The sequence below is a fragment of the Schistocerca cancellata genome, chromosome 7, assembly GCF_023864275.1.
Source record: "Schistocerca cancellata isolate TAMUIC-IGC-003103 chromosome 7, iqSchCanc2.1, whole genome shotgun sequence".
NCBI classification, from domain to species: Eukaryota; Metazoa; Arthropoda; class Insecta; order Orthoptera; family Acrididae; genus Schistocerca; species Schistocerca cancellata.
The window spans coordinates 248,234,764-248,811,479 of record NC_064632.1 but is presented as its reverse complement, the minus strand read 5'-3'; the positions used below and the strand labels follow the sequence as shown (position 1 = coordinate 248,811,479).

The following is a 576,716-nucleotide window of genomic DNA, read 5'->3' as shown; positions in this document are numbered from 1 at the left end:
ATAGACAGAGAATCACTTGGAAAATGGAATGGCGCGCCCTGGTCTTCAACCATGAAAGCAGATTCCGCCTGGCAGTAAGTGATGGTGGTTTGCACGTACCACATAGACCTGGCGAGCGCTGGCTCGTAGAGGGCATCCTAGGTATTATGGTCTGGGTTGCAATAAGCGACAACTCTCTGTCACATTTGGCGTTCCTTGAGGGGACGCTAACCAGCGTACGGTACGTGCAGAATGTTGTTAGATCCGTACTTTTGCCGTTCTTGCAACAGGAAGCTGGTGTGTTGTTCCAACAGGATAATGCTCTCTCACACAGTTCTCTGCAAGACTTGCACCAACTTCCCTGGCCAGCACGATCTCCGGACTTGTCTGCAATCGAGCACGTGTGATACATTATGGGACGAGAAGTGACTCTGTGACCCATCAACCAACAACTCTTACGAAACTGTTTGAACAGGTCGTGCAGGCGTGGCATAACGTATCCCAGGACAGAATTAGCCATCTGTACATCTACATCATACTCCGGAAGCCACATAATGGTGTGTGGCGGAGGCTACTTTCGGTACCACTCTTTGATCCCTCCAACCCTGTTCCACTCGCGAATAGTGCGCGGAAAGAATGATAGTCGGTAAGCCTCTGTATTAGCTCTCATTTCTCGAATTTTCTCCTCGTGGTCAATACCCGAGATGTATGTCGGGGGAAGTAATATGTTATTTGACTCCTCCTGAAATGTGCTGTCCCGAAATTTCAATAGTAAATCTCTCCGTGATGCACAACGCCTCTCTTGTAACGTCTGTCAGTAGAGTTTATGTAGCATCTCCGTAACGCTCTCTCGCCAGCTAAACGATCCCGTACGATCGACTGAATGCCACATTCAGTGCCTGACTGCCGCCCGTGTATCCTACACCACGTACTAATGTGCGTTTTTCAGCGTGGGTCGATACATTGTATCTCAGAACCGCTTGCGTTATTTATCTGTAAATGTGATCATTTCAAAAAATGTTGAGTAAATTGGGAACCTCTAAAGGATGTTTTTCCCGCAGTTTATCCAAGGTGGTCCATTGATAGTGACCGGGCCAAATATCTCACGAAATAAGCGCCAAACTAAAAAACTACGAAGAACGAAACTTGTCTAGCTTGAAGGGGGAAACCAGATGGAGCTATGGTTGGCCCGCTAGATGGCGCTGCCATAGATCAAACGGATATCAACTGCGTTTTTCTTTTCAAATACAGTAGAAACCCCCATTTTAATTACATATTCGTGTAGTACGTAAAGAAATATGAATGTTTTAGTTGGACCACTTTTTTCGCTTTGTGATAGATGGTGCTGTAATAGTCACAAACGTATATGTACGTGGTACCACGTAACATTCCGCCAGTGCGGACGGTATTTGCATCGTGATACATTACCCGTGTTAAAATGGACCGTTTACCAATTGCGGAAAAGGTCGATATCGTGTTGATGTACGGCTATTGTGATCAAAATGCCCAACGGGCGTGTGCTATGTATGCTGCTCGGTATCCTGGACGACATCATCCGAGTGTCCGGACCGTTCGCCGGATAGTTACGTTATTTAAGGAAACAGGAAGTGTTCAGCCACATGTGAAACGTCAACCACGACCTGCAACAAATGATGATGCCCAAGTAGGTGTTTTAGCTGCTGTCGCGGCTAATCCGCACATCAGTAGCACAAAAATTGCGCGAGAACGGGAATCTCAAAAACGTCGGTGTTGAGAATGCTACATCAACATCGACTGCACCCGTACCATATTTCTGTGCACCAGTAATTGTATGGCGACGACTTTGAACGTCGTGTACAGTTCTGCCACTGGGCACAAGAGAAATTACGGGACGATGACAGATTTTTTTGCACGCGTTCTGTTTAGCGACGAAGCGTCATTCACCAACGGCGGTAACGTAAACCGGCATAATATGTACTATTGGGCAACAGAAAATCCACGATGGTTGCGACAAGTGGAACATCAGCGGCCTTGGCGGGTTAATGTATAGTGCAGCATTATGGTAGGAAGGATAATTGGCCCCCATTTTATCGATGGCAATACAAATGGTGCAATGTATGCTGATTTCCTACGTAATGTTCTACCGATGTTACTACAAGATGTTTCACTGCATGACAGAATGGCGATGTACTTCCAACACGATGGATGTCCGGCACATAGCTCGCGTGCGGTTGAAGCGGTATTGAACAGCATATTTCAAGACAGGTGTATTGGTCGTCGAAGCACCATACCATGGCCCGCAGGTTCACCGGAATTGACGCCCCCGGATTTCTTTCTGTGGGGAAAGTTGAAGGATATTTGCTATCGTGATCCACCGACAACGCCTGACAACATGCGTCAGCGCATTTTTAATACATGTGTGAACATTACGGAAGGCGAACTACTCGCTGTTGAGAGGAATGTCGTCACACATATTGCCGAATGCATTGAGGTTGACGGACATCATTTTGAGCATTTATTGCATTAATTTGGTATTTACAGATAATCACGCTGTAACAGCATGCGTTCTCAGAAATGACAAGTTCACAAAGGTACATTTATCACATTGGAACAACCGAAATAAAATGTTCAAACGCACCTACGTTCTGTATTTTAATTTAGAAACCTACCTGTTACCAACTGTTCGTCTAAAATTGTGAGCCATATGTTTGTGACTATTACAGCGCCATCTATCACAAAGCGAAAAAAGTGTTCCAACTAAAACAATCATATTTCTTTACGTGCTACACGAATATGTAATAAAAATGGTTGCTCCTATTTAAAAAACGCAATTGATATCCGTTTGACCTATGGCAGCGCCATCCAGCGGGCCAACCAAAGCGCCATCTGGTTTCCCCCTTCAAGCTAAACAAGTTTCGTTCTTTGTAGTTTTTTCGTTTGACGCTTATTTCGTGAGATATTTGGCCCGGTCACGATCAATGGATTACCCTGTGTAACTGACAACTGACCTACTAAAAGGCGTCAGATGCTGTAAAGACTGCACGCAGGTGCCGCAGTTGTCTGTAATAAAGTAGCAACGCCAGATGATAATATTGATTTGCAGAATGACCTACAGGGGATGGATGAATGATGCAGACTCTCGTAGTTCACACCGAACGTAAACAAATGTAACATTTTGCGCGTACATAGGAAAAGAAAGCGACTACTGTACACTAGTGGTTACAAATTGCTGGAAACACTTCCGATCGTAAAATATCTAGGACTAACTATCCAGAGCACCCTTAAGTGGAACGTCCACGTAAAACAAACAATAGGAAAATCACATGCCAGGCTGAGATTCATAGGAGGAATCTTAAGGAAACGTAACTCATCCCCGAAGACTTATAAGACGCTTATTCGATCTTACTAGGTAGGACCGATCGAAGAGATATAGAATATCCAATGAAGAGCGAGCACGTTTCGTCATGGGTTCGAACAGTCAACGCGAGAGCGTTACAGACATACTCTACAAACTCCAGTGCATACGTTACAAGAGAAGCGTTGTGCATCAAGGAGAGGTTTACTATTGAAATTTCGAGAGAGTAATATCCGAAAAGAGTCGGGCAACTTCTTACTTCCTCCCACGTACATCTCCCGGCAATCGTTCTGCCACATACATTCGCGAGCGTAACAGGGTAGGGTGAATTAGTTAGCAGTCCCAGAAGTACCCTACACTACACACCTTTTGGTGGTTTGCGAAGTACGATGCAGACAGAAGTGCCACAAGCGCAGCGCGCAATAACGTTTGAGCCACCAGCGGTGCTATATTGTACGTTAAGCGAAGCGCCCCAGAACCGGCGCGGAATCAGCGCGGCTCGTAGTTTAAGCGCGGCGTCACAGATAGGGGACAGACGGCAGTTAATCTGTGGGGCGTCCACCGCAGCGGCGGTGTCCACAAAGCAGGCGCAATTAATGCTGAGGCGCGGTTATCGTATGCAGGCGCACGTCCGTCCGGCGACAGGTGGCGCGTTGCGATGTGCGGGCCGTCGCTGACAGAGATACGGGACACACACCCACATAATCGATATTTCAGTCGCGACGCACTTTGTCCACTGTCAGGAGCCGCCCCACTTTGCAAAGAGGGGATTAAAAAACAGCACAATCACCTTTCCCACGTCGTGTAGGGTCACCTGGAGCACCCAACGAACAGGAATTTCGGTGTACATAAGTCATGAAAGACAGCCAAAGAGGTTTTATACCAATCCAGTGTCTTGGTGCTACTAGCGAAGACAATTTAACACCCATGTATGACTGCATGGTTTCGCGGCGATATGAATTAATAAAATTTTCTCAGGCTTCCAGCCGCGTCAGGTGGTTAAAATCCCACGAGCTTTCGACCGAGCTCTCCTTAGTCATTGTCAAGTGGTAAGACTGACGATGGAAGTCGAGACAGATGGTGCATTGCCCTACCTTGACGTCCTCGTTCGATGCAAAACCAATGGGCACCTCAGCCACAGTGTGTACAGGAAACCGACACACAGATCGGTATCTGCACGCTCTCAGCCACCACCATCCGGCACAGAAACGTGGCGTTCTGAATACCCCCGTCCATCGTGCTAAAGTCGTCTCAGACGCTGAAAGTCTGCCACTAGAACTGAGCCACCTCCGAAAAGTCTTCCGGGAAAACGGGTACAGCCACAGACAGCTGTCACAGGCTATATCTGGTGTGACACGCAAGAAACACACCAACAGAGAAGAGAACACCACCGAAGAAGAAAGCAAGAAACTTGTGTTTTGGCCTTCCTGTGGTACAGTGTCGGGAAAGATTAGCCGGCTCCTGAAGAGATATAACATTTCATCGGTGTTCAGGCTTCCAGCCAAAATTCGACAGCTCATAAGGCCTGTGAAGGACGATCTAGGGCTTAGAACGCCTGGAGTGTACAAGATAGCATGTCAGTGTGGCTGTTACTACGTCGACCAAACAGTACGCACTGTGGAGCAACGCCGGACGGAACACGAGAGGTGCTTATGCCTACGCTATCCAGAAAAATCAGCCGTGGAAGAACACGACTCAGAAAATGGACACCAAGTTCTATTCGATGAGACATCTGTCGTTATGAGGAGGAAGGGATTTTGGGATAGCGTCATAAAAGAGGCTATTGAAATAAGAACCTCTGAAAACACCATCAACAAGGACGGCGGTTTGCAGCTCAGCACAGCCTGGGACCCGGCCATCGCGAGGTTGAAACGGGCGCGACGGACGCGGGATGAAAACATTACCAAAAATGGCGAAGAAGAGAGCACTAGTGACGTCACAGCCACAGCTATATAACGACACGGCCACGGCGACACAGCAGTCAAACTTACCACTTGAGAATGACAGGAGAGCTCGGTCGAAAGCTCGTGGAATTTTAAACACCTGACGCGGCTGGAAGCCCGAGAAAATTTTATTAATTAAACATCCACTAATCACTTTTCCATTACAGGCTACTGTGACCCAGCAGCATTCGATTCTGACTGTTCTGGGCTATGAGCGAGTGCAATGATAGTCCTTAATTCACCTAACTACGAGGTAACTACGCGATCCGGTCGACGACCGCGCGATGTCGACAGCCCACCATGTCACCTTCTGCCATATGGCGTCATTTGAATGTGTTGTGGAGGGGCACTGAGTCAACACCCGCTGTACCAGCCGCGGCGGCTTTCCAAACCTTGGAGTCGCTGCTTCTGATTCATTTAGTTCCTCATTTGGCATCACAAGGCTGAGACTACCCCATCCAGTCTTCCCACTAATGAACCACCGGGCACTCTAAGCACGTACTTTCCGTATGGCAGTCAGACATGCTGGCCACACCAACAGAAAATTATGACCACCTACCTACTAACACCGGATGTGTCCACCTTTGGCACAGATAACAGCGGCGACGCCTCGTTGTATGAAAGCAATGAGGCCTTGGTAGGTCGCTGGAGGGAGTTGGCACCACATCTGCACGCACTTAATGTCCGTAAATTCCGGGGAGGGAGGCGATGAGCTCAGACGCCACGTTCAGTCACATCCCGGATGTGTTCGATCAGGTTCAGATCTGACGAGTTGCCCGCCAGCACATCGACTGGAAATCGGCATTGTGTTTCTCCAGTCACTGCACCATACTCCTGGCCTCGGGACATGGCGCATTATCTTGTTGAAAAATGCCACTGCAGTCGGGAAACATGATCGTCATGGAGGGGTGTACGTAGTCTGCAGCCAGTGCGGGGTACTCCTTGGTCATCACAGTGCCTTGCTCGAGCTCCACTGGACCCATGGATGCCCACGTGAATGTTCTCCAGGGCATAATGCAGCCGCCGCCAGCTTGTCCCAATCCTGCAGTACAGGTGTCAAGGAGCTGTCCCCTGGAAGGCGACGGATTCGCTCCCTCCCACGGGCATGATGAAGAGAGTACCGGGATTCATCAGACCATGCAACGCTCTGCCACAGGTCCAATGTCCAGTACCCATATCAGTCGTAGCTGCCAATGTCGTGGTGTCTTAACATTGGTACATGCATGAGTCATCCGCTGTGGAGGACTAGCGTTAGGAATATTCGGTGCACTGTCTGTCCAGACACACTCTTATTCTGTCCATAATTAAAGTGTCATGTTATTTCTGCCACAACTCGCCGGCTGACCTGTTTTACCAGTCTGCCGAGCTTACGGTATGCGGGCGGCTGCCCGACGCCACGATGCCTAGACGTGGTTTCATCTCGCTATGGCCTCATCTTGAAGACACTCACCACAGCACTCCTCGAACACCGGACAAGTCGTGCAGTTTCCGAAATGCTCACACCGAGCCTCAGGGCCATCACAAACTGTCCTCTGTCAAACTCAGAGAGATCGAGCGTCTTCCCCATTCTACAGATGAACTACACGTTCACTGACACTGACAGTACATGCGCCGTGCTTGTGTCTGCTTAGCAGTCATTCCTCGTCAGGTGACGCTACTATCACCTGGACGGATTTATATCCATAGTATATCGGTAATCGGTAGTCATAATGTTCTGGCTGATCAGTATATACACGTATCAAAAATGATTTGCATCACCTCGGTTGCGAGAGTTCCAGAAACTTTACAGATAATTGGAATAGAGATCAACATAAACATCATTGCCGCCGCCCTTTTCATTGCTCATGAAAACCACACATTGTATGTTGTACCACCACAGAGCAAGACCTTCAGAGGTGCTGGACTAGATTGCTGTACACACCGGTACTTCTAATTACTTCTAATACACAGTAGCACGTCCGCTTGCTTTGATGCATGCCTGTATTGGTCATCAAGGCACTGTTGGTCCAGATTGTCCCACTACTCAATGGCGATTCGGCGTAGATCCCTCAGAGTGGTTGGTGGGTCACGTCGCCCGTAAACAGCCCTTTTCAACCTATCCCAGGCATGTTTGACAGGGTTCATGTCTGCAGAACATGTTGGCCACTCCAGTCGAGCGATGCCATTATCGTGAAGGAAGTCATTCATAAGATGTGCGTGATGGTGGCGCGAATTGTCGTCCATGAAGACGAATGCCTCACCAATATGCTGCTGATATGGTTGCACTATCGGTCGGAGGTTGGAATTCACGTATCGTACAGCCTTTACGGCGCTTTCCATGACCACTATCGGCGTACGTCGGCCCCACATAATGGCACCCCAAAACAGCAGGGAACCTCCACCATGCTGCACTCGCTGGACAGTGTGTCTAAGGCGTTCAGCCCGACCGGGTTGCCTCCAAACACGTCTCCGACGATTGTCTTGTTGAAGACACATGCAAACACTCATCGGTGAAGAGAACGTGATGCCAATCCTGAGCTGTCTAATCGGTGTGTTGTTGGGTCCATGTGCGGTGTCGTGGTTGCAAAGATGGACCTCGCCATGCACGTTGACAGTGAAGTTGCGCCCCATGCAGCCTACTGCGCACAGTTTGAGTCGTAACACGATGTCCTGTGGCTGCACGAAAAGCATTATTCAACGTGGTGGCGTTGCTGTCAGCGTTCCTCCGAGCCATAATCCGTAGGTAGCGGTCATCCACTGCAGTAGTAGCTCTTGGGTGGCATGAGCAAGGCATGTCATCGACAGTTCCTGCCTCTCTGTATGTCCTCCATGTCTGAACAACATTGCTTTGGTTCACTCCGAGATGGCTGCAGACTTCCCTTGTTGAGAGCCCTTCGTGGCACAAACTAACAATGTGGACACGATCGAACCACAGTATTGACTGTCTAGGCATAGTTGAGCTACAGACAACAAGAGCCGTGTACCTCCTTCGTGGTGGAATGACTGGAACTGATCGGCAGTCGGACCCCCTCCATCTAATAGGCGCTGCTCATGCATGGTTGTTTACATTTTTGGGCGGGTTTAGTGACATCTCTGAACAGCCAAAGAGACTGTGTCTGTGATACAATATCCACAGTCAACGTCTTTCTTCAGGAGTTCTGGGAACCGGGGTGATGCGAAACTTTTTTTATGTGTGTGTATATAGGATGGACCATTTTAATTCATAATGGGGAATAACTCGAAATGGAGATGAGATATAACAAAATGCCTTAGATAGAAGTTGTAGGTGGTATAGCGGGTCAGGCATTGCCATTAATGGCCGTGACGTTGAAAGTGATTTTCAAGGCGATTTGGAAGTCAAATATTATAAAAATGTTGTTGTTGTGGTCTTCAGTCCTGAGACTGGTTTGATGCAGCTCTCCATGCTACTCTATCCTGTGCAAGCTTCTTCATCTCCCAATACCTACTGCACCCTACATCCTTCTGTATCTGCTTACTGTATTCATCTCTTGGTCTTCCTCTACGATTTTTACCCTCCACGCTGCCCTCCAGTACCAAATTGGTGATCCCTTGATGCCTCAGAACATGTCCTACCAACCGATCCCTTCTTCTAGTCAAGTTGTGCCACAAACTCCTCCCCAATTCTATTCAATACCTCCTCATTAGTTATGTGATCTACCCATCTAATCTTCAGCATTCTTCTGTAGCACCACATTTCGAAAGCTTCTATTCTCTTCTTGTCTAAACTATTTATCATCCATGTTTCACTTCCATACATGGCTACACTTGATACAAATACTTTCAGAAACGACTTCCTGAAACTCAAATCAATACTCGATGTTAACAAATTTCTCTTCTTCAGAAACGCTTTCCTTGCCATTGTCAGTCTACATTTTATATCCTCTCTACTTCGACCATCATCAGTTATTTTGCTCCCCAAATAGCAAAACTGCTTTACTACTTTAAGTGTCTCATTTCCTAATCTACTTCCCTCAGCATCACCCGATTTTGTTGATATTCATCTTATACCCTTCTTTCAAGACACTGTCCATTCCGTTCAACTGCTCTTCCAAGTCCTTTGCTGTCTCTGACAGAATTACAATGTCACCGCAAAACCTCAAAGTTTTTATTTCTTCTCCATGGATTTTAATACCTACTAATATTTGATTCAAGATTTGAAAAGCGCGGTAAATTTTACTTGTAAAATGATACATTATTCAAGGCCGTGGCTAGTTCAGTGAAGGTCACATAAACAAATATGTTATTAGGTCTAGTGGTGATTAATTTAGAATAGAGGAGGAATACAGCAAAATACAATGTTAGATACAAACTAGAAAGAGGGTCCCGAGGAATGACAGGCAAGGAGACTCATTCAGCAACTAGTAAATCAATCGTCTAAGTTTTATTTATCTTTATTCTGTCTTGCAAATGCCACAACATTTATACGCTGTGATGTATTTATTTCAGCCAATAAACACGCTAAAATCTCTGTTTGCCCTTTCCAAATCCGACGTCACAAATAGTGATTTATACGAAACGAAACTCAGCCTTCGAATGACCTTCTGTAATTACTTTTAAAATCATAGTTATTGGTAATGAGACGTGAAGCTCATTCCCCATTCCAATCTGGAGCTTACGTTGTATTTTGCTCTGTCCCTCCTCCCTTCCGAGTTAATCCCAGCTAGAACTAAAAACATATTTGCTTATTTGTCCTTGATCCTTGCTATGACCTAGGATAATGTATTATTTTATAAGTAAAATTTGCCATTATTTTTAAATCTTAAATCAAATATTAGGCTTCCCATTTTAAAAAATCATTTGAATCTCGAAATTACCCTGAGAATCACGCTGAAGGTCACGCCCGTTACCAGCAACGTGTGACCCTCTTTGCCACTTACAACGTTTATCTAAAACATTTTGCTGTGTCTCATCTCCATCCCGATTTATTTCCTATTATGTATTAAAATGGTCCACCCTGAGTGTATATATATGCATCTACATGTCTCCAAAATCACACAAAGATTAATGGCCAAGTTCAAGCAGGGCCAGCTAGAGCATCAGCCCTACAGTATGGACGTGTGACCTGCAACTTCTGTGTGTTTGGTCCGCTTCAAATTCCTTTGGTGTTTCACAGTCTCTCGCTGCAGGAATTTCAATAGGAAGGAGCAGGGCGTGAAATTGAATGGATTTTGGATTCCGGTACTGAAGAGGATGTGTACCACTCTTCCACCATGAGAAGACGGTAACAATGAACGACGGGAGTCAATGGCCAATTGCGCTCGAGTATTCAAAGCATGTGACGTTACGCCACTGCGCAGAAGCTCGCGGAAGCGGAATTTAGCTGTAGTCAGTAGAGATCCAGGGTGTGAATCGGACATTCGACAAAGCTACGGTCCCCCTTGAAAATGTCCTCCTCAGATGGGGACGAAACGTCGAGTTTTAAAGTGAAATCCCTTCGACCACGGCATAATAGACCGAAATATTTTATTAATTCTGACAATTCCGGCTGTGAAAGTTTACATTTTACAATTAAGGGTGTGTTTTACATAATTTAACTTCGAGCTGCTGTTTTCTTGGCATACAGGAAACGAATTTTTTGTTTTAACCGAATAATTTCTGCTTTTCTTTGGCTACTTGTGCTCCCGGTGACTTGGTGTTTACATTGACTTTTACAAGACCAGGAATTATGTTATAACTCAGACATAATTCGTTAACTCTAATGTCGAGAGTAGTTTTGGGGGCAACTGTAAAGTTGTATTCTTGAAGTAGAGCTTCGTGAGAAATGCTTGGCACGCCTTCGAGAGAATCAGTCATCTTGCTTGGATTGGAAGCTTCTGTTGACGTTTTTTCCATGTTTACGAATTAAATTTGGTTTTTCTAAACTCTGCCTTGTACAAAACACACTGCATTTCTTTTTCATTTACCCAAATAAGTTTCGACACCTATGTGTCATTTTATGACGGTCAGATTCATTTCTGTTAAATGTAGTACAAAGTTCATGGCTGTTTAAATATAAAACATCAATTTTATACCGTCTATTTCGATTTCTCATTTGAAAATTACATTGCTAGTGAAAACAACCATGAAAAAATTCATGTACACCAGCAATGTAATTTTCGGGCGACCAATCTAAACAAATAAAAAACATTCATATGCTATAGTTGTTAGGTCTAATTCTGAACTGAATGCCCTTTTCTCGGCAGAGTCGCAAGGTTTTTCGAGAGGTTCCACAGTCGATGCTAGAAATTTTTCCCCTTCTCTGTCCATGTCTTCATCACCCCTCTTTCTGTCCACTTCTTCCTCCCTCCACCTCTTACATCCCCCGTTGTCAGCCCCCCCCCCCCCCTCCCCCCGACCACTCAATGGATGGTTGGTGATATTTATCCTCATGGTATGTTTTTTGCAGATAGCAAGTAATACGTGTACAAACTTTGCTTGAAATCGATCCAGGGACTTAGGTGGAGGCATTGCACATACATTCGTTCGTACAGACTACATATACACTACTGGCCATTAAAATTGCTACACCACGAAGATGACGTGCTACACACGCGAAATTTAACCGACAGGAAGATAATGCTGTGATATGCAAATGATTAGCTTTTCAGAGCATTCACACAAGGTTGGCGACGATGGCAACACCTACAACGTGCTGACATGAGGAAAGTTTCCAACTGCTGTTGGAAACAGCAGTTGACCGGCGTTGCCCGGTGAAACGTTGTTCTGATGCCTCGTGTAAGGAGGAGAAAAGCGTAGCATCACGTTTCCGACTTTGATAAAGGTCGGATTGTAGCCTATCGCGATTGCGGTTTATCATATCGCGACATTGCTGCTCGCGTTGGTCCAGATCCAATGACTGTTAGCAGAATATGGAATCGGTGGGTTCAGGAGAGTAATATGGAACGCCGTGCTGGATCGCAACGGCCTCGTATCACTAGGAGTCGAGATGACAGGCATCTTATCCGCATGGCTGCAACGGATCGTGCAGACACGTCTCGATCCCTGAGTCAACAGATGGGGACGTTTGCAAGACAACAACCATCTGTACGAACAGTTCAACGACGTTTGCAGCAGCATGGACTATCAGCGCGGAGACCATGGCTGCGGTTACCTTTGACGCTGCATCACAGGCAAGAGCGCCTGGCTCAATCACGAACCTGGGTGCACGAATGGCAAAGCGTCATTTTTTCGGATGAATCCAGGTTCTGTTCACAGCATCATGATGGTCGCATCCGTGTTTCGCGACATCACGGTGAATGCACATTGGGAGCGTGTATTCGTCATCGCCATACTGGGATATCACCCGGAGTCACGGTATGGGGTGCCATTGGTTACACGTCTCGTTCACCTCTTGTTCGCATTGACGGCACTTTGAACAGTGGACGTTACATTTCAGATGTGTTACGACCCGTGGCTCTACCATACGTTCGATCCCTGCGAAACCCTACATTTCACCAGGGTAATGCGCGACCGCATGTTGCAGGTCCTGTACGGGTCTTTCAGGATACAGAAAATGTTCGACTGCTGCCCTGACCAGCACATTCTTCAGATCTCTGACTAATTGAAAACGTCTGGTCAATGGTGGCCGAGCAACTGGCTCGTCACAATACGCCAGTCACTACTCTTGATGAACTGTGGTACCGTGTGGAAGCAGCATGGGCAGCTGTACCTGTACACGCCATCCAAGCTCACTTTGACTCATTGCCCAGGCGTATCAAGGCCGTTATTACGGCAATAGGTGGTTGTTCTGGGTACTGATTTCTCAGAATCTATGCACCCAAATTGCGTGAAAATGTAATCACATGATGCGGATATGGTGGCCCTGTGGTCAGCACACTGCTCTCCCTGCCGTATGTCAGTTTCCGAGACCGGAGCCGCTACTTTTCAATCAAGTAGCTCCTCAGTTTGCTGAGTGCACCCCACTTGCCAACAGCGCTCAACAGACCGGATGGTCACCCATCCACGTGCTAGCCAAGCCCGACAGCGCTTAACTTCGGTGATCTGACGGGAACCGGTGTTATCACTGCGGCAAGGCCGTTGGTAAGACCAGTCAATGAAAACCAGAAAATGTCGAATGCGGGGAAATATTTTTTCGGTGGTACAAGGGAGTGGCATGAGCAAAATACTAGAAACGCTGACCGGTGGCAGCAGACGGTGGGAGCGGGGGTGCGTTTGAAAGACAGTTTTCCAAGTTTTTCTTGAATAACTAGAGCCTCTAGAGAAAATCTATCCCAGTACATAATTTAACAACCTTAAGAATGGTTCACACAGTTTAAAAATGGCCGGACGGATGTTGTAGATGACCCTCGTTCAGGACGCCCTTCGACGGTGCTCACGTCAGCAATGTCAAAGAAATTGTGCGTACCGATCGAAGACTGTCCAAGAGGTTGCAGAAAAATGTAACATTTCAGTTGGGCATGTCATGAAATCCTGACACAGCGTCTTGAAATGCGTCGTGTTGCCGCCAAGTTCGTCGCACCGCCCATGAGTCAAGACCTGAGCTCAATTTGTGAAGAGCTTTTGGATCACGTAAATGAGAATGATAATTGGTGATGAGATGTGGGTCTACGCTTATGATATTGAGACCAACGGCCAATCTCCACATTGGGTCAGGAAAGGTTCTCCAAGAAAAAAAAAAAACTCGTGTTATCGGGACGTGTTGCGATGCCTGCGAGAAAACGTGAGAGCGGCCTGAAATGTAACGAGACAATTCATGGCTATTGCATCTCGATAACGCGTCCGCACGTTCATCCCTGCTGGTGTGTGACTGTTTCACAAAATCAACGTGTTCCCTTACCCTCCGTACTCTCCAGACCTAGCCCTACGGTTTTTTTCTTATTTCCAAAGTTGAAACCCCCGTTCAAAGACCGAAGTGTTGTAACGATAAACGAGATAGAAGAATATTTGCGCAATGCAGCAAGAGGCGTACCATGAGTGCTTCAGGAAGTGGGAACGGCCTTGGGAGTGGTTATCAGTTGTGAAGGAGATTATTTCGAAAAAAAAAATGAAATGATCGTGTGGCATTGATGACCGGGAGGCCCCACTCGACGAAGTTCGGCCGCCAGCTTGGAAGTCTTCATTTTAGGTGACCCCACATTGGGCGACTTGTGTGTCGGTGATGATGAAATGGTGATCAGGACATCCCAACACCCAGGCCACGTGCGGAGAAAATCTCCAACCCAGGCCCGCTGCATTTTGGGCAAACACGTCGCCGCTCAGCTAAGCAGAATTTCGAAAAGACAGAATTTCGAAAAGACAGAATTTCGAAAAGACAATTTCGAAAAGCGGAATTTTACTGAACAGACCTCGTATTCAGGAAAGGGAAGTTGCCATACTACACACAGATTCAGAGATTGCAGCACCACTCGCCATCTTCATACGTCATTAGGCAGACGTAACGTACTTGGACAGCTTTTATCACAGAAAAACATGAACAGTATAAGTAAACTAGAAATAAAGTCCCGTGGACTTTTAGAGTCTGATAAGAATTAACATTTGAAACAATATATTGTTTAAACACTTCGTTCTCATCTTTAAGTAAACAAATCGTTTTGGAACATTTTCGCAGGCGAAATTACGTCAAAAGTTGTTATATTTACTTATTGGGCCTCTAATTGCCGTGGATGCCATTGGCAAATTGATTTCGCTGCTCTGTAGCTGAATGCAATTCACATTACGCCAAAGCATTAAGGTAGGGAAACACTAACGCAAGTTATTCACAATCCGTATTCAGAATCTGCAAAGCTTCCAGGCTTCCTTAGAAATAGTAAAGTAGCGAAACAACGCAAGTAAACACGCAAAGTTAAGTAAAAACGGCATTGATACGTTTATAGTTACCCTATGCTAATTCCTCAAATCACAATATACATGTGGATGCAGAGATGTAGTCAAGATGCGTCCCATGCTATCTCACACTTAAGTAGCTGCTAATATTCCTTTCCTTCATCGTTGGAAGATATATCTTATATTATCAACTTAAATATCAACTTGCCACAGACATCGCCATTCGGTTGAACAAACGTAAATAACATACAGCGTGTTTCAACGTGAACATGTGGGGTTTAAGGCTTTGCAGCGTTTATTACGTTCAACTTCCAATTGTAAATAGTACATCAAATACGAAAAGAACTCGAACAATTCCTCTTACAAGTGTTCAATGTGAGCTCGATAAGCGAGTTCTTCCCAAACCTTGACCAGTGTGTCTGGGGTAATTGTTGCAACAATGCCCTTTCTAAAGTCGGGTAGATCAGTTAGTAGCAGAGGCACATACACATGACCTTTTATGAACCCCACAAATGTAAAAACTGCATGGCCTCAGATCGTGTGTGAAAGCAGAGTTCATGCAAAACAAGCTCTATCATCCGGCCCTTTGAGGCCAATCCAGCGGTCGGATACAATGTCTTTTAAGCAATCGCATACTGATTTACGGCAGTGAGGCGTCACCCCATCTTGCTGCCAAATTATGTTCTGTTGTTCGGCTTCTTCGTATTGAAGAAAGAGCCACAGTTCTAGCGCATCAAGATGCAAAACGACAGTTACAGTTGTTCTACCGGGAAAGAAAGGCCCATAAACTTTCCGCCGGGATATGATGCAACTGTACCATCTCGCTGCGATTTGCTTACCGCCAGATGCGCATTTTATTTCACTTAGGTGAAGCGTCGATTCATCATTCAAGACGACATGATCCAGAAAATCTTCGTCATACAGCAACGTTTCGTTTGCAAATGGTTCAAATGGCTCTGAGCACTATGGGACTTAACATCGGTGGTCATCAGTCCCCTAGAACTTAGAACTACTTAAACCTAACTAACCTAAGGACATCACACACATCCATGCCCGAGGCAGGATTCGAACCTGCGACCGTAGCAGTCGCGCGGTTCCGGACTGCGCGCCTAGAACCGCTAGACCACCGCGGCCGGCAGTTTCGTTTGCAAAGCCAGCACGTAAACCGGAGTCTGTAGGCTTTATAGCTTGTAACAACTGCATCAATAAGGAGGTAACCGTCTCCTTAAATGTCTCAGCACAGACGTCACTGGAATTGCTAATTTACGACTAGCCTTTAGAACTGATTTCTTGGGGCTACGCGTGGAAGACTTTCACTTGTTCAACACGTTTTTCGGTCACTCTTGGCCGCTCCATACCGTTACCATTGCGCACAGGTACACAAACAATAGTGGATATGATTAATAAAACTGTTTGATTTGTACTGTCATTTGATGTATTATTTATACCTGTAAGTTGAGTGTAGTAAATGCTATAAAGCCTTACAAACCTGTATACTCGTTTAGAAACACCTTCATGTAGCTGTGTTTATAAAAATAAACGTTTTTAATACAGGCTCTTTAAAAAAGTTTCACAATTTCTACAGGAGAAAGTATTGATCAAAAGTAGATGAGAAGTCCCTCTAACTGTATGTCCGCAAGCCAGACAACGTGTGTATTATGCAACAAATAGTGTGGAAGTACAGTATGGAATAAACGCTTTGAAGATTGTGTAAGCATTGTATTCATTACTTTGAATCGTTTCACGTAGCACACATCAACCAATAAAAGTATTTTCACATACATGATAAAGTTCGAAAGTCAAACAGTAGATAGCTTTTTCAAAGAGTAAACATTTTCCCCTAATTCGCGTAATAGTCTTAAAATCAATAAGTATCTTGTACGTCAGACTTTCTAAAGTAGCATATATTCTTCCTCATGGTTCAAGCTATCTTCTTACCATAGTTCATCGAAACTGGTTCAGCGAGTTAGTAATAATAAATTTAAACGTCACACATAATGCGGAACTTCTCCATGCATCTCAGTGTTTATGACGTCATGTATCCTGTTCTATGGGTCGTATGTAGATATAATTTCGTAGGTACATTCAGTGGTGTATATTGATACTGCAAAATGTATCGTGAATATAGTTGGTTGTAAAGAAATAGTAAATTGACTAATGCGAAAATGAACAGAGAAGATATAGTAAGCGACAAACTTTTTTCCTTTCATTGGTATGTGGGTGATGTCAGCGAGAAAAAGTTTCGCAAAGATTTTAAATTGTGTGCAGCAGGTTACTACGTGCTCTCGTTCACAAATACTGAATGAATAAAATCTGGATATTCGCGCGTCGTGACCTATACTTATTACCACCATAGCCCCAACCCTTTGATAGGTAGGCGCTTCTGACACCCACAGCGATTGTTTCCAGACAGTAAATAATATTTGTACCAAGTTTGGTTGAAACCGCACCAATGGTTCAGGAGGAGATGTGGAACATACAAACATACAGTACATACACACATTTTTATAACACGTATGAATATATTTTTTCCCGTGACCCAATCTTGATGAAATATAGCCTGTCGGTGCCCGTACCTACGCTGAAGTTATCAGTGAAATCCCCACATAAATCCGGCTAGTAGTTTTGAAGGTTAGTGTGTTCAGAAAGACAGACAAGAAAATTTAGTAAAACTGTGAATCACGGTATCTTTTTATTTTCCTTGATGCGATTCTGATGAACTAAAGCCTGTGCGGTGTCCCAAACTATGCTCAAGTTACCTATGAAATCTGCATGGAAATTCGTCTAGTGGTTTTGGAAATTAGAGTGTTCAAAGACAAACAGATAGTCATGACGATATTTTGTTAGTATGCGTGGGCAGATGAAAATCCTCGAGCAATCATGAAGGCAAGGCATCACAATTGCTTCAGTATCAACGTGTGGCAGGTCATATACCTTACCAGTCAGACTGACTGGTTAAAAGGGGGCTGTCGAACCCCACACTCATTTTTTTCCTCATGAATTTGCTTCGTAGCCTCGGTTATACGTTACACAGATGATTTCTCTGTGTGCTGTAGTCCCATGGAAAGAGATTATGCATGGTGCAACAGTATTTGAAGACATCCGTGAAAGCAGGTTGTATATCACATTTTTGGCAAAGTTTAGTCTTCACTGGAATAAAGCGCTACATCACATGAGACATGCTACAATAACAGCGCGTATCTTTTTTTCTATTTACAAATTGAGCTCTTTGTTATTGTAAAATTGACCCCCAAGAAAGAACGTTGTATAGTCTATCAATGTAGATGGCGGACGTGGTTAATGTTAAGTTTCGCTCCAAAGGATATTGTATCGTTAAATAAAAGCAAAGAAAGAAAAATAGACCAGTCGAATTAGGAGCAGAACAATATGAAAAGTGGGAGGGACAGTGCAAAATGGTATTTTTTACAGCTGGTAAAGACATGCCCGAAAGAACCACATCGAAAGTGACACGTACTAGAATATTGTCTATGAGTATAACGTAAAAATCGTAGACTAGAATAATTTCCTTGGTTTGGCCATTGGTTTGAACAAAACAGTAACTGGACAATGATACGTTTGTACAACTACCTTGTTTTGAGAGTATATTTTACAACAACAGAGCATAAGTTTATTGTTTCCGGGCATAACTTTCAGCCTTGGAACCGAATATTGCATTTCATTAATCAGGAAAAAGAAAAGTAATGGATATCATGATTTCCTATGAATGGAAATATGTAATATCTGAAGCTCGTAAACTAAACTTTTCACTGGAAACGAAATGAGCCAGAATGAATTTGTCGCTATCAATCTGACCAAACTTGAAAATTACTACTTAGTGGTTGAATATCAGTGCACATGATCAGAAATGCAGTGTATCTGCGCCTTAGTCATAATGTCATTCAATTTGGGTACGTCTTTCTCTGCTAAAAACAGGAGATAAAAATCAGCCTCAAGTTATCATCCCTACATCTGTTATGATGTTTCCCGTATTGTATAAAGCGCTACTTCTTCTATCGGCAGAGAAAATTAGGATCTTGGTAGGTACTTGTAAATACCTTCATGTGCAATGCAGTGAATTTTATGTGAACTTATCTTCTGCATGAACAGTTCAATTTATTTTTCCTCTGTCTCATCATTTCTTTGTTATTATTTCTTTTACTACATAGAATTGGTCTTTTTCTGAGTTTGGAGGTTAATTAAATAATGTAATTGTGTTATTCCGCATGTCAGATAATACACTGACGGAAAAAAATCGCAACTCCGAGAAGAAGTTGTACAACATAAACGAAAGTCGGTAGGCGTGCTTTTACAAGTGAAAGATGACGTCCGTTCAATTTTCGCATAAGAGTGGCGCTAGTAGCATCACTGTGAAGATGCAAATAAGGTTTGCTTTAAATACGCGTTGTAACAGTCTTGAGCGTTAGTTACCTACTTTTGAGACTCGACGTGGTGAGTTGATGTTAATGAAGAATGCCTTTAATGTAAAAAAGACGTCATTATCAACACCTCACGCCGACCAAGCGCCACAAGCAGTATAATGTTTCTTCAATTGAGAATCCTTCCGCATTTGTTTAAGGGTAGTGTTTTCTTCAATTTGTGGGCATATTGATACAGATAGAAATTAATTTCTTGGAACATAAGCAGACTGATGTTTTAGTGTGGTGAGCCTAGTGTAGAAAGAAGGTAAAGTTTTCAACTGCTTAATCAAAGTTTGTCACCTCCAGTGATCAACTTGTAGTCTGTATGTGTATTTGCGTGAATTTGATCACGCGATTTTAAGTTGCTTCTCTGTTTCTGGCGTAAGAACCTTTGTGTGGCCCAACCACTACGCGTGAACGAAGAAAAGACATTGTGAGTAGCGGCTTTCCTGCTCACTAGACTAAGTGATTCTATGCAGAATGAGCCTCAAGTTGCGTAATTTTGCAGACATAATGGTACTTACAGAGCTTATTAATTTTAGTGGGAAGGTTGTGACATCGACTTCAGTCAGTCTGTAGCTTAGTCTCTTTCCCCTGTGTGGATCATTGGTGGTGAAGTTAGTCGTTCTTACTCTAACGTCAGTGCAGGATTATTACCCTCTTTGAGTGGTCTTCCAATCTCCATGCATTTGCTTCTGAAGTCATACTCACTGGTTCTCCCTGTAATTTTATTTAAGCATTGTTATCGTGCAGGTAAGGGACTACATAATGTTACCGTTAGTTTGATAACAGTTCATGTGTTTCATGTGCATTGTTGATCTTTATAATAAATCATCAGTTTTAATAAGAGTTGTTTTCGAAATAATTGCCCTTGCCATGAATTCCTGCATTCGGTACTTGTTCCCCTGAAAGATAAAGGAATCAGGTCCTCCTACATTCAAAATAACATGTAATCAGATTTCATGTGTAACGAGTTTTTATGTAACGTGCACTACGTGTCCATTTAGTCGAACAATATCACAGGGACTGGACTCGTAAAATGTCAGAGTGCTGATGAAGTTTCAAAATAAACCTGACCGATTGACATTGACTTATAGTGCACAAGAGCGAGACAAAATTTATATAAATTACTTGCTTCTTCCCTTCATCTAAGGAAAGTATCAAAGTCCATGGTTATATGGCAGTTAGCGCAATTACTCAAGCATAATAACCGGCAGTCTATAGGCTTCAGTTGCCCTTAAAATGCAAAGTAGAATCCAAACAAAAGTACGAGGGGAATTCAATAAGTAATGCAACACATTTGTTTTTAAAAGCAGATTGGTTTTATTCAAAACACACCATATTATCTCCCCCGCTTTAGGCTACAAAACTGTTTTTCAACAATAATAGGCTGAAATCGTTTCTTCAATTTGCTGGGGGTAGAACAATACAGGTCAGAGTTGATCGTTGCATCATGAGGGATGACGTCAAACCGAACAGCCCTTTTAGAATTCCAAACGGCTGTCGCCATGACTTTACCTGCAGAGGGTGCGGCTTTGGACTTTTTCTTCGGAGGAGAAGTGGCGTGGTGGCGCCACTCAGTGGATTGCCATTTTCTGTGCAGTTCGAAGTGCGATGATGTTCGACGAAGGTTGTCACGATCAGCCTCGTAACGTGAAAGCAATGCCGCACAGACGGTCCTTCTTACCTCTTTTTGGCCTTTGCTAGGCGGGCACACCCCTTTTAGTACCCCAACTGCTAGACGAGCGTGTCAGCACTACCGACAGGGGCGTCCAGTTGAGCAGCGAGGTGTTTGACTGCGATCCGTCGATCACCTCTGATAAGAGAGTCCGCACGCTGTAACGCTGCAGAAGTTGTAGCTGCGTGTGGCCGGCCGGCGCGCCGGAGGTCGGACAGTTTTGCGCGGCCTTCGTGCCTTGACGACAGACGCCTCGCTCAAAGACTCACCGTGCTTTTGTTCACTGCCAGGTCTCCGTAGACATTCTGCAAGCGCCTATGTATATTCTACGACGGTTTGATTGTCCGCCAAAAGAAACTCTACGACAGGACTCTGCTTGGAAAGCACCTCCATTTCAGACGCCACTTTAAAGACTACGTGTAAGACTGGCGCCTATTGGAAGTTCCTGGAACTATAGGGGCTGCGGCGGGAGTATTTCACGATGTCCCACAACAAATTCTGCATTGTTTCGACCGAAAATAGCGAAGAAAAAAGTGTTAATATTACGTACTGAACGTCCCTCGTAATTTCGGTACGCTTGCCTGATGATGTGTATTACCAATTTCGGCTAGATTAATCTAGCCTTCTTCAGAAGCGTAAAATTACTAAAACATGCCAGAGTAAGGTACAGTCGACATTAAAAATTAAAACCTATAGTACCGTGGTACCATGTCGAATTAAAACTTCTTAACTAAAGTCCAGCCCCGGCATCACTTCATCACGTGGTCGGTTGGCAGCGGCAACTACGTTGGCACTGACCGTTAAACGCGGAATTGCACTGAGCGCATAAAAATTCGTGCGCGTGCGCATACGGAGAGTCAAGGCTGTATATCATTGGCTGTCTTTATACCATGTGTTGGGAGCTGATAACTGTAATTCTAAGCAAACTAAGCATTATGTAGATGAAGTCCCTATGTGTATTAACTATACGCAAATTGTATTAAATGGTAGGAAATTTACTTGGTTGAGTATATAAAGTTTAAGGATAACCTTTACGACTTCAAATACATATGGTCATCCTCACTGAATATGACTAATAGCGAGCACCTTACTTTTCTCACTTATTTAAAACCTTAATCATTATGTATAATTTAATTAGGGTGTTACTGAGCGCACAACGCCCCTGTCATCATACTTAACTACTATTGACCGCCATAGGTCAAGCATATTAATTAAAATGTGGCGGAGGGTAAACGTCTCCATCATCACGCTTACGTGCTATTGAGCGACATAGGTCAAGTATACTAAAATATATGATGATGATGATGATGATGATGATGAGTTGGGTTGAGGGGGCGATCGACATCACGGTCATCAGCTCCCTGACTAAAAATTAGCAGGAAATCTCATGAATGAGGACGAAGGCCGTCCCCATATGCAGAGCAGTTTATAACGTACTTAAGTCTGCCGCCCTTCCCCACCAGTTTAGGGATGAGGCCTGGTAGTTCACAAAATTTCACCACTCTGTTAACAATGGTATTGGTATCTGCGAGGACGGTGGGCAGATCTCCGGCGAGACCAAGGGCTGTCCTATTATCAGTATACAGGACTAAAATATAGTCTACAATGTACGTTAGACGGTAAATATTTTCTATAGATAACATTGCAAGTAATGCGATATACGTGCAACGTATCGTTATCATTAAAAAGGTAAATATTTAGATCAGCTAAGTTCTACTTTACTTTGCTGCATAGCTGTTAAATTCATCTATGCTATTGACCGACATAGGTCAGGCATATTAATTAATCTGTATTATTATTAAGTTGGTACATAAAGTCTTTGTATTTTTTCATCAGTTTAATGAACGCTTCACGGAGACATTAGTCATCAACAATATATTCCCCTTCTCTATTTGAAACAGTCTGCCAACGCCTGCGTATCTTTTCCATTCCGCAACTGTAGAAATCACTCGGTTTTGAGGCTAAGAACTCGTCGAGCCATTTTCGGAGCGCACTTTGATCCGGAAAGGAGGTTCTTGAAGGCTGAAGGCTGTTCAATAGAGAGCGGAATATGTGAAAATCTGAGGGTGCAAGATCAGGTGAATAGGGTGGGCGCAGAATGACTTCCGAACTAAACTCTTGTACAGTGTTTTTTTATCAGTATAGCACGATGCGGCGAGCGTTATCGTGGATTAGCATCACTTCACGCAGTCTTCCTGCTGGTTGTTCCTAGGCTGCATCTGCAGTTGTTGACAGTAAATATCAGCGGTGTTGGTTACACCTCGGGAAAACAATTTGTAGTAGTCCGCACCGTCGCTGTTCCATCATGTGCATAACATTAGCTTTTGTGTATGCGCGCATGTCTTTGTACGGGAAGTTGCTGCTTTCTTTCCACTCAGCCATTCCTTTCTTTACCGTGTCTTAGCACAAATACACTATTTCTAATCACCAGTAACGATACTGTATGGGAGTGGTCGGTGTTGTTCACGAGCTAACTGATGACGAGCAAGTAGAGATGTACAAATGGGTGCTCACTGATTTTTGTGATTTTGGCTTAGAGCATGCGATACACATACACCCGATTTTCGAACCTTTCCCACTGCATGCAAATGTCGCACGATTGTGGGTGATCACACCTCATCATTTTTGCCTGTTCTCTAGTACAGTGATGTGGATCAATGTGTATTCATGCGCTTAAATGATCTTCGTCAAACACCGAAGGTCTTCCTGAACGTTGAGAGTTACGAATGTCAAAACGGTCCTCCTTAAAACGAGGACAACCATTTTCTTGCCGTGCTCTGTTCAATGGCTTTATCCCCGTACACGGTGCAAATGTTTCTGACTGTCTACCTTGCTGTCACCTCTCTACTCAACTCAGCACAGAAGACTCTGTCGGAAATGTTCCGATTTTTCTACTTGGCAATCCATTTTTTAGCGTTGACAGCTCCACTCACTGTCTCCAAATGACAATATGCAAACAAAACAGCAACAGTGAACCACAAATAAACAATGACAATCGATAAATAAACCCATAGCAACCGGTATACCAACACGTAAAACTGATTGACCAACATATTATTATGTATCTTAAAATTAATTACGATAACTAGCCTACTACTACTGTTTGTTACCGAATTAATTCGTCAATGACAGTGGAAGAAAAGGGTTCGAGGCATTAAACGACATACATGAATTTCATTCCAACTATAGATAAAATTACTTCAGTACACGGACATATTCTCAGCGCTATATCGTCAGCGAGATACTGTATCACTTGCAGAACGTAAATTTAATTCTGGTGAAAGAAAACGCTGAGAAATGCGTATCATTAGGTAAAATAAGTGCGTTAAATTAGACTATATGGAACAGCGCTGGCGTTGCCATACTTTTTAATTTAGCCGGGAGAAGCTATTCCCCTGTCTTACAGACACCCCTCTCTAAACATTATGAAACTTCATATATATGGCGTTAATTTGGCGGCTAACATCGTAAAAAACGAAACCACTTTACTCACCCGCTGCAGTGGAACGTGTACGTACCTATCATTGCACGATTCGCGCGTCGTCGAATTATGTTGTTGTTTCATACTTCGAAAAGTTTCAGTACGGCGTAGGAAATTCTTCGTATTGAGAGTCCAGTGACATGGTTCGTGTATCATTCGTGAAATTGAGCTAAGAATTTTGCAGCCTTATAATGCCGTACATATTAGATAACAGCAAAGCACGCACTCTCAAGTTTATTATAGGCTCGCGTGCATAAGGAGGACATCACGGAACGACACTAAATTTTGATGTCTTTAGTATTCCTACGTTACTAGGTTGGATCCCTTCTTTTTTATAGGACTGATTTCATCCAAAATAAAAATATTAACAAATCCTAAATAGGAATATTAAAAAGAGGTGCAGGGCAATCTGTTGACTCAAGATTTTTCTCGGAGTCAACAGAGAACAGACTTGAGCTACATGGGCAGACAACGACCTTTAGTGATATGTTGCACATGACAGGATAAAACGTCGTTCACTTCAGGAAAATGTATTTCGATCCTTCAATGTGTGACCCAACGTTGGTTTTGGAATATGGTAAAGAGAAGCTCCAGCAAGTGGATGAATTACGTCACCCCTAATGCCTGCTATATGTGCTAGTTGTCCAGTCGCTTGGTAATTTTACTTGTAAAGTTTTCTGGAAGTTTTAAAAATTGGTATTTTTGTAAGTTTCGATGCACTTTTCCACCTCGTTTCTTTGCCCCTCGCGCTGCCATATGGGAAAGCTGGTGCCCAAAAACAGCCTTTTCCGGCTCATTTTATGACGAAAATAATTATGCAATAAATTGAACTAGAGAAAATTTCCTACAATTTATCTGGTAACTATTTTAATACTTATAGCGCTACAAAGTCTACTCTCGCGCAGGTTTTGGGCAAGAAACTCATTTCTTTTCGTATCTCCAGTAGACCTAATCCAAACTTAATGCACTGTTACGAAATTTAGCGAATTTTCCTTTTGTTCCCTATCCTTGACGGGCCGGGTTTTCCGAGTTTATCGCCGTCAGTACCGAGCAAACGGCACAGATGGAAATTCCTTCCACAGATAGATACGTCTTCCACGATACCCGCGATACGATTATCATCTTTATTGTAATCCTCTTCTTTCCCGATTTCGTCACGCGTTTGCCCGAGAGCAGTCTCAGTGTCTTCCTCGTGCTGGATCTTCCAAGTTGTAGCAGGTACCACTGCAATTCGTGCAAATAACGGAGCTATACTGCATCCACAGGTTCTTCGACATAACTTTTTGCATTAGTATAAGGTTTCCTGAGATTTTGATGGGTCTAATGTGGTGACAGGAATTAGACTATTCTTACTTTTTTCGCACAGATCCTGATCTTTCCTCTGTGTACGCTTGGTATTAATTAGTATGTTTGCTTCTAAAAGTCTTACACTGATATTCATGACATGCTATCCATATTATTTACGTAATGACAAATGTAACGTGGTGGCTTAAACCATTTAACCCTTATCCGTGAAGATGGTCCATGACTGAAACCTGTCAATATTTAGGCTGATGGCCAAACATGTATTTTATACGTTACTTGACGGCTGTTGATAGTCATCTTCCAAAAATGTTTAATCAGAATTCACTTGAGAGGAAAGTTGTCAAAAGCCTTCTGGAATTCTAAAAATATGGAATCAGTTTGACTTCCCTTGTAGATAGGATTCATTACTCTGTAAGTAGAAAGACCTACCAGTGTTTCACAAGAATGATATTGTCTGAGTCTGTGCAGAATATTTGTCAATAAATCGTTTTCTTCAAGGTAATTCATATTGTTCGAGCACTGTACATGTTCCAAACTCCTAATATAAATCGGCGTTAAAGATAAGTGCCTGTAATTTAGTGGATTACTTCTGCTTCCTTTCTCTGGTATTGGTGTGACCTGTACAACTTTCCAGTCACTATGTGCGGATCTTCGATGAGTGAGTGGATGTACGTTATTGCAAACATGGGAAACTCCCCATAGTGCGTACCCACCTCAGATTTTTGGTAAGATGGCCCAGTGGAAACTCCACCAAAAACTAAATACAGATCAAGCAAGAAAAATTGGAAAAAGGTGTACTGAACTGTTAAAGAAGAAGCAAAATAGAAACGAAGAACGTTCCAAGCTCAAGATACGCAACATCGAGAGAACTCCAAGAACTACACTGCCGTGGTTGTGTGGTCGCGGTGTTCGACGGCGAACTGGGATATCCATGTTCAAAGCACTCTCGCGCCCAATTTTTTTTTCCCACAAACTTATGAACTTTCCGTCCGGTTATTGTCTGTCTGTTCTCCTCCTGTAGTCTTGGCAATTGTCACACTATACATTGGTTATAGAATATGAGTCATGTGGTAAGAATATATTACAGTCATAAGAAAATGTGATGAACAATGAGAGCAAGTTAGATGCTGCACAGACGTCTCACAGAAATGAAAACGACAAATAAACGAGCGTGAACTATGCTGCAGCAGAGGAATACAAGAGTCAGAACTTCCAAAACAGAACGCAAGAGTCAATAACATGTTGTACTTGTGTAGAACAAACGGAAGAGATGTACATCTGTAGGTCCCTTCCTTACACCTCGCTGTTGCAGACGGACCTTACACCGCAACACAGTCACTGATCTGAATACAACGAACAGACACACCAATGACCGGACGGGCAGTTCATAATTATGTAGGAAAAAAAATAAATGGGACATGAAGGAGATTTGAACACAGCTCTCCACCTTCGCAGTCAAACACCGTGACCACACAACAACTACGACAGGGCTATTCAAGTTCGCTCAATGTTGTACATCTTGAGCTTGCACCGTTCGCTGTTTCTACAGTCATGCTCATAAATTAAGGATAATTTCAGAATGTGGTGCCACACAACGTAGCACTACACAAAACTGGCGCTAATAGCATAGGCACATACGGAACACACACGACACAGATTTGTAAGACCACAGTATTGGTGATAAGTTGAGAACCGTCCCGAAACACATGTGCTACAAAACGCCACTGTTTCCTGCGCATGTACCCCAATATCAATATGGGATATGATCACCGTGCACACTTACACAGGCCGCACAACGGGTTGGCATACTCTGGATCAGGTGGTCGAGTATCTGCTGGGGGTATAGCCTCCCATTCTTGCACCAGTGCCTGTCGGAGGTCCTTAAGTGTCGTAGGGGTTTGAAGACATGCAGCGATACTTCGACCGAGAGCATCCCAAACGTGCTCGATGGGGTTCAGGTCTGGAGAACAGGCAGGCCACTCCATTCGCCTGATATCTTCTGTTTCAAGTTGCTCCTCCACGATGGCAGCTCGGTGGGGCCGTGCGTTATCATCCATCAGGAGGGAGGTGGGACCCATTGCACCAATGAAAAGGCGGACATACTGGTGCAAAATGCCGTCCCGATACATCCTACCTGTTACAGTTTCTTTGCCAAAGACATGCAGGGGTGTACGTGCAACAATCGTAATCACACCCCACACCATCAAACCACGACCTCCACACAGGTCCCTTTCAAGGACATTACGGGGTTGGCACCTGGTTCCTGGTTCACGCCAGATGAAAAGCCGGCGAGAATCACTGTTCAGACTATACCTGGACTCGCCCATGAACATAACCTGGGACCACTGTTCCAATGGCCTTTTACTGTGTTCTTGACACCAGGCTTTACGGTCTCTTCTGTGACCAGGGATCAGTGGAATGCACCTTGCAGGTCTCCGGGGGAATACGCCATGTCTATTCAGTCGACTGTAGACTGTGTGTCTGGAGACAACTGTTCCAGTGGCTGTGATAAGGTCCCGAGCAAACTACCTACAGAGCCGGCCGGTGTGGCCGTGCGGTTAAAGGCGCTTCAGTCTGGAACCGCGTGACCGCTACGGTCGCAGGTTCGAATCCTGCCTCGGGCATGGATGTGTGTGATGTTCTTAGGTTAGTTAGGTTTAATTAGTTCTAAGTTCTAGGCGACTGATGACCTCAGAAGTTAAGTCGAATAGTTCTCAGAGCCATTTGAACCATTTGAAACTACCTACAGTACTCCATGGCAGTCTGCAGGCACTGATGGTGAGATATCGGTCTTCTTGTGGTGTTGTACACTGTGGACGTCCCGTATTGCAGCACGGGGTCACGTTTCCTGTCTGCTGAAATCATTGCCATAATCTTGAGATTACACTATGTGGCACACGGAGGGCTGTGGTACGCCCTGCTGTGTTTGCCCAGCCTCCAGTCGTCCTAGTATTCTAACCCTCATAACGTCATCAATATGTGTTCTTTGAGCCATTTTCAACACACAGTCACAATTAGCATGTCTGAAAACGTCTGCACACTTACTCGCTGCACCGTACTCTGACATGCACCAACACACCTCTGCGTATGTGGACAGTTGCCAGCGCCACCGTGCGACGGCCGCAGGTCAAATGCACCGCATGGTCATACAACGAGGTCATTTAAACCCGCAAACCACCCACCAGAGCGTTGTTTCACCATGTATCAGCATTATCCTTAATTTATGAGCATGAATGTATTTGGATTCTTTTTTCACAGATCAGTACAACTTCATCCCATTTTCACGCTTGATCTGCGTTCAGCTTTTGGCGGGCTATCCACTGAGCAATATTAACACAATATCTGAGGAGGGTACGATGAAGCTTTCCCTTGTAGGAATGGAGCTATTGTATCAGCATAATTTGAAAGGAACCTCATTGGTACGCTATCTGAACCGAAAGACTTGCCTTTATTAAGTGCTTTAAGCTGTTTCGTTACACAGAGGATATCTAAGTTCCTCATATTAGTACACAATTGGCAATTAAAATTGGTACACCACGAAGATGACGTGAGACAGACATGAAATTTAACCGACAGGAAGAGGATGCTGTGATATGCAAATGATTAGCTTTTCAGAGCATTCACACAAGGATGGCGCCGGTGCGGTAGTAATATGTTGCCCATCTCTTCCCGGAATGTGCTCTCTCGTAATTTCGATAATAAACCTCTCCGTATTGCGTAACGCCTTTCATGAAGTGTCCGCCACTGGAGCTTGTTCAGCATCTCCGTAACGCTCTCGCGCTGACTAAATGTCCCCATGACGAATCGCGCTGCTTTTCGCTGGATCATGTCTATCTCTTCTATTAATCCAACCTGGTAAGGGTCCCATACTGATGAGCAATACTCAAGAATCGGACGAACAAGCGTTTTGTAAGCTACTTCTTTCGTCGATGAGTCACATTTTCTTAGAATTCTTCCTATGAATCTCAACCTGGCGCCTGCTTTTCCCACTATTTGTTTTATGTGATCATTCCACTTCAGATCGCTCCGGATAGTAACTCCTAAGTACTCACAGACAGGAGCGCCTGCGATGGTGTACTCAACGACGAACCTGGGTGCACGAATGGCAAAACGTCATTTTTTCGGATGAATCCAGGTTCTGTTTACAGCATTATGATGGTCGCATCCGTGTTTGGCGACTTCGCGGTGAATGCACATTGGAAGCGCGTATTCGTCATCGCCATACGGACGTATCACCCGGCGTGATGGTATGGGGCGCCATTGGTTACACGTCTCGGTCACCTCTTGTTAGCATGGACGGCACTCTGAACAGTGGACGTTACATTTCAGATGTGTTACGACCCGTGGCTCTACCCATCATTCGATCCCTGCGAAACCCTACATTTCAGCAGGATAATGCACGACCGCATGTTGCAGGTGCTGTACGGGCCTTTCTGGATACAGAACAGCTGCCCTGGCCAGCACATTCTCCAGATCTCTCAGCAACTGAAAACGTCTGGTCAATGGTGACCGAGCAACTGGCTCGTCACAATAGGCCAGTCACTACTCTTGATGAACTGTGGTAACGTGTTGAAGCTGCACGGGTAGCTGTACCTGTACACGTCATCCAACCTCTGTTTGACTCAATGCTCAGGCGTATCAAGGTCGTTATTATGGCCAGAGGTGGCTGTTTTGGTTACTGATTTCTCAGAATCTGTGTACCCAAATTGCGTGAAAATGTAATCATATGTCAGTTCTAGTATATTTGCCCAATAAATACCCGTTTATCATCTGCGTTTCTTCTTGGTGTAGCAGTTTTAATGGCCAATAGTGTAGTTATATCTGCTTGTCCGTCGTTTCAATTTACCAAAGTTTCCGCTGAGTTTCCATACTGTGCCGATATCTACCGCGGCTGCTTACACGGAGGACAGGATAATCGTGGGCGCCGTGTTCGCTTGCGCTGGAAGGCCTGGCGAGACGAAGTGGACCGCGGCAGCGGCAGGCGGAGAGGGAGAGGGAGAGAGCGCGCTCAGCACATCCGTGCGCCTCATTAATTCATTAGGCCGTCAGCAGTTCGCCAAGTTCGTCACCAACGCAGGGCGGGAACAGGCGGCGGCGCGCCCGCCGTCTCGGAATACCTGCGTCCGCCGCGCTACCACCACCAGCAGCCGGCAGCGGCGCTGCATCCGTCATCCGACGTCTTACCCTGTCCGTACCACTGCCAGTCGCCCAACATACACACAAACGCTAACTGTAGTCTGTTCAAAACTACACTGCGTTGACAAAAATGATGACTTACCTCCTAATAAGGTATCGTACCTCCTTTTGCCCGGCACAGAGCACCAGCTCGACTTGGCATGGACTCAACAACTCGTTGCAAATCCCCTGCAGAATCTCCTCTACAGGGAGATGTAGTCCTCCGTGTACAATCTCTAGGAATTGGTCGATAATAAGTTATGGAACAAAAAAGGTATAATGAACTTATGTCCGGAAATGCATGGTTCCCATGCTATAGATCATTTATTCACTCACACTTTGTTACAGAGACTAATACCCGCTGTACCATGCAGCCGTAGTTACATGGTTTCCTCCTAGACGGTGATACAGTTCCTCACACGTTACGCCATAGCGCCCTCTCCTGCCACAGTAATTGGTGTTGTTGTGTTCGATTCACTTCGCTTCCTGACTCTCCTTCTAGTGGAGGTGATACTGCCTTGTACACAATGGTTTGATATTCGAATAGAGAGCTTGTCGACATGGCAATGGAGAGAAGTCTTTCGAAGTAAGAGTGATTTCAGGTGTGTCGCAGGGGAGTGTCGTAGGACCGTTGCTATTCACAATATTCATAAATGACCTTGTGGATAACATCGGAAGTTCACTGAGGCTTTTTGCGGATGATGCTGTAGTATATCGAGAACTTGTAACAACAGAAAATTGTACTGAAATGCAGGAGGATCTGCAACGAATTGACGCATGGTGCAGGGAATGGCAGTTCAATCTCAATGCAGACAAGTGTAATGTGCTGCGAATACATAGAAAGAAAGATCCTTTATCATTTAGCTACAATATAGCAGGTCAGCAACTGGAAGCAGTTAATTCCATAAATTATCTGGGAGTACGCATTAGGAGTGATTTAAAATGGAATGGCCATATAAAATTAATCGTCGGTAAAGCAGATGCCAGACTGAGATTCACTGGAAGAATCCTAAGGAAACGCAGTCCGAAAACAAAGGAAGTAGGTTACAGTACACTTGTTCACCCACTGCTTGAATACTGCTCACCGGTGTGGGATCCGTAACAGATAGGGTTGATAGAAGAGATAGAGAAGATCCAACGGAGAGCAGCGCGCTTCGTTACAGGATCATTTAGTAATCGCGAAAGCATTACGGAGATGATAGATAAACTCCAGTGGAATACTCTGCAAGAGAGTCGCTCAGTTGCTCGGTACGGGCTTTTGTTGAACTTTCGAGAACATACCTTCACCGAGGAGTCAAGCAGTATATTGCTCCCTCCCACGTATATTTCGCGAAGAGACCATGAGGATAAAATCAGAGAGTTTGGAGCCCACACAGAGGCATACCGACAATCCTTCTTTCCACGAACAATACGAGACTGGAATTGAAGGGAGAACCGATAGAGGTACTCAAGGTACCCTCCGCCACACACCGTCAGGTGGCTTGCGAAGTATGGAGGTAGATGTAGATGTAGATGGTGTTTAGTTACGGAAAGGCAAATGGCAACGGGCAGCGAGGTTGTATCAGGAGTCCTATCCCCAAGGACAACAACCACAGCATTCAATGTTTGCAACAGTTTTTCGACATTTGTTCAAAAATTTTCAAATGTGTGTGAAATCTTATGGGACTTAACTGTTAAGGTCATCAGTCCCTAAGCTTACACACTACTTAACCTAAATTATCCTAAGGACAAACGCAAACACCCAAGCCCGAGGGAGAATTCGAACCTCTGCCGGGACTAGCCGCGCCGTTTGTCTGAGACAGGTTCGTTTCAGGAAGCAGGAAATCCTGAAAGACGTACCCAAAATGATCCGACCCCAGACTTGGAGGAAAATGTGATTAACACTGTGGAAGGTGACTGCCGTGTCAGTACCAGGCAGTTGGCCCGTTACTACCCTTATCACTCACAGCGTGTGCAGGACTTACTAGCGCCAGACTTTCCACATGCAGAGCAGTTTTGTCACTGGTTTCTTCACCAGGCAAACACGATTCCCGGATTTGAGTCATCCATCCTATTCACAGTTGAGGCCACCTTTATGCGGAGTAGTACCTTCAACTTTCATAACAGTCATCTGTGGGATAACGTGCAGAACCGTCGACAGCGAATCATCAGCTTCGGTGCAGCCGGAATGCGTGGGCCGGGATAACTGGCGACCCTATTTTGGGACCATTCTTTCTTCCACATCGCCTAACAGGCCGGAAGTATCGGCGTTTCTCGCGGGTGACTTTGCCTTCTGCTGGAAGAAGTGGCTTTCATGATTATAAAAGTTTGTGGCTGCTACATGATGGTGCTCCAACCCACTTCACCGTTAACATCCTGACACATCTCTATCGTTTCTTCTTCTGACGAAGGGATTTAGTTGCAGGGCCTGCTCGTTCACAGGACCTCAACCCATGCGATTTCTGGTTATGGAGCCATCTCAAAGATATCTTGGATGCAGAGCCCATTCCAGATGTAGAGACACTGGAGCAGCGCATTCATGCTGCCTTTGACACTTCTCGGATGCAGCCTGCCCGATATGAACGTGTGAGACAGAACATGCTATGACGCGTACACACATGCGATGAGGCACATGGAAACCATTTTCAACAAATACTGTAAGTGTGGCTGCATGGCACAGCACGTATTAGACCGCAGTCCCTTTAACAATGTATTATTGAATAAATGGTCTCGAGCATGGGAACCATGCATTTCCGGACATACGTTCATTAGACATTTTTTGTTCCGTATTCTCTCATCGATCAATCCCTGAAGTTAGTACTCGGTGGAAAAAATCACCCTGTATAGCCGTCCTTAATTGCGAAATACTGTCGGTGTATGATGTTGAGCAGCAGCTCACCTCTCGATTATGTCCAATAAATGTTCGATGAGATTTATGTCTGACGATGTGGTTGGCCAGATCATTCGCTCGAGTTCCACAGACTGTTCTTCAAACCAACAGCGAACAACTGTGGCCTGGTGACACTTTTGGAAACATGAAGTTCATTAATGGTTGCAGATGGTCTCCAAGTAGCCGAACATAACCATTTCCAGTAAATGATCGTTTCTGTTGGGCCAGAGGACCCAGTCCATGCCATGTAAACACAGCCCACATCATTACGGAACCACCACCAGCTTGAGCAGTGCCTTGTTAACAACTTAGATCCATGGCTTTGTGAAGTCTGAGCCACACTCGAACACTACCATCAGCTCTTACCAACTGACATCGGGACTCATCTGGCAAGGCCACGGTTTCCCCGTCGTCTAAGATCCAATCGATATGGTCACTAGCCCAGGAGAGGCGCTGCAGTCGATGTCGTGATGTTAGTAAAGGCATTCGCCTCGGTCGTTTGCTGCCATGGTCCATTAACGCCTAATTTCGACGCTGTGTCATAACGATACCTTCGTCGTACGCCCGACATTGCTTTCTGCTGTTATTTGACGCAGTGTTGTTTGTCTGTTAACATTAACAGCTCTACTCAGACTACTAATGGTCGGTAAGTGCAGGCCGTCGGCCACTGTGGTGTCTGTGGGGAGAGCTGACGCCTGAAATTCCGTATTCTCGGAAGGCTCTTGACACTGTGGATCAAGGAATACTGAATTCCCTAACGATTTCCTTAATGAATTGTCCTATACATCCAGCTCCAACTACCATTCGCGTTCAAAGTCTGTTAATACCCCTAATGGGGCGATAATCACGTCGGAAACCTTTCCACAAGAATCATCTGAATACAAATGACAGTTCCGGCAATGCACTGCCCTTTTATACCCTGATACGCGATACTACCGCCATCTGTATACGTGCATATCGTACTAGGTAGTAGTCGGTATTGTTTTGTTACGAAAAATGGATGGCTAGGTTTCTAATTAGGCTACTATTATATTTTCTGGTCCACCTACTTATTTCTAACATAATAAAATATGCATTGAACCGCCAAAGAAACGTACCTGTATTGAAATACAGAGATATGGAAACAGGCATAAAACGGCACTGCGGTCGACAAGTGTCTGGTGTAGTTGTTAGGTCGGTTACTGCTGCTACAATGGCAGGTTATCAAGATTTAAGTGAATTTGAACGTAGTGTTAAAGTAGGCACACGAGTGACGGAACACAGCATCTCCAAGGTAGTGATGAAGTGGGGATTTTCTCGTACGACCATTTCACGAGTGTACCGTGAATGTCATGAGTGCGGTAAAACATCAAATCTCCGATATCGCTGCGGCCGGAAAAAGATCCTGCAAGAACGGGACCAACGACGATTGAAGAAAATCGTTCAGCGTGACGGAAGTGCAACCCTTCCGGAAATTGCTGCAGATTTCAATGCTGGGCCATTAACAAGTGTCAGCGTACGAACCATTCATCAAAACGTCATCGATATGGGCTTTCGGAGCCCAAGACTCACTCGTCTACCATTGATGGCTGCACGACACAAAACTTTACGCCTCACCTGGGACACATCGACATTGGACTGTTGATGACTGGAAACATGTTGCCTGGTTAGACGAGTCTCGGTTCAAATTGTATCCAGCGGAATGACGTGTGTGGACATGGAGACAACCTCATGAATCCATGGACCCTGCATGTCAGCAGGGGACTGTTCAAGCTGGTGCAGTTTCTGTAATGATGTGAGGCGTGTGCAGTTGGAGTGACGTGAGACGCCTGATACATCTAGATACGACTCTGACAGGTGACACGTACGTAAGCTTGCTGTGTGATCACCTGCATCCATTCATGTCCATTGTGCATTCTGCCAGATTTGGGCAATTCCAGCAGGACAATGTGACACCCCACACGCCCAGAATTGCTACAGACTGCCTCCATCAACACTCTTCTGAGTTTAAACACTTCCGCTGGCCACCAAACTCCCCAAACATGAACATTATGGACCATACCTGGGATGCCTTGTAACGTACTGTTCAGAAGAGACCTCCACCCCCTCGTACTCTTATGAATTTATGGAAAGCCCTGGAGGATTCACGGTGTCAGTTCCCTCCAGCACTACTTCAGACATAAGTCGTGTTGCGGCACTTCTGTGTGCTCGCGAGTCCACTACACGGTATTAGGCATGTGTACCAGTTTCTTTGGCTCTTCAGTGTATAAGATTATACGTACTTATCGCGGCGATGAAACGTATCGTAAATAGACCAAACAGTAATGAGAGAAACAATAAAAGCGATACAAAAACACTAGAGCAGTATTGCAGCAATTATAAAATAAACAGTAATATTTATTTTGTGAGATATAGAGTGAATTCCAGGGAAAACACATACGGAGTTGAAAAAATTGTTAAAATATAAAAACTTAACGAAAATATAATTTTGTTGTGTAAACTGCGAACCACTGTAAATTGTGCGCTTCAAACATGCAGCTGAATCCGACTGTACTTCATGAATCTACACTCATGCTCATAAATTAAGGATAATGCTGATACATGATGAAACAACGCTCTGGTGGGCCGTTTGTGGGTTTAAATCACCTCGAGGTATGACGATGCAGTGCATTTGACCTGCGGTCGTCGCACAGTGGCGTTGGCAGCAGTCCACATACCCAGAGATGTGTTGGTGCATGTCAGAGTACAGTGCAGCGAGTAAGTGCGCAGACGTTTTCAGACGTGCTAATGGTAACTGTGTGTTGAAAATGGCTCAAAGAACACATATTGATGACATTATGAGGGGTACAATACTAGGGCGACTGGAGGCTGGTCAAACACAGCAGGTGATAACGGGCCCTCCGTGTGCCACAAAGCGTGATCTCAAGATTATTCCAACGATTCCAGCAGACAGGAAACGTGTCTAGGCGCTACATTACGGGACATTCACAGTGTACAATACCACAACAAGGCCGATATCTCACCATAAGTGCCCACAGACGGCCACGGAGTACTGCAGGTAGCCTTGCTAGGAACTTTACCACAGCCACTGGAACAGTTGTCTCCAGACACACAGTCTACAGACGACTGAACAGACATGGTTTATTCGGCCGGAGACCTGCAAGGTGCCTTCCACTGATCCCTGGTCACAGGAGAGCACGTAAAGCCTGGTGGCAAGAACAAGTACATGGTCATTGGAACAGTGGTCCCAGGTTATTTTCACGGACGATCCAGGTATAGACTAAACAGTGATTCTCGCCGAGTTTTTATCTGGCGTGAACCAGGAACTAGATACCAACCCCTTAATCTCCCTAAAAGGGACCTGTATGGCGATTGTGCTTTGATAGGTGGGATTGTGATTGGTGCACGTACGCCTCTGCAGGTCTTTGACAGAGGAACTGTAACAGGTCAGTTGTATCGGGACGCCATTTTGCACCAGTATGTCCGCCTTTTCAGGAGTGCAGTGGGTCCCACCTTCTTCCTGATTGGTGATAACGAGCGGTCCCACCAAGATGCCATCGTGGAGGAGTACCTTGAAACAGAAGATATCAGGCGAATGGAGTTGCCTGCCTGTTCTCCAGACCTAAACCACATCGAGCACGTCTGGGATGCTCTCGTTCGACGTATCGCTGCACGTCTTCAAACCCCTACGACACTTGAGGAACTCCAACAGGCACTGGTGCAAGAATGGGAGGCTATACCCCAGCAGCTGCTCGACCACCTGATCCAGAGTATGCCAACCCGTTGTGCGGCCTGTGTACGTGTGCATGGTGGTCCTATCCCATATTAATGTCGGGGTACACGCGCTGGAAACAGTGGCGTTTTGTAGCACGTGTGTTTCGGGACGGTTTTCTCAACTTATGACCAATAACATGGACTTACAGACCTGTGTGATGTGTGTTCCGTATGTGCCTATGCTATTAGCGCCAGTTTTGTATAGCGCCACGTTGTGTGGCACCACATCCTTCAATTACCCTTAATTTATGAGCGTAAGTGTATATTGGTAATCCGCTTATCGATAGGACGTTTTTCCCCAAGAGTTACAAGCTTCGACGTTTTTTCAGCTTCCTTTTATTTCTCGAAAATTTTCTTGTCAAGCTTCATATCAGTGTTTTTATGTTCCGAGCTGCGGCATTTCTGTAGAGTACATTGTTAACGGAGAACAGTGTGTCACTCTCAAAGTAGGCACGTAACGCGCAAAGCATTTCTCTCGACTGTCATCGTACGATAATCTCCTGACCTATACCGGCATCATTTTCACCCTAAACTTTCCACGAACATTGTTCAGTACTACGCTGTAGTGTCGCGGAACCACCGGGGCGCCTACAACACTACAAATAATGTAACGACAACTAAAAACATAACTCCTGCAGCAGTAAAAACGGCAACAACAAAAAATCTCTCGGCACTATGGACGACAATCTGCGTGAAACTCCGCCAGACGAGCAGGAAGTGTTGGTGGTGGGGTGAGGGTTTGGCAACTTCGAGTGTCTGCTGCGGCTGCATGTATCGTCGGATTGGCGGAATGTGGTCCGTGCCGTCTGCGTGGGTCCCCCCCCCCCCCCTCTGCTATTTACGTAGTAGTTGTCTACCCTAAAGTAATTTTGCCCAGACTATACTGCAGTGGTTCCCAAACTTAGACCATTACCCTTGAGTGCAATAAGACATTAGCTTGTACCCTCGCTCTCCCCGCCCCCCGCCCCCCGCCCCCCGCCCCCTGCCGTATGTTGCCCTCCACTCCCACATTACCACTAACTTCAGCAGCGTGCTGCGTTACAGTGGACCACCACAATCCTACTTCCTCACAGTTGAGGTGAGAGGCACCCGCATGCCTTGCTCATACTGTGGCATCAAGCAGTCAGGCATGCAAGATGAGTGGTCTGCCAAGCGAGTGGATACGTTTTTTTTGTTATCAAGTAACATGAACTCTAGTACTCACAATTAAGTTAAAAGTTATTCTCCTGCTTGGATATTGCGCAACGGAAACACACATCTGACTATTAGTAATTTACACAACTCTGACCGTTCACTACGCACTGGCAATGCCACATTTTCGTTCTTATTCATCGGCTTTGATCAACACGTGGCCATCGCACTGCATATGAATGGCGCACACATTATAAATTCTGGATATCATGGCAGCACACTATTCGAAGGAAAAGGCCACCAATCTTTTTCTTTTCACTATCTTATTTAATCCTATAAATTCTATAACCTAAACACACAAATTCTATAACCTACAACAATAACACATGAGAAATTCCGCCCAGTGGGCATGGCTTTACATTGGTGGTTCTCTATCTTATGGTCTCGTAATTACTTAATGCTACAGTGCACTTTCTGGATAGGATGGTGGATCTTTTGCTATATCTCACACTTCGACTCTCACAACCATCATCACGAAACTTTCCTCCAGACCGAGCGGTACAAAAGGAACATGCATAACCCACTACCTCTGAAACTACCTTGCTACTCTCCCATGCAAACCACACATACTTAAATTACATGACATACACCACACTGCAACATGGAATACAACATAAGGAATAGTCACAACATTATAATCACATCACTTTCAGCTTTCCCACTTCAATTAGTATTCATCCCAGTTCCACACCACACTGCCCCACTTCGTAACTTTTCTTTCCTACTACGAACTCTGGACGATATATGCACGTCTTCCTGTGCAATGCAAGCCAAGTGGCGTTGCTGGATAGACGGCTGACTCACCTTGCTTCTCTCTCAGAGTATTATAGTTTGAATCAAGCGTCACACGGAAACATAACACGCAAAAAACATATTCATCACACACGCGAGTCCTCAACTGATACCATGGACGAGTACTTCTCTTTATCCTTTGTCTCATACACAGATTGAGACTCACACAGTACTCACCACGTGCAAGTACTCGTCTCTAATTTCAAGTCCTGCACACGCCATTTCTTAAATATTTCCAACTTATAGTACACACGCTAGTAATTCAGCTTAACTTAAGCACTCGGAAGTATTTCAACTTATTGCTACAAGTGGTTTCATTGTGACCGTTGGTCACTTCCGAAGATTACTACGATCCCATTAATATTACCTGCCTGACATTTAATTCTCCCCACAAAAGTTCCTGAAATAGAGAAATTATTATTCTAAACTACTCTTATGTATTTCACATGCATACCATGTCTCCATTCTTTTGTCCTTACGGTGCACGCCTAAGACAGGTCTTACCAACACTAGATCCAGCGGCAGAGTGCTGAAACATGGCCGTTCTTCAGGTCATCTCGCACCTCTGTCGAGGTGGGGGAAGACCATGCTACCGTATTGGTCAGCCAATTTCAGGCGCTCAAAGCTCCGGTAAGTTTCATCTCTTTGGTTCCACCAAAGGTGGCCAAAGGATCGTCTCAAAGATGATTATATATTCACATTCACTATCTGCGGTTAGCAGACGACCATACATTCATTCATTTCACAGATCTTACCAAACTGGATGAGGGATTTATTTTGTGCGAGTGCACATGTGATCAATTAAATAAATAAATTGTCATTCTTACCCACACTGGTGTCCGGCTTCGCTGTATTAATTGAAAATGAGTTATTATTAGAAAAAATATGTTGTTCTGACAAGAATAACGAAGAATGTTGTACCTATTTTCAATGTCGGGCGGTACTGTACCCTTTCAAAGGTATCTGTTTCTCGGAGCCGCTGCGTAGCTTGGGCAGAAAGTTCGTGCAATGGCGTGCTACGTTGCGGAAAACGTTTGTGGTACAACCGACAGACAGGTCTTCCACTACCGCGAGTTTCACAATACACAAGGAGCATGTCTGTGTATTTCGAAAAAGCGTTCCGAACTATCTTTACTGATTCGACGACGCATAGGCACTGAAAAAAAGTGGGAAATGTATGTTTCGTTATGTTTCCTTTCGGATTGTTACCTAATACGTGTACTGCATCACTCATAATTCAGTTCCTCGAGCAGAAGTGGATAAGTTGAACATCTGAATTGAAATCGTGCTAGAACGAAAACGGTACGTTTCCAGACATGGGTTCAAATGTTCAAATGTATGTGAATGCCTATGGGACCAAACTGCTAGGTCATCGGTCCCTAGACTTACAAAATATTTAAACTAACTTATGCTAAGAACAACACACACACCCATCCCCGAGAGAGGATTCGAATCTCCGGCGGGAAGGCCGTGCAGTCCGTGACATGGCGCCTCAAACCGCATGTCCACTCCGCGCTGCACACGGGTTCCTATTCTAAATATTATGTACTCACTCCCATCTACAAGTCCTATAAGTTTGCAACGGCAGTTTCCGAACGCCTTATAGAACCTACATTTATGTTTATTTCATTGCATATTTCTTTCAGCTATCTTCTGTACGATACTGTAGCAGTTCTTTCTATGTAATGTCAAAGTTTCATTGAGCTATGTTACTTCGCAATGACACATCATGCGCAAGTTACTTTCGTCCTTAAATTTTGCACATCAGTTCTACTCTGACCAGCCAAACACACTGGTACACCTGCCTAAAATCGTGTATGGCCCCCGCGAGCACACAAAAGTGACGCAGCACGAAGTGGCATGGACTCGACTAATATCTGAAGCAGTGCTGGAGGGAATCGACACCATGAATCCTGCAGGACTGTTCATAAATCCGTAAGAGTAAGAGGGGGCGGAGATCTCTTCTGAACAGCACGTTGCAAGGCATTCCAGATATGCTCAATAATGTTTGTAGCTGGGGAGTGATGGCCAGCGGAAGTGTTTAAACTCAGAAGAGCGTTCCTGGAGACACTCTGTAGCAGTTCTGGAAGTGTGGGGTGTCGCATTGTCCTGCTAGAATTGCCCAAGTCCGTCGGAATGCACAATGGACATGAACGGATGCAGGTGATCAGACAGGATGCTTACGTATGTGTCACGTGTCAGAGCCAACTGCACACTCCCCACACCATTACAAGTCCCCAACAGTTTAACAGTCCCCTGCTGACGTGCAGGGTCCATGGATTCATGACGTTCTCTCCATATCCGTACACGTCCGTCCGCTGGATACAATTTGAAACAAGACTCGTCCGACCAGGCAACATGTTTCCCGTCATCAACAGTCCAATGTCGATGTTCACGGGCTCAGGCGAGGGGTAAATCTTCGTGTCTGGCAGTCATCAACGATACACGAGGGGGCCTTCTGCTCCGAAAGCCCATATCGATGATGTTTCATTGAATGATTCACCCCCGACACTTGTTAATGGCCCAGCATTGAAAACTGCAGCAATTTTCGGAAGGAGTGCACTTAAATTGGAAAGACTACATAGATAATATTGTGGGGAAGGCGAAACAAAGACTGCGCTTTGTTGACAGAACACTTAGAAGATGCGACAAACCCACTGAAGAGACAGCTTACATTACACTTGTCCGTCCTCTGCTGGAATATTGCTGCGCGGTGTGAGATCCTTGTCAGGTAGGATTGACGGAGGACATCGAAAAAGTGCAACGAAGGGCAGTTCATTTCGTGTTATCGCGCAGTAGGAGTGAGAGAGTCATTGATACGCGAGTTGGGGCGGCAGTCTCTGAAACAAAGGTGGTTTTCTTTGCGGCGAGATCTATTTACGAAAGTTCAATCACCAACTTTCTCTTCCGAATGCGAAAATATTTTGTTGACACCCGCCTACGTAGGGAGAAATGATCATCATAATAAATTAAGAGAAATCAGAGCTGGGACGGAAAGATTTAGGTGTTCCTTTTTTTCCCACGTGCCATTCGAGAGTGGAATGGTAGAGAAGTAGTATGAAAATGGTTCGATGAACCCTCTGCCAGGCACTTAAGTGTGAATTGCAGAGTAACCATGTAGATGTAGATGTCCTGTCACAATGAACGATTCTTTTCAGTCGTCGTTGGTCCTGTTCTTGTAGGACAATTTTCCAGCCGCAGCGATGTCGGTGATTTGATGTTTTACCAGATTCCTGATATCCACGGTACACTTGTGAAATGGTCGTACGGGAAAATTCCCACTTCATCGCTATCTCGGAAATGCTACGTCCATCGCTCGCGGGCCGACTGTAATACCTCGTTCAAATTCACTTAAATCTTGATAACCTGGCATTGTAGCAGTAGTAACCGATCTAACAACTGCGCCAGACACTTGTTGTCGTATATAGACGCTGACGACCACAGCGCCGTATTCTGCCTGTTTACATACCTCTGTATCTGAATAAGCATGCCCACACCCGTTTTTTTGGCACTTCAGAGTATTTCGCGTAATAGTCCCTTAGCACAGTTTCTCTGTTCATTGTAAATCACACCCCTTTTCGAGGCTGGCGTGACGGATGGACGGGGGCGGGGCAGAGAGGTGGAGTTATACATCTACATCTACATTTATACTCCGCAAGCCACCCAACGGTGTGTGGCGGAGAGCACTTTACGTGCCACTGTCATTACCTCCCTTTTCTGTTCCAGTCGCGTATGGTTCGCGGGAAGAACGATTGCCGGAAAGTGGCTCATCCAAAAACGCACCCTCTCGAAACCTGGACAGCAAGCTACACCGCGATGCAGAGCGCCTCTCTTGCAGAGTCTGCCACTTGAGTTTGCTAAACATCTCCGTAACGCTATCACGCTTACGAAATAACCCTGTGACGAAACGCGCCGCTCTTCTTTGGATCTTCTCTATCTCCTCCGTCAACCCGATCTAGTACGGATCCCAAACTGATGAGCAATACTCTAGTACAGGTCGAACGAGTGTTTTGTAAACCACCTCCTTTGTTGATGGACTACATTTTCTAAGGACTCTCCCAATGAATCTCAACCTGGTACCCGCCTTACCAACAATTAATTTTATATGATCATTCCACTTCAAATCGTTCCGCACGCATACTCCCAGATATTTTACAGAAGTAACTGCTACCAGTGTTTGTTCCGCTATCATATAATCATACAATAAAGGATCCTTCTTTCTATGTATTCGCAATACATTACATTTGTGTATGTTAAGGGTCAGTTAGCGCAACCCGTATTGTAACGTCTCCTCTGAGGAAGGAAACACCTCATCGTTTTTTGGAATTTGCCGCCCTATGGGTGAAGCTTTCTCTATCCGGTCAGATCCCCTCTCACTCCACCCCCTCTCACTCCACCCCCTCCCCCACACTCTCGCCATGCCAGGCGCTATGTCAGTTACCTTAGTCCGCTCGAAGAATGAGATTCAGTTTTCTTTCAAAATGTTGCCATACCGTTACCACACAACAAAGTGCAGCGGCAAACGCTTTAATCACTAACCGTACTGAAGCGGTGTTCGTAAAATAATTTGAGCAGTTTGGAGCTCGGTAGATCTAACCAGAAGATCAGTCGCGTCGATGGAACGGTCGGCGGTAGAGGTTCCGAAAAACGGGCGCTGGGTGTGGACTGAACTGCGCGGGATGTATCCGCTCAGCGGGCAACAGGTTGTCCGAGTTGTTTGCGCCGCCGGCCAAATATTTGCCGAGCTCTCCGGGGCCCGCCAGCGCCGCTGCCAGAGGCTGTCGGCGACGTCCGAGCGGTCGGACCACGCCCACTGCCCGCCTGGGCAGTATCCACCCAGCACAGTGGAGCAACTCCGGCTGCCGCCCCAGATCACTCGCTTCCAACCCGGCCGGCGGGCGTCTACATATTCCACTATTTTTTTAATCGTAACACCACAGGAAATACTTCATACTTTACTATCGTCAATTTTTCAAGTCATATTGCAGCGACAGGGATCTTCTTAAGCAACTAATATTTATTTATCTGATGAATATTTATTTATCTGATGAAATTACATTTTCCTGGAAACGTATTGAGTCTCAACTTCATCTTCGATAAGAATAGTAACTGATGGTGTCGTTAGCTCAACATGGGAAACTATAGGGGTAGTATCCTGTAGAGCCGCATGTTCAACGATGTGTGTTGAACAGTATGCTCCGAAACTCTTGTGCCTGAACCAGCACTGTACACTGTCGTCAGATCTGCCACGAATCGCGGCGCATCCTGCTTTGTAGAACGCGAAAACCACCGAAACAATGTTCTGCAATGAGGATGGACGTCTCACAGCTTGTCGCCTCCTCGTGGTTTCATCGCCCTTCTCCCACTTTCCATAGACGCTCAACGAGAACAGCGGACCAGCTTCGCCGTTTTCGAAATGCTCGTTCCCAGGCGCCAGACCGTAGCAGTCCGCTCTTTGTCAGAGTTGCTCATCTCAGGGGATTTCCCATTTGCGACCTGTTTCGTTGCTAGAATGTTTCCCCTTTCGTGTCTTCTCCGCTTATACGCTGAGGTGACAATAGTTATGGGATACCTCCTCGTACCGTGCCGGACCTCCTTTTGCCCGGCGTAATGAACCAACTCTACGTGGCATAGACTCAACAAGTCGTTGAAAGTCCCCCTGCAGAAATATTGAGCCGTGTTGCCTCTATACCCGTCCATAACTGCGAAAGTGCTGTCGGTGTAGGATGTTGTGCACGAACTCACTCTCGATTATGTCCCATAAATGGTCGATGGGACTCTTGTCGGGTGGTCTCGACGTCCAAATCATCCGCTCAAACTGGCCGGAATGTTCTTCAAACCGCCTGTGAACAACTGTGGCTCGATGACATGGCGCTCTGTTATCCATAAACATTCCATCTTTGTTTGGGAACATGAACTCCATGAATTACTGCATAGGGTCTCAAAGTAGCCAAACATAAGCATTTCTAGTGAATAATCTGTTCAGTTGCACTACAGGGCCCAGTCCATTCCATCTAAACGAAGGCCACACCATTATTGAGCCATCGGCAGCTGGCACAGTGCCTTGTTGACATCCCGAGCCCTTGGCTTCATGGGATCTGCGCCACACACTAACCCTACCATCAGCTCTTACCAACTGGAATCGGGACTCACCTGACCAGCCCACCGTTTTCCAATCGTCTAGGGTCCAACCGATATGATCACGAGACCAGGAGAGGCGCTGCAGGCGATGTCATGCTTTAGCAAAGACACTCGCGTCGCTCATCTGATGCCATAGTCCATTAACGCCAAATTTCGCCGCACTGTCCTAAGAGATATGTTCGTGATACGTCCCACGCTGATCTCTGCATTTATTTCACGCTTGTCTGTTAGCACAGAGAACTCTACGGAAACGTGGCTGCTCCCGGTCGTTAATTGAATGCCGTGGGGCACCACGTTGTCCGTGGTGATAGGTACTGCCTGAAATTTGGTATTCTCGGTACTCTCTTGACGCTGCGGATCTCGGAATATTGAATCGTCTAATGATTTCCGAAACTGAATGTCCCTTGCGTCCGACCCATGTATGTGATCAAAGTCTGTTAATTCCCGCCGTGAGTCCATAATCGCTTCGGAAACCTTTCCACATGAATTACCTGAATGCAAATGGCAGTACACTGCCCTTTTATGCCTTGCGGACGAGATACTACTGCCAACTGTATACAGTAATGGAAATAAGTATTCATACACCAGAACGTGGAAAAGTAAACTGCCTTTATTGACAATAGGAAACCAAAAACACTGATTGGATATGCACTATACACATTGGCCAGTCGGCAATGCAGCTGTGCTGATATATAGAAAGAGAATGAACAAGCCTTTACAAAACAAAATACAAAAACGTCTGCCAAGTTCTCTACTACGCTGGGAATAAAGTATTCATACACCAACAGAAAATGACACTTCTAACAAAGCCAGAACATGTTTAATACTTCGTATGCATACCCTTCCGATATATTACTTCTCGCAACCTCCGTGGCATCGAATGGACCAATTTATATGTAGTTTCCGACGTGATACCTTCCCATTATCGAAGCATAGTCTCTTTCAAAGAGGCCTTATTACAGATGTCGTGTTTTCTCACTCGTGTTTCCAGCTCACTCCACAAGTGTTCGATGGGATTCAGGTCTGGAATCTGAGCTGGTGTTTTAAGAGTGTGTGGAGTGTTGTAGAGCAACCACAGTCGAACAATTTGCGCCGTAAATTTGGGATCATTGTCCTGTTGGAAGTAATAATTTCTAGGAAGACCCAAGGCGTCAACACTCTGTTCGAAGCTCTGTTTGAAAATGTTCATTTACACAAATCTGTCCATGGTACCTTCCAAAAACACTAATTTCCCGAACGATTGAGAGTGGTACGAACTGCCCTTGGAGTGATGTCCTTTCGGAAGTGGTCATGTACATATGCGGATAGTGCCGACATTGTCGTTTCCGGGTTTTTCTTGATGATTGTTAGTAGCATTACGGGCTCTCTTGTTGTAAGCTTCTGTGGACGACCGTGTCGTTCACTGTTTATTACTACATGTCTGTCCTTATACCGCTTAATGATAGATTGCACAGTCGCTCGACTTCGTCCTATGATATGAAACTTCCTGGCAGATTATTTGATTGTTACTTACGTTCCGTGGGTGTTACTGCAGTAATAATGGCTAAGCCATGTCTTCGCAATGTCCTTTCTTTCAGGAGTGCTAGTTCTGCAAGGTTCGCAGGAGAGCTTCTGTAAAGTTTGGAAGGTAAGAGGCGAGGTACTGGTGGAAGTACAGCTGTGAGGACGGGGCGTGAGTCGTGCTTGGGTAGCTCAGTTGGTAGAGCACTTGCCCGCGAAAGGCAAAGGTCCCGAGTTCGAGTCTCGGTCCGGCAAACTGTTTTAATCTGCCAGGAAGTTTCATATCAGCGCACACTCCGAGGCAGAGTGAAACTCTCATTCTGGCTTCGTCCTATGACGTTCGCAATTTCGGCATACGACTTGTGTTGAAGATATTGGGCGACAACGATGTTTCGTTCCTCAATGGTTGTTTCCTTCCCCTTGCGGCCCATTCTGCTATTCCACGGTACCCACGTCCGACGTGCTGTTGCTTCACGGCCGCCACACGACTACACAAGTGTGGCATGCACTCCGGGGCTGCGTCAGCCGTTTGTTTTGTTGAAAGTAGTCCGTTGTATGAATACATTTTGCCATGTCGTAGACCGTGCGGAGTGTAACACATTTTATTTTCCCAGACTAGATTCATGGCATACGGGAAGCTTCATTAGCAATAACATGGTTATCTGACGCTACATCATCGTACTTATTTGTATCGGCGCTGTGGGTGATTTACTATCCCAAAACACCATTGTAGTTTGTCACCACCTACTGTTGTTGTTGTTGTGGTCTTCAGTCCTGAGACTGGTTTGATGCAGCTCTCCATGCTACCCTATCCTGTGCAAGCTTCTTCATCTCCCAGTACCTACTGCAACCCACATCCTTCTGAATCTGCTTAGTGTATTCATCTCTTGTTCTCCCTCTACGATTTTTACCCTCCACGCTGCCCTCCAATACTAAATTGGTGATACCTTGATGCCTCAGAACATATCCTACCAACCGATCCCTTATTCTAGTCAAGTTGTGCCACAAACTCCTCTTCTCCCCGATCCTGTTCAGTACCTCCTCATTAGTTATGTGATCTACCCATCTAATCTTCAGCATTCTTCTATAGCACCACATCTCGAAAGCTTCTATTCTCTTCTTATCCAAACTATTTATCGTCCATGTTTCACTTCCATACATGGCTACACTCCATACATATACTTTCAGAAACGACTTCCTGACACTTAAATCTATACTCGATGTTAACAAATTTCTCTTCTTCAGAAACGCTTTCCTTGCCATTGCCAGTCTACATTTTATATCCTCTCTACTTCGATCATCATCAGTTATTTTGTTCCCCAAATAGCAAAACTCCTTTACTACTTTAAGTGTCTCATTTTCTAACCTAATTCCCTCAGCATCACCCGACTTAATTCAAATACATTCCATTATCCTCGTTTTGCTTTTGTTGATGTTCATCTTATATCCTCCTTTCAAGACACTGTCCATTCCATTCAACTGCTCTTCCAAGTCCTTTGCTGTCTCTGACAGAATTACAATGTCATCGGCGAACCTCAAAGTTTTTATTTCTTCTCCATGGATTTTAATACCTACTCCGAATTTTTCTTTTGTTTCCTTTACTGCTTGCTCAATATACAGATTGAATAACATCGGGGAGAGGCTACAAACCTGCCTCACTCCCTACCCAACCACTGCTTCCCCTTCATGCCCCTCGACTCTTATAACTGCCATCTGGTTTCTGTACAAATTGTAAATAGCCACCTACTGTATGAATACTTATTTCCATGACTGTATGTGCCTACCGCACAATCTGTGTCACCACATTGCATACTTTCCTTGCATTGTCACATCCGCAACACCATCTGGAGGCATTCAGTGCCGCAGTGGACAGTGCTCGTTGGTGTATGTTGTACAGTTCTTCAACTTACCTCGATCCACATGTTCCAAATTCCAGCTCTTCCCTAAGTCTTCCACCACCTTTTCTTCTGCTACACGGTCCATCTCTCTGCTGCCTCTCCGCGGAACGGGATATTCACGAGTTACTGTCGCGGAGCTGAAAGACTACCGCGTGCCCGATAGCTCAGCCCAATAGTTGGGTGAAGTAGGAGCTGCAGCAGAGATGCATTGAAGGCGGCAATCCTCTTAGCGGCTCCAGACGGCACAGGAGGGCCCTAGACGGCGGCGGAATCCTTTTTTCCGCGCGGGCGCCGCCGGGACTTAAACAGCGCGGAGCAGCTCCTGAGCCCCATCGGAGCTGAGCGCGGCTCGCCCCTTATAGCCGGCGCCTCCTCATCACGGCACCTGTAGCGGCGGCGCACCGGCTCTGCACCGGACACAGCGGCCGAGGCCGAGGCCGAGCCCGTTTCACGCGCTAGGGGTGTAGTTCGAAGTACGAGGGTGAGTCGAATGAAAACCTTAAATTTGTAATAACAAATCGAGATTTCGCGCCGTTATCCTGTAAATCAAAACTACCTTTCTAGCAATTGTAGACTTAGAAAAAGCTTTTGACAATGTTGACTGGAATACTCTCTTTCAAATTCTAAAGGTGGCAAGGGTAAAATACAGGGAGCGAAAGGCTATTTACAATTTGTACAGAAACCTGATGGCAGTTATAAGAGTCGAGTGGTGTGAAAGGGAAGCAGTGGTTGGGAAGGGAGTGAGACAGGGTTGTAGCCTCTCCCCGATGTTATTCAATCTGTATATTGAGCAAGCAGTAAAGGAAACAAGAAAAATTCGGAGTAGGTCTTAAAATCCATGGAGAAGAAATAAAAACATTGAGGTTCGCCGATGACATTGTAATTCTGTCAGAGACAGCAAAGGACTTGGAAGAGCAGTTGAACGGAATGGACAGTGTCTTGAAAGGAGGATATAAGATGAACATCAACAAAAGCAAAACGAGGATAATGGAATGTAGTCGAATTAAGTCGGGCGATGCTGAGGGAATTAGATTAGGAAATGAGACACTTAAAGTAGTAAAGGAGTTTTGCTATTTGGGGAGCACAATAACTGATGATGGTCGAAGTACAGAAGGTATAAAATGTAGACTGGCAATGGCAAGGAAAGCGTTTCTGAAGAAGAGGAATTTGTTAACATCGAGTATAGATTTAAGTGTCAGGAAGTCGTTTCTGAAAGTATTTGTATGGACTGTAGCCATGCATGGAAGTGAAACATGGACGATAAATAGTTTAGACAAGAAGAGAATAGAAGCTTTTGAAATGTGGTGCTACAGAAGAATGCTGAAGATTATATGGGTAGATCACATAACTAATGAGGAGGTATTGAATAGAATTGGGGAGAAGAGGAGTTTGTGGCACAACTTGACAAGAAGGAGGGACCGGTGGGTACGACATGTTCTGGGGCATCAGGGGATCACAAATTTAGCACTGGAGCAGCGTGGAGGGTAAAAATCATAGAGGGAGACCAAGAGATGAATACAGTAAGCAGATTCAGAAGGATGTAGGTTGCAGTAGGTACTGGGAGATGAAGAAACTTGCACAGGATAAAGTAGCATGGAGAGCTGCATCAAACCAGTCTCAGGACTGAAGACCACAACAACAACATCCTATAAGTTGGTCAGCGTGCTACAGACAGCGTGCAAACGACCTGTAGGTGGCAGCATAGTGCAGATGCATACCATAGACCTACTAAATAAAAACTAGACCGTGCATTGGCGCTAGTGTCGCGTCCACACATTGAACGTGATAGAAGCCGCCATTTGGAGGGAAACAGTGCGTAAACGGGCTTCAGGGTTCGTTCGTGTGCTGCTTTTAATTGTAGCAGTATAATGGAAGCAAAGACGAAGACGGAAACAATGTTACATTTCACAGGTCAGTCATTTCTGGTTGTTTGTTACTTTCTATTACTCGTATATAGTATTTTCATGGAGAAATAATACATCAGGAGCGTTTGTTTTTATTTAGGTTTCCCCTTACAAACGACTTTCTAAATCGGAAATGGATAGTTGCTACTCGGAGAGAGAACTTCCAACCGACAGCAAATAATTTGCTGTGCTCTCTTCATTTTGAAGAGAATTGTTACATGGAAAATTATATAAACAGACGTCAACTGAAGGATGATGCTATACCGACAGTATTTGGATTTCCAACTCATTTAAAAAAGTTATAGTGTCCTGGAAATCGTGCAATATAGGCCTAGGTTAAATAGTGTGGAAATACTGTCAGTGTGTATAATTTTGAACGTTCGTTTTCCAGATTACCAAGGCAATCAAATATATATTAAGTATGAATCAGTGGTAGGTCGAATAATTGCGTTTAAATACTTCACATGTGTTGTCAGGTGGTGATTATACTTCGTAAGTGGTCAAATATTTGATCAAATGATGCAAACTCAACCACTTTTAGAGGTGCTATCAGTGTTAAAAACTAATGTGCGAATAAAATTCCTATCGTATTTAAAGCGATATTGGTTATTACAATTAATCATACCAAAATTCGAGTGTAGACAATACTGTGCTAAACAAAAGTAAGCGTGCAAAATGTACACAGTAATCGGCAAAAAGCAAACAGGATCTGACAGGAAAATTACGTGACTTAAATAATAATCGTACTGTCTGCTACTTTAAAAGTTTCATGTAATTATATAATGCAAATAACTCGATGTAAACTCGCTCCACCTTGTCAGGAAAGAGCCTTACATTCTTAAATTTCGCGTCTCTATGCAGACGTATTTCGTAAATTAAGAAACTTCATTCATGTAAGTATACTTCTAAAATAGACTCGAATACTCAGTACTTTTTTAAACAAACATGCGTTTAATTTGTGCTTCAATTTGCTCTTGTTGCGTCTCATAAACTTCAAATCACAAACCCAGTACTAGGATTCATCCCTGAAAATGGCGGCGATCAGCTGCTTCAATTGGGGGACAGTTGCCTCGCTTCTCCGCTACGGCGTGGTAGGGGCTTGATGCACACATACCGTCACAGTATCAGTATAAAGATGGCCGCCCCACTTGCGACTTGCACCAGGGAAGAACAGCGTTCTGTTATTCGGTTTTTGCGTAGTGGAGGTGTGAAACCTATTGAAATTCATCGACGAATGAAGGTTCAGTACGGCGATGCACGTTTGACACTGCAGCAAGTCTACGAATGGAGTAGGAAGTTCGCAAATGTGTGACTTCAGTGGAAGATGGTCCTCTTCCAGGTCAGGCACAACGAGTTGTGACTCCACAGAACATAGCAGCAGTTGAAGCCACAGTGAAGAAAAATCGCCGAGTGACACTGAATGACATTGCAGCATGTTTACAGATCATGGGTTAGCACACCACACTGTGCATGATGTGCTCCAGTTTCACAAAGCGTCTGCAAGATGGGTGCCACGGCAGCTGACTCCTGAAGTGAGAGAACGCCGTGTTGTTGCTTGTGAAGAACTTCTTCGGCGCTCTGAACCAGAAGGTGACGGTGACGGCTTCCTTGCAAGAATCGTTACTGGGGATGAAACCTGGGTTCACTTCCAACAACCGGGAACGAAGAGAGCGAGTAAGGAATGGCGCCATTCCTCATCACCAAAGACGTTTCAGACAGAACCATCTGCAGGGAAGGTTATGCTGACTCTCTTTTGGGATAAAAAAGGCGTCATTTTGGAACATTACATGCCTAGAGGAACCACTGTCACCAGTGCATCATACACAGATCTCCTAAAAAATCATCTGCGGCCTGCAATCAAATCAAAGCGACGTGGATTGCTGCAGCAGGTGTCCTTTTGCAACATGACAATGCAAGACCCAACATTGCCTGTACAACAGTTGCAACAATCACAGACCTGCATTTTGAGTGTCTTCCTCAATCACCATACTCACCATACCTTGCTCCAAGTAATTTCCGTATGTTTGGGCCACTCAAAGACGCAATGGGAGGAAAGAAGTTCCTTTCTGATTAAGAGGTACGCCACGAAGTGCATGAGTGGTTTGCACGGACTACCAAAAGAATTTTTTTCTAAAGGAGTTTATGCACTTCGTGAGCGCTGGAGGACTTGCATTGAGCGTGGGAGAGAGTATGTTGAAAAGTGATACAGCTTTGTATCACTTCTGCACAATAAATAATATTTTTAAAAAATATTTCAGGTTTTCATTTGACTCAGCTCGTATCTGGGACACGTTATTCTCACTCATTACGGTCTTTCTGGAGGCTGAGACTGTCCTCTGTAGGAATGAATATGCAGGGGACGAAAAGTACGGAAAGACCATGAGAAATGCATGCTTTATCACACCAAGTGTAGAAGTACGAAACCGGAATTTCCCTATAGATGGTGCTAGCCGTCATTGTAGGGTCTGTGAGACCGTGTCTGCAGCGCCATCTGCTTCCTGTAACTGCTGACAACGAATATCAACACATAGTAACCCAAGTTCCATACATCGGAATCTGTTTCAAACCCGTAATCAATTTGCGGATAGCATTGGTCTCCTGTTATCGTTTGAAGAAAACTACTACAGAAACGGAACAAAATCGACAGATGTATAGGTAATATCCGGAGTACCACAGGGAAGAGTGACAGGACCGTTGCTGTTTACAGTATATATGAATGACCTAGTAGAAAGCGTCGGATGCTCTTTAAGGCTATTCGCAGATGATGCAGTTGTCTATACCAAAGAGGCAACGGCAGAAGATAGTAAGAATTTCCAGAACGACCTGCAGAGAACTGATGAATGGTGCAGGCTCTGGCAGTTGACTCTGAACGTAAATAAATGTAGCATCTTACGCATACATAGGAAAAGAAACCCACTACTCTACAGCTATACTGTTGATGACAAACACCTGGAGACAGCGTCTGCCGTAAAATATCTAGGCGTAACTATCCAGAGCGACCTTAAGTGGAGTGACCACATAAAACAGATAGTGGGAAAACAGATACCAGACTCAGATTCATCGGAAGAACCTTAAGGAAATGTAACTCATCCGCGAAAGAAGTGGCTTATAATGCCCTTGTTCGCCCTATTCTTAAGTATTGTTCATCTACCTGGGATCCCTACCAGGTCGGAATAATAGAGGAGATAGAGAAGATCCAACGAAGAGCGGTGCTTTTCGTCGCGGAATCATTTAGCTGGCGAGAGAGCGCTATCGGAGATGCTAAACAAACTCTACTGGTAAACGTTACAAGAGAGGCGTTGTGCATCACGGAGAGATTTACTATTGACATTTCGGGACAGCAATTTTCAGGAGGAGTCGGACAACATATTACTTTCCCCCACATACATCTTACGTGTTGACCACGAGGAGAAAATTCGTGAAATTAGAGCCAGTGCAGAGGCTTACCGACAATCATTCTTCCCACGCACTATTCGCGAGTGGAACAGGGTTGGAGGGATCAGATAGTGGTACCGAAAGTACCCTCCGTCACACATCATTAGGTGGCTTGCGGAGTATGATGTAAATGTAGATGTAGAATCGCAACGAATGTTTTTCGAAGCTTTCGGCGAACATGCTTTTGGGAAAACACAGTGATTTGAGTGGTTCAAAAAATTCAAAAGTGGTGGATCTGGCACGAGAAAGGATGAGTGCGGGAAACGACCGAAAAAGTTCGAAGCAATGAATTGCAGGCGTTATTGGATGAAGATTATACTCAAACTCAACAGAAACTCGCGGAATAATTGATTATGACGCAAAAGCCGCTTCTCTTCGGATGAAAGCTATGGGAAAGGTGCAAAAAGTGTGGAAATTGGTTGCGCATGAAGTGAATGAAAGACAGCAAGCGAATCGAAAGACCACTTGTGAAATTCTGTTCGCCAGATACAAAATAAAGTCGTTTCTCTATCGAATAGTGACAGGTGATGAAAAATGGATATATTTTGAGAATCCTAAGCGTCGTTAATCATGGCTGAATCGAGAAAAACCATCGTCAGCCACTGCAATACCAAATCGCGTTGGAAAGAAGACAATGCTTCTCTTTGGTGCGATCAGTATGGTGGTATCTACACTCCTGGAAATGGAAAAAAGAACACATTGACACTGGTGTGTCAGACCCACCATACTTGCTCCGGACACTGCGAGAGGGCTGTACAAGCAATGATCACACGCACGGCACAGCGGACACACCAGGAACCGCGGTGTTGGCCGTCGAATGGCGCTAGCTGCGCAGCATTTGTGCACCGCCGCCGTCAGTGTCAGCCAGTTTGCCGAGGCATACGGAGCTCCATCGCAGTCTTTAACACTGGTAGCATGCCGCGACAGCGTGGACGTGAACCGTATGTGCAGTTGACGGACTTTGAGCGAGGGCGTATAGTGGGCATGCGGGAGGCCGGGTGGACGTACCGCCGAATTGCTCAACACGTAGGGCGTGAGGTCTCCACAGTACATCGATGTTGTCGCCAGTGGTCGGCGGAAGGTGCACGTGCCCGTCGACCTGGGACCGGACCGCAGCGACGCACGGATGCACGCCAAGACCGTAGGATCCTACGCAGTGCCGTAGGGGACCGCATCGCCACTTCCCAGCAAATTAGGGACACTGTTGCTCCTGGGGTATCGGCGAGGACCATTCGCAACCCTCTCCATGAAGCTGGGCTACGGTCCCGCACACCGTTAGGCCGTCTTCCGCTCACGCCCCAGCATCGTGCAGCCCGCCTCCAGTGGTGTCGCGACAGGCGTGAATGGAGGGACGAATGGAGACGTGTCGTCTTCAGCGATGAGAGTCGCTTCTGCCTTGGTGCCAATGATGGTCGTATGCGTGTTTGGCGCCGTGCAGGTGAGCGCCACAATCAGGACTGCATACGACCGAGGCACACAGGGCCAACACCCGGCATCATGGTGTGGGGAGCGATCTCCTACACTGGCCGTACACCACTGGTGATCGTCGAGGGGACACTGAATAGTGCACGGTACATCCAAACCGTCATCGAACCCATCGTTGTACCATTCCTAGACCGGCAAGGGAACTTGCTGTTCCAACAGGACAATGCACGTCCGCATGTATCCCGTGCCACCCAACGTGCTCTAGAAGGTGTAAGTCAACTACCCTGGCCAGCAAGATCTCCGGAACTTTCCCCCATTGAGCATGTTTGGGACTGGATGAAGCGTCGTCTCACGCGGTCTGCACGTCCAGCACGAAAGCTGGTCCAACTGAGGCGCCAGGTGGCAATGGCATGGCAAGCCGTTCCACAGGACTACATCCAGCATCTCTACGATCGTTTCCATGGGAGAATAGCAGCCTGCATTGCTGCGAAAGGTGGATATACACTGTACTAGTGCCGACATTGTGCATGCTCTGTTGCCTGTGTCTATGTGCCTGTGGTTCTGTCAGTGTGATCATGTGATGTATCTGACACCAGGAATGTGTCAATAAAGTTTCCCCTTCCTGGGACAATGAATTCACGGTGTTCTTATTTCAATTTCCAGGAGTGTATTATGAGTTGCTAGAACCGGGCGAAACCGTTAACATCGATCGCTGCCAACAGCAAATGATCGATTTAAACCGAGAATTACGTGAAAAACGACAGGAGTATGGGAAAAGGCAACATAGTCATATTGCTCCATGATAACGCCCCGTCACACACAGCAAAAATGGTCAGGGAAACGATCGAGGCGTTCAGTTAGGAAATACTAGGGCATGCGGCTTATTCTCCAGACTTGGCTCCGCCCGATTATCATCTGTTTGCATCACTGGGACACGTTATCGCCAAACAACACTTCAATTCGTATGAAAATGTACGAAAATGACTCGCTGACTTGTTCGATTCAAAAGAAGAACTGTTTTTTTGGCGTGGCATTCATAGCCTACCGGAGAGGTGGGAGAAATGTATAAAAAGCAGTGGAGATTATTTTGAATAAAATATTGTTTACGGGTGTCAAACTGGCGTGTAATCATTGCAACCAAATCCAGGTTTCATTCCTCTACAGAGCTTAACTTCAGTGATCTGACGGGAACCGGTGTTACCAGTTGTAACGGGACATCCCCCCATAGCATTACTTTTTCTCAACAGTAATTGTCGGTACCAGTATTATTTTTCTAATTTTGGAGAGGTCAGTATAATCTCAGTTGCTTTTCTGAAAACTTTCATATAATTTTATGCACAGTATGTTATATTACAAGCTAAAATTTATGAAAAGGAATGAGTTAATAAAATATTTTAGTTTCGATGTTGTAATCGTTAAATACTGGTTGTGACTGTACAGTTAAAATTATGTTTTTCAGAAACATTTGAAATTACGAATTTTTGGCACACTTAAAATTTCTATCATTAATTACGCAATCCTGTAGTGTTTACTATGTTTATTTCTGGATTCATATATGAAATAATAATAGAAATCAATAATGTAACAAAAACCCGTAAGAATTCATTTGTTAAGAAGAATTGTAAACCTTTGGAATATTGTTATTTCCGCAGAGTGAGAGAGTTTTAAGCATACCTCTGACGTGATCGGACGAAATTTTGTATTTTTGTGCCAACACTGTAATTTCGGCTATGTTAATGTGAAAAATCAAAATACTGTATGTTACACACAAATGTAAAAAAATATATTTACGTTAAAATATTCTGCAACAACCATCTTCAGATTTATTTAGTTCAAACCAACCGTGAGGACCTGATGTGCCATTTACAGTTTCAAGAATCAGACCCCTAGACAAGAAGACCTGGAGCCAACTCAACATGACAAGCTAAGTAAACTAGAAAGTTTACTGTAATCTTCTCTCCTGTCAAATTTTCATAAAAGACTGCCGTCAGTGTGGACAATAGATGGAAGCAGGAAGGAGGGGGCAGATTACACACTGCAACCAGGCCGTTGGCCGTATTCACTTGTGGCGCCGGTGAAATGCCAACAGTGTTCTGTGTAGTTGTAAGTGCATTATGTCGCAGCTCAGTGCATTCTAACGCTGGTAAATTGTTGGTGCGCGTATGGCAGGTGCTTCCGAAACCAAGGAAGTTGACGTGTTTGGTGTTTCGAGAGGCACTGTATCGAAGATTTATACAGCATACATGGAAAACGGTAAAACATCATCTGATAAGTCACAACGTGGACGGAAGTGTGTGTTGAGTGTTCGTGACAGTCATTCAACAGGACAGTCACGAAAAATAAGGAGACGACAGCTGCAAAAGTCGCTGCAGACTGAATGTCACACTCGCGAACCCTGTCAGCACGAGAAAAGCACCGTGGGAGCTCCATAAGCAGAGAATCGCCAGGCGACCTGGAATTCCGAAAACAGTGATCCAAACGTCCGTAACGGGAAACCCTGGACTGTGGAGGAACGGAAGAAAGTCATTTACTCGAATGAGTCTTGTTCACAATATCCCCAACTTTTGGCCGATTTTCCGTGCCTACAGTGATACACGGCAGTAGTTCGGTGATGATTTGGACAGACATATCGCAGCAGTCCACGGGTCGGATGGTTACTCTGCAAGGGCGTATTACTGCCAAGGGTTATGGGGACTGATTAGGTCCTGCCCGTGGTACAATGGCGATGCTGTGTTCCAAGAAAACAGAGCCCCTGTCCACACAGCTCGCATGTCCAGGACTGCTTTTGTGACCGCCAGGATGAATATTTCATCTCCCCTGACCACAACAGTCGCCATATCACAATGTTATTGAGCCTTTGTGGTCTATATTGGAGACAAGGGTGCATCGCTATCCACCTCCAGCATCGATATTTGAATTTGCCACTGTTTTGCAGGAAGAATGGTATAAGGTTCCCTTCCATAGAGAACCTATATTTATCCGTTCCGGCACGGCTGAAAACTATTTTGAATGCAAACTGTTTCGCCAAACGTATTAGGCGTGGTAGTGTATTTTTGGTGTTTCCCCTGTCGATTCCGCAAAGACGAGAATGCGTAATGCACAGTGTCACTGTAGTAGCTTTGCATTGGAGCTGGTTCAGCATCTGCGCTTACTAAACTAACTAGTAACGAAACATGCTGCTCTTCTTACGAACTTCCGGCCGGAGTGGCCGTGCGGTTCTAGGCGCTACAGTCTGGAGCCGAGCGACCGCTACGGTCGCAGGTTCGAATCCTGCCTCGGGCATGCATGTGTGTGATGTCCTTAGGTTAGTTAGGTTTAATTAGTTCTAACTTCTAGGCGACTGATGACCTCAGAAGTTAAGTCGCATAGTGCTCAGAGGCATTTGAACCTTCTTACGAACTAGTGCAGTAAGTGCGCAGGAGAACTTCTGCAGAATTTGGAAAGTAACACAGTTACTCCGGCAGACAATAAAATGATTATGGCTGAATAGCAAGATACGCTATTACATATAACTTATCGAAAATCATTACTTTCGAGGCTCACAACCTACATTCTCGTTACTAGTAACTAGCAATAACTAAGCACCCACAACCTTTTAGCTAGAGCACGTACGAGTTCCGTGAAGTGAATCGCGAGATATGCGTAAATTGTATGGTGTCGCTGGATTTTACTGGAAAATTGTAGAGCACGATGCACAGCAGAAACGAATGGACTTGTGGAGGGGGAGAGAGAGAATTTGTGTTGGGAGTCTTCTAAACGCCGAACTGTCAGCTGCGCGGCACGAGCCCCTGGGGCAGGGCGCGGCGGTCTTCCAGAGACGGCCGCCGCTACTGTGTACTCCTTATCTGGACGACACCTCGCACCCCGCGCCACACCTCACATACGCCGCAGTGTGCCCGAGCCGTAAGCTTTTATCGCGCAGCGCCTTATCATGTGGCCGCTTCCCATCCCTGTTGTTTGTTTTCCTCTGCATCCGGGCGCGCGTGGCATGTGCTACGGGCAGCACACTGGATAACAACACTGCCCCACAAATGCTCTGAGCAGCAACCATTTCTCTGAATAACAGTATACCCAGACCTATTAACAATAACATACAATCGCTCACTCGACTAAAGAGCCGTACCCAGAGACTGGAAAGTTGCACCGATCACACTAGCATTCAAGAAAGGCAATAGGAGTAATCCACTAAATTACAATCGCGAATCATTAACGTCGATATGCAGCAGGATTTTGGAACGTATATTGTGTTCGAACACTATGAATTACCTCCATGGGGACAGTTTATTGACACATAGTCAACGCGGATTTGGAAAACACCCTTTTTGTGAAACACAACTAGCTCTTTACACACACGAAGTGTTGAGTGCTATCGACAAGCCATTTCAAATTCATTCCTCATGTCTAGATTTCCAGAGGACTTTTGACACCTTACCTCACACGCGGCTTGTAATAAAATTGCGTGCGTGTGGAATATCGTCTCAGTTATGTGACTACATTCGTCAGAGGTCTCACTTCGTAGTAAGGGACGGAAAGTCATCGAGTAAAACAGAAGTGATTTCTGGCGTTTCCCAAAGTAGTGTTATAGGCCCTCTACTATTCCTTATCTACATAAACGATTAAGGGACAATCGTTTGTGGAAGATGTCGTTAATCGTCTAGTGAAGTCATCAGAAGACATAAACCGGTTGCAAAACGATTTAGATGAGGTATTTCTATGGTGCGAAAATCGGCAAATGACTCTAATTAATGAAAAGTGTGAGGTCATCCACATGAGTGCTAAAAAGAAACCATTAAACTTCGTTTACACACCTGTGGTAGAAATTACCATCCTATAATTTTTCTAGGCTGATTTAACAAACTTTACATTACTGCAAGTTTAATAAAAATGGGAAACTGCACACAAGGAATTAAATACCACGTGGCTATAACTGAACCCAGCTCCTCACAGAGGTCCAGTGTGGACTGTACTTATCGTATAGCACCGATACGTGATAGATATTCTAAAGCGTTAATGCGGAACCGACTTAGGCTGAAAAGCTCGCTCGGTTAGCCGATCGGTCTAACGCACGGCTTTCCGGAGTGGGAAGGATCGCCTGGTCCCTGGCACAAATCCGCCCGGCGCACTTGTGTCGAGGTCCGGTGAGCCAGTCAGTCTGTGGATGACTTTTAGGCGGTTTTCCATCTGCCTCGGCGAATGCGGGCTGGTTCCCCTTATTCCGCCTCAGTTACACTATGTCGGCAATTGCTGCGCAAACACCACGCAAACATAAGTGTTACTCTCGTTTGGTGTGAGACATTACCTGGGGGGAGTGGGGGGTGGGGGTCCACCGGGAGCCGAACCGCACAATAACCCTGGCTTCGGTGTGGGGCGGCGGAGGGGTGGACTGCGGTAGTCGTCGTGGGGTTGTGGACCACTGCGGCGGCGGCGGGGACGGAGCCTCTCCATCGTTTCTAGGTCCCCGGTTAACATACAATAGGCTGAAAAAAAATTAGTTACAATTTTGGTCACCAGGAGCAAATGTGGTGCTGTGAATGCAAGAGACGTATAAAAATGTTTCCATATGTAACGGTTTAGGAACGGAACGTGAGCATAAAAGGTCAAACAAGGCACAACGTCGGTTGTATTATTAACTGCTGCTTACACTATTTCTTCAGTATGAGCACCGAGGACGTCGATGAGATGATGCATCACTAAAAAGATGGATCAACAGTTATTCACAGCAGTCCGGGTGGAATCTGAACAATGTGTTCCTGTACACTAGCGTTCAGATCAGAGAGAGACCTAAAGCGTCCCTCATAAACGCCACAGTCAAAAGTCCCGTACATTCAGGTCAGGTGATTTTCCAGGCCTTGCATATAGAAAACTCTGGAGACAACACGTTCGTGGAAGGTAGCATTAACCAGATCGTTCGCTGGGCGAGCGACATGTGTTGTTGCCCCGTCTTGGATGAAAACAGGGGTTTGAACACAGTTGCTCTCTTCCAAACTAGGATTCACATGTTGTGCAAGGAGGTCGCGATAAGGTGCAGACGTCACGGTACACCTGGAAGGCCCAGTGGATGTATTCTCCTCAAAGAAGGACGGACCGAGATAAAGATGCTTGTGAATCCACATCAGACCACGCATACAGCGAGTGTAGTAGTTCTTCACGCACAACACGCGGTTTAATAGTAGGGTCTACCCCAAATTCGGCAGTTCTGTGTATTCTCTGCACTCTGTAGTGTAAAATGTACCTCGTTACTCTATGGAATATTGCCTGGACACATGTCATCAACTTCGAACCGTGCCAGAAACCGAAGAACAATTTCAGAACTTCCTTGCTGATGATGAGGTTTTAGTTGATGCATCGTCTGGATCTTGTACGGGTACCAGTGCAAAATAGACAGCAAAACTTTCCGTTCTGTTGACTGTCTATCTATATCTGGATCCCGCTCCAGCTACTGCCGGGTCTGGGTGCTGACGAGTCCTCTCCATTTGGCTCGGTCCTCCCACCACTTTCCTTCCTCCACTTGCTGCCAGGCCACACTTCTCCTTTCCACAGATATTCTCACTCCCGTTTTCCACCGTGTTCTTAGGGTCCTCTAGGTCTTTTTCCAACCATCTTCAGTTCTTCCATAATTTTTGGGAGTGTCTGCCCACGCATCCTTTTAACATGCCTGTACATTCTTAATCTACTTTTTTTTCAATTTTTTCTCTCATACTTTCTTCTTTAAGGTCCTTTCTAATATCTACATTCCTTACTCTGTCCATTCTTGTTTTTCCCATAACTGCTCTGAGAAATTTCATTTCACCTGCTTGCAGTCTGCTCCAGTCCCTCTCTGTCATTGCCCTTGTTTGTCCTCCATAGGTGACAACATGGAGGTAATACATAAGGAGTTTTTCTTTTTCTGAAACTTCCTTATTCCAAATCAGGTGTTCTATTGTTTAGTAGAAATTGCCTCGCTTCTGTAACCTCTTATTAATTTCGTTGGTTATTCTTCCATCACTAGATATTTCACTCCCTAAATAAGTGACTGTCTACAACTTTGAGGGGTTCTCCATTCAAAGTAATATTTCCGTTGATATCTTTGTCTCTTCCAAATACTATTGCTTCACTCTTATCTTTATTTATTTTTAATCCATACCTTTTCCGTATTTCCTTCCACGCATCAAGATGTAACTGTGCATCTACCTCTTTATCGCGCCATATTACCATATCATCTGCAAAAATCATCTTTTTGTCATTTTCTTTTACTATATCTTTGGCCGATCGGTTCTAGGCGCTGCAGTCTGGAACCACGCGACCGCTGCGGTTGCAGGCTCGAATCCTGCCTCGGGCATGGATGTGTGTGATGTCCTTAGGTTAGTTAGGTTTAAGTAGTTCTAAGTTCTAGGGGACTGATGACCTCAGAAATTAAGTCTCATAGTGCTCAGAGCCATTTGAACCATTTTTTACTATATCTTTAACTGCTCTATTCATTCCCTCCATCACAACATTAAAAAGTGCAGGAGATAGAATACTTGTTTGTTTAGGTCCTTGTCTTATTTCGAAGCATTCAGAGCTCCCCAATGGTGTTCTAATTCTACAGTTGTGTTCTTTGTACATTGTCTTTATTACATTAATGTATCCATCTTCTATATCTATCTTCTTCATTTCTTTCCAGAGTCATTCACTGTTAACTGAGTCATATGCCTTTTCTATGTCTATAAAAACCATTATCACCATTCTGTAACTCTCCCAACTTTTTTCCATCAGTTGACGGATAGAAAATATCAGGTCGATCGTGCTCCCTCCTTTCCTAAGCCCATGCTGTTCTTCACTCAGCTCCTTCTCTATCTTTTCACTTATTCGATTTAGTAAAATTCTTTAAAAAATCTTGGCTGTATGATTCATAATGGTTATTCCTCTGTAGTTTTTATAAAGTCTTTTATTACTATTTCTTTCCACATATGATAGTACTCTATACAGCCACTGCATTCCCACTGGGCCTGCTGCTCTTATCATGTCCACTGATACAGTATCAAGTCCTAGTGCTTCCCCCCCATTCATTTTCTTCACAGCTATTTCCATTTCTTTCCGTGTAATTTGTCCTAATTCTGCTTCCCAACTTCTCTCAATTTCTCCATTATTTGTTGTTTCTTCGTGTACCTGCTCCTCAGCGTTTAACTGTTTCTTAAAACGTTATCTCCATAGATCTTTTATATTCTCTGGATCTTCAATCACAGTACCATCCTCCGTTTCCATCTTTACTGGTACTTCAGAAGCCTTCCTTTTATTTTTCATCATTTCATATAACATTTTCTTATTGCTCTTCACATCTTCGTCACTTCAAAATTTTTTGTAAACTCTTCCCCTGCCTTTTTCTTTGCTGTTTCCACTATTTCTTTGCACTTCTTCTTTTCCTCTACATATCTTATATGGTCCTCGTCATTTTTAGTTTTGCACCACTTTCTCCATGCTCCATTTTTTCTTCTAACTTCTTAGATTATGGTATCATGCCACCAACTTGTCTGTCTTACTTTATCTTTCCAGATGTTCTACCACATACTTTTTGAACTGCTTCGACTCTTCGAATGAACTCCATTCTTTTTCAACATCGCAGAAAACTTCTTTTGAAAATTTTTGTGTAATTAAATCTCTATATTTCACAGCACTTTCACTCTCCTTCAGTTTCCAATCCCATATCCTCATCACTTTCTTGTGTTTTCTATTTTTCACACACTTTCAACCTGTTGGTATTACTGTCTATTATATTATCAACGGTGTAAACAGTGTGAACTACTGCAATTTAATATTTGTTCGGTTCACCTGCTCTTACAAGTTCTTTGCTGACTCCGACAGAATTACAATGTTATCGCCAGACCTCAAAGTTTTTATTTCTTCTTCCTGAACCTTAATTCACTTTCCACACGTCTTCCTTTCCTTCACAGTGCAGAATGAATAACATTGAGGATCGGCTACATCCTTTTCTCACTCCCTTCTCAACAACCACTTTCCTCTCACGTCTCGGTTGCCGTAAAGTTGAAGATTATCTTCATCTCTCTATCTTTTACCCCTAGAGTATTTTATTCCGTCAGGAAGTTTGAAGGCAGAGCTCTGTTAACGACAAGGTCAGGCGAAACGAATGTATGGAACCACCAATTTCTCTTGAAAAGACCCGAACTATGTACCACGGTTCTCGTACGACAGTTCGATTACCGCGAGCAGATCACTGTGCCCTTATTCTGTAAGAGACTGCGGAGAGGTTACGTAATTTATGCTAAGTCGTTACTGCGCGCCAGGGCCTCCATGGAGCTATTCTCTCTTCTCCGCAGTCTCTTCTCCTCCTTCTGGACACTTTCTCGAGATGAAAATCCGTTTTACCGCCGGCAATCAAATAAGTTACCTCTGAGTGGAGTGCCGTCGCCGACAGCAATATGAAGACTTCATACCACCGAATCCAAGTACTCTGATGACAAATGGGAGATGCGCAGAGCCATAAAATTATTTGCGGCGATAGGAATGTGTCTACTATCTCGTTAGGAAATAAAGAAACGAGCGACAAATGAGAAATACCTACAAGAGGTGTTTATTGCTCGTCGTAAATTTCACAACAGCGTAACAATCCCGTCCGGGAGAGAGAGAGAGAGAGAGAGAGAATAAAAGGCGACGACAGTACTACATCCTAGTGCTGCGCTCTTTTATCAGTAACGGAAGAGCTTGCCAAGCACGAAAACAGAACAAATGAGGAGTAATTTTGAAAAATGCAGTACTGAGCTGAAAAGCTTAGGTGGCCTGTCCGCGGGGACGCCGTGAGCAGCAATAAATCTGCGTTTTCGCCGGCACCAGCGACGTTAAGCGCTCTTTACGCGGCCCGCGGCCGTAGCACTGCGCTCGCTGCCCGCCCCGGCAGCCAGCAGCGCCCCACGCCCCCTCCCCTCAGCGCCCCAGCCGAGAGATCTGCGCGCGCCCCCGCGCCAGATAATTCCCGAGTTTAGTGCCCCGCTGGCGGCAACTTGCCGCGATTCATGGCCCCAGGCGAGCCGCGGGCGGATCCCGCGACAGCCGCGCTCTAATCGGGATACCGGGTAGGCCGGTCGCTGGGGGCCGCTTCAGGTATTATTCCGGCGGACTTCCGCGTCCTCAGAGCTACAGCCGCGCCCCACTTACTGAGAAGCCGTGACTCTGCAGATGGCCCTCTAGAGGCAGAGGCTGCAGTGGGAAGGAGGGGGTGGGGGCAAGGGGGAGGGTGGGGAGAAGAGGAATGTAGTGAGACACAAAATTTGGCAGTGTAATTTTTACAGCAGCTGGGGTACTGCTACGTTTATGTCGTAAGGAGACCACTAAGCCAGATTCAACATCACTCCAAGGTTGTGAGATTCTAAGCTAAACTTTAAATTCTCAGTCGGCACCTAATTTGCATTACATCTTTTCGAGCATCCCTAAAAGGCGCATCAGATATTCCTCTAACGTTAGACAAATCATTTTACAAAACATTTAACTGTGTTCTCATTTTCCTGTTTTCAAGTTACACTACTGGCCATTAAAACTGCTACACCAAGAGGAAATGCAGATGATAAACGGGTATTCATTGGACAAATATATTATACTAGGACTGGCATGTGATTACATTTTCACGCAATTTGGGTGCATAGGTCCTGAGAAATCAGTATCCAGAACAACCACCTCTGGCCGTGATAACGGCCTTGATACGCCTAGGCGTTGAGTCAAACAGAGCTTGGGTGGCGTGTACAGGTACACCTGCCAGAGTTCATCTAGAATAGTGACTGGCGTATTGTGACGAACCAGTTGCTCGGCCACCATTGACCAGACGTTTTCGATTGGTGAGACATATGGAGAACGTGCTGGCCAGGGCAGCAGTTGAACATTTTCTGTATCCAGAAAGGCATGCACAGGACCTGCAACATACGGTCGTGCAGTATCCTGCTGAAATGTAGGGTTTCGCCGGGATCAAATGAAGGGTAGAGCCACGGGTCGTAACAAATCTGAATTTTAACGTCCACTGTTCAAAGCGCCGTCTATGTGAAAAAGAGGTGACCGAGACGTGTAACCAATGGCACCACATACCATCGCGCCAGGAGATGCGGCAGTATGGCGATGACGAATACACACTTCCAGGACTGTACATAAATCCGTGATGTCGCCAAACACGGATGCGACCATCATGATGCTGTAAACAGAACCTGGATTCATCCGAAAAAATGACGTTTTGCCATTCGTGCAGCCAGGTTCGTCGTTGAGTACACCCTCGCAGGCGCTCTTGTTTGTGATGCAGCGTCAAGGGTAACCGCAGCCTTGGTCTCCGAACTGATAGTCCATGCTGCTGAAAACGTCGTCTAACTGTTCGTGCAGATGGTTGGTGTTTTGCAAACCTCCCCATCAGTGGAGACGTGGCTGCACGTGGGTAACCGCAGCCTTGGTCTCCGAACTGATAGTCCATGCTGCTGAAAACGTCGTCTAACTGTTCGTGCAGATGGTTGGTGTTTTGCAAACCTCCCCATCTGTGGAGACGTGGCTGCACGTTCTGTTACAGCCATGCAGATAAGATGCCTGTCATATTGACTGCTAGTGATACGAGGTCATTGGGATCCAGCACGGCGTTCCGTATTACCCTCCTGAACCCACTGATTCTGTATTCTGCTAACAGTGATTGGATCTCGACCAACGCGAGCAGCAATGTCGCGATACGATAAACCGCAATTGCGATAGGCTACAATCCGACCTTTATCAAAGTCAGAAATGTGATGGTACGCATTTCTCCTCCTTACACGAGGCATCATAACAACGTTTCACCAGGCAACGCCGGTCAACTGCTGTTTGTGCATGAGAAATCGCTTGGAAACTTTCCTCATGTCAGCACGTTGTAGGTGTCGCCACCGGCGCCAACCTTGTGTGAATGCTCTGAAAAGCTAATCATTTGCATGTCACAGCATCTTCTTCCTGTCGGTTAAATTTCGCGTCTGTAGCACGTCATCTTCGTGGTGTAGCAAATTTAATGGCCAGTAGTGTATGTTCAGTAAACATGAAATATGATATACACCGAAGAGCCAAAGAAACTGGTACACCTGCCTAATATCGTGAAGGGCTCCCACGAGCAAATTTAATGGCCAGTAGTGTATGTTCAGTAAACATGAAATATGATATACACCGAAGAGCCAAAGAAACTGGTACACCTGCCTAATATCGTGAAGGGCTCCCACGAGCACACAGGAGTGCCGCAACACAACGTGGCATGGACTCAACTAATGTCCGAAGTAATGCTGGAGGGAATTGACACCATCAATCCTGCAGGACTGTACATAAATCCGTAAGAGTACGAGGAGTTGGAGATCTCTTGTGAACAGCGCGTTGCAAGGCATCCCAGATATGCTAAATAATGTCCATGTCTGAGGAGTTTGGTGGCCAACGGAAGCGTTTAAGCTCAGGAGAGTGTTCCTCGAGCCATTCCGTAGCAATCCCGCACGTGTGGAGTGTCGCATTGTCCTGCTGGAATTTCCCAAGTTCTTCAGAATCCACAATGGACATGAATGGATGCAGGTAATCAGACAGGATGCTTACGTACGTGTCACCTGTCAGGGTCGTATCTAGACGTATCAGGGGCCCCATATCACTCCAACTGCACACGCCCGACACCATTACAGAGCCTCCACCAACTTGAAAAATGCCCTGCTGACATGCAGGATCCGTAGATTTATGAGGTTCTCCCCATGCCACACGTCCTTCCGCTCCAACCACCTTGAAACGATGCTCGTCAGACCAAGCAACATGTTTCCATTCATCAACTGTCCAATGTTGGTGTTAACGAGCCCAGGTGAGGCGTAAAGCTTTGTGTCGTGGAGTCATCAGGGGTACACGGGTGTGCCTTCGGCTCTGAAAGCCCATAACGATGATGTTTCGTTTAATGATTTGCACGCTGACACTTGTTGATGACCCAGCACTGAAATCTGCAGCAATTTGTGGAAGGATTGCACTTCTGTCACGTTGAACGATTCTCTTCAGTCGCCGTTGGTCCCGTTCATGCAGGATCTTTTTCCAGCCTCAGCATGGTCGGAGATTTGATGTTTTACCGGATTCTTGATATTGACGGTGCACTAGTGAAATGGTCGTACGGGAAAATCCCCACTTGATCGCTACCTCGGAGGTGCTGTGTATCATCGCCTGTGCACCGACTGTAACGCCACGTTCAAACTCACTTACATCTTGATAACCTGCCATTGTATCAGCAGTAACCGATTTAACAACTGCGTCAGACACTTGTTGTCTTATACAGGCGTTGCCGACCGCAGCGCCGTACTCTGCCTGTTTACTTGTCTTTGTATTGAATACGCATGCCTGCGCGAGTTACCGAGCGAGGTGGCGCAGCGGTTAGACACTGGATTCGCATTCGGGAGGACGACGGTTCAATCCCGCGTCCGGCCATCCTGATTTAGGTTTTCCGTGATTTCCCTAAATCACTCCAGGCAAATGCCGGGATGGTTCCTCTGAAAGGGCACGGCCGTCTTCCTTCTCCATCCTTCCTTAATCCAATGAGACCGATGACCTCGCTGTCTGGTCTCCTTCCCCAAAACAACCCCAACCCTGCGCGAGTTTCTTTGGCCCTTCAGTGTACGTTCACACCTTTTCGCCCTAAGAGTTTCCTGAAGCGCAATAAGGAGACCACACCCTTACCCCGAAAACAACCGTCGCCCTGTAAACCCACCTCCCCTGTGCTTCAGTGTTGTCACTACACATGACGCAGGTAATGTCCTCCAGGCCGGCCGCGGTGGTCTAGCGGTTCTGGCGCTGCAGTCCGGAACCGCGGGACTGCTACGGTCGCAGGTTCGAATCCTGCCTCGGGCATGGGTGTGCGTGATGTCCTTAGGTTAGTTAGGTTTAAGTAGTTCTAAGTTCTAGGGGACTTATGACCTAAGATGTTGAGTCCCATAGTGCTCAGAGCCAATGTCCTCCAGGCATTTGTCAAACACACACCCTTCCGCCGGATTGCCAAAGAGTATAGCACGATCCACTACTCCAAATCCTCCGTTTCCAGTCATCCACTGTGCAGTGGCGTAGCTCTGTACCCCACTTGAGCCTTCGCTTAGCACTGACTACGGAAATGTGTGGCTTTATGAGGGGCTGCTCGATCGTTGTACCCAATTCATTTAAATTTACTACCCATGGCCACTGTGCACTGTGCTGCCTGGACTGCTGGTAGCGCTTTGGAAATCACAAGTGATTTCTTCCGCTGATTTAATGCTATTTTTTACAAGCAAGCTATCCAGTGCTCGACGTTCCCTCTCACCAGTAACATTAGGCATTCGTAGTCCTGGTATAGCTACTGTTTTTCCTACGCGTTTCCATTTCACAGCCGCATCACGAACAATCGACTTGGGCAGCTTTAGAATGGTTGAAATGTCCCTGGTGGATTTGTTACTCTGGTGATTTGCAATGACTAGCTTCTGTGCTCTCTTGAGCAACCCATTCTGCTGTCACATACATACATACATACATACATACACACTTTAATACTTGTTCCATAGATCATGAATACGACATTTTGTAATGATGCGGAACGTGTCACTTTAACATAAAGTTTCTTTACACAAAATAATTAATTAATTTCTTTTTTGGGGGGCTACTACTTCATATCTAAAAATTCATCTATTGAGTAGAAGGAGTTGTCATTCAGAAATTCTTTTAATTACTTTTTAAATATTGGTTAGCTATCTGTCAGACTTTTAATGCTATTTGGCAAATGACCAAAGTTTTTTGTGGTAGCACAATTCATCCCTTTCTGTGTCAAAGTCAGATATAACCCAGAATAGTGAAGATCATCCATTCTTCTAGTGTTGAAGCTATGCACTTATTTTTCAATTGGGATGGATTATTAGTATTGTAACAAATTTCTTAAGTGAATATACGTATTACGAAGGTATTCTGAATATCCTGAGTTCCTTAAATAAATGTCTGCAAGGTGATGTTGGGTGGGCTCCAGCCATTATTCTGATTACACACTTTTGTGCAATGAATACTTTTTCTCTTAATGACGAATTGCCCCAAAATATGATGCCATATGAAAACAGTGAAAGAAAATAGGCATAGTAGGCTAATTTACTGTTTATCACCGAAATTTGCAATAACTCTAATGGCATAAGTAGCTGAACCTAACCGTTTCAACAGATCATCGACGTGTTTCTACAAACTCAATTTCTCATCAGTGCACACAATGCAGAAATTTTGAATATATTGTCTTAGCAGCAGACTTCTGTTCATAGTCTATATTTACCAAAGGTGTTATGCCGTTTACTGTACAGAATTGTACGTACTGTGTCTTCTCAGAATTTAGTGAGAGTCCATTTACAGAAAGCCACTTAACAATTTTCTGAAAGACGTTATTTACAATTTTCTCCGCTGATTCTTATTTTTTGGGTGTGATTACCATACTTGTAGCATCAGCAGAAAGAACTAGCTTTGTATCTTCGTGAATATAGAGTTGCAAGACATTAACAACAATAATGGACCCAAGACTGAACCCTGTGGGACACCATTCTTGATACCTTCCCAATTAGAGGACTCTGCTGATTTTTGCAGACTACCTGTACTGTCAATTTCAACCTTCTGCATTCTTCCATTTAAATTTGAATTAAACAATTTGTGCACTGTCCCACCCATATGACAATACTTAAGCTTATCTAGAAAAATTTCGTTATTCACACAATCAAAAGCCGTTTACAGTGGGTGACGTTCTGCTTCTCTACTGACAACACAATACTCTCTGCCTCCTTTTGTACTGCCGCCTCCTCATCTCACATTACATAACGGCGTCTGGATACTTTCGATCAAGAGATGAAGCTACATGGTATCGATTCTTGATCTCATGGAGTAATTTGTTTATTGCCTAACTTATCACTGTAGTATTTTAAACTGATATGTGACCTTCAGATAACTATATTTATTGTCTGGAATTTATATGCAGAGGAGACTCCCCTACATGGACGCGTGGCTATCTCTGCATTGAGACAAAGGAAGGCTCCAAAGAGGCTAGCGCGGATCGTCAAGTTCTCGCTGCAAAAAGTTGTGGCTTACCAGCAGCTCTGAAGGCAGCAATAAAAAGTATTACAGTGAAGAAGAAGTTCGAAACAAGGCTGGACGTGCAGGAAAGTGTAAGACTTGCGCCGCATTTTGTGAACTTTAAAGACGAGTTAGAAGCTTCCGAACGGGCAGACTGTGGTCCTTCAGCGGCACGCGAGGCGACGTTCAGAATCTTTTAGTGAGCAGGCGACCTGGATTCGAATTCCCGCTGTAGTAAAAATTTTCATTAGTCGCTTCAGACTTCATATATACATCACAGATGTTGGAGGCTTCAAAAGGTCACTCGAACCATATAGTTTCATTTGATAAATTTAAGTGTTAGGAAGTCTTTTGTGGTGTTATTTGTCTCAAGTTGAGCCTTGTGCAGAAGTGAAATGTATACGATAAGCAGTTCAGACAGGAAAAGAATTGAAAGTTATAAAAATGTGATGCCATGGAAGAAAGCTGGGGATTAGACTGGCAGACAGAATAAGTAATGCCGGGGACCGAATGAAATTGGAGGAAACTGAATTTTTTGGTGTAACGAATAGTCAGTTTTGTAATGGAGTAAGTTTATGGAGGGGGAGGGGGGTGGTTGTATAGGTAGACCTAGGACAGAATACAATAAGCAGATTCAAATGGATGTAGGTTGCAGCTGTTATTCGGGGAAGAAGTGTCTTACACAGAATAGACTAGTTTGGAGAACTGCATCAAATGAGTCTTCAAACTGAAGACCACAACAACAATATATAAGAAACAAGCCTGAGTCATTATACCACCATGGTCGTCCACATAAATTTGCCAAAAATGTCATGAGAGTTTTATAAGAGACAAAAAGAATATTATGTACCAGAGGCTCAGACTATTACATGAGCTCGAACATAAAGCATTTATTACACTTTGTTAAGTATGAATACCAGAAAGGAGAGTTTAATTTCAAAAAGTTTCATTGCGTGACACGAAGAATACCATCTTCTCAGTTGGAAAGTAGCGAGAAACGGAGTTGTGGAACGCATGCTTCGTTCGTTTGTGAATCATTCTCGCCTTCACGTTTTTGAGCCCGCTGCTGTACTGTGCACACAGGAAGGTGGTAGATATTATCTCTTTCGTTCCATGCAGGTTTTCCATTTCAGCCTTCTCCGATATCTCGACTAATGGGGCAATCATATTCCACGTATTGTACATCGCTAAATTATACTATGGAACATATTACAAGTCTACATACAGGGTGACAATTATTGAACATTATGAAAAAAAACGTAAATTAGTTACAAACTACGGAGTGCATACACTTTATTCAACACGTAAACGTCGCTACAGATATTCGGATTTAGCTAATGACATGTTCAATATGCCTGCCATCATTGGCGATGATGTGGCCAAGACGGATACCGAAATTCTGCATGGCGCGCTGAAGTGTCGGAACCATCGATGCTGTCGATGATCTCCTGAATGGCTGCTTTCAGGTCAGCAATGGTTTTGGGTTTATTGCTGTACACCGTGTCTTTAGTATAGCCTCACAAAAAGGAGTCGGATGTGTTCAGAGCGAGAAAGTATGGCGGCCAATCGAGGCCCATGCCAGTGGCCTCTGGGTACCCCATAGCCAGAATGCGGTTCCCAAAGTGCTCTTCCAGGACATCAAACACTATCCTGCTTCGATCGGGTCGAGCTCCGTCTAGCATGTACTACGTCTTGTCCAAATCAGGATCACTTTGTATAAGCGGAATGAAATCATGTTCCAAAGCCTTGTCCTTTGAAGGCATTACCTGCAAATAAATCCAGGATACGGCTATGGGCACCCACATCAAGGAATATCGCACCGATTATTCCGAGACTGGACGTTGCACACCACACAGCCACCCGTTGAGGGTGAAGGGACTTCTCGATTGCTAAATTCGGATTCTCAGTCCCATAAATGCCCCAATTTTGCTTATTGACGAACCCATCCAAATGAAAGTGGGCTTCGTCGCTAAACCAAACCATACAGCGCATACTAATTCCTATCACGCCCCGTGGCCAAATGTGCAGTTTTAACGTCCTAACTCCAACCGTTGGAACTTATGACAATGTTATTTCATATAATTCAATAATTGTCACCTGTACTACATACTTTTCTGAAGTGAGTTGTTTGCTATGCTCGTATTATTTGAGCACTTAAGAAGAATTCCATAACCCTAGTTTCACTTTTGTTGAAATTCATCTTATAGTCTCTTTTCTCTTCTATTCCGGTTTTCCCACAGTCCATATTTCACTACCATACAATAATGTGCTCTAGACGTACATTCTCAGAAATTTCTTCCTCAAATTAACACCTATGTTTGACACTAGCAGACTTCTCTTGGCCAGGAATGCCCTTTTTGCCAATGCTAGTCTGCTTTTGATGTGCTCCGTCCGTCATCGATTATTTTGCCACCTAGGTAATAGAATTCCTTAACTTCAGCTACTTCGTGATCCTGATGTTAAGTTTCTCACTGTTCTCATTTCTGCTACTTCTCATTACATTCGTCTTTCTTCGATTTACGCTCAATCCATAGTCTGTACTCATTAGACCATTCCACTCAGCAGATCATGTAATTCTTCTTCACTCTCACTCACGAAAGCAATGCATCAGCGAATCGTATCATTGATACCCTTTCACCTAGAATTTTAATTCCTCTGCTGAACCTTTCTTTTATTTCCATCATTGCTTCTTCGATGTACAGATTGAACAATAGGGGCGATAGACGACAGCCCTGTCTTAAAGCCTTCTTAATCCGAGCACTTCGTTTTTGGTCGTCCACTCTTATTATGTCCTCTTGCGTCTAGTAAATATTGTATATTACCCGTCTCTCCGTATAGCTTACCCCTATTTTCCTCAGAATTTCGAACTATTGCACCATTTTATGTTGTCGAACGCTTTTACCAGGTCTACCATTCATATGAACGTGTCTTGATTTTTGTTTAGTCGTGCTTCCATTATCAGCCACAACGTCAGATTTGCCTCTCTGACACCTTTTCCTTTCCTAAAACCAAACTGATCGTCATCTAACACATTCTCAGTTGTCTTTGCCATTCTTCTGTATATTATTCCTGTCAGCAACTTGGATGCATGAGCTGTTAAGCAGATTGTGCGATTTACAGCCAATTTTTCGTCGTGATCGCTGCCACCGAGGAACTACAAGCTGTTTTATGACCAGGTATATTACAACTGGAGTCGCCAAGTGCGTGAATATCTGAAAGAGACTCTACCTACCCGCTGTATTGGTCGTCAATCAGCCGGTGGCTCAATACTTCTCAGCTGGCCTCCATTGTCACCGGATCTGTTGCCCTATCACTTCTTCCCGTGGAGTTTCATTAAGGACAACATTTACGCACAGACACTACTGCAGAACTTGGAAGAGTTGAAGAACCGAATCCGTACTGCCACAACGTCGGTAACGATGGACATGCTTACCCAAGTATGGGGGGAATTCGAGTATCCACGTGATATTGTTGCTGGAGGACGAATTTAACATCTGTAATGTATATTCGAGTGATTCGTAAATGTGTGTCCCAAGTTTCATAGTTGTTTGCCGTACACTTTAATAAATATGTGGGTTCTAAATACGTGGAGGATAAGGTGGTACAATTACGATGTAGGTACAATTGGATCAATATAATGTTTCGCGCCATTTTTCAGTTTCTTAGTGTTGGAAGCATTTGCCTTTGAGCGGCGTCGCAGTGCGGAAGGTTTCTGCGGCTCTTCCTTTTTTTCCTGAATACACCAGTTTGTATTACAGAGTTATAAATTTTTTCTTGTTGAGAGATAAGTGAAGTTCTGAGGCATTTATAGAGAAAGACCGTGTGACATGTGCTGCCATTTCTTGGCACAGATCAGTACCAATTACTCGTGATTTCACTCTCGTCAACAGCACATTTCGATCAGAAAAAAAGGTACAATTTCGATACTCTGGTACACATTTCGATCAATGCAGTTCTTTAGTTTAGACCGTCAAAACTGGTTACTGTAGACATATTGTCCACAATTACTACATATAAGTTCTGTATATTTAAACATATTTTCTCTCTCGAGTTTATAAAGCAAACTCTTATTTTTTCTCTTAGATGCCCCAAAAACGACCACAAAAGAAAATCTACAATAAATGGAGTCCAACTGCATTACATGAGGCAATAAAGAGTGTAATGGATTGTAACCTCCCCACAGAAAAATTGAATCTCATTTAGTGTAACCTCAAAACAGAAAAATTCCTAAACTTCTCAACAGTAAAAAAAATTATAATTATGTCGTTCATTCACATTCAGCGTAACCTCCCTCAGATGAATTCGGTAATCTTGCAATAATACAATGTGACTAATCTCTCAATAATAAATGTGACTCAGTTACCACCTTTGAATAATTGACTGTTAATTTAACCTGGTAAATTGTGGACGTCAGCAGTGCTGCGTCATGGCCCTGAAAGATCATTCTTAATAAAAAAGGATAAATTCTTACCTCAATGAAGATCGCCGGATAACGCATATATATCTGCTCTTACAATAAATTTTTCTGGCACAGCCCTGTGCAATGCTGGCCGATAGATTTGTCATTTATGAAAGGAAACAACTGATTTTTCTTTTGCAATAATCGGGATGATCATGGATTGGAGAAATTAGTAAATTCTTTAAATTGAAATGAATGGTTGTTAAAAGTTACTTTTTACGAGAAAGATTATTATTGGGAGATTTTTTAAAACATTTACATGGGACTTGAGATACCAATATTACATATGCGCGAGGCTGCTTTTTACCTTATACAATAATGCTCAGGCTCCGGCATCGCTGCACCACGACCGGCCCAGCCAACACGATACACCAGACCAGACTGCTCGCTAGCAACAACTTACTCCTACAGCTACACAGTTCCTACTGCAGTCAACACTGCTCTCTGGTCTGAGACTCTCTTACACCTTATATATCGCAGGCAGCGCGTGAGCAATACATCGAAATTACATCTGCTCGGACCTCTTACAGGATGAAGATTTGAGTCTTCGCACCGCATCAGAATTATACGACATTCCTTTCAGTACTCGGCATTGCAAAGTACAAACAAAAATGAAAATGCAAGCTGGATTACCTCCAACTAGAGAAAGCAGAACTGGTCATCCAGCGATACTCATTTCTGAATTGGAGGATGGTCTGGTCCAGACAGCTCCATTTCTGCAACAGTGAGGATTGAGCCGGCCGCGGTGGTCTCGCGGTTCTAGGCGCTCAGTCCGGAAGCGCGTGACTGCTGCGGTCGCAGGTTCGAATCCTGCCTCGGGCATGGATGTGTGTGATGTCCTTAAGTTAGTTAGGTTTAAGTAGTTCTAAGTTCTAGGGGACTGATGACCATAGATGTTAAGTCCCATAGTGCTCAGAGCCATTTGAACCATTTTTGAGGATTGAACCTCCATTTAAGAGGACCCGCGTTTCGGTTGATTGAGAAAAATAATGTGGAACATTCATGGTACTTAGAAGCAAGGTTGGTGTAATCGATTGGTTTAGAGTATTTATTAAGAGAGACGCTAACCTTAGCCCGGGAAAACCCGAGGGTCTTCTGCGAGCCAGAGCTTAAGGCTTAAGTAAAGCGAAAATAAGTAAGTATTTCCAGAATTTGGAAGAAATCCCAAAGGAATATAATTTTTTAACAACAGACCCCCAAAAAATAGTTAGTCTTAAAGGTAAGCAATAACTTGCACCTTCAACGTTATTCAAGGCCCCTGCTCCTTCAGACCCTACCAATTAAGCTACTAACAGCGTTCCGGGCGAAGAACGCTTGTCTTTAAAAGATATAACTGATGAGCACGGCAAATCCGTAACACCAGCATCCAGCACGGCGCTGTCAAGAACATATTGCTAACAACAGAGAAAGTAGTATTGTCTCGGAAAGGGAAAACTCAGATGAAAACCTGGAAAATGTCCGCAGCAAGAGAAATCTTTTTAACAGTTAACGAAGAAAGAACTAAACAAATGGAACTATAACAATAAACAGAAATGTAGGTCTTTGAGTAATGATGAATGAAGTCTTAAAAGTTTCAAATCGCCAGCAAAAAACGAGAATAATTGTGGATTTTGTGTCTTGAATTATTATAGTGAGGTATCATTGGCAAAGGGTAACTGGATTCGCCACCATAAGTATAATGTTTGGAACCGCAAAGTTTGCGTCGGTGCCCGATGAATGATGTTCTGGCCCGCATCTCGTGGTCGTGCGGTAGCGTTCTCGCTTCCCACTCCCGGGTTCCCGGGTTCGATTCCCGGCGGGGTCAGGGATTTTCTCTGCCTCGTGATGGCTGGGTGTTGTGTGCCGTCCTTAGGTTAGGTAGGTTTAAGTAGTTCTAAGTTCTAGGGGACTTATGACCATCGATGTTAAGTCCCATAGTGCTCAGAGCCATTTGAACCATTTTTGATGATGTTCTGATTTGTGAGGCGCTCAACTGTGCGGTCAGTAGCGACCGTACGAAGTCCCAATTTATACACAATCCAACCTGTCCACTGTTACAAATGATGATGATAAAATGATGAGGAGAACACAAACAGTCAGCCTCCGGGCAGTGAAAATCCCAGACCCGCCCGGGAATAGAACGCGCGACCCCGTGATCCAGAGGTAGCAACGCTAGCCATTAGACCAAGAGCTGCGGACGTGCCCGAAGGAGAAAGTGCTTTTTATGTGGAAGATGTCAGTGATCAGAACTGTGTCAAGAAGTGATCACAATTGTACCTAGTGTGGTACATTTTCGAACAATTTTACTCAATTCTGTAACCTTTTCTTGTGTTTAAACCAACTCTTGTAATGGTGTAATATATGTGTTACATACTCACTAAACATCAAAGAACAAGTGCCATAATTCAAATTATCTTTTTCCTCAATATTTTTCTTGTTGCAATAGCATTTGACCGAAATGATCGAAATTGTACACCTTGCCATAGTCTTTTTGAAAGATCCTCTATTATCATCATTTAAGGAACCTGCGGAAGACATACACTACTGGGCATTAAAATTGCTACACCAAGAAGAAATGCAGATGACAAACGGGTATTCATTGGACAAATATATTATACTAGAACTGACATGTGATTACATTTTCACGCAATTTGGGTGCATAGATCCTGAGAAATCAGTACCCAGAACAACCACCTCTGGCCGCAATAACGGCCTTGATACCCCTGGGCATTGAGTCAAACAGAGCTTGGATGGCCTGTACAGGTACAGCTGCCGATGCAGCTTCGACACGATACCACAGTTCATCAAGAGTAGTGGCTGGCGTATTGTGACGAACCAGTTGCTCGGCCACCATTGACCAGACGTTTTCAGTTGGTGAGAATCTGGAGAATGTGCTGGCCAGGGCAGCAGTTGAACATTTTCTAAATCCAGAAAGGCCCGTACAGGACCTGCAACATGCTTTCGTGCATTATCCGGCTGAAATGTAGGGTTTCACAGGGATCGAATGAAGGGTAGAGCCACGGGTCATGACACATCTGAAATGTAACGTCCACTGTTCAAAGCGCCGTCAATGCGAACGAGAGGTGACCGCGACGTGTAACCAATGGCACCCCATACAATCCCGCCGGGTGATACGCCAGTATGGCGATGACGAATACACGCTTCCAATTTGCGTTCACCGCGATGTCGCCAAACACGGATGCGAACGTCATGATGCTGTAAACAGAACCTGGATTCATCCGGAAAAATGACGTTTTGCCATTTGTGCACCCAGGTTCGTCGTTGAGTACACCATCGCAGGCGCTCCTGTCTGTGATGCAGCGTCAAGGGTAACCTCAGCCGTGGTCTCCGAGCTGATAGTCCATGCTGCTGCAAACGTCGTCGAAAAAACGTCCCCATCTGTTGACTCAGGGATCGAGACGTGGCTGCACGATCCGTTACAGCCATGCGGATAAGATGCCTTTCATCTCGACTGCTAGTGATACGAGGCCTTTGGGATCCAGCATGGCGTTCCGTATTACCCTCCTGAACCCACCGATTCCATATTCTGCTAACAGTCATTGGATCTCAACCAACGCGAGCACAATGTCGCGATACGATAAACCGCAATCGCGATAGGCTACAATCCAACCTTTATCAAAGTCAGAAACGTGGTGGTACGCATTTGTCCTCCTTACACGAGGCATCACAACAACGTTTCACCAGGCAACGCCGGTTAACTTCTGTTTGTGTATGAGAAATCGGTTGGAAACTTTCCTCATGCCAGCACGTTGTAGGTGTCACCACCGGCGCCAACCTCGTGTGAATGCTCTGAAAAACTAATCATTTGCATATCACAGCATCTTCTTCCCGTCGGTTAAATTTCGCGTCTGTAGCACGTCATCTTCGTGGTGTAGCAATATTAATGGCCAGCAGTGTATTTTTCCTTTGTAGTACAGATAAAGAGACATGTACAGTACATTCGGGGCTACACCCTGCCTGTGTACTGTAGACGGTATAACGGTGTAGGAAAGGCGACTGCCAGTGTGGCTCACGAAATGTGCTCACTGGCATCTTACGGATAGGCCGGACCCTATATCGGGGATGTTTGCAGCGGCGCACTGCAGAGACGGGCTCGGGAAATACGCTCCGTTCCACTCGAGTTAATGTTTCTCCATCGCCATAATTGCTGTTATTACTATGGCCGCCAGTTTCATCGAGATTAAAATCGCGGAGTAAGGCGTGCGCCGAGCCATATTGGTCCGCATTCCGGCTATCAAAGGGCGCGAGCAACACGCGTTATCCTATATTAGCCGCGCCGTTCCGCAGCGGGGCTTCCGGCAGGCCACTGTGTTCGACGACTTGTATTTGCAAGATGGGCCGGAAGTCGCTTTCTTCCTGCTGCGTAAGGCGCTCGCGATGTATTAATCGCCCTACTTTCATCTTTTTTGTCGCAAAAACTTTCGCTTAACGTTTATTGCACCATGCGTGCCTTCGCCAGAGGCTGAAAGCGTCAGAATGTTGCAAAAGGAAATATGCAACACTTAAGAATGCGTTTTTAACAGAAACTGCGTTATAAATCCTGGAGTAACCGTAAAAATCTTTGGCTTCTGATCTCTTTCCACCATTCAAGGTATAAGCATTTTGCAGTTCCCTTATCTCAATATACAGGGTGTAATGTCGATGCATTAAGTTGTTCTGAAAGCGGTGCTGATATTCAAGACAATAAAAGCGGGTCAAAAGCTGCGAGTTATCTGGGGAAGTTAACTTTGCATTACTGAGCAACTGTTTTACCAGGTATCCAGACTAGCTTACCAAATTTCCAAACAGACTAACATTAATTATAATCTTTTAATAGTCATCTTACTGTTCCGTTAAAATTTCATCGTATTAAACTTGATTCATAACTAAACTGGTGCCTTATTTAGGATTGTGAAAATATGAGTTTGTAATCTTACGGAACACATCAATTATGGAGCCAAGATTGGGAGACTGCATACAACACTGCATTCATAAAATAACACACGAAGAACGTTGAAACATATGCAAGAGGAAATTAACCACAACCAACCGATTCAATTTTCATCCAAAAAAGTTACGTTCGTAGCGCAATCCTGTCCGTCATGAAATTACCACACACTGGTATACTAAATTCATACTAACTCTCTGTGAAATCTTCCCAAAAAGAATAGCTGAGGGCTACTTTGATGATTACACGACATGCTTCACGTGGTCAACTTGGTTTATACAAAGACTGTAACTCCAGAATAATTTTGATAATTAAAATAAATTATATCGAAATGCAATTTACAAAAGAAAAACCTCGAACTGGTTACTATCGTCTTACTATTAACCTCATGGGTCAAACAATTGTTTAAGCAAGTGGTACGGGTCTCACAAAGTACACCCCACGTGGGTTGAACATAAAGAAAAGTTGCTATATTGAAAAATATTGTCAAGACAAGACGTTATAATCTCACGCACATTATCATTTAAGATTGATGATCTTAGAGTTATGGATCATCAACACATGGTTCCACTTTATTCGCAAAGTAGTGACAAAGCAACTACTGGAAGATATTCTGAACTTCACACTCGAATTACACTGCGTTGCAATTTAAGATAACATAAGATGTTTTAGATCTAAACGTGAAATAAAGGTGATCAAATTCTCAGTTAGGCTGAACTTAAGAAATCCATTGTCCTACAGGCTTAGCAGAGGCGCACTTAGCTGGAGATCTTACGACTTCAGACGCTCGCCACAGACGGGCTGCCGTGGGCCCCTACCGAGGGTACCTCACAGATACAAACGGAAGTGACCAGAGAGGCAGCTTCCTATACCAACATGACAAGGGACAGACAGGACCATACCAAGAATAGAAACCTCTTTGCTTTTAGAAAGCGTAGCTACCTGTTCCGACGTTGGTCCTACTGTTCTCTAGCAGACCGGCTTGTCTGCTACCATCGAGCATGCAACTAGAAATACATTTGCTCTTTCATCATTCGACACAGAAGGGAAGGGGATGACAGTATCTTATAATATACAGTATATAAAAGAAAGCGGATGTAGGTTCCGTATGAGACTGTGTGATATGAATTACATATAAACTGTGTTTTAAAGTGTAGTAGTGTGACAGATCGTTCTTGATTATGAGTAAAAATAACACGTTCCACTGCTCAGTCTCCTCCCAGATAGAGTCAGAAACACCACAGTAAATTTAGAAGTGGAATGTACGCCGTAAATGACAACAGATTTAAGAAATTAACATGAAAGGAATCCAACAGAGACCTTTCAAGGGTCTTTCCGTAAAAGCGTGTAAAAATTTAACAGGACATAGAGGATAGTCCACTGAACAATTTGAGTTAGGGAACCTAGGATCAGCGAACCCAACTTAAGGAGATAATAGGAATCAAATCTCATTACTGTGTACTTTTTTATTTACATTAGTTACAGTTAACTGCAAATACCGTCATTGACGCAATGAACGTACCATTTATACTGTATCTTACAAAATGTGCAAAAACTGGCGGCCATCAACCTTAATGCAAGCATGACGTCGGCGAACAGGTTTCTGACGCATCCTGATAAATATCCCTGGTGTGTTTCGAATCACGCCACAGGGAGCTACAACCCTAGGTACTAATTTCATCTCCGTATCCGCTGGGGTCTCATACACAAGTGACTTTAGGTATCCCCATAGGAAACAATCAAAGGGATTCAAGTCAGGTGACCTCTCTGGCCACGGAATAGGACCTCCCCTTCCAATCGACCAGGAAGTACTGTACCGGTACTGCTCCATCGCATTGTACTGTACGTCTCTGGATACCAGTGACTAATGAATGGGTCTGTCGTTGATTCATAGCACATTCTGTCATGGGATAGTGTAAATACGATACAACAAGAGCCATCTTATGGACAAGTAAAGAAAAACAACTTGCATCATTACTTCATGGTTATCAGACTCGTCCTCCTCGTTTCCTAGCAGGAAATAAAGAATGTACATGTAAATAAACACCACAGAACGTGTAAACTTGTACGAATGTTAGTTGTAAATGAGATGGAAAACAGTAATGCTAGACAAACCGGTAGACATGTTTACCTCCATATCTCCTTCAGCTGGCTTCTCCGATTTCCGGTTCCCTACCTCAAGTTGTTCAATGGAGCATTCTCTATGTCCTGTTACATTTTTGTTCGCTCTTACGGAAACACCCTGAACACAGGACAGAAGATATTTTGAAATCATCATATCATTTTTGTTTTCATAGAAATTTTGTGCTGGCCGGTGTGGCCGTGCGGTTGTAAGGGCTTGAGTCTGGAACCGCGTGACCGCTACGGTCGCAGGTTCGAATCCTGCTTCGGGCATGGATGTGTGTGCTGTCATTAGGTTATTTATGTTTAAGTAGTTCGAAGTTCTAGGGGACTGATGACCTCAGATGTTAAGCCCCATAGTGCTCAGATACATTTGAACCATTTTATAAGTTTTGTTTCACCTGAAGCCAAAATTTATCTTTATTTGGTGGCAGCCATTATTTAATATCTTACTGCCTGAGAAATTCAACATTGCCCACGTATTCATTTGGCCAATTTCATATAGGAAAGAAAGCAAATAAAGAACTGCGTTTGTAGAGAAGTATCGAAAAAGTTTAATTTCCATGTATTCGTTAAAATACCTTTGAAATTATGGAACAGTCGTACAAAGAAATATGCATAAAGTACAAATGTGTAAATTAAGAAACATGAAAAATTGGAAATTTGTGGTAAGGTCTTACGTGACCAAACTACTGAGGTGAGCGGTCCCTAAGCTTACACACTACTTAATCTAACTTAAACTAACTTACGCTAAGGACAACACACACAACCATACCCGAGGGAGGACTCGAACCTCCGACGGGGGAAGTAAAGGAACATGATCCTGGACAGTTTCAATCCCCTGGGCGCAGCTGCTTCACATATCTACATTTTGTAAACGTCTCTCTAGCAACGCCTTTCATGGACTTACAGGCAACTGCTGTTTTCACCTACAGCTGTTTGCGTTTCGCACTTGAAATCTGTGGAAAGCGCTGCAAAGTGGCAGGGATTTCCTTAACTTGACTCGACTAAGTGTCTTAGTTGTAAAGGATGAATGTATTAAAACGTCATGCACGAGGGTCACTGTTTATGACGTCATATCTCTTGAACTATGGGTCTTAAAATGATGTACTTGTCTAGATACATTCAGCGGTGTATGTGGATACTGTTTGCAAAATATGTTAGCACCAGAAGAGTAATAAGCGTCAGTCATCATGCAGCAGTTTTACACACAGCCCAGTGTTTATAACGTCATATCTCCTGAACTGTATGAGGTGGATGGTTCTTACCCCTATAGCGACTTTTGCCTGATAGTAAAGGATATGCGTACTTAGTTTGGCTGAAATCGCTCCAGTGGTTTAGGAGAAGATGTGGAACATTCACACACGTACACACATATATCTTTTTTTCTAATAAAAAGTGCGTGAGGAAAGTAATGAGCATTGCAACACTGTGAGCAATCTGGCAACGCTGCGTTGTTCTTCTTCTGTAGACCTCTCTGTTCATCCCTTACAGATGATCAGCCCGAGTTTCAGCTCTGTACAACCACCTCGTGATGTTTGAGGGCGCCATCAGCAAAGTTGTGTTTTCTTGTGTGTTACGAAAACGGAACAGCGGAATTTAGAGCAACGTTACGCCATCACGTTTAGTGTTAAATTTGGTGAATCAACGAGAATACCTCTGAAAAGTTGAAACAGGCCTATCTAGAGCACAAGTTTTTCGTGGACACAAATCGTTTTTGGAAAGCAGAGAACACGTGAAGATGAATTCCGCTCAGGGAGGTCAAAAACCGACGAAAACGTCAAACGTGTGCGTGCTCTTGTGAGATCAGACCGACGTCTAACAATCTAGATGGCGGGTGATTTGTTAAACACTTTCACCGTACATCAAATCTTGACCGACGTTTTGCACATGCAAAAGATTTGTGCCAAAATGGTGCCGAGAAATCTCGCAACTGAGCACAAGGACAATCGAAGAAATGTGTGCGTTGATCTTCTTAGGACTGCCAATGACCACGAATGGTTCAGCAGTGTGATCGTAGGTGATGAACCCTGGATTTTTTTCGTACGATCCTGAGACAAAGCGGAAAATTGACACACTGAGGCATCTCCTCGACCGAAGAAATCTTGAATGAGCAAATCATAGATCAAAACAATTCTGATTTGCTTTTTGATGGTAGGGGTATCGTGCATAACGAATTTGTTCCTCCAGGACAAACGGTCTACCAATAGTTCTACAAGGACTTCCTTGAAAGGCTCAGGAAAAGGGTAATCGAGTGAGGCCGGACGTTGCAGATAAGTGGATGCTGCATCACGATAACGCCCCATGTCACACAGCGACTTCCACGGAATTTTTGACCTCAAAAGGCGTTCCTGTTATTCCACAGCCCTCCTATTCACCTGATCTGAGCCCATTTTTCTTTTCCCGGAACTGAAAAATGTCTTAAAAAGACGTCAGTTCGGCACTCTGGAGAACGTTCAAAAGAATGTGACCTTCAAGTTAAAGGCCCTACCAGCTAAAGCCTTTCAGCGCTGCTACCAATGCTGGGAACAAAGACTTCCCCGCTGTGTAACAGCCAAAGGGAACCTCTTTAAAGGAGTTGTCTGAAAAAATAAAAACCTTGGTAGACAAAAAATCAGAGTCATTACTATTCTCAGACATCTCGTATGTATGGGTTCACTGTATTCGTGTCTTGATTCTGAGCAGTTTTTGCCATGAATGTTATGCAGCAGGTCGTTAACGGAAGAAGAAAAATATTGCGTTGTCAGATTTCACATCTTCAAAACTCGCACCTGACGCTTCCAAAAACAGGGGACTGCATCCAAAGTAATCCGTATTATAAAAACGGGGAACTACATTCAGAGTAATGCGTATTATGCTATTACGAGTACACCAGGCTGCTTAAAGCACACGCACGCGCGCTCGCACACACACACACACACACACACACACACACACATAAAGACACACAAAGGCGTCTGTACAATGCCAGCAGCCGATTTTTCGCACTGTGGTAATTTACAAAAAAGATCGAAGGCAAATTAGAGTTTAGCGCCCCCTCGACATCGAAGCCATTAGAGACGAAGAAAATGCTCGGATTGTTTTTAAAATTGGGGAAGGAAATCGGCCGTTCCGTTACAAGGGAACCATCCCAGTATTTGCTTGGAACGATTTATGGAAATCACGGAAAACCGAAATTAGGCTGGCTGCATGCAGATTTGAACCGTATTCCCGAATTGTGTTGAGTTACAGCTTTACTGACTACAGCAAACATTTCCAATAGGTTATTATATAAGATTTCATGACAAAATACCGATTTCACGTCATGATCTGAGGCTACTCAGCTACTGATAAACTTACAGCTAATGGACTGCTACTACATATGAAATTGAAATAATAATTATTTTACGATTTATATAAATGTGTTCCACATAAAGGTATGATAAGGCAGTATGTAATAGGCGTATGGACGAAATTTTCATCTACATCCACATCTACAGGGTGTGTCAAAATGTCACGGCCAAAGTTTCAGGAAACATTCCTCACACATGTGTTATAACTATGAACATGGATCCGGAAACGCTTTATTTCCGTATTAGAACTCATTTTATACTTCTCATCTCTCATTCTTACGCGAAATGTTCAACGCATCCTATCTGTTTGGAGTGCAAAGGAAGTTGTGATTCTTAGGTTCACCATCAGTGTTTTTCATTGCAGTGAAACGAAAGTAATTTTGACATGTGCCTCACTTCACTGTTTGTGTTGACTTGCAACTAACCCCGTTGCTCTACTATAACCAAGCAAGCACGTAGTATGAACTGTTTAGTGTTCATCACGGACTGTGCTAGCACGAAGCATGTCGCAGGCTTGATTTCCGGTACAGTCCAACGGAAGTGTACTCAGGTGAGGAGTTGGCAGGCGCCCATTTGCTGTACGGATTAGCAGTTGGTAATGGCCGCGCTCAAAGTTTGAATCGGGAGAAATTTCCAGAACGACGGCGACCCTACAGAATGCAATTTGTCATCGTCTTAGGAAGCATGGGACGTTCACGCCTGTTACTCGCAGCTGGGGGAGTCCTATAAGGACGAGGACACCTAAAGTGGAGGAGGAACTTCTTGTGTAGTTGACGATAGCCCTAGTGTCAGCGTGGGACATACATCTGCAATGAGTAATGTTGATTACACGACTGTCTGGAGAGAGTTGTATCCGTACCATGTGCAGCGTAAGCAGGCATTATCAGTACCTGGTATCCCTGCATGGGGCCACTTCTGCGAATGGTTCATTCAACAGGGTGTCAGCCCGCAATTACGTGTGAATGTGCTGTTCACGATTGAGGCTTCGTTTCAGCGTGATCAGATTGTAAATGTTCACAGTCAGCACGTGTGGCCTGTCGAGAGCCCTCACGAAGTTGGGCAGTCACATCATCAACAAAGATTTTCTCTAAACGTTTGGGCCGGTATTGTTGGTAACTGTTAGGTTCAAAAATGGCGTCCGCCGCTCGTGGTCTCGCGGTAGCGTTCTCGCTTCCCGAGCACGGGGTCCTGGGTTCGATTCCCAGCGGGGTCAGGGATTTTCACCTGCCTCGAGATGACTGGGTGTTTGTGTTGTCCTCATCATTTCATCATCATCCAGAAAAGTGGCGAAATTGGTCTGAGCAAAGGTTGGGAAATTGTACGGGCGCTGATAACCACGCAGTTGAGCGCCCCACAAACCAAACATCATCATCATCATCATTCAAAAATGGCTCTGAGCACTATGGGACTTAACTGCTGAGATCATCAGTCCCCTAGAACTTAGAACTACTTAAACCTAACTAACCTAAGGACATCACACACATCCATGCCCGAAGCAGGATTGGAACCTGCGACCGTAGCGGTCGCGCGGTTCCAGACTGTAGCGCCTAGAACCGCTCGGCCACCCCGGCCGGCGGTAACTGTTAGGATCTCATGCTCTTCCACCCAGGCTCAACAGAGACTTACGGAGCTATCTACCCGTCCTGCTAGAACACGTGCCTTTACGGGTGTGACAAAACATGTACTTCATGCACGATGGAGCTGCTCCTCGTGTCAGCGTCAATGTTCGTGGGCTTCTAAACAGCAGATTCCTTGACGAATGCATGGGTAGAGGTGGGTCAATTCCTTGGACTCCACGCTCTACGGACCTAAAACCGCTATACTTTTATTTGTGGGAGCATTTCGAAGCTCTTATGTACAAGGCTTTAGCCCCTTACTGTTAAAAGCAGTTCTCCAGGGATACACTAGTGCTTTAGGGTTTCAATGCGACGATGGATTGATGAATCTACCTTTGCTAACACAGGGCATTTTGAATATTTGATTTTGAAAGTGTTCTATACTGTGCTGTTACATTCTTCTCCTGCGTGATCCCGGTCATTAATTTTTTAACAAGTTGTAGAACATGCAAATAAAGCTTGTGCAGACCCGTGTCCATATAACATATTGAGTTGGTGTATAAGTTCGTAGCTTTTTTTCCGTAAGTCTAATAAACGCAAGACACACAAAACACAGACTTTAATCATCAATGACACACTGATGGGGAAGAAAAGCGTAACACCAAAAATTAATTAACATAGAGCGATTACATTTTGGGAATACGTTTGTTTAGGTAGACTATTTAAGTGATTAACATTGCAATATAAGAGGTTAATGTAAGCGCGAGGTAAGTCTTTGCAAATGTGAAATCTGGTACATTAATAACTGGTGTAACTTCCAGAATGTTGACTGTAAGCATGTAAACGTGCACGCATTTTGTTGCACAGGTGCCTGATGTCAGTTTGTAGGATAGAGTTCCATGCTTGTTTCACTGTGTTATTGCTGTAAAACTCCGCTTCTTCGTCGTGGGATTTGGACTGCGACGTCGCCTGTTGTTGACAATCACTCGCTACCTCGTCATGTTTGCTTTCAGTTTCTTCCGCGAGTGATTGACGTACCGGTACTGCAGCGCGGAGTTGTGGCATCGCCAAGACCGGTGCCATCTACTGGCGCGTCCAGAGCTACAGAATGGAACTGTGACGTCACTTCGACCTGTTCGGTTGAAGGTGGCGTATTCGATTTGTGTACTGAGATACTTGACTCAGAGTTTGAATCTATGCTGACAATATTGTCTGAAACAGTAGTTTCCATTACTGTTTTCTGAATGTCGCCCACAGCTTTCAGCGACAGGTTGATATCTTCTTCATCTGTGCTACTGCCGTCACAAGTTCAACGTTTCATGTTAGTGGCTATACTACGTTTTGCAGCCGGATTGTCAACAGTGTCTTTTCTAAGTAAAGGTGGAAACGCTTCAAGAGTATTTTGTGACCTGTCGTCCACATTTCCCGTAATGCTGGAACCTTCACCACCCGTCATCTGATTTTCGGTCACAAGATCAGCCCGTGTTAACCTTTTACGCTGTTGTAAATTATTCTGCAATACAAACACCTTTTTTGGACAGTTTTGCCGGAGATGCCCACTTTCGTTACATATGTGAAAAGTTAAAGTCAGTCGATTGTAAATAACGTGCGCTTTGAAGCCACAAACCAAAATATGAGAGGGAATGTTTTGCTTGACATGCATATCGACAGAACGAACACCACTAAAGCATTGCAATCCATGTTGGCTTGAGCAACGTACATTACGAATTTGCTTGATGTCTCCATATTTAGATAATACTTCTTTTAAGTAGCAGTTTTCTACCTCATGGGGCAAAATAAATACTCTGACTTGTTTATAATCAATATCAGCATTTGAAATCATAACTGTACTCACCGAACTATCGCGATGGCGGAATTCAGCTTTTTCTTCAAATTTCTGCTAAATCCGTTCCAGCACCAGCGGGGAAAGCAGCTTCACAAAAAAGCAGTATTCTCCAAGTCATAATAAGCAGTGTGAGTCTGATTCGAAGTAATGCCAATAACGTCAAAGATCCAGTCATGAATTTCCAGTAAACTTGGCTGAACATTACGGGTTGTTTTGTCAAATCCAAATCTTAGGGTAAGCTTTCTGGGAAACATGGTTGCCATGTCAGCAGTTAACAGCTCGCGAAAACAAGAAAACTAAAATGCTGCATCATCACAATCACAATTTTACACAACACTGTAACGCAGAGACTGAAAGTCGTAACATCCAAACAGAAGCGCCACAGCGCGTCCGCTCAGGACGGCCGCAAAAGCCGCTCTTCTGGTCCCAGGCAAACGAAACTTTTGTGTAATTGGTTGTCGAAAGGCTATGAACCATAATGGACACCGCTAAAAGTACAACTGTCTGTAATACGACTATATTTTTAAATTATTTCGCAATGCGAACCAAACTGCAATCTCTGTTTACGTTGCTAAGCAGAGATACTGCACTCGGTCGGTTAATGCTGTTTGTGGATGACGCTGGAGTTGTCGTACGATGATGTCCAATGTGTTCTCGATTGGAGTCAGATCTGGTGATTGAGCAGGTCAATAAAACGTGTCGAAGCTCTCTAGAGCACGTTGAGTTACAACAGCGGTGTGTGGGAGAGCGTTAACTTGTTGGAAAGCGCCGGCCGTTGGTGGCCGAGCGGTTCTAGGCGCTTCAGTCTGGAACCGCGCGACCGCTACGGTCGCAGGTTCGAATCCTGCCTCGGGGATGGATGTGTGTGATGTCCTTAGGTTAGTTAGGTTTAAGTAGTTCTAAGTTCTAGGGGACTGATGACCTCAGATGTTAAGTCCCATAGTGCTCCGAGCCATTTGTTGGAAAGGACCCCCTGGAATGCTGTTCATGAATAAGCTTGACGTGCAGATTTGCAGTCAGAGTGCATGGGATAACCACGAGAGTGCTCCTGCTGCCATACGAGATCGCACACCATAACAGAACTCCAGGTGTAGGTCCGGTGTGTCTAGCACGCAGACTGGCTTGGTTAGACGCCCTTAACTGCCCTCCTCCTAACCAACACACACGGCCATCACTGGCACCAAGTCAGAACCAGCTTTCATCAAAAAATACAACAGACCCCCAACCAGCCCTCCAGTGAGCTCTCGCTTGACACCGATGAAGTCGCAAATGGCGGTGGTTTGGAGTCAGTGGAATGCACCTCGGACCTGTTCTTGAAGTAACCGATTTTTAACAGTTTGTTGTACCACTGTGGTGCCAACTGTTGCTACACTTACTGCTGCAGATACAGTCGATGCACCAGAGCCATGCGCCGAACACGAGTGAGCCGTGTGTGGCTCGCGGTTGGTGCCGTTGGTAGGTTGGCATCGTGTAGTGGGGATAGTGGCGTCTCGTTTTCTTCTTATGTTTATTGGCGCCACTACGTTGCCAGCGTTGTCTGTTTGCAAGTGGCAGCAGCAGCGTTTATCGATATCTAGTATCGTGGTACTATCTTTGGAAGGACGTCAAGTGTTTTACGGGTCGGTTGTGTCGGAGTTCGTTTGGGATGGAGCAGCAGTGAGGGCCAACAGCGCAGAAATATGACGGGACCACTGGCGGCACGCAGGCACTGCCAGATCGAGGGGCTGTAGTTGCGAGGGCGACAACCTCGTTCTCCACCAGACCCAGGACGTTTGAGTTGAGTGAACATTAACCCAGTAGTGAAACCTCCCATATTTTGAGATCACGCCTTTTGTTCGCGCTTTACTGCTCGCAGGGTCGCTGAGACGAAGAGCAACGAGTGGAGTGTTTGGAGTTGGTAAAATTAATTAGCCATCCTCCACCTTTGATTATTAATCATTGAATTCCTTGTGTTTATTGATGAAGTTCAACCAGCGGTATTTTCCTGCCTAGTGGCTGCTAACGCCCCAGTTACCTGTCCTGGAGGTTAGCGTATTTTCGAGGCAGTGTACCTTTCCTCGCCTTGCCGCTGCTGTCCGGTAAGGCGTGTAGTTCGACAGCCTCCTTGATTGTGGTTCGGATATTTGTTTCTTTTGGACTACTTTGGTCGCATTTCCTTATTGTCAAACTTATATGCAATTGGATCCAAATGAAGTGTATGTGATTTAAAAAAACAAACTGAGCAACCAACAGTAGCTGAGTAAGGCCCCGACTACATCGAAATCTGCCTTTCCCTAAGTGACCAACGTCCCAACGATGGTCTTCCCTCTCGGTACTGCCACGTGACTGTCCAGAGCCCGGTCTCTTGCGACCTACATTCCCCACCACTACCAGCCGTTATGTACAGTCGCTAGGTTCTTGGCAATATCGCAGAAGGAAAAACCAGCTTCTCGTAGCGATGTTACACGACATCGATCACAGCCAGTGAGATGTCAATAATGGCGTCTTTGTCGCCTTAAAGACATTCCTGACTAACATTAGCTCACCACGTCCAATTTGAAAGTAACTAACGGTCATGACCGTTAGAGCGTGTATGGTGGCGCTACGAGCGCTTCTCTTAAGCGACTGGCACGAAATTTGAATAGACATCATCTTTCAGACGTAGAAACATGCCTACAAACTTTGATTTATTGTTATTAAAAATGAAACTCCTCCAGCTGTACTTAAGACTTCATATTTATTTGGCTATTAGTTTCGACGTTGCATCAACGCCATCTTCAGGCCCTATACAGGGTGTTACAAAAAGGTACGGCCAAAGTTTCAGGAAACATTCCTCACACACAAATAAAGAAAATATGTTATGTGGACATGTGTCCGGAGACGCTTACTTTCCAAGTTAGAGCTCATTTTATTACTTCTCTTCAAATCACATTAATCATGGAATGGAAACACACAGCAACAGAACGTAACAGCGTGACTTCAAACACTTTGTTACAGGAAATGTTCAAAATGTCCTCCGTTAGCGAGGATACATGCATCCACCCTCCGTCGCATGGAATCCCTGATGTATTGCGAATACATAGAAAGAAGAGTCCTTTATTGAATGATTATATGATAGCAGAACAAACACTGGTAGCAGTTACTTCTGTAAAATATCTGGGAGTATGCGTGCGGAACGATTTGAAGTGGAATGATCATATAAAATTAAGTGTTGGTAAGGCGGGTACCAGGTTGAGATTCATTGGGAGAGTCCTTAGAAAATGTAGTCCATCAACAAAGGAGGTGGCTTACAAAATACTCGTTCGACCTATACTTGAGTATTGCGCATCAGTGTGGGATCCGTACCAGATAGGGTTGACGGAGGAGATAGAGAAGATCCAAAGAAGAGCGGCGCGTTTCGTCTCAGGGTTATTTGATAACCGTGATAGCGTTACGGAGATGTTTAACAAACTCAAGTGGCAGACTCTGCAAGAGAGGCGCTCTGCATCGCGGTGTAGCTTGCTCGCCAGGTTTCGAGAGGGTGCGTTTCTGGATGAGGTATCGAATATATAGCTTCCCCCTACTTATACCTCCCGATGAGATCACGAATGTAAAATTAGAGAGATCAGAGCGCGCACGGAGGCTTTCAGACAGTCGTTCTTCCCGCAAACCATACGCGACTGGAACAGGAAAGGGAGGTAATGACAGTGGCACGTAAAGTGCCCTCCGCCACACACCGTTGGGTGGCTTGCGGAGTATAAATGTAGATGTAGATGTAGATGTAGATGTAGATGCGCTGATGCAGCCTGGAGAATGGCGTATTGTATCATAGCCGTCCACAATACGAGCACGAAGATTCTCTACATTTGGTACTGGAGTTGCGTAGACAAGAGCTTTCAAATGCCCCCATAAATGAAAGTCAAGAGGGTTGAGGTCAGGAGAGCGTGGAGGCCATGGAATTGGACCGCTTCTACCAATCCATCGGTCACCGAATCTGTTGTTGAGAAGCGTACGAACACTTCGACTGAAATGTGCAGGAGCTCCATCCATCATGAACCACATGTTGTGTCGTACTTGTAAAGGCACATGTTCTAGCAGCACAGGTAGAGTATCCCGTATGAAACCATGGCGGTGAATCGAGGAAGTACAATACATACTGACGAAACTAAAATGAGCTCTAACATGGAAATTAAGCGTTTCCGTACACATGTCCACATAACATCTTTCCTTTATTGTGTGTGAGGAATGTTTCCTGAAAGTTTGGCCGTACCTTTTTGTAACACCCTGTAAGACACACCAAACATAAAACAATGTGAGACATCAGTAGTCGGTGAGCTATTGTACAAAATAAATATATTATAAACATATTATATAAAGGATGAATTCATTAAAAGTAGTTACATTTCGTTCATTTTCATTAAGATGCAATTTACCTTGACATTAGCAATTTATATGGTACAAACAAGTACAAATGAGGTTATATATACTCGGTTATTTCCATTACAGATCAATACCAAACATTTGAATAAAATTGGGGTAAATATAAGTCTAGGTGAGAAACCGTTACTCTTAGAGATAATAATATAGACATGAAACAGTACTAAAATTGTGTTAAAAGCGAATAATAATACCCTAAACCCTTCTTTGCGTGTAAAATTTAACTAACAGGAAGGAAAATATGCATTGCCAATCAGACATATGTAAGGCATGATTCCATTGTTTACAAATAGTGAAAGGAGGGGAAGGTAAAAAAGGAGTTACGTTTGCATAACACTGTATCGTCTTCACTATAAAGTAACAAAGTGAAATAGGTTACTTAAGCAACATCATTCACGACGATACGACACACAAGTGAGGAGGAACTGGAAGAATGGTATGGAACCCAGTAAATATATTAAAAGGTAGTCAATGGTGTTAAATAAATACACATGAGTCAGTTCATGAATATTCTCATTCCAACAAGAGAAATGTAAGTTAACATGCCACCAAAATGTACCATTTCAATGTCGGTGCCTCATTTATGGCCGTAGCCCAGGTCTAAAATAATCTAATTCTAATAGGCCTACATTAGTAAAAGAACGATCAAGTACATAACAATGCTGCAAATAGAAGTAAACAGGGTGTTGTCAGTCAAAGCAGTTCGTCACATACGTAAAATAATTGTAGTTCCTCTAATAACTAATTACTAAAGAAGAGTACACAGTAAGATATACAAAGTATAGCTCTCGTATTGTTATGCGTAATCTAGTCAAGGGTTGACATAAGTCAACAACAATCATTGAAACGCCTAATCACCCTCTTACTTGGACGACTAAAGTCTAACATTTATATCATCACTACATCATAAGTACTCACTCATTTCTCCTATCCTATATAAATCTGTTCTTGTATAAAATTACTAGTTTAAATATATTGACTATCCACTCATTTACGAGAACGATCATGAGAGGAGGGTGAGGTAAAACTATTTATTTATTGATTTATGTTACACATCTCCTTCTTGGTACTGCGATTTTTTTTCCGTTAGTGTATATCGTCCTTCCCTATTTTCAACAGTCTGCCAATGCTGGGTAACTTTTCGATTATGCAATTGTAGAAATCATCTGGTTTCGAGGCGAAGAACTCGTCGAACCATTTTCAAGGCGCACTTTCATCCGGATATAAAGCGGAAAAGGTGAAAATCTAAGGGCGAAAGATCATATGAATAAGGTGGGTGCAGAATGACTTCTCAACCCAACTCCTGTATAGCGTTCTTTGTCAATGTAGCAGAATGCGGGCGGCGTTATCGTGGAGTAGCACCGCTTCACTCAGTCGTCTTGGTCGTTGTTCTTGGACTGCGTCTGCAAGACGCCTCAATTGTTGACAGTACTGTCAGCTGTTACGGTTAAACCTCCGGGAAGTAATGCGTAGTACACCACACCGTCGCTTCTGCATCAGATGCATAACATTATCGTTTTTGGATGCGTGCATGTCTTTGTAGTAAGAGTTTCTGCTTTGTTTGGGCTCATCCATAACTTCCTATTCCTTGTTAGCCTAAAGACAACATTTCTCGTCACCAATAACGATGCAGGGTAGGAACAGTCAGTGTTGTTTTGGAGCCAGTTGATGACGGCTCAGAGCGTGCTGTATCCACACACCCGATTTTTAAACTTTCCCCACTGCAAGCAAATGTCACACGATAGTGAAATGATCACAGGTCATCACATTTTGTAGTTGTCGAGTACACCGATGTGACTCGTTATGGATTGATGCGTTTACACGCTCCTCTTCGAAACCCGAAGAACTTCCTGAACATGCAGAACATTGGAAAGCCACTAATGTCACAACGATCCTTCTTAAAATGAGAAAACCATTTTCTTTCCATGCTCTGTCCAGTTCCATTCGTCTGAATGTATATACTGAAGGCAGAGCCGTCCTGAGGCGGTCACGCGCCGCTAGTAGAAGTGAGAAAGCTCTGCCTCCGCCCCCCCCGCCCCACCACCCCTCCCACCCACCTTGTCCCAACTTCCTGTAAAACTACCTTTCTGCAATCTTTTCTTGGCTTACTTAGAAAATTTTGTGATTTTATATTTAGGTTTTAAAATCATGTAGCACAGAGAAAACGACTGTCCAGTCAGATTTGATACAAGAACGACATGGGTTAAACGTGTGGCACGGTGATAAACAAAAGGCACAAGATGCTTTTATTTAAATATTTTCCTTCAGTTACTTAAATCTTTAAATATGAGATACAATTTTGTCGAAAACCGTGACCTGATGGCACAAAGTGAAAGCAATTTTCAAAAACATTTCAGGAACTGATCTTACAATATCTATTTTTGAGAAACCATATGCTACAATTTTTTAGAAATGCCTATGTTATCATCAGTCGCTCAGAAATATATTAGTTTTTAATCAGTCGAAGGAACAAGTTTTCCTTAGAAGTGAATGTGGTGCAATGGTACGATGAACATGAATATGAATTACCGATTCGTCTGGGAATCAAATGGTTCAAATGGCTCTGAACACTATGGGACTTAACTTTTGAGGTCATCAGTCCCCTAGAACTTAGAACTACTTAAACCTAACTAACCTAAGGACATCACACACATCCATGCCGGAGGCAGGATTCGAACCTGCGACAGTAACTGTCGCGCGGTTCCAAACTGTAGCGCCTAGAACCGTTCGACCACTATGGCTGGCCGTCTGGGAATCATAGATCGTCAGAAAGCTATTGGGGTTGTTTTGGGGAAGGAGACCAGACAACGAGGTCATCGGTCTCATCAGATTAGGGAAGGACGGGGAAGGAAGTCGGCCGTGCCCTTTAAAAGGAACCATCCCGGCATTTGCCTCGAGCGATTTAGGGAAATCACGGAAAACCTAAATCAGGATGGCCGGACGCGGGATTGAACCGTCGTCCTCCCGAATGCGCAGAAAGCTATTGCCTCAGTCTCAACAAAACCTGCACTACCAGCCTGTGAGGCAATCTGAAGCTTTCATTAGCCTACATCAGGATGGTAGTGGGAAATTCAGACTCGAAGGAGCTGTCAGACAAGAATGTTCCATATACCAAAAGTATTCTCAACAGCGCTCAAGGAGATTGTAAAAACCGTAAACTGGCAAAAAAGTGATGAGGAATACGTGTTCATGAAACTCCAAAGAACCATCTGCCTTTTTGGGATGACATAGTTTGACTCCAGTCAGTGCCGTACTGAGGGGTGGCGAGATGGGCCGCCACCATGGCCGTAGACCAAAAGGGACACAAAAACTGAAGGAAAGAAAAAAAGAAAGAAAGACTGTTGAAGTTCAGATGTAGTGCACGTTGACGGACACTAATGTGCGACCCAATTTCAAAAGAGTCCGCATGACGAGCTGTAGAGAGCGTTAGTCGCTGCAGCTACTCTTGCGCAGTCTTGAGTTTCAGATATCTTGCAAGCATTTGTTCAGTACAGGAGCTACGCTACACGCGTAACAATTGCAAAATCGACATGATCTTTAATAATTCAAATATACGAAGTTGCCTGGATGAAAGTAAAAGACATTGTGATGCTAATACCAAATGAAGAAAATTGGATTGAAATATTTTAAGAATTTGAACGGTAAGAAAGGTTATCTCATTGCTTCGGAATTTTCGATGGAAAACATATCAGAACACAAAATCCAGAACATTAAATTTCTTATGCATCAAGCAAAAACATTTTTTATCTACAGCTTTTGGCACTGTGTGCCTGACTATCGCTTTATCTGGATAGACATTCGCGACTCAGAAATTTTCAGATTCCATTCCATATGAGATCCTCACTGCAAAATCTTTGGATGTACTAAAAGAAAGACTTTAACAGAAAATCGCGAGATGATACTTTCTTACGTGAACATAGTTGATGAAGATTTGGACAGATGGAAAATTTAATGTGACCCTGCGGCCAAACGCAGCTGACTTGGGATAAAAATATATTTAACTATTGCCTAACTTCAGCACATACTCGTAGGTGGGTTGAATGTACTTTTGGTATAGTGTGTAATACACTGAAGAGGCAAAAAAACTGGTACACCTCCTTAATACCGTGAAGTGCCCCCGTGAGCACGCAGAAGCGCCGCCACACGACGTGGGATGGACTCGACCAACGTCTGAAGTAGTGCTGGAGGGAACTGACACCATGAATCCTGCAGGGCTGTCCGTAAATCCGTAAGAGTACGAGAGGGGGGAAATCTCTTCTGAACAGCACGCTGCAAGGGATCCCAGATATGCTCAACAATGTCCATGTCTGGGGAATTTGGTGGCCAGCGGAAGTGTTTAAACTCGGAAGAGTGTTCCTGGAGTCACTCTGTAGCAATTTTGGACATGGGGGGGGGGGGGCGCATTGCCCTGCTGGAATTGCCCAAGTCCGTCGGAATGCGCAATGGACATGGATGGATGCAGGTGATCAGACGGGATGCTTACGTACGTGTCACCTGGTTCAAAATGGTTCAAATGGCTCTGAGCACTATGGGACTCAACTGCTGTGGTCATAAGTCCCCTAGAACTTAGAACTACTGAAACCTAACTAACCTAAGGACAGCACACAACACCCAGCCATCACGAGGCAGAGAAAATCCCTGACCCCGCCGGGAATCGAACCCGGGAACCCGGGCGTGGGAAGCGAGAACGCTACCGCACGACCACGAGATGCGGGCGTGTCACCTGTCAGGGCCGTATCTAGATGTATCAGGGGTCCCATATTACTCCAACTGCACACGCCTCACGCCATTACAGAGCCTCCACCAGCTTGAACAGCCCCTGCTGACACGGATTCGTGAGGATGTCTCCATACCCGTACAAATCCATTCACTCGATACAATTTGAAACGAGACTCGTCCGACCAGGCAACAGGTTTCCAGTCTTCAACAGTCCAATGTCGGTGTTGACGGGTCCAGGCGAGGCGTAAAGCTTTGTGTCGTGCAGTCATCAAGGGTACACAAGTGGGCCTTCGGCACCGAAAGCCCATGTCGATGATGTTTCGTTGAATGGTTCGTACGCTGACACTTGTTGATGGCCCAGACTGCAATCTACAGCTATCTGCGGAAGGGTTGCACTTCTGTCACATTGAACGATACTCTTCAGTCGTCGTTGGTCCAGTTCTTGCACGATCTTTTTCTGGCCGCAGCAATGTCGGAGATTTGATGTTTTATCTGATTCCTGATATTCACGGTACACTCGTGAAATGGTCATACGGGAAAATCTCCACTTCATCGCTACTTCTGAGATGCTGTATCCCATCACTCGTGCGCCGACAATAACACCACATTCAGAATCACTTAAATCTTGATAACCTACCATTGTAGCAGCAGAAACCGAGCTAACAACTGCGCCAGACACAACCTGTCTTGCCAACCACAGCGTCGTATTCCGCCTGTTTACTGTCTCTGCATTTAGCTATACCAGTTTCTTTGGTGCTTCAGTGTAAATGGAGATACTTCATTGGCCATCAGATGTCAGAGTAAATTGTGCCGAACACGTAGTAAAAGCTCAGTATTCCACAACTATGTTCGAATGACAAAGACATCTTAGGAGGAAATCTCACAAGTATAAATGGACGACTCACTTTGTCAGCGGATAGCATTCGAGGTAAATTTACCAACTACTTTGTTAATCTAGGTAGGCTTGAAGATGCGGATCATATGATATGAACGAAAATGTACTCGTTAACAACAAAGTTCTTCTCAGCTATATTTTTCTTTTTTTCCTTAGTTATTTCCCACACATAAAATCAAAACCAATTCCTCCCAAGCTCACCGTCCCAAAATTTTATTTTTATGCAACTCCGACACTATATTTCAAAATGCCGTTTCTTTTTCTACTTCGTCAATTAGTGGGTGGATGCCAGTAATCTCGAACCTATCGTTCTAACCGTGCGTCAACGGTCTTTTTTGCGCCTACAGACATTTTCTGGGAACGCTGCGTTAACGTGCGCTCATATGATCGGTCCTAAGTAGAATGTTAGATGTCTAAATGCGTGATTCGAAAACGGGCCTCATATCTCAGTCATTTGAATTTACTTCCTTTCCACGATCAGGCCCAATGGACCGCACGCTGCTTTTGAGAGATTGCCTCCACTTCAGCCTGTCTTCGGCTCCTTTCTGCCATCCTTCCAGGAGTCCCACTCTCTGAAGGTCTTTGGATAAGCAGTTCAATGAGTTCTAGGTCTTCCTACGGCCCTTCTGCCGTTTGGCTTGGTGTTGAGTACAGTTTTAGGCCATCGGTTGTCCTGCATTTAAGCTACATGCCCTGCCCACTGGAGTTGTCGTGTCTTCATTATAGCTACGATGTTCGGCTCTTTGTAAATATCATACAACTCTGTATTGTGATGAATCCTCCATTTTTCACTCTCATTATCGTAAACTGGCCCAAAAATCTTCCAAACGACTTTCCTTTCAAATATCGTCAGTCGGTTCAGATCTTGCTTGGTTGTACTCCAGATGGCACACCCATATAGTAATACTGGCCGTAGGAGTGTTTTGTAGATGTTTATTTTGAAATGTCTTAACAAACTTCTGGTTTTGAATTTACCATAAGAATTAATTGACAGGGGTACGGGAGTTCTCTTACCTCCCACGTTCCTATCTTCTGCCTACGACAAGAAGCCTTTAGCTCGACCCGTGACTGTAAGTACACGCTGTTATTACGGTGTCATTTCGTCCAAGTAACGTCATAAATAAACGACTACTACCGAAAAGACGTCGATTGTTAACGTGATTTATTTGGCAATGGTTCGCTTCGATCATGCCCCCTACACAGCTCGCCACTGGTCAGCAATGTTATTTCCTACTGCACTACGGTATTCTAGGATTTAAAACGTCGGTGAACAGGGTGCTGAAGCAAATATGATGTTTGACGGAAGGCTTCCAATGTTTACATGTTTCTGCAGACTGAGGACTGTAGCCAAACGCGTCGGTGGATGAATGCAAAAAAAAGAAAAAAAAGTGGAAAGGATATGCAGATCACATGACCCTCCAGCCAGTCGTTTTCTGCTCCGTAGTTTCGGTATCTACGATCTGCTGTGTAAATAACGCAAGTTAAAATTTTCGAATGTATAAAATCACTTGTAATACGTGTCCCGTTTATTATATAGGACAATCTGCAAGGTCTTTTAGAGTCAGGTACAAGGAACATATATTGGGAAAAAGAGGCACTAATGTACACAATTCGTCTTTCGCTGATCATCTGCTAATTTCCGGACATAAACCGAAATGCGTTGAAGAAATTTCCATTTTACATAGACAAAAGAAATGTCATAGCTTCTATATACTCCAAGAGCTGGAGATTTTAAAGCATATTTCTAAGAACGATGGTCTCATCGTCAATAAACAACAAAAACTTTTTAAATGGTTTCAATCCACTGCTCGCAAAATTTTGGTTCCTCTATTTTTACTATATTTCCCTGTCTCTGATCCCGAAACATCGTTTTCTTCGAATCTCATAGATGTGAGATACTGAAGTTACCATCATGCTAACATTTTCTGTATTGTAGCTGTTCGTAAAATTTTTCTGTGTTATTCTGTCCTTCACGTAATAATAATTTCTGTAAAGTCTAATATGGTTCTTAGTTATACTTAATCTGCTTGACTACTGTGTATTTTCAAAAATACATTAACTTCTCTTCCTTTAAATTTCGTTCTTAAAATTAACTGTCGTTATTTTTCAGTCATTTCTCTTATACTGTTTCAAATGGGCACATGCCAGTGTCCGCGCCCAACAGGCGACGCAACACATACTGTTTTCGTGGCAGCAATGTAAGCCACTGGGCCGATCAGTCTGATGTTCCTAGCTAAGCACACGTGGCAAAGACTGAAACGTGTTTAATTTCACTGATTTGAGGAAATCTGCTCTGAACTCTGACCATTGCTTTTTCGCAATGTAATTTTATGTAAGTAACCTTTGTACGTCGTGACAATTGTCATCTTAGTTAATGTGTTTTTTGTCAAACTTAATTTTCTATGTGTTATTTTATAGAGTTATCAAACTTTCATTCTGATGTAGACATGCTTAGTAGCTGTCGAAACCTAGTTAATGCACCAAACAGTTATTAACAACCGGTTGGCTGTATAACCCTATGTTGAAACTACTGTACGGTTGTCGAGTAACAGCCATGTTTTAAAACGGTAAAAGTGAAAAACAGCCTTCTGTCGCTGATTAATAATATTACGGGAGTTGTTAGTCGTGCAAATAGACAACTATACTCTGTTCATTGAAGTTGAACCCTCGTATAAAAAAAATAAAATTAAATAATAAATTTAAAAAAATTAAAAAACATGCTCTGCTATTCGTGATCGGTTGCAGTGCTATTTTTTAAAGTATGTACTAAAAGTACATCAAACTGTTCTTTTAGCAACATTATGAGGATCTGCCAGATGTAATTTTCAAAGTTTCTCTGTTTTGTTTTCTCTGGAGAACCTTCATTACTATCCTTCTTCAACATCTTACAATAGTCGGCCATCATACTTTCAATCCAACTTCCTTGGTACCTCTTTTCCATACTCTTAATCTCCTGATGCAGTCACTCTTCTTTCTATTCATTATAACGTCCCAGATTTTAAGAGTAGTGGCCAATATGTGAGTGCAGGAAGTATAATTTTGCATTCATGTTACAACCCAACTACACTCCTGGAAATTGAAATAAGAACACCGTGAATTCATTGTCCCAGGAAGGGGAAACTTTATTGACACATTCCTGGGGTCAGATACATCACATGATCACACTGACAGAACCACAGGCACATAGACACAGGCAACAGAGCATGCACAATGTCGGCACTAGTACAGTGTATATCCACATTTCGCAGCAATGCAGGCTGCTATTCTCCCATGGAGACGATCGTAGAGATGCTGGATGTAGTCCTGTGGAACGGCTTGCCATGCCATTTCCACCTGGCGCCTCAGTTGGACCAGCGTTCGTGCTGGACGTGCAGACCGCGTGAGACGACGCTTCATCCAGTCCCAAACATGCTCAATGAGGGACAGATCCGGAGATCATGCTGGCCAGGGTAGTTGACTTACACCTTCTAGAGCACGTTGGGTGGCACGGGATACATGCGGACGTGCATTGTCCTGTTGGAACAGCAAGTTCCCTTGCCGGTCTAGGAATGGTAGAACGATGGGTTCGATGACGGTTTGGATGTACCGTGCACTATTCAGTGTCCCCTCGACGATCACCAGTGGTGTACGGCCAGTGTAGGAGATCGCTCCCCACACCATGATGCCGGGTGTTGGCCCTGTGTGCCTCGGTCGTATGCAGTCCTGATTGTGGCGCTCACCTGCACGGCGCCAAACACGCATATGACCATCATTGGCACCAAGGCAGAAGCGACTCTCATCGCTGAAGACGACACGTCTCGATTCGTCCCTCCATTCACGCCTGTCGCGACACCACTGGAGGCGGGCTGCACGATGTTGGGGCGTGAGCGGAAGACGGCCTAACGGTGTGCGGGACCGTAGCCCAGCTTCATGGAGACGGTTGCGAATGGTCCTCGCCGATACCCCAGGAGCAACAGTGTCCCTAATTTGCTGGGAAGTGGCGGTGCGGTCCCCTACGGCACTGCGTAGGATCCTACGGTCTTGGCGTGCATCCGTGCGTCGCTGCGGTCCGGTCCCAGGTCGACGGGCACGTGCACCTTCCGCCGACCACTGGCGACAACATCGATGTACTGTGGAGACCTCACGCCCCACGTGTTGAGCAATTCGGCGGTACGTCCACCCGGCCTCCCGCATGCCCACTATACGCCCTCGCTCAAAGTCCGTCAACTGCACATACGGTTCACGTCCACGCTGTCGCGGCATGCTACCAGTGTTAAAGACTGCGATGGAGCTCCGTATGCCACGGCAAACTGGCTGACACTGACGGCGGCGGTGCACAAATGCTGCGCAGCTAGCGCCATTCGACGGCCAACACCGCGGTTCCTGGTGTGTCCGCTGTGCCGTGCGTGTGATCATTGCTTGTACAGCCCTCTCGCAGTGTCCGGAGCAAGTATGGTGGGTCTGACACACCGGTGTCAATGTGTTCTTTTTTCCATTTCCAGGAGTGTATTTCAATTTTCCCAATATGGTTTGGACGATATTCTTGTGATCTCGGTAGTTTCTACTCTCTACAAACCTTTCAGCTGCAGATATGAATTTTCTGTACGAGAGAACACACACCCCTATATATATAGTGCTGGATGCACTTTTCTTCTGATCTGTAAGCGATTTATGCAAGATGTTTCTAGCTCCAGACATGAAATGTCGCCGATCTGGACAAACCTTCACACTCCAGTGCTTTCGGTTTGCCCAGCTTCCCCATTAACGTAAGAACCAAGTCATTTCCGTGTATCCAGCGCTCTGCCCTAAAAAATTCTTATAACTAAGAATAAAAATCTTCGTTCCATTATGGAAGAAATGTACATGATAGAATAAAACAGTTCCAGCGAGCTAGTGCGACGGCTTACTCACCTGAAGATGGCCGACAGGTGGAGCGCCGAAATATTGTGTCAAGATGACGTTATGTTCCGGCTGGAGACCCGATATGATAATCAAAACTAAGAACACTTTTGAAATAAGCACAAAAAAATTAGTTAAATATACGTTAATTTTCGTTCATCTGAAATCACGCAGACTGATGTAATTTGAGCGAATATCTTATACCTGTATAAGGGGCAGTCAAATGAAAACGAGGTAAATGGGAAAAAGTTTTCAAAACTAACTGCCATAACTGTTAATAGATTTTCCCCACTGTGAGACAAGGGGGTCAATGCCTTCAGGAAATAATGTTTGCGGTTGCTTACACAATGCTGATTGTACTCAAGCGTGCACCTCTTCGAGCGGAGCATATCCACGGCTGCGAATGCGTTTTTTCAGGGTTCAAAAAGTGTGGAAATCGCATGGGGAGAGATCGGAACCACACGAAGAGTGTGTAAGGGCTGCCCAGTGGAACTTCTGCACCGTACTCGAAACAACCTTGTCATATCTGAGCAAATCCTGAAGGGAGATATTCGTGACCATCGGTTTGTTTCGTACGAAAAGGTGTGCACCTGGGTACAATCATGGTGCCATAGGCAACCGCAAACATTTTTCCATGAAGGCCTTGACCGTCTTATCTCACAGTGGGGAAATATATTAACAGTTATGGTGGTTACTTTTGAAATGCTAAATAGTTTACTTACTTTTATTCTATCTCGGTTTCATTTGGCTGCCCCCTTATACATTACAGAGGGCAGGTTAGTAGGTCCATTATTTTATGTGCCTTGCCCGTGTCTTTTATCGTGAAGCAAGGTAATCACAGTACTGTTCCAGCTTTGGGGACTTGACTTTATTTAGGAAAGTGTTCTCTGACTTTAATTTAGTCGTTTAGATATCGAGCATACATCAATTCACTCGTGCAGTGTGGCTCTTTTAGATTGGTGCAATACTCAAGCCCGTTATGTACTACGCAGAAGTACAGCAGACGCCCTCAGTACATAATATTTGTATTTTTCTAACAATATTTGATCCGTCCAATTTTAAAAGACGTTACATTGTGTTACGTCTCGTCTTGTCTCGGCTCGATAGTGATGGTTGCCCCAGTCGAGATGACGTGGAACGGCGTCCGCCGATCACGACAACGCCAATCTGTAACTATTATAAAAACAAACTCCTCGCGTGGTTTGGTTATTTTTCAGATACTGTCTCTCAAACCTGGTATCAAAGTCTCGATGGAGCAGCACGCCGGAGTGTGTCCGCCGCCCTTGCTTGTAATTAAAGTAATGGTGTTCGATGTCTGTCGATCTTCTCCACTGCACCACTCGATGACGCGATGACTCCCTTGATCTGAAATGATGACCAAAAGTCCTTTGGGTGTTCGTGACACACTTTTCAGTTCACGCGAACTTGCTGACTGTAGTTCTTATTCCAGGTTTGAGAATGGGTATTCAAACGTTGAAAATATAATGTCTTGAATCATCAATCCATCACCCAAGCCGATGTCACATCATGATTTTTGCAAGGATATTGAGTTGTTAATTATTATTCAGTCGTCAAGGCGTCGCTACGTAGCGTATTCAACAACTACACGACGTAATTTCAGAGATGGCATACCCTTGAGCAATGCTCAGAATGCGTCGTATTTCGGTTTAAACTTATTGCTGTTTACAGTTAAATTGTCACTAAATCACGTTTCACTTTTATGCTATCCGGAGAACCAATTAATTCCACAAATACACTTTAAATGTCCCTTAAATGATGTATGCGACACGAAGAATTAAGGTTGAATTAATGTTTATTATTCTTAGTAATTATTTGTCCCTACACTGAGCACACACACCGGTTTTTCATTCAGGGAATTGCGTCTGTTAGCATCAGCAATTCTGACTTTGACGATAGCTTCTGACAACATTGCGCAATTGTAAGTTCTTCGTCATTGCGTTTATCTATTGCATACTCAAGTCTAATAATTGATTTTATGTCGGCGATCAGTCTTTTATGTTCGTGACTATTAATTATCACGAAGGCTAACTCCCATCACAAATCAGCAATCACACGAGTTATTTTTTCTGTCACATATATACTATCCCTTTATCTATCTAAACGTTAAAGATGATTTTACTTCAGTCCGACTTCTGACTAATACTTCCAACCGTAAAACTTTTAAACTTCAGATCGGTTTTAAAACAATCTAGTAACGCTAAACATGCGTACTACTATCGCAATAGTACAAGAGAGAAGTGAAGTTAACATCTCCATTGCCGAGTTACATTGTAGTCACAGCGAACTTACAGCTCGATGCGGCTACAACTCTCATCTAGGATAAATGTTATCTTTGGTCAATTTATGGTCTGGGCTTTAACCTTCGTAAATAATAATTGGTTCAAATGGCTCTGAGCACTATGGGACTTAACATCTATGGTCATCAGTCCCCTAGAACTTAGAACTACTTAAACCTAACTAACCTAAGGACATCACACACATCCATGCCCGAGGCAGGATTCGAACCTGCGACCGTAGCAGTCCCGCGGTTCCGGACTGAGCGCCTAGAACCGCTAGACCACCGCGGCCGGCAAATAATAATTCTTTTTAATTCTTTCTTTAAAGTTTCTGTTTCGTATCGTATGGTACTCTTTCTTTCAGTCCTTTCTTTATGATAAGCGTTCGTATTTACATAACATTCTTGTTATTCAAACTGTCAAGAGTGTAAATTTTGTTGTCAGTAGCTGTTATCACTGTCAGGCTGACTGATTTTTCTATTTCTTTTTGCAACAAAAGAGTGTTCATTATGGGTTCTATAATTGGGATGTTACATCTGACACATTTCGCCGAGATTTATCTAGTGTTAGTTGCTTTCATTTAGTTTCACTATAAACCCTAGTTTCACTGAAGGCAGGTATAAACTCTGACGTGTTTCGGTAGCCTGAAAGAGACAGGTCGTTGTTAGTCCCTTGAGAAATGTCCTCAATCAAGCGGTTCAGGGAGGGTGTAATCACACGCGGACAATATGCGCGTAGCTGCACGCCGGGACACGGCTGCGGTTTGGGCGCCTGTGGGGTACACGTATAGGCAATCCGCGCTACAGGCCCACCTGCTGCACCCGGCGTGTTTGACCCACTGCGTTGAGACGTGTTGCTGATTACCCCGGTTACGTCTACTCTTGCGGTAACTCTACTCCGTTTCCAACAGACGACGTTAATGGCTGATTTAGAGGCGATGTAAACTGCAAATTGGTAATTGCGTGGAAACCATTTCTCAAAAAATAGTACGTTAATACCGGATAGAAATATAACTGTCAGGATGTCTTTTATGAAGGTATTTATCTGCAGTGTGTACTTGTATGGAAGTGAAATGTGGTCACTAAAACGTCAAGGCTACAAGAGAATAGAAGATTTTTAAAATGTGTCACTGAGGGATTTCCGACTGCCAAGCGGAGGACAAAAGTTCAGTTCCCGGAACTGCCACGAATTTGTTCTTGATGGGAGCACTGGAATGTGGTCCACTCAGCCTCGTGATGTCAACTGAGGAGCTACTACGATGAGGAATAGCGGCTACATGTTCTGGAAAGTCATCAAAGCCCGGGAGAGGTCTGACTTCAGGAAGTCGCTTGCGGAAGGTACTTCCACAAGTTCTTTGACGTGGAAACTCCCTCCAGCAAATCGACTGCAACAAGTTTCGCCAATTTGCAGAATTAGCTCCGCAAGAAAGTGAAAACCGCTTCCTGCATATTGCTGCAAGTAGTTGCTGAAGTTGTCAGCTGCTGGAAGTTTGAGAAAAACTTGAAGACGTTTTGTGCGTACAATACCTTCACTAAAATGCCGGTGTCGAAATGAAGACTGGCCAGTTATACAGTAGCCAATTATGCGAGGGCTATTCGGAAAGTGAGGAACGATAGGTCGCGAAATGGAAACCACAGTGAAAATCAAAACTGTTTTATTTGCAACAGTTAGCTACGACTTCCAGCTACTTATCTCCATAGTCGCCGATCCGACTTAGACATTTGTCGTAGCGTTCCAATACCCTCGTTATAGAAGGCAGCCGCCAGTGCTTTCCACCAATTCTCTACGCTGGCCTACAGCTCGTCGTCTGGGCCAAAATGTTGTCTTCATGGCCAGCGGTTCATGTGAGCAGAGATGAAACTCAGAGGGAGACAATTACTGGCTGTATTGTGGGTAGTCAATAATTTCCAATTGAAAACGATGCAGGAGCGTCTTCATTTCCCCTGCAGAATGCAGCTGAGAATTTTGAAGAAGAAAACGCACAACAGTTATGTAATGTTGGCTGCATAGTTTCAGGCGAAATTTCTCACTAGGCCCTCGTACTTGCCGGCAGACACTATTGTTGTAGGTATCTTTATGTGCTCCCTGTGTGTTCAGAACTAAAAAGAACGACGTAACGCGATCGACGGGCATACTAGACACACTGCCCAACACACCTGCGCAAAACTTCATATGATGTCCACTGTGGTTTCCATTTCGTGACCGATCTTTCCTTACTTTCCGAATAACCCTCGTACTCTACCTTAAAAAACCACACGCTGTACATTTTTTCTGTAGGACTAATAGTTTTCGCATAGTGATCGAGAGAATATGAAAATCTTGTGCATGGTTTTTCAAGACATTGCGGGTTGCATAAAACCCATAGGTAGGTTCAAATGGTTCAAATGGCTCTGAGCACTATGGGACTTAACTTCTGAGGTCATCAGTCCCCTATAACTTAGAACTACTTAAACCTAACTAATCTAAGGACATCACACACATCCATGCCCGAGGCAGGATTCGAACCTGCGACCGTAGCAGTCGCGCGGCTCCAGACTGTAGCGTCTAGAACCGCTCGGCCAACCCGGCCGGCCCCCATAGGTAGGGGCAGTTGACTCACCCTGTATGTGTTTAGGGGCTCCAGTGGTACATCTGTTTCGGCCCATCTGTGGTTGCGCCAGCCTTCTTGCAGAAAGCTGAAACACACCACTTTCCGGCTGAAGAGCACAAAAAAACGATCGTGTTTGAGCATTTGGTTTAATTTGTGTTTCTAGTGACATAAAAGCTCGTAATTACTTCGGCATTGCGTTGAGTCTCATCTTATTCATGGAACTTTAACGCTCATTCACGGGGGCTTTGTGATTCTGTTGCATATGTTCTTCAATACCGCTAAACTCAAATAAGTAGTACAAGTACATGAACAATTGTGTATTGCGATACTAACACAAATTTACATCCCATTCGGATTAAACACATTTGAGTCGGTGCAGGCTGAGAACAAAATTCTATAAACAAACAGTCACTTCCTGAAGTAAACACCCATCCAGAGATAAGTCAGTTACCACATCGCAGGAGGGTCGTGTTGACCACTAACACGTCGCCTGTTTATGCGTGGGCAACCGAACTCCAGCCTGCCTAAATGATGCTCTCCGACCGAGAATCGGCTTCCTGGCTGACAACTTGGTGTCGAGGGATTCTGAACTGTTGTCTCCGCCGATAATGAACTCTGCTGAACTCTCGATGAGAATTCGATGGTTCTCCGCCAAAGAACTCTCGATGACTGTGTGCTCGATTTATGAAACCACGCGGATTACTACACTGATTCCGCGCACCCTACCGATGCTGCTGGCAATAATGTGCGTCCCACTGGTTGGCTTCGCGAGCGGAGTGACGTTATCGTTGTGCGCGATTGTTGCTCTTGGCCTCACCTCGATGTAGGCATGCTGACACACTGCTACGTCAGAAACGTGGGCTACCTGCAGGGGCAGCGATATAGGATACAACTAGAGTTGTAAAACCACCGCAGGATACCGCATCTATTACAAGTATGTGTAGACTTCCGTCATTTTCCTGGTAGCCTAAGTCAGTGAAGATCGCAACCGCATTACGTCTACCTTACACGTGTTGCAGACCTATCGGGCGTTGTTCTCATTTCTATGGGTCTGTTTATGCGATTAGTGTCTTACTAGATTCCCCTAGAACCCGTAAGCGGTGAACCGTCTAGAAACTGAGTGGGGAGATATCAAGGGCTGCGTAACCTACAGAACACTTTTGCTGCCGTCTGTTACTTAAAAATAAACAATATTTATAGAAACATTAATGTTTCCATGGTTTAATTCAGGTTTTATTCGAAAATTGTTGATTTGTAACGTGAAACAGGGGGGCACTGTAGCAAAAATTAAAAAAAAAGCAGTAAGGCTTCATCACATAGACCTATAACACGCAGTTTCCTCAAAAAAAGGTAAAAAATGCAAAACAAAAACATCAAACATTGCTTCAGTACTTCGTCGAGCTTGCACAAAACATGTTTCTGTTATTCATAACCCACTTCCGCGTGTGTATATAATACCAGAGAACGCTTCCCTTTAATCACACGGAACAACTTCCCATTTAGGAGTAAATAACAAAAATAATAATCCAAGTTTTTTTTAGGTATGTGCATGTAATCTGTAGTCGTATCAGAAGTAATTCTTTTGGTTACATAAAAACGCGGAAGTTAAGCGATGAAATAATTCTTCTTACTTATAAAATGCAATTTATATTTTGTAAGGATTAAAACAAACAATGGACTAACACTGAACGATGTGCGGTTCTAATTATTTCCAAAACGAACAAAAATACACGTACAAACAAACAAAGAGAAGTTGTTGAGCACGAGTTGCTCTTTCATACATTCATTTATGTTTCTTCCCCTACCAATGCCACCAATACTACCGGCAGTCCTACCATGTACCACGTTCCTAACATTTACTATGTCATTTACGTACTGTACCAAAACTACTGAATCCTACTTTTGGTGGAGCACAACTCTAGATACTACTGATTCATTAGGCATTTACCAACGTAATCTGTCATGTTGCGGTGTGTTTCAGAAGTCGCCGTTTATGCACTATAATCAGTCAAGCCATTATGCAGTTCAGTTTATATTGCAAGTCACGTGTGTTTATAGAATAACGTTCCTTTCCGAAGCTACCTCAAATTCGGCAGGATGTCGGTCGAAAACTTCGTCCAGTCATATAGATTTCGGTAGCCCGTAATTTTCCTAAACCACATAAGACAAATGTCAGGATAGTTCCTTTGAAAGATCAGGTCTGATTTCCTATTGTTCTCCGATAAAGACCTTATCGACAACTGAGGTCAAATCATGATCTTCCTTTTTTTGAACTCAAAGTTGCAAAATGATTAGTACACGCAAGAAGAACTGATGATTACAAACTGTGATTTGTCTTTCGAGTGTCACGTATCTAGCGCAAAAGCAAGTATGACTTGTTCATAAATCTTCTTGATAGTACTTACTTACAGTTAACTCCATAATATGATAATGTAAATACAACTATTTCGAGTCACAGTGAGTCGGTGTCTTGTCGCCACAAATCCAACTAATTATCGTAAAAAAACATAATACGCCTACACCGTTTGTATAAAATCCTCTTGGTCTTCAGGCCGCGTCACATCTAAGTTAAAATCGAACTGTCGAAAATCATCACCTTCGTCTTCGTCAGGAGCTGAATGTTTGTTAGCAGCAAAGTGTGCCTCTTTTTTACTGGCCTTGAAGCCTGATATTTATCGGGTGACGTCGATTAATACTCCAACTTCTGTTGGCGCAGTGATGTCACATGGGTTGCAGGATTCGCATTGACAAATGCGGGAAATCGACAGTACCCCCATCACCCTCTCTCTCAACAGGCTGCGATTGGATGTCGGAAGGACAACAGAGACCAACCCCAGCATCACCTGTCCCGAAATTGTTGTGTTATCGGGGTCCATGCCTCTGTCAGTAAAAACGGAACCCTAATAGATTCGCTTTGTTGTCCGTCTGCCTGTCTCTCCGACTTTTAAAAACTCGTTTTCTTAGGAACGGATAGAAGTAGCAATTTAAAATTTATGTCGCATACTGAGGTCTATACGCCCTTGGCGGTCTAATAAATGTAAGCTTCTAAGTCAGTGCACACGCATAGAGCACAGCATTATATGGTAGTGAAACATAGACTGTGGGAAAACCAGAACAGAAGACAATCGAAGCATTTGAGACGTGGTGCTACAGACGAATGTTGAAAATTAGGTGGACTGATAAGGTGAGGAATGAGGGAATGAGGAATTTCAAACATGGCTCTGAGCACTATGGGACTTAACATCTATGGTCATCAGTCCCCTAGAACTAAGAACCACTTAAACCTAACTAACTTAAGGACATCACACAGCACCCAGTCATCACGAGGCAGAGAAAATCCCTGACCCCGCCGGGAATCGAACCCGGGAACCCGGTCGTGGGACGCGAGAACGCTACCGCACGACCACGAGCTGCGGATTGAGGAAGTTCCTGCGCAGAATCGGCAGGGAAAGGAATATGTGGAAAACACTGACAAGGAGAAGGGACAGGATGATGGGACATCTGTTAAGGCATCAGGGAATTACTTCCATGGTGCTAGAGGGGCTGTAGAGGGCAACAAATGTAGAGGAACACAGAGATTGGAATACGTGCAGCAGATGATTGAAGAGGTAAGTTGCAAGTGCTACTCTGAGATGAAGAGGTTGACACAGGAAGACCGATCGCTCAAAAAAAAGTCAATGGCACCAGGAGCTACGGCCATTTAGGTCACATATTTTGATACTCCAAAACTCACTCATCGAAACCTATAGGATACTTCCCGTACCTGTAATTATGTCACACGAAGAAAACTTTTTTTTTTTTGTAATTTGTTACCAGACTGTCTGTCTGTCCGTCCATCTGTTAAGACCCTTTTTTTCAGGAACGATTAGAGGTATTAAGTTGAAATTTATGTCACATACTGAGGTCCGTGGTTCCTCTGCAGTATCATACACCCCATGAAAAAAAATACTTCTTTTGTCTTTTGTTATCTGACGTCGGTTTATTGGTAGAATCCTGAGGCGATGCAGTCCTTCAAAGGAAATTGCTTCCAATACTTTAGTTCGTCCAGTCTTAGAGTATTTTTCGTTTGTATGGGACACTTACCAGTTCGGTCTGATTCAAGAGATTGAGAAGGTCCAAAGGAGAGCGGCAAGATTCGAGATTGATACATTTAGCCATCGCGAGAGCGTTACAAATCTCACAGAAAGTTTGAAGTGGGACACAGATAGACGACGCGCTAAACGGAAGGGGCTGCTCACTACTTTCCAAAATCCGAGCTTCGCCGAGGATGTAGAGCATATATTATTACAACCAACTTTAAAATCGCGCAATGATCACCATTCGGCGATAAGGGAAATTAGAGCTCATACTGAGGCGTTCAGACAGTCGTTTTTCCCTCGCGCGATCCGCGAGTGGAACAGAGGGGGAAAATATGACTTTGACGCGAATAGTGCCCTCCGCCACACACCGCTTGGTGGCTAGCGGAGTATATATGAAGATAAGTAGATGTAGAACTTGAAATTAAAACAAACAGTAGTTCTGCACTCACGCTGACTGCGATGCTGTGGTAAAAGTCAAACATCAGGCAAGGAATGACTTTAGCGCTCATAGACGGGTCGCAGAATAATCTGTGAACGTTTGTTTCACATACAGCTTGAGACCCCGTATCTGCGTGCAGTAATCGCTCCTGGAAATCTGTTGATGGACAAATTCCGAAACGCGTCATATGAGCAATAAAGTCATGTTTTTCCCGATGTTTGACTTCTATCATTGCGAACCTGTCAGCCTGAACGGAGAACAGCTGATTGTTATAATAATGGTCGCCTGCCTCGTGCATGATCTTATGTCGCATTTATATTATTGAAATTAAAACATTCTCGAAAATCTTAGAATTCCCGAGACCGGTATCTTCCCACCATCAATGTCGATAACAGCCAAGAATGGTCGAGATTCTGAATTTCCGGAATGGATGAACTGTCTATATACATAATTAAGTTCGTACGGAACCCTCGGTGCGTGGATCCTACTCGCTCCTGCGCAAAATTTTTTTTTTTTTTTTTTTTTTTTGAAGACGCTCCGTCTCAAGCGTTCGCCTCCAGCTACCGCCTCCATCTCTGTTAAAATTGTTGGTGCACATGCGAATTTCTACCGCTTCTTTTATTACAGATTCCCAGCAAGATGATGTGTGGGAGAGGACCTTCGCATTCTCAGAGTTGATCTTATTATTCCCTTCCGTAAGGCCGTGTTTCGCTATCGCCGGTTTTTCAGAATTTCTGTACTTGATGTGCCGTCAGCGTTGAATGCAGTCCTCGGCTATGGTGGTGATTGTCTGGCCTACGTAACTTTCACAACGTTGTAGAACACCGGGTCCTCTCGGAGTCGGGCCGCCCTTACTCTCAACCTAGAGTCAGGTCAGTAGCCCAGTACCACGAGCTGCGCGCCACAGACTTTATCCGAACCTGAAGTGACAATTTCACACGTTCAGACTTTATCTGAACCTGAAGTGACAATTTTACACCTGCCTTTTAGCGCAAAATACACGTCCCTGGAGCTGCGCAAACTGCCTAAACCCACTACCACCGCCTTGCTGCGATCAAACTAAAGTCTATATACATGAGGAAAAAGGCATATTGTGTTGTATGAATGCTGCCGATAAAAGCGGAAGCGTCCATTCACAAGTGTGCAGCTGTACACTTCACAGTTCCGCGGCCGACCGACAAAACGATTTTTAGAAGAAAAAAGGCTGACTATGCCAATTTGGTGCAGAGAGCACTGTTTTAATTGAACACCTACGTCTTTTTGTCATCAGAATTACAGATTATCATAACGGGAAGAAACGTGACGCAGCATTAAATGAAGTATTCTGTATGTTGTAGGCCTTATACAACATTGGAGGACGTTAAAAATAAAATAAAAACTCTGCATTCACAGTACTGCCGAGAAAGACACGTCATTGAAATCTCGAAGAGAATAGGTGCTTACAGTAAGGACGTTTACGTACCAAATGTATAAAAGTATAGTTTTCTGACATACTTTGATTTATTAGTTCTCTGTCCACACTTAATATGAAAGTACAAACCCTAAAAAACTGAAAAGTTCGTATGGCATACACACACACACACACACACACATACACACACAGTCTCGAACTGAGAAAAATCCACAACCCAGCCAAAGTTTTTGTTAATCATAGCTTTTGCGTTCTTCCCTTCTCTAACAAATACTTCTTTATATATTACCAAGAAGTGAAATACCAATTCTCATAATTTAGGTTTAAAATTTTTTTAAACTAATGAAATATCTCCTTACAAATTTTCACCCCCTATTCCACTCCCTTAGGGGTTGAATTTCCAGAAACACTGAAACACATGTTTTCTTATTTCTTACCGACAACTCAAATACCAATTGTCATAGATGTAGCCTTAAAAATCCTTTAGTAGTTCTTTAGTAACTATTTATTTTAAAAAAACTTCCACCCATTATTTTACCCTCTTAGTGACTGAATTTCCAAAAATGCTGAAACATATTTTTTTTATTGTCTGACTGAGGAATCAAACACCAGCTTTCGTAGTTCTAGTCTTAAAATTCCTGTAATAGCAATATTCTTTCAAAAACCCTTTCATCCCCTATTTCACGCCCTTAGGAGTGGAATTTCAGACAATCCCTTCTTAAACGATGCATGCAGTATAAGATCCACACCATCTCCAAACTTCTAGTTTCCATCTTTAGCTGGGCTGGGCGATGATGAGGCAGTGAATCAGTCTGACCCTATTTCACACCCTTAGAGGTTGAAATTCCAAAAACACTGAAACACGAATTTTTTCTTCTCTAATCGAGAAGCTAAACACCAATTTTCAAAGACTAAGCTTTAAAAATGGTTTTGCATTTTCGTAAAATGTTTCACCCCCTATAACCCCCCCCCCTTAGGGGTTGAATTGCCAAAAACAATGACATGCGTATGTTTTATTTCTAACAGAGAAGCCAAATATGATTTTTCATAGATTTAGCTTCAAATCATGTACAATGAAATATTTCCATAAGGGTTGAATTTCCAAAAACAGTGAAACACGTATTTTTTATTTCTAACTGAGAAGCCAAATTTAAATCTTCACAGATTTAGCTTTAAAAATGCTTTCGTAATAAAATATTTTCATAAAAACTCTCATCCCTTAGTCCATTCCCTTAGGGGTGTGTTTATAGATGTAGCTTTAAAAATACTTAAGTAATTCTTTGACAACGATATCTTTTCAAAAAAAGCTTTCACCCATTATTTCTCTCCCCGCCCACCTTCCCCCCCCCCCCCCCCCCCGTAAGTTTAAATTTTCAAAAATGCTGAAACACTTGTTTCTTTATTTCTGACCGAGAATCAAATACCAGTTTGCATAGGTCCAGCTTCAAAATTGCCTTAATAGCAATTTCTTTAAAAAGGAAAAACCTTCATCCCCTATTTCACCCCCTTAGCGTTGGAAATTCGAAAAAGCCCTACGACGGCTACTGTATGAGATCCACATCTTCTCCAAATTTCAAGTTTCTGTCCTCAGCGGTTTGGGCTGGGCGCCGATGAGTCAGTCAGTTGGTCAGGACATTACCTTTTATGTGTAGGTCTTTAAAAGAGGCGAAGATAGTTGTCAAACACCTGCCGCCCAATTGCTCTTTCCTCTTGCATTGGGAAAACGCTGGAACAATTAGCTAAACCACGATTGGAGTGGTAGCTGGAATCGAACAACCTCTTGGCTATTTCTCAATTTAGATTTAGAAGGAAAAAAGGCACAACTGTCAATATCACTCTTTTGTCGCCAGATACCGTGACAGCCTTTTCGAAGAACGAAAAGACCTCAGCTATGTTCCTGCATATAAAGGGATGTTATAACAATGTAAACACAGATCTTTTGCTCCATAGGCTTACAGCTTTAGGCGTCCCGGAAAAAATGGTTTATGGACTGGGATGGGTGATTTCGGAGAGGAAGATTTTCATCAAGTTACATCGTAAACTGATGGGACTCCGCATTGCCCCAACTGGCCTTCCACAAGGAGTAATTCTCACTCCTGTGTTATACGCTGTGTACGTCACGGACGTGGAAACAGCTCTTCCCACGTTGACAATACTTCAGTACACGCAGACGAAATTTGGTTGTATACTCAACTCCACTTTCTTTTCAGAATATGAAGCGGCACTTTCCTTTGCCATGTCCCACGTGAAAATCTGCCTCCGAGCACATGCCATAGAAGCTTCAAGTGATGAGTCAAATCTCGTCGTATTTTCCAAGATTGCGTCTCCACCAATTCCCGACATAATGATCGCAGAGTTTAAATGTTACCTAGTGTCATCGCAGGTTCGGTTCTTGGGCGTCTTCTTTGAATCTCGCTTGTCATGGGTCCCTCACATTAACCATGAATAAGCGGCTGTGAAAAAGCACTAAATATTATCTGATCAGTTTTCCGAATTTGGTGGGGCTCTCGTACCACCCATTTACTGACGTTGTACAAAACCTTAATTCGATCAAGACTTGACTACGCTAGCGTAGCGTTCCACATTGGCCGAAAGGACGTCCAGAGGACATTGGACGAATTGCAGCTTAGATGAATTCTGCGGTGCTTAGGTGCTATGGGCTCTACCCACACGAAACCTTAATTCGATCAAGACTTGACTACGCTAGCGTAGCGTTCCACATTGGCCGAAAGGACGTCCAGAGGACATTGGACGAATTGCAGCTTAGATGTATTCTGCAGTGCTTAGGTGCTATGGGCTCTACCCACAAGAAAGTCCTATTAATTGAGGCCCAGTATGCCTTTACACATAAGAAGGCAATTGGTCGCGGACAAATTTCTACTCAAAAGGATGTCCTTCTTAAATTATCCTTTGCATTTCAAACTGGAGGCCCTCGGCTTCATTTACAGGAATAGCGCCTCCTCTGCCCCCCCCCCCCCCCCCCCGCCTTTCTTCCTGCTTTAGTGATTAGCCGTAGAACGTACGTCCACCTGTCAACAAAAGTCCTCAGCGTAAGTTCGAACCGTATTTGTATCTACAATTAATCAGACCTCTCCCATTAAGTGCATATACATTTAGATGGCATGTCACTAATGGAAAATCCATTTATCTTTCGCAATATAATCTGCGTTATATACTATAAATGGCTGGACTTTTTGTACATACATACAGGGTGTTACAAAAAGGTACGGCCAAACTTTCAGGAAACATTCCTCACAAAACAAATAAAGAAAAGGTGTTATGTGGACAGGTGTCCGAAACGCTTAATTTCCATGTTAGAGCTCATTTTAGTTTCGTCAGTATGTACTGTACTTCCTCGATTCACCGCCAGTTGGCCCAATTGAAGGAAGGTAATATTGACTTCGGTGCTTGTGTTGACATGCGACTCATTGCTCTACAGTACTAGCATCAAGCACATCAGAACGTAGCATCAACAGGTTAGTGTTCATCATGAACGTGGTTTTGCAGTCACTGCAATGTTTACAAATGCGGAGTTCGCAGATGCCCATTTGATGTATGGATTATCACGGGGCAATAGCCGTGGCGCGGTACGTTTATATAGAGACAGATTTCCAGAACGAAGGTGTCCCGACAGGAAGACGTTCGAAGCAATTGATCGGCGTCTTAGGGAGCACGGAACATTCCAGCCTATGACTCGCGACTTGGGAAGACCTAGAACGACGAAGACACCTGCAATGGACGAGGCAATTCTTCGTGCAGTTGACGATAACCCTAATGTCAGCGTCAGAGAAGTTGCTGCTGTACAAGGTAACATTGACCACGTCACTGAATGGAGAGTGCTACGGGAGAACCAGTTGTTTCCGTGTCATGTACAGCGTGTGCAGACACTATCAGCAGCTGATGGGCCTCCACGGGTACACTTCTGCGAATGGTTCATCCAACAATGTGTCAATCCTCACTTCAGTGCAAAAGTTCTCTTTACGGATGAAGCTTCATTCCAACGTGATCAAATTGTAAATTTTCACAATCAACGTGTGTGGGCTGACGAGAATCCGCACGCAATTGTGCAATCACGTCATCAACACAGATTTTCTGTGAACGTTTGGGCAGGCATTGTTGGTGATGTCTTGATTGGGCCCCATGCTCTTCCACCTACGCTCAATGGAGCACGTTATCATGATTTCATACGGGATACTCTACCTGTGCTGCTAGAACATGTGCCTTTACAAGTACGACACAACATGTGGTTCATGCACGATGGAGGTCCTGCACATTTCAGTCGAAGTGTTCGTACGCTTCTCAACAACAGATTCGGTGACCGATGGATTGGTAGAGGCGGACCAATTGCATGGCCTCCACGCTCTCCTAACCTCAACCCTCTTTATGGGGGCATTTGAAAGCTCTTGTCTACGCAACCCCGGTACCAAATGTAGAGACTCTTCGTGCTCGTATTGTGGACGGCTGTGATACAATACGCCATTCTCCAGGGCTGCATCAGCGCATCAGGGATTCCATGCGACGGAGGGTGGATGCATGTATCCTCGCTAACGGAGGACATTTTGAACATTTCCTGTAACAAACTGTTTGAAGTCACGTTGGTACATTCTGTTGCTGTGTGTTTCCATTCCATGATTAATGTGATTTGAAGAGAAGTAATAAAATGAGCTCTAAAATGGAAAGTAAGCGTTTCCGGACACATGTCCACATAACATCTTTTCTTTCTTTGTGTGTGAGGAATGTTTCCTGAAAGTTTGGCCGTACCTTTTTGTAACACCCTGTATACTCGCGAATGAAATACCCTGTATATACTCACGGCGCCAAATTAAGAGAGGGGGAAAGGGCAGGACGTGCCTTTCTCTGTCCACAGACATATGTCTCAAAAATGTTTCAACTGCCGAAAGAAATTTCGATTTCTTCTGCGGAAGCTGTAGCCATACTAGAAGCCTTAAAATATGTCACCTCCTTTCATGTTTCCTTTTTATGTGATTCTACATCCGTTTTATAATCTCTAAGGCGTAGGAAGTGGAATTCTAAAACGAATAACCTCGTCTTGGCAATCATTTGCCAATACATCCAGTGTGAAATCCAAAGGCAGCAGATAGAATTCCTGTGAGTTAAATCTCACTGCAGCGTAATTCATAACGAAGAAGTCAGAAGCCACAAACTCAAAACTTTCACCAACCTCAAACTTTCGCTCTCTGAGCTGTTCCGTCTGGCCACACCGAATGCCTATTAGTAATGGCAAGAGGACTGGAACGTATCTCAACTATTCAGGAGAAGTTATTACTCCAGCTTTCTGCTTGTGATCCCACGTAGACTTTGCTTTCGCAATGTTCGCTTACCCTGATGACCGAAATCTACTCTCCGCCGTATGAGATTCAACCACAAACACTTCCCGATGCACCTCCACCGCATTGGAATTACTCCAACCCCGCTCTGTGAGTGTAATAACACTGCAAAAGGTGACATCAATTACATATTCTTTGCAAGTGCAAAGAGGCAAAGGCAATCTGTTTTACAATAGTTACGTCGCCCGCATCTCGTGGTCGTGCGGTAGCGTTCCCGCTTCCCACGCCCGGGTTCCCGGGTTGGATTCCCGGCGGGGTCAGGGATTTTCTCTGCCTCGTGATGGCTGGGTGTTGTGTGCTGTCCTTAGGTTAGTTAGGTTTAAGTAGTTCTAAGTTCTAGGGGACTGATGACCATAGATGTTAAGTCCCATAGTGCTCAGAGCCATTTGAACCATTTTTGAATAGTTACGTCATCTGAAAGTAGAGTTTTCTACGAGTGCCAGCGTTCTACTCTCTTTAAATACTGACGTATACTCCGAAATTTTTCAGTTTTTACGAGCTGCCATGACATCTTTGTAATAATAACACACAACTATGTTAACTGTTATGTTAAAACGTAATTTAGATGTATAGGTATTTTAATTTAGGCTCTGAACATTTGTATTTCTAGTGCTCCTACTTTTAGTTTTATGTATTAACTTGGGGTGCCGTGTAAAACTGATACACAGGACGTTCATCACCTCTATATACATAAATGATTTGGCGGACAGGATGGGCAGAAATCTGCGGTTGTTTGCTGATGACGGAATGGTATACGGTAAGGTGTCGAAGTTGAGCAGCGGTAGGAGGATACAAGACGACTTAGGGAAAAATTCTTTTTGGTGTGATGAATGGCAACCTGCCCTCTATGTAGAAAACCGTAAGTTAATGCAGATGAGTAGGAACATCCAATGTGTAACGTTCGAGTACAGTATTAGTAGGGTCCCGCTTGACACAGTCAAGTCGTTTAAATATCTGGGCGTAACGTTGCAAAGCGACTTGAAGTGGAACGACCATGTGACAATTGTGACGGGGAAGGCGAATGGTCGACTTCGGTTTACTGGGAGAATGTTACGAAAGAGTGGTTCACCTGTAAAGGATACTGCATATAGGACGCTGGTGCGATCTGTTCTTGAGTACTGATCGGGTGTTTGGGATCCATACCAGGTCGGATTTAAGGAAGACTTCGAAGCAATTCAGTGGCGGGCGGCTAGATTTGTTACCGCTAGGTTCGAACAACACCTAAGTGTTACGCAGATGCTTCGGGAACTCAAATGGGAATCTCTGGCGAGAAAGCGCCGTTCTTCTCGAGGAATACCATTGAGAAAATTCAGAGAGCCGCCATTTGAAGCTGGCTGCAACCAACATACCCTTGATGACTGCACGACACGAAGGTTTACGCCTCGCTGAGCCCCGTCAACACAGACATTGGATTGTTGATGACTGGAAACACGTTGCCTTGTCGGACGAGTATCGTTTCAAATTGTATCGAGCGGTTGGACGTGTACGGGTATGGAGACAACTTCATGAATCCGTGGACGCTGCATGTTAGCAGGGGACTGTTCAAGCTGGTGGGGGCTCTGTAATGGTGTGGGGCGTGTGCAGTTGGAGTGATCTGTGACGCCCGATACGTCTAGATACGACTTTGTCACTTAACACGTACGTAGGCATCCTGTCTGATCACCTGCAGCCACTGATGTCCATTGTGCGTTCCGACGGACGTGAGCAATTCCAGCAGGACAATGCAACACCCCACACGTCCAGAACTGCTACAGAGTGGATCCAGGAACACCTTTCTGAGTTTAAACACTTCCGCTGGCCAGACATGAACATCATTGAGCATATCTGGGATGCCTTGCAACGTGCTGTTCAGAAGAGACCCACACCCCTCTCTCTCTTACGGATTTATGGACAGCCCTAGAGGATTCGTGGTGTCAGTTCCCTCCAACGCTACATCAGACATTAGTCGAGTCCATGCAACGTCGTGTTGCGGCAATTGTGCGTGCTCGCGGGGGCCCTACTCGATGTTAGGCAGGTGTACCAGTTTCTTTGGACCTTCAGTGCAGCTTCCGAATAGCGAGCGAGAGAATATGAAAAGCTTGCGCGTGGTTCTTCAAGACGTTGCGGGTTGCATAAAATCCATAGGTAGGGGCAGCTGAATCACCGTGTATTTGTTTTTACTACCAATTTCACCACGTAAATTTACCATTATATGCTCAAAACCTCATTGGCAAAACCTTTGCACACCGCCACTATAGCATAACAACCCATACTACATTTACATATACATATACGGATATACTCCGCTAGCCACCAAGCGGTGTGTGGCGGAGGGCGCTACTCGCGCCAAAGCCATGTCCCCCCCCCCCCCACGCCCACCCACCCTACCACCCACCCTCTGTTCCACTTGCGGATCGCGCGAGGGATAAACGACTGTCTGAACACCTCAGTACGAGCTCTAATTTCCCTTATCTTTGAATAGTGATCATTGCTCGATTTGAAAGTTAGTGCTAATAATATTTGCTCTATATCATCGGCGAAAGTCGGATATCGGAATTTAGTGAGCAGCCCCTTTCGTTTAGCACGTCGTCTATCTGCAAGTGTGTCCCACTTCAAACTTTCTATGAGATCTGTAACGCTCTCGCGATGGCTAAATGGACCAGTCACGAATCTTGCCGCTCTTTCTTGGACCCTCTCAATCTCTTGAATCAAACTCTGTACAAAATGTTTTGTAGAGATCCTTAGTGAGGAGTATCATTGAAACTACGTATTTTCGTAACACATGGGTGTTTCGTAAAAGTTATTTAGGGCTGCAATAACTCAAGACAGAGTCTAGAGTACCAGAATGAGATTTTCACTCTGCAGCGGAGTGTGCGCTGATATGAAACTTCCTGGCAGATTAAAACTGTGTGCCGGACCGAGACTCGAACGCGGGACCTTTGCCTTTCGCGGGCAAGTGCTCTACCACCTGAGCTACCGAAACACGACTCACGCCCGGTCCTCACAGCTTCACTTCTGCCAGTATCTCGTCTCCTACCCTCCAAACTTTACAGAAGCTCTCCTGCGAACCTTGCAGAACTAGCACTCCTGAAAGAAAGGATATTGCGGAGACATGGCTTAGCCACAGCCTGGGGGATATTTCCAGAATGAGATTTTCACTCTGCAGCGGAGTGTGCGCTGATATGAAACTTCCTGGCAGATTAAAACTGTGTGCCCGATCGAGACTCGAACTCGGGACCTTTGCCTTTCGCGGGCAAGTGCTCTACCATCTGAGCTACTGAAGCACGACTCACGCCCGTTCCTCACAGCTTCACTTCTGCCAGTATCTCGTCTCCTACCTTCAGATGGTAGAGCACTTGCCCGCGAAAGGCAAAGGTCCCGAGTTCGAGTCTCGGTCAGGCACACAGGTTTAATCTGCCAGGAAGTTTCAGAGTCTAGAGTATTCGAAACGTTCTTTTCGAGACAAGTATAGCTCATTATACATGTTTTTAATGGCAAACACCGCCTTGCAGCATTCACCTCCAAGCACAGATGCATCGTGGTATCCATCGCACCCACGGAGGTTACAGTCTGTCTAACCTACTAGATTCTAACCTACCTAACCTGCTCTACCCCGCCAATACGAGACGAATGAGATTGCACGCGCCGTGACCGAGGTGTCTTCGGGCGACCTCTACATCTACATCTACATCCATACTCCGCAAGCCACCTGACGGTGTGTGGCGGAGGGTACCTAGAGTACCTCTATCGGTTCTCCCTTCAATTCCAGTCTCGTATTGTTCGTGGAAAGAAAGATTGTCGGTATGCCTCTGTGTGGACTGTGATCTCTCTGATTTTATCCTCATGGTCTCTTCGCGAGATATACGTAGGAGGGAGCAATATACTGCTTGATTCCTCGGTGAATGTATGTTCTCGAAATTTCAACAAAAGCCCGTATCGAGCTACTGAACGTCTCTCTTGCAGATTCTTCCACTGGAGTTAATCTGTCATCTCCGTAACGCTTTCGCGATTACTAAATGATCCTGTAACGAAGCGCGCTGTTCTCCGATGGACCTTCTCTATCTCTTTTATCAACCCTATCTGGTACGGATCCCACACCGGTGAGCAGTATTCAAGCAATGGGCGAACAAGTGTACTGTAAACTACTTCCTTTGTTTTCGGGCTGCATTTCCTTAGGATTCTTCCAATGAATCTCAGTCTGGCAACTGCTTTACCGACAATTAATTTTATATGGTCATTCAATTTTAAATCACTCCTAATGCCTACTCCCAGATAATTTATGGAATTAACTGCTTCCAGTTGCTGACCTGCTATATTGTAGCTAAATGATAAAGGATCTTCCTTTCTATGTATTCGCAGCACATTACAGTTATCTACATTGAGATTCAATTGCCATTCCCTGCACTATGCGTCAATTCGTTGCAGATCCTCCTGCATTGCAGTACAATTTTCCATTGTTACAACCTCTCGATATACTACAGCATCATCCGCAAAAAGCCTCAGTGAACTTCCGATGTTATCCACAAGGTCATTTATATACATTGTGAATAGCAACGGTCCTACGACACTCCCCTGCGGCACACCTGAAATCACTCTTACTTCGGAAGACTTCTCTCCATTGAGAATGACATACTGCGTTCTGTTATCTAGGAACTCTTCAGTCCAATCACACAATTGGTCTGATAGTCCATATGTTCTTACTTTGTTCATTAAACGACTGTGGGGAACTGTATCGAACGCCTTGCGGAAGTCAAGAAACACGGCATTTACCTGGGAACCCGTGTCTATGGCCCTCTGAGTCTCGTGGACGAATAGCGCGAGTTGGGTTTCAGACGATTGTTTTTTTCGAAACCCATGCTGATTCCTGCAGAGTAGATTTCTAGTCTCCAGAAAAGTCATTATACTCGAACATAATATATGTTCCAAAGTTCTGCAACTGATCGACGTTAGGGAGATAGGTCTATAGTTCTGCACATCTGTTCGACGTCCCTTCTTGAAAACGGGGATGACCTGTGCCCTTTTCCAATCTTTTGGAACGCTACGCTCTTCTAGAGACATACGGTACACAGCTGCAAGAAGGAGGGCAAGTTCCTTCGCGTACTCTGTGTAAACTCGAACTGGTATCCCATCAGGTCCAGCTGCCTTTCCACTTTTGAGCGATTTTAATTGTTTCTCTATCCCTCTGTCGTTTATTTCGATATCTACCATTTTGTCATCTGTGCGACAATCTAGAGAAGGAACTACAGTGCAGTCTTCCTCTGTGAAACGGCTTTGGAAAAAGACATTTAGTATTTCGGCCTATAGTCTGTCGTCCTCTGTTTCAGTACCATTTTGGTCACAGAGTGTCTGGACATTTTGTTTTGATCCACCTACCGCTTTGACATCAGACCAAAATTTATTAGGATTTTCTGCCAAGTCAGTACATAGAACTTTAGTTTCGAATTCACTGAACACCTCTCGCATAGCCCTCCTCACACTACATTTCGTTTCGCGTAATTTTTGTTTGTGTGCAAGGCTTTGAATATGTTTATGTTTGCTGTGAAGTTCCCTTTGCTTCCGCAGCAGTTTTCTAACTCGGTTGTTGTACCACGGTGGCTCTTTTCCATCCCTTACGATCTTGCTTGGCACATACTCATCTAACGCATATTGTACGATGGTTTTGAATTTTGTCCACTGATCCTCAACACTGTCTGTACTTGAGACAAAACTTTTGTGTTGAGCCAACAGGTACTCTGAAATCCGCTTTTTGTCGCTTTTTCTAAACAGAAAAATCTTCGTACCTTTTTTAATATTTCTATTTACGGCTGAAATCATCGATGCAGTAACCGCTTTATGATCGCTGATTCCCTGTTCTGTGTTAACTGTTTCAAATAGTTCTGGTCTGTTTGTCACCAGAAGGTCTAATATGTTATCGCCACGAGTCGGTCTTCTGTTTAACTGCTCAAGGTATTTTTCAGATAATGCACTTAAAAAAAATTTCGTTGGATTCTTTTTCCCTGCCATCCGTTATAAACGTTTGAGTCTCCCAGTCTATATCTGGTTAATTAAAATCTCAACCCAGAACTATAACATGGTCGGGAAATCCACTCGAAATATTTTCCAGATTTTCCTTCAGGTGCTCTGCCACAAGAGCTGCTGAACCAGGGGGCCTATAGAGACATGCAATTACCATGTTCGAGCCTGCTTTAACCGTGACCTTAACCCAAATTATTTCACATTTCGGACCTCCGTCAATTTCCTTCAATACTATTGCACTTTTTATCGCTGTAAACACGCCTCCCCCTTCACTGTCCAGCCAGTCTGTGCGGTATACATTCCAATCTGAGTTTAGAATTTCATTACTGTTTACATCTGGTTTCAGCCAGCTTTCCGTCCCTAGTACTCATGTGGACATTGTGACCGTTTATTAATGAGAGCAGTTCTGGGACCTTTCTGTAGACCAGGGGTCTCCAAACTTTTTAGTCCACGGGCCGCACTGACTCCTCCACGAAGTCATAAGGGCCAAGATGTACCTAGTGGGATTAAAGCACCCTAGCACTCCACGATCACCGTAATGTAAGGCTAAAGGAAAGATGAAACCGCAACAATGTAAGGTTGTGGGAATAGCTAGCACTGAAACGAACTGCGATTTTTATTTAATTGCATAATTTTGATTGGTGGACGTACCTGACCGAAATTCTGGCGTATATTATTCTGGCGAATTTCACGGACAAAAAAGTATGTCACTGCACTTTCTTCACGAAAGCGTCATGCAAGGTTAACGAAATCTCAAAATCATTGTTAGCAACACTATTACTGCAGGATGTAACAGAGGTAGAGTATGTCAGCGCATTGTTATTTCAAGCGGCGCAACAATATGTTCAGTTATGTAGACTTATAGCGAGTAGCAGAGCCAATGTCGCGGTGTATTGGTCGCGATAGGCCTCTAAACTCAATTGTTGGCAGTATAGGTACCACCTCAAATATTTGGCGGACCGGATACCGGGAATGTCCGGCCAGCTAACGCCGGCCGTAGTTTGGAGACCCCTGCTGTAGACGCTCCTGCAGTTTACTGTTACCACGTTAATAACCTCTGGCGACGGCGTCTGACGCCCGTTGTCGGAGCCACTGTGAACGCCGCCTTAGTGGTGTCTGTCGTCATTGCGTGTTGCAGCCCGCTCGTGCGGCCCGCCAGCGGACACGCAGCACGGCTGGCACGCCGGCGAGTGCTACACGTTCGGCTGCCGCGTCACCTACCACTGCGCAGAGGGCTTCGAGCTGGTCGGCCGCCCGGACCGCTTCTGCCAGGCCGACGGCACGTGGAGCCCGCGGGAGCTGCCCGCCTGCGTGCGTAAGTTGCGCTCTGCTACCTGTTCACTCCTCTGTCTCTCTCTCTCTCTGTGTGTGTGTGTCTGTGTCTGTTTCAGTTATTTACCTATTCCGTACATCATACAGGGGATGTCCAGTAAGCAATGCAACATTTTTTTTTTTTCTAAAATCACATTGTTCGTCTTCAGGATTCCAATGCACCGTATTATTCCCCATTCTTTTGGCCTCAAAACCCTATTTCTTATAAGGGGACGCCACGACGTTGGGATCACAGATTTACTTCAAACTTTGTACACCTTTAGTAGAGCCATTAAAACAACAGAACGTGCAAGTAGCAAGGTGCACTACTCCGTCAATTCCGGGAAAATCGCGAGGGTAGTTCTACGCATCTTTCGTGTAACTCACGTATCTGTGCCAAGGTGCTACCCGCAAGAAGTATTCGCGCTTTGCAAGAAGTCTGTGGACTAGACGACAGTGCGAATCCCGCTTACTTTTATTTTGTAATCTTTATTTTTTTCATCACTGGTCACTTTATTTAATTTATATGACATGTGAGAGGTAATACACTGAAAAAAAAACTCATGGGTATTTGCATCAAGTATTTGCAATGAGTTTCAATTTATGTTTTCAGTGTGTGTATGGAGCCAACGGCCTTGCCGCAATGCTAACACCGGTTCCCGTCAGATCACCGAAGTTAAGCGCTGTCGGGCTGGGCTAGCACTTGGATGGGTGACCATCCGGTCCGCCAAGCGCTGTTGGCAAGCGGGGTGCACTCAGCCCTTGTGAGGCAAACTGAAGAGCTACTTGATTGAGAAGTAGCGGCTCCGGTCTCGTAAACTGACAGACGGCCGGGAGAGCGGTGTGCTGACCACAGCCCCTCCATATCCGCATCCAGTGACGCCTATGGGCTTAGGATGACACGGTGGCCGGTCGGTACCTTTGGGCCTTCATGACCTGTTCGGGTGGAGTTTTAGTTTTTATGCCTGCATGACAAATACCATCCTGCAACGTGTGATATCGAGAGCACATCCGACGAGTAATTCTACATTACTCTTGTGGTCTGGCACACTGTGACTTGCTATTTTACTGATTGTGAATAACATCATTCGCATCACTGTTTATCGAGGTTTGACTTGAGCTTTCCAAGCATGTTCCTCATCCTTGAAATTTAAATACAAATAGTAAATAGCCAAATAATATATGAAATTGACTACAACTTCATGAAAATGCACTTGGCTTTGTTCCATTATATTACCTCTGAAATGTCAAATAAGTTAAATAATGTATTTTATTCCAGTCTTTGATCACAATATCAATTCTTTTAACGATGACCGGTTTCAGTCAGTAATGATGTAGAAAAGAACTGATGATGGTCATTACTGACTAAAACCGGCCATCGTCAAAAGAATTGATATTATGATCAAAGACTGGAATAAAAAACATTTCTCATTATTAGATCACTGATCATATACGCGACTACGTCGCAGCTGGTTAACTAATGTAACCTGCCATGAGAAAATTCTAGATTAAAAAATAAGTATGAACGGGGTTCGAATCTTCGCCTTATCCACGATTTTGCTGTAACGCACGAACACTAACCGCTTGACCACAACGACCTCATACAGCTGGTCCCTTCGCAGAGATATGTTACACTCCTGGAAATGGAAAAAAGAACACATTGACACCGGTGTGTCAGACCCACCATACTTGCTCCGGACACTGCGAGAGGGCTGTACAAGCAATGACCACACGCACGGCACAGCGGACATACCAGGAACCGCGGTGTTGGCCGTCGAATGGCGCTAGCTGCGCAGCATTTGTGCACCGCCGCCGTCAGTGTCAGCCAGTTTGCCGTGGCATACGGAGCTCCATCGCAGTCTTTAACACTGGTAGCCTGCCGCGACAGCGTGGACGTGAACCGTATGTGCAGTTGACGGACTTTGAGCGAGGGCGTATAGTGGGCCTTGCGGGAGGCCGGGTGGACGTACCGCCGAATTGCTCAACACGTGGGGCGTGAGGTCTCCACAGTGCATCGATGTTGTCACCAGTGGTCGGCGGAAGGTGCACGTGCCCGTCGACCTGGGACCGGACCGCAGCGACGCACGGATGCACGCCAAGACCGTAGGATCCTACGCAGTGCCGTAGGGGACCGCACCGCCACTTCCCAGCAAATTAAGGACACTGTTGCTCCTGGGGTATCGGCGAGGACCATTCGCAACCGTCTCCATGAAGCTGGGCTACGGTCCCGCACACCGTTAGGCCGTCTTCCGCTCACGCCCCAACATCTTGCAGCCCGCCTCCAGTGGTGTCGCGACAGGCGTGAATGGAGGGACGAATGGAGACGTGTCGTCTTCAGCGATGAGAGTCGCTTCTGCCTTGGTGCCAATGATGGTCGTATGCGTGTTTGGCGCCGTGCAGGTGAGCGCCACAATCAGGACTGCATACGACCGAGGCACACAGGGCCAACACCCGGCATCATGGTGTGGGGAGCGATCTCCTACACTGGCCGTACACCACTGGTGATCGTCGAGGGGACACTGAATAGTGCACGGTACATCCAAACCGTCATCGAACCCATCGTTCTACCATTCCTAGACCGGCAAGGGAACTTGCTGTTCCAACAGGACAATGCACGTCCGCATGTATCCCGTGCCACCCAACGTGCTGTAGAAGGTGTAAGTCAACTACCCTGGCCAGCAAGATCTCCGGATCTGTCCCCCATTGAGCATGTTTGGGACTGGATGAAGCGTCGTCTCACGCGGTCTGCACGTCCAGCACGAACGCTGGTCCAACTGAGGCGCCAGGTGGAAATGGCATGGCAAGCCGTTCCACAGGACTACATCCAGCATCTCTACGATCGTCTCCATGGGAGAATAGCAGCCTGCATTGCTGCGAAAGGTGGATATACACTGTACTAGTGCCGACATTGTGCATGCTCTGTTGCCTGTGTCTATGTGCCTGTGGTTCTGTCAGTGTGATCATGTGATGTATCTGACCCCAGGAATGTGTCAATAAAGTTTCCCCTTCCTGGGAAAATGAATTCACGGTGTTCTTATTTCAATTTCCAGGAGTGTATAATAGATACGTAAAACTCCTCTTGCGATTTTTTCTGAATTGCTACAGTAGTGCATCTTACTGCCTGCACATTATGTTGTTTTAGTGGCCTACTAAAGACGTACGAAGTTTGAAGTGAATCCGTGATCCCAACGTCGTGGTTTCGCCGTGTCAGTATAATCTCCGTTCAATGCGACGGCCTAGTGCCACCTTACTGGGACGATAAACTCCCCATCATACACGTACACTCACGTTCAGAAAAAAAAAGAACACCTTGAACGGCTGGAGATAGGACCTTCATATTTCCAGGACGTGTACATTAGCATGTTCTGCAGAAATGATTATAAATTGAACCACGTCGGCCCGCGGTGGGTTCAAGTTCAACATCGATATCGCAACGCAACACTACCTACACGTAAAATGTGCCTGCGGCTCTCGTCTTGCTATAAACGGAAGATAATGGATCAGTGTGACTTGAGCAGAGCCGGCCGTTGTGACCGAGCGTTTCTAGGCGCTTCAGTCTGGAACCGCGCGATCGCTACGGTCGCAGGTTCGAATCCTGCCTCGGGCATGGATGAGTGTGATGTCCTTGGGTTAGTTACGTTTAAGTAGTTCTAAGTTCTAGGTGACTGATGATCTCAGATTTTAAGTCCCGTAGTGCTCAGAGCCATTTGAACTTGAGCAGACGTGCAGGATGCCTCGCAGACGTATGTACGGTCCGTAGCACCAAATCAGTGAGTTGGAGCATTATTGTCGTGAGAGAATGTGATGCATCCATCAGGGAAATTGCTGCTCTTGTGGGACAGCCTTTCGGCACTGCAACAACTATGTGCACAATGGTTGCGGTAGGCCGTAGAACACGGCGAGATGGGTCAGGTCGCGCCAACCAGACCACCCCCCAAGAGTCATAGCAGGACACATCTTCATTCTCTTTCCTCTAAAAAAATGGTTCAAATGGCTCTGAGCATTATGGGACTAAACATCTGTGGTCATCAGTCCCCTAGAACTTAGAACTACACTACTGGCCATTAAAATTGCTATACCACGAAGATGACGTGCTACAGACGCGAAATGTAACCGACAGGAAGAAGATTCTGTGGTATGCAAATGATTAGCTTTTCAGAGCATTCACACGAGGTTGGCACCAGTGGCGACACCTACAACGTGCCAACGTGCTGACAAGAGGAAAGTTTCCAACCGATTTCTCATACACAAACAGCAGTTGACCGGCGTTGCCTGGTGAAACGTTGTTGTGATGCCTCGTGTAAGGTGGAGAAATGCGTACCACCACGTTTCTGACTTTGATAAAGGTCGGATTGTAGCCTATCGCGATTGCGGTTTATCGTATCGCGACATTGCTGCTTGCGTTGGTCGAGATCCAATGACTGTTAGCAGAATATGGAATCGGTGGGTTCAGGAGAGTAATACGGAACGCCATACTGGATCCCAACGGCCTCGTATCACTAGCAGTCGAGATGGAAGGCATCTTATCCGCATGGCTGTAACGGATCGTGCAGCCACGTCTCGATCCCTGAGTCACAGATGAGGACGTTTGCAAGACAACAACCATCTGCACCAACAGTTCAACGACGTTTGCAGCAGCATGGGCTATCAGTCGGAGACCGTGGTTGCGGTTACCCTTGACGCTGCATCACAGACAGGAGCGCCTGCGATGGTGTACTCAACGACGAACATCGGTGCACGAATGTCAAAACGTCACTTTTCGGATGAATCCAGGTTCTGTTTACAGCATCATGATGGTCGCATCCGTGTTTGGCGACATCGCGGTGAACGCACATTGGAAGCGTGTATTCGTCATCGCCATACTGGCGTATCACCCGGCGTGATGGTGTGGGGTGCCATTGGTTACACGTCTCGGACACCTCTTGTTCGCATTGACGGCACTTTGAACAGTGGATGTTACATTTCAGATGTGTTACGACCCGTGGCTCTACCCTTCATTCGATTCCTGCGAAACCCTACATTTCAGCAGGATAATGCACGACAGCATGTTGCAGGTCCTGTATGGACGTTTCTGGATACAGAAAATAGACTGCTGTCCTGGCCAGCACATTCTCCAGATCTCTCACCAATTGAAAACGTCTGGTCAATGGTGGCCGAGCAACTGGCTGGTCACAATACGCCAGTCACTACTCTTGATGAACTGTGGTATCGTGTTGAAGCTGCTTGGGCAGCTGTACCTGTACAGGCGTATCAAGGCCGTTATTACGGCCAGACGTGGTTGTTCTGGGTACTGATTTCTCAGGATCTATGCACCCGAACTGCGTGAAATTGTAATCAAAATGGCTCAAATGGCTCTAAGCACTATGGAACTTAACATCTATGGTCATCAGTCCCCTAGAACTTAGAACTACTTAAACCTAACTAACCTAAGGACAGCACACAACACCCAGCCATCACGAGGCAGAGAAAATCCCTGACCCCGCCGGGAATCGAACCCGGGAACCCGGGCGTGGGAAGTGAGAACGCTGCCGCACGACCACGAGCTGCGGGCGAAATTGTAATCACATGTTAGTTCTAGTATATTATATTTGTCCAATGAATACCCGTTTATCATCTGCATTTCTTGTTGGTGTAGCAATTTTAATGGCCAGTGGTGTACTTAAATCTAACTAACCTAAGTACATCACATACATCCATGCCCGAGGCATGTCGCGCGGTTCCAGACTGAAGCGCCCAGAACCGCTCGGCCACTGCGGCCGGCTTTCTTCCCTCTGACACATTGTAACACATCGTACACTGACAGGGGTGAGGTTCGGTCGCTGTATATTAAGGCACAGGTTACTTGCGTGTCGTCCACTTTGACGAATGCCCAGAAACATGCAAGACGACAGTGGTGTGTGGAACGACGTCACTGGAGACAGGAATGCCATGTTTTCGGACCAATCCAGGTTCTGTTTGCTTGAATATGATGGGCGCGTTTTGGTTCACGGCAGACAGAGGGAGCAGCACCACAGTGACTGCATTTGCACAAGACATACAGCGCCACTTCAAGGCCTTATAATGTGGGGTGTTATTGGGTAGGAGCACAAATCACAGTTGGTGCGTGTCCAGTGCACTGTGACCAGTCTCAGCAACGTGGAGGACATCCTTCGGCCCGTAGCCATATCCTTTCCGAACAACACACCAGGCACCGTTTTTCAGCAAGACAATAGGCGACCTCATGTTGCTGCACAAACACGTGCCTTCCTGGTGTCACAGGATGTCAGCCTTTTGCCCTGACCCGCCAGATCATCAGACTTGCCGCCAAGCGAAAATGTGTGGGATATGGTGAAACCTTCGTGGCTCTAAGCACTACGGGACTTAACATCTGAGGAGTCCGGCCCCGGTAGCTGAATGGTCAGCGTGACCGAATGTCAATCCTAAGGTCCCGGGTTCGATTCCAGGCTGGGACGGAGATTTTCTCCGCTCAGGGACTGGATGTTGTGTTGTCCTAATCATCATCATTTCATCCCCATCGACGCGCAGGTCGCCGAAGTAGCGTCAACTCGAAAGACCTGCACCAGGCGAACGGTCTACCCGACGGGAGGCCCTAACCACACGACATTTCATTTCAACATCTGAGGTCATCAGTCCCCTAGACTTACAATTACTTAAAGCTAACTAACCTAAGGATATCACACACATCGATGCCCGAGGCAGGATTCGAACCTGCGACCGCCGCAGCAGTTCGGTTCCGGACTGAAGCGCCTAGAACCGCTCGGCCACAGCGGTCGGCTGAAACGAAGGGTGCAGTGCTGTGACCCAATGCATACCACAGGACGCCGTTCGCGCCTTATACTTTTCGATCCCATCGCGCATGGAACAAGTTATGAGGGGCCATGCCGGATCCTGTGCATGCTATGCAAAGAGCACACGCTGAACCGAGGTGACTAAATGCTAATCATTTCTGCAGAACGTGGTAATTTACATGTCCGGTGGAGATAAACGTTCTATCTCTAGCCGTTCAAAGTGTTCTGTTTTTTCTGAACATGAGTGTACTGCTTTCGGCGGAGAGCATCCATCACTGGGCCAGACAGATGAACGTCGGAAGGTGAGAGATTTGGGCTGCAGTCTTGATGAGGGAGAACAGCCCGATGAAGTTTTGTGACATCCTCTCGGGTGCACAGACTTGTATGAGGCCTTGCGTTGTCATGGAGAGGGAGAAATTTCTTTTCATTTTTGTGACGACGAGCCGGCCGGAGTGGCTGAGCGGTTCTAGGCGCTAGAGTCTGGAACCGCGTGACCGCTACGGTCGCAGGTTCGAATCCTGCCTCGGGGATGGATGTGTGTATAGTCCTTAGGTTAGTTAGGTTTACGTAGTTCTAAGTTCTAGGGGACTGATGACCGAAGTAGTTAAGTCCCATAGTGCTCAGAGCCATTTGAACCATTTGTGGCGACGAACTCGCTTGAGTCGTTTGTTCAATTTGCTAAGGGTGTGCGGCCGGCCGTCACGTGGGAGATCGGACAGGTTTGCGCGGCCTTGTCGCGATGATGGCAGGCGCCTTCACAACGACTCAACGAGCTTTTGTTCACTGACATGTCTCCGTAGACATTCTACAAGCGCCTGTGAATATCTGCGATGCTCTGGTTTACCATCAAGGGAAACTCAACGACAGTTCTGTGATTGGAACACACCTCAGTTACAGGCGCCATATCGAAGGTGATGTACAACGCCGCCACATATCGGAACTCCATGAAAATATAGAGACTGGAGCGGGAATATCCCGCGATGTCCCACAACAAATTCCTCAATTTTTTCAACCGAAATAGGCCAAGAAAAAACGTGTTGCGTTACTTATTCAACGATCGTTGTAGTTGAGCCCTCTTCCTATCGTAAGCAATGAGTCAGTTTTACATTTATAGCACGTAGAAATGTTGGAACACGTGAGGCAACACTGACCCTACGACTTATCTTAGAAGATAGAGTAAGGAAAGGCAAACCTATGTTTCTAGCATTTGTAGACTTAGAGGAAGCTTTTCACAGTGTTGACTGGAATACTCTCTTTCAAAATCTGAAGGTGGCAGGAGTAAAATACAGGGAGCGAAAGGCTATTTACAGTTTGTACAGAAACCAGATGGCAGTTATAAGAGTCGAGGGGCATGAAAGAGAAACAATCTGTATATTGAGCAAGCAGTAAAGGAAACAAAAGATAAATTCGGAGTAGGAATTAAAATCCGTGGAGAAGAAATAAAAACTTTAAGGTTCGCAGATGATATTGTAATTCTGTCAGAGACAGCAAAGGACCTGGAAGAACAGTTGAACGGAATGGATAGTGTCTTGAAAGGGGGATAAAGATGAACATCAACAAAAGCAAAACGAGGATAATGGAGTGTAGTCGAATTAAGTCGGGTACTGCTGAGGGAATTAGATTAGGAAATGAGACACTTAAAGTAGTAAAGGAGTTTTGCTATTTGGGGAGCAAAATAACTGATGATGGTCGAAGTAGAGAGGATATAAAATGTAGACTGGCAATGGCAAAGAAAGCGTTTCTGAAGAAGAGAAATTTGTTAACATCGACTACAGATTTGAGTGTCAGAAGTCGTTTCTGAAAGAATTTGTTTGGAGCGTAGCCATGTATGGAAGTGAAACATGGACGACAAATAGTTTGGACAAGAAGAGAATAGAGGCTTTCGAAATGTGGTGCTACAGAAGAATGCTGAAGATTTGATAGGTAGATCATATAACTAATGAGGAGGTATTAAATAGAATTGGGGAGAAAAGAAATTTGTGGCACAACTTGACTAGAAGAAGGGATCGGTTGGTAGGATATGTTCTGAGGCATCAAGGGATCACCAATTTGGTACTGGAGGGCAGCGTGGAGGGTAAAAATCGTAGAGGGAGACCAAGAGATGAATACACTAAGCAGATTCAGGACATAGGTTGCAGTGGGTAGTGGGAGATGAAGAAGCTTGCACAGGATAGAGTAGCATGGAGAGCTGCATCAGACCAGTCTCTGGACTGAAGACCACAACAACAACAGCAGCACATCTTCTCAGCTGAAAATATGCAATACGCAGACCATTTACATTATGATTTCTGAAGTTTCTTTTTTTCCTTTCACACAGTGTTTTACACTTCACTACCACATACATCTCCATAAATACCTGTGTACAAGATATTCTAGAGTGGACACCACATGTTATCCTCATTACACGCTTCTGTGCAACAAACTGTGTTTTTCCTCAGTGACGATTAATCCTTGAATATGAATCCGTTACACATTATTCGATAAAAACAGGAAAAGTAAGTCAATTTTTCTACCTTTTCATCTCCTAAATAGAATATTATCTGCAACGCGAAAGTTGCTGAGCTCGAACGTATAAGATGTGTAACCCGTGACTATTGGGGATGGCGAAAGCCGACAAGATAAAAACTATACCGGTACTTTAGTTCAGAATAGCCGGTGTTTATCGGTATTTCTTTGGTGTCAGTTACAACAGTTTTTAACAAATAACCTGGTAAAAAACGGTATATAATCTTTCAGTGGTGGTAATTTTTTGTTTGTTTTTTAATTAAATTAAAAAAAACAATGTTTATCAGTAAAATTTCCATTGCTTTGAAATACTGCGTTATTACAGAAAATGGAAAAAGCCATCAGTGCTCTTAAATAATAACAACGCCGACAGGGACAAGCAACAAACACGTGACATAAGAATTGGACCAGTACTGCCGAGAAAAATATATCTGCTGCCGTCTGGCGTGTGCTATAAGACTACGCGTCTGCGTGCAGTATGCAGGACTTGCCCCCCCCCCCCCTCTCCCTCCCCCCACCGCCAGCTGGTATACACGGTAGTTTTTCTCGATGTCGTTGCTGATTATCTGTGGTATTACAGAATGGCGCCAACCCTAGTCGGCAAATATTTACAAAGTTGGCAGCTATGAAGTACTATGCGCCAATTGCTGTAACCCTTTCAGACATTCTAGCTACAATTGTGCACATTAACTTTTACTGTGTCTTCGCTGCAACAGAAGTATTTATCCAATGGAAACCTGATGTACAAATTTGTAAATGTTCTGCCTCTTCACTATTCGCAAGTGCCAACTGTTGGGCATCACTATGAATCAGCAAATCAATGCAGCAGCTCGTGGCCACCAGAAAATACGGACGTGGATGGTTCACTATCTTCTACTGTATTATTGAATATTGCTTTTTCTATGATAATTACTGAATGACCATGTTATTATTCATTACGATAGTGAATTTTTCGTAGTTAATTATTTTAGTCTGTAAGATGAAGCCGAGTGTACGAGGCCTGATCAAAAAATTCCGGAACTTTGTTCATAAAAATTTTCTACGCTTACCTTTTTCTTACTGTGCATGGTCTCCTCCGAAATACTCTCTTCCACAATTGATACACTGCTTCCAACGCCGTTTCCACTTCCGGAAGCAGTCTTGGTACGCCTCTTGTTGGATCGCGCGAAGCACCATCTGTGAATTTTCCTTTATCTCGTCTATCGTTGCAAAACTTCGTCCTTTCAACGGGATTTTCAACTTTGGAAATAAAAAAAGAAAAACCCGCAGGGGCCAGGTATGGAGAGCACAGCGGATGAGGCAGCATAGCGATTTCGTTTTGTGTCCAATAGTCTCGCACCAACAGGGATAAATGTGTGGGTGCGTTATCGTGATGCAAGAGTCACGAATTGTCCGCCACATTTCTGGCCGTTTCCTTTTCACATTTTCTCGGAGGCGTCGCAACACGTCCCGATAGTACCATTGATTAACGATTTTTCCCTGTGGCACAAATTCATGATGAACTAATGCTTCAAAGTCAAAGAGAACTATTAGCATAGCTTTGACATTTGACCTGACCTGACGAGCTTTATCTTGAACCTTTCCCTACCCACTGTGAAGACCTTCATAACCGTAGACCGACGTCTCATCACCAGTTATGAGTCTCTTAAAGAACATCTCGTTCTCATTTGTGCGATCCAAAAGCTCTTCACAGATTCCGAAGCGAAAGTCTTTCTGCTATTGACTCACGAGCCGTGGGACGAACTTGGCGGCAACATGATGCATTCCGAGATGTTGTGTCAGGATTTAATGACATGATCCACCTGAAATGTTACATTCTTCTGCAATATCTTGGACAGTCAGTCTTCGATTGGTAAACACAATTTCGTTGACATTCCTGACCTAAGCGTCGTCGGTAGACGTCGAAGAGTGTCCTGAACGAGGGTCATCTTTAACTTCAGTCCGGCCGTTTTTAAACCGTTTAAACCATTCGCACCACCGAGTACTGCTTCGGCACCGAGTACTGCTTCGGCACTCATAACCGTAGGTTTCCTGCATCATTCAGTGTATCTCTGTAAAGATTTTCTTGAGTTTCACTCAAAATTTGAGGCAGACGCGTTGCTTCTCTAACTCTCCTACTTTGAAATTCGTAAAATGTGCGACACAACGTTCTACTCAATACAGCACAGAACAATAACTAACAGACAAACAAAAATGAAACTTCAAGCAGTTACACATTAAACACAAGAATGTGGAGAGATGCCAACCTCATTTCGCTCCAATACACTTCTGGCGCGAAATTACGAATGTTCTGGAATTTTTTGAATAGGCCTCGTACAAAGTATGTTTTGAAAACGTGTACATGTCTTTATATAAATCTTGCATCTATAATCATTAAAAAATAACCCACGAGCATTACCACATTAAGAAGTCTGAAAGGATTAAAATATTAAGGCTTTATGTGTTATTCCTATAAAATAAAAGAGAAAGGAACTTACGGCAGCAATAATAAATTAAAAACTTAACAAGTCATTCATAGTTTGATAAAAATAGAAGGTAGCTGATGTGCTGCCTGTGTGTGCATAATATGACTTTTTCCTTTTTGCTCTTGGAAACGGACAGTTTAACATAAGTTTTCAGTCTGCTCGGTATCTATTTTTATTACTACAAATAATAGCAATAAAAAACCGAAAATTGGTGATTTCAGAAACCGTTTCCTTTGAGCGGTTTTAACAGTCAGTTTAAACTGGAGATGAAAAAAAGAGAACAATAGAGCCGAAAACCGCTTGTTTCAGCAATAACCGTCGTCCCTACTTCTAATTCAGATCCTTACAAACATCCAAGAAAAAGACTATTCTCTATCGTTTGTGGGTTTACCCTGATGCATTATTTCCAATGATGTGCTCAGGCCTTGTACCCTACTGATTTTCATGTGCTGCGTTTTATCGAAATTCTGTAACACCCATTTGCGGAGAACTAGTTTTTAATTTTCAAGAAAATATTACTCACATTTTCAGTGCAGTTACACTGTTAGGCGTGATTATAATGCTAGCATTGTCAGCAACGAGAACCATTTCTTCTTCTTGGATATACGACTAGAATAAGAGCAGAGCCAACGTCGAACCCTGTAGAAGACCCACCTCATTGAAAGTACACCTATAGTGTTAAAAGACCTTCATTAGGGACAACTACGCCGCTTTTATTTCTTTTCTTTAAATTACTGTGTCAACTGATATGTGCGAAAATGCTCTAGAACCGTTACAAATCATAACCCTAATCCCTAGTTTCATAATTTATGGAAACATGATAAATTAAGAGAACACTTGTGCGATAAAAATTTGCATATAACGATGACAAAGTTACCAGAGAAACTGGGCAACGTTGTCAACTGTATTAAAACAAGCGTAAGTCACAAAAAATGAGAGAAAACGTAGTTAAAACTATGATAATTTGAAAGACAGGTAGGTATATAAATATTCAGAACATTAAAATAGGCATCTTTAAATCTACAACATTCAGACTTGAAAAGAGATTCTGAAAGCTTCATCAGAAAAGGTAAAATTTGCCCAGTTTACATTGTAAGGAGGCAAATAATGTCTTGCACATTGAAGAAAGTTTCGGCAGGCATGTTTAGGAACTAAAACCATTCTCTTAGTTAGTAGTTCGAAGATATGACACCTCGAACTCTCAATCTCCAAAGAACAGACAATGACTTCTTTGAAGTTCTCTTCTTCGTCGTTGCTCAACGCAGTCGGGGGCCTTGGTCACGTTGAACACTAAATTTAATTTGTGATGGTTATAAGCCGACTGCTACAGATTCCAATTGTTTTTCCAATGCTCATTCCCGTATGAACCATTACAGAAAGAGCAAAATACATGTAATATCGTCGCCATTTTGATACCTATGGCCTCCTAGCTCGGCCGTGATGTGTCTTGACATTTGGAAATGTGTAGAACAAAAAGGGAAATGCACGCTCTAAAAGATATTAGGGAAAATGTTGAGAAGAATATGAAATTCTAGGTTGGCAAAGTTATCCCATTCCTTCTAAAGTTCCATGTCTTTTTAAACCTAAACGCGACGACTAAAAGCGATTCTGAAACACAATTATATGTTATATTAAGAAAAACAAGCACCTCTTACTCAGATGAGATTTAATGAGTAGGTGAAACACTTTAATAGACAGCCAAAAAATCTTCGCACGAAGTCGAAAGCAAGAACATTGTTAAAAATTTGAAATCCCAGACAATGTTGAAAATACACAGGAAGGCCATTGTTAAGTCTTCTGTATGCAATGCAAATAGTGACGACTCTGTTGGGTCAGGAATTCGGTAGAGCTTCAAATATAATGTTTTCGAAAACTGGAAAAGCTGCCCAAGTGCAGCTTCGGTTCGCTAATATTTTTTCTACACAAGCGACATACTAGTACCATTTGGCTTCCCTTTCCCTATCCCGAAATTAGTTAGTTAATGCGGGAGGAGAGAGAAGGGGGTGCCGAATGGTACCAGTATGTCGCTTGTGTGGAAAAAATTTTCGTGCCTTTCCTTGCGATTTACCTCGTGTCATAAATACACTAGATAGTAGCGTTCACGCTTTTGCGCGGTGGGCCAATGTAAACTGATAATCCCGTCAGTGAAATGATGTTGTTGTGGTCTTCAGTCCTGAGACTGGTTTGATGCAGCTCTGCATGCTACCCTATCCTGTGCAAGCTTCTTCATCTCCCAGTACCTACTGCAACCCACATCCTTCTGAATCTGCTTAGTGTATTCATCTCTTGGTCTCCCTCTACGATTTTTACCCTCCACGCTGCCCTCCCATACTAAATTGGTGATACCTTGATGCCTCAGAACATATCCTACCAACCGATCCCTTATTCTAGTCACGTTGTGCCACAAACTCCTCTTCTCCCCGATCCTATTCAGTACCGCCTCATTAGTTATGTGATCTACCCATCTAATCTTCAGCATTCTTCTATAGCACCACATTTCGAAAGCTTCTATTCTCTTCTTGTCCAAACTATTTATCGTCCATGTTTCATTTCCATACATGGCTACACTCCATACATATACTTTCAGAAACGACTTCCTGACACTTAAATCTATGCTCGATGTTAACAAATTTCTCTTCTTCTGAAACGCTTTCCTTGCCATTGCCAGTCTACATTTTATATCCTCTCTACTTCGACCATCATTAGTTATTTTGCTCCCCAAATAGCAAAACTCCTTTACTACTTTAAGTGTCTCATTTCCTAATCTAATTCCCTCAGCATCACCCGACTTAATTCGACTACATTCCATTATCCTCGTTTTGCTTTTGTTGAAATGATATCAGATGAAAATAACTGTACCAAGCCGTGAGCCATGAGCCACATGAGATTCAACGAGCAGCAGCGACGAGCAATTCTTCCTGAGTATCTTCTTTTATCGTAGAAACTGGCATTGATGTCGATGATACTGCCATCTGTTTGTATGATCCTTCCTAGAAATGTGATACCTCAAATATGCCTTACCTCTCTAAGATACTGAGATGAAACAGCTACAGATCTCACACATCGCTTCCTGATCCATACATCCTTTCTTGACAAAAGACCACTCTTTCGTGTTATCATCCGAAATCGTGGGGGGGGGGGGGGGGGGGGATGTCGGGAAAAGGATGTCCACAACGGTGACGGTCTCGATACATCGGAATGGTTGGCAACCCTAGACAATACATTTAACTATTTTTCAGTATGCACGGTAAGGAAAGAAAAGCTGAAGAGTTCTGCTTGCTCGTTGATGTCAATCAGATTCTCCTATCTCACACAAAAACGACTGTCGTTAATGCCCGCAGTATGAGAGAATTCTTAACCTTCCATTAAAAAAGAATTTTGACAGGCCACCTAAAATAATTTCAGAGTTTTTCACCTGTCCGGTCAGGAAATTTACTTCATTTTTGTGCAGTCAAACTTGGTTCTGTTTGGAAAAAAATATAAAAATCGTGAAGAAGAATAAAGTCTCGATAATTGAAATAAGAAATATAATAATCGACACTCAAAGCTGTCTGAAAGGAAGGAAGACTGCCAATTTTATTGGCATGGCAAACCAGGATGCATTTGAACAATTTAAAGAATGAGAACCCTAACCAAGAAAAAATTAATTTAATTCCGAAAGTTGGAGAGAAAAATGGTCTATTTCTATTAATTAATACCAAATATTTGATTGCATGACGCAATCTGAAACCGTAGATTGGGTGGCGATTGAAAACACTATTATATAACTGACTAAAACTGGTTCAAATGGCTCTAAGCACTATGGAACTTAACATCTGAGGTCATCAGTCCCCTAGACTTAGAACCAACTACTTAAACCTAACTAACATAAGGACCTCACACACATCCATGCCCGGGCCAGGATTCAAACCTGCGACCAGCAGCAGCGCGGTTCCGGACTGAAGCGCCTAGAATCGCTCGGCCACAGTGGCCGGCACTAAAACCGATGTGAAAATTTCAGGTGACACTTGTTTTGAGGAATATAGGTATCTGAAGAGCTTTTTAGAAACTAGGCGTGACTTTGTCTAAACATTCCGTGGAAGAAAGGGGGATTTACTTCCTTAAGAAAACGAAAAATCATGAACATTTGTACCTCTTGCTAAAATTATGGGGGTATTTGTTTTCTATTCCCACACACTATTTTCGCTGATGTTGGCCCAGTGTGCTGACGAAAGAAATCGACTGCTGCCAGGGACTGTAGACTCAATCTTACAGTGCCAGTGTAACTACATGCTGACTCGCATGGAGTTTTGCAAATACGTCAAAGGATAAAAAGACATGCTCAAAAAGGTGAAATCATCCGAAAAATATGGTGTACCAACTACTTCTGCTGCAAGAAGTTCCATACAAATGTGTTCTAAATAAAAATTTAACAAATTTTTACTTCATTTCTACACCCCCATCTCAGAGTATCCCGACACGGTCACAGCTAGATATGACAACCCAAGTCGTGTCGTGATGTCAGGACCAGAAAGTCCATTACGGTGACGCTCCCGATACATCGGGACGGAGGCAACCCTGTATATAACGAAACACTTGACAACCAGTGAACTTTCAGGCAATAGTACTCACCGCAGTGACGTTATATTTAGGTGTGCCTTCAGCCAGATGACAAGAGTAGAGAACGCAGGAAAATCATTTGAAGTAAGTGATATGTACCTGTACAATCTAGATGTTTATTTGGAGGAGCATTTTGCTCCTTATTGTGTCTGGCAATAAACGAAACTGCAATTCATTTCATTGAGTATAGCAACTCGAAAGGGGACAGTGGTCCAGCGAAGGAAACTCGGCTAGGACCTTTTAGGGGAGTGCTAGGCTTCAGTGTCGCAAGAGTGTAGGCGCAGACGCTCATTTATGATTTTCCAACATCGTGGTCAATTGACAGAAGCAGGACCGGATTTATGAGTAGGCCAGGTAGGCCGAAACGGGGAACCGGCACTTTCACTTGCAATAGACGTGATCACACATACAGAGAAAGAGAATACCATATAATCTGAAAAGTAGGTGACCAACAGACAGCAGCACTGTTGCTAGTGTAGTAGGTATGGTTCATTGTCGAGTTCATTTGGACGCCGATTGTTTCTGTCACTGCTATAGTGATTGTGTTTAGCTCGATTCGTGTTCAAGTTGTCAGCTTTGGTTTTGTATGTCCTCATTGCGTGTGTGTGTCAGATACTCGTTTTTAAAATGTAACCTATCCGACACCATAAACGGCGTGAAGAAGCTAACAAGGAGACGGCACGACCGTGGGGTCCGGGATTTGTCCGAAATTTTGTGTCGTGAAAGAGGACACCTAACACCTCACGTGGTTAAAATATTAGGACGCACTACTCGGAAAATCCCGAGAAAAATCGATCCAAAGTTTCTTAGGTGCCTTATGAGTATAAAATGTTGGTCCATTGCTGAGCCGCTGTCTGGCCTACACGGTCGGACCATTACGTCAGAGGTCTCGGGTTCGATTCCTCCTTCGGCACGTTCTTTTTTTTTTTTCTTCTGTTGCTTGCAAAATTGCAGAGCATTGTTACAGGAGAACCGTGAAATTAATTCCCAGGAAGACTGTATAAAAATTCATTCTATAATTCACCATCAGTTATCGTCACCAATATTCCGAGACATGATTCAATATGCCTGGTTTGCTTCAAAATTATCAGAAACTCAAAACATTTTCGTAAATGTTAATGGGGTATATTTTTGTACAGATTTATTGCAAACGCCCTGTGACTGTAAAAAATCCGCTTTTATATGTTGCGCAAGATGTCGCAAAAATTATTGCTTTGTTTGTCTTTACGATAATTACCACTGCGGTTCTTGTTTATAATTATTATATGTATAAAAATTGAATGTTTCCCAATCGAATTTGTTATTCCGATTAAAAACCCAATGATTCTTCTTATATACTTTATAATGAAAAATGGAAAACCCACCACCATGAATTGTGTTGTTGGACAAAAAGAAAATAATTTGTATTCAATGTTGTAACTAATTTATTAAAGATAATGTAGGTTTGGGAAACTTTCTGAATAATTGGTGGAATAACAAAAGAAAATGAAACAGAAGAAAAAAAAGTCCCAGAGGAGCAATAGAACTCGAGACTTCTGGCATAAGAGTCAAGAGTCCTAAACGTCTAGGACAGACGGCGGCTCGGCAGTGGACTAACATTTTATACTCATAAGGCACCTAAGAAACTTTGGATCGATCTTTACCGGGATTTTCCGGGTAGTGCGTCCTAATATTTTAACCACGTGAGGTGTTAGGGGTGCTCTTTCAGGACACAAAATTTCGGACAAATTCCCGACCCCACGCTCTTGCCGTCTCCTTGTAAGTGGAACAGAAAACTACAGAACGAAAAAAGTAAGTACCGCACAAGTAAAAGATTTGGGGATTAATTGCGGAGCCCTTGTCATGTTTCTTTCAAGTAATACCGTTATTGTTTACCACTCTGTAACAAGTAATCTTGCGTTCGCAAGGCAACAAGAAATGTATCAAATTATAAAACGTGGGAAGTTGAAAAGAAACTTTTGCGTGTTTGGTTGAAGGGGGGGGGGGGGGGGCAGCCCCTGATCTACGATAATTCCGAGCCAGGACATAAACTTGTTAGCGCCCCCCACCCCCTCCCCCGAGTTTTCTAAAATGTGTTCATTTTCTAGGGCGCATTTTTCTGAAGAGTTTGATATATAAAACATAATTATATGCTTTAAGAAATGTAATACATGTTGTGTGGTCTAAGTGTGCGGAAGTGCAGTGCCACGGTTCTTCACACAGCATTCTTCCATCGCACGTCACTATATTTAGCTCCGTGGAATTCAAAAGTGTATATTTTGCAATGGAATCTATCAAATCTATATTCAGGACAGTGGAAATTAAAATGTCATTTTGTGCATCTCCTACTCCCAGTCGGCCGGTTTGGCATCCTACGCACCAGTAAAACAAAAAAATTCACACTTAATAATGGGTTGGATTATTTGTGACCGGGAGAATAAGAACTCTTAAGAAAATTTGCCCCCTTTGTTGCCTGTTAGCTGATAACTCTTTTGCGTGACATGAAATTAAATATGTGAAACATAAAACCATTAAAGACAAGAAACATGCAAGACAGTACACATTTCAAATGGTTCAAATGGCTCTGAGCACTATGGGACTTAACAGCTGTGGTCATCAGTCCCCTAGAACTTAGAACTACTTAAACCTAACTAACCTAAGGACATCACACACATCCATGCCCGAGGCAGGATTCGAACCTGCGACCGTAGCAGTCGCGCGGTTCTGGACTGAGCGCCTAGAACCGCTCGGCCACCATGGCCGGCAGTACACATTTCTTCAGTCCTTACGTCCCAGCATTTTTTGCTCTCTTAATCTTGCTACAGCTTTACATGGCGTGCTTTCCTTTCTGCGAAAGAATCTATTACCTCACCAAAGTTCGTCAAAAGTTTTGCTACATGAAAAATCAAATTGTCATCTAATACTGAAAAAGCTGTTAACACAAAAAGTACCCAAGACTGGTCTGCTTTCTCGATTTGATTATGTCTATTTTGTCACTGTCTGCTAGGTAAAACGAAATAGGCCTTTCTAGTATTGCAGCAGTTGTAACACACTCCAAATAACCGAGACTGTTTGGCCACAAATGATCAATCTACTGTACCTGATTTATATAAATAGCACGACAGAATGTAATTCACGAAGTACCAATATCAAAATGCCTATTGGCCTACAAGAAAAAAGTTTTATCTTAGGAAATATTTTCACATTTCATTCATATGCTCCAGTTTTTCAACCATGAGGGCGTAAAGTAATAGTAGTACGAAACTTTTATATAAATTTGGAATCGTCTTATTATTCCATATGATATGTGTGCTGCCCCTGTTTCTTCTCCTTCCTAGTTCTAACAAACACTCTTGTCATCACTAATTCTGTAGGCGCTTCAGTCCAGAACCGCGCTGCTGCTACGGTCGCAGGTTCGAATCCTGCCTCGGTCATGGATGTGTGTGATGTCCTTAGGTTAGTTAGGTTTAAGTAGTTCTAAATCTAGGGGACTGATGACCTCAGATGTTAAGTCCCATAGGGTTTAGAGCCATTTGAACTAACTCTGTACCTATACCTGCCATTGTCAAAATTTATACTCTGTTTATCTTCACTGACCCTGCCAGAATCACCAGTTTACTTATCCCGCGTTTATTGCCCGGTTAGACGTTATTACGTGTTCGTACAATGCATTTTCCGCGCTAGTAGTGTAGCGATCTGGCAAAAATTTTCTATCAAAATTTCATTTTCTTGGATACATCGAGAAGATAATATGTAATCTTTCTTACATGTTGTTTCCATTCTAGTAGTATGAATCGTTGGATTTCGCTAATAATTATAACAACGCTTATCAGCCAATCAACCACATAAACAGACAGTGATTGGTTTCTTTGGCTTAGCTCTTAAAGCCCCGCCCCCTTTTGTCTGCGGGAATGTTTATTTCTAGATGCGATGGGGACTCCCTTGGCAGAGACATCACGTACTCTGTGCACACATTAAAAACCCAACTTACGATTCGTTCAGAAATCAATTTGGAATATGTTCAAAAATGTTCAAAACAAAATCAATTTAGAATATGTTCAAAAATGTTCAAAACAAACAGTGATGCTTTAAAAATCATATCAACAATCGATAGACTAGCGTGCACTGGATGCTAGGCTCTTTGTGAAACAAGGTTTTTTACTTCAAGAATATGAACTTGGCGCCCCCTAAAATTGCCGTCCGGAGCAGATACCCCGGTTTGTTGCAGAGTAGGGAGCGGGCAGCCAGATTACAGTCTTTTTGCACTGAAGCTGGATTCTACCTCGAAATTTGATGTACAATACAATGTCTTAGACCTTGGGCAAGTATATATCAATACATTCAGTAATGTTTTCGAAAATAAAAATAATCATAAGGATATTTTGTTTATTCAAAAGTATAAGGAAGAAAGAATATTAGGTTAATATGGTTGCTTGCTACTTTTTTGTTTTTTTGTTTTGTTTTAAGTGATCAAAAGCAACAAAGGGCACAAAGAATACACATCGACATATTAACGATATGTACTATAGAATGTATTGAGGTTCCCTCTTGTGCATAGATATCAGTTGTTGTGTTTGAATTTCAGTACTGGTGCCCGTTAAATGAGAACCGTGTCCGGAGGTTAGGTTTTTCAGAACAGAGTTATGATGTATGCCAGATAATCCATAAAAGGGTGCGATAATAGTTTTATTTTATTTTTTGAGCTTTTCCTCATTACAGAGGCTTATCTCCAACATAATAATTTACTTGGAAAATACAATACAAACAATAAAAGTTCTTAAACTATACTCTCAAAATATTTCTCCAGGTGTTTCGATCTTGCGTGTCCTCTTCCTCTGCGCCCATTCTCCTCATTGTGTGCTGTACATTTTGGAGCCAGGTGGTCACAGGTCGTCGTCTTCTTCTTCTCCCCTCTGGTTCCCACTCCAGTATCAGTTTTGGTATTCTGGCTTCCTCCATTCGTCGTACATGCCCGTACCACTGTAATTTCTTCCTATCCATTACGTCATATATTCTTTCTTTTATTTCCATTGTCCTTATTACTTCGGTGTTCCTTATCTTTTCTTTCCTGGAGATTCTTGCCGATCTTCTCCAAAAGTCCAACTCTAGAGCTTGTAATTTTTTAATGTGCTTCATGTTAATTGTCCAGGTCTCCGTTCCATACAGAACTACACTCTCTAATATGGATTTGTATATTAATTTTTTAGTTCTGCTCATTACATTCCTGCTCCATAAGACTGAGTTAAGCATCCCAATGACCCTCCGTCCGCTACTAATTCTTTTATTGATTTCCCTCGATTTCTAAAATGGATCCCAAATAACAGAAAGTGTTTACCTTTTTGATTTTCTTTCCTTTAATGTATAACTAATCTGAATCATTAGTCAAGTATTCTGTTTTTTGGTAATTAATCTTCAAACCCCAAGTTTTGTATGCTACTGCTAGTTGATTGCACATATAGTTAGCATCCTCCCCATCTTGTGCTATGACTACTTGATCATCAGCAAATAATAAATGATGTAGGTAAACTCCATCTCTTATTTCTAATCCCATACTATTACATTTACGAGACCATGTTCTAAGGCTAATCTCTATATAGATTTTAAATAATGATGGTGACATGGGACAGCCCTGTAAAAGGCCTTTGCTTGTTCTAAATTTCTGTGAAAGTTTATTACCAACTTTCACTTAGCAAATGTTATCTTTATACATTTGTTGTATTATTTTAATCAAGGAAGGGTTTATGTTTGCCATATGTAGTGCTCTCCAAAGTAATTTTCTTGGAACAGTATCATACGCTTTTTCTAGATCTATGAAAATTAATCCTATACTTTTTGATTTTTCCCTATGTTTCTCCAAAATCTGTCGTAATGTGAAAATATGGTCTACACATGATCTCCCAGCCGTGAATCCACATTGTTCTTCTTGGGTTCTAAAATTTTTTTCCAGTTTGTTTTTAATTACTTTCGCAAAAATTCTCATTAATGTGTTTGTAACACAAATTCCTCGATAGTTTGAACAAATTTTGCGATCCCCTTTCTTAAATATTGTATTAATGTAACCTAGCTTCATCTCGTTGGGTATTGAATCTCCATGTATCATTTTGTTGAAGAGCTGTGTTATCAGTTTCACAATTCTGTCACCACCATATTTCAGACACTCCAGATTGATATTGCCTGGTCCCGGTGATTTACCATTCTTTCCTGTTCTCAACGCCTGAAGTACTTCACTTTCTAAAATATGGATCTCATCATCTTCATGTCCTTTATCTTCCCCTGTTCCTTCTTCTAGATATTCTTCTCTGTCCTCATTTAATAATTTTTGGATCCTCATTTAATAATTTTTGGAAATACTCTTCCCATTCTTTTTGTGTTATCAGTTGGAGATTAGTTTTGCTTTTTGTATCCTGTCGAAGCCCTTTCAATACTGACCATGCTTCTTTTGCTCTCCCAAATCCTAATTTGCTATTCACCTTGGCACATGTTCTTTCCCATGCTTAGTTACGTTGTGTGTATATATATATATATCACACGCACACAGAAGTTTTTATAACGAAAAGTGTGTTAAATGTGGCGAAGTACGAGAAGAGATATCACACCACACTACAGATTTATGTGATACAACAGCATTTATTTTCGCATTCACATTCGGTGGTTTCGCCAACTCAAAATCAGAGCATAACCTTCCAACCAAATGTAGACCTCGAGTTACAGTACATATTAGACTTTAACCTCAACGAAGATTTTAGGAGGTGGCGGGGGGAGTGTATATGGAGAGATCTCAGTTGGTTTTGCTTACTAGGGTATCCTAATTATTTTAGTGGGAATGCAGTGCAAACAAGAGGCAGAGGTGGGCAGTTGAGGTGGAGGTCAAAATCTAGGAAGTTGGGTTGAGTAGGACCAAGTGAAGCAAATGAGGGAGAAGTTTTTGAGGTTCTGGAGGAATGTGGATAGGGTACCCTCACCTTTGATCCAGATAGCATAGATGTCATAAATGAATCTGAACCAGGTGAGGGGTTTAGGATTCTGGGTGTTTAGGAAGGATTCCTCTAGATGGCCCATGAATAGGTTGGCATAGGATGGTGCCATGTGGGTGCCCATAGCCATTCCTCAGATTTGTTTGTAGGTAATGCCTTCAAAGGAGAAGTAATTGTGGGTGAGGATATAGTTGGTCATGGTGACTAGGAAGTAGGTTGTTGGTTTGGAATCTGTCGGGCACTGGGAAAGGTAGTGTTCAATAGCAGTAAGGCCATGGGCATTAGGAATATTAGTTGTAGGGATGTGGTATCAATAGTGACAACCAGGGACCATGTCATAAAGGGACAGTAACTGTGGAGAGTCAGTGGAGGGTAGGTTCCGGGTAATAGGTTGAAGGTGTTGGTATACGAGAGCAGAGATTCTCTCAGTGGGGCCAGAGTAACCGGCTACAATGGGGCATCCTGGATGGTTAGGTGTATGGACTTTAGGAAGCATGTAGAAGGTGGGAGTGCAGGGAGTGGTAGGGGTGAGTAGAGAGATGGACTCCAGGGAGAGGTTCTGGGATGGGCCTAAGGATTTGAGTGTAGTGACTGGAGATATTGCTGGATTACTGGAATGGGATCACTGTGGCGAGGTTTGAAGGTGGGAGTATCTGACAGCTGGAAGAGCCCTTCCACCAGGTAATCCTTGCAGTTCAGAACAACAGTGGTGAAGCCGTTGTCCGCAGGTAGGATTGTAAGGTCAGGATCAGTTTTTAGATGATGGACTGTGGTTCTTCCTGCAGATGTAAGATTAGTCTGCATGTTGAGGGACCTCGGAAATGGTGGTGAGGTTAGGAAAGGTTTGGGGCAGTAGGGTGGATCACACTTGGATGGAGGAGTGATCTGAATTAGGCAAGTTTCAGTATTGGTCTTTGGTTGAGTCTGATTGGTCGGGTTGGTGGCGAAAAAGTGTTTCCACTGTAGAGACAGGGAGAAGGTCTTTAACAAGTCCTACATGATTGAATTTGGGAGTGGGGCAAAAGATGAGGCCTTTGGAAAGGACTGATATTTCTGTGGGGTAAGGCTTCTGGAGGAAAGGTTCATGGCTGTGTTGTGGGTGTGTTTAGGTTCTGGATTCTGTGTGGTGGTGGGAGGGAGTTTTGGGGGGGGGGGGGGGGGTAAGTGTAGTGCAAGGCGAGGCAGGGTTTGTTAGCTATGAGGGGACGTGGGGGAGGTTTTGAGGGTGGTTGTTGTAAAGGCGGTGGACAGTGGCACACCATGGTGGGAGCAGGAGGTGAGCTTGATGGAGAACTTTCTGAGGTGGCATCATGCCTGTTGCTCAGGTTCCTGCGGGGAAAGAGTTTCAGTGTGTCTGTTGTGCCTATCTGTAACTCAGCATCTCCACTATAAATGTCCTTCAGATAGGAAAAATTCTGTCCACAAATTGCTTGTGCAAAGCTAAGCTTGTCCTTTGCTCACACAGTATTCTGAAAAACATGGATGAAGGGCAACAAGCAGGTTCCTCTTAGACTTCCTGAAAGCTTTTGACAGACTGTGCCGCTGCAGACTGCAAATAAAGATCAGAGCATACGGTATAGGTCTTAAGTAATAGAACGCGATAAGTTGTCCTATATGGCAAATGGTTGTTAGAGGCAAGGGTATAGTTAGGTGTGCCCCAGGAAAATGTGAGAGGGCTGCTCTTGTTCTCTATAGCCTCTAGATAAACTACCTGATGGATTTGGTGATGAGCAGCCTGCCATTTTTTGCTGATGATGCTATAGTGTACAGGAAAGTTTCTTTGTTGAGCAATTGTAGGAGGGTATAGGACAACTTAGACAGAATTTCTATTTGGTGTGATGGATGGCAGCTTGCTCTAAATATAGAAAAAGATAAGTTAATGAAGATTGGTAGTAAAAACAAGCCTCTAATGTTTGGATACAGTCTTAATGGTGTGCTTCTTGACACAGCCGTATAAGTATATATAGGCAAAACAACGGGAAGCAATATGAAATGGAATGAGCACATAAGGTCGGTAGCAGATAAGGGAAATGGTGCACTTCAGTTCAGTACACGGGAAGTGTAGCTCATCTATAAAGACCACTTATAGAACACTAGTATGACCCATTCTTGAGTGCTGCTCGAGTGTTTGGGCTCCCCACCAGGTCAGAATTAAAGGAAGGCAGTGAAGCATTTCGTAGGCATGCTTGTGCTAGATTTGCTGCTAATAGGTTTGATCATCACATGAGTGTTACTTAAATGCTCCATGATACTCAAATGGCAATCCCAGGACGGAAGATGACATTCTTCTCGTGAAACAGCATTCAGAAAATATAGAGAACCAGGATTTCTGTTGATTGCAGAATGATTCTCCTGTACATTTCGCATAAGGACAATGAAAACAAGATTAGAGAAGTTAGGGCTCATGTGGAAGCATATAGACAGTCGTTTCTCTCGCACTCCATTTGCAAGTGGAACAGGAAAGAAAATGGCTAGTAGTGATACAAATTGCCCTCTGCTATTCAATGTGTGGTGGCTTGTGGATTTTGTATTTAGATGTAAATGTAGCCTGTAGTATACACATTTGGGTATTACTTCAAGACATATATGGTTGATGAGCTATGAGGCTTTTGTTGTCTGTTTGTGGTTGTGTTGTGGTTACAGCCGTGCAGTGCCCTCCGCCTGACAACCCTGGCAACGGGAAGGCGATCTACACATCCTGCTCCTACAATTCGGTTGTCACGTACGAGTGCAAGGATGGATACACACTTGTAGGGGAGCCAACACGTAGGTGTGGAGCTGACAAGAAGTGGACTGGGGAGCAGCCAGAGTGCAAAGGTAAGTCTCGACTAGCTATGCATCAGAGTGTTTTGTGCTTCTCATCTTCTAAACGCATGCTGTGATGATGCAAAATGGCATGAAAATCAGAATTGGATCTCGCTGTAGTGCCATACAATCAGTAGTGCTCTTTTGAAGATTAACAAGTAGGCCTGAGCTAAAAGTATTTTCACATAGATGTAAGGACAATAGCAGAAATTAGGATACGTCAATAATAAAACTGAGATCGGTGAAATATGCTGGGCTCTTAACAAGATTAATTTTTTTGAAAGCAAAGGAAATAACTGTAGATTATGGACTAGATTTGTAAAAAAGATGGATATATGAATGGGAAGACTGATTTTTTAGAATTTAATATAAGATGATATTCACAAAATTATATGAGAGGAGCAGGGTGTGAATAAATTATATGTAAAATTAGAGCTCCAAATTTCTGATCGATGATTGATGCTATAAAGTTACTGGGCTGTTGAAATATTATTAGACATAAATGAGAAGGAAGCCAGAGAATATTTAGAATCTGATGATACAAAGTACAAGGATTGTCAAATGTAGACATATGACTTTTAATAGTGGATAGTGGCATATGTATAAGTGCACATAAATATTGTGGTTCTTTCTGTAGATCATAAAAGTGTGTCTTGGTGTCTCAGCATTCAGTATCAGGCTGCTGATTCAAAAGTTTGGTGTCAAATGTTTAGCTGGTCCTGGAGCTAATACATCAACAAAAATAATCAAGTTTTGAAAATATAATGTAACTGGACAGGTAGAAAGCCTACTCACCAAGGCAGCAGGCGAAAACACTTGTAAAAGTTGAGGTAATGTGCAAGCTTTTGGAGCCAGTTGCTCTGTCTTTTGGCAGAAGGGCTGAAGGGGGAATGAAGAGGGAAGAATCAAAGGACTGGGAACGTTAGGGAAACAGGAAGTTATGGAAAAGTCTTGGAACATTGGGTCAGGGGAGACTTGGACAAAAAGAGAAGGAAAGACTGATTGTTGAGGATTGCACTGGATAAGATCTCACATGCTGTAACAATTTCTGTCCACCTGTATTACAGATGAACAACACAGTTGTCACTTTCTATCCACCTGTATTACAGATAGCAAAACAGTTGTCAGTTTTGAAAATACAATAAGATATCCGGGGTTTGCACATGACAGTAAACTGACTCAGCTATTGCATCAAAGGCATCTCAGAGAAAAAGGTCACAGGAACATTCATTGCTACAGCTACAAGTGAAGGTTTAGGAGACTAAGCATTTTTCAGTGTCCCAATTAATTATTTAAACACAGCATATGCTGTTCAGATCAGCAGCTTCCTACAACTTACCAACACTATTTGTCATTAGGTGATTAAGATTGTGGTTTATTACCATTCTTTACCTTTGAAACTAATGAGCTGTCACTTGCCACCACCCAGCATCTTCACAGCAATAGAGCATCTTATCATTTCCCAATCACCAATAAATCTTTTAATATGGGGACAAGTATTTTATGAGCAGGAGACTGGAGATAAAATTATGAATACTACAAAATTCCTGAAGCAGGAGAATAATGTCTGTAATGTACAGAAATGAATGAATGTCTTGGCTACTGTTACGGAATCTCATTAAGTAACAAAATAATGGGGCTTTTAAATATTTTTCTGAGGAAATAACAAATCCAATTAAAAGGAACTGAGCAATGCTGATTTCGTCCAACATAAAGAAGATTTGCATATGTACAGGTGTATTAGTTTATGCATATATGCATGTGAAGTAGTTTATGTAGCTTGTGTCAACAAAAGTGAAATAACAATTTCTGGTATGTCAGCACACTGTTTCTCTTTTTCCGTTAATTTTAATGTTATATAATTTACTTATGTTCCTCATTTCTTTCTGGATGTCATGATCGCACATTTCTGACTATTAACTGTGAAATGTGTTACAATTGTTTAAGTAGTTGCATGCACTCTCTCTACTTGTAAACATATCTGATGATACCTCTTCAGGGGAAACAGAATACTTCTGTAGGTTCATATCTTCTTCAAAAACTCTTAATGTACGTCTGTACATGGAACACTAAACACAGAACATACGAAATTCATGAGAAGAATACAGCCTAATTTAAACAAAAGTAAAGATTTGATGATCATTCTGTAGCTATTTATTTAGCTATGCCATTTTGTTAATGCAGGTCAGCAATGTATGAAACAGTGATACCACAATGAAATGTAATTTGTAAATTATATTAATCCAAATCATGAGCATTACTTCTTCTGAACTGTGTACCATATTTCAATAACTGCCACCATTTTCTATTCTTTTCATTTGTGATAGGTAACAGAGACGTTATGGCACATAGAGATTTCAGTGATAACATTACATGCAGTGAACAATAATCACAATTCACAACAGTGAACTTTGCACAATGTTAGTCATCACTAATCTTAATCACTATTATTTCCTCAGCAGATAATTTTTCATCTGTTAATGCTATTTTCCCCTTTCCCGTAAATAATAATAATAATAATAATAATTATTATTATTATTATTGCTTATGCGCATCAGTGCACCCAAAATTAAAATCAAGATACCAAAAAGGATGAAAATAAAGCCCCAAGAAAAAATTTTTGTTTACTAATGTATGAAACATCTGAACACAAAATGCTGATGCCAACTGCTAATTGCTGTGCAAATAAGCTAACTACAAAATTTAATAACCCACTATTTCTTCTATTTTCTGTATTTCTGTACACATCACATAAATTGAGCTATTGTCACTGGGAACATGATTTTTCTTGCTCTTCTTTTAACCTTTTTTGAGTCTTCATTCACTAGCTTAACTTCTAACAGAATTATCTTTCACTGTATTAGAGCATGTGTGCAAAACTTTTTATTAATATTCATCAAAAATTATCAAAGTAGAGCCTCAGCATTCTGCTGTTACAGTCAGTAGATACATTGAATCAAACGCATTCAAACTATCCAGGCTTGTGTAAGTAGCTACACATTTGCATGTAACAGATGACACATCACTCATGCCATTATACTTCTGTCTTTATTTGTTGTTCTCTATGAAGTATTGGAAAAAGATAAGTGACCTAATGCTTAGCGATATGCTCTGTTGAAATAAAAAGGAATGGACAGAAAAAGAATCATGACAGAAAGTGATACACAGACATATAATAAACAGTAATTATTAACAACAGGCACACAAAAATTGTTAAGGAAGTAACAGACAATACGATTTTACCTATATATCTTCATCCAGGAAGAAAAATTCCCTTTGTTTTATTTTTAATGTTTGTTTTGGAATCCTGCTGTTGCTGTTCTTAATAGAGGATGATAAATGTTTCAGTGTTTGATGTTAGCATAGTTTCTGCTCCCTACTGTTAAGTCCATGTAAATGTGCATTTATCATTAATAGATAATATATTGAAGACACAGTGCTAAATGTCTGACTAGTAGCTAAGACTCCGCTTTATTAAAATTATGTTTATTGTGCCTAAAATAATTTGCTGTTGCTATACATCTATGTTATGGATGTCTATCTGTTGCATGGAAGGAAGTGACTGTAATGAGGCAGAACATCAGGTGTAACTGCTCTGAGAAACCTGTATTGAATGAAAACAAATAAATATGGTATTGTTATAGTGGTGTACAAAATGAATTAGGATTCCTCTTGATGATTTTAATGCATTGTGTAATTTTTCAGGCTTTACCAATTAGAAGATAAATTATGTGCAATGTTCACTGATAACAGGAGGGTATTCAGTACTCTTCAGTTTTTTGGAACTGGGGTGCCTTAGTTTTTAGATGAGGAGAAGGAGGAACAAAGGGAAAATATATCACCAGATGTGAAAGGAAAAATGAAATGAGAAATCTCTCAGAATCAGTGGCACATACTGATACAAGTAAAATTTAATGTGGCGAATGAGATCTGAATTTCTGTAAAAATCAAAGAAATGTAACTAGGAAAAAGAATTTGTGGATCAGAAAGCTTGCGCGATGATTAGTGGTACTATTGAAAGATGGGGAAATCGATAACAGAAGTGAGCCTAACTGGTGGTACACTCAGAAAATTTGACTGCATCGGGTCAGATTGGCACTGATGAGATGTGAAACATACTTTCTGACAGGATACCGATACTTGTTGTTAAACATTTTTTGCCCAAACTTGCGCACCTTAATATCAAAATCCACAGTGAACACTGTGTAACAGAAAGTTGAACATTTCTTGTGTGTGTGTGTGTGTGTGTATGCTAGAACTCGTGCATATGTATGTTTTTTTTACATAATGGTCCTCATGAGTGCTTATTATTTGAAAAGTGATGAAAATTTCATATATTTTTTGTGCTGTAGTGGGTCGTAGGTCATCCCAGTGTAACATATTGTGCATATGTAGGTGAAGATATACATTACCATTCAATTAAACTAGTGGTAAACAAACCACTGGAAACATTTACAGCCATAAAATTTCTAACTGGAACCATCTGGGCCAACCTAAAGTATGTGACAACATAAAAGTAATTGTAGAGAAAGCAGATGCCTGGGTGATATTTATAGGAAGAATCTCAAGGAAATGTAATACATTCTGCAAAGGTGACCTACAAAACACTTGTCAAACTGATTCTTGAGTATTGCTCATCAGTTTGAGATGTTTACCAGTTTGGATTTATGAAGTTCATTTAGTATGTCTTCCAGATATTCTCAACAAACTTCAGTGGCAGTCACTACAAGAATGGCATTATGTGTCATGGAGAGGTTTTCTATTGAAAGTCAGAGAGCTTACGTCCCACTTGTATGGAACAGGGAAGTGGGAAAATGATAGTAGGATCAGATGTATGCTCAAATGTACAATGCAAGGCGGCTTTCAGATTATAGATGCAGATGTTTTTGTGTATGTAAGTTTCGCACTTAGGGAGGATAGAAAGGAAAGTGATGCTTACAGCATGTGAATAATGAAACATTACTTTGAGTTAACTTGCGGGAAGTCACTAACAGTGTGTATTAGGTGTGTAGGCATGATAAAAGAAAAAAGGCAAATACAGGGTGTCCCATAAAGAATGACCCAATTTTAACTTGTAATAATATGGAGACAATTTTAACTAGGTAACTGAAACAGCACTCGATGTAATGAGCATGGTCTAGAGTTTCAGAAAAAATCTGCTAGATGTCGCTATGAGCACTGACCTGGAGCATGCAGCCAGTCTCGCGCAATATGGCAACAGAAGGCATATTGTGTTATTGAATTTAGTCCTACTCAATCAGTGATTGCAGTTGAGCGGGCATTTCATATTCGATTACGTGCTAAACCACCATCACCGAAGAACATTCGACAATGATATAAACAGTTTGAAGAAACAGGGTGCCTCTGTAAAGGCAAAAGTCCTGGCCAGCCAAGTGTTCCTTAACAAACAGTGGAACAAATCCAACGAACATTTGAGGCGAGAACTTGCGTTACCACATATGACAGTGTGGCATGTGCTACGGCGTCGTTTAGCTCTCAAACCATACAAATTACAACTGATACGAGCTCTTCAAGATACTGACGAAGTGAAGTGAATGGACTTTAGCAATGCTATTCTAGAGTACATGGAAGATGACACTTTTATGTCATAGTTGATATTCAGCGATGAGGCAACTTTCCATATTAGCAGTAAGGTTCACCGTCATAATGTGCGTATATGGGGCCTTGAAAATCCTCATGAAACAATTGAACATGAACATGATTCACCAAAGTGAATGTCTTTTGTGCTTTTTTGCAAAGCAACGTTTATGGACCCTGCTTTTTTGAGGAAGAAACTGTAACAGGACAATCATATCTTGCAATGCTACGGAACTGGTCATTCCCACAACTTGACTTTGACAATTTCATCTATCAGCGAGATGGAGCACTACCGCACTGGCACAACAACTTGCTCTGTTTCCTGAATGCCAGCGTACCTCAACGTTGGATAGGGCATACATGACCGCAAGACCAGGCTTTACTCTCTTGGCCTCCTAGGTCCCCTGACTTAACACCATGTGATTTCTTCCTATGGGGATATGTTAAACAATGTGTTTACATTCCTCCCTTACCTTGTGACGTTGATGAACTAAAAACCAGAATATCAGCTGCTGTAGCTTCAGTGACAAAGACACCTTAAGCTCAGTTTGGGATGAATTCGGCTATTGGCTAGGTGTCGTCCGTACAGCCAGTGGAGGACATATTGAACATTTATGATGGATTTGTATAAACTTGTGTATTTTCTGAGTAATTTAGTATGCAATTTTTTGGTGTTAAACCCCTTCTTACTAATAAATAATACTATTTAAAATCAGGTCATTCTTTTTGGGACACCCTGTATATCCTACATGTGGGACAGTTTACAGGCTAGGATAATATTAGATGCCGAGAGAAAATGTTTGCTGGCATTTGGAGATAGATTTAATAGTTTTCTACATACACACAACAAGTGAAGAAATTTTTTATGAGGAAGAAAGATTTGTAAGTTGCAATATTTTAATGCATGTAGGGTCATTGATATAGCAGTTGTAAGGTTCAGAAACAGTATACATTTCTTTTGGACACCAAAGACATAAGAAAGAAAACATATAATGTGAAAGAACTACCAAATTGTACCCATTACATAAAGATTGTGAAATTATGTGTTTACTGTGTCGCAACAGATGTACATACAAAAAAAGGGTAACAAAAATTAATCACAGACATTTATTTTTCAGCACTGATTTGCCACACTCATAAACAAAACTCTCACCACTGCCCTTTCATTTCTCACAATTATCCCACTAGCCATGTTAAGAAATAGAGTGTCTGTACACACAGTTTCTTTTCATCTTCTTCTATTTTTATTTTTTGATTCATCAGTCTTCGAGCTGGTTTAGTAAGGTCCACAGTGTCTTCCTCACCTGTGACAGTCTCTTCATTTCATAGTAGCATTTACACACAATGTTGTGAATTATTTATTGTATATATTCCAAACTTTGTCTTTCCACATTTTTGAGCACTTCAACTCCACTAGTAGTACCATGTAATTTATTTGCCCATGATCTCTTAGCACATATTACTCAGTATTATTGTGCTAGCAGAAAATTACTTCAGCAAATAACTGTATAGTATAAATATAATTTATCTCCTCCCAGAATTTATCATCATACTTTTCTAGCAGGATTATCTTTTTCTGATATCATGTCTGTAATAGGGGATGGGAGTAAGGCAGTGGATGGTGCTGGACAAATTTCATTTAATCATTTATTAATAAAAGACCAAATCTAAACATTATACATAATTATAACAGCAACTTCACCCTGCGTGATCACAACTGTTTGACCATAGAGTACACTTTGTCGCATTATGCCATAATACTATAAATGTCAACAACACAGCTTCAAGTCAAAATATATTTAACAACATTCAACCATAAGAAAATGAATATTTTGTTTTACAACTGGTAGCAAAATATGCATGGCTCTAATGTCTCATGTGTATTACATAGAAAACTCAGACATGCTTACTATTAAAGTACAGCGATTCACCAAAGGTGACAAAAAAACTGAATGAGAATGATCAACACAAATTCAAAGACTATCATGACAAATATTTAAATTTACAGTTACTACAACTCTGAAACCAGTGATACTTCCTGCTTGCGAATCACGAAACGCATTTACAAACAATCACAAATCAAAAGCGTTATCGAATGTGCATAACTCATGTACATCTATGGAGGTGGCTTGTTGGGTTGAGTAGGATCAGGTGAAGTAAATGGGGGAGAAGTTTTTGAGGTTCTGGAGGAATGTGGATAGGGTGTCCTCACCTTCAATCCAGATAGCAAAGATGTCGTCTATGAATCTGAACCAGGTGAGGGGATTAAAATTCTGGGTTTTTAGGAAGGATTCCTCTAGATGACCCATGAATAGGCCCATGTTGACGTCCACCTCGAAGATGGCTACATCAGTACCTCTGTCCATACCAAACCTACTAACCATCAGCAACACCTCCACTACGACAGCTGCCACTCAATCAATACGAAGACATCTCTTCCGTACAGCCTAGCAGCCACCTGTGGTTGTCGCATCTGCAGTGACAAGCAGTCCCTCTCGAAAAATACCAAGGGTCTCACTGCAAAAATGGAAATGAGCGTTTGGCGTCATTGGCTGGGAGGCTCCTTGCAGGGCAGGTACGGCCGCCTTGGTGCAGGTCTTATTACATTCAGTGCTACATTGGGCAACCTGCGTGCCAGATGGGGATGAAATGATGATGAAGACAACACAACACCCAGTCCCTGAGTGGAGAAAATCTCCGGCCCAGCAAGGAATCGAACCTGGGGCCATAGGACGGCAATCTGTCACACTGACCACTCAGCTATCAGGGCGGACAGAATCTCACTGAAGCCTTCACTGCCCGTAATTATCCTCCAAACCTCATAAAAAAACAAATCTCCCTTGCTTTGTCTTTCCAATCTCACACCACCTCCAAAAGCCCCACCATCCTGCCACAGAAGAGCATTCCCCTCATAACTCAGTACCATCCAGGACAGGAGCAACTGAATTACATTCTTTGCCAGTATTTTGGTTATACCTCTCGTTGTGCCCTGAACTGAGAAATGTCCTGCCCACTATCCTTTCCACACCTCCCACTGTGGTATTCTGCTGTTCACCAAAGCTACACAATATATTCGCCAATCCTTACAGAATCCCTGCTCCCAATCCCTTACCTTGTGTCTCATGCCCCTGTAATAGACCTAGATGCTAACCCTGTCCCATACATCCTGCCACCACCACCTACTCCAGTCCAGTCACTAACATCACTTATCCCATCAAAGGCAGGGCTACCTGTGAAATCAGTTAGCTAAGCTGCAACCACTGAGCTTTCTATGTAGGCATGACAACCAACAAGCTGACCGACAAACTGTGGCCCAGAAACAAGTGGACCACCACCCTGTTGCTGAACACACTGCCAAATGTGATACCTTCATTTCAATGACTGCTTTACAGCTTGTGCCACATGGATCCTTCCCACCAGCACCAGCTTTCCTGAATTGCGCAGTCTGGAACTTTCCCTGCAATATATCCTATGTTCCCGTAACCCTCCTGGCGTCAACCTTTGTTAGTCCCTTTCCTCACCCATCCAGCCCCTTCCCTGCTCCCATTCCAGCACTACACAGCCGTCTTTCGACCACCACACCCAGTCTTTTTATTTATTTCTCTCTATTTCTCTCCTTTCCGCTATTTCACCCCCCCCCCCTCCCCCTGCCCCGTCCCCTGCCCTCTGCCTAACCTGCTTCACTTCACTGCCCACCATCCCCATCATACTATCCCTCCCCCTCCCCACCGCAGTCTCCTCCTTACCCCCACCCAGTCACCACTCCCATCATGCACTAGTGCTGCTGCTCGCAGTGTGGTTCCAGTTGCCTGAGGCTGCAGTCGTGTGTGTGAGTTGTGTTTGCACGAGTGTGTGTGTGTGTGTGTGTGTGTGTGTGCGTGCGTCCGTGTGCGTGTGCATATGTGTGTGTGTGTGTGTGTGTGTGTGTGTGTGTGTGTGTGTGTGTGCGCGTGTGAGTCTATTGTTGATGAAGGCCACTGGCCAAAAGCTTTAAGTGTGAAAGTCTTTTTGTTGTGCCTATCTGTGACTCAGCATCTCCGCTATATAGTGAGTAGCAACTTTTGAGTTGCAACTTTCCTTCTCATAATATTATTCCAAGAAATATCTTTCATGGTGGAGGCTATAAATATTGTTCAGGTGCCAGTGCAAACTGAGAATGTTGTGGATTGGCAAGAGAGCCAACCCCGTGTTATTAGAGGAAGCCGAAAGGCACGCGTTTTAGCTCACGCAGACTGGCGTGAGGTCTGGAACAGGACAAGGAAATTAGACTTTAGCAAAAAACGTACGTAGCTGCTGGAATACTTAACTTTAATCCATAAATGGTGAACATTGCTCTTGATGGTACATTATTCATAATCCCAATAGTAACTGTTAATGGCGCCTTGCTAGGTCGTAGCAAATGACGTAGCTGAAGGCTATGCTAACTATCGTCTTGGCAAATGAGAGCGTATTTTGTCAGTGAACCATCGCTAGCAAAGTCGGTTGTACCACTGGGGCGAGTGCTAGGAAGTCTCTCTAGACCTGCCGTGTGGCGGCACTCGGTCTGCAATCACTGATAGTGGCGACACGCGGGTCCGACGTATACTTACGGACCGCGGCCGATTTAAAGGCTACCACCTAGCAAGTGTGGTGTCTGGCAATGACACTGCATTCCTCCCCCGCAAATTGGCGCACGGTTGTGGCATAATGCTTCCGCCTGCCGTGGGGCGGACCCCATGTTGACGTATGCAATGAGGTGGGGAGCCTAACAACAGGCGAGGCTGTGCCACCCTAACCCTGCCATTCGGACCGAGGGGAACTAGGAAACACCTGAAAACCTGCTCCAGGGTGCATGCCAACATGCAGTGTATGCGCCCGTAGAGAGACAGGAGGGGCCGAAGGGTCGACCTCCATCAGGCCGGTGCACCCGACGGGCGAAGACGACATATGGTCAAGAGCGGGCAAGAGTTCCATGTCGGAGGACAACTGGTCACGGGAAGCGATCGGCAGCGCGTGACCCAGGGAGGCACCCGGCGGTTGCAGCAACGCGTCCACTGTGGGTGTCGCCGGCGGGAGAACAGGCGGCGGCGGCGGCGCGTCGCCATGGGGCAAAATGGAAGGCAGCGTCGGTAACACCTGGGGCTGAGGCGAGCCAGTAGATGGGTCCCCAGGGCGCTGACCGGACGGCACCGTCGCTGAAAGCAGACGGGGAGCGGCAGATCCTGTGCGACGACAGAGGCACAGCTGATTGAGATGCCGATGCACCTCACCAGAGGCCCCAAAAACCAGATACATAGCGCGGCCGAGGCAGCGAAGAATGCGCCCTTCGAGCCAACACCGTGAACCTCGATAGTGACGATAGTAGACAACGTCACCTGGAGCAAAAGCAGGTGTCTGCCGCTGCACAGGAACCTGATGCTGCGGATGTAGCAAAGACATCAAGGTTCGATGAGGGCGACCGTGGAGCAACTCAGCCGGTGAGCGACCATCTCAGGGCTGAGAGCGATATGAGGATAAAAAGAGCAATAACGCGTCCTCCCGAGAATGCGACTCTTTCAGCTTCAACATCTGTGACTTGAAAGTCCTGACCAAACGTTCAGCGGCACCGTTTGACCGTGGCGAAAACGGCGCGGACGTCAGATGTTGAATACCATTGCCCTTGCAGAATGACTGAAATTCTGCGGACATGAATTGTGGGCCATTGTCGGAAACAATAGTCTGTGGAAGACCTTCAATGCAAAAGATAGCGGATAATGCTTGGAGGGTGGCAGATGACGTTGTGGACTACCACAATCAACCATCGAGCATTCCAGAAGGGACCAGCAAAATCGATGTGTAAGCGTTGCCAAGGGGAAGTGGCTTTTGGCCATGCAAAGAATTTCCGCGGTGGTGCTGATTGTTGTTCGGCACACACTATGCAAGAAGAGCACATAATCGTAATCGCGGCATCGATTTCGAACCAAGTACAGTGCTGACGAGCAAGTTGTTTCGTTCTCTCTATACCCCAATGTCTTTGGTGGAGCAGCTGTAAGACAGAGGACTGTAACGAACGTGGTACCACGACCCTGGACTGATCATTATCTGAACGCAACAGCAAAACACCCCGTCGTACAAAAAGTCTGTCCTTGTGAGCAAAAAATCGGCGAACCAACGGATCCCCGGTCCGTGACTTTGACAAGGGCCATTGCGTAGCAACGAAACGCAGAATGATAGCAAGGACAGGGTCGGCAGCTGTGGCTGTAGCTACACGACGAAAATCAATCGGAAGCGATTCGACCACGTCATCGGTTTCCGAATCAATGAACATGCAAGCAAGTTCGGAGGAATCGAATGCTCTATCCTCAGCAACAGGCAAACGGGACAAAACATCGGCGTTTCCGTGCTTAGAAGTGGACCGATACAAGATATCGTAGCGGTACTGCGAGAGAAAAATAGACCAGCGAATGAATTTCTGCGCTGTACATGGAGGTACAGGCTTGGTCGGATGAAAAAGCGATGTCAAAGGTTTGTGGTCGGTGATGATGGTAAAGTGACGACCATACAAGAAATCATGAAACTTTGTAACACCAAATACGAGAGCCAATGCTTCTTTCTCGATCTGTGAATAATGTCTTTGCGCAGACGAGAGCAATTTGGACGCAAAGGCAATAGGGCGATCGTGCGAACCATCTTTGTGCACAAGCATAGCACCGATCCCAAAATCCAATGCATCCACCATCAACAAAAGGGGCTTCCGGGGATCAAATGGCATAAGGCAAGTATTGGAAAGCAACGCCGATTTCAACTGGCGAAAGGCGCGTTCGCATTCCGTCGTCCAGACGAACGGAACACCTTTACGGCGTAAGCAATGAAGCGGAGCTGAAATGGAAGAGGCGTGTGGGATATATTTATTATAGTAATTTATTTTTCCCAGCACACTCTGTAGCTGCTTCAAATTCTGTGGCGAAAGCAAGTCTTGTATGGCACGGAGGTGCTCTGGACTGGGATGTATGCCTTGGGCATTGAGTACATGTCCCAGATAGGGTAAGTCACGAGCAAAAATCACGCATTCGTCCTTCCGCAAGCAAAGAACATCTTGTCGCAAGACCTGAAATAATGTTCTGAGCTTGGCTAAATGTTCTTCTTCCGTCTGTCCGGAGATCACAATATCGTCCAGATAGTTTGCTGCAGTAGGGACCAACGCACAAACAGTTTGTAAATATTGCTGAAACAATGCAGGGGCGGATGCACACCCGAATGGCAGTTGTTTGAATCGATACAAACCAAGATGCGTGTTAACCACCAAAACGCGCTGGGATTCTTCGTCCACCGGTATTTGTAAGTACGCATCTGCTAGGTCCAACTTCGAAAAATATTTACCCGGGCACAGTTTGTCAAAAAGATCTTCCGGGTGGGGTAAAGGAAAAGTTGCAGTCACTAGTTGTGGATTCACTGTTGCCTTGAAGTCCACACAAAGTCTCAATTTTCCGGAAGGGTTTTGCAAAGGGGAAGGGTGATGCCCAGAGAGAAGCCTGCACACGTTCAATTACACCTTGTGATTCCAAATCGTGTAATGTTTCTGCGACCTCATCACACAGTGCATGAGGAACATTGCGCGCTCTGAAAAATTTAAATTGCGCGTTTACTTTCAGTTCCAAATGTGCTTTATAGTTCTTAGCGCAACCGAGGCCCGGTGCAAAAATGTCTGCAAATTCGGTACATAGACGAGAAACACCGTCTGAAGGCACAGTCTGGTTCACTGATAGGACCTGATTTACTATAGACAAGTTAAACAACTGAAATAAATCGAAACCAAACAAGTTCACTGCAGCAGAAGAACGAAGGACGTAAAATGACACAAGGTTTGTTTGTCCCTTGTATGTTGCAAGAAGGCTGCACTGTCCTAACACAGGGACCGTGTGACCTAAATAGGTACTTAACTTAACGTTTGCAGCACGCAACGGAGGTGTGCCCAGCAGTTTGTAAGTGTCTTGATTGATCAGTGAAACTGCAGCCCCGGTATCGAGCTGGAATAGTATCACTTTGCCGTTAATGTCCAAGTCCACAAAAAGTTTATTGTCCTGCTGACGACAAGAGTGACTGTCTCATGCAGCGTGAACTGACACTGGTACAAAATCACTTGCGACTTGACTAGAGTTCCAGCGATGTCAACGCACACTATTTGTGGGACGAACACAGTCACTGTTAGAGAGAGTGGCACTGGGCGGAGTGGCCTGAACTATATGAATTTCCATGGGCGAAGTGTCGTGAGCTTGAGTATCCTTGGTTCGATTCCGATTCCGGCGTGAAGCAAAGGGCCTGGAATGGTTTTGAGCTTCCGATTTGAGCTTTTTCTGACAAACAGTTTGAACATGTCCTTTTTTATTACAGAAAAAGCAAATAGCTTGGCGTGATGGGCAATTCTCACGCAAATGTCTAGTAGCACACCGCGGGCATGATTTTAGCACTGCATTTGCTTGCCGGCGTGGTACACGTGGCTGAGAGCCAGGCGGCTTTGGCGCGGCCGGGCGCGAGGACTGTTTACTGTTCCGTGCAGCTCGCCCGGCGGGCCGGTTAACCTGACACACGTGTGGCGAAGTTTCAAATGATTCCTGAGCAAAGTCAAGTGTGTCCTGCCGATCCAATATGTCCATCACCTGTTGAAGGGAGGGATTAACTAGTTTCAAAATCTGTTCCCTTATACGAACATCAGAAACGTTCTGTGCAATTGCATCAAACACCATAGTATCTGAATAAGGGAGTCCACATTGACACTCAAAAGCACAATCCCTAGTAAGGCCTTGCAAGGTTGCAACCCACTCCCGATTAGTCTGACTGGCCGTACGTTTTGTACGGAAGAAGGTATACCTTTGCGCAACTACATTGACTGATTCTTTGAAATATGCATCTAATGCAGACAAAATTTCGTTGTAGGACAGAGTTGCGACGTCGCGTCGGGGAAATAATTTGACTATCACACGGTACGTTTGTACCCCGACGGAGGAAAGGAGAAATGGCCGCCGCTCATTACATTGAATTCTGTAGGCGGTGAGATGGAATCCAAATTGGCGTGACCACTCCGTCCAGCTTTCCAATGCAGCATCAAAAGGACGAAAAGTTGGTGCAACTGCGTGTGGTGGCTGCGTGAGCGGTGGAGCGGCGGCTGCCCCATCGTTTTGCATTGCACGTTGACCCTGGACGAGCTGTCGAAGGGCATCCAGTAAGGCCTGCGTCTGCTGATTCTGTAAGCGATAAAATTCGGACAGTACATCTGGAGATGGTGGCGAAGCCATTACACAAGTAAATCAGGGCAGTATAGTTACGAACGCTGTGTGGCCTTGTCGCCAAATGTTGTGGATTGGCAAGAGAGCCAACCCCGTGTTATTAGAGGAAGCCGAAAGGCATGCGTTTTAGCTCACGCCAGTCTGCGTGAGCTAAAACGTGTGCCTTTCGGCTTCCTCTAGTATACCGGGTTGGCTCTCTTGCCAACCCACAACAGAGTATCCAAAATAATATGTCTACTAATTGTACAAACAATTCAGTAATCTGAAGATATGGTAGAATCAAAAGGACCCTGTACCATATGCGTTATACAGATGGACAGAGAACAAAAATAGAGTCTGACAGCAATGAGATGAATTCTAGCCTTTCTGCATACATTTTTCCCAGTACTCTTGATTTTGGCTTACTCGTCTTTCTTTATTCAACCTTTTAGAACTTTCAGCAGTTTCTATTCAGCAATTTCTACACGCATTTTCTCTCCATTATCCACCAAAGAATGTAATCTCAGTTCTGAAAACTCAATATTTCTTTTACCTTCTGACAACAATATGTCAAACTTTAGTATGCATTTTTCCACATTGCATATCTCTAATCCATGTTTGTGAACACTGATTTACCAACTTTGTGTTTATTTCAATACGAAATTCCATTTTAATGGAGCTCAGAATTTAGTCCAGCAGATTTAGCTGCCCAGTGCCAATTTATTGAAGTGTATTCACAGAAAAAAATATAATTTTGTATGTATGTTTGAGAAACTGACTTTATACTAGCAGCATCATTTGCATGTTAGGCATATATATATATATATATATATATATATATATATATATATATATATATATATATATATATATATATATATATATATATATATATATATATATATATATATATATATATATATATATATATATATATATATGCAGGACGAAAGCATTGAAGGAAACTGAGAAAAGTAGTATTAATCTAACAATTAGTGAAACTGGCAGCAATGTCATTGAGTTTATGTACCTTAGATAGTAGGGAAAATTGCTAAAAGTCAGCTTAGGAACATTCAGTTCTGCATTTGCTTGTAGATAATTTCTTTTAGAAAATGTGTGTCCGTGTTGCATGTTTGTTGAGTCCCAGTATTGAGCAACAGTTTCATTGGTTTGATCAATAAGTCAGAGGTTTTTGTTACATTAATAAAGTGCTCTTTCTGTGTACTGTTTGAAGATAGTTTCTACCTTTAGTGGAAGCTATTAATAATTAATTCACATAAGAAAATATTATTTAATTTTGTCTCAGTATTTTTATTTTCATTTTCCTTCTTCTTCACTTTCAAATCTATTTCAAAGGCTCTTTGCCCTAAGAGGCTAAATTCATTAACAAAAGATTGTATTTATAATTCTTCTAGTATTGGACATTACTAGATTTCAAAAATATGTTAGAATTTTGTTTCAAATTTACAGTTAAAGAAAAGTAATATGACAGTATCAGGCAGGCCAGAGAGAAATTTTCATAGTAAATGTATGCAATGGAATTTTTGATCAACTAATTGAAATATCAAAATTAAAAAAAAAAATTATTTCCATCTCAGCTTCTTGGTGCTTTGAAATACATTAGTTGCTACAGATATAATAAATGTCGTATTGTCTGTTTTCCTGGCACAATTTTGTTGTGTAGAAATAAACTGTGGCCATCCGGGCATCCTGTACAATGGATGGCTTGAGAATATCGAGGCTGGTACTGGTCTTGGTGCAAGTATTATCTTCAGGTGCCATGATGGCATGAAGCTGGAGGGAAACACCTCAACTGTGTGCCAGATTGATGGTCGGTGGCGATATCCTTTGCCAAAATGTCTAGGTAAATATTGGCAGATTAAACCCATAAAGGCATAAGTGATTGAAGCCTAGTGTTTCAGTGCTACTTCAACAGTACTGTCTGCTTTCACTGCCAGAGCAACAATATTAATATCTCCAAAAGAATTTCAAAACTCTGTTCTACTGTATAATAGTTTTCATTGCTTTTGTTAATCAAATAACCTGCTTATGATATTAACGATTTGTAGTGTGATCTGGTTAGTTCTAATTGTAGATATATCAAGCTAAACTGTTTATCATAATTGTAATAACTTATAAGCTACATAAACAGTTATTAAGACTAATTCATTGTGTATGTAACATGTTCATACTGTTGTATTGGGAAAGAAATGTCATAAGTAGGATTACAAATTGTAACAATAGAAATTTCAGTAGTTGATATATGATGTGTAGATGCCAAATACTTTATGAAATAACTGTATATAACCGTCAGTCTCATGTGTGTCTCTTGTATGTATGTGTAAACGGAAGGCAAATGTGTTACCTTCTGTTTTTTGACTGTAGATTACAGATTTTTCACAAACTGGTAACAGCAACACTTACATTGAACTTCTCTAAAAAATTGGAAATGTTCATTGACATCTTCGGTCATATTGACCATAACTTTTACAGGAATAGTTTTCGAATCTCTGACTCACTGTTCTTATATATGTTTCCAGAGCTTTCTCAGAATCACTCAAGTGTTTATCGGGATGGTTCCCTTAACAAGACACTAGTCATTTTTTTCCTTAAATTCCTCCCAAATGAATGGCTGTTTTCAATTCTTACGATCTCATCATTTGTTAGGAATTAAACTTTGACCATCTACATACACATATTTCATATTAGCTACACGAAAACGAAGCATATGCAAAAGAGCATGCCAGTTGAAAGATAGCCTCAAGAAGGAAAGTCTTCTGTATTGGCAAAAAAATTATTTTTAACCACTTTGAATATAGTATAATGCACTATTTAAAGATGTATCACCATCAGTAAACAGGAGGTAGACCATTATGTGTATTACAGTAATTTAGGCTTTAGGCACTGTTGGTACTGTTACCAGAATCAGCAGACAACCATGGACAGATTCAATTAATTCTTTTTGCTCTATTTTTCTGTAGTCTCTGCACTGTGAACATATCTCAACTTCAATATATTTGTCAACTGTTCTACAGTGACTCTAACATTAGTTCAGTAAAAGTCTCTTTCTCAAAACTGTGCTGTGTATAAATCATGATCATTTGTGCTGCAGATCATTGAACTGCTTTAGAATTTATTTATTTTGTTTCATTTGTGCATGTAACACTGTTCCCTTCAAACAGTAGTTTTTTCTGTTTGCATATATGGATATTGCACATACTATTGATATAATTAATTGATATAATAGCCTCAGAGCATCAAATTAAGGACAGATGGTTTAATAAAGGGTGTGGCACCAAGAATTTGGAACTGTAATTGCAAAACAATCACAGTGCCTCTCCTACATTTTTCCTGTTGTGACTTGAGTGCTGAACATAGAGATTTTGATAATATTTAGTCTATATTTGGTTTCAATGGCATCAAAATTTCTGTCATTGTGCACTGAAGTTTTTTTTCCACTGTAATTTGGCACTTATAGCAGGGACTGCTGGCAAAAGGAATCAGTAGCAATCGTGTAACTGTGGACCAATAAGCTTTCAACTTCAACAGCAAGCAACATTTGTGTAGTAGCATTGTGTTGGCTATTGTTGAATGCCTTTTTCTTCTGCTGATAGATAATTTGTGGCAATGGGTTTCATTGTTGAACGTTTCACAATATAACACTGAAAATAATTATTGATAATATAATGTAAATGGATGGATCAAAATCTATTCACCAAGTGGTGGTGGGGGAAAACACACACAAAAAGGATTTAACTTTTACAAGCTTTCAGAGGCAGTGGCTCCTTCTTTTGTTGGAAGAGTTGAACTGGATGAAAGGTGGATGAAAGGAAAGGACTGGAGTTGTTTTGGGAAAGGGATACAGTTCAGAAAACTCACCCAAAACCCGTGGTCAGGGGAGACTTAGCGGACGGGATGGGGATGCACCAGATGGGATTTGAAAGCCTCAGAGGTTAAAGGTGGAAGACAGGGTAATATGCAAGACAGAGATCACCACTAAAACATCATGCATGAGTTAATAAGAGTGAAAAGCTAAGTGCATTGTATGTAACAGAAGTGGGAGGGGGGACAGTGAAAAATAGACATGTCAGAAAATGAAAGATGTAGAAAAATACAATGGAGTGAAGAAAGGAGTAGTTACTATGAAGAAATGCTAAAACAGAAGGAATTAACGTAAATTAAGGCCAGATGGATGGTGGGAACTGAGGACATGTTGTAGTGCTAGTTCCCACCTGCTGAGTTCTGAGAAACTGGTGCCTGGGGGAAGAATCCAGATGGTGCATGTGGTGAAACAGGCACCGATGTCATGACTGTCATGTGGTGCAGCATGTCCTGCAACACAATACTGTGTGTCACGTGTACGAGGGCAGATCAACAAGTAAGGTGGCATTTCAAATTGCATGGGCAATGTACATTCGATTATCAAACTTTTTTATTGTTACGTTGGTACACATGTCCCAAACATATGTTCACAGTTTCAAGTGTACAGCATACTTTGTTTTTGACAGATAGAAAGGTTAGACGTGTTTTAGTATGCTTGATGATTTTTGATTATTATAAAAAATAGAGCAAAGAATTTGCATCATATTTTGTGTGAAAAATGGTATCAAGTGCTCTAAAACACTTGAAATGTTGACAGTTGCATACGGTGAGTCTGCTCTAAGTAAAAGAAAATGTTTACAAGTGGTACAAGCTCTTCCAGGATGACCAAGAAAATGCCAATGATGACCTCACTCTGGACGTCGCAGCATATCAACAACAGATAATAACATCGAAGCGCTGAAGAAAAGTGTTTTGGAAAATCGTCGAATTACCGTAAGAGAAGTTGCTGAGGATGTTGGTATATCAGTTGCCTCATGGCAACACAATTTTTTTTTATATTGTGCATATGAGACGTGTCAGCTAATTTTGTTTCAAAACTTCTCAATTCTGATGAGAAGAACTGTCGCATGAGCACCACTCAGGAGCTCTTGAATGAAGTCAGTGATGATCATGATTTGCTCAAAAGGGTCATAGCTGGTGACGAAACATGGGTTTACGGTTATGACATCGAAACCAAAGCCCAGTCTTCCCAAATGGAAGCTTCCCGGAGAGTCAAGACCGAAAAAAGCACACCAAGATCGATCAAATGTGTCAAAGTTTAGCTCATTGTTTTTTTTGAATTACCATGGCGTAGCGCATCATGAATTTTTGCCTCAAGGTCATACGGTCAGTAAGGAGTATTACCTTGATGTTTTGCGCTGTCTGCAAGAAGCAATATGCAAAAAACATCCAGATTTGTGGAAAAATAATTCATGGCTTTCGCCTCACAACAATGCACCTGCTCATTCATTGTTGTTTGTGAGACATGTTTTGGCCAAAAGCAACACGACAATGATGCCTCAGCCATGACATTCACCGTATTTGGCCCACTGCAACTTTTTCCTGTACCCAAAACTGAAGAGGCCTATGAAAGGAGGTAGATTTTCAATGATTGAGGAAATAAAAGTTGCATCGCTGGAAGTACTCAAGGCTGTAGCAAAAAAGTGCTTCTGAGAAGTGCTTCGAGGATTGGAAGAAGCAATGGTACAAGTGTATTTTATCTGAGAGGGGTTACTTTGAAGGGGATAACATGAACATTGATGAATAAATAAATATTTTTTTCATAAAAATATGAAGTCATCATACTTTTTGAAGGCACCTCATACACACCCTCTGCCTATGCCCATTCATCCAGACTGATAACTGGGTGGCAGTCATGTCCATGTAAAAGGCCGAACAGTGTTTACATAACAGCTGGTATATGACGTGTCATTTCACAGGTGGCTTTCCCTCTGATAGTATATGTTTTGCCAGTTACAGGGCTGGAATAGATGGTGGTAGAAGGGTGCATAGGGCAAATCTTACAGTGGGGATGGTCACAAGGGTAGGAGCTATAGGGTTGGGAGATGGGTGTAGAAGGAGCATAGGATTTGACATGCCTATTGCAGAGATAGAGAGGGTGATGAAGAACTATTCTTGATGTGGTTGGCAAAATATCAAACAGAATGGATCTCATTTCAGGGCATTATTTTAAGAAGTCTTGGTCTTGAATGTATTAATCAACTACTTCGACAAGGCCATGACTTTCTAAAATCATGCCCTGAGATTAAGATCCATTCTGTCTGAGATTTTGCCCACCACACCTAGAATTACTTTCCGTAGCCCTCCCAATCCCCGCAATGTCCTTGTCAGAGCCTATGCTCCTCCTGCACTCGTCTCCCTACCCTATGGCTCCTATCCCTGTGGTTGTCCCCAATGCAAGACTTGCCCTATGCACCCTCCTACCATCACCTATTCCAGCCCTGAAACTAGCAAAATATATGCTATCAAAGGGAGAGCTACCTGTGAAACAACACTTGTCATATACCAGCTGTTATGTAAACACTGTTCAGCCTTGTACATCAGCATGACTGCTACACAGTTATCAGTAAGGATGAATGGGCATAGGCAGAGGGTGTATATAGGCAACACACAATATCCTGTTGCAGAGCACGCTCTACAACATAACAGTCATGACTCTGGTGCTGTTTCACCACATGTGCCATCTGGATTCTTCCCCAGACACCAGTTTCTTAGAACTCTGCAGGTGGAAACTAGCACTACAACATGTCCTTGGTTCTTGCCACCCATCTGCCCTTAATTTATGTTAACCCCTTTTGTCTCAGTATTTCTTCACAGTAACTACTCCTTTCTTCACTCCATTTTTGTTTTCTACATCTTTCATTTCCTGGCTTGTCTATTTTTCACCGTCTCACCTCCCACCTCTGCTACATACAGTGCATATAGCTTTTCACTCTTATTAACTCATGCGCGATGTTTATGGTAAGTCTTCCCTGAGCCAGGGTTCTGGGTGACTTCTAAACTGTACCCCTTTCCCTTTCTCCAGTCGTTTTCCTTCATCCCTCTTCCTTCCCCTTCAACTCTTCTGCTAGAAGAAGGAGCCATTTGCTCCAAAAGTGTGTAGAAGTTAAATCGTTTTGTGTGTGTGTCACCTGCCAACGATTGGTGATTATATTTATCTATCCATTTACATTATATCACAGTATAAGGCATTATTAGTTTCAATTTCACTTAAACAGAACATTGAATTCTCTAATTTATGTGTGTCTCTTTGACTTTTGTAGAAGCATAAAACAGGTGTGTGCTGCCTGCATTGTGAGAGTATGGATGTGCTTGTTCTCTGCACACCACTACTATTCCTTGGAAGTCTATGAGTGGGATATATTTGCCTTCTTGCTTCTGCTCGTAACAGATCCTCATTAAAAGTGCCAAGCTACACTGGACAAACTGTATAAATTTTGTAGTGAAATGGAAATGGAGATAAAAATCAAATCATCAATTATAAGCAAAGTTTTATTCAGAAACAAGTCTAATTGATTTTTGTAAGCCAGTAATTGAAAGTAGGCTATAATTTTTTCTATTTTAACTGCAGGGACTTACTACAATCTGATGTTTTCACAATGAGTCAGAGTGAGCAGAAGAGAAAATACGCAGCCTATCTTAGGTCATTGATTCGGCCACGAGATTTCAGTAGCTCTGCTTACGATCTAAGGAAGGACACATAGTGTCACAACACGTTAACTAATTCATTCATAAACGTAAATGTACATATAATGAAATAAATAAATATGTGGGTTTAACTACTATTTATCAATGGATATCAGTTATTTCAGGGTGGACTCTTAACATTTTCAGGGAGTTCAGAGTTAGTTTAATGCCCCTAACCATCCTTTCTCAAAAATCAGCTTAGGAACTGTGACCATCACATGATCTTCACTGCATCCTACATTGGAAAGTTCAGCACTAATGTGATCCAAATTGTTTAAACTTTCATGAAATATGTCACCTCCTAAGCTGTTGATGTGGAAATCACTGTGATGACATTTTCTATTTGCACGGGAACAGTGAAGATACCTCTTGATAATTATAGGAATAATATCTTTCTTGCAATATGTTGTCCAGTCACACTAATGTGATCACCTTTCAAAATCCTGAATGACAGTCTTTTGCATTGTGGATTACTGTGAGACAGAACAGAGTCAATGACATTCTGGAGGTACCCACAGCCATGCTGACTCCATGTCAGGGCCAGCTGTGTTAGGTTTCTCAATTGAGGATCTGTGGTGTGGACAGCCTGATTGAGGTGGTCCCACAGATTGGGTTTGAATCCAAAGAGTTTGTTGGCCACGGAAGTATGGTAAATGCATCATGGTGCTCTTCGAATCATGGTAAATTTGTCACGGTGCTCTTTGAATCATGCACATACACTACACTGTGAGCTGTGTGATACATTGCATTGTCATGGTGGTAGTCGTGTCAAGAAAAAACACACTGCGTTTAGGGATGAACATGATCCCCAAAGATAGATGCATACCTCTGTTGATCCAGTGTGTTCCAGGATGATGAGAGTACTGGATTAACTGTGGAATGTCATGAAAACATTCCCTGGATCATAACACCTCCTCCTCCAGCCTCGATCCTTTGGAGAATTGTTGCAGGTTGTTTGCCATCTGTCCAGTGGAGCATAAAACGTGATTCATCTCAAAAGACCACCTGTTGCCACTCAATGGATAGCCAGTTGCAGTATTGGCATGCAAATCCAAACCTTCGCCACCAGTGGACAGTAGTGAGCATGTGTGCACGAGTCAGGTGTCTTCTGCAGAAGGTCATACACAACAGTGTTCTTTGAATGGTCAATGAGGAGATACTGTTGGTAGTCCTTGGTTCACCTGGGCAGTCAGTTACTCAACAGTTGCACATCTATTGGCCTGTACACATCTATGCTGCTGTTGTTCAACCCTGTCATCTATGGCACATGGTGCACCCCAGTTGCCTTGGCATGTATTTTGGATAGCACTGTTTTGCCATACACTGTATACTGTAGGCATTTTGGAAAAGATTCCACATTTGGTCCAAAAGCCAATGCTCTACCTGAACATAAGATAAATTACTCCATTTCCACATTATGACAACAACTGCACTGTTTCCTGCATCCCTTTTACAAGCTTTATCTGTATAACCCTCCACTGCTAGTGTTGCCTCATCCCTTTTGCCAGTGGTTATTGCACATTGATGTCAAACCTAGGTGATAGTAATAGTAATGTGACTGGACCACATAGAACCATAATCTCTAATAGTCATAAACATAGAGAGTGAGATGGCAGACAAACTCCTGTACTAAGTTACTTTCAAGAATCTTTTATATATGTTGTGAATCAGGTTGAGCTTCTGTAGAGATGTTTTCTTAATTATGGTTCCCAGTTTCAGAACTCTGTCTCTGTTATTTCGCTCCAGATGTGTAGTTGATATATTTATTTAGCTTAAGTTAACATTCACATTTGTATTCAAAGTTCCCACAAGAAAAAATGACACTTTTACAGGCATGTAAATACAGTGTACCATGTGCATCCCGACAAAGTCTATTTTTGGTGGATGATTATTGCAATTCAGAGACTAAATGATGCTGAAATGACATCCTCTTTGAATTTTACTCTGAGGACATAGCTGAACCCTCTTTAATGCCAATATACAAATATTCCTAAAACACTTTCAATAATTATTAGTTTTTTTTTTTTTGCCCCCCCCCCCCCCCAAAAAAAAAGCAAAGATGTTACTCTCATTGGTGAGAATATTCCTCCATTTAACCAGTGTGTTGTGAGTGTCTGGGTTTTTGTACAAAGCCATTAAATTATTCATGTCCCTTGTGAATGATTCCGTTTGAAGCATTAATGACTTGAATTTTATCTTGGAAGTCTCACATCTTTTCTTCGTTGTTCATCCTACAGTTATTTGATTTGGTAACTAGTTGTTAGATAACAAACACAGCAACGTAGAAATTGATTTACTATCTTCTCAAAATTTTTGAAACAAGTAATATTGCCATGATCATCTTGTATTCCACAGCTTAGACAATTCTTACATTGCATAACAACATATCATGTACACTACGATTCTTTTGATAGAGTGGTTACCTATAAACTGTACACTTTCTCTATCGAGTTCTGACTTACAAATAACAAGAGGTTTAAGTTTGTTACATAGCAAACTTGACACTTTTACTGATGGACATAGCTACTGTACTGAGTCACATTGATAATTACTTTCTGATAGCTTGGGATGGACCAACACACTTACCCATAGTAGCTGACTGTATGATGTTAACAAAATAAATGATGATATCTGACAGACTGATAGCAACACAGAGATATTTTCAGTTTAGTGACTTAGCACAGACTGCTTACATGGTGTTAGCTAAATTATGAATATCCGCTAACTGTATGATGTTTATTCATACTCTGGTAGCTAAACAGGAATTGACTCAGTCATTGTTTACGTTCCTACTTATAAATGCACATAATAATAAAAATCATAATTTGTTATTAGATAAAATAAGCAAGACTCAGCCATTCACTTATAGTGGGTCAATGCATGGAGCACAGTGACACTTGACAGAAAACAGCATTCACACTAGCTTTCTATCACTAGCTGTTTTCCCAGCAGTAGTACGGACGTTCACACACACAACCTCACAGACACCCAGATGCACACTGGTGGTCATGGCAATACTAATTATTGATCCTCAGTTACTGAAAGCAGTTGCCTAAGCTGATGGAGTTGGGATGGGAAGGGAATGAGGGAGTAGCAGGAAAGAGGCAGGCCTTTGGACAGATGACTTTGAGGCTTCACAACAAGACAAAAAAAGGTACAGAGGGTACAACTAGTGAAGTAGGAAGAAGAAGAGGGAGGGAACTGAGGGAAAGTAGTGCATCACTGCATGATCTAGATGCAGAAGAAGTGGTATGGACAGAAGAGAGCAGCTAAATGTAAGGTAAGGCAGTGGGAACAGGTTAGCGGAGGTTTAGACCAGGGGGATCGCAAGAGTGCAGGATGTGTCGGACAGACAATGCCCATCTGCATAGTTCAGAGAAACTTGTGCTGGAAGGGAATACTAAATGACCCACATTGTGAAGCAGCTGTTGAATTCATTTGAGTTGTCATGTTCAGAATGTTTGGCAACTGGATGGTGAAGTTTGCAGTTTGCAAGGTGAAGTTTGCAGTTTGCACAGTTTGGTGGTCGTGTGAAGAGACACTTGGCTACTTGTCATGCCCACATAGGATGCTGTAGAGTAATTGCAGCATTGTTGTTGTTGTTGTTGTTGTTGTTGTTGTTGTTGTTGTTGTCTTCAGTCCTGAGACTGGTTTGATGCGGCTCTCCATGCTACTCAATCCTGTTCAAGCTTCTTCATTTCCCAGTACCTACTGCAACCTACATCCTTCTGAATCTACTTAGTGTATTCATCTCTTGGTCTCCCTCTACGATTTTTACCCTCCACGCTGCCCTCCAATACTAAATTGGTGATCCCTTGATGCCTCAGAACATGTCCTACCAACTGATCCCTTCTTCTAGTCAAATTGTGCCACAAACTTCTCTTCTCCCCAATCCCATTCAATACCTCCTCATTAGTTATGTGATCTACCCATCTAATCTTCAGCATTCTTCTGCAGCTGGTGTTGCGCCATAAGGTGCTTGGGGTGTGGTCTGTTGAGTGGCATGGCATGACAGCCCAGAATAAACTGCGGGCTGTCAAGGAGACGACCGATGTGTGGCGCTCCTCCCTGCGGTCTTCTCGCAGGGACTCTGTCATCCTGTGTCGGCTCCGCATCGGCCATACATACCTGAAGCACGGCCATCTTTTACGTCAGGAGGATCCCCCCCTGTGTCGGTGTGGGTCCCGGCTGACGGTCGCCCACGTTTTATTGGAGTGTCCCCGACTGCGCACCCTTCGGCAGTCTTTTAATCTCCCGGGCACCTTGCCTTTGATTTTATGCGACGATGCCTCCATGGCTGACAGTGTTTTACATTTTATCCGTGTTAGTCCTTTTTATGGTTCCATTTAGAGTGGTCCTGCACCTTTCCCTTTGTGTGTCTCTTGTCCTCGAGTCTCTCATATTTGGTTGCAGCTTTTAGTGTGTAGTCGGTTGGCTGACTCTTCCCCTTTTTTTGTTGTCGTGGTCAGTCAACCAGTCTCCGGCCATCTTCTTTTCTTCTGTTTCTTTCTGTCTGGTGTTCATCTGTCCTCTTCGTGTCTGTCGTATTCGTTACCGCATTTGTGTTCTTTTAGGGCCTGGGGGGGAGTATCCTTCCCCTAGGGGTTTTATCTGCTCCGCGCCTTAATGTCTCGCCTGTTTTTGGAATGGGGGACTGATGACCTTAGCTGTTTAGTCCCCCTTAAACATCCTAACAACCACCACCACCACCACATTTCGGAAGCTCTTCTTGTCTAAACTATTTATCGTCCACGTTTCACTTCCATACATGGCTACACTACATACAAATACTTTCAGAAACGACTTCCTGACACTTAAATCTATACTCGATGTTAACAAATTTCTCTTCTTCAGAAAGACTTTCCTTACCATTGCCAGTCTACATTTTATATCCTCTCTACTTCGACCGTCATCAGTTATTTTGCTCCCCAAATAGAAAAACTCCTTTACTACTTTAAATGTCTCATTTCCTAATCTAATTCCCTCAGCATCACCCGACTTAATTTGACTACATTCCATTATCCTCGTTTTGCTTTTGTTGATGTTCATCTTACATCCTCCCATCAAGACACTGTCCATTCCGTTCAACTGCTCTTCCAAGTTCTTTGCTGTCTCTGACAGAATTACAATGTCATCAGCAAACCTCAAAGTTTGTATTTCTTCTCCATGGATTTTAATTCTTACTCCGAATTTTTCTTTTGTTTCCTTCACTGCTTGCTCAATATACCGATTGAATAACATCGGGGAGGCTACAACACTGTCTCACTCCCTTCCCAATCACTGCTTCCCTTTCATGTCCCTCGACTCTTATAACTGCCGTCTGGTTTCTGTACAAATTGTAAATAGCCTTTTGCTCCCTGTATTTTACCCCTGCCACCTTCAGAATTTGAAAGAGAGTATTCCAGTCAACATTGTCAAAAGCTTTCTCTAAGTCTACAAATGCTAGAAACATGGGTTTACCTTTCCTTAATCTAGCTTCTAAGATAAGTCGTAGGGTCAGTATTGCCTCACGTGTTCCAATATTTTTACGGAATCCAAACTGATCTTCCCCAAGGTCGGCTTCCACTAGTTTTTCCATTCGTCTGTAAAGAATTTGTGTTGGTATTTTGCAGCAGTGACTTATTAAACTGATAGTTTGGTAATTTTCACATCTGTCAACACCTGCTTTCTTTGGGATTGGAATTATTACACTCTTCTTGAAGTCTGAAGGTATTTCACCTGTCTCATACATCTTGCTCACGAGATGGTAGAGTTTTGTTAGGACTGGCTCTCCCAAGGCTGTCAGTAGTTCTAAGGGAATGTTGTCTACTCCGTGGGCCTTGTTTCGACTCAGGTCTTTCAGTGCTCTGTCAAACTCTTCACGTAGATATCTCCCATTTCATCTTCATCTACATCCTCTTCCATTTCCATAATATTGTCCTCAAGTACATCACCCTTGTGTAGACCCTCTATATACTCCTTCCACCTTTCTGCTTTCCCTTCTTTGCTTAGAACTTGGTTTCCATCTGAGCTCTTGATATTCGTGCAAGTGGTTCACTTTTCTCCAAAAGTCTCTTTAATTTTCCTGTAGGCAGTATCTATCTTACCCCCAGTGAGATCAGCCTCTACATCCTTACATTTGTCCTCTAGCCATCCCTGCTTAGCCATTTTGCACTTCCTGTCGATCTCATTTTTGAGACGATTGTATTCCTTTTTGCCTGCTTCATTTACTTCATTTTTATATTTTCTCTTTTCATCAATTAAATTCAATATTTCTTCTTTAACCCAAGGGTTTCTACTAGCCCTCGTCTTTTTACCTACTTGATCCTCTGCTGCCTTCACTACTTCATCCCCCAAAGCTACCCTTTCTTCTTGTACTGTATTTCTTTCCCCCATTCCTGTCAGTTGTTCCCTTATGCTCTCCCTGAAACTCTGTACAACCGCTGGATTAGTCAGTTTATCCAGGTCCCATCTCCTTAAATTCCCACCTTTTTGCAGTTTCTTCAGTTTTAATCTACAGTTCATAACTAATAGATTGTGGTCAGAGTCCACATCTGCCCCTGGAAATGTCTTACAATTTAAAACTTGGTTCCTAAATCTCTATCTTACCATTATATAATCTATCTGAAGCCTGTCAGTATCTTCAGGCTTCTTCCATGTATACAACCTTCTTTTATGATTCTTGAACCAAGTGTTAGCTATGATTAAGTTGTGCTCTGTGCAGAATTCTACCAGGCGGCTTCCTCTTTCATTTCTTACCCCCAATCCATAGCCACCTACTATGTTTCCTTCTCTTCCTTGTCCTACTACCGAATTCCAGTCACCCACGACTATTAAATTTTCGTCTCCCTTCACTATCTGAATAATTTCTTTTATTTCATCATACATTTCTTCATATTCTTCGCCATCAGCAGAGCTAGTTGGCATATAAACTTGTACTACTGTAGTAGGCATGGGCTTCGTGTCTATCTTGGCCACAATAATGCGTTCAGTATGCTGTTTGTTGTAGCTTACCCGCACTCCTATTTTTTTATTCATTATTAAACCAACTCCTGCATTACCCCTATTTGATTTTGTATTTATAACCCTGTATTCACCTGACCAAAAGTCTTGTTCCTCCCGTCACCGAACTTCACTAATTCCCACTATATCTAACTTTAACCTATCAATTTCCCTTTTTAAATTTTCTAACCTACCTGCCCGATTAAGGGATGTGACATTCCACGCTCTGATCTGTAGAACGCCAGTTTTCTTTCTCCTGATAACGATGTCCTCTTGAGTAGTCCCGCCCAGAGATCCGAATGGGGGACTATTTTACCTCCGGAATATTTTACCCAAGAGGACGCCATCATCATTTAACCATACAGTAAAACTGCATGCCCTCGGGAAAAATTACAGCTGTAGTTTCTCCTTGCTTTCAACCGTTCACAGTACCAGCACAGCAAGGTCGTTTTGGTTAGTGTTACAAGGCCAGATCAGTCAATCACATAGACTGTTGCCCCTGCAACTACTGAAAAGGCTGCTGCCCCTCTTCAGGAACCACACGTTTGTCTGGCCTCTCAACAGATACCCCTCTGTTGTGGTTGCACCTACGGTACGGCTATCTGTATCGCTGAGACGCACAAGCCTCCCCACCAACGGCAAGGCCATGGTTCATGCAGCATAGCTGACATATAACATGGCTGCTTTCAGGCATGGCCCTTCCTGTTTTTGGGTAGGAAATGCGTGTGACTGGACTGCAGTAGGACGTGTTTAGATGGATGTATGGGACAGGTGTTAACTCTTGGACTGACCACAAAGGAATGACCATGGGATGCAGGATAAGGATTAGTATTCCTATAGGGATGGATAGGGGTATGCTGTGAGGTGGGTGGGCTATGGAACACTAAACACTAGTTTGGGGGTTGTGAGTAGCATTTTTGGTAGGATGTCCCCAGGCCCGTATTTAGATAATGTTACACCCATGGGCGCACTAACTTTTTTCGCCACAACAACAAACTTAGTCCATTTAGAAAAACATTTAGCAACAAAATTATAAACATGCTATTTAAAATAAGTGTATTACTTAAAGAAGAAATCTACAAAAGAGGATAATATTGCATGGAATTATAGCAGTTGATTATTATATCAACAAAGAATGCCAACAGTTCAACGGCTTTCTTCTTGCCTTGTTATCAGCAACCACATTTATCACATTTTCAGATTCCAATTTCCCAGTCAGATCATTTTCTATTGCTAATACAGTCAAGTGATTCAAACGATCTTGAATCTGAGAAGCATGGAAGTGGTTCTTAACCCTTCCAAGAACTGAGAAGGTTCGTTCAGCAGAGCAGTTCGTTGCTGGTCTGGTCAAATAAATTTGCTGAGTGATACTGATGTTTGGATGAATATGAAAGAGATATTTCTCTCTTAGCATTTTATTTAAGACTGGTAAACAAGGACCATTCTCATAGTCAGAACTCTAAAGGAAGCTTTTGAGATAGCACATTCTGTTCCAAAAGAATCCTCTATATACCCTGAGTAAATATGCTGCAGCTGTTTTGCAGCATTATAGACTTCATCAGGGTCCATTTCCATCAAACTGGAAAAGAAAGAGAACTTTCCAGAAAACTCTTTGTAGACACCAAGATGATTATTGAGCTCTCCAGATAGTCTGTTCAGTGTAATTAAATAATTGGTCTTCAGTATGTCACCTTCAGATTTGCAAACCACTGTATCATTTTCTGACTCATAAAAGAACTTCTTTCATTTCTTCACACGTTTTTCTTGAGATGCACTCATTTTGATTACTTTGCAAACTAGAACGCTTTTTGCGTGTTTCGTAGTTGGCCCACCTGTAGCACTGCTTTACACCTATGCTAGGCACATGCATGATGATCTCTTTGGGGCACAGTTTTAAATGCTTTGGTACCATCAGAAGAACGTCTTCTTATCAGTGGGAGACAGTGTCGGCCGTCCATTGGCCACAAATTGAAAAGTGAATGGCCAGTCAGAAACCATGGTAACTGGGGAAAGGTGCACTTAAACACATTAGCACGGTTGAAATGGTTTCGACCTAACTCAAATGAACCTAATAATAACTTCTATGGGTTTTTTTCTGCACACATAAATTTGTATGCTCAAACTTTTGCCGCCTGTAAGATTTTGCCACCCCTAAGAACTTAGTGCCCATGCCCATGTGGCCCATGTGTAAATACTGAGCTGGATGTCCCTCTGGTAACATTATTGGTATATTTCGCCAACTCATGCTGTCACTGCAAATGTGGGCTCCTGGGGGGGAGGGGGGACAAGGGGAGTTCGACAACTACTGCTGTCACTGCAAATGTGGGTTATCTAGGGGAGGGGATGGAAGAGAAAGTACCGACACTTCAGCATGGGTCGGAAAGGCCTCGTCTTGGGCCACACTGAACATGTAAAGGACCTTCTTTCCTTTTCTCTTTCTTTGCAGTGGAAACATTTCTTAGCTACGCACTCCACTGATAACAGCCAACCTAAACTCCATATAGAACCTTGTTTACAGCATTTCTGACCTCCATCCAACAGTGATCCTTATTCCTTTCCACCAAGTCATCCCCTGGCATCTTTCATTCTTAAATCTCTCCCTCTTGAGTCCAACATCTCTCCTGTGGAACACACTGCTACCTGTAACCTGAAAAACAATCCATACCTTATCATGCTTCCTTCAGACAAACGTGCCACCACAGTGGCCATGAATCATAGTATCTCTGTGACTGAGGGCCTCCACCAATTTCCAAAACCTCTGCATTCCAACCTTACAACCCTGAGCCCACCACAGAAGTCTAACATGAGATCTAGTAACTTCTCAAGGCCTTCCTTATGTCCTTCCCTATCCACTTTGCACCTCCATTAGCTTAAGCGACTGCTTTCAGTAACTGAGGATCAATAATTAGTCTTGCCGTGGCCACCAGAGAGTGCATTTGGGTGTCTGTCACCGTGTGTGTGTCTGTGTGTGTGTGTGTGTGTGGGGGGGGGGGGGGGGGGGGGTAAGGATTCCAGGCGTTCGAGAAAGTGGTTGGTGTCTTTGATGAAGGATGGGAGACTGCATGTAATGGGTTGAAGGTGTTGATATACGTAGGCAGAGATACGTTCTGTGGGGGCTTGGTAACCAGCTGCAATGGGGCGGCCGGGATGATTGGGTTTGTGAATTTTAGGAAGAAGGTAGAAGGTAGGGGTGCGGAATCCTTACCCAATCTGTTACCCCCGGAAACCATCCTTGTAACCATTCATGCCACTTCCTTAAACACAAATATCCTGCACGTCCAGGGCCTCGCTGCGATGGAGCGCTTCCTTTCACACCGATCACCTGCCACCCTACCTAAAACCTCTTTCTTCATTACCTTAGCCAGCTTCATCCTGACCCACAACTTCTTCACTTTTGAAGGCCAGACCTACCAACAATTAAAGGGAACAGCTACGGGTACCAGGATGGCCCCCTCGTACGCCAACCTATTCATGGGTCGCTTAGAGGAAGCCTTCTTGGTTACCCAGTCCTGCCAACCCAAAGTTTGGTACAGATTTATTGATGACGTCTTCATGATCTGGACTCACAGTGAAGAAGAACTCCAGAATTTCCTCTCCAACCTCAACTCCTTTGGTTCCATCAGATTCACCTGGTCCTACTCCAAATCCCATGCCACTTTCCTTGATGTTGACCTCCACCTGTCCAATGGCCAGCTTCACACTTCCGTCCACATCAAACCCACCAACAAGCAACAGTGCCTCCGTTATGACAGCTGCCACCCATTTCACATCAAACGCTCCCTTCCCTACAGCCTAGGTCTTCGTGGCAAACGAATCTGCTCCAGTCCGAAATCACTGAACCATTACACCAACAACCTGACAACAGCTTTCGCATCCCGCAACTACCCTATCAACCTGGTACAGAAACAAATAACCTGAGCCACTTCCTCATCCTCTCAAACCCAGAACCTCCCACAGAAGAACCCCAAAAGTGCCCCACTTGTGACAGGATACTTTCCGGGACTGGATCAGATTCTGAATGTGGCTCTCCAGAAGGGATACGACTTCCTCAAATCCTGCCCTGAAATGAGATCCCTCCTTCATGAAATCCTCCCCACTCCACCAAGAGTGTCTTTCCGCCGTCCACCTAACCTTCGTAACCTCTTATTTCATCCCTATGAAATCCCCAAACCACGTTCCCTACCCTCTGGCTCCTACCCTTGTAACCGCCCCCGGTGTAAAACCTGTCCCATGCACCCTCCTACCACCACCTATTCCAGTCCTGTAACCCGGAAGGTGTACACGATCAAAGGCAGAGCCACGTGTGAAAGCACCCACGTGATTTACCAACTGACCTGCCTACACTGTGACGCATTCTATGTGGGAATGACCAGCAACAAACTGTCGATTCGCATGAATGGACACAGGCAGACAGTGTTTGTTGGTAATGGGGATCACCCTGTGGCTAAACATGCCTTGGTGCACGGCCAGCACATCTTGGCACAGTGTTACACAGTCCGGGTTATCTGGATACTTCCCACTAACACCAACCTATCCGAACTCTGGAGATGGGAACTTGCTCTTCAAAATATCCTCTCTTCCTGTTATCCACTAGGCCTCAATCTCCGCTAATTTCAAGTTGCCGCCACTCATCTCACACCTGTCATTCAACATCATCTTTGCCTCTGCACTTCTGCCTCGACTGACATCTCTGCCCAAACTCTTTGCCTCTGTATATGTCTGCTTGTGTCTGTATATGTGTGGATGGATATGTGTGTGTGTGCAAGTGTATACCCGTCCTTTTTTCCCCCTAAGGTAAGTCTTTCCGCTCCCGGGATTGGAATGACACCTTACCCTCTCCCTTAAAACCCACATCCTTTCGCCTTTCCCTGTCCTTCCCTCTTTCCTGACGAAGCAACTGCTGGTTGCGAAAGCTAGAATTTTGTGTGTATGTTTGTGTTTGTTTGTTGATAGACACACGAACATACACACATAATTCAAGCTTTCACAACCAACGGTTGCTTCATCAGGAAAGAGGGAACGAGAGGAAAAGACGAAAGGATATGGGTTTTAAGGGAGAGGGTAAGGAGTCATTCCAATCCCGGAAGCAGAAAGACTTACCTTAGGGGGAAAAAAGGACAGGTAGACACTCGCGAACACACACACATATCCATCCGCACATACACAGACACATGCAGACATGTCTGATCTTCATGGTAGTGGGAAGTGCATATGCAGTGTGAAGTGAGTTGCAACAGTGGTGAACAATATTTTTTACAAATGTTAAAGCATAAGATCTGATGGTGACATTGTTCTTTCCAAACTGGTCTTTCACTAAAATGATTTTATAGCAGTATTGACTTATGAAGTTTTCTTCAGTTATCATACCTTGTTATGTCTCACGTTGACTCAGTACCTTTGAATACTACATCTCTTATCCCTGAAACATTTTATGCTGTTGGCTACTGATTTACTGCAAAACTGCATAGCTAATCATATGTACAGTAATTGAAGTGGCATTAGGTCCAAGTGGATAGAAGTTAATCTGTGGCAGTCTTTCAGTCCAGTGAATTTTTGGGACATCATCTATTGATAAACTTGTTGCTAAAATTATAGCTGACTATCTTACCATTAAAAAAAGTCTATTTTATCACAAAAATTATTGCTTATGCACTTTATTACACAAATAGCATAAGAAAATTCCCACATGATTGCATTTTCATCAGTTGAATTCAGTATCTTACAGATTTTGGAATAATCTACTTCTGACTGATCCATCTTACAGTTTTTCTATGCAAGTTGCTTTCACAGTACATTGATTTTAGCGTTGGGTTTTCTGACTTTAGATTTTAATTCTAGTTTATTCAGTGTTCTTTTCAGTGAAACTATAGCTGCATCTGATGTCAGTTTATTCCTTACATTTTCTTCATCAGGAGAAACATTGATAGATATCTCAGCTTCTTCTGGTTTAGGCCTTCTTTGCCACAACTTCTCTTTAAAATTTATGTATTTCTTTTTGATAGATATTTGGCTCATTAGAAAATAATGAAGGGCTAGAGACCACATTTTTCTTGGGGTTTCAATTTGTTTACCACTGATGGTTAACAAGAATGCTATTGTTCTGAGTTTCTTTGGAAACTTAATCACTCTCAAAACAATTGTGAGACATATATCTGTCTCATTGGAGAACTGCTCTTACGCATTTTAAAAACAAATGTTGCATTTTTTTGGAGTCATATATAAATGTTTACCTTTAATTAATTTGTAGCCGGATCTGCATACTGCAATGAAACATAGCATTTTTTCTTATTTTTCACTTTTATATGTGATTATCTAGAAGTTCTAACACACAACACCATAAGCAAAATCACAAAATAAGCACCGAAAATTCCGAAAGAAAACATAAGATAAAACAGAATTACACCAAGTTGAGTCTCAAAATGGCACAGTTGCTGGTAGTTCATGGAAAAGTCACCTACCTATCTGTGTTAATGTGTGGAAAGATGTCCCACTTCCTCTTTTCTACTCACTGTGAATGAGTAGTATATATGAGAGACATCAGGAATAGGTAAAATTACACTCACTCTCACAACACACACACACACACACACACACACACACACACACACACACACACACAGATGCGCGCGCGCGTTCGGATGGACGGACAGACAGACACAGAGAGAGAGAGAGAGAGAGAGAATGGAGGAAAATAATAAATTACTCTGGACAAAATCACTGATTTTCTGGACAAATTCCAATCTTTTGAGCTTAATTAGGAAGAATTTTCCAGTTCTGAAAACTTTGACATTTGCAAAATGTGAATCACACACAGAACAACTGTGAGATTAGTTACTTGGATTGGAGTATTAGCCTATACAAAGAAGAAAACTATCACTTTGAAATTTTGTGCCCTGGTCCTCATGTATTGTATGTAAATTCACATTACAAGTAGCCTGTTGCTGTAGAGTCTCTTGATGGACAATCAACAAAGTACGTTTGAACATTTTACAAGGTAAAAACTACTATCCTAGCTGAATTCTTTACTTTCTCTATTAGTGCAGATGGATACTTCCATGTTGTCTGTTGTTACATCTGAAGCTCTGAATGTGGTATCTTTGCTGGGTTTTTTTTTCCCCAACTTCAACATGTTTTGCCATAGAAGCTACAGATAACACTTCCAGGAGTATATGAGCATTAGCAGCACCATTCTTTTGCTGCCTTCCACAGTTTATCCTATTTGTCATCAATGGTTTATTATAGGAATTATTTCATACTGTTTTCACAATTGATTTGTGGAACTGTAATACTTTTCCAGTGAGTAATCTTATGTAGTTTGCTTTTTCCCATTTGATTTTAAACTGGCACAATAATAATGGAAACAAGTAGGGAAGAAATAGATTTAGAATTCTGGCTTCTGATTATTGCCATAAAACTATATCAGATTTGCATATTCAGTCAGCCATGGGGGTATGCTGCAGAAAAATACGTTGGGATAGATTGAAACAGCAATAATGTTTTATTGTATGGTTTGTGATTTGCACAAAATTGTAATTTTGCTTACGACATTACTTGTTGATACGGCAGGTGTTAAATCTAGATTACTTCATTCATGCAAAACTTGTGGTATTGATCCATAGTAATACAACAGTAACATTAAAAAATGTTTCATAATGTCTATGAATGATGACTTAATTGCCTGAATTTAGAGATTAAAGATTCAGAACTGAGATTTCCAGTATTGTTTAAATAACTAGGAGCAAACATTGTGTGTTTATTTTTGACTCAAACATTACATTAATTTTTAGGTAAATTATTTTTGGATATAGTGTATACAGTATAGCTTAGGTCAATGAAATGAAAGAAGTGTAAAGAGTAAGGGTAATTTGTGCTAGATGATAAGTAGAACACTACCTGTAAATAATAAAGATGAGTTGCAGACTGGGTAAAAGAACAGAAACAATGGAGGTTATTCTTTGTATTTTTGTACTGGATGCATATTTTACACTACATGTTAGTCTGTGATATCCATTCTTATTATATGCACATGTGTAGTAACTTTTACATTCAACAATATTACTTTTACTTATTTTGTAATGAAAATGTATCTCATACAACAGCAGCAGTATTTTATGTTGTATTTGTAGTTAATCTGGAAAGGAATGTAGGACATGACACATCCAATTTTATAAAAGACAAACTACTATTTATAAGTTGAATCATAATGATGAAGAGAATTTACTACCTAGAATCACTGAAAGTGTTTAACTCTTTGCTCTAATGATGTGTTACTGTTGATAATCTACTACTTAAATGAAATGGGTTTTACTGTAGCAAATTACATTGCTTAATCCATTTAAGTAAAATGTACTGCATGTGATAAGCCCAGATGATTCTCATTTCAGTGATGTGTACCTATAGATGATTTACCTGTAAAGAAAGTATGTTTTCACAGTATTTTCTCCACACAGCTCCATGTGTTGTACCAAGTGTGAGACAGGGTAGGATTCAGTTGTGGGTAGGGAATGAAACAACAGATGAGCTGCCACTGGTAGTCCAACATGGGGAACGGTTGTTCGTAAAGTGTGATCCAATGTATGAGTTTCCAGCAAATCGAACACCTATTTGCAACAATGGTACATGGACTGTTATGCCTCGATGTGGACCAGGTGAGTGATGTTTGTTTTTCTTACTGCTACAATATTGTCTGCTAATGGATTGATGCAACACACATGTATCTCATAAACATGTTGTGAACACTTATGAAAAAATGTATGTCTTGATTTAGGTACAGGTTTTCATATTTTTAATGCTGTACTTATCTTACTTTCAAAAACTTGGTGAACCATTTTCTTCAGGGCTTCAAGTGTGCTTCACATACACACACACACAGTATTGAAGAATTACTTTGATTTATCACTTCATTAAATACTTTAGACTCGAAAAGTTAAAGAAGGTGGAATAAATCCAGCTGTGTGTACAGTATATTGCTGAATGCAGAGGATCAAAGTAATTTCAACATGGAAAACTGTTACAGATACTACTTTTCACTACAGAGAAGATGTTTACATGTGAGGTAAAGTGATCAGTGTATGGAGTATTCACCATCAGAAGTTTGTTTATAAAGGAATTGAAAATTCAGAATGGAATAACAACAATATAAGAAGAATCAACACATTAGAGTAGAGGAGGCAGACAAGCACAATGAAATAGACTGTTAGATATCTATTGAACTAAATCCTTAATCAAATGTAGACAAGACAAAAATCGCACACATTCACACAAGCACAGCTCACAGCTGTGTGTCCACTGCCATCCTTGGCAGCTAAGGACCGGATGAGTTAGTGGTACATATACAGAGGCAAAGAGTTTCCTCTGCTTGTGTCTGTATATGTGTGGATGGATATGTGTGTGTGTGTGAGTGTATACCTGTCCTTTTTTCCCCCTAAGGTAAGTCTTTCCGCTCCGCTCCTTGTCTGCAAGACCATGAATATATAACGTGAATAGCTAGGGGCCCTAACTCACTTCCCTGTCATACACCCGAAGTTATGTCTACATCAGTCTGTGACTCTTCATCTAGGCTAACTTGCTGCATCCTCCCCATCAAGAAATTCTCAGTCCTGTCACATATTTCACTTGATAACCCATATGACCGTACTTTTGATAATGAGGGTAGTTGTGGTACTGAGTCAAATGCCTTTCAGAAATCAAGAAATACTGCATCTACATGAAACTTCCTGGCAGATTAAAACTGTGTGCCAGACTGAGACTGGAACTCACATGCACACTCCACTGCAGAGTGAAAAAATCTCATTCTGGACTGCATCTACATGATTGCCTTGATCCCTGGCTTTTGTAGCATCATTTGAGAAAAGTGCAAGTTGGATTTCACATGATCTATGGTTTCAAAACCCATGCTGGTTGGCATGAAGGAGGTCATTCTGTTCAAGATACCGCCTTAAATATGAGCTCAGCATATGTTCTAAGATTCTACAAGAAATGAAAATCAAGGATAATGGACTGTTTGTTGATAACTCAACCATAAATTCAGTGTAGAATCAGATAAGGATTTCATTGGGCCCTGGAACTTTGCTCAGTTTTAACAATTTCTACTGTTTCTCATTGCCACTGGAATTAATATCTATTTCACCCATCTTTTCAGTGGCATAAGAATTAAATTGGGGCAATACCCATCGGTTTTGCTTTGTAATTGAGCATTTGAAAACAGGGTTAAGTATTTCTCCTTTAGCTTTTTTACCCTCAGTTTCAGTTCCTGTCTCATCCATGAGTAGCTGGACACCAACTTTGGCACCACTAACAGCTTTCATATACAACCAGAATTTCTTTGGACTTCATGAGAGATCTTTCTGTCATATTATGTTACAGTGGTCATTGAAGGGTTTCTGGATTGTTCACTTGACAGACAAACATGTTCTCTACCTACGGCTTGCTGCTTTATTTTATACTAATTATATAATAGTCTCACTTTCTTTAGAAGTTTCTGTACAGTGACTGTGTCCCATAGAGGGTGTTTCCCATAATGAAGTGTCCCAGTGGGCCCATATCTGTTCAGTGCATGGTCAACTGTTCTGTTAAATTTGAGCCATAGTTCCTCTACATACTCCTGTCATGAGTTAAAAGTTCCAAGTTCCTCATTGGGAAATGACACTTGGCAGTCACTGTTGCTACAACTGCCATATGGTTACTGATACCGGTTTTAATATGGACATCCTCAAAGGTGTCAGGTCTATTTGTTGCCATTAGATCTGTTTTCATCATGAATGGAGTCCGAACCATTTGTTCTAGGTATTTTTGAGAGAAGTTGAGAGAAGTAATGCCTCGTGTGATGTCTTGTCACACCCACCACTAACAAAACTGTAATTTTCCCACTTGATTGTTATATGATTAGCAAACTGAGGTTTTCTCTAAAAAAATCAGGAGGTGAGTGTGGTGATCAATAGAAGGATTGAAATATAATTTTATGCCTACGTCTGATACTGCATCTTGCCCAAAGAATCTCCCTAGCAGCTTGATAATCAAACAAATATCAGCTGAAGAACCTGAGACAGAAGCCAACACACAATTTGTCATTAAGTGGTCACAAAAGCTTTAACAATTCTGATCAACAATTTGATGGGTAATGGTAGTATGTCTTTAAAGACAGTTTGTTGCCAGTACAGCCTGTTTTTAGAGAATCAAATCTCATGAAGACTGTTTGCAAAACGCAGGAAGATTTTTAAGGAAATTAGTATTTTTTGGTCTTGACTAGCTGATAATAATAAATAAATATAAAATTATAGTGAGACAGAATGGCTGGCCATCTGCTGCCTCCTATTCCCCTCCCTTTTCAACTGAAGAATGACCAGCCACGTAGTTTCCTTGTAATTTTACACTTTTCTCAATTGAATTTTGTTATTTGGTATAAATAAATACAAAGTAATATATGTCACAGAACAAATAACAATGGTACAGTTGGAATACAGCTACAATGATAAAACTTGCACTCATCTTTATGTGCATCTATGTTTCGAGTGTGTGTGTATATTTTCAAGAGAGAGAAGGAGAGGGAGAATGAGGAATGAGAGTGACTGTAACAGATCAAGCATATCCATGTGAAAATTAGACAAAGAAAGAGGAGGTAGTGGTATTAAATTTGAGTTTTGGAATGTCTATGCATGTACAAATTCGTTTCAGTGTTTGCACGTAAATAATTTTTTTGATGATGCATATGCAGTTGTATCAATATTGGTAGGTATGTAATCAGCAACATAGAAGAGTTCTGTCTGCTAAAATTGGAGTTCTTCAAAGACATAAAAAATATGATTTTCACTTCACATTTAAAAATTTAATTAAGGAGTAAATATTTAATAGAGCAGTAACTTTTCTTATTTTAGCTCGCTGCAAGCGTATGCCCAGAGCTCCCAGGAATGGCTTGGTCATTGCTCCCAAAACAGAACATGGTATGCTCGCTCGTTTTAAGTGTAGGGATGGTTTCACACTTCGTGGAGGGAATGTGACTGAGTGCCGTTATGGAAACTGGACTGGCGAATTACCATATTGTCAGGAAGGTATTTCAGTTTTAATACTGTTATAGTTTGAGTTACTCTCTTACATCGTAAACAGTTATTTACATCTTTATTTTAATGTGTGGATATTGTTGCATTGATCTTTGGTCCACTTGCAGATAGGTACAATTATGATGTCAGTCTTGGCAGATGTTTAGCAGTCATAGTTTGCATAAGCCTCTTCTTTAGTTCCCTACAATTTAAATAATCTATCATTTTTGCATTTTTTTCATTGTGGTGTCACTCACCCTTTTTTCATTGCTCTTCTATGATACATACTAGTACTCTTATACGTAAAGAAGCCATAACCTGAACACTCATAATAATGTCAACACTGCCGTTGGTTTGTCCTCCAAGACTCTGTCGTTCACTGAGGTCCAACACTGTTCAGGTCTCTGGGCTCCATGTAACTGCTCTTGATAAAGACCATTGAATCTTTACACAGCAACCACATGGAAACATCATTGAGGCATTCATTTATGTCTTATATCTAGACTTTGTAGAATTTTCATTTATCATCCTAATATGGTCCTAAAGCATTTCCTCAGGATCATCACTTAATAGCCTTTGAAAAGATTTTGCATGAACTTGCCCCTTTTTATCTTTCATAAGTTCATTGCAAAACCCAATCAAATTAACATATGCAGAATACATGCATTTGTTCCTGAAAAGTAGCTGCATGGTTAAGTATGTCCAAGCCAACAGGGCTCCTCCACTGTTATGCATCCATCTCTAGCCATATCTTGTGGCTAATGGAGTTGGCTAACCATCTCACTCTGCCGCCACCTCACACACCTATCTAACAGTTGCTGTACATACCAAGATACACTAGCTCTGTTATCATAAACATCCTGTTTTCATGCTTCATTTAATCTCTGTGTTTATTAATTATAGTGCAGTTGCACCCTTTTGGGTGGCTGGTAAGTAAATATTCTTCTTTTGTTTGAAATGTTGTTAACATTCATTTCTGATTTTCATTTGCATTATAATGCCTTAATTACATTAATACATTGTCTTTTAGAATGGAATTTGTCAGTATTTTTGCAAAATCTGTGCTTCTACAGTAAAATTTAGTTACATTCTATTTGCCTACAGCTAACAAATTAGATATCTATACTGAAAATTTGGCAGAAAAGGAGAAAGTCTCCTACCAACTTCCATATATTGCCCTAGTGGGCAATATTGTATCTTCCTCAGGTCCTCTTATCAGAACCTTCCTTGTAACATCTTTCCTCCCCTCCATACAGCTGCAGTCATGGATTGTGCAGCTGGTCCCAGCGGAGGTTCGAGTCCTCCCTCGGGTATGGGTGTGTGTGTTCATCCTTAGGATAATTTAGGTTAAATAGTGTGTAAGCTTAGGGGCCGATGACCTCAGCAGTTAAGTCCCATAAGATTTCACACACATTTGAACATTTTTTTTCCATACTGCTTGTGCTAGTGTCACTTTGCCAGCCTTTCTCTTACATATGAAGTTAAGAAGTCGTATTTTAGTTGTATCTATAATGATATGATCCAGTGGATTTTATAAGGTTATATCCATTCTTGGCAGATTTCAGTACATAAGAAAGGTGAACTTTTATTCAAATGACATAATAGACTTCTCCTGAGCTTGAGGTAGACAAATTCTTTTTTAGTTTAATTATATATATTCATCTCTTGATGATCTTTCCCAAAAAGTACTTGCACCTGAAAAGTTATCATTGCCCCTGTTCATTACTGGTTCCGCTTTCCTGTCTCTAGACACAAGTAACCAAATTTTAAAGCTGCAAGTTTCTGTTGCCTATGGTTATTTTTCTTGGCTTGCAAGAAGTCAAGCATCATTGCTCCTTGTGAGTGTATTGTTTGGCTTCATAATATTGCTAGCACATTGTAGTAAAAAAACATAGGAAGACAATGTGTGCTATTGAACTAACTGCAGGAAAACACTTTTAACTGTTTACTGACATACGACTCTTAACAGTGTCTCTTGTTGGTTCTGTTTGTGTGCACAGTACACTACTGGAACCCATATTAAGTAGTAAAAGAAAGTAAAAGCACTACGTACCGACAGCAAGTCCACTGACATATATAGGGAAGTGCTGAATATCAGTCTTTCTTCGTGTTCTCCATAACAAAAGAAAGGCAACAATTAGGTGCTGCCACTGTCCAGCGAAATTGGTTGTATTATGGAAAACCACAATGTGCAATACATGTTCCTTTCGTCTGTCAGTGTTAAATTCCTCACGAACAGAAAAAATGATAGTTTAGACCTCCATAAATTGGGACCGTCCCTGACATCTGGCCAATGCGTTTATCATACGTAGGCCAGACTTTCAGAACTGTGGGAGAATGCTGCTTTGCAAATGCTGCTTTGGACACCAAATGCACTCATACTTAAGTTAATCAGGCTAGTTATTTCTGTTGCTGAAATGGTGAGTAAGTCTGATATGAAGATCTGACCTCTCCATTGAGAACTTTTTCTTCATGCTACATGCTGCAAAGAGCTGAAGAATCACAGGAAACAGAATGGCTGGCTAATATTTACCTACAGAAGATGAAATTCCTATACGCTGTTCTCTGTAATTTTGATACTGAAGTAAACACTGTGCTATGTACTCTTCCATATTTTTTGTTATGACATTGAGTTCTCCTTCCTGCAGAAGGTGAAATTACTCATGTCAAGTATAGTAATTAATATTATATGTTTATGCTGCAGTTTTGCAGATAAATTTATCTTGCAGAAGTGCTTCTCTCCTCATCACTGGGTTCTGCACCATATGAAGATTAGGCTGCAAGTGCAGAGCTAATGTATCATAATAGTGGAACAACAAAACATCAAATTCATTGTGTTGTAACACTCGCTTTAAGCCCAACAACATATCTTCAACAGAAATAATTTTTTTGTAACAACAAATTAAAACTGCATATTAGTCTATGAAACTAAACGGAAATAGGCCTTGGTGCAACTTGATATAAGGCCAAAATGGAGTTAATATGAGAGAGCTCCTGATAAAGCACATGCATTACTAGTATGATTTGCTATCTTTAGGGAGTCTGATATTAAAGAAAGTTCCATTAAGTCTAACGAAGGGGAAAACTTTGCATTCATAATTGATAGCCCTGTGCATACAGTAAGTACTTGTGGTCCCCAGAGTCCACCGGTAAAGCAAATGAGATACTAGAAACTGAGGAAGAGAGCAGAAGGTGCCTTGTATTTGTCTGATATAGACAGCCACAAGACTGCTTGTGAGATCAGCAGTGTTTCCAGTGCAGGTGCCCTCGCTGCAAATGGATGACATTATGTGTGTTGATTTGTCTGTATCATCCACTTGCCCACAAGTATGTGATGGGGAGGGGATTACTAAATTCTCTCCCCATGAACTGGCATACAGGGCCATCACCTGCCCAGCCAGAGGGCTGCAGGACATCATGGTGGAAGTGGGTGGTAGCTGGGCAATGTCATGATACAAAGCTTGTGGGATATGCCTGGAGCTGCCATTGACAATGGTGCTGGATCTGGAGCTTCTTGCATAGGCCTGGAGATTTCTGGGAGTGGAGGCATCCTGCAGGGCATGATGGAACTGGAGAGTTGATCATCGGTGAAGTCAGTTCAGTGCAGATGTGTGCACTCCTCAGCTCGCAGGAAGGAGGACCAGGTGGCCATCTCGTGTGACAGAGTAGAGAGCTGTATGGTGTGAAACCAGTGGTGGTCTCCCTGATGGGGGATACCACTTACCAGAGTGCCACCACTGGAGTTGGTTGTAGTGTTGGCATAATATGCTACAGTTACAGCCACTAAAACTACCTGGAGCCCCTGCTGTCCTGCTACAGATCCCTAAATACACCTTGGATTCTACTCAGATGTGCACACCCATACCAAGGCACCCACATGGAGTAGCATGAATGTCTGCTTCATGTTCTGGTTGTAGAAACGAGATCCAGAAGTGTGCTGTGAAGGCAGCTCCAATCATTGATAGATGTGGACCTGTAAGAAGCTAGGAAGCAGTTTAGAATTGAAGCCAGATTAGCAGATGCTAAGGTTTCTAACAATTGGCCTTTGAAGCTGCATGCAAACCATTCCACCAGTCCGTTTGAAGCTGGGTGGAAAGGGAAAGGGAATTTGGTAAGATTTGGTAAGATGTTTAATTCCATTGCAGGTACAAAATCTTTTGAAATTGGTAATTTTAATTGGGGCTCATTATTATCAGCAGTGTGCTGAGTGCACCCTCTACTGCAAAGATCCACTGCAAGGGTTCCATGTGGCTCCTGTTGTCTGCTGGAGGTGGATGACATACAGATAGTGAGAGAAGGAGTCCATGATTAATCACGTGGACCCTAAGAAAAGTTCCATGAAATCAGAGAATGACTGACGTGAGCACTGATGCTTCGCCACTGGGCACTGGTGCAGTGGCACTGGCCACGGAGAGAACAGCTGGTTTGAGCGCAGCCGATATGCCTGGCAAATGGTGCACTGTCAACCACTCACGTTAAACTGTCGTCCATCGAGGCCAGTAGCTGAAATGGTGTGCCAGTTGCTTCAGCTTGAAAATACCACAGTGGTATTGATGCAGAAGTTAGAGCACTTGACATTACTCCCACAGGGCACCATTTGTCATCTCCCATAAAGAGCACCATATCCTGCCAAACTTGAAATTGGTGCTGTTATAAGAAAATAATGGCGGCCATATAGTTTTGCATCTGAGGACTGGGCAGACCAATTTGATCAGACACATTACAGGGCCTGTGGAAGCAGTGGGTCACACCTATATGCTGTTGTAATGCCCCCTGGAAATTGAGAGGTGAATTATCTAATGGTTGCTCCAATTGGCCATCTGATTGAAAACAAACAGTCCTCTGGTGGTTATATTTAGGATCAGTATATCCTGGCAGGCAGGAATGTTTATCAGCATTAAAGTGATGAGCCGAAGTGTGATAGTGAATGGAGTATTGAAAATTTGTTAGAGAATCCACCAATGAAGATGGAAATGGAAATGAGCATTTGGCATCATTGGCTGGGAGGCCCCTTGCGGGGCAGGTCCGGCTGTCTTGGTGCAGGTCTTATTCCATTCGACGCCACGTTGGGTGACCTGTGTGCCGGATGGGGATGAAATGATGATGAAGACAGCACAACACCCAGTCTCGGAGCAGAGAAAATCCCCGACCCAGCCAAGAATCGAACCCGGGCCCGTAGGATGGCAATCCATCATGCTGACCACTCAGCTATTGGGGCGGACACCAATGAAGATAATGTGTTGTATGTTCTGGCGGTTTTGCATTAGGTCCACAAAGTGGCAAATACAGTTATGCATAATGTACTTCATTTTTACAAGGAAGAATTAACAGATGGGCAATGGAGGCTGCATGGGGAATAAATTGCACATATAATTCACTTTTCTAGAAATACTTAAATATCCTTGATGGATTTATGCACAGACTTATTCTGAATAACCACTATCTATTCACGTAGGATATAACATGAATAAGTTTGTCCACACGAGTGAAGGAAAAATTTCTTTTGGACAAAGCAAGGAATAAGTATCGCTCTCTGCTTGAGTATTATTAATAACCAAAGAGTGTGTCCAGGCTTCGTAACAAGCACTAATGGCAAAGCCCAATGTAGGAAATGGAGAAATACATGTTGTTGTTGTCATCTGTCTGGTTAAATCATAACATTATCCTGAATAACCAATGGAGGTAGATGAGATTTACAAAATCTTGGACTTGGTGTAGGCTTTAAGACAATGTAGGGTTGAAAGTCAACTGCCTTCCCCAAACTAGGTTAAAACAGTGGAGGAATTGTGTACAAAGTGTGTCAATTGCAGTGCAGGATACTAACATGCAGTGGAGTAAATGAAGTAATGAAACTTCAAATGTGGAAAATGTGTCAAGACCAAAAATGTTCTCTACCAAAGGATATGCTGCAACCAAAAATGGCAACATTTGAGATTACTGATTGTAAGTGACCATCACTTGCATCTGACTGAAGAGTGACATCTCATGGTGGCCATACACCCACAAGTTCAATTACACTTTGCTGAGTGAGGGAGTGCCCACACTACAGAAGATAGACTCGTTTTTGACTGAGACCGATGTGCCAATACTGAAAATAAAAGTCACTGGATGTTTTTGCACTATTACATGTTACAAAACTTTGCACACTGGGCAAACATGCTCACTGCCTGAAATGTTATTGATTTGAATCAGCTAGGGCCAATGTCTTGTGGCCACCATGCCACAATGTACTTGTGCAATATGACCTTCACATAAATATTTAAGCACTTGTCCTTATAATGTGGAGATTCCTATCTGAGATGCAATGAAAAACAGTCCGAGCAACTTGGAAACCAATTTTATTGTCTTGAATGCCCCCTGGAATTAGCTCAGGGTTGCAGAGAATGTGGCCAGGTGGCCACTCCTGAAGGGAACTTGTTTACCACTGGAAAGTCTTTGATGGTCAGTCACTGCACTATATTGCTGTCACCCTGGGCCACATGGCAATTTTCAAAGTCTTCTAAAAAATTTTTTTGTGCTGCTTGTGATATTTCAAATGGACACACAGTTCTCAGAATTTCAACCAGGGAGTTGTCAGACAATGTCAAAGCTTGTGTTCAGACACATTATTCAGGGCCAAGTGAATCACTGTATCACTTCAGGCCCTACATTGAGAGGGACGCACCTTTGTGTGAATGAGGAGGGACCAACCTGTTGTGTAGATGAGGAAGGCAAAGAAGAAGGGGAAGATATCTGAGTGATTAGGAGGTCAGCTTCAATTCGTAGTTCAAGGATAAAGCTCCAGAATGGGATGTGCAGACAGACTAAAGGTGAAGGAGAATTAGAAAGTGGAAAGGATAATGAAATCAAAAATCAGGAGGGCAGAGAAAAAGGGAGTGGGAAAAAAAGAGAAAATATTTAGTTTGAAGGAGAAAATGAAAATAAACAGAAATAAGAAGTAAATTCAGTGACATGGGAAAAAACAAGAGGGGTCAAAGTCCAAGAGGAGTTGGGGTGAAAGTGTATTATATTGGAGCACGAGGTACCATCACTGAAACTTGGAGGAATACTGTAGACAATGGTTTCCCATACTGTGTTCTGCAGAACGCTGTTGGTCCTCAGGAATTGAATAAGTGCTCCTTGAGAAACTATTAATAACATGACAGTTTCTTTTTGATGTTTTGACAATACTTTTTACTTTTTAAAATTTTATTATGATGTCTGTGTTATTAGTTATGGTGTAAAATTGACATATTCCACGAATAAAACCAGTTTTTCTCATTTTTCAACCATTTATTAACCTTCAAAATAAACAAGATGTTTCGTCAAAATATCAGGATTCTCAGACTGTTCCATCAGAGGAAAAGTTTGGGAATCCCTGCTGCTCAGCAGCTGTGCATTGGATGTATCCAAGTTGCATGGCACTGCTCTTTTGTGTCCATTCATGCATTCAGATGATATGATATGGTGGTTGTCTTTCCCATGTAAGAAATCACACATTAAACACTTATGCTGATGAGCTGAAACAATAAGACCAATGCCCACCTAATGACTGAATGTGAGCATGGTTCTGTTCTCAGTGATGAGCCACCTGGTCTCACATGTATTGGTGGATGATGGAGCGTCTCAGAAATGGCAAAGGGCATTGGCTGTTGGCATGGTACTGTTGTCAGTATGTGTATAAAATGGTTGAAATTCGGTGAAACTATGAGTAGATGACAAGATGCTGGATGTCCATACTTCATCACAAGATTCGGAGGGTTGCCTGCAATGTAAAGCAGGATAGGCAGCTATCTGTGCCACATTTGACAACAGAGTACAATGCAGGTGGAAGCAACGATGTTTCGAAGCAGACCAGTCACCACTGCTTAACAAGGGGCACTGCAACGGACAACCCCTACATGTTCTCATGTTGACCCATTGCCTATGTCAGTGATGACTGTAGTGGCATGGGATCATCAAACTGGACTGTGGATCAGTTGAAATGAGCCACTTAGTCAGATGAATCTGTTTCTTCTCTCACAAGCTGTCATCCAGGCAAATGGCTTCTCGAAAAATGCCCACTGAGACAGATTGATGTGTGCTGTTTCGTTTTATGGAAGGTATTCCCTTGGGCTTCCATGAGATCTGTGGTAGTAAGCATAGGCAGCATGACAGCTGCTTACTGTGTGAACAGAATTGTGGACCATGTCCATCCTGGTGTGCTTGATGTCTTCCCTGACAGTAATGGTGTTTCCCAGCAGGATAACTGTCCTTATCACAAGGCTGGAATCATACTTTGGTGGCTAGAGGAACATAATAGTGGAATATTATTGATACTGTGGTCACCATATTTACCTGGTCTGAACACAATAGAATCTGTGATGCTATTGCATTCCAGCTACGTGACAACAAATCACTGACCCATAATTTATGAGAATTACATGACCTATGCATAGACATCTGTTTTGCCACGTACCTCTGGGAACGTATCAAAGACTTCTTAAATGTATGCCATGGAGAATTGTTGCTGTATAGTATTCAAAAGGTGGACCAAAACACTAGTAAGCAGGTAATCATGATTTTTCTCATCATGGTATGTCAATTAATAAGCTATGTTGGTTGTTTCACTTGCTTGTTACTCTGCCTTTGGTGTAGGATTTATCAGTGGTGTGGCTGGAGGTAGTGAAATCTGGCATACGATTTTAATCTCAGGAAGGTTTATTTAAGAACTACCTGTGCACCAAAAGTACATCTTTTTATAACACACATATCTCTTGCTTACACAGGCTTTACAAATGAGCTCCCACATATTTTAGAAAAGTGACAGAGAGGTGTATAGATTAGGTGATACAGAATTGACTATGTAAGGTCAAGATCTGGGCTGAAGGTGAGCTCCACCACCCAGTCAAAGTACCGTATTTACTCGAATCTAAGCCGCACTTTTTTTCCGGTTTTTGTAATCCAAAAAACCGCCTGCGGCTTAGAATCGAGTGCAAAGTAAGCGGAAGTTCTTAAAAATGTTGGTAGGTGCCACCACAAATAACTTCCGCCATTGAATATATGTAGCGCTACACAGGCATGCTTTGCAGGCACAAAGATAAATACTGGCGCCAAAACCTCTGCGTCAGTAAATAAATTTAAAAAAAAGGTGGAAAACGAGCTTTTTTTGCCGCCCCTAGTTTCGACCACTGCATTTTCATACATTATCCAACGAAGTAAATACAAAATCCGTATTGTTCATCTTTGAATGTAGCAGCATTTCAGTGTACTACGAAAATCTGACTGGCAAGACTATTTGCGATGTTTGTCAATATGGCCAATTCTACGTTCTGAATTTTTTCCTACCTGTGAGAAGAGATGGTTGCTAATAGGAACTTTTAAGAATTGTGAATCACATGCAGTATTCTCTTCACCATAAGAATAATGCGAATATAAACATTTTGCCATGTATTTTTTCGTGTTTGCTGCTATCTCATTTAAATCCTGTCTGCCTAATAACCTACGAACCTAGTGTGAAACAGCAGCAAACGCGGAAGAATATACATATCATGCCATGTTTATATTCGTATTATTCTTATGCCTAATAGTGATACAATCAGAACTGAAGCACGGCAATTGATTAGATTTTTAAATCTAAGATGACTCTAATTTCTGTGCAGAATGTAATGTACACAAGAGGCGTCTCCAAAGATTTTCAAACGGAGAAAAATTTTAGCTAAACTCTCGTTCAGCACATCTATCATACGCAGTCTATTATTTGGTTCTTGTTGATCATTATCAAAGAAAGCAGCAGTGTAAGCAACAACAAATACCAGTCTCTTGCCATTGTTTCGCTAGTGAGACAATTCCTCTCTTTTTTTATTGTAAGCGGCGGTAGTGCGCACAAAAGCAAGCCATGCCGCGAGCGGTGACAGGTCATAAACACTCATTATCAGAATGCATCAAACAATGCATGACACAGTACAATAATGCATTTTCAGCTTAGAGTGACGTAAACACCTATAACAAAGAGAACGGCACTTATCAGATCAAAGAAAAAAAAGCAACCGATTCAAACCAGACGAAGCACCTGAAAAAGGAAGGGTATCCGTATAAATACGGACGGAGCGCCTGACGCATAGCAATAGCTTAACTGCTAAGCTTACGACTCCAACCAAACTGTAGCTGTATCGTCATTCATTCGACCTAAATTGTGTCTCATATTACAATGGACCAACTTTGTTTCGATTTGGAGGTGCGGCCTTGAATTTCGAGTCTCAGATTTCAGGTGCGGCTTAGATTCGGGAAATTTTTTTTTTCCTGGATTTCGGGTCTCATTTTTCAGGTGCGGCTCAGATTCGAGTGCGGCTTAGATTCGAGTAAATACGGTATATTATGAAAGTTCATTACTGTACATGCTCTTGTGCATAGTAAAGGCTTTACACTGCCACTGTTCCTGTTCATCCTCTATGAAAATCTGTGACCCAATGCTTATTCCAAAGTGAGAGAGTGATTAATCATGAACTTGTGTACAAGAATTGTGGTCTCTCAAGTTGCTCTCACAGTGATGGAGCATTTCTTGTAGAGTAGGTAGGACTAAGAAGAATGTGGGAAGATTATGTTAGAGATCCACAGATTTTTAAAATGATTTCAGTTGTGTCCTAGGGATTTATGATTGTTACATCTAATGAACAGCTGACATGTAACCTGATATATAAATAACTCAGAATGAAGTGTTGAGAATTTAATACAAGGTGGGCTACATTTTGAAATTGTGTCTCTGATAGAGAGACTAGAATCACTGTGAAGCAGGATATTATTGCTGTGTAGGAGGAATGATTGACGTATATGAGGAGGTTTATCGAGTATGGAAGTGGCTAACCCGATTTGCAGAGGCTACAAGGTCAGAAGAGTTATGTTGATTATATACACAATGCAGTAACGAAGAAATTATTTGATATGGGAGGGATGGCAACTATTGATGTTTATTGGTTCTTTTATAAACGCAGACACGTGATAGTGACTCTCAATTAGAAGGAGGTTGTCTTACAAGTCAAAAAAGGAAGGAGTAAGTTATTGAGTTATTCTTAAAGAAAAACTTAAAGTTATTGATGCTGAAAGTCTCTCATCTTTTTCTTACATTTTACACATTAGTATAACATTATTGTTTTATTTTTCCATTTCTTTTGCTCATTTAATGTTCTTTAACACACATATGGCTAATGTGAACTGTTCCCTTTTTAAATTTTTGTTGTTATATTTACATGAAAAAAATGTAGTGTCTACTTCTGTCATTGTTGTGATTCTTTTTTGTTGTTGTTTTTAGTGAAACAATTATTAGTTTTGTTTCTATTATGTTAACATTGTGATAAACATGTATTTCTTCAATAAATTTATATTCATATTAATGAAAAGTTATTTTATCACCAGTGTACTGCCCATTTCCTGGGTACATTGAAAATGGCAGAGTCATGTTGGTTGGGAACATGGGAGTGTATGATTACCGCCCATATGTACGCAAGGTCACCAACAATAAGCAGATCATTTATGAATGTGAACGTGGCTATGTTCTTGGAGATGGGCCACCTGGAGCCACATGTATTGGTGGACGATGGAGTCCTAAGGAGCTTCCTCGGTGAGATGTTCTTTTGTACTCATTTATACATACTACCCACATAGGAGTAGTATTGCCTATTTAAAATAAAACATTCTCTACTGCTTGAAAAGAAAATACCTGTTGATAATATAATTTTGGTATTACAGGAATTATAATTGTTAACTCTGGTAATCAGAGCTTGCCCAAACTACAGTAATTTTAGAAGCAGGTACATGTTTATAAGCAGACCAATTTTACTCTTGGTAACATATAATGAATCTATCTGCGGAAGATATTGATTGAAAAATGTGGGAATATGTTTGGGTATGCCATGGCCATGATCTAGTAAAGAACTGAGTCTCACCATGGTTGTGAACCCCAAGCAGTGTGGAATGATTCAATTTACATATGAACAAAGAGAAAAAGCTATCGGAAAATAATTTTGTACAGTATATTAGCTAAGAAATGAAAGAGGGAGCCGCCTGGTAGAATTTTGCACAGAGCACAACTTAATAATAGCTAACACTTGGTTTAAGAATCATGATAGAAGGTTGTATACATGGAAGAACCCTGGAGATACTAAAAGGTATCAGATAGATTATATAATGGTAAGACAGAGATTTAGGAACCAGGTTTTAAATTGTAAGACATTTCCAGGGGCAGATGTGGACTCTGACCACAATCTATTGGTTATGACCTGTAGATTAAAACTGAAGAAACTGCAAAAAGGTGGGAATTTAAGGAGATGGGACCTGGATAAACTGAAAGAACCAGAGGTTGTTCAGAGTTTTAGGGAGAGCATAAGGGAACAATTGACAGGAATGGGGGAAAGAAATACAGTAGAGGAAGAATGGGTAGCTTTGAGAGATGAAGTAGTGAAGGCAGCAGAGGATCAAGTAGGTAAAAAGACCAGGGCTCTTAGAAATCCTTGGGTAACAGAAGAAATATTGAATTTAATTGATGAAAGGAGAAAATATAAAAATGCAGTTAATGAAGCAGGCAAAAAGGAATACAAACGTCTCAAAAATGAGATCGACAGGAAGTGCAAAATGGCTCAGCAGGGATGGCTATAGGACAAATGTAAGGATGTAGAGGCTTATCTCACAAGGGGTAAGATAGATACTGCCTACAGGAAAATTAAAGAGACCTTTGGAGATAAGAGAACCACTTGTATGAACATCAAGAGCTCAGATGGAAACCAAGTTCTAAGCAAAGAAGGGATAGCAGAAAGGTGGAAGGAGTATATAGAGGGTCTATACAAGGGCGATGTACTTGAGGACAATACTATGGAAATGGAAGAGGGTGTAGATTAAGATGAAATGGGAGATACAATACTGCGTGAAGAGTTTGACAGAGCACTGAAAGACCTGAGTCGAAACAAGGCCCCCGGAGTAGACAACATTCCATTGGAACTACTGACGGCCTTGGGAGAGCCAGTCATGACAAAACTCTACCATCTGGTGAGCAAGATGTATGAAACAGGCGAAATACCCTCAGACTTCAAGAAGAATATAATAATTCCAATCCCAAAGAAAGCAGGTGTTGACAGATGAGAAAATTACCGAACAATCAGTTTAATAAGCCACAGCTGCAAAATACTAACACGAATTCTTTACAGACGAATGGAAAAACTAGTAGAAGCCGACCTCGAGGAAGATCAGTTTGGATTCCGTAGAAATACTGGAACACATGAGGCAATACTGACCTTACGACTTATCTTAGAAGAAAGATTAAGGAAAGGCAAACCTACGTTTCTAGCATTTGTAGACTTAGAGAAAGCTTTTGACAATGTTGATTGGAATACTCTCTTTCAAATTCTAAAGGTGGCAGGGGTAAAATACAGGGAGCGAAAGGCTATTTACAATTTGTACAGAAACCAGATGGCAGTTATAAGAGTCGAGGGACATGAAAGGGAAGCAGTGGTTGGGAAGGGAGTGAGACAGGGTTGTAGCCTCTCCCCGATGTTATTCAATCTGTATATTGAGCAAGCAGTAAAGGAAACAAAAGAAAAATTTGGAGTAGGTATTAAAATCCATGGAGAAGAAATAAAAACCTTGAGGTTTGCCGATGACATTGTAATTCTGTCAGAGACAGCAAAGGACCTGGAAGAGCAGTTGAACGGAATGGACAGTGTCTTGAAAGGAGGATATAAGATGAACATCAACAAAAGCAAAACGAGGATAATGGAATGTAGTCGAATTAAGACGGGTGATGCTGAGGGAATTAGATTAGCAAATGAGGCACTTAAAGTAGTAAAGGAGTTTTGCTATTTGGGGAGCAAAATAACTGATGATGGTCGAAGTAGAGAGGATATAAAATGTAGACTGGCAATGGCAAAAAAAGCGTTTCTGAAGAAGAGAAATTTGTTAACATCGAGTATAGATTTAAGTGTCGGGAAGTCATTTCTGAAAGTATTTGTATGGAGTGTAGCCATGTATGGAAGTGAAACATGGACGGTAAATAGTTTGGACAAGAAGAGAATAGAAGCTTTCGAAATGTGGTGCTACAGAAGAATGCTGAAGATTAGATGGGTAGATCACATAACTAATGAGGAAGTATTGAATAGGATTGGGGAGAAGAGAAGTTTGTGGCACAACTTGACCAGAAGAAGGGATCGGTTGGTAGGACATGTTCTGAGGCATCAAGGGATCACCAATTTAATATTGGAGGGCAGCGTGGAGGGTAAAAATCGTAGGGGGAGACCAAGAGATGAATACACTAAGCAGATTCAGAAGGATGTAGGTTGCAGTAGGTACTTGGAGATGAAGAAGCTTGCACAGGATAGAGTAGCATGGAGAGCTGCATCAAACCAGTCTCAGGACTGAAGACCACAACAACAACAACAACATTAGCAGTTAACTGTCACTGAACTACTAGATTGTTTATGTGCTTAAATGGGCTAAAATAAGCACAATAAAATTAACAAGAATGCTTTTATTGTGAAATAAGCTGCTGCTTCACCAGTTACACTAAGTACTTGCTGTTTTATCTGCTATTGCTTGCTTAATATTTGCATTATTATAGCAGTAATTACCCAAGAACAACAGTTACTTAATTACTGGAAAAGTGGTGGTGTATTTATGTTAAACATTGTTGCACTAATTGTACTAATAGAAGTGTGTAACGGAACATATTAAAGGCTTTACTGTACCGAAGTATGCGATACCCTCCAAATTCAACCAGTTTAATGAGTATTTATGATTATAGAAAAGTTATTGTGTATGTTAACAATGATTGCATAACATGTCTCCATAAACAGTCAACCCATTAAATTATACTGAGTAACTGACCCACACAAAAGATTATATCACTTGATCACTGATACAGCAAATGTCATCTTAAATAATTAATATGAAGTACGAAAAATAGTGGCCAACTTAGGTATTTTGGATCTCCTTAAATAAAAATCACCCAGTGAAACCTATTTGTTCACTAGGAGCGTTTTCACTCAGTATTCACGTAAGCAATCCTATTTTAGACGAAAACCAATGTAATTCTTAATAATTCATGTTATTTACTTATTTATGCAAATTAGAGAAGTCAAGTGACAAACTTCTAAAAAACGACCTTTTTGTAACAAAGAATTATTCTGTCAAGTCAACAAATCTGTCTGTCATTTTAATAACATGTTAAATTATGTCACTTGATGCAAATTAATAACTTTTCTGCACAAATTATGATAACAGATGTACATGTGACTTGTAAACTATATCTCTTTTTAGTAGTTCTTTGACAATTTTATAAATACAAGCAGCAAGAACGGTCGGGGGGCAGTCGGAATGTCACTTTGGTAAAGTGTGTTTGTGTGTTATTGATTGAGGTGGATAAACAATGCAAAGAACATGTAAAGAAAATACCACTTTGTGTTGAGTCATGGTCTTTGGTGGACAGTGGAATTAAGATGGCCACCAGAGTAATAAATATTTGAAGTTTACATATTTGTTGGTTTCGCTCGTTCTTTATCATCAAAAGCACATAAAAAACACGGGACCTCATGTTTTTAACCCTAGACAACCAGATTTAGAGCCAGCATCAACATCGAGATACAGCAGCGATCCAGCAAGCAGCAGTGATTAACACAATGCATTTTAATGGCGCCAACCTAACATCAAGTGCTAACAAGCTCCGTAAATGGGAGTGAAATAGTGCGATTATAGCAATTAGCAATATCTACGACTAGGCGACCATTACAAGTGCTTAAGTTTTAAAACTTGATTATCAGGTGACCTATAGAAGTTGTGGATAAGAAGATACATAATTACTTTTTTTGTTGGCGTTTACACAAATTCTCAGTTTCTTGCATTATGTTTGTTGTCACATATTTAAGATCTGTGTGTCAGGATGCAGAACAGTACTTCAAACTCTAAACAAGTATGTAATGGGAAATCCAGGATGGATTAATGACAATATTGTGAAAAGGATAGATTGCTACTCACTGTATAGTGAACATGTTAAGCTACAGACAGGCACAATGAAAAGACTTCTAAACATGTGAGCTTTTGGCCAGAAAGCCTTCACATCAACACAGGTCACTTGCACATGACCACTGTCTCTGGCATCCATAGCCAGACTGGTCTCAGCAGCCAGAGACAGTAGTCATGTGTGTGGGAGCTGTGTTTGTGTGAATCTGTGTGTGCATGAGGTATGTTCGAAAAGTAAGATGGCTTTATATTTTTATGAAAAAGTATTTATTTATTTATCAGAATTCACGTTGTCCGCTTCAAAGTAATCCCCCTCAGATACAATACACTTGTGCCAATGCTTCTTCCAATTCTCTGTACTTTTTGGTACAGCCTTGAGTACTTCCATTGATGCAGTTTATATATCCTGACATTGAAAATCTTCATCCTTTCATAGGACTCTTCATTTTTGGAAACAGGAAAAAGTTGCATGGGGCCAAATCTCGTGAATGTTGGCTGAGACATGATTGTCGTGTTGTTTTTGGCCAAATCACAAGCAATGGTGACTGAGCAGGTGCATTGTCATGATGCAAAAGCCATGAATTGTTTTTCCACAATTCCTGACGTTTTTTGCATATTGCTTCTTGCAAACGGTGCATAACATCAAGGTTATACCCCTTATAGACCTTATGACATTGAGGCAAAATGAAGCACTACGTATCGGTAATTGATCAAACTTGGCGTGCTTTTTTCAGTCTTGGCTCTCCAAGATGCTTACATTGGGATGATTGGGCTTTGGTTTCGATGTCATAACCGTAAACCCATGTTTCGTCACTTGTTATGACCCTTTTGAGCAAACCAGGATCATCATTGATGTCATTCAAGAGCTCCTGAGTGACACTCATGCGATAGTTCTTCTTATCAAAATTGGGAGGCTTTGGAACAAGCTTCGCTGACACACATTTCATGCCCAAAACATGACACGAGCCAACTGATATGCCAACATCCTCAGCAACTTCTCTTACAGTAATTCGATGATTTTCCAAAACAATTTTCTTCGCAGTTTTGACGTTATCACCTGTTGCTGATGTGCTGGGACATCCAAAGCAAGGTTCATTATTGGCATCTCTGCCATCTTGGAAGAGCTTGTACCACTTGTAAGCTTTTTTTTTTACTTAGAGGAGACTCACTGTATTCCACTGTCAATATTTCAAGTTTTTTATAGCACTTGATTCTATTTTTCACACAAAATTTGATGCAAATTCTTTGCTCCATTTTTTTTATAATAACTGAAAATTGCCGAGCACACTAAAACACATCTAACCTTTCTATTTGTCATAAACAGATGAAGTAGGCTTTACACTTGAAACTGTGAACATATGTTTGGGAAATGTGCACGTTGCCCACACAATTTGAAAAGTCACCTTACATTTTGAGCAGCCCTCGTATGTTGGCTATTTTAGAAGAAGGCCTTCTGGCCAAAAGATTATATGTTCAGTAGTCTTTTCACCATGCCTGTCTGTGACATTATTCAATATTTCCACTGTATGGTGGGTAACACTCTATCCTTTTGATAATATTGTCACATAAGGAGATTAAGTGTATGTATTTTGTGATAACATAATTTGCAGTTCATCTGAGTTAAAGAATTGTAAAATAGGTACGTGTAGAAGGCCTTAGTAAGCTGTGCACTGGACTTACCTACTCTTCTTATTTTTTTCTGGTTGCTACTTCACATCTAAAAATTCATCTGTTGAGTAAAAGGAGTCGTCATTCAGAAATTGTTTAGTTTATTTTGAAATTCTGGTTGGCTCTCTGTCAGACTTTTAATGCTATTTGGCAAGTGACCAAAGATTTCTGTGGCAAAATAATTCACCCTTTTCTGTGCCAAAATCAAATTTAACACAGATTAGTGAAGCCCATCCTTTCTCTACTGTTGTAGCTATGCACTTTGCTATTAGTTTTTTAATTGAGATGGGTTGTTAATAATTAATCATGTATTGTGAAGATACTGTGAATATCCCTAGTTTCTTAAATACATGTCTGTAAGGTGATCTTGGGACGGCTGCGCCTATTATTCTGATTAGATGCTTCTGTGCAGTGAATGAAAATAGGCATAGTAGGCTAATTTACTGATATGTTTGTCACCAAGATTTTGCAATAACCCTAGTAGCTTAAGAAGCTGAACTTAAAATGTTTCAGAAGATCATCAATGTGTTTCTTCCAATTCAATGCACACACCCAGAAATTTTGAATTTTCTGCTTTAGCAACAGACTTTTGTTCAAAGTCTATATTTATCAATGGTGTTGTGCCATTTAGTGTACAGAACTGTATATACTGTGTTTTCTCAAAATTTAGTGAGAGTCCATTTGTAAAGAACGACTTAATTTTCTGAAAGATGTTATTTACAATTTTCTCGGCTAACTCAGGTTTGTTGGGTGTGATAATGATATTTGCATCATCAGCAAAAAGAGCTAGCTGTGTATCTTCATGAACATAGAGTGACAAATCATTAATATATATTAAGAACAATAAGAGATATTGTAAACATGTAAAGTAAGACTTCTTAATTAGTTAATCTATTGGGTGGATCTAATTTAATTTCTTATCCGGCTGGAAACAAGTAATTGTGCTTTAATGCTTGAGTGGCCAGTGCTATGTGACCCCCAAAACATACAGTATTTGCTTTTCATACTGTACATGTGCTGTCTCTTCTTAATTCATTGTGCACATCTTGTTCCATTACTACAACAGTGATTAATATTTTACATTGTTACCACATTAGTTAGTTGCTTACAACTATAGTTATTATCTGAATCATAGTAAACTGTAATAATTCTTTCATGCAGCAAATGTGGATGTGCGGAATATTTTATTTTACATGTTTTGTCATTCACATCATACCTACTCCATCCTCATTACAAGCCCTCAAACTGAACTGAGAAACATCCTTTATGTTCCAAATTTTGTAGTGTCTTCTTACATGTGTTTTCAAATATCTTGACAATGCAGAGAATAATAATATTACTGTCAATAATTTCATACACAGGAAAAATTCCTATTTCAACAAAGGCAAAAGGCTCAACGTACTTATCTAGTCTTAAATAATCATATTTAACTTTCACTTTTGCTCTTTGTTTAAGAATCTGAAGCTTCATTCTTTGCATTTTCTATTGAGGACACAGGGAACTTCCAACATGTGCTAATCTGTAGCTGATTTACTTGAGGACATTGCCTTTCATACTGTTTTAAAATCCATTTTAGTTAGTTTTGACTAAACAGTTTACACTATTCACTAAACAAGTTAACACTGATTTCCTTAATTTTCTAATGTTTCAGTTGTGATTTTTGTGGATAGCATTGGTTGGAAATGTACTTACATATGATACCTTTTTTTTAATAGAAAATAGTCCTATCAGAAGTAGTTTTGGGGAAAGTATTATTGTGTGAATCACATTATAAAAATTACAATGTACAATATGAAAATATGTTTTACATGAATGATGCCATTCCTGTCTCATTGGGACTTTGCTGTAGAAATGTATAATCTGTTTGCTAAAGAACATGATCAGAACCACAAAACAATAATGGGAAGTGTTGGCTTGATCCTTTAATTGGATGAGGCATCAGGGTTGAAAATACACTCCTGGAAATGGAAAAAAGAACACATTGACACCGGTGTGTCAGACCCACCATACTTGCTCCGGACACTGCGAGAGGGCTGTACAAGCAATGATCACACGCACGGCACAGCGGACACACCAGGAACCGCGGTGTTGGCCGTCGAATGGCGCTAGCTGTGCAGCATTTGTGCACCGCCGCCGTCAGTGTCAGCCAGTTTGCCGTGGCATACGGAGCTCCATCGCAGTCTTTAACACTGGTAGCATGCCGCGACAGCGTGGACGTGAACCGTATGTGCAGTTGACGGACTTTGAGCGAGGGCGTATAGCGGGCATGCGGGAGGCCGGGTGGATGTACCGCCGAATTGCTCAACACGTGGGGCGTGAGGTCTCCACAGTACATCGATGTTGTCGCCAGTGGTCGGCGGAAGGTGCACGTGCCCGTCGACCTGGGACCGGACCGCAGCGACGCACGGATGCACGCCAAGACCGTAGGATCCTACGCAGTGCCGTAGGGGACCGCACCGCCACTTCCCAGCAAATTAGGGACACTGTTGCTCCTGGGGTATCGGCGAGGACCATTCGCAACCGTCTCCATGAAGCTGGGCTACGGTCCCGCACACCGTTAGGCCGTCTTCCGCTCACGCCCCAACATCGTGCAGCCCGCCTCCAGTGGTGTCGCGACAGGCGTGAATGGAGGGACGAATGGAGACGTGTCGTCTTCAGCGATGAGAGTCGCTTCTGCCTTGGTGCCAATGATGGTTGTATGCGTGTTTGGCGCCGTGCAGGTGAGCGCCACAATCAGGACTGCATACGACCGAGGCACACAGGGCCAACACCCGGCATCATGGTGTGGGGAGCGATCTCCTACACTGGCCGTACACCACTGGTGATCGTCGAGGAGACACTGAATAGTGCACGGTACATCCAAACCGTCATCGAACCCATCGTTCTACCATTCCTAGACCGGCAAGGGAACTTGCTGTTCCAACAGGACAATGCACGTCCGCATGTATCCCGTGCCACCCAACGTGCTCTAGAAGGTGTAAGTCAACTATCCTGGCCAGCAAGATCTCCGGATCTGTCCCCCATTGAGCATGTTTGGGACTGGATGAAGCGTCGTCTCACGCGGTCTGCACATCCAGCACGAACGCTGGTCCAACTGAGGCGCCAGGTGGAAATGGCATGGCAAGCCATTCCACAGGACTACATCCAGCATCTCTACGAGTGTCTCCATGGGAGAATAGCAGCCTGCATTGCTGCGAAAGGTGGATATACACTGTACTAGTGCCGACATTGTGCATGCTCTGTTGCCTGTGTCTATGTGCCTGTGGTTCTGTCAGTGTGATCATGTGATGTATCTGACCCCAGGAATGTGTCAATAAAGTTTCCCTTTCCTGGGACAATGAATTCACGGTGTTCTTATTTCAATTTCCAGGAGTGTAATTTTGGTAGACCATAAGCAAATCTGACCATAATTGATAAAACTATTGGAAGGTACCAGTATTTTAATGTTGTTTAGTCGCTGATCTACAGCAACCTATTCTCTTTTGTTAATGTTTTTAAAACAAGTTATGTGTGCAAAGTATAGAGGATATATTTTGTTCTCCTGAATTCAATAGATAATTAAAGACATTTTTGACCATAACTGTTGAGTTTGCATTAGCTTGTTGGGTATCCATATTAAAATGTTACATCTTTTGACAGGTGTATTAAAGGACTGCATCCAAGACTTCGATGGAGTCGCTCAGTACAGGAACAGAGGCAGGCAGTTTTTTTGAGTCCAAAATTTGCAGAACGTATCAGACAGTTTGAACGTGATTTATTGGTGAAATCATCACGTGCATCTTATTTAGGAAAGAAACACACTATTGAAATCACATCAGTACAGCACTCTTCATTACCAAGTTATACAATGGTATGAGAATATTATAAAGATGTTCATATTTATGCATACATATCAAAAATACAATGTTTATAAATAATGTTAAAATATAGTGGAGATGCTGAGTCACGATAGGCAGAGCAAAAAGATTCACACAATTATAGCTTTCGGCCATTAAGGCCTTTGTCAGCAGTAGACACACATACGCACATGCACACGCACACTCACACTCACACAAACGCAACTCGTACACACGTCTGCAGTCTCATAGAACTGAAACCACATTGCGAGCAGCAGCACCAGTGCATGATGGGTGTGGTGACTGGGTGGGGATAAGGAGGAGGCTGGGGCGGGGAGGGGCAGGGTTAGTATGGTGGGAGTGGCAGTCAGTGAAGCGTTTCAGTTTATACGGAGGGCAGGAGAGAAGGTGTGGAGGGGGAAGGTGGTAAGTAGCAGAAAGGAGAGAAATAAAAAGAAATTAAAAGACTGGGTGTGGCAGTGAAATGACGGCTGTGTAGTGCTGGAATGGGAACAGGGAGGTGGTGGTAGGAGGATGTATGGGACAGGTCTTGCATCTAGATCTATTGCACTTTCGTTTGGTAAGTCACATCGTCTTTGTTTTTAGATATATTTTTCCCACGTGGAATGTTTCCCTGTGTGTGTGTGTGTGTGTGTGTGTGTGTGTGTGTGTGTGTGTGTGTGTATATATATATATATATATTTTAAAAAAACAAAGATTCCATGACTTACCAAACGGGAAAGCGCTAGTAGATAGGCACAATAAAAAACACACAAAATTTCAAGTTTTCGCAACAAACAGTTGCTTCATCAGGAAAGAGGGAAGGAGAGGGAAAGACGAAAGGATGTGGGTTTTAAGGGAGAGGGTAAGGAGTCATTCCAATCCCGGGAGCGGAAAGACTTACCTTAGGGGGAAAAAGGGACAGGTATACACACACACACACACACACACACACACACACACATGTCCATCCGCACATATACAGACACAAGTAGACATATGTAAAGGCAAAGAGTCTGGGCAGAGATGTCAGTCGGGGCAGAAGTACAGAGGCAAAGATGTTGTTGAGTGACAGGTGAGGTATGAGCGGCAGCAATTTGAAATTAGCAGAGGTTGAGGCCTGGTGGGTAACGGGAAGAGAGGATATATTGAAGGGAAAGTTCCCATGCATGTTTAGCCACAGGGTGATTCTCATTACCAACAAACACTGTCTGCCTGTGTCCATTCATGTGAATGGACGGTTTGTTGCTGGTCATTCCCACATAGAAAGCTTCACTGTGTAGGCAGGTCAGTTGGTAAATCATGTGGGTGCTTTCACACGTGGCTCTGCCTTTGATCGTGTGCACCTTCCGGGTTACAGGACTGGAGTAGGTGGTGGTGGGAGGGTGCATGGGACAGGTTTTACACCGGGGGCGGTTACAAGGGTAGGAGCCAGAGGGTAGGGAACGTGGTTTGGGGATTTCGTAGGGATGAACCAAGAGGTTACAAAGGTTAGGTGGATGGCGGAAAGACACTCTTGGTGGAGTGGGGAGGATTTCATGAAGGATGGATCTCATTTCAGGGCAGGATTTGAGGAAGTCGTATCCCTGCTGGAGAGCCACATTCAGAGTCTGATCCAGTCCCGGAAAGTATCCTGTCACAAGTGGGGCACTTTTGTGGTTCTTCTGTGGAAGGTTTTGGGTTTGAGTGGCTGAAGAAGTGGCTCTGGTTATTTGCTTCTGTACCAGGTCGGGAGGGTAGTTGCGGGATGCGAAAGCTGTTGTCAGGTTGTTGATGTAATGGTTCAGGGATTCAGGACTGGAGCAGATTCATTTGCCATGAAGACCTAGGCTGTAGGGAAGGGACCGTTTGATATGGAATGGGTGGCAGCTGTCATAATGGAGGTAAAGTTGCTTGTTGGTGGGTTTGATGTGGACGGATGTGTGAAGCTTGCCATTGGAAAGATGGAGGTCAACATCAAGGCAATTCTAAGCCGCTATATAAAACCATAACCATTCAAAGGTTTGATGAGTTTTACTGTTCCTAGGAAAAGTATACTGTCACTTAACATGGAAAAAGCGTGTTTTCACACAGGACAAAATGTATTTTTAACTGGGAAATGCGGGAAAAATCCGGGAATTTTATTTTCTTATCCGGGTATACACCCTGTTTTTACAATGTTTACAATAGAGCAGCACACAGTATAATTAATTCATGACAAGACTCATAGTAACAACATGTGACACTAGGAGAAATAAAAACATATTACATATATCAGAATTAACACTTATGTTTACACATTCAGATTAACAATAAAAAAAGTATTTGAGTAACAATATAACATGTATATACTGAGATAATCACTGTACATACCTGTAGTTTCCTTAACAGATTCCTGCATGAGTGCCTTGGTTGCACACCACTCAGGTTACATATAGCTCTTCTCTGAACAGTAAAAACTTTTCTTTGCCAATGGCTGGTTGCTCCAAAAGATGATTCCGTAAGATGATTCCATAAGACAAAAGTGCGTGGAAATATCCCAAGTAAGCAGCTCTTATGGCCCCCTTATGTGTGATTGATGCAATTATGCGTAAGGCAAATGTTGCAGAATGTAGCCTTTTTTCTAGATCTAGGATATGGTTGGACAAATTTTGTTTGCAGTCTATGTACACAACCAGGAACTTAGTCAACTTGCTTTATTTTTTGTCCATTACATTCTATATTTATAGACGGTCAGTACCTCAGTTCGATCGCCTCCGCATTGTTACTTTGTGCCAGGAAGAGCTCTCAACAAGGGAAGTGTCCAGGTGTCTCAGAGTGAACCAAAGCGATGTTGTTCAGACATGGAGGAGATACAGAGAGACAGGAACTGTCGATGATAAGCCTCGCTCAGGCCGCCCGAAGGCTACTAATGCAGTGGATGACCACTACCTCCAGATTATGGCCTGGAGAAACGCTGACATTAACTCCACCATGTCGAATAATGCTTTTTGTGCAGCCACAGGAAGTCATGTTTTGACTCAAACTGTGCGCAATAGGCTGCATGATGCGCAACTTTACTCCCAACGTCAATGGTGAGGTACATCTTCGCAACCATTACACCTTGCAGCGAGATACAGATAGGCCTAACAACATGCCGAATGGACTGCTCAGGATTGACATCACATTCTCTTCACCGATGATTGTCGCATATACCTTCAACCAGACAATCATCGGAGACATGTTTGGAGGTAACCCAGTCAGGCTTAACGCCCTAGACACACTGTCCACTGTATGCAGCAGGGTGGAGGTTCCCTGATTTTTTAGGGGGGTATTATGTGGGGACAACATACACCACTGGTGGTCATGGAAGGCACTGTAATGGCTGTACGATACGTGAATGCCATCCTCCGACCGATAGTGCAACCATATCGGCAGCATATTGGCGAGGCATTCATCTTCATGGACAACAATTTGTGCCCCCATTGTGCACATCTTGTGAATGACTTCCTTCAGGATAACTACATCGCTCAACTAGAGTGGCCAGCATGTTCTCCAGACATGAACCCTATCGAACATGCCAGGGATAGATTGAAAAGGGCTGATTATGGATGACATAACCCACCATCCACTCTGAGGAATCTATGCTGAATCGCCGTTGAGGAGTGGGACAATCTGGACCAACGGTGCCTTGATGAACTTGTGGATTGTATGCCACAACGAATACAGGGATGCATCAGTGCAAGAGGACGTGCTATTGGGTATCAGAGATACTGGTTGTACAGCAATCTGGACCACCACCTCTGAAGGTCTCGCTGCATGGTGATACAACATGCAATGTGTGGTTTTCATGAGCAACAACAAGGGCAGAAAAGATGTCTATGTTGACCTCTGTTCCAGTTTTCTGTACAGGTTCCGGAACTCTCAGAACCGACGTGATGCAAAAGTTTTTTTGATATGTGTACATAGTTTTGGATTTTTAAAATATTACAGTACAATATATAGTCCTCCTTTTTGATGGGATCATTAGATAGCCTTAGGGATTCATATACATTTCTTTTTGTTCTATAGGAAATTCTGATCCCTTTAGTAACCCATGGTTTCAGTTTTGCAGCTGGAGGATTTTTTCTCAAGATTATTTTTGGAAATACAGTTTCAAACAGTGGCAAATTCATTAGAGAACAGATTACATTTTTCATTAATATTCTTCTTCATAAATACAGGATTAACAACTAAGTTCTTTGAATGAATGACTCGAGCCACAAAAATATACTGAAAATTTTCTTGATACTTTGTTATAGGGGTAATAATGTTCATGAGAGCCAATTGAGTGGAAATAAATCTAGCACATTTACAGGTTTTAAGCTGATAGGTGCTCATGATGCTTTGCCATTTAATGTTTTGTATTTCATTGATAGCTGTCTAATTGACTGTTCTAATCCCACAAGAGAACACCGCATGATGATGGACACAACAAACTTTGTTAAGTCTAGAAAACAACTTATTATAATGGGTACACTAACCACAGAGTGGCTCACAGTAATAGCCCGATAGCACGTGGGAGAGGTAAACATGCAGCTGTGTTAGCTCTCTAAACTGCTTTTGGGCAGTCAGTAGAGTGTAGGGACAAGGGGCTGCATGCACATCCATGAGTGACAGCCTCTGATAGTTGTAAAACTTTTAGCTGTGTCTGCCAACTTCTGTTGTGCGGATTATGACTGTGTGCCTGGATCTCAGGTGTGGATCTGTATGGGTCACTATACTGACTCTAAAAGTATCTTCCTCTGTATAACTAACATTATTTATAAGCACAATTTTTTGACATTGTATTTTTTATGTATATGTAACTCTTGCAGTTAACAAAAACCTGCAAGTATTGCTTATATTTGTACTACAATTTTCAAACATTCTTTTCATCTGAAATGTTCATGTTTTACATTTTATAACAGGTGCTGGATAACGATCTTGACTGAAATCAATCACACAATAAAGCATTTATTAAACAGCTGCTGAAGGTACTCACTTGAAAAACAGCACTTACACAAATTAAATTTTAAAAGCTGCAATTTTCAAATTATGTAATGTTTGTGGTGATATTTATAATAATTTCATCACGATAGTTCTCATAACAGGGCACAGAGTGAATTCTCTGAAATTTTGTGACTCACCTATCTATGGCGACTGTTAAAAGTCACATAAGTACACTGCAACATGAATCAAAAGACTGTAAGTTCTCAGTAAAATTAGTGTCCTCAGCAACAAGAAAATGAAAAGTATTTTCGCAACTAATTCAATGTGCTTGTAAGTTAAGCTGAATGCAAGCAAGTCATCAGTAGTAATGCAGGTCTGAGACATTGACAAAAGCTGGAGGAAACCAACACAATAGTTTGTTTGTCTGGCAGAATAAGTACAGTATTTGTTAACCACTGAAGTGTAACTTTCTTCTGCATGCTTAATTGACTTGCATAACTGTAAGAGCAGTGTGGGTTCATTATCTGGCATAGTCCATAAATGTAATATCATCTAGGGAAGCATCAGTTAAAATCAGAACATGGTGGAGTACAACTTGCAGAAATGAGAATGAGCTTGTGGGCATTCAGACTTAATCAACAAGTTAGGTGGTCTCACAGGATTGGCTTGCCAAATATTGCGTGTTTTTCTTGTTGCAACACCCAGCTGTAGATGTAATGACACATATTGACTGTTCTCTGTCTTCCATCTCCAGAGGGGTATGAGGTTTCCGCCCCCCCCCCCCCCCCCGCCCCCTCCTCCTTGCCATCCTTGAATTGAGGAAGGCTATGTGGTCGGTTCTGGGTTCTGCAATTTGCATTTTAAAAGTGAAAATGAAATTTTCTGTTAAGCCATTGAAAGGGTGATCATTAACTGCTTGATGCTGTAGTGAGTGCAGGATTTTCCGAACAGAGATACCATAAACTGAGATCTATTGCCTTTAACTGAGGTGTGGGGTGCTTGTCTGATCGCGAAAATTATTTCGAGGTCCCATACCATCATTGATGTTATCATCTGCTGCAACCTGGTGGCACAAGGAAAGTGAGAGAAAGAGTCCACCATAATTAACATATTGTTCCAAGGAAGGGATCAGCAAAACTGCATTATAAAGCATGATACAAGTATAATGTAAACCACATGAGCCCTTAAACTGACATTGTCTTGTCGACCCAAGCAGGTCTGTGACCCACTGTTTGTCTAACTGTTCCAGCAGCAGTTTGATCTGAAAGAATTTATACCTTCCATGAATTGCTCTGTTTAGGTGTCCATCTGGAAACAGATTGTTTCTTGCCTGTTGAATTCTGGCTTTGGGCCCATGATAACATTTAACTGTTTAGTGCACAGAGTGCATAAAGTACTGCTAGTTTGATAAATACAAAGCCTGCCAACCCATTTGATGACTTTGGGCCTGATCAGTGATACAAAGGGCTCATGACCTGTAATTAAATGAAACTTAGGCCCATACAAAAAAGAAAAAAAACACAAAATGATAACTGATGCCAGTTATTATATTTGGACATAATGTTCCTGGGCCTGATTTAATGTTTTGGACATAAGCACTGTAGGTTTTTCAGTACCACTGACAATCTTATGAGATGGGACTGCTCCAATGCCATGCAATGAGGCAACCACAGCCAAAATTAATGATAAGTGAGACTAGTATATGATTAAACAGGTTGCAGACTGAATGCATTGTTTCAAGGTTTGAAAGTCCTTCTGAAAAGCATCCAACCAATAAAAGAGAACCATGTGAGGTATTTCACTGACTTTTGGCCTGGCATTTTATATATTGCTACAACATACTCTTGCATGGGCTGAAGGTACTCTTTACAAAGAACATAGTTGAGGTACATAACAAATGGCTGAAAAAAAGAAAATTTGGGAAAATTACACTTGAAGGTTTTGTTTGCAAGGGTTGTGAAAATGATACACATATTATGTAAATGTTCTTCATTAGTAAATCATGTTACCAAACTGTCACAGAAGTAATTTACACTGTAGTAATTCCTGTAATGACCTGTTCCAAAAACCTTTGAAATTTGGCCAGCATACCAATGACTCCAAATGTAATCTACTGTATTTGTAGAGGCCAAAGTGTATATTCAACATCAAAACTTTTCTGGAATCATCATCTAATGGAAGCTGAAAATAATCTTCTACAAGATTAAATTTCAAAAAAGCCCCCTCCCCCTTTACAGATAATTTAGAAAAGAGCTCATTGGGGCATGACAATGAGTATGTAACTCCATCCCAGAGTGACAGCAGAATTTGATGCACTTCAAAGAACTGTGGCCTACCAAAGCTGTCAGTTCTATGTAGGTGAGAAAGTTCAAAGACTTCATTAACCCCAGCTCAAACAATGGTTCAAATTGAGAGTGGTTGGAGCCTACTGCTTCACATGACACCAAAGGTAGAATGCACCAAATATTGAATTGAGAACTCAAATGCAGGGTATGCATCCCGCCCAAAAATGTTTTCCTCACACAGGTCTGCATCCACCAGGAAAGGCACTGTCTGTATAACTTGATTACATCTGTTGGGAAGTCGCATTTAGCTTAATAGTGGGATCACATGTCAGCCATATGTCCATAATTTTGATTGCACATTCTCCAGTGGTGAAACACCAATACTTAAATATGTCGATTAGTTTATGATCAAGACTAATGCCCCAGTGTTAAAGAGAAATATCAATGGCACTTCCTATAATCTCCATGTAACAGTATCTTCATATGTGCTAGTACCTGATCACTGTCTGTAATATTACTATTCTGAAATGGCAAAGTATGTCGCCCGACACTTGCAGCACTTTGTCACACCTCTGCAATATGCTCTTTATGGTGACATTGGTGACACTCTGCTTTATGCTGAGGGCACTCAAAGGATGCATGCAAAGGAAAACAGCTATAGAGTAACAGAAACCATTGAATCAGTGTTTTTGAACAATGTGATGTAGAGAGGAGTTCGCAGGCTGCTGCTGGGTGTGGGCACGTTCATTACATTAGAGTCCAATAAAGAAGTCCACTGCACTGAGTCTGTTCTCGCCAGAGCTTTAGCGAATGTTTCAAAATCAGAAGAAAATTCTGCTTTGCATGGAACTTTATAATCTAATATAAATTCTTTCTTGCAAATTTCTGAGTAGCAGCATTCACTATTTGAGTCAGGATACCAGCAAATGAAACAGTAAGTAACTGTAATTGCACATGATTTAATGTTACTTCATTAAAAGTGCTGCATTCAACTGTATACAGGGTGATTCGGCTGCCCCTGCTGATGGGTTTTATGCAGCACGGTCCTTCAAAAACCATGCATGAGATTTTCATATTCTCTCCCTAGCAACGTGCAAAATTTTAGTCCTACACAAAAAATTACCAGACACTTTGGAAGGAAATTTAATGTACAGTTAAATTTTGTACCAGGATACATTTTCACTGGAGCCCACGGTTTTCGAGTTCTTCAAGAAAAACTCGTTTGGAGGTCACTTTCGTACATTTTTCTTGAATAATTTGAAAACTACAAACTCTAGTAGAAACATATCCCAGTACAAAATTTAACTGCATTAAATTTCCTACAAAGAGATCCTGTTAATTTTTTTCTATTGAACTAACAGTTGGCCCTTAGCATGCTAGAGAATATGAAAATCTTGCATGTGGTATTTAAAGACATAAAACCCATGGGTATGGGCAGCTGAATCACCCTCTATAGGGTAACGTGTTTATGACCAAAAGATTAATGGTTGCAGTTTGGTAACACTCTGGTGCTCATTTTACATAAAATGTATTTGTGACTGTAGAGTAATAGCATAAATAGCTTGTCATAATTGATAAAAGAACATAAACCTGTTTGATAGTGTCTTGTTTTTCATTGTCAGGTTTAAAAATATCAATTTTTTTTTGTGGGTGCAGATTAATGTGTCATCAGAAGTGGATCAGCAACAACCTCAAATCCCTCAAGGGAGGATTTTTGGTGGGCAGCACAAACCAGTTGTTATTCGTGAAGCTGGCCAAAGAAAAAGCTTTCACCCTGAAGTAAGGTACCAGAAGACATCATTCCGATTCAATTCACCAGTGTACAAAGATCCTGATAATGATGCTATTGGGTGGATAATACATCATAAGGGTCATAATATCCAACAAAATAAGAAGAGTGAAAAGTATCTAACTGATTCACAAAACATTATGGATGATTATTCTGCTGCTGGAAGGTATTTGTCACTATTGTTTAGAGCCTTGAGATGAAATCTAAATTTGAATTAGAATGTTTGACTTATAGCTTACTTACCTACATACAGTCATTTCAAGTTTTGAATTACAATGACAATGTAATTCTTATTTTCTGAAGTTAAATGAGATAATGTAAAGGCTCCATGACAATCCTTTTATTTTTTGTTCCAAGGGAGACAAGAAGTAAAAATTAAAATGAATAATGTAAAAAAATTAAATTAGGGTAATAATTAATGTTGGAAGTTGCTAAAATTTGTAACATGAATAAGGTACTTTCAAGATAAATCCTGTACTTTGTTACCAATGGAAAAAACTTCTATACTAAAATTCAATGATAATTCAGTATTAAAGATCTTATATTGAGCATTTATTATTAAATAATGGTTCTTTAGAAGTTGTAGTGAAATAAATAGAAAGTTGTAGTATTCCATCATCTCATTGCATCACATATTATTAAAATACTGCAGTCAACTTTAAATAATTATGTGTTTATGAATTATATCACACATAATGTTACATAAATCCCATAGTGAGGAAGAACTCTCAGAGCTTCGGATGAAGCCACAGAGATACAGTTACAATGAACTCCCCTTTAGACTATTTCAGTGTCTAGGATCACAGGTGGGCAGTATATATTATTTGTAAAACACAATGTGTTTTTCTGTTCACACTTCAAACAACTGCAAATCAGTGCCTTACATTATAAGTGAATGTGTTGCAACTTTCCAGAACAAGCTTACTTTTCTGATTATGTTACACAGTTGATGTTCATCTACCAGCATTGGCAATTATGTGAGTGTACTGATTACTACAGAAGTAGTATCACATCCATTACAAATGTGGTGCATATTAGCCTCCAATATGTAATTTTTATCATTGCAATGACTTGACTTTTTAAATCAAGATATGATCCTGAGCAGAATGTAAATCAGAATTGTCACTAGTAACTTGTGACCTCTCATTTGCTGTATAGCATTTCCAAGTATAGCAAACATATCTCCCAACACCTTCAGGTTAAATGAATAATTTTTAATAAGTGTTTTAATCTTTGTAGACCGAATCATAGTTTCTGATCAAGTGCAGTGGAAGACAACCTGTCTCGAAAGAAATACAGATGGAGGTGGTTAGGAAAAACACAAAAGTAATTAATTAAAGTCAATTAGAAGGACACTCTGCACTGGTGTGCATCAGATAAGAGAAAGAACTGAATACCAAGTAATCCCTGCAAGAGAAGAGTTAGGCAAGAGGCATAGGAAATTAGTGATACCAAATTCAGCTGGAAACCTTTTACCTGGCTGGACATTATCTGGTATTCCGCCAAGAGTGACAGGAATTGATGATGATAATGTAGTTTCTAGATTCGTGAGGTTTTTGTGACATATGTTACACAATAGACTAATTAAACATCTGTTGACATTTCCTTAGAATCCATAACAACAATGTGTTTAATGGTAATAGCTCATAGTTGATACAAATAGTAGAGTTAGATGAATATAAAAATATAAACATGTTTAAAATTTCATGAATTAGTATCTATTTCACATTCACTAAACTCATTGCCAAAAATCAGGGTGTATGCACCCTGGGACAACCAGGAGATCCGGGAAAAATCCGGGAATTTTTTTCATCCGGGAGAAAACCGGGAAAAACGCAGGAATTTTTTAGAATCACGGGAATTTTTCATTGTTTTAGTTTTCAGTTAAATTTTTGTAATTTTGACTGGTAAGAACCAATACTCTAACAAAGGATATTACTGTATCCCACTACTGCAAAATAATACTTCAACAATAAAACATAAACAAGAGAAAAAAAAAATTTCAAAGGAAATGCTCCATATACAACAACGACACACAGTGCTCATACAAGTGTCTGCTAACAGCAAAATATGCCAAAGGCTTTAGGAAGACTATGCAATGCTTCATAAAAACAAATTGCCTCCAATGAGCGTGAAGTCACAACTGTTTACATTAGATTCGTTTTAGAGTTATGAGCGAGCTCGTGTGCATGCGCAGTTGAGTCGCATTTGAGTTGATTTTGAAACACTTCCCTGTTAGTTTTTGAACATCTTTGAACACATTTTAAGTTGATTTCTGAATGAATTATAAGTTGATTTTTGAATGTGTGATGTCTGTCAGAAGAATCCTCGTCGCATCTATAAATAAACTTTCAGCCGACAAAAGGGGATGGGGCTATACGAGCTGAGCGAAGTAAAGCCGAACGGATGAAAGCCAATCGCTGTCTGATTATGTGGTTGATTGGGTTTGTGAATGATCAGCATTGTTATAATTACTAGCGAAATCTATAAATTCAGGCTACCAGAATGGAAATACACGACTGACAGGAATAGCAGGTGAGAAAGATTACATGTTATCTTCTCAGTGTATCCCAGAAAATGAAATGTTGACAGAAAATTTTAGGCCTGATTGCTATACTAGTAAGGACCAGTTGTACAGTCCCCGGATAGCAGCCGCTTAAGTTCTATTGTGGAAGTAACGCGGGAATCGTGTTGTACGAACACGTAATAGCGCCTAACCGGAAAATAATCGCGGGATAACTAAATCTGTGATTCTGGCAGGGTTAGTGAAGTTAATCGGTGAAAAAATTTTGACGATGGCAGGAATAGCTACAGAATTGGTGATGACAAGATTGTTTGTTTGAACAAGGAAGGAGAAGAAATGGGGACATCACACAAACTATGGAAGAATAAGACGATTCCAAATTTATATAAAAATTTCGCAATATTACTTTTCGATCTCATGCTTGAGAAACTGATGCGTATGAATGAAATATGAAACTATTTCCTAACATAAAGCTTTTTGCTTGTAGTAGGCCTAATAGGCATTTGATATTGGTACTTCGTGAATTATATTCTGTCTTGTTATAAAAATGGCCATTTGTGCCAAAACAGTCTTGTTTATTTGGTGTGTGTTACAAAATTGCTGCAATATCAGAAAGGCCTATTTTGTTTTATCTAGCAGACAGTGACAAAATGGATGTAACCAGATTGAGAAACTACATGTCTTGCTTGGGTTTTATTTGTGTTAACAGCTTTTTCAGTATTAGATAAAGACATTTCGATTTTTCATGTAGCAAAACGTTTGATGAATTTTGATGAGGTAATAGATTCTTTTGCAGAAAGGAAAGCACGCCATGTAAAGCTGTAGAAAGGTTAGAGAGAGAAAAAATGCTAGGAGCTAAGGATTGAAGAAATGTGTAAGTTCTTGCTTGTGTCTTGTCTTTATTGGTTTTATGTATCTTATATTTAATTTTATATCACACAAAACAGCAAGTTATTAGCTAATAGGCAATAAAGAGTGCAGATTTTCTGAAGAGTTCTTGTTCTCCCGATTACAAATAATCCCATCCGCTATTAATTGAGAGATTTTTTTTAGAAAAGAGGCAGGCTGACAAACCGGCCGACTGGGAGCAGGAGAGGCACCACAGGACATTTAAATTTCCACTGTCCTGAATATAGTTTGATGGCATCCATTAGAAAATATACACATTTCAATTCCACAGAGCGAAATACAGTGACGTGCGGTAGAAGAATGCTTTACGAAGAGGCGTCGCACTGCAGTTTGGCACACATAAGACCAAATAATATGCCCTCATTTTCTCGAACACGTGTTTTATGTTTCAGACTTTTCAGTAAGATATGAGCTACAAGATGATCATATTGTTGAAAATTCGATTTTTTTAGTATTGACCCAGTTCTCAATTATCGTAGATCTGGGGCTGATGTGCAGAGCAGACTGAGTTATAGTGGGTAGTCTTCACGTGACCCGTGTTTACTTTAGTGATTTTGCTGTTTCCCCCTTGTTTACTCTCACGTCAAATGAAAACAAAATGGATATTTGTGGCCAGGAGCTATCTAGTGAATTAAAATGCATTCACATAATTACGGAAGGCTAAAATATGTCATTAGTTTCAGATGTTATTTTATTTCCACTTTTCTGACAGTCAAGCATTTATCGCCTTGCAGAACAATGAAGTTATTTTTGTCTGTATGTTAAAGAAATTTGACTTTTATAAACTTTTCCTGCAGAGGCAGTCAATGTATTTGAAACGAAATGTTTAATTCCACAGTAGTTTCAACTGTTTGCGCTGCATTTCAAGTGCAAGTTTTCATCTTGTAGCACATATGGCATTTTGCCACAATAAAGAACCAAACATGATATAATACAGTACTGGTGCTCCAAGAAAATTTAGATCCCGAAAACCACACTGAAAAGCTTAATATCAGGTCAAGGTCTACTTCATTGGGAATCTGGACATACGAATGTGCACTTTAAGTATGCACTTTAAATGTGCACATTTTAGTATGGTTCACGAAATTCCAATGCTCCTGGAGTATCATCTGATGTCTTGTTTCTTTTATGACATAATGTATGATCTTTTAATATTTTACACATACGTACATACGGGCTTCCTACGTCTGTTATCTGCGCTGTCTGGCAACTGCTGAAACGAACCTATTTCTAACAGGTCGTGGGAAAATATTGGGAATAGTGGTTTCGAAAGCGTTACTTTCAACGTAAATATACTTTTACGTAAGTTGAGGTTTGTGCGAGAATGTACCATGAATTTATTAAGTCACAGAGCGTTTGACTCTCATTTAAAAATCGACTCTTTGATGACAAGCAATTTAGAAGAATTTCGAACCCTGAAGATCAGACATTTATGTCATTATTAAAAATTTTACTGGCACATTTGTGTGGTATATCCTAAGTGTAACACGAGCAAAAAAGATCAACAATATATACGAAAGCTTAGCTTCTCTTGCAGCTTATTAACCTTAGAGTCCAATATTATATGTGAAAGCTTTGCTTTTATTGTAGCAACACTATGTATATTAATTTAAACTATTAACTTTCCCTGTTTGTGTGTTCGTGCTACTTAACAGTGATGTTGATGTTGGCTGACGTGACCTATGCTCTGAATATCCGCTGCCATTGGTTGGCGAGATCACGTGACATGAGCTATGACTGGCTTACAAACGCGCATCACCATCTCGATTTCAGTGATTCGGTTCAGAATGGTTCAAATGGCTCTGAGCACTATGGGACTTAACTTCTGAGGTCATCAGTCCCCTAGAACTTAGAACTACTTAAACCTAACTAATCTAAGGACATCACACACATCCATGCCCGAGGCAGGATTCGAACCTGCGACCGTAGCGGTCGCACGGTTCCAGACTGTAGTACCTAGAACTGCTCGGCCACCCCGACCGTCAATGATTCGGAAAGTAACATGTGGTGTTTGGTGGAATTCCAATGTATACTTTTGTAATACGAAAATACGCAGCGTACATGTTGCTGCACATCAAAGATGTTTTCAAAATGTGTCTTTTCCCCTGAGTCTCGTTTTCTAAAGTGCCGGGAAATTCTACGTCCTTGTATAAAACCATAACCATTCAAAGTATTGATAAGGGAAAATATACTGCCACTTAACACAGAAAACGCATATTTTCACCCAGAAGAAAGTGTATTTTTAACCGGGAAATCCGGGAATTTTTTTTCCTTGTCCACGTATACACCCTGAAAAGTTGCTTGCTGTGAATGTCATACTTAATTATAATAAATACTAAAACAGAATTTTTGCCTACACTTGTGTTTTGGAAATGAAATGATAGGTATTGCTTGTAGACTTGTGTAAATATAAAAATGACACACTAAGTAGCTTTTCGAACTAAGAGTTTCTGATTCTGGGAGGAGAGAGAGAGAGATAGGTTGTAGAACGTTGAGGAGAAATGGAAGTCACACAGTCCCCAATTTCAGTGAGGTCTATCTGCATTCTAACAAGCAGGAGGGTGCTTCTAATTCTTGAGTCTGAGTGATCTATCCTTCCTTTCAGTTTTCCCTGACATAGACCTCTCTCCTCCTTGAGAAAGGAACTATTACTTTCAAAAGCTAGCTATTATGTTACTTTTCCATTTATATGTATCAATCAGCAGTTTATTTAAGTTGTCTCCTGAAGGTTAGTGTTGGTAGCTTTTTAGTAATTTTCTTGACTGGATTTTCCTTTCATACTTTTAATTATTAGAATATTAATATGTGTTTTTGCTAATATTCTTCCATTGTGAAATTATTTTCAGTTGCAATTTTTCAAAAAATTCTATTCAGAATTTTATCACTTAAAATGAATGACAAGCTCATGGCTCTACACTATTCAGTAAACTTGTAGAAATAGAAAATTTTGTTTTATGTAATATTTGAAATATTTCCCTAGTAATTAAATATTTCAGATTGGGTCTAAAATCAGTGGCTGAATATAGTGAAACATTGAAAAGAACAGATAAAGAACACACACTACGAAGATTAAAACGTGCTCTGCTGAAAGGACACCAGTCAAAGCAGGGACTTCAACTGATGACGAAAAATAAAAACACCAGTCCTCGAATTAAAAAGAAAGGCCGCCCCCGAACAAGAGATAGGGTCAAGGGCACAAAAGGTAAGAATTTTGTGTCATTCAGTGTTTCATGTATTATTATTACTGAATTGCTTTTCACAAAGTGATACTGTTATACTGCTCATGCAAAGTTTGGCACAAAATCATTTTTACAATAGTGTACACCTGCACTTAAATAAAAAAAGTTGGCAAGAAAAATATTGCCCTCCTATAAATTACCCTTTTATATAGAATCAGAAATTGAAAACTCCTGTTCGCTGCTGGACAAATAGCAATGTTCATTGTATGACGGTAGTTTGGAAAGTTCTCAGATTGGAAGAAAAAGAAATGACTTAGCCCAGTGAAACTTTTTAGTGTAGTCCCTCTGTACATAATACACTTGGTCCAGTTATTTTATAATGCCTTGCTCCTGTTTGAAAAATTAGATTCCTTAATACTTGCAAAATACCCATCAGTTTTATCTGTCAGTTCTTTGTTTGAAGGCAATCTCTATCCACTTAGGAAAGTTTTGAGCTTATAAGGTGGTTGTTGCAACAATTCTTAACATAGTTCAAGTATTTTTGCTGAGGAAATGACACTTGTTATGGTGAAAGATGACTTTCTTCCTTCCCAAACATCCCATAGTTGTTTGACCTATGGGAAGATAATCTCTCAACAGAATCCCTTTTGCAGCCCATAAAACTGACATGACCTTTCTAGCCAACAATATTGCCTTCACTTTTTTTGGTGGTGGTGAATCAACATTTTACTACTGGTTTGACTGTTGGTTTGTCTCTGCATATATTAGTGGACCCAAGTTTCATATGTGGTCACAAACCAGACCAAAATATCTTGCTGGTTGCTCTGAAAACAGGTCAACCATTCGGACATTGTTTGGACATTTCTGTTCTGATGCACTTCTGATCCTGAATTAAGAATCGTGATATCCATCTAGCAGATAATTTTCCATGTCCAATTACATTGTTAAAATGTGATCGGCCCACTCAGATGACGTCCTTACAGCTTCAGAATTTCTCAATTGACTATTTTGTACACTTTTGCAGTAATTTCTGGGGTAGTTGCCCATCTTGGCTGACCATTACATGTTGCATCTTCTAACTTATTCCAGCTGTATTTGGACATGTTTGTTCACTTGACAACACTTGAATATGAAGGAGCAGAGTCTCTCAACGTTTTCTGAAAATTGGCATGAATTTCATTTCCTTTCGTGCATTTCTTTAAGTAGTACTTAATCACTGCTTGAATCTTGATTTTCTTCTACTTTCACAAATTGCTGCACAGGAATACCAACAGCGAGATGTCTGCACCACGTCTCTATCCAGAGTGCTGATGCCCCTCTTGATTACTCATAAAGGAAACAGTTAGTTACGTGTTCTGTAGTAGCTCATTTGAATGATTCTTTTATTGAAATGGTGTGCAATGAGTCAGTTTACATACTAGTTTTCAAGTAGAAATTCACTAATGATATCGACCATATTCTCATAGTGCCCTTTCCATCCCCAGTTTATTGGTGGGGTAGAACAGTTTATCAGGATCTCCAAATCCCAGATAGACCAGTTATTAGCCACCCACACATGGAAGTAGGCCCTCAAGGTGTTTTTATCATTATACTGATCCTTGCCCAGGGATGGTAAGTCACCAGAAGAGCTACTGCATAGCCATCATCACAGGATTTTGCTTCACCTGATGTGTCCGCCTCTGAGAATCCATGCACTCCACCCACTTCTGCATTTTGGCCTTAGCAACCTGTCCAGTAAGTCTTCCCAGGAGCTAAAGGGAAGGAATCAATCATAGTTTGAAGATTACCAGTCACTTCGAAATCTGCTCAAACTCTCAACTTGCCTGATGGCTTCAAAAGAACAATTGAGGAGGGTGCCCATTGGCTGGCAGACTCTGCTTTAATCACATCAAATCCTGCAACCACTGCAGCTCTGCTGCTGCCCAGTCCTGTAAAGTATGGGGGATAGGATGTGCATAAAAAAAAAAAAATTAGCTGTGCATCATCTTTTAATATATTGTGGGCCTCAAAACTCTGTGCCTTACCCAAACTACCATCAAAGCACTGATGCTGGGAAGCAGAATAGCTGAAGTGATTTGCAGAACATTTCAAAACTGTCCATACCAAAAATGTTTGTACAATCATGAGAACACAGTTCATGAAACAAAACTGTCTTTGTAGAAACACAGAAAGTGACAGGCAAAGTACAAACACCTAAAACAGGAAAAATTTGTCCATTGAAACCTGACAATGTGGCACTTGGCTGGTGAAGCTGCAGGCTAACTACCTGTTCATAAGTAGTAGCATGGTTTGTAACACTTCGCCAGCCGAAGTGGCTGTGTGGCTCTAGGCGCTGCAGTCTGGAACCGCGAGACCACTACGGTCGCAGGTTCGAATCCTGCCTCGGGCATGGATGTGTGTGATGTCCTTAGGTTAGTTATGTTTAACTAGTTCTAAGTTCTAGGGGACTAATGACCTCAGAAGTTGAGTCCATCACAGCCTGCTCTCTGAAGGAAAACATCCTACTCCTCATGGTTGGCTGAAAACAAAATAAGAACTAACATTGGTATCCCAACAGGAGAAGCTTTGACTGACGATCCCTACATAGTTATGCATTGGGACCACCCTGAATGATTGGTATGGTAGCCAATAGATCGTATGGTGGGTCCTGTCAATGACTCACTTGCACATTAGCAGTGCAGTCAGTCTCTGCACTTTCTCAACCTGTAACCTACCTGGCTTTACCAGCAGTGCAAGCCACTCATACAGTGTTCGACACCCTATGAATTCTGTACCACTACAATAACTTAAGGTTAATGCATGGAAGTGAAGGTTTGCCACCACTAAAAAGAGTAACTAAGTTCTTATGAAATGAAGTGTGTTCTTAAGGCATGTTGGCCTCTATAAAATGCTCTTACAAAGTTTCACAAACACCACTACTTCTGTACTGTGCGAGTCAGAATCCCCTATGATGGGTGACCATGAAGTTATCCACCTGTGTGCAACACTTAACGCAACTGATGCAACCTCCTGTCTGGTTCAGATTTGTGATGAATCTTGTCATAATTAGTCTAATCCTTATTGCGCCCTTATGGGTACAGTGTTCTTGCCAAGCAGCTCTTCCATACACAGTTCCAGGATCTTTTCCAAAGGAACGATACAGAACTACACAAGTCTGCCCCATTAAAGCCACACAATTCTCATTCATAGCAGTCGTAACTAGTAGGCTGTCATTGATCTTTTATTGGTCGCATAAGTACAGCAGCACGAGCAAATGCAGCAGCTGACTTTCCATGTCTGACCATGTCCATATTGTTGAACAGAATAAGCTTTGCTAAGTAAACTACATGTGTCTATGCCTCTGCCATTGTCACAGTCCAAATCAAATTTTAATTCACTCTTATAAAATTGCGCAATCTATGTGCAAGTTACCGCACATACTCTGGCTTTGTTTGCAGGAAACACAAAGCTTATTTACAAGATTTGGACTGGCAACACTGATGTCCATCCATCCCGTTCACAGCTACAATTCCCAAGTCCTAACAATAGCATTCCTGCCACCCTTTTTGGACCACTGTGACATTTGCCACCATCTTCCCCCTAAAACTGAACATGCTGAACTTTAACTTATCCTTATGGACTCCCTAGCACTTGAATCTCAGAATTATGATTTTATATAATTGCTGCCCTCTGCTTTACCATAGTTGTTTGCTGACAAAACTATTTTGTCTTTACTGGAAGGTACTGGAAGGAACAGTTCATCTTCCCAATGTGGAGGTGTGTCCTACTATGGGTATTCTGTTGTTATTTTTGTTTGCCTCTTCCAGGGCTGTGATCCTTTGCCTTGTGCTCATGTAAGTCACTGAGACCCTCCGCCAACACCTGATTCAGCTCAGTGCAGAATCATTCGCCACTGCCGATGACACTATACATGTCAGCTCATCTCACGCCCAGTATTGAACTGAATTCTGATTTGCCCCTTTTAATTAAACTTGCTAAAAAACTTGTGTTCGATTTCTTGTACAACAACCACATTTGCTTCCAGAATAATCAGTTACTCTTACTTACAGGCATTACAGATTAATAGTAGCACTAAACCAGAGCATGGGCATTCATCCCGCATTTCAGGTTGAGCAGTGTAACCGCTGTTCCAGTACCTAAGTTAAATTTCACGTTTGTGTTCACCACATGCAAGTGAGTGAACAATTTGTTTGATTGCCTGTTTATTACTTCAGGGGGTTTGTCCTGGCAGCCAGATTGAGCTAAGAAATTATATGCTTGCACAGGTGCAGCAGAAACAGCATACACATCATGTGAAATAGATCTGACATCGAGTTAGAAAACTTTCCTACACTAGATTGCTGCAGACACACTCTTTGTGCATGGCTTTCTTTGCCACAGATGACACTTAGCCTGTCAGCACAGACACTTGACAACGTGGCAAGACTTCCACATCTGTGTGGGCTGCACTGTGCCTTGACAAAAAGGCCTTTTAATGTGAAACTGAGATGTCAGTATGGTTGACCTGAATGGTGTGGGCAGTGAATTCCTCACTCTTTTCAATAGAAGTGGGCAGAACTTGCAAGTTATATTCAGTGACATCAACTATGTCCTAAGACTAAATTATAGTCACCACTGTCTTCAGGTCTGTGTTGGATGCTTGAGAATGAAATCTCAAATGTAAGAATCAGAAATATTACATGTTATTGCATTATGAAGCGTGACACCACTATAGCGTAAAGCACATTAGCCCTTAAACTGACACTGTCTTGTCAACCCAAGTAGTTCTGTGACCCATTATTTGTATGACTTTTCCGGCAGCTGTTTGAGCTGAAAGAATTTATACGCTGTACTGCCACGTGGACCTGTGCTTCAAAATGATCAGACAGTTTAGGTTGTCAGGACAAAGCTTAGTAAAAAGTTTTACAGCAAACCTGTACAGTTCTGTGCCTACCATGGACAAGAAATGATAAATGTGCTGGTTATCTGTGTCATTGTAGGTGTAGAAATATGCAGTAAGCTGGGCCACATATTCTGCCCAGTATTTGTCTTGCTCCACAAACTCTTGAAACTCAGGCTTGAGCCACTTTTTGTGTTGGTTGCACTTGGACAGGCAGGGGTGACGGTTGTGGCACTGCTATTGCTGCTAACAATCCTTGCATCATTTGCAACAACTGATCAGTGTGTTGTCCCCGTAACTGTACGATTTATGATAGTGACAAGTCTGGCACTGCAGCAGAGACAGACAGTCTTAGTTAGCTAACACACACACACACACACACACACACACACTACTGCAAGAACAATTAATTAGAATCAAATTGCCACAGTGAGTGACTAGAGAGTGCCAGCCGATTCACCATTATGTTGTGTTCTGCTTTGAACACATGTTCAAGTGAACAGATGAAACAGTCAGTTACGTGAACAGTCAAATTGCAATATCCTTTAGTGATGCAAAAAATACACTTATGTTTAGTTCTCCACTGCTGTGGCTGTGTGAACATGTCTGGAATTAATTATGCAACTGAGTGACTTCCTGTTCAAATACGCATGAGGCAGCTGGAGACGCGAGCTGCGTTAAATTGCCTGTCTGTATATTAGGAACTCTGAATGTTTATTGCAGCTACAGTGAATACATGTCTGTTGATGGCTATCAGCACACTGTACATTTAAGACAAAACTAGGCTTAACTGAGGGATGATATAATGACACTGTCCTCTGGAGGTGGAAATAGAACTTCAGTGACTGACTGCATTCAAGATGGAACTGTAGGCGTGATATCAACTTCATCTTGATATGCCCTTACTTCCCCAGGGAAAAACGCTCTCAAAGACACAAAAACAAACCGAAAAATGGATTACACAAACTCACACAAAAGCTACTTTTTCGTAAGTTGTAGACAGAACACAACTGGCTGCTCTGGTCCTATATGGCAGTATTTGAAGAGCATGATGTGGCAGTGGTACCTCATAACTACGGGAGACATGGCTTACTGCTTCTTCCTGATGACGCTGCTTGGGTGTGCAGAATCTCTGGGTTGACTGTTGATTTGTTGTGGTCAGTGATCAATGACACTGCAATAGGTATTGATAATAGAATGTACAAATTAAGTTTCTAAGAGTTGCTGCACTTTTGGTAATGTATATCTTGTTTCATTCCACATTCCTAAATTTTTTCCTTGATGGGCTTCTGTAGACATTTGGGTGCTCAAGGGAATATGTATTGAATAAAGCCAAGCAAAAGTTTTTTATTATTTTATTTTGGAAGTCACTAATTTTCCAAACCTCCCATGATGTAACCTGTGAGTTATTACTGATTGTCAAACAATGGAAAATCCAGGATGGAATGTAACAATAAATGAGAAGGAAAGTTGCTGCTCACCACATAACAAAAAGACTTTCTCACTTAAAGCTTTCGGGCAATGGCCTTCGTCAACAATAGACACACTTACGCACGCATGCGTGGCACGCAGACGCGCGCGCACGCACGCACGCATGCAAGCACACACACACACACACACACACACGTGCGCGCATGCGCAAATGCAGCTCACACACACGATTGCAGTCTCAGGCAACTGAAACCACACTGCGAGCAGCAGCACCAGTGCATGATGAGAAGGGCGACTGGGTGGGGGTAAGGAGGAGGCTTGTGTGGGGAGGGGGGTCAGTGAATTGCTGCAGATTAGATGGAGGGCAGGGGAGAGATGGGGAGGGGGGGGGAGTAGCAGAAAAGGAGAGAAAAAATACTGCAGTCGTGTCTGTGAGTAGCGTTCGCATGAGTGTGTGTGTGTGTGCGTATGTGTGTCTATTGTCGACAGAGGCCATTGGCCGAAAGCTTTAAGTGTAAAGTCTTTTTTTGTGGCTATCTGTGACTCAGCATCGCCTCTATATGGTGGTAGCAACTTTCCTTCTCATTATATGATTACTGATTGTGGTATTCAGGAATACAGCTGGTTAATAAATGGTATAAAAATATTATGTTGTGGAATCTCCCCTATAAGAATTTTTCATACATGATTTAGATTTCTTGATATATTATTATTAGTACAGGAGTAGTTAATACAGGGTCAAGTAATTATAACATTTTTGCTGTGTACATGATATGTTCTGCCAAACATCTCTATTTAGAGCATCCTCTGTGCATACAATGTGATGTTCCATTATTTTGTTGTTGTGTTCTTTCCAAGAATGTCACTGGTCTGCTGCATTTGCTTCTGTCAGATAGTTTCCATTTAAAAATTTTCTTTGGCCACTGTTAATCAGGCATTCTCAACAAATGCCTACTGTATACCACTTACTGGTATTTATAAGTAATCCTCCTCTACAGCAATGTCTTCTTTTGAGGTCAGCATTTAAAATCCATAATTCTGATTCATATCATAGCAAAGATTCAACTATTAGTATACCCACTCTTTTGTTGCTGTTGTTAGAAGTGTTCTTACCCCACCAAAATGAATCATACATCCTGTTAATGCTTGGTGTATTGTGTATTTTACTTTCATATTACTCAGTTGTACTGCTCGTTCCCATACTTCCAACTGCTCTTGTACGTTCTCCTCCTTATAACCCCAAATCATCAGATCACCTGCAAACACCATGGTTTTCATCTTCCTTTCACCAATTACTTGTGCTACTGTATCCGTTATATCATCCATCACTACAATGAAGAGTAATGTTTAAGTGCACTTCCCTGCCTCAAGCCATTCTTCTGTTCAATTCAAGCTGATCTCTCTCCTCCCACTTTCACACCTCACAGTTCCATGGTACATTTCCCTTATCCTCCAAGTAATCTGTTTTGCTACTCCTTTGTTCTCCAGGGCTTTCCATACTTTGCTTCTACTTACACTATCATTAGAAGATAGCTATTCCATATTCATAGTGCTGTTCCCGCAGTTGTCTTACAGCAAAAATTAGATCCATCATGGACCTTTCTGTTCTGAAGCCATGTTGCTCTTCTCTCATTCTAATTTTGCCCGAATTCATGCTTCCAAAATTTTCTCAAAAATCTTTGCACAATGACTCATCAGTGTTATCCCCCAATAGTTGTTGCACTCTTTTCTATTTCCCTTCTTAAAGATCAGGACAATTATTCCTTTCTTCCAGTCTTCTGGGGTCGTATTCTGTCCCCACACAATTTTCATTACTCGATATAGCCATTGTATCCCCATCTCTCCTGCTGCTCTCACGATTTCTACACTTAGCTCATCCAGACCTGGTGACTTCCCTCCCTTCATCTTGCCCAGTGCTTCTACCACTTCTCCCCATGTAAGGTCTTTTTCTATTTGCTGTTCCTCCTCTTTTTTTCTCCTCGCCTTGTTCCTCCTCATCCAGGTCTCCATTCAGGTTCAGGGGTTCTTCAAAATACTCTTCCCACATATTCTTGAGTTCCTCCTTATTCTCTACATCTTGTCCACTTTTGTTCACCATTCGAGCATAATCTGTTGTACTGTTCTTCCTCTTACTTTTAATCATCCCATATAGCACCTTTTTTAAACCTTCACTATCCTCCTCCATCATTCTAGTCCACTGTTCTATCCATTTTCTTCTTTCCTCCACCACCACTCTTATTGCTTCTTTCTTTCTTGGCTGATACTCTTCTTTTGTCTCTACTGTTCTCGTCTGGAATCATACCCTAAAGGCTCTAATCTTCTTCTGAATTATATCCTTTGTTTTATCATTCCACCAGGCTGTTTCTTTCCATCTCTTTTTGTTGCTTGTCCTCCCACCCTCCTCCATCATTCTAGTCCACTGTTCTATCCATTTTCTTCTTTCCTCCACCACCACTCTTATTGCTTCTTTCTTTCTTGGCTGATACTCTTCTTTTGTCTCTACTGTTCTCGTCTGGAATCATACCCTAAAGGCTCTAATCTTCTTCTGAATTATATCCTTTGTTTTATCATTCCACCAGGCTGTTTCTTTCCATCTCTTTTTGTTGCTTGTCCTCCCACATATTGCTTCCGCTGCACTTACTAACGTTCCCTCGAATCTACCCCATTCCTCTTCTACCATTTTTGGTTCATCCTGTGGGATGCTTTCCTTCACTACTTGCAGGTACTGTAGCCTGCTTTCTTCCTCCTTCAGCTTCCGTACCCTTATATGCCTTTCCTGGTTTTCTGTACCTTTATTATCCTTAGTCCCTCTCAGGTTCATTACCAGCAAACGTTGGTCGCTATCCAAGGCCTCTGATGGTATTACCTTAATGTCAATGATGTTCCTATTCATCTCACTATCGTACAAGAAGTAGCCAACTATCAACTATCGACTTCCTCTATAAGTCTTGACTGTACCATGTAATCTTGTGGCTCTCCCTTTTCCTGAACCAAAATTTCCTAACCAGCAAGCCATTCTTTTGACAGATCTCCAATAGTCTTTCACCTTCCTCATTTTGGCAGCCAGAACCCCCTGGTCCAAGCACGCTTTCGCAGCCTTATCTTTCTCTTCCATTGCGTGCATTTAAATCCCCCATTACTATCATATTCTTCCTTCCCATCTGCTTCTGCATTTCCTCTTCAAACTCTCACTTCTCCTCAGAAGTGCAACCCACCTGTGGCGCATACACTTGTATTACCTCTATGGTTGTCCCTTGAGTGATATTTTGGTGTTCATCGTCCTGTCACTTATTCTCTTCACTTTCTCTTTTAATCCATCTCTTACTACTATTCTGACTCCGTATCTCCTTCCCTTCTCATTTCCACTCCAATACAGTCTGTAGCCTTTCCTCAGTTCTCTCCTTCCTTCTCCTTTCCATCTCATTTCAGCTTACCCCAATACGTCAGACTTCCTTCTTTCCATCATGTCTACATGTCCTCCACTTTTCCAGTCAATGTTGGTCTATTTAATGTTCCAAATCTTAGTCCTTGTTTATAGCCAGTTTGTCGTTGATTAAATCTGTCCTTTCCGAGGACCATTCCATTTTTGAAAGCAGAAATCATAATCCACTAATGGCTTGCTGGGCCTATTGTACCTTCATCAGAGCCCTGTTAGCCGTCACTTTTCAGGGTTTCTGTAGGACCTTCACAGCTACCGTAGCGGTCCTGGGGCACACACAGTCCCCACTGTACCTTGCTCCTACAGGCAATCCCCTATATCATGCCGTTGCCCATCTCCCATGACTTGGACAAGGGGTTGGACTTGTGGGAGAAATTTAGTATAAGTAAGAGTGAGATGATTATCACAACAAGAAAGAAGGAGAGAGGAACAACTGGAATAACAATTGGTGGGGAACGATGGAGGCAAGTGGAGAGTTTCAAGCACCTAGGAAGCCTGATGCAGGAAGATGGAAAAAAAGACAGAGAAATAAACGAGCAGGGGAGAAAAGCAGAAGCATTTCGGAAGAGAACTCAGTACGTTGTCCTTGATGGTGAGTGTTCATCGGAGGTGAGGGTATCATCTGGAGTGCCCCAGGGAAGTGTGGTAGGTCCACTGTTGTTTTCTATCTACATAAATGATCTTTTGGATAGGGTGGATAGCAATGTGCGGCTATTTGCTGATGATGCTGTGGTGTACGGGAAGGTGTCGTCGTTGAGTGACTGTCGGAGGATACAAGATGACTTGGACAGGATTTGTGATTGGTGTAAAGAATGACAGCCAATTCTAAATATAGATAAATGTAAATTAATGCAGATGAATAGGAAAAAGAATCCCGTAATGTTTGAATACTCCATTTGTAGTGTAGCGCTTGACACAGTCACGTCGATTAAATGTTTGGGCGTAACATTGCAGAGCGATATGAAGTGAGACAAGCATGTAATGGCAGTTGTGGGGAAGGCGGATAGTCGTCTTTGGTTCATTGGTAGAATTTTGGGAAGATGTGGTTCATCTGTAAAGGAGACCACTTATAAAACACTAATACGACCTATTCTCGAGTACTGCTCGAGCGTTTGGGATCCCTATCAGGTCGGATTGAGGGAGGACATAGAAGCAATTCAGAGGCGGGCTGCTAGATTTGTTACTGGTAGGTTTGATCATCATGCGAGTGTTATGGAAATGCTTCAGGAACTCGGGTGGGAGTCTCTAGAGGAAAGGAGGCGTTCTTTTCGTGAATCACTACTGAGGAAATTTAGAGAACCAGTATTTGAGGCTGACTGCAGTACAATTTTACTGCTGCCAACTTATATTTCGTGGAAAGACCACAAAGATAAGATAAGAGAGATTAGGGCTCGTACAGAGGCATATAGGCAGTCATTTTTCTCTCGTTCTGTTTGGGAGTGGAACAGGAAGAGAAGATGCTAGTTGTGGTACGAGGTACCCTCCGCCACGCACCATATGGTGGATTGCACAGTATGTATGTAGGTGTAGATGTAGATGTAGATGAAGAGTGTCAGAAGCCTGATATGGAGCAAGGATGTACCCCAAATCAGTGAAAAGGTTATATACCGGTCATACTATGTCCCAATTCTCTCATATGCACCAGAAACCTGGGTTATGAAAGGAAGAGAGAAAAGCAAAGTACAAGCTAATGAGTTGAAATTCTTGAGAAACATTATTGGAGTGACAAAGATAGACAGGTTAAGAAATGAGAGTATCAGAGAGTTAATGAAGGTGGAACCATTACAGGATGAGATAGAGAAATCAAGGCTGAAATGGTATGGACACATTAAGAGAATGAAGGAGAAGAGGATACCCAGGAGCATACATGAGATGAAATTGGAAGGAAAGAGACCAAGAGGAAGACCAAGAGACAGATGGCCGAAAGGAGTAGAGGAATGCATCCAGAAGAAAGGAGAAAACTGGACCAAGGTAAAGACGAAGAGATGGTGGCAAGACAGAAGACAATGGAGAGGCCTACGTTCCATACAGACCCAGCCAGAGGCTGTAAACTGTCCAAGATGATGATGATTACCCAACTCACTTTTGTTAATACATGCCTATATATACTGAAATTTTTTATCTGTCTAACTACTCCATCATTAATGTGTACTTCATGTCTAGCATCACTATTCACTATCAGGTATTCAGCTTTTTTTGCACTCATTTATGTCTCCATTTGTTACATTCCTGACATAAACATTGTATCGTTAACACAAGATCATATTCAATGTGTGACAGAATGGACTGATCATCAGCTAAACTTAAAAAGACACCTATATATCATTAACAATAAATTCCCATTTCCTCACAGCTGTTCTACCATCTTTGGAGAGCTAGTTCTACATGTAAATTCAAAAAGGTGGATGATATACAGAAACAGTCTCTCAGCCCTTCAATGACATTAAAAGGTTCTTCTATTATTGAGCCTTTTTTAAACTGATCTGCCAGAACATTATTACCACCAACCTACTATCAAAATAAATCCATCCAGATGATAGCTGTGTCACCTCACAAGGAATGACTGCTAGTAGTGTTTCGAGAATTTCTGCATAAATTCTAAAACCACTCAGCCTTCTACCGTCTCAAACGCACAATTTTTTAGATGTGAGAGTGGGATGCTAGAATTCTACCTACTGGGCATCAAAAGTTTGTGTGTGCAGGTGTGAAATCAGTCGCAAACAGAAGGTAGACGCAGCAGACAAACGGCACCGACCAGTACTTGTCAGGCGATCAATGGAAGTTCTAGTGAAAGTATATGGAAGAACCATGGAACTTCTAGGTTATTCTGTGCTAATCATATCAGTGACCATTGCTATAAATAACAAGAACAATTGAGACTCTGAAGCCTAAAAAATAACTCTTATCTTGGGCTTATTGGAGGCAAGACGTATTTTACGATTTGTTTGTAATAGAGTTATGATTGTTAAGCCAATTCTTTGCTAAATGTACTTAAGTCTGTTTCTAATGTGAGACGATATGAGTGACTTACAGGAAGTCTAATGTTTATATTGAAAGAGCAAATTTGTTATTGTACATTGTTGTTGTTGTGGTCTTCAGTCCTGAGACTGGTTTGATGCAGCTCTCCATGCTACTCTATCCTGTGCAAGCTTCTTCATCTCCCAGTATCTACTGCAACCTACATCCTTCTGAATCTGCTTAGTGTATTCATCTCTTGGTCTCCCTCTACGATTTTTACCCTCCACACTGCCCTCCAATGCTAAATTTGTGATGCCTTGATGCCTCAGAACATGTCCTACCAACCGATCCCTTCTTCTAGTCAAGTTGTGCCACAAACTTCTCTTCTCCCCAATCCTATTCAATACCTCCTCATTAGTTACGTGATCTACCCACCTTATCTTCAGCATTCTTCTGTAGCACCACATTTCGAAAGCTTCTATTCTCTTCTTGTCCAAACTAGTTATCGTCCATGTTTCACTTCCATACATGGCTACACTCCATACAAATACTTTCAGAAACGACTTCCTGACACTTAAATCTATACTCGATGTTAACAAATTCCTCTTCTTGAGAAACGCTTTCCTTGCCATTGCCAGTCTACATTTTATATCCTCTCTACTTCGACCATCATCGGTTATTTTACTCCCTAAATAGCAAAACTCCTTTACTACTTTAAGTGTCTCATTTCCTAATCTAATTCCCTCAGCATCACCCGACTTAATTTGACTACATTCCATTATCCTCGTTTTGCTTTTGTTGATGTTCATCTTATATCCTCCTTTCAAGACACTGTCCATTCCGTTCAACTGCTCTTCCAAGTCCTTTGCTGTCTCTGACAGAATTACAATGTCATCGGCGAACCTCAAAGTTTTTACTTCTTCTCCATGAATTTTAATACCTACTCCGAATTTTTCTTTTGTTTCCTTTACTGCTTGCTCAATATACAGATTGAATAACATCGGGGAGAGGCTACAACCCTGCCTTACTCCTTTCCCAACCACTGCTTCCCTTTCATGCCCCTCGACTCTTATAACTGCCATCTGGTTTCTATACAAATTGTAAATAGCCTTTCGCTCCCTGTATTTTACCCCTGCCACCTTCAGAATTTGAAAGAGAGTATTCCAGTTAACATTGTCAAAAGCTTTCTCTAAGTCTACAAATGCTAGAAACGTAGGTTTGCCTTTTCTTAATCTTTCTTCTAAGATAAGTCGTAAGGTCAGTATTGCCTCACGTGTTCCAACATTTCTACAGAATCCAAACTGATCTTCCCCGAGGTCGGCTTCTACTAGTTTTTCCATTCGTCTGTAAAGAATTCGCGTTAGTATTTTGCAGCTGTGACTTATTAAACTGATAGTTCGGTAATTTTCACATCTGTCAACACCTGCTTTCTTTGGGATTGGAATTATTATATTCTTCTTGAAGTCTGAGGGTATTTCGCCTGTCTCATACATCGTGCTCATCAGATGGTAGAGTTTTGTCATGACTGGCTCTCCCGAGGCCATCAGTAGTTCAAATGGAATGTTGTCTACTCCCGGGGCCTTGTTTCGACTCAGGTCTTTCAGTGCTCTGTCAAACTCTTCACGCAGTATCTTATCTCCCATTTCGTCTTCATCTACATCCTCTTCCATTTCCATAATATTGTCCTCAAGTACATCGCCCTTGTATAAACCCTCTATATACTCCTTCCACCTTTCTGCCTTCCCTTCTTTGCTTAGAACTGGGTTGCCATCTGAGCTCTTGATATTCATACAAGTGGTTCTCTTCTCTCCAAAGGTCTCTTTAATTTTCCTGTAGGCAGTATCTATCTTACCCCTAGTGAGACAAGCCTCTACATCCTTACATTTGTCCTCTAGCCATGCCTGCTTAGCCATTTTGCACTTCCTGTCAATATCATTTTTGAGACGTTTGTATTCCTTTTTGCCTGCTTCATTTACTGCATTTTTGTATTTTCTCCTTTCATCAATTAAATTCAATATTTCTTCTGTTACCCAAGGATTTCTATTAGTCCTCGTCTTTTTACCTACTTGATCCTCTGCTGCCTTAACTACTTCATCCCTCAGAGCTACCCATTCTTCTTCTACTGTATTTCTTTCCCCCATTCCTGTCAATTGTTCCCTTATGCTCTCCCTGAAACTCTCTACAACCTCTGGTTCTTTCAGTTTATCCAGGTCCCATCTCCTTAAATTCCCACCTTTTTGCAGTTTCTTCAGTTTCAATCTGCAGTTCATAACCAATAGATTGTGGTCAGAATCCACATCTGCCCCAGGAAATGTCTTACAATTTAAAACCTGGTTCCTAAATCTCTGTCTTACCATTATATAATCTATCTGATACCTACTAGTATCTCCAGGATTCTTCCAGGTATACAACCTTCTTTTATGATTCTTAAACCAAGTGTTGGTTATGATTAAGTTATGCTCTGTGCAAAATTCTACAAGGCGGCTTCCTCTTTCATTTCTTCCGCCCAATCCATATTCACCTACTATGTTTCCTTCTCTCCCTTTTCCTACTGACGAATTCCAGTCACCCATGACTATTAAATTTTCGTCTCCTTTCACTACCTGAATAATTTCTTTTATCTCGTCATACATTTCATCTATTTCTTCATCATCTGCAGAGGTAGTTGGCATATAAACTTGTACTACTGTAGTAGGCATGGGCTTTGTGTCTATCTTGGCCACAATAATGCGTTCACTATGCTGTTTGTAGTAGCTAACCCGCACTCCTATTTTTTTATTCATTATTAAACCTACTCCTGCATTACCCCTATTTGATTTTGTATTTATAACCCTGTAATCACCTGACCAAAAGTCTTGTTCCTCCTGCCACCGAACTTCACTAATTCCCACTATATCTAACCTTAACCTATCCATTTCCCTTTTTAAATTTTCTAACCTACCTGCCCGATTAAGGGATCTGACATTCCACACTCCGATCCGTAGAACGCCAGTTTTCTTTCTCCTGATAACGACGTCCTCCTGAGTAGTCCCCGCCCGGAGATCCGAATGGGGGACTATTTTACCTCCGGAATATTTTACCCAAGAGGACGCCATCATCATTTAATCATACAGTAAAGCTGCATGTCCTCGGGAAAAATTACGGCTGTAGCTTCCCCTTGCTTTCAGCCGTTCGCAGCACCAGCACAGCAAGGCCGTTTTGGTTAATGTTACAAGGCCAGATCAGTCAATCATCCAGACTGTTGCCCCTGCAACTACTGAAAAGGCTGCTGCCCCTCTTCAGGAACCACATGTTTGTCTGGCCTCTCAACAGATACCCCTCCGTTGTGGTTGCACCTACGGTACGGCCATCTGTATCGCTGAGGCACGCAAGCCTCCCCACCAGCGGCAAGGTCCATGGTTCATGGGGGGTATTGTACATAGAGTCCAAATATACTGACAGTGTTGCCGAAAGAGCACAGTTTTAGAGGAGATGGCCTATTATAAAAGTCATCACAAAAACGTTAGAACATGGCGACCGGTGTGAAAGGACAGAAGAAAACAGGAATTTTGAGACAAAAATGAGATAAGAAGATATCGTGTTGCCATAGAAACTGAGCATAATGAGACAAAAGAATCATTCCAAGAAATTGAATTAAGCCCAAAGGATCAGATGGAGAAAATTTGTGAATGTAAAAAAGGAGAAGATGTCAGAAAGTCACAATGTTAAAAATCAGAGAGGAAATCTTGACATATTAAGACTATGAAGAGATATGTCTAGAATGATACGACTAAGAAGATCGGGTGCAGGGAGTATACAGCTCTCACACGCATTACGGGAACGCAGACGTGGAAACTAGCCTACATCTGACATCGCCGGCACCAGCTGCTATTCACCGGTGCTGACCTTCTGTCACATCCGCTCACCTACAATGCGACAAGTCTATGCTGGGTGAGTGCAAAACAAAGCCTTAGTACCTTAGTGGGAACTGATACAAACTATTGAGTGAACTTTATTAATGTAATGATTATGCTTAAAGTTAATTTTTAAATGCTCACAAGGTCTAAAGCTTGTAAAAATATGGATAACAAACAGTAAGTTGGGCAAATTTCAGATCCAGTCATGGCTAAGAAAATTAATAAAGAAGGGCCAGACTGGTCTGAGTTGGTAAATGTAATCAAAACTCAATTAAATGAAGCCTTAAATGCTCAGAGTCTCCAGTTAAATGCTAAATTAGTTGCACAGAGTTCAACTTTAAATGCTAAATTAAATGACCAGAGTGCAACTTTAAATGCAAAATTAGATGCTCAAAGTGGAACTTTAAATGCTAAATTGGATGTTCAGAATGAAACTTTAGGATTGTTAAGTGCCAAGGTATCACAAAGTAAAGAATTTTGTAATCTATGTGAAGGCATGGGAAAATTGAAGACTGAATTCAATGCTTCACAGACTAAAGTAGAGAATTTTAAGATAGATTTAAAGAATGAATTGACTAGTTCCCTGCACTTTCATGTAAATTAAATGTTCACTGAACTTAGTAGTGAACAGAATTATAATTTCCAGGAGTTATCAAAAAAGTTAGAGTTAGAGATTGAGGACAGATTCAATAATGTAGAATCAGAAATCAATGAAAAATTAGAATGTGTGTAACATCAAATTTAATGCTGTAAAGCAGGGACTTAGTCCTTTAAAAGAAAGTGTAGATAAGCATACTTCAAAAGAAAGTGTAGATAAGCAGAGCGAGTTAATGCCTGTCATTCAATCACAAATTACAGGTGTAAGTACACGAGTGGATAATATAGAAAGAAGCTTTAAAGAGAAAGTAGCAAACTCTGATATTGTAAATGTAAGTAGTTTGGAAGAACAAGTCAAAGAAATTATAGAAAGAAAGGTTACTGAGAGAATAACATCCAGGAACGTGTCGCCTATGGCTTCTTCCAAACTTACTGATACCAGGAAGGGCATAGGTGAACTCTGGAAGAATTCAAGATTATTCAACACAAAATAGAAAAAAGAGTATCTTCATGTAATGTTGTGTTAACTTGGGAAGTGGTGACTGATTTGCAGTGGGGAGACTTTCAAAAGAAGTTTGAAGAGAAATACCGGTCTGCCAGTGCACAAGAAAAGTTAATATCAGATCCATGGGACCCGGGCAGAGTCATATATCCCCCAGGGACGTTAACATTCTGAGTTAACGGGCAGAGTGATGACTGTCGGATCCCGAGTTGTTTTCGGTGTTTCTTCCAAAATAGTTTTCCTGCACCGAATTCCTTTAAAATCTTAAACTATTCTGTCATCTATTCCTAAAATCTTAAACTATACTGTATTATTATATCCTAGAAAACCAGATATGACAGTCAAATAAAAAACAATCCTAGAGAATCACAGGTAAAAAGTGATATTTAGATAAAGTGAACTGAATGGAATAATATTACGTTTGTAGAAAATATAATATTGTGTGACTAGTTGAACAACTAATATACCTATTATGTATAGAAAATTTTATGCCTTTTGTGAGTTGTGATATAAATGGCAGAATTTGTATTAAGTTTGAAAGGGGTGGATGCTGTAGATAAAAGCATGGTTTACAAGAGCAAATAAACCATGGCTAACACAAAACACACATCACACTTTTCAGAAAACCCTCGTAAACAAGTGTGCCTGATTCTTCACCATTTGCTGTTTCCATAGGGTTGCTAAGATTTCCTTTGGGGACCTCAAGGGTGAAGGTGGGAATGTCCATTCTATAGGAGACGATTTAACACCAAACCTCCTCCGGCATCTCACTCAAGTACCCCAGAGGTAGGGATCCTGGGGAAGGGAGGTAGTAAGGATTTCCTGTCTTTGGGGCTATCTTCTTCCTCTTCTTAGATCTTAGCAACCATATCTATTTTTTTTTCATTTCTTACTTCTCATTTGAGGACCTGTCTATTTTTTCCCTCTTTCCATATTCACAAACTTCTATCGCTAAAGTCCTTCGTTGTTTCTGTGGTTTCTAATAATCTAAATCTTATCTTAAGATAAGAATGCCAAAGAATCAGACTACAAGAACACACATCCACATTCACACAAGAATACCTTTATACACAAACATTGAAATGATTCTACATCAAGTATACATGAAAAGGAGGCATGAGCAAAGAAAAAAAATGCAAACCAGAGCGTAACTGATTGTTATAGTCATTTAAAAAAAGTAAGTGTAATAAATACTCTGAAAATTGATGAATAATAGGCTAGTTGGACTTGAATTATAGATAGACATAGTATCTATTAAGAGTATAGAAGTTGAGAAGTAGAGGAAGACTCTAGGGATTAAATGATATATTAAGAAGTGAATGTGAAGTGTAGAGTAGATTTGTAGATTTACCAGGAGATACTTAATTATAGTATACATAGAAACGTATGCTAGGGTAATGAACTGTGAGGCCTACTCAGAAAAGTAAGGGGGGCATACCCAGCATTTACTAAATATGAAAGACAGGTTACCTACATGGAAATAGGATGACCTGTGGCCTAAAAAATAGGAATGTTTTATAAAGGGGCGTACCTACCAGAATGGAAAGAGGAAGTGCTCTTATAAGGTCAACCCACAAGCAAGGTATAGGTACTGATCCCAGGGGAAAGGGACAGTATTGTGACAAAAGTAACGAAATTTTGCAGGGAAAAGTTCCTCCAAACTATGAAGAATATTAAAAATAGTACATACTAAGGAAAGGTAGTACAATAGATGAGAACAGAAAGTAGATTACTCATGTGTCATGAACACCTGGAGTTTACAGTTGGAGAAAGGGAGTCCTCATAATTCCTATATATTAGAAAAGTTGAGTAAAACCTCACACAAATGTTCATGTCCAAACAAAGTAGAGTAATAAAGAAGTAGAAAGACTGTAAGCAGAAGCCTTTTTAAGAGAGTACAAAGAAATTTAGTTGAAAAAATATGTATATAAACATTTAGGAGAAAAGTATAGGATTATGATATGTAATGTGGTTACGGGTGATTATGTAAAAAATATTGCGTGTTCAATCTGGGGAGGGGGGGGGGGGGGGGGAATATACAGTGTTCAAGAATTCCTGCCTAAATTCTAGAACCACTTAGCCTTCTACTGTCTCAAACACACAATTTTTTAGATGTGAGAGTGGGATGCTAGAATCCTACCTACTGTGTGTCACAAGTTTGTGTGCGCAGGTGTGAAATCGGTCACAAGCAGAAGGTAGACGCAGCGGACAAACGGCACCAACAAGTACTTGTCGAGCGATCCATGGAAATTATAGTGAAAGTATACTGAAGAACCACGGAACTTCTAGGTTATTCTGTGCTAATCATGTCTGTGACCATTGTTATAAATAACAAGAACTATTGAGATTCTGAAGCCTAAAAAAAAAAGAAAAAACTCTTATCTTGGGCTTGCTGGAGGCAAGACGTATTTTACGATTTGTTTGTAATAGAGTTATGGTTGTTAAGTCAATTCTTTGCTAAATGTTCTTAAATCTGTTTCTAATGTGAGACAATGCGAGTGACTTACAAGAAGCCTAATGTTTATGTGAGAAGTGTGAATTTTGTTCTTTATGAAGCTCAAATATACCGATAGTTGCTGAAAACTATTCTTTGAGTACCTAATTATTTCACGAGTAGAGAGGTTTCTGTAACTAGCATCATTCTTCAGAGAAGAAGTTTATAGAGATTCAAGAAGCCAGAGAAGAAGATCGACTGTGTACACCAAGTAAGTCGACTTGTATAAGAGAAGTGGGAAGTTGTCAAATCGTTATATCAGTCACATGCACAATGCATGTAGTATCAGTGAACGTACTGTCCGTGATGTAGAATGGGGAAGGTGAGCGATATATCTGAGTTTGACTGAGGGCAGATTGTGATAGCGCGCTCACTATGAGCATTTCGGAAACTGCTCAGCTTGTCAGGTTTTCAAGGAGTGCTGTGGGGAGTGTCTTCAGCAAGTGGCAAAACCACATCCAGACATTGTGGGGTGGGGCGGCCATGCCAAATTACAGATGTCGGATGATGTAGACTGGGTTGATTGGTAAAAGAGGACAGGCAGCGAACTGTGGAGGAACTTTAATGCTGGACAGAGTACAAGTGTGTCTGAACATACAGTGCACCAAACACTCCTAATGATGGGGCTCTGCAGCCAACATCCCTTGCATGTGCCAATGTTAGCAAGACGACATAGGCAACTACGATTGAAATGAGCAAATGAGCATTAGTGCTGCACACTGGTACAGTGGCAGAGTGTTGCATGATCTGATGAATTCCAATACTTTCTTCATCATGCCAATGGGAGGGTGTTAATCTGTCACCTTCCAAGGGAACAGCTCCTTGACACCTGTACTCTGGGATGGAGACAAGCTGGTGGTGTCTTCGTTATGCTCTGGGGAATACTCACGTAGGCATCCATGGGTGCAGTGGAGCTCATGCAAGGCACAATGTTGGCCACAGAGTATCTTACACTGGTTGCAGACCACATATATGGTGTTCATGTTTCCCAGTGGCTGTGGCATTTTTCAGCAAGGTAATATGCCATGTCACAAGACAAGGGGTATGATGGAGTGGTTCGAGGAATGTAGTGACATGTTCCAGTTGATGTTCTGGCCCCTAAACTCACCATATCTGAACGCAATTAAACACATATGGGATGTGATTGAATGCAGTGTAAGAGCTCTTCACCCCCTCCCCAGAATTTACAGGAATTAGGTGACTTGTGTGTGCAGATGTGTTGCCAACTCCTTTCAGCAACCTACCAAGGTCTCATTGCTTCCATGCCATGACACACTGCTGCCGTTATCTGTGCCAAAGGTGGACATACCAGCCATTAGATAGGTGGTCATAATGTTCTGGTTGATCAGTGTAAGTCGTACCGTATTACCTTTGTACATTCCAAAATGGTAATCCGTGTCTGTATCTTTCATAGCTGCCCACTGTTTTGCTCTACGAACCATGTCATAAACTTTTGAAAAGTCTACAAAGGCAGTTTGTGACTCCTTCCCTACTGCTAGAAATTTCTCCATTAGCTGTCATAAAATATCATCTGTACAAGTGTACAGTGTGTAAGAGCAAAGCAAACATGTCCAACTTCTCCTTCCTGTACATTCAAATGTTACGATTGTTAAATCTTTAGACAACTTTGGGATTTCTTTTTCAGTGATGGTGATTTATTTTTTGTATTGATGTATTTATATTAACTCTGCTTGCAATAAGTCATAGTCAGTCAAAACCATAAAATTTCAAGGAGACATAATGCATGGCCAGTATTTCTTCCAGGACAGGAAATTCTAATTACTGGCAATAAGATTATAACTTAGTCCTTCTAATGATCACCTGAATCATCTTCAAAAATAACCTCACTCTTCAGAGGAGATAGTATCACTGCAGTGCAAGGAGCCATTCATCATTCTTTCTTTCCCATTTCCAGGTTAATTTATCTTTACCAGAATTATTTTCCTTATTGGTGTCCAAAAGATCTTTGTTAAGTACCAGCATTTCATTTGTAACAATACAACAGCTCTAGTTCCTTCCTCAGTCAGGAAACAAGGACACAATTGTGAGATTTTTATGTATACCTAAGTGTATGTCACAAAAATAGGCTAATGGGAGGTGGAAGTGGTGTACTCATCTTAGCAAACAAGAAACTCAAATCCATTGAGACAGAAATTGAAACTGCATTTGCAGTCCTCTGGGCAAAACTTCATATCAATGGTGGTGATTTTACTGATCACCTGACTTGCCTCCAAAAGCAGCCAAAAACTTCAGAGGAAGGAGTATCACTACAGTGTGGTGCAAGGAGTCGTCCATCATTCTTTCTTTCCCATTTTCAGCTTAATTTATCTTGGCCATTATTATTTTCCTTCATAGCTTCCAATACATAATATTAGATATCTTCGTAAGTAGCGGCATTTCATTTATTTTGTGTGTACATTGGGTTTTGTTTTAAGTTTGTTGTATTGAGTGTTAGGTACAGTATTACCTTTTACCATGATTTCTATGGCCTTTTTTGTTGTTGTTGAGGTGTACTGAAAATATGAATTCCAATACATACGAAAATCTTAGAGCATTGCTAGTAGTTTGGCTTCAGAATGATAAAAAAAGCCAGAATATCTCAAGAAATTGTCAATACTTCTGTTCCTGTATCTGATTCAGAGTTTGTCATCAACAACCATTTCTGTCATAAAATGATGTGGCCTCTTTGAGTTATGGAGAGAGGCAAACGTTTAGCAAAATCCTCTATATCTGGCCTCTCCTACTAACTCTTCTGACTTCCAAGATGTCTTTTTTCCACTGGTTGGTGGCCTTCTCCAGGGTCTTTGTTTGTTTGTAGGATTCCAGTGTAGCATCACACTCATATGCATTTGCATCAGGGAACATGATCAGTTCATTGCCATTTCAGTAAGACTACAGTTTCCAGGATGGCACTGATCTTTGTGAGAGACCATATGCCCCTTTCACTCATCTTATATTTTTTCTCCCCATCATTCTCTGCCAAGTTATGAATTTTCCTCTAATAAATTCATACAGTGACCAGATTTCACTGCCTGCAATGACAATGGAAAAATTCATTAGTCACAAAATATATTTTTCAATTTTACGGGCATCTTCAGTCAGGAGATTGATGCATCATATCCAAAAGCATCCCAGCCTAGATTCATGCAAAGGCAGATTTCAAGTTTTAAGTCACTCGCCATATCTATGAACTATCCAAGATAGATTTACTTGCTCACATTTTGCAGGATCAAATTATGCATGTAAACATATCCTGTTGCAATCTATTTGGACAGTATCTTATTTTCAAAATGTTCAAGGTGAGGCTAACTAACTTCATTTGGAGCGAGGTAAGTAAACAAGAACTGAATTTACTCAATGCTTTAGCCAACAGCTTAGTATCATCCATAAATTTCGGTTTGTTGAGCCTTCTTCTGTTGATTTACACTCCCAGTATCTTCCTAGGTCACTCCATACTGCCATTTACAATACAGCTGAGAACAGTTTAGTTGAGATGCAAACACATTATGTAACACCTCTTTTTCTGGGGGAATCTATTGTCCATTTGCTGCTACTAAAAAATGCTGGAGACATGGCATAGATGTTCTGTTTAACCACTTATAGGCTCTCTGAATGCCTTGCTCAGATAAGTCTTGCAAGACTGCTATGTAGTAGTCTGAGTAAATTTTATCTTCAAAATCAACAAAAGCACCATAGAAAGTCATCTTATTAAATCAGTAATCAAAAGTACATGATTCGGTGTTATGAATACAAAGTAATTTTTTTCAGCTGGTCCCTGTGAGCCTTTATCTAGTGAACCCTTTGTGAAGATTGAAATTCTGAAGAATGGCCGTGATCCCATTCACAATTACTCAACTGGGACTGTGGCACGTGTTACATGTGATCAAGGTTATGGTCCGACACTCAGCAACAACACTGCTAAATGTGCACGAGGCCGCTGGAGACCTGGGAAACCTGACTGCATTGCTTGTAAGAGACCTATATACTACCTCATGTAAGAAATAATGTACTAAATTAAAAACAATTGAAATGTAGTTTCTTTTATGTATGAATCATACCTTTTCTTGTAATTGTGGCTTTTGGTTCATGAAACTGTGGTATGTTAGTAGTGTACATTAAAAGCTAATTCCTATCATAATACTTAGCTTTATTAACAGAACTGTCAATTATGCTCACATTTAATGTTCTACATTCAGAACGATCCCTTGTTTAACAATTTGCACTCATTATATAGACATAGTATATCACAAGGTGTTTCAAAATTAATATACAGGTTTTAAGGCTTTGTAGCATTTCTTAAATTCATCTTACAATTATAAGTAATACATCAAATGAAAGAGCAACTCATTTTGTTTGTACATCTGTGCGCAAAGGGAAGAGTATGTAATGACCAAGAGTGACTAAAGAATGTGTTGAACAAGTGAGAGACTTCCATGCATAGCCCCAAGAAATCAGTTTCAAAAGGTAGTTGTGGATTACCAATTTCAGTGACGTTTGGTGGAGATTCTGATGGAGATGCTTACAACTATGTCCTTGTCATTTGCAGTTGTTCGAAGCTCTAAAACCTGCAGACTATGGTTTATGGTACATCACTGTAAACAAAATGTTATGGCATGATGACAAAGATTTTCTGGATCGTGTCATCTTCAGTGACAAACTGAAATTTCGGGTAAGTGGAAATGTGAGCACACATAATGTCCACATCTGGGGGTAAGCAAATTGTGACGAGATTGTACAGTTCGAACAAGAGTCCCCAAATTTTTTGTATGCACTGTATCCTGTTGGAAAGTTTATGGGCCTTTATTTTTTCAGTGAAGTGTGGTGTTGGATTGGCTTCAAGGGGCTGGATGGCATAGCTTGTTCTGCATGACTTCCACATTAACACATGATTAGCCACCATGTGATTTTTTACCTTTGGGGCCACACAAAGTATCATGTGTATGTGCCTCTGCTACCAGCTGATCTACTTGACTTTAGAAATAGCTTTATTGCAGCAATTACTTCAGACACACTGATGAAAGTTTGGGAAGGACTCACCTATTGAATCAGTAGGTGGCGAATGGTGCGCACATTGAACACTTGTAAGAAAAACTGTTTGAGTCGCTCTTTCATTTGATGTATTATTCATAACTGTACATTGAATGTAATAAATGCTGCAAATCTTTAATACCCATCTATTCATTTTGAAACACCCTGTATATTATGTGGTGATAGATCCAGATGGGCAAGGTGATAATGGATACAAATATTGTGTGTTTGTGTGTGTGCCAAAGTTGCAAACTGTTATTGGAAACTGTTATTGAATGTGTTCACAGACAATTTCTAGAATTTTTCTGAAAATTTTACTGACTTGATAATCTTAAATATTTATTTTTTTGAAACAAACAGTATTGTTAAAATCTTAAATTTATCATTCAAATTTTTTCAGTACCATGTCACATTCCCAAAATGGAGCACGGACTGTTTCGTTTAGCACCAGCTGATGGCAAGCCAGGTGTGATGTTAAATGCAAGTGCAGATGTACCCCATGGTAAAGTTGTAGACTTTGGTTGCATTATTGGTTACAATATAAAAGGACCAAACAATATGCAGTGTTGGCATGGGGAGTGGTCTTCGTCACAGGAGCCAGAGTGCACGCCAGGTGAGGTGAGGTAGCTCCCTGCTTTGAAAGCTTTAACGTACTAAGTAGTAATTGTAGTTGCGTACTCTGTAATAAACCTAACATATATCTCCAGAATCAAACAATGGAAACTGTAGGTTGGAATATCAACATTATTAGGAAAAGGATACAGTATTGCTCCCATACAGATGACCTGTTGATCTGTAGACAGCCACAGTGAAGAGACTGTTACATGTTTTAGTTTTTGGCCAAAGACTTGTTCAGCACAGAAAACACACACACACACACACCTCATGTGCACATGACCGCTACCACTGGCAGCTCTGATCTGAATCATGCTGGTCAGAGCTGTCGGTGGCATCAGTCATGCGTGAGGTGTTTTCTTTTGTGAAAGTGCTGAAGAAGGCTTTATATGAAAGCTGTAATGTGTAACAGTCTTTTCATTTTGCCTGTCTTTAAATCAGAGTGTCATCTTTATGGTGATTAGCAGGGTATCCTTTTCCTAATAAAGCTCCACAATTGTCGTATGAATTTTAATACAATTAACATTTCTGATAGGTGAAGAAACAACTATAACAAGCCTCTTTTTATGTAACCATGAAAAGTATAACCTGCTAAAATCTGAATAGAGGATATAAAAGCTATGAATTAGAACAAAGAAAAATAGGAATCTTACTTTTTTTTTAAAGTTAACAGCTTGTGGTAACAAGCAACAGCTCAAGCAAGTGACTGTTCCATTGTGTGTAATCTCAGATGTTACAGAATGACAAAGCCCAATGAATATTTTGATTTGCACAAATAAAAAAGGTACACTTTATCCAAGAGAATTTATTGGTCTCGCCTTTGGTATTTTATAAGGGGCTTTCAAATAAACCCGGTCGTTAGTGTAAAGTGATGGTAATGATTTTATTAACTCAAAAATGTAGCTATGCACAGTACACATACTCAAAAATAGTCGCCAAAACTGTTGGCACATTTATCCCAATGTGACACTAACCGGTCGATTCCATCCTTGAAGAAGCTAGTAGGCTGCTGTTGGATCCAGGTCTGGGCCCAGACACACACTTCATCGTCTGTTGCGAATTGATGTCCACAAATAGCTTGTTTTAGAGGTCCGAACACATGAAAGTCACACGGTGAAAGGCCAGGACTGTACAGTGGATGTTCCAGCGTTTCCCACCAAAACTGCTGCAATGTCATCTTCATTGCATTGGCCATGTGTGGGCGGGCATTATCATGCAGGAGAATAACGCAACTGGACAGCATGCCTCAGCGTTTCAGCTTGATGGCTCATCTAAGGTTCTATAAAGTGGCTTGATAATACTGGGCATTGATGGTGGTTCCCCTTTCCAGGAACTCATGGAGCCTTGTGGTCAAAAAAGGAGGACATCATGACCTTACCAGAACTGGTGTGCACGGTCTTTGATATCTTTGGAGGTGGTGAAGTCGCATGATTCTACTGCTTACTCTGATGCTTGCTTTCTGGTTCAAAATGGTGACACCATGTTTTGGCACCTGTGACAAGATGTGACAGAAAGCTGTATTCCTCCTCATGATAACGTTTCAGATGACTCAAAGAGAGCGCCATTCGAGTATTGCACTGTTTGGCAATCAGTTGCTGGGAAACCCACTGCACACAGATTTTTCGAAAGTTCAAGTGTTGATGCATTATGGTGTGGGCTGTGCCCATGCTGATACCCACTAACTGATGGATCTCGCCCATTGTGATTCTGCAGTTGTCGAAGACTGAAGCATTCACTTCCACAACCATTTGCAGTGTGGTGACACGATGAGCCTCTCCAGGATGAGCATCACCTTCCAGTGACTCGTACTCCTCAGTGAATCGTTTGCGCCATTCCAGAACATTTGAACGACTCAGACTGTACTCACTGTACACAGCTTTCATCCATTGATGCATGAATCATTCCTCATTGTTCCTGCTTACTCACCTGCGTGTTCGCTAGTGGATTATAACTTGTGTGACCACCTTCTCTTCAGCATGAAACCACACTGGCTCTATGTAACATCAAATGTTGCACAGGTGTTAATCTCTCTACCAATAGATGGCGCCACCATACCCCCAGTTGCATGGTGCCACCTTACGTGTAAGGCAAAGTTAGATGCACTGACCAGGTTTCATTTGAATGAACCTCATACATATAATAACGTTTTTTTGCAAGTGAAAGAACAGCTGCAGCTACAGCTGTAAAGTAATTCCAACAAGGACATCCTATAAAATATCATTACATTATTTCTGTAAGATGATGAATGAGTACTACCAGAGGCTGTGGTTGAAAGATTCGTTCTCTTTCTGTGGTAGGGTTGCCACTTTTGGCAGGTCAAAAGTCAGGATACTACCACCTTTTGGAAGTCAAAAGTTGGGACACTTCAAACAAAAGATAGCACTTAATATATAAAATTTGCCATTCTTACTAGTATTTGTCAATTTTTATCCTCACAAGAAAACTGAATTGCAAATACCATACTTGAAACTTAAAATAATTAAAAGTTTATGGTGTTTATGCTGTACATCAGTGAAAGTAATTGGAGCTGGGGATGGAACTTACAGTCATAGTTGTTTGATATAGCAGCCTTTAGAAGTTTCTTCTCATGTAGATCATGCTTATGGAACTCTGAGCAGCTCATATTGTAGTTTATTTTAACAAGAAGTTCACTTTCCACAGGAGTCACCTTCAGTTTGTTTTGCTCATCAGTCCACAAGTTTCTCATCAGGTAAACACTCATTTTACATATGCATTGCTCACAGGAACAGAAAACACAAATTTAAATACCTTTGATAGCTCTGGGGCTGCAGTTTTAGTAATGAAATGAACCAGTTTTTGGTCTATTGGCAAATCAGAAGTTTTAAAAGTTTCAATGACACTTCTTAATGCTGTCAATTGATTGTACAATTCATCATTTTTTACTTTAATGCTATGGTCATTTACAATATCTGTCAGGCTATCAATGGCCATCTCATCTTTCCTGCTCAGAACAGTGAATTTCTTGGGAGGTTAGGTTTTGAAATTAAACATAGATAGTGTAGGCTTCTCTTACAAACATTAGAAGCATATTTTTTTAAATTTGTCCTAGTATAATTTGCTCAGTCTCTTCAGATTTTGAGTCACAATAAACATTAAAAAATCTTTTTATAAGGCATTTATGAGGTTTGTGTCCTTAGCTGAGGGTCTCCCTTGGTATTTGTCAGGATCATTGCAGGCATTGGGTCCATGAGTCACAGGAATATCTGAACTACGAGTTATTAGCCATCACCACATCTATAATAATGTGATCGCTGTGCCGACCCGTTTTAACAGTGTCTGACATCCTACCACGAACAAATAAGGATTTGTCAGTACTCCATTGTGAGTCAAAAAAGACATAATTCCACGTCAGAACCATTTTTGGAAACTGTTCTGCCCGTACAGGGAGTCAGCTACACAACGTGACTACTGTGTGTGCTCAGCAGCCAGTGTATTGTGACACCACAGTTCATCAGCATTCCATGATAATGCCAGCTCACACATATACTCGCACATGGTGTCTGCACCCAACCCATGACCCTTAAATTTTAATCAATATTCAGGCATTTTCTTCAAGTATTGTAAACCATCACAAAGATATGTAGTTTGCAAGTTTCAATTTTGAAACTGTAAAACTGTTGATGTAATGAAAATCCTATCGTTATGTATGAACTGCATATAAAAAAGAGAAGTGATTATTCATCTTATTCATCCACACATTTCATGAAGTCCATATTAAAGAGCTTGTCTCTTCTTCCCCTTGAAAGAGGAAGTATGACTGTATAACTTCCCAGTGTCTTAGTAAATGTTCACGAGATGGCAATAAAGAGAACCACCATACAGAAATATGCTGTAAAATTTTTGTATGTTCTTGTTAAAAAAAGTCAAATTTTTTTTGAGTTGTGAGTTTTCTTACTATCAGTTGAGAACTTTCAGCACTATGCTCTTGCTGTTTAAGTTAATCATTTTGCATGAATTTTTGGCCCTGTTACGAATAACATGGCAGTTACAATTAACTTCAATTACAAATAACTGAAGCCAGCAGGTGGCACTATATCTAGGGTACATGAGTAACCAGTATCGTAAATTTAATAGTTAAAATGCAGAATGCATAGTCATTAATTAAAATTACTTCATATGGCAAAATGAACATCTGATGATATAACATGTAGTGACATACAATATGTGGAATTAGATCGATTCTTAAACTCCACATAAAAGTTACAAATGATAGTAATGGGAAGCTCCTAGCCTGGCAAAGTAAAATACACAATTGTGTAAAAGCCAGTATAAAAAGTTTAAAAATAAAATCACATCTATAAATCGAAAACTTTTAGCATGAGAAAACATATTTTTCAGGCTTTCGTGAATTGAATTTCATGGATGGAATTTTTGACTGGTGAAATATTGGCTTAGAAATGAACTGAGTGAAAATTAATAGCATTTATTGTATTAAAAAATAAAAATAAATAAAAAGCACACAGTCTTTTACTGCTATCTTCTGTCCACATGAATGGCCACCGACAAACTGTGGCCAAGAAGTAAGTGGACCACCACACCCATTTGCTGAGCACGCTGCCAAACATGACGCCTTCATTTCAATGACTGCTTCGCAGTGTGTTCCATGTGGATCCTTCCCACCAACACCGGCTTTACTGAATTGCACAGATTGGAACGTTCCCTGCAGTATATCCTACATTCCAATAACCCTCCTGGTCTCAACCTTCATTAGTCATTGACCTCACCCATCCAGCCTCCCTGCTCTAATTCCAGCACTATACAGCCCTTGTTCCTCCATCAGACTCAGTCTTTTTACTTCTCTTCTTTTCTGCCGTCCCCTCCCCCTCCCTCACCACCTCTCCCCTGCCCTCCATCTAAACTCCCGACTGCACATAGCTGTCCTACCCTCTCTCCACCTTGTCCCTGCCTGTGCCCCAGCAGCAATGCACTGTCCACCACCCCTACCGTACTATACCTCCCCCTCCCCACCCCAGCTTCCTCCTTACCCCCTCCCAGTTGCCACTCCCATTATGCACTGGTGCTGCTGCGCGCAGTGTGGCTACAGTTGCCTGAGACTGCAGTCATGTGTGTGTGAGTTGCATTTGCGTGAGTGTGTGTGTGTGTGTGTGTGTGTGTGTGTGTGTGTGTGTGTATCGTCTGTTTTTGACAAAGGCCTTCTGTTTTTGACAAAGGCCCTATGGGCTGAAAGCGTTATTTGTGACAGTCTTTGTGTTGTGCCTATCTGCGACTCAGCATCTCCACTATATGGTGAATGGCAACTTTCCTAAACATAATATTGTTTGTATATGCAGTATTATGTAAGCTCCACTGCTTTTTAAGAGTGCTTCAAACTCTGGCACTTTGTTATGTTTGCTTTGGCAGTTAATCACTATGATTTTGATAGTTGCGCCTGGGGCTGGGGAGGGCATTTCTTTGGATCTTACACTGATACTTCCTGGTCTCCTACAGTTATCTTTATCTACACTGCATGGAGAACCACCTTTTGCACTCCACACACAGTCAGCTACATGGATAGCAGCCTATGATATGTAGTGCACACATAGTCAATTTTTGGAGGCACTACGGTTATCAACCCTAGCGCACAAGTCCAGGAAGTCACAGTTAAACATTTCATAGAACCTTCGAAGTCTGTGGTTCAATTCTTTCACCGAACTCAGAACTGTGGAAGGGGGAAAGCATGATCAGTTCTGGAACAATGCTGCAAATTCTGTGTTTTGGATAAACTCTGTGAACAGGGCTGGTCTTTGTTGCTGTAATTGTCCAACCATGACCTTAGATCCTTGCAACAGACATAATTTGTTCCAAAAAGTGATACAATCTGTAGTTGGTTGCATCTGGTTCCCTCAATGCCTGGTGGAATTGCCTCTTCAACATGTCAAATATTGCACCCAGGCATAAACACTAAGTGCACCTGGTGTTTCTTCCTATTCCTTGCTGCCATTACCAAAGAGGTGCCATTATTCGCCATATGTTACATACAATTAAGGAATCGCTACTCTTTTGTGGTGGTGGTGGTTGTTGGGATGTTTAAGGGGGGACTAAACAGCTAAGGTCATCAGTCCCTACTCTTTTGTGTTTGCCTCCTCTTGACACAGGTCACATTAGGTTTGGAAACAAGTGAGTTTCATTGCTTAGTTTTGGGTTGAGTGGAAGTCAGTACCTTGAATTTGTTGGTTAGGGGATGTGTGTAATACCCTGAGTTGTCCCTGGTCCCTCTCTCCTCTGTACAGGTAACCTAGTCCTACCACTGACACACCACTCACAGCCAAGTGGGTGACTACTCATGGATTCCATATGTCCTGTAGAGCAGACAAGATCCACAGGAGAGGATATAGTTTTGAGGTACCTTTGGTGTGAGTGGTACATGGCTCTTGGGAACCCTCCCACTTACCTGTTCACAGCTGCACCCCATCATTTGACCGTAGTCAGGATATTTCCAGCTGCTTACAAATATCAGCTAACTCATACTATGTTTGAAAGCAGCATTCACTGTGGGGCTTCTTTGTGGCTGGTCAATGTGTGACAGAACAAAAAATGAGTAACATTAAAAGAAACTGCTGATTTTCTTTTAATTTCAGGATCTGTTAAGCTTAAAGTACACTAATTCCCAACTAGAACCCAAGATGAGATTTATATACCATATTTACTCGAATCTAAGCCGCACTTTTTTTCCGGTTTTTGTAATCCAAACAGCCGCCTGCGGCTTAGAATCGAGTGCAAAGCAAGTGGAAATCCTGAAAAATGTTGGTAGGTGCCGCCACAACTAACTTCTGCCGTCGAATATATGTAGCGCTACACAGGCATGCTTAGTAGGCACAAAGATAAATACTGGAGCCAAAACCTCTGCGTCAGTAAATAAATTAAAAAAAAAAAAAAAAAAAAAAAAAGTGGAAGACGAGCTTTTTTTTCTCCGCCCCGAGTTTCGACCACTGCACGTTCATTCATTATCCAATGAAGTAAATACAAATTCCGTATTGTTCTTCGAATGTAGCAGAATTTCAATGTACTACAAAAATCCGACATGCAAGACTGTTTGGGATGTTTGTCAATATGGCCAACTCTACTTTCTGAATTTTTTCCTACCTGTGAGAAGAGATTGTTGCTAATAGGAACCTGATGAAATGTGAATCACATGCAGTATTCTCTTCACCATAAGAATAATACGAATATCAACATTTTGTCATGTATTCTGTCGTGTTTGCTGCTATCTCATTTAAATCCTACCTGCCTATAAACTACGAAAGTAGAGTGAGACAACAGCAAACGCGGAAGAATATGCGTATCGTGTCATGTTTATATTCGTATTATTCTTATGCCTAATAGTGATACTGTCAGAAATGAAGCACGGCAACTGACTAGATTTTTAATTCTAAGATGACTAATTTCTGTGCAGAATTTGATGTACTTTAAGAAGCGGCCGCAAAGATTTTCAAAGGGAGAAACATTTTCGCCTAACTCTCGTTCAGAACATGTTCTATCATGCGCAATCTATTATTTGGTTCTTGTTGATCATTATCAAAGAAAGCAACAGTGTAAGTAACAACAAATAGCAGTCTCTTGCCATTGTTTCGCTAATGAGACGATTACTCTCTCTTTTTTTTTTAATTGTAAGCAGCGGTAGCGCGCACAAAAGCAAGCCATGCCGTGAGCGGCGACAGGCCGTAAACACGCACTATCAGAATGCGACAAACAATGCATGACACAGTACAGTAATGCATTTTCAGCTTAGAGTGACGTAAACACCTATAACAAAGAAAACGGCACTTATCAGATCAAAGCAAAATAAGCAATCGATTCAAACCAGACGAAGCACGTGAAAAAAGAAGGGTACCCGTATAAATACGGACGGAGCGCCTGACGCATAGCAGTGGCTACCTGGTAAAGCTTAACTGCTAAGCTTACCACTCAAACCAAACTACTGTAGCTCTATCGTCATTCATTCGACCTAAATTGTGTCTCATATTACAATGGACCAACTTTGTTTCGATTTGCAGGTGCGGCCTAAAACTTTACTCTCCCCTTGAATTTCGAGTCTCAAATTTCAGGTGCAGCTTAGATTCGGGACTTTTTTTCCTTTATTTCGAGTCTCATTTTTCAGGTGCGGCTTAGATTCGAGTGCGGCTTAGATTCGAGTAAATACGGTAGATGTAACAGAAAAACATGGGGTTAAAGTTACTAATTTCCAAAAACAAGAATGCCTGTCTTCCACTTGGACATTCTAACAATGCAATGCTCCCACCACCCCCAAGAATCATTTTCAAGTGAGCACACCCCTCATCAGTAACAACCCAGAACTGAAGAAACTAAACCATGTTCATCACAAGAGCTTCGAACATCTTATCATCTTGCCTGGAAATGACAGATATGCTTCCCACAATCATTCACACCCCTTGCAAAGTGGTATTTTGCGACTCACACAACTGACAAAAAATGCTGGTCCATCTCTCATTTGCTGAACTGCAATCCCAGCAATGTGTGTTTAGCATTCACTGTACGAGGTGCACTCAAGTTCTAAGGCCTCCGATTTTTTTTCTAATTAACTACTCACCTGAAATCGATGAAACTGGTGTTACTTCTCGATGTAATCGCCCTGCAGACGTACACATTTTTCACAACGCTGACGCCATGATTCCATGGCAGCGGCGAAGGATTCTTTAGGAGTCTGTTTTGACCACTGGAAAATCGCTGAGGCAATAGCAGCACGGCTGGTGAATATGCAGCCACGGAGAGTGTCTTTCATTGTTAGAAAAAGCCAAAAGTCACTACGAGCCAGGTATGAAACGAATTGCCTACATCATGAACATAACACCAGAAGAAAAGAGGATTTCCACTGTGAGTTAAAGAACTTGACACTTATTCAGAAAGGAGTAAAGTATGCTGGAACAAAAATTTTCAATTCCCTACCCAACAGCATCAAAAGTATAAGGAGTAGTACATCAGTATTTAAACGTAGCTTGAAAAATTATTTACTTGAGACCTCACTTTATTCACTAGAGGAATTCTTTCAGAGAAATAAGTAAAACCCAGATTGGAAAGATGATTTTAAATTTTTTGACACTGTTTACTGTTAAACTGATGTAATAATGCCCTAATGTAAAAATTCCTGTTTTTCTCATTTCCATTTTTGGGTCACTTTTAAACCCAAAGTGGGAAGTTTTGATTACTGTTCAAGGTTAAAATAGATGAAATAATGCCCTATATATGAAACTGCTATCTTCACATTTATGTTGACTAGTTTTTAAGCTAATAAGTATGACTTTTGTGCACTGTTATTAATACTATAACAATGTCTTTATTCTATGTATTTTATTATGTACATTGACACGTTCCACATCTGAGTGACTTGCTCACATGTACAGATCTATGGAACAAGTATATAAATAAATAAATAAAAGTAGGGAGCTTGAGGAATCACTTCAAAGTTGTTATCACGAAGAAACTTTTGCGTAACGTTAGCTCGATGTGCGGGTGCGTTGTCTTGGTGAAACAGCACATGCGCAGCCCTTCCCGGACATTTTTGTTGCAGTGCAGGAAGGAATTTGTTCTACAAAACATTTTCGTAGGATGCACCTGTTACTGTAGTGCCCTTTGGAATGCAATGGGTAAGGATTACGCCCTCGCTGTCCCAGAACATGGACACCATCATTTTTTCAGCACTGGCGGTTACCCAAAATTTTTTTGGTGGTGGTGAATCTGAGTGCTTCCATTGAGCTGACTGGCGCTTTGTTTCTGGATTGAAAAATGGCATCCACTCTCATCCATTGTCACATCCGACGAAAAGAAAGTCCCATTCATGCTGTCGTTGCGCGTCACACGGGCAGCCATGTGGTCGTCCGTCAGCATTTGTGGCACCCACCTGGATGACACTTTATGCATTTTCAGGTCGTCATGCAGGATTGTGTGCACAGAACCCACCCAACTCTGGAGGCGATCTGTTCAACAGTCATTCGGCGATCCCCCGAAACAGTTCTCTCCACTTCCTCGATCATGTCGTCAGACCGGCTTGTGCGAGCCCGAGGTTGTTACGGTTTGTTGTCACACGATGTTCTGCCTTCATTAAACAGTCGCACCCACTAATGCACTTTCGACACATCCATAACTCCATCACCACATGTTTCCTTCAACTGTCAATGAATTTCAATTGGTTTCACACCACGCAAATTCAGAAAACGAATGATTGCATGCAGTTCAAGTAAGGAAAACGTCGCCATTTTAAGTATTTAAAACAGTTCTCATTCTCGCCGCTGGCGGTAAAATTGCATCTGCCATACGGTGATGCCATCTCTGGGGACGTATTGACACTGAACGCGGCCTCATTTTAAAACAATGCGCATGTTTCTATCTCTTTCCAGTCCGGAGAAAAAAAATCGGAGGCCTTAGAACTCGAATGCACCTCGTATAACTGCACAAATGTTGTTTGCTTCTGTGTGTGTGTGTGTGTGTGTGTGTGTGTGTGTGTGTGTGTGGGCACATGCTCTAGCTCATTAAAGGATTGACCCAAAAAGAGAACTGAAAAATTTCTCCTTGACGACTCTTGTGTTACGTAGAATTGCTATTTATGTAACATGTAAAAGGCGATAAGGTGATATGCAGGAATTACTAATTCACATCTGTATATTTTTAAAACTTGTTGCCATATTTATAATGGATTTATCACATGATTGTAAACTGACTTTCTCCACATCCTTACGATTGATTGTACAAGTGATCCTTAGAACACAAACTTAACTAGTTAAAAAAAGTTTTCCATAGAATATTTCACTGACATGCATTTTTGTTATTCTTCAAATTTTAATATTCATCAAGTGTTAAATATGTAGTTACCCAAGATAGTGCCATTACCTTCTGCTGCATTACATTGGAGCAGATTAGATTTTTTGTGCAGCTAGTGTTCTGACCAAGAAAATTATTCGTAATATATTTTGTCCTGTATGTTGGTCGGGCACACTAGGCTGTGACTCCTGCAATGTTGAAATGTGCAGACATTCTCATTCACGGTGGTTGATGGATCACCATCAAACACCTTGCTGCTTGTATGCCCACTTGGTTCCTTGCCACATAGCAGAAGACCATAAAAAGTAACAAGGAATCATCTGTACAGAATTGCTTGTGCATTACAAGGTTGATCATGACAATTTCTTGCTGAACATTGTCACAGGCAATGGAACACGGGTTCATTTCTTTGAACTGGAAACAAAATGGCAATTCATCGAGTGACATCACACAACCTCTCCTCTGAAGAAAAAGTTCAAAGCCCCACTCTCAGCCAGTAAAGTCATGGTGACAGTTTTCTGGAACTCTGTGAAGGGGTTATTCTGTTCGATGTCCTTCCTCATTCAGCAGTGATCAACTCAGAAGTGCATTGTGCGGCTCTTAGGATGTTGAAATAGCTTCACCACGTTTGTTGCCACAAAAATGTAAGTGAACTTCCCCTTCTCCATGACAATTCAAGACCTCACACAAGTTTGTACACACAAGAGGAGCTTACAGAACTTCATTGGATTGTTCTTTCTCATCCACCCTACAGCCCAGATCTTGCACTTTCTGACATATTTCTGTTTGGCTCAGTGAAGGTTGCACTCCACAGGAAGCAGTACATGGATGACAGGGAGGCTACTGGTGCAGCAAGACATTGGCTCCAGCATTTATCAGTAGAGTGCTACCATATGGGCGTGCAGCTCCTAACTGTATGGTGACGTAAGGCCATCTCACTGAATGGAGATTATGTTGAAAGTAGGATTTTATAGCCAAAAGAGTGGGGAACAATAAGGTGTACTGGAAGCCTGAAAAAAGCCAAACTGCTTTCAGGAAAAAAAAAAAAGTTGTGTTACTTATTGAACACCGCTCATAATTTGGTCTATTCCTGTGAGAGGATAAGGCATGTCCCTCAACAAAATTCATTCTGCCAATTTGTGCATTTCCCATACAGCCCATGGGGGAACAAACAAGGTACATCTGAAAAGCTTGGTGAATGGCAACAGAAAATAAGAGTTACAAACAAAATCTTCAAAGTAATGACCACCAGCTAGAACACACTTATGGCATTGGTTGTAAACCTGTTGGAAACTGTCAGTAAATGCTTCTTGTGTAATTTCACAAAGCATAATGGTCATGTGTTGCTGGATACCTAAAACCATTACAGGAGGTGAGATCTGGTACTACCAAAATGATCCAAATAGCAAGCGACAGTCAATGGGCATCGTGTTTACTGTCTTCCCCACTTCCCAAAAAAAGTTTGGTGACAAAATCCAAGATTAAGATGATGTTGATTGCCTTTATCGACAGTAAATCCGTCATGACTTTCTATATCTTAAGGAGGTGGGGAAGACGATGAACATCATGCTGTTCACTGTCACATGGTCTCTGGATTGTGTTGATAGGAGCAGGTCGTCTCTCCTGTAAACATGTGGATATACAACAATGCGTGATCACTGTGGTTTGAGCGATTCCATAAGAAGAGTTTGCTGATGGTTTCCAACTTACGTCAGAGGTGTGTTGTAGCTTAATGGTGATTACTTTTAATGACAGTAGAGGTATTTTATCCATAACATTTGTTTCCTTTATTTTCTGCAACCATTCACCAGACTTTTCAGATGCACCTAGTGTTACAGCGATGTTCAGAAATAATAGTAAGAACACCTGGACATTGAAACTTTGAGTAACGCCTGAAGGCACACTATAATAGCCTAATGATGAAGATGACAACATGTGAATAGAAGAATAACCAGGTCCTTGAATATCCAGGTCCTGGCACAATTTTTCATTTGTCATGACATTTGATACATTGCAGGTTCAGATTTTCTGAATGGTTTTCACTGGTGTAATTTTGCGCAATTGCATTTTTATTGATTTTTTTCCCCATTTACTCCATTCATTTCATTTCAATAGGTTTAATTCGCTTGTTACCTTGGGTTATTGCACTCTATATTTTCATTCTGTAATTCATGTTTCAGCATAAAGTCTGGCACAGTCCTTACTATAATAGTATCTTTCCAAAATTTTATTAACACATTTATTGCAAATGACCTCTGTCACAGTTTTCTTGACAAGGAATCACCTAAAAATACCTTATTTATGTTATTTTGAATTATTAAATGCAGAAATTTTACACTTGATTTCTTTTTTAAAGTTTATCTCTCTGTGTATACTTCCAAACCATATCATTAAGTTTTAACATTTATTGTCATATGTTCATTACATTTTGTTGTTAACTAAAAACTTCTCATTGATGAACTGTAGTTTAGTTTTCTGTTGTGTATTGATACCATTATAGTGATGATGGTCGAAGTAGAGAGGATATAAAATGTAGACTGGCAATGGCAAGGAAAGCGTTTCTGAAGAAGAAAAATTTGTTAACATCGAGTATGGATTTAAGTATCAGGAAGTCATTTCTGAAAGTATTTGTATGGAGTGTAGCCATGTATGGAAGTGAAACATGGATGGTAAATAGTTTGGACAAGAAGAGAATAGAAGCTTTCGAAATGTGGTGCTACAGAAGAATGCTGAAGATTAGATGGGTAGATCACATAACTAATGAGGAAGTATTGAATAGGATTGGGGAGAAGAGAAGTTTGTGGCACACCTTGACCAGAAGAAGGGATCGGTTGGTAGGACATATTCTGAAGCATCAAGGGATCACCAATTTAGTATTGGAGGGCAGCGTGGAGGGTAAAAATCGTAGGGGGAGACCAAGAGATGAATACACTAAGCAGATTCTGAAGGATGTAGGTTGCAGTAGGTACTGGGAGATGAAGAAGCTTGCACAGGATAGAGTAGCATGGAGAGCTGCATCAAACCAGTCTCAGTACTGAAGACCACAACAACAACAACAACCATTATAGCGGGTGAAGAAAAAAGTGCCACATTTGGCTGTTGGCATCGAATCCTCATCCCAATTCAAGACCAAAAATGAACTAGCAAACCTAGCCCCATCAGTAGGTTTAATAGAAATGTGATTAAAAAATGGGGCTATGGCAACACTTTAACTGTGTGCTGCATGGCCAGGAACAAGTAACATGAACTCTGCCATGTGCCAGAGCTAACCCATTAGCTCAATGAGATGAGACAATGCCATGGGGAATGAATACGCAGACTCGTCAATGTCCAAATCGCATGTGCACCAAACTCCCCCCCCCCCCCCACCCCACCATGCGTGTGAGCGCGCACACACACACACACACACACACACACACACACACACACACACCGGTCCATTTAGTGTATCAAATTTTATCCAAATTACACCTCCACAATGTGATATCTTATGTATTTCTTTCTGTTACTGTTATGTTTATTTAAACATTAAGATATAACATGAACTTCCTACAGATAATACACAACCACTTCGTTTCATCCATGACACAAATAAAGTCAAATAGAAAATAATAGTGGATACAGCAACATCATCTGTACTCAGTGAGGTACAGAAAACACAATAGGTAGACTACACGAGATTGGACATTAGGTCATGCACAATAATTCTTTTCTATACATTTAATGGCCTGGCTTGTCTTTACAGAACTGCTTTGTACACATACAAGCAATGTTCATTTTAGAGAAGTTGTTCAATGCAACTACCTTGCACTTGCAAACACTCACCACTTGCTTGACCATACTTTTGTAGACCTTACACAACACACCTGCATCCACCATTGTCCAAGCAGCATGCACATGAGCTATTAGGTCACATACCTCCGTGGGTGGAGTACTATAAACTTCCTCCTTTAAGTGGTCTTGCAAATGAAAATCTATTTTCCTGGAAATGCTTTATTTAAATTGTTATGCACGTTCATTCCAAAGTGTGGTGGTGTACCATGATGCTGAAATCATAACTGTTGCCAACTACCAAGTGGAACATTTTCAAATGTGTAAGGCAAAATATTTGCAAAGAAATATATAACAATGAAAATAACATTTTTTGACAATATAATGTAATTGGGTGGATATAGAAATCTATTCGCTTGTAGATGGAAGGCATTGCTCTAAGCAATGAAAAACATTCTTATGGGTATGGTGCCTTTGAGGGTAGCATGCAGCATGCATATGAGCAGCAGAAGCACCTTTGTTATTTGATGCACACAGCACAAAAAAGAGATTGACATTTTCATTTTTTCTGTAGTCTGTCAGGCAGATCAGGAAACCACCCTACATGAACTAGCAGTACCAGTTATTGTTGGGCACTTTGTGGTTAGTAGACGCATGCATGCATTTTAATGGATCCTACTGTCATGTGATAGGCTATTGTCATGTGACAAAATGATGTCCTGCTTATAAATGATGAGAACTAGGGAATGGATGTCTAAAAATTAAAAATGAAACCTTAAAGATTCAAACCATATCTCCACAGTGGATGTGGCTTTAATCTCCCTGCAGTCTACTCAGTGAGCTACGATGGCTGGTACGGTACTACAGGGTAATATGAGTTCCTCTGTACATTCCAATGTCATTGCATGATATGACAGTGTTGCCAGCTTCTCATTTTAAAACATGTTTTCAAAATGCACGTGTTCAGATTTTGCTAGATAAACTTTTGTCTTGAATCTATATGAGAAATGACATGCCAACCTCCAACTGCGGCATTTTTTCTTTTCCCTGTATTTTGAAATATCTGTTTTGCTTGAGACTTGTTCTTTGTTTTGAGCATGAGGATGACTGACAGATTGCATTATTGAATATGCCACAGTCTACATTCTTCCCAGCATAACGTTTTGGTTGAAAGGTACTCTTTCATGATAAAATATCTCTATACATTGAAAGTGTATTCAGATATATCATATTTGCAGATATCGAAGGATTTATTCATAAGACACAAACTTTTATTTCTATGGAAGGAATACTGCTGTATCTTAATTTGCTATTAATATCATTCAGCCAGGGTGGTAGTTCTGAAGTATACAGTATCATTCATTGATAACTGATATTTGACATTGTTTATTTTGTTTTATTATAATGAACTGATTACAATGAATTGATTTAGATATTATATTATTTTGTTGTCTCATTAAAAATTGGAATACATAATTTCATTGTTAGCTTTCTTCATTATAATACACTGATTTGTATTTTCCACTTATTAGCACCATGTGAGCTACCAATGATTACAAATGGTCAGTATCTTTCTGGATATCGTGCTGGTCTCACAATAGCTCATGGAGCATCAGTAAACTTCCAATGTGACAGTGACTACAGCAAATCAACTGCACAGCCTGTTGAATGTTCGCTTGGAATGTTGAAGCCAAGAACTCCAGCATGCCGACACTTATCACCAAACTACAGATATGGTAGTAAGTCTCACAAATATAATAAACTGTTGATAAGTAAATTTGTAGCTTTGTGTTAAGTTATAGTTATAAGACAATAGTTACATGATCTTTAACATAGTTGACTGACACACTAAGAGACAAACAGTGAAATATGTAATTTTATAATGAATGTTTGATAACTGATCCATCAAAATGAGGTACGAGGATACATATAAATTCATTTGAAATCCAAAATGCTGGAAACCAAATAAAGAAGTTTTAATCAACTTAATAAATATACATGTTAACACAGTCAGTATTAAAAGAATATGTAATACTGAATAGTAGAAATATGGTGTAGTAAAATCCTATGCATTAACGTCCACTTTTCTAAGCTTCATTATGGTGCCAATGAGAATTTTGACTGTCAACTTCAAGTTTTTCTTGCATACTTCTCAAGCTGTTTATAAGTTATTGCTACATTTATAACTTTAATTTTTTGCTGGCAAGTGACTTTTGAACATATTCCCACAATCATTTACATGTACATCTACATATGTAATCTGCAAAACAGTGTGAAGCGCACGGTTGAGCATACATCCCATTGTATCAGCAGTTGGGGCTTTCTTCCATTCCATTTACTCGTGGATCAAGGGAAGAATGATTGCTTAAATGCTCCTGCACATGCTGTAAGTAGTCTAATCATGTCTTCACTATCCCTATGGGAGCGATACTTAGGGGGTTGTAATGCATTTCTAGATTCATCACTTAAAATTGGTTCTAGAAACTTTCTAAGTAGGTTTTCACAGGATACACAGGACACTTCAAATGCCTGCCAGTTCAAGTCTTTCAGTATCTTCATGACATGTGCCCATGGATCAAACATAACTGTGCCATTCTTGCTGCCTTGCTTTGTATCCATTCAATATCATCTGTTAGCCTGATTTTGCATGAGTCCCACACACTTGAGAAATACTCTAGGATGGGTCACACGAGGGATTTGTATACATTCTCCTTTGTAGACTGATCACATTTGCCTAATATTCTGCCACTGAACTGCAGTCTGCCACATGCTTTGATTATGTCTGAGACTAAGTGATTTTTCCATTTCAAGTCCCTACAAATTGTTACACACAAATATTTGTAAGAGTTGACCAATTCCAGCTGTGACTCATTGATAGTATAGTCATAAGACACTATGTTTTTTCGTTTGTGAAGTGCACAATTTTACATTTATGAACATTTATAGCAACTTTCCCATCTTTGCACCACTTTTAAATTTTATCAAGATCAGACTGAATATTTATGTAGTTTCTTTCAGACAGCATTATTTGATGTTTTAATTATTACAAAATAGCTGATTTTACATTTAACATGAAATGTGTTTTTAATCATTACCATATTGGTAAATTATGCATGGTTATAGGAGAATTTTGAATTTGATAGAATCGTTTTGATTAGAGGTTTGATATATACCTTTGCAACTTAAGTGCTATTAATACTGCAAAAAGTATGCATTATTTTCATAGAAATTACAGTTCTAATGTCAAATTTACATGGTTTTATACTGAGAACCTATTTTTTAGATCCAACTGTGTATTCTCAGGCAAGTGAATTAATGCTTCATCACAGTTAAAGAGCATAAAAATGATACATCATTTCGTTGTTTTTACACTCCTGTTGCTGTCCCTAATGTCACCACTTCTTAGCCTTCTGTAGATGACAGTTTCATCATCATTTATATACAAACACAGCCTGTAAACCACTTTGCAATGCATGACATAGGGTACTTTTGGTACCACATGTTAGGGTTTCTTCCTGTTCCAATTGTGTATGGATCACAGGGAGAATAACTGCTTAAATGCCTCTGTGTGCTGTAGTTAGTCTAACCTTGTCTTCACACCCCCTGTGTTTGCAACACATAAGGAAAAGAAGAATGCCTCTAGTTTCATCACTTAAGACTAGTTCTCAAAGCCGAGTAGGCTTTTGTGGGATAATAGGTGTCTGTCTTCAAACATCAAACAATTCCAGTTGACACTTAGAAGTCTTAACCAGTGGCCATTCTTGCTGTTGTTCTTTGCATATATTCAGTGTCCCCTGTAAGCCCTATGTGATATGTGTCCAACACACTTGAGCAATATTCTAATATGGGGTGTTACAAATGGTTTTTAAGCAGTCTCATTTATAGACAAACATATTTTCCCAGTATCCTGGTAATGAACTGAAGTTTGCCCTACATATGATTGAGCCTATCTGATCATTGCATATCATATCCCTACTAATTGTTTCACCCAGGTACTGTATTTGGATGATTTAACTGATTTCAGTTGTGAATCATTAATATGGTACTTTTCTGCATTTTGTGAAGGTTATTTATTTTCTTAAATGAGGAGAATCTGTAGATGTTAGTTTGCATTCATTCTATTATTACTTAAAACTGATCTAATTTCTATGGAAATAAGTTTGATTTTTTGGGCGTGATATTTTGTTTGAAATTTTTGCAGCAGAAAGACACATTATGAGTGAAGTAACTGAAATTAGCATGAGAAGTAGTGCAGCACTGCCAGACATTATTAACTAGTCAGTCACCACATACACTAACTTTCAATTATTTTAACAATTAATTTGTGGTTCAGCTACCTCCTGGTTCAGCTATTACCATTATCAACAACTGAGTCCTTATACTATTGTTTGACAAGCTTCTGAATACTAATTTTTCGCCATACAGTGAACATCTGTAACTAGTAATTTACAGTGCTGTGGCACATTACATATGTAGTGTTATGAGTAATGTTACAGGGCCACCATCATCAATATTCTTATACAACTCTCATCTGAATCAGAATGATTTTATTGATTTTTATTGCTTTTTGAATTTGGAAATTAATTTGTTCATCAATGTAATTTGCTGTGCAATCTATATGTACACATTTGTTAGGTACTGTGATGGAAATTAATATATTTTAGCATTAACTACATTGAAATTATGACATATTTAAGACTGATGAAGCAGGTCATATTTTGATACAAACTTAACGTCTAATATTGTTGTTGTCGTCATCGTTGTCATTGTCTTCAGTCTGAAGACTGATTTGGTGCATATTATGCCTGGCATATCAATTTAAAGTTTGTAAGTTGTATCTGTAAAATACATTTAGTGTTGCAGGATGGTTTTGTTTTATAAAATGAACACTAATTAAAGTGATAAGAAAATTAGAATAAAATTATCACCAGATGATATTGCTTTGAAATATATTGCATTCTGCATTTTCAGATGCTAATATTAAAGCGGTTAACTATCTCTGTGGAGTTCCTTTAAAGTTCTGTGTATCCTCACATTGCAGATATGACAGGAAAACTTTCAGAAGTGGATTTGCAGTTCAAAGGAGGTAGTGATATCACCAAGGGTGGTGATATAAGTGTAGTAGATTTCCCAGAAGGCTATCGAAGAGGGTGTGGTCCCCCAGCGCGTGTCCAGGGTTCTCTAGTCTACCGTGATGGGGAGCCAATTGATGACTCCGATAAGAGGTACATATTTCCTTCTAACATTACATTTTAGCAGACAAATCACAACTAACTTACATATTTTTCCACAGCGACAATAACCGCCACTCCTTTTTCTTCTTTGTTTATTGAAAATCTGTGGTGTGGTATCAAATTATATTTTCTGCAATGAATCTTTCACTATGCAGTGAAGTGTGTATGGTTTTGGAAAATCTTGTCTCTTTAGAGCTATGTGCTGGAGTTGGACTTGAACTCACCAGAACCTTGACTTTTGTGGTCAGTGCTCCTACTCACTGAGTCATAATGGCACATTTTGTAACTGACCTTCACAACTTCACTTTCCAAACTTCACAGACACTCTCCTACTTTCTTTACTGGATCAATCATTTATGAACAAAACCTGGAGATCTCACTAGTCAGTAAAAGCATTGCCTGTGAGAGGCAAGTCCCAATGTGACACCTGGATTTAATCTGCCAATGAGTGTCAAATTATAGTTTATGGTTTGTGTAAGATAATATACCATAACATTCTTAGGAGCACTGTTAGTCTCGAAGAACGGGCATACAATAATTTCAGATTAATAAATGTGTAAATTTTTAGGCAAAATTGAATATTTGGAAGTACTGGATGGAATAACAACAATATGAAAAGGATAGATTGCTATTCACCACATGGAGGAGGATAGACAGGAACAATGAAAATGAAATAAAATTGTAATGAAAATGCAATGAGGTCAAAGAGAAAAATAAATCAAAAGATGATTATAGTGGGATGCATGTCAGTGGGTGGTGGTACTGGGTTGGGACATGATTTGGGACCTTTCTCTTATGCGGACAATTGTTCTATCAACTGAGCAGTCCAAGCATGTGCCTGTTTGCAACTCAGTGCCTCCTCTTTGTGGTGAGTAGCAATCTATCCATTCCTTATAGCTGTTATAAATTTTAGTGCATAATGTGTCATTGTTTTTATGTGAGTCAAGAAAAGCATCACATGCAGTTATTGAATTATATGTAAATTACCTTTACAGAAGAGCATACGTTAAAAAGAATTGAGAAGTTAATGTACAAGATGAGTACTTTATGAAAATAAAATATGTTGGAAATAGATTAAGAAAGAGCAGTAGAGAGGTCACAAGAAAGAAATAATGATGGAAATATTCCATTCCAATTATATGTTTTTTTTTGTATTCATGTATTTATCTGATGTAGCTTAAATGATTAATTCAGGTAGCTGACATCATCCTGAGCAGAAGTCAGTTACATAAAATTTTTGGGGAAGACTGTCGCACTGATGGAACTTGAAAATTTGAAATCTATTGTATTTTGTTGAGAAAAAAACTTATTTCTTCTCAGTAAAGATCAGGTGTTGACAAAAAGTGGTGAGTTTGGTTTTCAAATACTTAGATTTATTTCTGAATCTGGAGGCACTCTTTACACAAGAAGTCACTTGACCAAAGAGCTTCTAAAAACACCTAAGAGTAAAAGTATGAGTGTTGTGACTCAAAATAAAAAAAAACAGTGATAAACAAAACATTATGCTCAATATGATGTTGATTAATGACTTAACACAAAACTTCTTTTTAAATACATTAATAAAAAGAATTTACTTTAACAAAATCTGTTGCTATTTCTAGATGGTTTAATTTTCTACACATGTCATCATAACTTAAGTCACTAGAAACAGGAAAAATGTTTTATTTTATGGCCACTTTTGGTGTTATTATTCACCAATGTTGGTGTTAATTTCTCAGAATTTCACTGTTATTTACCATCATTTTGATGTTATTTTCTGATAATTTTTGTGTTATTTTCTGCCAATTTTTTGTCATTTTTTCCCAATTTTGGTAATAGTTTCTGAGGGCTTCTTTTTTTTGAAGTACTGTATTCCTTATTTTTGTCTTATTTCGTTGTTTTTTTTTTTTCAGTGTTATGATGAAAATGAGAATAGACTGTTAATTATGTTATGTATATTGATGTTGTCAGTCCTATTTGTTGCATTACTAAAAACGAAAGAAATTATTTATATTAAACCCACTAAATTTATTCAATTTAAAAAATAGCTTTGCAGCTGTTAAAAGTTTTTTTTTAAAGAAAGCAATGTTATAACATCAAAATTCATTTCTGAGACATTATGCAACCAATCTGTCAGCACTTCACTATAATATAATCATTGCTATCCAGAGTCATGCATCCCTTCAGAATATCTTACACAGCTGAGACTTTCCATTCCAGGAACACGTAGCACAATCTTTGCCATGTCAACATTAATAGAATTCATTATCATCCCATTGTTGAAACTAGAACCTAGAGCTGTGGACATAGAATACATAGTTTTATGCCCATAAGGGTTTTTAGCCTAGTTTGAAAGTACAACCCAGTGTGCTTCAGTGTTTCCTCCACCTCGATCTGAGGTATTCATTCTTTTATTTTTTTTTTAAATTTTGCTGGTTTAATATAAAAACTTAATTTTTCCACATTAAAAATCAATTTTCACTGTTAACCTGGAATGCAGGTAATAGTTTTCACTGGTGACGTTAGATTCCTTGGTATTATTGCACAATGACTTGCTTCAAAAACGACATGTTTTGGTGAGATCTATAATGCAGTGCCTCAACTGAATTGTATATTTTTGTTGTACTTAGTATATACACTAAAATCATCAAATATGAAACTTTAGCTTCACGAACATGTAAATCAACTTGGCATCTGCTCAGTCAGCTAGTCAGAGCACAGGTCACATGACGCCACACAGGCTTGTTTCTGCCTATAAAGAAAGCAACACTGAAAATGTTTACTTAAATATTTAATATTTTTTAATTATTTTCTGAATGAAGTTTGTGCTGGCATTACGATTTATTCTGCAGCAAGAGTCTAGATTAGGTTGTAAGGTGTTCAGAGGCTGTTTCCACAGATAAGTGCTGTATTTGGTATTTTCCATATTTATGCTTTTGTTCTATGAAAATATGTGGTTTGATTGATTCATCTCATTAAATGTCTCTCAAAATGAGTCATTTTTTGTACAACAGTTTTGCATAAGTGTTGGGAAATGTCACTTTGGCAACAAAATTGTTACTGATATAGAGATCATTGGAAGCAAGGTATTTTTATGTCATGTTCTAAGAGTCTTAGTTCTTTATGAGGAAAGCCAACTGGTATTTTAAGATGATACACAATTCTCAGCATTGAAAATGAAATCTAGTTCCAGCATTCATTAACTATTAGTTACCATTATTTGAAACCTGCCACCCTCAGATTTATGAGATTAGGAAAAACCTGGAAATTTTGCAATATTTTGTAGCAACTGTATGTTTCATATTACATCATGAAAATCACAAATTTTGTGTTATACTTTGCTTTATTGTGTATGTGAAATTTTCCTGTCCCTATTTAGTTACTCATCTTAAAACTAAAAATATTTTTATGTATATATATATATATATATATATATATATAAAAAAAAACACAAAACACAATGCAATAAACTGTGTTGTGTTTTTATAATGGCAGAACAAAATATATAAATGATGAGACACAACTGAGAGAACTTTTTTTTCACAGCACCAATGGTGAAGATAGTGTGTTATATATTCGTAAATATGGATTATTGGTAACCCAAATCTATCTGGTAGTGTAGTGTGAATAAGGGTCCAGGAGGAGGAGAGTAACAATTTGACAGTTGCAGCTACAACAGTATGTTAAAATCTAACAGTTGTAATAAAATATGTTGTAATACATGGGCTCTTTAAACCATATGATTGCAAGAGAGAGGTGTCTTCAGAATGATTTTAAGGGTTATTGAGAAACGCCTTACTTTGTATCACTGTATGTTTGTTAAAAACTTGTGGGGATGTAACTTCGTGGAGCTGCCTGCTGCCCTTAGGTAGCTCAACTAACCACTCTGGACTGGCAGTTAGTTCGTTCTGATCGATGTTTGTGACAGCTTGTTTTGTACCTTCCAGGACAATAAAATATATTTGTTTGGAATCATACAACCTCTTAGTTGTTATTATATGTAATTACTACCTCAATTATCATACTTCTACAGTGATGACTCCGAAATTTCAATTGCACCACATTTAAAATGTAAAATCTCCCACCCCGGTCCATTGTCCTACTGTTCCACAGCTGCCTCCAGCTCAGATATTGCCTGCTCTGAAGGATGTCAGTCTAAACTCTTCGTCAATGCCTGTGAGTTCCATGAACTTTCTGTGCTTCAGTTTGATACAGTTTTGCCAAAACGTGGACGAAGTGTCTGATTCAGCAGTGTGTAGTGAACTGATGACAATGCTTCCATTGTTTCTATGTCTACCATACCAGACTCACGCCACTTCACACCAAACCAGCCAACAATATGTGTCAAATTCTCAATGTGACCTTATTAGTGATAGCACTGTAATGATGCCAGGTGACTACTTGCCTAGCGATTCTGATATGACAACGAATGTCATTCCAGATGAGCAACGGCTTCCTGCCACCCCATTCGTCAGTACACATAGTGCTCTGAGCTTCCTTGCAGGAAATAATCAGACTTATGCTCTTGGACAATCCTTTAGTGCCAGTGAATCTATGTGAATTAACATACCCAGAGTTTTGCAAAACTATTTAGACACCCACCAGAGTGCCGCAATAGTTGGTTGACATTGGACCCCGCTAAACAATCCTCAAACTGTTTGCAACTGTTTATCACCTCCTGGACAAAATGACAGGTTCAAGTGATCTTCCTGGATCTAAAACCAAACTATTCAACTATGTCATCATGCAGCATCTGCCCACATCACCCATGTCTCACCCATCAACATGTCACTTGAGTGATGTCATATCTCTGCCACCCACCCCGTGTTCACATGCAGCCGTCATCTGTTCACATGCTGCCGTCATCACTTCACATGACATTCACACACTGCAACTCCTCCAGGTGTGTGTAATGCCAACTGTCTTGCAAGTTTCGTTACCCTGTGAGCAAACCATGTTCTGACAGTATCCAGCAGCTCCCGTGGACCATCACTACGTACCATATAGTGCTGGTCTTGCCCACCTTCATGCTTACTCGCATCTAAAACACTGCACATACCTTCATCTCATCATGACGTGCACTGTCCTGATGCTTCCACATCTTCTGCACCCACCATGCCATGTATCGCTTCACCGCTTTATGAACACCACTCCATGATGCCACTGCTCCTGCTGCATCTACCACACCAGGCAATGCTAACCTCATGGTGATGCCAGCCTCACATAATCATGGCCCTTATCTTTCTGCGTGTCCTTGGCTGAAACTCCCTCCATTGAATGTGGACTCACCTACGCTGTGGTTCACACTTAGGGAATGCATAATGTGGTCTGCAGGTGTCACTGAGGACAGTGACAAATTTCCAGTACTTCTCAACAACCTCAGTGATAATGCCAATCTCATTAGTGACTTTCTGCTTGATGCGCACACACAAACAAACAAGTACGAGACAGTCAAGGCACTTATGCTCACCAGACAAAAATCTCCATGTAGTGATAAGTGAAACCTCACTCGGTCACAGTATGCCTTCCACGCTGTGGCACAAGCTTCACCTGCAAATCTTATGAGCCTACTCCCAGATCATACATTGTGAACTTTGTGGCTATTAAATCTGCTAGAGAGTATTCAAATGGTGATGATCACATATGAGGATGCTCCACTAGATTGCAAACTACACCTTGCCGATTGAGTCCTAGCGCTCACACAGCATCACTTGTTGAATAATTCTCATTGTGACCTCACTACCACTGACAGCATCCCCATCTACATCGCCAACAACACTTGACCCTGGCCAAGCCCAGCCAATGCCCTGCCACTGCTCCTGGCAGCTATTACGTGTCTCCTACCATGTAGATGCCTGCCACCTAACGTCTACTAGGATTCACTGAACCTTCCTGACCCAGCACCCACTACTGCTCCATGCGGTCTTCTGAGTGATGAACGTAAACAACTGCCTACAGTGCAGACCACCATTGGTGCACTACCACCTGGTCGCTGACCTGTGCCTGCCATTCAAAACAATGCAAGTCAGCCAGGCACTATGCTCACCCAAGTGCACTGTCTCTGCTGGTTCCACACTCACTTCGGCTCTGACATGCTACATTGCCGCCAGCCTTAGTCATACCCAAACTGATCTTGCAGCCTGATACTGGTGGACCAGGTCACTTGTCCTCTTCAAGTCATCACAAATCACCACATCATGTTGGTGACCACAGGTCTCATCTACAACCAGATGCCTCTTGCCTCTTTGTTTACTATGCACAACTGTTTTCTTACCTTCTAGTCAACACCAGAACTGATGAAAGTATGGTTCTGCTGTCTCTCGCTACCACTACATTTTCACCTTCGTCCATGCAATTGCCAATTGTGATACTGGTGGTTAGCACCATCTCCATCACTGTTGATTTTGGCAACCGTACACCTGTGTCCTGGATGTTCTTGATAGCTGAAACGGTGGAACATGCCTTAGGTGCAGACTTCCTCAGGCATTACCATTTATTGTCAGACCTAAACAGCATTCTGCTCCTGCAGCACGATGGCCAGTGGCCAATCAGTGGCAAGATCAGTGACTCCCTGTCAATGATATGGCACCATCTCCTACTTCCCAATCAGAAACACCTCTCGATCTTATCTTGAAATGTCAAATACTTCTGGATGAACTCTGCATGACGTCTGCCATGCACTGGTGTTCGAACTCTGATAAGTAAGCAACCATTGACCTTCTCCGCTCACGTATGGCGGAGACATCTAGCGAGCTTCATATGGCTAAACAGTGACTCACGATTCTGCTACATCTATACCCACTGCCTGCTGATGAAGACATTGTGTTAGCCTCAAAAAGGCCAGTCAAGTGACTTTAGCTACCTAATTGTGCTCACCCGACCACACCAAGTGTTATTGACAGTACCACTGTGACTGGCTTGCCCATTGACAATAGTGTTACTGTAATACCTATTGCTATGCCTTTGGCTCCCACATCGTGACAGCCCAACCAGCTGCAGACTATTTGTACCATTTGTAATGGTATATTTCATTGCATCAACACCATTCCCAGCACACAGGTCCACCGTCGCCCTCGCCGCCTAACTCCCCACAAACTCAAAGTGGCAAAAGCCACCAAGGGTGAACTCTTGTGTGTTGGTATTGTACAGCCATCTGACAGTGCCTGGACGTCTTCTGTCAAGTTCATCCTCAAAAAGGACAATATTAGGCAATTGTGTGACGATTATCGGTACCTCAGTGCGTGGACTATACTAGACAGCTACCATGTATCAAACTTACAAGGCTTCACACACAAACTTTATGGTGCCACTATGTTCAGTGTTGTTGACTGTAAATGGGCCTATTTACAGATACCTATGGCTGTCGATGATATACTAAAAACAGCAATAATCACGCCATTCAGTCTGTTCGAGTTTTTATTTGTGCCTTATAAGTTAAGAAACGTGGCCCAGACCTGTCGGAGGTTTATTAATGACCTCTTATTTAACATGTCCTTCTGCTGTGCTTGCCTAGATGACATTATAATTTTCTCACAGTCTCCTGATGAACATGAGATTCATTTACGCACTATGCTAGACAAGTTATAGGCACACGACATTGTAATTAATAATGATAAATGCCAACTACGGCAGTTGTGTGTCATCTTCATTGGACATTTGGTTAATGCTTTGGGGATACGCCCCATGCTGGAGAAAGGGAACAAAACCGCCTCCTCCCTATCAAGAATTATGACAATTCCTCGGTGTTATCAATTTTTGCAGGTGTCATCTTCCTGATGCTACTGAAACACTCTTGCCGCTGACTGAGCCACTACACAGCAAGAACACAACTGGCAAACATTGCCTGTTGTGGATGTCTGAAATACAAACAGCATTTGACAAGATTAAATCTAATCTCACACAGGCTGTAACCCTCGCCTTTCTGTCACCAGACGCAGGCGCCAGTGACTGTGCGGTTGCTGTGGTACTACAAGAGATTGCCAGCATAATGCAGCCACTGTGTTTTTTCTCTCGAAAGTTGAGCGGTACTCAGAAGAAGTACTCAACTTTTGATAGAGAGCTCTTGGCCATCTTTGAGGTGTTACCCTATTTCCAGGATGACACTGAAGGATGCCCTCTGACCATTTACGCCAACCACAAGCCTCTTGCAATGTGATAAAAAAAACACTTCTGTTTCTCCACACCAAGGTGCTTTCACCACCTCGAACTGGTCTCAAAATTTACCACCGATGTCAGACACATCTGATGTGTAGAAAATATAGTCGTGGACTACCTGTCTTGCTTGGTGGCCACATTTACTCAGCTGAACTTTGATCAACTTACTGATGCACAGACCACAGATCCCAGCCTACAACAGCTACTCACTGGACAAGACACTGGGCTACAACCACAACAGTGCACACTTCCAGGAGCCGTCAAACTTGTTTGGTGTGATGTGTCATGTGAGAGGCTATGACCAATCGTTCCGCAGTCCTATTGTAAAACTGTGTTCCACTTGCTGCACAATCTTGCACATCCTGCATATGTCCCACATTGAAATTAGTCATGTAAGTCTTTGTCTGGCTCAACATCAAATGTGATGGCACTGCAAGGCCCCGGACCTGTACCCTCATCAGCAGGCAAAGATCGGACAAAGTGCTGAGCCCCCGTTTGGGAAATTCCCTAGCCTAAATTGGGGTTTTCAGACATTCATACTGATTTAGTCTGGCTACTCCATGAGTCACAGGGTTCAAAGTACATCTTATCCATGATCAACCGCGTGATGTGTTGGGTTGAGGCTGTCCCATTCCTGGACATTTCAGCCAACAGAATTGCCAAGGCCTTTGTTTGCTACTTAATTACCAGGTTCAGCTTTTCAACATTGCTGATGACAGACTGAGGCTGTCAGTTTGAGTCTGCCTTGTTCAATGGACTTTGCCATCTTTGCGGGTGCCATCATTTCCACATGACTGCTTACTACCTCCTGTCCATTGGCCATAGTGGAACAATGGCACCACATGCTCTGTGGGAACATAACTCTGTGGATTCACCTGGACCAGTACTGCTACCCCAAGGAAGCTCAACTAAACTCTCTGGACCTGCAATTAGTTTACTCTGATCGATGTTTCTGACAACACGCTTTGTACCTTGTAGAACAATAAAATATATTTGTATGGAATCATATGACCTGTCAGTTGTTATTCTACATAACTACTATCCCGAGTACCATACTTCCTACAAACGGTAGCAGAGTGATCCTTGAGATGTTTGTCATAATCCGTATCTCAAGCACAAATATGTTATTTGATAATAAATGTAATTTTAATCTTGTGATATACTGTCATATTATTGGTATTACTTGTGCATTTTTAAGCATACATATGCTGTTTGCCCTCAAGATCGGTATACAGGAGGGCAGTATGGCAATATTTTCTATCACAGATTTTTTAATGATCTTGCATCCAGTAATGGTATGCATTAAGTTATCTCACCTAGTATTATTTGTCGTCTGTTTTGTCACTGTCTTTAATTAATTAATGCAATATTAAGTGGAAAACTATGATTGTATTTACAAATAACTTTCAAAAAAAGCATGTGAAAAGAGCTAAAGACTGAAAAATAAATCAAGAATTTAACAGTTGCATGGAATGTGGAGTCATTTCAAAAGTTTCTAGCAACTGGGAGTGTGGTGTTATTTCAAAAGTTTCTAGCAACTGTACATCTATTTTAACAGAAAATAATTTATGATTTGTGGTGAATCCTCACATTTCAGAAGCACAAGCTTATTTAGTAAGAACCCCCCCCCCGAAAGGAATGAGCAAACTATAAAGCATATCTCAGGAATATGTGGAGCAATTTCAACCAAACTTGGTACATGTATTACTTACTATCTAGGGAGAAAACTGTGGTGCTAGAAAACTCTTAGCTCTTGTTTCAACATGAGCAGGGGTAGGGGGTATGGGAGAGAAGCAGTTGACATGTAAGCATAACTCTGGGATGCATGAGAATTTTCAACCAAACTTACTACTTTACACTTCTATCTTATTACCTAGTTGGACATCTCTGCCCAAACTCTTTGCCTCTGTATGTGTCTGCTTGTGTCTGTATATGTGTGGATGGATATGTGTGTGTGTGCGAGTGTATACCCGTCCTTTTTTCTCCCTAAGGTAAGTCTTTCCACTCCCGGGATTGGAATGACTCCTTACCCTCTCTCTTAAAACCCAAATCCTTTCGTCTTTCCCTCTCCTTCCCTCTTTCCTGACGAGGCAACCGTTGGTTGCGAAAGCTAGAATTTTGTGTGTATGTTTGTGTGTCTGTCGACATGCCAGCGCTTTCGTTTGGTAAGTCACATCATCTTTGTTTTTAGATATATTATTACCTAGTAAAAAATACTATCGGGATTGAGATGCACGTAGCATTACTATGAGTGGCAGTGAGGTCAGGAAGCTGGTAACATGTAAAAAAAATTGAAATGACTGATACAGTATTACTTTTGCTCATCATTTCTAGGATGGGTGGTTACAGTCCTAATGACATTTGTCCCCTGCATTTGTAATGGAAATGTAGAAATAGTTGATAAGAACTGTTAGTGGAAGAACTCAGGGTGGAATGGGATACGAAAAGTTTAACAGTTTTTTTTTAAATAAGAGAACACAAGAAAACACTTTGTTAAGATACATTAAAAATCATCTTCCAGTATAATCTTATCATCTTAAAACTAGGACATAAAGTTGTTAATGAACAGTTTAGACATTGGAATCAGAAATCTCCAAAAGATTGTCATTAATCACAAGAAAAAAAATTTTAATGTCACTTTGAAAAATGTACAATTATTTTTAATGCTTAATAATCATCAGAATAATAACTATTGTGTGCATACTTGAAACACTTGTGGCATGTGATCCAGCCATCATTATAAATGGCGTAAAAGTCCTCACATTAGAGATGCTCAGCTTACCCTCCCTCTGATTAACCCTTCATCATTTTCTTTCTTGTATCCTGCTTAAGGTCTCTCTCATCTCTCTTGTTTTTTTGTGTACAGTTAGATTTTTCTATTTTAATATTCTCAAAGAGTGTTTTCGCAGCTGACTTCACTCTCCTAGCATTTTTGACCTTTATTGCACCCTCTTTCCTTCTTTCCTTTCTGTGCTTGTAACAGAATCCTGTAGTTAATTCTTATAATGGAAATCTGTTAATACAACTATTGTTCTGTGGCATACACATCTTTAAAATTTCCCATCTGATCTGTCAACTCTGCTTCATGAACAAATCTTTCCAATGTTGCTGTCTGTCAGTCTTTCTAATATAAGTCTACATCTTCTGGAAAAGCAAGGTGAAAGAAAAAAATACATGTAGTGTGAAATCTACCTGCATACAAAAGTGACAGGGCACTGTCCCATTCCACCCTATCCTGTTTTTCCCCAATGGCACATCTCAGTAAACTACTTTTATGAAAGTTAAAATGAAATTTCATCCTTAGAGGCGAGAAGAGGGTGACATAAAAGTAGTATGAAATGAATATTAGTGCTGAATCCATAGTAATTGGGTTTACTACACTAACAAATTGGTGGCAGTTCTGTTGGCAATTCTTGCGTAGGGGTGGTTGTGGGGGCAGGAAATGGAAAGGGAGGTATGGAGTGGGGGGAAGAGTTGGGAGTGAACTGTCAAGTGTAAACCACAGGGGCTGACGATGAATTATTGTGGAGTGGATTTGAGATGTCGGTTCCACAGGCAACGCTGTGTTGCTGAGGCTGTGTTCACACAAGTATTCGTTTATTCTTGCTGCTGGAAAAATACAGTGTGTTATCAGGTTGTGTGTTATATTAACATTATTATGAATATGGGATTGTTTTGCTCCGTAGTTTTGAAACTGTATTTTTATTTTTAGAAACATCTAAATAAACTACATGTTTGTTTTACACTACTGGTGTATTTTATTCCTTTTCACATGTGGCATAAGACTGAGTTAACTAAATAACAGAAAAAGGTGGCTTTGATTTTGATTTGATTTTTAATGATCCCATAAATCATATTGTGGGTTATTGCACGTGGATAAGGGGCAAGTCACAGCTACAGTTTGTATAAATGTTATAATTAAATCATAATAAGTAAAAAAGGATATCGGACAAATTACAATATTACATTACAATAATTATCATTATTATCTCATAATAAAACAAAAGTAATGGATATGGGACATAAGAAGAAGAACAGTTCTATTTGTAGAATGAAATAAATAACCAGAAATAAACAATGGGAAGTCCAGAATGGAATAATGACAATGTTATGAAAAGGAAAGACTGCTGCCATTCTTATAGAAGAGACATTGAGTCCCAGACAGACAACAAAAGGCTGCCATACATGTTGAACTTTCATTCCCATAACTCCCTCTGGTCACAGCCTTCATTAGTCCCTGTCCTTCATCCACCAGTCCACCTCCCTAATGCTACTCCAGTGCTACACAGCTTTCTATTCCACCAATGCTTTTACTAGTCTTTTTTTCCCTCCTATTTCTATCCTTTTCCACCCCCCACCTTCCCCTCAAATCTCCCAGTTACCCCTAGCTGCCATACCCTGTCCCCACCACATCCATGCATGCTTCAACGAGAAGCAGCACTTTACCTCCTCCACCTCTATCCTGCTCTATCTTCCCCTCCCTCCTCTTTACTCCTGCCATTCATGCGCATTTCTCGAAGTCCAGCATTGGTGGCCAGAGACAATGGTTGTGTGTGTGTAAGCTGTGCTTGCATGAATGTATATACTTTAGAAAAAGTTCTTTTGGCCAAAAGCTCAATATTTATGGCAGTTGTTTTGTTGTATCTGTCTGCAACTCAGCATCTCCTCTATATGGTGAGTAGAAATCTTTCATTTTGTCATGAACCCACTCTACTGTGCAGGAAAAGTTATCTCCATAAGGACACCGTTACGGTGTGGCTAATGGCTGTATAGTACTTTAGTAGAGCTGGCCATGATGTCTCCTTTGTTGAGGCTGCTGAGTCTGCGTTCTCCATGTGGCTTCTCGTCTAGGCATCGCCTTTGCTGCTCTGGGTCCAAGAAAAGGTGCGGGTTTTTTAATTGTCACTGGACTATCGAAATCATGACGCAGTATTCCACGGCTTCTTTGTATCGAAAACACACTTTTATTGTCAAAACTAGATGCACAACTATACTCAAGTGCCCGAAAACCTGTTGTAGACCAAAGATCACGGTCATAAGCTACAAAGAACATACAATTCCAATATCGATTATTGATCGCAACACCTAACTTAGTATTATCTTAAGCAAAAGCTTTTATAACACGACTTAAGTGTATAATAAAATAAAATGATGTCTATTTGTCAGTTCCATTACAATAGCCCCCCAAGAATTTTGTAAGTATGAAAATGCGAACAAAATTCTGACACCAGAATAATGGAACTGCCAAGAATATGATTTTAAATAAATTAAAATTTTTAATAGGACTCTTTCCTTTGAATTATGCTAACACTGAAATTGTTACACTCCGTAAAGGAAAACATACAATTTTTAACCTTAGAGTAAATGAAATACAAAAGAAGATTCACAATTTTCACTTAGAAGAGTCCATAATGTTGTAGCACTTCACATGAAACCATTGAAAGACTGTAACTTTTAACTGCAGGCTTGTTTTATTTTCTTTTGTTGCCCACTTTTCACACTACTCAAAGTCTGTCCCACATTGTCCATCTGCACATAGGTGACTTCCGTTAAAAAGTCTGATTTCTGCTTGTCCTGCAGTGCATCTGTTTCCAAAGCTTAGCTGTTTGTATTGCTTCATTGACTATAATGCCATGTTTTCTAAAAATCACATACAGAGATCACCTTTTGGTTACATAATGTTTATATGTAAGTACATGGGTAGGATACATAGTTAACCTTCTGGTAATGTTTATCTAGTGGAAGAAGTTTACAGAATCTGTCTGAGTAACACTACACAGGTATGAACTGGTCCAAAAAAAGATTCTTTAAATACTAATAAATTCAATAAACATGTAATACAAAATCACACATATTGGGTGTAAAATATCTTATCACAAAGACATTACTCCAAGGATAAAAAAATTAAATTGTTTTCAAAAGTAAAGTTACAGGCAGTTTGTTACAAGGGTTCATATTCACAGTAAAAGTGCAAAGGTAGAATCATGGATGAAAGTTTTGGAATGGTATATATCTATCAAAATTAAAAAATATTACTGCCTATGCATTTGCATAGGTTGAGAGAGAAATATACAGTAATTCATGTGGTTTACTGAAAATGATTGTCTCCTGGTAGAGTTGGACATTTCAAGCACTTCAGTGTGTAGTAATTAGGACTCTGCCTTTAAGAGTAAAAAATTTAAAAAACTTAATTGTTGCAAGACAGATTTAGTGCTGATTAGAGGCTTGCATTTTAAATGATGTCTCAACAAATGTGGTGTGAGAGTTACGCAAACTAAAATTACACAAATTATCAAACATCAATCAAATTGCATAAACATACAGAAATATCAAAAACTAACATGGCTAGCATATTACACAGAAAATTCATTGCAAACACTTCATACAGTGAATACATATTAAACAAATAATAAACATTTTCAAGGGCACAAAACTGTATCAAAATTAGACAATTTTTTATATGCAAAATTTCCAGTGAAAAACTTTTGTTGAGTCACCTTTTAACTTTCTCAGACTAGTCTTATCCCTTTTGTTTATACAATTTCAATGAAACAATATTCCTTAGCCCGAGAACTGTCCTGGATTTAGGATACACCAACCGGTATGCATTTGGGTGTGGATGCTCTACAATCTCGAATGGACCCATGTATATATCTAAGAATTTCTTTATTTCAGAAGTTAGAATTTTTGATTTCTCATGTGATTTTACTAAAACATAATCTCCTACTTTAAACTTGGTTGCTTTGATCTTGCCATCATGTCGTCTTTTTCTAATTTCCCCCCGTTTTATCATTGTTTCTTTGACTATGGCTTCACGTTCATGCATAGTCATCATTGTGCATGGTGGAAATTCTACGAGTTCAATGATAATGTTGTCTGGTTTTAGATGAAACATAATTTCATAAGGTGAAAATCCTGTGGAAGTGTGCTGCAAGCTGTTCATAACATCTTCAAAGTCTTGTACATGGTCATACCATGTAGGATGTTTATGATTGCAATATGTACGACATAAACGACCAATCTCATGCATATACCTCTCAGCTGGGTTTGACGATGGATTATATACACATATTTGAACATGTTTGATTCCCGATTTACCAACAAAGCCTTTCCAAACTTTTGAGAAAAACTGAGAACCGTTATCTGACAAGATTGCTTTTGGTTTCCCAACATTTAAGAAATAGTCTTTTTCAACTTTTGTAACTATCTCTTTACCTGTGGCTTTTCTGACAGGATACAACTTGATTAGTTTAGAAAATACATCCACCATGACAAAAATGTAGCAGTGGCCACTCCTACTCCTTGGAAGAGGCCCATAGAAATCAACAGCAACTAAGTCTAGAGGTTGTGCAGGAATAATGTTTTGCATTTCACCTTGACACTTTCTGTTACTTACTTTGACTCGTTCACACTTATCACAAGTTGACAATTCTTTTCTAACTTTCTTGGCCATATTGTAGAAGTATATGTTTTCTTGTAATTTCTGCATACACTTCTGTATGCCACAATGATCATAGCTCTCATGAGTATATGTAATTAACCTCTCAGCTTCCTCCTCAGGCCAGCATAGTTTCCAATTGTCCGAGTCTTCGTCAGTTCTCCGAAACTGAGTACCTTTAAACACCTTATAGTACTTGTCTAATTTTTCATATTTCTTTTTCCCTAAACAGCCCTTTACTAATTTCCAATTTGCACCATGGTTCTGGCTCCTCCTGATTTTATCACACAATGATCTAACAACTTTTTCATCTGTGACCCCTTTAATATACCTCATTTTAAACTGTTTTTCTTCATTCTGATCAAAAATTTCTGTTTCCCCTCCTACTGGTAGCCTTGATAGAGCATCTGCAACTATGTTGTCAGTTGTTTTCTGTTACGGGGTATAGGAAACTCTGCAATAGCTTTAATTTTGTCTGGATCTGCCAAAATTCCCTTTTCTGTTATGACGTGCCCCAAAAATTTTAACTCTGGTATGCAAATTTGCACTTTCCTAGTTTTAGTGTCATTCCCCCTCTTCTAAGTTTCTCACATGCCTGTCTTACAAGCCCAACATGCTCATTCCAGTCTTGTCCCGTTACTAAAAAGTCATCTACATAAATCACTAATTTGGATACAAGTTCCTGCCCAAGCACATGGTCTAAAGCTCTAATGAATTCTGCTACCAATGAGTTCAAGCTAAAAGGGACTACACAATACTGATAGCAATGGCCATTGTAAAGAAAAGCAGTGTATTTCCTAGATTTGGGTGCCAGGGTACTTGGTGAAAGCCTGAGGTTAAGTCTAGACTTGACATTAATTTTATGTCCTTGAACATGTGCAACAGCTCATCAATGTTTTCAGGGTGGTCTGTTTCCCTGTATAAGATATTGTTTAAAGGCCTGGAGTCAAGAACTATTCTCACTCCTCCATCCCTCTTTGACACAACTACCAGTGAGTTATTATAAGCACTGATACTCCTTTCAATAATGCCACACACTTCCATCTTATGTAATTCTTTCTCAACTGCTGTAGGTTTTGCTATGGGCACACCATATGGTTTTATGAAAAATGGGTCATGTGGTCTTACTAGCAAAGTACATTCGTAACCCCTAACTTTCCCTGGAATGTTGCTAGAGACATCACTGATTCCCATAACAAAGACTCTAGTTCCTGTTTTTGCTCATCATTTAGACCGCTAGCTTCTGAAATATTAGTGTTTACCAGAGTGTTGAAATCTACTTCACTTAAATCTAGCCCTGTTATGTGTTTGTCAACATATCTTTTCTCCTTTACAAGATTTATAGTGTTAAATTTATCATTACACAAAACTGTATTTGATCTGACAAACTTGGTGGAGATACACCCCCCATTTGGTGTTGTTATGATAAGTTTTTGTCCTCCCCAGTCAAATCTTTCATCTACACTCCGAATCCATGACATCCCGAGAATACGGTCCTCACTGAGGCCTGGTATAATTAGGCATCCATGTGTAAATGTTACTCCCTCAATTATAAAAGATAACAAAGTTTGTCTTTTCACAGTTTTACTATGTTTTCCTGTAGCCCCTCTTATTTTCACCCCAATGACTGGCATTTCAATGTAATCTTTCTCGCACTTCAGCTTTTTGCTTAGAATTTCAGATATTCCTGACACCTGACTCCCTGTGTCTATAAGGTACTTGCCTTCCCAGGTACCAACTTTTGCTCTAATGAACGGACTACCTATGTCATAACATTTTTCAGGCTGAACATATTCATACAATAAATCATTTTGAATTTCACTGAAACAATGACTTTCTGACTTACAAGTACCTATATTACTGTCACCTTTATTATCTACGGTCATTACATTAACACACACATCATTAGCACTGTCGCTTGCATTGATAATTTCATTAATCCAAATATTTTCACCCATATAACATTGTTCACCACTAAGGTATTTATCCTTCAGTTGGTCAACAATAATATTTTTTAGTGTTTTGCCACCAATCAGGATATAAAATTTGAGACATATTGAGAATCATTTTTCTAAAATTGCTATCATTTTTAATTGCATCACTATTTAGCCACATATTATGAAGGAATAATTCACCTTTGTTCATTGCAAATGGTAGCCTACTTGCACAGTCAGTTTTACTGTTCAGGGAATCTTTATCAACTGTCCAGGTTCCTTCATAAGATGTTGCATTACAGAGCCTATTGATTCTGACACTGGCATTAACACCACATAAACTGTTAATAACATCCTTGGGTACATCTACAGCATGCATATCAGTTTCTCCCACAACAACTAATGCCTCCATTTCCTCTTTCAAGCAAACAAAATATTTTTCACCATCATCATGTATCATTAACTCTTCATTTTCCCAAATACTACAATCATCAACCTCTCTCTCCCGAAAACTTAAAACGTTGCTTTCACACCCAAGTGTATTTAATTCTTTGCTCGTTAAATCAGTGTCAACAATTTGCTCACTTGGTTCCCTCATCAGTACATCAATTCCTAAATCATTTACATCGTTAACCTGCTGGTCCTCTGACAAACTACAAGCTTCTGCCCATTCATAAAATTCAACTAAGTCAATTATTTTCTCTGGCTCTTTATTACAACTAATGTGTTCGTTCTTAACAGGTACTGTGTCTAGAGGGTAGTACACATTCATAAGATAACTGCTCATTACTTGAGATGTATCTCTTGGTGCAACGTAGTCACTGTTATTGGTCCATCTATTATCTATGATTTTTGCCCCTACCTTGTGGACTGACAATGGAGCGCATGCTAGTTTTTTACTTCATGACTTCCCATAGCATTTTGACTCTTGGTGTCACTATGTTCATGCCAATTCCTGTTTTCAGACTCCCTGTAATTACTTCTGTTCCAGTTGTTCCCAGATTGTCCTCTTGAATGGAAATTATAGTTTCCCCTTGAATGGAAATTATTATTAATATTGTGACTATTTTGTTCCCTATGATAAAAACTATGGTTGTTGGGCCTACTGTTTTCCCTCCTGTTAAAATTAGTGTTTCCCCAACTATGATCCCCACCTCTTTGTGCGTGATTGAAATAGTTTTTTGGTTTCCCCACTTTGTCTATAATCCTGTCAAGTTTGTCCACATAGTTTAGAAATTGTTCAATGTTGTCATCTGGTCCATACACTAGGTTCCATTGCACATCTGTTGGCAACTTTCTCTTTAAAAGCATCTATCTGTGTGAGCTCATCAAAGGGTTTATTCAAACGTACAAGTTTCTTCAGTTGATTCTTACAAAACTGTTTCATAGTCCCCTGTGTTTCTCTATAATTTGGTCCATTCAGGAACTCGCTCTTTATCCTGGCTTGTTCAGTTTCAGACCAGAACCATTGTAAGAACTCAATTTCAAATTTTGCATAAGACATGTCCATAGAAAAATTTTGATTGGCCCATGACAAAGATTCCACCTCCAAAAAATTTTTAACAAACTTAATTTTGAAATTTTCACTCATATTGGGCAAAAAATTGTCTCTACAACTCTGCAGAAAGTCAACAGGATGCAAACTACACTCATTAGAAAAGTTTTTAACTGGAATATTGGATAATAAGGTGTTCAAAGAAAAAGTTTTGGTAGCTACATCATTGCTAAATATTTCAAACTTCTGGTTTAACTCTGGTACTATACTTTTTAATTCACTAACATCTGTCTTAACAGTCTCGTGGAGTTTTGCTGTGTTGCTGACTGTTTCCACTTTATCATTCACAACATTTAGTTTCGAATCTACCCTACTTTCAAGATCTACTGCCATAGCTTTTACATTTACACAAACTGTATCTATTTGACTATTGACATTAACAAAACAGTTTGCATTTTTCTCTCTGTCTGTGACCAGTTCATTTTTTACAGACTGAATTCTGTTACTCAGACTAGATTTTACTTCTCCCACTTTAGATTCTACCGCCAAAATCTTTGTTTCTGCCTTGCTAAGTTTCTTGTCTATCTTTGATACATCGTTGCGAAGTTGATTACCCCAAAGTAAGACATTATCAAATTTTTTGTTCATAGCTCCTTCTAGACGCGACACTTTCTGATTTATAACCCAAAAACTGTCCGCGACCGTCCGGTTAATGTTTTGCAATTGATCTTCATTAGCTTGTAAGCGGGCTGCAACTGTTTGATTTAAAGCTAACGATTGTTCCATCATTTGTAACAGTGATTTAATGTCCGCCTTCTCACGTTCTGATGAATTAAGACTTTGATGCGCTTCTTTGACTGACTCATCTTCCGTTTTTATCGGCACGTCTACGTCCCCAAAGACTAACAAATTTTCACAATCCTGCTCGGATTCAGCACCACTTTCCTCTTTCACAATGGTCATTTTTGTGAAATTTCACTCACAAAATAATAAAAGGAATAAACAGCACTAAACAAATGTACTTATCTTTTCAGTCTGGGTCCTCACTTGTGTGGTTAGTCCACTTTACTGTTTCGTTTCGTCTCCCTTTACTTCCATGTATAGCACTTCTTTGTACCACATGGTCATTAGACTTCTGCAAAACAGATTTCGTCAAACCAGTACATTTAAATGTCTTAATCCTGGCAAAGAGCCGCCAGTTGTCACGAACCCACTCTACTGTGCAGGAAAAGTTATCTCCATAAGGACACCGTTACGGTGTGGCTAATGGCTGTATAGTAGTTTAGTAGAGCTGGCCATGATGTCTCCTTTGTTGATGCTGCTGAGTCTGCGTTGTCCATGTGGCTTCTCGTTGTCTAGGCAATGATTCCTTTGCTGCTCTGGGTCCAAGAAAAGGTGCGGGTTTTTTAATTATCTCTGGACTATCGAAATCATGACGCAGTATTCCACGGTTTCTTTGTATCGAAAACACACTTTTATTGTCAAAACTAGATACACAACTATACTCAACTGCAGCCAAAACTCAAGTGCCCGAAAACCCATTGTAGACCAAAGATCACGGTCATAAGCTACAAAGAACATACAATTCCAATATCGATTATTGATCTTAACACCTAACTTAGTATTATCTTAAGCAAAAGCTTTTATAACACGACTTTAGTGTATAATAAAATAAAATGATGTCTATTTGTCAGTTCCATTACAATTTTCATAATATTGTCATAAATCAGTAGAAAATATTTAACTTGGTTGTTTTAGACTCAAAATAAGAAACATAACAGTAATACCTGTAGAATGAACTAATCAGCTATAAACTTAATAATAAGTAAGAAAATATACAGCTTGTTTACTTTAGAGTGCCATTCAGAAATTCTTCGACTGTATAGAGACAGTTCTTCTGAAGTCACATTTTTTTCTTTTTCTGTGAATCCTTCTGTATTTCACTTTTAAGTTCTTAGGTAGCTTGTTGTATAGAACAGAACAGAAGTTTATTGTCTTGTGACATACAGTTTTAAGTCACTCACTTAGTGTACAGGAGACTCATCAAAACACAAAAACTGATTTACAATCTTTCTTATAATATCAGTAATATAATATACTGTATTGGATAATAATTAATTAAGCAATTAATAAATTTTCTTCGAAAGTTACAAACTTTTAAAAATTAACAGTCCAAAGTACTTGCTCTCTCTTGCGCAAATTTTCAGGTTGTCATTCGTGAATTCTTCTACTGAATAGTAATATTCCTGCACTAGTTTCTGATATAAGTTTTTTTTTCAGTGTTTCTGAATTTATGCTGAGGAATTCTCTTCATTTTACTTTGTTATAAATTTTCATACCCATATAATGTGGAGATCGAGCATAAAGAAGAGCCCCCATGTGCCCTACACTATTGTGTCCTGTACATAGACATTAATTATAGGGAGGCCTTCATAACTATGGGTCTGATTTTTTGTAAAAATATGTGTAAAACACACTGTTTTGTGATTATAAGTATGTGACACTAGTAGGATACTGAGCTCCAGAAATAGATATTTAAAGGTGAAGAAAAGGAGCACTTGACTCATTACCATAATTATTCCATTCTACATATCCTTCTGTCTGAGACACCCCAAAATGGAATGCAAAATTTGAGTGTCAACTGTGCAAGTGCAAATTATGCACATTCTAGTGTTGTCTATTTCACTGACTTTAATCAGGACATTAAATGCATAGCACAAACTACTCAGTCTGTTTACTAATTTATTTATGATCAGTAGATCAAAAAGAACATACAGAAACACAGATAAATAAACCAATCAACATGCAGGCAGCAGACAGAAGTGTGAACGGTAATAGAGGGTACAATGACAGAAGAAGTTACAGTGGCAGTACAATGATTTTACTTAATATCTTCCTACTGCATTCAAATTGATAGTTTGTGCTTTTTCTGTACTACATATATATTCATCTACACAAAGGAGACCATTTAACATGAAAGTTTCAGACACAGTAACCTAAAAGACCTCAATTATTTACGATGTGAAGTGAAGGTATTAAAAGCATGTCAAATTTTTACATTAATTGGTAAGCTGACAGATAATAGTGACAGATGCTTACTTTTTTACTATTAATTTGTGCATATATGATGGTTTAAAACTGATTTTTATCAATTTGATACTGTAAAACTGCCATTGTACTTGTTGCTCCCAACTGTTCGTGTTAAATATTAATGGAATTGTAAGTTTGTAACTAGAGAAGATTATGAACAGTAATGAGTCAACATTTTACTTTTTTCTTGAATATGCTGCAGCTGGGAACCATCCAAGTAAGTTTCTTCTGTCTTTTGCTTACACAAGTATTAGAGCAACGAGTTTTAAATAGTTTTCCTTAATAAGCTATATTTTGTTTCAATGTTCAGATAATACTATCTCAAAATTTCAGTTCTATGACAATGAATTTCTAATATGCACTTCACTAATTTTACAACACTGAATAAGATAAATGTATGCATAATACTCACTGTTTATTTGATGAAAATATCATCAAGCAATTGAGCTGATTTTTTAGGGTAGGAATGAGTTATATGCATGTTGGGTGAGTATTTGCTGTATAGAATATTATTCCATTTCCTTTTGCATACTAGTAACTTCATCATACAGCATAGGGAGACTAGTTATGTGCAACACACCATTACATTTTTCAAGCTGACTTTATGAGATACATTCCTAATTACAGAATAAGGTGTACAGAACTTATTAAAGAAATAACCAGTGACTTTATTCCAACTGAGATTTTTTATTTATTTTCTGTAGTTATTAAAATGTACTTGTAGGATATACAAGGGTGTGCTGAAAAGTAAAGTCTCTGAATTTTGTAAGCAAAAACTCTTAAAACTTTTTATGTAAGAAGGTTATTAACTTTCTACATTTTTATGTCAACATATCTATTTATCAACATTGTCCCATTGCGACAAACACATTTCTCTCAATGAGAGACTAGTTTGTTGATATTGTCACTGTAGAATGTTTGACTTTGTCAATGGAGCCACAACCTCACCTCTGCTTGCGCTACTTCATCACTATCAAATGGAAGTCCTTGAAGAGTCCTCGAAGATGTTCTCTAAGGTTTGTAAACAGATGAAAATCAGATGGGGCCAAGACAGGACATAATGCAGGATGATCAATGACAGTGAACCCGAACCATCAGATCATTGCAGACATTGTAGTGCTCTTGTGTGGTGTGGCATTGTCATGCTGAAGGAGAGGGAGCTCCATGTGTGGACAAACTCTTCGAATTCAAAACTAGGCATGCTGTTTCCCATGCACCGACATGGTTACATTACACACCACCATGTTACATGCTACAATCCAAAGCCTTCTATCGGCAGAGAGCTGCAAATATGTAGATGTGAAGAATAAAGTTGTAGAATGTCAGTAACATTTGTTTTATTTAAAAAGCTTTAAGAGTTTGACTCAATAAATTTGGAGCCATTACTTTTCAGCACACCCTCGTATAACGAAGTGTTTAGTTGTTGCGAACTAATGTAGAGTGAACGTAGTTTAAACCTGTTTGGTCCTTGGTCATAGCTCACATGGTTACCACATATTCTGTTTTGAGAGGTTTTTTCTATGTACTTCTGTTTGAGGTAGGAAACTTAGATGCCAGGGCCTAGTAAGAGAAAGGAGTGAAGGAACATCAGGGTTTAATGTCCTGTCATTGATGAAGTCATTATGAATGGAGCAAGGCCTTTTATTAAATGAGTTTTGTGAAATTTACCATAGAATTACAAAGAGACCATCTTGACATTTTCCATGTGTGATTTAGGAAATCATGGGAACCCTATATCTGGATGCCCAACAGGAATTTCAACTTAGCTTCACTCAAATGCAAGTCCAATGCATTAATTGCGCAACCTCAGTCAGTGTTTTTAATTGTAGTATCATTGCTGTACCATAGTCTGTTAATGTGGCTGTCAGTCTTCTATTATTAGTTATTATTGCCATGACATTTGAGGGCCTGTGCTGATAACTCTGTTATCTTCATAAATACCTCGGTGTTTAAGAAAATGGCAACCAGATAATGTTTCTCAGATCTGTCAGAAGTTTGTTGATTATCTCCATGAAACTTTACAAAATGGAACCATGAAAAGTCATAGTAGCTGAGAACTAGGATTGCGGGATTTCAACTGTAGGAAGGCTAAGCTGTCAGAAATCTTATATTATTATTTTTTCACATAAACTGTATGTAAATATACATTTTTTATTTGTTTGCATAACAAGCTGGATATGATGAACATTTTTGAACTGATTATTTGCAGCATTTGGCATGATAGTTTTGTTGCATCATCTTTCAATTAATGTAAATTTTAACATAAACAAAATTTTAAGTTTCATATCAGAAGACACAGTAGCAGTTCCCCTTAAGTAAGTGAATTACTATGCTTTTAGCATCTACACATGTGGTCAAAAATTGAATCATTTATTTTGTGAAAACATTGTATTTGAAAGTCCTGAATGGATACATATATGTAAAAATAAATGTAACTACTTGTGATATAGCTGAGATGTTGAACAGCTGACAAGAGCAAAATTAAAAATTTAGATGAGCAGCTTTCAGACATACCCCCATGTGTGTGTGTGTGTGTGTGTGTGTGTATGTGTGTGTGTGTGTGTGTGTGTGTGCTTTCTTTCCATTCCATTTGTGTATGACACCCAAAAAGAATGAGTGTGCTGTAATTAGCCTAACATTGTCCTCACAGTTCGTACAGCAGAAGAACTTGTTGGGGGTACTCTAACACACAAACAACAGTAGGGCCACAATGAACCAAAGTTTATTCTTCTTCCATGTACAAGCGAACAACAGTAGTGAACTTAGATACAAACATAGAAACAATCCAGCTACTGATGCAGGCAGTTGCTTAAAGTAGGCGGTTGCTGACAGTAGGTGTGAAAGCAAAATGAGAGCGAGTGCATGCAGCACTGCACTTGTAAAGAGAAGGTCTCTGGTACATGGTGTGCTGCATTCTGTACCATGTGCATAAGTCATGTGGCCCACTGAAGACAGCTTCTGGTGGCTAGCCTGCACAGATGACATTGGCTGAATATTCAAAGTGTAGCATCCCAGCGACCTTGTGCCACAGCACTTATCCAAGTATTAAGGACAGAGTTACAGCACCCCACTGAGGAAATGGTGCTCTGTCAATATGGGTGTTGGGACAGCAATTGAAACATCCACAGCCCCTGCAGAAGATGCTGTAGGTGATGGCGGTAACGGTGGAAGGAAATTCTGGGATGGAACTTGTGAGTAAGGGAGGAATTGGCACTGCCACGGACAAGTGTGGTGGTCGCTCCCCTGCAAAGTACCATACAAGAAGATAGGTGACAATGGCGTTACTTGCATTTTGGTGTCCAGTTCCCTAAAGTGGTGGAACTGTGCCAACAGTGAAGGCCTCAGTTAGGGTGCCAGGGACGCCACTGTTGGAAAGACCTGTAAGTACCACCCCAGCTGGCAGTGGAATCACCAGAGGCAAGATGTTGTGATATCTACAAGGAGGATGGGTTCCCCCCCCCCCCTCCCCACTGCAGGGATGTAATTTGAGGCCAGGAAAGATGCCAAAGGAGGAAGCGGAGCTGGCTGTGGTGGACTTGTGGCCCTTGCCATGGCGTGAGGACATAGCTGATCATGATGATGCACAACCAACCCATCACAGGTGCACACCTTACAAAGGCAGCAATCTCAGCAGCTTTAGACTGTGGCCAGAATCCACTTTGGTCAATAGGTGAACCACTGAGCCCAAACTGTGGAGCTAGGAGTGAAGGAAGATGAGTGTCGTTCCAATATGGATTGGTGGGGTGATGTGAGCAGATGGAGAAAGGTCTGGAGCTGGTGACCATGGAGTATCTCAGCCAAACTGTGATCCTCCACTAGCATAAACCTGTGGGAACTCAAGAAATGTGTCAAGGCGCCATCTGTGGAGGAGTCTATGATGTACTTCTTGATTTGACCCTTGAACATATGGACAAGATGTTCTGCCTTGCCATTAGTGTGAGGGTGAAAAGCAGGAGCAGTCATCTGAGAATACCTCGAGAGGCGCAGAAATTGTGGAAGGTCTGGTCTGCAAATTGTGTACCATTGTCCATCGCAAGCATATTCCAATAGGAAAAATTTTGGAGACAGCCGCAATCATAGTCACAGCCAAAATCAGAGTACAGTGGATAATGTATGGAAATTTAGAGAAAGCATCTACAACCAACAACCAGTAAGAATTTATGAAGGGTCCCACAAAATCAACATGGACACATTTCCACAGAAGCTACAGTGTGGGCCACGAAGAGAGTGTCTCCTGCAGTGCTACCTATTAGGTAGCACAATGAGAGCACATCGCGACAAGATGCACCATGTCACCATTGTTGCCAGGCCAGAACACACGCTGATGGGCCAATAACATGATATGCAAGACCCCCTAACATACCTGTTGTAAGAGCCAGTGCACATCAGGCTGTAGGCTGTTGAAGATCACAACACTGTGCAACAGCTGATCCACAGCGAAATGAACAGCACCATCAAATACTGAAAGTCAGTGATGGAGGGCAGAATTGTTACACTAAGGATAAGGAGCACTGCCCGGACATCTGTCTGCCCAACCATGCTGAATGAGGTGAACAACAAGATGCAAAACCAGATTGGCAACAACAGCAGATGTGTTCTTTGAACTCGTAATATGAAACCCATCCATCATATGCTTAACCTCAACATCTAAGTAAAAACAAAGGAATTCATACTGATCAAAAGTAGCATCCAGTCCAGTCAGAAGCTGGGACTGGGCATTGGCATTGGCATGTTGTGCGTTAGGCCAAAAAAGTATTTCATAGTTGGAGCAAGACAGAAACAAGGCCAAATGCTGGAGACGTTCTCTGCTCTGTCAGGAAATGAAGCAGAAGGATTAAACAATGAAATCAAGGGCTTGTTGTCAGTAATGAGGTGGAACTTAGACCCATACAAGATCACATGAAACTTTTTAATGGCATAGATGATAACAATTGCTTGCTTTTCAACTTGGGAATAGGACTGATGAACAGAGTTGAGTGTTTTTGATATGTAAGCTATTAGACATTTGGAGGAGGAGGAGGAGATTAGTGCCTGTTGACAACAAGGTCATTAGAGATGGCAGATATTTGGAACTGCCTTCACATCACTGTGTGAGAAAGGCCCCGAGTCCATACAGAGAGGCGTCTGTTACCAAAACCAGGTGGTGGCTATGTTGTAAAGTAGCCAAACAAGGAATAAAATGTAATTTAGATTTCAGAAACGTGAACATGTCCACTGAAAAGGAATGTTCTTCTGGAGCAACTCATGATGGGGATGGGCCAGTGTGGCCACACCTGGAATAAATACAAGATAGTAAGCAACTTTTTATGAAAATGTTTGGAGTTTTGTGATAGTTGTAGGAAAAGGCAGAGCTATGACATTGGTGACATGATGACATAATGGCTTAACACCATCCTGAGAAACCTCTAACCCAAAATACACAATAGATGGCTGAAAAAAGTGTGTTGTGGCCAAGTTACATTTCGACCCTGCAGTATGTAAAACAGTGAACAAAGTGTGTAAGTTACATAAATGCACTTCTACAGACGCATCTGTCATGGCGATGTCATCAAGATAGTAATGCACCATGGAATGAACATTGTCCAAACAATCATTGAAAAATCACCAGGTTACGTGCCACACTGAACAAGAGGTGGTGATGTTTTTAGAACTGAAGGGCATGTTACTCAGAGGGAGCCATTTAGAACTCTCCTCCAATGGAACTTGTAAATAGGCTTCAGATAAATCAGTTTTGGAGAGAAACTGGCCCCCAGTGACTTTAGCCAATAACTTGCCCAGACAGGGCAAAGGGTAAGTGTCAATGGTAGATTGAGGGTTAACTGAGACTTTAAAGCTGGTGCAGAGGTGAAGCCCAGCGGTTTTTAACTGTCACAAGGGAGGGTAGACCACTCACTTGATGTTACAGGCTGTACAATCAACAACATCAGCCTGTCCAGTTGATCAAGCAAAACCACTGGAATATGGTGCTCATGGAAAAAGCACTGCCATGTAGTAGGTTTCAGGGTATGTCGGCTGCAAAATTAGTGGTACAACCTAATTCATCCAAGAAAAGAGATGAGAACTCAGAACACAGAGAAGCTAATTGCTGGTTTGAGGGACCTGGTAAGAAATGAAAAAACCAAAATCATTGAAAGCATTTAGACCAAACAAATTATTGGTGCCAGCATCACCCAATATCAAAAAATTCAAGGAGTGAACTACATATTTTTACATATGGGAGCCGTAAATTGCCCCAAAATTAGAATATGCTGCTTGTTGTAACTCACCTAACATTGAGTAACTGGAGACAACACTAGAGATCCCAAATTGATATAAGTTTGTAAATTCAGTAAAGTCATGGCTTCACCTGTCTCGATGTGTAGTCTGAACACTTTGTCTATAACTGACACTTCGATAAACATTTTATTATGAGTCATTAGCACTGGAGACACAATTAATACATGCCATGAAACAGTATGGGCAAGATGCTCTGGTTGTTGTTGTTATTTGGCATCTTGCTGTGCAATACAGTGTTTAGGCAGCATTTATAAGGCTGCCACATTGTCCTCCCCCTGAGAATTGACTGACACCTGGTGACCAGGAACAGGAGCCACTTCAGCACTGTCACACCAAGCCTCAATCTGATCACTAGCAGCACAAGATATCTCATTAAATTGAGCAATAACTAAAACTTCACCCAAAGATGGATGTTTCCACTGTAGTGCATGTTGACACATCTTCTAGTCAGGAGGCAACCTAATGATGGTTCAGGGACCATGGAATCAGCACAGGAATTATGATGAGCATCAGTAAAAAACTGAAATTTGTGACTGGACCATGGAGTTCAGCTGTCCAAGCCCAATAGGACTTGTGGGGCTGTTTATGACAATGACAGAACTCTACACACACTGCAATGACCTGCAGGCGTGTGCAATGATATTTTGACAAACAATTTACACATTTTGTTGAGGGAAGTAACGCAGGTTCCTGGAATGGGACTAACTGGCACCCAATCTGAGAAAGGAACAAAGCCTTACACAAGTTTGCATCAGTGACACAAAAAGCAAGGAAGTGTTGCTGACACTGCTTCTTATAAGCCTCTCAGTCTTTGGTTGCACCTTTGTGAAGTTTTGCTATATTCACCTACAATGTTAAGTAGTCTTCCTACATCTTATATATTATTTGGGAGCAGTGTAGCATCATTGACATGTTGGATGTTGTTAATACTACAGATCTGAACATTTTGGAGATTTCATCTGAGCAGTCTGGTTTCAATATAATTTTTATGCATCTAAGATCATTCTTACCAGTGTCAATTTTGTTAGTAATTTGAATCAGTTTCTTATACCACACTCTGTCAAAGCTTTTTTGAATTAATAAAAGGCAGTCATGTGTTTACACACTGATCAAAGCAGTCTTGCACAGCTGCTAGACCTGTAGCCTCTCTTGTGTCAAATCGTTGTTTAATGTCAAACTGCAAGCCACTGAGAATGTTTTCACATTTCTTAAACAATCTTTGGTGAATAATTATGAGAAATATTTTTAAAACATGACTCATTAAACTAAAAGTGTGTGATCTTGTTATTTCCTTGCATTTGGTTTTTGTGGAGAGAAGCAAACATTTATAAAAGCAAGTGAACAGAATAGAGACCAGTATCATAAAACTTAAACATTGTTTGAAGGATTGCAATGTTTTTTCCCCTCCTTAGAGTTTGAACAACTCTATTGAGCTTTATAACATTTCATTGAAATTATAATGCCTCTTACGTATTTCTTCTTATATGACTCATGGATCTGTTGGATTTTTTCCCCATCATTACTTTCAATCTTCACATTTTTGCCTGCAAAATGAGACAACTGTAGTTCTTCCATACTAAAATTTGCTTTTCAGTATTGGACACTATCTAATATTGATCATTAACTATTATACATGGAAACTTTTTTCTGTATAAACCAATAGTTTCTTTTATTTTCTCCTGCACTTTAAAATCATTATGTCAAATGTTCCAATTAAAATTATTGTGTTCAGACAAAAAGAAAATAACTTTTTGGATAGCTCATCTATATTAACAGTACAGATCTGTGGTACTTAGTAGAATTAGCCTAATGGCCCATAGCAGTGTAGTGTGATCCTTAAATTTATAAGCAAGATGTAGCGGAGATTTTCCTCATCAATTTGTTTATCAGAATCTGGTAAGTGGCATGATATATATTCTACATCACTGTTATCCTATAATTTTAATACACAAAAACTGCAATTATCAGCAGATTTAATGCTTTTTGATTTAAGAAGGCTTCCTTTCTTAGGTTTATCCTCATTTAGTTTCTAGCCACCAAACAATATCTTCAACCATCTTAAAATCTGATGAAATATTCTTCCATTATCCCAGCTGAAGTTTTGTGAAAGCTTCATCTGTAGTGGCTTTGAATATGTCACAATAACTGATAGTTCACCATTTCTTGAAATTGCTGTTGCTCATTTTCAGGACACAGCGGAAACAAGAACACTGTAAAAGAGCAAAGTATCACTGTATTGTGTTAACACACTGTAACTCACTCTTTCTCATTACCTTAATTACGGTCCTGATGCAACAGACTGTCTTTTCTCATATTACTGTTCTTCAATGAGTATGTTGTTGTTGTCATTGTTTTTGTTCTGAGGCTTAGTCTGAAGACAGGTTTGATGCAGCTCTCCACATTGCTCTGTTGTGAGCAAGTCTCTTCATCTCCACATAATTATTGCAACATAAATCCATGAGAACCTGCTTGCTACAATCTAGTTTTAGTCTTCCTGTAACATTTTTACCATTCACATTTGCCTCCCATTACCAAATAAACAATTTCTTTATGTCCCAGAATGGGTTTTATCAACTGATCCCTTCTTTAAGTCAAGTTGTGCAATGAATTAATTTTTCCCCAATGTGATATAGTACTTCCTCATTAATTATCTGACCATCCATTTTCTCTTCAGTATTCTTATGTAGCACCACATTTCAAGACCTATTCTCCTCTGGACTGATATGTTTATGATCAACATTTCACATCTGTATAAGGATACATACTAGCTGAATACCTTCAGAAAAGATTTCCTAACACTCACATTTATACATTATAAACAAATTTGGGGAGACAACTCACCGAAAGACAAAAGCCCTGTGTCGTTGACAAACAAAAGGTACAGAGCTTAGCTTTTTTAGCTTTCAGAATGAAATTCCTTTCTCAAGCTGGAGGAGAAACGTGGACACACACACACACACACACACACACACACACACACACACACTCATATTCACACACCTGTCTCCCTACAGTGTGCTCATTCGACTACCAGCTCATGGGAGAGTGGGGAGCCGTCCATGGGCTAGCTATGGGTGCAGGTAGAGAGGGCAGGTGGCTGGGCAGGCTATTTCGTAGACTGGGGCACGAGATGGCAGCACAGAACTTTCTGTACATTGTTATACTGTCTAGTGGCCCCTTCCATCCAAGCCTCTTTTCATCCGCCCTCCATTACTATCTCCTTTACCTAGCTGCCCTCTATTGCCCGTCCATTTCTTTCTCTTACATTTAATCTCTCTTGACTATATAACACAATCTGTAACGGCAATGACACACTTTGTTGTACATGACTTTTGTCACATGGTGTAGTTATGGCCACATCTGTATGACAGCCACACACACAACTTCTCGTGCCATTCAACTCCCTATAACAGCATAACATGCTTCTAGCAACACAAAATTCTCCCCTTCCTCATATATTGCACCCGACGTGTCACCTAGTTGTATGCTGCCATCTCATGCCCTAGTCTGTGAAATTGTGTGCCCAGCCCTCTGCCACCTGCCCTCCCTACCTGCACCCCTAGCGAGGCCACAAAAGGCTCCCCACTCTCCCATGAGCTGGCAGTTGAATGAGCACACTGTAGGGAGACAGGCATATCCGTGTCAGTGTGTGTGTGTGTGTGTGTGTGTGTGTGTGTCCTCTAGCTTGAGAAGTGAATTTCATTGAGAAAGCAAGCAATGCAAAGCTCTGTACCTTTTGTTTGTGTATCTGTCAATGACCCAGTGCTTCTGCCTTTCAGTGAATCATCTACTTTATTCCCAAATAATTTGTTATTCTCAGCCACAGATTTCCATACATTAATAAGCAGATTTATCTTTTCCAGAAAAGATTTTCTTAGCTTCGTTTTTTCCCATTTATAATTTGTCATCCTCTTAATCTCAATTTACACACCCCACTTGTTACTCTCCAAAGATAGATATATATTTAAGCTAAATGTTTGACCAAACATCCCTAGCAACAGATAATCTGGAACACATTGCACCAGTCATTGCATATGATGTGTTTATGGCCTATTGCTTTACTTTCAAAATGGGAGGAGGGAGGCTAGACTCAAATTGTATGTATAAGGATTACTCTTTCAATCTTATGGAAACTGATAGAAACCTCCTTTCAGTTTTCCAGATGGAACAGAAGTGACATTCAATTGCATAGCAAGTATAATGGGGGAGAAGACAACATGGCGTATTGTTTGTGAAGACGGTAGTTGGGTGGGCAGATCCCTTAATTGTGGTAAGTAGTTATCTTGATTATTAGATATGATACTACACATTTATGTGTTTACATTTTTTCTGTTTCACCTTTAACGTGTCATTACAGGAGTAAATTTGGATAATTGTTAACTATTAATGAGTGCTTAGAGGTTTCTTTTCCTAACCTTCAGAAAATGAGACCATGTGGTGTTCATGTCATACATTCTTTATACCTAATTAAAGCTATTTTTAGTAATTATATCAATTAAAACAATGACCATATGTAAGTTTTACAGGTCTGTACGAAGGCTTGCAAAATTGTTATGTAAGACAGTTGTGAAGAGAGCAGTGAAGGGCATAGAAGGAGCCCACAAAATTGAAGAAAAAGTTCAAAAATGAAAGATAATGTCACTTGTTAGCAACACTTCTTTTCTGACAAAGTAAATATATTTCTGTGACTGACTGATTTGAAATGCTGGCAGGGATGTGAATAATAACCTTCTGAGTCTCAGAATGATATAATATATAATAGAAGAAGTTAAGAATAATCACAGAATTCTAAGAAAAGAATACAATTAAGAAAAGAAGCCACTTTTAAAAATTAAAAATATGGTTTCATAATGTCAGTCATTGGTCTGATTTAAAAAAAAATGCTTTAATTGTTCTCCTATGATACACAACAGAAAACTGAAGATGTGTCATGGAAATGCTGAATCTGATGACACTATAAGCATTGTAGGTGTCATTGTGTAGAAGGATGTTAATATTGCATGGTCTAGACTGATGGAAATAACATTACATGAATAATTTAAAATAAAATGAAGAGATTTGGTGAGCTATTATCTGACAGATGATGTTTTGAAATGACCAACAATTCATTAACTAGGTTCACAGAAGAGATAAAGTTGTAGGGCATACAAAGATTTGAAAGTGATAAAAATTCATTAAGAAAATGGAAGAGAAAAGAAGCTGGAGATATATGTTTATATTGGTTCTCTGAATATGCTTCTACAATATGTTCGTAGTGGTGTACTAAAACTAAAATATGATGAAGGTAACATTTTTACTGTTTAAGAGAAAGACATTTATGTGCAGAAGGAACAGTTGTTGTTGTTGTGGTCTTCAGTCCTGAGACTGGTTTGATGCAGCTCTCCATGCTACTCTATCCTGTGCTAGCTTCTTCATCTCCCAGTACCTACTGCAGCCTACGTCCTTCTGAATCTGCTTAGTGTATTCATCTCTTGGTCTCCCCCTACGATTTTTACCCTCCACGCTGCCCTCCAATACTAAATTGGTGATCCCTCGATGTCTCAGAACAAGTCCTACCAACCGATCCCTTCTTCTAGTCAAGGTGTGCCACAAACTTCTCTTCTCCCCAATCTTATTCAATACCTCCTCGTTAGTTATGTGATCTACCCATCTAATCTTCAGCATTCTTCTGTAGCACCACATTTTGAAAGCTTCTATTCTCTTCTTGTCTAAACTATTTATCATCCATGGTTACACGCCATACAAATACTTTCAGAAACGACTTCCTGACATTTAAATCTATATTCGATGTTAACAAATTTATCTTCTTCAGAAACACTTTCCTTGCCATTGCCAGTCTATATTTTATATCCTCTCTACTTCGACCATCATCAATTATTTTGTTCCCCAAATAGCAAAACTCCTTTACTACTTTAAGTGTCTCATTTCCTAATCTAATTCCCTCAGCATCACCCAACTTAATTCGACAACGTTCCATTATCCTCGTTTTGCTTTTGTTGATGTTCATCTTATACCCTCCTTTCAAGACACTGTCCATTCCGTTCATCTGCTCTTCCAAGTCCTTTGCTGTGTCTGACAGAATTACAATGTCATCGACGAACCTCAAAGTTTTTATTTCTTCTCCATGGATTTTAATACCTACTCTGAACTTTTCTATTGTTTCCTTTATTGCTTGCTCAATATACAGATTGAATAACATCAGGGATAGGCTACAACCCTGTCTCACTACCTTCCCAACCACTGCTTCCCTTTCATGTCCCTCAACTCTTATAACTGCCATCTGGTTTCTGTACAAATTGTAAATAACCTTTTGCTTCCTGTATTTTACCCCTGCCACCTTCAGAATTTGAAAGAGAGTATTCTAATCAACATTGTCAAAAGCTTTCTCTAGGTATACAAATGCTAGAAATGTAGGTTTGCCTTTCCTTAATCTTTCTTCTAAGATAAGTCATAGGGTCAGTATTGCCTCACGTGTTCCAACATTTTTACGGAATCCAAACTGTACTTCCCTGAGGTTGGCTTCTATCAGTTTTTCCATTCATCTGTAAAGAATTCGCATTAGTATTTCTCATACATCTTGCTCACCAGATGGTAGAGTTTTGTCAGGACTGGCTCTCCCAAGGCTGTCAGTAGTTCTAATGGAATGTTGTCTACTCCGTGGGCCTTGTTTCGACTCAGGTCTTTCAGTGCTCTGTCAAACTCTTCATGCAGTATCTTATCTCCCATTTCATCCTCATTTACATCCTCTTCCTTTTCCATAACATTGTCCTCAAGTACATCGCCCTTGTATAGACCCTCTATATACTCCTACCACCTTTCTGTTTTCCCTTCTTTGCTTGGAACTGGGTTTCCATCAAAGCTCTTGATATTCATGCAAGTGGTTCTCCTTTCTCCAAAGGTGTCTTTAATTTTCCTGTAGGCAATATCTGTCTTACCACTAGCGAGATAACCCTCTACATCCTTACATTTGTCCTCTAGCCATCCCTGCTTAGCCATTTTGCACTTCCTGTCGATCTCATTTTTGAGACGTTTGTATTCCTTTTTGCCTGCTTGATTTACTGCATTTTTATATTTTCTCCTTTCATCAATTAAACTCAATATTTCTTCTGTTACCCAAGGGTTTCTACTAACCCTCGTCTTTTTACCTATTTGATCATCTGCTGCCTTCACTACTTCATCCCTCAAAGCTACCCATTCTTCTTCTACTGTATTTCTTTCCCCCTTTCCTGTCAATTGTTCCCTTATGCTCTCCTTGAAACTCTGTAAAACCTCTGGTTCTTTCAGTTTATCCAGGTCCCATCTCCTTAAATTTGCAGTTTATTCAGTTTTAATCTACAGTTCATAACCAATAGATTGTGGTCAGAGTCCACATCTGCCCCTGGAAATGTCTTACAATTTAATACTTTGTTCCTAAATCTCTGTCTTACCATTATATAATCTATCTGATATCTTTTAGTATCTCCAGGGTTCTTCCATGTATATAACCTTCTTTCATGATTCTTAAACCAAGTGTCAGCTATGATTAAGTTAAGTTATGCTCTTTGCAAAATTCTACCAGGCGGCTTCCTCTTTCATTTCTTAGCCCCAATCCATATTCACCTACTATGTTTCCTTCTCTCCCTTTTCCTACTCTCGAATTCCAGTCACCCATGACTATTAAATTTTCGTCTCCCTTCACTACCTGAATAATTTCTTTTATCTCATCATACATTTCATCAATTTCTTCGTCATCGGCAGAGCTAGTTGGCATATAAACTTGTACTACTGTAGTAGGCATGGGCTTCGTGTCTATCTTGGCCACAATAATGCGTTCACTATGCTGTTTATAGTAGCTTACCCGTACTCCTATTTTTTAATTCATTATTAAACCTACTCCTGCATTACAGTACTGCCCCAAAATTGTATTGTAGATTTAGTGGTTCAGCTATAGCTTAGAGCACAGTTTGCACAAGTGATGCCAGACAGGTCTAAACAACATAACATAACATAATATACTATATAAAATGGAAAAGAAAAAACATATACATTCTGACACTCTTGACTTTGATTGTTTGATCTACATTTGAAGAAGGAATGCTATTTTTTCAGATTAGGTATTCTTATACAGAATAAAAGATTGTTTTATTAGGAATTGCTTTAGTCTGTTAAATACTGGCTCTAGAGAAATCTTTATTTTTTCTGATATGTTACTGTATAACATGACTCGTCACTCAGATACTCTTTCCTACTAGGATGGTATTCTGGAAAACACTTGGTGAATATTTGACTGTCCTCTGGTATCATATCATAGTTGTTAACACCTTTTTTATACATCAGTTTCCATGACATACTCCCTATTGAGTAAGATTGTTTTAAGTATAAACAAAATTGAAACACTTAATTCAGAAAAATTAAGTTTATAATACTTCATTTTTAAGACTGCTAACTATCCTCAGTGCTTTCTTTTGCATTGTAAATGTGTTTATCATCTGGGTAGCATTGCTGCAGAAAATGATTCCAAACTGAAGTAGTAAATGGAAATGTTCATATTATCCCTGCACCACTATTTGCTTACTTGTTGTAGTTTTTAGTATCCACAGACCGTAGTAGAGTGCTGGGTGTTTTCAACAAATTACTTACATGTGTAAGCCCTGCTGACCCCACAGACCTAGATCTAATATAGAATTGACTTTTTTTATAGTTTATCCTTGCAGACAATAATGCACTGGCATTGTCAACAAATAGAACAAAATTTTTGGACGTCTCACATTATTTGATTGATTTTTCATCAGATATTGGTAGAATACTTTGTACATTATGAATGAAAACACACACAACACTGCTGTAGTACTTGATAATATTTATTATTTGTTTTACAAACCAGTTTCTCATTGTTATGTCATCATCAGTTATGAAGATAAATATGTGTTGCAGCAAATTTTTTGCAGGATCAAAGATTTTAAAGTAGTACATCAACAGGGATGTCAGTTTCCACAGATGACAACTGTTGACATTTGATTTAGGACTATAATGAGATGAACTATTTCATTAAAATGTGATGAAGATTATTTGACTTGACAAAATATGTGACACTTTAACTAATGGAACTATATAGTGTAACAAATTACAACAGTTTTTCTGAGAAGAAAATAAATTGATCAATAAATGTCAGTGACATATTCCAAGGAGAGGCTGACTAGAATAACCTCATCATCAACATGTCCTATATTACCTACAGATAAGGTATCTTAGCGAGATTAAGCAGGTACCTGAAGCAGCTGTGATTACACAAAGTATGTTTTTTTAATTTTTTATTAGGATAGTTGAAATTACAGTAACTGAAATAAAGGAAAAATGGGATATGTGAGCAACAGAGGTAATTTACAAGATATGGATATGATTATGAGTACTATTTGCAGTTAGTAATGGCGAGTAAGGGAACTGTGTCTGGTCATTCAGTACAGAGATTTGGAAAATGAACATATGCTTGTTAGTTTTCTTTGTTTTAAGGTAATTCATCTCCCCCCCCCCCCACCCCACCCCTTAGGGATGTGCTGTAAGACATCATGACCTTCTGAAAGCAGGTGGTCTGCAAAAGTAGAGTCTCGTTTTCTAAATTTACAACTTTATGGCGTTCCTTCAAGTTGGTACAAGTTGCCCTGCCAGGTTGACCTGTACAGAATTTGCCATAATTATAAGTGATTTTGTATATTTCACTCTTTTCTGAAACTGAACTGTTGTCTTTACAATTGGGCAAAAAGTGTCCAGCAGTGTTGTACACATAAAATTATGTTTAAGGTTCCTGGGTTAAGCTTTTGGTCTACATTCAGAGAGACTTTTCCTATATATGGAATTTTGCACCATTTCTTGCCCTCTTGAGATAATGGGTTGAGAACAGGGTAAAGAAGGGAGTACACCTGTTGTTTCTGCTTTTTGTGCATTATGGAGTCCACCAACACAGGAGGGCAGCTCACTGTTTGCTGCTATGAAAAGGCGACGTGTTTATGGATCACTGGGTGTTGAGAATTGGCAGGTGCAGTTTGACTGCATGACCATCAATGTTGTTTATTCTTTGTCTTTACTTCTTACTGTATGTAGCTAGAGTTATCACTCACTCATGTTTTCTTGTACACTGTGTTTGTTAAGTGTTGGAAACAAAAATTTTGTCATAAGTCCAGATACTTTCATATGTCTCTTGAATTTTGTGACCTCAGTGTATTGAGTCCACAGCTGCCAACACCTGTTCTAATGGGAGTTTCAGTAGAAACTTTTAGTAACCATTTTATAAAGTACAAGCAAAATAGGTAGGAACTTGTCATTTGAATAGAAATGTTTTGAAATATGCCACTAACACATAGCCATTGCCCGATGAGAAGATTTTGTCATATAAAAAATTCAGACTTAATGAATCTTCAGTTTAAGTGTTCGTTGTATTGTATTATTGTATTGTATTGTATTTATTGGTCCAGTAAATCTTACGTGTACAGTACAGCACATCAGATATTGGACAGGTCAAAGTATATCTTACAATTAAAACACTTTAGAAACTAGAAAATTATGTTCACAAAATTTTACAGCACTTCATATACTGGGCAAGTCTATGTGTAAGTTATAATTAAACCACATTAGAAACTTGAAGTTTACAACTGAATACATGTATAAGCCAATATTAACGATTAAAGTATTTGCATGATCCTCTCTTAAGCTCTAAGGATTTTTGAGGAACTCTTCTACACTATGAACTGACATGTACACTAGAGAATTACATTCACAGAATTTTACTTCATATACTGGGCAAGTCGCTATACAACTTATACTTGAACCCCATTATAAACTTGAGAATTACATCTGAATGTATTTATAGGCCAATATTAATGGTTACAGTATTTGCATAATCATCACTTAGACTCTCGAGGATTTTGGAGGAACTCTTCCACACTATAAAAGCAATGTGTCAACAGATATTCTTTTAATGCTGCTTTAAAATTTTTTACATCTGTCATTACTTTAATTTCTCTTGGCAATTTATTGTAGATAATTTTTCCATGGTGTAATGTTCCTTTTTGGCACAAACTGGTTTTTGTATGGAGTACATGAAAGTCAGTTTTCTGTCTTGTATTATGATGATGAACATTTTCATTTTTGGGGAGGATACTAGGATTTGTTATTGTATATTTCTTTATAAACATTGCACTTTCAAATAGGAAAATACATGGAAGGGGAAGAATCCCCATCCTTTTAAATAATGGTCTACATGGTTTGTTCCTTTTTATTCCAGCCATGATTCTCACTATTCTTTTTTGCATCCTGAATAGTTTTAGGCAGGATGGCGAGTTACCCCAAAAAGTGATCCCATATTTTAGGACAGAATGTATATTAGAATAGTAAACTGTCATTAGACAGTCCTTATGACAGCAGTTTTCTAGCACTCTCATTAAATAACACATGGTACTTAGCTTCTTTAATATGTTGTCAATGTGAGTTTCCCATCTAAGATTATCCTGTAGCCAGATCCCCAGAAATTTTGTATTAGGCACACTTGCAATATCCGTGTCTGACATCTGAATTCTTATATCCTCTTCAATGTTTCTCTTGATATTATGAAAATTTAATGCTACTGTTTTGCTTTTATTTATTATTAGTTTGTTTTGGTTGAACCAGTTTACAACATTTGTTAATGCCTCAGACAGTCTTGTCTGTAGTATCTCTGCAGTCTTCCCGCTGACTAATATGCTTGTGTCATCTGCAAACTGGATAGTGCTATGGTACTGGTTGGCTGATGTTAGGTCATTTATATATATCAAAAATAGGATGGGGCCAAGTACCGAGCCCTGCGGTACTCCATATTTTACTGCTTTATAATCAGAATAATGTCTTGTTGATTTATTTTCTTTGTGAAAATGTATTTCTACTACTTGCTTGCGGTCAGTAAGATATGATCTAAGCCAGCTGTTAGGCATACCTCTGATACCAATTCTTTCAAGCTTCTGCAGCAATAGAGTGTGGTCTATGATGTCAAAAGCCTTAGACAGATCAAGGCATATGCCAGTTACTTTTTGTCCACTATCAATTTTTTCAAGTACTTCACCCAGAAATTCATATATTGCTGTTTCTGTTGATCGGCCTTTCCGGAAGCCATGTTGGGTTGTGGATAATATTTTGCACTTTTCTAGAAAATCTAGCAACCTCTTATGAAAAATTTTTTCTAGTATTTTAGAAAATGTAGATAGCAAGGCAATAGGTCTATAATTGGCTATGTCTTCTTTCTTACCCTTTTTGAACAGTGGTTTTAGTTTCACTGTCTTTAAGCAGGAAGGAAAGACTCCATTTGTTAATGAACTGTTGAAAATGTGGGCTAATGGTATTGCAATGAGGTCCCCCACATTTTTAATGACATAATCTGGAATCTCATCCACACCTGTTGAAAATTTTGTTTTTAACTCTCTTATTGATAGTATAATTTCCTTAGGGTTGGTTGGAGTAAGAAATAGGGAGTTGCAGTTTCCATTTTGATTGGATGGTGTTGTAGCAGGATTTTTATTTGAAGATTTTATGTCAGATAGTAATTTTTCACTAATATTTGCAAAGTATGTATTAAAAGCATTGGCTACTTCTTCTGGATTTGTAATTTTTTTGCCATCTTGGATTACCTGGAGATTTACATTTTGGGAGGTCTCGTTTCCTACTTGTTCTCTGACTATCTTCCACATGGCTTTCATTTTGTTCCTGGCCATTTTTATATGGTGATCATTTGTTGTTTTTTTAGATTCTTTTATGACTTTGTGAAGCACTCTCTTATAATTCTTGAAATGCACCAGAAATTCTTCTGTAACATTTTGTGTTTTTGAGATTTCATAAAGTCTCCTCTTTTCAGCACATGATATTTTAATGCCTTTCGTCAGCCATGTAACATTTCTTTTTTTAGTTTTTAAAGTTTGGTTTTTAACTGGAAAAGAAATATTGAAATAATGGGAGAATATTTCCATGAACATGTCAAACTTTTTACATGTGTCCTCATAGTTGTCTATATCATTCCATGTTTCTTTTTTCAGTAAGTGCCTGAAGTGTTCTAGGTTGTGCTTGCTAAAATTTCTACCTTTTCTTGTCATTTGTTGTTCAATATTTCCTGCAGTGTCTACTGGGAATTCAATAAACTGTGCATAATGATCACTGAAACCTGTATTCATATTTCCAGATTTGTATAAATATTTATCTGTATTTATTAGTATCTGATCTATAGCACTGCTTGACGATTTGGTGACTCTGGTGGGGGATTTGATAGTTGTATGTATGTTGTAGGTTTTTAATAAGGCCTCAAGGTTTAATCTGTCTTTTGAGTTCTTGTTGAAATCTATATTAAAATCCCCACATATGATGGTTGTTTTACTAACTATTTTTATACTGTTAAGTGCCTTCTCAAGATTTTCAACGAAAGTAGTTACGTTTCCATCTGGGCTTCTATATATGCAAATAACAATTATATTTAAATTTGTCAGTTCTGTAGCAGAAATTTCGAAGTTTTGCTCTTCCCCTAACTGGTTAGTGAACTTTAAATTTTCGTGTTTGACGTCCTCTCTAACATATATGCATGTTCCTCCATGCATGGAGGTTTTCCTACAAAAAAAAGATGAAAGGGTAAAGCCCTCTATCCTTGTGTGATGTAACGTATTTTCGGATAACCAGTGCTCACTAACACATATAACAGACACTTCTTTTAGTTCATCTGATAACAATATTTCTATCTCACTAACTTTATTTGATAAGGATTGTACATTTTGGTGCAGGAGCATAAATTTCGACGATGACTTATTTACTAGGTTGTTTTGGCCTACCTTATGTTCGACAGCTGCACATGACATATCATTTTTAACACTTTTACAATTGAAGTTTTCTTTCCAGAGCGATGTTTTAGAAGATGAAATCAACATTTCTCTGGAATCACTTGCCATAAAAAACGTTGTGGTTCTTTCCTGTTTCGTGTTGGGCGAGTTGACTTGTAGTGTGATGGCGTTTCTGCTGTAATTTTTGGAGTTGTAATTTGAGGAACCGCAACCAGGCTAGATGGGGATCCTCTTCTTGCCGCTTCAACACTTCCTGAAGTCATTGGAGTAATATTCTCTTCATTTGAAATTGGTGATTCCGTTGCTGCTGCTGCTGCAATTGGAGGCTGCACTAAGCCTGGCTGATTTCGGTTTAATTGTTCCATGATTGCATCGCACAGTGCTACTTTCCCTTTCTTGTTTCTGTGCAATCCATGGGTAGTGAAATTCTCTCTTTTTTGACTGTCTGCATTAATATATGTCACATTGCTGAAGAGCTTACATATTTTCTCGAACTTTCGATTAGTTGCTTCGATTTCTGCATTCACACACGATGTTTTGATGAGATCATGTCTCATAGGGATGCTTAGTACGAAAACTTTCATGTCCATAACTTTTGCCAATGTTTCCCTTAAAGATCGCAAAGCGAATTTTGCCTCGTTCTTGTAGACATCGTTTGCGCCAGCTAAAATAATGCAAGAGTTACAACTTCCATGGTTACTGTGTGTGTCAATATGCTGAGTAACTTCTTGCAGTGGAGCACCTGGCTTCACAAATCCAATAACACTTTCATTTATTAGTTTTTCGTTCATGATCTTTGCCAGTCCTTTTCCATGACTATCAGAAAATAAATAAATAATGCCAGCATCTTGTTTTTTACGTTGACTGTTTTCGTTTTTTGTTTTCGGTTCCGAAACTTTCGTTTGTATATCTGCTTCACTTTGTCTGTTCGTTTTTTCTGATAGCACACTGAATCTGTTTTTGCACACGATATTAGAATCAGTCAATAACTTTCTTTGAGAATTTGACAGTTTACTTTTCACTACCGGTATGTTTGGAAGTTCGCGATTTCGAGGAAAGTTTGATCTGTTTTCATGCTTTTCCGCTACCATGCTATAGTTGTTTATTTGCACACGTTTTTGTTTACTTTCAGTTCCTTGCAACAGTTTTTCTTCAGATGGCTGTATTCCGTGATTTACTACACTCGATTTTTGCACACTGTTTTTTTGTATTAAAGTTACACTGCTTCTTTGAGATTTATCTTCCTGGATAGAGTTTTCTTCGGTCACTGATTCCCATCTTCCTGTGGAGGCCGTGTCTTCTTGCTTCCCATATTTTCCCGATTGAAGTTCTTTTATATCCTGTTTTAGAGTACCGATTATGAATTGTAGACTTTTTATACGTTCATTTAGCTTTGATATCTCGTCCTTACAACTCATACACGATTTCTTTTTTCCATCGAATTTTACTTTTTTTTGCGGAGATACACGATTTACTTTAACACTAGCCGCCATCTTGTCAACTCCTAGTTAACCTATAGTTGTATTTTATTTGCTATATTGTATGTTGTCATTAGTGAAGTTTTTCACTTGGTATTCTCTTTCTTATGATGTATTTATTAGTGTATTACTGAAGCATATGAAGTGCAGATGATCTGTTATTCCATAAAATCTATTAAATAACCATCATTTTCAGAAGGTGATGAAGCTCAGGATGGTCATACTGAAATGAAAAATAGTACATGCATCTACCGCAACACAGAGCCAAATCTTGTGTCTTTCTACAATGACCAACACATAACTGAAGAAGTTGTAGAATTTCCTCCTGGGTCTGTCCTGGTAAGTTTCCAAAAATGTTGTGTAGCTAAGGTTTGATTAATATGCAGAATATCTTTTGTCAAAATTCTGGCCTTGGCAGCCAGAGACTTCAGCCTTTTTTGTGTGAGTTGCACTTCTGTGTGTGTGTGTGTGTGTGTGTGTGTGTGTGTGTGTGTGTGTGTTTAATTCTAATGAAAGCTTGTTTGGCCAAAAGCTTTGTTTGACAGTCTTTTTGTTGTGCTGATCTGCATCTCGGCATCTCCACTATATGGTGAGTAGCAATTATCCTTTTCATATTGTCATTATTTGATCCTGGATTTTGCATTGTTTGATTTTCTCAAAATTTGTAATGCCAGTAAGTTTTCAAATGGTATAGAACAAATTTATGACTTATTTAAGGACAAAAAAAGCAGCTCAATATATTTAATTCAGAAATAACAAACCAGCATCCGGAACTCTTTTATGGTGTATCAAACTTCTGGGTTGTTCCTACTTCCCATTCAGACCTGTTATGACTTGTCTATTGTAATGATACTGACTACTGGATATTGATTGAATGTATCGTACACAGTTGTATCAGTATTTGAAAAGGGTAGTTTCTACTCACCATATAGTGGAGATGCTAAGACACAACAAAAAGACTGTCAGAAAATTAGCTCTTGGCCAACAAGGCCTTGACATGCACACACATGCGCACACACCACACACACACACGCACACACACACACACACACACACACACACACACACACACGCACACACCACACCACACAAACTCAGCTCACACAAACATGACCGCTGTCTCTGGCTGCTGAGGCCACACAGCGTACATAGTTGCATAAAATCTGTGCCTAATATAATCTCACAAAGTTAAATCCAGTGACATAACACCAGAGATATTTGTAATTTAGTCCCTGAAGTTGTATTTATAGGATAAAAATCCGCTCCAGTTTTCAGTGGTTTCTTAATTTATTCCGTGACCTGTTTTGAAGCATAGAGCTTCATCTTCAGGTGCCACCAGCTGCTAACAAGAGGAGGGGCTACTAGTGTACAAATACTATGAGATATAAGATAAAAAATATGTCTACAAATCGAGCAATAAGACAATGAGAGATGAGATGTGGTAGGAGAATGAGGCTAACTGTAAGGATTGGTACTCATGTACAGACTCATCTGCGGGCGCTGATGAGTGCACAGTTGAGTGCCCCATAAACCAAACATCGTCATCACTATCAGACTCATCTGAAAGAGCAGAAACACCTTAGTAGTATGTCCACCCCACAGTACTAGCACGCAAGTTGCCCATCCTCTTCTTTGCAGTTGATGGCACCTGAAGATTATGCTTCAAAACTGGCCATGGAAAAAATTAAGAAGCTGCTGACAACTGAAGCAGACTTTTATTCTGTAATAGGGTGTCTACGACCTGGGACAACCGGGAGATCCGGGAAAAACCCGGGATTTTTTTCATCCGGGAGAAAACCGGGAAAAACCCGGGATATTTTTAGAATTCCGGGAATTTTTCATTGTTGTAGTTTTCAGTTAAATTTTTGTAATTTTGACTAGTAAGAACCGACACACTAACAAAGGATATTACTGTATCCCGCTACTGTAGAATAATACTTCAACAATAAAACATAAACGAGAGAAAAAAACGAAAATAACTTAAATTGCAAAGGAAATGCGCCATATACAACGACGACACAAGTGCTCATGCAAGCGTCTGCCGATTGAAAATGTGTTAAAGGCTTTAGGAAGACTATGCAGTGCTTCATAACAACAAATTGCCTCCAATGAGCGTCAAGTCGCAACTGTTTACATTCGATTGGTTTTAGCAGTTAACGCGCGGGCTCATGCGCATGCGCAGTAGAGTCACGTTTGAGTAGTAGATTCTCCCGCTTCTGTCAACAGGAATGTGGCTGTTGGCTGTGCAAGCAGTCGCAGCAAGCAGCTAGATACTTCCGGGAAATGGGGGCGCCTAATTCATATTCTTGAGGGAAAAAAAACTTGTTTCACAAAGCACCTAGCATCCAGCGCATGTTTGCCTATCAATTAGTCATATGATTTTGAAACGCTTCTCTGTTGGTTTTTGAACACATTTTAAGTTGATTTCTGAATGAATCATAAGCTGACTTTTGAATGCATGCATAGTGTACGTGATGTCTCTGTCAGGAGAATCCTCGTCGCATCTAGAAATAAACTTTCCACAGACAAAAGGGGACGGGGCTATATGAGCTGAGTGGAGTAAAGCCGAATGGATGAATGGCAATCGCTGTCTGATTATGTGGCTGATTGGGTGTGCGAATGATCAGCGTTGTTATAATTACTAGCGAAATCCATAGATTCATACTATCAGAATGGAAATAAACGACTGACAGGAATAAAGGGTGAGAAAGATTATGTATTATCTTCTCGGTGTGTCCAAGAAAATGAAGTTTTGACAGAAAATGTTTGGCCAGATCACTACACTAGTAAGGACCAGTAGTGCAGTACCCAGCTACCAACCGCTTAAGTTCTATTATGGAAGTAACACGGAAAATGTGTTGTACGAACACGTAACAACGCCTAACCGGAGAATAATTGTGGGAGAACTAAACCAGTGATTCTGGCAGGGTTAGTGAAGTTAATCGGCGAACAAATTTTGACAGTGGCAGCAATAGCTACAGAATTGGTGATGACAGGATTGTTTGTTAGAACGAGGACGGAGAAGAAACAAGGACATCACACAAATTATGGAAGAATAAGACGATTCCAAATTTATATAAAAATTTCGTAATACTAGTTTTCGATCTCATGCTAGAGAAGCTGGTGCATATGAATGAAACGTGAAACTATTTCCTAACATAAAGCTTTTTGCTTGTAGTAGGCCTAATAGGCATTTGATATTGATACTTTTGGATTATATTCTGTCGTGTTAGAAAAATGACCATTTGTGCCAAAACAGTCATCGGCTGGCGAGATGACGTGACATGAGTTACTAACGGCTTACAAAAGCGCATCGAAATCTCGGTTTCAGTGGTTCGGAAAGTAACATGCGGTGTTTGGTGGATTTCCAATGTATGTTTTCGTAATACAAAAATACACAGCTTACATGTTGCTGTACATCAAAGATATTTCCAAAACGTATCTTTTTCTCTGAGTTTCGTTTTCTAAAGTGCCGGGAAATCGTACGCTCGTGTACAAAACCATAACCATTCAAAGGAGTGATACTGGAAAATATACTGTCATCCGGGAGAAAGTGTGTTTTTAACCGGGAAATCCGGGAAAAATCCGGGAATTTTTTTTCCTTGTCCACGTAGACACCCTGTGTAAGTATGTTCCTCAGTTGTGGATGTTCACTTGATCAAATACTTTGAAACAGGTTGTGGATGTATTATTTTCTTTTTATATGTTTTTGTGTGGGTGGGTGTGCAAAATATGTAAAGTTGGGGAAAGGATCTAGATGTACTTACCCTCCCAGTACATCCTACCCATCACAGGCTTATTTCTTTCCTATCAGCTAATCCACCTGTGAAAGCAGCCATATCATGTTCCAGATCTGTAACCTGCGCACAGCATTTTATGTGAGCATGACCACTAATGAGCTGTCCACCTGAATGAATGGTCATGTTCAAATTGCGACAAAAACTAAAGTTAACCACCCAGCGATAGAACACGCTGTTGGTCACAAGGTGCTCAACTTCAATGGGTGCTTCACAACTGATTTCTCCTGGATCATTTCCCCCAACATCACCTTTTCTTAACTGCAGTAATGGGATTCACCCTTGTAATACATTGTGTGACCCTGCACTCCTCCTGGCCTCAGTCTCCATTAGCTGCTGCCCCACACCCACCTTCATCTCCAGCTCCACTACATAAACCTAGCTTCGCTCATCTTGTAGTCATACCCTCTTCTCCACTGACTCCCTCTTCCTGTGTTCGGTCTTCCCATTATGTTTCAAACCTCTACATCAATGTGTGCCATGCAAAGGTTCCCCAGCAAGTGCTAGAGGGAGCTCTCTGGTACCACATTGCTGTCGCACACACTGTCTGCCTCTCACTACCACTTGTCAGCTGTATTTCCCCTCCTTCTCACTCTTCCTCTCCTCTTTCCCATTAACTACATCATCTGACACAATTCCTAACCCCATTGAGCTGATATGCCGGCTTCCATTATTTATATTCCTCTAAGGACTTTTGATTGCCATAAATTATCTAGTTACGTAAATTTAAGAATTGAGAATTCCTGTTAGCTGCTTGCAAAGAAGCAGTGTTCATTGTAAAGCTGCATGATGGTAGGGTATTATAAAGAGGCTTTTGTTTTACTGATATTGGTAACTATTTTCTTTGAAGACTAGCAATGAATTCATGTGCATTTTGAGTGACCAGTAGCAGATAAAGAGCAGTAATTTAAACTAATTGAGGAAGCAACAGATTTTGTCAGAATGGTAGTGTTCCTGTTAATTTACTTGATCACATTTAGCTGGTGTCATAATTTGTTGTTATTTAGCTGGTGTCATAATTTATTGTTATACAGTATACGTAATAAGTTTCTAAGAGTTAAAGTATATGTGAATGTGCTCCACATCTGTGAAGGTGTTCCTTCTTTGTGGGATCCTTGTAACACATAATTAATAAATAAATGGAACTTGTATCTGTGCATTTATGCTTATAGGGAAACTGAAACTGCATATTTCTGCTTTCACTTTTATCTTAGTTGTGGAATTAGCACCTTGTATACAGGGCTATTACAAATGATTGAAGCGATTTCATAAATTCACTGTAGCTCCATTCATTGACATATGGTCACGACACAGTACAGATACGTAGAAAAACTCATAAAGTTCTGTTCGGCTGAAGCTGCACTTTAGGTTTCTGCCGCCAGAGCGCTCGAGAGCGCAGTGAGACAAAATGGCGACAGGAGCCGAGAAAGCATATGTCGTGCTTGAAATGCACTCACATCAGTCAGTCATAACAGTGCAACGACACTTCAGGACGAAGTTCAACAAAGATCCACCAACTGCTAACTCGATTTGGCGATGGTATGCCTAGTTTAAAGCTTCTGGATGCCTCTGTAAGGGGAAATCAACGGGTCGGCCTGCAGTGAGCGAAGAAACGGTTGAACACGTGCGGGCAAGTTTCATGCGTAGCCCGCGGAAGTCGACGAATAAAGCAAGCAGGGAGCTAAACGTACCACAGCCGACTGTTTGGAAAATCTTACGGAAAAGGCTAAAGCAGAAGCCTTACCGTTTACAATTGGTACAAGCCCTGACACCCGTTGACAAAGTCAAATGCTTTGAATTTTCGGCACGGTTGCAACAGCTCATGGAAGAGGATGCGTTCAGTGCGAAACTTGTTTTCAGTGATGAAGCAACAGTTTTTCTTAATGGTGAAGTGAACAGACACAATGTGCGAATGTGGGTGGTAGAGAATCCTCACGCATTCGTGTAGCAAATTCGCAATTCACCAAAAGTTAACGTGTTTTGTGCAATCTCACGGTTTAAAGTTTACGGCCCCTTTTTCTTCTGCGAAAAAAACGTTACAGGACGTGTGTATCTGGACATGCTGGAAAATTGGCTCATGCCACAACTGGAGACCGACAGCGCTGACTTCATCTTTCAACAGGATGGTGCTCCACTGCACTTCCATCATGATGTTCGGCATTTCTTAAACAGGAGATTGGAAAACTGATGGATCAGTCGTGGTGGAGATCATGATCAGCAATTCATGTCATGGCCTCCACGCTCTCCCGACTTAACCCCATGTGATTTCTTTCTGTGGGGTTATGTGAAAGATTCAGTGTTTAAACCTCCTCTACCAAGAAACGTGACAGAACTGCGAGCTCGCATCAACGATGCTTTCGAACTCATTGCTGCGCCGAGTGTGGGAGGAACTTGATTATCGGCTTGATGTCTGCTGAATCACTAAAGGGGCACATATTGAACATTTGTGAATGCCTAAAAAAACTTTTTGAGTTTTTGTATGTGTGTGCAAAGCATTGTGAAAATATCTCAAATAAAAAAGTTATTGTAGAGCTGTGAAATCGCTTCAATCATTTGTAATAACCCTGTATATGTAAATGTACTACTTGTTAGCATCTTAGGGATTGTTATTTTTCAGATACACACTTGATAGAAGGCCGAATGAATTAGCCTTCAATTAACTTCATTAAAAAAAAATTGATATTTCTTACCTGTTCATTATAGAAATCTTTTCAACCCCCATAAAGTACTTGCAGAAATTTCTGGTACTGTAATTTTACTATCTTTTTATTAGAATTTACCTTCTGATAAGCACACTGAAATACCTCATTGTACACAACTGATGGGCATTGTTTCTCTTAGGGAGGGGGAGGAGGCAAGGGAAGACAATCTAGTGTCAAGTGCCATACACTGTGTGCTGTTGACTGACCACTGTACTAGCCTTTGTCCCTGGACATCGTAACATAGGGGCATGTTGTTAGCATACTGCTCTCCAAGTCATTAATGCTGGCTATCACAGGAGTTACAAGTTGCTCCACAAATACTGAAAAAAGCTACTTAATGTTTTGCAAATTTTTTGTGCAGATTACACATTCACAGATGTCCTCAGTTAGCAACTTTTATATCACTTCAGCATCAGAACATTTTGCTGTGATACTCTATGTTTTTCTCAACATTTCAGTACCTTGTTTGCATCAGTTTTGTTGTGTGTTAACTAAATAGAACTTTTTCTCTCTTTAATACAAATGTGTTGGATGTTCAAAAATAGTTGTTGCTCAAAAATTATTTGTTGATAAAAACTTTTATTTTAGATGGTGAAGAAGAAGAGAACATCAGCAAATAAATTACTATTTCAGAGACAACACTAGATGTACAATTTTTAGTAATAATAATTTATCATATGTCTGTGTAAAATATCTGTACCTTAAAATTTAAATTTTATCTAAAATTGTTATCACAGTTCTTAATACATATTGATAGAAAAATAAATAAAATCAACATTTCTTTCCTCATGTGTAGGTATCTCGCTGTGTTGACATTGGAAAATACGCCATGATTGGTTCAAGTCACAGGCGTTGTATTGGTGGAGAATGGGATGGGCAGAAACCTGTGTGTTTTGGACTGAATCAACAGAATGACTATGCTTGTGAGTTTGTCAGCCTACTAAAATTTCTTTTAAAATAGACTAATACATCCTTGTCATTAGTGAGTTCTCATTAAGATGGATATCGTCAGTTTTACAAGTAAAATATTTGTAATGATCAGTACAAGTTTTTTCATAAAACAAATGTGTTTACTGAGAATTTTTGTACATTTAAAGTCATAACAAGGAATCTTACAAATACTTAAGCATTTCTACATCACACACATTAATATTTCCACTAAAATCCTTCTACTTCATACATACATTTGTCCATTAACAGATTTGTCAAATGCCTTTGAAACTCCTTAGTGAGCAACTCTCTCACTGACAGTGGTAATTTGTTATACAGCTTTGCAGCAATATATTTAAAGCTGTTGTGGTATATGCTCTTTCTGCTATGTTCCATATTTAGGCTATTAAATATTATGAAAATGATAGATTGCTGCTCACCATATAGAGGACTTGTTGGGTTGCAGACTGCCACAACAAAAAGACTGCTGTGTGTTTTGCCAAAAGGGATTCTTCTGAAGTAGAGCACACACACGCATTCACACAAACAGAACTCACACACGCATGACCACTGTCTCCAGTTGCTGTGGCCAGACTAAAATGAGTAGCAATCTTTTCGTTTTTCTGCAACTCAACACCTTTTCTATATAGCGAGTAGCAATCTATCTTTTTCATAATATTGTTGTTATTCCATTCTGGACTTTCCATTGTTTGATATTTAGGCTATTTTTATATTTGTCGTTGTAGACAGTGCTTCTGCTTGGTAAGCTTGGTTCAGATTTTTTTTATTTAAAGAAGGAAAGCTCTTAACTTAGAGTGATTAATCTGTTCATATCCTTGAAAAGTGTCTAACATGGTTCCAATGCCCATGGTTGTCTTGAGTTATCTTTTTGTCACATGAACGCACTCTGTGCATCAGGCGAGGTGCCCACAGAATAATTCCATTCACCAAATTTGAATGGAAGAACGCGTAGTAGGAGGACAGTCGTTATCATCTACTGATGAACACACTCTGTGCATGATTTTGGGTGCCCTCAGAATAATAAGAATGCATAGTAGGAGGACAGTGGTTGTTATTTACTAAATAAGTATATTCATTTACACAATGGAATTATCAGTCTAAACAGTGTGGTAAACAGCTCCACATTCCGTACCAACTTGGGATCCATGTGATTTTCCAGCAGTTTTACTGAGTCACCCTCACTAACTTTTTCAACCAATGTTAGGAATAAAAGCTAACAGTTCCAGTTTTACTATTATTTAGCATAAATCTGTTGGAATGAGCCAGTTTGCAGACATTTTGACTATTTACCTATCTGAACATTAATTACTAGTCACAAGAGTAGTTTTGCCAGCATATATTAGAGACTTTTATGTCACAAGAGAAAGTAAATCATTCATATATATCAAGAACAGGATTGGTTCAAGGACAGAACCATGTTGAACTCCTCTGGGAACTTCTAGGGCACTTGGTTTGTTCATAATGGCAATTTCACTCCTTTTGGATGTGGCATTGTCGTGCAACAGGATGAGTCCATCCGACAGCATTTCTGGGCATTTTGACTTTATGCCACTGACAGTTTCAGCAAAGTGTATTCATAGCACTGATATACAGGGGGTGGTGAAATATGGACTGATTTGGATACAACAAAACAGGCCGAGGATTATACTGTGAAACATTTTCAGTCACAACAATGAAATCCCTTAAGTATTGCTATTTCATGCATCATTCATGTTTTGAAAATGATCTCATGTAAGTGGCCACCATTGTTATGTTGACTCTCAGACAGTCTGTGATGTAAATTGTTCGTGGTACATTTGAGCATCTGTATAGGAATTTTCCTGATTTGTGCACAAATGGTATCTTTCAGTCCCGCAGTTGTGTGCAGACTTCTAGCATACACTCTGTGTTTCAGGAACCCCAAAAGGAAGTAATCACAGACCATTTAGTCAGGGAGTCTGGCAGGCCACAAAAGTCCACGTTCCTTGAAATGATGTGGTTAAGCACTCTGCACCCTGCTGCTAATCAAATTTGAACACAGTGTTATGTAGCATCATCTTGCGGAGACCAATACTTGTTTGCAGGAAACTGTTCAAGTTCAAGAGCAAGAAATGTGTCAACCATGGCAGCATACCACTGAGATGTGACTGTAGTTGCTCATCCATGTTTATCCTCAAAAAAGAAAGCCTGATTTTGCAAACTGAAGAGACTGTGCTCCACACTATGACTTTCTGGCTGGGTAAGGAGCGCTGATGGAGTTCATGAGGATTACCTCTGCACCATTAATGAGGGTTTTGTTTGTTACCATAATCATTGGAATGAAATGAAAATGTGCTTCATCACTCATCCATAGCTAATTTAAGAAGCCTCCATTGTCCCTAATTTTAATCAACAGCTCAACTGATGGAGTCATTCAGTTTTCATGATCACTCTCATTGAATTGTTGTGCAACCTTTTGTATCCTGTACAGTTGCAACTTCAAATAATTACATAATACTCTGTGCACACTATGACTGGACTTAACTACTATTGCCACACTTTGCCTCACAAAATGGTTTGGTCTGTTGGTTAGAACGTTTCACGCCTCCTCTTCTGGTTCCTGTGAGTGACAACTTAATTAGCCTTACTGGTGATTTCACCTTAAGTATATTTCCTGTTCCTTCAAAGATTTTCACCCATAACATCACTGTATATGCCAATGGTACGGAATCATCCCATCATAGCTTGGAGTGAAGACAGTATTCCCTTCTAGAGGTAGCTGTCATGGTCATCATTTTTGTAAAAGGCCTGCACAGCCTTGGCAAATTCAGGCCCACTCCAGCACTTCATTTCAGCAAATGACAAACCTACCTGAAACATATGACAAATATTCAATGCTGCCAAGAATACCATTTCACTTTTAGAGATGAATTGAAATAGCCTGTGCTTCTGCCACATCCTTTACAAGATGATGCAAGGCAAGGAGACATGCTTGCATGTGTCTCCCTTGTAATGTTGCCGTGGAGGGGATCATGAGGGGCACATACCAGCTGAGCAGTGGAATAATCTTTCATAAATCAGTGCAAATACTCAGCTGTTTCGATAACATATATACAGTTGCAAGAACATGGCAGCCTCAATAATGTTGGGTAATTATGGTTTTGAGAGAGTTTAGTAGTTTAAAATGTCTGGGATCAACAGTGACCCATTCAAATGAGACCTTTTATCAACTTAAACAAAGATTAATAGCAGTCAGTAGGGCCAATTTTGCATTAAAAAAATATTTTTCTCAAGACTTCCAGCTCATATCACCAAATCAGTGATTTATAAAACACTAATAATAGCAGTTCTTACATATACCTTAGAAACTTGGTCATTAACATCGAAATATATTGGAATGCTAAATGCCTTCGAGAGAAGGATATTTCAAAGATTCACTGGTCCAACCTGTGATAGAGGAAGATGGAGGAGCAGGTACAGTCATGAGCTGCACGCTGTTTATAAAGATCCATCTATTAGAAGAATAGTGAAGTCAACAAGATTGAGAAGCACCAGGCTTATGGCACTGATGAGTGATACAGAGGTTATTAAATGGAAATCCAGGGGTCAGAGCGGATGGGGCCCCTCCAAGAATCAGATGGATAGAGGGAATCATGGAAGACCTGGCAGAAAATGGGCTATAGGGGATGGAAATATTGAGCTTTGTACTGTAATAACTGGCAGAGAGTTGCTGAAGAGGCCAGGGTTCAGTATGAACTGTAGAAGTGGAAGGAAGAAGGGTGAAGGAAGAGGAGTGGAGAGGTCTCAGAAAAGGGGTAGATTTTGTGAAAGTCACCCAGATCCACAGGTCAGTGGTGACTTACTGTACAGGGTGAGAAGGAAAGACTGCGGTAAGTCTTTCCTTCTCATCTCATATGGTAAGTCTCCTCTGAGCTGCGGTTCTGGGTGACTTTCCCAAAATCTACCCCTTTTCTTAGACCTCCTTTTCCTTCACCCTTCTTCCTTCCCCTTCAACCCTTCTGCCTGAAGAAGGAGCCACTGGCTTCAAAAGCTTGCCAAACACAACATCATTTTATATGTGTGTTCTGCTACCACTTGGTGAGTAGATTTTTTTGCCTATCCAATTAAATAATTTTATCAATAATTGATTGTCTTTGTTGTTGTTTAAAATGAGTATGTTATTTGATTTTGCATATGTGTTGATAGAAATCTTTGTTAAATTGTCCTGCAGTCTACAAAAATAGCATGTAAGTGAAATATATGGAAATGAACTTCCCCATAATGTATGGAATTTTCTGTGGAACGTTCTTTGAGAATCTCGGACATTAAACTCAGTAATAATGATATTTTTTTACAGTGGAGAAACCCCCAACAATACTTTTTCGTCATCAGTTAGGCCCTATTGCACAGAGCAATGACGGACGGCTAATAGTATACCCTGGCACAATATTGCACATGGAATGTCTCTGGATACGTCGATTTGGAACTCCTAAGTGGGTTATTAGTCACAATTATAGGTAAGTAAATACTGACAAGCATAGCTGCTTAACTGAAAGGCAAATGCAAGTATTGTTTTCCTGAAATGTTGCTTCTTGTTTCTTCTTTGTTATGAGTATGTTTGACTTATCAGTTAGTTTCAGCTCATCATCAGTAGATTAAGAAGTATGGTTTCCCTTAACATAGCATTGTCTGCGTGGGTGAGAGGATTTGTATGCTACCATTGTGCAGAGGGACATGGCTGGCAGTAGTGTAGCTACTCTTAGGGCCACCCAAGCTGGTTTGGCCTATGTGGAAGAGTGAGATGAAGTGTGGGCTATGTGGAAGAGTGAGATGAAGTGTGGCAGTATTAGCAGGGCCCATTCTTCCTTTATTGTATCCTAACTCTTCCCATTGTCTGAGAGTTATGGACTTGGTCAGTACTGTTATACAGACTGTACTGGGGAAGGGCACCTCTGAACCAAGTTTTGGAATTGGCTTTTCCGTTAGAGATGAGTATGGTGCAACCAAAAAATGAACAACTAATACCAGCATCCAAGCTGACTCCACATGTCAGTTGTCGTCACTCCTGTGGAACTGGCCAGCAAGGGCGGGAAGGTGGCACGAGTAAAGGCCAAGCTTTCTGGCATGGGAAATGCATCCCAGGTGCAGTAACATCCACAAAAAGGACACACCACCCACTTGCTGCCATGTGGAATTAAAACAGGTGGCAGCACTTCACCGATTATGAGTTTGCACAAATGGACTTTAGTGTGGGTGCCAGAGGTTCCTACAGAGGGCCCATCAGAGGTCCACTGGACAGTCATCACCTGCTTCAAGCTGGGCAACCCCATACCAGGTACATGAAATGTATTTGCTGCTGCAAATATGGACAACCATCAGCTGTATAATGGAATGACTACAACGAAAATTTGTGCTGGACCAGGACTTGAACTTGGATTTCCATCACACTGCAAGCAGTTGCCTTACCATTTGGCTACCAAAACTTCTATATGTCATCAACCATATGTCAGAACCTGTACTCATACATTCATTATGTATATTACCTTGCAGAGGAGACATTTTACGTGAAAGTCATTTGCTTGGGGTTGGCTGATATATGAGGTATTGCAGTGCCTGTGTTATTCCAAATTATGATGCAGTGCTCCTTCAGACATGCCTGTGATTACGATGCAATGTTCCTTCATTTCCATATATTTGCATGCTTGCAAGCCTGTATGAAGGACTGTTGCATCCTAGTTCAGAGCAACACAGGCACTGCAATGTCATATTTATCTGCTGACACCATGCAAACAATTTTAAAGTAAAATGTCTCCTCTGTATGGGAATATACATACTGAATGTATGAGCACAGGTTGTAGATATATGGTTGATGACATATGGAAGTTTGGATCTGGCTGTGAGTCATGCTGTGGTAGCTAAATGGTAAGACGACCACTCGTGATAAGCAGGAAATCTGGGTATGAGTCCTGGTCCGGCACAAATTTTCAGTGTAGTCATTTGACTATACAGTTGGTGGTTGTCCATATTTGCAGCAGTGAATACTCTTCATGTATTTTATAATGGCTGTAGTCAGCATGCATGTCCGAAGGAACATTGCTTCATAATTTGGAATAACACAAGCACTGCAGTATCATATTATATTGAGACCCAGGTCAGGGATTGGGATTAATGCAAGGAAAGCGCATTTAAGAGTGGCCCAATGTGATGTGTCATTTTACCATTCCCAAACATTTATTTCTTATTAATAACAATTCTATCATTAGCCAACTAACAGTTATCAAGGTTCTTGCCAAATTCATATAGCTAATTAAGGTTTTTAAATTATTGTCACGAGGCTTAAGGACATTTGCATTGCACATAAAACTAAAAATTGTACTTGAAGAACACATCAACTGTGCAATACAATGGTGGCCTGATTACAAGGAGTTAAATGATTAAATAAACTTGTGGGAGCACTCTGTCCTTGTGACTAGTATCAAAACTGCGGGCTAATCCCAGAAGGACTTAAATATAAGCTCAACAAATGTTAAATAAAATATATTAACTTTTGTTCTTTGGAGTCTGCAGTGCAAAATATGTTGTATAATGACATGATTGTTATGAATATCAGCCAGCTATGCTGCTCTTTAAATGGTTTTATTTTATAAATCATTCACAATGAGCTCATTTCGGCATTAGAATGCATACACATCTCAACTGCAACAATAAGTCCCAGGCCTGTTTCAAGGCAAGAAATTAGACAAAAGTACATATAACGTTGGTATCTAAAGTAAATTAGCCGCCTCACCACTAGGGGGTACATAATCACATCAAATTTTCCTTTTATTAACAATACTAGGGAGTGTAAGGCAAATGATGACGTATAGGCAAGATACAGCCAAGCTGGACAAACTGTACCCATGTGTAAAAATCAAAGAAAACAGTAATGGTTCACTGATTAGCCACAAGATTGTGCACATAAATCAAGTTAAGTACTAAATAAACTACAGGTCCGCTAAAACACTATTAAAATGATAATGGCACTGAAAACCCTATCTTTTTAAAGAAATCAAGAAACTCAGTGCTCAGTTTGCCTAAAGGGTTTCATCACATGTCTACAAGGGCCTTACAATAATAGAAACAATGAGTAAGTTACTTTCCCAAAATCACTAAAGCCAAGTACTAACCTGGTGGCACCCTCATCAAGGCATGATACTAAAAGAAAGAAAATAAACTACTTAACTTGAGGCCGGAACAGGAGATCTGCAGAAGCACGTGTGGCCTGCCCAAACTTAGTTCTTGTCGGGAAAGCTTCTGAAGCATAAGGAAAATGCGTTGCTGTCCCAGATCAGCAGAAAAGTAGTGTGTCAAGTGCTGCCAATACAAGGCTGTCAACGTATACCAAACAACAAACAGCAAACAAGTTTGATAGAAATTACCATGGGTAGCTATACTTAAGTGGTCAAGTAAAGATTATTTTCAAGATAACCAACTATTAAAGCTGCTGTATAGGAGTGGCTTGTTCATAAACATTGCAAGTTAATCTTTATAGAAATAACAAGAAATAATGTACAAAGTCATTTAAAAGAACAACCATATAATAATCAAACAAGATTAAATGAGTCAAGGTATAGCTTTAATAGGGCCTCTTAAGGACTAATAGACACTGTAATTTGGATGCAAACTGAATGGCAGATGACCAGTTAAAATGTACACCCATAAGCCGAAGGGCTCCTCAACATGGAGTAAGAGAGTAGCATGCACACACACGTGACCCACGTGTGCTTACCTTTAGGCTGAGTGCACACAACTTTGGTTACAGGCCAAATCCAATAACTAACCCCAGAGAAGGCCATAAGGTTGACAACAAACAGAAATTATCATCAATAGTATCAAATACTCAATGATGACAAATCCAACACTTTCAAGTACCAGCTTAACATTGCAAAATGGCACTTACAGAATCTCCAAATTCATAAGCGCAGCCCCAAAAGGGGTCACTGAAAGGCATAAAGGAATTGAATTGCTGACCAACTCACACCAGGGCAGAATTAACAACCTTTAAGTACACTACTTACAGAACAGTCTTCATACATAATTTCAAATAAATATCAAGGAGGCCAATAGCTCCAGGACTCCAGGTGGGCACAGGATAATAATGGTGTCCTGCTCATAGCTGCTGACAAGTTCTTCAATACATCTCAGTTTATTTAGTGCACCAAACTTGACTGATGCACTTCATAACAAGGTTGCACGTGACAAGAGCCACTCTTTGCCAGCTAAACTCTCCAGTAACAACAGTCAACGCTGCAGGACAACGTGGGCATCATAGCCCAACGGTCAACGGTTTCAACTCCGTGCAATCGCTAAGATGCCGAGACCTACTCAGGTACCGTATTTACTCGAATCTAAGCCGCACTCGAATCTAAGCCGCACCTGAAAAATGAGACTCTAAATAAAGAAAAAAAAAACATTCCCGAATCTAAGCCGCACCAGAAATTTGAGACTCAAAATTCAAGGGGAGAGTAAAGTTTTAGGCCGCACCTCCAAATTGAAACAAAGTTGGTCCATTGTAATATGAGACACAATTTAGGTCGAATGAATGACGATACAGCTACAGTAGTTTGGTTCGAGTCGTAAGATTAGCAGTTAAGCTTTACCAGGTAGCCATTGCTATGCGTCAGGCGCTCCGTCCGTATTTATACGGGTACCCTTCCTTTTTCACGTGCTTCATCTGGTTTGAATCGATTGCTTATTTTGCTTTGATCTGATAAGTGCTGTTTTCTTTGTTATAGGTGTTTGCGTCACTCTAAGCTGAAAATGCATTACTGTACTGTGTCACGCATTGTTTGTCGCATTCTGATAGTGCGTGTTTATGGCCTGTCGCCGCTCACGGCATGGCTTGCTTTTGTGCGCACTACCGCCGCTTACAATAAAAAAAGAGAGGAATTGTCTCACTAGCGAAACAATGGCAAGAGACTGGTATTTGTTGTTATTTACACTGCTGCTTTCTTTGATAATGATCAACAAGAACCAAATAATAGACTGCGTATGAAAGAACATGTTCTGAACGAGAGTTAGGCGAAAATGTTTCTCCGTTTGAAAATCTTTGCGGCCGCTTCTTTGGTACATCAAATTCTGCACAGAAATTAGAGTCATTTTAGAATTACAAATCTAGTCCGTTGCCGTGCTTCATTTCTCACTGTATCACTATTAGGCATAAGAATAATCTGAATATAAACATGACACGATACGTATATTCCGCGTTTGCTGTTTCACTCTAGTTTCGTAGTTTATTAGGCAGGCAGGATTTAAATGAGATAGCAGGAAACACGAAAGAATACATGACAAAATGTTGATATTCGTATTATTCTTATGGTGAAGAGAATACTGCATGTGATTCACATTTCATCAGGTTCCTATTAGCAACCATCTCTTCTCACGGGTAGGAAAAAATTCAGAAAGTAGAGTTGGCCATATTGACAAACATTCCAAACAGTCTTGCATGTCGGATTTTCTTAGTACATTGAAATTCTGCTACATTCAAAGATGAACAATGCAGAATTTGTATTTACTTTGTTGGATAATGTATGAAAATGCAGTGGTCGAAACTCGGGGCGGAGAAAAAAAGCTCGTCTTCCACCTTTTTTTTTTAATTTATTTTCTGACGCAGAGGCTTTGGCGCCAGTATTTATCTTTGTGCCTACAAAGCATGCCTGTGTAGTGCTACATATCTTCGACGGCAGAAGTTAGTTGTGGCAGCACCTATCAACATATTTCAGAACTTCCACTTGCTTTGCACTCGATTCTAAGCCGCAGGCGGCTTTTTGCATTCAAAAACCGGAAAAAAAGTGCGGCTTAGATTCGAGTAAATACGGTATACCCATCCAGGCCCTGAGGGAACACGTAACCAAGTAAAGATGATATGACGAGCGTGAGAATCGATGGAATGCATGCACAAGTGGTGCCAGTAGGATCATGCATGCGCCCTCAGAGAAGCCACCATAGCTCACATATGTGTACCAACCCAGTTAGTTACTGGTCCATCCTGGTGCCAGTTGTTTCATTTGGGGGTACAGAGCACTAGAAGTAATTGCTAAACTGTCAACACCTGCAGAAAAAAATGAGAAGTATTATCCAAATCACTGTGGTTTGCAACATGGAACATCCACATAATGACACAAGGCTTCCCAGACACATGTGGGAGCTCTCAAGATCCACTCAAAATAGCTATAATCCATGTGGGTTTAGCTGGGCTTAATGTTGCTTTAACAGTCTGACAGGATATCAGGCTACCGTATGTGGGTTCAATTTGGGAGGATACTGAAAGTGCAAACATGATCTCGGACTTCACATTTGTCAACTAGCAGCAGACCAATGCTGACCTTGACTTAAAGGATCAGTTTTACGAACATCTCAACAAAGTGTGGCACGGAATGCATCTTGGTGAGCATCAGTGTATTGTAGGTGACTTCAGTATCTGTTTTGAATGCAGTTCTGCTACTTGCTCAGACTGCCTCGACATATATGGAGTGGGCAAGATGAATAAGAAGTCTTTATGGTGTCTTGAATTTTCTGCCAAGTACCAGTGTGGTACTAACATGTAATTTAAAGGCAAAATGAGGCACAGGGTTTCTTGGATGCACCCTCACTTTAATCACCAGCATCAACTAGGACTCATTTTAGGCAAGAGAAAAGATCTCCATAATTTTCTCCTCATGTGCTCCTTCCATAATACTGATTGTGATATTGTTCATATAGTAGTAGTGGCAGAAGTGTGCTTCATGCCTAGAAAAATTCAAAATTTAAAAATCTTTCTCAATCAAGGTTAGTCCTTGCAGAGCTAAGGACTCTACAACAGTAGAAATGTTTGGTTATGGGGTCCAGAAGAAAGTTGATAACTTGGATGTAAACACAACTGTTGCTAAAGATGAGCAGAGGCTAAAGTCATTTCTTACCATTCCATGTGCTCATTTGAAAGCAAATTCTCAGGATTTTTTCCTCAAGAATTTTGATGTCCTGAAACATGTCACTGACTCTAAGCACCAGGCAACTGTCAGCTGGCACTCAAACCTTAGGAACACTACCAGTGAGAACCTATGCAAAGCAAAGGCAATCATTCAGCACATCATCTGTTATTGAATTCTTTTACTAGGAGAAGCTCTGCAAAAGTATACCGGTGTATGTCAATACTGGGAACACTAGTGGAGTACACTCAGGTATTAAAAGGGCAATTGGACCTTACAAAGACTGCCCCACTTAACGGAGAACAGTCAAAAGGAGCAGCCATCATTTACAATTAAAAAAATGGGTGGATCATAGACCAGCCTCTACACATATCCAGTAAATGCCGGCCAAAAAGCAGTAAGAGAAATGTCTTACTTGTCTACTTGCCATGAGCTGGACACCATGCCCACTAAGGGTGAGCTTCAGGGAGCTGTCATGTGGCTTAAATATGGGAAATACCCTGGTAAAGACTTCAACCTCATAGAAATTGTAAAACTGTCACTGTTTCTCCCAGAGCTTTACAACCTTTTATTGAAATTTTGGGCTGAGAGTTCTGTGCCACAGGACGTGTGCATGCATCACTCTGTACGAAGATCAAGGCAACCATGGCAATTCCAATGTCTTCAGCAGAATTTCACCACTGGGTAGAAACAGGAAAGCATTTGCCTGTGTGGTGCTAGACAGACTGGAGAAGCTTGCCAAGTGCATGCAGTCCAAATCTCATGTGGGTTTTGACTTCAATGATGTGCTATTAATGTGATCTTCCCACCCCAGCAAATTCAGCAAAAGTGCTGCATACAGAAAGTCCCATTGCTCATTGCTTCATAGACCTAAACAAGACACTTGACCAATATGTAGGGAGGGACTATGTACTTTACTAATGAAGATAGGGTGTCTTCCAAAACTCCTGAAGATGATCACGGCTTACGACAACAACTTGGAGGGGACTATGATATTTGGAGAGAACACATCAGATCCACTTGTTGTGTAAAGAAAGAGGATTTCTTCAAGGTTGTGTACTGATCCCTACCATGTTTGGTACATATTCTTCTTGTTGCTTCTCAAAGTTGCTTTTGGTGAAATGGCTCTGGGCATGTACATACATACCAGAGCTGACTCTTGTTGCTCAGATCCAAATGCTATCATGAGCAGCAATCTTTTACTCTCTGATGGTGCAGGGTTCATAGAGCATACTCAGGATGACCTTCAAAGGCTTATGGACAAATTTTCTACTGTGTGCAAGCTCTTCTCTACATCTGTGACTGTAAAGAAGACCATGATTATGATTCAAGGACATGAGAATATGCCTGCCATAAGATCAGACCAAGAGAGGTGGCACAGTGGTTAGCACACCTGACTTGCATTTGGCAGGATGATGGTTCAAACCTGCATCCGGCCATCCATATTTAGGTTTCCCATGATTTCCCTAAATCACTCCAGGCAAATTCCAGGAAGGCTGATTTGAAAGGGCATGGCTGATTTCCTTTCCCATCCCTGACACAATTCGAGTTTGTGCTCCATCTCTAATGAACTTGATGTTGACGGGACATTAAACCCAATCTTCCTTCCTACTGCCATAAGATTAGATGGCTCATTGTTGAATGTAGTCTGCAAATTCTGTTACTTTGGCTCTTTAGTATCAGAAGATCTCTCTCTCTCTGGACAATGAAATAAATGTGAGAATTGGCAAAGGCACAAATACTTTTAGAGGTCTCCACATTAGAGTATGGGAAAGCTCGCTGAAGACCATAAAAGGCAGAGTAGTCTCGTCTAGGATGGCAGCAAGTTCCATGCTGATGGCTGGTTTAGTGACATAGCTGTGAAATGAACACATTGGCAAGCACTTATGATGAACCCTCTTTTGGGGTGATACATGAGGTGTGATCAAAAAGTAATGGGAACCTTTATTTTTCTTAAAGGATCTTTATTTATTCATCAACATCAACTTTTCCCCCTTCAAACTAATTCCTGTCAGATACAATACTCTTGTGCCAGCACTTTTTCCAATCTTGGAAGCACTTCAGGAACACTTTTCATTGCAGTGTTCAGCTCTTCAGCAAGTGTGTTTTTATCTCATCGATGGTAGCAAAACGACATCCTTTCATGGTTCTCTTCAGTCTCAGGAATAGAAAGAAGTCACAGTAGGCCAAGTACAGTGAATATGGTGGCTGAGGCATGATAACAGCTTTGTTTTTTGTCAAAAAATCATGAACAAGCATTGAGGTGTGAACAGGAACATGATCATGATGCAATTTTTATGACTGGTTTTGCCACAATTCTGATTGTTTTCTCTGGATTATTTCACACAATTGGTACATAACTTCCAGGTATTATTCCTTATTGACCTATGATGATAAGGCAGGAACTCATGGTGCACTATCTCATTGTAATATCAGAAAACAATGAGAAGAACCTGCACATGTGATAGAAATTGTTGAATTTTTTTCGGTGTTGACTTTTCAGGCAGTTTCCATTGGTACAGTTGGGCCTTGATTACAACATCATACCCATATATCCATGTTTTGTCAACTGTTATAATCTTCTTTAGAAGTTCTGAGTTGTTGTTGACTTCATTCAGCAATCCCAGAACAATGTCTACATGATATAATTTTTGTTCAAAATTCAGCAAGTTCAGAATAAACTTTTCTGCTACACATTTCGTACCGGAAAACATCCAAAAAAGTTGCTGGGCATGAGCAAAGGATACGCCCACATCATCAGCATTCTCATACAACTATTTGACAATTTTTCAGAACCATTTTCCTTACGTTTTCCACACTGTCATCAGTAATTTTTGTGCTACAGTGTCCGGGGCGATTGTCATCTTCAACTTCTTCTTGACCCTCTTTGAAACGTTAATAGCACTCTTGTCTTACTCATAATAGATTTTCCAAAAGATACAGTTATAATTTGGAATTTGGTGCTATGCTTCATTCCATTTTCAAGCAAAATTTAATGCAAATTATTTGATCCATCTTTTTCAAAGTAAAAATTCGCAGAGCTTTTTGATTGTTAACAATAAACTAAATATTCAAAACAGATGAAAATGAAATCATACATCAGGATCATGTGTACCAACTACATAAAAAAAATTGAACATCAGATGTATAAAACCTGCAAAATTAAAAAATCCAATTACTTTTTGATTATGCCTCATGTGCTTGCCCCATCTGTCGGTGCCGAGTGGGTTCTCTTGTTGCACTGAATCGCCAATGAAAGTGGCTGTGTGATGCTGCTTGAATCTTTGTTAGGAGGTACAGGGCTTTGATGTGATATGGATTAATAACATATTGAAAAAATAAAAGTTGTATTTATACAAGTATTTCTTATATACAACTTGTTAAAATATTGTATGCTATGAGATAGGTACTACATTGCCTCGCAAGATTACATTATCAACAAAAAAATATTTTTATGTGTGTGATATTGAGTGCATTGAATATGCTGACAGTTTATTCACTGAGCTGAATGTTCATTACAAGCTAAAACTCCATGCAGGTTGATGCACAAACTTATGTCACTACAGTTTGCATACAGCAATTCTCCACACACTGCAGTTCAGTGAATGACTCAAAGCTTGCCATTACCACTTTCATTCCCTTATAATATCCACAGAGATTTTGCTGATAACTTGACAGAAACAGTCCTTGAAAAAAAGGATATAATAGAAAGATGAACTTCTTTACTATCATCATTATCATGGCAGATGCTCTATCCATCTGAGCCACCGAGGACACAGATGAATAGCATGACTGCAGGGACTTATCCCTTGCACGCTTCCCCTGAGACCCACATTCCCAACTGTCCACAATCAACACACGTAATGTACGTAATATACGTAATAGATATTTGGCCATCGACTCAGTACTTACACACACTAAGGTGACGATTCCCGTAAGAGTTAGGGCAACTTGTGTGCATTCGCACAGACGAAGGTCAGTGGCTGTTCTCAAAGGAGCAGATACCATTGATGACTGTGCAGCTTCTCCAGAATAAATGATAATTAATTGAAACTCTCAGCTGCCGACAGGTGTTGTTGATAAACCTCAATGGGGACAGCTGAAAATGTGAGCCCGAACCGGAACCCGAACCCAGCCATTGACCTCCGTCTGTGCGAATATGCACAAGATGCCCTAACTCTTATGGGAATCGTCACCTTAGTGTGCGCGAGTAATGAGTGAATAGGCAAATATCTATTACGTACATTACGTATGTAGATAGTGGACAGTTGGGAATGTGGGTCTCATGGGAAGTCTGCAAGGGATAAGTCCCTGCAGTTGCACTATTCATCTGTGTCCTCAGTGGCTCAGATGGATAGAGCGTCTGCCATGTAATCAGGAGATCCTGGGCTTGGAGTGTCCCGGTCGGGGCACACATTTTCAGCTGTCCCCATCGAGGTATGTCAACAACACCTGTCGGCAGCTGAGGGTTTCAATTAAGAAAGTATTTGTCACACCAAAACTTTTAATAAGGAAAATATGTGATGGACATTCCAGAACCTCTTACAAAAAGTTCTGTAAACAGTTGGAGCTACTGACAAAAATTTCACACTACATTTACTCCGTTGCAAAGTTCGTTGTCAGTGATCATTCACAGTCTGAAAAGCATTCGTAAATATAATAAGAAGTAGTGATGTACACTAACCTTCTCTCATCCTTCACGTGGCACAGAAAGGAGTGCGTATTTGGCCATAAAATTCTTTGAGCATTTACACAGTGATGTCACATGTTTTTTTTTTTTAGGCTAGAGAAATCCCTCCAGAGGCCCAATAAGAGAGTGTTCTGATTTCAGGCAGATAAGCATTTATCATAGCAAATCAGAGGAAGAAAACGTTAATATGGTATTAATTAACTGTAGGAGCATCTATGGAAAGATCCTGGGACTAGTCTCACTTATAAACAGTATCAATGCCCCATAGTACTCGGGACAGAAAGCTGGCTGAAACCAGATGTTAATAGCAATGAAATTCTGAAGTCCAAATGTAATGTATACTACAAAGATAGGTTGAACACTGGTGGTGGAGGCAGTTTTACAGCCATAAGAAATATGATAATATCTACTGAGATTAGTACAAATTCAGAACATGAAATAATTTGGGTGAAGATAAGTGTTAGAAATGGGTCAGACATGTTCATCAGATGTTATTATATACCCCGTGTCTCAGCAGCATTAGTGATGGAACCTTTGAGGAAAAACTTGGGTAATACTTTGCGTAAATTTCCTAGTCATGTTATAGTTTTACGCGGAGACTTCAACTTATCAGCTATTGAATGGGAGACTCAAATTATTAGGTTGGGTAGCAGGGACAGGGAATCATGTGAGGGTGGCTGGGACAGGGAATCCTGTGACATTGTTTTAAATGCAACAATGGAAAATCCAGGATGGAATGTAACAATATTATCAATGTGTTTGCAATAGTGTGTGTGTATGTTGGTATGTTGTATTTTTCTGACAAAGGCCTTGTTGGCAGAAAGTGTTCTTTCTGATAGCCTTTTTGTTGTGCCTGTCTGCGACTCAGCATCTTTGGTGTGTAGCAAGTAGCAACTATCCCTTTCATAATACTGTTGCATTGTTTTAAATGCCTTATCTGAAAATTACCTTGAGCAGTTGATCATTGAACCAACTGGTGAAGTTAGTGTCTTAGATCTGTTGATGACAAACAGCCTTGAACATTACGATTTAGTTAGCAGAGAACAGTGATCAAAAGGCCATTGAAGCATCACTGAATATGGCCATAAGTAGGAATCCAAATAAAGGCAGTTAGATCTTTCTGTTCAGCCAGAGTGGCAAGAAACAGATTTCAGATCATCTGAAAGATCAACAGGAGAATTCCATCTCCGGCTGGACAATGTTGAGCACCAGTCGGCAAAGTTCAGGAGCACTGTACAATATGCTTTAGACAGCTGAGCATAGTTGTGAGGAATTCAAAAGAGCCACTGTGGTTTGACAGACATCTTAGAAAGCAGCTGAAAAATGCTTCACACTGCTGAATTTCTTTTTATTAAGAGGTTGAATCACACTATTAGTTCTGGGTGAAATCCAAATTATATTATGAGGGTTGTACCAAAAGTAACGTTCCCAATGAGCTACAGCCTTGAGGGAAAATGCTAGGCTAAATCCGGCAACAGTGCCTTGTGCAGTGGTTCCTACACTCTCGAGCCTGCCTGTCCATGATTCGTTATGTTGCTCAGTGTTGGCTTGGCAGCCATCAGACATGGAAGTGTTGATTGCTGCTATCCCCAAGTGCAAAGTTCGAGCAGTAATCTGGTTTCTCCACACAAGGAAGTTACTGCCCGTGGAGATGCATTGGCAACTGATTGAGGTTTATGGTGAAGAGTGGATGTCCATTCAGCTTGTCCGCAAATGGTACAGGACTTTTGCTGAGAGTCTCACAGAAGTTCACGATGAAGAACGGAGTGTAAGACTGCCAGTTTCGATGTGATTGTCTAGAAGATCAACAGTGAGCTGATCAAAGGTCAGAGGGTCACTGTCCGTGAACTTGTTGAACCCATTTCTGAAGCTTCCCATGGCACAACTGAAAGAACTTTAACAGAAACATTTGGTTATCGCAAGGTGTGTGCTCGCTGGGTCCCCCCATTGCCGACTGATGGACACAAGGAGCAACGCCTTGAGTGTGCTCACAAGTTTCTTCAACAATGTGAGGGGGAGGCAACAAGGAGAAGTTGTTGGACTCTATCATCATGGGATATGAAACGTGGGTATTTCATAACACCCCCGAAACAAAAAAACAATCACGTCAGTAGCATCACTTCGGTTCACCACCATCAAAGGAATTCAAACAAACGCAGTTGGCAGGAAAGGTTATGGTGACTGTGTTTTGGGATTGGAAGGAGGTACTCTTCATTGATTTCACACAACCTGTGATGACAATATATTCAGACAGATATTGTGAAACACTGACCAAACTCCGGTGAGCAATCCAGAATCGCCAGAGAGGACGACTGAAGGAGTGATTACCGTATTTACTCGATTCTAAGCCGCACTCGTATCTAATCCGACGCTGAAAAGTGAGACTCGAAATAAAGGGAAAAAAATTTCCCGAATCAAAGCCGCACTTGAAATTTGCGACTCGAAATTCAAGGGGAGAGAGAACTTTTAGGCCGCACCTCCAAATCGAAACAAAGTTGGTCCATTGTAATACGAGACACAATTTAGGTCGAATGAATGACGATACAGCCACAGCAGTTTGGTTCGAGTCGTAAGCTTAGCAGTTAAGCTTTACCAGGTAGCCATTGCTATGCGTCAGGCGCTCCGTCCGTATTTATACGGGTACCCTTCCTTTTTCACGTGCTTCGTCTGGTTTGAATCGATTGCTTATTTTGCTTTGATCTGATAAGTGTCGTTTTCTTTGTTATAGGCGTTTATGTCACTCTAAGCTGAAAATGCATTACTGTACTGTGTCATGCATTGTTTGTCGCATTCTGGTAGTTCGTGTTTACGCCTGTCGCTGCTAGCGGCATGGCTTGCTTTTGTGCGCACTACCGCCACTTACAATAAAAAAAAAAAGAGAGGAATCATCTCATTCGTGAAACATTGGCAAGAGACTGCTATTTGTTGTTATTTACACTGCTGCTTTCTTTGATAATTATCAACAAGAACAAAATAATAGACTGCGTATGGTAGAACATGTTCCGAACGAGAGTTACGCGAAAATTTTTCTCCGTTTGAAAATCTTTGCGGCCGCTTCTTTAGAACATCAAATTCTGCACAGAAATTAGTCATCTTAGATTTAAAAATCTACTCAGTTGCGTGCTTCATTTCTGACTGTATCACTGTTAGGCATAAGAATAATACGAATATAAACATGATACGATATGTATATTCTTCTGCGTTTGCTGTTGTCTCACTCTAGTTTCGTAGTTTATTAGGCAGACAGGATTTAAATGAGATAGCAGCAAATACGAAAGAATACATGGCAAAATGCTTATATTCGTATTATTCTTATGATGAAGAGAATACTGCATGTGATTCACATTTCACCAGGTTCCTATTAGCAAACATCTCTTCTCACAGGTAGGAAAAAATTCAGAACGTAGAGTTGGCCATATTGACAAGCATCCCAAACAGTCTTGCCAGTCAGTTTTTCGTAGTACATTGAAATTCTGCTACATTCGAAGATGAACAATACGGAATTTGTATTTACTTCGTTGGATAATATATGAAAATGCAGTGGTCAAAAGCTCATCTCCCACCTTCTTTTTTTTTTTTTTTTTTTTTTTTTTTTTTTTTTTTTTTTTTTTTTTTTTTTTTTTTTTTTTTGGACGCAGAGGTTTTGGCGCCAGTTTTTATCTTTGTGCCTAGAAAGCATGCCTGTGTAGCGCTACATATATTCGACGGCAGAACTTAGTTGTGGCGGCACCTACCAACATTTTTCAGAACTTCCGCTTGCTTTGCACTCGATTCTAAGCCGCAGGCGGTTTTTTGGATTACAAAAACCATTAAAAAAGTGCGGCTTAGATTCGAGGAAATACGGTAGTGCTTCTTCCCGACAATGCTTGACCCCACGTCACTCGTCAAACACAGGAGCTTTTGAAGAAATTTGGGTGGACTGTTACGCCCCATCCACAGTACAGCGTGGACTTGCCCCCAGCAATTATCACCTCTTTCCCGAAGCTAAAGGAACACTTAGGTAGCAAACACTTTAAGAGCGATGATGAAGTCTGAGCAGAGGTCACACGCTTCCTCAACGGGTTGGCAGGAGACTTCTTCGACTTTAGGAATACAAATTCTCTAGCACCATCTTCAAAAGTGTGTCGAAAAAAATAGAGACTATGTTGAAAAATAGACAGAAGTGTAAGCTTTTCAACAATGTAGAAATTAATAAGAAAAAACAATGTTTTCTATTTGTTAAAATATGGGAACCTTACTTTTAGTACAACCCTTGTAATAGCCTTTTTGTCTTCCTCCTAAAGACAGAGTGGTCGTTATTTCTAGGTCAAGAATCCAACAAAATCAATTAAGTATTTTCTGCAAACAATGAGATGATGTATTGGATGTAACATGGAAAATTATTGACTACCATTATTCCAGATTTTGCTATGTACACTCCTGGAAATTGAAATAAGAACACCGTGAATTCATTGTCCCAGGAAGGGGAAACTTTATTGACACATTCCTGGGGTCAGATACATCACATGATCACACTGACAGAACCACAGGCACATAGACACAGGCAACAGAGCATGCACAATGTCGGCACTAGTACAGTGTATATCCACCTTTCGCAGCAATGCAGGCTGCTATTCTCCCATGGTGACGATCGTAGAGATGCTGGATGTAGTCCTGTGGAACGGCTTGCCATGCCATTTCCACCTGGCGCCTCAGTTGGACCAGCGTTCGTGCTGGACGTGCAGACCGCGTGAGACGACGCTTCATCCAGTCCCAAACATGCTCAATGGGGGACAGATCCGGAGATCTTGCTGGCCAGGGTAGTTGACTTACACCTTCTAGAGCACGTTGGGTGGCACGGGATACATGCGGACGTGCATTGTCCTGTTGGAACAGCAAGTTCCCTTGCCGGTCTAGGAATGGTAGAATGATGGGTTCGATGACAGTTTGGATGTACCGTGCACTATTCAGTGTCCCCTCGACGATCACCAGTGGTGTACGGCCAGTGTAGGAGATCGCTCCCCACACCATGATGCCGGGTGTCGGCCCTGTGTGCCTCAGTCGTATGCAGTCCTGATTGTGGCGCTCACCTGCACGGCGCCAAACACGCATACGACCATAATTGGCACCAAGGCAGAAGCGACTCTCATCGCTAAAGACGACACGTCTCCATTCGTCCCTCCATTCACGCCTGTCGCGACACCACTGGAGGCGGGCTGCACGATGTTGGGGCGTGAGCGGAAGACGGCCTAACGGTGTGCGGGACAGTAGCCCAGCTTCATGGAGACGGTTGCGAATGGTCCTCGCCGATACCCCAGGAGCAACAGTGTCCCTAATTTGCTGGGAAGTGGCGGTGCGGTCCCCTACGGCACTGCGTAGGATCCTATGGTATTGGCGTGCATCCGTGCGTCGCTGCGGTCCGGTCAACTGCACATACGGTTCACGTCCACGCTGTCGCGGCATGCTACCAGTGTTAAAGACTGTGATGGAGCTCCGTATGCCACGGCAAACTGGCTGACATTGACGGCGGCGGTGCACAAATGCTGCGCAGCTAGCGCCATTCGACGGCCAACACTGCGGTTCCTGGTGTGTCCGCTGTGCCGTGCGTGTGATCATTGCTTGTACAGCCCTCTCGCAGTGTCCGGAGCAAGTATGGTGGGTCTGACACACCGGTGTCAATGTGTTCTTTTTTCCATTTCCAGGAGTGTAGATTACAATTTTTTTGCAAGTAAACAGTCTTTCTTTCTTTCTTTTCTTTTTTCCTTCTTTTTTTAAAAATTTTCCTTGACATTCCTAAAGACAGATAAAAAGCCACAGAAACAGTAAGCCACTGATACTGATCACTGATATTGCAGTATATGAATGTTTAAGCATTTTCTACCTCTTTCTTTTAATGAAACAACTTACAGCCTTTGGTTTGTCACTGAAAGCCATTGCTGCACGTTTTGTCTGGGTTTTGAAGGTATTCTATTTTTGTTCTGGACCTTAATTAGCACAACAATCATTATTCAAACTACAATTCAAGGGATCATCTGAGTTATTTCCTGTTTCTTCTAATAATCATGTTTCCACAGTTTCTAATAAAATGTCAACATTATGTGAATGAATGTCCAAGGAATTAACTAATATGGTAGCACACTGGACTCGCATTCGGGAGGACGACGGTTCAATCCCGTCTCCAGCCATCCTGATTTAGGTTTTCCGTGATTTCCCTAAATTGTTTCAGGCAAATGCCGGGATGGTTCCTTTGAAAGGGCACGACCGATTTCCTTCCCAATCCTACCCTAACCCGAGCTTGCGCTCCGTCTCTAATGACCTCGTTGTCGATGGGACGTTACACACTAACCTAACTAAATTAATTAACTAATAAATAACACCTGTATAGGACTTCAGAAGAAGTAACCAATTTAGAATGCACACCACATACTCCATATTTTCAAGGTTGAGAACATTAACTGGATTCCACATTAGTGTGAAACTCTGAAATCTGCATATAAAGACAGATGCAATTAGCAACCACTGCTAATTATTATGGATATGAACTGAGTTGCAGATGCGAGTGAATAGTAACTGTGAACAATTGTGTCAGATGAAATATTAGTGGAAACTGAAATTCGCTTCACAAATTACAATTGTGTTGTGCCCTGTTATCTGTTTAATGATGTGCCACCTACCAAGGGTTTGTGCTCTCTGTGTAGTGCATGCAGCTATGGCAGGGTATAAATTTTTCCAGTATTGCCAATGTTCAGTATTTTTTTAAAATCTTTGCAGTGTTTCTTAGCTGCTAAAATTTCAACATTGTGTTTCTTTTGGTGTCTTCTTCCTATATAAAAATTTCTGCAGCAAGTTTTGACATTAGATTGGACTCTTTCCTTGTCAGACTGGCTACAGAGCAGTTGGACTTAAGCAACATCTGCTGAAAGAGGTTCACTTGTGACAACAGTCACAGTTATTGTGTGCATATTTATTGTGTCTCCTAAGCTGCACTTTGAAGATCACACATTGCACCATGTCTCCTCTGGCTCTGGGGTTGGTGCCACAGTCACGTATTGAGTGTACAGTGAATTATTTTTACCACTTGCACAGCACTTTGTCAAACATGAAAAAGAACACTCTAAACTCATGAGTCTGGACAATCTTAAAAGCTAAACATGTGTAATAGTAGTATCATATGCAAATAACAATGGTATTATTTTGCTTACTCTGCTACTTCACATAAGCCATAAGCTACATCCTCTTGATTTGGAAGTTTGGCTTCTTTCAGGAAATTACACAATCCAGCACATTGTGATCATATGGCAAGCACAAGGGAATGATGTTGGTGGACTAGTTCCCAGAGCATTCTCCCTTGCCATCAGCAATCAAAATATATGCAGCAGTTTAAGGCATGCAGTCTTGAACCACTGCATACAGATATTTTTGGACCTGAAGGATATCAGCCACTACCTCCATCACGCCACTCCCAAACCCAGCGTCTGTCCACAGGAATCAAAGCCTTGTGGAAGAACTAGGTGCAAGACCTGCCCAAAACACCCACCCAGTACTTCCTGTTCCAATCCTCTCACAGGTGTATCATACCCCATCACAGGCCAGGCCACATCTACATCTGCATCTAGACTGTAAACCACTGTGGAGTGCACAGCAGAGGATACAGCCCATTGTACCAGTTATTAGGGTTCCTTCCTCTTCCATTCACATACAGAGCACAGGAAGAATGATTTTTTGAATGCCACTGTGCATGCAGTAATTATTCAAATCTTATTTTTATGATCCCTATGTAAGGGATACATAGGGGATTGTAGTATATTTCTAGAGTCACCATTCAAAGCTGGTTCTTGAACCTTTGTTAGTAGACCTTCTTGGGATAGTCCACATCTATCTTCAGGAGTCTTCCAGTTCAGTTCCTTCAGCATCTCTGTGACACTTGCCCACAGATTAAACAAATCAGTGACCATTCATGCTGCCCTTCTCTGTACACTTTTAATATTCCCTGTTAGTCCTATTTGGTATGGGTCTCACACACTTGAGCAATATTCTAGAACTGGTAGCATGGGTGATTTTTAAGCACTCTCCTTTGCAGACTGATTGCACTTCCCCAGTATTCTACCAATAAAACAAAGTCTACCACGTGCTTTACCCATGACTGAGCCTATGTGATTCTTCTATTTCGTATCTCTGCAATGTGTTACACTCAGGTATTTAAATGAGTTGGCCAATTTGACTCATTAATATTGTAGTAATAGGACAGTATGTTTTTTTTTTTTTTCATTTTGTGAAGTGCACAGTTTTACAGTTCCAAATATTTAAAGCAAGTTGCCAATCTTTGCACCAGTTTAAAATCTTATCAAGATCTGACTGAATATTTATGCAGTTTCTTTTAGATAGTACTTCATTATAGATAACTGCATCATCTGCAAAAAGCCTGATGTTACTACCATATTTACTCGAATCTAAACCACACGTGAAAAATGAGACTCAAAATCAAGGAAAAAAAATTTTCCTGAATCTAAGCCGCACCTGAAATTTGAGACTCGAAATTCAAGGGAGAGAAAAGTTTTAGGCCCCACCTCCAAATCGAAACAAAGTTGGTCCATTGTAATATGAGACCAATTTAGGTCGAATGAATGACGATACAGCTACAGTAGTTTGGTTCGAGTCGTAAGCTTAGCAGTTAAGCTTTTAAGCTTTACCAGGTAGCCATTGCTATGCGTCAGGCACTCCGTCCGTATTTATACGGGTACCCTTCCTTTTTCACATGATTCGTCAGGTTTGAATCGATTGCTTATTTTTCTTTTATCTGATAAGTGCTGTTCTCTTTGTTATAGGTGTTTACGTCACTCCAAGCTGAAAATGCGTTCTTGTACAGTGTCATGCATTGTTTAGTTACAAATAAAGGTCAGTTTAAAAGGAGCCTGAAAGACTTACTAGTGGCCAACTCCTTCTACTCCATTGATGAATTTTTTAATAGAAACAAATGATGTATTGTATATATTCATACTATTAGTATTGTTATTTCAGCTTAAAAAAATAAAAAATTTAAAAAAATGGACATGTTCCACATCCACAAGGATCTCATCAGCATGGATCTATGGAATGAAAAATTAATTTAATCTAATCTTGTCGCATTCTGATAATGTGTGTTTACGACCTGTCACTGCTTGCGGCATGGCTTGCTTTTGTGCACGCTGCCGCCACTTACGATAAAAAAAAAAAAGAGAGGAATTGTCTCATTAGCGAAACAATGGCAAGAGACTGCTATTTGTTGTTACTTATACTGCTGCTTTCTTTGATAATGATCAACAAGAACCAAATAATAGACTGCGTATGATAGAAGATGTTCTGAACGAGAGTTTAGCTAAAATGTTTCACCATTTGAAAATCTTTGCAGATGCCTCTTTTGTACATTACATTCTGCACATAAATTAGAGTCATCTTAGATTTAAAAATATAGTCAATTGCCGTGCTTCATTTCTGATTGTATCACTATTAGGCATAAGAATAATACGAATATAAACATGACATGACATGTATATTATTCCGCATTTGCTGTTGTCTCACGCTAGTTTCGTAGTTTATTAGGCAGACAGGATTTAAATGAGACAGCAGCAAACACGAAAGAATACATGGCAAAATGTTTATATTCATATTATTGTTATGGTGAAGAGAATACTGCATGTGATTCAAAATTCATAAAAGTTCCTATTAGGAACCATCTCTTTTCACAGGTAGGAAAAAATTCAGAACGTAGAGTTGGCCATATTGACAAACATCCCAAACAGTCTTGCCCGTCGGATTTTCATAGTACATTGAAATGCTGCTACATTCAAAGATGAACAATACGGGGTTTGTATTTACTTCATTGGATAATGTATGAAAATGCAGTGGTTGAAACTCGGGGCGGAGAAAAAAGCTCGTCTTCGACCTTTTTTTAATTTATTTACTGACTCGGAGGTTTTGGCACCAGTATTTATCTTTGTGCCTGCTCATCATGCCTGTGTAGCGCTTCATATATTCGACGACAGAAGTTAGTTGTGGCCGCACATACCAACATTTTTCAGAACTTCCGCTTGCTTTGCACTTGATTCTAAGCCGCAGGAAGTTTTTTGGATTACAGAAACCGGAAAAACATACGGCTTGGATTCGGGTAAATACAGTATTAGTATGTCTACAAGGTCATTAACATACAACATGAAGAGCAAGAATCCCAACACACTTCCCTGAAGTTACTTCTGCATTTGACGACGACTCTCCATCCATGATAACATGCTTCCTACCAGAAAGTCCTAAATCCTGTCTCAAATTTCACTTGATACCCCATATTATCAAACTTTTGACAATAGGCATTGATGTGGTACTGAGTCAAATGCTTTTGGAAATGAAGAAAACCTGCATTTACCTGATTGCCTTGGTCCAAAGCTTTCAGTATGTAGTGTGAGAAAAGTGCAAGTTGGGTTTCACGTGATCAATGTTTTCGGAATCCATGTTGGTTGGCATCAAGGAGGTCATTCCATTCAATATACCTTATTATCCTTGAGCTCAGCATATGTTCTAAGATTCTACATCAAATTGATATCAAGGATATTCGATGGTAGTTTTGTGGGTCACTTCTACTATCCTTCATGTAGATGGATGTGACCTGTGTTTTTTTCCAAGAACTGAGTATAGTGCATTGTTCAAGGGATCTGTGATAGATTACAATTAGAAGAGGGGCTAACTCAGCCACAAATTCAGTATAGAATCTGACAGGGATTCCATCGGGCTCTGGAGGCTTGCTCAGTTTTAACGATTTCAGCTGTTTATCAACACCACTGACACTAACACTTATTCCATTCATTTTTTTCAGTGGTATGGGGATTAAATTGGAGCAATTCTCCTGGGTTTCCCTTTGTAAAGAAACATTTGAAAACAGAGTTAAGCATTTCAGCTTTTGCTTTGCTACCCTCAGTTTCAGTTCCTGTCTCATTCGCTAGGGACTAGACACAAACATTGGTGCCACTAATAGCCTTTACATTGCTCTCTTGACAGCCAAACACATTTCATTCAGCAACTCTCTATCTCTTACCCTACACTTTGTTTTACACCTATTGTGCAGTAATCTCTGTCTCTTTAGAAGTTTCTTTACAGTGCCTGTATACTATGAAGATTCCCTTACAGTATGGGCTGTTCTAATGGGTACATATCTATCCATTGTGTGGCCAATAATTCATTTGAACTTGAGCCATAGTTACTCTACATGCTCCTGCCCTGTGCTGTAAGTTTCAAGTTCCTCATTGAGATATGACACTATTGAATTTTTATCTAGTTTATTGAACATATATATCTTTCTGTTTGTGTTCTTTGGACTTTGGTAATCATTATTGCCACAACTGTGTCATGGTCACTAATATCAGTTTCATTGTGGACATCCACAAAGAAGTCAGGTATGTTTGTTTCTATTAGATGCAATAAGTTTCCATCATGAAAGGAGTTCATAACTATCTGTTCGAGATAGTTTTCAGTGAAGGGATTTAGTACTGTTTCACAGGATGTCTTATCATGCTCACCGCTAACAAAACTGTAACTAACTCTATTAATTGTTGGATGATTAAAAGTCTCCACCAATTATTACAGTATGACTGGGGAACTTACGTATAAATGAACTAATGTTTTCTCTAAAGTTTCAGGTTGTATCAGGAGACAAGTATGGTGGGTGACAGAAGGCTCCTATTATTAATTTGATGCCCACCCCTGATACTGAGTCTTGCCCAAACAGTCTCACATGCAGCTTCAATTTCTATCTTAGTGGATTTGAGTTTCTTGTCTACTGTGACAAATATACAGTGTCCTTCCCCCTATGCCTATCCTTTTGTGCACGTTCCACATCTATGGAACAAGTACTAATCTAATGTAATCTAATACACTTAAATTTTCCCCAAAAATCTCACTGCAATCAATTTCAAGTTTCAACTAGCTCTTTGTACCTACTGCCATGCGAGCTTCACTGCTTTTCATGAGCACTAAAACTCTAGCACTGTTGCAAATGCTCCAGCATATTTTAATACTTCTACCTGTCGGAGGCATTTCTTTCAATCTTAAACTGATACCTCTGGGTTTCCTGTGGCTGTCATTATCTAGATTGAATAAAGAGTCACCTAATCTAAAAGACCCTTGTGTGCACCATACACACGATCAGCTACCTGAATAGCAGAGTCTGATGTGTAGTGCACACCTGGCCCATTTAGGGTCAATTCTATGGCACAAGCCTAGGAAGTCACAGCCTAGCTTGTCACAGAACCTTCAAAGTCTCTGGTTCAGTCCTTCCACTTGACTCAGAACCAAAGGACCATGATCAGTTATGGGGACAGTGTTATATCCTAGCCAGTAATGCCAACCGAGCCCGCTGCCAAAAGGTTGGCAGCATCAAAGTCCGGACGCCGTCCGCATAAGCAGCGCCAGCGATACAGGAAATCGCCGCAAGTCTGCGCGCGCCACCGCTGGCTTCTGGCTTCTTAAGCACTGGAGTCGCGAGCGCTAGGACAGTTCTGTATTCGCCGCTCAGTGGTATACTCGCCACCGATTTGTGTACTTGCTAGTCAGTTGTGTGTTCATCGCAGCAGGATTGTTGTTTGTCATCAGCCGACGCTGACGTAGCCGCTCCGACTCGAACTAGACAGATTTCTGTAGACACGGAGTTCACTAATGTGTTTCTGTATCTTCGTTAATAAAGATAAGTACCGACTTTTATTTAATCAGAGTGTTTGGGTTTTCATCTTTCTGTTCACTGTTCCAGCGGACCGGTCGGCCCGCTATTAAAAGTGTGGCGGTGACTTCGTAAGCCATTTCTACAGCGAAGTGTTTGTCGCTACGAACGCCGCCACAAAAGACACTGCTGCAAATTGTGAGCTCCATTGTACCTCCATGCACAAGGCTAGTTTTCTCAACCTTCTCTGCCAGCCTCTGGAACGATTCAAGTATGACCTCAGAGCCCAAAAGACAGACATCTTTCGTTCCAACATGTGCCACAGTTTCCAGTTGGTTGCACTCTGTTCTGTCAATGGCTGCTTTAATAGCCTCTTCAACATGTCGAATGACGTTCTCAGACATACACACTGAGTGCATCTGGTGTCCTTTCATGCCCCTTGCTGCAATTCTCTTAGGGGTACCATCATTCACCATACATTTAAACTGTCAACAATTAATAGTCCCCTAACCTTTTGTGTTTGCCTCCTCTTGACACTGGACAAAACAGGTTTCCCCAAAACAAGTGAAGTGAGTCACACTGACTCAGTATCAGTTTCAGTGAGAGAGAGAGCACCTCAAACCTGTTTGCTAGAGCGATTGGTATGACACCCTGAGTCTTCCCAGGTCCCCATCAACCCTGTACAGGATGCCTAGATCTACCATTGACACACCACTCAAAGTCAAGTGGACTAGTAATGACAGATCCTGTACTTTCCGCAGAAGAGACAGGACCATAGGAGAGGATAGTACTTGAGTTTTCTCTGGTACCAGTATCACAGGTACATGACTCTCAGGAGTTTTTCCAACACACTGACTTGTAGCAGCTGCCAATCATTTGACAGTAGCGAGGGTGATTTCCAGCTGCTTAGAAACGTCAACCAATTCATCTCATGTTTGAGAACAGTAGTCAGAGTAGTGCATTTTAGTTTGTGCATTGTATTACAAGGCAGTGATAACATAACTTTAAATTAAGCCCACTGATCATCTTGTAATCTTTTGAACTAAGAAGTGGCTATTCCCTATAAGAATTGAAGAAAATATACAAAATGAGATTTCTATTACGGCAACACAAGAACCTGTGGTAAAAATTACTATTGGTACTTCCCTAAAACATATTGAGGTGAATTATAATTGTTTGTGAATTTTAATACAGAGCTATTTATAAGAGATGGAGATAATATACAGGCCTACTCCTCTTTAAGGTAAAACTAGGTGCAACTCAACATGTTAGTTAAAATATCTGCTACAGAAACTAAATCACAAATGCTGATTTACTATAAATTGCTTGTGGATTACGCAAAGAACAGTGGTAGCTTCCAAAAATTCTCAAAAATGCACGTTTTTTTGTGTTGATATACAATAAAATTTGTGGGTGATGTATTCTAGACAGAATTGCAAACCACAAATGCTGATCTGCCACAAGATAAAATATGTATCCAAAACACTGGTACCAGTAACTTAAGATAGTTTCTTATAGTTTCCTATGCATCTGAAAATTCTTAAAAATAACCTGTTTTTCATATAATTGTGAAATGAATTTAGAGAATATCTATTTTGAATGATGACAGACTACTGTCCTCAAAAATTTTAAGAGTACAATTAAGTTTAAGCCTATAATTGATGATAAGTTGCCCCCACCCTCGGTAGCTGAGGGGTCAGCGGGACAGAATGTCAATCCTAAGGGCCCGGGTTTGATTCCCGGCTGGGTCAGAGATTTTCTCTGCTCAGGGACTGGGTTTTGTGTTGTCCTAATCATCATCATTTCATCCCCATCAATGCGCAAGTGGCCGAAGTGGCGTCAAATCGAAAGACTTGCACCCGGCGTACGGTCTACCCAACGGGAGGCCCTAGTCACACAACATTTCCATTTATTTACAATATGAGTTTACTGTGGCACTTGGGAATCTTCGAAATTTCACAATATATCACAATACAAATGAGTATTGATACAATCAATGAAAATTATGAAGAAGTGACACAATCAGTGAAATAAGCAAATCTAGAACTTCATGTCAGCACATGGTTTTTGTACACGCATTATCACCTAAAGGAAAATTCTGATATCTAGTTTCATACATAAATAAATGTGTTTATTGGATAGATTTTTCACTTAGCTGATTTGGTGCACGCCTCTATACTGGCATGTCGAAGAAGATCACTGCAGCATGAGTTTATCTTGATGAAAATCACAAAAATGTGCAGCACCAACAAAGTACGTCTTTTGCCTGTTGCAGCTAACAATGCCATCTGTGAAACAGCCATGCCATGTGCCACCTCTGCTACAATCATTGGACAGCTTTTTGTATTGGTATGACTATGAACCAACTGTCCAGCAGGACAAATGGCCAGCACCAAACTGTAGCCACTCCATGGCACGACATGTAGCTTAACATAACACGTTTGATTTCAGTGGCTGCTTAGCAACCCAGGCCATCTGGATCCTCCCCTCCATCACCATCTATCTTAAACTGCACAGATGGGGGTTATCCTTACAACACATTCTCTGCTTCAGAAATCATCCCTGCCTTAACCTATGATAAACAGTTGCCCCTACACCCTCCACCCAACAGTTTCTATCCCCTGCTGTCCTCTCACAACCTCATAATTCACATCCCTTAACTCACATTGTGGGCCACTCTCTGCCAACAGACCCATCAGTCTGTTGTCCTTCAATGCTCTTCTCCTTTTCTGCTCCTCATTCCCACACACTTTCCTCCACCATAACCTCTTGACACTGCATATAGCAGTCTTGTCCTAGCACCGTATGGTTCCTGCACACTCCGCATGTTCTGTGCTATCCTTTCCTCCTTCCTCTCCCCACTTTGGATTGCTGCTTCCGTTTGCTGCATTGCTGCTTCTGTTTGCTGCAACACATTTGCATTCTGGCTAAAGCAGCCAGGGATGGTGATCATGTGTGGGTGAGGTGAACTTTATGTGAATGTCTTCATGTGTGTATTTTACTCGCTGAAGAAGGTTTTGGTTTAATGCTCAGATGTATAACAGTATTTTCATTGTCTCTGTGTGCAGCTCAGTGTGTCATATTTAAGGTGAGTAGCAATCTATCATTGTCACAATATTGTTAATATTCCAACTTGGACTCTCCATAGTTTAGATTCAAGTTCAGCCCATGTCTGGGTACCTAGTCTGTATGTTTGTACCTTCATTAACAGTCTACTGTGGGGCACCGTGTAAAATGCTTTCTGTAAATCTTGGAGTATGGAATTTGTCTATTTCCCTTCATCCATAGTTCACAGGATATCATCTAAGAAAAGGGTAAACTGAGTTTTACATGAGTGATGCTTTCTAAATTCTAAATCTATGCTGATTTGTGGACAGAAACTTTTCCATGTCAAGAAAATTTATTATGTTCTAACTGGGAATATGCTCAAGGATTCTGCAGCAAACTGATGTTAAGGATATTGGTCTATAATTTCACTGGTCTGTTATTTTACCCTTAATATATACGGGAATAACCTGTGCTTTTTTTCCAGTCACTTGGGACTTTTCACTGTACAAGAGATTCATGTTAAATGTAAGTTAAGTAAGGGGCCAGTGCCATAGACTAATTCCTGTAAAACCAAATTAAAATGCCATCTGGACTTGATACCTGTTTGTTTCCAACTCTTTCAGTTGCTTCTTGACAGCAGGGATGCGTATTGCTATGTCCTTCATAAAAAAGTCTATGTAACTGTCAAATGTCAGTGTTTGTATGATCCTCCTTCTTGATGGATTTCTTAAACGTGAAATTTAAAACTTCAGTTTTCCTTTTGCTGTCTTCTGCTGCCACACCAGACTGGTCAAAGAATGACTGGATAGAAGCCTTTGACCCACTTTTGATTTTATGTAGGACCCAAGTTTTCTCAGGTTCTTGGAAAGATCTTTTTGCTAAGGTGTGACAGTGGTAGTTGTTTTATGCTTCACACATCGCTCTTTTTACAGACACAAAAATTTACGTTAACTTTGGCCTATCATGATTTGTGCATTCTTTTTTGACCTGAGAGTGCAAAGTCTTTGCCGCTTCAGCATTTTCCAAATTTTATTATTAATTCACAGTATGTCTTTCCCATCCTTAATTCACTTACCCAGTATATACTTCTCCAGAGTGCAATTTTCAATCCATTTAAACTTGGCCCGTAATTCCTCTATGCCCATCATAGTGGAAGTAAATGATGTCCGTTGTCTGTCTGGAATGCTAACAAGTGCTTATCTGCTGTTTCCAACACAAATACTCTCCTAGCCTTCTTGATGGATGTATTAACTTAGTAACATTTCATCGATATGTGATATCAGGGTCACTAATCCCTGTCTCTGTACTGACACCATCGATAATTCGGGCCTGTTTATAGCTACAAGGACTAAAATATTTCCATTGTGTGTGGGCTGTTGAAATAGCTGCTGAAGACAGTCTGTGGGAAACATGTTCAAAAGTACTTCACAAGATTGCATGCCCATATCACCTGCAATGAATCCATATGCATCTCAGTCTATACTTGGTATGCTTAAGTCTCCTCCAGACACTATTACATGATCTGGGTATTTCCACACTGCTGAGTGTGGACTTTCTTTGAATGATTCTAAAACTGTCATATTGTAATTAGGTGGCTGGTGAAAACATCCAGTAATTAACTTGAATTCACTTAGATCTGTTACACACATCCAGATAGCTTCACAGTCACACTCAAATTCAACTTCAATAGAGACAATATTTTTGTTGACTGCAGTGAACACTACTCCTCCTTACATCATCTAATCTGTCTTCCTGATATACATTTCATGACTAAATATTTCAGAGCTTCCTACTTTGGGTTTCAGTCAGCTCCTGATTCTGAAAATGACCTGAGCATGAAAGCTTGTGGAGGCAGACTTTATATATTGTGTAACATTAATACAGTAATGTAATTTTAGACAGTAATTTTCATATTCTTCTAATTGGGTTTGTAAATTGCACGAATATAAATTTTGATCAGTTGTTTGGGAAATGTTGCTATGGTCTTTACTTCACTTACTGTCTTGAAGGGTCCTGGCTATAAATGATGAGTTATTATGAAATTAATGTATTCTATTAAATCTATGGTATTCAACCATGCAGTGGCCAATTATTAAGTTATAATGTTTACAGAAAGTATCCAGAAGGATGGACGACAGATCCAGGAAGAGACTCACAACTGGAATATCGCCTAAGTATTTATCATGCCAGTCGTGATGATTCTGGAGTTTTCACATGTGTAACTCCAACTCGTCACACTCACGCAGTTGAAATTGTTGTCAAAGGTCAGTAATATTTAGCTTAATTATCAGTTGTTATATTATTGTTGTTGTGGACACTTTAGTAGTAAAATGTGCCTGATATTGGACGAGCTATGGCAATTACAAAATCACATTTCATCTTCAGAATTTCTGGATTGTTCAAGATAGTGTCATAGCCACAGCACATTTGAGAAGTGTCATAGCCACAGCATATTTGTGAGAAATACATGTGCTCCAAACACAAGAATATGATATTTCAGTACATCCCTTCTGGCTACATCATTGCTGTGCTTTCTGAGTCATTTTGCTCTGATTAAATATTTAGGGTGATCACATTCATTCCCTGTATTTTTTAATTGTTTTACACTAAAAATCTTATTGCTAACTCAAATGCTACTACAGTTCTGATGCTGAAATGTGATGTGGATTAAATATTTCAGCTTATTATTTGAAAGATCATAATTTAATTTTCCAAAACACATTTCTGAATCAGTATTTTATTATCTCATTCTGTGCATACATAAAACATATCTAGGAGACTGAGCAGTACAAACATTGAAACTGTGACAAAATTATTATTAATAAAGTTTTACTTTCAGATAACTTAATTCCATATTGTGGAAGGTTCTCCCTTTTAATTTAATATAAATTTTCATAACCATGTACAGTGGAGTCTACAAGTAAGTTTTAATCTGTGAGACGGAAACATGAAATTTACTTTGATTCTAGTAATGTCCGTATGTTGAAAACACTGTCCTATATAATATATGTAAACACTAATTCTGAATTACAATGTATTGAAATTTTAAAACAATTATATCCCTCAATAATAGTTTGCATGATTCTCTAGGCATAATATTACCCTTTATTTAATAATAGATTTTTGCAATAATAATATTTTATTTACACTACATGCATTCCTGCAAAATATGATTCCCTGTATTAGGTTTCACTCAAAGTAGTTGTGATAAACAATTTTCTTGTGTTTATGTCACTTACCTAGGATGGTATTGTCATTGCAAATGCAAGGCTGATTAACTTGTTCATTAAATAGTAAATTCATTCTGGGATATTTACAAAATATTTGTTTTATTTAGTACTAGGAAAAATTATATTTAAATGTGTGTTGTATTACTTCAAATAGGAAATTATTTGGCTCTATGAGGTGATATATCAATGGGTTAAGATCTGAAAAAATCTTCTGCTGGGATGAAAATCACAGACCATTAAGGATGGGATGAGGGTGAGAAGGTGGTGACATCTAAAAATAGTTGACTGAACTATATTAATGTCGGGTGCAGTCTTGATTACATTTGATAATGACTTTTACTATCTAGAAATTGATACTGGTGGACTCAGATACCCATAGCACTCTGAGTGATGGGAGAGTGAAGATGAGGGAAGAATGGGGGTGACATGCAAGCATAGTTATGGAATTCATGGAAAAATTCCCACCAGAATTTGTATACATGTGACTTCCTATCTGGGAATAAGTACTGTTGACATCAGGCTACCCTACTATGACTGTTTGAGGGATAGGGAAAGCGATGACATGTACTCATTACTCTGGAACATCTGAAGCAATTTCAACCACACTTGGTATGAATATGAAGTATCATCTGTTAAAAAAAAATGGGTGGGGGGATTTAAAAACCCCTACCACTGTTAGGAAGGGAACTGAGGATGGGAAAGAGGTGACATGTAAAAATTATAAATAACAACCAATATTAGTACAAAAAACATATTTTTGCATTATTAGACTGATTGGTGACAGTCCCAATGACATTCCACGCCAATGGGATTTGGTGAATGTTAAGAGTGGTGATGAGAAAAGGTTAACCCAAGTCAGGGCTGCTAGACTGACAATTCTGGTCACTATTGACCCATGGCAGTGGATTTGTAGATGGGAAGTGGGTGTGATTCGTAAAATGTAATTGTGGAATGTGTAGAGCAGATTCACCCAAACTTGATACGCATATCATTTACTGCTATGTTTCACTGCTGTCCCAAATAGTCCCAGGCTATTTCTATGAAGTTAGGATTAGATAAATTTTGGAAATTTGTGGTAAATTCCTATGGGACCAAACTGCTGAAGTCATTGGTCCCTAGGCTTACACACTATTAAATCTAACTTAAACAAACTTACACTAAGGTCAACACACACACCCATGCCCAAGGGAAGACTCGAACCTCTGATGGGGCATGCTGTGCAAACCGTTGCAAGGCACGTCAGATCGTGTGGCTAGGGTTGGATAGTTTACTGAAGCAGTCGAGGTGTGATGGGTTGCTTGAGGGTTTGTCGGATGAACTGTGGTCATCCTCGGAAGCTGGGAATGTTATCAGAATGCTCATTGTGGAGATCTAGAAGGAAGGGCTACACTTGGTCACTAATAAGAATGTTGAAATAAATATTGTGGTTCATGTTTGTGGTAACCTGAATGAGTAAGCCCAAATCAGGGGATTTTTTTGGGGGGAGGGGGTGGTATCACAGAACCACATCCAGCCTGAACTTTACCCTCCACATGTTGCGGATTGCATGCCTCATTGCAAGGTGTCTGACTGCAAAATCCATTCCATGTAGCTCATTTCACAAGGTTCACTCAAAACTGGCTTATATGAATCTCCATTCTCAGACAGCAGCAATTCCTGTTAAATTTGAAACTGATTGTCACTCACAAGGTATGACATTCTTCTCTGATCTCTGTCAGTCAGCCTTTTTAAGATCACTGTTCTTATGCCGTGTTAGATGTCTGTTAGTCATATATTATTCCATGTATACATGTTGGATGGTCTGCATTGATGCAGCACCAACAAACTGAAGCAAATTTAGTCACTAGAATGAGATTTTCACTCTGCAGCGGAGTGTGCGCTGATATGAAACTTCCTGGCAGATTAAAACTGTGTGCCCGACCGAGACTCGAACGCGGGACCTTTGCCTTTCGCGGGCAAGTGCTCTACCATCTGAGCTACCGAAGCACGACTCACACCCGGTACTCACAGCTTTACTTCTGCCAGTACCTCGTCTCCTACCTTCCAAACTTTACAGAAGCTCTCCTGCGAACCTTGCAGAACTAGCACTCCTGAAAGAAAGGATACCGTATTTACTCGAATCTAAGCCGCACTTTTTTTCCGGTTTTTGTAATCCAAAAAACCGCCTGTGGCTTAGAATCGAGTGCAAAGTACACGGAAGTTCTGAAAAATGTTGGTAGGTGCCGCCACAACTAACTTCTGCCATCGAATATATGTAGCGCTACAACAGGCATGTTTTGCAGGCACAAAGATAAATACTGGCGCCAAAACCTCTTCGTCAGTAAATAAATTTTAAAAAAAGGTGGAAAACGAGCTTTTTTCTCCGCCCCGAATTTCGACCACTGCACTTTCATACATTATCCAACGAAGTAAATAGAAATTTCGTATTGTTCATCTTCTAGCAGCATTTCAATGTACTACAAAAATCCGACTGGCAAGACTGTTTGGGATGTCTGTCAATATGGGAAACTCTACGTCCTGAATTTTTTCCTACCTGTGAGAAGAGATGGTTGCTACTAGGAACTTTTATGAATTGTGAATCACATGCAGTATTCTCTTCACAATAAGAATAATACGAATATAAACATTTTGCCATGTTTTCTTTCGTGTTTGCTGCTGTCTCATTTAAATCCTGTCTGCCTAATAAACTACGAAACTACAGCGAGACAACAGCAAATGCGGAATAATATACATGTCATGTCATGTTTATATTCGTATTATTCTTATGCCTAATAGTGATACAATCAGAAATGAAGCACGTCAATTGACTAGATTTTTAAATCTAAGATGATTCTAATTTCTGTGCAGAATATAATGTACTAAAGAGGCGTCTGCAAAGATTTTCAAATGGTGAAAAATGTTCGCTAAACTCTCGTTCAGAATATCTTCCATCATATGCAGTCTATTATTTGGTTCTTGTTGATCATTATCAAATAAAGCAGCAGTGTAAGTAACCTCACACAAGAGCAAGCCACGCCGCGAGCAGCGACAGGCCGTAAACACTCATTATCAGAATGCGACAAACAATGCAAGACACAGTACAGTAATGCATTTTCAGCTTAGAGTGATGTAAACACATAACGGCACTTATCAGATGAAAGAAAAATAAGCAATCAATTCAAACCAGATGAAGCACGTGGAAAAGGAAGGGTACCCGTATAAATACGGACGGAGCGCCTGATGCATAGCAATGGCTACCTGGTAAAGCTTAACTGCTAAGCTTACGACTCGAACCAAACTACTGTAGCTGTATCGTCATTCATTCGACCTAAATTGTGTCTCGTATTATAATGGACCAACATTGTTTCGATTTGGAGGTGCGGCCTAAAACTTTTATCTCCCCTTGAATTTCGAGTCTCAAATTTCGGGTGCAGCTTAGATTTGGGAATTTTTTTTTTCCTTTATTTCAAGTCTCATTTTTAAGGTGCGGCTTAGATTCAAGTGCGGCTTAGATTCGAGTAAATACGGTATTGCTGAGACATGGCTTAGCCACAGCCTGGGGGATGTTTCCAGAATGAGATTTTCACTCTGCAGCGGAGTGTGCGCTGATATGAAACTTTCACTGCTGGGTCATGGGCATTCCAGATGTGACACTGTAGCTCCTTTCTACGATTCTGACATGTCCCCACATTGACATGCCATACTGTGCCCATTCCATACAACGGAGCAGCACATATCCCCACGTCACATCTATGACTTTTCTTCACAGTGAATGGCTACAGGACCAGCTCATAGCAGTTCTAAATTATCTGTAGTGACCCAAATTGATCAGTGTATTTTTTTTTAAGGAAGTCATTAATACTTTGTCTGGTGAGATTATTAGTGCCATATCCGAAAGGCTTCTGGGTTGTTGGCTGGTCAGTGTTAGTTCTGATGACATTTCACCCCACTTCTGTGTGGAACTATTCTGTCAAGATCATAACCACTTCTGTTACAAGCTATTATATTGAATTTGTGGTTTTGCAGTTTCTCAGTGTAGGATCATTGTTTGTAACTTACTGCAAGCGTGAACTCCCTGATGTGTTTGTGTCTGCAAATTTGAATTTCATTTCCTTTAGTGCAGTATGTATTATAAATCTTGAAACAACAAGTGACAGACTTCCTTCAAGGCATAATTAATACTTTTCCTCATAACACTGACAATCTCCAAAGTGTTAAGCTCATCCCCATACAAGAACACAGCAGTCCATATAGCTTCTACCACAATGCCACAACAAGTGATTGAATTTGGCTGTGCCCTTCTGGCAGATGCAGTGTCCACTCCAAAATAATATATGATTTATAAAAATAGGAAACAGTGGAAACTCCAAGTTGGAATTCCAACAATGTAAGGAAAAAAATGGATTGCTAATTACCCTATAGATGACATTGGCAAGTTGCAGACTGGCACAACTAAAAGTCACTTACACATTTGCTTTTGGCCACAGCCTTCATCAGAAAAGGAAAGACATACATATTTATTCCCTCAAACCAGCACACCTCACATGCACCTGAACCGACATCTCTGGCAGCTCGGACCAGTCCAAAAGCTAGTGTGTAAGTGTCTTTTAGTTGTGCTTGTCTGCAACTTCAGGTATCGTCTTTCGGGTAAGTAGCAATCTGTTTTTTCCTTACATAGTTGAGCTTCTTTAATAAATATGAGCTGACTTTGTCAGTTCCTTGAGGGTTGCACATCATCCATTGTTCAGTGATAAGAGATCACAGGAGATGCATGCTACCCACATTATGGAAGGCAGAGGTCACAAAAAATCTCATGCACCTCTGTTGTTTTATGTGAACTTTGGACTCCAATGTTTCAGTCTCATCATATAAAACAAAATATGACAGACTTATGCATCTTGTTTATAATCTGTAGGATATGTTGCATTTATTCGTAAGTATAAGTCTTTGGTAAGAATAATGAACTACTGTTTCCTGATATTGATTTATGAGTATTTATTTTTCTTTCAGCTGTTCACTGTCCTCCTATTCCATCACGTAGAGGCTTGAATGTGAACACGCTTAATACCAAGATGAATACAAAGATTTTGCTCTCTTGTGCAAATGGAAATTCACTCATTGGTGCACCAGAGATTACATGTCTTCCATCTGGAAATTGGAGTGCACCAATACCCATCTGTGAAAGTGAGTACCTAAATCAAAATTGTTACAGGTGGAGAGAGAGAGATAAGTAGACTGGCTAATATTTACGTTGATGAAACAGCAGTACATGGTACTGCTAATATAAAAGCTTACATAAAAAATAACATTCCTTACTTTTGATATTATGATCTGGGATGTTTGGGAATAGTTTGTAACATTCTGGAAGATTCCAGAATATTCAGGAAAATCCAGATCATTTGGAATATTCCAAAACACTCTCAAATGTTGTGGAATATTCTGGAAAACCTTTTGGTATGTTCTGAAATTTGCCACAGGTGGGGCTACCCATTGGTGGGTGTATATAAAGCAAGACCCATTGTGGGTTCGAACATCAGTTACTTCTCAGTGATGAAGGGAGGAACTGAAAAGTAGTGCAGTGAGTGAATAAAAACAAACAGTGTAGTGTGAGTAGTCAAAGTGATACAGTGACTGAAAGTAAATTGAAAATAAAGTGTCAAAAGTGTGTAAAGTGTTCTTACCATATTTGTTAATAAAAAGTTGATTTGATTTACATTTTAGACAACTCTCAAATGTAAAAGAGGAGGAGATCTTGCCAGTTCTGAAGCAAAATGGCGAAAACAAAAACAACAGTGAGCAAATGACACAGACGAAGAGCCCAAAGCATGTTTAGGTTCCCAACAAACAAGAATAAGCACTGTGACAAGCAGAGGAACCAAAGAACAATGAAACAAATGGATTGAAAAATTAAAAATTGTGACACAATCTTATAATAAAGGACTGTGAACTCAAGCCAGCCATGAAAATATCGCTCTACGAAAAGTGCAGAAGAGTACACATAAACAGTACAACCATTCCATTATGACCTCAGTACCTGACAAAAGAATATAACAAACACAAACATGTTGTAAGCGAAAATATGGATAACATCTGCCAAGTTCACAATGTGCAAAAATTCAGTAGAGAAATACCAGCATTCTGCTGCATGAATGGTAAAAATTGAATACTACCACTGGAAGCACATCTGCAGGAATTTTTACATTACATGTGCAGGGAGACTCCAGAATCAAAACAGTTTCTCCAAAATATAAAAGCATACAATGCCTGCTTCCAGATGACTTCTTTCAGTGACAGTTTGATCAACTCTAACAGAGGTGAAATCGATTATGTTTTTTCCATCCAAGGACAAATCTATCACAACATGGGATCATTACTACCATTACCCAATGAAGACCATAAATTTCTGCGAGTATATTTCTTCAGAAATGAAGAAATAGAAACTGATCGACGATGCAGAGGTATCAGTGGACTGAGATGAGAAGTTGTCTGAGATGTACAGAGGATCTTATATGAATACAGTCAACTGATTCACATATTCAATACAGCACAAGACCCAGTGATTTCTGGTGACTATAAAGTTATAATTCGAGCTGACAAAAGACCACATGGAGAATATAGATGTTGATTTAATGTACCTCAGATAGACAAAGTCACCATTATAATTGTGGACAGTGAAAACACAAGCTGCAACATAATTGCACAGCAAAGAAGAGGACTACAACACTTTGCAGAGAAACACCATTCATATGATGTCCTCCAATATACATTAATATTTCTACATGGAGAGGATGGATATCATTTCAGTGTGAAACAAATCCAACCTGAAACTGGCTTAGAAATAAACAAAAAAGCTTACTGCTTAATGATAAGAGATAATTAAACATACAACCACATTCTCAACGCCCACCATCTATTCCAACAATTCCTGGTAGATATGTAAGCAAAAATAGAAGTGAAACAGATGCTTTACATAAGACTGAATCACAAGAAACTACCTGCAGAAGAATTCATCCACCTTTGAGACTCAATCATAAATGATGGAAACACTGACTTCATTGGAACAATGGTAATCTTACCTTCATCATACACAGGAAGTCACACAGACAAGCCCCCATGCATTGACACAACATAACAGCCTGAGAGTTCCGACAAAAACAAATGAGATTTATTGAAATCATCACAAAATTCCACATCTTTGAAACCATTGGATGCTGGATGTACACAATTGAATGGCAAAACGAATGATTGCCTCACTCACACAATCCCATATGGCTATGTGAGAAAATTCATCCCAAGGATATCAACAAAATCATCCCAGCTGAATTTCCCAACCCACAAGAAGATCCAAAGCTGTACAACATAGTAGTAAAACACATGATTCAATGGACCTCGCAGGCCATTAAACCCCAGTTCGCCATGTACAAGTGATGGAAAATTTACATAAAAGTACCCAAAACCATATTTGGATGACACACAAACTGAAGTTGGTGGCTATCCCAAATACAGAAGATGATCACCCAAAAATGGTGGCTTCACAGCAAAAATATGAATACAAGGCAGGAACAAACTAGAAATAGATAATCAGTGGTAATATCACATAACACACTACTTTCCAAAATGTTCCAAGTGCACATAAATGTAGAATACTGCAATTCGGTGAAATCCATCAAATATGTAAGTGTGTGAACAAAGGCAGTGACAGACAGTATTTCAAATAGCCAAAGACAGTGAATAGCAAAACAGAAACAACAAGATCGTCAGGTGCCAAATGGGAAGAGATATCAGCACTAATGAAGCAGCATATTGGATTTTTGCATTTCCTATACACAAACGTGAACCAACTGTGCAACATCTAGCAGTACATGTGGAGAATGGACAGAGGGTTTACTTCACAAAAGACACTGCCAGGAAAACTACAAGAAAACCACCTCAGAACACAACATTAATGGCTTTTTTATCAACTGTGCTAAACAGATCCATTTGCAACAACATTACTACACGTCAACCAAATGTTTGTGGAACACAACAGGAAAAATCTTTCAGCAACATAAACAAGGAATTCCAGTAGAAGATCATCCAGGAATTATGAAAACTGGCACACTAGGCCAGGTATATGTTGTACACCTGAACAACACTGAATGTTTCTACCTCTGGATGTTGCTACATGAAATATGGGGACCAATAAGTTTCACAGATCTAAAGACTGTTGATGGCTGCTTTTGCCAGGTATACAGAGATGCATTTCAAGGCTTAGGACTACTGGAAACCTACAACTACTGGGAATTAACACTACAAGAAGCCTCACTCACAGCCTCAGCTGAATAAATGAGAGGCTTATTCACCATACTTCTAACACCATGTAAACCATCAAATCTAAAATAACTGTGGGACTCCTTCAAAGAGTTTGCGTGCTTCATACTGCACCAACTCCAACAAGCTCATCCTGAACTGGCCATTGCATTCAACGGTGATATCTTCAATTAAACACTCATTCACTTAGAAGATAAATGGTTAGCAATAAACAACCAGACCTTAGTATAACAATGAAAACACCATGAAGAGATCCTATCAGTGTGCTAAACATTGAAATTACTAAGAAAAAAAGCTATAAAATCAATGAACTACTTCAATACATTGCTCACAACAAACCACTAGTAAGTAACAATCAAAAGAAATTTACATGCTAAACAACACATCACACTTGTACTGGCATCATCTGGCATTGCATTCACATGTATGGAACAGGGACAAACTGTCAGTTACACCCTACAACTACTGTTGAATACAGCCAAAGAACAATTCCCTGTATGTAAAATCTCAAGAGCATCTGGGTGGGGTGAACTTCTAAAGCAAACTAAAATTATCTTCTGGGATGAATGCACAATGGCACATAAAAATCACTCAAAACTATGGACAGAACATTCAAAGACTTGTGAGGAAACTTTGAAATGGAGGGAGGAGCTTTCCTCATACTCTCAGGAGATTTTCGCCAAACACTTACAGTTATTCCCAAGTCTGTATCAGTAGATGAGATCAGTGCATGCAAGTGCCTTAAAACCTGTACTAGTTATCTGTCACAGCCACCCCACTGATCATGTACACAAACAAATCTCCTGGGCAATTATCTTTTGGACCAATTTAGCAAATTCAGAAGCAACCTTATTTTAACATAGTACCACCCAGGTCTCAAATGACTCAATAGATTATTCTGCTGAGATTTCTCAAGTCAAACCCTGAAATGAAATAGTCTCTCCAAAAGTCCCTGTCAAACCAAATGGCATTCACTGACCACTATTGCTGTTTCCTAACACTGTAACTGTTCCCACTGCAAAGCGTGCCTTACACAACCACTCACTATCATGTACTCCAGCTCGAACTGTGGTATATCTTACAACATTAAAGACACAGTAACATGTCAGACAATTCATATTATTTATGAACTGTGTTCCTGCATGATCAGTTGAATGCCTAAATAGACACAAAGTAACTGCCTGCGTTGGGAATCGAGTACCCAGTTTCTCAGGTTGTGGTACATGTGACTCAAGTTTTTCCTGATGGACTGTTTACACCCTACCACTCAACATTGGTTTTTCTGAAATCCAGAGATGGAAACTTGCTTCCTGCACATCCTGTCATTTTGCCAACCTTCTGTGATAAGCTTCAGTTAGTGTAATTCTGATCTTTTCCTCTGTGGTAGAAGTTCATTATTTTGTAACTGTATGAACAGTTATTGATTGATCATATACAATATTTGTACAAGGCACAAATACAGAGGGTACTGAATGATCAAAGTGCTGATTGGGATGCTCACAAAAGTGGGAAGTACTGATGGGCATTCAGTTAGTACCCTGAACAATCATCTATAGCAAACACAGTGAGATTCTGAAAAGTGTTCACAAATAAAAATGAGTGCAGCATATTCTGTCATAACTAGATCAAGCCAAGAGCATAATGACTAAGGCAAATCAGTATTAGCAAGTCACTGTGGCCAGTATGCAGTCCACCTCTTATGTGCAGTGGTGTAACATAAGAACCATGACCCGTATAATGTCTTGTTTGATGCATTTTGGTTGTGAGCTGTAGGAACTGGCAGCACCAACAACTAGCCAGTTTTCATTTTCTGTTGTATGTCACTGTTATTGCTGCCAGGTGGTGTAGAGCCTGGAAATCTCATGCTCTATGGTGAGACTGAGGAGGCTGCCCTACTGGACTTATGGAGCTGTCCAACTGAACTGATGTATGGGTCTCTGGCAGCATTTGTGTTGCCACACCTTAGGATTGACAGAAGTACTGAAAGGTGCTGTGGTTGCCTGGATGTTAGACACACAATGGCATCTCTGTGATATTGTCTTCAGTGTAGGCAGCCACCAAACATGTGGATCTGGCTGCAGCGGCATGCACATGGTAGATGCCTCAGTTTCTCTTGGGATTATGAGCTGTCTAGCATGCAGGATGTCTGCTAGTGGTTGCGAGGGCTGTGCTGATGGTGGCAGCAGCAGTAGCAGTTGTGGTCATGGTGGTGGTGGTGGTGATTGTCATGGTCCACTTGGTGGCATGGTAGAGTGGTGGTGGTTGGCATACTCAGACAGAGTGCAGCTAGTTACTGATGACTCTGGAAACTGCCTTCTTTAGTGATCTCTCCTGGGGGTACTGCCCACTTGAAGTGCCTCCTGCATGTTCTTCCCACACTAGTGACCAGAATGAAACTGTGGGCAGCTTTGGAGACACTGAAATTACATTTGTGGGAGGAGCAGTAACGAGATCATCTGAGGTTGCCTACCATTTAGTATTTCAACAATATGTTACATGGATACGAAATGAAATCCAGTGATCATGTTTGTAGTTATATGCTATAATAAACCATTTGTTTGAGCTACAAATATTTTATTGATTCCCAACACATTTCAGCCACCAGCCACCTTAAAAAGGTTGATACAAAGTACCAATCGGCCCAATTTATTGTAACATATGATTCTACAGATTTTCACCTAATGTACTGGTACCATATTTTGTCTTAATCACTCTCAGCAGTACCAGTGTTCACTTCATTCCTCTCATTCCCATAATTTTCTTCATTCTCTTCAAACAGTACATCATCCTCACTGCCATCCAGCACATTTGATATTCAGCATTTCTTGAACCCCTCAATGATTGAATCTGATGATATGGAGAAACATGAAACAAGAATCCACTTACACACAATGGTGACTAACGGATCTTTAATCTTACCAGATGGTATAAGGGCATGGTCTTCTTCCAGGACCCAATCTGAATACATTTTTTGAAGATTGTCTTTGAATAGCTTGTTTATGGCTACATCTAGCACTTGTAGTTCTGAAGTTATAGCTCAAGGCATTACAATAAGGTGTCTTTTGTGCAGCAAGTTTATTTTTTATGTAAAGCATCAAAAAGTAGGATAGGTCTCTTAGCAAGCACTGCCTTAGGACTGTGATTTCAAACAATAAATGGCCAGTCAATGATCAATTCCATTGTCATCCTGCCCTTTCCTTGGCAGCAAATACTAAGCTTTTAGGAAAGTTTTCTTTGGGCATAGTTTTTGTCTTCAGAATGACATAAGAGGGTAACTTTCTCCCCTCAGATGTTATAGCTAACATCACAGTTATCCTATTTTTTTTTTTTTTTCATTTCATTCCTGGTTCTTGTTAATGGGTTACTTTTTGCCACTTCATGTCTACTATAACGTTGTGCACCACGACAAAAGATACTGGCACTTCATCAGCATTTTCAGTCTGATGACTGACGCTTTTGCAACAGGTTGATGTACAACTGGAAGTTAACCAGTTTATCCTCAAAATCTGCTTGGATTCTGTTTGTGTACTTCATTGGAGAGCAAGGCCATTTGTCTGCATAAACTGCTGACACCAGCCAGTCCTCGAACTGAATTCTCCTTATGGCACTTTTAAGACACTTTCGATTTCCAAGGCCTCCTGTTGGATTATTTCTTGTGACATAGGCATCCTGTCTTTCCTCTTTATTTTGCACATAGGAAAGAATAGCTTCAAGTTAAGATATTTACCACATTCTGATCCCCTTAATGATTTTCTTGTTCTTCAGTTTTTCCTCTGAAGCCACCCAGTGTCGCACACTAGATCTGTCAAGTCCATACTTTCTTCTGGCATCTCTGTTGGTTGTGGTTTTGGCATGATGAACATCCGTAAGTTTGAAGAATGCATCTACCTTCCTGCTCACCTCAGTTACACTCCCCCTCTCTTTCCAGACTGGATTCCTATATCAAGGAACAAAACTACTTTCTTCATCATCTACACTCCTTCTCCTTGGACCCTTGCTTGTCACTGTTGACACCATCTCCCTATACATCAACATTCTCCATGCCTGTAGCTTTGCTGCCATCAAGCACTACATTATCCAAAAACTTGCTGACTCCAGTACCACCACGTCACCCCTCCTTCCTTGTATATCTGACCAACTATATCTTTGCTCACAAATCTTCTCCTTTAAGGGGAAGATATGCAAAGAAAGCCCTGAAAGAGTCATGGGCACCAGCATGGCACCCTCATATGACAACCTGTCTGTGACACATCTTAAGGAAACCATCCTAGCCACTCAAGATGCTAAATCCCTTGTCTGATTCAGGTTCATTGATGATATCCTCCTGACCTATACCCACGACCAAGACACACTACCCTCATCCCTCCACAGTCTCAACCCTCTCTCTTCTGTCCATTTTACCTGGTCCTTCTGCTCAGCATGACATGATGCAGGTTTTAGTAAGGCCTTCATAAACAGGCACTACCCACCAAATAATTCACAAATAGATGTCATGTGCCATATTCTCATATGCACCTAATTCTTCAGCCATCCCAACAAATCAGCTGCAAAGAAGTAGCCTCATCATTAAATATGGAACAACCCAACCACATAATTCATTCATTCACCCATGTTCTGTAGATACCATCAATAGGAAGAACCTGCAGAGATGTGTAAAGAGTCAAGGTGTTCATTAACAAAAGAAAAAAAAGTAAAAAAAAAAACATAATCTTTATGCTGTAAAAACAATAAACTATTATTACACTACTTATTGTTATTGATACTTATGCTATCTACATTCAGTCAAACAAATTGGAAAGAAAGCTCCTAGTTTGAAAACTGTGGCTCCTCCTCAGTTATCTACTATTGGTAGTTTAATGTTTACTTGGTTACAGAGGTATTTTTCAAGGAAAATTTGTAATTACATCTGTAAATACTGAGCACTATTTTCAGTATGATACAACTTGTTAAGCAGGTTTACAAGAAACACTGCTATGTCCCGCAAAACTAACAGAAACTTTCAATCCTTGTACCTATATATTCAGTTAATTTGTAGGGAGAGTGGCTGATGAAGTATGTTTTGTATGTTGTCAGTAATTCCCAATTTCCTGCATTATATTAGTTGGGAGTGTGTTGAATATCTTCCCAACAGAGTATATAACTCTATTCTGAACCCTACACAAGGGGGCAAAGTCTACATGAAAATTATTTTTGTCTCTTGTATTGTGACTGCGGAAAGCACTGTCCAGCTGATTTTTATTATCAGCAACAAATACCATTAGGGTGAAAATGCATTGAAAGTGGGTGTAATAAATCCAAGATCCTTACGAAAAGGGCTTCGTCTATCTTTTGTCATGTCCAGAAATAAGGAACTTGGTTCTAGAAATCCTTCCCTCCTTTCCCAAAGTGGTTTCACACTGCTCACCCAAACTGCAAAATGGCTTGGTCCCTCCTGATGCCACACATACTCCCAGTATATTGCCATATCAGTTGTATACCTGTGGAAGACCCAGGTGCAAAACCTGTCCTTTATATGTACTCACCCAGCACATCCAGTCCCAGTAATGTCACAGGCAAATTCTACTATTTCTAATTTTTTTTTCAGACCTCAGATATCTTTAAACCCCTCATCTAGCTCACTTCTGAAATGTCATTATTTTCAGTATCAGCTGTTTGTGTTTCTGATTCATCTCATGAACTACACAAACTTTTAAAGAAGTCTTCAAATACTTTACAATTTTTCTGTTGTGAAGGCATTGTACAACTGTATCATGGCATCAGTGTGGGCAACTGCAGTTGTCAAAATGTGTGATTTATTTAACACAACATATTTCAGGATGACATGATCCCATTCTCAAAGTCCTAAAATCAGTTTTCCATTAGGCACAGTGAAAAATAGTAAGGAAGTAGCAAATATGCATTGTTCAACATGTAAGACTCTCCATTATACATTTTCATAATTACTGGTAGCACTTAACACTACCATGGATAATTTTTAAGTGCTGCTGGTAATTATGTACATTACGCCATGATATGTATACTGGAGAGTTTTATATGATTGACATTGCGTGTTTGTTATGTGCTTATTATTTTTGACTGTGCCTAATGGCAAATTAATTTTAAGAACTTGATAATGGAATCGTGTTGTCCTAAAAGATGTTGCCTAAAATGAATCACACATTCGGGCAATTGGTTCATCATAAACATGGCTCACTTTATTTTTGTACAGCCGATGGATTTTTCAGATAGGTCTGTTTTTTCTAAAGAGTAGTTTATGAAGCCTGTTCAAAAAATCCTCGGACTTGTTCACAGACTATTTCTACGCTTACCTTTTACTTATTGTTCATGGTGTACTTCGAAATACTCTCCTCCATGATTGATGCACTGCTCCCAATGCCATTTCGACTTCTGGAAGTATTCTTGGTAAGCCTTTTGCTGGATCATGCAAACCACTGTCTGCAAATTTTCTTTCATCTCGTCTATCATTGCAAATCTTTGTTCTTTCAATGGGGTTTTCAACTTTGGAAATAAAAACAGATCCACAGGGGCCAAGTCTGGAGAGCATGGGGGGTGAGGCAGCACATTGATTTCGTTTTTTGTGTAATAGTCATGCACCAAAAAGGATGAATGTGTGGTTACATTATCATGAAGCAAGAGCCATGTATTGTCTTGCCACATTTCAGGCCATTTTCTTCTCACATTTTCTCACAGGCGTTGCAGCACATCCCAATAGTACCATCGAGTAGCAGTTAGTCCTTGTGGCACGAATTCATGATAAACTAAACCTTTAAAGTCAAAGGAAACTATCAGCATGGTTTTGACATTTGACCTAACCTGACGAGCTTTTATTGGTCTTGGAGAACCTTTTCTGAACAACTGTGAAGATTGAACCTTGGTCTCAACATCATAACCATACAACCACGTCTCATCACTAGTTATGAGTCTCTTAAGGAACATCTTGTTCTCAATTACATGATCAAAGGCACAAGTTCTTCACAGACTGTGAGGTGAAGGTTTTTTTGGTCGTGACTCATGAGTCATGGGACAAACTTGGCGGAAACACTATGTATTCAAGATGCTGTGTCAGGATTTGATGATGTGATCCAAATGAAATGTTACATTCTTCTGTAATCTTCGGACAGTCAGTCTTTGACTGGCATGCGCAATTTCATTGATGTTCCTCATATAAGCATTGTCGGTAGACGTTGAAGGGTGTCCTGAATGAGGGTCATCTTTAAGTTGTGTCTGGCCATTTTTAAACCATGTGAACCATTCATAACACTGAGTATGGCTTCAGCACTCGTCACCATATGCTTTCTGCATCATTTGGTGTGTCTCTGTAAAGGTTTTCTTGAGTTTCATCCAAAATTTAATGCAGACGTGTTGCTCCTTTAACTCTGCCATCTCAAAATTCATGAAATGTTGAATGCAACCTACTACTCAATACAGCACTGAACAATAACTGATGGACATACAACAATGAAACTTCTGGCAGTTACACATAAACACAGGCATGTGCAGGGATGCCAACCACATTTCACTCCAACACACCATTGCCATGAAACTACGAATGTTCCAGAATTTTTTTAACAGACCTAAATATGTGAACATGTTCACTCTTTGTAGAATTTTATTTTTCAAACTGATCTTAACTTTGAACTTGATATTTCCTGTAGAAGGCCATAATGTGTGTGTGTGTGTGTGTTTTTTACTAACTAAGTGTTTCTATTGACTTGAATAAAGCCATGTGACATATGTCTCCACTTTTGAATGGTTTTACACATGTAAATAATGGACAAGAATGGTGAAAGGCCACATTCTTGTTGTACTTCTGCGTGTGTTCTGCCCCAGTCTGAAAATTTGTTCTCTTTCCTGACACAGATTAAATTTGTTCTGTAAATTTTGTATATACACAGTTGGAAAACAAATTAGTACACTTTTTAGATGTTTCCAGTTCACTTGATATTTTTTGTGGCAACAGTGCATATGGAGTACATAAAATTATTACATTTACAGATCAATAGTACAAATCATTCTGAGGTACCAGTTATCAACCCATGCTTAAACACCCATATTAATACATGGTGTAGCCTCCACAGGTGGCAATGCAGACATTGACTGGCACCCAGTCGATTGTGCAGATGGTGAATACTGTCCTGAGATATGTTATGCTGTGCCTGCCAGACCTGTTCATGTAGTTCCGTAAGAGTTGTTGGTTGATGAGTCTCAGGAGTCACTTCTTGTCCATCGTATCCCACACATGCTCAGTTGGAGACAAGTGTGTGATCGTGCTGACCAAGGAAGTTGCTGCATATCTTGCAGGGCATGTTGAGTTTCATGGGCAATGTATGGGTGAGCATTATCCTGTTGGCACAAGACATCATCTTCCAGTTGCAAGAATGGGTATAAAAACATCTTGCATGTACCAAGAGCTACAGAAACACCAAAGGCGAAAGAGAGTTGTAGCTTATCACACCCCAGACAATAAGGCATGAGGTGGGGCCAGAGTGTCTCGGACAAATGCACTCTATGAGACAGCACTCACAATGTCTATGTTGTGTATGCAAACGACCATCACTGTGTGCAGGCAGAATCTCCATTCCATCTTTCAGGTGATCCTCTGATGGCAGCAGTTGAGCTGTGTGTGTCAGTGCTGTGGACAGGGTTGAAGACTAGCTTTAAGAGATGTGTGTGCCCACAGTACCACTGGTAATAACTGGATCACAGCAGTTTCTGTTGACATGTATGGGCTCACAAGCTCTTTTATCTGTGCTTTAACAGCCACTGCTGCTCTTACAATATGACAATCCTGATGGGCATCAGTGCTGTGGAGACATCAAAAGTCTCATCTATTAGTGTGAGAGTGGTCACGTTATCACTGATGCCAGGAAAGTCTCTGAAAGGACCACCCTGTGACTCAGAAGAACACAATGTGACGTCTTTGAAACTCACTCAGTTCACTGTAGGAAGCATGAATTTGTCTCCGTAGCATGGTTGCCTGTTTGCTTCACACTTTGCACCACACTGAGCCTTCTGGCTCTGGGTATTCCCTTTTAAAGGGTAGACACAGATGGCACTCCAGTAGCTATGCCACAACACCATCTGATGGGAACCAACATTGAAACCATTATCAGTACATCTACTATCCCCCAGGTGGCATACACCATCACTGGATCTAAATCAATGTCCTCTTTCAGGTATTCTAATTTTTTATTTTATTTTATTTTCTTCTCAGCAGTGTATTACTGATGCATTGCTGGGGAACATGATCATTTCCCAGAATTTGTAATAATTTGTTTCTGTTGACTTTGTCAAAAGCTATATTGCAGTTGATGAAGGCAATATGTTTTTATATTAAATTCTCTCTGGTTTGATTTTAGAAATTTTGCTGCAACATGATCTTCCTTTTCGAAAGCCATTTTGTTCCTCATGTTATTGTTTGATAAAATAAAGTCAATTTCAAATTTAGTTAGGATTGGTCCTTGTCAGGTTCAATATCTGTTTTATTTTTTTTGTGCATGAATGCTTTAAGGACAAATGTGTATTTTTACCTTTCAGCGAACTCTACTAATGTAGGACCCCGGCCATTTCTGTTATCATGTTTAATATATCGTACCTGAAGTTTTTCAGTTTTTGTCCCACTTTTTTATTAAAATGCCACATTAACAGTTTGTAGTGGGTTTTGCTGTCATTTATCAGATTCTTTAATTCTTCGTAGATATCTTTCTCTGTGCCAAAGTTTGAGCATAATTAATAAATAGATTTGAACGGTTAACATGTTTACAACAAGTCTTTTTATTCTGCGTGAGACGTAATTCATATCTGAATTTTTTATTTTTTCCTTGTTTGCTATAAAGTGTAAGCTGAATTTCCCCCATGCTCTATTTCTCTATGATCAAACATGTGACATGATTTTCTTTCTATCAGGTATTTTTTTCTGCCACCCTTATCATATCTTTACTTTAGCCTGTATGATTTATTTAAATACTCTTCCAACTATATCAATAAGTGTCTCAAACTCTGAAATTTACTGCTCCTAAATGACAATTTGTCTAAACAGCCGGGTTTCTGAACATTGAAAATACTTGACATTTCACTATCCTTTCCATCAGTATCCTTTTTCCTCTCCTTGGACTCTGAAATAAAGAATATTAGGCCTTACGTATGACCCTCATCCTTGTCAGTACAGAACCATGCTGGTAACCTCCAATAAATATCCAATGATGAATGAAATATACTTGAACACATTTGGCAAATTTTTGATTCCAAGAACTTAGAGGAGTGAATCCCAGGCTACGAGCTAGTTGTAGCAAAAGTAGTAGTAGTAGTAGTAGTAGTAGTCACCCATAGATCTCTTTTACAAGGATATTGCACATGTCTTGGTATTACAATTGAGGAACAACAAAAATCAAGTAATTCACTAATGTTTATGGACTTACAGGTCTAATATGACACGATGGGACAGGTAGTTGATTGTGGCCCTATAGTAGGAACCATTTGTCTGAAATAATTTCAAGAAACTGTGGAAAACCTAAATCGGAATAGCTGGAAGAAGAATGGAACCTCCACCCTGCTGAACACTAAGCCAGTCTGTTTGAAACAGTGCTGCCTCATTGGTTTATTCCTAGTGAACAGTACTGCTTACAAATAAGTTATTTAATAATGAAAAAAGCTGATGCCACTCTGTTCGTTCATTTCTCATTTCCAGTCACTGCACACATTACTCACACTATAGTCTCATTGTTTTATAACACTACAAACACTATCAGCTGAGGTTAGAATGATTCTGTGTGCCGCAACTTCCGATTTCTTATTTACAAAACTGAGTCAGCATCCCTCTATAATGAGTGAGATGTTGAGTTCAGAAAGAGGATAAGGTGTTAGCATTATACATTACACAGCTTTGGGAATAAGTATTTCCAGAAAAGGAAAGAAATACAGTGTGAAAGTATTATGTGGAATGTTACATGTTTTGTTACTGTTATTATTATTATTATTATTATTTGTGTTACATTTTTCCAAACCCCTGCTCTGTGTTATTTAAGTAATCCTTCAGTGTATAGAATGTTAGGGTTAACAGGTACTTTTTAACTGCTTTCTTGATTAAGATTGTTTTAGCAACTTTTTAATCACTGTAAGCAATTTATTGTACAGTTTTATTCCTTGGTAGAAAATGCTGTTTTGAATTTTATGTTTATTCTTTCTTGATAAATGTAAGTTCAGACAAGATTTTGTTCCATGGTCATGCACAGTGTGTTCGTGCAGTAATTATCAATGTTATTTTTGGTGTGTACTACTGTTTGGTAAGTGTATTCACACAATGCAGGTAAAATCCCCAGTGTTTTGAACAGATCTTTACAGTGAGCTCAACTATTATTTTTGGTTATTATTCCTATGGCCCTTTTCTACAGTTTGAAATTTGTTTTCATATTTTGTGTATTTGATCCCTAGAAAAGAATGCCCTAGCTGAGAATTGAATGTACTGTTACACACTGATGACAGGACTCATGGGCATAACATATTGCTGATGTACTGTTTGCAAGTATCTTTTTTTGTTCACACTACTTCAGCTGAGAATTGATATTCAGTCCTACAAATTTTACATTTGTTACTATTGTAACATTGCACAAGCACAATACTAGAATGCCCACAAACTACTGTGCCGTCTGTGCCAGTGTGAGGCAGCCTCTTCAGGCCGGCCATGGAGATGCACGCTGTTTAATTATACACACTCAGAGTATAAGGTTACAATAGTTACACAGTCTGTGGAGGCACCAGCTACATTTAACAGTGTCATTTTCCCTCTTCTAAATCATTATTCCAGTTATCTGTATTTACATACTCTGTTCATTATGCCTTCTACTGCATTTTTATGTTCCCACAACCTCATCTTCTTCCGTATCTGAGCACAATTTTTATTTTTATTTTTATTTTTTTTTTAAAGTGTCTTAACATGGGATATATTTCTTGTCCACAGGTATAGAGTGCGCGGATCTGGTAAATCTGACAGATCCTCATTTACGAGTGTCAATTCTGAGCAGAGAAGTTGGGGGCCGAGCAGTGTTCAGCTGTGCACAGGGCTATGGACTGAGGGGTCCTCATGAAGCTGTCTGCTTGCCCAGTGGTGACTGGACAACCCCAATGCCAACATGTCAAGGTAGTAAAGGAGACAATACAGAATGCAGGCTTGTCCTCTCATGAGCACAGCACAAAATTTTGTGAATGACTTGTGTGCACAAAAAAACCAGTATGTAGAATGGACATTTGCCCTCAGTGGTAACTTACAAAGTATACTCCATGTGAAAGTGACATGTAAAAATTTAAGTACTGTTTTTGCAGTTTCATCATTACATATATTAGTCATTCCATTTATTATTTTTTATCTTGCAGCAGGAATGTCCCAGAATTTATCCCTCTAGATTATTTTTTCTGATTATGTATAGCAATCTCAGCTTCATCATTTATGCCATGTTATATTTAATTAAAACAGTCTGTGCTTTGTTCTTGTTGTCATTCCGTTACTGGCTTTATTGGTGGACAGTGTTATACAAGATATGTCATGAGCTCTCTATGCAGATCAAGTTATACTGTATATAATGTGTATCAAGAAGTATACAATAATTTTAATTTAGAAACAATAAATAATTCTGTAGAAAACAGCTACAATCCAAAAAGGTAAATACTGAGTGAAAAATCCCTTCAAAATTTCCATGATGGCTTCTTATTACAAAGAAGCGGCATGGCAACAAGAATAAGTATCTAACTGTAGTGTTTGTTTTCAGATGATGTAATTGTGTGATTCACACTTGGACTCACTCATTTTATTCCAGAGGTACAATGTGATACACCACCAACACCAGAAAATGGATATATTCAAGGATCTGGCCCTTATAAGGCAGGTGATGTTGTGCAGTTCAATTGCAATCCTGAATTTATGATGGAAGGGCAGCCTATAATTGCCTGTCAAGAAAATGGTCGGTGGTCTGGTTCAGTTCCAAAGTGTATGTATAGCCAATACAAATTACACTTACTTGAATGAAACAAGTAGATAACCTTAAAAATATTAAGAGAAACTATGCAGTCACTAACATAGATATGGTAGTCAGTGAGGAATTTTGTAATAAGATGATTGTGGTAGTCAGTGAGGAACTGTGTAGTAAGATAATTGTGATAGTCAGTGAGGAATTGTGTAAGAAGATAATTATAACGACAACACCATAAACACAAGTAGGTGTAAACAAGGAAATTACAGCACTAAAGAGAAAAGGGCATTATTCCCGTAAATGTAAAACCACAAGCAGTCTCCCCTAACGGTACAGTCATTCTTTTTGATCTGACAAATTTTTGTATCATTATTTAAAATCTGATGGCAAACAGATGCAATGATACCTCTATAATATGAATATGATGGCGATGAAATATGTTTGCACTGTAATTTTTTTCTTCTTTTGGAGATGAATCTAATGATCTTTATGGTTGAATGCACAACATATTCTGTTTTCTGTTCATATAGAGGCTGTGTGATGACATGAAGTTAAAACATAGTAGACATCTAGTTCAGCCACTTTGTGGACAAAGATAAGAAGTAGGGTGGTAGAATTATTGCACTGATTATGGTGGTGTACTCTGTTCTCTTTTTCATGACAAGAAACAACTACTTGGTTTTACACCACAAACATCAACAAAAATAATGTTGCATATTTACTATACACAGTGATTTAGAAAAATGTTTACAAACTGACATGGCACATCAGGCGTACATCAAGGATCAGTAATCACATAGGAACCAGGGCTTGCAAAGGCAATCTGGGGCTACTGAATGGCACTGCAGTTATTTAGTCACATGTTACAAATGGATGCCCACTACAGGAGATGCTCATAAAATTTTGTCCAGATACATCAAGAGACATCTGACACTGAAGCTGCATTGAACAGGTACGTAGTGTATCTCAAAGACATCCTGCTGCTGCAACAATCCTGCCCACTAGGTCCTTGGGTGATGAAACAAGTGTTTTGTACACAAAGCCCTTCAGATACTCCCACAGGAGAAAATGGATTGGGGATAGATTGGGTGACCATGATGGCCATGCAGCTGGCCCACCACAGCCAATTCAGCAGCCGGAAAATGTTGTCTGCTGATGTATCCTCACCTGCTGAAGAAATGCACAGGGGCTCTGTCATGCTGAAATTGAATGCGGTGACAAATAGGAATGGGAATATCATTCAGCATATCCGGCAGAACCTTTCACAGGAATATGAGATATGTGCGACCATCAAGTTGGTCTGAGATAATGTACAGTCCAATTAAACAGCCTCCAGTGATGACAGCCCAGACATAAAGGATAATTTTGCATTGTGAGGCATGCGTTCATGTAGCATGTGGGTTCACATCTGTCCATGTATGCAGGTTGTGAACACTCATTACAGCCTCATCGGTGAAGAAGACACTTGCTGTGAAGCTTTGGTCTGCAGTGGATTCCTGCAGAAACCACTGCACAAATACCATGTACTTGTTGTAGTCCACTGGTTGCACTGCCTGGACGTGTTTCTCATGGCATTTACAACCTCTGGTTCCTACATGATTATTGATCCTTGTTGTATGCGTGGTGTGCCAAGTCAATTTGTAAACACTTTTTTGAATCACCCTGTAAAGACAAACTAAGTATGACTCAGTTTAACTGTTAAAAGTGATGCCTACCAACATTAATTCATCCATTGTAGTGGTACATGAAAATTTTCTCTACTCTTGCAAATATCTGTGTTATCTGTTCTTTCACCCCTTCTTCATCTTTATAATTGTGTACCTCAGATATATGTTTCATATCTTTGAGTCCCTACATGTGAGACATTGTTTTGATACCCTCTGCCTTTATTACATTCTGCTTCAGCAGCCTGTTTTCAATCTTTCATTTTCTACATAAAAGTGAATTTCAGAGTTCTTTGCCATATGTGTCTTTGTGATCCAAGAGTTTAGAAGCTTTGTTATGTGTGATGTGATTACAGTTAACAACAAACAAATACTAGACAGTCTTCTGACCAGTATTCTAAAGGAAACAGTTTGAGATATAACTCTTCCAGTAATCATAATTTTCACTTTTCAGAAGAGTGTGTGCTGTTTTGAAACTTCCCAGCAGATAAAAACTGCACACTGAGTTGAGACTTGACCCTTGAACCTTTCACAGGCAATCCTCTACCCTATTGAGCTGCTACATCTGTGAGTAGCTGGATATCAGCTCACACATCAGAACCCAGGAGCGAATGTGTGAAGCCACATTGCAAAAGGGCGGCCTGCAGAAGAGAACATGGTACCAAGTGATAGAGCTAAACATGGCTGAGTGGACAAGACTCAGACTTGTGCAAGCCCAAAGCAGCCTATGCAATAGTGAGGTGCAAAGCGAAAGCTTCACCACAGTTATGTCAACAAGGCAAGAAAAAAAAAGAGAGATGTTATCCAAAACACAACCAGAGAGAAGAACCAAGTGCCAAGTGAGATTGTTATTTAACAGTCTGTAGTACAGTAATGATAGTAACCAACAATATTGGACTTGATTACAGAACTGAATGATCGTTTGTGGGGCAGCTGTATTTATACCATCCATGAGGAACATTATTGGCTGGTGTATTCACATGGTGAGATGGGTGGCATGCTTGCTGTGCGAATGCAGCGCTGTAGTGATACCTTGCCTTCTAATGAGCTATCCATACGCAATAATCATTTGTCTTCTGCTGCTAGATAAAGCATTATAGTCTTCAGCAACACAGTGCACATTCATATATGTCCCTAGGGGTCATATGTAGTCAAGCGCATAACAGGATGATTTCAGTTTTTTATTGCTGCATGTCTTTCTGTTCTTGACTAATGGTCAGAGACAGCAACTCTATAAAGATCCTGTAAAAAATAAGAAGAGAGACAATGGGATTAGTTTCTATGTTCAGTTATCTCTGATGATCCTGACAGCTGCCATGAAATCAAGACATGCCTGTTACTTGATAGAAAGGCGATGTCCAACCTTGACAATGTTTTGAGGACTAGAGACGTAACTCTAACAACAAAGATTCTCTGTAGTAAGGGCTATGATCTTTCCATTTGTGATGTATGATGTGAGACCTGGACCATAAGAAAGGTAAACATCATAGAATAGACTCCTTTGAAATGTGATGTCAGAGAAAGCTCCTTAGGGTTCCATGGACTGCAAAGAGAATGAATAGGTTAATATCTTAGCCAATACAAACAAGACTACTTCTTGGCAGGTGTGATACTGAAACAAGAACTGACCTACTTTAGGCACATCATGAGAAGACATCGTTCACTGGCAGAAGCCTTAATGCTATGGAAGACAAAAGGCACAGGAAGGAGAGGACAGCAAAGGATGAGATAATTTGATGGCATCACAGAAGTAATGGATTCTGACCTGGGAAAGTCTTTGGGAAATAGTGCAGTCACACAGAGTCAGAATCCACTAAACAACTAGAGAGAAAGAGAGAGAGAGAGAGAGAGAGAGAGAGAGAGAGAGAGAGAGAGAGAGAACAAATAGGTCACCATATCATAACAAAACAAAAATAATATGAAATACACAGTCAGTCTTCCTCAAAATTCAATATAATACATTAAATAGCTTAGCATTTGCAATGTGTAATTTGTCAGATGCCATGAATATGGAAACCAGAATGATAATGTATCACTGTTATTTTGAGTTGGTTATTCATTATTGCATAACCTTCCAGGGGAATTCAATAAATGCCATCTGACTACTAGTATTCCAAAAGAAAATAATTATGAACAAGTGGATCACTAACAAGGGAACATCCCCATCGCACCCCACTCAGATTTAGTTATAAGTTGGCACAATGGATAGGCCTTGAAAAACTGAACACAGATCAATCGAGAAAACAGGAAGAAGTTGTGTGGAACTATGAAAAAATAAGCAAAATATACAAACTGGGTCGTCCATGCGTAAGATAGGCAATATTAAGGGCAATGTGAGGTGAGGAACGCCGTGGTCCCGTGGTTAGCGTGAACAGCTGCGGAACGAGAGGTCCTTGGTTCAAATCTGCCCTCCACTGAAAATTTTGCTTTCTTTATTTTCGCAAAGTTATGAACTGTCCGTTCGTTCATTGACGTCTCTGTTCACTGTAATAAGTTTAGTGTCTGTGTTTTGCGACCGCACCGCAAAACCGTGTGATTAGTTGACGATAGGACGTGCCTCTCCAATGGGAACCGCAAACATTTGATCGCAAGGTCATAGGTCAACCGATTCCTCCACAGGAAAACACGTCTGGTATTTTGTATACGACACTGGTGACAGCATGTGCGTCACATGACAGGAATATGTTGTCGACCCACCTAACTAGTACACTTGGCGAATGGGTGAAAAGTTTCTTCTACCTTGCCCGATTTAGGTTTTCTTGTGGATGTAATAATCACTCCAAAAAAAGTGATGAAAACATAAGAGTTTTTCACATAAACTAAAAATAAAAAGTTAAAATTTTCGGTCGAGGGAAAATTTGAACCAAGGACCTCTCGTTCCGCAGCTGTTCACGCTAACCACGGGACCACGTAGCTCTTCGCCCCACATTGCCCTTAATATTGCCTATCTTGCACATGGACGACCCAGTTTGTATATATTGCTATTTTTTCGTAGTGTTGTCTAATTCAGAAGAAGACCTTTTGGCCATAAGTGTACTTGTTTAGCAGTCTTTTAGTTGTGCCTGTGTGTGACTCAACAACTCCACTATCTGTGCTTTTCATAATAGTGCCAGAAATAAACTTGACTAGAACAGAATAGAAGTTTATTGTCTCATAACATACAATTTCAAGTCATTAACTTAATTTTCAGGGGACTCATAAAAACACAAAAATTGGTTTACAATTTTTCTTGTAATATCTTTAATGTAATATACTGTACTGGATATGTAATTAATACGTAACTAATATTTTTTTTCTTAATAAATAACAAACTTTTAAAAATTAATACTTCTAAGTACTTGATCTCTCTTGTTCAAATTTTCAGGTTGTCCTTCACGATTTCTTCTACTTAACAATAACATTTCTGTACTAGTTTCTCATGTAAGGTTTTTTCAGTGTTTCTAAATTTATACTGAGCAGTTCTCTTTCTTTCACTTCGTTATAAATTTCCATACCCATATACTGTGGAGTTTGAGCATAAAGTTTTAAACTATGGGTAGGCAGCATAAAATTATTTTGATTTCTGGTGTTGTAATCATGCTATAGTTACATCTACATGGATACTCTGCAAATCACACTTGGGCATTGAAACACATTCACAACAATTCTCTGTTATTCCAATCTCGAGCAGCATATGGAAAAAATTAACACCTTTCTTACCGCGCAGGCTCTGATTTCCCTTATTTTATTATGAAGATTGTTGCTCCCTATGTAGGGTGGTATCAACAAAATATTTTCGCATCTGGAGGAGAAAGTTGATGATTGAAATTTCGTGAGACAGTTCCATTGCAACGAAAAACGTCCTTGTTTTAATGATACCCACCCCAAATCCTGTATCATGTTGGTGACACTCTCTCCCCTATTTCACAAAATATAAAATGTGCTGCCCTTCTTTGAACTTACTTGATGTAATCCATTAATCCTATCTGGTAAGGATCCCACACCACAGAGCAGTACTCCAAAAGAGGATGGACAAGTGTAGTGTAGGCAGTCTCTCTAGCAGACCTGTTAAATTTTCTAAGTGTCCTGCCAATAAGATGCAGTCTTTGGTTTGCCTTCCCCACAACATTTTCTATGTGTTTTTTCCCAGTTTAAGGTGTTTGTAATTGTAATTCCTAAGTATTGTGTTGAATTTATGGTCTTTAGAGTTGACTGATTTATTATGTAACCGAGTTTGACGCATTCCTTTTAGCACTCATGTGACTGACCTCACACTTTTCATTATTTTGGGTAAACTGCCAGTTTTTGCACCATACATATATATTTTCTAAATCATTTTGTAATTTGTTTTGATCTTCTCATGACTTTACTAGACAGTAAATGACAGCATCATCTGAAAACAACCTAAGACAGCTGCTCAGATTGTGTCCTAAAACATTTATAGAGATAAGAAACAGCAGAGAGCCTGTAACACTATGTTGGGGAACGCCAGAAATCACCTTTGTTTTACTTAATGACTTTCCATCAATTACTATGAACAGTGACCTCTCTGACAGGAAATCATGAATCCAGTCACGTAACTGAGATGATATTCCATAAGCACCCAATTTCACTAAAAGCCACATGTGTGGTTCACTGTCAAAAGCCTTCTGGAAATCTAGAAATACAGAATCAGTTTGAAATCCCTTGTCAATAGAACTCAACACTTCAGTGTATAAAGAGCAAGTTGTATTTCACAAGAATGATGTTTTCTAAATCCATATTGTTTATGTGTCAATAGACCATTCTTTTCGAGGTAATTCATAATGTTCAAACACAGTATAACTTCCAAAATCCTGCTGCATATCAGTGTTAATGATATGGGCCTGTAATTAAGTGGCTTACTCCTACTATCTTTTTTGAATATTGGTGTAACCTGTGCAACTTTCGTCTTTGGGTATGGATCTTTCATTAAGCGAGCAGTTGTACATGATAGTTAAGTATGGAGTTGTTGCATCAGCATACTCTGAAAGGAACCTAATTGGTATGCAGTCTGGACTGGAAGACTTGCCTTTATTAAGTGATTTAAGTTGCAGCACTACTCCAAGTGTATCTACTTCTAAGTTACTGCCATTGGCAGCTGTTCTTGGTTCCGATTCTGGAGTATTTACTTCATCTTCTTTGCTGAAGAAATTTTGGAAGGTTGTGTTTAGTAACTCTACTTTGGCAGCACTGTCATTGATAGTATTTCCATTGCTATCATGCAGAGAGAAGGCACGTATTGTGCCTTACTGCTAACATACTATACATGTGACTAGAATCTCTTTGGATTTTCTGCCAGGTTTTGAGACACTGCTGAAAATGATTTGCTGCAAATAAATCAGAGTTGCTACGTACATAGGTAATCAGCTCATAGATGCATAGTGAGGGAATACTTAATATACTTAGATTTTTTAGGAGTGGGCGACATGATTTTTTAGCCCTACATTGTGCATATTTCTCATGATGGTTTTCCGAAGTTTCAATATTCAACACATGTGGTTTGAGTTACCCAAAAATAGAATTACGTACCCTATTACTGATTCAAAGTAGCTGACATATACTATTTTTCTTATGTTCATACTGGTAGTATTGTACAATATCCTCATTGTAAATAATGGGCTATTTAATTTTTTCACAAGGTACTGTACATGTAAGCCCTGTGATATATGTTTACCTGATTTCATTCCTAGGAATTTCACCTGCAAATCCTGGTTTTTGTGACTGATTTAAACAGCATTTAATTTTGCTTGTTTTGTTTCAAACTCCATTAACTGAGTCTTTTCCATGTTTAATTTTGATCTGTTTAAGCCAAACCAGGTATCTAATTTTTCTAAAGTATTTAATACAATTTCAGGAATTTGGTCACTACTTGTACTTTCAATGATTACAGATATGTCATACTTCTTGTGAAGTAGTTTTCAATTCTGAAGTATAAGACACTTTCTCTGATGATGTAACCACTGTTTGTCTTCGGTTGGTTAGATAGGACATAAACCAGTCCATATTTTTCCAGTTTACAGAGTAGCAAGGAGTGTTTCACACTATCAAAGGCCTTTGATAGGACACAAAAAATCCCTCCTGCATCAGTGAGTTGTCTAGAGAGGAGCTGATTTTATCTTCAAAATGGTTTATAGCAGACACTATGGTTTCGCCTTTTTGAAATACATACTGATTTTTTGAGATTATTGTAAATTTTTCTATGAAGTCTTGAATTTCTATTGTGATTACCTTTTCAAATATTTTTGTTAGTGATGAAAGAAGAGAGGGTGGGCAACAGTTTCCCATATGTTCTTTTGTGATTTTTTTGAATAGTGGTTTAACTAATGCGTATTTCTGTGTGTCTGGAAAATCATTTCTTGAAGGGACTGGTTAACTATTGTAGATAGTGGCTGTGCAGTTATTTTAGAGACTGCTTTAACACTTTTGTTGGTATCTCATCCCATCCTGCTGATATTTTACAGTAGTATATCTTTTACAGTAGTTTTGCTGAATGTACTGAAAAGTTCACCTTCAAATTGCTCAGTGTTAAAGAAATTTACCTTATCCAGGTAATTTTCTAATCACTGTTTGATTTGTTTGCACTTATAAAGAATTCATTAAATAATTCTGAAACTTGAGCAAGTTTTACATTAGTTTTGCCCTCTGTCTTGATTTCAGAAATAATGTGGCCTCTAGCTATGGCACCTGTTTCAGCTTTGATCACTGACCACACTGCCTTAAATTTGTTTTCAGTGTCCAGAATAAATCTATTATTTGACAGTTCTTTTGATGCCTTTACAACTTTTTTTAAAGTATTTTTGCAATTTTGTACATAGGTACCAAAATCAAGACTAATAAGTTTTACTTCCCTATGTAGCTGTCCTTTTCTTGCACTAGAGATTTTTATTCCTTCACTAATCCACTTTACTTTATTTCCTACTGTTTTATGACATACAGTAAGGGGGTAAGTTCCATTAAAAATGTGTAGGAAGTTTTCCAGGAAAGTAGCAAAATTTTCAGAACACGAAATCCTATGATCTATAACCCACTCTACGTTATTTAATCTATGATGGAATAAGTTCATATTTTCTGTGCTGAACAGGCATTTGGTGTATGTGATTTTGCAGCAAGGTTCTATTGTTTTTGGTAACTCCAAAAACAGAACACATTGATCAGAAAGTCCTATTAAAAAAAAAAAAAAAAAAAAAAAAAAACCTTATTTGTCTCGCTACAAGTATAATTGGTCAAACTATTATCTATACATCTTGCTGACATTTCATTTACTCAAGAAAAACCAGTGAAATTAGCACTGGAACCCCATATTTGTATCATGTCAGTGAATTTTGTTGATTTGTTGATTTCACTGGCTAAACCTGTGTTGAAATCAGCAGTTATTAAGACTCGTTTCTTGGTTTCTTTTTGAAATTTTTGCAATTGGCTCTGGAATTCTTTACACAGATAAAATTACAATACTTTGTCCTAACTCTACGCAGCAGCTGTCATATATACATTCTTCATTAAAGGAATCGAAATCAAATCTTGCTTTATATTCAGTTATCTTTCCACAAGTATGCATGATCCTCCTCAAGTTAAATTACTCCTACAAAAGATGCTGGCAATATTAAAATTAGCAGGGTAATTTAAGATTTTGGTACTGTCCTTTGTAAGCCAATGCTTATTCAATCATAAAAGCTTGATATTTGGCATTTCTGACAACATGATTTGCAAGTTGTTAAGTTTTGTTTCTCTGCCATTTGTATAGTTTGAACTTAATCCACTTATGTTCAAGTGCATTCAGAACATATTGTTACCTTTTTGAGTGTTCTTAATGGCATCTGTTTGACATGTCATTTGTGTATTTTTGTTTCAAGTTTGTTATTAACTTTTACACCCCCATCTATGCATACCGGTTTCTCTGACTAAGCATGATCTTACAAATATCACTGCACATGTTGCTGAGTGTAGCCAAACCTTGCCTGTTTAGGTACAGCCCATCTTGTCCTAAACATTTATCACTAATAAATTTATTCAAATCCATGAAAACTGCACCAAGTCTGTTTACACTGCTCCCTGATGTGATTGTTTATTCTGTCTGTGTACTTATCATTTTATCAAACAGACAGTGTTAGCAAGCAGGATATTGTTAGCAGCTGAAAGTCACCTTTATTTCATCCAGTCATTTATGAAAGTATCTTCAGGTGGTGACCCTTAGGGTATCTTATGCTAGTGCACTCTAGCGAGACATTTACAAACTTAGCATGCCGTTACTATAGTGCATAATATTGCCGATGGCAGAAAAATTCAAACAATGGAAAATCCAGGATGGATGGAATGTGGTTTCAGTTGCCTGATACTGCAGTTGTGTGTGTGTGTGTGTGTGTGTGTGTGTTTGTGTGTGTGTGTGTGTGTGTGTGTGTTGTCTATTGTTGATGAAGGCCTTATTTGTGACAGTCTTTTTGTTGTGCCTATCTGCGACTTAGCACCTACGCTATATGACAATGCCAGAAAAAAAAAAAAAAATCTTTAGCACTAACAAAACATTAAAGATCAATTAATGACACATCAAAGGATAACAGAGAAGTACAGAGATAGGAATTCGAAATTGGAAGTTAAGCCATTCTGTGATTCTCCATCATTGTAAGCAGTGGAAGTTAGAAATCGTGTGATGGTTGTTGCCTTCTGGAAGCTCACAAAGAACTGTACCATTTAGAAGCCACACCCCCAAATCTCTGCTACATGGAGTTAACCAATATTTAGAGGCACTATCTAAAGTCTACTATCCATTTGTAAAACATCATCCAGAGTCAACAGTTCTAGAAATGTTGACTGGCATTGTTTAAATTCAGTTGGTAAATATCTGAAATGCTTCTTGCTAATTCTGTAGTAAATTTCTGAGAACTTATATATACCAGAAAGTGCTGTTTATAGTAATAATTTGTGTAAGAATGAATACAGGCTGCTGTTTAAATTAAAGGTAACAGGCTACAGTGTAATAAATAACTATCTTTTGGGGTGCATTTGCCTCAGAGCCTTTACCTATGTGTTAAATCTGTTCTTTACTAAGAGAAGCTGAATCATAGTTGACGTTGCTGATTCCAGCACTTTGATTAGAACATATAGTGCAGTTTCCTGGTAATTATCACCAAAATATCAAAGACTTCTGTATCAGTTCCTATGTTTTCCCTGTGATAATACTAAGGAATAAGACCTGTTTGGGCTTCTTATCAATGTTATTCCCAGCTTTGATTTATACTTTATGCCATGTATTGTCAGTACAGTTTTGAAATTCCTTCTGCACACCACTCATAATGGAATAAGGAAATTGTGAAGTTCTGTGCTACAGTTGTAAACAAATTTTGGCATGAAATTTGTAGAGATCTGCAAAGTACAGATAGAGATACATTCGAAGAAAAAAGAAGAAAATGATGCACCATGAAGGAATTATCATAATTCAGTGGAAATTGGTAGATGTGATGTACATGTACGGACAAACAAATGATTACAATTTCATAAAAATTGAATAATGTATTCAAGAGAAAAAGATTCACAAATCAAGCAAGTTGATCCACCTCTGGCCCTTATGCAAACAGCTATTTGGCTTGAAATTGATTGTTAGAGTTATTGGATGTCATCCTGAGGGATATTGTGTCAAATTCTGTCCAATTGGCCCATTAGATCATCAAAATGCTGAGCTGATTAGAGGGCCCTGCCCATAATGCTCCAAACATTCTTGATAGGGGACAGGTCAAGTGACCTTGCTGGCTAAGATAGGGTTTGCAAGCATGAAGACAGGCAGCTGAAACTCTCACCATGTGGGTGGGCATTATCTTGCTGAAATGTAAGCCCAGTATGGCTTACTATCAAGGACAACTAAATGGAGCATAGAATATTGTCGACATATTGATGTGGTGTAAGGGTGCTGTGAATGACAACCAAAGGGGTCCTTTTATGAAAAGAAATGGCACCCAAGACCATCACTACTGGTTGTGCGGCCATATGGCAGGCAACAGTCAGGTTGGTATCCCACCACTGTCCAGGGCATCTCCAGACATGTCTTCACTGGTCATCAGGACTAAATTCTAAGCACAACTCATTACTGAAGATAATTCTACCCCAGTCAGTGAGATTCTAGGCCAAAGTGTGTCTGGAGATGCCCCAGACAGTGATGAGAAACCAACCTGACTGTTACCCACCATACAGCTCAACAACCAGGAGTGACGGTTATTTCTTTTCATAGCAGGAACCCTCTGGTTGTCATCAGTGGCACCTTTACAGTACAGAAGTATATCGATAATTTTCTAAGCCATGCTTTGTTGCCCTTCATGGTAAGCTACCCTACTGCTTGTCTTCATGCCTGCCAAACCCTATCTCGGCTAGCAAGGTCACTGGATCTGTCCCCTGTTGAAAATGTTTGGAGCATTCTGTGCAGGACCCTCTAACCAGCTCAGCATTTTGATGATCTAACATGCCAATTGGACAAAATCTGAGGTGATGTCCCTCAGGAGGAGATCCAGCAACTCCTGTCAATCAATTCTGAACCAGACAACTGCCTGAATAAGGGCCAGAGGTGGACTTTACTGACTTGCTCAGTGTGAGACGCCCTTTCTCTTGAATAAATTATCCAATTTTTCTAAAACTGTAATAATTTGTCTTTATAGTACATCTATTGATTTTTTTGTGGTGCACCATCATCTTTTTTATTATTTTTTTATTTATTTTGAGTGTGTGTAACTTGTCTGTTTGTTCAAGTCTTAATCAGTTTTATTTGTTTGTTTCTACATTTAGAAAATATTGCCCAGCTTTTAACATTTTAATTTTAGGATCCTTTCCTTAAAATGAAGATACATCAGTGGCAGTTTGCTATCATCAATGGTACTTGGTTACTGGAATTAACTAATTTGTAATAAAGGCAGAATCATTTCTTGTGTTACTGTGGTAGTGAATTCTCCAATGTTTTAAATCCAAAGAGACAAATGCAGAGTAAATATACACTTCCTTCACACTTTAAACTACTAACCATCTAATGATGAGTTATATAATTTTCCCCCTTCTGTTTGAAAAATTCTTCAGTTTCCTGGTATTATGTTGCAGGTGTCCAAGCCTGTTCTTACCCAGGGACAACAATTAGTGGAAGAATGTCAGCTGTTAAGTTCTACTACAAAATTGGAGAGACAATTACATTCACCTGTGATGCAGATTTAGAGCTCCGTGGAGCACCTATGCTACGATGTCTACGAAATGGCAAGTGGTCCAATGCTATACCAACATGTGTTTCGAAGACCAGTTAATTTACTGTGAATGTAGATGATACGAATATGAAATACTATAAGTTTTGATAATGATGTAGAAGAACAAAAATTCTTTCTGTTGTTGACATTTTTGATCAGCAATGGTCAACACAGTGGGACATCTATAAATTATGAATATATTTTCATGGTGATCAATAAAGAAGAAATTTGTTTAGAATTTATGCATTGTTGGAAAATGTTGAACATTGTAAAGAGAAGGAGAAAACAAAAGTAGTAATTAAGTAGACAGGAGGCCTTAAATTGTGTTCTTTCATACCCTTATCTGCTTAGCTTATAGACATAAAACATTTTTTTACACATGCAAGTAATGTTATTACTTTAAAAAGTATATGTAATGTTTATAGAAGACTAATGAACCAGTTATTTCAAGTGTGAGATAGCTTGAATGTTATTTTTGTAAAATTATTATTGAAAATGGAATGAATATGGCTGGCTTCTAAACTGACATTCTCTTTGACCAATACTAGCAAAATTGGAATTTTGACACACACACACACACACACACACACACACACACACACACACACACACACACACACACACACAGTTGGAATTAAAAACACAGAACATATTGACACAATTATTTTCCACTTTTCTTACCTCACATTAGTAGAGAGTATTCTCTTAAAGAAAACTAAACTATATAATGTGAGCATTCTACTCTCAAATATTTGACATATTCCTCCTGTATATCTTCTATCTTTCACTTAAGTGGAATCATTTCTACAGAACTTAATGTAGCTTTCAAGCTACTGGCTGGAATCTTTTTCTTGTATTCTTACACTACTGTGACATAATCTTGAAACCCATCTGCAGTTAAAAAATATATGGGAGTGCAAACATGTATTTGTGAAGTTATTTGTTTGCTAGTTTTGCATACGTTTAGAAGACCAGACATATATATATATAAATAATGTAGATCATAAGACAGCCAAAAATGAATTTGTATTTTTGTTTTTGGAAATGTTTTTATTGTGTAGTCTAATGAAATGTATTCTAATTTATATGCTAAGTTTTATAAGAGCTTTGTAAAATTCTTTGGATATTTGAGTACTATTGGCCTACAAAATAATGCTAATTTATAGTGAAAGTGTTTAAAATTTTATGAAGAGAGTTATGCATAAAATGTGAAGTGCCAAAACAGTTATGTGCCAGAAATTTTATGTCCTACTAGTATTTATGATATTCATTACAATAAATGGGTTATTTGACAATAATTAGTTATACTTCTCGTATCTAAGATAGCAGGATAGGGAAAACTCAATGAATTATGTATGCAAAAGTGAATGTTATGTGAAAAAAATGAAACACAGGTTGAATGTTTGCACTACATTCATCACATAACTGATTTTGTATTTTTTGTTACTTTTTCTATTGCTCAGCTGTTCATTGTAATTCACCTTAATACTTGCATACAATCTCATAAAATGGATATCATTCACGAATTGAAATAACATAGCTCTTCATCAACACTGAAATGCATACATAATCTAGTGCTATGCTAGGAACTTTTGTTAAACAACCAAGACAAGAAACAAAGTATGACAGTATGTAGTGACTCAAATTCACCAAAATAGAAATCTCAGTAGCTGCTAAGAGCAGTAATCTTGCTGCCTTGATTTAACTAACAAAGGCGCCAAGACAAGAGCAACTTCCACTGATATCACTGTCTAAATTTTTCTTAATTATTTCTAAGAGTGTATTTCTTGCATGCATGTTTCTTCTGCCTCCTACTATGGAGTTAGGAGACACACTGGTAAGGCATTGGACTCATTTAAAGGACACAGTTTCAAATCCCTGTCCATTGATCCAGATTTAGATTTTTCATATTTTCTCTAAATTTATTATGGCAAATACTGGGATAGTTATGACAGGACTTACGTTACTTTCTTCCCCACCTAACACCAAACTGAGCTTAAGCTTCATCTCTAATAACCATGTTGTTAACAGGACGTTAAATCCTAATTTTACTTCCTTGTCCCTCATAATCAGGGGCACTATTTACAGTACAAAAACACAGTAGGCATGAGCTGAAACAGTCTTAACTTGCAAATAAATAACATAATACATAATTCAATGTAATTAAAGACACATGTAGCTATTTTTGGTCCAGGGTGGAAAGCAATACAAAGCATCAAGTATTCTATAGCTTGCAAAAACAGAAGCCTGCTTCTGCTAGAGATAAATAGAGGAAGTGTGATGTTGAGATGCCAAAGATAATGTTAATGACAACAGAAATTTAGTGAGATGCACCTTCATCCACATTGTACACATCACCATTTCTTTTACTGTGTCAAAAAATAGAATAAAGAACCTGTGTTTGTAACACTGTAATACTTCAGAATCTCTTCTTTAACACTAATCAATTCATGAAGAAAGTCTTGGTTATAATTGTTTTTACCACTTTGTCTTCGTAATGGTGAGACTAAAATTAATAACTACATTTCGTAACTTAATCTCTTTTTCAGGAAATAGTGAGATTAAACAGCATATTTCTTTTTTAAGTAGTTGCTTCATAATAACTGGACATCTCAGTTTTGTCATAATTTTTTGGAAATGGGACCAGAATTTCTCACAACATTATTTTATAAAATGTTCTCAGTCTTCTTGCCATGTAAAATTACAGTAATTTTAATGTTGTTTTGCATGTAGTGTACACCGCATATTTGCACATACACTACAACAACACTTCTGTTAACAGTCCAGGAATCTTCCAGAGCAGTTATTGTAACCCTTCTTTACATTTCATAAAGACATCACAATAATATAATACCTATCATAGCATTATTTATACAACTTTGCAAGAACTGTGCTTCTTTGACTGTATATGCAAGTTATGTTTCATTATCAAGAGTTGTTTTTCTCTTGTGTGTACTATAATGTCTAATGTGGAAGAGATATTTCACAACCGGAACAGTCTAAAATTGTGTTTTCTTTATCACCTGGTACCAATCTTTATCACCTGGTACCAATTTCTCTGAGAATGGTTACATATCACATAAAAAAATAAACTGAAAAAAAAAAAAATTTATATCCTCAAGGTGTTGATTCTCATTGCGAATACTCCAAGTGTTGTGTCTTACAAAGGCTCTCAGCAACTCTCACATTTGCTGTAAGACACACGTTTCTTGTGCAGTATTCCAAAAGATATTTGTGAAATTTTGTATGATCATCAAATAAATAACTGCATGTGAAACACAGAGAGATGAATTATCTGCTGTGGACATGCAGTCTTTTGTGTCTTGCTTGTTTTTTGTGAGGATGACATTTCCTTATAACAAAGTAGACTGTTATCTTTGAGGAATCAAAAATTATTATGAAATGCTTAAAATGTGACAAGAGAAGCAATTTTGAAATGAAATTTATAAGAAAAGACAACTAAACAAAATTTCGCATTGTATTCATTTGATAAAATATGTAGAAGTGGGAAAAAATTGTATTTGAGGAGGCACAATTCAAATTTGATAGGAAATAGATTATTTACAGGAGAGTCTGATATTAAAATAGTTAATAAAAATATTGCAGACATGTCTTTTACTATTTTGCTTATATATAATGATCGTAATGGATTTTAAGCTCTGTCCCTGTGCTTGAGACAAGAATAATTAATTGAATCTGAGCTTTTGCAGTACATAATATTGGTTTTTATCAAAACTTTGTGCTGTAGAAATGTGGTTGAGGTTGTTAATTTTACGTGATGCTAAAGTCAGTGAATGCATTTTAAAACTGTAGGGCATGTTCTTACAGGAAGTATTTATTTTTGGAAATTTCTGATGGCCACTCACGTCAAAGTCGAATTGGTCAATTCATAAATATACAAATCTTATCCCTGTATTCCATCATTTTCATACTTTAATATGAATAATGAAAATTAACCATCATTCAGTTCTAGTAATTGTGATTCACTCTTTGCTCTGGTATCACCTTGAATGTAAATGGTCATGTTTAAATAATATGGTGGACGATTATCCCTAGAATCACATATGCAGTTTAATATTTTATTGATTAGATTCAAATGTACTAAATTCTAGATATTATGTTAGTTATGTAACATATCAGCAATTAATCCTTTAATGATATTAAGATTTGAAGTGTGATGATTGTCTGTAATGAAAACACCAATTACACTTTACAATAGTGATAGTTTGAGATTGTATGTTACTAATGGTATTCGGGTGATGATACATATTTCTGTACTTTCTGAAGATTCATACCTCTTTCTTCAAACTACATTGTTTCTGATAGATCGAATTAGCAGTGGAATATCTTTTAAAAATAATGAATAAGGCATATTCATTGTGATGGTATGGAAACAAACTGATAGAATGTGAATTCTTGTAAGGAAAACAGCTGTGATCCTATGTGAATACAAAATAAATACAGAAAATTGTATGCCAACCTTATTTATGTGCTCATACAAATAGAAGAAGCAAAAACCCATTGCATTTATTTATATTTGGCAACATAAAGAATAACATCTGAAAATATTATGTGAGATTCAAACAAAAAGAGTATTTAGTGTAATTAGTTGTAAGCATAAGTTTTTGCTTTCACTTATGTATCAACTCTGCAACTGAGAACTGTTGAAGCCAGTATTGTCAGATTCCATTTTATTGTTTAAGTTTTAAACAAATGAGAAGTCACTTAAACATGAAACGCACAAATTGTCAACGAACATGCTGTTCTCTTCATTGACTGTCCAATGAGTATTCATGAATAATTCAATGTGCCAATTATTCCAGTATTATTCAGTCTTGTCTTATTTTGTATTAATCAATCCCTAATACATGGTACCTTGTATATCTGAACATATCCAAGTACGTATTTTAAACTCTTTGAATGACATGTAAATAATTTGAAGATATATTCCTGTGAAGATGTAACAGTGCCAATGTTATCTCATAAACCATTTACTGTATATATGTATATTTACTCCAATGTACAAAGCATGCATGGCAGCAAAGTACTTTTGATAAATTTGTGTGATAATTAGTGAGGAAATATTGGTAAATGTGGAATAAGCTAAGCTAATGCAAGAATTAGTTTTCTATAGTACTTTTATTTACTTAATTAGTAAAGTAAAACACATGACATTAATTTGTGTATTCTGTATGACTGAACATATGTTTAAGACAAGGAAGTGAATTGTTACTACAGTTATAAAATGAGTATCAAATTGCCTATTATTTCATGTCTTCCAAAATAAAAGATTGTTTCCAACAAAACCTGCTTGAGTATAAATGTAACTGCTTTGAGAAATTCATGGGATAATTTGTTCCATAATTTCTGTTAGGGAAGCAGTATTAAATTCCCTACTAAGGACTTTGTAACATACTGCTTCTTTCAACAAGTGTTAATCAGCAAGTGAAGGACTGCTCTATTAACAGACTGAAGCTGTATACAGAAGGTTTGTGAATATGATTCATCCTGTTGATGATGGGTTATGTATCTGCAGACTGCTCTGAATCTTCTTGTTTCACACCTCCTTTAAGCCACAAACAATGATTCATCTGTCTCTGAGAATATGGACCTTGCCTGATACCTAAGTTTTGTGTTATTAAGCAGAAGTAAGTTCCAGTGACTGACAAACTGATGTAGAACCAAAAATTTTTCGGGATACAAACTTTTTGTGTTAATAAACAACATGCACTGGGATTACATTTTAGTAGGCCTACATAAGTAATGCCAAGAAAGATAGCTTCAGAAATGTGAAGCGAGGAAAGGAAACAAATGCAAATTAATACATTCTTGGACAATAGCTTGTAACATTGTGATAAATTTCACTTTTTCCAGCTTCCTCAAAAATATTTGAAAAGGTTGTGTTCAAGTGTCTCCTTTGACTGCGAATAATATATTGTCCAAATCACTGTTTGGATTTTGTAAGGGTTCTGATATAGAGAAAGCTATTTGCACTTACAGTGAGAATGTGCTTAACTCGTTAGATAATAAATTAGAGGCTACTGACATTTTCTGTGACCTATCAAAAGCCTTTTGCTGTGTGAACTACAGCATTCTCTTAAGTAAATTAGAATATTAAGGTGACACTGGCAATGGTGCGAAATGGTTTGAGTCTTATCTATCTAACAGGAAACAAAGGGTGTCATTGCGAAATACCTGTTAGTCTTCATTTGACTGGGAATTAATTACATGTAGTGTTTCCTTAGGTTCCATCTTGGGTCAATTTCTTTTTCTTGTGTACATTAATGAGCTCTCGTCTGTTACATTGCCAGATGCTAAGTTTGTTGTGTTTGCAGATGATACAAACATTACAATAAGCAGCAAGTCAAGTACAGATTTACAAATAGCTGCTAATCAAATTTTCCCTGGCATTAATAAGTGGTTTAAAGATAATTCACTGTCATTAAACTTTGAGAAGACCCACTATATGCCATTCAGAACCTGTAAGAGATTTCCCCCCGGAACATATGAAGACATGCAGATCAAAGAGGTTGACTGTGTTAAATTTCTGGGGTTACAACCGGATAATGAATTCAGGTGGGAAGGGCGTACCACAGAACTGCTTAAGTGCCAAACAAGTCTGTATTTGCAGTGAGAATGGTGTCAGATGTAGGAATGTAAATATAAAAAACTTGCATACTTTGATTACTTTCATTCTATTATGTCATAGGGGATCATATTCTGGGGCAACTCATCAAACTGAGCCAAACTTTTTAGTGTGCAAATACATGTGATAAGAATCATTTGCGGTGTAAATTCAAGAACATGGAGAAACCTTTTCAACGAACTTTGAATTCTAACTAGTGCTTCTCAGTATATGTATTCCTTAATCAGATTTAAGAACCAATAGTATCAATACTAGGAATAAGAACAATCTACTTAAAGACCTTAAATCACTTACCTTGGTCCAAGGGGCAGTCCAATTTTCAGGAACACACATTTTCAATAAATTGCCAGCAACCATTAAAAATTTGGTTTAAACAGAGTTTGAAAGTCTTTATGATAGGCAAGTCCTTCTATCTGTAGATGAATATCTTAACAGAGATGGTTAAGCCAGCTTGTGTAAAAATGTCTGTTAGATTTCAATTTTGACAGCACTTGTCACAACAGTCAAGATTAGGTATTTTGTGTATGATAAATTTATTAACAGTGCATAACAATGTTTCATTCTGACAGTGTGTTAGTTCTCCTTATATTAGCTGTTCCAGTTTACCGCATTGTATTTGCCTATTTTGACAATCTCCTGACGAACAATCAGAATAGCAAGTATTATATTCAAATGTTTAATGTTATACTTTCTGACATGTCCCACACCCATGGGAATCATCTCACTTATTGGGGTCTGTGGAATGAAAGCTGAATCTAATATAAATACAGATAATTATGACATGTTATTATGTGTGTAGTTTAGTGAATCTGCATCATGATTTCATCATCATTGACACAAAAGTCCTTATGTGCTGTCAAATAAAAAGACTTGCACTAGATGGCCAAACAACAGCAGGTCATTTCTTCTGGCCTATAAAGCCATACAATCATTTCATTTCATTATGATAAACACAAGCTGATATTTAAAAAGGGTCCTATCATTTTATTCCAGGCTCCTATATCAAAAAATCTCAATTGTAATAATAATATTCAGTTTTTGTCTCAGATGATGCAAATATTTTATGATCCCAAAAAATTATGTGCATAGAGACTGCATTGTGGCTAGAAACATTTTATTTCTTTTTGAATACTTACAGGTTGACAATTATTGAACTATATGAAATAAAATCATCATAACTTCTGAACAGTTTGTGTTAGAACATTCAAACTGCATGTTTGGCCATGCGACATGTCGGGAATTAATATGTACATGCATGGTTTGGATAAGCAATGAAGCCCACTTGCATTTGCGTGGGCTCGTCAATGAGCAAAATTGATGCATTTGGGGGACTGAGAATCTGCATTTCATGATTGAGAAGACTCTTCACCATCAATGGGTGACTGTGCAGTGTGTAATGTCCAGACACGGAAAGATCAGTGTGATGGCACAGTGACTACCAAATTGTATGTGAAGGTTTCGGAAGATGATTTCATCCCCATTATCCAAAGTGACCATGATTTTGAGAAGACATGGTTCATACCAGATGGAGCTCAATGCCATCGAAGCAGGAGTGTCCGATGTCCTGGAGGAGCATTTTGGGGACTGCATTCTGGGGTACTGAGATGCCACTGGCATAAGCCTCGATTGGCCACCACATTACCTGGATCTGAACACATGCAACTCCCTTTTGTGAGGATATATTAAAGACAAGGTGTACTGAAATAGCCCCTAAATGATTACTGAGTTGAAAACAACAATTCAGGAGGTCATCAACAACATCGATGTTCTGACACTTCAACTGGTCATGCATAATTTCGCTATTCGTCTGCGCCACATCATTGCCAATGATGGCAGATACATCAAACATGTCACAACCTAAGTCCGAATATCTGTAGTGCTATTTATGTGTTGAAGAATGTAAGTGGATGATGTAGTTTGTAATTAATTTACGTTTATTTTTCAACATAGTTCAATAATTGTGGCCCAGCATAAAGTAACAGTATCATGTTTCATGCTGTGTTGTTGAAGACTTTCACTGCATGCAGAGCATATAACTCCACCCTGTTTCTATTAAGGAGCTATAGAGTCACAGTGCAATTACATGTGTCTTTTGTCATGGCTGTGAATGCAAGTAATTATTTGATAATGATTTATATTGTTTTTCTATGTGCCTTTATTTCTTATTGAGAAGAGCTGAATTTCAGAACTGATTCATTCATGAGGAACCTTCTGCCATTCTTCAGGAAGAGCGATCTCCTGCTCTGGATCTGCTGTAGAATTTGATGACCTAACTTAAATATCTTCCAAACAAACCCCAGATGTATTGGAATCAGATTTATTTGTGGGTGGGGGTGGGGGGGGGGATGCAGGAAGGTTCATATTGGGCAACTCTCTTTGTTCAGTGTTTTGTCCAGCAACAGATCTCTGTAGTGAATAGTCACATTTTGCTACACCCTGCAGAAGAATGAAAGGTTGGCCAATCTCATCCTTGTACATCTGAGCTGTCAGAAAATCATATTGGATGATGCAGAGGTTGTTAAAATTGTCTGTGAAGATTACTGTCCATCATTATACAAGGTGTTCACAAGCAAATGTGATATTGTTTCATATTACATGCTCTCTTTAGATTGGAAAGTACAGGATGTCTGGCTTGAAGTTAAATTACAATTAGTCCAAAAATAAACCACAATTCTATATGGTGTGCCACCATCCACAGTGTTTCTCCATCCTACTTTTTAGGGAACTATGGTTTATTGTTAACTGAACAGAGACCATTGATATCAACTTGCAGTAGGATTTTGAAACATATTCAGACATTATGAAATACCATGAAGAAAATGATCTATTGATACATTACCAGCATGGATTAGAAAGTATTGTTCTTGTAAAATGCAAGTGGATCTTTGTTCACATGAAGTAATGAGAACCAGGGGAACTCAAGCTGATTCTATATTTCTAAATTCCGAGAAAGCTTTTGACGTCATTCCTCACAAGCAGCTTCTAATCAGATTATACACCTATACACGATCTCAGTTGTGTGACTAGAGCCATGATTTTCTGTCAGAAAGGTTATAATTCGTAGTAACTGATGGGAAGGCATCAAATGAAATACAAATTGTATCAAGCTTTACCCAAGGAAGTGTGATAGGCCTTTTGCTGATCCTAATGTACATTAACAACGTAGGGGGCAATGTGAGCAGCTCTCTTACACTGTCTGCAGATGATGTTGTCATTTACCATCTCATAAACTAACCAGATGATCAGTATTAATTGCCAAATAATTTAGACAAGATATCTGTATGATGTGTAAAGTGGCAATTAAACAGTAGAAACAGTTATGTCCTCCACATGAGTACTAAAAAATCATTTTAAATTTTGGTTTGCATAAGTCACATGAACTGAAATGTTGTCACTTCATTTGAATACCTAGGGATTACAAATGTAAACATTTTAAAATGGAAGCATCTCATAGAAAATGTTGGTAAGGTGAATCAAAGACTGAGTTTTATTGGCAGAATACACAAAAGATGCAACCAATCTATTTAAGAGACTGTTTACAATACAGCTGTCCATTCTCTTCTTGTCTATATCTTTATGGTATGGGATTCTTACAAGAGAAGATTGATGTAGGACATCAAAAAAATTCAAAGAAGGTGAGCTCATTTTGTGTTATCACAAAATAGAGAGGAGAGTGTCATAGATATAAAATTCAAGTTGGTATGTCAACCATTGAAATAACGGCACTTTTTTATTGTGGTCAGATCTTTTCACAAAATTTAAATCACCAACTTCCTCTTCAAAATGTGAAAATATTTTATCTACTCCCACCTACATAAGGGCAAATGTCCATAGTAAAATACGAGAAATCATAGCTCACATAGAAAAATTCAGGTGTTCATTTTTTTAACGTGCTGTCTGAGAATGGAACAGTTGAGAAATTGTTCAAAAGTGGTTCTGTGCATCCTCTGCATGCACTTAAGTGTGAATTACATAGTAGTCTGAATATAATAGAGGGAAACATTCCACGTGGGAAAAATATATCTAAAAACAAAGATGCTGTAACTTACCAAACGAAAGCGTTGGTATGTTGATAGAGATTATAAACACACAACGACACACACACAAATTTCAAGCTTTTGCAACCCAAGGTTGCTTCATCAGGAAAGAGGGAAAGACGAAAGGATGTGGGTTTTAAGGGAGAGGGTAAGGAGTCATTCCAATCCCGGGAGCTGAGAGACTTACCTTCGGGGGGAAAAAGGACAGGTATACACACACACACACACACACACACACACACACACAAATATATGTTTTTAGTTACATAGTAGCATAGTAGTCTTGTAGATATAGTTTAGACACTGTAATCTCATGAGCATGGAGACAGGGCCAGTTAGGGGTTGCATGTGATCATAGCACTGATGAACTTCAGGGTCCTTATTTAGAAATATGTACTCATATTCTTACCTGCTTCCATAGCAAGGTCACTAACACATGTCTGTGTGGTGATACTCAGCTCAGAGGTAAATTGGTTTGAATTGTGGTGATGTATGAAATTTTCACTGCTGGTATTTGGCCTCCAAGGGGAGGAGAGGTGGTGGTGTAAACTTTCTGATCAACAGTCTTTGTGCCTCTGTCCTGGATTACAGACCCAGCCTTCTCACAGTGTCTCATGAAGTGAGAACATGTGACACTATTGATAGTGATCTGTCCATTGGTTGGCGTCACTGATCTCGGGGGCCCTTTGGTGCTTTTGAGAGGAGTAAGCTATGTGCCAGCAATGGTTTTTACCCTCCCCCTTGCCTTCATCTGTGTAAACACAAATCCAACACTACACTGTGGAAGCCCTCATCACAGTCATCCACACAACACAGACACATACTTGACACTTCAGACAGATCAGGAGAAAGCAACAGCAAACCACCTCCACTAGGACGTTACCCTGTGTGACGGTGCAGGAGTCCTGTGTCAATGCGAAATGAGTACTTGGGCAATGCTGAGTTCGTCAGCTAGTAGTCTTATAAAATTTAAGATGAGTCTCTTCTTTCACCTTACCATTGAGTGTAAACTGAATTGTTCCACACCTATGCTCTTCACTTCATCATCATTATTAACAGCTAAATCAGAACCAAGGTAAGTGAAGCTTGAAACTTGTTCTACTATTTGATTACTAATTATTATCTTGGCTCTGATTTTTCCATGTCATAACTTTAGTTTAGTCCTAGATACTTGAAAATTATATCTTTTACAAATGATATTTACAAGGGGCGTTTGAAAAGTCTGTGCAAAGTCCGAGAGATGGCACCACCAGCGCATATCGAGGTCATGTTTAGTTAGTAGCATCTTTGGAAAGAATGCACACCAAGTTTCAGCCATATTGGTCTACTTGTTTGTGTTTGGCATTCATGTGAACCAAGGAAGTCGAGTGATGCCAAAAAATGGACAAAAAAGAATTTCGTGTGGTGATTAAACATTACTTTATGAAAGGCAAAACGCCTCAGGAAACTAAAGAGAAGCTTGATAAACATTACAGGGACTCTGCACCTTCTATTAGAACAGTTTATAAGTGGATTCAAAATTTTTGGAGTGGCCATATGGGCGCAAGTGACGCTGAACGTTCTGGACGCCCTGTGGAGGTTATGACTCCAGAAATCATTGATAAAATCCATGATATGGTGATAGATGACAGAAGAGTTAAGATGCATGAGATTGCTAGTGCTGTGGGCACCTCAAATGAATGGATACATAATATTTTGCATAAACATTTGGACATGAGAAAGCTATCCGCAGGATGAGTTCCGCGATTGCTCATGTTTGACCAAAAACGGAAGGGTGTGAAGTGTTGCAAGGATGGTTTGCAGCTGTCCAGGAAGAATTCACAGGACTTTAAGCATCGTTTCGTCACTGTGGATGAAAGATGGATACATTACTATACTCCTGAGACCAAACGACAATCTAAACAATCTTCACCAAAAAAAGGTGAAGACCGTTCCTTCGGCTGGAAAGGTTGTTGCGACTGTCTTTCTGGGATTCGCAATGGGTAATCCTCATCAAATATATGGAAAAGGGTAAAACCATTACAGGTGCAGATTATTCGTTGTTACTGGACCATTATAAAACCGAGCTGCAAGAAAAACGCCGGCAATTGGACTGCAAAAAGTACTTTTCCATCACGACAGTGCACCAGCACACACCTCAGCAGTTGTGGTCGCAAAATTAATGGAAATAGGGTTCCAACTCGTTTAACATCCTCTCTATTCTCCAGATTTGGTTCCCTTGGACTACTATTTGTTCTCCAATTTGAAGAAATGGCTGGCAGGATGAAGATTTTATTCAGACAAGGAGGTGATTGCAGCAACTAGTAGCTATTTTGCAGACTTGGACAATTCCTATTATTTAGAAGGGATCAACAAATTGGAACAGCATTGGACGAAGTGTATAAGTCTAAAAGGAGACTGTTGAAAAATAAAAAAGGTTTACCTCAAACATGTAAGTAATTTTTATTTGGCATGTACTTTTCAAGTGCCCTTGTAACATACCAAAGTGTGATGATTTCTGAAGGCAGCATTCCTAAGGGAAAATAACTCTGACAGAAAAGTCTCTGCTCCTCCAGGCTGGGGACTATGCTTAGGGTTGGTATCCCTTCCACACAAAACAAACTTCACTCATTAACACCAGGAAAATAGTTGGACAGAATATGCAGTGGCAACAAAGGGAAGAACCTCACATTCTTTTAATATATTATTTTACTTCCCTATAATATATGAAGTTAATGAGTAACAAAAGTTTATTTCACTAACTTTAGCACTAACCAGTGGTATGCACTTTGATTTTTGAACTGTTATTTGAGAGACATAATGAAAATTACTCAAGGCATTAAAGCTACCAGTCACATTTGACCCTTATTAGTTTCATCTACATAGGAAAATTTACTATTTACGTCATAGATTCACCTCTAAAACATAAAAATTGCAATAAAATTTTTGGACCACTGCCTACTTAGGTCATAAACTAATGTGACTACTGTGCTCTTATTCTTGTTTTCACAAAGTGGAAGAAGTAATGTAATCACAGTTCCATATATTTACCATTGCTTGAATTATCATTAACAGACCTGACAGTTTCACTTCATTGCAGGCACTAAGTGAGGTGGCACAGTGTTTAGCACACTGGACTCACATTTGGTAGGATGATGGTTCAAATCTGCATCCATCCATCATTAGGTTTTTTGTCATTTCTGCAAATTTCTGCAGGCGAATGCCATGATGGGTACTTCGAAATGGCATGGCCAATTTTGTTCCCCATTCTTGACACAATTTGAGGCTGAGCTTCATCACTAATGACCTTGATGTCCTTTTCATTGTGTGCACTGTCTGAAGTCCGATTATCAGTTACTAGAGCTCGCATTAAAAAGTGAAATTCATGATATTACAAATTTATAAGGTTGAAAGCTGTGACAGAAAAAAATGATGAAAACTTCACAGAAATGCTGTCGATAAAATATGTGATTGCATTGCATATGTGATTGCATTGTCAATATGTAAAATTTTCCATTGTTCTGGCTGCTGTTGCAAATGGCCTTTTCTGTTCTAGAGAAGACAGGTACAGATTTCCAGAGATTTGGCTGCTGGCAGTAACAGAGCTATGGGGTGATAGCCCTTGCAAAGCAACTCTCACATGCATCTGTGGAGACCACAGTGGTTGTAGGTACACGGAGTACTGGCATTCCTCAGCCAACTCTAGGCAGCAAGTAAACAGCACTATGCCATAACTGTTGCCCATTTCTCACTTACCTGTTTCCACCAGTGACAAGAAATAAACCAAAAACCAATCAAGGATGTCTGTTCCCACCAATGACAAGAAATGAAGCAAATACCAAAAAAGGACATCTGACATCTATATCCACATACATACTCCTCAAGCCACTGTATAGTGCGTGGTAGAGTGTACCACACACCACTACTAATCATTTCCCTTACCGTTCCACTTGCAAACAGAGCAGAGTAAAAGATACTGTCTGTAAGCCTCCATATGAGTCCTAATTTCATTCATCTTATCTTCACGGTCCTAATTCAAAATGTTTGTTGGTGGCAGTAGAATTATTCCAGAGTCAGCCTCAAATGCCAGTTCTCTAAATTTACACAATAGTAGTTTGCAAAAAGAATGCCACCTTCCCCCCAGGAATTCCTGTTTGAGTTCATGACGCATCTCCATTATACTTGCATGCTAATTGAACTTACTGGTAACAAATCTAGCAGCATGCCTCTGAATTGCTTCGATGTCTTCCATTAAACACACCTAAATCTGCATCTACATACATATTCTGAAATAATCAATTATTTATGACATAATGTAAATGGATAGATAAAAAATCTATTCACCAAGTGGCAGCAGGGGAACACACACACAAGGGTTTAACTTTTACAAGCTTTCTGAGCCAGAGGCTCCTTTTTCTGGTGCAAGAGTTGAAGGGGAAGGAAGAGAGGTGAAGGGAAAGGACTGGAGAGGTTTAGGGAAAGGAGTACAGTTCAGAAAAGTCATCGAGAACCCCAGTTCAGGGGAGACTTACCGGACAGGACCGAGCGGGGTGGCGCAGTGGTTAGACACTGGACTCGCATTCGGAAGGACGACGGTTCAATCCCGCGTCCGGCCATCCTGATTTAGGTTTTCCGTGATTTCCCTAAATCACTCCAGGCAAATGCCGGGATGGTTCCTCTGAAAGGGCACGGCCGACTTCCTTCCCAATCCTTCCCTAATCCGATGAGACCGATGACCACGCTGTCTGGTCTCCTTCCTCAAACCAACCAACCAACCGGACAGGATGAGAAGGAAAGATTCATTGTTGGGGATTGCACTGACCGAGATTTGAAAACCTGAGAGTTTAAACATGGAAGACAGGGTAATATGCAAGACAGAGATTACTACTAAAGCATCATGCATGAGTTAATAAGAGTGAAGAGCTAAGTGAATTGCACATAACAGAGAAATTTAGACAAGTCAGGAAATTTGGAGTATAAAACTAAAATGGAGTGAAGAAAGTAGTTATTGTGAAGAAATGTTGATGTGGATGGAATTAACATAAATTAAGACCAGGTGAGTGGCGAGAACCAAGGACATGTTGTAGTGCTACCTCCCACCTGCAGAAGTCTAGGAAACAGGTGTCTGGGGGAAGAATCCAAATGGTGCGTGTGGTGAAACAGGCACTGAGGTCATGACACTCATATTGCTCAGCATGCTCTGCAACACTATATTGTGTGTTGCCTGTATATGCCCTCTGCCTGTTTCCATTCATCCTGACTGATAACTGGATGGTAGTCATGCTGATGTAAAAGGCTCAACATTGTTTACATAACAGCTGATATATGACTTGCGTCATTTTACAGATGTCTCTCCCTTTGTTATTATGGGTGTTTTTACAGTTACAGGGCTGTCAAAATTGCTGGAATCTCTAAATATCTTATCCCAATTATGTTTCACATGGTCCTACTCCAAATCCCATCCCACTTTCTTTGATGTTGATCTCATCCTTACCAAAGGCCAGCTGCACACTTCTGTCCAGATCAAACTTACTAACAAACAACAGTACTTACATTTTGACAGTTGCCATCCTTTTCCATGTCACACATTCCATCCCATACAGCCTTGGCATTTGAGGCAAATGTATTTGTTTGGATACAGACTCTTTACAGCAGCACATCACCACTCTCACTTCAGCCTTCACTGAACGTAATTATCCCAACAGCCTAATTCAAAAGTAGATTTCTCAGGCCATCACATTCAATCCTGGTACTGATGATCCCTCCAAAAAACATCTTCAGAGCACACCACTTGCCAGCCATGTTATCCTGGTCTTGAATGTATTAATCAGCTATTTCATAAAGGCCATGACTTCCTAAAATCATGCCCTAAAATGAGATCCATTCTGTCTGAGACTTTGCCCACCACATCCAGAATAGCTTTTTGTCACCCTCCCGAATCCTGCAATATCCTTGTCAGACCCTGTGCTCCTTCTGCACCCATCTCCCAACCCTATGGCTCCTACCCCTGTGACCATCCCCATTACAAGACTTGCCTTATCAACCCTTTTATTACCACCCTGCCCTCTTACTGGCAAAACATATAATATCAAATAGCGAGCCATCTGTGAAATGACACGTCATGTACCAGCTGTTATGTGAACATTGTTTGGCCTTTTACATCTGCATGACTACTGTCCAATTATCAGTCAGGATGAATGGGCATAGGTAGAGAGTGTATACAGGAAACACAATATCCTGTTACACGGCATGCTGTACAACATGACAGTCATGACCTTGATGCCTGTTTCACCACACGCATCATCTGGATTCTCCCCCAGGACACCAATTTCCCAGACCTCTGCAGGTGGAAACTAGCGCTACAACAGGTCCTTGGTTCTCGCCACTCACCTGGCCTTAATTTACATTAATTCCCTCTGTCTTAGCATACAATCACAGTTACTACTCCTTTCTTCACTCCATTATAGTTCTCTACCCCTTTCATTTTCTGGCTTGTCTATTTTTCACCATCCCCCCTCCTATCTCTGTGACATGCAGTTCACTTAGTTTTTCAATCTTATTTACTCATGCACAAGGTTTTAGTACTATTCTCTGTTTTGCATATTACAGTGTCTTCCATCTTTAAGCTCTCAGGTTTTTGAATCTCATCCTGTGCAGTCCCCAACAATCACTCTTTTCTTCTCATCCTGTCCAGTACGTCTCCCGTGACCCGGGGTTCTGGGTGACTTTTCTGAACTGCACCCCCTTTCCCTAACCCTCTCCAGTCCTTTTCCTTCACTCCTCTTCCCTCGCCTTCAGCTCTTCTGTGAGAAGAAGGCACCTCTGGCTCCGAAAGCTTGTAAAAGTTAAACCCTTTTGTGTGTGTGTGTTCCTCTGCTTCCCCTTGGTGAGTAGATTTTTTATCTATACATTTACATTATACATACAAGCTCCATAAGGCACCATATGGTGCACAGCGGTAGGTATATTATACCAGTACTAATCATTTGCCTTCCTGTTTCACTCAGCAAATAAAGCAAGGGAAAAATGAATCTCTGTATGCCTCAGTATGGGCTCTGATTTCTCGTATCTTTTGTTTGTGGTGCTTATTGGAAATGTATGTTGGTGGCAGCATGATGGTTCTGCTGTCAGTTTCAAATGATGGTTCCCTAAATTTTCTCAACAGTGTTTCTAAAAAGGAACATCACATATCCCCCCACAGATTTCCATTTGATTTCTTGAAGGATCTCCATAATATTTACATGTAGACCAAACATACTGATAAACATAGCAGCTGGCTCTTTATTTGCTTCCATGTCTTCCACTAATCTGACCTGATGGGGATCCAAGGGACTGGAGCAGTACTCAAGAATGGATTGCACTAGAGCTCCATATGCGACCTCTTTTACGGTGAACTCCTCTTTCCCTAAACTCTACTAATGAACCAAATTAACCATTCTCTTTCCCCACTACAATCCTTACATCCTCGTTTCATTTAATATTGCTTTGTAGCGTTACACCTAGATATTTAATCAACCAAACTATGTGTGTTACTAATGATGTATTGAAAAAATTATAGCATTGGTTTCCCTACTTATCTGCAATTAATTACATTTTTCTAGATTTAGAGTAGCTACTTCCCTAGTTAATATTATTCTGTCACAATCATCTTTACTTGTACTACACAAGGAGTGTAAAATGTCATTTGTCTAAATGGCATGTAACACTTCAATCGCACACATAAAGGAAACAAGTGGGGACATCTCACAATGTAAAAAAAAAAAGAATTCATTTCTCATTAACATACAACTATGACTAACCCAATTACTTAAAAACAATTGATATGTTTTCCTTCTTCAAAAAGAAATAAAACTTCATTTTTAATAATAAGTCTTTATCAATTTTGTTGTTTCTTTTCAGGTAAATTGTGCAAATGGTGTTACTTTGAGTACCTCCATCTTATTTACTTCACATCCTGTGTGAGTCAAGAAACTGTCCTGTAATGACCGGTCCATTTACATGCAAGATATCACTTTATATGTGTATCATGATCCAACTTAAATAAACTTCTTCAGCTTACTTATGAGGTTTATATTTATTTATTTAACAATGTATTGCCTTCAAGCCAGTGTACTCAAGAGTTCCTAGTGTACCATCATGTATACGTACATAGTTAGTTACCTTTCACTCATTCTCACATTATTATTACCTGTGGAGTTGCTTGTAGAGTATATGCCTACTATTCGGTCTCTAGAGTCAAATATCAGTACAGGCTGTACTCAACAAGCGTGGAACATCCCTGCTCCAACCATTTTCGTCTTTGCTATCAGATAAGTCTATTCTACACACATCAAAAGAAGTTTTGCATAATCCCATTTCCAGGACTTCCGAAGATAGACATTGACTGTGTATATTGTATCACAGGCAAAGTCCCTATGACTGTTCAGAGATGTCACTAAACCTGCCCAAAGATGTAAACAACCATGCAAGATTAGCGCCTATTAGACGGAGGGGGTTCGACAGCCGATCAGTTCCAGTCATTCCACTTGGAAGGAGGTACACAGCTTATGTTGTCTGTAGTTCAACCATGCCTAGACGGTCAATACTGTGGTTCAATCGCGTCACCATTGTTACTTTGAGCCAGGAAGGCCTCTCAACAAGGGAAGTGTCCAGGCGTCTCAGAGTGAACCAAAGTGATGTTGTTCAGACATGGAGGAGATACTGAGAGACAGGAATGGTTGATGACATAACTAGCTCAGGCCGCCCAAGGGCTACTACTGCAGTGGATGACCGCTACCTACGGATTAAGTTTTGGAGGAACCCTGACAGCAGCGTCACCATGTTGAATAATGCTTTTTGTGCAGCCTCAGGACGTCGTGTTATGACTCAAACTGTGCACAGTAGGCTGCTGGATGCACAACTTCACTCCTGATGTCCATGGCGAGGTCCATCTTTGCAACCACGACACCATGCAATGCAGTACAGATGGATCGAACAACATGCCGAATGGACTGCTCAGGATTGGCATCATGGTCTCTTCACCGATGAGTGTCGCATATGCCTTCAACCAGACAATCGTCAGAGGCATGTTTGGAGGCAACCCAGTCAGGCTGAATGCCTTAGACATACTGTCCAGCGAGTGCAGCAAGGTGAAGGTTCCCTGAAATTCTGGGGTGGCATTATGTGAGGCCGACGTACACCACTGGTGGTCATGGAAGGAGCCGTAACAGCTGTACGACACATGAATGCCATCTTTGGACCAATAGTGCAACCATATCGGCAGCATATTGCCTAGGCATTCGTCTTCATGGACGACAATTTGCGCCCCCATCATGCACAACTTGTGAATGACTTCCTTCAGGATAATGACATCGCTCGACTAGAGTGGCCAGCATGTTCTCCAGGCATGAACACTATTGAACATGCCTGGGACAGGTTGAAAAGGCCTTTTTGTGGACGATGTGACCCACCAACCACTCTGACGGGTCTAGGCTGAATCGCCCATTGAGGAGTGGGACAATCTGGACCAGCAGTGCCTTGCTGAACTTACGGATAGTATTCCACGATGAACGCAGGTATGCATCAATGCAAGAGGACGTGTTACTGGGTATTACAGGTACCGGTGTGTACAGCAGTCTGGACCACCACATCTGAAGGTTTCGCTGTATGGTGGTACAACATGCAATATGTGGTTTCCGTGAGCAATAAAAAGTGCGGAAATGATGTTTATGTTGATCTCTATTCCAAATTTCTGTACAGGTTCCGGATCTCTCTGAACCGAGGTGATGCAAAACTTTTTTTGATGTGTGTATTGTAGAACTACACTCATGCTCATAAATTAAGGATAATGCTGATACATGTTGAAACAACGCTCTGGTGGGCGGTTTGCTGGTTTAAATCACCTCAAGGTATGACCGTGCAGTGCATTTGACCTGTGGTCATCGCACAGTGGCACTGGCAGCAGTCCACATTCGCAGAGGTCTGTTGGTGCATGTCAGAGTACGGTGCAGTGAGTAAGTGTGCAGACATTTTCAAACGTGCTAATGGTGACTGTGTGTTGAAAATGGCTCAAAGAACACATATTGATGACGTTGTGGGGGGTAGAATACTAGGGTGGCTAGAGGCTGGCCAAACACAGCAGGTCGTAGCACAGGCCCTCTGTGTGCCACTAAGTGTGATCTAAAGATCATGGCAACGATTCTAGCAGACAGGAAACGTGTCTAGGTGCTACAGTACGGCATGTCCACAGTGTACAACACCACAAGAAGACCGATATCTCACCATCAGTGCTGGCAGACGGCCACGGTCCACAGCTCGTGGTCGTGCAGTAGCATTCTCGCTTCCCGCACCCGGGTTCCCGGGTTCGATTCCCAGCGGGGTCAGGGATTTTCTCTGCCTCGTGATGACTGGGTGTTGTGTGATGTCATTAGGTTAGTTAGGTTTAAGAGTTCTACGTTCTAGGGGACTGATGACCTTAGATGGTAAGTCCTATAGTGCTCAGAGCCATTTGAACCATTTTTTTAGACGGCCACAGAGTAGTGCAGGTAGCCTTGCTCTGGACCTTACCACAGCCACTGGAACAGTTGTTTCCAGACACACAGTCTACAGACGACTGAACAGATATGGTTTATTCGCCCGGTGACCTGCAAGATGCATTCCACTGACCCCTGGTCACAGGGGAGCCCATAAGCCTGGTGTCAAGAACACAGTACATGGTGATTGTAACATTGGTTCCATGTTATGTTCACAGACGGGTCCAGGTATAGTTTGAACAGTGATTCTCGCGGGGTTTTCATCTGGTGTGAAACAGGAACCAGATACCGACCCCTTAATGTCCTTGAAAGGGACGTGTATGGAGGTCGTGGTTTGATGGTGTGGTGTGGGATTATGATTGGCGCACGTACACCCCTGCATGTCTTTGACAGAGGAACTGTGACAGATCAGGTGTATTGGGACGTCATTTTGCACCAGTATGTCCACCTTTTCAGGGGTGCAGTGGGTCCCACTTTCCTCCTGATGGATGATAACGCACGGCCCCACCGAGCTGCCATCATGGAGGAGTACCTTGAAACAGAAGATATCAGGCGAATGGAGTGGCCTGCCTGTTCTCCAGATCTAAAGCCCATCGAGCACGTCTGGGATGGTCGACGTATCGCTGCACGTCTTCAAACCCCTAGGACACTTCAGGAGCTCCGACAGGCGCTGGTGCAAGAATGGGAGGCTATACCCCAGCAGCTGCTCGACCATCTGATCCAGAGTATGCCAACCCGTTGTGCGGCCTGTGTACGTGGGCATGGTGATCATATCCCATATTGATGTCGGGGTACATGCACAGGAAACAGTGGCGTTTTGTAGCACATGTGTTTCGGGACGGTTTTCTCTTCTTATCACCAATACCGTGGACTCACAGATCTGTGTCGTGTGTGTTCCCTTTGTGCCTATGCTATTAGCGCCAGTTTTGTGTAGTGCCACGTTGTGTGGCACCATATTGTGCTATTATCCGTAATTAATGAGCAAGAGTGTAGTTTGGACAAAACTTTCATATTCTGAACACCAGTCATTACACTGCTTCAATCTCCTGAATTCACTGCACTTACACTCCTTCTCAGGGCATTCACCGTCTCAAACCTCTGTAGCATTATAGATGTGGGTGTACCCTTATTTCGCTAAAAAAATGTGGTACACGTCTTTTCGTCAATTGATTCACCTGACCAAGGTATAGACCATCCCTTCTATGTATCTGTCTAACCTTACCTTTCTCCTGCCTGCATTAAATGGTTCTGGGAAGTCTGCACAAGAAAATGAACTTGGTTTTAGTAATCTTCCTCAACTTTATCGTCATCTACATCAACATCTACATGGATACTCCGCAAATCACATTTAAGTGCTCGGCAGAGGGTTCATCGGACCACCTTCACAATTCTGTATTATTCCAATCTCGTATAGCGCGCGGAAAGGATGAACACCTGTATCTTTCCGTACGAGCTCTGATTTCCCTTATTTCATCGTGGTCATCGTTTCTCCCTATGTAGGTCGGTGTCAACAAAATTTATCGCATTCCGAGGAGAAAGTTGGAAGTTGGTGATTGGAATTTCGTGAAAAGACTCCGCGCAACGAAAAATGCCTTTGTTTTAATGATGTCCAGCCAAAATCCTGTATCATTTCAGTGACGCTGTCCCCCATATTTCCCATTAATACAAAACGTGCTGCCCTTCTTTGAACTTTTTCGATGAGCTCCGTCACTCCTATCTGGTAAGGATCACACACTGTGCAGCAGTATTCTAAAAGTGTTCCTTCCAATTTAAGTTGTTCGTAATTGTAATTCCTAGGTATTTAGTTGAATGTATGGCCTTTAGATTTGACTGATTTATCATGTAACCGAAGTTTGACGGATTCCTTGTAGCACTGATGTGGATGATCTCATACTCTTCGTTATTTAGGGTCAACTGCCAATTTTCGCAGTTTCAGATAGCTTTTCTAAATCGTTTTGCAATTCGCTTTGATCTTCTGATGACTTTATTAGTCGATAAACGACAGCGTCATCTGAAAAAAACCTAAGACAGCAGCTCAGATTGTCTCCCAAATCGTTTATACAGATAAGGAACGGCAGAAATCGCCTCTCTTTTACTCGATGACTTTCCGTCAGTTACTACGAACTGTGACCTCTCTGACAGGAAATCATGAATCCAGTCACATAACTGAGACGATATTCCACAAGCACCCAATTTCTCTACGAGCCGCTTACGTGGTACAGTGTCAAAAGCTAGTTGTGTTTTACAAGAACGATGTTTTCTAAATCCATGTTGACTGTGTGCCAATAGACCGTTTTCTTCGAGATAATTCATAATGTTCGAACACAATATATGTTCCAAATCTCATCGTAAAATTGTGTACGCAGAATTCATTTAGCCATAGCTGACGGTAATAAAAGACCTCTTGCACAGGCAAGTAAAATAGAGGAAGATTTTGCATGTAGTCAAAGCACACAGCAGCTACTTTTTCATTTGCTTTGCATGTCAGTCAGAGAATATCCATTTTTTGAAGCACGTTTGGCATTGTCATTTAAGTGGGGGTCTCTTATTACGTTACCTAGATCTCCACACCTCGGGTACATGTCGAATTCTGAGCAGTCAAAAGGTAAACTGAAATTTTCGTGAAAACAATTCAGAAAAAATCAGTATTTTTCTTTTGTTTGGCATTCTGGGTGTTTTGTATTGAACATTTCGTATAAACATTTTACTTTTAGCTCTGTGGAAAGCTAATGTTTTATGGTGCCAGAATAAGGTAATTGCTTGGCAGGTATATCACTTATAAATTCATAAATCTTCTGGCAATATTCGCCAGGGATCATGTTTGAACGAGCACCTACCGTTTTGCCTTTGTTATCATGATAAGTTCGGCTACGATTTTTCCAATAGTAGACATGGTACTTGAAGACGTTTTTATTCGATTTTTCGAGACTCTAACTTACTTTCTGTTTGAATATTGTCATCGGACAAACGTTTGTTACAGTTTTTTGGTGGCTGAACATCGATTAGTCCTTGGAGAAAAATAGCTTGCTCGTCCTTGGTATTAAAGTGCTTCACTGTCACGATCAGTTCCATAGTTTTTGCAGGCGATATAATGGAAAAACATTTGCGATGACACCTGAAAACAAAACGTAGTATTAATAATACTAGGCAGCAATGAAAGCTGTTACGGCACAGAATAGTAAGGGGTTGAAAATTAGAAAATTTTATTGAAATTCATTCACCTTGCCACAAGCAAAGGGCGGTCGTGCCAAAGGCAGAGACAGAACCAGGAAATAAACGGTGATGTCGCTATTGGGTCATACCTCAGCACGTTTAAATGCCGCGCCTAGAGAGAGGACGAACTCAGCAGAAAATAGCACGGGACAGAAAATCAATGGAAACGTGACACGCATATTCGTTAGCTCGTAAGAGATGTCCAAAAAAACAGAACCTATTTCATAAGAACCATGTCAAAGAACCTACACAGCAGTTAAGAGCCTGTTAAGCCAATATAGCAGAATAAGGATACGTGGGCTCATCACGAACCGAGCATCACGCCATACGCTCACGTTAGCTCCCTTTAAATACTCGAGCACTCCAGCCCTCAAGGAGTTGATTATTGGGATCGATGGCGTTCACAGTAACAACACTCGATTCCATGATTAAGATACTGCGGTGAATCCGTGTCCTTGATACTTCAGAACAGTGAGAACCCACTGCAGATGTACCTGAGATGATAGTCTTCGCCTGATGATCTTCATACTGTTCGCCGCCTACCATTACTCATGGAGAATCTGACTGACTTCCGACACCACCACATCACGGAGTGCTGACAGCGCCGAACTACAGCGAAGAAATCGGCAACAGGGCCTCGTGGGGTGCACGTTCCTGTTCAACACTCACCAGGTGTAGACGTGTGAAACCTGAATTTCCTTATAGACGGTGCTAGCGGTCAGTGTAGGGCTCGTGAGACTGCGTCTGCAGCGCCATCTCCTTCCTGTAACGGCTGACGACGAATCTCAGCACACAATCACCCAAGTTCCACACGTCGGTATATGTTTGAGACCCACAAACGTGTCGAGTTTTGTGCCTACGAACTACGATTTGTGGACAGCATTGGTTTTCTGTTATCATTTGAAGAAAACTGCTGAAGAATCGCATCGAATGCTTGTCGAAGCTTTCGGCGAACATGCTATCGGGAACAACACAGTGTTTCGAGTGGCTCAAAAAAATTCAAAAGTGGTGATGTTGACATCAGAAATGACGAGCGTGGGAAACCACAAAAAAAGTTCTAAGACAACGAACTGCAGGCCTTGTTGGATGAAGATAATACTCAAACTCAGCAGGAACTCGCGGAACAATTGAATGTGACGCAGAAAGCCGTTTCTCTTCGGTTGAAAGCTATGGGAAAGATGCAGAAAGTGGGAGAATGGGTTCCGCATGAACTGAAAGAAAGACAGTAAGTAAATCGGAAGACGACTTTTGAAATGCTGCTCGCCAGATACAAAAGAAAGTCGTTCGTCCATCGAATAGTGACAGTTGATGAAAAATGGATATATTCTGAGACTCCTAAGTGTCGTAAATCATGGATGAATCCAGGGAAACCATCGACATCCACTGCAAGACCAAATCGCTTTGGAAAGAAGACAGTGCTCTGTGTTGGGCGGGATCAGAAGGCTGTCATCTATCATGAGCTGCTAAAACCTGGTGAAACTGTTAACACTGATCGCTTCCAATATAAAATGATCGTTGTTATTCGAGCATTGTATGAGAAACGACCGGAATATGGAAAAAGGCAACCCAAAGCCATGCTGCTCCATGACAACGCCACATCTCACGCCAAAACGAGTCAGGGAAACGATAGAGGCGTTCAGTTGGAAAGTACTAGGGCATGTGGCTTATTCTCCACATTTGGCTCCACCGATTATTATCTGTTTGAATCAGTGGGACACAATCTCACTGAACAACACCTCATTTCGTATGGAAATGTACAAAAATGGCTCGCTGACTGGTTCGCTTCAAAATATTTTTTTTTCTTTTTCTTCTTTTTTTGTGTGGCATTCGTAGCCTGCCAGAGAGGTGGGAGAAATGTATAAAAATGGAGATTATTTTGAGTTAAATATTGTTTATCAGTTTCAAACAACAGATGTGCAATTATTGCAACCAAATTCCGGTTTCATACTTTTACACCTGATAGGCGCCTCTAGATGCTGAAACGTACCTGGTCGTTAGGAAGGAGATCGACCGACCACACGACTTCCGACAAAACCACGTCGCAGATGGGTCATCAAGGGTCAACATAGAGTTTGGCGTAGGATGGAGCACACTCCAACAGATAGTACGAGACCGTTTATGGTGGACCACAGGCGCGCAAGGTGACTCACGTATCTCCTGTGCCTCCAGACGAGGAGCTGACTCGGCAGCCTTCAGCGGGAATCCAACTCGCAGCTGAATGAGGCATCGGCTACAAGGCCGGTGTGGAACAAGGTGACAGTAAATATGGCTAATAAACAACTGAGCTTCGACAATGTTTTACTAGCGTCAGAGACGAGTCACAGGTCTCCATCTACAGACCTGACTTCGTGCAGAGGTGTCTCCGCTCGCCCGCTCTTTAAATTTTGTCAGAAGTGTGCACTCCGATGCCGTCATCTGAGGATTTGGCATCGGAGGTCGACTCCAGCGCCTGGAATTTCAGACGCAGTGATCTGTCTCTGCACCATCCATACTTCGCAGCAGTAACCGCAACACGACGAGCACAAAAACATTTTTCTTTCTGTGTGATACGGCAGAATTTAGGAGTATTGATGGACGTGCTATGTCAAAAGTATCTTTTGTAAAACCAACGGGGCTTGTTGATTTATTGGACTTCAGAGGCACTTGTAACGAAACGTATTTGGTACTAGTGATATGTGCTATTTAACGGGTCATAGTGAACCATGCACTAAGTTTGTACTGCTAACTTGTTCGACTTATTGTCATGCACAGGGGTGTACCGATGTCGCTGAGCTAGCCAGAGTGGCTGTGCGGTTCTAGGCGCTACAGTCTGGAACCGAGCGACCGCTACGGTCGCAGGTTCGAATCCTACCTCGGGCATAGATGTGTGTGATGTCCTTAGGTTAGTTAGGTTTAAATAGTTCTAAGTTCTAGGCGACTGATGACCTCAGAAGTTAAGTCGCATAGTGCTCAGAGCCATTTTTGGATGTCGCTGAGCGATGATCAGGCAAATCACATAATGAGTCCCGCTTCGTACAGTGTAAGACGTGCTTTTCTTGTCCAGTATATGCTGGCGCAGATATTTTTGGTATACATGTAAGATAGTGGTAAACTGCACAAATATTCTATGCACAAGGGCAGTTTCTATTAGTCACAGTGTAGCTGCTTTAATGGTACAAGTGTCACAAAGGGTAGAGGAAAATGCTCAATAGAAGTTACGCAAACGTTAGAATACACAAACACACGTATGCGCGGACAGTTCAGGTGTTTTATTAACAAAAAAATGGCTCTGAGCACTATGGGACTTAACATCTATGGTCATCAGTCCCCTAGAACTTAGAACTACTTAAACCTAACTAACCTAAGGACATCACACAACACCCAGTCAGTTTCATTAACAGAACAGAAACTTACTTACAGGGGTTTCAGGTGTGTCGGACTTGAAGAAGTTCCCCAACATGGTTAATATACTCCTTTCCCGTCATTTTTGAGTTTGTAATCGCGAACTGTTTGTAATTATCAAGATATCGAATACCTTTGTTGCGTTTCTTCAAAGGAACAGGAGACGTACTTGACGAGCTTTCACTTCCAGAGAAAGACATGTTTGTTTAACAAGAACTAACACTAACACAGTGCAAGCCGTAATAATGCTGCCAAACTATAAATAACACACTGGCAGGGATTGTTGCATCAACTACAACAAAGGTAGAGCAGATGGAAAAGTGGGGTGGGCAGACTCCAACATCAGTGTACGGTTCATTCTGAAAATGGGCCATCTGCGAGAGATGTCTTCTTTTCAAAATGAATGTTAGGTTTCTTCTCGACTACAACGCCCTGCGACGATGAGATTTGACTCATTTTCATGAGGAATCGCTGAACCGACCTCAGAGAACCCGAATCCACCAAAAAAATTGGGGGGGGGGGGGCTGACACACTTATAAAACGACAGATTCAGTTCCACTACTGTGAGCTTCCAACTCTCTCCTTGAAACAATGTGTAAGTTCCCGAGTTTGATGCAGTGCTTTTTTGAATAGAGATGTGTCTTCTAGTGCCTGGGTACAAAATATCCCGCGAGTGTGATAATGCAACTACTGAACTACGGGAATAGATTGCAGATTCTAAAAAGGTACCTCCTATGTAGAACATTGTACAAACGGATATGAAATAAATGGTTCAAATGGCTCTGAGCACTATGGGACTTGACTTCTGAGGTCATCAGTCCCCTAGAGCTTAGAACTACTTAAACCTAACTAACCTAAGGACATCACACACATCCATGCCCGAGGCAGGATTCGAACCTGCGACCGTAGCGGTCGCGCGGTTCCAGACTGAAGCACCTAGAACCGCTCGGCCATTCCGGCCGGCTATGAAATAAATAATGAGTCTGAGAGTGAAAATACTGCAGAGAGTCGTAATACAGATACTGTGGAGAAGATAGTGATGATCCAGACGATCAGAGGATGTAGCAACTATATCTCGGGAAGGTTGCAAAGAAAAGGATATCTCACTATAGAAAAAATCCACCCCACCAAAAACACTTACCCTCACTTATCAAATTGTGAGTTCTATTACTGGAGCAGAAGTGTCAAGATAGAAGAAAGCTAGATTGTTTCCTGGGAGATGTGACGAGTGTTCCTAGAAAAAGGACCAGAAATACAAAGTGCGTGCAAGACTTGCTGTACGTTACTGCGTTTGTTTTATTTTGAAAAGAATGTATCGGTTATGATTCTGATTCAGACATGAAAGACAAACCCTCCATAATATACTACCTTCGTGAGATTTAATTTTTGTAATTATGAGAAGTGAGTGTTTACATCTTAAAAATCATTAAATATATCTTTAAAGTAATCTAATGTTGTGATGTATACAGGTATATTACAATTTTCTGAATAGTTTCATGAAAATATTTTCTTTTCTAACTGTAGTAAAAAATACCCCATACTTGTAATAACATAATAATAATACACGCATATGCTTACGCGTTAAGTTCAAAGTAATTTTGATCAACTCCATCTCTGACTTCAGTGAGTTTACGAATGCTCATGAAAACATCACATCCAATTCTTCTGCAGTCACCTTGACGTCCTTTTATGAGTGCGGCACTATTCGTTATCCGAATGATCAGTTCGTCCCGTGTGTTTACGTTTTCTTTGTAGACTTCCCCTCTCAACCAACCATAGAGGCTAACATCTAAAGGAGTACGATTTGAGGGCCTTGGTGGCCAAGAAACATGACAGTTACAGGCAGTCCATCTTCCGGGGAACGTTGGGTTTAAATGATATCACCTAACTACTAAAATGTGCAGGGGCCTCCTCATGTTGGAAGGAATCTGTTCCAATAAAGCTGGAAGGTCAATTTCGAGAAAGTCTAGTAACGGGAATGCGTAGTACAACAAGCTCAATCAGCTTATAGTCTGGCATAGCACAATATACATTTTCAAAGAAATGTTACTGAAAATCTGTCTCCACAGAGCCGTCAGAGTTTTCGTCGGACCATCGATGAGAGTTATAAGTGGTACTGATACCGATTCAAAAATGGCTCTAAGCACTCTGGGACTTAACATCTGAGGTCATCAGTCCCCTAGACTTAGAACTACTTAAACCTAACCAGCCTAAGGACATCACACACATCCATGCCCCAGAAAGGATTCGAACCTGCGACTGTAGCAACAGCGCGGTTCCGGACTGAAGCGCCTAGAACCGCTCTGCCACAGCGGCCGGCTACTGATACCGACACGAGTGAAAGTGGCATAAACAGTTACTTTGCATTTAGGCAAAGATTAAATTCCAACACGTCTGCTTTCATCTACTTTGCGAAGGTGTCGAGTCTGCACTGAATGATACCGAGTGGCTGTGCGTATATAAAAATGATTCAAATGGCTCTGAGCACTATGGGACTTAACTTCTGAGGTCATCAGACCCCTAGAACGTAGAACTACTTAAACCTAACTAACCTAAGAACATCACACACATCCATGCCCGAGGCAGGATTCGAACCTGCGACCGTAGCGGTCGCGCGGTTCCAGACTGTAGCGCCTAGAACCGCTCGGCCACCCAGGCCGGCTGTGCGTATATAATATCTGCCTCATTCTTACATGTGGAATGCTTATACATGTAGAAATTCTGTGTGGGGTTGTTGAAGGATTTTGTTGAAGCAACAAATTCATGTCATCTGATTCAGCTACACACCGTTCATTTGTCCGTTCAAATGTAATATGACTACTGGGAATTGCGCCAGTCCTACGTATTTCTGCGAAAGGGCTGGTTGACTCTGTTGAATGTGATACTCTGCTGTTAGGAAGTCCTTCACAAGCAGCAGCAGCAGTGCTTCCAGTACAAAAGCCGTACATAAGCAGCATATCAGCACACTCAGCATTTGTAAATACGTGTAGCATGCGTCAGCGATACAGTAGAATTGATCAACAAATCGCAACCACAACACAGTCGAAAAATTCAGTTATGAAAACTCATGCATAACTTCACACCTTGAACTTCAAAACACGAGTGACATAAAAAATGATCGCGGCAACAGGAGTACCAACATGCTGAATGAAAACTTTCCTCTGCAGTCAGCCGTATCTCTGCAACAAATAAGAAGTGGACACATGTGCAATGTTTTATTCGAATTAATCTGTACTGGCGCCGCTTGTTATCTGTGTTACTGAGCGACTATCCTGTACCCGGAACGTGGAATCCGTTGTGAGTTACAGGTTAGCCTAGTATTCAAGGGGCAACAAAACTTTGATTTTCAATATTTCACGTAATAATTGTTAACCGAAATTAAAAATTTAAAATCCTGTCATGATCTACTCATTAATAGGCGTACTCTCGTGATAAAAGTGTAACACAACAAGACAAATATTGAAGTTAGAAACTACATGTTTGTCTTGATGCGAGAAAGGACTTTATATGTCTCTCTGACGCTCCGCCACCCGCCCCCCTTTTCCACAAAATGATGAAAAGAAAAAAAAACTTTATTGCTTACTACGTTTTGTCTGTTCATACAATCAAATTTCAGCCCCAGACATGACGTTTTAATTTATTCTACATTCCGTCATAATTGTCGTAAAGGAGTGTGACTATAATATAAGTTAAAAGTTTATTTGATACTACAATAGTGAAGCCATAGTCACAGTACATAAAACTTTTCTTTAGAAAAGAGGTTATATTAACGGTTTCAAAGAAACAACGTCGTCATTTTCAAATCTAAGACATCAGTTGGAGAATCAGTGATAGGCCGCAAGTAATTAGGTTGATGAGCAAGGGCACTACATCAGTTGTGTGTAGTATAAGTTGAGGATTTTGGTCTGACGGGAGGCGTGATAGGGTAGTCCAAGCGGATGTGCTGACCCATGTATCCGGATGGAATAACGGTCAGCTTATCTGCCCTCTAAGCAGGAGACCTGGGTTCGAAACCTGGACCGACATAAACTTTCAACTTGCCACATTGACATAAATCAGTGCATACTGTTCATTCCGGTTGGACAATTACTGACATAACTTGTAATGAGTTGATTGTACCACCATTGCCTCGGTTGTCTGGTCTCATTATTTTTCGTAACTGTTGTTAGATGTATGATCACAATTCCCATTATATATTCTCCAACTGATGTTTTACATTTGAAAATGACGACGTAGTTCGTCGAAACCGGTAATGTAACCCCATTTTTTTTAAAGAAAAAATTATGTACTGTGACTATGGCTTCACTATTGTAGTGTCAAATAAACATTTAAATTGTAATTTATTGTTTCTTTACTGTCTACTCTAATTGCGTCAGTTTGCAAGCAATATCCACATATAAAATGGTTCAAATGGCTCTAAGCATTACGGGACTTAACATCTGAGGTCATCAGTCCCCTTGACTTAGAACTACTTAAATCTAACTAACCTAAGGACATCACACACATCCATGCCCGAGGCAGGATTCGAACCTGCGACCGTAGCAGCAGCGCGGTTCCGGACTGAAACGCCTAGAACCACTCGGCCACAGCCACCGGCTATATCCACATATACCACTGAATGTATTTGCAAAGTTATATCATTATACGTCACATGGTCTAGGAAATATGACGTCATAGATATTTAAATGCATGAAAAATCGCTTCTGCTTAAATGGCACGCAGTAAAACTTCGTTAGGTATGACGTTTTATTTTACTACTTCTTTAGTACTAATTCTGTTCCCAACACTTTGCGGACAGTATTTACATATGTCACAGAGAGTACTTGTAAAATTATGTCTTTGTACGATACATAGTTCAGGAGATATGACGTCATAAATACTTAGAGATGCGAAAAACTAGTTTTTGCTTAAAATGGAGCGCAAATTACCCAGACTGTATTAATCCAATGTTTCATATTGAGAGTACTTAGCGCGTTCCAAAGAACTTTAAGTATAATTTCTTTATTTATTTTACATGTCTAGTTCCGTGGACTAAATTGAGAAGCAAATCTCTAAGGTCGTGGAACGTGTCAGTACATGAAATTACAACATACAAATAATAAAAGATTAAATAAAATATTTATGAGCCAAAAAAAGACAAGCCATAAGTTTAAGTAAACTCAGTCAACGTATAATATAGGAATCAGTTTAATTTTTCTAGGAATTCTTCGACAGAATAGAAGCAGTGCCCCATGAGGAAACCCTTCAGTTTCGATTTGTAAGCGTGTGGATTACTGCGAAGATTGTTGAATTCTTGTAGTAGCTTACTGAAAATGGATGCAGCAGTATAATGCACACCTTTCTGCAAAAGAGTCAAGGAATTACGATCCAAATGCAGGTTGGAGTTCTGCCTAGTATTAACTGAGTGAAAGCTGCCAATTCTTGGGAATAAGCTGATATTGTTAACAAGAAACGACAGTAAAGAATATATATATTGCGAGGCCAATGTCAGAATACCAAGATTAGTGAACAGGGGTAGACAAGAGTTTCGCGAACTAACACCACTTATTGACCAAAAATATCTTTTGAGAGTGGGAAGAGTTACGCCAAAATTTCAAACCTTTTCCATTTTCCACCGGCCGGAGTGGCCGAGCGGTTCTAGGCGCTACAATCTGGAACCGCGCGACCACTACGGTCGCAGGTTCGAATTCTGCCTCGGGCATGGATGTGTGTGATGTCCTTAGGTTAGTTAGGTTTAAGTAGTTCTAAGTTCTAGGGGACTGATGACCTTAGAAGTTAAGCCCCATAGTGCTCAGATCTATTTGAACCATTTTTTCCATTTTCCCGTTTACATGTTTATCGTCACATTAACTAATTTGTAATGTTATCGGATGTTTGACGCTGTTTTATACATTAAAGAATCAGGGGTTTACTGGCGTTTGCTACTCGTCCTTAAACATCCTGTATTGGAATCAGTCTCCTAGCAGTAGTTGTAGGAGACTGCCTTTCGGTAAACTTTCAGGTTACGTATCTCCCTTTTCTTTTACATCTTGATAAGTGTTGGCGATGGAAATGAAACAGTAACGGCGGGCACTCTGGCAGGTGAGGTGAGGCGGCGACTCGCGTGGGAAGGCCAAGGCGAGGTCTCTGCCCCGCGCCGCTACCAATGAGGAAGTGTCGCAACGACTCGTCTGTGCCGCGGGTCTGCCTACGCGCCACTGTGCAGGGGCACACTGGCGACTCGCCGGTTGAGCAGACGGTCTGTAAAGCGACAGTACGGCCATCCCAAGCGCTGTCTGCCGTCCCTGAGTGGCCACGCCACGCGGCGCTTCTTGACATGTGGGCGCTACTGTTACATGCATAGACCATAGATGATAGAAACCCCACATGGAGCTGTTATAGTGAAACCGATATCTCGATCAACAGACTAGTGGCGGCATCCGATTTCAGACCGATTCTGGAATACCATTCAGTTTATCTTATCTCTACTATTTGCAGTAAAGGATTTTTTTTATTACAATGATGAATTCTTGTGCAGCATTTGGTTACACTGAAAGATATGTGAAAGGAAGTAATACGTCGTTCCTCGGGTAAATTTGTTTTAAAATCACAAAAAAACGTGTATACATTTTTGCAGATTAATTCATGAATTTACCGGCTGAGGCTAAGGAGTAATAGCGTTACCAGTCAGATTAAAACAGTCTTCTATCTGGGATTGCTCATTTATCTTTAAATAACAAAATTGAATGATAAGGATCATGATACAGGGTTTTCAAAAGAAAATATTACCTATTTTGAGAGATGGTAGTATGGAACAAAACAAGCTAAAAATGTCCAGTAAACATGGGATCTAATAGCTATACTTTAAGAGATATGATCACTTGTTAATTTTTCACTACTATGAAACACATCTCTTCAACTGAGCAAGTACCCAAGCCCCCATTTACGGGACTTTGTTTCTTGTTCGATTCACAGTACCACCTCCCAAAATATAGAATACTTTTTTAACACCGTGTGTAACTATCTCGTAAAAAATACCTCGGTTCTAAGATATAAAACTCTATGAATGATGAAGATTTTAAGGCGAAAGAATGTTTAGATGTAACTCACGGCAAGAGCTTTCTTTATAATCAACGTTTTCTAATATTTTATGCTTCTTATATTGATACTATTTCGTTATCTGTACTGGGCTAAGTGAAAGTAATAACATAAACGCTCTTTTGTGTAGAAACCAGACGTTATGGATAGAAATGGCTGTCAATTCTTGTAAAAGTGTAATAACGTATTTCACACGTGTTGTCGAGGAATCTCCGGGAAACTAAATGCTTCCTGATATTTTGTCTTAAATAATTTGAAGCGCAACAGATATAGGAATTCACTAAAGAACTTCAATTCTATCGCTAGTAAAAAGGTAAAAAGACTGCAAATACAGTGTTTGGAACTAATATCCTTTCACCTGGCCAAATATAAAAGCGATAACGATTGCATTAATATTGTAAATTTTTGGAGACATTGGGTTAACTATGGTACTAAATGTGTAATATTAAAACAATAAGTCGTTGACTTGTTGAAATCAGCGCTTTATATCAGCTGTAAATGAAATGCGTAATGACAGACATGACAGAATTCGACTTTTTATTCTACGGCAGGTAACGTAGAGTTTGATTTCAAAACTAAACACGGCAGAGACAGGAGTGTGTGCTGTTTATGGGTGTCTATGGCCAAAGGATACATAAGCAGGGTGGTATGTGTTATGGATTTTCGGGTCTCTGCACTGAAATAATGCCACAGTGCTGTGATTTCAGCTGCAAATTTCGAATCTAGATGGAAGTGATATTTCAGTTGGTGGAGGGAGAGATATAGAAAGAAGAATTTATGGATTAACGTATATTATCTGATGTTTTAAAACCCGCGAACAAGTGTAGCTTGTATCGAGAGTTATGATGTTTTAACTTGAACAAATTTGTGATCAAATTTCTAGAATGATTAAATTCTTAAATTCTTGAAATACGGTGCTTTTTATTTGTCTGTATATAGATTAAACAATGGAGTAGATATGGCATATGTATGAGCAAGGACATCTGGTAATTCTACATCTAAATATATACTCTGCAAACCGAGTATTTTACAGATGCTTCCATGCTAAAATTAGTCAAACTAAATCCGGGAAAGATTTGTACCGGAAATAATGTTTGTTGCATGTTTTTTGCAGAAAGTTCAGAACCTAAGTACAGTTATCTTAACATGAATTATGCATCACTTACACAACAATCGAAATATGCGTGTGTGTACTGTCGGCTGTCACACAACCAGATTGTGAATGCTTCATGGCCTGGTGACACAACGATACAGAGGATACTGTTCGTTGCATGCCCATTATCTCAAAGCAATTTACGTTTTGCACGATGCTTCAGTAAAAATTGCTTGGTAAAAATACAGTAGTATTACCACACATAGTATAAAATGTGCTGTAACTCCGTCTGGGTGACAAACGAAAACTTGCGAAAGCATTCCGTTAGTAAATCTTCTAAGTGAAAAACTTTTAACCTATTCCATCAAATAAAACTTGTTGCTGTAGGAGAAAGGCTTTTGCCCTATTAAATAGTTTGATTTAGCAAGTTTTTTTTATATCTATTCCCATATTTTCGTCCCACAGCTATGATTTTTCCTTGATAAAATGATGTTTCCTGATCTGGTTACCTCCTTCTGCTGCGATTGTTAAGGATTTGAAACGATCAGTTAAAAGCTATTTGCGCCAGAAAATGGTTCAAATGGCTCTGAGCACTATGGGACTTAACATCTGAGGTCATCAGTCCCCCAGAACTTAGAACTACTTAAACGTAACTAACCTAAGGACATCACACACATCCATGCCCGAGGCAGGATTCGAACTTGCGACCGTAGCAGTCGCGCGGCTCCGGACTGAAGCGCCTAGAACCGCTCGGCCACAACGGCTGGCTACTTGCGCCAGAATGAGTTTTTCAGTTTGCTGTCGAAACCGCAACTGCGAATTCTGTTGGTGTCACTGTTACTAGAAGACAGCTGTAAGAAACTGCGTTTTCTTCGTCGTCATAGATGATATATTTTTTGAAGCGTTCTGCTTACTTTTTTTTGCTAAGAATTTCAAACCTTCAGTTTGAAGCTAGTGTTCTACCTTAGTAATACACGAGGTAGTTTGAAAGCTAACTGTTGTCTTGAAACTTGATTGTTTAACAGTGATTTGGCTTAATGAATTGCTGCGCCACGAATAAGTATGTTGCAGTTGCGACAGCACCTAGTGACTTGTGTGTAAGGGCCAGAGCGGGCTGAGGAAAGCTGATGTAATTATGAAAGAGCACTCCACTTGTCCCCTCAAGAGTAACTACGGCAGATGCGTAGGGGAATGAAAAGTATAAATAAGCGAGCCCGGAGGGTCAAAGCAGGCAGTCGTGTCACCATTTCGTCCGTGTCTAGAACACCGGAGAGAATGCAATTCTTTAAATTGCAGGCCAACTACGACGACCTGTTGGTGATGTGTATCGGCGGCGAATCGGCCCGCTGAAACTATTGTATTGTATTGTATTGTATGTTTACCGGGGACCTAGAAACGACGGAGAGGCTCCGTCCCCGCCGCAGCCGCTGTGGTCCACAACCCCGCGACGACTACCGCAGTCCACTTCACCCCTCCGCCACCCCACACCGAATCCAGGGTTACTGTGCGGTTCGGCCCCCGGTGGACCCCCAGGGAACCTCTCACACCAGACGAGTGTAACCCCTATGTTTGCGTGGTAGAGTAATGGTGGTGTACGCGTACGTGAAGAACTTGTTTGCGCAGCAATCACCGACATAGTGTAACTGAGGCGGAATAAGGGAAGCCAGCCCGCATTCGCGGAGGCAGATGGTAAACAGTCTAAAAACCATCAACAGACTGGCCGGTTCACCGGACCTCGACACAAATCCGCCGGGCGGTTTCGTCCCGGGGACCAGGCGCTCCTTCCCGCACGGAAAGGCGTGCGTTAGACCGCACGGCCAACCGGGCGGGCCCGCTGAAACTAACTCCAACCTCCGCCGCACAGACGCATCATAGCTGTGGCAGGGCGCGCCGCTTCTTGGAGCTGCATCGTCGCGAGGAGCGAGTGGGCTCCCAGCCTCCGCTCTCTGGGTGGCATCGTTCGACGGACTGCAAGCTGTCGTCCGCAGGGGCGGGGCCGGGGTGCGAACTCGCAGCCTCCTGGATACAGAGCCTTCTGCCGGCACTGAACGAGCTGCCATGGGCGGACGACCGGAGCTCCTAGGGTCCACCACAACGGCGGCGGTCGGCTGCTTCCCTTCGGCGCTCTACGTGGGGTCCACGAGTCGCGCTTGAGGGAGCAGTCGGCTTCCGGGCTATTGGACGCATCTAACGCACGCGGCGGCCCCGTAGCCCTGGAGTTACGTCCGCAAGGCTGGGCAACGGGACGCCGACGCTGCAAATTCCAGGTCCGCAGCTCGTGGTTGTGCGGTAGCGTTCTCGCTTCCCGCGCCCGGGTTCCCGGGTTCGATCCCCGGCGGGGTCAGGGTTTTTCTCTGCCTCGTGATGACTGGGTGTTGTGTGATGTCCTTAGGTTAGTTAGGTTTAAGTAGTTCTAAGTTCTAGGGGACTGATGACCATAGATGTTAAATCCCATAGTGCTCAGAGCCATTTGAACCATTTTTTTTTTTTGCAAATTCCGGCACTGCCATTGCCACGGTGCGCGGTGTCATCGGCGAGTTCAGCAGAAGGCCAGCTGTGTACCTTCGCTGTAATAAAGCCAGTGCCACACTTACCTGTGTTTATCTGCACGCTTCGGTGTGAGTCACTCCACTCTCCCAAAGCGTACCTCTCGGTCGTTCTGACATACACTATTGGCCATTAAAATTGCTACACCAGGAAGAAATGCAGATGATAAACGGGTATTCATTGGACAAATATATTATACTTGAAGTGACATATGATTACATTTTCACGCAGTTTGGCTGCTTAGATCCTGAGAAATCAGTATTCAGAACAGAAACCTCTGGCCGTAATAACGGCCTTGATACGCCTGGGCATTGAGTCAAACAGAGGTTGGATGGCGTGTAGAGGTACAGCTGCCCATGCAGCTTCAACACGATACCACAGTTCATCAAGAGTAGTGACTGGTGAATTGTGACGAGCCAGTTGCTCGGTCACCATTGACCAGACGTTTTCAGTTGGTGAGAGATCTGGAGAATGTGCTGGACAGGGCAGCAGTCGAACATTTTCTGTATCCAGAAAGGCCCGTACAGGACCTGCAACATGCGGTCGTGCATTATCCTGTTGAAATGTAGGGTTTCGCAGGGATCGAATGAAGGGTAGAGCCACGGGTCGTAACACATCTGAAATGTAACGTCCACGGTTCAAAGTGCCGTCAATGCGAACAAGAAGTGACCGAGACGTGTATGCAATGGCACCCCATACTATCACGCCGGGTGATACGCCAGTATGGCGATAACGAATACACGCTTCCAATGTGCGTTCACCGCGATGTCGCCCAACACGGATGCGACCATCATGATGCTGTAAACGGAACCTGGATTCAGCCGAAAAAATGATGTTTTGCCACTCGTGCACCCAGGTTCGTCGTTGAGTAAACCATCGCAGACGCTCCTGTCTGTGATGCAGTGTCAAGGGTAACCGCAGCCATGGTCTCCGAGCTGATAGTCCATGCTGCTTCAAACGTCGTCGAACTGTTGTGCAGATGGTTGTTTCTTGCAAACGTCCCTATCTGTTGACTCAGGGATCGAGACGTCGCTGCACAATCCGTTACAGCCATGCGGATAAGATGCCTGTCGTCTCGACTGCTAGTGATCGAGCACGGCGTTCCGTATTACCCTCCTGAACCCACGGATTCCATATTCTGCTAACAGTCATTGGATCTCAACCAAAGCGAGCAGCAATGTCGCGATACGATAAACTGCAATCTCGATAGGCTACAATCCGACCTTTATCAAAGTCGGAAACGTGATGGTACGCATTTCTTCTCCTTACACGAGGCTCCTCAACAACGGTTCACCAGGCAATGCCGGTCAACTGCTGTTTGTGTATGAGAAATCGTTTGTAAACTTTCCTCATGTCAGCACGTTGTAGGTGTCGCCACCGGCGCTAACCTTGTGTGAATGCTCTTAAGAGCCAACTATTTGCATATCTCAGCATCATCTTCCTGTCGGTTGAATTTCGCGTCTGTAGCACGTCATCTTGGTGGTGTAGCAATTTTAATGGCCAGCAGTGTATTACAACCCCTGAGTTCGGGGGGTTGTAACAAAATGATCTGTTTCATTAGATGTGTGACAAGTGTCACTAACCTGATGCAACCAAGAAGAAAGCCTGCCTCATCAACAAGCTAAATAAACTGTGAAATGGTGTCTTAGTACACAACATTGTTCTCTTTAATCTCAAAGAAAACTGGACCCACTGCTCGACGATACAGCACGCTCCAGTTTTCTGATCCTTTTCATAAAAAATATGCGGATTTCGTATTGAGTGAATTCTTATGTTATGACTATTCGCTTATCCACTAAGGTGAAAGCTCATCTCATCAATGGGGAAAACATGGTTCAGTTCCGCAATTCCGTAGATGTCAGCAAATGACCGATATATTATAGTACGGTAGACACTTTTCTTTACACAGTGCCTCCAATTGCTGCATACTACGAACACGACATGTACGAAACTGTAACTTGTATACCGTTTTCTCAGCACTACCACGCAAAATCTGCGAATGGACATCACAAATTTTCCTCGCCGCAGCCAGTGAATCTTGCGTCAAAGCTACCCGGCTCCCGCTTCTCTTCTTGTCTGTAACTGATCCGCATTTACGGAAACGGGCGATTAATCTCGTTATTGTTGAATTATTTGGCACTGCAGGCTCTGGATATTTCCCATGAAATGAGTCAAGATCTTCTTACGAACGACTGGAAAACTACTGTTCAATAATGAAAACTCGTTGCTCCTGGAAACGACATGTTTTTCAAGCAACGAACGTTGCAGTACTACAGACCTCATGTGACCTGTCGTTTTGACATTTTGGTTTGTTCTCAGTAGAACTGTTCTGAGGTGATTGCATGCCACTGGCTGAAATGGCAAAGTTGCGGTCCCCTCCCCCCCCCCCTCCCCCCTGCCAGTTTTCATAAAAGTACCATTTTTCTACGCTGTTTTAGTAAATTATATGATTTTACAAGTAGGCTTAATAAATATGAAGCACTGATGAAGAAATATTATGAGCTATATTGATGAAAAATATTGCGCGAAACAAATTAAATGTCTCATTGTAGTTGAACAGTGGATTTACTTTCAAAATCTTTTCTTATAGAATTTACTTTATTTACTAGCGATTCATCAAGAACATTAACACATTTAATCACATTATGTGAGCGTGGAGGTAGTTGCCAGTGGGTAACTGATGAAAACATATTTCTTTCAACAAATAGAAATTTTATTTCTAAAAACCCTTTCTTTCTTTTAAAAAAAAGATTTAAAAATTATAATCAGAAAGCACCCTCTAAATATCAAGTTACAATTTATTCAGAGACAGAAATAACAATTTTTTTTGACAGTATGAGCTTTCGGACTGAGAAGTTTGTCGCTCCCTTTTAACACGGCCGTAGTCACGACCGCTCACATCAACCTCTGAAAGACTACACTAGAGAAAATCTGCAACACACCAGATTACTTTAAACTAAAAATTTTAACAACTCACACAAACACATAAACTATGCACCCCATAGGAGGGATGAAAATGGTACAAAACACTCACATTAAAAAAATTACTTGCCACCGAAAGTGCGACTTGTTTTTGAAAGAAAACTCTTACGGCGGAAGGGTGGAAACTTTATATACTAAAATGACCATTTATATAAAAACCCATGAAATGCAGTCTTACATAAAATATACAAACATTCTCTACATTAGACATATACCGCCTCTCAAGATGATAGGCAAGATAAAAACACATTTCAGGAATTCGACCTTTACAACTTAAGCAATAAATTCGTTAACACCGAATCCGACAAACATGACAGATGCAGGTATTAACGTATGGCAGATTGACAGGGGGATTGCTGAACAACACGAACCTCAGATTGCTCTAACCCGCCCCTACTCCACAAGGGAAAAACGGACCACCCAATTCATAAATAACCACCTTCCCGCGGGTGGTCCAACGGTGAAGAATGGTGGGACGACCCCAAAACAACGCGGATGATGACCTCACCAAGAAAACAAGTAGAATTTAACAAGTAAATGAAACAACATATCTCCAATCACTTAACTTCTAATAAACTGCGATTTCTGGCGAAGACCTGGCGCAGCACCCCCCAACGCTCTCCCGAACCGTCCGCTGCCAGCCGCTTCAACGGATGCAGGAAGGCGCGTCGATCTCCCGTCTTACGGCGTCGCAGCTCGCACCGGCCAGCCCGATGTCGTGGTTTGACTCCTGTTGCTCTAGCGTCGACCGCGAAGCCACTACTCCTCGCTATACGGCGCGGCCTACTTGACTCACGAGGTGACCTCACATGCGCCGACGCTCAAGGCGGACAGGTCGTCTTGTGTCTCAATGCGTGACCGACCAACCAATCGATCCAACCGCCAATGCCCATTGCCTGAACAAACTCGAGCAGACTCGCGGCCTAACACATACTAGCACTCCGGACGACCGACAGACACTGACTGGCCCACACTGACCCGGCTGACCAACTGACCAGACTCCCTCTAGTGAGCTCATAGCGCACCTTAAATGCCCGTGAACAGGCTACCTTTCTCCCTTCACACCAGAGGGAGACACCAAAGCTGCGATTGCCACAGCGGCGCCACCGCCAGAAACGGAGGGCGACTGCTGTACACTACGCGCTGCGGCGCGCTCTTCAAAACAGCATTTGTTTTTCACACAATTTTTTTTTCACAAATCGAGTGAAGATATAAAACAAAACCATGAGACACCCCTAACTATAATGAGGGAATCTGAAATATCCTGGAAGCTAATCATATTAGTTAAAATGTAGGCAGACGAAACTTTATGTCGTGTGAACATATCTATAGGAGGAAGTGTAAATTTTAATGTTGCACTGAATGAGAGAAGGGGAGAACATTTCACATATTTTTAGTTAAACTCCCTTAGAGAAAAACGACGGAGAATTTACAAAAACTAATCTACAGGGGATCTAACAAGAGAGGACAGACCTTACTACAGTTGCGTGATGTAGCTTTAATAAGTGGTTCCAAAACACAATTAATGAGAATAATCAAAAGTACTATAAAGTCGCCGAGAAAAGTGGATTACATATTGAAGAAGAATAGACAGAATATCTGGTTGTAAGGAAGAAAATCCGACGTGATGGACTTTTGGTTGTAGATGGATTCGCTGTCAAGGCAGCTGACTGATCATTTAAGGTACTTAGGGAGTCTTTGTGGTAACAACAACAGAAAGGATATAGAAACAGAGAATCGTCCAGCAACAGAGAACAAAACACTTTTTAGTTTTATCAATGTGTTGGAGAAAATATTACTTAGTACCGACTTCGAAAGTTGCTTGTATCAATCGACTATTATACCGGTGACATTATAAGGATGTGAAGCATTAATATTGGGAAAGGAAGATGTATTAATATTCGAAAGAAAAGTAATAAGGAAAATTTTTGGACTTTTATGTGATTAAAATAACATGGAATGGAAGATAAGAAAAAATGAAGAATTACTTCAGCTGTGCAAACACCATAACACTGACAAAGTGCTAAAGAAGACAAGACTGAACTGGGATGGGCATATAGCAAGGACGGCCAAGAATAGACAACCTAGAATGGCTTTCTGATGGACAAAAGATGGAACGAGAGCATGAGGAAAAATTAGAATTAGATGGTGAGATAACATGTGGAAGGACACAGCTAGGATGGACATCAAGACCAAATGGACAGACAGTGCAGTCCACAGATAGAAGTGAAAGAACCTTATAGGGTAGGTGTAATGTCGATAAGATCCTTGCCACATGTAATGTAAAAGTAAGTATAGTGAACAACATATTTTATTTGCTCCTCGTAAATTATTAAGACTGCCTAAATTATTAATTAGAAATAAAAATGTTTATAATTAAGAGTTAATAAAATGTTCCTTTTACGTTTATTAACGAGGATTTAACTGATTATTGACTATAGTTCTCAATATGCACAACAAATACCAACTCGTATTATTAATAAGCCACGGAATGATTATTCCTAAATTCTTCTTTTATGTACACATCAGGTAGTACCAAATGGAACTAGGGAGCAGCAGAAGTTGTGGCTGGAGTGGCAAGTAAATTATACAGGGTGAACAAAAATAAAACCCCAACGAACTGCAGGGACGGATTTGTGACTAGAAATGGAGGAAAAAAGGTCCATGAACATGTGCACGGCGGTGAAGGTGTGCGTGGAACGACAACAAATCCTTCCGGAACACAGTACAAAGCTGCATCATATCCACGTCACAACAGATGTTCAAAGTGGCCTCCAAGGGATGCAGTGCACGCGTTCACACGTCGCCTCATGGATTACCACACTCTTTCGCACTTTCCGGACTCTCTCCGAATGGCGTCACATGCATCGTGAACACGCTGTTGAAGGGTCTGCACACCAGGAACTGGTGCAGCATACACAACGCTTTTCAGATCTGCTGTCTCTCCTCCATCTCTTTTTTTTTCTTTTTTGGTTACTCCACTGCCGTATGTCGCTCCAGTGACCTAGCAGGCCATGCTACAGGGTCTCCGGGTCCTGTCCAGCGTCCAGGGAAGATGTTGTTGACGTGTCGGTGAATTTAATGCGGAAGTGGGATGGTGCTCCGTCATGCAGAAACCACGAAACTTATCGTATTGCCAAAGGTGCTTCCCCAAGGTGCCCAGACAGAGTAATCTGCAGGATGTCCAGGTAGATCATCAGTCGAGGCGTTGTGGAATAATGACCAGTGTCCAAGTATGTGGTCGCTAAGAATCCCTTCCCACACACTGATGCTGACCCGATGCCGATGAGACGCCTCAACCACACTTAGAGGATTGTCTGTAGCCCACAGACGACGATTATGCAGAATGATGATGCCAGTTCTGGTAAAAGTTGCTTCGTCCGTAAAGAGGACTGATGACAGAAATCTCATCATTGTGATGGTCTGGCGCAAAAACCACCGACAAAATCCTTCCCGTAGAGGAGAAATCCGCCGCTGACAATCATTCCACTCGTTGCAGGTAGCGGTTGTATATACATAATCGTACTTTAGCTTATACTATGTTGGCGGGCCACTTGCCTGGAGCTTGTACTAGGGTTCGTCTGAATATCCTGTAGAACCCGGCTCTCCACCTCTGGTGTACGCACAGCCCGCCACCTCCCTGCACGATCGTCAGTCTGAAAGGATCCATGATCACAAAAACGCCCAAAAAGGGCTTGAAATGTTGTGTGATGTGGTTGGTGTCTGTGAGGAGACTTGTTTTGGTAAAGCCGTGCTGCCTCTCGACCGTTTCCATCTGCTTAGCACTCACTCCGTCTTCAGGCCACGAGTGGCCTAGCGGGACCATCCGACCGCCGTGTCATCTTCGGTGGAGGAAGCGGATAGGAGGGGCGTGGGGTCAGCACACCGCTCTCCCGGTCGTAAGATGGTATTCTTCACCGAAGCCGCCACTATTCGGTCGAGTAGCTCCTCAACTGGCATCACGCGGCTTAATGCACCCCGAAAAATGGCAACAGCGCATGCCGGCTGGATGGTCACCCATCCAAGTGCCGGCCACACCCAACAGCGCGTAACTTCGGTGATCTCACGGGAACCGGTGTATCCACTTGGGCAAGGCCGTTGCCCGTTTCCATCTGCTTAGCCGTACACAAACACAATCTCGCCAATTTCCCGACATGAATGCCGACCAGACAATACTACTTCTTACAGTACGCTGCGTCGGTCTCACAGCCTGCAACACACAAGGAATACACAGCACGTGGTCAGAAGAACTCTTATTCGTCCAGTGCCGTCTGCCGTGGCAACAATGCATTTCCGGACACATGTTCACAGGACCTTTTTTCCTCCATTTCCAGTCAGGAATCCGTCTCTCCAGTTTGTTGGTTTGTTAATATTCACCCTGTCTCACCTTCACTTCATTCTTTTTTGTTACTACCGTGCCTCGCTCCAGTCCTCCATCGACATATATCGGCAAAAAGTGGAGACCTTCGGTCAAACATAGACATCTCATCACTTGAACTTCCAATCCCAAAGATTCTGGCAACTCCGGACATCTGGGTTAAATAATAGAATTTTCCTGGACACTTACAGCCTGTCGACAACAAGTTATCCGACGGAAAGAAAACCATTACAAGTTAAGAAATCTTAAAGAATGTAAATGATACAAACATACGTTAGTCGGTGTACTGCAGTTTCGAGATCTGGTGTTTGCGGCTCGGATGTGTGGAGCGAAACGTAGACTACACCTGCACAACTGGCTTCCCTGCGAACAACTGTCTGGTGGGCAGGACGGCAGTGAGATGCATGCGGTCGTCTATGGTTGACGACTTCTCGCTGTTCTCCGTAAAGATGTATGGAAAATGTGTGTATAGGAGAGCGTCTAAGAATGATCGAAGCCGTATTCTTAATATGAAGCAAACACCATCCGCTAGTCCTCACTCAGCGTATTTTACACTACTGACCATTAAAATTGCTACACCACGAAGATGACGAGCTAAAGACGCGACATTTAACCGACAGGAAGAAGATGCTGTGACATGCAGATGATTAGCTTTTCAGAGCATGCACACAAGGTTGGCGCCGGTGGCGACACCTACAACGAGCTGACATGAGGAAAGTTTCAAAACGATTTCTCATACACAAACAGGAGTTCACCGGCGTTGCCTGGTGAAACGTTGTTGTGATTTCTCGTGTAAGGAGGAGAAATGCGTACCATCACGTTTCCGACTTTGATAAAGGTCGGATTGTAGCCTATCGAGATTGCGGTTTATCGCATCGCGACATTGCTGCTCGCGTTGGTCGAGATCCAATGACTGCTAGCAGAATATGGAATCGGTAGGTTCAGGAGGGTAATAAGGAGCACCGTGCTGGATCCCGACGGCCTCGTATCACTAGCAGTCGAGATGACAGGCGTCTTATCCGCATGGCTGTAACGGGTCGTGCAGCGACGTCTCGATCCCTAAGTCAACAGATAGGGACGTTTGCAAGACAACAACCATCTGCACCAACAGTTCGACGACGTTTGCAGCTGCATGGACTATCAGCTCGGAGAGCATGGCTGCGGTTATCCTTGACGCTGCATCACAGACAGGAGCACCTACTATGGTGTACTCAACGACGAACCTGGGTGCACGAATGGCAAAACGTCATTTTTTCGGATGAATCCAGTTTCTGTTTACAGCATCATGATGGTCGCATCCGTGTTTGGCGACATCACGGTGAATGCACATTGGAAGCGTGTATTCGTCATCGCCATACTGGCGTATCACCCGGCGTGATGGTATGGGGTGCCATTGGTTACACGTCTCGGTCACCTCTTGTTCGCATTGACGGCATTTTGGGCAGTGGACGTTACATTTCAGATGTGTTACGACCCGTGGCTCTACCCTTCACTCGATCCCTGCGAAACCCTACATTTCAGCAGGATAATGCACGACCGTATGTTGCAGGTCCGGTACGGGCCTTTCTGGATACAGAACATGTTCGACTGCTGCCCTGTCCAGCACATTCTCCAGATCTCTCACCAATTGAAAACGTCTGGCCAATGGTGGCCGAGCAACTGGCTCGTCACAATACGCCAGTAACTACTCTCGATGAACTGTGGTATCGTGTTGATACTGCATGGGCAGCTGTACCTGTACATGCCATCCAAGCTTTGTTTGATTCAATGGCCAGGCGTATCAAGGCCGTTATAATGGCCAGAGGTGGTTGTTCTGGGTACTGATTTCTCAGGATCTATGCACTCAAATTGTGTGAAAATGTAATCACATGTCAGTTCTAGTATAATATATTTGTCCAATTAATACCTGTTTATCATCTGCATTTCCTCTTGGAGTAGCAATTTTAATTGCCAGTAGTGTAACTAAGGTTTATTAAAATCTGTTTATTTCCAATCAATCGAATTTCTTCAGACACCAAAAAAGGCCTCTGTTTACCCCGGGCAGTTGTATTAAAAATGCACCAGGATGCTCCCAGTCAGCCTCAAAACAAGGGGAAATCCAGGGAAACCCGGACGTTGACAGTCCTACAGCATATTTGCATTAGGTACCTCAGCAGCAGCAAGAACTTCATTGTCGAAGGCCAGCGAGCTGTGAAATGGGCAACTACGTAAACCAGGCGCACTGGTGGCATGCAAACTACGTTAACGATAGACTCTTTTTCGATAGTAGTTGTTTCTCTATGAGCAGTAATTCCCCGAATCTTTGGAGACTCGAACTCCCATGCATAAAACAGCTTCTAATTACTTTAAAAATGAGTACTGTGTTAACTATTTGAAGTTAACCATGTGCGCGAGATAAAGTTTAGAAAAGGGTTGTAATTACGCGTAAAGTTTGTTGGAAGTCGTTAAGTGATTTCATTCTCAAATATCGGATGAGTGAAGTTCGGCTGTCTGCGTGCCATTAGTTGTGCTGTCTCAAGACGACGCTCAGTTTCTAAGTATAATACTTGTGTTATTGTGTTAAACTTGAGACATATCGTGATACCTCTTAAGAAATAGATTATAACGTTATTTTAGATTTGGTCAATAATGAAGCGAAATATTCAAAATCAAACTTTTGTTGCCCCTTGTAGCCGTTAGATAGGCAACCTTGTAACGGGGCATCCTCCTCTAGCTTTACTTTTCCTCGACTGTAGTTGTCGATACCAGTATCACACACATCAAAAAAAATTTTGCATCACCCTGGTTCCCAGAACTCCTGTAGATAGACGTTGACTGTGGGTATTGTATCACAGACAAAGTCCCTTTGACTGTTCTCTAAACACGCCCAAACATGTAAACAACCATGCATGAGCAGCGCCAATTAGACGGAGGGGGTCCGACAGCCGATCAGTTCCAGTCATTCCACCAGGAAGGAGGTACACGGCTCGTGTTGTCTGTAGCTCAACTATGCCTAGACGATCAATACGGCGCTTCGATCGCGTCCACATTGCTACTTTCTCCCAGGATGGGCTCTCAACAAGGGAAGTGTCCAGGCGTTTCGGAAAGAACCATAGCAGTGTTGTTCGGACAGAGAGACAGGAACTGTCGATGACATGCCTCGCTCAGGCCGCCCGAGGGCTACTACTGCAGTGGATATACCGCTACCTACGGATTGTGGCTCGGAGGAACGCTGACAGCAACGCTACCATGCTGAATAATGTTTTCCGTGCAGCCACAGGACGTCGTGTTACGACCCAAGCTGTGTGCAATAGGCTGCATGAAGAGCAACTTCTCTCCCGACGTCCATGGCGAGGTCCATCTTTGCAACCACGACACCATGCAGCGCGGTACAAATGGGCCCAACAACATGCCGAATGGACTGCTCAGGATTGGCATCACGTTCTCTTCACCGATGAGTGTCGCATATACCTTCAACCAGACAATCATCGGAGACATGTTTGGAGGCAACCCGGTCAGGCTTCGACACACTGTCCAGCGAGTGCAGCGAGGCGGAGGTTCCCTGCTGTTTTGGGGTGGCATTATGTGGAGCCAACGTAGGCCGCTGGTGGTCATGGAAGGCGCCGTAACGGCTGTACGATACGTGAATGCCATCCTCCAACCGATAGTGCAACCATATCGGTAGCATATCGGCGAGGCATTCGTCTTCATGGACGACAATTCTCACCTCCCCCCCCCCCCCCCCCCCATCGTGCACATCTTGTCATCTTGTGAATCACTTCCTTCCGGCCGGCCAGTGTGGCCGAGCGGTTCTAGGTGCTTCAGTCTGGAACCGCGCGACCGTTACGGTTGCAGGTTCGAATCCTGCCTTAGGCATGGATGCGTGTGATGTCCTTAGGTTAGTTAGGTTTAAGTAGTTCTAAGTTCTAGGGGACTGATGACCTCAGATGATAAGTCCCATAGTGCTCAGAGCCATTTGAACCATTTTTGAACTTTCTTCCGGATAACGACAGTGCTCGACTAGAGTGGTCAGCAAGTTCTCCAGACATAAACCCTATCGAACATGCCGGGGATAGATTGAAAAGGGCTGTTTATGGACGACGTGACCCACCAACCACTCTGAGCCGAAAAGCCGTTGAGGAGTGGGACAATCTGGATGAACAGTGCCTGGCTGAGCTTGTGGATAGTATGCCACGACGAATACAGGCATTTATCAATGCAAGTGGACGTGCTGCTGGGTATTAGAGGTACCAGAGTGTACAGCGATCTGGACCTCCAGCTCTGAAGGTCTCGCTGTATGGTGGTACAACATGCAATGTGTGGTTCTCATGAGCTGTAAAGAGGGCAGAAATAATGTTTATATTGATCTCTATTCCAGTTCTCTGTACTGTTTCCGGAACCGAGGTGACGCAAAATTTTTCTTGATGTGTGTATTTCTCGAATTTTGGGCAGGTCAGTTTTATCTCAGCTGCTTTTCTGAAAACTTTCATATAATTGTATATGCAATATGTTATGTTTAAAGTTAAAATTTCTGAAAAGGAATTACTTTATTTTCTATGGTACAACCGATAAGTTCTGAATGTACAGTTAAAATTATTTTCTTAGAAACATTTGAAATTACGAATTATTTGTCAGACTTAAAATTTATATTATTAATAACGCAATTTAGTACTGTTTACTATGTTTATTTCTGGGTTCATTTATGAAATAGTAATCGAAATTAGAAGAATCTCTCAAGAAAAGTTTTAAACCCTCAAGAACATGGTTATTACGCAAAGTGAAGTAGTAGCAAGCATGCCTCTGATGTGATCGGACGTATTTCTGTATTTTTGGCGAAAAATATAATTTCGGCTTTGTTAATGTGAAAATTCCGAAGACTGTATGATATTCTAAAATTGACAAAATATATTAACGTAACAACAAAAATTAAATAACAACAAACTTAAAATTTATTTAGATCAATCCAACCATGAGGACTTAAAATATGAGAATTTCAGCTTCAAAAATCAGACTCCCAGACAAGAAGAACTGGAGCCAACTCTACATGAAAAGCTAAGTAAACTAGAAAGTTTATTTTAAGCTTCACTCCTCCCAATTTTTTCATAAAAGACTTTGCTTATTGTGGACAATAGCTGGAATTAGGAAGAAGGGGGGGGGGGGGGGAGAGATTACAAGCTGCAACTGGTATGTGTTGTGGACAGATGCTATAACACTACCGGCTGCTACTAAATTAGCAATACTTCGATAATATTACTTCTATGAAAGAGTACTTATTTGACAGTGATCATGCGTAAAGGAAAGGTATCAGACCGTTTCTGTTTCTCTAATGAAGAAAAGCAGCAGCAGAACAAATGGGAATCGGACCAAGATTCTATTAGTAATTAAGTAAATTGCAATTACATAAAAGGAAACGGTCGCCAGACTAATTAGGTAAACTCGTACCAAGTACTGGCATGGTTCATACAAAAGTTAACTGTTGGGAGTGATTTTACTTGATACTGAAAAGAAAGAAAGTAGTAGCGTAATTTAGGTTGTAATGTACCAGTGGTTTGACATTAACTACACAGGAGGAGTATTAATATGTTTAGGCGACAAATGGCTCTCAAATAATACTTACTATCTGCATATTACAGTAGCAAGCTAATGGCGGAACGCTGTTAACTTGGACAAGGACTTTTCTTGTTAGTTTAGTCATTGGAAGTTACTACCACTGGAATAATTTTCAAGTAATTTTATCTTTTTTACTGAGTATTATTCGTATTCTTATGGAGCCTTCACTTCCCAATACCATTTAGCTCAGATGGGACATGTGGTGGATGAATCTAATATGGTTTGAATAGTTGTAGGTGTGGATGAATCTAATATGGTTTGAATAGTTGTAAGTATCTGCTTAGTATAATACACAAGTTATAAGCATGAAAGTTGTACTTCTTGATTAATGTTATAGTATTATGAAATTTAAATCTGGCTCAACTGTTAGCAAGGGGACCCACCAACTAAACTATCAGTAGACTCAGATCAAGGCTGAACACATTAGGCACAATACGAAATGAGAAACACAGTTACCTACGTACCATGAAATTATAAATACTATTACTTCGAAACCAGCACAATAATTAGTCCCATGCTGGCTCTTCAAAGCCTACTAGACAGTACTTCAAAACTTATACTCACTGAATAATTATGAAATTTGCTACTCCACAAAGTTTATTTACTGTAGTAAAAGTTTACTGAAATGACTTTTCAGCTCAGTAAAATAGGATACACGGAAATATCGTAGCACTTCGGCTAGGACCCTGTCTATGTAAACGTCTAAGGATGAAATACAGGTACTCAAAACAAAGTTTACAGAACGCCAAATCATTACTGAAAAAGAAACTGCATAACTGGTCCATGCAATATTACAGTGCTCAACTGGTAATTTGCGATGAAGGTGGTTGCAATGTCGGCCTCCTGTACTATTCAAAAAAGGCGGCAAAAATATCCACAGCTCTTGTTGCGTAACTAACTCTGAAAATTCTCTTCTTAGCATCGGATTTTCGTAGTACACAACCAGCCAAAGTATGCCATGAATAATAAGCGAAATTAGTTTCACATCCGAGGCTACATTATACACTGAAGAGCCAAAGTAACTGGTACACCTGCCTAATATCGTGTGGGCCCCCGCGAGCACGCAGAAGTTCCGCAACACGACGTGGCATTAACTTGGCTAATGTATGAAGTATTGCTGGAGGGAACTGACACCATGAATCCTGCAGGGCTTTCCATAAATCCGTAAGGGTACGAGGGGGTGGAGATCTCTTCTCAAGAGCACATTGCAAGGCGTCCCAGATATGCTCAATAAAGTTCATGTCTGGGGAGTTTGGTGGCCAGCGGAAGTGTTTAAACTCAGAAGAGTGTTCCTGGAGCCACTCTGTAGCAATTCTGGACGTGTCGGGAGTCTAATTGTCCTGCTGGAATTGCCGAAGTCCATAGAAATGCGCAATGGACATGAATGGCTGCAGGTGATCAGACAGGAAGCACTCATACGTGTCACCAGTCAGAGACACGTCTAGACGTATCAGGGGTCTCATATCACTCCAACTGCACACGCCCCACACCATTACAGAGCCTCCACTAGCTTGGAAAGTCCCCTGCTGACATGAAGCGTCCATGGATTCATGAGGTTGTCTCCATACCCAAACACGCCCATCCGCTCGATACAATTTGAAACGAGACTCGTCCAACCAGGTAACATGTTTCCAGTCATCAACAATTCAATGCCGATGTTGACGGGCCCGTGCGAGGCGTAACGCTTTGTGTCGTGCAGTCATCAAGGTTACGTGAGTGGGCCTTTGGCTCCGAAAGCCGATATCGATGATGTTTCGTTGAATGGTTCGAGCACTGACATTTGTTGGTGGCCCATCATTGAAATATGCAGTAATCTGTGAAAGAGTTTCACTTCTGTCAGGTTAAACGATTCTCTTCAGTTGTCGTTGGTCCCGTTGTTGCAGGATCTTTTTCCGGCCGCAGCGTTGTTGGAGATTTGACGTTTTACCGGATTCCTGATGTTCACAGTAAACACGTGAAATGGTCGTACGGTAAAACTCCACTTCATCGCTACCTCGGATATGCGGCGTCCCATCGCTCGTGCGCCAACTATAACACCACGTTCAAACTCACTTAAATCATGATAACCTACCATTGTAGCAGCAGTAACCGATCTAACAACTGCGCCAGACACTTGTTGTCCTATATAGGCGTTGGCGACCGCAGCGGCGAATTCTGCCTGTTTACATATCTCTGTATTTGAATATGCATGCCTGTACCAGTTTCTTTGGCGCTTCAATGTATAATCTTGCAGTTCTTACCTGCTAGCTACCAACTAACTCATGGCACAAAGGAGCTTTTCAATTCGACCGGCAGATCCACCTTTTCAATTCTAGCGAAGTCAGTTTGGTTGCTCAGGGACTTTTCTCCAAGTTTTACATGATTGCTGACCTATTTCCCACATGCATGAATCGGTATTTTAAGTAAAGTTTTAACATTCCCATTCGTTTACAGCATACTACTTTTGAAAATACATTCATAGATTAATTACATAAATTACATAAATGGTCATAAATAACGAATAAAACATTTAGATAGACGTTACATCGAAGAGCGAAGAAGTCAGATAAGACAATTATGAGTAGTGTTACAATGATACTGCTAGCGTACGTTTGGACTGACTATATAAATTGGCGCTGTAATCTGATGTAAGCAAATCGTAACGTCTCCAGAATAACGAATAGCGAGTTCGTTAGCAATGGAATTCAACAAGAATTACCATTAATTCAGCTTATTACATTAAAGTGTGTATCACAACATCTGACAACGTTGCGACGATGCAACTATTAGTTTGGCACATCAGGATAAAGGTCCGGGGTTTGATTTTAATAACTGTGCCTCAATACAAAACAATGATATTAGCTAAGTTGTACCGTGATGACTGAAATGTTAACGTTAAAAGCTAGATAGCCGCATAGAAGGGCATGTGTTTGCATCTGTGGCCGGAGCTGAACGCATATTGACCGTAGAAATCTGCGAGCAAGACTTGAGAGTGAAGCCTGAAAATTGTTGAAGCTTTGTGAAATGATTTGACTGTCCCTATGGTTCATCTCTCTGTCGTGCCTACATTTCACCATGTTAATTTGCAGTTGGACTCTGATGAGGCTGCAAAATCAATAATAAGTTTCACACCAATAACCTCTGTCTGTGGCTAAGTGCAACTCAGCTCACCTGCCCGGTTCCTGCTGGCGGTGGGGGCAGGTGAAGGCGTCAGGCGACGAAAATTTAGTTTGTCCATCCGCTTCCAAAAGGGAGTTGGGTTCTTGCGTTTTCGTTCTTGACGTGATTTCAGTTGGCTGAGCTACGAATATTCCGAGTGCCTTACTTACAAGAAACTGGTCCCTTTTCCGACTCTAATTTCAGGCTGTTAACCAGTGAAGCGTACCCTAACATCTGGTGCTGAAAAAAAGCCTCATGGTCTCTCTCTCTCTCTCTCTCTGTCTGTATTTTTCCATTTTCAGTGAGGTTGATCCTCGGTAACACAGCCGTGTCTCTCTTTGTAACTGCTAATTTATTTATGTTAGTGATCCTGGATGCAATTTCCATAAAAAATACTAGGAAAGGAAGCGACCATTTTGATGCAATTTAATAACTTTCAGGTGTCTTGACCATATTCTTTATTATTTCCAAAACCTTCTTACGTATTTCGATACTCTGTCATTTTCAAGCGCTATAAAATACGATAGAATGAAGATATGTTACATTTCACCATCGATTAAATGCACAGTATAGTGAGTAGAATATGGTTTTTCAGCTTATTAATTCTGAATCTATTTCCTTTCCACTCCCTTCTAATTTCTTTAATTTTATTAAATTGTCATACATACAATTACAGCCTGTGGCTTACTACATAGTTATACTTATTTCTGTAGGAGTTATCTTGGATTCCAAGGAAAAATTGTAACATGTAGTATAAGTGAATGGGAATAAGTTCATAACGTAACACAATAGCCAATGTACAATTAGCAGTAGTATTGCAGAGGTTTTTAAATTATTGTAATTCTTGATGGTGTTTTAGTTAAAGTGATGTTTGGGGTTAAGGAGTTCTAGTTAGATAAGGCAATCCGGAATGGTTGCCATATACTACTCAAGACACTGAGGTATGGCTTTCAAAGATTGTACCTTTTCAAATTTTTGTATTTCCCTTAGGGCGCTTATGTATTTTCTCCTATTGACAGAAATGGCAATGCATGGGCACCGTGTATTTTCAAAACTGAGTGCTACATGCCTCATCTGATATTTCTACATCTTTGAAATTATTAGCCAATGTCTTTTTTCTGTTAGTCATCAGTCCTCTGATTGATTTTATGCGCCCCGCCATGTATTCCTCTCCTGTGCCATTTTTTTCATCTCACAGCAGCACTTTGCTGGATGTAAATCTCTGTATTTTTCTACAGTTTTTACCCTCTATAGCTCCCTCTAGTACCACGAAAGTTATTCCAACATGTCTTAACAGATGTCCTACCATCCTATCCCTTATTGCCATTGTTTTCCATATATTCCTTTCCTCGCCGATTCTTCGGAGAACCCCCTCATTTTTTATCGTATCAGTTAATGTAATTTTCAACATTCATCTGTAACACCACATCACAAATGCTTCGATTCTTTTCTTTCCTGGTTTTCCCACAATCCATATTTCTTTATCATACAATGATGTGCTCCAAACATACATTCTCAGAAATTTCTTCCACAAATTCAGGCCTATGTTTGATATTAGTAGACTTCTCTTGGCCAGAAATGCCTTTTTGCCAGTGCTAGTCTGCTTTTTATGTTCTGCTTGCTCCGATAGTTATGGGTTATTTTGCTACCTAGATAGCAGAAATCCTTAACTTCATCTACTTCGTGATCACCAATCCTGATGTTAAGTTTCTCGCTGTTCTCATTTCCGCTGCTTTTCATTACTACAGTCCTTCTTCGGTTTACTCTCAGTCGATATTCTGTACTCATTAGTCTGATATTCTATTCAGTGGATCCTGTAATTCTTATCCACTTCCATTGAGTATAGCAATGTCATCATCGAAACGTATCATGATATCCTTCCACCTTGGATCTTAATTCCACTCTTGAAGCTTTCCTTTATTTCAGTAATTGCTTCTTTGATGTGCAGATTGAACAGTAGGGGAGACAGACAACATCCCTTTCTTACACCCTTTTCAATCTGAGCACTTCGTTCTTGCTCGTCCACTCTTATTATTCCCTCTTGGCTCTTGTACTCGTCTCTCTTTATGCCTTATCACTATCTCTTTTCAAAATTTCGAACATCTTGCGCCATTTAACATTGTCGAACTCTTTTTTTCCAGGTCGACAAATCCTATGAACGTGTCTTGATTCTTCTTCAGTCTTGCTATCATAGTCAACCGTAACGTCAGAGTTACACCTCTGGTGACTTTACCTTTCACAAAGCCAAACTAATCGTCATCTGACACACTCTCAGTTTACTTTTACATTTTTCTGTATACCATTCTAGTCACTAACGTGGATGCATTATCTGTTAAGCTGATTGTGTGCTAATTCTCGCACTTGTCGGTTCTTGGAATCTTGGGAATTGTATGAATGACGTTTTTCCGAAAGTCAGATGGTATCACGCCAAATGCATACGTTCTACTCACCTTACACCTTATTCGATCGAGAGTCTTCGAAAGGTCTTTTGACTTTTCTCTGTGCTGACTCACTCCTTCAGACAATCATTTATTTTTCGATTTCCCCACGTTTTCCTGCAGCCGTTCCGCCTTAGCTCCCCTGCACTTTCTATTGATTTAATTTCTGGATTCATGAACGTCCCTGAACATTTTTGTACTTCCTTCTCCCATCCATCAACTGAAGTTATATTGTGTTACCTATGTTTTTTCTCGGTTACCTTCTTTGTACCTACGTTTTCCTTTCCAGCTTCTGCGACTGTCCTTTTTAGAGATGTCCATTCCTCTTTACCTGAACTGACTACTGAGCTGTTTCTTATCTCAGTATCTACAGCCTTAGAGAACTTCAAGCCTATCACCTCGTTCACTAGTACTTCCATATCCCACTGCTTTGCTCATTGATTCTTCTACAACTACATGTACATCTACATCCATACTCCGCAAGCTACCTGACGGTGTGTCGCGGAGGGTACGTTGAGTACCCCTATCGGTTCTCCTTTCTTTTCCAGTCTCTTATTGTTCGTGGAAAGAAAGATTGTCAGTATGCCTCTGTGTGGGCTCTAATTTATCTGATTTTACCCTCATGGTCTCTTCGAGAGGTATACGTAGGAGGGAGCAATATACTGCTTGACTCCTCGGTGAAGGTTTGTTCTCGAAACTTCAACAAAAGCCCGTACCGAGCTACTGAGCGTCTCTCTTGCAGTCATTCACTGGATTTTATCTATCATCTTCGTAACGCTTTCGCGATTACTAAATGATCCTGTAACGAAAAGCGCTGCTCTCCATTGGATCTTCTCTATCTCTTTTATCAACCCTATCTATTACGGATTCCACACCGGTGAGCAGTATTCAAGCATTGGGCGAACAAGCGTACTGTAACCTACTTCCTTTGTTTTCGAACAGCATTTCCTTAGGATTCTTCCAATGAATCTCAGTCTGGCATCTTCTTTACCGACGATTAATTTTATATGGTCATTCCACTTTAAATCACTCCTAATGCCTACTCCCAGATAATTTATGGAATTAACTGCTTCCAGTTGCTAAACTGCTATATTGTAGCTAAATGATAAAGAATCTTCCTTTCTTTGTATTCGCAGCACAGTACACTTGTGTACATTGAGATTCAATTGCCATTCCTTGCACCATGCGTCTATTCATTGCACATCCTCCTGCATTTCAGTACAATTTTCCATAGTTACAACCTCTCGATATACTACAGCATCATCAGCAAAGGCCAAACTTCCTGACTAATGTCCTCAACTTCAGCCTACTATTCATCACTACTAAATTGTCATCTGAGTCTACATCTGCTCGTGTGCACGCCTTACAGTACAGTATATGATTTTGGAATCTCTGAATGACCATGATGCAACCTAACTGAAATATTTCCGTATCTCCCATCAAGTACATTTCCTCCTCTTATGATTCTTGAACAGAGTATCCGCTATTAGTACCTGAAATTTATTGCAGAACTCAATTAGTCTTTCTCCTCTCTCGTTCCTAGTACCAAGCCCATATTCTCCCGTAACCCTTTATTATACTCCTTCCCCTACGACCGCATTCGAATCTTCCATGACTATTAGATTTTGATATCCCTTTACGTACTGAATTACCCGTTCAATGTCCTCACATACTGTGTCTATCTCTTCATCTTCGGCTTGCGATGACGGGATGTATTCCTGAACTAACGTTGTCGGTGTTGATTTGCTGTAGATTCTAATGATAACAGCCCTGCCATTGAACTGTTCACAGTAACTCACTCTCTACCCTATCTCCTATTCATAACGAATCCTACTCCCGTTATACCATTTTCTGCTGCTGTTGATATTACCCTATACACATCCGAGCAGAAAACCTTGTCTTCTTTCCATTTCACTTCACTGGTATTTATGAACTTTTACTGATGCTAATAATTTAATCGCTGTGAGTTGTCAAAAAAATTATGCTTATTAACAGGCGATTACCATACCGCTCAGTGGTGTCTTCCACTGTAATACTTTTAACCGTTGAAAAAAACTGGTACCCTTAATTTTGTAAAAAAATACCTTTTGTAAAACGATTTAAAGTGATTTCAACGAATAGTTTAGTGATGAAATTGTTTTACACGATGTAATGATGAAAAATTTGAACAACCAAATGCAACGCGTAACATGCGTCCAGTCCCACCTTGTGATTTATTCCGCTTGGTTTCCAATTTGTTTCTTCGTAGCAGTTTGCACTTGTCTCGTGTTTAAGAATATTGACGAGATACAATGTATCTAATGAACAATTTTCGTTGATTTACGTAACACAGGTAAGCTAAAAACCATATTTTATTCAATATACTACGTCTGTAATCAAAAGTTGAAATGTAACATATTTTCATGTCTTTCGATATCAGTTTTGTATTCACGAAATCGGTCGTTTACCTGTAAAAGCCATTGTAATTTTATATTTATGGCTGTGTGAAATTTCTAATTGTTATATCTTACACTTTGAAAAATCCACTTTTATTTCTGGTGCACCGGCATTCATTGCTTGTAACCACAGCACTTGATCATTTAGCTTGTAGTGCACACGCCATCCAGCGCCGAGACAGGTAACTTCGTAGTGGATCTCGCCGCCACTATGTTAACACTCTGTCGGCAGAATGATGCTGTGCGTTAAGCTGGCGAGAGTTATGTTCGCCGCAGATATGGGTGGATGGTCAAGGATTTTACCAACTGTGTGAATTTTATCATCTGCGTCCCGTTTATCAACTAGGTTTCTATCATGATATGTAGATTTCCTTTTATGTTTTGACTGCATTTAATATAACATGGAAACTTTGTATTAAGTTTATCAAAACTTGACATGATTGCCTTAATGGGATTTCCGCGATCGTTCATTAGATAAAAAATATGGAATTTCAGTCTTTTGATAGCTATTTTTTATTTTCAATGACCGGTTTCAGGCTAGCTGCCCATCTTCTACATCTACATCGACATCTACATGATTACTCTGCAATTCAAATGTAAGTCCTTGGCAGAGGGTTAATCGAACCACAATCATATTATCTCTCTACCATTCCACTCCCGAACAGCGCGCGGGAAAAACGAACACCTAAACCTTTCTGTTCGAGCTCTGATTTCTCTTATTTCATTTTGATGATCATTCCTACCTATGTAGGTTGGGCTCAACAAAATATTATCGCATTCGGAATAGAAAGTTGGTGACTGAAATTTCGTAAATATATCTCGCCGTGACGAAAAAGTCTTTGCTTTAATGACTTCCATCCTAACTCGCGTATCATATCTACCACACTCTCTCCCCTATTACGTGATAATACAAAACGAGCTGCCCTTTTTGGCACCATTTCGATGTCCTCCGTCAATCCCACTTGGTAAGGATCCCACACCGCGCAGCAATATTCTAACAGAGGACAAACGAGTGTAGTGTAAGCTGTCTCTCTAGTGGACTTGTTGCATCTTCTAAGTGTCCTGCCAATGAAACGCAACATTTGGCTCGCCTTCCCCACAATATTATCTATGTGGTCTTTCCAACTGAAGTTGTTCGTAATTTTAACACCCAGGTACTTAGTTGAATTGACAGACTTGACAATTGTACTATTTATCGAGTAATCGAATTCCAGCGGATTTCTTTTGGAACTCATGTGGGTCACCTCACACTTTTCGTTATTTAGCGTCAACTGCCACCTGCCACACCATACAGCAATCTTTTCTAAATTGCTTTGCAACTGATACTGGTCTTCGGATGACCTTACTAGACGGTAAATTACAGCATCATCGGCGAACAAGCCAAAAGTCACTAGGAGCCAGGTCAGGTGAGTAGGGAGCATGAGGAATCACTTCAAAGTTGTTATCACGAAGAAACTGTTGCTGAGCACCTGAAGGATAATTTGGAAAATATTTCGAGTAGATTTCCCCACCATGTTATAGTTCTGGGTGGAGATTTTAATTTGCCGGATATAGACTGGGAGACTCAAACGTTCATAACGGGTGGCAGGGACAAAGAATCCAGTGAAATTTTTTTAAGTGCTTTATCTGAAAACTACCTTGAGCAGTTAAACAGAGAACCGACTCGTGGCGATAACATATTAGACCTTCTGGTGACAAACAGACCCGAACTATTTGAAAAAGTTAACGCAGAACAGGGAATCAGCGATCATAAAGCGGTTACGGCATCGATGATTTCAGACGTAAATAGAAATATTAAAAAAGGTAGGAAGATTTTTCTGTTTAGAAAAAGTGACAAAAAGAAGATTTCAGAGTACCTGTTGGCTCAACACAAAAGTTTTGTCTCAAGTACAGATAGTGTTGAGGATCAGTGGACAAAGTTCAAAACCATCGTACATTATGCGTTAGATGAGTATGTGCCAAGCAAGATCGTAAGAGATGGGAAAGAGCCACCGTGGTACAACAACCGAGTTAGAAAACTGCTGCGGAAGCAAAGGGAACTTCACAGCAAACATAAACATAGCCAAAGCCTTGCAGACAAACAAAAATTACGCGAAGCGAAATGTAGTGTGAGGAGGGCTATGCGAGAGGCGTTCAATGAATTCGAAAGTAAGGTTCTATGTACTGACTTGGCAGAAAATTCTAAGAAATTTTGGTCTTATGTCAAAGCGGTAGGTGGATCAAAACAAAATGTCCAGACACTCTGTGACCAAAATGGTACTGAAACAGAGGATGACAGACTAAAGGCCGAAATACTAAATGACTTTTTCCAAAGTTGTTTCACAGAGGAAGATTGCACTGTAGTTCCTTCTCTAGATTGTCGCACAGATGACAAAATGGTAGATATCGAAATAGACGACAGAGGGATAGAGAAACAATTAAAATCGCTCAAAAGAGGAAAGGCCTCTGGACCTGATGGGATACCAGTTCGACTTTACACAGAGTACGCGAAGGAACTTTCCCCCCTTCTTGCAGCGGTGTACCGTAGGTCTCTAGAAGAGCGTAGCGTTCCAAAGGATTGGAAAAGGGCACAGGTCATCCCCGTTTTTAAGAAGGGACGTCGAACAGATGTGCAGAACTATAGACCTATATCTCTAACGTCGATCAGTTGCAGAATTTTGGAACACGTATTGTGTTCGAGTATAATGACTTTTCTGGAGACTAGAAATCTACTCTGTAGGAATCAGCATGGGTTTCGAAAAAGACGGTCATGTGAAACCCAGCTCGCGCTATTCGTCCACGAGACTCAGAGGGCCATAGACACGGGTTCACAGGTAGATGCCGTGTTTCTTGACCTCCGCAAGGCGTTCGATACAGTTCCCCACAGTCGTTTAATGAACAAAGTAAGAGCATATGGACTATCAGACCAATTGTGTGACTGGATTGAGGAGTTCCTAGATAACAGGACGCAGCATGTCATTCTCAATGGAGAGAAGTCTTCCGAAGTAAGAGTGATTTCAGGTGTGCCGCAGGGGAGTGTCATAGGACCGTTGCTATTCACAAAATACATAAATGACCTGGTGGATGACATCGGAAGTTCACTGAGGCTTTTTGCAGATGATGCTGTGGTGTATCGAGAGGTTGTAACATTGGAAAATTGTACTGAAATGCAGGAGGATCTGCAGCGAATTGACGCATGTTGCAGGGAATGGCAATTGAATCTCAATATAGACAAGTGTAATGTGCTGCGAATACACAGAAAGATAGATCCTTTATTATTTAGCTACAAAATAGCAGGTCAGCAACTGGAAGCGGTTAATACCATAAATTATCTGGGAGTACGCATTAGGAGTGATTTAAAATGGAATGACCATATAATGTTGATCGTCGGTAAAGCAGATGCCAGACTGAGATTCATTGGAAGAATCCTAAGGAAATGCAATCCGAAAACAAAGGAAGTAGGTTACAGTACGCTTGTTCGCCCACTGCTTGAATACTGCTCAGCAGTGTGGGATCTGTACCAGATAGGGTTGATAGAAGATATAGAGAAGATCCAACGGAGAGCAGCGCGCTTCGTTACAGGATCATTTAGTAATCGCGAAAGCGTTACGGAGATGATAGATAAACTCCAGTGGAAGACTCTGCAGGAGAGACGCTCAGTAGCTCGGTACGGGCTTTTGTCAAAGTTTCGAGAACATACCTTCAAAGCAGTATATTGCTCCCTCCTACGTATATCTCGCGAAGAGACCATGAGGATAAAATCAGAGAGATTAGAGCCCACACAGAGGCATACCGACAATCCTTCTTTCCACGAACAATACGAGACTGGAATAGAAGGGAGAACCGATAGAGGTACTCAAGGTAACCTCCGCCACACACCGTCAGGTGGCTTGCGGAGTATGGATGTAGATGTAGATGTAGATGTAACGTTAGCTCGATGTGCGGGTGCGTTGTCTTGGTGAAACAGCACACACACAGCCCTTCCCGGAGATCTTAATTGTATTTTTAAGTTTCTTTATAAAGAAATTTTAAATTAGTGTAAATTATTTCGGTTCATGGTCCACTTAAAAAAGATTATTCATATGTTATTACTTTCAAAATTGTTGTATTAAAAAGTATATTCACCATTAATATGTACGGTGAAATAATAACATATGCACAGTTCTTAAAGGTAGGGGGCACTTTTTACTGTTACCTATCAAGTTTCTCTAAAACTGCGATATAAGGTTTTAACAGATTAAAATTTACTTTAGTTATGACGGAGAACCAATAGTTCTGTAGTGATAAGTTACTCTGTAACTGCAGTATATGGTATGTTGGCATTTAGTACGTTCCAAAATTTCTATTTGTAAACTAAGATATTTCTATCACTAACTGTATCTCTCATGTTAATTATATTTTTAACTTTGTCTAACAGATCTGAAGATGGGCAGCTAGCCTGAAACCGGCCATTGGAAATAAAAAATAGCTATCAAAAGACTGAAATGCCATATTTTTATTTATATTAAGTTATACACTGAAGCACCAAAGAAACTGGTTTAGGTATGCGTATTTAAACACAGAGATACGTAAACAGGCAGGATACGGCGCTGCGGTAGGCAACGCCTATATAAAAGAAAAAGTGTCTGCGCAGTTGCTAAATTGGTTACTGCTGCTGCTATGGCAGGTAATCAAGATTTAAGTGAGTTTGAACCTGGTGTTAAAGTCGGCGCACCAGCGATTATACACAGCATCGCCGAGGTAGCGATGAAGTGGGGATTTTCCTGTACGACCATTTCACAAGTGTACCGTGAATACCAGGAAACTGACCATCAAATCTCCAACATCGCTGCGGCTGGAACAAGATCCTGCAAGAACGGGACCAAGGGCGACTGAAGATAATCGTTCGACGTGACTAAAGTGCAGCCCATCTCCAAATTGCTGCAGGTTTCGATGCTGGGCCATCAACAAGTGTTAGCGTGCGAACCATTCAACGAAACATGGTCGATATGGGCTTTCGAAATCGAAGGCTCACTCGCGTACCCTTGATGACTGCTCGACACAAAACTTTACGCCTCGCCTGGGCCAGTCAACACCGACATTGGAGCCGGCCGGGAAGGCCGAGCGGTTCTAGGCGCTACAGTCTGGAAACGCGAGACCGCTACGGTCGCAGGTTCGAATCCTGCCTCGGGTATGGATGTGTGTGATGTCCTTATGTTAGTTAGGTTTAAGTAGTTCTAAGTTCTAGGGGACTGACGATCTCAGAAGTTAAGTGTCATACTGCTCAGAGCCATTTTTGAACCGACAATGGATTGTTGATGACTGGAAACATGTTGCCTGGTCGGACGAGTCTCGTTTTAAATTGTATCGAGCGGATGGACGTGTACGGGTACAGAGACAACGTTATGAATCCCTGGACCTTGCATATCCGCAGGGGACCGTGGAAACCGGTGGCGACTCTGTAATGATGTGGGGCGTGTGTAGTTGGAGCGATATGGAACCTCTGATAAGTCTAGAACGACTCTGACAGGTGACACGTACGTAAGCATCTTGTCTGATGTCCATTGTGCATTCCCACGGACGGGCAATTCCAGCAGGACAATGTGTCACCCCACACGTCCAGAATTGCTACAAAGTGCTCCAGGAACATTCTTCTGAGTTTAAACACTTTCACTGGCCTCTAGATTCCCCAGACACGAACATTATTGAGCATTTCTGGTATGCCTTGAACATACTGTTCAGAAGAGATCTCCAACCCCTCGTACTCTCTGGGAATTTTCGGACAGCCCTTCAGGATTCATCGTCTCAATTCTCTCCAGCACTACTTTAGACATTAGTCGAGTCCATGCCACGTCGTGTTGCGGCTCGCGGGGCTCTACACGGTATTGGGCAGGTGTACCAGTTTGCTTGGCTCTTCAGTGTATAAGGTACGTGGAATTTTGTACTCTCGGTAACTGATGAAATTCACTGTAGTCTTCCTCCCCTGCCTTATTATCTTTATGTTTTCCCCTTAGATCAGATTATGGTAACATAAAACTGTTGAAACCGGTCATCTTGGAAAAATAAAAGTGTGTACACTGCGATCGCAACATACAAAGTGTCTTCATGATTTCCAAACGCAGACCCACGCCTAATACGGTAGAGTAAACCCGTTTTCATTCAAAACACCTTCCAATCGTCTCGGCATGGATAAATTCCACATTTACAGAGTCTGATACTATTCTTCCTGCAAAATACTGGCGAGTTCATGTAAAGGTGACGGAGGTATATACCGATGGCGCACCCTTCTCTACAAAGCAGAGCACAAAGGCTAAAAAATTTTGAAATCTGGTGTCTTCGTTGGCCAGGAAGGATGCGTCAATTCATCGTCATGCTCAGAAAACCAGTCCTGCACACTGCGTGCTGGGTGAACAGGCATCGTCCTCTTGAAACTCAGCTGCACCATTTGGGAACAAACATTGTACCATGGGGTGGACATGATCAGCCAAGATGGTCACAGAATCTTTGGAAGCAATGCGCCCTTGCAGAGGAACTACGGGCACCATGGAATACCACGATATGGTAGCCAAACCATCAAAGAATCCCCGCAATGCTTCACTCTTGGGACTATAAAGTGGCAAAAAAGTTGTAAACAGTGTCAAAGTAGAATCATCCGGTCAAATAACTTCCTTCCATTGCACCATAGTCCAGATTTTATGAATTCGACTCCACGTTTTCCTGTTACGGACTTTTGCATCACACATGAGTGGTTTCGGAATTCCAGTCCATGCTGAAATTCCCTTCTTGTGGGGCTCTCTTGTGTTGGTCTGGTGCAGAAAGGATTGGCAAGTGTGAGGTTCATTTCTGTAGTGACTTTTGCAGCTGTTGTCTTCTTATTGTCTATCAGTCTTCTTCAATGAGCGTCCGCCACGATCACTCAACACACTTTTGTCCGCTCTATGACTTAGCGCATGGTGTTCCTAGCTTTCCCTGTATGGAATATTAATCTTCGACACGGTGCTGGGCCATGTCGCAAATCGACCTATCGCGCCAGGCTTTCGTAAGCGCTCACCTCTGGCTATAGATCGTCCGCGGGCGGCTTGTAAGAGATCCCTGGCGAGGTCGCTCTCTCGCAGACAGTCCGACGTACGAAGTGTGTTCTTCATTTCCAACAATACAGGTCATCCCGTAGCAGAGCTTGTATACCTTACAAAGTACAGGTTGTTTCAAAAAGGACTTTAGAACTTTAAAAATTCATATAAATTTATTGTAGGAAGATATATACTTAGGTTTAGTGTTGTTTTGTAGGGAAACACATCACATTTTTTTTTTTACCTTAGACTAAAGACGTTTATGTAGCTTCCGTTGGTTTTCCTACACACATCCCATCGGAAGTCAATTCTTCCCAATTTCGCTGTAGCATTGGGTGCACCTATAAAAAAAATCGAGTAGTGTCAGGTCTGGGGAACGAGGGGGCCATGCAATTGGCGTGTGACGGCCAATCCATCGACCTGGAAATCGGTCACTGAGAAAATCTCGGGCGTCGGCCAGGTAGTGTGGAGGTAAACATTTCGTTCTTGGTCATCCTCACTGATCTTTGGTATCAAAACTTGTTGTAACATACCGAGGTACACTGTCCCATCGGTGGTTCTCTCACGGGAAAAAGGGGCCGTACACTTTGTTCTTGCTCAATCCACAAAAAAAGTTCAGTTTAGGGCTATCACGAACATGTTGCAATGTTTGATATGGATTTTCACTGCCGCAAAACGTACAGTTTGTGTTTTGGCCTTGCCATTTAAGTGAAAAGTCGACTCATCAGAAAAGATGATTTCGTCCAAGAAATGTTCATGCTCATGTCATCGATCTAACATATCCGCACAGAAGTTCTCGCACGTAATTTTATCAATGTCTTTTATAGCATCTACGATCGTCAATCTGTACGGTTTGAAATGCAAACAGTTTCTCAACACTCTCCAGTTGTATGTAGGATTTGCAGTTCAGGAGATGCACGCTGGGTAGATTTCGTAGGGCTGCTGACAAAATGTTGCCTCACTCGCTCAATGAGGTCGTCAAATGTGCTTGGACGACGGGATGATTTCCCATGTCTTACCGAGCACCCTGTTTCTCATAAACTGTAGGTCTACTAGAAGGATCTTTAGCGTATGTGGTACGGAAACTACGCTGAACTGTTGTCGCCGACTTCAGATTCTTCAAACCAAAACACACAGCCATCAAGCTCAGCCCCAGTGAAGGCAGCCATCTTTAACGTAACTGCCGCTAGCGCTCATTACTGTGTGATTCGGCACTAACTAACTACGCGAGACAAAGCCTGATGTATTTCCCTACAAATTGACACTGCAACCACCTCTGTAGGTTGTTGTTGTTGTGGTCTTCAGTCCTAAGACTGGTTTGATGCAGCGCTCCGTGCTACTCTATCCTGTGCAAGCTTCTTCATCTCCCAGTAACTACTGCAACCTACATCCTTTTGAATCTGCATAGTGTATTCATCTCTTGGCCTCCCTCTACGATTTTTACCCTCCACGCTGCCCTCCAATACTTAATTGGTAATCCCTTGATGCCTCAGAACATATCCTACCAACCGATCCCTTCTTCTAGTCAAGTTGTGCCACAAACTTCTCTTCTCCCCAATGCTATTCAATACCTCCTCATTAGTTATGTGATCTACCCATCGAATCTTCAACATTCTTCTGTAGCACCACATTTCGAAAGCTTCTATTCTCTACTCGTCCAAACTATTTATCGTCCATGTTTCACTTCCATACATGGCTACACTCCATAAAAATACTTTCAGAAACGACTTCTTGACACTTAAATCTATATTCGATGTTAACAAATTTCTCTTCTTCAGAAACGCTTTTCTTGCCATTGCCAGTCTATATTTTGTATCCTCTCTACTACTTCGACCATCATCAGTTATTTTGCTCCCCAAATAGCAAAACTCCTTTACTACTTTAAGTGTCTCATTACCTAATCTAATTCCCTCAGCATCACCCGACTTAATTCGACTACATTCCATTATCTCAGTTTTGCTTTTGTTGATGTTCATCTTATATCCTCCTTTCAAAACACTATCCATTCCGTTCAACTGCTCTTCCAAGTCCTTTGTTGTTTCTGACAGAACTACAATGTCATCGACAAACCTCAAAATTTTTACTTCTTCTCCATGGATTTTAATTCCTACTCCAAATTTTTCTTTTGTTTCCTTTACTGCTTGCTCAATATACAGATTGAATAACATCGGGGAAAGGTTACAACCCTGTCTCACTCCCTTCCCAACCACTGCTTCCCTTTCATGTCCCTCGACTCTTATAACTGCCATCTGGTTTCTGTACAAATTGTAAATAGCCTTTCGCTCCCTGTATTTTACCCCTGCCACCTTCAGAATTTGAAAGAGTCCATTCCAGTCAACATTGCCAAATGGTTTCTCTAAGTCTACAAATCTAGAAACGTAGCTTTGCCTTCCTTAGTCTAGCTTCTAACATAAGGCGTAGCATCAGTATTGCCTCACTTGTTCCAGTATTTCTACAGAATCGAAACTGCTCTTTCCAGAGGTCGGCTTCACAAGTTTTTCCAATCGTCTGCAAAGAATTCGTGTCAGTATTTTGCAGCTGTGGCTTATTAAACTGATTGTTCGGTAATTTTCTCATCTGGCAACACCTGCTTTCTTTGGGATTGGAATAATTATATTCTTCTTGAAGTCTGAGGGTATTTCGTCTGGCTCATACGTCTTGCTCACCAGATGGTAGAGCTTTGTCAGGACTGGCTCTCCCAAGGCCGTCAGTAGTTGTAATGGAATGTTGTCTACTCCAGGGGCCTTGTTTCGGCTCAGGTCTTTCAGTGCTCTGTCAAACTCTTCACGCAGTATTGTATCTCCCATTTCATCTTCATCTACATCCTCTTCCATTTCCATAATATTGTCCTCAATTGCATCGCCCTTGTATAGACCCTCTATAAACTCCTTCCACCTTTCTGCTTTCCCTTCTTTGCTTAGAACTGGGTTTCCATCTGAGCTCTTGATGTTCATACAAGTGGTTCTCTTATCTCCAAAGGTCTCTTTAATTTTCCTGTAGGCAGTATCTATCTTACCCCTAGTGAGATAAGCCTCTACATCCTTACATTTGTCCTCTAGCCATGCCTGCTTAGCCATTTTGCACTTCCTGTCGATCTCATTTTTGAGGCGTTTGTATTCCTTTTTGCCTGCTTCACTTACTGCATTTTTATATTTTCTCCTTTCATCAATTAAATTCAATATTTCTTCTGTTACCCAAGGATTTCTACTAGCCCTCTTCTTTTTACCTACCTGATCCTCTGCTGCCTTCACTACTTCATCCCTCAAAGCTACCCATTCTTCTTCTACTGTATTTCTTTCCCCCATTCCTGTCAATTGTTCCCTTATGCTCTCCCTGAAACTCTGTAGAACCTCTGGTTTAGTCAGTTTATCCAGGTCCCATCTCCTTAAATTGCCACCTTTTTGCAGTTTCTTCAGTTTTAATCTACAGTTCATAACCAATAGATTGTGGTCGGAGTCCACATCTGCCCCTGGAAATGTCTTACAATGTAAAACCTGGTTCCTAAATTTCTGTCTTACCATTATATAATCTACCTGATACCTCCTAGTATCTCCAGGATACTTCCATGTATAGAACCTGCTTTTATGATTCTTGAACCAAGTGTTAGCTATGGTTAAGTTATGCTCTGTGCAAAATTCTACCTGTCGGCTTCCTCTTTCATTTCTTAACCCTAATCCATATTCACCTACTATGTTTCCTTCTCTCCCTTCTCCTACTACCGAATTCCAGTCACCCATGACTATTAAATTTTCGTCTCCCTTCACTATCTGAATAATTTCTTTTATTTCATCATACATTTCTTCAATTTCTTCGTCATCTGCGGAGCTAGTTGGCATATAAACTTGTACTACTGTGGTAGGCGTGGACTTCGTATCTATCTTGGCCACGATAATGCGTTCACTATGCTGTTTGTAGTAGCTTACCCGCATTCCTATTTTTTTATTCATTATTAAACCTACTCCTGCATTACCTCTATTTGATTTTGTATTTATAACCCTATATTCGCCTGACCAAAAGTCTTGTTCCTCCTGACACCGAACTTCACTAATTCCCACTATATCTAACTTTAACCTAGCCATTTCCCTTTTTAAATTTTCTAACCTACCTGCCCAATTAAGGGATCTGACATTCCACACTCCGATCCGTAGGACGCCAGTTTTCTTTCTCCTGATAACGACGTCCTCTTGAGTAGTCCCCTCCAGGAGATCCGAATGGGGGACTATTTTACCTCCGGAATATTTTACCCAAGAGGACGCCATCATCGTTTAACCATACAGTAAAGCTGCATGCCCTCGGGAAAAATTACGGCTGTAGTTTCTGAGGTGTCACCGCCAGACACCACACTTGCTAGGTGGTAGGCTTTAAATCGGACGCGGTCCGTTAGTATACGCCGGACCCGCGTGTCGCCACTGTCAGTGATTGCAGACCGAGCGCCGCCACACGGCAGGTCTAGAGACACTTCCTAGCACTCGCCCCAGTTGTACTGCCGACTTTGCTAGAGATGGTTCACTGACAAATTACGCTCTCATTTGCCGAGACGATAGTTAGCATAGCCTTCAGCTACGCCATTTGCTACGATCTAGCAAGGCGCCATTATCATTTGCTATTTATCTTGTGATGCATGTACCGTCAGACCGATGTATACCAATTATGGATTAAAGTTAAGTATTCCAGCAGCAACGTACCTTATTGGCTATATTAATTACATTGTCCTGTTCCAGACCTCACGCCAGCCTGAGTGAGCTTAGATGCGTGCCTTTCGGCTACCAGTCATAGTGGCTTGACTGTCTTGCCAAGTCACAATAGTTTTCCCTTGCTTTCAGCCGTTCGCAGTACCAGCACAGCAAGGCCGTTTTGGTTCACTCATAAACTGTAGTCCTACTAGAAGGATTTTTAGCGCACTTGGTACGGAAATTACGCTGAACTGTTGTCGCCGACTTCGATTCTTCAAACCAAAACATACAGCCTTTATGCTCAGCTCCAGTGAAGGCAGCCATCTTTAACGCAACTGCCGCTAGCGCTCCTTACAGCACGATTCAGCACTAGCTAACTACGCGAGACAAAGCCTGATGTATTTCCCTACAAATTGACACTGCAACCACCTCTGTACAGGGCTATTACAAATGATTGAAGCGATTTCATAAATTCACTGTAGCTCCATTCATTGACATATGGTCATGATACGCTACAGATTCGTAGAAAAACTCATAAAGTTTTGTTCGGCTGAAGCCGCACTTCAGGTTTCTGCCGCCAGAGCGCTCGAGAGCGCAGTGAGACAAAATGTCGACAGGAGCCGAGAAAGCGTATGTCGTGCTTGAAATGCACTCACATCAGTCATAACAGTGCAACGACACTTCAGGACGAAGTTCAACAAAGATCCACCAACTGCTAACTCCATTCGGCGATGTTATGCGCAGTTTAAAGCTTCTGGATGCCTCTGTAAGGGGAAATCAACGGGTCTTCTTCTACGAAAAAAACGTTACGGGACACGTGTATCTGGACATGCTGGAAAATTGGCTCATGCCACAACTGGAGACCGACAGCGTCGACTTCATCTTTCAACAGGATGGTGCTCCACCGCACTTCCATCATGATGTTCGGCATTTCTTAAACAGGAGATTGGAAAACCGATGGATCGGTCGTGGTGGAGATCATGATCAGCAATTCATGTCATGGCCTCCACGCTCTCCCGACTTAACCCCATGCGATTTCTTTCTGTGGGGTTATGTGAAAGATTCAGTTTCTAAACCTCCTCTACCAAGAAACGTGCCAGAACTGCGAGCTCGCATCAACGATGCTTTCGAACTCATTGATGGGGACATGCTGCGCCGAGTGTGAGAAGAACTTGATTATCGGCTTGATGTCTGCCGAATCACTAAAGGGGCACATATCGAACATTTCTGAATGCCTAAAAAAACTTTTTGAGTTTTTGTACGTGTGTGCAAAGCATTGTGAAAATATCTCAAATAATAAAGTTATTGTAGAGCTGTGAAATCACTTCAATCATTTGTAATAACCCTGTAGGTACTGTTAGTTAATTTATATGAAGTTTCAAAGTTGTAACGTCCTTTTTGAAACACCCGGTATTGTCTTCTGTTTCTATATTTTTTTTGTGCACCCCGTGTTTCTTCACGTGAGCGAATTTTCGATGGCAGTAACCTTGCGAGCTCGACCGTTGACAGCTGAAAACTGCGGGCTGCGCAGCGGAGGTTAAGGCGGACCGCGAGCAGCAGGAGGAGGAGCAGGAAGACGGCGGCGTTGTCCGCTGGAGGGCGCTGGCGACGCGGCGCGGCGCGGCGGCAACGCGATTACCGCGTCTCGTTACGGAAGGCGAGCGGGCTGGCGGGCGCCGCAAATGAGGCCGGGGTCACGCGCCCTCTGCCGCCGGTAATGGGGCGGACACGACGGGCCGGCTGCCGGCTGTCGGGTGGCGGCGCCCTCTGCCTGCCCCAGCAGCGCAGGCATTAACAGCTGCTGCACGTGCGCCCGTCTTTGATAGCATTCCCCATTAGTAATAAGGCGGCGGCCGTCCAAGAGGAATGTTGATGACCTCTAGAATTATGCAAACATTCCGAGACGTCCGCGTTTAGGCTCTCGTCGCTCCTCAAACTCCCGGATCGCCTCCGGAAGATCTATACGCACCATCTTACGCACATCTCACAGAAGCAACATGAAGGGGATAGGCAAAATAATGCGAACACCTGTACTTACACTACTGGCCATTAAAATTGCTACGCCACCAAGATGACATGCTGCAGACGCGACATTTTACCGACAGGACGAAGGTGCTGTGATATGCAAATGATTAGCTTTTCAGAGCATTCACATACGACTGGCGCCGGTGGCGACACCTACAACGTGCTGACTTGAGGAAAGTTTCCAACCGATTTCTCGTACACAAACATCAGTTGTCCGACGTTGCCTGGTGAAACGTTGTTGTGATGCCTCGTGTAAGGAGGAGAAGTGCGTACCATCACGTTTCTGACTTTGATAAAGGTCGGATTGTAGCCTATCGCGATTGCGGTTTATCGTATCGCGACATTACTGCTCGCGTTGGTCGAGATCCAATGACTGTTAACAGAATATGGAATCGGTGGGTTCAGGAGGGTAATACGGAACGCCGTGATCGATCCCAACGGCCTCGTATCACTATCAGTCGAGATGACAGGCATCTTATCCGCCTGGCTGTAACGGTTCGTGCAGCCACGTCTCGATCCCTGAGTCAACAGATGGGGACGTTTGCAAGACAACAACCATCTGCAACAACAGTTCGACGACGTTTGCAGCTGCATGGACTATCAGCTCGGAGACCATGGCTGCGGTTACCCTTGACGCTGCATCACAGACAGGAGCGCCTGCCATGGTGTACTCAACGACGAACCTGGGTGCACGAATGGCAAAACGTCTTTTTTTCGGATGAATCCAGGTTCTGTTTACAGCATCATAATGGTCGCATCCGTGTTTGGCAACATCGCGGTGAACGCACATTGGAAGCGTGTATCCGTTATCACCATACTAGCGTATCACCCGGCGTGATGGTATGGGGTGCCATTGGTTACACGTCTCTGTCACCACTTGTTCGTTTTGACGGCACTTTGAACAGTGGACGTTACATTTCAGATGTGTTACGACCCGTGGCTCTACCTTTCATTCGATCCCTGCGAAACCCTCCATTTGAGCAGGATAATGCACGACCGCATGTTGCAGGTCCTGTGGGGGCCTTTCTGGATACAGAAAATGTTCGACTGCTACCCTGGCCAGCACATTCTCCAGATCTCTCACCAATTGAAAACGTCTGGTCAATGGTGGCCGAGCAACTGGCTCGTCACAATACGTCAGTCACTACTTTTGATGAACTGTGGTATCATGTTGAAGCTGCAAGGACAGCTGTACCTGTACACGCCATGCAAGCTCTGTTTGACTCAATGCCCAGGCGTGTCAAGGTTGTTATTACGGCCAGAGGTGGTTGATCTGAGTACTGATTTCTCAGCATCTATGCACCCAAACTGCGTGAAAATGTAATCACATATCACTTCTAGTATAATATATTTGTCCAATGAATACCCGTTTATCATCTGCATTTCATCTCGGTGTAGCAATTTTAATGGCCAGTAGTGTACTTGGGAGTGGTTTATTAGTAAGGGGTGTAAACCGAGTTGCCCGTAATACAGCTGCAATTCTTCTTGGAATACTGGTATATAATAATTGTGTAGGCTCCAGTGAAATATCATGCCTTCTTCTATCAGGATCTCTTCTAACCCCTGCAGTTGCGAGGGAGGCGGAAATATGCTCCAGGGTCTGCACTCCAATACCTCCTACGAGGGTTCGATGATGTTGAAGTTCGGGGACTGTCCTAGCCAGGCAAGACGCTGCAGTTCAGTTACATGCTCCTCATACCACGCATACGCTTTCCTGGCTTTGTGAAGGGTACGCAATCGTGCTGAAATACACTCCTGGAAATGGAAAAAAGAACACATTGATACCGGTGTGTCAGACCCACCATACTTGCTCCGGACACTGCGAGAGGGCTGTACAAGCAATGATCACACACACGGCACAGCGGACACACCAGGAACCGCGGTGTTGGCCGTCGAATGGCGCTAGCTGCGCAGCATTTGTGCACCGCTGCCGTCAGTGTCAGCCAGTTTGCCGTGGCATACGGAGCTCCATCGCAGTCTTTAACACTGGTGGCATGCCGCGACAGCGTGGACGTGAACCGTATGTGCAGCTGACGGACTTTGAGCGAGGGCGTATAGTGGGCATGCGGGAGGCCGGGTGGACGTACCGCCGAATTGCTCAACACGTGGGGCGTGAGGTCTCCACAGTACATCGATGTTGTCGCCAGTGGTCGGCGGAAGGTGCACGTGCCCGTCGACCTGGGACCGGACCGCAGCGACGCACGGATGCACGCCAAGACCGTAGGATCCTACGCAGTGCCGTAGGGGACCGCACCGCCACTTCCCAGCAAATTAGGGACACTGTTGCTCCTGGGGTATCGGCGAGGACCATTCGCAACCGTCTCCATGAAGCTGGGCTACGGTCCCGCACACCGTTAGGCCGACTTCCGCTCACGCCCCAACATCGTGCAGCCCGCCTCCAGTGGTGTCGCGACAGGCGTGAATGGAGGGACGAATGGAGACGTGTCGTCTTCAGTGATGAGAGTCGCTTCTGCCTTGGTGCCAATGATGGTCGTATGCGTGTTTGGCGCCGTGCAGGTGAGCGCCACAATCAGGACTGCATACGACCGAGGCACACAGGGCCAACACCCGGCATCATGGTGTGGGGAGCGATCTCCTACACTGGCCGTACACCACTGGTGATCGTCGAGGGGACACTGAATAGTGCACGGTACATCCAAACCGTCATCGAACCCATCGTTCTACCATTCCTAGACCGGCAAGGGAACTTGCTGTTCCAACAGGACAATGCACGTCCGCTTGTATCCCGTGCCACCCAACGTGCTGTAGAAGGTGTAAGTCAACTACCCTGGCCAGCAAGATCTCCGGATCTGTCCCCCATTGAGCATGTTTGGGACTGGATGAAGCGTCGTCTCACGCGGTCTGCACGTCCAGCACGAACGCTGGTCCAACTGAGGCGCCAGGTGGAAATGGCATGGCAAGCCGTTCCACAGGACTACATGCAGCATCTCTACGATCGTCTCCATGGGAGAATAGCAGCCTGCATTGCTGCGAAAGGTGGATATACACTGTACTAGTGCCGACATTGTGCATGCTCTGTTGCCTGTGTCTATGTGCCTGTGGTTCTGTCAGTGTGATCATGTGATGTATCTGACCCCAGGAATGTGTCAATAAAGTTTCCCCTTCCTGGGACAATGAATTCACGGTGTTCTTATTTCAATTTCCAGGAGTGTGTGTCATCATAGTTGGGGAACAATATTTGTAATATGGAGGGCACCTCATCACCTAAAATGTTCACATAATCGTTGGCTGTAATACGGCCTTTGAGAATAACGGTGGGACGAGCAGAATACCATGATAAGGCTGCCCACACCATCACATTTCCACCTCCATGCGGAATCAAGCAATCAGGGTTGTAGACTTCTTTTGGCGTTCTCCAGACGTAAATCCGGCACGGTGTTGGAAATAACGAAAACGTTGATTCGTCGGACTATATGACGCGTTTCCACTGATCAGCCACCCAGGATTTATGCTCTTGATACAACATTTTACGCTTGTTTGCTTCGGTTGTCGTCACTAATGGTTTCGGTATAGCAGATCGCTCATGAATATTCGCATTATGGAGGTCTTGGCAGACAGCGTAGACAGATACGGGGTCTTGAAGATGTCTATTGAGCTCTGCAGTCACTATAGCCGCCGTAGTTTTGTGTTGTTTTGACACAATTCATGTTTGCGTACGACGATCTCTGTCATTTAAATTTGATTGGCGCCCGCTATTACGTTTACAGGATGATGTCTTGCCAGGTTTTGTGTATGCTGTCATGACTATTGAAACAATTGCTCTTGAAAAATTCAATAAGTTGGCCATCTTGGTTACTGATGCTCCAGGTAATCGGGCCCTCACAATCTGCCCTTTTAGGAACGCTGTTAGGTCTTTCATTGCACGTCGACCTCGGCCTCTGGATGCAAATACGAAGTGTGCACTACACGTAAATGACCTGCACTGATGCCTAGCCCGTACTGAACACACATGGTCCAGTGTGGCAAGTGCCTTACGTGAATTGTTGACCAAGAAACACGACCATCCCATCACTACCACTGTTCATATTATTTTGCCCATCCCCTGTACGAGGGACGTCATAAAAAGTGTTCGCTAAAGCAGAGGCGTAACCCCCCTGTTCAAGGCTTCAATCCTCTCCACCCACATCGTAAGGCTTGGTCCAGCAGGGTATCTCTCTTCACTCTATCGCATTCCTCCTCCAAACATCCGCCCACACGAACAGCCTCTTACACTACTCCAACTGCTATATTCCCAGGATACCCCTCTTCCTGGCCCCCTCATTATTTCACTCGTGTATGTCTTAATCAGTCAACACACTGGCTTTTAACTTTTTAACTTATGCAACTGTCCATCTTTCATCTTTTATGGAACATCCATTTGCCATTTGATCTGTGCAGGTCTTTTACTTAATCAACAAATCCACCTCTTATCTATATTTAAATTAAGTAACTTATCTATATCTTTTTGTTATGTCAAAAATTCATTTTTTGAGCCGTCAGGCAGATCTGCCAAAGCACTGACCTCAACTCTCTTGCCCTTCCTCCATGGAATTTACCGAACACGATGATCCACATTTTTATAACATATCATCGTACAGTATAGAAAGGCTTACGCTGATGAATGCTGGGGCAGGCAGCTACGATCACTAGCAATCTCCATCCCAAAAAACAATGGTCACGGTGTGTAAGGACAGAAACGCTAGCAGGGGCTGTGTCGTACTGGAACATAGAGAGATCATTGTGATTTACACAAGTGTCTTGGTGGCAAATGCATAACTTGGTTTGTTAATATTAACTGAGATCCCCTGCTATACCCGCAGGACAGGACAAATAGTTTATTTTGTGGAAAGGGGCCAAAATGAGTGGCTGTCAGTTGCACTCGAACATACTACTTTATCCATTTGACAAACATTACAAGAGTAAAGAAAACATTAAAAACAGAGCAAGCCAAACATTAATTTTAGAACTTTATTCCCGGCTAAATGCGCCATTCAGTCTCATGCCTCAAGGGGAAAACAACTTCAATTTAAATCTGGCTGAAGGCCAATCACTTAAGACTCAAAAACAAGAATTTGAATTTTAAAAGGCAGAAGACCTCATCTTAAAACATTTCTCTAAATTAGGCTGAAGGCCCAAATAATCTCACGCCTCAACAGCAAAACAACTCTAATTTAAAATCGGTTAGAAGCAATACATAAACAAACAACAAGGACAAATAAGAAAAGGCAGCACATCAAACGGCGCTCAGAAGTTTCCAGGGGTCGGCCTGGAATGCAAACACTAACGCTCGCTTAGGTGAGACAGGCAGTCAGCCCAACAATTCTCAATCCAATGGCAACCCAACCAACAGACAGTCAACGGACCAAGCAACAGCATAACTTCCGCTCCGCCTGAGCAGCACACAACAGGGAGTTCAATGGAGCATCGCAGAAGGTATCGGCGCCCACAACGAATTACACATTCAGCTGTCGCGCTACACACTGTGCTGGACAGCCACAACACGACCAGGAAAATACACTTCCTGAATTTATGTCAATGGGCAGGGCAGGTAACCGGAACGTTAACGGCCACAAGGCAGAAGATTCCGCTGGTGCACTTCAATTAAAAAATAATCAAGTTAAGTTAAACTCCACAGGAGGGCGGCTAGAATTTCGCCAACTTGAAAACACACGTTGCTGCTCGCGGGAATGTCCCAGCAGCCCACAACGAAATCCAAACGGCACAGTGTGAACAGTTGGGGCTGGCTGGTAGATTAAGTAAAGACTCAACTTTTGTGTCCGGGTCGGTGAGCCACGGACCTCGTAGCAATGGGAACAGCCCCTGTCCGCACTCTGTCCGCCAGCGGCCCTGGCCAGACACGTGCCACAGAGACTTCCTCGCTGCTCCACGCCAACCGACCAACTGCCCGCACACGGCACAGCCGGAAACTATAAGCACAAGGCCAAAGATAGTAAAAGGGTGCGAATATCGATACATGCTGCTGCTGCGACACGCCGGGAGAGAGGATTACAGCATAACCGCGATAACCACGGGAGACTAATCACATAATAGCGACCAAGGTTTAATGCAAAGCATAACACGAGACAGCCACAGCTCATTAACTATTTAATTATTTATACATGACTCCAACTACACTACCGATGTTATACAGGATATCTCAAATCTTTGGCATCAATATGGAACAGGCAATAATGGGTCCACAATCGTTTATACTGAGACAGGGTAACCAGTGATCGGAAAATATTTATATGTAAATCAACAGCGTACATCACATAAGAACATTGTAGTTCAAAGTTACCTTCAAAGCGATGACTACAACCTGCAATGCTCATATTACAACAGCGCATACAGTTCTGCCACACTCTTACAAAGAGCCGGCTGGTGTGGCCGAGCGGTTCTAGGCGCTTCAGTCTGGAACCGCGCGACCGCTACGGTCGCAGGTTCGAATCCTGCCTCGGGCATGGATGTGTGTGATGTCCTTAGGTTAGTTAGGTTTAAGTAGTTGTAAGTTCTAGGGGACTGATGACCTCAGATGTTAAGTCCCATAGTGCTCAGAGCCATTTGAACCATTTTCTTACAAAGGCCCTGGTTGTCTGCTGTACACAGGAACATGTGGCAGGTGATAAACAGCGTACACACCTGACCAACAAACATACATATTGTACCAACTTAGCTCAGAGCACGTGTGTCATGTAACGACCGCATGCGTTGCACCTGAGCATTAACCTGTACCATACGCACACCACCATCCCTGGTGTCAGTTGTCCTTTGCATCAGACAGCTTGTTACGTGCCCATGGTGACGTGTGTACGTGTGTCACTGAGGAGAGTGCATGACACTTCGTCAAAGATGGAACGTTACTCATCACGACAGTTGGCAGACATGGATTTAATGTCTTGTGCAGTAGGATCTAGTGCCTGTAAAGCAGCAGGCGTCATCCAAGCCCGAATACCTCCATTAGCCTACGAGAGACGGCGTCATTCACACCTAAGGCAGCCGGCCAAGGTTCCCGTCGGAAACATGCCAAAACATCAGACTTTGAGGAGATGGTGTTGGATTGTACGGCCAACTGCCCAACAATAAGCATCCATCAACGTGCATGTGAAATGCACCCTTCAAAGAATACGATGTGGAGAGTACTGGTGGAACAGGTATTACCCCCCTTATCACCAAGAAAGTGTGCAAGTACTGGGAATGACGCCATCCTGTGAAATACAGTACTTCATACAGTCTATGAATCTTCTCAGATCTCCAGTGAACACAATTTTCATTTAAACAATTACAAATTGAAAGTTCCATTTTCTTTTTTTGCATCAACTGTAAGCCTAACCATCTTACCCTGTAATATTGGATGCCTCCTTAACCACGAGCCCCATTGTTGTGTTGTAGTGCTGAACCTCTTACAGTTTGTATTGTTCACGGGTTAGGCCTCATTCTCCAGTGATAGAGCTTTCAACAGCCGCAATAGCCATGTCTGGAGTGACGACAATCCCCATGCCACCCCTATCAATGGCCACCAGCAACGATTCTCTGTCAACAAATGGGCAGGTTTATTTACTGCCTCCCGTTTTGACTGATCCATGTTACTTGGTGTCCCTGCGAGATGTGCTGCCACAGTTCTTGGAGTATGTACCCCGTGTTGTTCGTGAAAGGATGTGGTTTCAACACGGCGGTGCAACTGTCCTCTTGGATGTTAATGTCTGTGAGCATCAGAAATACAATATCCTCATCATTAGACTGGAAGGCTGGTCCTATTCCATGGCCAACACGATCGCCGGATCTCACTCCTCTGGATTTTTTCCTCTGGAGTTACATCAAGATGATGGTGTTCGAAACCCCCGTAGAAATGGATGAACACCTGCTTGGTTGGGTTCAAGCTGCATTTCTCCTGGAACAACAAACCAGGCATCTTTCAGAAAATGTGTCAGAACTTCATGCACCGTTGCCATGCATAAACTGTGACTGGCGGTCGTGTATGTCCATAAAACAATAAAGATGCATTTCTGGCCAGTGGTTCCGTATCTCAATATAATCAATTGTGGATGAACTATCACCTTGTAGTGGTACCACCGTTTAAGATAGGAAAGTTAGACTTGGTGCAATATTTCTGAGCGCACAGGCCCAGGCCTGTTGACAGTAAGTAATGCTTACCAGCGGTTGTGAAGTAGAATGAAGGCCACAAGGCCGTAGAAAAGAGAAAATGCAGCGGTTTGCATGGCGAAAGTTATAGGCAGAAGCGGCCCACTGGTGTAACCTGGGTGTTATGAGTACATGACTTGGAGCGGCGCGTTAGCAAAACAGAGGTGCACAGCCGCGTATAAATAGGTGCCAGTTTTCTAACGAGGGGGATTCAAGTGTGGCAGCTCTCGTGGATGGCAGGACGTGTCACACCACCGGCTACATGATGCAGCAGGTGGGGCGCCAGCGTTCCAGTCCACAGCGGGTCGCTGTTCGACCCTCTGAGGCCAGTGGCGGGTCATTCGATGGCTCGCTACCACAGGCAGTCTTGTTGGCTCCCAACACAAGCTGGAGGCGTCCCGAGGCGAGGGCTGCAGATTTGGCTGTCAGATCGCAGGCACTTGTTGTTGCTGCAATATTAACCACAATGGCGAAGTAGAACACAATGGGCCGCCCTGCGGCTTTCCAGGGCAGCAGCGTTGAGGCAACAGGGACGAAGGCCGCTGAGTCGGCTGCCGGCGCATCCTGACGTCGTCGAAAGTCCGCAAATGTACATGGCCGGCATGCCGCAAGACGTTACATGGGTCGCTGAGGTAGCCCTTTCACGCCAAGCTATTTTGCAGACAGCCAAGTGGCATCCTCAGCATCGTGGGACCCTGCGACGTAGACAAAGAGAAATGGAGCACTGTAGCTGGGAATAATAAAACACTTGAAGATCATGGCCGAATTTTAATATGGCGCATCCTGACAGTTTCCATCCATGGCCAACATTGCTGCACCACACACCAGCATCTACATTTGGTGGTGACAGCTACAACCTGGTTCAATTTAACCTTGAAGGCTTAAGACACACTGTACACACTGGGCGTAGTAATCATGATTTCAGTAACTTCAAAATAAAGCTCAAGTTCTAATTAGAATTATATTTAGGATTGTCAGTCACTGGACAGTTTAACTGACTAGTCAGCAATGCGCCTTGTGGAGGGAGGTACAAAGCCTCAGGCAGTTTAGAAGAAACTTTGCAGTGGATCAGCCAGACAGACATTTTGAGACTGGTTGACAAAATGTACTCACTGCGACTGAACATTTTAAACTGAGCTTCAGGAAACATTTACTTGACGGTCGTGAATAACACTGCGCTATCTACACTACTGGCCATTAAAATTGCTACACCACGAAGGTGACGTGCTACAGTCGTGAAATTTAACCGACAGGAAGAAGATGGTGTCATATGCAAATGATTAGCTTTTCAGAGCATTCACACAAGGTTGGTGCCGGTGGCGACACCTACAACGTGCTGACATGAGGAAAGTTTCCAACTGATTTCTTATGCACAAACAGCAATTGACCGACGTTGCCTGGTGAAACGTTGTTGTGATGCCTCGTGTAAGGAGGAGAAATGCGTACCATCACGTTTCTGACTTTGATAAAGGTCGGATTGTAGCCTATCGTGATTGCGGTTTATCGTATCGTGACATTGCTGCTCGCGTTGGTCGAGATCCAATGACTGTTAACAGAATATGGAATCGGTGGGTTCAGGAGGGTAATACGGAACGCCGTGCTGAATCCCAACGGCCTCTATCACTAGCAGTCGAGATGACAGGCATCTTATCCGCATGGCTGTAACGGATCGTGCAGCCACGTCTCGATCCATGAGTCAACAGATGGGGACGTTTGCAAGACAACAACAATCTGCACGAATACTTCGACGACGTTTGCAGCAGCATGGACTATCAGCTCGGAGACCGTGGCTGCAGTAACCCTTGACTCTGCATGACAGACAGGAGTGCTTGCGATGGTGTACTCAACGACGAACCTGGGTGCACGAATGGCAAAACGTCATTTTTTCGGATGACTCTAGGTTCTGTTTACAGCGTCATGATGGTCGCATCGGTGTTTGGTGACATCGCGGTGAACGCACATTGGAAGCGTATATTCGTCATCGCCATACTGGCGTATCACCCGGCGTAATGGTATGGGGTGCCATTGGTTACACGTCTCGGTCACCTCTTCTTCGCAATGACGGCACTTTGAACGTTACATTTCAGATGTGTTACGACCTGTGGCTCTACCCTTCATTCGATCCCTGCGAAACCCTCCATTTCAGCAGGATAATGCACGACCGCATGTACGGGACTTTCTGGTTACAGAAAATGTTCGACTGCTGTCCTGGCCAGCACATTCTCCAGATCTCTCACCAATTGAAAATGTCTGGTCAATGGTGGCCGAGCAACTGGCTCGTCACAATACGTCAGTCACTACTCTTGATGACTGTGGTATCGTGTTGTAGCTGCATGGGCAGCTGAACCTATACACGCAATTCAAGTTCTGTTTGACTCTATGCCCAGGCGTATCAAGGTCGTTATTACGGCCAGAGGTGGTTGTTCTGAGTACTGATTTTTCAGGATCTATGCACCCAAATTGCGTGAAAATGTAATGACATATCAGTTCTAGTATAACGTATTTCTCCAATGAATACCCGTTTATCATCTGCATTTCTTCTTGGTGTAGCAATTTTAATGGCCTGTAGTGTAAAGGATCATTCTTCGGAACCCCCAAATTCCCACATATTTCGACACTTAAGTTTGAAATTTGGCTCAAAGGTGCACCATTCCTCTGGAATGGTGCGAAACCATAGCGCCCTGCGACGTCATCGTCAGGATCGACGACGCTTCAAACAGCAAGGTGTCGACACATGCGAAGAAAAGGGCAAAGCTCAGAAATTTTTGTGACGTGTATGGTGGGTTAATGACGCCACATTGCCACCAAACTTCACCTAAATTCTGCCTAGCGCCACTGTGGTCGTATCATACGACGGGAACGTCGTCACAACTCCTCCTACCCACATTTCACACCTCCTTTGACCCCTATGTGATGGAGGTTAGTACCGCGAAGCGCAGCGTTGACATCGCGTGGTTTTCTTATGAATGGCAGAGGAAACCATTCCAGACACATTGGCGCTCAGAGCATGGCGTAAAGAACCTCAATAAAACCACCCTTTTCCCTGGGGCTTTGAGTCCCGCACATTTCACGGTCAAAAACGACAGTTCGTAATTTGATGAGCAACACGAGGACGTTCTTCACAATCTTTGATACAACCTCGGTCGTCCCAACCCTTCTTTAAGGAAAATGTGGTGCTGCATCAAAATGAAACATGTTCTGAGCCCTTTGGAGCACAGTGCGACCGCAATTTTTGCTCTCGTGTGCATTTCGAACCGCTAGGAACTCTGCAACACCATTCGACGAAATGATCTTTTTCTTTTTTTCTTTGAGTCAACAGTCTACTGGCTGGTTTGATGCATTCGGTCACGAATCCCTGTCTTTCACCATCCTCTTCATCTCAGGGTAGCACTTGCAACCTATGTCCTCAATTATTTTCTGGATGTATTCCAATCTCTTTCTTCCTCTACAGTTTTTGTCCTCTACAGCTCCCTATAGTACCATGGAAGTCAAATGGCTCTGAGCACTATGGGACTTAACTTCTAAGGTCATCAGTCATGGAAGTCACCCCTGATGCCTTAACAGATGTCCTATAACCGTGTCCCTTCTTCTTGTCAGTGTTTTCTACATATTCCTTTAATCTCCGATTCTGCGCAGAACCTTCTCGTTTCTTACGATATCAGTCCACATAATTTGCAACATTCTCCTGTAGCACCACATCTCAAATGCTTCTAAGCCATGACTTCCTGCGATGCTCTTGGCAGGATAGTTTCTCTGTCGAAGTTACGAGCTTTGCGGCGTCCTGGTTAGCTAGTGCCCTATATTTAGGGCCGGCCGCTGTGGCCGAGCGGTTCTAGGCGCTTCAGTCTGGAAGCGCGCGACCACTACGGTCGCAGGTTCGAATCCTGCCTCGGGCATGGGTGTGTGTGATGTCCTTAGGATAGTTAGGTTTAAGTAGTTCTAAGTTCTAGGGGACTGATGACCTCAGATGTTGAGTCCCATAGTGCTCAGAGCCATTTGAACCATTTTGAACCCTATATTCAGGAAGGCCGCGGCTCGCGAGGTGAGTCTCGGTCGGGGACAGTGACGGAGACTTAGTCGGGGCAGTGACAGAGGGAAGACAGCGCACGGAGCATCGCGCGTAGTCAGTCGGCTCTTGGTGTTCTGCGAGAACGCACACTGTTGACATTCCGGCGCCTGCGTCTGGCGGCGGGCGGAACTGGAGAGCGGAGGCAGTCGCCCGTCAACATAGGCTCTGCTGAAGAGTAGTGTCAATCTCGAATCTTCAGAAGAGCGCGGGAGTTTACCCTGGCGTGCATGTAACATCTCCTGGACTAGCCTTAAATGGCGGGCCATTTTGTAGTGGATCATTTGGATGTGACTGCTCCGTGTAGCCACTTTGATTTTCGCTACTCATTCCTTAAACCACTTGGACGTGGGTCCGGGATACTTGGTATTGCAAGTCCATGTGACTGCGCTGTGTCCTGGTTCCGTTGCATTTATCTTGAATTACAAGTGTGTCCGATATTCGACGATCCATTTTTTTTATTATTATTGTTCATACGTTAAATGGTCAGTTGTATGAATAAAAGTTTTTTCTCTATACAAAACTTCAGCCGCGAATTCAAATTGGAACTACAAACTTCTTCCTTGTTGGCAAATATAATAGTAACAATTTTGAGCCGTCAAACGGTGCTTTGGTATTTAAGGTTGTGTGTGGATTGTCTGATCATTATCATCTTGAGCTATTTGTGGTGTATAAATTTATCAACTGAAATTTCACTTCATTGGAGATTGTTTAGTGAACTACTGCTTTAATAGTAACTGCGGTTGTCACACTATAACACTTAACATCTCTTCCTGCATTTGGCGCTACCCAGAGCTTGACTGTTGGTTTTAGTATTTTAGTGAACTGTGTATTAACACTGTTTTTGTGTGTTATAGAAGCCGTTATTGGTGTGTGCAGGTCCTCCTGCCTGCTGTTGTCACTTGAGCTCTCGAGCACGGAATTCACAAGCGAGGCCTATGTGAACGATAAACGTCGAGAATGTGCTGATTGCTGTATAGGTCTTTCAGGCTATCATAACATTATATCGCCGAATGTTTGCGCGCATTTATGAGATCTTACTGTTTGAGCGTTTTTGAAACCTAATAGCTTTTACAAATTGTTATTTTTCATATTCACAAGGCCTGATAGACTAATTGACTTAATTTCACAACTAGTGAGCTCAGATATGCGGTTATGTTAAAGTTATTTTTGTGTAAAGTAAATTATTATTAATTTAAAGTTGGGGCCTTAAGGCTGTTTTTATTTCAAAATTTATTGAATTATTCTCATTGCTTTTATACAATTGAATTATCGGTGTAGATCACCGCAATTTTCAAATGCTAACCAACCACTGAGTTATCAGTGCTCTGTTTTAATTAACGTGTTGAAAATAAGTTTTGTATCCTCAAATGGGGTCAGCATTCCACTCCAGGAGCCCATGTGCCCTGCTTACCAATCCTGTACCTCACCAGCTTCGTTTCTCTTCTGTTCCGTTTCCCACAGTCCATGTTTCACTACCGTACAATGCTGTGCTTTAAACGTACATTCTCAGAAATTTCTTCTTCAAATCAAGACCTATGTTTGATACTAGTAGACTTCTCTTGGCCAGGAATGTCATTTTTGCCATTGATAGTCTGCTTTTGATGTCTTCCTTGCTCCATCTCTCATTGGTTATTTTGCTGCCTAAGTAGCAGAATTACTTAACTTCATCTAGTTCGTGACGATCAATTCTGATGTAAAGTTTCTCGCTGTTCTCATTTCTGCTACTCCTCATTACTTTCGTCCTTTTCGATTTATTCTCAATCCATTTCCTGTAGGCATCAGATGTTCATTCCATTCAGCAGATCATGTAACTCTTCCTCACTTTCACTCAAGATAGCAATGTCGTCAGCGAATCGTACCATGATCTAAAGCAGCAAAAGGTGTTTATGCTTTTTCATCCCTAGTATTTTACGCCCTCCTGTGGTGTGTCACGAACGGGGGGGGGGGAGGGGGGGGAGGGTGCAACAGTGACACATGCATGTATAAAATCGCAAAGGGTCCCTCTAAGGCCCCACAGTTCGCCAAAAACCTCGGTGCCACCGCCTTTGTTTAGCCCCTTACAACTGTACCTGCACAGGCAGAACCCTTGACGGGAGTCCCACGGTCCTGCAGGCAGGCTACACTGCTGCTCTTTCGCTGGTATACTGCTGCCCTTGCGTCTGATAGCAGGCCATCTGGAATCAGAGGGAATCAGAGAATGTCGAAGGGGTTGCTGGAGTACAAGTGCCAAGGACTTCATCACTGGGTCAGTTACTTCAAGCAAATTTTTAAAATTCTCAACAAAAGTAGGCAGGTGCCACCGAAGGTTTTTCTGAACTGGGAGAGAGGGGGGGGAGGTCTTCCAGGGACCCTTTGCCGTTTTATTCACGCATGTGCCACTGTCATATCTCCTTGCGATCACCCCCATAGGAGGACACAAAATAGAAGCGCTGAAAAAGCGTAAGCACACTTTGTTGCTTCGGATAACGATCAAATTTCGTTGAACTGTTCTGAACGGTCTCTAGTGGTTCCAGCCTGTACATGAGAGCAAAATTTGCGTTCCAAATGGGAGAGATCATCTTCGACGACGATGTGGTCCACAATGCCCTTAGAGAAGGGTTGAAACGCCTGAGGGTGTCAGCAGTGTCAAAGTTGTCGATCTGTCACATTCACTAATATTTCAAATTCTTCTGTTTAGGCTTTTAGTGAACTTTTCTGTAGTATATACTGAATTTTTCACCTTTCGGCTCCACTGCTGTACTTCAGAATATGTTTAATTTCGATTTATACTTACGGAATTCATGCAATGAGGTCGCACAATACACATGATTAGTTCTAATCTGGTTGAGAATTATCCACCATGTCCTTGGGAGGTGAAAGCCAATCTGTTTTTCAGAGATATACAGGAAATTCTTGAGATCCACAGTTACAGTATTTTCTCAGGTTTCCTTCCAATACTGGACAGGTCAGAGTTGCTATTCCTAAGGATATAGCGTCCACATTTAATATTTATGTAATCACAGAATGAATGAAAGTATGTTATTGATTGTTTTAAATTTTTCTAAATCCTCTAAGAAGTGCTTGTCTTTGCAGTTGTGCTGGAGGTAAATGACTTAAAGACTGATAGCTAGAAGGTGGAAGAGCTCTTAACCCTTTCAGACCCTGTGGCTACAATTATGGAAATATAGTTTTACTGTGTCGTAAGTGCAACAGAAATATTTTTCTTCCATGGGAAACTAATGTTCACGTTCCTTAAGCCTAGCTTACACGACGACACTGGGTTGCAGGCAACTGCGCTACCGGCCACTGCGCATGCGCGCCGCGCGTTTGCGCAACTCGTTAGTGAAACTAAACACTTTCGGCGTGTTCCAACTTTGGCGACACTAGTTGCATGAGTTTTGAGGTTATGTGTGTTCCTAGAGTGTAGACAAACTGAAGTATGAAGTGGGGAACGGAGAATAACGTTCGCTTTTTGGTCTTCTATGCTTTGCAGCGATGCTGATTACAAAAATGACCAACATATTGCTGCCGCTGAGACCGTCATGTGCGATCATGACATAGATGGTTTACAATATCTGAGCTGCAGGGCAAAATTTATTGAGTTAATAGGGGCTCATATACAACTGAATTAAGAAAAATACAAGCAAGTGTAATTCTAGCTGTGGCAATACTCTCGCCTACAAGACTAAAATCCCATCGTTTGAGTTGGCCAACTCTTTGTTAAGGAATATTGTCGATAGGAGGGAAGGCTACACAAATTAAAGAAGCTGCATTATTTATTCAATATTCATCTATTTAAAATGTCGCTGCAGTGCTCCCTATTCACTTATGTTAGAATTTTGAAATATTGCCACTGTAAAGATCTATCTTCAAGAGAGTAGTTTGCAATCCATTCTCTTCTTAATGCGGCCTGCTTCGAGTAATTATTGTTGCTAATTTAATAATTATTACTGTTAATATTAATAATTATTGGTGTTAATGAAATAGCGTCATCACCAACTAAAACCATGCCGAGTGTTCTCGATTGTAATGCACGCAATATGATATGTAATTTCAGTTCTGGCGACAGTGCTTCATGTATTACAGTACCTTTATTCTTTATCGCATAATTTAGAAGAAACATGAACAGTTCTGCTGACATTCAAAGATAATTAAAAGAACTTCTTGGATCTTCCGTTATAAATTATTTCAGCAAGGATGCTGAGCAACCGAGCTGACGTCTTTTCTTTATCCATCCAGTCACGAATCGAAACACCTTTCTTATTTTTTTTCTTATGCAACGATTCCACGCAACAAGCTTTAAGCCCATCACAACTCATGCGAGGAGCAGCTGCCAAAACTTTCATTTCAGACACGACTCAGGGACCCACAAAACGATGAAACTGAAGTGAATACTGGTGTCGCCGTGTCTACAGTCAAATACGAAACCACTTGCGTGCAACTCATTCCACGCCAAGAGTGGCGCAACCCAATGTCGTCGTGCAAACTAGGCTTTAATGTCCATTTTTCTCATCACGCACAAGTGCTGTCACCTGTTGCGGAGTGCACGAAACATATCACCAAGTGGGTGTAGAAGTGCGCACCAGCTTGTGACCTTCTGAATACACACAAGTGATTGGTGAGTTTTATTCCAGTGTATTATCGAATGTTAGTGTCGTTGTTTTGCATGAGTGTTGTTGAATCATCGATTTATTTATTACAACAATGAATATTTCAAAATTAATTATTTTAGTCCATAAAAAGTAGCCATGTTTTTCAGTATTGACAATTGTAACTGTGAGGTCTCGAGCACAATATATGATGTAACCTAGAAGTGTTGTGTTTACTTGATGTGAAATGGTTGTTGTAATTGTTTCTTCACTATCCTAACAATATCACGAACTTTTTTTTGTCATTTTTTCAAAGTAGACGAATCTGACAAGTCTGTTGTGTTATTAGTAATTGTTATGAGTGACAGCTAGGAAAATTAACATTTTATTCGAGCTCCATTTATCAGCAACCTGGTTAGGCCTAGTGTACATTATTATACATAGGAATGGACTACTAATTGGTTTACTGTTTGGGATTTTTTAAATTTTTCAGTTCAGTTCATCATTTAAAAGAAACAGTATTTCAACAATGAGCGAGATGCAGATGCCGTATTAGAGTTGCTGATGAGTGGGGAGATGTCAGACTTCGATTTATCATCAGCTAAAGAATTATTACGTGTTGTAAAGTCCTCCTACACCTCAAGAGGAACAATCGTGAGAGTGGGGGCTGATAAACAGGTGAGAAACTAATGATCAGATATTCTCAAATAATAAGTGACATGTGTAATGACAATGGTGACAGTGATATTCAAGAAAGTGATATAATAATCAACAATGAAATTAGTGACACAAAATAAGTGTCATAAAAAAAAGGGACATAAAGTGTCGTCACTGTTCACATTCTAAACTAGATTCATTTTCTGACTGAGAACAACATCCTGCAGACCAGGAGATACTCTGTCCTTCAACTTGTTTCAGTAAGTACATTCCCAATGACCTCTTTAGCACTATGACTGATATGAAAAACATATAAGCATTGCGAAGTGGACAGAGAAGCAATTTCAAACAGACTACATCAGGAGAAATGAAAACGTTGTTTGGCTTCATATAATTATGGGAAGTCTAAAATTTCCTATAGTTCAAATGTATGGAGACACAATACTGTAACTGCAATTATTGTTAGACAATAGAGCCAGAGACAGATTCTTCCAACTGAAAACAAGTTTGCATATTCTTACGAAAACGGCTATAGCAGCTGACAATAAAGACAAGTTTTATGAAGTTCTGCCTATGCGTACTGCCACACCTAAGAGATGTCTAGAGTTACCTGCGGAAGAAGACTTAGCAGTTAATGTGGCAATGATCCCATTTACAGGTCATCTCTCCATAAAACAGTAAATGAACGGCAAATCAAATCCATCGGGTATCAAAGTGTACATGTTATAGACTAAGAGTAGACAAGCTTATGGTTTTATTCTTTATCAAGATGTATCAACTGAATTCCAGGAATCCTTGAAGGCACGTGGGCAAACACCAACAGTGGTTCTATAGTTAGCCCAGGGAATAAAAAAACGAAATAGAGCACAAGATATGTTTTGATAAAGTTTTTCCTTCATACAAGCTCATCAAAGAATTGAAACAAGAAAACATCTGTGCTACTGGAGTTGTCAGACTAAATAGTTTTACTAATTCTCCTCTAATAACAGACAATGACCACTGAAGAAGGAAAGTATCTTTTCAGAACAAACTTTTAACATATATGACATAAGACTGGTAAAATGGGTTGAGAACAAAACAGGTTCAGATTTTATTGGGAAAGGAAAAACTGATAAAGGTGAATACCGTGACAAGAAACAAAATAAATATGTTACTATCGGTTCCACAAAGATTGAATTCTACAACCATGGGACAGCTGAAGCTGACCTTCTTGATCAACTGATATCATATTACAGATTTTTTATAAAACCCAGGAAATGGACACTTGGAACAACTTTCCATGCTGCTGATTTTGCTGTGGTATAGAGTTGGATGGAGTACAGGACAAGTGCCAAAGTAGTTGGTTACCAACGAAGAAAATAATGGATCTTGTCCATTTGAATATGAGCCTGGCTGACATTCTGGCGTTATGTGGGAATGATACCCCTCCCCAAAGAAAAAATAGGTCGATCATCTGCCACACCTCCTGATACTCCTGTTCAAAGGCGACGAGAAGAAACTGAAACTCCTGAAGAGATTCAGCATGACGGAGCACAACACTTGCCTCTTCATGAAAATGGTACAGCTCCTACTTTTTGCAAATTCCCAGGATGCACGCGACCCGACGTTCAAGAGTAAAATCTGAAAAATATAGTGTACATCTTTGTTTCTCAAAGGAAAAGAACTGTTCCTGTTCTTTTCACTTAAATTAAAAGGGCATTTGAACGTAACTCCTTATATAGTGTTGGTTGTTAGCTTTAAACCGGGCGAATTTTATAACTATTCTATGTGTACAAGATTTCACATTTATGTGTAATATGTAAAAAAGATTTTTTCTTTGCGATGAGTTCACTGTTGACTGCGACCCAGTGTATGCGATTGTGTACAAACTACGTTTCGGAAAGGGGTGCATATATTTGTATAATTATTGATCCCAACATCATTAACAAAACCACCTAAAAGCAGTAGAGCGAAAAAAAGTTTCCTTTCTCCAGAAAAAATACTCAGGTCTGAAAGGGTTAACTGTGGCCGAAATCATTCTCATTTTTTCATTTAGTTCGATGTTAATTTTACTGGTGTGGTGGCTGTTAAACCACATTACTACTGCTATTGCTACTGTGCTAACCAGCGCTGAAGCTGTTGTCCATAACGTAGAAGTTGTTGTGCCTCACACCTTCTGTATTCCTTGTACGGAGTTTTTCTGCTTTCGTTATCAGGTGTTTTTCACAGCTTAACGTTCTGTCTAAAGTAACTCCTAGATATTCAGCTTCGTTGTGAGTGAAGGCGACGTTGTTGCAATTATCATAAGGTCTATATGAAACCTCCGTTTCAACTGGACTGGGCTGTAGTCTCCATTTACAGAAACAGTTAGTGATCGTAACCAAATCATTTGATAGATCATCCTCCGGTTCCTTTATTTCCTTGTGTTGGGCAGCTAGAGCCCAATCCTCTGCGTATCCAAATTGAAGAGGTTTTGTTGCAGGCGTACCAGCAATACACATGCCAAAGAGTAGAGGAGCTGTAACTGAGCCTTAATAATGACCACGAGGTTGAAATTGGCCAACAGCAGATAAAAGTATTACATAAAGTTATAGGTTCAGTGAAAACATGTCTTCATTTAAACGCAAAGTAATTATCACTGCAGATTTTTACGATATATCAGCGGATATCCGCATCAGTGAAAATCTCTGGAGATTGTATTTGCGTTAAATGTATGAAAGTCAACTGTGTCGGAGACAACAACAGAAAACACTAGGTTTCAACGACGATGGTTAATAATGAAGCAAACAAAATGTGTAATGATGAAAGCGACCTAATGCTAAGAAGGACTTCTTTGATAACGCGGTACAAGACTTCTCAGATCTGAATCAACAACTGGAACGGCCTGTTTATGCAAAGCGTTGTGCGAACTGCATAAAACGAACATCTGGGGCCTGATGGCATCTCAGAACTTCTGATCACCATTAAGAACGAACAAGCATGACTTGGTATTCATCCACCATGACAGGAAGAAAGTAATACAGGGTATCTCATATGTTTTTCCCTGGTAACAAACATACATAACGCAGAAAATATGTCACATAGACACATACCTTTCATGTTGAAGAGCAGGTAATGAGCTGTGGCCGGCTCGCGTTGATGCGGTTTGTTCTTTGGCATTTTGTCACAATTGAGTGGCGTCTTATTTCTCCCTGAGTTACTGCCATAACGAGTTGCTGACTTGCCTCCATCAGTGGCAGCAGCAGCACTTATCGATACTAGTACTGCTGTACAATCTTTGGTGTGACCGCTATATTTCCGTGTGGTGGTCTGTGTGGCAGTGGGGTCGGTCGTGACAGAGCAGCGAGGAAGTCTCCGCTGCGCGAGTTCAGGCCAGGACCGCAGGCTGCGTGCATGCGCGGTCGGATTGTGAGGCGCTAGCTGCGAGAGCTACAAAGTTCGTTGCCCACCGAACCTGGACACTGAAGTTGAGTGAACAGTTAACTTGTTATGAAACCTCAACTGCTGTAACATCTCTTCGTTCATTGCCGATAGTTGCTTCCTGGGCCATTCTGGCTAGCAGCAATGTATGGTGTGTTGGAGTCGGTGAAATTTTGCAGCCGTCTGCCGGTATGGTCTTTAACTATTAAATTGGTTGTTACTTATCAGTGAAGTGCTCCAGCGGTATGTTCTGCCTTGTGGCCGTTAACACCCCAGTCACCTGTCCTGGTCATTGGCGTAGTTTTCCAGCAGTGTGTTTTCCTCGCTGTGTTAATGCTGCCCGGCACGGCTTGTGGTTCGACAGCCTTGTAGTTATTTGTTCATATTTTTTTCTTAGAGTGGTTATTGTGCTTTGGCTTCTTGAGACCCTAGTTTTGAAGACATAGTGCTGCTGGTATTTTCATCCTCGGCTGGTACTTCCCACTGTTGTGCCATTGGTCGGGCAGAAGGGAATTGATTAGGTTGCTTAACGGTCCTTCAGCCGTCCCTGGATCGGATTGTCATCCCGTTATTTAACCTTACTCTTGGCTGCATGTCTCACTCACCTTACGTTAGAGTTATCTCCTCAGACTGACCCTTGGAACACTTCTGAGCACCACTGCTCTGTTGGTTTTAGATTGTGATTTTCATTTTAGTCTGAAGTACTGTGCAAGGCCTTCAGCTATCTATTAATTTAGTTTGTTTTAATTTTTAATAAGGCCCTCAGCTGACTTAAAATTTGACGATTGATTTGTTTAAAAACTAAATTTTGAAAGTTTGTTCTATCTGAAATTCTTGTTATCCAGGCCTTAAGCCCTGAGTTGTTCAATGTCCAGTGTGTGGCCTTCAGCTGAGATTTTACATGAAATATTTTTAAGATAAGGCCTTCAGCGGTCTTAAATTAAAATTTGAAGATTAGTTTGCTTAAAAAGAATTTTTTTTAGAATTTGCTCTATCTGTAATTCTTGTTATCCAGGCCCTAAGCCCTGAGTTGTTCAATATCTTATGTGTGGCCTTCAGCCGAGTATTTACGCGAAACATTTTTTAAGTAAGGCCTTCAGCCGCATGCATTCTTTAAAGCAATTTTTTATAATTTGTGTTCAGGCCTTCAGCCGTTCTTGTTTTTGGTGTGGTTTTGGGCCTCCAGCCCAGGAGGTATCTCAAGTTTTCTTAACTAGGCCTTCAGCCATGTTGTTTTGTTTTGATCCTCTTAAGGCAATGTGTAATTAAATGGTTCTTAGGAAAATACAAGTTTGTGTGTTTTGTGCAACTGACAGTAACTGATTACAACCCCCTCCACAACCATAACTTGATCCGCTCTATCCTGCGAAACCAGATTTCAGGTATAATATTCAAATTTTTGTGTACGTACGCACACAATAAATTTCGACGAGTGTTCCTTTCGCTTCCCGAAGGATATTCAGGCCATATTCCAACTCCACGCATCTGTTGGTCAACATTTCGTCAAGGGTGGATGTTATGACGTCAGTAATTCTATGTCAAAATGCTGCGATGGCGTTCACTGGTGTTTGTTAAACCTGGTGCTCCTTGGCATAAAATCTTCCTCAATCTCAGCCAGCATGGCAACAGGAAAGTCATAACGACCACTGTAACCTATTAGCTGGAGGGACTGCACGATCTGGACTCCGTACGCAGGGAGAAGAGGTTGTTTACGTAGGATGCGGTGGACTAATGTATTCGAAATGTGCAGCTGACGTGAGACTCTGTAAGCTGGCTTCTTGGGGCTTCTCACGAAGGCGTCCATCACTGCCTGAATCGTCTTCGCACTGGGTCCAGGCCTGTGTGTTCTAGGAGGATCACAGACGCTCTCTGTTTCTTGAAACTTCACATACCAAACCGTGATGTTTTTAACTTCTGGTGGCTCTCTATGGTGTGCTGTCTGGAAGTTTCTCTGGACTGTTTTGGTGACTTGTCTCGGGTTACGAGAAAAACAAATTAACTGTAAGCCCGTCTGTACACAAAAACTTGAATACGCCACATGCAATTCTAGATAAAAGGTATTTGTCTGTGTGTCATATTTTATGCCTTATATGTGTAATCAGGGAAAGAGCTCAACATTTCAGGCATTACCTCTGACCACGAACAATGCGATGGCCGACTGTCTTCACTTAACGACTGAGGGCAGTGGCGTTTGTGTAGAGCTGTCAGTGCTAACAGACAAGCAATACTGTGAAAAGCAATCGCAGAAATCAATGTGGGACGTATGGTGCTCGTATCTGTTAGGACAGTGCTGTGGAATGTGGCATTAATGGACTGTGGCAGCAGAAGATCGGCGCAAGTGCCTTTGATAACAGCACGTGACCATATTGATTGGACCCCAGACGACTAGAAAACTGTGTCCTCATCAGATGAGTTCCGATTTCAGTTGGTAAGAGATGATGGTAGGGTTTGAGTGTGGGGCAGGCCCCACGAAGCCATGGACCCAAGTTGTCAACAAGGCACTGTGAAAGCTGGAATATATTGCGAATAATTCGAGTGAAGAATTTGGCTACCCAAATCTACCGACGTGAATCCTATCGAATATTTATAGGACATAATCGAGAGACCAGTTCGTGCACAAAATCCTGCACGGGCAATATGGACGGCTATAGTGGCAGCATTGCTCAGTATTTCTACAAGGGACTTCCAATTACTTATTGAGTCCATGCCACGTCGAGTTGACCTACTACGCTGGGAGGAAGGACATCACACGATATTAAGAGATATCCCATGACTTTTGTCAACTCATTGTACTGAGGCCATCCTGTTCGTCTATTACAGTGTCGGGTATGTTGCACATTTGATGTTCTTAGGTTGGGCCTCTCCTAGATGAGGTAGTCTGGTGAGGAACCACACATAGTGATATACCTGCCGTGCTTTAACATAATCACCGTCTTCTAAGAGAACTGCGTACTTATTACACGATTTGAGCCTTGTTTGATGACCATCTGGATAAACGTATTCAGTGACCGGCTCACTCCTTCAGACTGATTGTTAAAGAAGACCTATGCTAAGTTTCGGAACATACTCTAGTGCATTTGACCAAATCCCACACTCCAGAACCCGTATGTTTCATTTCTTGGACGCATACATATGGATTTCTTAAAATTTAAATCATATTTCTGTCTGTGGATAGAGTGTTGTGAAACTGCAAAATGGGGACCGGTTTAGCAGTCACATACTTAAGTTGGTGTGCTTTCGAACACGACGTTTTTAGGGAGACTTAAACAAGGCGATGATTTGCTGTGGTATATTGTGAAGTATCACGAACTTTGATATCTCGCGCACACACGAAAGAAAAAAAAATACAGCTCCACATACATTCAACATCAGAAAAACTTCGCCGTGGAGAATCATAAAAAGTAGTTTTTATAAGGAAAGGATTTGTCTTACTGAATTGTTTCCCAGAGATGACATTCTACAATTAAACGTTACAAAATCAGTGCCTAATTCCTCAAAATGAACGGCGGAGAGTACTGTCGCAGTGAGTTTGATGATTGCTCGACAGAACTTGTCGGCGAGCCACTCATGGTACTCACAAACTGCAGCATTCCTCCCGGGTACCTGGTTTTCCTACAGCCATCCATTGATCTCACATCTTCAGATTTTGTCCCAATTTTGATGGAATGAGAGAAAATTCGTTTCCTGAAGATTATGTGGTTCAGGAGGTGGCGATAAAGTCGTAGATGGTGTAACTGAACTGATGGACGACACTATTTCCTCCATTTTTGTTTCTACAGCCAAACCGTTTGTTGCTACACTCCAGATTTTCTCCCCAAGTTTGCAAACCCTACTGTTTTTTCTTACTGTCCCAGATTTTGAATTTATTGTTTTAATCTCTTCTGAACTCTGTTCATTTGTTTAACATCTATTGTTCCATGTTTAGGAATCGTTCTTCACTATTTTTCACAGTTTGACCTAGTACTAACAAGATATTTTTCGTATGAAAGTGTCTCTGCTCTACTGTTTTAAACACTTGGTCATCTTTTGTAATTCCTTTATCAAGTTTACCACGTCCGATACTCACACTGCTTCATATTACACTTTTGGCTACAAGATTATCATTTTGGCTAAACTGTTTTCGTCACAAGCAAAGCACAATGTAAAAATCTAATTTTTTACAAAAGAAATTATTTTGTACTTAACCTCAAATTTCCATCTGCTGCTGCCGACAGTGCCAGTCTCTCTATTGTCCAATATGTGTCCTTTGGAATCACATTCGTCAGCTCCACAATATGTATTTTATGTTACTTCCTTCGACATTTTAATATTTAATGCACACCGTATTATTATCCCAGCTGACGCTCAAATTCTAATGGCTCCCACCTTTACCTCTATTAAAGTTCATTTCGTTATAAGAATGAATTAACAAACATCGCTTGAGCAACATGTTGGTTTGTTCTGCAATTCTCCACTATTTGCAAACAAGTAGAGAATAAATAATCGTCTATACTTCGAAAAGATGTCAATGAATCAAGCATCGAATAGGAAAAGATCGTGTTCTCTGGAACATCCGAATTGGGGCTTCTCTTCTGAATTTCCTATCCCAAAGTTGTGTGGTTTATGTTTTTGACAGAAAATTTTAGGGTGTATCTAAAAGGGAACTTTGTCTTCTGTACGTTATATGTTCGCTGTGGGCCCATGAGGACTACGCTGGGGGTGAAAAGAAGGTGTACATCTGCGTTTTCGTCAGTAAACCGTTTTGTTTTGATGTATACTTTCTACATATTTTTTAATAAATTCTGAATATTTTTTAAAAACTAAAACCTGCAATTGTTGTATTATACTTATACACTGAAACTAAATTACTCTGATTTCTAGAAGTCTCATTTAACACCTGTTCTAATTTTTTTAGTGCTATTCTGATTATTTTTACAAGGTGTCCGATTTTGGCAAGCTTTCTTCAAACTCAGTAAGTGTAAGGTCTTTGAAACGAACTTTGTGAGAATAACATTTAATTATATTTTGTAAGAGTAAAATGTAAGTGGTGCCTAACCTTAAAAAGTAAGTACTATATGCTTTCAGAACATGTTCTTTTACTGTTTCCTATTTTTTCACATTAAAACAAAGTGGGTGTCTGATTTTGGGCTCTTTCCTCTACAAATGACCCAACAGATACAGATGTAGATCAGGTGATTTCCGAAAATATTTGCTTACATAACACGCGGTAAAAAGTGTGTTATATTAACGGAAGCTCCGTGAACACCAAGAAGGTCTCGTTTCCCGTATTCAGAACAAATATATACATATACAGTGTAACAACAGGATGATGTGTCAAAGAACAAATTACCCTCACACTGTTTGGCGACCAGTGTCTGCAATATGTCACTGGTATTAGGCCTTCTAAGTACAATCGCTATACATCGCTTCATCACAATTCGAACACACTTGAGATCGATTATTGATCTGTTAGCATAATTTGGCCAACTGATTCACGGAAATGGACCTCCAAGAAATTAAACATTTACCTTTATATGTTCAGCTATGTGGTCTTTGGATTCTTTTCAACAGTCCAGTTTTCATCGACACGAGTGTGTGGCAGCTCTAAGTGTCCAGTATTGTCTCTGTGTGTCTGTTAAAGAAATAATAGGCCCTGAACTTCAGTGCAGCTCTACACGAGACATTTTAGACAAAGCGGGCAAGTGCTCATTGAGACAAATTGCTTGCGAATTGCAGCGGTGCAGAAGTTCAGCAAAACCATGACAGTGACGTAGCGTTTCTGCAGCAAGCTTTTACTTGTAACCACTAACCCACGATGGCAGCTCTCGTTAACGCCCTTTTATCGGGGGTGAATGTAATTTCCTCAGCTCGTCGGCAAATGTATGTGGATCTTGACGGCCAGGCACTTACCATCATACACGTAATTCTTCTTCTTTAAGCGACTGCTGTTGACAGCCCCTATTTACTCGACATCATACATTAATAGTCGTAATTACGTTTCGGGTCAATCACATCATGGATTAGTATCTCTCTTTGTTCGACTGTGGAAGAAACACAGTCGTGATTTTCTTACATTTAACGAAGTGTTTACTTCTGTACATTCACTCACTTCTGACATTTATCTCCGACAATGTCTGTGAGGTAAAAAATAGACGTCGTTCCGCTAACGTTGGGGACAAAAATGTAACTGTTTGTAAAAGGAGGAATGGAAAACCCATGTCCAGCTTCTCGTGGGCAAAAAAGGTATTGCACAGGTTGTAGTATGACGCAACAGACGTGACGAGCGAGGCTCACTCGCGAGAAAACAGATGCAATCTTGTTCGCACTAATAACGAAAATTAGGAAGTCCAATATTAAAGATGTTACCTTTCATGCCTTTCCAGACATATTTTTACAGTACACACACTGATCATAGCTTTTGCTATAATACAAATGAACCAGGATGAAGAATAGATGTAGTTGCAAAAGCACAGAAATACCGAAGTGCGAATATGACTTTACATGGACAGTTAATCTGCATTACTAAATAGTTAATAGTTGCTGGCAAAAGTAGGGGGTGCTTCTGAATGGGAAAATAAAGACGCTGGAAGATCATAATATCATCATCATCGTCATATCTATGGATTCTTCTGTCACATCTTAGTAGCACAATCTCATAGTTAAGACTGAAATAGAAACACTGCGTTTTTTATGGTTCCGTACCACAATAGATAAAAACGGATCCCTTATACACCGAAGAGCCAAAAAACTGTTACATCGGCCTAATATAGTGTAGGGCCCCCGCGAACACGCAGAAGTGCCGCAAAACGACGTAACACGCACTCGACTAATGTGTGAAGTAGTGCTGGAAGGAACTGATACCATGAATCCTGCAGGGCTATCCATAAAACCGTAAGAATAAGAGGGGTTGCATACCTCTTCTGAAAAGCACGTTGCAAGGCATCCCACATACGCTCAATAATGTTCATGTCTAGGGAGTTTGGTGACCAGAGGAAGTGTTTAAACTCATAAGACTGTTCCTGGAGCCACTCTGTAGCAATACTGGACGTGTGGGGTGTCGTATTGTCCTGCTGGAATTTCCCAAATCCGTCGGAATGCAGAACCGACATGAATTGATGCCGGTGATCAGACAGGATGCATACGTACGTGTCACCTGTAAGGGTCGTATCTAGACGTATCAGGGGTCCCATATCCAACTGCAAACGCCCTACACCATTACAGAGCCACCACCAGCTTCAACAGTCCCCTGCTGATTTATTTATTTATTTATTTATTTCACGCCAAGTTCCGTAGGACCAAATTGAGGAGCAAATCTCCATGGTCATGGAATGTGTCAGTACAAGAAATTGCAACATAAAAGTAATAACAGATAAAAATAAGTGTTTATGAATCATAAAAAAGTCAGTCCATACGTTTAAGTAAACGTAATCAGCAGTACAACAAGAATCAGCTTAATATCTGAAGGAACTCCTCGACAGAAAAGAAGGAGAGACCCATCAGGAAACTCTTCAGTTTCGATTTGAAAGCGCGTGGATTACTGCTGAGATTTTTGAATTCGAATGGTAACTTATTGAAAATGGATCCAGCAGTATACTGCACACCTTTCTGCACAAGACTTAAGGAAGTCCGACCCAAATGCAGGTTTGATTTCTGCTTAGTATTAACTGAGTGAAACCTGCTTATTCTTGGGAATAAGCTAATATTGTTAACAAGAAATGACAGTAAGGAATACATATATTGAGAAGCCAGTGTCAAAATACCCAGACTCGTGAACAGGGGTCGACAAGATGTTCGTGAACTTACAACAGTTATTGCCCGAACCGCCCGTTTCTGAGCCAAAAATATTCTATTAGAATAGGAAGAGTTACCCCAAAATATAAAACCATACGACAAATGAAAATAAGCAAAGTAGACTAATGTTCGTGTCGAACGATCGCTCACTTCAGATACCGTTCGAATAGTAAAAATGGCAGCGAGAAGTCTTTGAACAAGATCCTGAACATGGGCTTTCCACGACAGCTTACTATCTATCTGAACACTTAGAAATTTGAATTGTTCAGTTTCACTAATCATATGCCCATTCTGTGAAATTAAAACGACAGGTTTTGTTGGGTGTAAGAAACTGTAAAAACTGAGTGTCACTGTGATTTAGCGTTAGTTTATTTTCTACAAGCCATGAACTTAGGTTATGAACTGCACTATTTGAAACCGAGCCAGTGTTGCATACAACATCCTTTACTACCAAGCTAGTGTCATCAGCAAGCAGAAATATTTTAGAGTTACCTGTAATACTAGAGGGCATATCATTTGTATAAATAAGGAACAGGAGTGGCTCCAACGCTGATCCCTTGGGAACCCCCCCCCTCCCCAATTTGACCGTACCCCACTCAGACCCCACATCACAGCGATTCTCGACACTGTGAATAATGACCTTTTGCTATCTGTTGCTAAAGTAAGAGGTGAACCAATTGTGAGCTACTCCCCGTATTCCGTAATGGTCCAACTACTGGAGCAATATCTTGTGATCAACTCTATCAAATTCCTTAGTTAAAGCAAAAAATAAGCCTAGAGTTCGAAACCTTTTGTTTAACCAATCCAGTACCTCACAGAGAAAAGAGAATATAGCATTTTCAGTTGTTAAACGACTTCTAAAGCCTAACTGTACATTTGATAGCAAATCGTGTGATATAAAATGATCAATATCCTTACATACACAGTCTTTTCAATAACTTTAGCAAACATTGATGGCATAGAGATAAGTCTAAAATTATCTGCAATATCCCTTTCTCCCTTTTTATAAAGCGTCTTTACTACTGAGTACTTTAATCGTTCAGGAAACTGACCATTCGTAAAGGAAAAATTACAAATATGGCTAAATATAGGACTAACAAGTGCAGCACAGTACTTTAATATTCTGCTAGGCACTCCACCATAACCATGAGCGTCCTTAGCCTTCAGTGATTTAATTATTGACTCAATCTTCCTCTTGTCTGTATCACAGAGGAGTATTTCAGACATCAATCTCGGAAAGGCATTTGCCAAGAAAGTTATATGATCCCCTGTAGAAACTAAATTTTTATTTAATTCACTAGCAATGCTCAGAAAATGATTGGTAAATACTGATTTATCAGTAACAGAAATATTTCTACTGCGAACTGACTTTACATCGTCGGCCTTATGCTGCTGACCAGACACTTCCTTCACAACTGACCATATCGTTTTAATTTTATCCTGTGAATTAGCTATTCTATTTGCGTACCACATATTATTTGCACTCCTAATACTATTTTAAGCACCTTGCAATACTATTTGTAATAGGCTACTGTAGCTTGATTGTGACTACTTCTGACATTTTGATATAATTACCGCTTTGTTCTACATGATATCCTTATCCCACTAGTCAGTCACCCGGGCTGTCCATTATTGCTAGTACCCCGTTTAGAACGTTCTAACGGAAAGTAACTCTCAAACAGCATGAAAAATTTGTTAAGGAAAGCATCATATTTATCATCTATGTTACTGGCACTATAAACATCCTGCCACTCTTGTTCCTTGACAAGGTTTAAAAAACTCTCTACTGTTATTGGATTAACTTTCCTACATAGTTTGTAATTAAATGTGAAATTTGTTTGAGTACTAAAGTCTTTTAGTGTTAAAATTCGTGTATCATGGTCTGAAAGGCCATTCACCATTCTACTAACAGAATGTCCATCTAGTAATGAAGAATGAATAAAAATATTGTCTATGACTGTGCTACTGTTCCCCTGTACCCTAGTTGGAAAGAACACATTCTGCATCAGATCATATAAATTTATGAGATCTATCAACTTACTTGCACCATCATATACAAAATTTGTATTGAAGTCACCAAATATAACCAGTTTCTGGTACTTCCTACAAAGTGAATCAAGAACTCTCTCTAGCTTGAGCAGAAATGCTCTGAAGTCAGAGTGAGGGAATCTATGAACAACAACAATTAGAAGCAAGACCCCGATTGTCAAATTATTTAAGTGGTGCTCTGATATGCCAATAATTTCAAAGTCGACATCTGTAAGCAGTTCACAAACTTTATCTCTAATATCTGTTATATTTTGATGAAATATGCTAATTCCTTCTCTACTTCCTTTAAGCAAGAATACCTATTAGCTGACTTCAATCTAAAAAAAGTGCAGCTCTAACAGCAACTACTACAGGATTTTTTGCATGAGTGATACCACCACCACCCACTACACTGTCACCTGTAGGCTTTGCCAGCCTCCTCTTCCCATACCTATTGAGGTGCAGACCAGGCCTAGTGAATCCCGATCTACTGACAGACCCAACTGGCACCACTGAGATGTAACCCATGCCCTCTGCCATCCCCAGCCCCATGTTAACGCGCCTAACAGCCGCATTTAGATGAGACCGATCATGATGCTGAAACAGTTGCACGAAATGAACATTAGTGCCACCAGTTTGAGTAGCTATCTTAAGCACGTCACCACCTACATCACATTCCCCGTCCCTATCAAGACTGTTCCCTACTCCACCCACTATCACTACCTGATCCTCCTTCGTAAAATTCCTACATAACTCCCCTACGCAGTCAGTCACTTGAGCCAACCCTGCACTAGGTTTCACAATGCTGATGACGTACTCACTCCCCAACACTTCCTGCAGCTGCTGGCCCACACCTCTACTTTGTGAACTACCTAGGAGCAGAACCTTTTTTCTGTTAGACTTTGCAGCTGACGAAGACCTCCTAACTGTTGAGGACTGCTGCATGTTCCCTACATCTACAGCTAAACAAGGCTCCTCTCTACTCATCTCTGACAGCTGGTCAAGTCTATTGCATATACGCAAAGTATAACTGTCTGAATACCTCTTCTTCCTAGCTACCTTGTTGCCAACTGCCAGTTCCCTTTCCCCACCACCCTTCACCCCCTCAACCTATCTAGTTCCTCCTTTGCGCGTTGTAACTGCACCTGAAGGGCACAGATCTTACGCTCCTGCCTCTCTATTAACTTATTTCTACTACAGATTCTGCATTCCCAGGAGAGGATCTCGCTAGCATGCCCACTGGCTTCCCCATTGCATTCCCCCCAAAGAAAATACTTTGAACAAATCCCACACCGTAACCCATTACTCACAAACCTACGACAGACCCCACACTTCTCACTCATGGTAAAATTTTACAGTTACTGAAAAAAAACTATACATCTACGTTACCAAAGTTCAGTTACACCAGTAGAACTATTTATAGAACTAACAATAGCGGTCTCGAAAATCTCTGTATACTAAGAATGCAACTATTTGAAATAATACTACTACACCACAGCTTATACCAATACCAACAAAACTTCACAAAATTATTATCTAAAACCAAAAATTCAAACGGCCATTGGAACTCTCAACGAAGTTAAAACACTGAATGAAAATTTTACTTGTCCAGCGGTTCTAGGCGATTCAGTCCAGAATCACGCGGCTGCTACGGTCGCAGGTTCGAATCCTGCCTCGGGCATAGATGTGTGTGATGTCCTTAGGTTAGTTAGCTTTTAGTAGTTCTATGTCTAGGGGACTGATGAGCTCAGATGTTAAATCCCATAGTGCTTAGAGCCATTTTTTGAAAATTGTACTGAAATATTTCACTAGAAACAATAAGAAACGTCAACTGAAAACGAAAGCACAAAGTTTACTAAACGACTTCAATGCACAGAAAACTCAACGCAGCGAGCGAACGTTTCCAAAAGTTTATTAAATCGTTATTTCACCACAAACAGCTCGAAACCGCTGAAAACTATTAAATTCAATAACTGTATAACAGTGCACAAATAACTTTGTCAGTTCTTAGCTTTATAACCGCAACAGACGCACTGCACGCCGCAAAACGTAAACACACTGATGTGCAGGGCCCTTGGATTCATGAGGTTCTCTCCATATACGTACACGTCCATCTGCTCGATACAATTTGAAATGAGACTGTTCCGCCCATGCAACATTTTTCCTGTCATCAACAGTCCAATGTCAGTGTTGACGGGCCCTCGCGAGGCGTTGACCTTTGTGTGGTGCAGTCATGAAGGGTACACGAAGGGGCCTTCGGCCCCGAAAGCCCATATCGATAATTTTTCGTTGAATGGTTCGCACGCTGACACTTGTTGATGGCCCAACATCGAAATCTGCAGCAATTTGGAGATGGCTTGCACTTTAGTCACGTTGAACGACTCTCTTCATTCGTCGTTAGTCCTGTTCTTGGACGATCTTTTTCCGGCCGCAACGATGTCGGAGACTTCATGTTACATCGGATTCTTGATATTCACGGTATGCGTGTGAAAAGGTCGTACGGGAAAATCCGCTCTTCAACGTTACCTCGGGGATGCTGTGTTCCATCGCTCGTGCACCGATTGTAACATCACGTTCAAAGTCACTTAAGTCTTGACTACCTGCCATTGTAGCAGCAGTAACCAATCTAACAATTGCGCCAGTCACTTTTTGTCTTACATAGGCGTTGCCGACCGTAGCGCCGCATTCTGCCTGTTTACATATGACTGCATTTGAATATGTATGGCTGTACCAGTTGCTTTGGCGCTTCGGTGCAGGATCTCTTTATTGTTAGTCCGTCTTCCTGCCTGCCCGACTGTCTTAGACCCCTTTTTCTCAGGAACGGGTAGACGTATCAAACTGAAATTTGGCATGTGCTAAGGTCTGCAGTCTCTTCGCGGTGAAAAAAGTTAAGCTTCTTACGTCAATGCAATCAATACCTAGGGTCGTTTATGTCACATATTTCGATACATGGAAACTCAATAAACAACACCTTTTGGAAACTTCCCGTTGACCTAAAATCACGAAATTTGTCAAGAAGCAAGGTTTCACAGTGCTCGTAAAGGAAAAATTCTGAACCATGTTAATTTGTACTTATATCACACGAAAAAAATATTTTTTTTTCCATCGTTATCCATCTGTGAGTTTGGCTGATAGTTAAGACCTCTTTTTCTCAGAAATTAAAATAGCAAATGTGAAAGTACACAAAAAAGTTAAACTTAGAACTCAAATAATAGAAAATACAGGATGGAAAAATAACAATTTTATGAAAAGGATAGTTTCTACTCACCATGTAGCGGAGATGCTGAGTCGAAGATAGGCACAATAAAAAGACTGTCAAACAAAGCTTTCGGCCAAACAATGCTTGCCCGCGAAAGGCAAAGGTCCCGAGTTCGAGTCTCGGTCGGGCACACAGTTTTAATCTGCCAGGAAGTTTCAATGCTTCATCAGGATACACACACAAACACACACACACACACACACACACACACACACACACATATATATATATATATATATATATATATATATATATAAACACAACTCACACACACATGATCACAGTCTGTGGCTGCCAAGGCCGGCCTATTCTGATGAAGGCCTGTTTGGTCGAAAGCTTTGTTTGACAGTCTTTTTGTTGCGCCTATCTTCGCCTCAGCATCTCCGCTGTGTGGTGAGTAGCAACTATTGTTAAAGTCTTGGAATTCCCGGGCCCGATATCTTGCCAGCGTCGGTATCAACAACAGACAAAAATCATCGAGATTTCCGGGATGGATGAACTGTCTGTACAATAATCACGTGTGTATGGAACAGTCGGAGGGTGAAGCATGCTAGAACGTGACCATTTTTTTCGTAGTAATAACCGTTTATTTCGAACTGGTTTTCGGCATACTGGGACATCGTCAGGAAACAGCTGACAAGCTTTCACAGGAAAGAATAATGTGCTGGAAACTAAGCATTATAAACAATGATACCATTAAATCTTTGGTCATGATATTAACTGAGAAATGTGAAATCGTGCGGTCATCAATCACCGTATCAAGCATCTTAAATTACGAAGTTAAATTATAATTTACAAAATTGATAGTTTTAACGGAGTATACCAATAAAATTCATAGTAAGGAAATATACAAGTTGTATTAATATAATACTTAAGAATTCTGTTGTGGTAAAAATTTGTGGAGCTGAAAGTAACCATTGGGGTGAGTTCTGGGGTTTAGTGGTGTTAGATTGATCATGTGAAGATTAAGAGTGGAAACGTGCTTGGTTGTTGCTGATCATTTAGAACTAGGAGTGAGTTTTGTCATTTTTTTACACTTTTTGCTCGTATCGCTTCTAATCCTGGAAATCCATTCATTTTAATTTTACTTGTAGAGATTATCACACTATATGTAGCAACAACATGTCTAAATTTATATACTGTAGCCTTTATTCCTTTTTCAGTACAGTCTATTATGACCTGGTTGTCAGCAGAGAGTTATAAAATTCACATTGTAAATAATAAGTGTCAATTACTATTTAAAGCCAATTTTTATGACCGCATCGATATAAATGTTAAAAAATGTGGGTGAAAATGAATACTGTTGACAGTCTGCATTGTTAATGCATGCTGATACGGAATCACATTTCAGAGGATGAATTTTAATCTTATTATTTACATAGAAGTATTGAACAATTGAAATTAAGTGCACTGCGAGTCTTATATTTCAAGAGTTTCCAACGGTAAGTTTCGCTTCGTCTCGACAAATTACTTCTTGTAGTCTATGAACACACAGCAATTGGGTAAATTAAATCCGCTTCCTTTTCAGTTGCTTGTATAAGTGTGAAAATACTGTCTGAGTGTGATGGGCATCTGAGATCTGTGTATCAATAGTAAGTAATAATTTTTTGTTTATTATAGTGGCGTATATTTCATAAGTAGAACTTTCTACAACTATGGCGACGATGATGATGATGATGTTTTCGGCACACAACACCAAAAGCACCTAGAGATATTCTACTGTAATTTGTACTCTGAGTTAGGGCTTCATTCCGCTCTTATGGCACATATTCAGTCTACCAACAGGCAATCATAAAGTTTAGAAATGTCTGTAAATGTGTGATATATATTTTATTAGGTATATATTGATATGGTCAACACTCTGAGATTTTTTTAATTTTGCGCGTTTTTATTGTTTTTTATCACTTCTATTATGATGAGATCTTCAGTGTCAGTTACTCGTACTTTTATTTCAGATCCTTCTTCATTACTCGTCCATAAGGATTTAAAATAATATACCAACTTTGAACATGATATTCAGTTAATGAGTACTAACCTTGCTCCTGTTTGTCCAAATGACTAATTATTTTGCGTGCATTATTTTGAGTCCCATGTAAAAAAATTGTGAATACTGCTATGTATCAGCCCCTCGAGTCTTCTCTCGGGAATTTTAGGGTCTAATGCGCCAATGGGACATAATCTGACACGGTATCCCTCAGGATACTCTCTGTTGACCCATCATGCGTAGGGGACATCGGGTGGTTAAGTAATGGTCAATATCAATGAAATTCTCCAACAGCCATATAACTGAGGTGTTACTTTATTTTATTTTGAAGGCTACCAGTTTCGGTAGCCTTCAAAATAAAATAAATTAACACTTCAGTTACACGGCTGTTGTATAATTTCATTGATATAGACAATTACTCTATCAATCGTCCCGAGCCGAATAACTGCTTGCATAAGGGCAGAAGTGGACCAACACGGTACTGACTTGGTCATTTGTGAAGGTCTTTCTGTTGAATAGTTCATCAAGTTTTTCTGAGATTGTAATCATTTGTTTGTGCCTACATGTGCACTACATCTACTGATTTCCGTACTATTCTAACAATTCCTTTTTGGGGGGTCATCTTCTTGTCTTTTTGTCTTAGAGCGTATGTAACACGTAATGTACGAGAAAGCAGAGTGTCAGTTACGAATGCAAAAGTCTCTTAATTAGAGTTATTGGGAGAAACATGAAAATTAATGCTTCAAGGGCTACAATGAAGAGACAGTCTTTTTCTTATCACCTTCACTAAACTTAAATGGAGCTGTGTAGCATATGTCGTGGCCAGATGAATGGATGTTGTTTGGGCCAAAGAAATTCATTGTTGAATTTTCAAAAGGTAAGAAACGATCTGGAAGACTATTTAATGGAAAGCGGGTAATTGATGACAGAAAATATCTTCTATCTCGTAGTGTTTGGCAAATGGAGGACGATTGTAATGTTTCAGGGGAAAGGGAAGAAGTGAAAAAACAGATGAGAGGCGCCGTAGTGTTCCACACAGACTTTATGTATTTCTTCACACGTGATGTGAACTTATACAGGGTTATCCAGAAGTCCACCAACAAACTTTCTGTGGTTTTAATATGGAAAAGATGCCTGATAAACATGGGTGCTAAATGCATGTCTTACGAGCTAAGAGTACCTGTTAATGTTCGCTACTCTGCAACACCGCTGTTCTACTGGACATAACTAATCAATAATACTGCCCACCGAAATATGGCAAGCGAAGAGCTTGCAGTAGAAGAAATGTATTTCACAGTGTCGAAGATACACAAGTGCTAATAACTCTTAAGATATGTGTTTTAGAGCCCTTGTTTACGCGACCATTTTTATTTGATTTTGTCCATACTACTGACTATGAAAACTGATCAATGGTGTTCTGACTCGTCCTGTACATGCAGCACTTTGGTTTGGAGACGGATGGTCCCATTTGACTTGAGACTGTAATTATAGGGAGCAGTGTCTTCAGTTTCTACACTGAGGAACACTGAAAATAGCGTGCCCAAAAGGAAGAAATGTGTAAATGCGATATTATGCACGTGAGTTCAGTAGCATCCGATCTGCAAGTGATCCAGGTTTGGTGCCAGTGCGCATGCCCATTGACCCTGCAGTGGCGCTATTTAAACGAACGGAGGCATAGCGGACGAGTGATGCAAGTGTTGATTTCATCCAGACTCGAGGACATTCGGAGCGCAGAATGTCAGGTAGACGTATTAGTCGACATTTCTGGCAGTTAAGTCAGTTTGAGAGGGGCTTATTCATCGGCAGGCTGGTCGACATGCCGTGTGGCTCTTCAGGTCGATCATTCCTAGCGTTCCGTCACAGGATGTCTAATGTCTGGAGCAGTGGACACGAGATGGCAAACACGTGTGACGTACCGGGGCTGGAGCGACCAGAAAGATGACGAGGCGAGGGTATCGAATGATCGTGCAGCAACCGACCATGGATTCTGCAGTGACTCGCTCCATGAAACAAGCAGATGTATGGGTGCCAGTTGCGCCATAAACCATTTTCAGACGCCTTGCGGATGCGAATTTGCAATACAGGCGCCCGTGTAGTGTACTGCCGTTAATACCGGGACATCAGCGACTCCGCCTATAGTGGTGCCAATCCTGAAAGACGTGAACTGCCACAAACAGACAAAACGTGGTGTTTAGTGATGAATCCCGATACGTTATGGGCACGGATGACAGCCGTAAAAGACTGTGGAGGCAGACTGGTAAACGGTACAGTTCCATCCACGCTGTCACGCACCACACCTCCCGCACAACCGGCATAATTGTCTGGGGTAGGGGGAGGGTGGGGGCGGGGATGTAGCCTACGATAGAACCGTAGTACGTGTATTTGGAACTTTAACGAGCCAGTGTTATGTGTGACATTCTTCGAACTCCATGTGGTCTACCAGGGGCGCTTTTCCAGCTTTGCTCGTCCGCATAACAGCTCGAGTTGCTCAAGACTTCCTACTTCATGTTCCGAATCTTCCATGGCCAGCCTGCTCCCCAGACGTGTACCCTGTAGAGAATACGTGGGTTCGACTGAAACACCAGATGCCACCGTGTCACTCTGTACGTGATTTGGAGGAGGCTCTTCAAGAATTGTGGACCAGTCTGCCTCAGGACAACATCGCACATGTAATCAACTCGATGCTGGAGAGTGTTGCGGCATGTACTGCAGCGAAAGGTGGTCCAACGCGTTATTGATGTTGCACTGTATTTGTCTTCTGATTTGTTTGATGCAGCCCGCCACGAATTCCTCTCCAGTGACAAGCTTTTCATCTCAGAATAGCACTTGCTACCTATATTCTCAATTATTTGCTGGATGTATTCCAGTCTCTGTCTTCCTCTACAGTTTTTCCCCTCTGTAGCTCCCTCTAGTACTATAGAAGTTGTTCCCTGATATCTTAGCAGATGTTCTATCATTCCGTCCTTTCTTCTTGTCAGTGTTTCCCGTTTATTCCTCGCCGATTCTGCGCAGAACCTCCTTTTCCCTGGCTTATCAGTTCACCTAATTTTCAACGTTCTTCTGTAGCACAACTTCTCAAATGCTTCCATTGTCTTCTGTTCCAGTTTTCACACAGTCCGTGTCTCACAACCACACAATGTTGTGTTCCAAACATACATTCTCAGAAATTTATTCCTAAAATTAAGATATATCTTGGCCAGGGTGCCCCTTTTACCAGTGCTCGTCTGCTTTATATGACCTCTTTGGTCCGTCCGTAATAGGTTATTTTGCTGCCCAGGGAGCAGAATTCCTTAACTTCATCTACTTTGTCATCACCAATTATGATATTACGTTTTTTGTTGTTCTCATTTCTGCTACTTCTCGTTACTTTCGTTTTTCTCCGATTACATTACGCTGTTCTTTCCATTCAACAGGTCCTATAATCCTTCTTCATCTTCACTAAGGATAGCAACGTCATCAGCGAATCTTAACATGACATCCTTTCACTTTGAATTTTAATCCTAACGTTGAACTTTTCATTTATTTCCCTCATTGCTTCTTCGGCGTATGGATTGAACAGTAGGGGCGAAAGACTACACCACTCTCGTCCAACCTTTTTAATCCGAGCACTCTTGTTGTTCCGTCTTGGTTCTTGTACGTATTGAATATTACCCATCTTTCCCTATTGCTCATCTCTATTTTCCTCTATCCCTTGTTTTGTCTACTTGTACCCAGTGTACTTGTTACGTGTCTTCATTTTGGGATCAAGTGAATATCTCATACGTAAATTTCATTTTGAGTGTATAGATAATGGATGCACGCCGAAAAATGTTATGTAACTGGAATTAATAAAGTTAAAGGTGTGATCTAGATGGAATTAGAATGAAGAGTATAAACACGTTTGCAGACCCATATGCGGAATTTTCTTACATCATTATATTTTGGAAAAATGGCAGCATCGGTCGTAAATATTGAAATCTTTTGTTTTACAGATCGATTTCGGTCACTGCGTGACCATCGTCAGTCCAAATTTTTCGAACCTTGTAGACCCATATCATAGTAGCACAATATTTTCTATGAGATGTAACATACTGTCATGATTATTTCCAACAGATATCATTACCTCGACTGAATGCAATAATTTTTAAATTTGAGAAGAGCATGTCTTGTAATCTTAACAGGTGCCGATCCAACGTACAGTAAAAGTGAACATATCTGTTGGAAGTAATCATCACAGTATATGTTACACCTCATACAGGGTGTTTCAAAAATGACCGGTATGTTTGAAACGGTAATAAAAACTAAACGAGCAGCGATAGAAATACACCGTTTGTTGCAATATGCTTGGGACAACAGTACATTTTCAGGCAGACAAACTTTCGAAATTACAGTAGTTACAATTGTCACCAACAGATGGCGCTGCGGTCTGGGAAACTCTATAGTACGATATTTTCCACATATCCACCATGCGTAGCAATAATATGGCGTAGTCTCTGAATGAAATTACCCGAAACCTTTGACAACGTGTCTGGCGGAATGACTTCACATGCAGATGAGATGTACTGCTTCAGCTGTTCAATTGTTTCTGGATTCTGGCGGTACACCTGGTCTTTCAAGTGTCCCCACAGAAAGAAGTCACAGGGGTTCATGTCTGGCGAATAGGGAGGCCAATCCACGCCGCCTCCTGTATGTTTCGGATAGCCCAAAGCAATCACACGATCATCGAAATATTCATTCAGGAAATTAAAGACGTCGGCCGTGCGATGTGGCCGGGCACCATCTTGCATAAACCACGAGGTGTTCGCAGTGTCGTCTAAGGCAGTTTGTACCGCCACAAATTCACGAAGAATGTCCAGATAGCGTGATGCAGTAATCGTTTCGGATCTGAAAAATGGGCCAATGATTCCTTTGGAAGAAATGGCGGCCCAGACCAGTACTTTTTGAGGATGCAGGGACGATGGGACTGCAACATGGGGCTTTTCGGTTCCCCATATGCGCAAGTTCTGTTTATGGACGAAGCCGTCCAGGTAAAAATAAGCTTCGTCAGTAAACCAAATGCTGCCCACATGCATATTGGCGTCATCAATCCTGTGCACTATATCGTTAGCGAATGTCTCTCGTGCAGCAATGGTAGCGGCGCTGAGGGGTTACCGCGTTTGAATTTTGTATGGATAGAGGTGTAAACTCTGGCGCATGAGACGATACGTGGACGTTGGCGTCATTTGGACCGCAGCTGCAACACGGCGAACGGAAACACGAGGCCGCTGTTGGATCACCTGCTGCACTAGCTGCGCGGTGCCCTCTGTGGTTGCCGTACGCGGTCGCCCTACCTTTCTGGCACGTTCATCCGTCACGTTCCCAGTCCGTTGAAATTTTTCAAACAGATCCTTTATTGTATCGCTTTTCGGTCCTTTGGTTACATTAAACCTCCGTTGAAAACTTCGTCTTGTTGCAACAACACTGTGTTCTAGGCAGTGGAATTCCAACACCAGAAAAATCCTCTGTTCTAAGGAATAAACCATGTTGTCTACAGCACACTTGCACGTTGTGAACAGCACACGCTTACAGCAGAAAGACGACGTACAGAATGGCGCACCCACAGACTGCGTTGTCTTCTATATCTTTCACATCACTTGCAGCGCCAGCTGTTGTTGAAAATTGTAACTACTGTCATTTCGAAAGTTTGTCCGCCTGAAAATGTACTGTTGTCCCAAGCATATTGCAACAAACGGTGTATTTCTATCGCTGCTCGTTTAGTTTTTATTGCCGTTTCAAATATACCGGTCATTTTTGAAACACCCTGTATAAACTGTTCTGCTACTATGATTTGGGCCTGTAAGATTCGAATAATTTGGACATAATGAACGAAATCGACCTGTAAAATAAAGGATTTCAATATTTTCGACTGATGCTACCATTTATCCAAAACCTGTTGACATTAATAAGGTCGTGGTGCACACGGTTCCTAACGGAATTAAACACCTTTCATCACTGGCATTTTAAAACGTACACTCAAGTCAGCGGTTGGATTCGAGGCACCAAGCGTTGCCCGGAGACCACAGAAGGAAGCTACAGAAAGATCAGAGAGTCGCTACATGCAATATAATGCAAAAAGCTAAAAGTTAGTTTTCTGAAAGTGCGCTGTGACAACTGAAAGCTGCTTTGTATTCACTGATCTATATACATTCACACCAAGTGCGTTTAGTACTGTTTTGTATTTGAAGCATAAAACTCCGAATTAAATGCAGCAGTAACAGCTACATCAAGGTTAACGTGTTGCGACTGTCGCATTACCAATTCCATTCCAATTCAGTCACTGCCGCTTTCAAACTGCATGTATAAATTTCTCTGCCGGTCTCCGCGGAATACAAATTTGTTGCGACGCGTTCTCGGCGGCCGTTCCCCTGTAGTTTGCGTCGGTTCGCAGTCTGACATTAATTCAAATAACGCAGCTAAAAGAGAAGTAGCAAGTTAGTCCCAGTGTAAAAGTTGGATTTGAGCAGCACAGGCTGGGTATACTTTCTCACAGTCATCGTGATAACAGACAATTTCCGAAAAATTGTATAAATACTCTTTCAGCAACCTGAGAAATGTGTCGACACAGAGGGCACGTGAGCATTTATGCACGGGACACAGCATTTCGTCGCCGTAAAGTGATATCCTGGCAGTGGTAGGTGTGAATGAAAGAAAGGGGGGAGAGTGACGGTTGGCATGGGTGTTAAGTGCCTCCCCCTCCACTTTCCAAAGAATATTTTACTGACAACGGCTGTAAATTGTTCTGCAAACTATAAGGACGAGCTTAAAAAAGTAGCATTCAATGGGAAAGTATATCAGTGATAAGATTCACAGATGGCATTGCTGTCCCTAGCGAAAGTGAAGGAGAATTACAGGTTCTGCTCTAATAAGTACAGATTATGGATGTAGAGTAAACCGAAGAAAGACGAAAGTAATGAGAAGCAGCAGAAATAACGACAGTGACAAACTTAACATGAGGACTGATGATCAAGAAGTACATGAAGAACTCTGTTACCTAGGCAGCAAAATAACTCATGACTGACGAAACAAGAGAAACGTCAGAAGCAGACTAACATTGGCAAAAAGGGGTTTTCTGGCCAAGAGAAGTCTTCTAGTATCAAAAATAGGCCTTGATTTGAGGAAGAAATTTCTGAGAATGTACGTTTGGAGCACTGTATTATATGGCAGTGAAACATGTACTTTTGAGGAAACCGGAACACAAGAGATCGAAGTATTTGAGATGACGTGCAAAAGGAGAAAGCTGAAAGTTAGGTGGATTGGGAAGGTAAGCATGAAGGAGGTTCTCTGCAGAATGGGCGAGGAGTGTGTGGAAAACTCTGACAAGAAGAATGGACAGGATGGAATGACATCTGTTAAGACATTACTGAATAACTTGCATGGAACTAGAGGGAGCTGTAGAGGGTAAATAAAATGGTCGTGTGGCACTGTTGGCCGGAAGGCCCCGTCCGGGGAAATTCGGCCGCCTGGTGCAAGTCTTATTTCCAGTACCGCCACGTAGGGCGACTTGCACGTTGGTGTTGATGAGATGATGATGATGACAACACAACGGCCAGTTCACAGGGGGAGAAAATTTCCAACCCGGCCGGGAATCAAACACGTATCCGGTGCATGGTAGGTATGCACATTACCACGCAGCTAAGCGGGTGGGCAGAGGGTAAAAACTGCAGAGGAAGACAGAGATTCAAATACATCAAGCAGGTAACTATGGACGTAGGTTGCAAGTGATACCTTGAGATGGAAAGGTTCGCAGGAGAGGAATTCGTGGCGGGCAGCATCAAACCAACGAAAAGTCATCGATATGGGTTTTCGGAACGGAATGCCAGTCGTTTACCCTTGGTGAGTGCACGACACAAGCTTCACGCCTCGCCTGGGCCGTCAACACCGGCAATGGACTGTTCATGACTGGGAACATGTTGCCTGGTCGTACGAGTCTCGTTTCAAATTGTATCGAGCGGATGGACGCCTGCGGGTGTGGAGACAACGTCATGGACCGTGCATGTCAGCAGACTGTTTAAGCTGGTGGAGTCTCTGTAATGGTGGTGGGGCCTGTGCAGTGGGAGCGATATTGGACCCTTATTACGTCTAGATAGGACTCTGATAGCTGACACGTACGCAAGTCTCCTGTCTGGTCACCTGCATCCATTCACGTCCTTGGTGAATTCCCACGGACTTGAGCTATTCCAGCAGGACCATGCGACACCCAACACTTCCAGAATTGCTACAGAGTTGCTCCAGGCATATTTGTCTGAATTGAAACACTTTCGCTGGCCGTCAAACTGCCAGACTTGAACAATATGAGGAAATGTAGGATGCCTTGCAACGTTCTGTTCAGAAGAGGCCTCCACCCCCTTGTACTCTTAATGATTTTGGACAGCCCTGCAGGATTCATGGTGTCAACTCCCTCCAAAATTACCTCAGACATTATTGGAGTCCATGCCACGTTAAGTTGTGGCACTTCTGCGTGCTCGCGGGGGTCCTACACGATATTAGGTAGGTGTACCAGTTTTCTTGGCTCTTCAGTTTATAATACATAAATATATAATGGGGAAAGGATGTTACCTAAAATCTCGAAACGTTGTTGGCCAATTTACTTCGTATTTGTACATGATACTCTAATAAACATTCGGACGGACATAAGCTACATATTTTTCAATATAAAAAAGGCTACATATTTTTCATATGTATAATACATAAATACAGTTTAAGACACAATGCAACGTCGTGCCACGAAGGAATTACCCGAATTGGGTTGGAAATCGGTAGATGTACATGTACAGACAAACGAATTAATACAATGCTCACTGCGAAGCGAGACTAATCACTGAAAATGATTCTACTGCAATCAATGAGATTCCAGGTGGAAGACGTGTCTGGAGACGCCCCGGACACTGATTGTCGCCCTCCATACGGCCTGACAACCAGGACTGATCGTCTGGCTGCCATTGGTTTTCATAGTGGAACGCCTTTGGTTGCCATATACGGCACAGTTGCAGCACAGCGGTGCGTCGACGATATCCTACGACCCGTTTTGCCCTTCATGGAAAGCCATTCTCGACTTACATTTCTGCAAGATAATTCCCGCACGCCAAAACCTACCTTGGCCAGCAAGATGCCGGATCTCTCCCCAGTTGAGAACGTTTGGAGCATTATGGGCGCGGCTGGTCCCGGCGGAGGTTCGAGTCCTCCCTCGGGCATGGGTGTGTGTGTTTGTCCTTAGGATGGTTTAGGTTAAGTAGTGTGTAAGCTTAGGGACTGATGACCTTAGCAGTTAAGTCCCATAAGATTTCACACACATTTGAACATTTGAACATTATGGGCACGACCCTTCAACCAGCTCAGCATTTTGGCGATCTTGTAACTCCGAAAATGCAGGATGCATGGCACCTGCTACCGAGCTATTTTTTTTTAATTGTATGTAAATATTTGTGATTTAAATCCTTTCTTTTACTAAGTAAGGGCATTGTTTTACTGTATGTGTACATTTAGGTAGAAGTCCGTTGACGTTTCATTGTGTTTACCCATGCTTTACTGTGAAACTTATAAGCTCTGGGAAAAAGCCAAAGGAATTGTTCTTTGCATCGACTAGCAACGATAATAGCAGTGCTTGTGCGTTGTAAAATCTTTGGGTAGGGAGCTGTTGCGCAGAGCGCGTGGAGAGAGGGGAGAAGGGTTCCAGCGCTTGTAGTGTGCGGAAGTGTGATGTTAACGCTCTCGCACTAGAGAGTACCATTTTCGTCGCCATCATGTATGCGCGCCGGCCACATGTCTAGATCAGCAGTACGGACAGTTGACGGGCGGAAGAGGCTGTATTAAATACGATTGCCCATTCCTATAATTAGGCGTGGCTCCATAATCTGCTACCATCTTCAACAACAGCAGAAGCTCCAGCAACACAGTTTCGTCGTCGGCTCCGAGTTTCGTCGTATGCACAGCACTGAAGTAAGACTGTTCATTGGTAGAAAGTTTTAGCGGAAAACCCAGCAGCACAACTGAATGTGATCTGATTGGTAAGATTTATTTAAATAATAATCTGTTAAACTAAGGACGATTGTGTCCTCATTGCCCCCAGACATTGTTACCAAGCAGAACCCTTGTTGCTTTTTTTTTCCTAATATGCTGAGTGTCATAAGAAACAGATTGAATAGTTACAGCCAGTTTATTAATGAATACTTTCTCTTTTAAGAATTTTAGCCTCATTCTACTTCCAAATAACTGTTGTACAACAGAGGCTTCAGTAAAGTAAAGCAATTTCATTTTTCAACTTTGAGAACCAATCACTGAAAAAAATCCAAATCTAAAGACACGCACCAATTAAGAGTGCGGAAGTTTTATTTATTTTACAAATAGCTTGGAGCACATGGCTGTTTGGTTTGGTACGTATTCTAGTATTTAATTCTGTTCAAGTCAGTAAGAAAAGGCTCAGTTATTCAGACAATAATATGAAATTCAATTTGCAAAATAAGTAACGGTGAAGTAAAAAGTGCTTGCTTTTTTTTCTAAATTTCTTTGATGACGTTATGCTGAGGTCACTGAAAGTCATTGTTCACATAACCAAGTTCAGTACTAGCATACAGTTTAATTGCATATTTTCAAATCATTACTCGATTGCCTTTTGCAAAATTTAATGCCAAACATAACGTAAGAGTGACTTCTCAGTTTTCTTTATCATTACATACGCACTTAAAAAAAAAGAAAAAAAAGAAAAGGAAACAAGAAGAACGTGGCAACCTTTAGTTACCACGTCAGTGTTTAATAATACATGTTTTTCTTTCCCATCATCTTGTACAGGATTTTGGATGTAAATTGCCCTAGTAGGCTGGCGACCGTTAATTACTTCCTTTTCGTTCATTAGTGTGACTTTTGGATTCATGATCAGTGGTACCCCTTTCTGTCCAGTGTTGTTCATGAGTGAAAGCACAAAATAACTTTCATTTTCCGAATTATAGCCCTTTTCCGTTTAATTACTTTTATTTTTAGTAGACTTTCCATCAGAAGGGTCGGTTGTACACTTTCCTCCTACTTATCGGTATCACTTCTTCGGGAAAGATAGCCTTATACAATTAGAAAAAATCCATTAGGCATACACGCGATCCACTGTCGTAATTTATATTGCAAGCAGGATAGGCCGATTAGTAAGAGGGAGATAACACTCTAACTCGCCACGAACACAAAATGTGCCACGACATCCCTCAGGAGGACTCCGAACAACTGTATCAATCACTACCAAGGCGAATAACTGCTTGCCTAAGAGCGAGAGGTCAACTAATGCGTTTTTGACTTGCTCAATTTGTGAAGTTCTTTCTCTAAATCAAATCATCCAATTTTTCTAAAATTGTAATCATTTGTTTGTCTGTACATGTACATCACATCTAGCGACTTCCGTCCGATTCCGATAGTTCCTTCGAGGTGAGTTTTCTTTTTATTTGCCTTAGAGTGTATAGCCTATATGTAATACATGTAAAGGGGAAGAAGCGTTGTTTCCAAAATTCTCAAAAAGTTCTTGACCAATTTACTTCGAATTTTTACAGACATCTTAATAAATATTCACATGGACACAGGATACACATTTTTTTAAATAATGTACAGGTTTTCTGTGAAAACTCACTGCTAGAAAGGAACTGTTGTGTTTTGCTCTGCTGTGGATATATGGGGTTTTGTTTTCTTTCTCGAAGTCAGTTTTAACTAGGACAGTAGGGCATTTACATATTCCTTCTTGTTATATATATTTTTTTAGAAAGTTAAATACGCAAATAAGTGTTTTTAGTTTAGTGCACGCTCCTTCGTATTTTCGCTGCATGTAAAGGTTCCGTCGCTTGTGGTATGAATCAATTGTTGGCGAGTGCGGCTTAGCTTTTCTCACCTGATGATGGTCCCTAGGTGGACCGGGAAAATATTGTATGCAGATGACAATTTGATACGGCTGAAGACCCGGCAAGAATCTGACCTATTAATACTCCGGCAGAGTCTACACAGTCACAATAATCTAGTTTCTCATGTAAATGTTAGCCGCGTTTGTACCTGTCTGAATATTAATTAGGCTGTCTTATCCAGTATACACTTCGCACCTTATCCATAATTATGGTTTTCATAATTCATGTTTTCCACACCTGTGGAGCAACCTGTAGATTCACACATGATAGTAAATACTAGTGGTTGTTGTACAGCCGAATGTTTGAACAAAAATATGGAAACTGGTTGTGAATCTATGAGTGCTAGCTATAGCGACGTTTTATTGATTGAACATTAACAAAATAGAAGTGTGCCGTGAAACTGCATTCCTCTTTTCTTCCTGCCTGTGCAAATGTCAAACATGCAAAGGACCAGCGCTAGGGAGTCCTGGAAGAGGGTGCGATTGGTGGGATGTCGCCAGCAGCAGTACCATTACGAACTTTGCTGTGGCAGCATGATTCAACGACGGGCAGTGGGCTGTACGGATAGGTAATACCAGTATCATCTGGATGCAGTGCCATGGCCGCTATGAAAGCGGCTAAGGAACCTGTGGCATTGTAATGCCCCCACAGCAAATACCCTCTACTACGCACCAATTAATCATTTTCAATCAAACCAACCACATTCATTCACTTTGGAAAAGTTAATTGATCTAAATTTCTCGTAATATATGCGGCGACAGCTCGTCGACGCCAAAGTATTTTCTAGTGCATTTATTCTTTGAAATAACAGAGATGCATATATGCATTCTCCATGGTTGTTAGAGTGGTAACTAGTTCAGCTTCCGGAGAATCTGTTGAGGGATTGACATGTTTCTGAGAGATACATATTCTGCTTTTCTTCTCGCTAAAGCGAGCCAATTAACATTTGTGCCGCTAGCGGTTTGTTTTGAAGAGAAAGAGATTGTAAAAGGAAAATAATGAAGGCGTGGAATCACCGGAGATCTGGACATGTAATGCAGATGGTTTTAATACACGATTTCCTCCATAAATAAGGTTTGTGATTCTTTTGTTCTGGAGCGAATGAACGAATGAGTTTTTTTCTGAATCATTTGTTGATCACGTTGGCCCTGTAATTAGTGGGGAAGTTTCAGCTGTGTCGAAGAGAGCCTGCAATCACTGAGTCTGTGTTAAATCGTCCAAAAAGGCTTCGTACACATCTGGAATTCGCAGAAATTGTCCAAACGATTGATTCTCCCGACGGGCTGCAGTGTTTAACAGTAATTATAAATGTAAAGATCTCTTACAGCAAGCTAGCCGCTGATTACCAAGACGAAGGACTCCACCAAAGATTCTATTTGGCTGATTCCTTTTATCACTACATCACGTAATGAAATCTTATATTAAAAACTATACATAGATAAAGGAGAGAAAGAGAGAGAGTGAATGAAAATAGAGATAATACTAATAATCCTCCATTAGTCTAATTTTTCGCCTGTCTTATCACGGATCAGCCAAGAACTGGGAGGGCCTTACTTTACTGTATAGACTTATGCGTGAAGGCGAAGGGATCCAAAAGACAACAGATACACGTCTATACAGACAAGACATTACACAGAGATAGCGGCTAGCTGCATTGATCATCTATTCTTAGATTAAAGAGACGGCAACTTATTATCCGAACATTAAAAGGTTAAAGCATGTCACTGGGGAGTTAGGCATTGGCAAACAACCGGTGGTGTGCCAGTGGGCTGGCGTTGGACCTACCAGTCAGTAGCACTGAACAGATGTGGCAGCAACAATCTGAACCACCGCCGGAGGCTGAGGTGTCTAATGGCTGACAATTCGGGGGGCAGACCTGGCATTATTGGGACACTGGACACATTTCGCACTTGTTTTGGGTTCCTCGTTGCCGGCCCAAGCATCGCCGTGGGTCGCAGTTGAGAGGAGAGTGAAACTGTTCGCGACCAGCAAACGAGACTCAGACAGGAGGAGCCTGGAATGTGAGTGCCAAGGGGCCAGTCAGCGTCCAGAGAGTCACAACTGTCACTACGCGGCATGGCCAAGTTGCACGTGAGCATTGCCGGCTTGGAGAGCAGATCACCATCTGGTGTCCAGAAGAAAACAGCAGCCACAGCAAGAGACGAGGAATGCTGGGGATTAGTTATTGCTGTATTGTACGAAGCACTAAGCATTGTGTTTTTATGATCCACATCTACCGATGGGCAGCTGGCAGTGTTGAAGCTATTGTGTAGCGGGTACTGAGTGCAGTGAAGCTTCTTGTTGTGTTTTCGAACAAGGTTTAACCATTACGTGTCTGTACTGCACAGGGTGATCGTGAGAAAATAATAGACTAAATTATGTATTGTGTTTTGTATTCACTTAGAGGTTGTGTTTATATCATAATACATACAGGGGATAAGCAAAATAATATGAACAATGGTAGTAATGGGATGGTTGTGTTTGATGGTCAACAGTGCAGGTAAGGCACGTGTAGCGCTGGACTGTGCGTGTTCAGTACGGACTAGGCATCAGTGTTTACGAGTAGTTCACGCTTCGTATTTGCATCCAGAGGCCGAGGTGGAGTGCAATGAAAGACCTAACAGAGTTCCAAAGAGGGCAGATTGTGGGGACCCGATTAGCTGGAGCATCAGTAACCAAGACTGCCAATTTATTGAATGTTTCAAGGGCAACTGTTTCAACAGTCATGACAATCTACACAAAGCATGGAAAGACATTATTGTGTAAATGTAATAGTGGGCGTAAATCAAAACTAAATGACAGAGACCGTCATACGCTAACACGAATTGTGTCAAAACAACACAAAACAACGGCGGCTAAAGTGACTGCAGAGCTCAACAGCCATTTTCGAGACCCCGTATCTATCCGCCGAGAACTCCATAAAGCGTATAATCATGGACGAGCTGCTATACCGAAAGCATTAGTGACAACAATCAACACAAAGAAGCGTAAAACATATCGTCAGGAGCATAAATCCTGGGCGGCTGATCAGTGGAAACGTGTCATATGGTCCGACGAGTCAACGTTTTCGTTATTTCCAACATCGGGCCGGGTTTACTCCTGGAGAACGCCGGAAGAAGCCTACAATTCTGATTGCTTAATTCCAACGGTTAAGCATGGAGGTGGAAGTTTGGCGATGTGGACAGCCATACGGTATTCTGCTGGTCCCATCATTACTGTCAAAGGGCGAGTTACAGCCACCGATTATGTGAACATTTTAGGTGATCAGGTGCACCCCATGATTCAAATGTTGTTCTATAACAGTGACGCCCATTCACACAGCCAGGACAGTACAATCGTTGTATGAGGAGCATGCGACAGAATTACAGCTTCTTCCCTGGCCAGAGCAGTTCCCGGACTTGAACGTTATCCAACCCTTGTGGGCGGTATTGGAGCGCAGACTTCGGAGGAGATTTCCGTCTCGTGACTACAGGAGTTATAAGAGGTTCAGACAGAAGAGTGGCATAACATTCCAATGGAGACTATACAATCATTATACGCCAGCATTCCAAGAAGAATCGCAGTGTATTACGGGCAAATGGGCGTCCACCCCCTAAATAATAAACCATTCCCAAGTAAGTACAGGTGTTCACATTATTTTGCCTATCCCCTACATCTATAAGTTTGTCTGCGTTATAACGTTGTCTGTTGCCAGTATATTAAGAAGTTTTGTGTAGTAGTGTCGTGTGTAGTGTTTGTTGTGTAGCTGGTGGAGGTTTTTGGTTGTAGAGTGCAGTTCTTGTTGTGACATTTGTTCATTTAGCATACTATGTTATTCTGGGTACCTATTTATAAGGTTTCTACGATCTGATATTGTGATTTCTAATCATTTACCCGGATTAGTGCCTTCTTGTATATAATATTTTGAAGAATCAGCCTCAGTTGCGCAAATTTTCTGATCTTTACCAGGTTTTGGCTAAATTAATCTAGCCATCTTCAGAAGCATAAAATTACTATAACATGCCAGAGTAAGGCGCAGACAACATTAAAATTAAAACCCATAGTACCGTGGTACCATGTCGAATTAAAACTTCTTAACTGAAGTCCAGCCCCGGCATCTCCTCACCACGCGGTCGGTTGGCAGCTGCAACTACGTTGGCACTGACCGTTTAATTTTAATGTTGACTGTGCCTTACTCTGGCATGTTATTGTAATTTTATGCTTCTGAAGAAGGCTACATTAATTTAGTCGAAACCTGGTAAAGACCAGAAAATTTGCGCAACTGAGGCTGATTCTTCAAGATATTAATCTATCACAGTTGCTGACGGGGCTGCAATATGCTGAAAATTCTTAGCCTTCTTGTATATGACAGGAGCCAAATAAGGCTAATGCATGAAACTACTGTACTTGCTTAGAACGAGTTTTTGTTATTGTTATTATTACTGTTATTTGTGCTATGCCCATTTTCAATTAAGAATCGTTTCTGGGCAGAATACTGTGTATTTGGATTTTAGTTGTCAAGTATTTCTATTGGAGGAATTTGAATTTACGTGATAATGCATGAGGTCTGTTCAAAAAGTTCCGGAATTTTGTCCACAAAATTTTTCTACGCTTACCTTTTACTTATTGTGCATGATCTCCTTAGAAATACTCTCCTTTACAATTGATACCCCGCTCCCAGCGCTGTTTTCACTGCCGGAAGCAGTCTTGGTATGCCTATTGCTGGATCGCGCGAAGGGCCGTCTACGAATTTTCTTTTATCTCGTCTATCGTTGCAAAATTTCGTCCTTTAGACGGAGTTTTGAAATTTGGAAATAAAAGAAAGTTCGCGAGGGTTAGGTCTGGAATGGATGCGGCACACAGCGATTTCGTTTCTTGTGGAACAGTCACGCACCAACAGGAAAGAACGTACAGGTCTGTTATCATAATGCAAGAGCCATGAACTGTCTCTCCACATTTCAGGCGTCACAACACGTCCCGATAGTACCATCGTTTACCAGTTTGTTCCTGTGGCTCTGAGCACTATGGGACTTAACATCTGAGGTCATCAGTCCCCTAGAACTTAGAACTACTTAAACCTAACTAACGTAAGGACATCACACATGTCCATGTCCGAGGCAGGATTCGAAACTGCGACCGTAGCAGTCGGGCGGTTCCAGACTGAAGCGCCTAGAACCGCTTGGCCACGCCGGCCGGCGGCACGAATTCATCATACCGAATAACTAATCCTTCAAAGTCAAAGGGAACTATCAGCATGGCTTTGACATTTGACTTGAGCTGACGAGCTCCTTTGGTCTTGGAGAACCTTTCTGGGCTCATTGTGAAGACAACCTTGGTCTCAACATCACTACCATAGCTCCACGTCTCATCAACAGTTATGATTCTGTTAAGGAACATCTCGTTCTCATTTGCGCGACCCAAAAGCTCTTCACAGATTGCTAGGCGGAGGTCTTTCTGATTTTGACTCTTGAGCCATGGACAAACTTGGCGACAAACGACGCTGTGTCAGGATTTCATGACGTGATCCAATTGAAATGCTACATTCTTCTGCAATCTCTCTGACACTCAGTCTTCGATTGGCACGCACAATTTCGTTGACGTTCCTTGCATGAGCGTCGTCGGTAGACGTCGAAGGGCGTCCTGAATGACGGTCATCTCTAACTTGCGTCCGGCCATTTTCAAACCGTGTGAACCATTCGTAACCCCGGGTACGGCTTAAGCGCTCATCATCGTAGGCTTCCTGCGTCATTTGATGTATCTGTAAAGGTTTTCTTGAGTTTCACGCAAAATTTAATGCAGACGCGTTGCTCCTCTAGCTCTGCCATTTCGAAATTCGCAAACTGTGCGACACAACGTTCTACTCAATACAGCATACATAACTAACAGACATACAACAAGGAAACGCTTAGCAGCTGCACAATGAACTCAGGTGTGTGCAGGGATGCAAAACGCCTTTCGCTCCGATTCACCATTAGCGCGAAAGTACGAATGTTGCGGAATTTTTCGAACAGACCTGGCATATTTGCTAACAAATATTACTGTAAAATACGCGCACGCTTGCACAGCCACGACCTCAAACTCCATTCTACCCAAATCCTATCCTACACATTAATACAACTGAAAACCTCCTTACTGGGTTACACTGTCCTAGCGAAAACGTGATAGAGTGCATGGACTTTCAACAGGTAGGAGAAACAGTTTTCCAAAACGTAATCCTAAACTAACCATCATGAAACAGACGTGGGTCTCTGGTAACTATAGATATAGGACAGTATGCGGCGAGAGAACGTAGACTGCAGTGTTTATTTTCATCTTTATTTTTTTTCTTTTCGTTCCCTTTAGCAACATATGGCGAGCTGTTTGAGATCCCCTTCTAGAGATCGATCCTATTCAGCCAAATGTCAGCAAACCTGGAAGTGGAGCTGAGGGGTTCCCTTTGGAAATATTTGGGAGAGGTTACCATTTCCAGCATTTGCCTTATAACCAAGGGAAACGACACTGAAACTTTGGCTGGAAGCGGCTCATTCAATCCAGATTTACTATGTATCTACGACAAAGAAAACTTGGCGTATGTCTATGTTTGAGGAAGTGGTAGTCTTTGTCTTGCACGGAACGAATAGCGGCGTGACTGCTTACAATGTTCGGCGTGGATATCGTAAGAAGCAGGGTTTAAAGTCTAGTCGACGACGGCATCTTTAGAGCTGGAGCACAAGCTCAGGTTGAGGAAAGTCGGAGAATACTGGGGAAGGACAACCGGCCATGTCTTTTGAAAGGAACTATCCCAGCTGTCGACTTAAAAGATTTAGCGAAATCACAGAGAATATAAATCTGGCTGGCCGACTGGGCATTTGGACCCCCATCTTCTCGAGTATGAGTTCCGTGCATTATCGCTGCACCACGTCTTATATCGTCGCCTGCTAGCTTGTTGAGACATTTCTACGAACGACTGTAGCCATAGGTATGGACCTCCTGACAGGGACGCAGTAGGGGGTAAATGTGTCCAGCTCTTCTGAGCGAATAGTCGATACTTTTTCCATTTCGGTGTCGACAGACCATCCGGAAACGATGGATCACAGGACTGTTTAATTCTGTACCACTGCTTACATTGTTTTTTGCTTACTTTTGCTGTGTTTTGAAATGGGAGAAATGTAAAATATAAGAGTCACAATATCAAAGTCAATACAAGAATTAGTCAAAACCCTACTTACACAATTGCAATACAAACATTGACATAATGTCCTTGGAGATAAAATCCGCAACCACTGGTTTTGAAACAAATTTATTATCCGTCTTCATCGTATTATTCCGGTCCAACATGAACCATCTTAAGATCTGATTGTATCGGTTACAAAAATCACCTGTCCAAATTGAGGGTGGTTTATGTCGAACCGAAACTGGTCATTTAAAAAAAAATTATAAGGCCAAGACAGATAATAAATTTGCTTCACATTTGCATTAAGTACTATAATGCTGCAGAAAATTGTTATCGTTTGTTTCCCACAGAAGGAAAGCACTTTAACTTTGTTGATAAAAGTTAAAAAATGGTTCAAATGGCTCTGAGCACTATGGGACTTAACTGCTGTGGCCATAAGTCCCCTTGAAATTAGAACTACTTAAACCTAACTAAGCTAAGGACATCACACACATCAATGCCCGAGGCAGGATTCGAACATGCGACCGTATGGGTCGCGCGGTTCCAGACTGTAGCGCCTAGAACCGCTCGGCCACTCCGGCCAGCGATCAAAGTTAAAATGAAAATATTTGCTGCACTAACGGTTAGTAAATATTATGAAACTAACTGTTACTGGGTGACGGATATCATTTGTAACGACTGCTGTACAACGTAAGGCAGCTAAGACGTGTAACCGCAGATATATCCAGAACGAATAGATATGTCAGGGTCTGCTCTTCCGCTAAGTTATAGAGGATACTGTGGCGAATTATCCAAAGCGCGCAAATAGGTGCATATTAAAAAAGCTTTTGATAAATTCAACAGAAACAAATTAGTACAAATACTGGCAGATGATAATTTTTCCTACCGACTTATCGATGATATATATACAAAATTTGTAGAACAAATTTAATCTATGTCAGGAAAGAGGACATATTATCAGAGTGGTGCAGAATGCATACAGGAGTAGGACAAGGATGCAGAACGTGTGCAGGAGTAGGACAAGGATGCGGCTTTTCGTCACTCTTGTTTATTATTTATTTGAATAAATCATCCAAGAGTTGAGAAAAATGCAATGTGGCTTCATTCAAACCAAAAGAAACGCAAAGCTAGATGCGTTAACTTTTGCGAATGATTTAGCTCTTGCATCATTTTCAATCCATGACTTGCGGCGTTCTGTATACAATTAACGGATTATATTCGAGAAATACTATTTGGACACCAGCACCTCAAGAAACAAAAACTACAGGTCTCTAAGATAAATTCCTAGTACAATGTAAGAATTGTCTGAAAAATAAAATTCTAGCATAAAGACATTCACATTCTTAGGCCACAAACTATGCTTATGCAAGAAACGGACATAGGTGAAAAAACCACTAGCTGTAGAAAACAGTCGGAGTCACAAAGAAATTTTAGTTTCCATGTTTCAGAAACAAACCACTTTCAGCTGTGTATGAAGTTCTGTATGAATTTCAGTTTAACCCTCGCAGCGCAGTAGGACGATGAATAGTGTTAATTATATGACTCGTAATATACCATTGACTATATTTCTCTTCGCCACAATAAGTTTCCAAAACCTTTAAAACCTGCTTCCAACTCAGGAATTTGTAATGATACACATTGCATGATTGTGTAGAGCGCTGCTATTAGTAATATATATTCTTTTCGGCGTTTTTATCACAGACAAGACCTTTAAAGTTATCAATTAAACAGAGTCCTCGGTGGACTCTCAGAAAAGGTTAATATTTTGTGCAGGCTGCAAACACGCACCAGTATTTACAAGAGACGCTTAAACCCCCTTGTGGGTTAACCATCAATAATATGAATTAATCACAGGGGAAGAGAAGCAATAAAATTTGACAGCAATCTCAGCAGAATAATCTTGCCTCCCCGTGGTACAGAACTGTGTGGAAAACGCAAACAAGAACTTCTGTACCCTCTAAAGAAATACAACGACACGGAATATAAATTTCTGGTGTCACATTCCCCCGACAGTAACTTTGAAATATGCTGAAAATTTTCTCTCTCGAAATGATTAACGTAAAATCCGGAAACAAGTCAGGTAAATACTAAACAAGGCTGAGAGAATGAGTCCTCTTTCTAGCCTACGACGAATAAATATTGGCCGATACGTGGAAAAAGTTTAATTTAGAAAATGGTAGGAAGGAGGCTTAAGGTCCCATCGACACTGAAGCCATTACATTCGGCACAGAAACTCGGAATTAAGAAAGTAGGTACGCTATTTGACCTTGGTCTTTTCAAAGAAAAATGTCCGGCAGTAACCATAATCATGAAAAATCTAAATGCGGGTGACCGAATGCCGCTCCCACTCTTAAGGGCTGCGCCATCTTGTTCCGACAAATTTAACAGCAGTAAAGAAAAAGTGACAGAAAAAGGACAGTATTTCTGTCAATTTGCAAAAGGGAATAAGTATTCTGTGTGCCAACAGGTCTAGGTGTGTCCACAGCGGTCAGTTGGATCTAACGCCTCGTCGACATCGACGTCTTTAGAACAGCTGTCCGTTTCTACGGCAGCAGCCTTGCGGGTAACAGCATGTAGAAACAAATGTCGTTTGTACTTCGAAGCAGTTACTGTATACAGTTCACTTTAACTCACATATTTTTATTTTATCAACAATTCAAGAAAAAGTTACAAAACTGCACGAAAATTATTAAGTGCTGTAAGAGAACAGCTTAATGTTAAGTGCAATGTTACACGTTCATTACGACATCAACAGACGCGAATATCCCTGCGACGAGCCACTGAAAACAGCTCTCCACAGACTCACCAAACGCAGCACGCGTCAGTGTCGCCATACAACGTACTGTGGCCTCCAGCACAGTGAGGATACGCTAAACAGCGTGCGGAGTACAAAAGGAATACTAAATTACGGACAAAGTCTAACCTTCTTGCTCCCTCTCTCGTCTCATAAGCTCCTTCTCTGTAGCTACATTAATGCATTTTCAACCACTGGAGAACAGCTTCTTGACAGCGTTCAGGGCACGGTTTTCTCGTACAAATATGATGTAGTTTCTGTAAGCCCCATTAATTGCAGAGCGAGATTTTTCGTTAAAAACATTTACTTTTCCCAGTCGCGTTGGGCTAACGCTAAATTTCAAGGCTACAAAAATTTTGACGGCAAGAATTATGCTCAATGTGGGGATAGGTGAGAAAATCCCTGAGGGGGTAGATAAATATTTATTTTTAGTATTTACACAGCAAAAGGCAGCTGCTGCACCGACGAATAAGAATTAGGGTACAACTTGGAAAAGCCGCTACAATTAAATTAATCAAGTTGCTGAAGGAAAATAAACTCTCACTACTGACCAAAGCAAAATTGGCTGTAACTCTGATCTTCCCACAGTTGGATACAGGTATGCGTCATGAACACTGAAAAAAGTCCATCGCAACGAAATTGTTTCTTTCGAAATATCGGTTTGGGGAAGAATGAAACTGAAAATGTACAGCAGATGAGATAAGATACTCTGGGGCCGGAAGACTCACTAGAAGAAACAGTAATGCTCGGATGAACAGAAACGAAAGACTCACTAGAAAAAGCTGCAATGCTCAGAAGTAGCAGAAGGTTAAAGACGTAGAGTGAAATCTAGGAAAAGCTGGGTAGGAGACATTAAAGAAGACAATGGGATGGCTCTGGAAGAATTAAGGACCAAAACAACGTCCAGGTATCTATTCGGAGAGGGGGGGGGGGAACGGAATTCATAATGTCACCAGGAGTCGGAGATAACTTGATTGATCAACAATTTACGTTTTGCTCTTACACAAAATTTTCGACCTAGCTCATAGCAGGATTACAATAATAAATTCAAGGCGCCATTTACTGCAAACCCTGCAACAACAAAAACGAATTTTTTAAGTATTTGCCAATAAAATAAATGTTAAGCATTATGACATAATACTGGAACATAAGCCACTGTACTTCATATAAATATAAACAATGACAGCCGAAATCGCAATTTGTCGTTCTACTGGACGTAGCCACTTTCGGTTACTAAAACCACCATCGTATCAAGATTCCAGAACACATGAGGATGGTGCACGGGGTGGCTGTTTAAACCCTAAAGTATTAGTCATCATATGAGAACTTACAAAGACATTTCATTAAGTTGAGTATATTGCTTAATCTCTTGTCACAGATACACTAATGTTAAGTTCCTTTTACATGAACTACTTTCTTGTCTCAATTGACCAGGCATGACGAGAGGGGGGAGGGGGCGATGGGAGAGGAAGGAAATTTCCCGGAGTCCAAGCCTCAGGGGGGGGGGGGGGGAGGGGGGCAACTCTGAATGTTCCTATCCTCCAGGGTGTAAGATGGAGAATATCAGACAGCTACTGCAAAAAAATAATTGTGCCATACAATAAATAAAAGAACCTGGTTCAAATGGTTCAAATGGCTCTGAGCACTATGGGACTCAACTGCTGTGGTCATAAGTCCCCTAGAACTCAGAACTACTTAAACCTAACTAACCTAAGGACAGCACACAACACCCAGCCATCACGAGGCAGAGAAAATCCCTGACCCCACCGGGAATTGAACCCGGGAACCCGGGCGTGGGAAGCGAGAACGCTACCGCACAAAAGAACCTGGCACTAGCGTAACCAGACTATCTCTTCCTGTCCAGTTCTTCAGTTTTATGAGTCCTACAGGACAGTTCATAAACTCTATTTCATGTTTAACCTCGAATGTACAATAGTTTCTTTAGACATCGTGCACAAAAACCACCTTGTGACGGAGTCGAGAGTGTGCTTTCTTTAAACTTTACTAGAAATCATACCAAAACTCTTCCCCCAACGTATGTACACAGCTACAGATGTGAAACGTCGTTATAATCTGCTACGTTTACCAACAGTGTCTAAAGATAAGAAATTTCTGATTTCAACACAACGTGATTTTACACGAAAAACGAGAATGCCGAAAATATTTTGCGTTCAAAAGTAAACACAAAATAAAATATTTCTATTTGTATACAGCTATCTTGGAAGAAACGTAAAACTGAAGAAATGAAGTAAAATTCAAGTGGTACATTGGCCATGCTGATGCCCAGAAGTAATGGGATAATGCTCCTATTTGCTAATAGCCAACATACACAGGAACTCTTTTTACTTCATGTGACATTATTTGTTGACCAAATAGGGCTGGCCTTCTGAAGTTCAGCTCAGAAAATTGGAAATCCAAATAATGGACATTTCCTCGGAATATGAGAACTCTTGAGTCTCTGTGATCCACTTCTGCGCAAAACACATTAGCGAAGTCAGTGACCGACAAGAAGCTAGAAAGCGTTTACAGGTAACGCTACCTGTCAATCGATTATTAGAATAAATTTATTTATAGTTTTCTAGTTGGGCCCATCATGTCACGGGGTGCCATATTGGAACCGAGAGCAGATGTGACGTATGACTCAGTTATTGTTGATGTAACTTGTGACTCCTCCAATTGCTGGCTACCGACACTTACACGATCACGAAAGTGTTACGTACTTTTTTTGTGCCCAACTAGTCTTCTTCACCTCGTCGAGATACGTGAAAGCGAGGAGACCCAACACTATCTTTTACTGCAGCCAATGTCCGCTCTTTGCACTAATCTGAGTTTGTATTAAGGGTTACACAAATATTTTAAAGTCTCTTTCGTTAATAAGTTTAAATTCAAATTAATGCTATCGGCTAGCTGCATTGTTTAGTGGTTGCCACCAAATATGCTCATTAACAGTTACTAGGAGGCCGATTCGTGAATTTCAAAATGAATTAATATCTTTGATTAGCGTAGCATGTGTACACCGAATTAATTCTTTCAAAACACACAGATTTCATCTAACACAACACGAGGTTTTGTCCGTTGAAAATTATAACCTTTTATATTAATGTGAAATAAACTATTATTATTATTGTTATTGTCCAGAGATAATCCAATACACGGTTCACTTCTCGCGATTCTCTGTTCGGAATCGTAGGACACTATAATGTTTTCTTATCTCGGTTTTTATTGGTTCAAAATGGCTCTGAGCACTATGGGACTTAACATCTATGGTCATCAGTCCCCTAGAACTTAGAACTACTTAAACCTAACTAACCTACGGACATCACACAACACCTAGTCATCACGAGGGAGAGAAAATCCCTGACCACGCCGGGACTCGAATCCGGGAACCCGGGAGCGGGAAGCGAGAACGCTACCGCACGACCACGAACTGCGGACTCGGTTTTTATTAACACTGTTCCTTTGATATGATTCACTACTATGAAAGGCGGCACTTTAGCTCGATAATACATGTCAAAACAGGGTCTGTAACCGAAAGTGAAGTTGATACGAAATGTTTGAGTAGTAGCTTAGGCGACAACTGAAGTTCTTAAATTGGAATTAATGATAGCGATTTTTCGTCGATTGAAACATTCGGTGGAAGTTAGCGATATCTCAGTTCTGTCACTTTTCATACTTTTGATAAATTAAATGAACAGAAATTTACTTTCAATTAGCCCGGCTTCCAATGAAGATAACTTTTTCACACAGTGGTGCATGAAGTTAAGAGACGCGAATACTCAGGACACAAACGCTAAAAGCTCGGACATTAAAATGTCGAACACATGACTTCCAGATGCTAAAGACTCTCAGACGCTAAAGAGGTCAGCAATACGTGCAATGGGTTTACATAGTAGTTGTGAAACGAAAGGGAAGTTCGTTACAAACTCTTTGAAAAAAGCCCCTTGCTACTTTGCATATAATAGTCTATTCCGTTGGCTTTATTATTCTTTTATTTATTTTTCTCTCTACTTTAAAACGGGAATTTATGATGCTGTATGAAATATGGAAATTGTTCATAGCCATTTCGAATAAACTTCAGCTTCAAAAAAGACCAGATATGTAACGAGGGATTACAGACTCCTGATTAAAGTCATACTGAACAAACAACACTTCTCCTGCTTTATATTTACTTCAAGAAGGAAATTGATGAATATTAAATAAATTAACGGTTTTTGGAATTCGTAAATTCTAATCAGAGAACAAGAGTAAGTATTGCACATTTATTTCGATCAACACTTGTGAAACAATCAATTCCTATCAGTGAATTATGATTTAGAAGGTCTTATAAAGCTCAGACACGTTTTCTTCGTGAAAGCCTCTTGTAAAATTTTCTCTGTGAGGTTGTCATAGCCTTATGTGGAGTACATGTAGCTGAGAATTGTCATGATACTTTTTTCAGAGTGATTCAACTTGTTTACAACCCGTTCAGTTGCAGTCAACAACGATGGGAAATTCTGAAACAGTGTGTTGGACGTCATTTGTACTCTACGTCTGATACCCATTGGAGTTCTCAGGTTGACGCTGCAGTACTAATTTCAGCTCACTAGGATAAGATTGACATTCCTGTTGAAACATTCAGTAAGTTAAATTTGTCAGATGAAACACGTTCTGTGGTACAGGGTGTTTTAGTTGTATGAGATTATTCAAATGTTTAATCATGGCACCAATTTATCTAAAATTTGGTACCAACTGACTATAGAAGTAAGTTACTACAAGATCGAAGTACTATAACTGATGTTGAGGTACGACACTTTGAGAGATAATTAAATGACTTAAAATATCTTCGCCAAATCAATATCATCTTGAATTTCCAGAGGTGCGCAATGGGGACATGAAATCATTTCATGATGAAACCAGGAGTGAAGACACAAATATGAATCCATAAGATTTATTCAAGATAAATATACATTGAAGAGCCAAACCATGTGGTAAACCTGACCAGTATCGTGTAGGGCCCCTGCGAGCACCCAGAAGTGCCACAACACGACTTGGCATGGACTCGACTAATGTCTCAAGTAGTGTCGGAGGGATCCAACACCATGATTCTGCAGGGCTTTCCATAAATCCGTAAGAATACGAGGGGGTGGAGATCTCTTCGAACAGCACGTTGCACGGCATCCCAGATATGCTCAATATGTTTGTGGAGTTTGCTGGTCGGTGGAAGTGTTTAAACTCAGAAGAGTGTTTTGGGAGCCACTCTGTAGCAACTCTGGACGTGTTGGTTGTCACACTGTCCTGCTGGAATTGCCTAAGTCAGTCGGAATACACAATGAACATTAATGGATGCAGGTGATCAGACAGGGTGCTTACGTACGTGTCACCTGTCAGAGTCGTTTCTAGACATATCAGGTATCCCATACACTCCTACTGCACACGCCCCACATCATTGCAGAGCCTCCACTGGCTTAAACAGTCCCCTGTTGACATGCAGGGTCCATGGATTCATTCATTTGTCTCCATACATGTACACGTCCATCCGCTCGATACAATTTGAAGCGAGACTCATCCCACCAGGCAACGTGTTTTCAGTCATCAGCAGTCCGATGTCGGTGTTGACGGACCCAGGCGAAGCGTAAAGCTTTGTGCCGTGCACTCAGCAAAGGCACACAAGTGGACCTTCGGCTCCTAAAGTCCATATCAATGATGTTTCGTTGAACGGTTCGCACGCTGACACCTGTCGATGGCCCAATACTGAAATCTGCAGCAATCTGCGGAAGGGTGTTTCACTTCCGTCACGATGAATGATTCTCTTCGGTCGTCGTTCGTCCCGTTCTTGCAGGATCTTTTTCCGGCCGGATTGCTGATATTCACTGTACACTCATAAAATGGCCGTACGGGAAAATCTCCACTTCAACGCTACCTGAGAGATGCTGTGTCCCATCGCTCTTGCGCCGACTATGACACCACGTTCAAACTCACTGAAATCTTGATAACCTGCCATTGTAGCAACAGTAACCGATCTAACAACTGTGTCAGACATTTGTTGTGTTATATATTCGTTGTCGACCGCAGCGCCGCATTCTGCCTGTTCTCATATCTCTGTACTTGAATACGCCCGCCTATAACAGTTTCTTTGGCGCTTCAGTATATATAAAGACTATAAAAATTAATTAATATAAAAAATACAAAATAAATTAAAATTAAAAAATGAATAAAATATAAAAAACATATAAAAATTTAATTACAGGCTATATATATATATATATATAGCCACATCGGTTGCACAATTGACAAAAAGTTTTGTGCAACCCATGTGGCTGTATATACACTCCTGGAAATTGAAATAAGAACACCGTGAATTCATTGTCCCAGGAAGGGGAAACTTTATTGACACATTCCTGGGGTCAGATACATCACATGATCACACTGACAGAACCACAGGCACATAGACACAGGCAACAGAGCATGCACAATGTCGGTACTAGTACAGTGTATATCCACCTTTCGCAGCAATGCAGGCTGCTATTCTCCCATGGAGACGATCGTAGAGATGCTGGATGTAGTCCTGTGGAACGGCTTGCCATGCCATTTCCACCTGGTGCCTCAGTTGGACCAGCGTTCGTGCTGGACGTGCAGACCGCGTGAGACGACGCTTCATCCAGTCCCAAACATGCTCAATGGGGGACAGATCCGGAGATCTTGCTGGCCAGGGTAGTTGACTTACACCTTCTAGAGCACGTTGGGTGGCACGGGATACATGCGGACGTGCATTGTCCTGTTGGAACAGCAAGTTCCCTTGCCGGTCTAGGAATGGTAGAACGATGGGTTCGATGACGGTTTGGATGTACCGTGCACTATTCAGTGTCCCCTCGACGATCACCAGTGGTGTACGGCCAGTGTAGGAGATCGCTCCCCACACCATGATGCCGGGTGTTGGCCCTATGTGCCTCGGTCGTATGCAGTCCTGATTGTGGCGCTCACCTGCACGGCGCCAAACACGCATACGACCATCATTGGCACCAAGGCAGAAGCGACTCTCATCGCTGAAGACGACACGTCTTCATTCGTCCCTCCATTCACGCCTGTCGCGACACCACTGGAGGCGGGCTGCACGATGTTGGGGCGTGAGCGGAAGACGGCCTAACGGTGTGCGGGACCGTAGCCCAGCTTCATGGAGACGGTTGCGATGGTCCTCGCCGATACCCCAGGAGCAACAGTGTCCCTAATTTGCTGGGAAGTGGCGGTGCGGTCCCCTACGGCACTGCGTAGGATCCTACGGTCTTGGCGTGCATTCGTGCGTCGCTGCGGTCCGGTCCCAGGTCGACGGGCACGTGCACCTTCCGCCGACCACTGGCGACAACATCGATGTACTGTGGAGACCTCACGCCCCACGTGTTGAGCAATTCGGCGGTACGTCCACCCGGCCTCCCGCATGCCCACTATACGCCCTCGCTCAAAGTCCGTCAACTGCACATACGGTTCACGTCCACGCTGTCGCGGCATGCTACCAGTGTTAAAGACTGCGATGGAGCTCCGTATGCCACGGCAAACTGGCTGACACTGACGGCGGTGGTGCACAAATGCTGCGCAGCTAGCGCCATTCGACGGCCAACACCGCGGTTCCTGGTGTGTCCGCTGTGCCGTGCGTGTGATCATTGCTTGTACAGCCCTCTCGCAGTGTCCGGAGCAAGTATGGTGGGTCTGACACACCGGTGTCAATGTGTTCTTTTTTCCATTTCCAGGAGTGTACATCCTGTAATTAAATAACGTATGATTGCTGGATCTCAGCCAATAAAAATGTATATAATTTCAACATATAAAACTTGTTGATACATATCATGAGAGCTGTCGGTTTTTTCTCGATTTTTTTCCTTTCTCTTTCTATTTATTATTGTGTTATCATCATTAATTTTTCTCCCATTTGCAGCTTATATTACATGATGATTTGACTATGGTCTACTGAAGTTTCATAATGGTAGCAAGTCACCTGATAATAAATAAAGAAAAAACGTTTTTGAGGCAACTGAGTTATGCAAGAGGTCGTAGGTTCACATCATGTATAACAATTTTTTTTCTCTCCATGTTTGTAACATATTGTGAGAGTTTTTGTTATTCGTGACAGTTAAGAATTTTCTTGTAATATTAGTTGTTATTTACAAGTAAGAGCGCGCTTTCTCAGTAATGAGTATCTTCGATTTCGTGACTTCTGTATGTTTAAAAAATGAAAGATGGAATTTCTACAGATGAAATTGCTGTGTTTGAAACAACTGAGAATGACATTTATACTCCTTCTTGTCACAAATACACTCCTGGAAATGGAAAAAAGAACACATTGACACCGGAGTGTCAGACCCGCCATACTTGCTCCGGACACTGCGAGAGGGCTGTACAAGCAATGATCACACGCACGGCACAGCGGACACACCAGGAACCGCGGTGTTGGCCGTCGAATGGCGCTAGCTGCGCAGCATTTGTGCACCGCCGCCGTCAGTGTCAGCCAGTTTGCCGTGGCATACGGAGCTCCATCGCAGTCTTTAACACTGGTAGCATGCCGCGACAGCGTGGACGTGAACCGTATGTGCAGTTGACGGACTTTGAGCGAGGGCGTATAGTGGGCATGCGGGAGGCCGGGTGGACGTACCGCCGAATTGCTCAACACGTGGGGCGTGAGGTCTCCACAGTACATCGATGTTGTCGCCAGTGGTCGGCGGAAGGTGCACGTGCCCGTCGACCTGGGACCGGACCGCAGCGACGCACGGATGCACGCCAAGACCGTAGGATCCTACGCAGTGCCGTAGGGGACCGCACCGCCAATTCCCAGCAAATTAGGGACACTGTTGCTCCTGGGGTATCGGCGAGGACCATTCGCAACCGTCTCCATGAAGCTGGGCTACGGTCCCGCACACCGTTAGGCCGTCTTCCGCTCACGCCCCAACATCGTGCAGCCCGCCTCCAGTGGTGTCGCGACAGGCGTGAATGGAGGGACGAATGGAGACGTGTCGTCTTCAGCGATGAGAGTCGCTTCTGCCTTGGTGCCAATGATGGTCGTATGCGTGTTTGGCGCCGTGCAGGTGAGCGCCACAATCAGGACTGCATACGACCGAGGCACACAGGGCCAACACCCGGCATCATGGTGTGGGGAGCGATCTCCTACACTGGCCGTACACCACTGGTGATCGTCGAGGGGACACTGAATAGTGCACGGTACATCCAAACCGTCATCGAACCCATCGTTCTACCATTCCTAGACCGGCAAGGGAACTTGCTGTTCCAACAGGACAATGCACGTCCGCATGTATCCCGTGCCACCCAACGTGCTCTAGAAGGTGTAAGTCAACTACCCTGGCCAGCAAGATATCCGGATCTGTCCCCCATTGAGCATGTTTGGGACTGGATGAAGTGTCGTCTCACGCGGTCTGCACGTCCAGCACGAACGCTGGTCCAACTGAGGCGCCAGGTGGAAATGGCATGGCAAGCCGTTCCACAGGACTACATCCAGCAGCTCTACGATCGTCTCCATGGGAGAATAGCAGCCTGCATTGCTGCGAAAGGTGGATATACATTGTACTAGTGCCGACATTGTGCATGCTCTGTTGCCTGTGTCTATGTGCCTGTGGTTCTGTCAGTGTGATCATGTGATGTATCTGACCCCAGGAATGTGTCAATAAAGTTTCCCCTTCCTGGGACAATGAATTCACGGTGTTCTTATTTCAATTTCCAGGAGTGTACTTCACTATTTTTTCCAAATGCCTTGCGATTTCCTAATGTGTGGTTGGACAGGAATTGAGGAGCCCAACTTAACTTACTGTGAATGAAATTAGCAGTAGTCATCTTTATACTCTTGCTTGGCACAAGTATTTGTTGCGACTGAACTCTTAACAACAGTAGACACAGATGAAAGATCCCCTCCAAAATATTTTTGGACTATGTCAGCATATATGAAACATCTTGTTTCATCAAATGCAACTAGACGAACTTCAGTAGCTGCACTCGCCATATGCTCTTGAAAAGTCGTTCTTTAAATTTTTTTAAGACCCAAATAGTTGTTGTATCATTTAGGGAAGTAGGCTACTTCAACATTTTGGCTTCATAGAGCGAGTTGCAACGCATCTTCTTGTTCTTTGACACTCTTTTAAACAATTTTTTTGGGTGACGAAAGAGTTCACGGGTGAACATATTTCGGCAAGCGATCATGTTGTCATCATCAGGTGACGAACTGACCGCCTAAGCGCCGGCTGTTCACCTGTGAACTCTTTCGTCATGAAGTACGCCGGGAGAAATTGAAGAATCACAATTTTTCGGCTGTTTTTAGAGATGTATTTGTGGAATGTGGTACTACACGCCATTCCTAACTCTTACTCCGAAACGTAGAATACAAAACAAGACGTCAGTGTGAACGACAATAAAATGACATAATGTGGCATTTATGACAATTCCCAGAACACATTCAAATAGCATGCATGGAAACACATGGTCAGCGAAATCTGAGCAGTACTACATCCTCTGAACACACTTTTTGGAACTGTGGAGTATAGTGTGCATGTGTCAGCAGCTGGCTGCTTTGGGTTCGTGGTGCTGTGTACGCTGCAGTGAGATGCACAGACCTACGACCGCTTGCTTTTGATTGATTGGCGCAAGGAGGAATGAGAACGTCTCGGTTCTCTGGAACCGTGCGACATCGCTTCCAGAGTGCCTACAGAATAGCGTGGCGGCTCTCCTTCGAAAAAAAGGCCACTTGGTGCGCTAGTGTATCGATCTGATGGGCAGAGCGGCCGAAATCTACGATATAGTGCCCCTGACTCTGGCTCTCAGCGGCCTTGCAGTCGACTGCTAGAGAGACGTGAGTCTACTACAGCGCCCATGCTGTTTCATTCCTGTACTGAGACTCGCCTTTTACGAGTTTCCGTTTTTGTTTACACGTCAGTGACGAAGTTGTGTAGTGTTGTGAGAGCGCTGTTTGACAACTGACCGGTGAAAATGAAATCGACAGGGACCGAACTTTGTACGAAAAAATTGTAAATATAGTAACAGAATGTAGGAGTAAGTAATGGTAATACTGTTTATTAGTGGTTTAAGCGAATTTCATAGTGGAATTTCTTGAAAAATGTCATGTGGTAAATTCTCCAAACTTTTGGGAACTGGAAGAACAGGAAACATGTGCAAATATCTCAGATTATTTACATTTACCTGCTTGAGATAATACCTGGGGACAAAAACATCAAACAATATTTAGACGGTAGTAAACAGTGTCTTTTTAGTATAATAGACCCAGTCCGTCCAGATCGCAGCAAATAATTATCTGTAGGTTCTGGTAACTGGTCTCAGTATAAGAGACTATCTTCAGACAGGAAGCTCCTTGATGATGCGTGTAGTAGGTTCAGAGACCTGCTGTGCATGCCAAAAGGTCCCAGTCGACAACTGCAGAAAATTCTGTAAGGTTCACATGTTGTGCGATGGGTTGATCTGTATGGTTGGCAATGAAGAAAACAGGTCGTACATAGCGCCCAAACCGTGTGTGTATATGTGTGTGTGTTGTAACTTTCCCGTGTAGCTAAAAAAAATGTAAAATAATGATGTGTAATAACCTTCCCGATGCCGGCCGTGGTGGCCAAGCGGTTAAAGGCGCTACAGCCTGGAACCGCGCGACCGCTACGGTCGCAGGTTCGAATCCTGCCTCGGGCATGGATGTGTGTGATGTCCTTAGGTTAGTTAGGTTTAAGTAGTTCTAAGTTCTAGGGGACTGACGACCTTAGAAGTTAAGTCCCATAGTGCTCAGAGCCACTTAGTGACACAGCTGCAGATGGTCGGTTGATTACTAAAGAGGACATGACTATGATCAGATAAAAATTCTGGAATATTTTACTTTACATAAATGACTGGATCGGGACTGACAGTGACTTAAGGGGAAGTTATACTTTTATAGTTGACTGGTAAAAACAATTATATTCTGAGAAAAACTTGCCGGCCGCGGTGGTCAAGCGGTTCTAGGCGCTTCAGTCCCGAACCGCGTGACTGCTACGGTGGCAGGTTCGAATCCTGCCTCGGGCATGGTTGTGTGTGATGTCCTTAGGTTAGTTAGGTTTAAGCAGTTCTACGTGCTAGGGGACTGATGACCTCAGATGTTAAGTCCCATTGTGCGCAGAGCCATTTTTTGAAAGTTTTTTACGTTATTGATAAATATCTACAATCCATTACACGGGAAAATTGAATATATTACAAATCTGGGTCAACTGGTGCTGACGAATCACATAATAAAAGATTGAAACAAATTAATATTAACATTTCAGATACGTGACTTAACTACGCGCATGCCAATAAACATAATTAAATTTACCTTACAATAGATGGTTGACTTAATTACACTGTTGATTTTTCATTATATTAACAATCGTTCATTTGTTCATAATCATCTCATTCCATGGTATCATTTAGCTCTGCGGCTGATCACAATTATTATTCAGTTGCATATAATAAAATTTTACAATTTGTTTTGCACTGTGAATTTAACGACTACTAACTGTAAACTGCGCTGTACCAGCGACGGACTACAACTACACTGTAGCAGCGAGCGACTGCAACTGCGGCAGAGTCTGTTCTGACCTGCGACTCTATTGCAGCTCTCTTTTAACAGGAGCTAGATATTTTATGTCTCAGGCATCGCCTGTGAATTGTCGTACTAGCAAGTGAGCAATACATCGAGATTACATTTGTTCCAGCATGGTTGTGAACCCCTTACAGTGTTTTATGTTTTTATTTCCAACTGCAGATTACGCCACAGTGTCCTGTTTCTGCGCATGTGCTGTGTGCAACATACTCAAGATTTTAGAGCACCACACTAAGCACATTCTATCCATCAGTGATGTCGCTATCCCACTCACGTCTTCGATGGCTGCTGTGTGTGTGTGAAATCTTATGGGACTTAACTGCTAAGGACAAACACACACACCCATGCCCGAGGAAGGACTCGAACCTCCGCCGGGACCAGCCGCACAGTCCATGACCGCAGCGCCTTAGACCGCTCGACTATTCAAGCGCGGCGATGGCAGCTGATTTACGTGTAAGCACGTGATATGTGCCCACCAAAAGTAGTCTTGACCAGAGATTCGCCTGTGTACAATGGCTTTTGAATAGTCTATCAATGATGAAATGATGTCGCTAGTAGGAGCGATTTGCCACTGGCTGACCGGAAGGTATATTGAGTATTCCTCAGGAACACGATAATTTAGGGAACGGCACATGATCACTGTTTGTTACCAATATTACTATGTAGTGCACGTCACACTTGCTTGTTATATTGATGCCGTGACGTGCACCTCACAGGAAGTGATTCATGACACCACAGCAATGCACTGTGTATAAAAAGAGATGATACTAAAGTGTGAGCCAATTACAATTCCCTCTCCAGAAACTAAAAGCGGATGACAGTTATACGCAGTACAGGAGTTATGGATTCTTCTATCGATCTATTTAATGCACTCATTTACTCATTTTGTTAAACCTCTTTGTTAATATTTCTTTTTAATTTTTTTTATTTCTTATATTAACTTTCTTACCCTGCTTTTTGTTCTTCTTTGAATCTGAAGTGTTTGTTTATGTGCGTGTGACAGGTACATGATAAATCTCGCCCGAAGACTTCCGGCATATGAAGGCACACCCATTGTGCCAAAGGGATTGTCAAAAAGGGTGGAGGAGCCGACTCAGATTCAGGATGCTCTTTGACGATGGCGTGGGAAACTGCACCTAAAAGGCTGAAGAATCAGCAATGGACAACGGCATGAGGACGCAAAAGGCAACACTCCATGAAGGACATACAACGTGTATCCACAGGACTGTGACCTGTAATTGGTAAAGTGTCATGATGATCTATCCATTAGCAAACGATTCCGGACTAGTGTCCCATTCGTATCTCCGTGAGAGGACAGCTAAGGAGGAAGTGGCTGTGAGAAAAAGACTGAATAAACTACTATGGGTCTGGGGGTGGAATGTCAGCGGTTCGAACGTGGTAGGGAAGCTAGAAAATCTGAAAAGGGAAATGTTAAGACTGAGTCAGATACAGTGTGAGTTCAGTTAAGTGAAACACAAAGAAGGCAAGCATTTTTGGTCAAATGAATATAGGATACTATAAACAACAGCAGAAAGTAGTATAACGGGAGTATGATTCGTTCTGAATAGGGAGGTAGGGCAGTGAGTGAGTCACTGTGAACATTTCGATGATAGGGTTGCTGCAATCAGAAACTACAGCAAATAAACACCGACAGCAATAATTCATCAGGTATAGACGCCGACGTGGCAAGCAGATGATGAAGACACCGAGAAAATATGGGTAGATACTAAATAAGTAATTGAGTACGTGAAGGGAGGTGAAAATCTAATAGCCTTGATGAACTGGGAAGTAGTTGTAGGGGAAAGAGTACAGGAAAGGCTTATAGGAGAATATGGGCTTGGTAGTAGAAATGAAAGAGGAGAAAGACTAATTGAGTTCTGCAATTAATTTCAGCTAGTAGTAGTGAATATACTGTTTAAGAATCACAAGAAGAGGAGATATACTTGGAAAAGGCCGGGAGATATGGGGAGATTTCAGTTAGATTACATCATGATGAGGTGTTGTCGTTGTTGTGGTCTTCAGTCCTGAGACTGGTTTGATGCAGCTCTCCATGCTACTCTATCCTGTGCAAGCTTCTTCATCTCCCAGTATCTACTGCAACCTACATCCTTCTGAATCTGCTTAGTGTATTCATCTCTTGGTCTCCCTCTACGATTTTTACCCTCCACACTGCCCTCCAATGCTAAATTTGTGATCCCTTGATGCCTCAAAACATGTCCTACCAACCGATCCCTTCTTCTAGTTAAGTTGTGCCACAAACTTCTCTTCTCCTCAATCCTATTCAATACCTCCTCATTAGTTACGTGATCTACCCACCTTATCTTCAGCATTCTTCTGTAGCACCACATTTCGAAAGCTTCTATTCTCTTCTTGTTCAAACTAGTTATCGTCCATGTTTCACTTCCATACATGGCTACACTCCATACAAATACTTTCAGAAACGACTTCCTGACACTTAAATCTATACTCGATGTTAACAAATTACTCTTCTTGAGAAACGCTTTCCTTGCCATTGCCAGTCTACATTTTATATCCTCTCTACTTCGACCATCATCGGTTATTTTACTCCCTAAATAGCAAAACTCCTTTACTACTTTAAGTGTCTCATTTCCTAATCTAATTCCCTCAGCATCACCCAACTTAATTTGACTACATTCCATTATCCTCGTTTTGCTTTTGTTGATGTTCATCTTATATCCTCCTTTCAAGACACTGTCCATTCCGTTCAACTGCTCTTCCAAGTCCTTTGCTGTCTCTGACAGAATTACAATGTCATCGGCGAACCTCAAAGTTTTTACTTCTTCTCCATGAATTTTAATACCTACTCCAAATTTTTCTTTTGTTTCCTTTACTGCTTGCTCAATATACAGATTGAATAACATCGGGGAGAGGCTACAACCCTGTCTTACTCCCTTCCCAACCACTGCTTCCCTTTCATGCCCCTCGACTCTTATAACTGCCATCTGGTTTCTGTACAAACTGTAAATAGCCTCTCGCTCCCTGTATTTTACCCCTGCCACCTTCAGAATTTGAAAGAGAGTATTCCAGTTAACATTGTCAAAAGCTTTCTCTAAGTCTACAAATGCTAGAAACGTAGGTTTGCCTTTTCTTAATCTTTCTTCTAAGATAAGTCGTAAGGTCAGTATTGCCTCACGTGTTCCAACATTTCTACGGAATCCAAACTGATCTCCCCCGAGGTCGGCTTCTACCAGTTTTTCCATTCGTCTGTAAAGAATTCGCGTTAGTATTTTGCAGCTGTGACTTATTAAACTGATAGTTCGGTAATTTTCACATCTGTCAACACCTGCTTTCTTTGGGATTGGAATTATTATATTCTTCTTGAAGTCTGAGGGTATTTCGCCTGTCTCATACATCGTGCTCACCAGATGGTAGAGTTTTGTCATGACTGGCTCTCCCGACGCCGTCAGTAGTTCAAATGGAATGTTGTCTACTCCCGGGGCCTTGTTTCGACTCAGGTCTTTCAGTGCTCTGTCAAACTCTTCACGCAGTATCTTATCTCCCATTTCGTCTTCATCTACATCCTCTTCCATTTCCATAATATTGTCCTCAAGTACATCGCCCTTGTATAGACCCTCTATATACTCCTTCCACCTTTCTGCCTTTCCTTCTTTGCTTAGAACTGGGTTGCCATCTGAGCTCTTGATATTCATACAAGTGGTTCTCTTCTATCCAAAGGTCTCTTTAATTTTCCTGTAGGCAGTATCTATCTTACCCCTAGTGAGACAAGCCTCTACATCCTTACATTTGTCCTCTAGCCATCCCTGCTTAGCCATTTTGCACTTCCTGTCGATATCATTTTTGAGACGTTTGTATTCCTTTTTGCCTGCTTCATTTACTGCATTTTTATATTTTCTCCTTTCATCAATTAAATTCAATATTTCTTCTGTTACCCAAGGATTTCTATTAGCCCTCGTGTTTTTACCTACTTGATCCTCTACTGCCTTCACTACTTCATTCCTCAAAGCTACCCATTCTTCTTCTACTGTATTTCTTTCCCCCATTCCTGTCAATTGTTCCCTTATGCTCTTCCTGAAACTCTCTACAACCTCTGGTTTAGTCAGTTTATCCAGGTCCCATCTCCTTAAATTCCCACCTTTTTGCAGTTTCTTTAGTTTCAATCTGCAGTTCATAACCAATAGATTGTGGTCAGAATCCACATCTGCCCCAGGAAATGTCTTACAATTTAAAACCTGGTTCCTAAATCTCTGTCTTACCATTATGTAATCTATCTGATACCTTTTAGTATCTCCAGGATTCTTCCAGGTACACAACCTTCTTTTATGATTCTTGAACCAAGTGTTGGCTATGATTAAGTTATGCTCTGTGCAAAATTCTAGAAGGCGGCTTCCTCTTTCATTCCTTCCCCCCAATCCATATTCCTTCTCTCCCTTTTCCCACTGACGAATTCCAGTCACCCATGACTATTAAATTTTCGTCTCCCTTCACTACTTGAATAATTTCTTTTATCTCGTCATACATTTCATCTATTTCTTCATCATCTGCAGAGGTAGTTGGCATATAAACTTGTACTACTGTAGTAGGCATGGGCTTTGTGTCTATCTTGGCCACAATAATGCGTTCACTATGCTGTTTGTAGTAGCTAACCCGCACTCCTATTTTTTTATTCATTATTAAACCTACTCCTGCATTACCCCTATTTGATTTTGTATTTATAACCCTGTAATCACCTGACCAAAAGTCTTGTTCCTCCTGCCACCGAACTTCACTAATTCCCACTATATCTAACTTTAACCTATCCATTTCCCTTTTTAAATTTTCTAACCTACCTGCCCGATTAAGGGATCTGACATTCCACGCTCCGATCCGTAGAACGCCAGTTTTCTTTCTCCTGATAACGACGTCCTCCTGAGTAGTCCCCGCCCGGAGATCCGAATGGGGGACTATTTTACCTCCAGAATATTTTACCCAAGAGGACGCCATCATCATTTAATCATACAGTAGAGCTGCATGTCCTCGGGAAAAATTACGGCTGTAGTTTCCCCTTGCTTTCAGCCGTTCGCAGTACCAGCACAGCAAGGCCGTTTTGGTTAATGTTACAAGGCCAGATCAGTCAATCATCCAGACTGTTGCCCCTGCAACTATTGAAAAGGCTGCTGCCCCTCTTCAGGAACCACATGTTTGTCTGGCCTCTCAACAGATACCCCTCCGTTGTGGTTGCACCTACGGTACGGCCATCTGTATCGCTGAGGCACGCAAGCCTCCCCACCAACGGCAAGGTCCATGGTTCATGGGGGGCATGATGAGGTAGAGATTCTGAAATCAGATATTGGATTGTAAGGCGCACCCAGGAGCAGATATAGAATTATATCATAAGATTACATCATGGTGAGGCGGAGATTCCGATATTGGATTGCAAAGTGTACCCAGGAGCAAACGTAGACTCTAATTACAGTTTAGTGATGATGGAGAGTAGGCTGAAGTTCCACTGTTAAATGTACAGGAGAGAGTGGGCAGGTGAAAAGAGTACATTGAAGGCCTGTATGGGGGGGAGAACTTGTCTAATGATGAGATAGAAGAAGAAACAGGGGCCGATGGAAGAGGTAGGAGATCCAGTATTAGTATCAGAATTTAAAAGAGATTTGGAAAACTTAAGATCAAATAATGCAGAAGGGATAGATAAGGCTTCACCGAAATTTCTAAAATAATTGGAGAAGTGGCAACGAAACGAATATTCACGGCGGTGTGTGGAATGTGTGAGACTGGCGATATACCATCAGACTTTTAGAATAACATCATCACATAATTCCGAAAATTGCAGGAGCCAACAAATGCGAGATGTATCGCAGTATGGGATTAACAGCTCATGCACACAAGTTGCTGACACGAATAATATACCGAATAATGGAAAAGAAAATTGAGGATCTGTTAGATGCCGATCAGTTTGGTGCTGAGAACGGTGAAGGTACCAGAGGGGCACTTCTGATGTTGTTGTTGATAACAGAAGACATACTCATACTGTAAGTAGGCTGTTTATGTTTTATTATTGGCAACGTTACGTAGCGCTCTATATGAAAATCACTGGCTGTGCTGTGTGCAGTCTGTGGCTAATTTGCATTGTTGTCTGCCATTGTAGTGTTGGGCAGCGGCAGCTGGATGTGAACAGCGCGTAGCGTTGCGCAGTTAGAGGTGAGCCGCCAGCAGTGGTGGATGTGAGGAGAGAGATGGCGGAGTTTTGAAATTACATATATTATGACTTGTGATGATATTAAGGTAAATACATTGTTTGTTCTCTATTAAAATCTTTCATTTGCTAACTATCCCTATCAGTAGTTAGTGCCTTCCGTAGTTTGAATCTTTTATTTAGCTGGCAGTAGTGGCGCTCGCTGTATTGCAGTAGTTCGAGTAACGGAGATTTTTGGTGAGGTAAGTGATTTGTGAAAGGTATAGATTAATGTTAGTCAGGGCCATTCTTTTGCAGGGATTTTTGAAAGTCAGATTGCGTTGCGCTAAAAATATTGTGTGTCAGTTTAAGCACAGTCTCGTATACAATTCTTCTAAGGGGACGTTGCAATACGATTTGTCAACCTGGTAAAAACGTTCGACAATGTAAAATGGCGCAAGATGTTCCAAATCCTGTCCTGAGAGAAATAGGGATATGCACTAGGGAAAGACGGGTAATTTGGAATATGTACAAGACCTCAGGGAACACCAAGAATGGAGTGCTCGGGTTGAAAAGAGTAGTCTTTAGCCTGTATTGTTCAATCTCTAGATCGAAGAAGCAATGGTGAAAATAAACGAAAGGTTCAAGAATGGGATCAGAACTCAATATGAAGATATCAGTGAGAAGATTCGCTGATCACATTTATGTCGTCAGTGGAAATGAAGAAGAATTACAGAAGCTGTTGAACGAACGGTCAGATGAGTACAGACTGTGGATTGAGATTGAATTGAAGAAAGGCGAAAGTAATGAGAAGTAACAGAGTTGAGAATAGTGAGAAACTTAGCTTCAAAACCACGGCTCACAACGGGGACGATGTTAAGGAATTCTGCCACCTACGCAGAAAAATGACCCATTACTAATAGAACAAGGAGGACGTAAAAAGGTGACTAGCAATGGCAAAAGGGACATTCCTGGCCGAGATAAGTATTCTAGCATCGAACGTAGGCCTTAATTTGAGGAAGAAATTTCTGAGAATGTGCGTTTGGAGCCCAGCATTGTATGATACTGAAACGTGGCCTGAGGGAAAACTGGAACAGAAAAGAAATATTTCAGATGTGATTCTAGAGAATAATTTTGAGAATTAGATGGACTGATAAGGTATGGAATGAGAAGGTTCGCCACAGAATCGGCGGGGGAAGAAATATGTGAAAAACACTGGTAAGAAGAAGGTACAGGATGGTACGACTGTGGTATCATGTATATGGCATTTTGCAAGCGTCAAAGCTGGCAACAGAATTACAAGCTTCCATCAGACGCTAGTAGTAGTCACGAGGTATCTGGTAGACCCATGTTGCACGTCCGCTGGGTCACAGCTGCAGTGGCTCAGCCTTCTGTCGCCACGAGATAGGATGGCAGGCGGCGGCCCACAGCCACTGGTACTCGGGGCGACTTGGCTATATGGCGCTTCACAGACGCCGCCTGATCGCATCTCTGACACCATCATTCCTGCTTTAGTTCAGAGAGCCTCAACTTTGTTGACAAAGACTGGACTCTGTTTCTTGCTGTATTATTTGTAATCCGGCTTTGTACACTTGGAGAAGTACAAGTTAAGTAAATCTTCCGTTTACTGTATTAACCTGTTCCCTGATCATTTCTGCTCCTGGCCAGGTTTCCTAGAATGAAAATTACCACACAACACCAAAGACAACCTCTCTTTACTGTTGTTTACGAAGCTGTACACAACACGTTTCTCTAAGGAAATAGCTCATCTGCACTACTGGCCATTAAAATTGCTACACCAAGAAGAAATGCAGATGATAAACGAGTATTCATTGGACAAATATATTAACTACAACTGACAAGTGATTACATTTTCACGCAATTTGGGTGCATAGATCCTGAGAAATCAGTACCCAGAACAAACACCTCTGGCCGTAATAACGGCCCTGATACGCCTGAGCATTGAGTCAAACAGAGCTTGGATGGCGTGTACAGGTACAGCTGCCCATGCACCTTCAACACGATACCACAGTTCATCAAGAGTAGTGACTGGCGTATTGTGACGAGCCAGTTGCTCGGCCACCATTGGCCAGACGTTTTCAATTGGTGAGAGATCTGGAGAATGTGCTGGACAGGGCAGCAGTCGAACATTTTCTGTATCCAGAAAGGCCCGTACAGGACCTCCAACATGCGGTAGTGCATTATCCTGCTGAAATGTAGGGTTTCCAGGGATCGAATGAAGGTTAGAGCCACGGGTCGTAACACATCTGAAATGTAACGTCCACTGTTCAAAGTGCCGTCAATGCGAAGAAGAGCTGAGCGAGACGTGTAACCAATGGCTCCCCATACCATCACGCCGGGTGATACGCCAGTATGGCGATGACGAGTACTCGCTTCCAATGTGCGTTCACCTGGATGTAGCCAAACACGGATGCGACCATCATGATGCTGCAAACAGAACCTGGATTCATCCGAAAAATTACGTTTTGCCATTCGTGTACCCAGGTTCGTCGTTGAGTAGACTATCGCAGGCGCTCCTGTCTGTGATTCAGCGTCAAGGGTAACCGCACCCATGGTCTCCGAGCTGATAGTCCATGCTGCTGTTCGTGCAGATGGTTGTTGTCTCGCAAACGTCCCCATCTGTTGACTTAGGGATCGGGACGTGGCTGCACGATCCGTTACAGCCATGCGGATGAGATGCCTGTCATCTCGACTGCTAGTGATACGAGGCCGTTGGGATCCAGCACGGCGTTCCGTGTTAGCCTCCTGAAACCACCGATTTCATATTCTGCTAACAGTCATTGGATCTCGACCAACGAGAGCAGCAATGTCGCGATATTATAAACCGCAATCGCGTTAGGCTACAATCCGACCTTTATCAAAGTCGGAAACGTGATGGTAAGCATTTCTCCTCCTTACACGAGGCATCACAACAACGTTTCACCAGGCAACGCCGGTCAGCTGCTGTTTGTGTATGAGAAATCGGTTGGAAACTTTCCTCATGTCAGCACGTTGTAGGTGTCGCCACCGGCGCCAACCTTGTGTGAATGCTCTGAGAAGCTAATCATTTGCTTATCACAGCATCTTCTTCCTGTCGGTTAAATTTCGCGTCTGTAGCACGTCATCTTCGTGGTGTAGCAATTTAATGGCCAGTAGTGTACAATGCTAATAAGAACTGGAAACTGCATTTTAAGAACAGTCTGTCGAACAGCTGGCCAGTCCAAAGAAAGTCATAATTTAGGAGTCGTCATGTGAGTATAACCCATGTGGAAGTCGAATCCGAAATCATGAAGTTGTACTGGTCGGCTCCAGAATCGGTTAAGGTTCGATTAAGTATCATGTAAGCCGCTCCACTAGCATCAACATGGTTCTAGTCTTAGCCACAGTATCTTGAAGAGATTTTGAAACGGAACCAGCATCTCGACTACCCGTACAGTAATAGCGAGCTGATTTATGTCTTCGTTAACAAACTGCCAACATAACACAAAAGATCTCTCCTCTATATTGAAGAGAGTCGTGGAGGCATTTAAGCTGTTTCTGACATATCTCGGTGACTATGTACAGAAATATAACAGTACGAGCTCTGCATCGCAGTGAAATTCGCACGGATAGTCTCGAGACACCGAGTGGACATACGGCATTGTCGGGAAAAATAACCACAGCAGATGGGCAGCAAATCAGAGGAACAACTGGTACACTCAAAGATCCTGACATTACGAAGAGAGACCACGTTTGGGAGATGTCATGTGAGGCCCACCAAGGGAATGAGAACATGGGGCACTGGAAGTAACTGAAATAACATTGTAATCAACATGGCTGACTACCTGCTTAACATGAATGTCCTTGGTTTAATTTATGCTGTGTACTTCGAGTTTATTACGTAAGTTATTCAGAGATGCTCCTTACCCTCCAGTTCTTGGCAGATATTAGCAGTAAGGCTTTTGTGTAATTTCTGTTGCGATTTTGTGCATGTGCATGTGGCCTTTAGAGGCATGTAAATAGTAAACAGATGTGTAGGGCGTCGGAGTGAACCGTAAGATTATTTTATTTTTAAATTTTGTGATCTGTCACTCTCTCACTCTCTCTGTTTAAAAGCTGAGATGTTTTGAATATAAGTTTTCTCAGTAAATCACAGCAACAATAGGATATTGGAAATCTCCAACTATGGTGAACTTGATCCAAAATTTTAGACAAAAGAATGTGAAATTCCTGATAAAATCAGATAATAACACATTTGCATAACATTTCAGTTCTCTGTTTCTTATTATGAGGCTGGAGACAGCAAGCCAATGAAGCGATTGTCAACATCATTGTTCGATGGCAGGTCCTGCTTAGCGATAATGTAAAAATAACGAAAGGACACGTTTTGTGTTTGGTCGTTACACCATCGAAGAATTCGTCACAAACCCTCTCTTTACCCACTCTAAAATGCGAAATTCGATACAAAATTAACTTCATCAACATGGATATTAATCAGGTCATTCCATACACATAGTTATTAGAATATGCTCCATTTAAATCTAAACGAAATATTATACAAACATAGATCATTGCGTTACAAGGGCAGGATGAGAAAAGGCGCCCACGTTTGGAGAGAAAAAGTTAAGTACAATAATTCAAATGTTTTTAACGAAGCTACTGACAATTCTTTTCACTTCTAGAAGCATGGCCTGCTAGCAACAATCTTTGGCCTCAAAACTTTGCTTTGCTTCACAAATAAAACAGAAAAGAAACTCCCATAGCACTACAGTAGTTACATACACTCAAGAGCCAAAGAAACTAGTACACCTGCCAAAATATCGTGTTGGGCCACTGCGGGCACGCAGAAGTGCCGCAACACGACGTGGCATGGACTCGACTAATGTCTAAAATAGTGCTGCACGCAATTGACGCCATGAATCCTGCAGGGCTGTCCGTAAATCAGTATGAGTACGAGAGGGTGGAGGTCTCTTCTGAACAGCACGTTGCAAGGCATCCCGGATATGCTTCCCAATGTTCATGTCTGGTGACTTTGGTGGCCAGTGGAAGTGTTTAAACTCAGAAGAGTGATCCTGGAGCCATTCTGTAGCAATTCTGGACGTGTGGGGCGTCGAATTGTCCTGTTGTAATTGCCCAAGTTCGTCGAGTTGCACAATGGACATGAATGGATGCAGTTGATCAGATAGGATGCTTACATAAGTGTCGCCTGTCAGAGTCGCCTCTAGATGTATCAGGGGTCCCATATCACTCCAACTGCACACGCCCCACACCATTACAGAGTCTCCACGAGCTTCAACAATCCCCTGCTGACATGCTTGAGCCATAGATTCAGGAAGTGGCTTTCGGTTCCGAAAGCCCATATCGATGATGTTTCGTTGAATGGTTCGCACGCTGACATTTGTTGATGGCCCAGCATTGAAATATGCAGCAATTTGCAGAAGCGTTACACTTCTGTCAGGATAAACGATTCTCTTCTGTCATTGTTGGTCCTGCTCTTGCAGGACCTTTCTCCAGCCGCGGCGACATCGGAGATTTGATGTTTTGCCTGAATCCCGATTTCCACGTTACACTCGCGAAATGGTCGTACAGGCAAATCCCCACTTCGTCGTTACCTCGGAGATCCTGTCTAATAGCTCGGGCGTCGACTATAACACCACGTTCAAACTCACTTGAATCTTGGTAACCTGATATTGTAGCAGCAGTAACTGATCTAACAACTGCGCCAAACACTTGTTGTCTTATATATGCGTTGCCGACCGCAACGCCGCTTTCTGCCTGTTTACATATCTTTGTATGTATTTGAAGACGCATGCCTATACCAATTTCTTTGGCGCTTCAGTGTAATTTCATTGGTATACATTTATTTTGTTCTTATATGTACTCATAATTTGTGCGTGATGTATATTTCATGGCTAACATATATAACACTGTAATCTGCTGGTCGGAAAGTTGCGTTGCATAGTAATTTCTTATTGCAGAAGCATGATGCTTGTTTCGTAATTTTTTCAAATTGGAATGCATGCATCGTCAGCAAGAAGTATCGGAGTCTCCTGACAACATTGTTCTTGTTTTATTTCAAAAGTACGTAAAAGATCACATAACATAGATACGCTGACAACATTGTTATTGTTCTATTTCAATAGTACGTGAAAGATATCATAACATAGTATGGTATCTATGTTATGTGATCTTTTACGTACTTTTGAAATAAAACAAGAACGATGTTTCAGGAGACTCCGATACATAGTATGGTATCAACTCCGCCAAAGCCGGTCCCAAACCCGATTGAAAAAGGAGGAGGGGGAGGAGTAATAGCTCGTTAAAAAACCTTGGTTCACCTGGCCAGGGTGATAGTACCTCGTGAGGGTACCTTGCCTCAACGGCATAATTCTAAGCTAAGTGCTTGAAATTTTGTCATAGAAAGGTTCAGCTACCTTTCCCCAAACCAAACTTTTACCTTAGACATGATTGTAAATTTCAAAAACAAAAAAACAAAACCAATCTTCCATCGCTATTCATGGCGATGCAACTACGCCTTTGGATTCTGGAGAGCCTATAACATCATGTAAGGAAGAGTCGGAGCTTCCTAGTACTTCTTCAAAGATAAGACCCAAGAAAAAAACATCTACTGGGACTCTGAACATCAACACACTTATGAAAGTTGGAAAACTAAAACACCTAACAAACACTCTCAATCAACACCTAACAGACGCTCTCAATCAACGCAACATATTTGTATTAGCACTTCAAGAAACAAGGTATCTGGATGAAAATGCATTTGAGTCGACTATATTAGGAACCGCATTTACGGTCAAACAGCAACTTACGGAATCAATAACTAATTTTAGCTCCCCAACAGAACGAATTTCAAAAAAAAAAATGGCTCTGAGCACTATGGGACTCAACATCTTAGGTCATAAGTCCCCTAGAACTTAGAACTACTTAAACCTAACTAACCTAAGGACATCACACACACCCATGCCCGAGGCAGGATTCGAACCTGCGACCGTAGCAGTCCCGCAGTTCCGGACTGCAGCGCCAGAACCGCTAGACCACCGCGGCCGGCACGAATTTCATTTCTGACGTTCAAGTCAGGCAATAAACGATACACTATTATAAATGCACATGCACCTATCAACGAACATAACAGAACAAATGTTGACAAAGTGGAAGATTTCTGGGAAATGCTAGAACACGAATCATCCATATTACCAAAAGAACATATAAAAATTTTAGTGGGTGACTTTAATGCACGAGTTGGCAAAGAAATAAATTTTAAATCAGTAGTTGGAGATTATCCAGCATATGCAAGAACAAACAGAAATGGGGAAAGACTCATAGATTTTTGTAAACAATTTGATCTAAAACTAATGTCGACATGTTTCAAGAAACTTACAAGAAAGAAAAAAAACGTGGGTATCACCTAATCCAAATCAAGGTGAATATCAGTTGGACCATGTAGCAATAACGACTCGCAACTACAAGGAAATCTTGAATGTCAGAGTGAGGAAGGGCCTAAAAATAGACTCAAACCATTATCTGACTGAAATAAAGACCATGTTCCAATCGAACATACCTAAACCAAAACCAATAAGATATCCAAGAATACCGGGAAGAGTTTAAATAAGAAAGGAAAAAAGACATCAAAAATCATAAGATCAGTGAAAAGAAAATATGGCAAAGACAGATTAAAGAAATGGATTCCGACTTTAAAAGGAACAACACCAGAGACTTCTATAAGACTTTTAGAGAAGTTTTAACAGGATTCCAGTCACCGAGTTTACATTTTAAAGATAAAAATGGAAAAATTGTTTTAAGCAATAAAGAGAGCTGCCAAATTTTAGCTGAATACTTTGAAAATCTATTAAATTGTGAAGAGCCTAATGACAGATTACAATTTTAAAAACTACAACAGAAAATCCACCATCGGAACCACCTACAGCAGAAAATATAGAAAAGATTATCAAAGCATTTAAGAATAACAAAGCACCAGGAGAGGATGGGACAGTAGCAGAAATGTGGAAACTAGGGGTCTTATCAGCATGGCAGAAAATTCACAAAGTAATTAAAGACATTTGGAAAAAAGGAATCATACCCAGCGACTGGAAACAAGCATTGATCCATCCTCTCCATAAAAAGGAGATAAAACAGACACCAACAACTACAGGGGCGTATCCTTGTTACCAGTGACATACAAAATACTTTCTAAAGAACTTTTAAATAGAATAGAGGAACAAGCAGGACCTAATATAGGAGATTATCAAGCAGGAGTTAGAAAAGGTAGACCATGTACAGAACATATTCTTAATTTAAAAACAATTTTGAGAGTGAGAGCTATAGAAAATAAAAATACAGTAGTTACTTTCGTAGGCCTACGACTCAATTGATAGACAAACACTATTCCAGATACTTTATGAATCAGGGATAGATGAAAACACCAGAAGACTTGTTGAACAAACGCTCCCAGATACAACATCAAGAATTAAGTTTCAAGGCGAAATTTCAGAACCAATCAACATCAAAACAGGCGTTCGGCAAGGAGATGGTCTGTCCCCATTTCTCTTTAACTTGGTTTTAGATAAAATAGTAAAAACATGGGAAAGCACATTAAAAAACAAAGGCACAAAGGGTATAAGCATGGGCCAAGGAAAGAACAAATTCGAAGTGAAATGTGGATGATACGGCATTGATAACTGAGACCCGAACAGACGCAACAGTTATGATTGATCTGTTACACGAGATTGCTGAAAAGACTGGGCTAAAAATATCTTATGAAATAACCGATTATATAGAACACAAACATAATACAGAAAAGAATAAGAAAACAAAGTATGGAAAAATTAAAAGAGTTGATAGATTCAAATACCTGCGGGAGTGGATCCAAGCCAATGGACTGGATAACATAACAAATAAAGAAAGAATAAAAAAGTTAGAAGTTGCATATAAATTAACAAAAAACTACTACAATAAGGAATCAATGTCCATACAAGCGAAGATTAGACATTAATAATTCAGTTACAAGGACACAAGCAACTTATGGATCAGAGCGCCTAATACTGAATAAGAAACGCGAATTGTTGTTGTGGTCTTCAGTGCTGAGACTGGTTTGATGCAGCTCTCCATGCTACTCTATCCTGTGCAAGCTTCTTCATCTCCCAGTACCTACTGCAACCTACATCCTTCTGAATCTGCTTAGTGTATTCATCTCTTGGTCTCCCTCTACGATTTTTACCCTCCACACTGTCCTACAATACTAAATTGGTAATCTGCTTAGTGTATTCATATCTTGGTCTCCCTCTACGATTTTTACCCTCCACACTGTCCTCCAATACTAAATTGGTGATCCCTTGATGCCTCAGAACATTTCCTACCAACCGATCCCTTTTTCTAGTCAAGTTGTGCCACAAACTCCACTTCTCCCCAATTCTAATCAATAACTCCTCATTAGCTATGTGATCTACCCATCTAATCTTCAGCATTCTTCTGTAGCACCATATTTCTAAATCTTCTATTCTCTTCTTGTCCAAACTTTTTATCGTCCATGTTTCACTTCCATACATGGCTACACTCCATACTAATACTTTCAGAGTCAACTTCCTTACATCTAAATCAATACTCGATGTTAACAAATTTCTCTTCTTCAGAAACGCTTTCCTTGCCATTGCCAGTCTACATTTCGTATCCTCTCTACTTCGACCATCATCAGTTATTGTGCTCCACAAATAGCAAAACTTCTTTACTACTTTAAGTGTCTCATTTCCTAATCTAATTCCCTCAGCATCACCCGATTTAATTCGACTACATTCCATTATCCTCGTTTTGCATTTGTTGGTGTTGATCTTATACCCCCTTTCAAGACACTGTCCATTCTGTTCAACTGCTCTTGCAAGTCCTTTGCTGTCTCTGACAGAATTACAATGTCATCGGCGAACCTTAAAGTTTTTATTTCTTCTCCGTGGATTTTAATACCTACTCCGAATTTTTCTTTTGTTTCCTTTATTGCTTGCTCAATATACAGATTGAATAACATCGGGGAGGGGCTACAACCCTGTCTCACTCCCTTCCCAACCACTGCTTCCCTTTCGTGCTCCTCGACTCTTATAACTGTCATCTGGTTTCTGTACAAATTTTAAATAGCCTTTCGCTTCCTGTATTTTACCCCTGTCACCTTCAGAATTTGAAAGAGAGTATTCCAGTCAACATTGTCAAAAGCTTTCTCTAAGTCTACAATACTATAAATGTAGGTTTGCCTTTTCTTAATCTAGCTTCTAAGATAAGTGGTAGGGTCAGTATTGCCTCACATGTTCCAATATTTCTACAGAATCCAAACTGATCTTCCCCGTGGTCGGCTTCTACCAGCTTTGCCATTCGCCTGTAAAGAATTCGCGTTAGTATTTTGCAGCCATGACATTAAACTGATAGTTGAGTAATTTTCACATCTGTCAACACCTGCTTTCTTTGGGATTGGAATTATTATATTCTTCTTGAAGTCTGAGGGTATTTCGCCTGTCTCATACATTTTGCACACCAGATGGTAGAGTTTTCTCAGGACTGGCTCTCCCAAGTCTGTCAGTAGCTCTAATGGAATGTGGTCTACTTCCGGGGCCTTGTTTCGACTTAGGTCTTTCAGTGCTCTGTCAAACTCTTCACGCAGTATCATATCTCCCATTTCATCTTCATCTACGTCCTCTTCCATTTCCAATAATATTGCCCTGAAGTACATCGCCCTTGTATAGACACACTATATACTGAAACTTCCTGGCAGATTAAAACTGTGTGCCCGACCGAGACTCGAACTCGGGACCTTTGCCTTTCGCGGGCAAGTGCTCTACCAACTGAGCTACCGAAGCACGACTCACGCCCGGTACTCACAGCTTTACTTCTGCCAGTACCTCGTCTCCTACCTTCCAAACTTTACAGAAGCTCTCCTGCGAAACTTGCAGAACTAGCACCCCTGAAAGAAAGGATATTGCGGAGACATGGCTTAGCCACAGCCTGGGGGATGTTTCCAGAATGAGATTTTCACTCTGCAGCGGAGTGTGCGCTGATATGAAACTTCCTGGCAGATTAAAACTGTGTGCCCGACCGAGACTCGAACTCGGGACCTTTGCCTTTCGCGGGCAAGTGCTCTACCAACTGAGCTACCGAAGCACGACTCACGCCCGGTACTCACAGCTTTACTTCTGCCAGTACCTCGTCTCCTACCTTCCAAACTTTACAGAAGCTCTCCTGCGAAACTTGCAGAACTAGCACCCCTGAAAGAAAGGATATTGCGGAGACATGGCTTAGCCACAGCCTGGGGGATGTTTCCAGAATGAGATTTTCACTCTGCAGCGGAGTGTGCGCTGATATGAAACTTCCTGGCAGATTAAAACTGTGTGCCCGACCGAGACTCGAACTCGGGACCTTTGCCTTTCGCGGGCAAGTGCTCTACCAACTGAGCTACCGAAGCACGACTCACGCCCGGTACTCACAGCTTTACTTCTGCCAGTACCTCGTCTCCTACCTTCCAAACTTTACAGAAGCTCTCCTGCGAAACTTGCAGAACTAGCACCCCTGAAAGAAAGGATATTGCGGAGACATGGCTTAGCCACAGCCTGGGGGATGTTTCCAGAATGAGATTTTCACTCTGCAGCGGAGTGTGCGCTGATATGAAACTTCCTGGCAGATTAAAACTGTGTGCCCGACCGAGACTCGAACTCGGGACCTTTGCCTTTCGCGGGCAAGTGCTCTACCAACTGAGCTACCGAAGCACGACTCACGCCCGGTACTCACAGCTTTACTTCTGCCAGTACCTCGTCTCCTACCTTCCAAACTTTACAGAAGCTCTCCTGCGAAACTTGCAGAACTAGCACCCCTGAAAGAAAGGATATTGCGGAGACATGGCTTAGCCACAGCCTGGGGGATGTTTCCAGAATGAGATTTTCACTCTGCAGCGGAGTGTGCGCTGATATGAAACTTCCTGGCAGATTAAAACTGTGTGCCCGACCGAGACTCGAACTCGGGACCTTTGCCTTTCGCGGGCAAGTGCTCTACCAACTTTTTTTTTTATTTTTTTTTTTATTTTTTTTTTACCGAGACTCGAACTCGGGACCTTTGCCTTTCGCGGGCAAGTGCTCTATCAACTTTTTTTTTTTTTTTTTTTTATTCTTTTTTTCTTTTTTTTTTATTACCGGACCGAGACTCGAACTCGGCAGCTTTGCCTTTCGCGGGCAAGTGCTCTACCAACTTTTTTTTTTTTTTATTTTTTTTTTGTTATAGTATAAGCACTGCAACGCACAAGGGAACCTCTTTTTTTTTTTTTTTTCTTTTGTTTACCTAGTAATTGATATATGGAAAAATACAAACGAAAGGAACAACATCCGCTAGGTTTCTTGGAGATTCGAACCCGGGTTCTCCAAGTCGTAGCCAGTTACCTTGGCCGTTTCTTTTATTTTTTTTAAATTTTTTTTATTTATTTTTATTTTTTTTTTGAATTTTTTTTTTTAAATTGTAAATGATGGAAAAGGCGTCTTTCAGTTACGACAAACAAAATTAGAATGGACATCCATATCAACAAAGAAAACAAGAGTTCCTTCTAAACTATGAAATAGAATTTGAAACCAATAGTGTGATGATAGATAATAAAGAAAGAAAAATGTAACCAAATCCCGCACGCCATTCCATGTGCATGGCCCATCTGCATACAGGTTCCATGTTCCAAATTGGTACAGCAATTCTCAGCGTGTGGAGCCCCATGAAGGCGATCATCCTCTGCCCGGTACTCCCCAACTGTGAGGGGGGTTATCGAAGACACTGCGCAAATAGTTCGCAAATAGTTGTCGGTATCGGGGTGTACACTCAAGTGTGCTATGACTGTTCTGGAGAAATTGCCAGTAATCAAGCACCATCTTCTCATCATTTTGAAAGAGGTAGTATATGGACATGCCTTTAAACCATGTGAGAGCATGAGTCTTCGCAGGTGGGAAATAAGTATCCTCTGGACAAAGGAGGAGCCGTGGCTCAATTGTGCGAGGCGCGATACGTAGGTAGCAGGCGAGGATCTTCTGCACTAGCAGCCATACCTCTAACGCCGATCCACATGTTAAACGGTGTTCGTCAGTATCCACGAGGTGGCAATGTGGACAAAGGGGGGAATCCGCCATCCCAATAGCGTGCAGCCTTTGTCGTGTGACAACCTTCCCGTTCACCACCTGGTACCACGCGGCTCGTACCCGCGTGGGGAGGAACGACTTCTGGACCGCTCTCCACACTGCAGGCCATAGGGTCGTAGGACTCTTCCTCTCAATCACATTGCGAGGGGTGGACCTTAGCAGCAGTTTGTAAAAGTCTCTCGCCTTGGGAGTGCGAGTGTTGGGAAGATCTGGGTGCACGTAACTATACTCAAGAATAAATGCCGAGAGGTGCGAGAGTGAGGGTGTAATGTGCGCAACCGTGACAGGTGGCATAAGAGACGCCGGCAGCAATTCCTCTAACAGACGACCCGTAAGGGAAGCATCTTGGTGGGTCCACAATTTCATCATTGTGCACAAGTATAATGCTGTAGCCCTCGCTCGTACATTTATAAGTCCCAGTCCGCCATCAAGCGGAGGGAGGGTGAGTGTTTCGTAGCGGACTTTGAATAGGTGTCCGGCGGTAAGGTAATACCCAAACGCTGCTTGCAGTCTGTGTGCCATCGCTGTCGATATCGGTAGGACCTGGGCCATGTGGATCATCTTAGTCGCCACGTGAAGGTTGAGGTATTCCACACGCTGTAGGAGGTCCATCCGTCGAAGTAAGTTCCGGCGAACTTCTGTGCGTATTGCCTGTAGTAATCGTGCATAGTTCATGGCAGCCGTGCGGCGCACATCCTGTGTAAATGTTATGCCCAAGAACCGGATCTTGTTAACTAGTGGGAGTGGGGCTAAAGCGTCGGCCTGTAGACCTCTCCCAATGGGCATCGCTGCCGACTTGGCCACATTCATGCGGCTGCCCGCTGCCAAACCATAGCGATTGACCCATTGTATCACCGAGCGTACCTCCTCATCAGATCGGACAAGTAACAGAAGGTCATCAGCATATATTCTGCACTGAAAGGTATGATCCCTCAATGAAACGCCCGAGAGCCTGTTTTTCAACCCTCCGACAAGTGGTTCGAGTGCGATCGCGTAAAGAATCATGGAGAGTGGGCATCCTTGGCGAACTGACCGTCGGATCGGAAAGGGACCCGCAATCCGTCCATTCACCAGTACACGGGATGCAGCTCCACGGAAAAGGCGCTGAAAGATGTCGATAAAGTCAGGCGGGTAGCCCATGCGGGCCATTACGGACAGAAGGAACTTGTGGTGAACTCTGTCGAAGGCGTGGTCGAAATCAATGGAGATCAGAGCAGCTCGAAGGCGACAGGATGTGGCGATGGCTATTAAATCCCTGCATTCACTGGTTGCCGTTTGCATGTTGGTCACTCCACCCTGTGTCGTTTGCTCCATTGAGAGGAGCAGGGGCAGAACCTTCTTTATGCGGCTGGCGAGTAATCGGGCGAAGATTTTATAGTCCGAGTTAAGCATTGTAATGGGCCTGTAGTCCTCGACCGTCCGACCTCTGGAAGGCTTGTGTATCGGTATAAGGAGACCTTCCACGAATGCAGGTGGCACGTGGGAACCAGGGGTTATCAGTTCTTGGTACATGATGATCCATCGGGGCATCATGAGATCGCGGAAAGTACGATTAAACTCGAGCGGCAGTCCGTCTGGCCCGGGAGATTTGTTGAGTGCTCCCTTGTTAAGCGCGTCCTCGATGTCGTCTCGTGTAATTCCACCTAAAAGCGTCGCCGCTGCTGCATTGTCGAGGGTGTGCGACACATGCTGCAGTATGTCGTGATCGTCCGCTTCCTCGTCCTCTGTATTCACCTCGTCGTAAAACCGGCGATAGTGATCTGCGAAGGCTTCTGTAACCGCCGCCTGAGTCGTTACGACCCTGCCACCTGGCAATACGAGGTCCGTGATCAGCTGCTGTCGGCGTCGGCGGCTGTCGAGCACGATGTGATGCATAGACGGGTTTTCTCCTTCCACTCGGTCTTGACGTCGCGATCGCACTACGACCCCCTCCAAACGTTTCCTCGTAAGAGACAATATTTTACCTTTAATTCGGCGGCTTTCCATTTGTCGGTTTGGAGATGGTGGTTGGCTGTCGAGTTCGCGAAGCATCGTGTAATAAAAGTCCAATGTGTGACGATGCCAAGCTGCGGTATCTTTTCCGAATTGAGTTAGCACACGCCGAAAAGCTGGTTTTGCACAGTCCACCCACCATGCTAGAGTCGATGGGTATCGGGGAAGACGACGTTCGCAATCCAGCCATGTGTTGGCGATAATCTGACGGCATTCCGGGGCTTGAAGATGTGCCACATTCAGCTTCCAGGGTCCTCGGCTGCGCCATATCCGCTGCTGTTGTAGAGTGAGTGTGCATATGAAAGCGCTATGATCGGAGAAGGCAAGCGGCCAACGTTCGGCGTCCAATACTCCCGGTGCTAGAGCTCGTGAGACATAAATGCGGTCTAGGCGACTGGCTGAGTGACTAGTAAGGTATGTCGGACCGGGACGGTCACCGTGCACTGTCTCCCACGTGTCGGTGAGAAGCAGGTCTCGAACCAGGAGCCGAAGTTCTTGACAAGTCGAGAAATGTGGGACTTGGTCTTTGGGGTTGAGCACACAGTTAAAATCGCCGCCGAAGATATATTGCTCGAAGCTGCTGATAAAGAGGGGGGCGATATCCTCCGAGTAGAACAGCGATCGTTCGCGGCGTTGGTCAGTTCCTGATGGAGCGTAAATGTTAATGATGCGCGTGCCCAGTGCTGTGATCGCCAACCCCCTTCCTGACGGAAGGTAAGTCACTTCTTCGATGGCAATTCCGTCGCGCACTAGTATTGCCGTACCACTGCCATTCCGGTCCGCCGGTGACACATATGTCACATAACCGTAGAAAACGGGGAGGGCCGCTATATATACTTCTTGCAACAGGGCAATGTCAACATCCGAAGAACGAAGCATCTCACGCAGCAACTGGATCTTCACTGCCGTTCGTATCGTGTTGATGTTAAGCGTGGCGATACGATAAGCTTGTTGACGAACCGCAGGTGTTAAGTTATTCATTAAGACTGGAATTACCTATGACGCTTCTGACTGTATTGACACCTCCGCAGCCCCCCAAACCTCACCTGCAGGCCGTTCTAGAGAGCCGGCGCCAACGCCGTGGGCCCTGTTGGCGTAACTTGCATGGTTCCGTCGTCGTCGTGGTCATCCGCCCACGTCGGGGAACTGAAAGCAAGATCGGCTTCCCTAGCGTCCTTAGGACACGGCGCTGGTGCTTGCACTCCAGAAGGTGGTGGGCAGCATCTGTCCTGCATCTCGGCATCCGATTGTGCCACTGTAGATATATGTGGTTGGTCCTCATTATCGTTCGATGGTGCCACACTGCAGCAAGTGGCGGCTGCCTCTGTGGTAGCGTCGTCATTGAAGGTGGAATCGTCATCCTCTGGAGGCGGTGTCGCATCCCGTTCGGAAGTTGCTCTACGCCTCCGCTTCCGTCGCTTCGGAGAGCGTTGCTTCCTGGTGTGCTCTTCTGCGTCAGACGATGGCAAAGATTCACGACGTTCCGGCACAAAGGCAGCCGTAGGCACAATAAGCGAATCGACGGCCATGCTATCTTCCTGTATGTTGTTATCCGTCGACGGAGGCGGCGGCATCGGAGTTGAATCCGTAGCTTGTGGAACGGTTGTGGCATCATCGCCCTGTATTGGAGCATGGAGCCGCGACACAGCAGTGGATGTCGGCTGTCGTGGTGAAGTGGTAGCTGTCGTGAGGGCTGCTGCATAAGTCACAGGAAGCAGCGTCGGCTGCGATGGCGGGTCCGCTTCAGCCGGCGGCAGTTGCGTGATTCGACGTTGCATACATTCTGATCTGAGGTGTCCCTCCTTCCCACAACCAGAGCAGGTCTTCGGTTGCCCATCGTAGATGACGATGGCACGGCAGCCACCGATAGTCAGATATGAAGGTACATGTCGTTTAAGTTCGATTCGGACCTGGCGGACGCCGTTCAGCACAGGATATGTCTGGAATTGCGTCCATTTTTCCGCAATATGATCATGGACCGTGCCGTAGGGGCGCAGCGCTGTCACGACGTCCTCCGCCGGTAGTTCGAAAGGAAGTTCGAAAATTCTGATCGTGCGAAGTCCCATGCCAGAATAATCGACGTGCACAGTCCCCACATTGCCATCAGCATGGCAGAAACGGAGGCCCTGTTTCGTGTCCCGAAGGATCCGTTCACATGTTGCGTCGTTGATGATCTTGACATATACGATACTACTCACAATGGACAAGTGAATGCCGAGAATGTCGCTCGCCGGGATTTTAACTTCTTCTCGTAGAAATCGTTCGACTTCGAGTGCTTTAGGCCGTGCAAATTCGTTGCGGAACGTAAATTTGAGCGTCGATTTTCTGTATTGGTGCGCCATAGTGATCTATATGCTGAGTACGGCACGCGCGAAACGGCCGAATACTATGTAAACAACACGAGCGCTCGTTCCGCGGCAGGAACACAAACAGCGCGTCCTCACCGCAGCACAGCCAAAGGCCAACTGCCCAACTGAGCTACCGAAGCACGACTCACGCCCGGTACTCACAGCTTTACTTCTGCCAGTACCTCGTCTCCTACCTTCCAAACTTTACAGAAGCTCTCCTGCGAAACTTGCAGAACTAGCACCCCTGAAAGAAAGGATATTGCGGAGACATGGCTTAGCCACAGCCTGGGGGATGTTTCCAGAATGAGATTTTCACTCTGCAGCGGAGTGTGCGCTGATATGAAACTTCCTGGCAGATTAAAACTGTGTGCCCGACCGAGACTCGAACTCGGGACCTTTGCCTTTCGCGGGCAAGTGCTCTACCCGAGTTCGAGTCTCGGTCGGGCACACAGTTTTAATCTGCCAGGAAGTTTCATATCAGCGCACACTCCGCTGCAGAGTGAAAATCTCATTCTGGAAACATCCCCCAGGCTGTGGCTAAGCCATGTCTCCGCAATATCCTTTCTTTCAGGGGTGCTAGTTCTGCAAGTTTCGCAGGAGAGCTTCTGTAAAGTTTGGAAGGTAGGAGACGAGGTACTGGCAGAAGTAAAGCTGTGAGTACCGGGCGTGAGTCGTGCTTCGGTAGCTCAGTTGGTAGAGCACTTGCCCGCGAAAGGCAAAGGTCCCGAGTTCGAGTCTCGGTCGGGCACACAGTTTTAATCTGCCAGGAAGTTTCATATCAGCGCACACTCCGCTGCAGAGTGAAAATCTCATTCTGGAAACATCCCCCAGGCTGTGGCTAAGCCATGTCTCCGCAATATCCTTTCTTTCAGGGGTGCTAGTTCTGCAAGTTTCGCAGGAGAGCTTCTGTAAAGTTTGGAAGGTAGGAGACGAGGTACTGGCAGAAGTAAAGCTGTGAGTACCGGGCGTGAGTCGTGCTTCGGTAGCTCAGTTGGTAGAGCACTTGCCCGCGAAAGGCAAAGGTCCCGAGTTCGAGTCTCGGTCGGGCACACAGTTTTAATCTGCCAGGAAGTTTCATATCAGCGCACACTCCGCTGCAGAGTGAAAATCTCATTCTGGAAACATCCCCCAGGCTGTGGCTAAGCCATGTCTCCGCAATATCCTTTCTTTCAGGGGTGCTAGTTCTGCAAGTTTCGCAGGAGAGCTTCTGTAAAGTTTGGAAGGTAGGAGACGAGGTACTGGCAGAAGTAAAGCTGTGAGTACCGGGCGTGAGTCGTGCTTCGGTAGCTCAGTTGGTAGAGCACTTGCCCGCGAAAGGCAAAGGTCCCGAGTTCGAGTCTCGGTCGGGCACACAGTTTTAATCTGCCAGGAAGTTTCATATCAGCGCACACTCCGCTGCAGAGTGAAAATCTCATTCTGGAAACATCCCCCAGGCTGTGGCTAAGCCATGTCTCCGCAATATCCTTTCTTTCAGGGGTGCTAGTTCTGCAAGTTTCGCAGGAGAGCTTCTGTAAAGTTTGGAAGGTAGGAGACGAGGTACTGGCAGAAGTAAAGCTGTGAGTACCGGGCGTGAGTCGTGCTTCGGTAGCTCAGTTGGTAGAGCACTTGCCCGCGAAAGGCAAAGGTCCCGAGTTCGAGTCTCGGTCGGGCACACAGTTTTAATCTGCCAGGAAGTTTCATATCAGCGCACACTCCGCTGCAGAGTGAAAATCTCATTCTGGAAACATCCCCCAGGCTGTGGCTAAGCCATGTCTCCGCAATATCCTTTCTTTCAGGGGTGCTAGTTCTGCAAGTTTCGCAGGAGAGCTTCTGTAAAGTTTGGAAGGTAGGAGACGAGGTACTGGCAGAAGTAAAGCTGTGAGTACCGGGCGTGAGTCGTGCTTCGGTAGCTCAGTTGGTAGAGCACTTGCCCGCGAAAGGCAAAGGTCCCGAGTTCGAGTCTCGGTCGGGCACACAGTTTTAATCTGCCAGGAAGTTTCATATCAGCGCACACTCCGCTGCAGAGTGAAAATCTCATTCTGGGGACACTATATACTCCTTCCACCTTTCTGCTTTCCCTTCTTTGCTTAGAACTGGGTTTCCATGTGAGCTCTTGATATTCATGCAAGTAGCTCTCTTTTCTCCAAAGGTCTCTTTAATTTTCCTGTGTTCCCTTATGCTCTCCCTGAAATTCTGTACAATCCCTGGTTTAGTCAGTTTATCCAGGTCCAATCTCCTTAAATTCCCACCTTTTTGAAGTTTCTTCAGTTTTAATCTACAGTTCGTAACCAATATATTGTGGGCAGAGCCCACATCTGCCCCTGGAAATGTCTTACAATTTAAAACCTGGTTCCTAAATCTCTGTCTTACCATTATATAATCTATCTGAAAGCTATCATTATCTCCAGGCTTCTTCCATGTATACAATCTTCTTTTATGATTCTTGAACCAAGTGTTAGCTATGATTAAGTCATTCTCTGTGCAAAATTCTACCAGACGGCTTCTTCTTTTATTTCTTACCCCCGATACATATTCACCTAGTACGTTTCCTTCTCTTCCTTTTCCTACTATCGAATTCCAGTCACCCATGACTATTAAATTTTCGTCTCCCTTCACTATTTGAATAATTTGTTTTATCTCACCATATATTTCTTCAATTCAAGGCGAATTAAGAGAACTAGAAAAAAGAAAGAGAAAAATACTCAGAAAAATTGTAGGTCCTGAGAAAAACAAGGAAAATAGGTGGATTAAAAGGAGAAATTAAGACTTATACAAAAATACAGAAAAGATCACAGATACAATGAGGAAGAGACGGCTAAAATTTTAAGGACATTTAAAAGGAATGGAAGAAACACGGATTACAAAGAAAAATTTTAATTACGTTAGTAAGCTGAAAACAACTGTAGGATGGATAGAAGCAGTAATGAAAGACGCCAACAAAATAGGTGTTAAAGAAGAAATAATACGTGACAGGAATCGCTTCAGGCTACTGATAGAAAACGCAAACTATGAAGAAGATGAGCCAAAACCTCTACCCAAGAGAGTGTGGACAGATGAGCAGAGACGAGAAATTGGCGAGAAAATGAAGAAATACTGGGGAGAACGGAAGAAAAAGAAATGCCATAAGTCTTAAGCTGTATGCGGTCCTTAGCTGGTCAAATTCATAAATAAAAAAATAGTATGGTATCGTTCCTCTACGATTATTTTTCTTATGGTTCCTCACCTCATTGTTTTAGTTCTTAGTCTTGAGTTCATATGACATTTGACATAAGTGTTCTGGAGGGATAGTGATTTTTCTTTGAGGGAGAACATTAGCTTCAGCCTCTTGACGCAGAGTTCTGAAGTGTGTAGGAAATCATAGTGTAGCTGCTGGTAAACCTTTCGGGATTTGAGGTGGTGTTCGAAGAAACTGTTCTGTTCCTGACGTTTCGTCCAGGACTGCGCTGGACATTCTAAGAGGTGCATCTCCGCTGAGTCTTGACGACTGACCAGTCGGACGTCCGAGAGCGACATATATACTGTAGAAATGGAGGCGTGGTCAAAGTAACACGTGATGATCAGAGATAATCCTTGTCATAAATAAAACTTAACTAACGATTGTCGTCTTGACAAAGATAAATCTAAGGATTCTGCAGAGCTAGTGTCTATATGTCGCTATGTTTCATTGCCTCCTCTTTCTATTAAAATTATCCTAATGCTTATAAATTTCAATGGTTTCTCTGCATAGTCGTGGATAACAATTTTGACGTTGTAGATAAAATTTCTGTTTCAGATAACTTCACTTCGTCATTTTCTGACTGAAGATCGCGTTCTGCTGTAGCTGATTTCTCCATTTCTCCTAGGCGGCAAAGACTTTCGTGCTCTTTTAGCTGTGTATTTACTATCCTGTTGGTAGTTCCAATACAAACTTTACTACATGTACACTAAATCTGTATACACCACATGTCGACAGAGGAGAGCGTTTATCCTTCACAGATCGGAGTGCTTGACTTATTTTCTTTGTTGGTCGAAAGACCGGTCTGACGTCAAGTTCCTGATGTCTGTTTCGGTCGGACGTCCGACCGATCAGTCAGCAAGACTCCGTGGAGGAGCGCCTCTAAGGATGTCCAGCGCAGTCCTGGACGAAACGTCAGGAACAGAATAGTTCCTTGGACTACGACGTCACATCTCGAAAGGTTTACCAGCAGCTGTGTCATCTGGTCGTGAAAGCCTTTATTCTAAAATAATAGTGTGTTGCAAAAGTTTACCTTTTGTACGTGACAAGAGGAGCATAAGTGGATTTTTTTGTTCTGTGTGGTCATAGTAGGCGTTATAAACGTTATTGTGAGTTTTTTGGTCTACTGGCAGCAGCAAATAATGCCCTACGGTGCTTACCGAGTTGATTTTAGGAGTTTTCGGATGACAGTTTTTGCCAGTAGAGCAAGTGAGTGATCTCAACAGTGTTTTTTGTTACGTTCTCCTCTGACACTATTTGTGTGTTCACCAGCGTCTATGGCTAGAGATTGTTGTTACTTTGAATTTAATCCACCCACTCAGACCTTAATGCAAAACACACATCTTACTTTGATCACCATATGGTCAGGCCTATAGTTGAGTGCCAGTAATAATTTGTTAAACTTTAAGACTATTGAAGGTAACAAGATTTTAAAGAGTTTTTGTAGCGGTAAGGAAGATTTTTCAGTCAGGGTAGATAATTACCTTTTGGTGCAATACCCATAAATTAATTTGTTTGGACACATGGTAGTAGTATAACCAGAGCTGACGTCTTACGCTAAATTCTTCATGGCCACACACTCTCATTCATGATAAAATGTAAAAAGAGGGTTACAATGTGTTGTGCTGAGGTTTTTATGAAGTGGCTAAGCTTTGCTCATTAAAGTTACGACTGTTTCAGAGGGGCTTGAAAAACCACTGTAATTTAAAACTTCAACAATATCAGTTTAAAAGCACACAGTCAGCACATGCAAAGACAGTAAATTTTTGTAAATGAACCCACAAATGTACTCAATTTCATTTTGATTTATGTAAACCATAAGAAATGTAAATGATATTTTACACACTTTTCCACATAGATACATGCCAGTCACCACTATTTAGTAATGTAACTTACCATTCATTAATTCATAGTCATTAGTGTGCTGGCGTAAGCTGACGCCAGCACATGGTCGCCAAAGAGGTTGGAAGAAGATCGATAATCGGCGCCGTATCAAGCGCGCCTGTCGAGAGAGAGGCAAAAGCAAACTCGCAAGCAACGTGCCGCCAACGCCCTCTCGACCGTAAGTATTTAGATTGACGCCGCAGACTGGAGGGCCTAGTTAGTCACAGACAGTCAGCCCAGTCGTAGTCGGAGCAGCAGTCGCAGTCAGTTCAGTTACTAGCTCAGTTATTATTCTAGTTGTCGTCTGTCAATTCACTTCACCGGCTACGAGAGTGTAGCGTACATAGCGGGACTTGTTCCTCACCAGTAGTGAGGCTAATATGGAGTATTACAGAAGCGCTTGCACCACAAGACATGGAATAGCTTAAAGATAAGTAGCTTCTTGTTCTTATGAATAAAGAACCCTGTTAATAAATGTCTGCAGTTATGTGGTAGAAAGAGAATAGCGGTCAACAAACAACAAATATCCTCTCCTTTGCTTTCCATAGTACAGGACTCTGCACTGTCAACGACGACACAAAAACTAAAATCATTTAGAGTAATTCATTTAGTTTATAATTTTTCTCAATCAAATTAAGAGGCCATACTTTTCGTATCTTAAGAATCCGTCGTTGTTAAAGCTAAAATATCCCGACGCGATGTGATAAAGCATTATTTTTTTAATTATGAAGAAGAAGAGTACATGCAAAGATGAATTCTTTTGAATAGTTTTGGTGTTGTACACACAATGTTACTCTATATGGGATATTGAAATTTTTATTATTTCACATCTGTCATGATGATGCTCATTGCAGCAAGTCTGGACAGTAACGGATATGAGAGGAAGCCGAAAGGCACGCGTTTTAGCTCAGCAGGATGGCGTGAGGTCTGGAACAGGACAAGGAAATTAGACTAGCAAAAAAGGACGTAGCTGTGGAATACTTAACTTTAATTCATAAATGGTGAACATCGCTCTTGACGGTACATGTTACACAGCATCATTAACAACTGATAATGGCGCCTTGCTAGGTCGTAGCAATTGACGTAGCTGAAGGCTATGCTAACTATCGTCTCGGCAAATGAGAGCGTATTTTGTCAGTGAACCATCGCTAGCAAGGTCGGCTGTACAAGTGGAGCGAGTGCTAGGAAGTCTCTCTAGACCTGCCGTGTGGCGGCGCTCGGTCTGCAATCACTGATAGTGGCGACACGCGGGTCCGACGTATACTAACGGACCGCGGGCGATTTAAAGGCTACCACCTAGCAAGTGATGTGTCTGGCGGTGACACCACATTCACCCCCCCCCCCCCCCCCCCCGCAAATCGGCGCACGGTTGTGGCATAAGGCTTCCGCCCGCCGTGGGGAGGACACCACACCATGTTGACGTATGCGACGAGGTGGGGAGCCTAACAACAGGCGAGGCTGTGCCACCCGCACCCTGCCATTCGGACCGTGGGGAGCTAGGAAACGCCCGAAAACCTGCTCCAGGGTGCACGCCAACACGCGGTGTATGCGCCCGTAGAGAGACAGGAGGGGCCGATGGGTCGACCTCCATCGGGCCGGGGCACCCGACGGGCGAAGACGACATATGGTCCGGAGCGGGCAAGAGTTCCATGTCGGAGGACAACTGGTCACGGGAAGCGATCGGCGGCGCGTGACCCAGGGAGGCGCCCGGCGGTTGCAGCGACGCATCCACTGCGGGCGTCGCCGGCGGGAGAACAGGCGGCGGCGGCGGCGGCGGCGGCGCGTCGCCATGGGGCAAAATGGAAGGCAGCGTCGGTAACACCTGGGGCTGAGGCGAGCCAGTAGATGGGTCCCCAGGGCGCTAACCGGACGGCACCGTCGCTGAAAGCAGACGGGGAGCGGCAGATCCCGTGCGACGACAGAGGCGCAGCGGATTGAGATGCCGGCGCACCTCACCAGAGGCCCCCAAAACCAGATACATAGCGCGGCCGAGGCAGCGAAGAATGCGCCCTTCGAGCCAACGCCGTGAACCTTGATAGTGGCGGTAGTAGACAACGTCGCCTGGGGCAAAAGCAGGTGTCTGCCGCTGCACAGGAACCTGCTGCGGCGGATGTAGCAAAGACATCAAGGTGCGATGAGGGCGACCGTGGAGCAACTCAGCCGGCGAGCGACCATCTCGGGGCTGAGAGCGGTGCGAGGACAAAAAGAGCAATAACGCGTCCTCCCGAGAATGCGACTCTTTCAACTTCAACATCTGTGACTTGAAAGTCCTGACCAAACGTTCAGCGGCACCGTTTGACTGTGGCAAAAACGGCGCGGACGTCAGACGTTGAATACCATTGGCCTTGCAGAATGACTGAAATTCTGCGGACATGAATTGTGGGCCATTGTCGGAAACAGTAGTCTGTGGAAGACCTTCAATGCAAAAGACAGCAGATAACGCTTGGATGGTGGCAGATGACGTCGTGGAAGACATCCGGACAACAAAAGGAAAATTACTGAATGAATCTACCACAACCAACCATCGAGCATTCCAGAATGGACCAGCAAAATCGATGTGTAAGCGTGGCCAAGGGGAAGTGGCTTTTGGCTATGCAAAGAATTTCCGCAGAGGTGCTGATTGTTGTTCGGCACACACCATGCAAGAAGAGCACAGATTCGTAATCGCGGCATCGATTCCGAACCAAGTACAGTGCTGACGAGCAAGTTGTTTCGTTCTCACTATACCCCAATGTCCTTGGTGGAGAAGCTGTAAGACAGAGGACTGTAACGAACGTGGGACCACGACCCTGGACTGATCATTATCAGAACGCAACAGCAAAACACCAAGTCATACAAAAAGTCTCTCCTTGTGAGCAAAAAATCGGCGAACCAACGGATCCCCGATCAGTGACTGTGACAAGGGCCATTGCGTAGCAACAAAACTCAGAACGGTAGCAAGAACCGGGTCGGCAGCTGTGGCTGTAGCTACACGACGAAAATCAATCGGAAACGATTCGACCACGTCATTGGTTTCCGAATCAATGAACTTGCAAGCAAGTTCGGAGGGATCGAATGCTCTATCCTCAGCAACAGGCAAACGGGAAAACGCATCGGCGTTTCCGTGCTTAGCAGTGGACCGATACAAGATATCGTAGCGGTACTGCGAGAGGAAACTAGACCAGCGAATGAATTTCTGCGCTGTACGTGGAGGTACAGGCTTGGCCGGACGAAAAAGCGATGTCAAAGGTTTGTGGTCTGTGATGACTGTAAAGTGACGACCATACAAGAAATCATGAAACTTTGTAACACCAAATACGAGAGCCAATGCTTCTTTCTCGATCTGTGAATAATTTCGTTGCGCAGACGAGAGCAATTTGGACGCAAAGGCAATAGGGCGATCGTGCGATCCATCTTTGTGCGCAAGCACAGCACCGATCCCGAAATCCGATGCATTCACCATCAACAAAAGGGGCTTCCTAGGATCGAATGGCGTAAGGCAAGTATTGGAAAGCAACGCCGATTTCAACTGGCGCAAGGCGCGTTCGCATTCCGTCGTCCAGACGAACGGAACACCTTTACAGCGTAAGCGATGAAGCGGAGCTGAAATGGAAGAGGCCTGTGGAACATATTTGTTATAGTAATTTATTTTTCCCAGCACATTCTGTAGCTGCTTCAAATTCTGCGGCGAAGGCAAGTCTTGTATGGCACGGAGGTGCTCTGGACTGGGACGTATGTCTTGGGCATTGAGTACATGTCCCAGATAGGGTAAGTCACGAGCAAAAAACACGCATTTGTCCTTCCGCAAGCGAAGAACATTTTGTCGCAAGACCTGAAATAATGTTCTGAGATTGGCTAAATGTTCTTCTTCCGTCTGTCCGGAGATCACAATATCGTCCAGATAGTTTGCTGCAGTAGGGACCGACGCACAACAGTTTGTAGATATTGCTGAAACAATGCAGGGGCGGATGCACACCCGAATGGCAGTCGTTTGAATCGATACAAACCAAAATGCGTGTTAACCACCAAAACGAGCTGGGATTCTTCGTCCACCGGTATTTGCAAGTACGCATCTGCTAGGTCCAACTTCGAAAAATATTTACCCGGGCACAGTTGGTCAAAAAGATCTTCCGGGTGAGGTAAAGGAAAAGTTGCAGTCACTAGTTGTGGATTCACTGTTGCCTTGAAGTGCACACAAAGTCTCAATTTTCCCGAAGGTTTTGGCAAAATTACTAAGGGTGATGCCCAGAGAGAAGCCTGCACACGTTCAATTACACCTTGTGATTCCAAATCGTGTAATGTTTTTGCGACCCCATCACGCAATGTGTGGGGAACATTGCGCGCTCTGAAAAATTTCGGTTGCACGTTTACTTTCAGTTCCAAATGTGCTTTATAGTTCTTAGCGCAACCGAGGACCGGTGCAAAAATGTCTGCAAATTCTTCACAGATACGAGAAACACTGTCGGAAGGCACAGTCTGGTTCACTGATAGGACCTGATTTACTATAGACAAGTTAAACAACTGAAATAAATCGAAACCAAACAAGTTCACTGCAGAAGAAGAACGAAGGACGTAAAATGACACAAGTTTTGTTTGTCCCTTGTATGTTGCAAGAAGGCTGCACTGTCCTAACACAGGGATCACTTGACATAAATAGGTACTTAACTGAACAGTTGCAGCACGCAACGGAGGTGTGCCCAGCAGTTTGCAAGTGTCGTTATTGATCAGTGAAACTGCAGCCCCAGTATCGAGCTAGAATGGTATCACTTTGCCTTTAATGTCCAAGTCCACAAAAAGTTTATTGTCCTGCTGACAACAAGAGCGACTGTCTCATGCAGCGGGAACTGACACTGGTACAAAATCACGTGCAACTTGATGGGATTGCCTGCGATGTCGACGCACACTATTTGTGGGATGAACACAGTCATTGTTAGAGAGAGTGGCACTGGGCGGAGTGGCATGAAGTACATGAATTTCCATGGGCGAAGTTTCGCGAGCCTGAGTATCCTTGGTTAGATTGCGATTCCGGTGTGGAGCAAAGGGCCTGGAATGGTTGTGAGCTTCCGATCTGAGCTTTTTCTGGCAAACACTTTGAACATGTCCTTTTTTATTACAGTAAAAGCAAATAGCTTGGCGTGATGGGCAATTTTCATGCGAATGTCTAGTAGCACACTGCGGGCATGATTTTACCACTGTGTTTGCTTGCCGGCGCAGTACTTATGGCTGAGAGCCTGGTGGCAGCGGCGCGGCCGGGCGCGAGGACTGTTTACTGTTACGTGCAGCTGGCCCGGCGGGCCGGTTAACCTGACACACGGGTGGCAAAGTTTCAAATGATTCCTGAGCAAAGTCAATTGTGTCCTGCCGATCCATCACATGTTGAAGGGAGGGATTGACTAGTTTCAAAATCTGTTCCCTTATATGAACATCAGAAACGTTCTGTGCAGTTGCGTCACGCACCGTAGTATCTGAATAAGGGAGTTCACATTGACACTCAAAAGCACAATCCCTAGTAAGGCCTTGCAAGGTTGCAACCCACTCCCTATTAGTCTGACCTGCCGTACGTTTTGTACGAAAGAAGGTATACCGTTTGGTAACTACATTGACTGATTCTTTGAAATATGCATCTAATGTAGACAAAATTTCGTAATAGGACAGAGCAGCTAAGTCGCGTCGGGGAAATAATTTGACTATCACATGGCACGTGTGCACCCCTACGGAGGATAATAAAAAAGGCTGCCGCTCGTTACCTTGAATTCTGTAGGCGGCGAGATGGAATTCAAATTGGCGTGACCACTCCGTCCAGCTTTCCAGTGCAGCATCAAAAGGACGAAAAGTTGGTGCAACTGCGTGTTGTGGCTGCGTTAGCAGTGGAGCGGCGGCTGCCACATAGCTTTGCATTGCACATTGAGCCTGGACGAGCTGTCGAAGAGCATCCAGTAAGGCCTGCGTCTGCTGATTCTGTAAGCGATAAAATTCGGACAGTACATCTGGAGATGGTGG

The 576,716-nt window shown here is 41.6% G+C and overlaps 1 protein-coding gene, 1 non-coding gene and 2 pseudogenes across 2 annotated transcripts; 3 read left to right on the top strand and 1 right to left on the bottom strand.

The window, feature by feature from the left end:
* Positions 1-13,159: 13,159 nt before the first annotated feature.
* On the bottom strand, positions 13,160-13,277 carry LOC126093489 (5S ribosomal RNA; annotated as a pseudogene).
* A 34,224-nt stretch (positions 13,278-47,501) lies between these two features.
* On the top strand, positions 47,502-47,576 carry Trnas-cga (transfer RNA serine (anticodon CGA)). The gene has a single exon. It is a non-coding gene; the product is annotated as a tRNA-Ser (tRNA).
* An 80,602-nt stretch (positions 47,577-128,178) lies between these two features.
* Positions 128,179-399,205, top strand: LOC126092720 (uncharacterized). Its single transcript, XM_049908444.1, has 24 exons — positions 128,179-128,233; positions 128,437-128,613; positions 154,563-154,736; positions 171,228-171,407; positions 192,544-192,741; positions 195,967-196,140; positions 207,499-207,703; positions 217,393-217,603; positions 226,460-226,758; positions 233,022-233,227; positions 257,169-257,369; positions 258,829-259,041; positions 275,141-275,347; positions 278,650-278,833; positions 301,135-301,149; positions 311,363-311,478; positions 322,703-322,845; positions 329,802-329,928; positions 334,272-334,431; positions 363,369-363,520; positions 369,476-369,649; positions 384,732-384,911; positions 385,585-385,755; positions 398,472-399,205. Exons 1-24 carry the CDS (start codon positions 128,179-128,181, stop codon positions 398,666-398,668), a joined length of 4,119 nt encoding a protein of 1,372 aa, XP_049764401.1. The 3' UTR covers positions 398,669-399,205.
* On the top strand, positions 129,235-129,352 carry LOC126093036 (5S ribosomal RNA; annotated as a pseudogene).
* Positions 399,206-576,716: the final 177,511 nt, after the last annotated feature.

What these genes read in the sequence shown, in the direction of transcription:
- LOC126092720 (XM_049908444.1), top strand. Translation starts at nt 128,179, where the DNA reads ATGTCGCGGTGTATTGGTCGCGATAGGCCTCTAAACTCAATTGTTGGC. An exon ending in TCCTTTGCCAAAATGTCTAG is followed by an intron (nt 171,408 to 192,543) that starts GTAAATATTGGC and finishes TTCTCCACACAG; the next exon opens with CTCCATGTGTTGTACCAAGT. An exon ending in GAAACCTGACTGCATTGCTT is followed by an intron (nt 257,370 to 258,828) that starts GTAAGAGACCTA and finishes AAATTTTTTCAG; the next exon opens with TACCATGTCACATTCCCAAA.